The sequence below is a fragment of the Neofelis nebulosa genome, chromosome 13 (genome assembly GCF_028018385.1).
Source record: "Neofelis nebulosa isolate mNeoNeb1 chromosome 13, mNeoNeb1.pri, whole genome shotgun sequence".
Classification (NCBI taxonomy): Eukaryota; Metazoa; Chordata; class Mammalia; order Carnivora; family Felidae; genus Neofelis; species Neofelis nebulosa.
In genome coordinates, this window is record NC_080794.1 from 36704989 (window position 1) to 37271607 (window position 566619).

General features: G+C 53.1%; 6 protein-coding genes, 1 long non-coding RNA gene and 1 other non-coding gene across 27 annotated transcripts; 3 read left to right on the forward strand and 5 right to left on the reverse strand.

Annotated features, from left to right (window-relative positions):
* Nucleotides 1–11939: 11939 nt before the first annotated feature.
* On the reverse strand, nucleotides 11940–13079 carry LOC131492422 (basic proline-rich protein-like). The gene has a single exon (XM_058696041.1). It carries the CDS (start codon nucleotides 13077–13079, stop codon nucleotides 11940–11942), a length of 1140 nt encoding a protein of 379 aa, XP_058552024.1.
* CDH23 (cadherin related 23) lies at nucleotides 12190–428294 on the forward strand. Of its 9 annotated transcripts, XM_058696619.1 has the most exons (68): nucleotides 12198–12538; nucleotides 61232–61303; nucleotides 68759–68836; nucleotides 136507–136649; nucleotides 137189–137236; nucleotides 137351–137443; nucleotides 192701–192895; nucleotides 196479–196607; nucleotides 204384–204462; nucleotides 242066–242178; nucleotides 243823–244011; nucleotides 269378–269527; nucleotides 269992–270150; nucleotides 298611–298675; nucleotides 300346–300583; nucleotides 302175–302280; nucleotides 304598–304725; nucleotides 309428–309500; nucleotides 311218–311334; nucleotides 314477–314589; nucleotides 315762–315869; nucleotides 322724–322913; nucleotides 323032–323177; nucleotides 325446–325665; nucleotides 327126–327278; nucleotides 329291–329404; nucleotides 332308–332456; nucleotides 341128–341188; nucleotides 342116–342264; nucleotides 347155–347290; nucleotides 348854–349242; nucleotides 350326–350427; nucleotides 354630–354779; nucleotides 355843–355971; nucleotides 357153–357281; nucleotides 358031–358258; nucleotides 396371–396592; nucleotides 396901–397020; nucleotides 397660–397840; nucleotides 401026–401159; nucleotides 401705–401914; nucleotides 402453–402560; nucleotides 403988–404090; nucleotides 405434–405559; nucleotides 405885–406088; nucleotides 408052–408510; nucleotides 411567–411683; nucleotides 412822–413046; nucleotides 413640–413809; nucleotides 414032–414169; nucleotides 415072–415191; nucleotides 416725–416902; nucleotides 417042–417253; nucleotides 419628–419819; nucleotides 419973–420086; nucleotides 420941–421070; nucleotides 421179–421430; nucleotides 421511–421672; nucleotides 423204–423460; nucleotides 423823–423920; nucleotides 424334–424454; nucleotides 424539–424618; nucleotides 424758–424798; nucleotides 424988–425048; nucleotides 425516–425645; nucleotides 425848–425970; nucleotides 426338–426442; nucleotides 427310–428294. In XM_058696619.1, the coding sequence occupies exons 2-68, from the start codon at nucleotides 61237–61239 to the stop codon at nucleotides 427634–427636; spliced, it is 10056 nt and encodes a 3351-aa protein (XP_058552602.1). In that variant the 5' UTR covers nucleotides 12198–12538; nucleotides 61232–61236; the 3' UTR covers nucleotides 427637–428294. The 9 variants fall into 9 exon arrangements, with proteins under 9 accessions (XP_058552598.1, XP_058552597.1, XP_058552596.1 ...); XM_058696612.1 differs by lacking the exons at nucleotides 426338–426442; nucleotides 427310–428294 and adding an exon at nucleotides 426821–427302 and having other exon boundaries at nucleotides 12197–12538; nucleotides 424973–425048; XM_058696610.1 differs by lacking the exon at nucleotides 426338–426442 and having other exon boundaries at nucleotides 424973–425048.
* C13H10orf105 (chromosome 13 C10orf105 homolog) lies at nucleotides 331640–339507 on the reverse strand. Of its 8 annotated transcripts, XM_058696626.1 has the most exons (3): nucleotides 339285–339507; nucleotides 338638–338719; nucleotides 331640–335942 (listed from the first exon to the last, which is right to left on the reverse strand). In XM_058696626.1, the coding sequence occupies exon 3, from the start codon at nucleotides 335935–335937 to the stop codon at nucleotides 335569–335571; it is 369 nt and encodes a 122-aa protein (XP_058552609.1). In that variant the 5' UTR covers nucleotides 335938–335942; nucleotides 338638–338719; nucleotides 339285–339507; the 3' UTR covers nucleotides 331640–335568. The 8 variants fall into 8 exon arrangements, with proteins under 8 accessions (XP_058552609.1, XP_058552612.1, XP_058552608.1 ...); XM_058696629.1 differs by lacking the exon at nucleotides 338638–338719 and having other exon boundaries at nucleotides 339308–339507; XM_058696625.1 differs by lacking the exon at nucleotides 338638–338719.
* Nucleotides 364726–387002, reverse strand: VSIR (V-set immunoregulatory receptor). 2 transcript variants are annotated; one of them, XM_058696622.1, is made up of 8 exons: nucleotides 386644–386928; nucleotides 381086–381312; nucleotides 376176–376601; nucleotides 375628–375684; nucleotides 370282–370389; nucleotides 367382–367409; nucleotides 366187–366383; nucleotides 364726–366026 (listed from the first exon to the last, which is right to left on the reverse strand). In XM_058696622.1, exons 3-8 carry the CDS (start codon nucleotides 376504–376506, stop codon nucleotides 365989–365991), a joined length of 759 nt encoding a protein of 252 aa, XP_058552605.1. In that variant the 5' UTR covers nucleotides 376507–376601; nucleotides 381086–381312; nucleotides 386644–386928; the 3' UTR covers nucleotides 364726–365988. The 2 variants fall into 2 exon arrangements, with proteins under 2 accessions (XP_058552605.1, XP_058552604.1); XM_058696621.1 differs by lacking the exon at nucleotides 381086–381312 and having other exon boundaries at nucleotides 386644–387002.
* Nucleotides 428295–428663: 369 nt separating the features above from the next.
* PSAP (prosaposin) lies at nucleotides 428664–461213 on the reverse strand. The gene is made up of 14 exons (XM_058696620.1): nucleotides 461071–461213; nucleotides 444630–444763; nucleotides 441776–441850; nucleotides 441070–441195; nucleotides 439795–439995; nucleotides 439090–439233; nucleotides 437706–437762; nucleotides 433857–433988; nucleotides 432300–432395; nucleotides 431814–432000; nucleotides 431574–431731; nucleotides 431144–431224; nucleotides 430791–430898; nucleotides 428664–429707 (listed from the first exon to the last, which is right to left on the reverse strand). Exons 1-14 carry the CDS (start codon nucleotides 461108–461110, stop codon nucleotides 429672–429674), a joined length of 1575 nt encoding a protein of 524 aa, XP_058552603.1. The 5' UTR covers nucleotides 461111–461213; the 3' UTR covers nucleotides 428664–429671.
* On the forward strand, nucleotides 443109–443214 carry LOC131493727 (U6 spliceosomal RNA). Its single transcript, XR_009252821.1, has one exon. It is a non-coding gene; the product is annotated as a U6 spliceosomal RNA (small nuclear RNA).
* Nucleotides 461214–513845: 52632 nt separating the features above from the next.
* On the forward strand, nucleotides 513846–550921 carry CHST3 (carbohydrate sulfotransferase 3). Of its 4 annotated transcripts, none has more exons than XR_009252304.1 (4): nucleotides 513846–514601; nucleotides 542915–543143; nucleotides 544618–547292; nucleotides 548599–550921. XR_009252304.1 is itself a non-coding variant. In XM_058696631.1 (3 exons), the coding sequence occupies exons 2-3, from the start codon at nucleotides 543004–543006 to the stop codon at nucleotides 545915–545917; spliced, it is 1440 nt and encodes a 479-aa protein (XP_058552614.1). In that variant the 5' UTR covers nucleotides 513846–514601; nucleotides 542915–543003; the 3' UTR covers nucleotides 545918–550921. The 4 variants fall into 4 exon arrangements, 2 of the variants coding, with proteins under 2 accessions (XP_058552614.1, XP_058552615.1); XR_009252305.1 differs by having other exon boundaries at nucleotides 544618–547260; XM_058696631.1 differs by having other exon boundaries at nucleotides 544618–550921.
* Nucleotides 518117–525208, reverse strand: LOC131492817 (uncharacterized). Its single transcript, XR_009252306.1, has 3 exons — nucleotides 524892–525208; nucleotides 524573–524631; nucleotides 518117–518215 (listed from the first exon to the last, which is right to left on the reverse strand). It is a non-coding gene; the product is annotated as an uncharacterized LOC131492817 (long non-coding RNA).
* Nucleotides 550922–566619: the final 15698 nt, after the last annotated feature.

Genomic DNA, 566619 nt, shown 5'->3' on the forward strand with positions numbered 1-566619 from the left:
TATTACATATATAAGTAATAATTTAATCTCAAGAACAAAGCTCTTGGAGAAGAACCATCTGCCCATTTTATAGATGAGTTCACTGGTGGCACATGGAAGTTAATTGACTTCTTCCAAAGGGTCACACAGCAAGGGAAGTGGCACCCTGCCCGACTCCAGGCCTCGCTGTGTTACCTTCAGTTGTAACCTGCACTTAATAAGGGAGGCAGCTGAGGCCCAGAGAGGGGCAGTGCCTTGCCCAGGGCAAGCTAGTGCCCAAGCCAGCTAGTGGCCAAGCAGATAGTGAACCCCAAATTCTAGACTCTCAGTCCCAAGATGAGCCCATAAGAGCACCCGGCCCATCAGTTAATATTTGTGGTAGAAGAAAGTCTCGGGAGAGAGACCTAGGATGGCTGGGGGAGGTGGAGCAGGTGGTGAAGGACAGAAACCAGGACTCCACGTTTTCGACCGGGTCTCTAAGACTGGTTTCCTTCAGAACAGGGCTGGAGAGTAAGGCCCTGGTAACGGGAGAGGCGCCGCGCGGCCCTCGACCTCTAGGTGGCGCCCCGCACTGCAGATCTGGACTCCCTTGGGAAGCCAAGCCACCGGGAATTGGTCTGGGGGGGGGGGGGGCGGGGGGCGCCAGTCTTTCTCTGTAGTTTTCAGGGTGCCCCTGGAAAACAGCTCCCCTCTCCCCCCAGGCCATCTCCGCCCGGGGCTTTGGCAAGGAAGGGTTGGTAGGTCTCAGACCTGCGGATCAGACCTCAACCCTGCCCTCCTTCGAAAGCCTTCCGCTTTCCCTCCCTCCAGAGGGACTCGGACGAGGGTGCCTCCAGATGCTTCCCGTGTGCTTCCTTGACCTTGGGCAGTTTGCTCAACATCTTTGCGCCTCGCTTTCCTCATCTGTAGGGTGGAAGTGGGTTTTATTTCCAGGACATTGAACAGAATCAGAGGGAACATTTTATGGCCTGTTGCAGGTGTTCAACAGATGGGAACTATTAGGATTGTTCCCGTGGACAGTGGCTGCCTGATGTTATTTCTGTCTGGCTGCTGTTTCTTCCTACTCTCTCTCTTTTTTTTTTTATCATATGATGCCAGCCCATCACGCCATGCCTCACCTGTCACCACCAACCTCTATTACTCATCCCCTGTAGACCCGGTACATCCTCAGAGACAATACAGAATAGCGGTTCAGCAGAAGGTCCTGAAACCTCACTATCTGGATTCAGATCCTTGCTTCTATCACTTCGTATGTAGCCTTGGTCAAATTCCTTGACTTCAGATTCTCAGGGCTCACCACTACATCAACCAGCCTCCCTGGTGGTTAGGTGGGAGCCACGGGATGAACTGGTTCTGGCCAGAGAAATGGGAACACAGTGATGTGTGTCACTCCAGACCAAAGCAGTTCAGAGCCATCCCTTTTCTTGCCCTGTGACAGTCACATGTGTGTGGCCAGATTGTACAGCTCTAAGACGGAAGCGCCCTGGGTCCCCAAGCAAACTTTGGAGGGGGGCCGTCCACTAGCACTGCACCGTATATGAGGGAGAAGTCAACTTTTATTGCCACCGAGAATTCAGGGTGTGCTTATATACCCCAAATCCTAGTTTAACTTCACCGATACAGCTTTCCCGTGCCTCAGTTTTCTCATCAGTGAAGTGGGGACAGTACCGCTCTCGTGGAGTTGTTGCATGGATTAAATGAGTTCGTGAATGCAACCCTCTTCAAATGTAAAATCTTACTTTTTACGACTTCTCCAGGAAGATAGGGAAAAAACAGAATGGCCTTAGATTCTGAGGGCAGGAGGGATCCTGTCATCTCGAACTCACTCTTCACGGTGAAAATGAGGAAACAGAGGCTCAGGGGGAGAAATGCCTTGTTCAAAGTCACCCAGGCAGAGAGTGGCAGGGTCAGGGCTGAACCCCGGGCCTTCTGACCTCTGTCTAGAACTCCTTCGGCTCTCTGGGAGCTTCTGATTTTATTGGAAACAGACAGACATAAGAAGAAAAGGTCACTAAGGATTCCATACTATGTACGGGTATGGGGAGTCATCCAGATTGGGAGGATTCTGAAGGTCAGAGGAAGAGCTGGGGGTCCAGGAGGTGGTCAGGGAAGGCTTCCGGGAGGTGGTGGGACTTGAAGGATGGCTTTCAGCAGAGGGCAGGGGAGGATGGTGAGCAATGGCAGGAGAGAGGGCAGTGTAACCTAGGTGAGGGGCTAGGGGGGTCCGAAGAGAAGAGTGGCCCCTAGGACAGATGAGCCCAGGTGCTGCCTGTTTGACCAGCCCCCTAGTGAATGACATGTAGGTTTCTCCCCCTCCCCATTATAAAGACCGCTGCCTTGAACATCTTTGTACTGACCTCTATGTGTCTGCGTATTCCGCTGGCTGAGACAGAGACTTTGTGGGGAAGCAAGTTTAGGGTGAGGCCTGAAAGGTATCCTGGGCCTCGTTTCTTAGGGTGAGAGGGCTGGGGCCTTTGAATGCTACACCGATGCTTCCACGTCATTCTAAGGGTCAGGACCTCCAATTTCAGCCGCTTACTTACCGCAGTGACAAACTCTGGCCAACCCATGTGCCAACTACACCATTATTCACTCTATTTCCATTTCAATCCCTCACTTTTCAGCTTGTCTATTCATTCTTTAAAATCTATTGCCACCATAAATGAAAAAAAAAGCGCTAGTGGCAATAAATGAAACACAACAATAAAAATAAATACAACAGGGACATCTGGGTGGCTCAGTCTGTCGAGCATCGACTTCAGCTCAGGTCCTGATCTCACGGTTTGTGAGTTCGGGCCCCACGTCGGGCTCTCTGCTGTCAGCGTGGAGCCTGCTTTGGATCCTCTGTCCCCCTCTATTTCTGTCCCTCCCCTGCTCACGCTCTCTTTCTCAAAAATACATAAATATTTTTTTAAAAAATACATAAATACAACAATAACAATACGATACCACTAAATACAGCCAGCCAGAGTTGCCGGCTGGAGGCTCAGACGAAGCCTGTTCGCTTCTGGTTCAAGGAAGAGGGGTTATGGAGTGTTTAAGACATAACTGCACAGAGATGATGTTCTGTGCGTGCTTGCATAGACTACAACAGACCCGAGGACAGAACAACCCTCTCTCTCTATTCGATTCCCAGAGATGACCTGAAGAAGGCTGGCATCTAGCAGGAAGTAACTTGCAGACTGTAACAAATGGGGCCCCCATCCCTGGAGACCAGTATGTAACCACTTACGAGAGTAAGAGCTTCTCTGGGGTGGCTTGACTGCAGTGGCGTCCAGAGGTGGGGAGACCAGACCAGCTGATCACAGGCCGTCCGGATGTTAAGATTTCCTGGTGTGTGACGAATGGGGGGTGCTCGGAGCCTGGACAGAACAAGGCTTGCCTACTGCTTCCGGTCCAGGCTGCGGACACTCCCACGGGCGCTGCCTTCTCTCTGCCCCATTGTCTCAGTCAGGGCTGGCTCTGCGGGCATGTGACCTGTGCAGTCACATAGCACCCCAGGCTCGGAAGGGCCTGATACTCAGTTTCGTGCTCTGTTGTCAACATCATTCTCTGGAACACATGCTGGCAGATTAAAGAGAGGAGCCAGACCCTCTGTGTTCCAGTGTGGAAAGAGCTCCGGGACATATTTTAACAGAAAAAGTCAAGTTATAGAACAATGGGTGAAGTATGACTCGATTTATAAACAACAAATAATTCTCGAAATACACACACACGCGCACACATGCATAACTTTATTCTTCCATTTTCCCTCCTATCGGCTGGTGAGTTATACATCCATTTACCGTTCTTTTAGGGTTAGCCTAGAGATAGACCAGATATCCTTGATTTATTAACGTTTTCCGTACGTTCCCATTTGTACCCACTTTCTGGACAACGCAAGGACCTTAGAACAATTCTAACTCCATTTACCCCCTTCCTGACTCATGTGCTATTGTGTCATGTATTTTAATTCCCTCTATATATTTGAGACATTAGTTTTATTGTTTTATCCAACCAAGATTCATTTGTATTTGCCTGTATTTTCCTTTCTATTCCTCTTCTTCCCTTCCTGAATATCCAAGCTTCCATCTGGGACCACTTTCCTCGCGCCTGAAGCATACCCTTTATATTGAGTTTTATATTTGAGCCATTCATATGGTTCGAAATTCAAAAGTACAGAAGTGTGCCATGATAGATGGCTCTCTCACATCCCTGCCCCCAGCTGAAAACTATACATTTCCATATGGACATAGAACATTACTTGGAAGGGGGTGCCTGAGTGGCTCAGTCGGTTGAGCATCCGACTTCAGCTCAGGTCACGATCTCACAGCTCGTGGGTTTGAGCCCCACGTCGGGCTCCGTGCTGACAGCTCAGAGCCTGGGGCCTGCTTCGGATGCTGTGTCTCCCTCTCCCTCTCTACCCTCCTCCGCTCACGCTCTGTCTCTCTCTGTCTCAAAAATAAATAAATATTAAAAAAAAAATTTTTTTTAAAACAAAAAGAACATTACTTGGAAGGATACGCACCAAACGGAGAACAGTGGTTTGTCTATGTGGTCTGAAATGTTTGCAATGATAATGTTTTCCTGTCTCCTGTGTGCAAACAAAAGGAAAGTCAGGGCCCGGGCAAGGTAGCCAGGAGGCCTGTCTTTCTGACCGAAAACCTCCACTGTGCCCCACAGTGCGCACAGCCTCTCTGTGTCATCCTCGTGCTCATGTGATCCCGGCCACAGCCCTGTGGGCCAGGAGGGGCAGGGTTCCCCATTCCCAGGACAGCGAACGGCCATGGCTCTGGGATGCCATTTTATATTCATCAACTCACTCAATCCTCATGACTCTTGTCACCACTTTCCAGATGAGCAAACTGAGGCAAAGGGAAGTTAGGTAACCTGCCTAAGAGGCAGAGCCAGGATTCAAAATGAATCTAAACACCTCGACTCTGGAGCTCAAGATACTACTGACCCCATTTTACAGAGGAGGAAACTGAGGCCCCAGGAGCTTGAGCCATATACTCAAACTCACAGTCAGTAATGGCAGAGCAGGAACTCCCATCCATGACTTCTGGGATCAAAATCCACTTCCCCGGCCCCTGTGCCCAGATACATGGCTTTCCTTCGCACATTAGAATCGCACAGGGAACTTCCGGGGTGCCCGGGTGGCTCCGTCGGTGAAGTGTCTGACTTTGGCTCAGGTCATGATCTCAGGGCTCCAGCCAGCCGAATCGCAGGCTTTTCCCACCACCTTTCCCCACCCCTCTGGAAGCCAAGCCCTGCCCTGCCCATTTTGTGCAGGGGCTGCGGAAGGCACGCGCTTGGAGAACCGGGGGTGTGCTTTTGTGGGGTGAGTCTAGCCTTGGTTATGGTGTTGACGTCTCTCACAGCCAGCACATGCTGGGCTGTGCAGGGAGAAATTGCCCATTGGGAGGTGGTGGCCGACAAGTCTCCTCTTGTCCCCAAAGTCAGAGGGCCCAGATGGAGGGCAGGAGAGGCAGGGGTGGGGGCCCTGCTGGAGCTGGGGGTCCTGTATCCACTTGCCAGAGCCCAGGGCAGTCGGTACAGTCCTTGCCACCAAGTGCCATTCTGTCCCAATGCATAATTCATGCCCCCGTGTGCCAATCTGTGCCAGCTTTAATTAGCTTCTAACTTTTTGTCATTCATTTTGCTATGAATACCTTATAAATAAATGATGGGAGAGGGGAGCAGGGAGCAGGCCAAGAACGTGAGGGAAAGAGCCATGGTCCGTAGGCCACGCTGGGGAGGGGTAAGCTTCCAAGGTGGGGCCAGGGAAGCCATGCCCCCCGGGGGTTCCCTGGGGCCCTCGTCTTTGCAGACGGGTGGCCCCAGCCCGCCTTGTCCGCCTTCCAGCCTCTTCTCTTTCACAAGCCGAGTCGAGCCACCACAGCTGTGCCAGGCTCCAAGGGCCCACAAACCAAACTCAGGAGCACACATGTCTGGTTTATGGTGGCAGGCGCTACCCCGGGAGAGGACCAGCGGGCTGGGGACGCAGACAGGAAGCGACAAACGGCTTTGCGCCAGCTCAGGGATGGGAATAGACGGAGAGAAGGAAAGGGTACTTCGTTGTGAGGCGGGACAGGGAAGCTGTTATGGAGGACACCCAGAGGGGAGGTGTTTATGTGCTTTAAAAATAATAATCGACCCTCGTGGGGAGGAGGGACTTGCATGCAAGTGTTGTTTTTGTTTTCACAGCTTATGAAGCGTTTCGATGTGTGTGTTTTCCCCTTCTACCTGAACGGCAACCCAGGGAGGCGTTCAGGGGAGCCTGGGGGCTATCTTGCCCACGTACAGCCGAGGAAACTGAGCCCCAGGCTGGTCGGCCAAGACTCAAGTCCACTGCATTCCTGTCTCATGAGCTCTGCATTACCTCGCACTGGCCTGCCTCCATTTCCAGGGAGGAAGCAGGGGAGCAGAGCTCCCCACTGGGGGCTGGGGGCAGATGTGGAATCTGGTCCAAACCCAGGTGAGGTTTAAAACAGCACGTTTGGATTCGTTCCTCTTCTTCCTTTCTTCCCTCTCTCCCTTCCTCCTCCCTTTCCTTTCTTATTCGTGGAGAGTGCCAGTGAACGAGCGGATTATTTGGTGCTCAGGAATACAAAGACAGTGAAGGCGAGGTGCCTCTTCCTCCAAGGTGTCAGCCTGGGACCAGCCGGGACAGTGCATTCTCTTCCTGTTCATCCTTCACCGGTGCATCGGCATCGCTTGCTGAGTGACCCTCAGACCCGGCACGGCACGCCAGGCCCTTTCTGTCTAGCTCTGGTCCATCCCCTGAGACCCCTCTCTCATCCCTGCCCAGCATGCCTTGGTCCAGCCCCACCACCATATCTCCTGGAGCCTCTTTGCTGTTTGATGCCTCCGGGGCTTTGCATACACTCACTCCTCCCCCTTTGACCCACCAGATGCCCTAGTGGCCTCATCTTGCCAGGGGCGGGTATCTTTCAAGGCTCTCCTTAAGCGGCCCCTCCTGCTGGAAGTCTTTCAGTCTCCTTGGTTGGGGTGGGGCAGATCTTCCTCCCGAGGGCCCTCTGTCACTGTTGAACTTGGTCCTGGTTTCCAGAATGACACTATCCTATGCTTCCTATTTGTTTCTGTGTCTGTCTCTCCAACTGGACTAAGGACCAGAATGCCATCATGCGCTTCTCTGTGTCCTCAGCACCCAGTTCAGAGCCTGGCACACTGTGGCCTCTCCAGGAATGCCTGCTAAATGAAAGAACAAGACACAGTCCCTGCCTTTGAGGATCCTAAAATTGAGTGTCTCTCTGAGCTAAAGATGAACTGGAACCTACTACAGAGATGTGGCTATTTCTGGAAATACCTGGACAAGGTATTCTGGTATGGAAGGAGCCAGGATATCTTCCTCCCTCCCTTCCTTCCTTTTTTAATTCTGGAAAAGGGGAGGCCCAGGTACTCACCGGTGCTGACCCCGTGTTGGGCTGGGATCCCCCACGATTACTGGGAGAATCATCATATGGTCCATACCAGGCAGAGTTCTTATGGTTGCCGGTCACAGCAATGAACTCTGGCTAATTGATGTAGAATATGAATTTCGTAGATAGATGAGGTGGCGGGGAGGGCGGATTGCACAACCGGAAGGCTGGAGGATCGGCTCAGGAAACAGGAACCAGGAACCAAACAAGGCTGGCAGCCAGGAATGCAGCTGAGAATACAGCCCAGGGCTGGCCTCAGGAGCTGTCCCTAGGCGTTTGGTGCTTTCTATAACCTCTCAACTGTTCTAAAGGATTTCTAAACTTCACGACTCCCCTCCAGGGGCGATGTCGAGAGTGGTGATTCCGATTGGCTAGCCTAGGCCACGTGCTGCACCCAGGAGGCGGGACCTGGGGGGAACCTACCCCTCAGTTGCTACATTCGAGGCAGGGGTTGGCCCATCCCTCATGTCCCACGGCGAGGCGTGTCCCCAACCCTCAACCAGAAGGAGAGGGGGTTCGCGCTGCTGGGGCCCTGGGCAGTGAACATCTGTGTGGTTCTTCACTGCTGTCAACGTGCTTTCACTCCACCCCTGGAGGAAGGCCGGCCAGGCTGCACGATCTCCGGCTAAGGGAGCGGAAACCCAAGGTCGGAGAGGTTAAGCGATTTGTCCAAAACCACACAAGGTGGTGAGAGGTGGCTCTTTATCACACTGTCCATCTTCCTCCATGCTGCAGGTGCTTGGGGAGGGGCAGATGTTTTCGAAGGAAAGGGAGGTGGCGAGAACCCCAAGAGCTGTGTGGGTGGGCAGCCCTGAAATGCTTTGATGGAGGGCAACCCTAGCCCGGGAGAAATGCTAGATTTCCAGCGATTCATCCAGCTCGTCCAGAGGAAAGATGGAGTTCTTTCCCCACCTCCGAGTCTCCCGCAAACGCCTCCATGCTTCCTTTGGCTGCTTCTTGTGCAGAACAGCAGGACTGCTACTCACCTCCAGGATCACCTTTGCTCCTGCTGTTTCTCCACCTGGACTGTCCTTCTGCTTTTGCTGCCCGTGGAACTCCTGATCTTTGCAGCAAAATCAGCCCTCGGGTCCCCTGGTCCCGGCAGCCTTTCTGGACCAAACTTTCTTGGAAACCTGTCACCTCACTCTCCTTGGGGCTCCCTCTCTGCTTTGCCACCCTCCCTTGCTAGATTTTAATTGATTTCTAGGTCTGCCTCTCTCTCTCTCACACCGGAAGTGCCTCAAAGACGGGGGCTGGATTTTATCCGCATCTGTGTCCCCAGTGCGTGGTGCTGGCCGGTTCCGCTCACGTCCGTGCCCCTCTCTCCTCTGCTATGCTCTGGATCCCAGCGGAGCTGCTGCTACAGGCTGGACTTCTCAAGCTCCCGGGTCTGCTGGCTTCCGGCTGGGGTCGACCAAAGGGAGGCCCGAGTGGGAGGCCAGAGGGCTGGGGGAAGGGAGACGCCAAGGTATGTTTCCTTCACACCGGGCTGCAAGCAGCGCTTGGCCGTGGAAACATCCTCAGTCCCCACCAGACAGGCCCGCGGTTCCATCTTGCACTGCATGATCCTGAGCCTGGTAACACTGCTTCCTCCTTTTGTCCCTCCAGCCCAGGGCGAGTACGGCAAGTTCTCGCCGTCACCCACCTCTGGGTTACCTTGCCATTAATTCCCCGTTTGAATTCTCAGCTCTTTCATTGCCGTGCGGCCAAATTCGCTTGGAATTGCGTTACACACTCAGAGTGGCTCTGTGGGCTGGATGCACCCTGGGTGGACACCCCAGTTTCCTAGCTGAAAGGTCCTACGAGAAGAAGTATGGTGCCCGCAGCAGAGGAGGTGATGGTCTCCCTGAGCTGAGTGCTGTTTCGGTCACATGGAAAATGCCTGAAGATGGCTTAGGGAGTCAGTTTAAGACAGATGGGGGCAAACCAGAAACAAAGAAGGTTTTAGGGTTGAAGAAATTCTGAAGAACACCTCTCCTAGCACTTTTATTTTATGAATGAGAAACATGAGGTGAAGAGGGGCCCGGTGTCCATCGAGCTAGCGAGGGGTCTCGCGTTCAGAACACAGAACGCCCCGCTTCTGGCTCTGTCACCTTGTCTAAAATGTGACTACCTGTGACCTACCGTACCTCCAGCTCTGCCCTTTCCCCTCAGGCCTCGGACTCGCGTGTCCAATGGGCTGCTTGACGTCTGGGCTCAGTCATAGCACACGCATGTCCCCCCATGGTGGCCCTCCTCCCGCAGTCTCCAACTCGGGGACCCTGTGCATCTGCCTCCACAAGCTAGAAGCCCCGGGTCTCCTGACACCTGATCTATATCATCCCCCGATGGCTACCTCTCCCAGTCCTGGGGCCTTTTTGCCTCCTGAATGCCACCTCTCTCTCCACTTCCATCACTACCACCAGGTCCCAGCCTCTTTCACCTGGACAACAGGAATGTTGACCACAGGCAACAGGAATGTGAGCTCTGGGAGGGCAGGGATTTGTGTGCAAGCACGCGTGTTTTGTTCACTCACGTATTCTGAGTGTCTAGATTCACGGGGGTCAGCCACCTTTCTCTGTAAAGGGCCAAAGAGTGGATATTTTAGGCTTCAAGGGTGGCTGCAACCCTTTAATTCTGCGGCTGTAGTGTAAAGGGAGCCGTAATTAGCATGTTTGTGTTTCACGGAAGCTTTAGTGACAAAAATGGGTAGCAAGGTGGATTTGACCTGAACGTGGCAGTTTGCTTACCTCCGATCTAGAAAAGTTCCTGGCACACAGTAGATGATAGGTACATTTTTTTTTTTAAAGGTCATTTATTTATTTGGATACAGTGAGAAAGCATAAGTGGGGGAGGGGCAGAGAGAGAGGGAGGGAGACAGAGAATCCCAAGCAGGCTCCGCAGTGTCCGTGCGGGGCTCCAACCCACCGTCAGACCATGACCTGAGCTGAAGTCAGACGCTTAACCGACTGAGCCACCCAGGAGCCCCAGTAAATATTTTTAAATTGAATTGGTCCTTTATCATCCGTTGCCTCCCGATGAATTCCCCATTTTTCCAATCATAAATCGGATCGTGACGCTCCCATCCCGCAACTTCCACCCCACCACCTGCCTCAAAGCCTCCACTCTTCGGATAAAGATCAAATCCTGAACAGTCTGGCTGCTGCTCCCATTCTGGCTCCATACTCACGGTCCTCCTGGCCATCTCCGCACCCTCTCTGGCCTTCCTTCCTTCCTTCCTTCCTTCCTTCACTCCCTTCCATGTGCCAGCTCCTTCTGCCCACAGGGCCATTGTGCGGGAGGTTTCTCCTGCCTAACGCTTTCTCTCTCTCTCCGTTGCTCATCCTTCAGATCTCAGCTCAGCGTTACCTCCTCCAAGAAGTCCTCCCTGATCCCCTAGGCCAGGTGCCATGAAAGCACTCATCTTTCTAACACGGATTCTGGCTGTAATTCTAGCCGGTTATGCGTTTCATGGACTGAAGTCTCGTTCCCCCATTAGAGGACCTCCTCCACCAGGCACAAGGACCAAGCCTGCTTTGTTCCCCATCATACTCCCGGAACCTATTTCAGTCAACCAGCGCAGAGTAGCAACTGTGAATGAGCGAGTGAATGGTGAAGAACGGAAGGTCTGGGGGTCAGATTCTCGGTTCAACACCTGACTCGACCACGTGGGTCAGTCACCCACCTCCCTAAGCCCGTTTTCTTACTGTAAAACCAGGCTAATGACAGGACCTACCAGAAAGGCTGTGTTGAGGACAGGAGCGGAGTCTCAGCCCAGAGCCTCGCTCCAGGCAGCTATTGTCAATATGCCCACTGCAACACTGACAGGTCCAGAAACCCTGTCACGTGGTAAACATGTAAAAGAATTCAGAATGTTTAGCCTGGCGACGTGAAGATCAAGGTCAAGGAATGACCCTCCGCAGCTACAATTCGTGAATCAAACACGACTCCTCCCCAATCCAGCCGTCCGGAAAAGTCATGAAGTCTCCATCCCTATAGGTGGGCAAGAAAAGGCCGGGGGACCCTTACTGCAGGATGGTCTACTGCACAAGTGAGGGTGTTCTGGTGACCTCAAGGCCCTCTTCCCATCCGGGGTCCTTCATTTCTAAGCACCGGGGGGACATTCTGAGCTCGAGTGAGGGAGACGGCGCAGGTGGGAGCGCCATGAGTGGTGTGGGCAAAGGCAGCTGGTTGAGCCAAGCGGCCTCGGGGACTAGAGGGACGGCGCTCAGCGATTCTGGGAGCAGAGAGGGGGCGCTTAAAGCCAACAGATGGCGCCGGCTCACCCAGGCCGTGGGCCGGCTCGCTGGCTCCGGCTTCCCGGGAGCGTTTCCCGGTTCGGCCGGAGGCGCGGAGCCGGCGGGAGGCCCGCCGGGCCCCCACCCCTCTGCGCGCCCCTCTCTGGGAGGGCAGACGGCCCTGCGGGGCAAGGCTCCCGCACGCACCTGGGGCCGCTTCCGCGGGCGTCCTCCCTGCCCCTTGGGGGGGGGATTCGTCGAGTTGCCACAGCAGCCGGTGCCATGACATCGGCAGAGGGCAGCTTCGCCAGCACTGAAATATTCATGCCCTGAGCGCCTGGCCGGGCTCCGCGCGGCTCCCGGGGGTCGCAGCGGGACCCGGCAGGGGCCACCGCGATCCCGGCGCGCAGCGTGGAGGGGGTGGGCGGCGAGGCGCGGCCCGGCCGGCGGGGGCCGGGGAGGAGGGAGCGCGGGAGGGAGCGTCAGGAGGCGGGGTCTGGGTGGCGGGGGCCGAGCAGGGCGGAGGAAGCGAGGGAAAGTTGATCGCGGACTTGAGCGGCGGCGGCGGCTCGGGAGAGAGGGGCGCGGGCTGCGCGGCGCGATGCTCGGCGACAAGACGCGTCCGACGGCGGCCGGGCGCTGAGCCGGGCGGGGCGGGGCGGCCCGGCCCCGGGCATGGAGCGCGGGGGTGCAAAGCCTCGGGACGTTTGGGGTGCGCCTCGTCCGAGCCCGCGGCGCGCCTGAAGTTGCAGGCGGCCAGCGGCGGGCCCAAGGGGACGCTGGAGCGGCCGGCGTGCCGAGGGTGAGCCTTCGTGCCGGCGGCGAGACGCGGCGGTGGCCAGCAGCGGAGCAGGCGGCCCGTGGGGGCCGACCCGGCGGAGAGCAGAGCCCGAGGCGCGACGCGGCGCTTCTCCGCACACGGTACCGACAGCCGCGCACCGCCCCTTCCCTCCCCGCTTCCCTCGCTTTCTCCGCGCCGTTCGCCCGCCACGCGGCGGGAAAGTTGCAGCCCTGGGGTCGCGACCGCCGCCGCCGAACCACTTGTTCCGGGCGCGGCCATCGCCCGCGGCGAGCGTCCGGGGCCTCCTTCCGTCCCCCGCCCCTGGCCGGGGTGCTGCGCCCGTTCCCAGCCCGCGGCCGGACGCGCGGCAACTTTGATTCCCGGGAACTCGAATTCCCGCCGGGTTGGCCTAGGGGGGACAGGCACTGCACTCCTCACCCGGTTCCTGGACATTAGGTCGCTTTGCTCTCCGCGCCCTGGAGAGGGTCGGGTCTGGGTCTGGGTCTGGGTCTGGGGTGGGGAGAATTTCGGCGGTAAAGAGAGCGTCGGGATCCCACTCCCGTCCCCTTCGCGCTCTGGGTCCCCATTTGGACAGTGGAATGGGGTGGGGCGCACCGCCACCGCGGGATGGGCAGTGGCGCTGGAGGGACCTCCAGTCACGTAGCTCTGCCCTACCCTCATCACCTCTCAGTAACCGCGAGAGACCCCAGAGGACCCCCGCAACCTTCCCAAACCGATCCGGCTTTGGGGAAATGCACCCCTCGCGGAGCAGGGAGCCTAGTGCGGCTTGCACTTCGCTTCCCCAGTCAGTCCGCGGGCAGGTCCACCACCGACGGTGCTGGCTGTCCCTGGAGGCCTGCGCTCGGGATTGCTGCCCCTTATCTCCCCTGCAGGTCAGCCCGGGACGCGTGGACAGCCCGCGCGTTCCAAGGTGGTGGCGGCATCAGCCGGCGAGCTCTCAGTACCTTGCTTTCCGTGAGCCGGCACCTAGAGTCGCTGCCTCTGTGCTCGGAGCCGAGATCCGGTGCCATCGCCGCCGGCCACCGCCCCACTGCGACCCCAACCCCCCAGCCCTGGTGTTGTCAGTGGCCACTGGGGGGAAAATTAGCCTTTCCTGAGTAGTGACACGCCTCTTCCCTCCCTAGTAATTCAGAAAGCAGCTCCTGCCTCTTGTCTGTACTTTGCCCTCTTAGACCAGAGGCTTTGACCCTTACCGTTCAGGCAATTAGCAAGAGCCCCCACCCCAATTTGAATTTTGAAGTAAGCTGGAGAGGCACGTGAGGATTGTGTGTGCGTCCCCGCGGGCGTATTGGGTGGAGTCAGTCCCTCGACTGGGTGGGGGTGGGCTCCAAGAGCCACGGTTGGAGCCAGGTGCGAGGTGCTGATGAGTCAGCCCATGGTGGGGAGAGCGGCTGGAGTTAACATTTGGGTCACGGTGCAGGGGTAGGCGCACTGCGGGCAGCACCCACGGGGTGGGGGACTAGAGGTCATTCTGCAGGAGGAAGGGCCAGGAGGGGAGGGGGCTCAGCTGCGAATAGGAATGCTTGGGGAGGGTTCCCCTCTGGCGGGAGAGGGTCAGAAAGCAGAGGACCTGGATGACAGGGAGCGGGGGTACCCCATGGGCTGGAGAGATAGCACAACGGAAGTAATGGGTGTGAGCTAGGTGGTGGAGGACAGTGAGCGAGTGGGAGGCTTGGGGCTAGCATCCTGGCCCTTATTTGGGCTGGGTCCCCATACACATGTCTGTCTTGGCCTTCCTGATCCTCAAACAGCTGGGGTCCTCACATCTGCCTGCTGAGGGGCTTGGTTTGAGGGTTCTATTGGCAGATGGTCGTGTTTGCCTCCCAGATAGCTTCCTCTTCCAACAAGCCACCTTACCTGCAGTCTCACCATTTAGGGTTCATTTCTTTGAGCTTAATATTTTAAAGGGCGTCTTTCTGAAGTCCTTACTTTACATGCGCATACTTCTGGGAGGTGAAGGCATGGCGGAGACTTGCGGTCCCGAGGGTGGCCTGTGGACACACAGCATCACTACCCCCTGGGGGCTTGGTAGAAAGGCAGACGCTTCTTTCCCATCCCAGAACTCTTGAATCAGGATGTGTATTTGATAAGATCCCTGAGTGATTTGCTCAATAAAGTTTGAGAAGCCCTGGTCCACGGTATCTTCTAGGGACATGGGCATTTCACAACCTTTTGGTGCAGAAGGAGTGTCCCACATAGGGCAGTGGATCAGAACGTGGGTTTGAGAACGAGACTGGAACTTCCTTTCCTGCATCATGCTATGGTCGGGTAACAGTTTTCCACTGGCGCCTCGGGGCCATCCCCTGCTAATGCCACAAAGTGTCTGTGTTTTGGGGACCTGTAAACAGAGTCACGCAGTGGCCCAGCTTTCCGTACAGTCAAAACTTTAGTGTGTGTGCTGCCTTTGGGCTGGAAGAAAGTGGGCACAGGGCAGGGTTTCTGGAATCCGATATACTGCTCTGCCCCTAGGAGGCCTGGGGCTGGATAGAGGCTGTCCCTCAAAGGGAAGGAATTGAGTAACTGTCCTCCACTTCATCTGTCCCTCCCACACGCTGGAGGGCCTCACTGACCACACCTCTCAGCGGCCACAGGACTTACGCAGAGGGAGCTGCATACGTGCTAATCTGGGATAGCCCACGGAGGGCAGGGTACTGACCAGGCTCCACTCTCACCCCTCCAGCCCAGGCTGGACATTCCACTTTTGCTGCCCCGGGGCCGGGGGAACCCCTGAGCCCCAAGACACAAGGATGATGCCAGCCAGGATGGTGGCAAGTTACCCCCTGGTCTTCTGAAGGAATAATGGCGATCCGGAAGCCATCAAGGCTGCCTGAGCGTAGAAGATTTGGCAGATTTGGCTCAGCGGCCTGGTGAGGCCAGTGGTGTCACAGGTGAAAGGTCATGGCATATGCTCCAGCCCTGTCAAAAGAGGACTGCCCTTCCCCTAAGCTGGCTTCCTTGCCAGGAAGATGGCAAGCCTTCCGGGGTGCAGAGTGACCAGAGAGCCGCATGGGAGGATACAGGTCAGCCCGGGCGTGGGCCTGACCACGGTGACGCTGACGTGAACCATTCCTTCGTCAATAAGAGTTCAAACCCAACTAGATGAAGAAAAGACTTTTTTTTTTTTTACGAACCCTCAGATTTTTAAAATTGTAGTGTTTTAGAATGTAAAGCTGTTTTTAAAAATTGCCTTAATTGCCTTTGAACTCGTTGATTTCGAGCAGTTACAGTGGGTTTTTTTTAATTCATTTAAAAAAAATTTTTTTTTAACGTTTATTTATTTTTTTGAGACAGAGAGAGACAGAGCATGAACAGGGGAGGAGCAGAGAGAGAGGGAGACACAGAATCCGAAACAGGCTCCAGGCTCTGAGCTGTCAGCACAGAGCCCGACGCGGGGCTTGAACTCACGGACTGTGAGATCATGACCTGAGCCGAAGTCGGACGCTTAACCGACCAAGCCACCCAGGTGCCCCTTTTAATTCATTTTTTATTTTGAGCCTCGATTAGAGTTTTTCTTGGTGCTGGGGCCGTCTTCTTTGTGCCGGTAATAGGTGAGCAAGGTCATTCACGAGGTAGGCTCTTATGCATGGGGGTAGTTAGCCTCCAGGAAGAAAGAAGTGGGGATCAGAGGGGGTTTTTCTGTGCTCCAGCCTCGTGCGCTTACATGCATATTACTGACGCTGTTTGGGGATCGCCAACCCTGGGAAGCCTTCACGGACTCCTCTCCAGCCCGTGCTCCCTCCCTCACCTCCTTCCCTGGCGCATTTTACTACTCTGCAGGGGTCTGACCCCTCTCCTGGACAGTGAGGCCCCCCCGAAGCACGGGCTGTATCTTACTCCTCCTTGTATCCTCAGGGCCTGCCACGCTGGTAGACTTATGCTTGTTGACAGAATGGCCTATTGTTGCCAGGCGATCGATCCCCTAACTTCTTCTAGCCCCGCTGTTAATTGGCCCTTAACACGCAGGGCATTTGGTGTGGCCATAGCCAGTTGTCACTGTTCACGTTGGTTACTCTCAACACCGGGCAGCTTTACCCGTCCTGCTGTGTTCTGGGCTGCGGGCCTATGCCCTTGGAGCGGAGGTCTCAAACTCACGTGCCTGCGAGGGCCAGGAGGCACACAGATACACGGTGCCACATGTGAGATGACAGGGAGTGGCAGGCACCGTGAGAACAGAAGGGCCCGGGCCCCGTACGAAAGGGGCCGCGGAAGGCAAAACCCACCTCTGCGACAGAAGACGGAATCATGGTTGCCTTGGGATGTAATGAGGAGGGCATGAGGTGTGCTTCTGGAGTGCTGGAAATTTCCGTACCTTGATTTGCATATCTACATCGGTGGTGACTAATCATTTGTGCAGAAGAGTCAACTGAGAAAAACTGGAGCATTTATGGGCCATATCTATTTTGGCTCAATATGAAAATAGCTCTATCGAATCCCCTCGGGCAGAAAATGCGTATCCTCACCAACTTTATTGACCAGAAGGGTGTCAGTGAGAAACTTGGCATATTTAAGAAGGAGCCACACAGAGACAGCTTTCTCATCTTCCACTGTGAAATTTAATCTGGATCTGTCATGGGGAAGGGGGCAGGCCTCTGCTGCTCCTTGCCGGTCTCTATATTTGGGTCTCGGCCTTCGTGGTCTTAAGGCACTCTCTCGCATCGGCAGTGAAAGTCCGCGTGGCTCAGTGTTTTGCCAAGGGGCATGGGAATAGCGGACGTCGTCCTCGGCCTCAGGGGCCTCAAGCTGTGTCACGAAGGGGGATTGCAAACCCGTTCCCTTCGTAATTTTTGGAAGGCAGCTTGGAAGCAGGCAGAGAACACTGGGATTGAACACCAGTGTGTCTGCCCTTGAGCTCCGAAGCCGTGGTCCGGCATGCCGCCTTGCCCAGGCCTTAGTTTTCTCATCTGTTACATGGGAATCATTCTCAATTGCCTTGTAGGCTTGCTGTCAGCATTAATAAGGGGAAAATGATAGAGCGAGCCTTTTGTGCGGTGCCTGGCTCACAGGACGCACGCAAAATGTAGTAGCTTTCGTTCCTACCCCTTTTGATTTAGTCATGTGTGAGGCACGTTGTAGTCTAGCAATTTTGAGAGGTTGACAGTCTGTAAGCTCATAAATTGAATTCTGCCTGAAGGCGTGTGTGTGTGTGTGTGTGTGTGTGTGTGTGTGCACGTGCGTGGCTGTGAGTTTTAATTTTAAATTAGCTACTAACAACATTAAAACGACAGCAGTTTTGCATGAAAGTCTAGGTTTCTGGCATCTGTGACTGGAGCTGGCGCTGGAGGGTCTGTGTTCCCAGTTGGCAGTTGTTGGTCGCTGCCGAATTGCAGCCTTTTATTTACTTATGTTTTTAGTTTAAAAATTCTTTGAAGCAGAGCGGAAATGGAAGTGGCGAACCTGTGTGCGTGTGCATGCCTGTGTCGCCGCCACGCGGACGGGACGCGTTCCCAGTGCCTCGGCCGGCTCCCGCATGCCCCCTCCCAGGCAGTGTCACCCACTCCAGAAGTAGCCACTTCCGACTTCGCTCTGACTTCTGTCTCACATCCGAGTTTTGCCTGAGAGCCTCCCTTTAGATTTCGGTGAGTTCACAGCCTTCACTCTCCACGAAGCCCCACCCTCCCTGCCATCTCACATTTGATCCCTCTCTACTCATTTGCCCTTTAGCCGTTTGAGGTTGTGACCTCCATTCCAAGGGCTGGAAGGGTCCTTAGAAAGAGATAGACTCCCCCTGTTACAGGTGGGGAAACTGAGGCCCCGAGCTGGGGAATGGGCTTGTTCTAGGCCCTCTCCCTGGGTGAGGTATCTGGGCGGTGGCCGGTCAGGGGCTGAGCCCTGCTTCTCTTGCCCCAACATGAGGTGTGGAGCAGGCCAGGCAGGCCTTCGTCTCTTGGACCCCAGCAGCCCCGCGCCTGGCTGTGCGGTCACAGGCACCCAGAACCTCCCACAGGCTGATCAGCCTGCGAGGGAGGGAGTCTCTTGTGGCCCGTGCCTTCTTGGAAATGCATCTTCCCCCAGGCAGGCTGATAGCGGCACTGCTTTTCTCTTTAAAGGCCATGCTCCATTTGGAGAGGACCTGAGATGCCATTTGTGACAAGGGCCCTGCGTGCCACCTTGATTGTCTCTGTTTCTGACAGAAGGCTGTAATTTGGGAGCCAGTGAAAGTGAAGGAGGGAGGGAAGGAGAGGAGAGAGCAAGAGAGAGGGAGGAAATAGAGAGGGGGGGAAAAAAAAACCCAGGGTGGCTGGGACCATGTCTGGGTATCCATTTGTATCACTGGTCCTGTCTGCAAGGGATACTGGCTTTTCCTGGCTTCTAATTAGGGAACCAGTGGTGATGGAACTCGAAGCCTTACTGACCCTTCTACGGAGGCCCGTGGCTTCCTGTTAGAGGGCGATCTTCAGGTGGAATGCCACTGGGAAACCAGCACGTCCTGGGCAGTGGGGCAGAAAGTCCTTCCAAACTCATCCTCCTTTATATTTTAGGGTCTCATGTGCACTGTTGGGGAAGCTTCTCGTTCAGCCATTCGGTCAGCCGGTACTGAGCATCACAGTGTTCCAGGCTAGCTCTATCCTCTATCTATCAGGGATTCGTGCCGAGAATCTGCAGCATGGCTGGCCCATAGAAATATAATGCAAGGGGCCCCTGGCTGGTTCAGTTGATTGAGCATCTGGCTCTTGATTTTGGCTTAGGTCATGATCCCAGGGTCGTGGGATTGAACCCTACCTTGGACTCTGTGCTGAGAGTGGGGCCTGCTTAAGATTCTTCCTGTCCCTCTGCTCCTCTCCCCTGCTCTCTCTCTCTCTCTCTCCCTCTCTCAAATTAAAAAAAAAAAAAAAGAAATATAATGCGAGCCACAAATGCAAACCACAGGTGTGGTTTTAAATTTTCTAGTAGCCACTTAAAGAGTTACAAGAAATAGGTGAAATTACTTTTGATAATCTATTTTGTTTAACCCAGGACATCTAAAATATTATCATTTCATGGGGCGCCTGGGTGGCTCAGTCATCGGTTAAGCGGCCGACTTTGGCTCAGGGCATGATCTCGCGGTCCGTGGGTTCGAGCCCCGCGTTGGGCACTGTGCTGACAGCTCAGAGCCTGGAGCCTGTTTCGTTCGGACTCTGTGTCTCCCTCTCTCTGACCCTCCCCCAATTCATGCTCTGTCTCTCTCTGTCTCAAAAATAAATAAACATTAAAAATTTTTTTTTAAATATTATCATTTCAACATATTATCAATATAACAAGTTATTATTTGTTGTATATTTTACTTTTTTTTTTTGGTACCAAGCCTTTGGAATCTGGTGTGTGTGTTGCATTTAGAGCACATCTCAATTTCGACTGGGTACATTCCAAATGTTCAGTGGCTCCCTGTGGCTGGTGGCTACTGTGCTGAACTGGGGGAGGAAGTCGGGTAATAAAGACACACCCAAGCCTTTTACAGATGGCCCCGGGTGCTACAGAGAAGACAGGACACGCTAAAGGCAGCAAATAAGGTGGTTGGGCTCCGGAGGCCTCTTGGTGGATGGGAAGACGTGGGCCATCTGCGTGGACCTGAGCCCTGGAAGGGCTGGGGAGGGGGTGGTAGGAAGGAGGGGCCCAAGTGTCCACTGCAGCCCCCACCATCCCCCATGACACGCAGGACACCAGGCTTACTGAGCACATGACACCATGTCCCTGTCCATAGGAGATCCGAGTGGAGTGGGCCTGGCATGGAGACTAGTACTTTAGAAAAGCACTTTATCTCTGGTGTGTGTGTGTGTGTGTGTGTGTGTGTGTGTGTGTTTCCCCCATCTCTGCACACTTCCCATGAGAAAGGTAAGGATTAAGTGCATCTGCCCCTTGCTATTTTATGCTGGGGAGTTTTCAACCCAGCGAGGATGGCAGCCTGGAAAGCTGGGAAGTCGCTTGCATTGTGGAGCATTCAGGGTCACGTCCTCTGGGAAGAACGGCTGGCCTGTCTGCAGTGAGGAGGGGGCGGCGGGGCTCAGGTGCCCAGGGACGGGGGTGATCCAGAGACCTGGAAGCTTGTCTGTCTCCTTTCCCGGACCGGGAGGTGGGAGCGGAGCCGGGGTGGGGATCCTGGGGCCCCTGAAGAAGAGCCCGTGGGCAGATTGCTCTGGGGCTGGGGAAATGCAAACCTTACTTGCTGTCTGGACTTTACCCGTGACTGACCCGGGGCCGGGGCGGACATTCAGGTGCCTACGGCTTCCAGACCGCGGACGTTAAGAGACAGACTGGCTGCTGCGCAGGCCCTGCGGCGAACTGCACATGCCCCCCCCGCCCCCCCCCCCCCCGTCTAAAGGGGGCGCCACCGCTTGCTTTCTCTCCCGTGCTTGTCAAGCTGGAAGGCAGGCCAAGCGTGGCCACGCACTGACTCCAAAATTATCTAGAAGTGCAGATTTTAAGAAATGCAAAATTTTGGTATTCTCAATGTTAGCACCTAATTCAAGTATTTAAAAACACCATGAGGCCATTCATCGTTTATCAAATACTTATTGAGCCCTTACTGTGTGCCAGGCACCGTTCTAGGCCCCTGGGACCAATCGGTGGCCCCTGCCCTCGTGGGATGTATCTTATAGGGAAAACCCTTCAGCAAGCTGCATGTGGCCCATGGATGACCGGTTTATTGTGACCTCTGTCATAGACTTCTAGAGCATCAGGACTGGTAATAATAATAGAAAACACTTCCTAAGCGTTAACTGTATGCCAGGCCCTGGTCTCAGCACTTCCTCACTTAGTCCCGACAATAGCCCGGTGAGATAGGGATTGCTGTTACTCGTACCTTACAGGTGGCAGACCTGAGGCACAGAGAGGTTAAGCAGTTCACCCAAAGTCACATAGCTAGCAGGTGATGCAGTAGAATCTGAGCAAGGCGGTCAGACTCCTTAATCTTCAGTCTGTTCTTCATCCTGCACTGGGCTTGGAGAAGGCCAGAGCCAAATCCCTGATTACACAGATGGACACTGAGCTCAGAAAGGACAAGTGACCCACCTCGGGCCTGCACAGAGGCAGCAACAGGGCTAGACTCGGAGTGTAGCCCGTCGTGTGTGTTCAGTGCCATCTGGACCTTAACTGTGACTGGCCCTGGTTTGGGTCATTCAGGTGCCTACAGCACCCAGGCATTTAAAGAGAGTGATTTAAACGTCCATGGGGTTGAACAACAGGGCATCGCCCCGGCTCAGGGCATCTGCCCTGATGGGATTGCCCCCATCCCAGAGGGTCATGTCTTCGGTGGTTTCTGCACTTGCCTGGACCCGGAGACCCCAGCCGGACCCCCAGCTCTTCCCACCTGTAAAGCCTGCGGGTCGAATGCAATGACTCCTGATTGAATCCCACCCCACACTGCCCCTCAGCTATTGGCCTGGCTGGCGACTAGCTACCCGCAGTGTTTCAGGCCAAGTGTGAAGGTGCTTGGGGAAATGTATTGTGATATGTAGAAACTGCAATCAATCAATCAATCAATATTTGTTAGTTATCACTATGTATGGATGACTTAAACTATGTGGGATTTATAAGATATATGCAGATAGATATTTAAATAACATGAAAATCTCTGAACCCAACAGCGGTGTCTTCGAATGGCTTAATGACTTATGTCCACTCTATCAATTTGGTACCCATCTTTTGGGGAGAGTGTACGAGTCAGCAAATATTTATTAAGCATAATAAATAAAAAAAATTTCTAAAGTACAGAAAGGGACAAGACATGACCCTTCCTTCCTGTGGGCTCTCACACTTATTCAGAGTACCGTACTGGGGACAGCTGATACACTGTGTGTGTATGTGTGTGTGTGTGTGTGTGTGTGTGTGTGACAGAGAGGAGGGGGCCTGCAGCTACCTTTGGAAATGTTAGCATCTCAAGCCTAACTCAGCCAAGGTGTTCCTTCTTTGCTCTTCCTCACTGACCCCAAAGCTCTCCTCCTTCCCCGAAGTGCAGGTTGACACCTGGGGGCTGAGTTAGCACTGTGATGGCTGCATCCTAACAAGGGGGTGGGAAGGGCATGGGGGGGGGGCGGGTAAAGAGTGGGGATTGCCGCAGGCTAGGCCTGCCAGGCTCTTGACCTGCCAAGCCGAGCCCGAGGGCTGTTGGAAACTGGAGCTCAGGCCGGAAGAAGGGAGCCCATGAATAATACAGCGGGAGGGAGGCTGTTAACTAGGTGACCTGGTTGCACCTGCGTGCTTCACAGCTTCCTCGGGAGTCGCCCCGAGGAGGGCCTGGCTGTCAGGCGAGGGCAGAGGGGAATGGGAAAGGCCAGGCGGAGACACAGCTTCTCTATTATCCTTTCATCTCTCCGGCTTAGAAGTTCTTTGCTCTAACAGCTCGCTCTCCGTCTGACTTTGACCCATATGGCCTTGGCTGTGCGTGTGCACGTGTTCTCACAAACAGGTGTGCTGCAGCGGGCACACCTGGTCCCTCCTCGGCAATGGCCGAACGTAAGGGTGGTCCTTCCCTTGTGCCCTGCCCCCCGGGCCTGATTTCCAGGGCTTTTAGGTGAACTGGGTGTCAGGCTTGCCCTGGTCTCTGGCATGGATGTGCCGTGTCACCTTTGCCAGGGTGGCCCCCTGTCTGGGCTGCTTCTGGTTGCCATGGACATAGGACTGTTTTGTCTCCCCGGGCTTGGGCCTCCGACAAGCCAGGACTGTTTGATGTAAGCCGGAGGCGGGTAACTCTGACTTTCTCTTCGGATGCTTTGGGGTCTGTCGTTTTAAGTGTTTGTCACTGGAGCCCGGCTACGGCCACCCAGACCTGGCACCAAGGAGCTTCTGTACCCGCATACCCCCCCGGAAAGCAAAAAGAGCCTCTGGCAGAGACGAGGGCCCCTTGCAGGCAGAGCAAAGGGCATGTGCTTAAACTGCAGCAGGACAGCTTAAAGGCAGATTCAAGAAGAAACTTGTGACACAGCCTGTCAGGTGAGGGGTGGAGTCCGAGATGCTAGAATTCATTCCCAGAGGAGGCTGGCTTTGCCTTAAAAGGAGCTGTTTCCAGACCCGTGGGCTGGGGGTGGGAAGCAGAGGTCCCCGGGCCAATGCCTACAAGGGGAACAGGGGCCCCCATCCTGCACCTCCTCTTTGTCCTGAGTGCTGTCAGCAGCGGTCTGACCTCTGAGAAGGTTCCAGGCCCTCCTCTACAGGATAAGGAAGGAACTTGCCCCCAACCCAGGCATTGGCCCCAGCTGGCTTCCCCAGGCTTAGGAGCCCAGACCCAGCGGCCGGGCCTGCCTGCTGTGTTTTAGTTTAGAACCGGGTTGGGGCGGGGGGTGGGGGGGTGGTTCAAGACATTACACACCTCATCCCTGTCCACAGACACATAGATGCATTGCCAGCCTGGAAAGATGGCAAGCATCTCTTCATTTGTGCTTGGCCTGGGCGGTGTCCCCGGGGCCCCCAGCACGAGGCCTCATCGGTGGGCTCATGGCTGAAACAAAGTGTTTCTGAGCCAGACTACCCAGGTTCGAATCCTAGCTCTTCTAATTATTAGCGGTGAGGCCTTAGGCAACTTAATAAATCATTCTTTTCTTTGGTTTCCTCATCTGGAAAATTGGGATAACTGCAGGACCGACTTCACAGGGTTATTGGAAGGACTAAATGAGTTGCTGCATGTAAATTGCTTAGAAAAAGTGCCTGCCGTATTGTAAATGCTCAACAAATGCTATTATTATGTATTATCTCAGCTCCTGCATTCTGGAGGCTCACAGCCTTGCAGGCTGCCTGGGGATGTCAGGAATAACTATTATTTCGATGAGAAAGGCTGTGTAGGTTCAAAGGAGGGTGTGGGAGGGGATTGGCAGTCTTGGAAGGCTTCGTGGAGGAAGAGGCTCCCTTGTCCAGAGGCTGTGGCTTTTCTCTGTGCCCACTGGCACTGTACTCCCACGGCAGGCAAGCAAAAAGAGAGGCAGGGCACTGTAGTCTTTAGGAGAACTGATGGTGCCTATCCAACTGGGGCTTTTTTAGCCAACTTTTTAATTGAAGTAAAACACATACAGAAAAGTCTCCAAATCATACCTTGAATTATTACAGTGACCACTCCCATGAAACTGCTGCCCAAACCGAGAAAAAAAAAATATCAGAAGCCATCTCCCTGTCATCAGTCCCCAAAGGTAACTGCTAGTCTGACTTCTAGTGTCATACGTTCACGTTGTCTCTTTTAAACTTTATAACATTTAATCATGCGGTGTGTTCTCTTTGTGATGTTTTCTCTTATTCAGCTTATTTGTGAGATTTATCCTGTCGTGTATAGTTACACTCATGCATTCTATTTACTGTGTACTATCCATTGTGTGAATATTCCACAGTTTACCCATTCTACTGTCGATGGACAATTGGCTTGCTTCCAGTTTTTGGTTGGAAAGGATGTTATGATTGTTGGTTATGTGTCTTTTGGAATACCTATATGTTTATGCAAATTTTGTTGGGTGTATTTGACTGCCTGTGTACCAATACAAACTTTATAGTGTAATTACTATAGCTTTGTACATGTAGTCTTGATATCTAGTAGTATAAACCCCCCCCCAGCTTTGTTCGTCTTCCACATTTTTGTTTACTTTCGGTTCTTTAAATTTCTGTATAAATTTTAGAATTGGCTTTTGAGGGGTGCCTAGGTGGGTCAGTCAGTTAAGTGTCCGACTTCAGCTCAGGTCATGATCTCACAGTTCGTGGATTCGAGCCCCCACGTCGGGCTCTGTGCTGACAGCTCAGAGCCTGGAGCCTTATTGGGATTCTGTCTCTCTCTCCCTCTCTCTGCCTTTCCCCTGCTTGTGGTCTGTCTGTCTGTCTGTCTGTCTCTCTGTCTCTCAAAAATAAACATTTAAAAAAATTTAGAATTGGCTTTTGAAATTCCGCAAAATCCCTGCTGATTGAGACCAGCTCAAAAATATGTAGGTCAACTTGAGGGGCACCTGGGTGGCTCAGTCGGTTGAGTGTCCGACTTCAGCTCAGGTCATGATCTCACAGTCTGTGAGTTCAAGCCCCGAATTGGGCTCTGTGCTGATGGCTCAGAGCCTGGAGCTTGCTTCCGATTCTGTGTCTCCCTCTCTCTCTGCCCCTTCCCTGCTCATGCTCTGTCTCTCTCTGTCTCAAAAATAAATAAAAACATTAAAAAAAATATGTAGGTCAACTTGAGGAAACTTGACATTTTTACAACATTTAAGTTTTCTGATCCAGGGATAAGATAAGCTCTTCCATTTACCTCGGTCCTAGTAAACTTCTTTTAAGAATGCATTTTATTTGTCTGTGTAGAGGTCTTACACTTCTTTTATTAGATTGCTTTCCATGTGTATCATGTTTTTTATACTATAATAAATACTATTTAAATATTTTTCTTTTCTAATTATTTGTTTCTGGCATATAGAAGTACAATTGATTTTTAAAATATTTCCCTGTATCCAACAACCTTTGTTAAATTTACTTATTAATTCTAAATGTTGATAGAATTCACTTTTTAACATCTAGAATCATGTGTTTTATAAATAACAATTTTTTAAATCTTCCTTTCCAATATTTTTTTTTCTTGCCTTATTGCAATGGCTAGGATTATCAGCATAATATTGAATAGAAGTGATGATAGTGGGCACGTTTATTTTGATTCTGGTGTTGAGGAGAAAGTCTTCAATATTTCACCATTAAGTATGATGTTCGCTGTAGGTTTTTTATAGATCTCATTTATCACATTAGGGAAATTTTCTTCTATTCCTCCCCTCCCCCCCGAAATTGTGGTAAAATATTCTTAACACAGAATTCACCATTTTAATTATTTTCAGTGGATAGTTCAGTGGTATCGAGTATCTTCACAATGTTGTGCAAACATCACTAGTATCCATTTCCAAACTTTTCATCACCCCAAACAGTAACTGTGTAAACTCTGTGCCTTTTAAATAATAACTCTCCATTCCCTCTCCCCTAGCCCCTGGTAACCTCTATTCTACTTCCTGCCTCTATGAATCTGCCTGTTTTAGGTATCTCATATAATCATAAAATATTTGTCCTTTTGTGTCTGGCTTATTTCACTTAACATAATGTTTTCAGGGTTCATTCATGTTGTAGCACTTGTCAGAATTTCATTTCTTTTTAAGGCTAAATATTATCCCCTTATATGTATATATAGACCACACTTTGTTCATCCATTCCTCTGTTGAAGGGCATTTGGATTATTCCCACCTCTAGTTACTGTGTATCATGTTGCTGTGAACATTGGTGCACACGTATCTGAGTCTCCACCATAACTCTTTTGAGTATATCGAAGAGTGAAATTCCCAGATCATATGGTAATTCTACATTTGATTTTTTTCAGTTTATTTATTTATCTTTGAGAGACAGAGGGAGAGAGAGAGAGAGAGAGAGCACACACGTGAGGCAGAGAGAGGGAGAGAAAGAGAACCCCAAGAAGGCTCTGTGCTGCCAGTGCAGAGCCCCATGTGGGGCTTGAATTCATGAACCGTGAGATCATGACCCAAGCCGAAGTCGGAGGCTCAACTGACTGAGCCACCCAGGTGCCCCTTTTGCACTCTGTTTTTAGATGCATGAAAGTTTTTCAATTGTGAGGATGTCTGCTTTATCTTTTTTGCTGTTGCGAAGAAATCATTGCCCAATGTCAGTGTCACAGCCAAGAAATCATTGCCAAATCCAATGTTGTGAAGATTTTCCCCTAAGAAGTTTATAGTTTTAGTTCTTATATTTAGGTCTTTGGTGGGTTTTTAGTTAATTTTTATATATAGTGTAAGGTAAGAGTCCAACTTGATTCTTTTGCATGTGGATGTCCAGTTTTCCCTGCATCATTTGTTAAAAAGACTGTCCTTTCCCCAGTGAAGAGTCTGATACCCTTGTCAAAAATACATTAACCGTGGGTGCAGTGGCTTATTGCTGGGCTCTGGGTTCTGTTCCAGTCATCCAGTCCTTACATCAGTGTCACACTGTTTTGATTACTGTAGCTTTGTAGCAAGTTTTGAAACCAGGAGGTGTAAGTACTCCAACTTTGTTCTTCTTTTTCAAGATTGTTTTGGTTATTCGGGGATCTTTTGAGGTTCCAGATAAGCCTTAGGATGAGTTTTTCTACTTCTGCAAAAAATCTCAGTGGGATTTTGGCTGCATTAAATGTGTAGAATGCTTTGGGTGGTATTATATCTCAATAACGTTCAGTTCTTACAGTCTGTAAACGTGTAATGTCTTCCACTTATTTATGTCTTCTTTAACTTCTTTCAGCAATATTTGGTAGTTTTCAGTGTGCAAGTCGTTTGCACCCTAGGTTAAATTTATTCTTAACTATTTCACTATTTTTGATGCTATTGTAAATGGAACTGTTCTCTTAATTTTCTTCTCTTCAGGTTATTTATTGCTCGTGTATAGAAATGCAGCTTACTTCTGCCTGTTGCCTTTGTATCTTGCAACTTCGCTGAATATATTCATTACCTCTAACGGCATTTTAATGGAACCCTTGGAATTTTCTACATAAAGATCTTGTCATCTGTGAATGGAGGTCATTTTGGAGTTGGATATTTCTTGCCTAATTACCCTGACTAGAACTTTTAATACTATGTTGAACGGAAGTGGTAATAACAGGCATCCTTGTTTTGGTCCTGTTACTTACACCTTTAGCCATTTAGTATGATGTTAGCTGTGCGTTTTTCATCGATGGCCCCTTGTATTCTTCTATTCCTTTTTGGTTTGAGTTTTACCATAAATGCGTGTGGAAGTTTTGTCAAATGCGTTTTTGCATCTTTTGCAATGAACGTACAAGTTTTCTTTCTTCTGTTGTGGCAAATTCCATTGACTGATTTTCAAAAGTTAACCAATCTTGCATTCCTGGACTAAATCCAACTTTGTCATGATATATTATCCTTTTCATAATCCCTTGGCTGCTAATAGAATGGCTACAGCAGCATTCTTTGACTATATTTTTCATGGTGTATGTGAATTATTGATATTCTGTTTAAGTTTTTTTTTTAAATCTGTGTTCATGAAACAGATCACCTGTGATTTTACTGTCTTATGATACCCTTATCAGATTATATCTTGCAGTTATGCTGGCCTCATGATATAAATTGGAAACTGTTAACTCCTTTTTTGTTTTTCTGCAAGAGCAGGGATAAGATTTGTGTGTTTGTGTGTTTTTTGTTTTTTTCTTTAACTTAAATGTTTTAGAAAAATTCCATAGAGGAGCCGTGTGAACTTAGATTTCTTAGTGGGAAGGTTTTTGATTGCAGTTTCTATTACTTTAATAGAAATAGGATTTTTTTATATTTCTGTGTTCTTCTGTGTCAGTTTTGGTAAATTGTATTTTTTGAGGACTTTTTCTATTTTATATAAGTTTTTTAATGAATTGAATAATCTTTGTACCCTCTGTGCAATCTGCAATGATACTTTCTTTTTCATTCATGATATCGGTAATATGTGCCTTCTCTCCCATTTTCTTCAGCCTCTTGCTGATTGCTGGATTTCTCAATTTTGTTAGTCTTTTCAAAAATTACTTTTGTTTTTACTGGTTTTTGTTTATGTAATTTTTTTAGAATTTCATTACTTTCTAGTCTTATTAAAATTTTTTTCATTCCCTTTCTAGTTTCTTTGGGTTTAATTTACTTCTTAAAAAAATTTTTTTTGAGTTAGGTACATTGATGATTGCTTTTAAGATTTTGTTCTTTTCTAAAATCTGAATTTAAGGGCATAAACATTAAGCACAGAATTTGTCACATTTTCATTACCGTATGGTCCAAAACATTTGCTGATTTCTGTTGTAGTTTCTTCTTTGACTTAGGGGTTTTTATTCCGTTCTGTTTACAAGTGCATTGCTTCATGTCCAAACATTTGGGGATTTCCTCACTTTTTTTCGTGGTTGTTTTTGAGCCTAATCTGCTACGATCAGATCACATACTTTTAATTATTTCATTTCTTTGAAACATCTTGAAAGTCCCTTTATGGCCCAGCATGGTGGATTCTGGTAAGTTTTCCGTTGCCTCACCAGAAGAATGTTTATTCTGTTATTGTACGCAGTGTTTAATTTGGTGTGTGAGGTCAGATATGTAAATCATGTGTAGATGTTGGTCTTCTTACTGATTTGTCGTCTCCTTTTTTTTTTTTTTTAATCAGTTTCTGAGAGAGATGCATGGAAATCTTCCACTGTGTTTGTGGGTTTGTCTGTTTCTCTTTCTAGTTTTGTGCACTTTTGTTTCCGATATATCGAAGCTGTGTTAGCAGGCAAGTAAAAATTTAGAATTTGATTATCTCCCTACTTTCCTTATCTCCAGGTGATTTCCTGGTGGATTTACCCTCTGATCCTGTTGAAATGTCGGTCTTTGAAATGTCTATCCTCATTTCTGATGATCTTGGTAGCTTTTTCCTCGAAGTGCAACTTGCCTGCTGTTAGAGCAGCTCTGCCAGCTTTCTTGTGATTGGATTTTGCGGGGCGTAACTTTTTTTTATCCTTTTGCCTTCAGTGTTTATGTGTCCTTATAGTCAAGGTGCGTAATTTGTAAGCATAGTGTGGTATTTTAAAATCCAGCCTGATTATCTTTGTCTTTTAATGTGAATATTTCATTTGGCGTTGAAGTGATTACTGGTATATTTCTGTTATGGCCATTATCTTCATAGTTTTCTAAAAAATTGTTTTAATGTTTGTTTGTTTTCAGAGAGAGAGGGGGAGGGGCAGAGAGAGAGGGAAACACAATCCGAAGCAGGCTCCAGGCTCTGAGCTGTCCGCACAGAGCCCGACGCGGGGCTCGAACCCACAAATCGTGAGATCACGACCTGAACTGAAGTTGGACGCTTAACCGACTGAGCCACCCAGGCGCCCCTCTTCACAGTTGTTTTCTATTTCCCACTTATTTAACTGCGCCCCTTTCCTACTTTATTGCCTTCTTTTGGATTCCTTGGGTATTTTTTATTGTTCAGTGCTCCCCTCTATTAGGTTGTGTATGCAGTTTCTTTACTCTTCATGCAGCGGCTGCTCTGGAGCCTATAGCCAGCATCCTTAACTTACTCGAGTGTTTTTTTACTGCCTCTCAGAGAGTGCTAGTCTTTAGAACACTTTAACTCCATTTACTCCCTTTCTGCCTCTTCTGGTAATGTTGTTGTAAGTTTTTTTTTTTTTTTTAATGTTTTTATTTATTTATTTATTCTTGAGAGAGAGAGAGAACGTGCTAGTAGAGGAAGGGAGAAGAGAGAGGGAGACACAGAATCCAAAGCAGGCTCCAGCTCTGAGCTGTCAGCCCAGAGCCCGATGCGGGGCCTGAACTCACGAACTGTGAGATCATGACCTGAGCCGAAGTCCGATGCTTAGCCGACTCAGCCACCCAGGTGCCCTTGTTGTTGTAAGTTTTAACCGTGTGTGTATTTTGTATTCCACAAGACATTTATTATTTTTTTTCCTTTTAGTCAATATTCATTTGCTTACATATTTACCCTTTTTGATGTTCTTTATTCTTCACTGTATTTCCTATTTTCCTAGGGACTGATTTTCCCATGGCCCGCAGATTGCTCCTCTCCGTGCAAATATGTTGTTTAATTTTCTGTTTTTGTGCGTCTGGAAAGGTATTTATTACATTGTCACTTTGGGAGGATGTTTTTATTGAATATAAAATGTCCTTGTCACACTTAATTTTTTTAAAGTTTTATTTATTTTCAGAGAGATGGCACGAGGCGGGGAGGGGCAGAGAGAAAGGGAGAGAGAGGGGTGGGGGAGAGGGTGAATCCCAAGCAGGTTCCACACTGTCAACACAGAGCCCAACATGGGGCTCGATCCCATGGACCATGAGATCGTGATCTGAAACAAAATCAAGAATTGGCCGCTTAACTGACTGAGCCACCCAGGCGTTCCTCTTGTCACACTTCAAAGATGTCATTCCATTTTTTGTTTTCTGGTTTCTGTAGTTTCTTTTGAGAAGTCAGGTGTAAGTTTTATTAGCAGCTTTGAAACTAATGTTTCTTCTCTCTGGCTTATTTAATTTTTTTTTTTTTTTTTTTTTTTTTTTTTTTTGCCTCTTGATCTCAAGAGTTTTACTTCATTTTATCCTGCTTTGTATTCATGGCATTTATCTAATCTGTAGCTTGCTATTTTGAATCAATTTCAGAAGATTCCTGGTCAATATCACTCCAACTATTGTTTCTACCCTACTGTCTCTCTTTCTCTTTGGCACTTCAACTAATACACATATTAGACATTTTCACCGTATCCCATGTATCTCAGGACTTATCTTAAAAATCAATGTTTTCTGTGTGTTTTTCTCTCTGTGCTTGGGTCTGGTTATTTTCTGCTGGCCTATTTTCAGTTCACTTATCTTCTTTTCAGCTGTGTCTAATTCACTGTCAAACCCATCTAGTAAGACCTCAAATTCCATTGTATTATTCATTTCTGGAATTTTTAATTTATTTTGTAGATTTGAATTCTCCGACGAAATTATCCATCTTGTCAACTGTTTGCCTGATTATACCAACCCCTGTTTTTATTTATTTTTTGAGAGAGAGAGAGAGAGAGAGAGAGCACGTTTGTGCACACATGAGTGGGAGAGGGGCAGAGAGAGGGAGAGAGAGAATCTTAAGCAGGCTCCACATTCAGCACAGAGCAGCTCCAGCTGGGGCTCGATCTCACGACCTTGGGATCATGACCTAAGCTGAAATCAAGAGTTGGATGCTTAACCACCCGGGGCACCTAGGGGCTCCACTAATCCCTATTTTTAAAGCCCATATTTGATAACTCCAGCATGTGGGTTACCTATGGGCTTGCTTCTATTCTCTGTTTTTTCTCTTAGTCCTGTCTATGGTATGGTTGGCAATTTTTATACGAATGTCAGTCACTTTATGTGACAACCTGTAGAGACTCTGGATGCTGCTGCTTTACTTCACAGAGGATTCACCTTATCATCTGGTGGGCGGTACAGCAGCCAGTCACCATAATCTGGTCAGGGACAGGGCTGACTCAGGACTGAGTTAAAGTCTTTATAATGCTTGAGTTACCTTTGGTGCATAGACACTTTGGGAGCAACCTGCAGGGGTCTTTAACCGAGAACCTGGATATTAACCGAAGCCACTTCTCCTGTTACTCCTGTACTCCATTTTTGCCTCCTCGATAACACGAGTCAGCTAAAAACTCCATTCTACTGTTCAGCTGCTCTCTGCTTAGTTCCTGAGCCTCCCTCCACAGCTTATGAAGTGGCAAACACCTTGAGGGGAAAATTGGTGTTGAGTGCTGAATTCACTTCTCTGTGCCTCCCTTCTCTCTGGGATCTTGGATCCTTAAGTGTGCTGGCTGCCTTTTTCACCTCAAATTCCAGTTTTTATTTCCCCAGGCTCACAGGATGGCCAAAATTCCGCTGGCTTCCCCGCTCTCATTTCTTGCCAAAGCCCTGAGTGGAAAAGAGGCTCCTAGAATGTTGGGCTGATCTCTGGGAGCTCCCCTTTTCTCTGGATGTTTGCACCTAAGGTTCTGTCTGCCCTGACACCTCTCTAGTGCTTTCAAGCCAACTTTTTTTTGGTCCAGATTTTTCTAGTGTCATCAAGATCCTCAGTCTGCTCCAAGTGACTGCATCACAGCACGAGGTAGAATAGGACCCAATTGGGATTTGAATCTCAGTTCACTTATTTCCTGGCTGAGCAACCTTGGGTTCATGACTTCTTTCTTCTTTTAGTCTCAGTTTTGTCATCTGTGAAATGGGTAGAATAATCATTGCATCTTTTTTTATCAGATGGTTGTGAGAACTGAATAATAAACGCAATGCTTGACCAGATAGTATATGCTCAATAAATGATAGCTCTCCCCCTCACCATCACCATCTTTGTCCTTGTTGTTGTTGAATGATAAAGTAAGTAATATCTCTGGCGAGGTGTCGTAGGGTGTCCTTAGTATGACTTGAGGGGACTGAGGGTTAGCGTTCTTCTATGGCCTCAGCACGGATTCAGTCACCACCACCCCCCCCGCCGCCCCCCTGCCCTGCAGACCCGTGCACACTCTCTTCCACTTCCTTGCCTTCCCCCTGAAGCATCAGATTGCACACAGCTTTCTTCCTAGCGGGACTGGCTCTCGCGCTGCTCGTGCTGCTGGAATTGGCTCTCTGCAGAATGAAGGGAACTTAAGGGAGGATGAAAATGAAGAGGCATCCCCTCTGCCTCCACCCTGCCGCTGCTCCGTGTCACCCTCAACCCATTAGTGTGCCCATCCCCACGCTGGCTGGTAGGCGAAAGGCACTGGGGACTGCTCCCAGGCCCTTTAAGAAGGACGTGCAGAGACCTCTTCCCCAGGGAAAACCCCTAACCCATAGGAAGAAGGGCATTGGAGGGCACCTGGATGTGAAAAGCCACTTGAAGTGTTGTGTGGTTTTCATTCTCCTAATTTCCCCCTGACATTCTATCATGAACGGTTTCTTATTTTTTTAATTTTTTAAAAATTAAAACGAATATTTTTTTATTTAGTTTTGAGAGAGAGAGAGAGAGAGAGAGAGAGAGAGAGACAGAGTGAGTAGGGGAGGGGCAGAGAGAGAGGAAGACCCAGAATCTGAAACAGGCTCCAGGCTCCGAGCTGTCAGCACAGAGCCTGAGGCGGGGCTCGAACCCACGAACCGCAAGATCATGACCTGAGCTGAAGTCGGACGCCCAACTGATGGAGCCACCCAGGCGCCCCTATCATGAACATTTTCAAACATGCAGAAAAGTTGAAAGACTTGTACAGGGAACACCCATACGCCCACCACCGGGATTCTTCAGTTTACATTTTGTGGTATTTCCTTTATCGTATGTATCCGTCCATCTATCCATTCCCCAAACATCCATCAAGTCATTTTGTTGGGGGGCGGATGCCTTTCAAATTCAGGTGTGCACGTTGGTTCACTTCACCTCTAAACATGCACGTCACTAAGTGGTCACTTCATATAATTTTCGCATCAAATGTAGGGATCTGACATTTCAGACACGAGAACAGCTTTTTAAGGGAAAGTGAGCCAACTAGAAGAGTTTTGCCCGGAAGATCCGGGACAGGGATGGTGAGGCTGACGACCCCTCTCACCTGCCCGGCTGCAGGGCTGAGGTCTGTCTCGGCCTCTGCCGAACGCCTTGCACCCAGCAGCTCAGGGCTGGTGCTCGGGACGGGTTTGTTGGGCGAATAAATGACTTGCTTGGAAGGGCGGCACAGACTCTGTGTGATTCCGGAGACCAGAAGTCCAAAGAGGGAGCAGAAGTCTCTAGGAGGCAACTTGAGATCCCTGAGAAGAAATTTGTCTTTTTCTTTTTTGAAATACCAAATTATCGTGTGTTTGATTCAAATTCACGAGGCCCAGAGAGGTGACGCATCTCAGGCAAGCTCACACCCCGAGGTGGGCAGTCGGGATGTGAGTCCATCCAGGCCAGTTGCTCTCTTGACCTCCTGCGCTACTCTTTTCAAGGTTTCTTGGCTCTGGCTTCATCAAAAATTCCCTCCAGGGGCCTGGCTGCTGTGTATTTGACGGAGGGAGTGAGCTCCCCGTCCCTGGAGGGCATACAACCAAATGACTCCCAAAGGTTTCTCCACGGATGGCTTTGTTATGTTTTCCCCCAGCTTTCGTTGCTGCCTGTGGGGTCCGTCAGTCTCCTCTCGTGTCTTTAGGGGGTCACAGGTGCTCCTCCTGCTCCCTTGAACCCCCAAACAGCAGCCCTTTCAGCATCTTACAAGGCAGGATGAGGTTTGCCCTCGCCAGCCTGTTGGCAGGAGCAGTGGCGAGGCTCAGAGTGGGCAGAGGGTGCTGCTCAACCACGGAGCAAGGCTGTGGCTGGCAGGGAAGGTTCTCCATGCTGCTTTCCTGGGGTTCTGCCTGTGCTCATGCTTAACCCGACTCTCCCCTCTCCACCTCCGACTCTAGACCCGGCCCGAGGTGAACCTGTCTGCCTGGGGAGGTAGGGGGGGGCACATCTGGGAAAGAGGGGAGTAAAATTCTTCACTAGGAACAAATCTCATTTTCAAGAAAGTCTTGACAAAATGAGGCATTAAATTACAATATTTCGGAGAGCGTCGTAATTCTATTGCAGACAGCCCTTCATCATGGAATCTGAAAGCTGGGAAAATACAAAACTCATTAGATTAAAATAAACCACCTACTGCTCTGGAGAAAAGCTTATTTATCAATATCAATTTACTTATGATTACTCTGGCCTGCAATTTGTTATTTTTAAGAATTATGATTTGTGTATTGCTCATACAGATGTGAAATATTTTTTTCTTAAATTGAGTATTTTAAAAAAGATATCCTTGCCCTTAGTAAAGGTTAAAAAGTGGCTGCTGGGGAGGGGTAGAGGGTGGGAGGGTCAAAAGATAAAAGAGGCTGGGGCAGGGGATGGTGAGGAAGTGGGTGTGTGAGGGGCTGAAGGGAAGCAGATGTGGCCAAAGTGAACCTGTAGTCACGTGAAGCCTTTAGGTCTTTAAAAGATGCTTTTGGGGGGCACCTGGGTGGCTCAGGTTAAGCGTCCGACGCTTGGTTTCGGCTCAAGTCATGATCTCGCGGTTCGTGGGTTCGAGCCCGGCGTCAGGCTCAGCGCTGACGGCGAGGAGCCTGCTTGGGATTCCACCCCCCGACCCACCACCTCTCTCCGTCTCTCTCTGCCCCTCCCCAGCTTGTGCTCTCTTTCTCAAAATAAGTAAATAAACTTAAAAAAATAAATAAAAGATGCTTTTGGTCTTTTAAGAGGAAGGACACCCTAGTTAACCAAGCTATCCTTAAGATAGAACGCATCCCGAGTAAGTAGTGAGCTTTCCATCACTGGGTGTATACAAGCTCAGGCTGTGTTTCTATGGGCGGGGATGCTGTAGCACACAGCAGTCAGGTGAAGAGCCAACTGTGGTCCAGTCTTGGCCAGGGATTCTTCGGATCGCACACAGCGGGGCCTGCAAGGCAGGACAAGGTGGGGCAGCCTTATCGCAAATAGGAGAAGGAGCACCGGGTTGGGTGTTAAAGAACCTTTATCTTAAATTCACTGGCTGTGGGGCTCCTGGCCCCAGGCAGCCCTTTGCTCTGTGGGGCCAGGGAAAGAACGCCATTTCCGGAACCAGAGCCTCTAGGATTCAAATCTTGCTGTCCTCCCTTTCTGCCCTGCGACCCCAGTCCAATTACAGACTCTCCCCGATTCTCAGTTTCCTCATCTGCAGAATGGGTCAGTTTGGACGCCCTCGCAGCTAGTGCTGAGGATTTCTGAAGTTAGGAAGTCTAGCACATCATAAGTATCCTCAGTTTATGCTAATTCCCTTCCTGCCTCCGTCCTGGGCTTCAGTTTTGTGAGGATCTCTGGGTTTCTTCTGGCTCTAGATTTCTGCCCTAGGTTTTCAGTATGCAGAGGGAAGGTGGTTGAGGGGACGGGCTGGACCCCCCCAGGTCTTTAGGCTTCCACAGGCCTGCCCAGCACTATCCAGCATGTCGAACGCCCTTCAGGGCTGCTTGTGCTGATGTGGGTGGTTTTGTTGGTCAAAGGGCCAGCTGTAGGTTCTCCACGTGCTTGCCTTGCCTTTGGGACACCGGATCCCCATTTCACAGGTAGGAAAATGGAGGCCCAGAGAGCAGAGGAATAATGTGCTCATCTGCCTCCCCCAGAGCCCCTACCGCTGGCTCCTTTTCCTATGCGGCTCAGTGCACTGGGGTGGTGGGAGGGAGCGAAGGGGAAAGCATTCACACTTCTTGGGAACATTTGGCGTTGGGGACATCCCTGCTGTCTTCTCTGGGAGAAGAGTTGTGCCCTGGCCCTCCGCATTCACTCCTTCCTGCCCTTCCTCTCTCCCTTCCACTTATTCTCTCAGATTTTCAGCACATCGTACTGAACCCCCCCCGCCCCCATATGCTAGGACAGCCCCTGTGTTAGTCTGTGGAGCATCCAAGGTGAACAAGGCCCTGATTCCAGGGGAGCTCAGGGTTCCAGTGAAGGAGACAGATGTGTGTGCACGTGGGGAGCACCCGAAAAGGGGAGTCTGTTTGTCAGGGGCACAGTGTGTGGAGGAAGGCCTGCCAAAGCCCAGCAGGTGAAATCAGAGAGGACTTCCCAGAGGAGGTGATGGCCAAGCTACTGTAGAGGCAGGACGAGGAACCGCTGTGAATTTTGTGCCTGCAAGGAACCAGGGCTCAAAAAACACCAAATGGGCCAACAGCGCATTGCACCTGGGGCCGAGTTGGAAACCACTTCTTGCTCCAGGCCCCAGGCTAGCCCTTTGCCCCCAGAGGAGGGAAGAGGAATAGGAGGACCCTCCTGGGCTGGTGAGGAGCACATCAAGGTAGAGGTTAGCAGTAGAGAGAGGTTAGGAAGAGAGAGAGCCAGCCGGCAGCTCCAGGACGGGGAGCTGGCCGCTGTGGGTGGGTGCTTGCTGGGGACTGGGATCTGGGGAGGCAGGTAGGGCCGTGGCGGGAGGTGGCAGCTTCGAGGCTCCCCTAAACTCCAGACTCCTAGTTTGGCCAGTCATCCTGAGGTCCAAGCACTTCAGGGCTTCGGGGTCATGCCTTTTCTCCTCCCTGAGATTCAGTTTCACCATCTGGAACACGGGGTGACGCTCTCGCCTCCAAGATGCTGTGAGAGCCAGGTGACATAAAAGGCTGGACAGCGCTGTGCTAGGGGCGGGGGTGGGGACGGGAGATGGTGTTCTCCGTTCTGCTCACTGCCACCAGGTGCAGGGTGCCTCTGGGGTCCGCAGCCCGGGCCTCTGAGCTTGCCGCCCAGGCGTGTGGGGGGCTGTCATGAGCAGCGACGTGCTCTACGTGGGTAACCGGGCTGCTGCTGCTGCCCTCAACGTTTTGTGAATTGGGCAGAAGAGACAGGGACTGAGAAGGGAGGCAGCCAGGGGGACATTCGACTCCATGGACGCTCCCCTTGTGCTGGGCGTACTTCTGGGCTCTCTCATTTAGTCCCCTCACCATCCCGGCCAAGGAGGTGCCATTCTCTTGGTTTGCATGGAGGGGAAACTGAGCCTGAGCAGGGATTTGAACCTAGATCTCTCACTCCAGCCTCCTGATGGTTCCTGTGTAGAACTGTCCCTTTGTGCCACCGGGTGGGAACCGGGTTCCTCACTGAGCTCTTAGTGGAGGGTCCGAAGCTCCTTTCCCCCTGCCCCCGGGTCCCACTGGGTCCCCCTTTCTCTCTTTGGGAGCTGTGATATTAATAAGCATAAAAACAATCGAATAGCATCTCACACAATTATGTGGGGATGAAGTGGCTGTCACAGGCAATTTGGAAAAGATTTATCACTTAACTCACAGGGAAAACTATCAGGTTGCTGTGATACACGGTGCAAGCCTTGCCCTCCCTCCCCGTTCCCTGAGGTGGGGACACGCGCCCCACCGGTACCCGGTACCCCAGAGTGCCTCCTCCTGCCGGCTGGTGGGCCTAGGCCTTCCCTGCACCATGGCCTCGTGCTGTTTGAGCCAGAAGGGACCTCCTCAATTTATTCGTTCAGCCCTTTAGTCATCGGGTGTTGACTATGCATCTACTATGTGCTGGCTCTGGGCTGGCTGGGAGGCCTTCCCAGCATAGCCAGCAAAGCCCGCAGGTGAACAAGGGCTCGTGCTGCCCTAGGCTCTAAGTGCTTTAAAGCAGCGCGGGTCACGTATTAGGTATCCCAGGCAGAGACGGAGGGACCACTCCCAACTGGGGGGAGGGTTGCGAGGGGCTGGAGGGAGGTGACGTTTGGGCCTCTTCCTGACAGGGGAGTCCCCGTATGGCCAGGTGGGATGCACCCCTCTGGCTGTAGGAACCCGCCCAAGCAAACGCGTGAAGTGTGATGCCCTTTGTGGCCTTTTGCAGACAAGGACACTGAGGCTGGGAGATACTCGATGCCTTGCCCAGCAATTTGTGGCTGTGCTGCATCTGAGAACTGCCCTTTGAACCTGAGGACAAGGAGGAGAGGCTGAGTGCCGAAGGGGGTGTCCATGAGGTGCCGGAGAATGTCGTGGAAGGCATTCCGGAGGGAGAGAGGGTGGAAGGCAAGGGAACAGTTGGGCTATAATCACGGTGGGAGAGAGGGGAGAGGGCCGGGGAGACGGGCAGGGGGGAGAGAGAGAGAATGGGCTCCCAGGTCACCGAGGAGGCATGGGGATGAAGAGCCTGGGAAGGGCCCCTGCCTGGGAGTGTGGCCGGCCTGGGCTTTACAGCTCCTGCATGGGAGAGGCCACAGCAGGAAGGGGCCACCCGCATGTTCTTGCACCTGTGGCCCCCTGGGGTCCTGGGCCAGGGAGGGGGCTCGCTGTTCAGGTGGTAGGTCCAGATTCTGCCACTGACCCCTTGGCCAGTTCTCAGCATCAACTTGATCCTCTCAGCGCTCTGCTTTCTCGTCTGTGAAATGGGCACAACACCCGCTTATCTAGGTTGGCAGTCACATTTACAGAAAGCCTTTACACAGTTAAAGCCGCCAGAGATGTTCTCCTGGCAGCCGCCTGGAGTGGGGGTTCTGCCTCGGGACATAGAATGGAAACTGCTGGGTGAAGGTCGCCCAGCATTCTGGACTCCTTTGGGGCAGGTTTTGGGGTGCTGGGGGCAAGAGTGGGGAGAGCAAAAGGAGAGAAGGAGGTGGAGTCTTGGTACTGATGTGAACCCCTCCATCTGTCTGGTGGTCTTCTGACCTCCCTCGCACCCCTCTGCCTTGGGGGTACCAGGAATAAGCCAGTGGAAATTGAACAGGTGGCCGCTAAGAGTGGCTTTGGTCCCATCCACAGGTCCCTTGACTGCCTGCATCGCTCCTGAGTAAATGGTCTTGACTTTTTTTTTTTTTTTTTTTTTTTTGGAGTGGGGAGGGCAGCATGTGAGAGGCCGAGAAGAACAGAGGTGGGAATGCCAGGAAAATCAAATCCACCTTGCTCTTTACAGAGGGGTGGGGGCAGGACTTTGCAAAGGCCATGCAGCAAGTAAGTGAGTGGTGAGGACAGGCTCAAGCCCTGGGTCTCCGTTTCCATCCCTGGCTCTTGGGCTAAAGGTGTGAAGAGAAGGAAGGCGGCCTCCGTGGCACTCACTTTCCTTGTCTGGAAAAATGGGCTGCGTGGCCCAGATCGGCTCATGTGGAGAATGGCTTCAGGAGCGGCAAGAGGGGGCTGTGAGCCTGGGTCGGGTGGGGCGCAGGACACAGGGAGGCAAGCCGAGTGTCTGCGTGATGGTCGAACGTGGCAGGTTAAGCAGCGTAATTCTGATAAGCTTCAGTTTCTATGCTAGCTTTATTTATTGCCTTATACGTTTATTTTAAAAAGTTTAAACAGCTTTATTGAGCTATAATCCACATATAATACAATTTATCCAGTTAAAGTGTACAACTCAATGATTATTAGTACGTTCATAGCAAAGTATAACAGCCGGCACAGTCTATTTCAGAATATTTTCATCCTCATGGAGAGATACCCCATACCCTATAGCTACCAGCCCCTTATTCTTCGGTCATCCCCGGTCCTCAGCATCCACTAATCTACTTCTGTCTCTATAGGCTTCCCTACTCTGGACATTTCATACACACACGGACTCAAATGCGGTTCTTTCGTGACCGGCTTCTTTGGCTCAGCACGTTTTTAAGGTTCATCCATGTTGTAGCATGGATCGGGATTCATTTTTATGCCTGGATAATATCCCATTGTATGGATATACTAGACTTTGCTTATTCATTTGTCCATGGAGGGGCATTCGGGTGGTTTCCACTTCCGGGGCTATTATGAATAACGCTGCTGTGAGCATTTATGGACAAGTTTCTGTGGGGACATATATCTTCATTTCTCTTAGGTATATACCTGGAAGTGCTGGGTCATCTGGTGGCTCTGTTTAATCGTTTGAGGAACAGCCAGACTATTTTAAAGTGGCTGCAACACTATATTCCCATCAGCAATGTAGGAGGGTTTGATTTCTCCACATTGCCTCCAACGCTGTTATTATCTGTCTTTTTGATTACAGCTATACCAGTGAGTGTGAAGGACTATCTCATTGTGGTTTTGATTTGCATTTCCCTCCCGACCAATGATATTGAGCATCTTTTCACGTGCTTGTTGGCTGTTTGTACATCTTCCTTAAAGAACCGTCTGTTCAGATCCTTTGCTCATCTTTTAATTGTCTTTTTACTATTGAGTTGTAAAAGTTCCTTTCATAGTCTAGATAGGTCCCTTATTAGATGTGTGATTTGCAAACATTTTCTTCCATTCTGTGGGGGTTGTCTTTTCACTTCTTTGATCGTGTTCTTTGCAGCCAAAAAAAAAAAAAATTGATTTTGATGAAGTCCAGTTGAAACTATTTTTTTTTTCCTATTGCTTGTGTTTTTGATGTCCTAAGAAACCATCGATGAATCCAAGGTCATGAGTTTACACTGACTTTTCTTCTAAGAGATTTTAGTCTTGGCTCTTTCATTTAGGTCTTTGATCCATTTCAAGTTAATTTTTTTATATGGAGCGAGGTAAGGTCCAGCTTTATTCCTTTGCTTGCAGCTATCCAGTTCCAGTACTGTTGGTTAAAAAAGGCTGATTTTCCCCAGTTGAATGTTCTTGGCATCCTTGTCGAAAATCAGTGGAACATAGACACATGGTTTGCTTTCTGAACTCTCAATTCTATTCCATTGATCTGTATGTCTATCTGTATACCTTTGGTTCTTCTGATGAGTGTTGCATATATTTCCATTTATTTGTGTCGTCTTTAATTTCTCTCATCAGTGTTTTTCACCTCTTTGGTTAAAATTATTCCCAGGTATTTTACTGTTTTTGATGCAATTGTAAATGGGATTGTTTCCTTAATTTCTCTTTCTACTAGTATATAGAAATGCAACAGATTTCTGTATATTGATCTTGTATCCCACAACTTTCCAAAATTCATTTATTAGTTCTAATAGCTTTTTTGGTGGAGTCTTTAGGGTTTTCTCTATATAGTATCATGTCCATCTGTAAATAGTGACAGTTTTACTTCTTCCTTAAAACTTGGATGCCTTTTTGTTCTTTCTTCTTTGATGCTCTGTTAGAACTTCCAGTATTGTGTTGAATAAAATTGGACAGATTGGACATCCTTGTATTGTACCTGATCTTAGAGGAACAGCTTTCAGCTTTTTACCATTGAGTGTGATGTTAGTTGTGGGCTTGTTGTATACGGCTTTTATTATGTTGAGGTATGTTCCCTCTGTACCCACTGTGTTGTGGGTGTTGATCACGAATGGCTGTTGAGTTTTATCAGATGCTTTTTATGAATCTATTGACATGATCATATGACTGTTATCCTTCATTTTGTTAATGTTCTGTATCACATTGATTTGCAGATATTGAACCATCCTTGCTTCCCTGGAATAAGTCCCACTTGATCATGGTGAATGATCCTTTAAAGTATTGTTGAATTTGCTTTGCTGATATTTTGTTGAGCATTTTTGCATGTGTGTTCATCAGGGATATTGGTCTGTAATTTTCTTTTTTTTGTAGTACGTTTTTCTAGTTTGCTATCTGGGTAATGTTGGCCTTGTAGAATGAATTTGGAAGTGTTCCTTCCACTTCAGTTTTTTGAAATAGTTTGAGAAGGACAGGTGTGAGCTCTTCTTTAAATGTTTGGTAAGTTCACCTGTGAAGCCATCTGGTCCTAGACATTTGTTTGTTGAGAGTTTTTGAATTACTGACTCAACTTCATTACTAGAAATTAGTCTATTCAGATTTTTAATTTCTCCCTTACTAAGTCATGGAAGATTGTATGTTTCCAGGAATTTATCCATTTCTTCTAAGTTGTCTAATTTGTTGGCATATAATTTTTCTTATAATATTATACTCCTTTTGCATTCCTATGGTGTCGGTTAACTTCTCTTTTATTTCTGATTTTATTTATTTGAGTCCACTGTTTTTTCTTGATGATTCTGGCAAAGTTTTATCAATTTTGTTTATCTTTTCAAAGAGCCAGCTCTTAGCTTCATTGGTCTTGTCTATTGTTTCATAGTCTCTATTTTATTTTTTATTTTGTTATTTTATTTCCACTCTGAATTTATTATATTTTTCCCCTTCTACTAACTTTGGACTTTGTTTGGTCTCCTTTTTCTAGTTCCTTTACGTGTAAGCTGAGATTATGTAGTTGAGATTTTTCTTGTGTCTTGAAGTAGACCTGTATTGCTATAAATGTCCCTCTTTGAACTGCTTTAGCTGCATCTCATAGATTTGGGGACATTGTGGTTCCACTTTCATTTGTGTCAAGGTATTTTTTGAACTCCTCATTGATTTCTTTATTGACCCGTTGGTTTTTAGTAGCATGTTGTTTAGCCTCTATAGGTTTGTGTTTTATTCCTTCTTTTTTTTTTGTAATTGCTTTCTATTTTCATAGCATTGTGGTCATAAAAGATGCTTTCTATGATGTCAGTATTTTTTTTAAATGTTTTGATATTTTTATTTATTTGTGAGAGAGAGAAACAGAGCACGAGTGGGGGAGGGGCAGAGAGAGAAAGGGACACACATACAATCTGAAGCAGGCTCCAGACTCTGAGCTGTCAGCATGAACTGCGAGATCATGACCTGAGCTGAAGTTGGATGCTTAACCAATGAGCCACCCAGGTGCCCTTATATGATGTCAGTCTTATCAAATTTATTGAGTCTTGTTTTGTGGCTTAACATGATATATCTTTTTTAAATTACTTAATTTTTATTTTTTTAAATGTTTATGTGTTTATTTTGAGAGAGAGAGAGAGTGGGGGAGGGGCAGAGAAGGAGAGAGGGAATCCCAAGCAGGCTCCATGCTGTCAGTACAGAGCCTAACATGGGGCTGTGAGATCATGACCTGAGGCAAAATCAAGAATCAGACGCAACTGACTTAGCCACCCAGGTGCCCCTAACATGATATATCTTGGGGTGTGTTCCACATGCACTTGAATATGTATTCTACTGTTTGGGGATGGAATGTTCTACACACATCTGTTAAGTCCCTCTGATCTAACGTGTCAGTTAAGGCTATTGTTTCCTTGTTGACTTTCTGTCTGGATGATCTGTCCATTGGTGTAAGTGGGACGTTAAATCCCCTACTATTATTGTATTGTTGTCACTGTCTCCCTTTTTAACACATTCTAAAAGCACTACATTTTTTACTGTCATCCTCCACATTTTATGGATATCATTTTTTACATCTTTTTATTTTGTGTATCCCTTTATTATTGTAGATGTAGTTGATTTTACTATCTTGTAACCTCCGTACTACCTTTATGAGTGATTGATACACATACTGTTAGCATATATTTGCTTTTGCTTTGATCTGCAGAATTTTTTTCTTTTCATAATCTTCCTACTTTTAGTTGTGGCCTTTTCTTTTTTTTTCATTTTTGTCATTTTTTTTATTTTTTAAAATTTACATCCGAATTAGTTAGCGTATAGTCTAACAATGATTTCGGGAGTAGATTCCTTAATGCCCCTTACCCATTTAGCCCATCCTCCTGCCCACAACCCGTCCAGTAACCCTCAGTTTGTTCTCCATATTTATGAGTCTCTTCTGTTTTGTCCCCCTCCCTGTTTTTAGATTATTTTTGTTTCCCTTCCCTTGTGTTCATCTGTTTTGTCTCTTAAAGGCCTCCTATGAGTGAAGTCATAGGATTTTTGTCTTCCTCTGACTAATTTCACTTAGCATAATACCCTCCAGTTCCATCCATGTACTTGCAAATGGCAAGGTTTCATTCTTTTTGATTGCTCCATTGTATAGATATACCACATACTCCATTGTATAGATATACCACATCTTTTTTATCCATTCATCCATCGATGGACATTTGGGCTCTTTTCGTACTTTGGCTATTGTTGATAGTGCTGCTATAAACATGAAGGTGCGTGTGTCACTTCGAAACAACACACCTGTATCCCTTGGATAAATGCCTAGTAGTGCAATTGCTGGGTCATAAGGTAGTTCTATTTTTAGTTTTTTGAAGAACCTCCATACTGTTTTCCAGAGTGGCTGCATCAGCTTGCATTGCCACCAATAATGCAAAAGAGATCCTCTTTCTCTGCATCCTCACCAACAACCTCAACCAACTTGTTGCCTGAGTTGTTCATGTTAGCCATTCTGACAGGTGTAAGGTGGTATCTCATTGTGCTTTTGATTTGTATTTCCCCGATGATGAGTGCTGTTGAGCATTTTTTCATGTGTCAGTTGGCCATTTGGATGTCTTCCTTGGAGAAATGTCTATTCATGTCTTTTGCCCATTTCTTCACTGGATTATTTGTTTTATGGGTGTTGAGTTTGATAAGTTCTTTATAGATTTTTGGTACTAACCCTTTATCTGATATGTCATTTGCAAATATCTTCTCCCATTCTGTTGGTTGCCTTTTAGTTCTGTTGATTGATTCCTTTGCTGTGCAGAAGCTTTTTATTTTGATGAGGTCCCAGTAGTTCATTTTTGCTTTTGTTTCCCTTGCCTCCGGAGACATGTTGAGTAAGAAGTTGCTGCGCCAAGATCAAAGAGGTTTTTGCCTTTCTCCTCGAGGATTTTGATGGCTTCCTGTCTTACATTTAGGTCTTTCATCCATTTTGAGTTTATTTTTGTGTATGATGTAAGAAAGTGGTCCAGGTTCATTCTTCTGCATGTCGCTGTCCAGTTTTCCCAGCACCACTTGCTGAAGAGACTGTCTTTATTCCATTGGATATTCTTTCCTGCTTTGTCAAAGATTAGTTGCATACGTTTGTGGGTCCATTTTTGGGTTCTCTATTCTGTTCCATTGATCTGAATGTCTGTTCTTGTGCCAGTACCATACTGTCTTGATGATTACAGCTTTGTAGTATAGCTTGAAGTCTGGGATGGTAATGCCTCCTGATTTGGTTTTCTTTTTCAAGATTGCTTTGGCTATTCAGGGTCTTTTCTGGTCCATATAAATTTTAGGATTATTTGTTCTAGCTCTGTGAAGAATGCCGGTGTTACTTTGATAGGGATTGCATCAAATATGTAGATAGCTTTGGGTAGTATTGACATTTTAACAATATTTGTTCTTGCTATCCAGGAGCATGGCATCTTTTTCCATTTTTTTTGTGTCTTCTTCAATTTCTTTCATAAGCTTTCTATAGTTTTCAGTGTATAGATTTTTCACCTCTTTGGTTAGATTTATTCCTAGGTATTTTATGGTTTTTTGTGCAACTGTAAATGGGATTTATTCCTTGATTTCTCTTTCTGTCACTTCATTGTTGGTGTATGGGAATACAACCGATATCTGTGCATTGATTTTATATCCTGCAACTTCGCTGAATTCATGAATCAATTCTAGCAGTTTTTGGTGGAATCTTTAGGGTTTTCCATATAGAGTATCATGTCATCTGCGAAGAGTGAAAGTTTGACCTCCTGCTGGCCGATTTGGATGCCTCTTATTTCTTTGTGTTGTCTGATTACAGAGGCTAAGACTTCCAGTACTATGTTGAATAACAATGGTGAGAGTGGACATCCCTGTCTTGTTCCTGACCTTAGAGAGGAAGCTCTCAGTTTTTCCCCATTGAGGATGATATTAGCGTTGGGTCGTTCATATATGGCTTGTATGATCTTGAGGTATGCTCCTTCTATCCTTACTTTCTTGAGGGTTTTTATCAAGAAAGGATGCTGTATTTTGTCAGATGCTTTCTCTGCATCTATTGAGAGCATCATATGGTTCTGGTCCTTTCTTTTATTGATGTGATGAATCACATTAATTGTTTTGCGGATATTGAACCAGCCCTGCATCCCAGGTATAAATCCTGCTTGGTCGTGGTGAATAATTTTTTTAATGTATTGTTGGATCCAGTTGGCTAATATCTTGTTGATGTGGCCTTTTCTGCCTAAGGAAGTTGCTATCACATTTCTTGTAAGGCCAATTTAGTAACTTTGGTGAGCTCCTGTAACTTTTATTTGTTTGGGAAACTCTTTCTCTCTCCCACAATTCTGAATGATAACTTTGTCAGGTAGAGGATTCTTGGTTGTAGGTTTTTTATCCTTCTAGCACTTTGAATATATCCTGCCCCCTCCCTTCTGGCCCACAGAGTTTCTGCTAGAAAATCAGCTGATAGCCTTATGGCTACAAAATTATTTGCTTTTCTCTTGTTGCTTTTATGGTTTACTCTTTATCTTTAATTCTCATCATTTTAATTATTATGTGTTTTGGTGTGGACCTCCTTGGGTCTACGTGATTTAGAATTTTCTGTCTTCTCAGACCTGGATGTCTGTTTCTGTCCCCAGGTTAGGCAAGTTTTCAGTTATTTTTTTTTTCAAGTAATTTTGTCACTTTCTCTCTCTTCTTCTTTTGGTTCCTCTGTAATGCAAATGTTAGTATGCTTGATGTCTCTGAGTGTCTTAACCTGTCCTTATTAAAAAAAATTTTTTTCCGGGCGCCTGGGTGGCTCAGTCGGTTGAGTGTCCAACTTTGGCTCAGGTCATGATCTCACGGTCTGTGAGTTTGAGCCCCGCGTCGGGCTCTGTGCTGAGAGCTCGGAGCCTGGAGCCTGCTTCGGATTCTGTGTCTCCCTCTCTCTGACCCTCCCCCGTTCATGCTCTGTCTCTCTGTCTGTCTCAAAAATAAATAAACATTAAAAAAATTTTTTTTTCTTTTTGTTGTTCAGCTTTGGTGCTCTTCCCTACCCACCTTCCAGATTGTTGATCTGTTCTGAGTCCTCTGATCTGCCGTGGATTCCCTCTAATGTATTATTCATTTCAGCTACTATATTCTTCAGGTCTGATTGGTTGTTTTATGTATTCTCTATCCCTTTGTTGAAGTTCTCACTGAGTTTTTCCACTCTTCTCTCAAGTGCAGTGGGCATCTTTATGATCAATACTTTGCACACGTTATCAGGTAGATTGCTTATCTTCATTTTGTTTATTTCTTTTTCTGAGGTTTTCTCTTGCTCTTTCATTCAGAACATATTTCTCCATGTCCTTATTTTGTCTGACTCTCTGTGTTTGTTTCTATGTGTTAGGTAGGTCAGCTACATATCCTCATCATGAAAGTAGTGGCCTTACGCAGAAGAAGTCTTGTGAGACCCAGCAGCACAGTCTCCTCCAGTTTCCACAACCGGGCACTCCAGGGGTGTCCTCTGTGTGGACTGCATGGTGTGACTGGGCCTTGACTGGGCAGGCCCAACCCTTGGCTTGGCTGTGGCAATGACTCGGTGCCACTGCTGTGGGTACACGGCGGGCAGGGCTGGCCCCGGTGTGGTTGGTTGAGAGGCCCGACTGTCGTTGACTATGAGCTGTTCGTTTTCACTGTTATAAACAATGCTCCGTAAACATCCTCAAAACAGAGCCCTGTGCCCTGATTCTGATGATCTCCTTAGGGAAAGTTCCTGTTAGTCGAATTGCTAAGTCAAAAGGTATGAATGCTTTTAAGGCTGTGGTTTGTTTGTGCCAAATGGCCTCCCACAAAGTTGTACCACTTATGCTAGAGGAGATTTTCATAAAAAAAAAAAAAAATTGCCGTGTGGAATAGTCTGACTGAAAAGCAGAAGGATTCACTGTTTTACCTTTTAGGGCCTCTTCCTGTTTCCATGTTCCGATTTCTTGCATCAGAGGAGACAGCAAGGCTTGTGCAGAGAAGATTGTCAAAGGGAGCCCACCCTTTGACAGAACCTTCCTCCACACCTTCTCTCCTTGGCCTTCACCTGGCCAGATGTCTGGGTCCCCCACCCACCCGTGACTTTAATGGTGTCGGGGAGACAGACAAGTAACCAGAGGATAACTCTTCATCTACAAAATGTGTTGAGAGGTATGAAAGGCAAGAGCAGGGTACAGTGAGAAAAAAATAAGGGTGACCAACTGTCATAGTGGTTAGGGAAGGCCTCCCTGAGCAGGGGACAATTAAGCTGACATACGACAAAATAGGGGTCAGAGTGTGGTGTGTGGGGGAACTTCACATGTGGTGACTGGGCTGCTTTGCAGCTGGTGGTCCCCATAAGTTTATTCTTTATATTTTTAAAGTAGGCTTCACGCCCAATGCAGTGCTTGAACTTACGACCCTGAGGTCAAGTCAGATGCTCTACCTACTGAGCCAGCCAGATGCCCCACCCCCCACCCCCCATAAGTCTATTCTGATTGGACCGGGCCCTGATACGATCGGTATGCCTGACTCTACTGACGGCTTACTAATTTTTTTTTCTTAGTAATAACATGAGAGGAGCCTTTTATTTATAATAAATAAATATAATTAAATATGATAATAAATAACCTTTTATTTATTTTATGTATACATATCATATTTTATTATGGCAGGATTTACAAAATGTAAATTTTGCCATTTGAGTCATTTTTAGCATTTTTTATTGCAGCAAAATACGTATAACAAAATATACCATTTTAACCATTGTTTTAAAATGTTTATTTTTGAGAGAAAGAGAGAGGGCAAGTGGAGTAGGGGCAGAGTGAGAGGGGGACAGGGGATCTGAAGCAGGCTCCGTGCTGACAGCAGAGAGCCTAATGCGGGGCTCAAACTCACAAACCATGAGATCGTGACCTGAGCTGAAGTTGGATGCTTAACCGGCTGAGCCACCCAGGTGCCCCTTAACCATTTCTAAGTATATAGTTCAGTGGCATTAAGTACATTCACACTGGTATGCAACCTTCACCACCATCCATCTCCAGAACTTTTCATCACCCCAGACTGAAACTCTGCACCTGTTGAACAATAACCCCTCCTTTTGCCACCCCTACCCCCAGCCTCTTGTAACCACCGTTCAGCTTTCTGTCTCTATGAGTCTGACGACTCTAGGTACTTCATATAAATGGAACCATACGCTCGTTGTCCTTTTGCGATGGGGCTTACGTCTCTTGGCATAATGTCTTCAAGGTTTATCCATGTCATAGTATGTGTCAAAATGTCGTTCCTTTTTAAGACTAAACAATATTCCATTGTATGTGTATACCACACTTGGGGATATCCATTCATCTACTGATGGATATTTGGGTTCTTTCCACCTTTGGCTATTGTGAATAATGCTGCTATGAACATGGGTGTACAAATATTTGCTCAGGTCCTTATTTCCAATTCTTTTTCATATATGCCAGAAGTGGAATCTCTGGCTCGTATGGTAATTCTATGCTTAATTTCTTGAGGAACCACCATACTGTTTTCTACAATGGCTACACTGTTTTATATTCCCCCTGAGCAATACACAAGGCTCCCATTTTTCTACATTCTTTCCAACACTTATTTTATGTTTTCTTTTTTTTTTTAATAGCTACCCTAATGAGTGAGAAGTGGTCTTTCATTGTGATTTTTATTTGCATTTCTCCAATAACTAATGATGCTGAGCATTGTTTCATGTGTCCCTTGGCCATTTGTATATTTTCTTGGGAGAAATGTAGATATAAATTTTTTGCTTATTTTTGACTTAGATTTTTTATTGTGCTGTTGAGTTTTAGGAGTTCTTTATATATGATAGATATTAATCCCTTATCGGATAGGTGATTTACAGATATTTTCTACGTGTTAGGTACAGATATTTTCTATGCATTGATAGTGGCCTTTGATGCGCGGAAGTTTTTCATTTGAATGAAGTCCAGTTTATTTAACTTTATTGCCTGTGCTTTTGGTGTTATCTCCTTGAAATCATTGCCAAATCTAATCATGAAACTTTCCCTCTGTTCTCTTACATGGTTATATATATTTCGTAGTATTGGTATTGTAGTCCCTACCAAACCACTACAACAATTATTTATGCTTACTTATGTCTGTGGGTCAACTGGAGGGTCAGCAAATCATTAACATGATTCTGGGCCGTGTGTGGTTTCAGTATGCTCACTCTGCCTGGGGTGTGCTCATCTCAGGTTGACAGGCAGGAGTTCAAGAGGCATGCTCCTCTGTGTATGGGTCACTTGCTTCCACTAGTATGGAGGTGGGCCAAAACATCCATTGGTCCAGACGAGTCATACGGCCAAGCCCAGCTTAAAAGGTGGGACAGCACACTGCCTACCATGAGACCCCAAGATGGGTGCAGATGTGTAATCCTATGCAGAGTGAAGGCTTGGGACCGATCATTTGATCAACCACAGTGATGGCCAAGGGTTAGGAATGAACTTGGCAGGGATGAGGCTTAGAGAGGGCAAGTGCACCCAAAATATGATGATCACGAGGGTAAGGAGGAAACTGCCACTTACTGGCTATATAAAATGTGTTTGTTAACTGAATGAAAAAGAAAAAGAGTGTATCAGTGGAGGTAAGCTTACTGAGGTGACAAAGGGGAGCATGGGAACCTATTTGGAGAAGAAATTGGGTCACTGTAGGATATGTTAAGTGTTAGCAACCTACCCAGGAGGTGATGTTAAGTGGGCAAAGGCTGTATGGGATAAACTGGACTCTACTTGCAAGGAGCTGAGGGTCTTCTGGGAGAAGGAGGGCATGTACAAGTCTAGCCCCCACAGCTGGAAGAGCTGCCTCCAGAAATGCAAACCCAAAAGCCAGGGGAGCTGAGAGTCCAGCTTCTAGCAGGGATCCAGGATGACTTTGTGGAAGAAGTGACAGAGCTGTGCCTTGAAGGCAGAACTGGAGGTGCAAGATGGAACCTGGTGGCTCTTCGGATGGAGAGAACAGCCTGGCCAAGGACAGGGTGTGGTGACTGGCAGTGACCCCAGTGAGGGAGAGGGTGTACATTGCAGCAAGGTCACAGAGCTGGGCCAAGGTCTGTTGGTTTTCACCCTACTGGTGAGCCAGGGGGTAGGAGAAAGCCAACCTTGGTCAACTCCATTCTAGCTCCATGCCCCAATGGGGCGGGGGATCTGAGGATCAGGATCCTTAGCTACCTTTTCTGGAACTTGAAAAAATAGTGACCACACAGCTCTGGGAAAGGTATGGGGACACTGGCCCTTCTGTAAGAGTTGGGGGGAGTGCAACTTGGTGCACCCTCTTTGAGAGTAGTTTGTCAACAGCTATAAAACTATGAAAGTTTCCTTCTTCATATGGTGCGTATAAATATAGGAACAAGGCTATTCATTGTGGCTTCATCTGTCAAATTGCAAAGTTAAAAACAACTTCCATGTCCATCAGCAGAGATAAGTTATGGTTCCCCCCCCACCCCACTACAACTGTTAAAAAGAGCAGGCTCTGTATGTTCTGAAACAGAACAGTCTTCAGGATATATCATCATGCGGCAAAACGGACTAGGATAGCATGGATACCGCTTAGATTTTTCTAAGAGAGGGAGAGACCTGTACGCTATATCCTTGTATGCACATAGGATAGACACTTCAGGAACCCTCCATCCAGTGTCCTCTCTGGGAACATGGAGCTTGGGTAGAAGGGAGACTCACTTCCTGCTGGGGCTATGCTAGAAGGGAGACTCACTTCCTGCTGGGGCTACGATGGAAGGGAGACTCACTTCCTGCTACACACCCTTTTGTATAGTTATTTACCATGTCTGTGCATTACTTCCAAAAAGAACAGACTAAAATAAAATATATTGCCTACGGAGTGACTTTAAAAAAAAAACAAACGTATAAGTCAAGGAGACTCAGATACCAGGCTTCACGTGGAGGATGCTGGGGCATTGTGGTGCCCCTCCTGAGATTCTCAGTCCTGCCTGACTCATCTACCATCCCTGGGCATCAGTCAGTGGGAACTTTGGGGAGGGATCCAGGGGAGGGCACAAACACACTGATCTTTTCCCTCCTTACAGGAAAAGTCCCGCTTAGTGACCTTCTGTCACAGCAGCCTCCCCTGCCAGTGGCCTGGACAGGGTGGGCTTTGAAACATGGCCATCAGTGGCTGACAGTGGCTTGTCTGTTAGTGGCCCTAATGGTGTCATCTGTGGGCACCTCCTTGCACGCACGAACCCCTCCGTGTGTAGTGGTGGTGAATAATCCCCAAATTGTATTTGATTTCTGCTGTGTATTTCTGTATTTCTATTCAAAGCTGAGTGCATCTGATTTTATGGGAATTCATAGCAGTTCAAACTAAATTGTGGCACCCTGCTGTGAAAATCTTTCACTCCTGAGAAACTGAAAAGCTGCTCAGATGTCCTGTCCTGCCCTTTCCCTCTCCCTCGGCTCCGTTTCTTCCTGTCCCGTTGCTTGCTGGATGGAAGGCACTGCCTCTCGCCACCCTGAGCACACCCTCGGTTCCTGCATCCCCTGACTGAGCTGCAGGGAGAGGTGGGAGATGGTAACCATTGAGGGCCCTGACCTGGGGGTTGAGCCCTGAATGCGCCGATTTCCCAGAAGAGGGGAGTGTGTCCTTTGTCCCTGCAGCCACAAGGAACATGCTTTCCAGTCTCTGTCCAGGAGACCAGGCTGTGATGGGCTCTGTCTTGGGTTTGGTCCAGAGGCATTTGGTGACACCCCTACAGATCGGGAGGAGCTGTATGACGAACCTGGCTTCCTCCAGCCTGGGGGAAGCAATGGGGACAGGAAGGAGGGGCCGTCCAAGGTTGGGTCAGGGGCATCTTGAGGGCACATTTCGTTCGGAGGTTCACTGGGCCCAGCTTGTGTGTGTGTGTGTGTGTGTGTGTGTGTGTGTGTGTGTGTGTGAGCGTAGGAGTACCTTCGGGCACTTGTTTTTCTTTTCAGTTGTTAGTCCCCACCTTCAGCCTGGGGCCTGGTCTCTAAGGCCAGTTTTAGCTCATTCTGGTACTTACGAGTCCCCATGGCTGGAACGCAGGGAAGTCCTCCTGAGGGTGGGCATAATCAGAACAACCCCCCAATCTGCCCCGGTGTGGGAAGGTAACAGGACTGGGCTGGGAGGCAGGGGTCTCTGAGCTGGGACTGCCTCACCCCCTGTCCAGGAGGGAGAAAGCCCCTTGTCCACGGAAGGGCCTGAGTAGTGGCAGAGGGGTGTTATTAGCCAGAGGACCTTTGAGGACCCTCCCAGCCCTAAGGGTCTCTTCCGGTAGTCACATCTGGGACTGTGGACTTCAGGGAGGCTCAGCAGAGCATAGGACAAAACTTTATTTTTTTAAATATAAATTTATTTTTATTTTTTTATTTTAGAGAGAGAGCATGAGCAGGAGAGAAGGGCAGAGAGAGAGAGAGAGAGAGAGAGAGAGGGAATCTTAAGCAGGTTCCACACTGAGCGTGGAGCCTGATGCGGGGCTCAATCCCACGAACCTGGGATCGTGACCTGAGTCAAAATCAAGAGTTGGGGGGCGCCTGGGTGGCTCGGTCGGTTAAGTGTCTGACTTCGGCTCAGGTCATGATCTCACTGCCCGCGAGTTTGAGCCCCGCGTCGGGCTCTGTGCTGACCGCTCAGAGCCTGGAGCCTGTTTCGGATTCTGTGTCTCCCTCTCTCTCTGCCCCTCCCCTGTTCATGCTCTGTCTCTCTCTGTCTCAAAAATAAATAAATGTTGAAAAAAAAATTAAAAAAAAAAAAAAAAGAGTGGGACGCTCAACGAACTGAACTACCCAGGCGCCTCTAGGAAAGATCGGTCTGTCTTTCTTTCTTTCTTTCTTTCTTTCTTTCTTTCTTTCTTTCTTTCTTTCTTTCTTCTTTCTTAATGTTTATTTTTGAGAGAGACAGAGCGCGAGCATGAGCAGGGGAGGAGCAGAGAGAGAGAGAGAGACAGAGACACAGAATCCGAAGCAGGCTCCAGGCTCCGAGCCGTCTGCACAGAGCCCCGCATCGAGCTCCAATTCACGAACTGTGAGATCACGACCTGAGCGGAAGTCAGACGCTCAACCGACTGAGCCAGCCCGGTGCCCCTAGGAAAGAACTTTCTAATCAGAGTTGTGTATCTCTTCACATGCTGCTGCCGATGTTTTGGTAGGATGGACATTAGCTACGTCTCTGGTTGTAAAAACGTTGGGTGTTCTAATAGATTTAGAAAATGCGGTGAGTGTGTAGAAGAATGCGGAATCAGCTGTAACTGCACCTCTCAGATGAAACCGTTTCACATAATAGTCCTGTCCGTGCACGCGCTGCTCTGCCCACAGACACACACATACCCATCCGTATGTGGTCCTCTGCTTCTTGTGGACATCACACAGTTGAACCAGTTCCCGCTGGGTGTCTGGGCTGCTCCCCTGGGCTGCCGCGAACATCGCTGGGGCTTAGCGTTCATGCGCCGCCATAACCATTTCGTCAGCTAAAGTTCTGGAAGTGGAATCGCTAGGCCACGAGTGAGAGTGGCTCTTTATAGGTTTTAAACATTGATGGATATTCTCAGCCAAGTTGCCTCGGCTCGAGGGTGTTGGGATCTTGGTGATCTCGTCTCTCTGGTGGCTCCAAGTACCACCTACACGCCGATGACCCCCACGTCTACGTCTGCGTCTCTGGCCCCACCTCAGGCCTGACGTCTAGGTGGGTGTGTCCTCCTGCCTGTCCCACGATGCTGCTGGGTTCCCAACAGCCTTTCCAAGCTCACCGTGCCCCAAACTGAACTTCTGCGCTCAGCTCTCAGCTTGTTCCCCCTGCCGCCTCCTCCCAGCTGGGTAGCAGCAACTCCATCCTTCCGGGCGCCTGGGCCAAATGCTCAGGCTCGGCCCTTTCTCACACGGCCTCGTCTTCTCCAGTAGGAGACCCTCTCAGCTCTACCTCGACATATGCCAGACCCCACACCCTCCACCCCGGCCTCTGGCCAGAGCCCTCAGATGTCTGGCCGCCACACCGGTCTGCCTGCTTCTGCCCTTGCCCCTGCAGTCAGTCCCCAGTAGTGCGGCCAAGTGCTCCAGTAAAACTTGACTCTTGCACGGCACTCTCGGGTGGCTTAGGACCATGACTCCCACTTGACTCCCATCAGTGATGGGCCCATTGTGTCTGTGGCCTCGTCTCCTGCCGCTCTCCCCCACCGTGTACCCAGTTACAGCCCCGCTGGCCTCCTCTCCATGTGCGTTAGCACGCTCTTGCCTCAGGGCCTTTGCACAGGCTGTTGCCTCTGCCTGGAAGATGTTTTTCCCTACTAACCACATGGCTCACTCTCCCGCTTCCTCACTGTTTGTTCATATAGCACCTTCAGTGATAGGCAGACTACCCTCACCCCGTTCCTTGCCTCTCTCCTTAGTACTTATTCCTAAGCACGCCGTAGAACTTGCTCACCTACGCCGTCTGTGTTGGTCTCTCCTGGAAGTGTCAGCCCCCACCACGGAAAGGTCCTCAGCTTGTTTCCTTCTGTGCGCTTGTGTCTAACACAGTGCCTGGCACACGGCAAGTAATGTCAGGGCAGACGCGTGCGGTGTGGCCAGACCCGGCTTAGAAGCCTCTCCTTGCAGCTCCCCAGCCCTCGGGGGTGTAAATGGAGGCTTTGATTGGGGAGGTGATTCCCAGGTGGGGTGACTCCCTAGATGCTGTAACCGTGCCACCTGCCGGAACATCCCCTGTGGCCCTCAGCCCAGGCCCGCGTGAGCAGCAGGTTTTTACAGGTTGATCACAGGAGAAGGCACAGGCCAGTGTGGGTCGCGTTGCTGCCTCGAGTATGGCTGTCTTTGTAGTCTGCTCCCTCCAGGGACAGAGGTGGTAACCCTTTGGGGATGGTGCCGGAGAGGGCCATGTGGGATGAGGAGGTGGGGGGCTTGGTCACCTCTGATGGTACGGACGTTGTCTTATTGGTAGCGGTTCTCGGGCCAAGGCCTGTGAGATGCCAATACGCCAGAAAGGCAGGCTAAATAGGAACCCACTTCCCGGCCCTAGCTGTCCCCCTTCTTCCTGGCACACACACTCAGCCTTGCTGCTGGCTCCTGTATCCTGTGGCTGTGAAGCAGTTGTAAGGGTTGGGGCTGAGGCTGGGCGACCAACTTTTGACGGCCATCGGAATGGGGTTCGAATCCCGACCTGGCCACTTATCAGCTGTGTGACCTCGGGCAGGTCACTCAAACTCTCCGAGCCCCAGCACGGACAGCACGTCGCCCGCCGCAGTGACTGGCACGTAACGTGCACTCGGCAAACGTTAACACTGTGCAGCCCACATCTCACCTCCTCTGGAAGGTTCAGGACTTCTCTTTCCATGGCCTTGGGCAGCAATGGTCTGTATCATTTATTTGACACCTGGCACATGTTCGTAGCCATCCTCCCCCAGGGCCTGGCACCGGGCTTAGCATGAAAGAGGCTGTTGAGAACTGACACCCGACGACTCGGAGGCCTGGTTCTGTGTCTTCTTGGCAGTAGGTATGTTTGAGGGATTTCTGGAAGTCTTCCTGCAAGAATGGGCTCTAAGCCAGGTCCCTGAGAGATTTGGGGGCAGCCAGCCCTGACCCTGCTCCTACCCCTGGGGTACGTCTCTGGCACTTATCCCAGGCCCAGAGCAGAACCCCTGCACGGAAGGCTGTGTGTCTGTGTTTCCTGGTCCAGTGGGGGCAGGTGAGGGTTGGTAGGAGCCGAGGCCCCATCCTGAGGTGGAGGAGGTCACACAGCTCTGCCAGGTGGGAGGTGGGAGGGCTGGGAGGTTGGGGAACAGCTGTTGCACAGGGCAGGGCGAGGTCAGGCTCTCCCGGGGGACACAGGCCACTTGCTGTGGCCCCAGTGTCAAGGGAATGCCTGCAGGCAATGCAGCATCCATTGCGACACCTGGGCTGGAGGTTGGAACGCAGGGGCCTCTTCGCACTGCCGTTAGCCTCTCTCTCTGGGCCTTGCTTGCCTTCCTGTAGCCAGAGAGGCCAGAGGAAGGGCAAGAACTGGGATTTCAGAGAGAACCCAGTAGCAGGATGGACCCACTTTTGCCTAGCTACTCCGCTTCACCCTTTGGAGCTGGGGTCCCCGCGACCTACGGTCTCGGCTCCCTTGCCCCCAAGCTGAGGACAGAGTCAGCGTGGAGCAGACATCACCCCTGCTTCTAACGGTTTCAGAGCTGCCCCCCGCCCCCGATCCTGCAGAATCAGGGCTGTGTTTGGCTGCCCGTAACCCACAGAAGAGAGGCGCCAAGGCAATGTGACTGCCTCCGGAGGGGAAGCAGATGTTTAAGGAGACAGGCTGGGGACAGTGTGCCTGGCAGTGTTGGAGCCCGAGCCAGCGTCGTGGAAATGATGCGTTTTGCACGTGTGGGTGTGTTGTGCACAAGTGCGCACTTCTTTGCAGACGTTCATCCTGTGTCTATTGTGTATTGTACTCCTGAGGGAGGGGCCGTGCCTTCCCTTTTACCTGTTAGGAAATGGGGCGGGCGGTGTGTGGGGAATGGCGGGCAGCAGCGTGGCGTGATGGAATCAGTTCCAGTCCTGGAGTGACCTCTCTGGGCCTTGATTCCCTCATCTGAAAAATGGGGACAATACGTTATGGGGACACTTCAGAGGACTGAATAAAACAACACCTCTGAAAATCCCTGGTCTGTGGGGGTTGCCCTCGTAAGTGTTTATTTTCTTCCTTCCTTCTTCCTTCCTTCCTTCCGCCGCAAACTTCGTGCAACACCTTGCAGACTGGCTACACTCCCCAGCTATTTGTGGATGATGTTCTGGGCAGATGTTGTTTAATTCTTATAACATCTGGTTTGGGAAGGCAGAGGGCTGGAGATTTTTTTGAAAAAAACACTCACTCACTAGGAGATGTCAGATTGTCACTTAATTGCTCTGTGCCTCGGTTTCTCCACTTGTAAATCAGCGATAATGCCAGCAACGCTGGCTAGCTTCTTTGTAGGGTATGCTACGGCAATGCAGGATAACAGATGGAAAGTGGTTTGAATGTTTAGAAAAAGGCATCCTGCTCAACCTCGCTAGTAGTTAGGGAAATGCAAATTAAAGCAACAATGCCATACCATTTTTCATGCATCCGATTGGCAGCCATTTAAAAGAGGGATCACTTCCAGGTGGGCACAGAGGCCCTCTCATACGCTGCCGGAGGGAGCGGGAATTGCCACAACCTTTCCAGAAGGTAATACGGCGATGTCTAATAAAGGTTTACATACATGGCCGGGGTTGTATCTAATCCACCCAGTAATGCCGCAGCTGGAGAGCCGAGTTCAAGAGCAACCAAGGTCCCGACACGATTATTTTCAGAGGGAGGCCCATTGTGGCATTACCCGTGGTGGTGGGAACCTGGGAACACCCAAATGCCCAACAGTAGGGGATGCTTGTCTCTCTTGCAAACACCCGTGCTCTGAACTATGATTTAGCTCCTAAAAAGAAGGGCGCAGATGTAGCAGTGTTGACGTGGAGGGTCATCCGTGAAATATCATGATGTGAGAAGAGCAAGTTTCTTTTGTGTAGAGGCAGCTCCATCATTCTAAAGATAAACACAGCCGCACCGCTCCATACGTGTGTGTAATGCGAACGGATTTGCTTGGGTGCAGGGAAGGGCCTGGTAGGATGCATGCCCAGCCCAACCCACCCACTCTGGCCATCAGACACGTCCTGTTTGGCGCCTACAAGTTGAATTATTTGCCAACATTTAAAACACTGAATTCATAGAAAAAGCCCAATTGTCGGCTTTTCATTGAGAGAAATCAGAAGCCCTGGCCGCGCTGGGCCCACATCCCTCTTGGCTGGAACACGTCAGTGGCTGCCCCTCTTGGACAGAGCCTCTGGCCTCTGAGTGGCCATCATCCCCACCCACCCGGTGTCTCCCTCATTTCTGTTCCTGGCCTGGTCCCTGGAGCATATCAATTTGCATCCCTGTGATGCTGTTAACATTCCAAAGCTCAAGGGGGTGGAAATATACGAATATATGAATGGGGGGGTCTGTCTTTTATTATTTAAATACATCTTAGGATCGTTTATTCTGCAAATTACCGTTTCATGCCTAGTAATCAGGTCATCAGGGAAACAATTGTTAGAAGGGAAACCAAAGGGCCTCACGGGCCATTGCATGTTGTATGTGGCAGGAACCCCGGTGGGGTCGTGTCACAGGCCACTCGGGGCCTGGGCTGACAAAGGCCACTCCGGGTCTGGAATTCAGGGATCTGAGCTTGTGGCTCTTTTGGAATCTCTCGTCCCTGGATCTTGCAGACATGTGGAAGTCTCTCCAGAGATCCCTTCCCTTCCATTCCCTTCACCTCCCCGTGGCTTTCCTGGCCTCTCATCCACGAGGGAGGCATCCGGTCAACTTAGGTCCAGATGCTGAGCCTGGTGCTCGCTAGCCGGGAGTCTCTGAGCAAGCTGTTGAACTGCAGGATGATGTGCAGGCCCTTGGCTAGGCCCTGCGGGGATGTGGAGGCATGTGGGCTGTGTCCCTGTACGAACAGGGCTAGCATTTGAGAGGGCCGTGGCATCCCCAGCTGAGGAGCGTGGGCCCCTCCTGGTGCCTCTGCTGGTCTCCGGGAGGCCTGTCCCTGAACTGCTGCAGGGCTGAGAAGGAACCAGAGGACCGTGGCCCTGCTGCAACAGGGCCACTGCTATGGTGCGAGGTGCAGTCACCCTCCCCGACACCCTTCGAGGTGGGATCTCACCTCGCTGAGCCGCTGGAGGCTGGGCTCCAGATCTCGCTGGAGCTGTGCTCTGAGCCCCTAGAAATTTGGCCTCAGTGTTCTACAGACTTGCTGTGGAATGCTGTGCAGTTACCTCCCCTCTCTGTGCCACTCTGGACACTGCTGACTGCCGCCACCTTTCATATCCCAGATTATGAGATAGTAGGGTGGGTAGGAAAAGTGGGAAAAGACATGCCCATTGGGCACTTAGGCTGGGGGGATCCGGGGTGTTGGGCCTGCCAAGCCCGGTCTTAGACCCCTGACTGCCCGCTCAGCACCTATCTCCTATCCCTGTCCCCAGGCTCCCCAAGCCCCATCACTCCTGGGGCTGACATCCTGGAGGATGTAGGCAACGGCCCCTCCCCGCAAGGGGCCCAGAATGCCTCGGTCACGCATTCCTGTGCCTACTGCTTAGCCTCACTCACTCTCTCACTCGCTCGGCTGTGTAGCCAGCCCCATGAGGGCAGATGCACCGTTGCCCCTGCCCCCACCCCCAGGCCGCTGAGCTATACCCAGCCCTGGACGATATGAAACCAAGCGATGCAGACCCTCTCTTCTTTCCCACACCCGCCTCCCCACCACGTGAGTTGATTCCTTCCCTTCTTCCCAGGCCAATTCTCCCCGGAGCTGCAGGGGTGGGGAAGTGTAGGAGGGGCTCGGAGGGCAGGCTTCTCACCTCTCCTTCCTTGTGTCCCCAGGAGACATGAGGTGCCACGTTGCCACCGGCTGCCTCGTGGCCTGGCTGTTTGTGCTGATCTCCGGATGCCTGGGTAAGTCCAATCCTCTGCCCTTCCTGCCACCGCCAGCGTGGGGTTTGTGCACTGGGAGGGGCCTGGGGGGGGGGCGGCTGCTCTGGACCCACAGACCTCGCCTTGCTGTGTGTGTGATTGCACACACACTTCCCTCTCTGGGCCTTGGTCACTTCCGAAGCACTCACAGGACTGAAAATACCAGCCTCCCTGGGAGGGAAGGGGAGGAGCCTTGAGAAACAGGTGAGCTCCAGGGGAAGGAGGCATCTGTGACCGTGAACCCCTTCTGGGATGCAGGGAGTGGCTGCAGTACTCTTCGGTTTCAGAGCTGTCTTTTGAGTACCTACTGTGTGAGGCTGTGTCTACTGTGCCCAGTTCTGGGGTATGGGGCAGTGACTCGTGCTCAGGGAGCCCCGAGCCTGGTGGGGGAGGAAGCCACAGCTAGGATTTACTACCTAGAAGGCAGGTGAATATAGTGGTAAGAAGACGGACATGGCTCTGGAGAAGCCCATCAGAAGAAAAGATTGATTGGGCCTGTGGGGACAGGAGGGACTCAGCCAGAGGGAACATTTAATCGGGGCTTTGAAGACTGAGAAGTAGTTTTAGCGTAGGGGAACAGGAGGAAGGGAATCCCGGGAGGAAGGAACAGCTTGAGCGAATTGTGGTGGTGAGGTGCCCTTTCCCCTGGCAGGGAGGACCGGCCCTCCTTCCCCAGCGGCCAGATCAGCGTCAGCTCTGGTGGCCGCGGAGGAGGCCGGGAAAGACCTGGGCATTTGCCTGTCCCTTGGCTCCTGGACAGCTGGTGGCAAGGAGCAAAACAGCTCTGGACTGCGCTGAAGGAAGGTTAGGACTGCAGGCACGGCTGGCATGGTGTCCCCTGGGGCCAGTGTGTCCCCGGGGAAGAGCTGTGGGCCCGGCCTGCCTGGTGACACGGGCAAACATATTCCTGAGTGAGGCCAGCTCCTTCTGTCACTCCAGGGAGCTAGGGAGTCGCTGGAGGAAGCCAGCCTCCCCCTGGCTGCCCGAGAGTCCCTTGAAGCTCCCCTCTCCTGGCCACTGTGTTTGGAAGGATCTCTGCTGGAATGCTTCTGTGATGGGGAGCTCACTTCCATCCAGGCAGCCCGGGATTACGGTGCAGTTTCACGGACTCTCAGGGGAGAGCTGGAGGCGCTCTCAGACCCTGTCTTGAGTCTTGACCTCCTTTGCAGAGAAACTGACACCTGGAGATGTTACTGGCCCGAGGTCATGCCAAGCAGGGCGTGGCTGAGCCTCAGTCAGGGTCAGGATACTGCTCCCACGGCCATTGCAGAAGACCTCAGTGGGGGCACATGAGATCAGCTCTGACCCTCTGGCTTTGCTGGATGGTGGGGGAGTCAGGACACTCTCCTCAGCTGGCTCTATGACCTTGGACACTCATGCCCTTCCCCCGCTGTTAAGAAGAAATACATCGGGGCGCCTGGTGGCTCAGTCGGTTAAGCGTCTGACTCTTGATTTCAGTTCAGGTCATGATCTCATCATTTCTGAGTTTGAGCCCTGCGTTGGGCTCTGTGCTGACACTGTGGAGCCTGCTTGGGATTCTCTCTCTCCCCCTTGCTGCCTGCCCCTCCCGGGCTTGCACTGTCTGTAAAAATAAAACAGGTGCTAAGAGCTCGGCTGTATCCTCAGCAGAGGATAGTTTCCTCTTGAGCTCTCTGGGTGGAAGATGGTTTGTGCATCTCAAGTGGGCACAAGGGAGTAGCACAGAGCCAGGACTCCTGGGTTCCCGCCCCACTTCTCCAACTGCTTCCCTTGGGCAAGTGTCTTAGTCTCTCTGTCCTTCAGCTTTCTTATCTCTAAAGTCAAAGGACAATAGGACTCTCCTCCTTCAGTTGTCAGAATGATCAGACGAGTTAATGCACATGTCAAGCACTTAGAATAGTGCCTGGCACGTATTAGGTGCTAAAATAAAGCATTAGCTCTTTTATTATGAGTTGTATCTTTCTCTGGGTGAAGGAAAATGGGGCGCAGAAAACAGAAAAGTTAAGCAAGTTGCCTGGGGCCACACAGCAGCTCTGTGGCAAAACCAGCCCATCTGGGGACTAGTCTGCTTTGCACGTATATGAGGGTCCCTCTCTCTCATTGCCGGGTATGGTCCTCCCTTCCTGGTGCCTGTCTGAAGTGGCCAGTGTTGCTCCTTTGGCCTGGTGAGGCCATGGCTGACCTTAGGGACTGAAGGACACCGTCTTCCACCCTGCCCTTCCGACACCTGCCCCTGCCCCTCACCCTCCTCTCGTTCCTGCAGACCCTCCCGCATCACTTCTCCCCACTTTGTTTTCATCTGACCCACAGCCCCAGTGGATTTCTCCTCCCATCCCGGGTAGTCAGAGATGGGTCAGGCTCACAGATGTCAGACCCTCTTGTCAGCCTGTCATCTTCTCTCTGCCGAAGCTTGTTCCCCCTTCTTCCCTCTGGCCTCAACGTGTTCTTCATCTGTGGGCTTGCTGGGGGGCAGGAGGTGGAGGCCAGCAGCTCACATGGCGTGTTTTCTGTGAGCCTCCCCTCTCCCTTCTCCCCTCAGGCCTACGGTGGTAAGAAGCTAGATGCTGTGCGGTGTTTTTTTTTTTTTTATCATGAAATTTATTGTCATATTGGTTTCCATACAACACCATACAACAGCTGCCCTCCTCAATACCCATCACCCACCCTCCACTCCCTCCCACCCCCCATCAACCCTCAGTTTGTTCTCAGTCTTTAAGAGTCTCTTATGGTTTGGCTCCCTCCCTCTCTAACTTTGTTTTTCCTTCCCCTCCCCCATGGTCTTCTGTTAAGTTTCTCAGGATCCACAGGGGAGTGAAAACATATGATATCCGTCTTTCTCTGTATAACTTATTTCACTTAGCATAACACTCGCCAGTTCCATCCATGTTGCCACAAAAGGCCATATTTCATTCTTTCTCATTGCCACGTAGTATTCCATTGTGTATATAAACCACCATTTCTTTATCCATTCATCCGTTGATGGACATTTAGGCTCTTTCCATAGTTTGGCTATTGTTGAGAGTGCTGCTATAAACATTGGGGTACAAGTGCCCCTGTGCATCGGCACTCCTGTATCGCTTGGGTAAATTCCTAGCAGTGCTACTGCTGGGTCATAGGGTGGACCTATTTTTAATTTTTTGAGGAACCTCCACACTGTTTTCCAGAGCAGCTGTATCAGTCTGCATTCCCACCAACAGTACAAGAGGGTTCCCGTTTCTCCACATCCTCGCCAGCATCTATAGTCTCCTGATTTGTTCACTTTAGCCACTCTGACTGACGTGAGGTGGTATCTGAGTGTGGTTTTGATTTGTATTTCCCTGATGAGGAGTGACGTGGAGCATTTGTTCATGTGTTGGTTGGCCATCTGGATGTCTTCTTTGGAAAAGTGTCTATTCATGTCTTCTGCCCATTTCTTCACTGGATTATTTGTTTTCTGGGTGTGGAGTTTGGTGAGTTCTTTATAGATTTTTGGATGCTAGCCCTTTGTCCGATATGTCATTTGCAAATATGTTTTCCCATTCCGTCGGTTGCCTTTTAGTTTTGTTGATTGTCTCCTTCGCGGTGCAGAAGCTTTTTATCTTGATGAGGTCCCAATAGTTCATTTTTGCTTTTAATTCCCTTGCCTTTGGAGATGTGTCGAGTAAGAAATTGCTGCGGCTGAGGTCAGAGAGGTCTTTTCCTGCTTTCTCCTCTCGGGTTTCGATGGTTTCCTGTCACACATTCAGGTCCTTTATCCATTTCGAGTTTATTTTTGTGTTTGAAATACTTAAAGCTGGCGGACTCCTCCATCTACTGTGTGGGGAACAATCAGTAGGCGTGGCTGGCAGAGGTGGGAGGAGGCCACCGGGGCGGAGCCAACAGTGGATTCGGACTCACGGGAAGGGGTGTGTGGGGCACGGGAAGTTGGGACTCCCCCATGTCCCCTCCCCTTGTACATCCACTCACGGACCAGCTGGGCTGGAGGTCTCACACAGAGCCTTTGTGCCTTGAGAGTGGTTTTTAAGACAACGAATAACCTGTCCTTGTGCCCTTTCCCCACCCCTGCCCCGTCAGCCCCCTCCTGGTGCCCAGGGACCGCACTGGCAGCCCAGGGCCACGGGGTCTCTGGGGGCAGCAGGACTGTTCTGAGGACCCAGGCCCTGCTTGGTAGGTGGCAGGAGACATCTGCCCCTGGGGCCCTGCCGGCTGCCAGTGCAGAGCACTCAGCAGGTGATTATCGGCAGGTCCTGCAAAAGAAAATTTAAAATGAACAATGCTGCTGCACACGGTGTTTTTTCCTGGCTGGTTTCCCTCCCCCAGCAGCCCAAGCCCACCCCGGAGCCTTCACCCGGGTTCAGCCCGCTTCCCATACTGGAGCCCAAGGCTCTTCTTGGTCAGAAGCATCCCTCTCTGGCTGAGCAGGTGGCTCCATTATTAATACCAATATTAATAGTAGTTACCATTTATCCAGTGCTTGCTGTGTGCTGGGGCATGGCGCTAAGCACTTTATGTATGTAATCTCAATCCTCAGGGCTGCCCTGAAGTAAGTCTTGTTACTGCCATTTTACACCTGAGTAAACTGAGGCATGGGAAGATCGTGTGGCTGGAAAGAAGCACAGGGAAGTTCCAAACAAAGGCAAGGCCCTTGACCATTGGCCTCTTTCTGAGGCTGTTATGTATGAGAGGGGTTCTGGATTCCTGATATGAGAGGATGGAGGAGTGTGTGTGGGTGCACGTTTGTAGTAATGGTGATCAAGGAGGGCTTCCTGGAAGAAGGGATGTCTAAGATGAAACTTGAAGGATGTCTAAGAAGAAACTTGAGACTACTCCCCACTAGGAGCATCTCAGGCGGGAGGGGGAAGTGCTCCTTCTCGACTCCAGCCTTCTCACTTCCTGGGAGCTGGCCTCCGTTCTCTAGCCTGGCACCAGCCCTGAGACAGCCCCAGCTCAGCCGAAATGGGGAAAAGAAGGACGTCCCCGAAGGACCTAGCAAGGGCTGCTTATGGCTGCACGACATCAGCCCTGTGCGAGACAGACCGGCTACCTACCCCCTGGTTGGCAGGGGCAGAAAGGGAAGAGCCCTCACTTGCCTACTTCTCGGGTGTTTTCCATACCAACAACCAATTCTCTGGACACCAACTGGGTGTCCAAAAATTTAATGAAATTCAGTCTGACACTATTTGGAGTTAGTGTTAAATTATACACATTTAAGGGCTCGGGCGCACAAGACCGCCCCCATGTCACAGGCCAGTCACGAGTCCTAGGCCACCCATATATCTCACCTACCGGCCATAAATCAGGGCTTCCTATGACCCCCTTCCTCAGGTTTTATCAGCTAGAATGACTCACAAGACTCAGGGAGGCAGTTTACTTCCATTTCCTGGGTTAACATAAAGAGTACAGCTCCGGGGCAGCCAGATGGAATGGGGTGAGAGTGGAGCTTCCGTGTCCTCTCCAGGTGCGCCACCCTCCCAGCACATGGATATGTTCACTTCCTGAGCACTCATCAGATCTCTTCAGTCTCCAGCTCCCTCCCCTCCCCAGAGGTCTGGATGGGACTAAAAGATCCCCCCACTAACGAGTTGATCTTTCTGCCCACCAGCCCCATCCTGGGGCTGCCTAGAGGCTCCCCACCCCCCAACCAAGTCCCCTCACTAGCATAAACTCAGCTGTGCTCAAAAGGGGCTCCTTATAAATGATACTTCTCTCTCTCTGGAAATTCTAAGGAGTTGTGGAGCTCTGTGTCAGGAACTGGGGCAAAGACCAAATATATATATATATATATATATATATAAATTTTTTTAATGTTTATTTTTTTTTAAATTTTTTAACATTTTATTTATTTTTCAGACAGGGAGAGACAGAGCATGAACGGGGTGGGGTTGGGCGGTCAGAGAGAGGGGGACACAGAATCTGAAACAGGCTCTAGGCTCTGTGTTGTCAGCACAGAGCCCGACGCGGGGCTCGAACCCACGGACTGTGAGATCATGACCTGAGCCGAAGTCGGCCGCTTAACCGACTGAGCCACCCAGGCACCCCTTAATGTTTATTTTTGAGAGAGAGAGGGAGAGCATGAGCAGGGGAAGAGCAGAGAGAGAGAGAGAGAGACACAGAATCCAAAGCAAGCTCCAGGCTCTGAGCTGTCAGCACAGATCCTGAAACGGGGCTCAAACTCACAAACTATGAGATCATGACCTGAGCTGAAGTCAGATGCTTAACTGGTTGAGCCACCCAGGCACCTCCAAATATATTTTTTATTATACTGCACTACTGAAGGCTGTTAAGAGGAGGTTCAGGGGATAGGTAAAGCCAGCCTTGGGGAGGCCTTGTGTGGGGAGCTTGTGGTTTGGGGGGCTCTTTGGAATCACTAAATTCCTCAGCCCGTGCCACTACTTCCTCAACTCCTTCCAAACCTGGCCCTTGTCCCAAGGCCATCACAGAGTGATACAAGGTCAACCACCCAGGGGTCCCCTAAGGCCTGTGCCACTTACTAGCTGTGTGACCCTGGGCAAGTTACTGCTTATTCCCCACAGGCCTCGTTTTCCTCAGCAGTAAGATGGGGATATGATAGCCCCTGCTGTACCATGAAGATTGGTGGAGGGGACGTAGTGGCTGGCATGGAGAAAGGTTCTATACATGGCATTGTTGTCATTCATCCTATGGGGTCGGCTCACGTTCCTTCACACGACAAATACCTCCTGGGGCTCCTGAGTCCTCGCTCTTCTCTGAGCACCAGGCTGGTAGCCATTGAGGAGGATAGCCCTGGTCCTTGGTGTGCTCACATGTCATCTACAGCCAGGCTGCCTGGTGGGAGTACAACGTGAGCCACATGTGTGAGTTGGAATTTTCTAGAAGCCGCATTAGAAAAGAAACACATTTTATTTAAAAATTTTTTTAATGTTTTTATTTATTTTTGAGAGAGAGAGACAGAGCATGAGCAGGGGAGGGGCAGAGAGAGGAGACACAGAATCCGAAGCAGGCGCCAGGCTCCGAGCCGTCAGCACAGAGCCCGACGCGGGGCTCGAACTCACGGACCGCGAGATCATGACCTGAGCCGAAGTCGGATGCCCAACTGACTGAGCCACCCAGGCGCCCCAAGAAACACATTTTAATAATAAGTTTAACCCAATATATCCACAATATTTTCATTTCAATCCATGTTCAATATAAAAGGTTAATGAGATATTTTACACCCATGTTTTCATATAAAGCCTTTGAAATCCTGTGTGTATTTTATGCTTCATCATGTCCCAGGACTCATTAGCCATGTGGGGCTGGTGGCCTCTCTCGCCGTACGACCTCCCTACTGGCATTATTCCCCATTTACCCAGAAGCAGGACAGTGACTCGCTGAGGTCCTGGGAAGGTGGCCATGGCACTGGACACAAGCTCAGTGCCCTCTGCAGCCCCTACTCTGTGTCTCCCTGCAGAAGCTGTGGCATAAGGTCCTTGACTGACACTCTTGTCCTCTGACTTCCAGGCCAGGTGAACCGACTGCCCTTCTTCACCAACCACTTCTTTGACACGTACCTGCTCATCAGCGAGGACACGCCCGTGGGTGAGTTGGCACAAGGGCTGGTGGGCATGCCAGGTGGCATAGGGTGGGCTTCCCTTCTCACGAGCGAAGGTGATCTTAGAGATTGAGGCCATCTTCTACCAATTATTGGAACCTCTTCTGTCCCTCATGGGGGTGTGTATGGCCTCTCCTTGGGGATGGGGTGCTCAGTCCTTCCCAGGGCTGTCCCTTCCCACATGGGGGGGGGCTCCAAGTGCCCAAGGAGTTATCACATTGAGCCCAAGATGCGTGATTTCTTCCACTTCTGTCCTACAAGATGGCTTGTTCCTCTTCTTTGGGAAAACTTGAAGTTGGCAACTGTCACAGAGTTTGTTTTGTAGCCTTTTGCACTTTTCCATGATCACCAAGTTTTCCGCAATGAGTCTGCCTGTTTTTGTCATTAGGGGAACAATTACCTATTTTGGAGGTGATCACAAACATCCCTCACACCCCAGCTTGAGTCACCTCATTACCCAGCTCTGTCCTCATGATCCCCTTCCTGAGGGCCTGGCCTCTATGCCTGTGGCTGGAGATGTGCACACATAGCCCTGTGGCCTTTGCTCGGCTCCGGGGACCAGAAGGTTCTCGGGAAGTGCAGCTGCACTGATGGGAAGACCCTCATTCCTGTGAGAGGCCCCTCCTGCCTCCCCCCACGCTCCCTCCCTTGTCCTCATTCTTGTCCGTGTCATCTTAGGGAAAATGCCCATCATCTGGGGCTTCTTAAACTCAGATCTGCCTCCTCCGTGGGTCTGCGGGCGGGGCTCAGGGCCGGTGTGGTGCTTCTTTCTGGAGCATCGCTTGTCCTTGGAAATGAAGCAAGATGGCATGGAGAGAGGGGAGGGGTGGGAAGGCATTTAATGCAGAGGTCATTTTAAACACTCTCTTACGTAAAACCAAAGGTAGATGTGTGATAGAGAAGACGCAAAATTCTTCATAGACATCTCTGCTTGACGAGGGGAGCCTCAGCAGGCCCCGGCCTCTCCCCTGCTGTGTGTGCGACCAGGACGGCAACCCCTGGAGAGACCTTTCCTTCCACCCTTCCTGGTGGAAGCTTTTTTGCAGGTGGCTGCAGAGTATAGCAGGTGTTCCTGACTGTTGTGGGGATTGTCCCCACAGTCCAATTGCTCCTTTCTAGGACCCATGGGGTGGGGGTGGGGGGGGCCTGGGGAAAGTTGCAACTCCTTTGGTGATTCACAGCCTCCCTTGGATCAGCGTTGCAAGGCTGGATTTGTGGGTGTAGGTGCTTAAAGGCTCCTCCGAGAAGGAGGCTGCCCGCCTCTCTGTCTGCCTCTTCCTCAGGCTTAGATCAACTCCTGGTGGGAGGGAGCGGGGTGGTGGAGAGGGAACCTAGAAGTCTCCCGGGGATGCTGCTGAGCTTCAGGCCATGTGCGTGGGCTTCTGGATTCATCTGGGGGTTCTCCCCAAACCCAGGCCTCTCATGGGGCTGGTGTGGAGGTAGGAGAGTAGCTGCCTAGTATATGTGGTTCGAGAAATGAATGAATGTTAGCAGCCTTTGTCATCAGTAGAGGCTCTCCTGGTTCACACATCAGTCCATCAGCTATAGAGGGGTGCACCCTCTGTGCCGGGCCTAACTGCCGTGCACCCAGAAAGGAATCCGACACAAGGATAAAGAAGTCGATGTTGGGGTGATGGGGGCCGGGTTGGATGTCTGGTTAAGTTCCAGTGGGGCCTTGAAAGAGGAAGGTGTGTTCTTCTGGGGACAGAGCAGAGGCAGGCGGAAGCCAGAGAGGTTTTGGGGAGGTGGTGGCCCTTGAGCAGAGTCCCAAAAGACTCCCTTTCTGTTCCTTCACATACTGTTTCCTACAGCTGGTTTTTACAAGTCAGTTCTTTTTATTTTTTAACATTTTTTTAATGTTTATTTATTTTTGAGAGAGAGAGAGAGAGAGAGAGAGAGAGAAAACAGGGGAGGGGCAGAGAGAGAGGGAGATGCAGAATCCGAAGCAGGCGCCAGGCTCCGAGCTGTCAGCACAGAGCCCGACATGGGGCTCGAACTCAAGAACCTCAAGATCGTGACCTGAGCCGAAGTCGGACGCTCAACCGACTGAGCCACCCAGGCGTCCCTAGAAGTGTCTGTGCTAACCTCAGCCTCCCAGGGATTGCTCTGTGGTGGAGGGACTATATCTGGGACAGGGGGGACCATTGAGGCAGAGGCGTGGCCAGCCGTTAACTGACGGGGCTGCTGGCGGGGAGAGGTGAAGGCCGCCCTCAGGTGAGCGGTGCTGGCTGCGTCACGCTATCTGTGACCCTGCTCGGCCCCGAGTGTGGCGTTCTCAGAGGCCTGTGGTGCAGGGAACGTGGTGGGGTGGAGTGGGTATTGCTTGACCAGTGCTGATGGTGATAAGCCCCAGGCTGGATGCCCCCACTCCCAGCGAGCCCTCCCGCAGGCCCTGCTCTAGTTACTTTTGGCTCTGGTTCCGCAAACGCGTTCTGCAAATGCTAAGCATCGATCGGCTTCCGGGAGCAACTCCTAGGACATGGCCCCATTAAGCCTGCGCTTGGCAGTCACAGCAGGGCCGTCGATCTGGTGCCGTGGGGATCGATCCCTGGCTCTAGGGGACCTTAGGAACGAGAGAGGGCTCAGTGAGCTGAAGACAGCTCTGTTCGTCTCTCCGGGCAGGGGCTGGTGCTGAGTTGGCCCACACCTTCCTGGCTTCCCCGCTTCGTGTTGCATCGGCATGGGACAGCAAACTCTGGCCTGAAAGTCATGAACTTAGTTTTTGTTCTTCACTGTGTGGCCTTGGGCACAGCACTGCCCCTCCCTGGGCCTTACCTCCTATCTCACCAATGAGAGGGCATTGGGCCCATCTTGAGCGGCCCTGCCGGCCCAGTATATAGCCAGGCCCTCAGATAACAGGCCTGGAGGTGTCCATTGTGTGCTGTCACCTGTGTGGCCCTGGGCCATTCAGAGGTTGGTGTGGACTCACATGGATGTGGCGGGGTGCAGGCCTCAGACCAGCAGAGGCCGGGGCAAGGGTGAGGGTTGAAACAGTTTGTCCAAGGGGCTGGCCCTTTGCTTGCCATGTGGAATGGGGTGGCCTAGAGACTTGGCTTGGAGGCTTGGTTCTCACTGGCCCTTTGCTTTCTGAACCTCAGTGTTCCAGCCTGTAAAATGGGGACGGAATGGACCCCTCTCTGGATTCCATGCCTGGAATGGTTTGTTAGTGAACGGGGAGCCTGTGTGTGGCCTGGAGATGACTGGTTGAGCTGTCCTGCCCGCCATGGGCTGTGGAGGGGAGAGACAGGTGCCCAGAGGAGCTGGGTCTAGGGATGGTCACTATCGATGGCTGGAGGCAGAGCCCAAGCCAGTCTGAAAGCGGCAGGAGGTCAGAGCTGTGGGCAGACCAACTTCCAGCTTGGGTGCTGATTATCTGGCTTCTGCTCAATGCCCGACGGTGGGGAGCTCATGATCCCGGAAGACAGTTCGTTTTCATGCTACAGGACGGTTCTGGGAATGAAAAATCCTTCCTAATAGGAATATGAAATCTGTCCCTGGAACTCCCACCCATTGAGCCTAATTCAGACCACTGGAGCCTTACAGAATAATGATAATAATAATATATGATATACTGTATATGTATAATATATACAATCATAAAAACTATGTTTGTTGACTGCTCAAGGTAGGGTACAAAGTGTGTTAATCAATGTGTTTTCCAAATTCCTCTTGAGATTCCAGAGGTAGAGTTGGCCGCGGGCTGTTAGTGTGTGGTTTCTGCAAATGTTCTCTCCTGAGCTAGAGATTGGGTCTTAGATTCACCCCACACCTTCCGAGCCTTTCCATTCTTTATGCCGTCGCCTCGGTTTCGGCCGGCGGGCCAGCAGCCGTGTGCTGGGGAGCAGAGGGGGAGGGCACAGCCCAGCCGCCCCAGATCCCTTGCGGAGGCTACGCATCGTGTCACTCTATCTCCTCACCCATCTCTGGTTCCAATTCCCTCTGCCTGATGTTCTCTTTGAGGACCATCTCCCAGCCGGAGAAGACAGGAGCAAAATGAAGTCATTACGGAGCCCTGCCTGGTAACATTCAGGGCCCCCTTGTCCCTGTGTGTCTTACTCCAGACACGAACGTCCATCACTGGCAGCTGAGCTGGCCAGGGAGGGGCAGAGCAAGGGCAGATCAAGGACTCGGTGCCCGGTCGGGCTGGTGGCATCGCCCACACCGTGGCCTTGGCTGTCAGCAGTGAATGACCGCGTGGCACCGGCATCCGAGGGAGGGACACTTCCTGGGTGCTGTCTCCAGGTGACGTCCCGAATCCACTCCAGACACTCACCAGTATGGCCCACGTCAAGGTCACTGACGACCTCCCGGTGGCTGAAGCCAGTCCTTAATTCTCAGACCTGTGGCCTTCTGGCAGTCGGTCTTTTTCTCTTCCAGGGCATTGGCTCTCTGGCTGTGCCTTCTCAGCTCCCTTTGCCGGCTTCTCCACACCTCCCACACCCCTGAGTGTTGCAGGGCCCCAGGCCCAGCTCCTGTGTGCCTTCCCCGTGTTCTAGCCCCGTGGCCACCAACTCTGGTTTCGTGGCTTCAGGTCCTGTCGGGTGCTGACGAGTCGGAGGCTGCTACCTCCTTCCCGGGCCTCCTTGCGGAGAACGTTCCAGACTTGTGTGTCCGCCTCTGTGCTCAGCATTTCTACTTGGGTGTCTGCAGGGCTCTCAGCCTCTGCGCATCCAGGCTGGACTCCTGCCCTTCCCCCAGGCCCTGCAGCCTTGCCCGGCTCAGTTGTAGCTGCACCACCTGCCTCAAACACCAGTTGCCCAGGCCAAAAACTCGGGGTCGTCCCTGTCTCTTCCCTTTCTCCCTCACCTCACTTCCGATTCATCGGCAAATCCTGCGGGCGCCATCTTCAAAAGCTTTCCAGAATCTTCTCGCTTCTCGCCCCTTCTGCTCCCGCCACCGCGGTGCAGGCCTGGATTCTCGAGCAGCTTCCTGATGGTCGCAGTGGTCTCCCTGCCCCCTCACCCCGCTGAAGCCTTCTCTCACCCCCGCAGCCGAGCGGTCAGGGGTCCTGAGACAGAGCCTGTCATGAGGTGTGCTCAAGTCCCCCACCCCACTTGCAGTGAGAGTGGCACGAAGGCTGTCGGCTGTCTGGCTACGCGTCAGACCTCGTCTCCTCCACTCCCCCATGCTTGCTCCCCTCCAGCCACACTGGCCTCCCTGCGGTTCCGCCAGCGTGAGAGGCGGGTTCCTGCCTCAGCCTTGCACTGGCCGCTCCTGCTGCCTGGAAGGTGGCGAGCCTCCGCTGGTCGGTCAAGTCCGTTCTGATGGCTGCCTCCTCCGTGTGACCTTCCTGGGTTTCTCCAGGCAGGGTTCAAGTGCTGCTTCCTTTGCTTTCTTTCCTCTCTGTTGGTCCCTGTCACAGTGCTAGTGTGGCTCAGTTCTCATCTGCCTCCCCTGTTGCACTGTGAATGCGCCCAGGTGGCCTGGACCATCTTTGTGTCCCCAGGGCCCAGCTCCCGCCCTGGCTTGTGCCTTGGGGAAGGAGTGAGGTCTGGAGCGTATGGGCACGTGGGGAATGTTCCCACTGGCTCCGTGCCTGCGCACCCTCCTTCCTGCGGTCTCGGGCCAGGTGCTCCGCTCCCGAGGGTGTCAGGAGCGAGCTGTCGGTGATGACGGGGATGGCTGCCCAGGAAGTGGGCCCGGGAGAGCACGTGCCCCAGATGGCACGGACACCGTACGTGCCTGTGCTTGTGAATGACGAGGCCCACGCCGTGCCAGGGGTCGTGTTTTGATCACCCCAGCTGCCTGCCGGGGCTGCATATGGTGTGTTTGCTAGGGACCCGCAGGGAGTCACAGGAGCAGCAGCGGGAGGTCTGGTGCGGAGACACCAAGCTGACCGAGGGGCTCTGTGAGGGGCGGAGGACATCTAGTCCACCTGCCTTGGCTCCTGAGCCCCTGGAGGGGGACAGTGTCCCTTGGGGCTGGGCACCAACGTCCTTCCTTCCATCCCAGTTCTAGACACTGCCAGCCAAGAGCCTCCCAGGTGCCTAGAGGGAGGAGGGAGAACTCTTCATCACGGCCTGTCACCCGCCACTCACACCCTGATCTCTAGTCATGGGGACCCTCTCAACACCCCCAATACCTCACCTCTGTCTCCCCACACCTTTGCCATGCTGGTCCCTCGGCAGGGAAAGCTCTTTCCCCTTCCTGCCTGGTGAATTCCTACTCATCTTTCAAGGCGTAGCTCAGATGTCACCTGCTCTGAGGCCCCCACCCTCCCTCTGCTTTGTATTCGCCCCTGTGAAAGCTCTGAGCGAGTTCTAGCCGGGTTGTGGGTGTGTAACTCCTCAGCAGCTGCTCATTTTTGCTCACTCCTTTTATTAATATCGACATTCCAATTAATTAGCATTTTAGCATTTATGTATAATAGAAGATTGTAGAGTGGTAATATGAACGAGCATTTATTGACTGCCGGCCTCCTGCCAGGGCCTCTGTGAAGGGTTCTCAATGCCTGGCCTCCTACAGACCTCACGGTGAGTCTCCGGGAGGCGTCACCGTCTCCGTTTCATAGCTGGGCAAGCTGAGTCTGCACGTGCTCTGCGCCAAGCACAGCGCCCCCTACAGACGGAGTCTCAGCAGACACTGAACGAGTATGGGGGGCGAACGCAAGCAGGAGGGCCCGTGGATGCTGGATGTCTTGTTGAGCCCCCTCCCCTCGGCTCCTGGACCCTCCATAGGTCGCCAAGGTCAGTGCCCGTGGAGCCGCCTCCCCCCCAGCCCCCGGCCCCCGCCCCCGGCAGACCCCTCACTACTGCCAAAAGCATCCTGAGTCACAATTCAGGTGCTAATGCCCACGCTAATCACCTGCGCAACTAAATTAGTCTTGTCTGGAGTCATTAAGGCGGGAGCTCGGGATTCATTAGGATGGATCGGGCCCAGGCAGCGCCTGGCACCGCGGCCAGTCGGCGCTGATTAATTTTCCTGCAAACTCCCATCAGTGCCCAGCTGTTCCGTCTGGACCCGGGGAGAACAGTTTCCAGGTGGGCCGACCCCACGTTAGCCGTCTCAGTAGACGGAGGAGCGGGGAGCCTGCGAGCGCTTGGTAGGGAGTCCCCTACCAGGCAGGGAGCCGATGCGGGAGGGCTGGTGTGAATGCGGGCAGCAGCCGGTCAGGGAGGGCCAGAGCTCCGGGCATGGGGCTCCGGAGCAGCCGTGGACAGGCCTGGGTAAGAGGGGAATCTGGGAGGTGTTTTGGTCTTCCCTGGGCCCATTCTCTGTACCTAGGGTCCTGGAGGGGGCTGTCCCTGGTCCTGTGCCCCTCCCCCTTTCTGTAAAGGGAAGAACTCCCGTCTCAGGAGAGGACGAAGACATCACCGAGTGAGAATGTTGTTTTTTTTTTCCCTCTTAACCAAAGGGTTCCTTCGGACTGACATGCAGGAGAGGGGGTCATGGTCCCCCAGAGGAGTTTCCTGGCAAGGGCTGGAGGCAAAGCCTCAGCGGGGTGACGTGGGGAGGCCAGTGAGGGGCTCCCAGACATCAGTGGAGCGTGTGCTCAGAGGGTGGTGTGGGCCTTTGTGCCAACCACCCGCGTGGAGGCAGCGGAGCCCGGTGGCTCATAACAGCACAGAAAATACACAGCGTGTTAGATGAGAATAAATGCTGAGGACAAATAATTATCTGTGGGTGAAGTTAGGGCCACAGGTAGACAGTGGGGAGCCGTAACAGCCCGTATTCCTCACCTTCACTTTTACCCCCACACCCAAAGGACCTCTGAAGGCCTGTGATGAACAACTAGGGCCTCCTGCAGGGCAGCTCGATGGCCGCTGTCTTAGTCAAACACTCCCCCTTTCCGGATGGGGAAACTGAGGCCTAAGGTGGGGAGCTTGCCCAAGGGCCCCAGAGAATTACTGTTGGGTTCCAGCCGGAAGCCTGTGCTGATTCCACACATGGGCTGCACAAGGGGCTCCGGGGGGCTCTGCCCTGCAGGTACCTGGCCCCCGCGGGCCTGGGGACGAAGGGGCACCCTCCCAGGTTGGTGAGGATGTGAGCTGGGACTTGAGGTTTGGAGAAGGGGCTGCAGGGGCCTCACAGCTGTCTCGGTCTGGGGTAGGGTGCTTCAGGAGGGAATGTGAGGTGGTCCAGAGGCTCCCTGGGGCTGCTGCCATTGGAGGAGGGTGTGGTGTGAGATTTCGGAGGGAAGGAGGTGACCCACTGTCTGTCCAGATGATCAGATCCTGGGACCGAGGAGCCCAGGGCCCTGGGTTCTTGGTGACCTCAGAGCAGGGATTTTACTATTCCTTCTAGGAGCTGGGGATGATCACAGGATCTCTGGAAGGGGCTGGCTGCTTCTGTGGCCTTGCCTCCTCTCTGTCTTTCTCCAGGGCAGCCTAGGCCCTCCAAGGGTGTGCCCTTGTGGGGAACCTTGTGATCTGCAGCCACTCCGGCGAGACCCCTGCCTGGTCACATCTGGGGCCCGTGGCAGCTACGGACGGACTGTGCCACAACACATAGGTGGGGTGGGCCGGGTGGTTTGGATGTTGCCGTAATAACACTAACGATAATGATGATGTGCCCACCTGTCGTGTGGGCAGGCTGTTAATGGCCTGCTGGGCACCTGTACCGGACTGTGCTAGGGGGTAGGGTAGGGACATGCACATTCAAGATAGCCGGCGAAATGGCAACTGTCTTTTACTACGCTGTGTCCAGGTAAGCTCTTCATACATGTGACTCATCGAATGAATCCTTATAGCAACCCCAGAAGGTGGGCTGTGTAACCCCATCTTACAGATGAGGGGGCAGGGGCTAGTGAAGGATAAGCATCCCGCACAGGATCACACAGCTTATCTAGGCTGGAAATTGGGCTTGAACTTGCCTGACCCCAAGCCTGTGTACTTAACCACAACTTTGGGATTCTGTGTGTGGGTCATTGCTTTGAAGGAGCCCCCATTTGGAGTGGAGGAGGGGGCCGACGACCAGTGCCTGGTCCGCCCCAGGCAAGCGGGAGGAAGGGGCTACAAATGCTGCCAACGCTCAGAGTGGGAAAGAATTCATTCTGGACTCAGGGACAGAGAAGGCCTTATAGTAAAGGTGGCAGTAAGGGTTTTAAGAGGCTGAAGCCAGAGGAGAGGCATTTCAGGAGGTGTTAGAATAGGCTGACCAGCCGTGGAAAAAGCAGTTTGTGTTGTTTCTTGGACAGCAGAAATAGGTCGTTGTGGTTAAAATAGAAAGAATAGTATTTAGTACTTGTGTCTTAACTAGTTAGGTCACCTGCGTGGTCTCGTTGAATCCTTGCAGCAGTGATGGGAAGTTTGTCCTATCATGACCCCCAGGGTATAGACTCAGGGAGGTCAGGCAAGCTACCCAGGCTCCCACAACCAAGTCAGGATTTGCACCCTAAGAGTTCACCGTCCCACGTCCACGCTTGATCCCCCACTGTGCTACCTCTCAGGATTATGTGGGCCTTTCCTCAGTCTGTCACCCAGGAACAGGTCTCAGTGGCCAAGGGTCCACATAGGGTAAAGGTACAACGGCTTCAGGGAGAGGAGAGTGGCCGGCATGGCTCGGTCTGGGCACGCAGGCCTAGGACCGGGGCCGGAGCCTGGGTCCCAGGCGGGCTCTGCTCGTGCATTCGAATGAGCTTAGGCGAGTCAGTTTCCCTGTCCAGGCCTCTCTTCCTGGCATTACTCAAAAGATGCTAATCCTTGCCGGGCACACGACACAGAGTTGGGTCTATTGCTGAAAAATGACTGGGGAAGAGGGGCACCTGGGTGGCTCTGTCAGTTAAGCGTCTGACTCTTGGTTTTGACTCAGGCCGTGAGTGCCACCCTCCTGCTGATGGGATGTCTGCCTCCTACTGTTGCCCCCTATTCATGCTGGTCTGCCCAGCTCCTGGCGTCAGCCTGACTTCTTCTGACAGCTGCCCGGGCCTGCAGACAGAGGCCTGCCCCCACGTGATTCCGGAGACCCTAGCTCCTGTGGCCAGCCCTCTGACTCAGGACACACTTTGCCCACCTTCTCCCTCCTGGTCACCCTCCTGTCTTTGCTGCACAAAGGTTTTGCAGGCCTTGTTCATTTAGTCCTCACAGCACCCCATAAAGGCGATGGTCATTAAGCCCATTTGACACACGAGGAACCCGAGGCTTAGGTTGTCACCTGCCCAAGGCTCATGGTCATTAAGTTAAAGAGCCGGGTTTGTGCGCCCGGGTGGCTCGGCCGGTTAAGCGTCTCACTCTTGATTTCCGCTCAGGTCGTGATCCCGCCCCCCTCGTGAGATTAAGCCCAGCGTCGGGGCTCTGCGCAGAACAGCACGGAGACTGCTCGGGATTTTCTCTCTCCGTCCCTCTCTCTGCCCCTCCCCTGCTCGCTCGCTCGTGCGCAAGCACGCACGTGCACATCCTCTCTCGCCCTCTCTCCCTCAAAATAAATATTTGAAAAAGAGTTGCAGAGCTGCATTCAAACCTAGGTCCTTCTCCCTCCGTCAGCGACACTTGACCCTCCGTGGGTGAGTGGATGAGAGTAGGCGAAGAGGACACTCTGCCATCCCCACGGCTGCTGTGGGCTCCTCACTCACCCTCTCTGGCCGCTCTTTCACTTCCCCACCCTGCCTGCGTATCCCGGTGGATGCAGGGGTCCCCCGTCTCTTGGGGCCCCCTGCCCTGGGGCGAGGGAGAGGGCGTGCCTGGTCCGCCTCCCTGTCCCCACCCCCGGTGTCACAGCACTGCACGCAGACCTCCTTCCCTGCAGCAGGGCAGCGGCAGGGGCCTCGGCGCTTCCTAGGATTGATTTGGCCTTCGGAAAGGATAATTCACAATGAATATGCCGGCGTCCGACTGGAGTGAGATGGAGGGATTATTGAGTGTAGACCTGCTTCGCCGCATCAGCTGCTTTATGAGCTCTCTAGAGAAACCCTATGTTGGGGATAACTCACCCTGACGGGCAGGGAGGTGGTGTTTGTCTCCGCTCCCTTGGCGAGTGGTGCCAGCGGGGCCCAGGCACCCTGCTCGCCCTCTTTGCAAGCAGGTCATTGTCCCTCCCACCTTGTCCATCACGTGCTGCCCCAGGGTGTGGGGTGACGGCATGGGTGCCCGCCTGCTGGGTCCCCGTGTGGCCTCTGGCTCCAGGCTCCTCACACGGGCCCGGTAGAGTGGAGGCGAGTGCATTGGAGCCTGCAGACAGATCTCCTTGATGTCTGGTAGGTTGTCCCCCCCGGGGGGCCGCCCAGCCTCACTGCCGGGGGTACCACCTCCGCAGGTTGGCAGATTCCCTGGCAGATCAAAGTGGGTCTTTGGTTCGGGGACTCAGTGCACCACTGGGGAGGTGTCCTCGTGGGCTCAGCCTTGCTCAGCGTTGACACACGAGGGCACGAGGCCGGGGAGCGCAAAGCCCCTTGTGGCGTCCCGGCCACTCAGGTCAACTCTGGTCACCCTGGGTATTGGTCCTAATCAGCCAGCCCTGCAGTAACTCAGTATTCTGGGCTGGAGCCAGGGAATAGACCAAGCTGAGAACTCTTTGAGAGTAAGGACCACATCTTAGAGCCTTGTTAGGTGAGGTCGCCTGGAAGATGCAGTAGCCAGACAGTGATGGCCTTCCTTTCTTGGTGTCCCCTTCGGAGCCTGGCATGGGGAATGGCCACGGATGGGACTCCTCCTATGTGTAATGACTTCCGCATCTGTCCCGGGACAAGAGCACATTCGTCCCTAGGCTTCGACAGCCTTAGATCAGGAAAGCCTTTTCTGAGGGGCAGGTGCCCAGAGGAACCGGAAGGGAGACACAGGGCACAGCCCAGGGACAGGAGAGCTCAGGTGGCAGGGACTCCCCTACAGCAGGGGTGCACAATAACAGTGAGTAGTCAGTGCCCTGGGCGGGGCTAACGGTGAGTGCTGGCGTTCTATTATTTGTAACACGGTCCATATCTCAGATCTCGCCCTTCTCTGTGCCCTGTCCCATCACGGGCCTCAGAGTACGATGGCAGTGCTTGGATGAGCCTGTGCCAGGTTCCTTGGCATCTGACCCCCTGGACTACCCAGTGGGACCACTGCTGTCCCCTCTTCACAGATGAGGAAAAGTTAGTGCCCTACCTTGAAATGTCAGTGCCAAGGTTTGAAGCCGATGGTCTGACCACCGCCCCACCCCCCCACCCCGGGGTGCACTTGGCTCCATTTTCAGCTGTGTGATCTTACGTAAACGCCCTCAGCTCTTCGGGCCTCAGTTTCCCCATCTTGTACACTGAGCAGAGCAGGCCTCTCCTGGCGTTCTTTCCCTTTCCCCAGCAATCCAGAACCCCCTGGAGGGCTTGTTAGCACATGATTGCCGGCCACATCTCTGAGTTTCTGATTCTACACGTCGGTGGGGATGGGACCCGAGAGTTTGCATCTTACACATATTCTTAGGTGATTGTGCTGCCGGTCTGGAAACCCCACTGTGAGACCGCCACCCTCGCCATGTTGCTTCCCAGCCCCTGGAATTGGCTCCTGAGTCTGGCCTGCCGGACCTGCAGCCCCAGGGGCGGCTGCCCATGGACGTGGAGCTGGGCTCCCCGGAACCGCCCCTCACCCGCCTGCCTGCGTTGCAGGGCCCCTGCCTGGGACGTCACCTGTGCTCTCCACACCTCAGCTGTGGCTCCTCCTCGGGGGCTACGGATGTGGGAACTGAGCGGGGCCCAGGTGGGAGGCGCAGGAGAGCCGAGATGCAGATTCCCAGTGCCCCCAGCCCCGCCTTCGGTGTTTACACAGAGTGGCCGCACGGCAGCCCAGCTGAGGTAATTACTCCTGACGGCCCCCATTAAAAGCCCTAGAGCAATTTACAGTCAATTAAGGAGAAGGGACCTGCTTCCCTCCTCAGGTGCCCCCCACTACCACCTGCTTTGAGGGAGTCCTGCCCAAGGGGCTGTGATCTGGTGGAAGGGGCAGGTGTTTTAGGGCCTGAGCAGAGAAGGAGGTGGGGAGGGGGACGCGGGTGGCTTCTGAAGCCACCGAATCTGCTGTCCTCACAGTCCGCACCCAAGCCATCAGTCGCCAGCTGTAGGTGGAGGACTCTCGGTATGGTGTGAGGACCTGTGAGCCGTGGAGGAAGGAGCCCTGAGCCCTGGCTCTGCCCCAAGTGCGCCAAAGCCTCGAGTAGATCCTTCACCTCTGGGAGCCTCAGTTTTCTCATCTGTAACATGGGGCTGGTCCTACATACTTTGCAAAGCTGTCCTGGTTGTCGAGGGAGGTACTGGATGCGGTGAGCACAGGGCGTGCCCCCCACCCCCCAGGTGCTCAGTGGCGGGGATCGTGACTCCTGTCCCACCTGGGGAGCCTCACCTGTCCCTGCATGCACAGGTGTTTTCTTTTTCTTTTTTAAAATTTGTTAATGTTTATTTATTTTTGAGAGAGACAGAGCATGAGCAGGGGAGGGGCAGAGACAGAGGGAGACACAGAATCCGAAGCAGACTCCAGGCTCTGAGCTGTCAGCACAGAGCCCGATGTGGGGCTCGAACTCAAGAGCCATGAGATCATGACCTGAGTCGAAGTCGGACGCTTAACCGACTGAGCCACCCAGGTGCCCTGCACAGGTGCTTTCTGAAAGCAATGTTGACAGTCTGAGGACCTCCTGAGCCTGGCCCAGTCCCTGCCTCACTCTTTGGACGCAGGAAACTAGAAAACTTCCCATCTTAGAGAGCCTCAGATCTGAGAGTGAACGCCTCTCCTTTTGCCTAAATGCCAATTTAGGAAAATCAAAATATTTACCAGCTGCATTTCTGTCCATCTAAAATGAAAATAGCTAAGGGATGCCCGGGTGGCTCAGTCGGTTAAGTGTTGGATTTCACCTCAGATCATGATCTTGCGGGTTTGTGAGTTCCAGCCCTGCGTCGGGCTCTGTGCTGACAGCTCAGAGCCTGGAGCCTGCTTCAGATTCTGTGTCTCCCTCTCCTATCTGCCCGTCTCTGACTTGCTCTCTTTCTTTCTCTCTCTCTCTCAAAAGAAATAAACATTAAAAAAAAATGAAAATAGCTTTATCGAGTCATGGGGGGCAAGGGTGGGGGAGGAGAACGTATATTTTACAACTTGGATTACCTACTTTATTGACTAGAAACGTGGCCAGGAGAAAGGAGACATTGCTTTTGAGCTCCAGAAATAGAAATATCTGAGCCTATTTGAGAAGTGGCAATAAGGAGGCTGCGTTCTGGAATTAGACCAGGGGCCACATCAAGCAGACAGCCTGCCTGGGAGCCCCAGGGTGCTGTCCCTGCTCCAGCCTGGTGCCCTCATTTGGAGGGATGACATATGGGCTGTGACATATGACGTGTGACATTTGCCCAGCACAGAGCCTGGCACACCACCAAGGCTGGTTAACCTCAGCCTGCCCTCACCCAGTTGGCAAGAATTGCCTTTGCCTTTCTAGTTATTTTCTGTCCAGTCTGATGCTATTAAAAGAATATTGAGGAACGAGGATGGGGTTATTCTCCCTCTCTTCTACCCCCATTTCTCACCCTTGGGAGGGTCCCTTTCTCAGCTTCCCCTCTCTGGCTCTGGGGGAGGTGGGCGAGTGGCAGGGAAAACAGGACCAAAGGTGAAGGAAGTTCGCATTTTCTTACCAGCCAGCTCTGCTCAGCATTTTCCTGCCCATAAACCAGGATGTTGACTTTCTCGTGACCAAGCGCCAGTGGGAGTAAAGTCCCCAGGGTGTCCAAGAGCCAGGACCCTTGAGGTCACAGTCATCTTTATGTTAGAACTGCTCTGTTTTGCCTGAAGTTCTTCTGGTGAGTTCCTCATCCCCTGCCCCTTTGCTTCGGCTGGCCAGCGTCCTGCCATCAACATATCAAAACCCAGGGCTGCTGGGGTTTCTTGCATTGGCGGCTTCTTTGTGAGGAGGGCCTCTTAGGAGGCCTCACCAGAATATTTAACTCAACCAATGCATGCAGTCCTTACTCTGTATCAGTGATTGCGGTAAGCCCTTCTAATCCTTATAACGACCCTGTGGGGAAGGTGCTGTTGTTATCATTACCGCTTTATAGAAGGGGAAACGGGGAGACAGTTGCCCAAGATCATAGAGCTGGTGAGCGGGGGTGGAGATGGTATTTGAACTTGAGTGGTATGGCACCAGCCGCTAGCCTCTTACCCCGTGTGCTCTGCTGCCTCGGGATAATAGTGATGGTAGTAACAATGGCTTCTGTTTATTGAGCACCTATGAGGTTCCAGGTACCTTGTACATGTTATTGCATCCAACCTTCATGGTCACCCATCAGGTAGGCATTTGTGTCTCTATGTAGCTGATGAGGAAACTGAGGCTCAGAGAGAACAATGAACTTGCCCGTGGTCACAGAAGTACTGAACAATCCAGTGCAGCCTATCCATGAGTCCCTGCCTGCACAGCCTTAGGAGATGGTCCAGGAGTCATTCCCCCAGCTGGTCCTGCTGCACCTCCTGGAGGCTCTGGCTGCAGAGAAGACGGGGGTCTTCTGAGACCCACCAGTCGCCTGTGATGAGGACTTTTCTCAGACAAGAGCAATTCCACTCAGTCCCACTCTGCCAGAGCCTGGGCAGATGACTCCTCCTTATGGTTTGGGTGATGCCAGGAGTGTGAGGAATGGAGGTTGGGGGGAGAGGGCGGGGGTACAGAAGAGGAGGGGGATGACGGTGCAGGGCAACAGGACCTCTCCTGGACAACTGATTGTTGACCCTGGCCATGTGTCCCACGTGTCCCTCAGCAGTGGCAGCTGGACTTCCTCGCCAGTTAAACTGAAAACCAATGGCGGGAAAGTAAGTTACTTAAAGTGCTGTTCTAACCTGACACTCCTGAGTTCAAATCCCCCCTTCCTCCTGTCCTTCTGACTCTGCCCCATCGAGTTAATAAGAGCTGTCACTTACAGAGGGCCAACGAGGTGCCCAGACTCCGTATGCATTCTCTCATTTAGTCCTCATAATAACAGAAGAGGACCTATAGTCAGTTTGAGATACCACAAGCATAAAAGTATAACACTGCATTGTCCCAAGCAGTAGCCCCTAGACGTGTGGTTATTTACCCTTCTGTTAATTACAATCTAAGTAGAAACATAAAACTCACTTTCACATTCGCCTGGCCACATTTCGAGCCCCCAGTAGCCAACGCGGATGCACAGGACAGCACGGATAGAGAATGTTTCTGTTATTGCGAATTTGGTCAGACCACGAACAGCACTGGTATAGAATATCTCAGTTTTTCACATAAGCCACCAAGACTCAGCAGCCTGCCAGTTGTCACTGGGCTGGGGACAGAAGACCCCCCCACAAGAGAACCCCTGGGCTCTAGACCACTGTTGTCCGTGCCTAGCTATCATCCTCCTGACCCTGAGGGTAAAGAACATTCTCCCCAGGTAGCAGCTGAGCGCTTCAGGTACAAAGAAGCAGAGTGTGACCTCCTCAAGGTCAGAGGCTGGAGTTGATGGGCGTAATAGGAGCTGAGGGCCCTGAGTTGCTGAGTGCCACCTGGCTCTCCGGACCCCCAGCCAGGCCAGCTCGGAGCCTGAGCTGTGGGCGATGCGCCCACCCCCTGTCCAGAGGCAGCCCCGCAGGTTATGAATTTTTACAGCTGTTTACCTGACGTCGTTCCGTCCAGGAGTGAAATAACTCTCCCCACGGCCACTATGAATTCTTCGCTTCCCTGGGGAAAAAAAAAAAAAAAAACCCAGCCCCTGTGATTGGAACATTGTCTGCAGTCCTGTCAGGTACCCGGCGGTGAATGACAGGTGAGAGAAAGCAAACGGCTGAAAGCCATTACCCTCTTACTTCGGTGGACTTGGGAAAATAGTCATAAATTAGTGCCGTGTGCTGAACGAGGGGAGAGGAGAAAACGCGAAAAATAAAAAGACCTCCTCCCTGAGAAAGTCATAATTTTCCTCCCGAGGGCGGGAGGAGGAGGATGTTCAGAAGGGAATGTCTCAGCTGGAGCCCGCACGTCACCCACACCCTTGCTGGCCGGCTCCTGCTGCCACACCCCAGGGACAGAGTCAAAGCAGGAAGGTCCATAAAGCAAGAGGGACTTGGCTTCCCCACCCCCTTGATGGACCACTGCCTGCTGAGGCAGCTGCCTGTGTGCGCGCGCACGTTTGTGTGTGTGTGTGTGTGTGTGTGTGTGTGTGTGTGTGTGTGTGTATGCACGCCCACGGAGTCACAGACCACCTTGGAGGCTGCTATTTATTATGAAGTTAGAATCTCAGGGAGGGCAAAAGTACGCTTGTCAGCCCCGTAGGGATGCCTGTGCTCTGGGGTTATTACTCAAAGGACATCGGCTGTGTTTTTCTTTGTGGAGGATGGTAGGAGGACGGATGAGGAGGGGCTGGCTCCAGGCAAAATGGCTGAAGGAGCCCCTTTGGAGACCCCAGAGGAAGAGAGGGAGGGAATGATCTCCAGGATTTGGGCTGCTGGGAACAGCCATCTAATTTCAGCAAGTTAAGCTTACAAACAGAAAAGTGTGAACTTGAATAAGAACATTCTGTGGGTAGAAAACGTATATACCAGTGGGTCTCAGACTTCAGTGTGCATTGGAATCCTCTGGAAGGCTTGCTACACAGGTTATGGGACCCCATCCCCAGGGTTTGGTTCAGCAGGTGTGGGGCGGAGCCTGAGAATTTGCATTCCTCACCAGCCTCCAGGTGATGCTGATGCTGCTAATCTGGAGACCACTCTTTGAGAACCACTGAGGCACACCTTTAACAAAGTCCTTTACTGAATCCCCAGTCCCACAAGGCTGCAAGATTGGCGAGGAGGTAGTCTGTGCAGTGGTTAAGAGCCTGGGAGCAGACTGCCGGGACTCAAAGCCTGACTCTGGCGCCTACCGCCTGTGTGCCCTTAGGCAAGTGACTTCACCTCTCTGTGCTTGGGCTTCCCCTTCCATGAAATGGGGATGATGAGAGTATCCGCCGTGCAAGGCTGGTGTGCAGAAATGTGGTGTAAGTAAACAGCTTAGAATTGTGCCTGGGATCCAGACAGCGCTGTGCGAATCGGTTACTGTTCTCCCCACTTTGCTCAAGAGCAGACTGAGGGTATGTGGAGCCCCAAGGTCACACTGCAAGTAAAGGAAAAGCTGGACGGGGAGCCAGATCTTCTGACTCCATTTCGTGCTCCTCAATTCTTCTTTACTGGTGTCCCTTGGTTCCAGATGCCTGTGCGTCCTGCCCCTGCAGGGTTGTTTTTTTTTCCTGAGCCTCCTTTCAGAGTGGGAGGCGGCAAGCCTTTACTTCTTCCCCCTCAGAGAGAAAGTAGGGATGAGCAAACCCTGACGGCCAGTTCTGGCCTCTGCCCCGGCCCCCGTGCTCCCCACTGCCCCCCTGTGCCCTGCTCTCCAAGTTCTGCCAGCGTATCTCCTTGCCCTGCCTAGCTGTGCACCTGCATCACACCGGACTCGGCCCGGCCCGGGGTGACGGGTCAGGGAAAGGGAAGGCAGAAGGGCGTGGGCAAGTCACACGCACCAATGTTTGCATGGGTGTCCCCATACACGTGCACACGCTTACACACCGCAGCGGTTCAGAAGCTTCGGGCTCCGGGCAGAGAAGGAAGCTGCCAGAGAAGTTTGTGACAGGCGATCGGTAGCTGTGGGCCAGAAACTGGTCTTTGCCTGCTCTGCGCCGGCCTCTGGAACCCACCTTAGGCCCCACAGGACCTTCTGGGGAACAGACCGGCCGCGTGTCCTTGCCAGAGGAGCGGAGGAGGGCAGGTAGCTGCGTTGGAGGGGCAGGTCCCCGAGGTTCCCACTCACTGTGTCTGGGGTGGCCCTGACTGTGGGCATTTGGGGCGGGTTCTCCCGCAGCGCTGATGTGCGCTGTGGCGAAGGAACCCCAACTGGAAAGTGAGTCTTTGCCCCAAGAAAGGAGATTCCCAGGGGCCCCAGCTTACCAGGGATTCTGTCGGAGGGAGAAGGGCAGAGCCTTCTCAGCCTACCAGCAGTGCCCAGGCTGAGAGGGATGGGGTGGTGCAGGAGAGGCATGCCCTCGGGGCGGGGCCCAGGCATTGCAGTCAGACGCCACGTCTCTGCTGCACATCTGGGCAGGTGCCCCCGGGATGCACTGGGGGCACGGTCGTGGTTGGCCTTTCCCGAAGATTAAGGGAGCACCGTGTGTGTCTGAGGCTCAGTGTGCGGCACAGGCACTTGGACGAGTGCTGTCCGGGGTCAGCCTCGTGCGGAAGGGGGATTTGAGGCAGGTCTCCGTGGATGCCGGGCAGAGCCTCAACGGGCGAAGATGAAGAAGAAAGGCAGACTCGGAGGCAGGGACTGCTTGGGGGTCATTGCAGAGCCCAGGGTCCTGTCGCTACCTGCCCCCTGGCAGACACCCTTCTTCTGGGGTGACAGGCAGCATTGGCTACTCCTCCTTTGGGCTTCTGGCTGTTTCACGTGACCTCTGTGTCACATGTAGCATGCTGGGTTCAGCCATTAGTTCCTTATCTGTCCTCCCACCTCCCCGGATGGGGCTGACCTCCAGGGAGGGACCATGACTCCGATATCCTGGTCCCCCTGCTCCCAGCCCAGAGCCGGACCCAGTTATTAGGCTCTCTGCCGTATCTGACATGCGTCCCTTTTCGTGTACCTTTCCCTCTTCCACGCCCCTTTCCCCCTGCCCTGTCCCCTTTCCTGTCATTGCTCAGCTTTCTTCTCCTAGATGTCCTCACTGTCCCCTGGGCCTGTCTCTCTGGTCCCCAGGAACTCTGGTCAACCCTTTTGGTGGCGCAAGGGAGAAGATGGCTGTTTTTGCCCAGAAAGGGTGCTCTGCTGTAAGAACAACGTCATCTGCCCCCAGGAGTGGCATTCAGCCCAGCCCTGCCAGGCGGGCCAGCCCTCCTCCCCCTCCCTCCTCCTTCTCCCCCTCCGTCCTCCTCCTCCCCCCTCTTTCCTCCTCCCCCCTCCCTTCTCCCTCCTCCTCTGTTCTCTTCCTCTCTCCCTCCATCCTCCTGCTCCCTCCTCCATGTTCCATCTTCTGTCCTTCATCCTACAAATGTCACAAGCAGAGCCCTGTGTTTGGCACCGGGGGAGCTTTAAATTTATTGGTTTTTTTCTTTAGTATTTTTTTTTTTTTATTTTGAGAGAGAGCATGAGTGCATGCGCGTGCACACACACACACACACACACACACACACACACATGCACTCTCGATCAGGGGAGGGGCAGAGAGAAAGAGAATCCCAAGCAGGCTCTGCACTGTCAGCCTAGAGCCTGGCATGGGGCTCGATCTCATGAACTGTGAGATCACGACCGAGCCGAGATCAAGAGTTGAGCCACTGAGCCACCCAGGCGCCACATGTTTATTGTTAATATTAAAAGGAATTTTCAATTTAGTGGGAGGCACAGCCAACCACCTACATATAAAGATTGAGGTCAGTAACCAAGAGAGTCTGTCGCAGGAGTTTATGATGGAGCCCAATCTAAATGGCAGCCACCATGAAGACATTCAGAGAGGGGTCATCACTGACACAGAGTAACAGCGACAACAGTGATTGGGCACTTACTATGCGACAGGGCTCTGCTGAGACAGTGAGCTCTCTCTCTGGTACAAGCCAGGAGACTGAAGGGTAGTAATGCCCCGGGCACATGGAAAGTACTCACCGAGTGTCACCTTAATGAATGAATAAGGAGGTATCTAGACAGGTTCCTCCAGGAGGGAGGAGGAAGCTTCCTCCCCTCCTCCCTCCACAGCCACCCAGTCCACCATCCACCTAGACCAGCTAGAGCAGTCATTTTAAAATGTAGATCGGGGCAGCCCTTCCCTGCTTACAACCCTGCCTGGGCTTTCCCTTCTAGTCAGACTTAACCCAGACTGCTCCCTTGGCCTGCAAAGTCACGTGGCCCAAGCCCCGCCCACCTCTGACTGCTTTTCCTATCCCCTCCCTCCCTGCTTACTCTGTTCTGGCTACGGGACTCGCCTTTGGTCTTGGAACAAGCTCAGCCTATTCCCACCTCAGGGCCTTTGCACTTGCTCTTCCTCTGCCCGGAACACTCTTGCCTTGGGTCCTTACAGAGAGATTAAAAAAAACTGGGACCTCCTCGTTGTTCGTTTCTCTGGAAGCCTTCGCCGACCGCCGTCTCTAATGTGGCCCACACCTATCTCTCTTCCCTCTCTCCCATTACCCTGTTTTGTTTACCTCTTGACGCCTAACTGCTAAAAGTATTCACTGTTTATATGTTTATTATCTGCCTCCCCACCTCTTCATTCCCCCCCCCCCCGCCCCTGCCACATCTGGCTCCACAAGGGCAGGGACTTTGTTCTTCAATGCTGGGTCCCTGGTGCCTAGCTGGGGGCTTGGCACACAGTGAGACTTCCAAAGGTATTTACTGAATGAGTGAATGAATGAATGAATGAATGTCATGGATACTGATGGCATTTGGGTGAGGGGACACTGTAAGCAGAGTCCATGAGTGGCCTTGTGTGCCCAAGGAGAGTGGGTCGGCTCGTCTGGCTGCAAGAGGGCTTGAGGGAGGGAGTCATGGCAGAAAAGATGGTGTGAAAAGGCATGGTCCCATTGTGGGAGCCCTGACACCAAATCCTCATTACCTGGATTTGAGCCTAGGTAATGGTGAGCTATGGCCGGTCTTTGAGCATGATACATGCAGGGTCTTTGAAGCAATGCCCTCGTGGGTGTCATTCTTCGGCTCCACAGCCTTCAGGGGCTCCCACCACCCACACATCGATCCCAGGCCCCTTGGTCTACGAGGCCAGGCCATTTGTGATTGGATTCACCACCCTTCCGGCCCTGGCTCCCCTCAAAAGATCTCCTGTCATCCCCCATGCGTTCTCTGGGCTGTCATGTTCCACAACTCCGGGGCGGGGGCGGGGTCAGTTGCGCAGCCTGGTGGGACTGTACTTATCTTGGGACTTTTCAGCTCGTGTCGTCCCTGCAAGGTTCTCCTCCACAAAATTCTCCCTGATGCACCACTGGAGGTGGTTTCCGTTGCCTGTGACTTCTGGGAGTCCTCCGCTTGTGCGATTCCCACACCCTCCCTTGTTCACGGTGAATTTTGTTCCTCTTACTGGAATGCTGGTTCCCTACACAGCTGCCACCGCCTCTGTGCAGGGACTGGTGGGAGGGTGGCGGGGAGGCAGGCAACTTGGCTCTCAGCCTCTGCTCCTGCCTCTCAGGGTTCTTCTCTGTGGGCCCGAGGAAGGCTCAGCAGCCCCCCCGTGCCCCCAGGAGCCCCAAGGTAGGCTCATGTCCCTTCCATCCTAAATCACAGCCCTCCTGGACCCCGTACCAACTCTCCTTCCTTTTGTACCCAACTGTCTTTAGAAAAACAAGCTTTTCTACAACATTGTTGAGGTATAATTGACATAAATGAAAAACGACACCATTGCACATGTGTAGTTGATCATTTTGAGACATGTTACCTACTCATGAAACCATGACCACAGTCAAAGTAGTGAACCTATCCATCACCACCCCCCCCCCTAAAGTTTTCTCGCACGCCTTTGAAATCCTTCCTCTCCCCACCCTGGTAACCACTCCCAGGAAACCACTGATCTGCGTCTGTCGCTAAAGATTAGTTTGCATTTTCCAGAATTTTCTGTAAATGGTATCATACCGCACGTACTTTTTGTCTGTCTTCTGTCCCTTGGCGTCATCGTTGGAGCCATTTGTGAGATCACATACGTCAACAGTGCGTTCCTCTTTATCTCTGAATTACGTTCCGTTGCAAAGATAAACCACAATTTCTTTATCCATGCACCTGTTGCTGGACATGTAAGTGGTTTCCAGTGTTGAGCTGTTCCAAATAAGGCTGCCATGAAATCTGTGTGCTTTGTGTGGACCTAGGCTTTTATTCCTCTTGGGAAAAGGTCTCGGAGTGGGACGCCTGGGTTGTGTGTGTGTTTAGCTTCCTGAGAAACTGCTGAACCATTTTTCAGAGTGACTGTACCACACCCCCCCCCCCCCCACCATCAACAGTGTGCATGAGCCCCAGCTGCTCTGGTCCCCAGCACTTGGCATGGGAGGTCTTTTTCTTTATTTATGTTTTAATGGTGGTGAAATACACATAACAAAATTTACCCGTTTTAACCATTTTCAAGTGTATTAATTCGGTGGCAGTAAGCAATTCACAGTGTTGGGCAACCGTCACCACTGTGTTTCCAGAACATTCTCACCACCAGAGACAAAAACTCGGTCCCCATTAAGCAATAACTCTCCACTCTCCCCTCCCTCCAACCCCTGGTAACCTCCATTATGGGAGGAATTTTTAATTTTAGTCATTTTAGTAGGTCAATTGAGTTTCTCAATGTGGTTTTCATTTACATTTTGCTAATAACTAATGCTGTCGAGCGTCTTTTCACGTGCTACTCTGGTGAAGTGACTGTTGAAAGCTTTTGACCACTTTTGAAAAATGAGTTGTTTCTTGTTAGTGAGTTTTGAGAGTTCTTTATACAATTCTGCATAGGAGGCTTTTGCGAGATGTAAGATCTGCAAATATTTGCTCCCAGGCTGTGGCTTGTCTCCATTCCCTTAGCAGTCGGCGTCTTTTGGGGAGCCGAAGTTGTCATTTCACACACTGGGCAGCCGGGCTCTTGACTGGGCGGGCTACACTTGCTTGCTCTTGACCTCGGTCCCCCCCGTTCACTCCCCTGCCCCTTGCAGCCCTGCTCCTGCTCCCACACGCCACTGACGGGGCTCACGCTAAGGCCAGCCAGTGGCCTTTCCCGTGCCTGGCCCAGCAGGCGCTTTTCAGACCTTACCTCCTAGACTCTCTGCCGTGTTTCAACTCACTGCTCTTTGGGCACCCTCCTGCTTCCCTCCTATCTCTGTGACTGTCCCTTCTTAGTCTCCTTCCACCCAGCTGCGGTGCTTCCTGGGAATGTGCCCTTTGTCCCCCTTCACGTGTTCTCTCTGGTGGGACCTCCCTCTCTGTTCATCTCATGATCGCCCCCAAACCTGTGATAGCCAAGTCACCTTCTGGAGCCTGGCCGTATCCCGAGCACTGAAGCACAGGCTGAATGGACCCCGCTGTGCCCCAGAGGCCACACGAGGACGGCCAGAGCCCGCTGTGCTTCTCATAACCTGCCCACACCCTCCCGTTCCTTGCCTCTGTGCCTTGTTCTCGTAATTCCTGCTTCCCAGTGCACGCTTCCTAGGTTTCCTTTCCTCTTCCTTTCCCTTCATCTATCTCCCGATGTCTCTCTTCCAGGAAACCTTCCTGGACTTCCTTCTTTGTGCTCAGTCCGGGGATACAGCCTAGGACCTGTCATATTACTTGGAAATGATCTGTTTATGTGTGTGTTTCCTTAGCCAGGCAGTAATATGAGGGCCGATGTGACGTCTGATTCATGTTTGTATCCCCCACACGCATAGGTGTGCCTGGAATGGCATCTGCGCTCAGTGAACCATGGGGGATTCAATTTCAGGGCTGAGCCCTGAGGCTTGTTTGGCCTCGGGTCTGTTCTTGGCCTTCTCCAGCTCTGCTCTGAACTGCAGGGAGCTGACCCTGTGGGCTGCCTTTGGCCAACTCCCGGGTCAGCCAGCTCCCCTCTGGATGTAGCCAACGGGAGGCCGTGGCAGGAGCCTGGACGGCGGGAGGAAGGGAGAAGCCAGCGTATTTGTCCCCATCGCTCTCTCCTGGGGCGGTGGCTCCAGCTCCCACCAGGTGACCACAGCCCCTAGGCTTTGGAAACATCGCTTCCTCCCTGTCCCTCCCGTGCAGAGTGGCCGTGGTGGCTTCCTGCTGTTGTTGATCTCTGGGTCGCTGCAGCATCCTCCGTCGCCATGTGACCGATTCCCTTCACTGGATTCCCTCTCCGCTCCACGCTAAACGGTGCTCTGTCTTCCCGGTTGGACCCTCTCACAGCGTTGGGAACTTGGGAGCAGGGGGCTTCTTGCTTTTCCCGAGGACCTGCTTAGGAATCCTTCATCCAAGGAAGGCCCAGTAAATGGCAGGCATGAAGACCCAGGCCCCAGCTTGCTCTGCCCCCCGGCCTTTGGCCCTGAGGGTCCTGCCAGGCTCTCCGCAGCTAAGTGGGGCCTGCGTCCCGCGTCCTTGCGCAGGACGCATCGAAGGGGCGGCTGAGCCGTGGGTCAAGCCGGGGGTGGCAGCACCAGTGCCCCCCATCCTCTTGGCGTGGCTCCTTTATCTGTTAAGCCTGCTGAGTGTTAAAAGCCAAAGTGGCCCCAGGTGGTGGGATAATAGCATCTTTAATTGTGCTCGAACGAGATTAACTTCTTATCTGACAGTTTGACATCTTTATTGTTATTAATGCCCGAATAATGCATTGTTATTTTTATAAGCTCCATGGTGGCAAACATTTTCCCTTTATTTGGATTAAAAATAGATGTATCTGTTACTTCCCCTCATTACCCTGGGAGGGACTCAGGGTCCCCAGCTGGGGAGCAGGGACGGGTGTGAAGGGAAGCCATATCTGCCAAGTCACCTCCCAAGGGGCCCCAGGGACGAGGTCCCAGAGCTGGTCACTTGGCAACAGCATAGCTGGGACCTGGGTGAGCTGAGGCCTCCGGGCTTCCAGTCAATGCCTGGGAAGCAGGGGTGCCTCTGTGTGCCCCTCCCTCTGCCCCTCACCGGAGAGGCAGTGTTCTAGGATGTAGAGTCCGGGGACCGTCTTGGGTGGGCGCAGGAGAAAGGCCTTAGTGGCCCCCGACTGAAATTCGGGTTCTCCAGAATATGGAATAGGTTGAGGAAGAGGAGGTAACAGGTACGTAAATATAAAGACTCTGGAAGATCAAAGAGCTCGCCCTGCTTAGTCATTTGTTCATTCGTAAGTGTGTGTCGCTAACCTGCTGTGTGCCACGTACGGCGTCAATGCTGGGCGTGCTGGCCTCCACATTGTCGCTTCCGGGGCTGGGGTCAGGGGGAAGGGTGGGATCACACGGAGGTCAGGAACATGGCTCTGGAGTCAGAGCACCTGGGTCCAAGTCCTGCTACCCATATGTCCCAGGGCAAGTTACTCATGGCCCTGAGCCTCAGTTTTCCTCCTCCGGAAAATGGAAATAATGGAAGGATTTATTGCTAGGGATTTGGAGAACATTAAATATCTGTGAAAACACTTACTACGCTGCCTGGGACACAAAGCAGCCAAACAATATTAAAGGTAGTTATAGGTGAAGTCTCCTTGGCCCTCTCGCTGCCCCAGGCTCCCAGGGGCATCCCTGCTATGGGGATAAGCCCCTGCGGAAAGACTGCTGGAGGGTCAGGTGAGCCCTGGGAGGGAACGCTCGTGGCCCTGCCCCCAGGGCTGAGAGCTGCAGGTGGACAGTGTCCTGGAGAGCCTTGTGTCCCCTTCCAGGGACCCTTTGCCCACTCCCAGGCCCCCTGTCGCCTCCGCTTACCCAGTCGTTAGCCCTGCTGACAAGGTCGATGATGCCTCTGTCTTGGAGACTGGTGCCAACGTCTTTATCAAAGCCAATATTAATTTTCACTAATTAGGAGCTGCCGCTAATGAGCGTCACAGCTAATTTAGCTCATCTATAACCCAGCGATGGTGCCACTCTCGTGCCAGGCTCTGGAGTCTAGGATGCTGGCACCCACTGCCTCTCCCGCCCCCTCTACGTGGTGTTGGTCACCAGCTGCCAGTGCAGCCTGCACTGCCAAGCCACCCCAGCCAGCTCATTCTGCCAAGGGCCCATGACCCTGCCTCCAGGGAGTCCCCCAGGCAGGCTCAGTGGCGAGCTCCTTGGCAATGGGTGTGTCTGCCAGCCCCAAGTCTAGGAGGCTTCCTACTGGGAAGGCTCTGGCTCTATCCTGATGTCTCTGCTGCCTCCTCCAGGAAGCCTTCAGAGATTGCCTCAGCCCAACGAGCTCTTCCCCTTCTTGGAGAGCCCAGCCCTCACCTGCCAAATACTGGCTCTAATCAAGGGCTGTCTATGACAGTGTCTGCCAGGTTGACTTTTTCTGGGAGAGAGTAGAGCATGGTGGTCAGAAGATGGGCCCTGAATTCTCATAACTAGCAGCTGTCAGACCTATGCCTCAGTTTCCTCATTGGTACAATGGGGAAAATAACGTATTACTCCTGGTCATTGTGACGGTGAGCTGAACCCATGCATTGGCCGTGATCATTGCCCTTTCCCACTGTGGTTCAAGGGTCCACATGCTTAAGTCTCACTTCTTTATCTGTCCTTGTGCCCGCTCTGTGCATAGTACAGGGCTCTCCCCAGAGCAAGCAGCCGGTGAAGAGCCCTGGCTGACAGGCCAAGTCCCCACTGTGGTGTCAGTAATTGTCCAAGGAATCAACAGACTTGGACTCTTATATCGCTCCTCTGAGCCTTAGTTTTCCCATCTGTAAAATGGGACTGTTGGCCGGATCAGTCTCTAAGGGCCCTCTCAGCCCTTCTGTCCTGTGATCCTCTGAGGTTCTTGGTAAGGATTAGGTGAGTGAGTGGACTTTGACCTCTGCCCTCACTGGGAAGCCCGGGAGCAGTGATTTATCTTCCCTCCAGGCCCCTCAGTCCCAGTTCTCCAATGGGACCTGAGATCAGATGCGGGTCTAAGTTGTGCAGGCTTGGAACAGCGTCCCCTTGCCTGGGCCAAGACGCAGCTCCTTCTTCCCCTCGCCACCCACCAGGCCATCACTTCCAAGGGGCCAGAGAGGTGATTCACCTGGCTTGACCCTCGAGCATACAGTGACATCCCCAGAGCATCCTCTGGCCCTTCCTGGCACCCCCAGCCACGTGTGAACACGCTGTAGGATCATGGCGGGAGTGGGCTTAGAAGGGAGGGAGCATGTGGGTGATGGGCTCAGACTTCCGTTTGGAGAAGTTCCATTCCTGTCTCCTCTGATTCCTTCTGCGCAGCCTGAGCTCTTGCTTGGAAGGGGGAGGGCCCGGAAGGGCGGGTGAGGACATCTTTTTTGCACTTATCACCTCGGAAAAGCGACCTTCAGGCCGAGCCAACTTTGGGGGAAGTGCCTTCAGCCGTGACAGATTTGACTATAAATCTTCGGTATTAATGCTGGTTCCCAAGGTCTGTCATTCGGTATGCCGCGTGACAGGCGAAAATAGTGCGTGGCCCATCCGTCACCCGAGGGGTCCCCACCCCCACTGGATTTGCCTGGGATGGGGTGTTGGGTGGGGGGCAGGGGAATGAAGGAGAAGGAAAAAGTGGGGCAGATGGGGCCAGTGGCAGAAGGGCAGGGGTTGCAGCTGATGGCCAGGCGTGTGGGTCCTGAAGGACAGAGGCTGGAATCTTAGGGGGGACAGGCCCCAGTTCAGCCTGGAGGTGGGTGGGGGGAAGGTCAGCCTGTGAGTCCGGGCCTGGGTTTAGTTCTGGTTCCATTTCAGTCTGCTGTGGAGCCTGGACAGGTTGGTTGCCCTCTCCGGGCATCAGTCTCTGCTCTTCAAAATGAGAGGGTGATTTCCAGGGTCCCTGCCATCTGGTTGTGTGTATGGAGCCCCCTGCCCCACCCCCAGGGCTTGTGAGCCTTTGGTGATTTGTTTGGTGGGAGCCGACATAGCACCCAGACGACAGCACATACGTTGTAGGGAACCGGCGAGGGGGCAGACGCGTCCCCAGCTCCTCAGGGTTCTCTGCAGAGATTTGTGGCCAGAACGCTTTATGGCCAAGTGGAAAACCACTGACCTGGTTGAGGGGACAGCAGCAGCATTGGGAGGGGACACTGGGCAGCTTAGGGTTTGTCTGTTAGGCCCTGTTCCATTTGCGCCTGTTTTAAAATTCGTATTTTTACTTTTGACCTCAATTGTGACGCCTATCTCACAGACAAAAGAGTAAATCGAACTTGAACGTAGAGATGGGAGAAATACTACAAAGGGAACACCTGTGCGACCCCACCCTGAGCATTGCCAGGACGCTCAAAGCACCCTCCCTTCCCATGCCTGCTTGGCCTGGGCCCTATTCCTTAGGAGCGGGGATACCCCTCCTCTCAAGACCCCTGCAGGGTGAGAACATTCTCTGGAACAGCCTGGAAAGAACGCGTGGAAAGAGAGGGGCACTGGAAGCATTGGGCTGCTTCAACCTTGACCTTCAATGTGATTTTCCATGCAGCGTCCCACACGGCCCACCTCTCTCACTTCCCCAGGCTCTCTCCCAGGCCTCCCCTCCTACCTCTCTGATCATCTTGGCCTCCCTCTCTGGCTCCTCTTTGAGCGCTGGTGTTCCCGAGGCCCCCGCCCACTGGGCCTTCCCTAAAGTACTGCTCAGACGCCCCAGACACAAGTCCAAACCAGAATTTTTCTCCTACCTATCTTCCAGAATACAGTGAGTGGTAGTAAGTTAGTTGCCTAATCCAGAACTTCGCAAGTCAACCTTTCTGTCCCTGAGTCTGTTTAGTAAGTATGTCATTCCGTGTTGCTGTTTCTACTCCCGACGTGTTTCTCACATTACCTGTCCCTTTCTTTCTTTTTATTTTTTATCTTAGAGACGGTGTGAGTGGGGGAGAGGGGCAGAGGGAGAGAGGGAATCTTAAGCAGGCTCTACGCGGAGCGTGGAGCCCAACGCAGGGCGCGATCCCACGACCCTGGAATCATGACCTGAGCCAAAATCAAGAGTTGGATGCTCAGCCGGCTGAGCCACCCAGGTGCCCCTGCCTGTCCCTTTCTTTCTATGCTGGGTTCTTATCTTCTTTGTTTAGCCCAGGATTGGTAAACCCCTAGCACACATACCCCGTTTTCCTTGTCTTGTGCCCACGCCAGACATCATTAGTCCATCATCGCACTTTTTCTCTTCTCAACACAGAACCCCAGACAGCCATTACCAATCTACCGGAATTGGTACCTGAGCTGGAGATGATTCGCTATCCGTAATAACTTCCCACAGTCTCTTTACCCGCAGTGGCTGCCCACGCCCATCTGTCTTCCGCACGACTGCAGAAGTCTTTTTAAATGTATAGAGTCTTTTTCAACGTACAGATGGGGCTAGGCTACTCATCTACTTTAACATCCTTCCGTAGCCATCGTTTAATGGGTACAGAGTTTCAGTTCTGCGAGAAGACTTCTGGCGACGGATGGGGCCGATGGTTGCACGCCGGCGTGCACCTACTTAATATCGTGGAAAACTGTGCCCTTGCGAATGGTTACGATGACACATTTTATGGCATGTTTGTTTTACCACAAGAAAAAAACATCGAAGGGAAAAAATGAAATTCTGACACCTGCTATGCGTGGGTGAACCTTGAGGACGTAGATTGAGTGAAATAAGCCAGTCACCAAAGGACAAATATCGTGTGATTCCTCTTACGTCAGGTGCTTAGAATGGTCAATGTCCTAGAGACAGAGTAGAGCTGTGGTCACCAGGGGCCGCGGGAGGGAATGGAGGGAGGTCAGGGTGGGATGGTGACAGAGATCAAGAGGTGATAGTGGTGATGGTGACACAGCACGGTGAATCTACTTCGGGCCGCTGAACCGTGCGTTCAAATATGGTTCAAGTGATGAGTTTTATGTGATGGCTATTTTACCACAATTAAAAAAATGTTTTTTAATGTTCATTTTTGAGAGAGAGACAGAGCACGAGCATGGGAGGGGCAGAGAGAGAGAAAGAGACACAGAATCGGAAGCAGGCTCCAGGCTCCGAGCTGTCAGCACAGAGCCCGACGCGGGGCTCGAACTCATGGACCGTGACATCATGACCTGAGCCGAAGTCAGACGCTCAACCGACTGAGCCACCCTGGTGCCCCTATTTTCCCATATTTTTCAAAAGTCTTTCTATGAGTCTTTCTTGCCAACAGGATAAAAGCTTCTCGGCCTGGCATGCAGGGCCCTTTCTGACTCAAGCCGCCTGCCTCTCCTGTCTCGCCCTCTTCTACCACTGCTTCGTTGTCCCCTGCCCCCTGAGGATTTACGGCTATGTTGACACATCATGCAACCTCATGCCTCTGGGCCTTTGCACCTGCATTTTTCAGGGCTAAGAATCCCCACCTTCTAGTACTTCCTTCTTCCCCTTCAAGGCTCTATCTTCCTGGACTCCCGTGGCCACCTTGCACCATCACAGTGCGTTGCCCCACTCTGTTCTTCGGGAGTATCCTGAACATCCCTGCTTGGCAGAGCTCGTGGCAGGGGTCTCTTTGCTACTCTGACTGCATCTGACTCATCTTGACTGTTCCAGGCCTTAATGCTGTGCCAGGCGCACATGGTCCTCGGGCAGTCCACTGGATGCTGTGGGGGCAGAATTTGGGGTGCCATGCCTCCCCTCTCCCCCCACTGTTCAGTAGTATATTATTAACCCCTGTAGGTATAGAGAGAGAAATCTAAGAGCCTATCCCCAAAGCCTGAAATATCTAATAAAAACATTTTCATATTTTCTTAGAGACTCTCCTTAACAAATGCTTAACCAAAAAGGAGGCGCTCGCTCTCTCTCTCTCTCTCTCTCTCTCTCTCTCTCTCTCCTTCTTTAAGAATGGAGAGGCTATGGGCAGGCGGGGCGCTGGTTTATCTGTCCCCTTGGTTCTTATGTCTGTTCTCTGGTCACATGGAGACTTACTGGCTTTGGGCTGGGGAATGGAAGGGAAGGGTCATTTACTGAGTGTCCATTTCAAAGCAGGGACTTTCAGATGTGTTTCTCCTCTTAATTCTCAGGACTGTCCTAGGAATCAGGAATGATTGTTCTCATTATATAGATGAGGTTCAGAGAGGTTCAGCGCCTTGCCCAGGGCCCCACAGCAGGTAAAGGGGTCAGCATTCAAACCTACATGCTTCTCCGTTTCCTGAGGTTAGGACGGATCTGTAACCTGTCCACATGAAGGGAGGCAAGAAGGCAGGGCTACTGTGGTTGGGGTTTCCCTGTGTTCACTTCGTTTCACCCTTTCTCTCCCCTCTCTCAAGGAGTGGTTCCTCCAGGTTCCTTAAGGGAGCCTGCAGGGTGAAAGCCTTTGGAAAGTTTGTCTAAGGAGTCAGCAGTGGGGAATGAGCTGAATCCCTTAAGAGAGCAGGAGTAAGAGGAAAGGGGTGAGGCCAAGGCTGGGCTTGCCCTCTGCAGGGGGACCTTTGTGAGGGGCAGAGGAGATTCAGTGGGACCAGGATAGGTTTGAGCCAGGAAAGTGTCCCTGCTCCTGTTTGTGCCAGAAATTCTACCATTAGGGTGTCATTCTTTTGTGTCTTTAAGTTTTTGATGCTTCAATACCCTATCGGTACTCCTGGGAAGCATCACCCCTTAGTTATTCGTCATGACTCATGGGAGGGGCCCCACATTAGAGATTAGGGAGCCAGGTGAGGAGGGGGGCTAGGGGAACCAGCCACCCTGGGGTGATGGTCATGGATAGGGAAGAGGGCCTGGGGCCTGGAACCGACGTGCAGGAGGTGAGGCCACCCAAAGCACACCTTGCTGTGATAGCCACACGAGACGTTCAGAGGAATGTGGGTGTGCATACGTGTACCTGAGTGTGCATGTATGTGACTGTGAGAGGACCTGTTACAGGGACTTGGAGAGCCACTTCGGGGCTCAGAGCCATGGCTGAGGTCACGTGCTCACTGCTGTCCTCTCGTGGGCTTAACACGATAGACTTCTTTCTCATCCCCACAAATGCAAAATGGGTGACTCCATGGGCACGTGGCCTCCCCAGGGCAATTTGGCAATCAGCCTGCTTCACCCTCGTGCCCCTGCCGCTGTCTCACCACAGGCGCCCCTGGCAAGGAAGGAAGAGTCAGGAGAACTTGCGTCTCCCCTTCCGTGCTTGGGCCATGAGGTGACGCACGGCACTGCCTCCTGGGTCCGGTTGACCAGAGGCCATCCATGGCCCGCCCAGGTGCCAGGGGGCTGGGACACGAGGGCGTGCCCGAGAATATTAGGGTAGTAAAGCAATGTCTGCCACTGATGGCCAGCTAGGACACGGGGCTCCGTCTGTAGCATGGTTACCGATGTCTATGTATTGTCACCCCTCTCTAGTCGTGCCGCGTCATTTCCGCAGTAGCGTGTCCCGTGGGCGTTTACGCTGTCCTACTGTGTGTCAGGATCCTGGGTCTGCCAGTCGAGCGAGAGCTCTCATGTTACCCAAGCCACCCGGCAGACGAGGGTGGGGCCACAGTGCTGGAACGTGCTCTCAGGGAGAGGACAGCTTGTTCTGCCGGCCCATTCCAGGCAGGCAGGCAGGGGAAATGGCGTTTGAGCAAGGGGGGTGGGGGTGGGGGGTGCTTTCAAAGTCTTTCAAGAGGACTTTGTGAAAATCTGTAGCCTGACAGCCCAGAAACTTTGGGTTGGGGCTGAGGTTGGGGGGGGGGGGGAAACAAGACCCCCGAGGAGCCCCATCTCCCAGCCTCGCTGTTGTCCAGCTGTGGCCCTGGAGGCAGCTCCATTCTGGAGAGAAGGCCCAGACCTTGGCTCTGCTCGTGGCGGCACTGACTTCTCCTGGCTGTGTGCAGGGTCCCGGCACACTCTGGACCAAGCCTCAATGCAGTGCTTTGATAAACAGATACGGTGAAAGGGAGAAAGTTCTCTGTCCCCAGAGGGTGCAGAGCAGCCTGGATGAGTGAAGGGCTGAGGGCTTGAACTGGGGGCTTACCTGAAACAGGTGTGTGGCAGGCAGGTGCCCACCCACACCACCCTTGGGAGTCAGGAAACAGGGAAGGAGGGGGGTGCGCGTTCAGGAGCAGAAGGCCCCCCAGAGTCCCAGGGAAGGGGAGAAGGCTTATGAGAGAATCTTAATGGTGCCTCTTCTCAGAGCTCACATTGTTGGGTCCCCGGGCACCCTGGGCCAAGGCCCTGACCTGCCACGTCCCTCCGCTTGGGTGCCAGTCACCAAACAGTTCGATCAATACCAGCTTCTGTCTAAACAATGGATAATTAGGGCTAGGGAGGAAAGCTCTTTAAAACCAGAAGCTGGAAAATCACTGGAGAGGGCAAACGGCAGGGAAGGACTTCTTGGATCAGTTTCTCCTCTGCAATTCCATGCTGAGCCAAGCTCTAGACACCAAGGGTTTCCTCCCATCCCCCAAGCCCAGTCTTGGGAGGCAACTGTGGCCATGGCCTCTGGGGCAGCCCTGGGGCAGCCTCGGCGTGGGGGTCCTCTTGCCTACACAGGGTGAACGCATTCTGCTGGCCCACGGCGGCACAGGGATGCTGTCCCTAGATGGGGGGCATTGGATGCTGTGGGCCTGTCACGTATCTCCACTGTTTCGGGTCAGCTCGGTTGCAGAGTGGTCCTAGCAGAGCTTGGGCTGCCTTCCCTGCAAGGGCCCAGGGAGTCAGGCTGGCTTGAGTCCAATTTCCACTCACCCTCCCCAGAGGAGCGGGAGCTTGATCGAGGCCCTTTGCAACGGGGACCGGACCCTGAGTCCTGGCTGTCCCCGTTCTGTATGGTCCCCACCCCCGGGGCCCCCTCTTTCCCTCCTCTCCTCTCCGCTCAATATTAAACCTTCAAGGCACAATTCCTTGACACCAAGGACCTCAGATCCTAGAATCCCTTGCAAGTCTTCTCCCACCCCACCTACCGCCACCTCTACCCCAGGAGAGAAACCTCTCTGTCTTCTCCCAGCCACAGGACTGCTTCAAAGTTAGTGCCAGAAGTTTCTGGCCGCCTTGCAAAGTTCTCCTCTAGGCTGGGGCAGACCCCGCAGGCAAGGGAGAGGCTGTCTCCTCCACCCCAGGAGGACACTGGTGGGGTGGGAGCTCCAGTGCTCAGGACCACAGGGGCCAGGCCACACTGCTGGGCAGGTGGAGGGTTGGGGATACTGTCGATGCTGCTGGGCTGGTTGTTTATTTCAGATTTCTTACTTCCCCGGGGCGGGGGCGCATAACAGGAAAGCCCAGAGCGACTGGAGACACAGAGGGGGAATGTCACAGTGTATCTGGGGGAAGCCAAGGGACTAGGTGGTCTCACTAGGTGACTGAATTGAGCAGATTCCAATATTTGGGTGTTGAGTTTGCCCCAAAGTGTCCTAACAGTGAAAGCCAAAAGGGAGCCACACTGAGGCGTTTCCAGGCGACAGACAGCGTGCCCATTAATCTATAGGGTCCGTTTTCTCCCTGGAAGTAAATCTCGAGCAGGAATGGATCATCTGGGTGTAAGTACAGAGGACATTGAGGGACGTGGTCCGTGGTGCCTTCTGAAGTGGGGGGTGTGGAAGATCTGAAACGCTGCCCACCAGTCCTGGTGTTGACGAAGGGGGACAAAGGCAGGGGCCTCGTGATAAATCACAACACGGGAACAGCCCAGACCCCGTGTAGAGCTGGAGCCCAGGCCTTGCTTTCTAGGAGGCCCGCGTGATGAAGGGTAGTCAGAGGACTCAGCGACCTAGCCTGGTATAACCTCGCCCTGCTCAGGCTGGAAATCACACCCTCACACCTGCCATGGGTGACATTCAAGATGCTTCCTAACCTTTCCAGCATGGGACATGCTGAGCGGAACAGACGCTGGCCTGGCATGGGGCTGGAGCAGGTCCCATAAACCCTCTGGTGGGAAGAATGAGTTCTTTGGGGGCAGCGGGGTGGCCAGTGCCCGGGGCAGCTGTCCTTATCAGTGGCACGAAGCACTTTAACGTCTAGCCTCCAGAGTGGCCGTATGGGCGTGTCCCAGCCGAGTCACCCAGCTAGAGCCCTGTGCCTCCTCTTGTTCCTCTCTGCTCTGTTCCCAGCATCCTCAGCAACCCAGGTAGACTCTCTCTCTCTCTCTCTCTCTCTCTCTCTCTCTCCTTCCTCTCTGACACTTTCTTGCTGGCACTCTCTCCCAGGAGCAAGTGTGCTTTAATAATTATAGCAATGGGAAGGAGAAACTCCCCACCCTTCCCTGGGCCGTCTACATCCTTGGGGCCAGACCCCAGTCTCAGCCGTTTGTGTAAATTATCTGATTTAATCCTCCCAGAAGTCTGTATGTGGATGTGGTTATCGCACCCATTGTACAGACGAGGACCCTGGGGCTTAACAAGTTAAAGTTCCAGTCCTCGGAGAAGGTGAAGCAAAAATCACTCTGTCCCTGTATATGCTCACCCGCACACATTACCTCTGTCTACGATCATGCTCCTACACACACGAGCACACCTGCACGCACGCACCCATGTACACACGCTCTCCCACAGGCATATTCTCATACCCTCGCTGCCTGAGCTCCCAGGGGAGGTGCTGGCTCCTGTCCTCCAGCCCGAGAGCTCCTGTCGAAGTCATAGTTCTGGGGTCCCCTGCTATCCCACAACCTCCCATGACCACAGAGAGCGGCTGCCATCTTCCCAGGGCCCGTACCTGGATGGGGGGGCCCAGCAGCCCCATTACTCACGGGTAGGAGGATGTGAGAACAGTCGGGCCGCTCTTAAACGTCTCTCCACGTCGTCCTCATTAATAACTGTAATGCCAGCATCACTCGCTCTTAAATAGCCTCATTTATCAACAAGCAATTTGCCGTGGCGAGGTGGCAGGGACGCAGATAAGCAGACGGGGCCGAGGTGCCTGCAAGACACCTGCCAAGTATCTCCCTCTCCCCTCTTCCATCTCCAGGGCAGCGGGAAAGGGAGGAGGCGGTGGGCAGGAAACTCGGTGGAGGCACCTTCCAGCCTGGAGAGAGGCTCTCAGAATCCCCTCTTTCCAGGCACAGAAGGGTCCCAGTGTGGGGCAGGCACAGCTGATTGCAAGACCTTGCCCTGTCTGGGTTCCAGGGCTCGTGTGGTGCTCACGGTGGGTCCTCTGTCCTAGAGATGCATGTCCGTCTGTCTGACAGCTTCAGCGGACAGCAGGACTGAGAGTCTGAGGTCAGAGCTGGGTCCTGCCCTGCCTCCCCCCGGCGATGCCGTTTGACCAGCAGTGTGTCGCCTGCAAACATGAGCACCGATGGCGGGCGCCCTTGTCTCGTTTCTGATCTCGGAGGGCCCGTGATTAAAGTTGTTTCTGTTCAGGGTAACGCCTTACGATGCTATAGGTGTTTGGTCTCCGGATTCTATGGCGTTACGGCAGTTCCCTCCTCTTCCTGGCTGGCTGGGGTTTTATGACAAACAGGTGTCGGTGCTATATACCCCGATAGGCCCTTGATCTGTAAAACGCACTCCTCATGGCATTATGAGGACGGAATGAAAAATTTACAGAGAAGTTGTTGTGCCCTCTAACGAGTTCGTTGTTTAGGGGGGTATCCGGCTGCAAGTTACAGAAAATTGGCTGACGGCGGTGAAAACAAGGAAGGGCTGGTGTTTGCCTCATCACAAGGTCTGAAGGTTGGCAGCTGCTGGAGCTGGTGGGTTCGTGGGCGCATGATCGCAGACCCAGGGTCTTTCGCTCTCTCACCATCCTTCCCCTGGCGACCTTTTTCCCTGCTAGAGGTGGCCACTGCTAGAGGCCCCACCTCTACATCCTAGGGAGGAACGAGGGAGAAGGAGACAAAGGCTTTTTCTTTGCCGTGCCTTTGAAAAGATGTTCCCATCTGCACCCACGCGGGCCTCCCCTTCATCTCATTGGCCGGAATCAGCCAAGGGGGGTGGGACTCTGGCCGCTTTAGCTCAATCCTGATTCTGCGTGGACAGGTGGGCATGCATGCCGGGCACGTAGGCCTGTTTTCACTTGGGTGGCAAGAACTGGTCTGGAACCCATTGTTCTAGGCCGATCTCCAGGGGACCCCGCTTCCCGCTTGCCCCCAGGATGCTCAGACCCCGACGAAGCTGGGTGGAGAGGGACGCACGGTCCGGGCTTCCCACGCGGGGATACGTGGACCTAGCTGGCACACCAGAAGCCACAGATACATCTGACATGTCTTCCTGGGGTGCTGATATTATTTGACGGTGGAATGGAGAAGGACAAATTTTATGTCAACATAAACGTGAATGTATTCTGGGGTACGATGCAGAATTCACATCGATCGTCGAGGCAGGCCCACTGGACTCTAAGCTCCTTGAAGACAGGAGCCACAATCTGCCCTGGTGATCATGGTGGATTTGTTGAGTGAATGAATGAGTTCGCCGTTTAACCAAACAAGTAAAATATTAAACGCAAGACTTTGCATTAATTCAGTCTTCGGGGTCTGCTTCTTCAGGCTCTACATCTCGGGAGTCTGCTGAGATACAAGTTTTCTTCTCTGCCTCTAGGGATATTTTGGTGTGAAGCACTGAATTAACTGATTATTTGGTGGAGACTCTGAGCTCCCTGAGGGTACTGAGGAGGAGGCAGAGAGTGCGGGGTTATCAGGGAAGGCTTCCTGGAGGAGGCTGACCTGTAGCTGGAAAGGATGGGATGGAAGGAGGGGAGAAGCAGGGTGCTTTTGTGGCGTGGGTCAGCCTAGAGCAGAGGGTGGGAGTGGAGGCCGGAGATGGGATAAAGGCTGGGGCTCTACTGCAGGTCGTGTGGCTTAAGGTGGCAACAGTGTCTCTCTCCCAAGGTGTCCCCGCATGTCATGTCACACCAGGCCTCCACAGAGTGGGACAAGTGTCATAGTCTTCATTTCATAGGTAGCAACCGTGGCTCAGAAATAGCCACGGTTATAGTCAGTAAGAGGGAGGCTGCGCTTGAACCTGGCATGGCAAACTCCAGCTCTCCTACTTTTGGGCCATTTCTCATGGTCTTAGGCCAGGTTCCCCAGAAGCAGGCTCTGAGATGGAGATTTGTATGCAGGAGGGTTGTCGGGGTGCACAGGAGGGAGGGGAGCTGGATTGGGCAGAGGGAGAAGCCAGGTTGTGCTGTAGTCACAACAATGCCTCAGCTGACTCTTGGGGCGGTGGGGGGTGGGGTGGGGTGGGGGAGGGCATGTCAGGCTTCAGGGCTGGGATGATCTAGGCTGAGGAAGGGGCCAGGCCTTTGCACCCACTCTCAGTCACTCATGGGGCACAGGCCATCCTGGGAGGGGGCACAAACTTAGTCAAGATGCGTATTGGCAAAGGCCGCCTCCCTCCCTCACCTGCCCAAGGAACATGTTGTTCCCTCTGCCTGCAACTGCCCGTCTCTCCTCTTACCTACAGAACTTCAGCTTATCTTCCAAATGCAAGTTCACGTGTCATTTCCTTTAGCTCTAAAATCTGTCAGAGATATAGCAAAGGGCAGGACGAGACGACTACCTGTATAGAAAACAAGGGGGGAAAATAACGTCTATATAAATATATGTATATGTAGCTATATGTACATACATATTTGCTCCCGTGTGCATCACCTAAACATCTCTCTGGAAAGATACATAAGTTTGCAAGGTAAGGACTGTGTGGTGGGGGCTTTTATACCTTTTGAATTAAAAAAAATTTTTTTTTTAAACTTTATTAATTTTTGAGACAGAGAGAGACAGCATGAATGGGGGAGGGTCAGAGAGAGGGAGACACAGAATCTGAAACAGGCTCCAGGCTCTGAGCTGTCAGCACAGAGCCCAATGTGGGGCTCGAACTCATGGACCGCAAGATCATGACCTGAGCTGAAGTCGGACGCTTAACCGACTGAGCCACCCAGGTGCCCCTTGAATTTTTTTTTTAATGCTTATTTATTTTTGAGAGACAGAGAGACAGAATGCAAGTGAGGGAGGGCAGAGAGAGAGGGAGACACAGAATTTGAAGCAGGCTCCAGGCTCTGAGCTGTCAGAGCCCGACATGGGGCTCGAACCCACGACCTGAGCTGAAGTCGGACGCTTAACCGGCTGAGCCACCCAGGTGCCCCTATCTATGCCTTTTGAATTTTGGATGACATAAATTATTTAATAACAGTGAAATAAATAGTCGTTAAAAACACAAAGAAGGGAAAGAATGGTGAAATCATTTGATGGGTAGGGCCTAGATACTCACTTTCCTCTGTAAGGCCCTAGCATCATAATTAAATAATTTGGGGTGTCATTATTTAGTGGGACCTGTCTCCACCCCCAGATTGGAAGGCTGTGAAGGCCTTCTTGTCCACCATAGTAACCCCGTGTTCAGCACACCTTACAGCATTTGACGATATGCTGTCGAGCATTTGACGATATCAAGACTTACATCCTCAGGCAGGCTGCGGCTTCTCTTTTACCTGTCTCCTTCCCCCACCCCATGCATGAAAACAAACTGCTTTCCTTCCATTTTTTGCTTATTAATGTTCTTTATGATCACTTATGCAACCAGCCTAGAGGCCCTTTGCATAATATATCCACCCTATGCATCGGGCGGAGAGTCATTGCATACATAATGTGCAGGAATCTGCATTTCCTGGGCCATGGTCCCTGCCACTGTCTGCACCTTTTTGAGAATCTCAACCCCTGTCCCCTGGGTGCCTACCCCAGGCCCTGGAGGAGAGCCAGGGTCAAGGTCTCCAGGGAGTGGGGAGATGGACCACAGATGTATTTATTTCACGTGTCTAAGTGATTGCTCTGAGGGCAGCAAACACAGGCAGCTCTGGGGTGGGCTAGGGAAGGCTCTCCACTCTCCCCCACCCCACCCCGGAGATGTCCGTGCTGACGTGGGAAGAAGGATGCATTTACCAGGAGAAAGGAAGTGAAGGGTCTCCCAGACGAGGAAGCTTTGGCCTGGCACCTTCTCCTGAGGATAGCACTCTGTGAGTGTGGAGAGAGTGCTCAGAGAAAAAGATGGGAAGGTTTCCCTGCAGGAATGAAGTCTGCCCTCTGGTCCTGGACCCCCTGGGGCTGCAGGATTTGCCTCCAGAGCCTTTTCCTAGCGCTGCCCTGGCTACTATGACATCCTTACCCCATCATTCGGTTGGTCCTTTGTGTCCCCCCATAATAGTATGTTCCAGTGAGATACTTGCTGCATTTTGTGTGCAGACTTGCTTTGTTGGGTCCGCTCAGGGTTTCTTTACACATCTGATTGGTGGCCAACCCTTAAACATTGGGAAATTTGGGATCAAAACATAGATTTCCAGTTTTTGTTCATCAGATCTGGTGACAATCACCTGTAACAGAAGAAAGTGGCCCCTGTTTAGGGCAGCACAGTCCCCACCTGAACTTTGTTCCCTGCCTGACCCCTACAGTGACCTTAAGCTGTGACTTCATTCATTCCTGACGAGACCAGTGAAATACCTGAACGTGTCTTTGTTTCATTCCTGTCCTAGAAAGATATTTTTGCTTCATAGAGAATTCCAGGTTGACACTTAGTTTTCCTCAGCAAGTTGAAGGTTTCAGTCTACCGCCTCTGGCATCCATTGTTATTATCGAGAAATTCATTCCCGGTTTAAAATGGCTCCTTGAGGGTTGTCTGTTTTCCTTCTCTGGTTGCTTCTATATTTTGTTGTTGTTGTTTTGCAGGTTTACTATGACCTGGCTGGTGGGAATTTCTATTTATCCGGCTTGGGTTTCCTTGGGCTTCTTGAATCTATAGATATGGAGTCTTTGCTCAATTCCAGAATGTTATTCCTTCAAATATTGCTTTTGTGCATTCTTTATTTCTGGAATCTCAGTTAAATATAAGTGAGACCTTTCCATCTTAGCCTCCATGCTTCTTAGCCTTTCTGTTATGTTTCCCATCTCTGACTTTCTGTGCTGCGTTCGGATAATTTCTTCCATTTTATCTTTAATTCACCAAGGCTTTGTGACCATATCTAATCTTCAGTAAAATCAATGCATTTGAAATTTTAATGATCATAATTGGATTTCTAGGAGTTCTATTTGCTCTGTTCTTTAAATTTATTTGTTCCAGGGTGCCTGGGGGGCTCAGTCAGGTAAGTGTCTAACTTTGGCTCAGGTCGTGATCTCGCAGTTTGTGAGTTGGAGCCCCACGTCAGGCTCTGTGATGACAGCTCAGAGCCTGGAGCCTGCTTCGGATTCTGTGTCTCCCTCTCTCTCTGACCCTCCCCCACTCACATTCAGTCTCTCTCAAAAATAAATAAACATTAAAAAAAATTTTTTTAATAAAAGAAATTTATTTGTTCCTTGTTCGTATTGGCAGGCCTTTCTTTTAGCTCTTGAAGCATAGTGAGCATACTTTACATTCTGTGCTGATTACTCCAATATCCAGAATGTCGGAGGGTCTGATCACGCTGTCCGTTTTTCCTTCAAGTTTTCAGTCATGGTGTTCAGTGTCTGTTGATTTTGACTGTGCACTTCTCATTTGGTTGGCAGGGTGGGGAGGGATTCTATGAGACCTGAGACCTTTGGGTGGGTTACTCTGGACAGGATTTCTATGTGTTTTTATTAAGCGCTTAGGCTTCCTATTTGTCTGGGACCACCCTAACTTAAATTTTTTTTGCTTAGGGACTTTTCAGCACCCAGGCGATGTGTACTCAGGCTGCAAAGGTATATGTGGCCCATCTGGTGATTATGAATCCTCGAGGGCCGTATCCCTTTTTCTATTCAGGACCACAATTTCAGAGAGTTTTTTTTTTTTTAAGACTCTTTGTTCATGTGGGGGTACAGATTTATTTCTATACTGATTTTCTTAATATATTTATTTCTATACAGATTTATTTCTATACTATATTTATTTCTATACACCTTATGCTAGAGGTGTGGTTCTTGGGGGTCCCTGCTGTGGTGGGGATGGTTTTCTAAGTGGGGCCCAATGGGCCCTGGGTCTTTCCTCTTCTCTGAGCCTCGGGATATATAAGCCCACTTAAAGTACGGCAAATTTGAGAGCAGGATTTTTTCTTATTATTTATGTTATGACTTGTGTGTGTGTTTTATTTTTTTTAATGTTTTTATTTTATTTTTGAAAGAGAGACAGAGTGCAAGTCGGGGAGGGGCAGAGAGAGAGGGAGACACCGAATCCGAAGCAGGCTCCAGGCTCCGAGCTGTCAGCACAAAGCCCAACGTGGGGCTCGAACCCACGAACCATGAGATCATGACCTGAGCTGAAGTCAGATGCTTAGCCGACTGAGCCACCCAGGCGCCCCTGTGCGTGTGTGTTTTTAATGTGAGTCCTATGACCAACATGGGGCTCGAACTCATGACCCCGAGATCAAGAGTCACTTGCTCTTCCGACTGAACCAGCCAGGCGCCCCCATGTCGTCACTTTTGTTCATTCTCACTGGATTGTCTGTAAATGTCAACTGAGCAACCAATGCGTAGCTGAGTGAATAATGGGTGGGTTAGTTGATAGAATGGAAGATCATCGTATTACAGATAAGGCGACTCGGCCAACGGACTTTTCCACACCGAGGTTGGTACCTGAGCCAGAGCTACTCGAATGAGGCTTGCTAAGGGACAGCCAAGGGCCTGGTTCGGAACAGGAAACTGAGAAATCTCCATGAACGAATGGCTTTGGGAATGGTATTAGCAGCCAACACTCGCGGAACACGTACCTGTGCACTGGACCCTTCTGAGTGCTTTGCCTGTGTTAACCTCACTCTCACAACAAGCTCGTGAGATACCTGCTGTCATTCTCCTTGTACAGGTGAGCAAACTGAGGTGCACAGAGGCAAAGTAACTTGCCCCAGGTCACCCAGCTAGTGAAAGTGCAGACCCAGCATCCAAGGCCCAGGCAAATCTAGCTCTAGAGCTCCCCCTCCTAAGGGCCGTGTGAAGAGTGGCCCTAACTGGCCTTGGCCCCACCCCAGCGATCAAGACATTTCCCCCCCCCCTTCTCTACTGAGGGACAGTTGACAAATAAAAATTGTATGTATCTAAGGCCTACAACTAGATGGTTTGATAGATGTATACCTTGTGATACGATGACCACAATCAAGCCACTTAACCAACCCATCACCTCACATAGGTGCTATTTCCTTTGAGTGAGTGTGTGTGTGGTGAGAACACTCAAGATCCACCTTCTTGGCAAATTTCAAGTATGCAGTACAGTATTGCTAACTCTAGTCACCACACTGTACATCCACCCTCTAGCATTTACTCGCCTTGCGTAAGTGAGATGCTGTATCCTTGACCTACCTCCGTCGACCGAGACTTTTGGCACCGAGAGGAAATCCACGTGGCCAGGAGTGCCAAAGGCACTGATTAAGTGCATGAAAGTGAGGCTGCCAGACCCTCAGGTCGTGCGGTCACAGCTGGGTCGAGAGTGGTTGATAGAGGTCGCTCCAGAGGGTTCCCTCCGGGCTGGCCATGTGGTGAGGTTGTGGGGAAGGCCTCCATAACTCTCTGGCAGCGCCTCAAGCTTACGCACCTCACTTATGAAAGCGCCCCCTTCGACAGTGACCATGCTGGAATTGTTTCTTTGCCCCTCGTCTTTGCCATTGTGAGGCTACAAGGTGGAGAGGAATAGGGGCTTTAGAGAGGAGCCCAGTCCCTTGCCTGGGTGTAGAAGTCTTACAGGAGACACTCTAGACTGGGCCTCTGAGAGGGCAGTATTGTGGAATCATGCAATCCTGCTGTGTGGCTGGCCACGGCCCCCTTCTGCTCCTTCTTTCCTCCCTCCCTTCCTCCCTTCCATTGACATACAATATTATATTAGTTTTTTTTAATGTGTATTTATTTATTTGGAGAGAGAGAGAGAGAGAGAGAGAGAGAGAGAGAGAGAGATGAGTGGGGGAGGGGCAGAGTGCCTGAGAGAATCCCAAGTGCTCAATGCAGAGCTCAATCTCATGGTTTCTCATGAGTGTTTAAATATAAGGGGCACCTGGGTGTGAATAGTGATTCAACAATTATATACTGTATGAAATGCTCACTGTACGTCTAGTTACCATCTATCACCACACAGTTATTACAATATTATTGACTGTATTCCTTACATGGTACTCTACATACCCATGACTTATTTATTTTATAATTGTAAGTTTGTACCTCTTAATTCCCTTCACTTATTTCTTTATCTTTGGCAAGAATGAGTTTGTTCTCTGCGTTTACGAGTCTGTTTCTATTTTGTTTTGTTTGCTCATTTGGTTTTTAGATACCACATATAAAGTGACTTATGTGGTATTTGTCTTTCTCTGACTTATTTCACTTAGGATAATAGATAGGCTCTAGGTCCATCCATGTTGCTGCAAATGGCAAGATTTCATTGGTTTTAAAGGCTGAGTAATAGTTCGTTTTGTGTGTGTGTATGTGTGTGTGTGTGTGTGTGTGTGTGTGTGTGTGTGTGTTATCCATTAATCTATCGATGAACACTTAGGTTGCTTTCATATCTTGCTTATTGTAAATAATGCAGCAATGAATATAGGGTTGCGTACATCTTTTTGAATTTGTGTTTTTGTTTTCTTCAGATAAACATCCAGAAGTGGAATTGCTGGATCATAGGGTATCTCTATATTTAATTTTTATGAGGACCCTCCATACTGTTCTCCATAGTGGATGCACCAATTTACATTCCCACCCGTAGTACACAGCGTTTCCTTTTCTTCCCATCCTCACCAAAAGTTGTCATTTTTTGTCTCTTTGATACTAGCTATTCTGACAGGTGTGAGATGGTGTCTCATTGTGGTTTTGATTTGCATTTCCCTGATGATTCGTGAACATTATTGAACATCTTTTCATGTGTGTTGGCCATCTGTATGTCTTCTTTGGGAAAACATCTATTCAGATCCTCTGCCTCTGTTTTAATTGGACTTTTCTTTTTTTTTTTTTTGGTGTTGAGTTGTATGAGCTCTTTGTGGCTTTTGTATATTAACCCATTATCATGTATATTATTTGCAAGTATCTTCTCCCATTCAGGAGGTTGCCTTTTTATTTTATTGTGGTTTTCTTCACTGTGCGAAGCTTTTACGTTTCATGCAGTCCCAATCGTTTCTTTTTGCTTTTGTTGCCCTGGCCCAAGGAGACAGATCCAAAAACATATTGCTAAGACTAATGTCCAAGACTTTACTGCTTGTGTTTAGGTTTCAGGTCTTACGTTTAGTTCATTAATCCATCTTCAGTTTATTTTTGTGCGTGGTGTAAAAAACTGGTCCAGTCTCATCCTTTTGCATGTAGCTGTCCAGTTGTTCCAACAATATTTATTAAAGCAACTGTCTTTTCTCCACTGTATATTCTTGCCTCCTTTGTCATAAATTAATTGACCTTACATGCATGGGTTTATTTCTGGGCTCTCTATTCTGTTCCACTGATCTTTGGGGTTTTGTACCAGTACCATACTGTTTTGATACTATAGCTTTGTAGTGTAGTTTGAAATCTGATACTTCCAGCTTTGTTCTTCTTTCTCAATATTGCTTTGGCAGAATGGGGTCTTTTGTGGTTCCATATACATTTTAAGGTCTTTTTTTAAGTTCTGTGAAAAATGCCACTGGTATTTTAGTAGGGATTACATTGGATCTGTAAATCTCTTTGGACAGTATGGAAGTTTTAACAACATTAAATCTTCTAATACATGAACATTGTGTATCTTTCCATTTATTTGTGTTGTCTTTGATTTCTTTCATCCATAGCTTATAGTTTTCAGTGTACAGGTCTTTAACCTCCTTGGTTAAGTTTATCCTTAGATATTTTATTGTTTTTTATGTAATTGAAAATAGGATTGTTTTCTTAACTTTTCTTTCTCCTACTGTATAGAAATTCAACAGATTTCTGTATACTGATCTTACATCTCACAACTTCCCTAAATTCATTTATTAGTTCTAATAGTTTTTTTTTTTTTTTGGTGGAGTCTTTAGGATTTTCTATATATAGCATCATATCATGTCTGTCTGTAAATAGTGACAGTTTTACTTCTTCCTTCCCAATTTGGATGCTTTTATTTATTTTTCTTGTCTGATTGCGGCTGCTAGGACTTCTAGTACTGTGTTGGGGAAAAAAATGAGAATGGTGTGTTGTTCCTGATCTTAGAGAAAAAGCTTTCAGCTTTTCACCATTGAGTACGAACTTAACTGTGAGTTTTGTCATATATGCAGGCCTTTCTGATGTTGAGGTATGTTTTATAGCCAGTTTTTGTGATTTTTTATCACGAATATTGTTGAATTTTTTTCAGATGCCTTTTGTGAATAATTATATGATGACATGATTTTTATCCTTCCTTTGGTTAATGTGGTGTATTACATTGATTAGTTTGCAGATATTGAACCATCCTTGCATCCCTGGAATAAATCTCACTTGATCACAGTGAATAATTTTTTTAATGTATTATTTAATTTACTTTCCTAATATTTCATTAAGGATTTTTGCATCTATGTTCATCAGGGAATTGGTGTAATTTTATTTTCTTTAGTGTCTTTGTCTCGTTTTGGTATCAGGGTAATGCTGGCCTTGTAGAATGAATTGGGAAGTGTTCTTTCCAATTTTTTTGGAATAGTTTGAGAAGGATAAATATGAGCTCTTCTCTAAATGTTTGGTAGAATTCACCTGTGAAGCTATCTGGTCCTGGATGTTTGTTAGGCGTTTTTAAAAATATCTCATTCACTTTCATTACTTGTAATCAATGTATTCAGATTTTCTACTTTTTCCTGATTCAGTCATAGATGATTGCATGTTACTAGGAATTTATCCATTTCTTCTAGATTCCCCAGTTTCTCGGCATATAATTTTTCATAGTAGTCTGTTTTGCTCCTTTTGTATTTCTGTGGGGTCAGTTTATTTCTCCTTTTTCATTTCTGATTTTTATTTATTTGTGTTCTCTTTTTCTCTTGATGAGGTTGGCTAAAGGTTAATCAATTTTGTTGATCTTTTCAAAGAACCAGCTCTTAGTTTCATTGGTCTCTTATTTTTTTTTTAGCATCTATATCATTTATTTTTGCTCTGATCTGTATTATTTTCTTCCTTCTACTAACTTTGGACTTTGTTCTCTTTTTTGTGACTGCTTATTGTGTAGGGTTAGATTGTTTATTTGAGATTTTCCTTGTGTCTTGAGGTAGGCCTGTATCACTATGAACTTCTGTCTTAGAACTGCTTTTGTTGCCTCTCATAGTTTTTGTAACGTTGCCATTTTAATTTGTGTCAGGACATTTTTTGAACTTCTGTTTGATCTCTTTCTTGATGCATTGGTTGCTTAGTAGCATATTATTTAGCCTTTATGTGTTTGTGATTTTTCCCCAATTTTTTTCCTCATAACTGATTTCTGGTTTCATAGCATTGTGGTCAGAAAAGATGCTTGATATGATTTCAGTCTTCACAAGTTTATTAAGACTTGTTTTATGGCTTAATATATGATCTATCCTAGAGAATATTCCATGTGCTTTTGGAAAAAATGTGTATTCTGCTGTTGTGGGATGGAATGTTCTTTGTACATCTATTAAGTCCATCTGATCTAATGTGTCATTTAAGGCCACTCTTCCCTTATTGATTTTCTGTCTGTATGATCTACCCATTGATGTAAGTGGGGTGTTAAAGTACCCTACTATTATGTATTGCTGTTGATTTTTCCCTGCATGTTTGTTAATACTTGCTTTATATGGTTAGGTGTTTCCATGTTGGTTATGTAGATATGTACAACTGTTAGGCCCTCTTGTTGGATTGACCCCTTTATCATTATGTAATGCCCTTCTTTGTTTCTTGTTACTGTCCTGTTAAGGTGTATTTTGTATGGTATTAAGTATTGCTATCTCAGCTTTCTTTTCACTTCCATTTGCATGGGATGTTTTTCATTTCCCATCCCTTCACTTTAAGTCTGCATTGTCTTTAGGTCTGAAGTGAGTCTCTTGTAGGCAGCATATGGATGAGTCTTTTTCTTAGTTCAGTCACCCTATGTCTTTTGATTAGAGCATTTAGTCCATTTACATTTAAAGTAATTATTGACAGCTGTGTACTTATTGCCATTTTGTTACTTGTTTTGTAGTTCTTCTCTGTTTCTTCTTACCTTGCTCTCTTCCCTTGTGATTTGATGATATTCTTCAGTGTCATGTTTAGATTCCTTTTTCTTTATTTTTGCGTGTATTTATTATAGATTTTTGTTTGTGGTTACCATGAGGTTCATGTATAACACCCTATACATAAAAGTCCATTATAAATTGATGATTGCTTGAGTTGGAACATATTGTAAGAGCGCTACATTTTTACTTCCCACCTCCCCCATGTTTCATCTTTTCAGCATCATGTTTTACATCTTATTATTTTGTATCTACTTTAACTAATTTTTGTAGACAGAATTGGTTTTATATCTTTTGTTTTTAACCTTCATATTAGCTTAATAGGTGGTTAACCTTTACTCTACATTTGCTTTTACCAGGGAGAGATTTTTTCTTTCATAATTTTCTTCTAGTTATGGCCTTTTCTGCTTGAAGAAGTCTTTTTAGCATTTCTCGTAAGGCCAGTTTAGTGGTGATGACCTCCTTTAACTTTTGTCTGGGAAACTCTTTATCTCTCCTTCAATTTTGAAGATTATAACCTTTCTGGACAGGGTATTCTTGGATGTAACTTTTCTCCTTTAAGCATTTTGAATATATCATGCCACTCCCTTCTGGTCTGCAAAATTTCTGCTGAAAAATCAGCTGATAGTCTTATGGGTATTCCTCTGTACACAACTATTTTTTTTCCTCTTGCTGTTGATTCTTTCTTTTTATCTTTAATTTTTCACATTTTAATTGCTATGTCTTGGAGTGAACCTCTTTGGGCTCATCTTGAGTCTGGGGCTGTCTGAGCTTCCTGGACCTGAATGTTTCCTTCCCTAGGTAAGGGAAGTTTTTTAGCTACTATTTTTTCAAATAAGTTTTCTGCTGCTGTCTTTCTCTCTTTCCCTTTTGGGGCCTCATAATGTGATTGTTAGTGATGTCGTGTCCCTTAAACTATCTTAATTTTTTTTCTTTTTGCTGTTCAGTGTGGATAATTTCCACTATCCTGTCTTCCATATCACTGATTCATTCTTCTTCATTCTCTAATCTGCCACTGATTCCCACTAGGGTATTTTTTTCATTTTAGTTATTGTATTCTTCAGCCCTGATTGGTTCTTTCTTATATTTTCTATCTCTTCCTTGAAATTTCCACTGTGTTTATCCATTCTTCTCCCAAGTTCAGTGAGCATATTTATAACATTTACTTTGAAGTTTTATCAGGTAGATTGTTTATCTCTGTTTTGTTTGGTTCTTTTTCTAAGGTTTTATCCTTTTCTTTCATTTGGAACACATTCCTCTGTTTCCTCATGTTACCTGAATTTCTGTGGTTTTTTTTTTTTCTGTACGTATTAGTCAGATCAGCTATGTCCCCTGGTCTTGAAGGAGTGGCTTTATTTAGAAGGTGTCCTATGGGGCCCAGAAACACAGTCCTCTTGGTCACCAGAACCAGGTGGTTCAGGGTTATTTCCTGTGTAGGCTGTGAGTGCCCTTCTCTATGGCTGGGCTATGACTGATGCAGGTACACTGGTAGGCAGGGCTGGCCTCCAGGGTGGCTGCAACTGTTGTGACTGTGCTTGTTGGTGAGGCTCCCCCCTACCCCGCCCACCACCAACACTGCCTTTCCAGCAGGAACCACCTTGGAGGGGTGCTAGTCCTGGCCGAGGCCATCACTTGGGCACCTCTAGATTCTCTGACAATGGCACATCCCTAGGAAACACCAGTCACCTGAGGTCCCCAATCAAGTAAACATACTTGCACAGTTTGGGGCACAGAGTTGGAATCAGGTTCTCCAAACATGACATGAGCCTTGGCACCCATTTACCAAGGAAAGACTTTGACTGAACCGTAGTGGTGGTGGTTCATTTGACTGAGTTGCTGTTGGAGGAGTTGGTTTTTCTTTTACAACCTAAAGTAGGGTCACAGTCTATGCCCTTCTTTTATGATACAACCAGAAATATCACATTTTGTTTACTATGATTCTCTTGATATATCTGGTACAATTTGTGGGTAGAAGGGTATACAGCAAAGTTGATAGGTAGTGGGAGATACATTTTGGAAGAGATGAGGAAGGAAAACACTTAACTGTGATAAAGGAGAGCAAGATTTTAGTCCTGACTCTGTCACTGTATATGGGACCTTGTCCAGCCCCACCCACTCTGGGCCTCCTTGTCCCTATAAGCAGTCTGAGGGCATTTCATGATATTTGAGTCCCCATCCAGCTCTGACACTCTGTGATTCTTACTGGAGCCAGAGGATGCCCTTCTCTACTGGAGTATTATGGGGTGGGGGGTAGTCCTGGCCACTACAACCCCCTGGAAGCCCATTCAGGGGCTCTTTGTTTCATTGTGCCCAGCTGCACAGAGTGCCATGTCAGCCTTGGTTAGGTGGGGGTGGGAAGACAGCCAGTGTTTCCTTCATTTGCTTGGTTGGAGGTAGGATATTTTCACTGGCATCCTGCCATGCTCTCTGACCTTCTCTGGTGGGGAAATGGTCTGCTGGACTCTGGTCCCCTGGCCCATACCAAGTCTGCAGTGAAATACAGAAGGATCTAGAGGGCATGAGGCACATGTTCTCCGCCTCCCTTTCTAGGCCTCTTGAAGCAGATTTCAGAAAGCAGTTTAAGAGGGAAGACCCATCTAGAGAGAGAGAGAGAGAAAAAAGAGGCCAGAGTCTTACCCACAAGTTTCCAGAGTAAATTCCACCCCCAACATTCAGAGAATGTGGGGGAGGGGGCAGTACTGAGAACCACGATGTAACAAGTATGGCTAAAAAAGTCTCTGGGAAGTTCCTTGGCTAAATGGCAAGGGGACCCCTCTGCAGCCCACCCTAGGTCTTCACTCACTCGTTCCAACCTCCAACCCACTAGCATACACCATTTTGATGATGTGGGACCTGAGCTCTTGCAACTCTGCCCACAGGGGACTAGGAGGAAGAACCCTGATTCCAGTGGACAGAGGACCCCCCAGGACTCCACACACTTCCTCTCTGCCTAATTAAAAACTAAACAGACCTAATTAAAGAACATCCTTCCCAGTTAGACAGGCACCAGACAGTTTGCCCACTGGGAAGGCTCTCTGCCCCTCAAAACAAAAACATCAGGATAGTCCTTGGGATGTGCCTTAGTAGAGACTGGGGTGGAGTCCTTCGAATGGCTTTTTAGCAATAGCAAAACCAAACTCCAAACTATAGAATCAAAACACATTGTGTTTACACAGTAATTCATCACTTCATTCATCCATTCATTCATTCATTCACTCATATATTCACTCCTTCATTCACTCACTCACTTACTTGTTTAACAGACACTGACCAAAGGCCAGACCCAGGCCAGGCACTGTGAAAGGCTTTGGGCATAGAGCTGGGAACAAGAGTCACAGTCTTTGCCCTCAAGGTGCTCCTAGTCAGACAGTAGATTCAGACCAGAGGATCAGCGACTAGAGTGTCTGAAGTGGTTTGGTTGGGGTCAGCTGTGGGGAAATTGAAGCCTCTTTGGGATGTCTGGATTTATGAAGTACTTCCTCTTATGTTTTCTTATGACCCTCGCCATAACAGTCTGAGGCAGCAAAGAGGTCAGTGAGGTGACAAGACTTGCTTAGGTTCCACAGATGGGGCCAGGAGTGGGAACTGGGTGTCTGACTCCAGTTCCAGGAGCCCACACTGGATGACTCTGGACTCCTCATTTAGCTGTGCTGAACTGTAGTCCCTTTGCCATTAAGAGAGTGTGTAGCCACTAGCCAGCCCACTGCCTGGGGCTGCGGTGCAAAGGACCTGGAATGAATGGCCGGGAATGCACTTTCTGAGTGTTGGGCATCATCCACATGTTTAGAGTTATGATTATTAGCTCAGTGTGTCAGGTGCTTAGGATTTGGCATGAGTAAAAAGCAGCTCACCTGATGTCCAGCTAAGGAGGCCCCAGTTCCCTCATCATGAAACAGTGACTTATAACCTGGTAGGATGAGGGGCTGATTCATCTGGAGGAGTGGTCCCAGACTCTGCAGTCATGTGTTCCTCTCCATAAAAGAGATTTGCATATGCTCCTTGAATGAGAACAGCTCATTCATTTATTTGTTCTTTTACTCATTTGTTCATTTGCTCATCCGTCCATCCACCCATCCATCCATCCATCATTCCTCCCATCCATCCATCCATCCGTCTGTCCATCCATGATTCCTTCCATCCACCCACTCATCCATCCATCTGTTCATCCTTCCTTCTTTCCTTCCTTCCTTCCTTCCTTCCTTCCTTCCTTCCTTCCTTCCTTCCTTCCATCCATCCATTCATCCACCCACCCATCCACCCATCCATGATTCCTTCCATCTACCCACTCATCTGGGGAAAGCTGTATCTTCTCTACCACCTGTGCAGCTTCAGAATGCATGTTAATGTAAGAAAGGCTCTGAGAGGTCCTGCAGGAAGGAACCCTGTTTACATTTCTTTTTTTTTTTTTTTCAACGTTTTTTTTAAATTTATTTTTGGGACAGAGAGAGACAGAGCATGAACGGGGGAGGGGCAGAGAGAGAAGGAGACACAGAATCGGAAACAGGCTCCAGGCTCCGAGCCATCAGCCCAGAGCCTGACGCGGGGCTCGAACTCACGGACCGCGAGATCGTGACCTGGCTGAAGTCAGACGCTCAACCGACTGCGCCACCCAGGCGCCCCTGTTTACATTTCTTTAATGCAGTGTTGCCTAGACCTTTTTGACCAAGGAGTGCATTTTCATGGAGTACCCATTAGCATCTTAGGGAATTAATGATTCGTGAAATACACTTTGGGAAGCATTCCTTTTAATTATAATGACTTGTATGGAATATTCATAAGATCTATTATATATGTACCTGCCTTCTTACATAGGAATGACTCAGCATTTAGCACTTTCTTGGAACATCATTGAACATCGCGATGAACAGCACTCTATGACAATGTGTACGATCTATGATGATACACCGTCATTGACAGGAACTAATGGAGGGACTCAGAGTATTTTAAGTTCTCACTTTTCAGGAAGTTTTGATCTTTCCCTCTTGTGAGCAGCAGAAGTTATTGCTTTTTATCATTGTTCATGTCCCTGCTTGAGATTTCTATGAATTGAAAAAACAAAAAAAACAAAAAACAAAGAACAACCTAATTATAATTGTATATAAAGCAAGAGTAAACAGGCTCTGAGGCGGACCTGACCTTATCTCTGTTTTTCATAATGGTCTTAAAATTTAGTGTATGCATCCCCAAAGGCAAGGGAATTAAAAGCAAAAATGAACTACTGGGACCTCATGAAGATAAAAAGCTTCTGCACAGCAGAGGAAACAATCAACAAAACTAAAAGGCAACCAACGGAATGGGAAAAGATATTTGCAAATGACATATCAGACAAAGGGCTAGTATCCAAAATCTATAAAGAGCTCACCAAGCTCCACACCCGAAAAACAAATAATCCAGTGAAGAAATGGGCAGAAAACATGAATAGACACTTCTCTAAAGAAGACATCCGGATGGCCAACAGGCACATGAAAAGATGCTCAACATCGCTCCTCATCAGGGAAATACAAATCAAAACCACACTCAGATATCACCTCACGCCAGTCAGAGTGGCCAAAATGAACAAATCAGGAGACTACAGATGCTGGAGAGGATGTGGAGAAACGGGAACCCTCTTGCACTGTTGGTGGGAATGCAAATTGGTGCAGCCGCTCTGGAAAGCAGTGTGGAGGTTCCTCAGAAAATTGAAAATAGACCTACCCGATGACCCAGCAATAGCACTGCTAGGAATTTACCCAAGGGATACAGGAGTACTGATGCATAGGGGCACTTGTACCCCAATGTTTATAGCAGCACTCTCAACAATAGCCAAAGTATGGAAAGAGCCTAAATGTCCATCAACTGATGAATGGATAAAGAAATTGTGGTTTATATACACAATGGAGTACTACATGGCAATGAGAAAGAACAAAATATGGCCCTTTGTAGCAACGTGGATGGAACTGGAGAGTGTGATGCTAAGTGAAATAAGCCAGACAGAGAAAGACAGATACCATATGTTTTCACTCTTATGTGGATCCTGAGAAACTTAACAGGAACCCATGAGGGAGGGGCAGAAAAAAAAAAGAGGTTAGACTGGGAGAGAGCCAAAGCATAAGAGACTCTTAAAAAATGAGAACAAACTGAGGGCTGATGGGGGGTGGAAGGGAGGGGAGGTTGGGTGATGGGTATTGAGGAGGGCACCTTTTGGGATGAGCACTGGGTGTTGTATGGAAACCAATTTGACAATAAATTTCATATATTGAAAAAAAAATTTAGTGTACGGATTTTGTGCTATGACTTTTAGCTGCCCAAAGACCTTTGGGGCTAATTTCCTGATTTTCATCTCTGTTCTGGGTCACTGAGTATGTGGGCTATGACCCTTCGATATATAGTATTACTAAACTCCCAGAAGAGGGAAGTCCTCTGTGACTCATATGGAGTCAGTACTGAATAAAAACGTTGTCTTCAGGGTCAGATAGACCTGCCTTTGAATTCTGACTCCACTTCTTCCTAGCTGTGTGATCTTGGGCAAATCGCTAAACCTCTCTGAGACTCAGTCCCTTTATTTGAGGGTGGGAATACCTTTCTCACAGGTCTGTGGCAAATAGTAAATGAGACCGTGTGTGTGAAGTGCTTAACAGAGTACCTGTCATACAACAGGTGCTCAGTAAATGGTAGCTAGTGGCAAGGTGGGGCCTAGGGTGAGGCAGGAGAGGCACCCAGGGCACAACATTTTAGGGGACACTCTGAGACTTGTACAAGTATAGGGTCAGCACCTGAGAGTGAGTGCCATCTTGAATTTTGCTTCCTATGTGCCTCTCTTGTCTCATGCCCGGGCGGGTGATATGCTGTCCTGGAGGCTTCTGATTGGGTGAGAGAGATCCCTGCTCATCCCAGAGAAGCAGCCCCACCACCTGTAAGGGTCTCCCCACCTGAGGTGGCAGGGGCACCTGCAGGGAGGGCTGGCTCCAGATGAGGAAGGGTGTATCCGGGGAGAGATGGGACTGAGGGAGGAGCCCAGTGGGAAGGCCAAGGGGCTTGCTCACCTGGTGTCCTCTGAGGGCAGGAGCCACCATAGAGCCTTTCCCCTCCAGCCCCTGAGCAGAGGTGGCACCTCAGCCAGCTGGGCTGGACCCCCGCTTCCCTATCAAAACTTTTTAAAACACAAACAGTGTCAAGAGCAGCATTTGCATAAATCTCATTAGAAAAAGTGCAAGTTTCATAAATCTTGTGATAAATTAGCGCGATATCATTCTCAACGTGATGTATTAATTTTAGGGCAAAATGAATGGTGCTGTGATCATTGTGGGTAATTATGAGTCTCCTCGAAGAGGAAGTGATTTCTGGAGGGACTTTTCTGGCCTCCTTCGCGGTGGTGAGTGGGAGGTGGAGCAGGGGTGAGGGGAAGGGTGTCTTTCTCACCTGCTTCCCCATGACACCATTCTTAGTTTCTGAGTATTTTTTCTTGCCGTTGGGAGGTAGAAAAGGAGCCTCTGGGCCTTGGGCTTTGGCTAAGGGATGGGGCACAGCAGGGGCTGGCATTCTGAAGTCAGACCTTAAGGTTCAAATTCCCTTTGAAAAGAATTTTAAATGACTAGGACCTGGAATCTGGCGTGCAGCCAGGCCTGAGACCCACTGGACTTCCCATCGTTGGCCAGAGAGGGAAGGGACACGCCGGAGATAGCAGCTGGTTAGCAGAGCCTGGCCCCCACCTTCGTGTTCACACTGGGGGTAGGGGCTGGTGACAGGGGGGGGGTGTAACCGCGGCTTCATTCAGAGCCAGGGGAGTGTGAGCGTTGACTAGGGCACGGGCTTGGGCAGGAGGGAGAGTGCCAGGGTTCCTGTGAGCAGGAAGGAGTCAGCACGTGCCTACAAATGTTTGGATAATCTCTTTGTGAGCCTTTAAAGGCCTGCAGTGCTCTGTTTATTTTAATGATAATGTCAAGTTCAATTTGCCGTCATTTTTCCACATTTCCTTTTGTAAAGTTAATTGAACAGTTCAATGAATTGAAAAGTTTCAGGAGAAGGGAAAAAAAAAAATACCCACCCCACTATTATCACTGTTATTAAATCTGGTAACTACCGCTTGGCTCTCCCGGCCCCTGTGACAGGACTTCAGCCCCCTGGGCCTGGGAGCAGAAGAAGCAAGGACTCAGGAAGGTCAAACAGAGCATTCTGGAGTCCCTTTATTCATGGCTACTTCTTGTTCAGGCTGCTATTCCTGTGCAGAAAGGAGTATCCAGTCCAGCCCAGACCCTGGCTGTCGGGCCTGACAGGTGAAGAGATACCCCGGGTTTCTCGACCAGTATGGGAAGCCTTGCCAGATGGGGCTGGGTGTCTGTGCCCTTCTCTCCTCCACAGTGCCTTGCACATGGCCTTGTACATGGTGTGGCGAACGGGACCATAGTCTTGTAGGTATTTTAACTGGATGGGACTTAAAAAAAAATTTTTTTTAATGTTTATTTACTTGAGAAAGACATGGAGAGGAGAGAGGGAGAGAGAGAGAGAGAGCGAGAGAGAGAGCACACAGGTGGTGGAGGGGCAGAGAGAGGGAGAGAGAATCCCAAGCAGGCTCCACAATGTCAGTGCAGAGCCTGACGCAGGGCTCGAACCCACGAACCGCGAGACCATGACCTGAGCTGCAATCAAGAGTCGATGCTCACCCAACTGAGCCACCCAGGCGCCCCTAACTGGATGGGACTTTAATGTGGTGTGGTGGGAAGGGTACTGGGAGCCCAAGACTGATCTGAGTCTCACTCAGCCCTGCCACCTGTCGCCGTTAGCTGGGTGGCCGCGGACTCGGCACGGAGATGCCCGGCCCCGCTTTCTCCTTTGTAAAATGACTTCACTGGCCTCATCGAGAATGTGAGTGTGGCACATGTACAGCTAACCCCCCGTCCCCTGCTCACATCAGGTGTCTAACGGATCACAGTGTTCCTTCCTGCTGAACCCACGCAGCCTCGAGATCCTTCCCATACAGTGCCTGTGCAGCCGCGACCGGGGGTGGCACACGAACCCCTGGCCCATTTGCCGGGCTTGGAATGGATTCTCCCCAAGGACCTGTGTGCTTTCGCCGTTTTCTTCAGCTCCATCGTGGCGTCAGCGGGGAAAGGGAGCTCAGAGAGGGGAATGAGTGCCCCACATCACACAGGAGGTCATTGCTGTGAGCACCGACCGAGGCAGCCGTGTCAGTTCTATGTCTGACTGCTTCTCTCTGTCTTATTTAGAGGGGTTTCACCGAGGCCGTCTTCCTCTCGAACTGTCTTCTGTGCCCTTTGATCCTGTGTCCCGTGTCCTCACTCCCCTGCCAAGTGCTCATCCTGGGGGTCACAGCCCATGCGTGAACCAGGGCAAAGGGTAGGAATGGGGTTCTTCGTACATGTGGACTGTGACCAAACCCCACACCCCTGACTCATGCTTCCCCCGTGTGCCTGTGAGAGGCCAGGAAAAGCATGTAATGTCTGTAGCTGTGTCCACTGGAATGTCGACTCCAGGAAGGCAGGGACTTCTGTCCGTTTCGTTCACTATTGTATCACCAGCGCCCAGGATGGAGCAGGTGCTAGGCAGCGTTTGCGGAGTGAATGGATGAAGGACTGTAGATGGCGTCACCGGGGACTAGATGGGTCGCTGAACAATCCCACTTCTGTCATATGCTAGCTGTGTGACTTTAGGCAAGTAACTGAACCTCTCTGTGACTCATAAGGTTACAGGGGCTTAGAGCACATTGATGGCTGCCTCTGGGCCTGGCAGCCCTTGGCAATGGTGATTTTATTTGTTCTCTTGTGCCAGAAGAGGAAGAGCTCTGAGTTTCTGAGACTCGGGGCCACGTCCCTCAAATATTTTTATGTCTGATCTTTCCTCTTGGGCTTTATTGCTTTAAAACAACAACGACAGGTCGCTCCTCCTCTTCCCTGCCGCTGAAACTTCTGGTTTCTATCATCCCGCCCTGCTTAATGTCTCCTTCTCTGCTGAATTAGCTTGTCCCCTTGGCCCTTGGACTCCTGCGCGCCCAGGTGAGCCAGCCATCCCGTCTCTGACTCTCACGAGGGACTCGCCATCTTGCTAGCTGGTGACAAGCGGGCTGTGGCAGGGTGATGGGGGGGGCCACAGTCTCTGCCTCAAGGGTACTCCTCTTCGGCCCAGCCCAGTCACCCCGGGGTCCAGAGCGGCCTAAACTATGGAGGGGCCTAATACACGGAGGGGGTCTGGGGGGGTCGGTCTCTGGCGGGTGAGCAGAGGGCAATGCTTAGCTTCTCAGATTAGGGCTTGGACAAAAGGCTTTGCGATAGAAGCCGTGAGGGGGGTGGAGGGACGATGAATTCTGAGTCAGACCGACTAGAGTTCAAATCCTCGTGCTGCCACCTCCTAGCTGTGGGACCTTGGGTCGGTCCCTTTACCCCTCCACACCTCGCTTCTCTCGTCCGCATAGTAGGGACGCTAGTCCCTCTCTGTGGGGTCAGGGTGAGAAATAGATGACAGCGGGAGTGAACGAAAACCACTGGGCATGGCGCCTGGCAATGAGTAGATGCTCCGTGAGTGCTGGTTTCCTTTCCGCCTGACCGTTCGTGCCATCTGCTCTGAGGGGACCGAGCTGCAGGAGAGGCAGAACATGGCCATGGGTTTTGCAGACAGATGGTTCCCTTTATCCAGAGCAAGGGTTTTCTTTTTTTTTTTTTTTTTTTTTTTTTTTTTGGGACAGAGAGAGGCAGAGCATGAACGGGGGAGGGGCAGAGAGAGAGGGAGACACAGAATCGGAAACAGGCTCCAGGCTCCGAGCCATCAGCCCAGAGCCTGACGCGGGGCTCGAACTCACGGACCGCGAGATCGTGACCTGGCTGAAGTCGGACGCTTAACCGACTGCGCCACCCAGGCGCCCCTAAGAGCAAGGGTTTTCTGATGCGAGTGAGGAAGCGGGTCAGCAGAGGCAGGCCGGGGGGCCACCTGCCTCTCAGGAGAGGGGGGGTCGGCGTCAAGGCTCGCTCTGGCTTCCCCTGGGGGGGATAGAGCAGGGCCTAGGACCCCGCCAACAAACACCCAAAACAAAAATCAGCTCCTCGGAGGTCAAACCAAGTTCAGGCCCCTGGGGTGGGGAGGGGGGTATGAGGAGGAAGGAGCCTGACTGAAGGCAGAAGAATGGGGAGGGTGAACCTAAGACAAATGAGATTATCCGCAGGAATCAAGACTCTTAACAGGCCTGTCTGATCCCAGAGGAGAGACAAATGAGATTGTAGGCTCCAAGGCCAGCCCAGGCTCTGGGGGGCTCGTCCTGGGGGAGAGGCAGAGGGCAGGAGCCCCTGGCTGTGACAGAGACCAACACCAGTGCCGCTGGGCCCCCCGGACCAGGAGGAGAAGGGTGGGCTTGGGGCTTGTGCGGCAGATCCCGTGGCGATGGGGAAGGGAGGGTGGTTATTCTCAGAAAGACCTGGCCGTAACCCATGACCTGTAATCTGGAGTCAGGGCCCGTCATCTGCTGCTCCTCGACTCCGCCACTCGCCAGGGCACAGCCCTGTCCCTGCCAGTACCCCTGCTTCTCCCGCTGCACCATGGGGGGCTTTGTCTTTTTGGTTCTCACTTTGGCCGTGACTAGCCCTGGTTTCTGAGCTCGTCCCAAGGCTCCACGTCTGACTCTGTCCCTTCTCACTGCCCTGAGCCTGGTAGGAGCCGACTGCAAGGTCTGTGGCCCCTGGATGGGAAGGGCCAGTAGGTCAGGGCTGATGAGAAGTCCTTTTAGGTTTGCTTTCACACGCCTTTGCAGATTGGCCAGCAGTGGCTGCATACGACCAAGGGTTGCAAGGGGTTCTGGAGTTGACTATGGCAGCAGAAACGGGAGCCACGATCGATGAGCAGCGTCTGCTTGGGCAAGGGAAGGAACTGGCTAGCTCCTTGGCCTCAGGAGAGGAGCCACAGTTAATCCTGGAGGGGTGGGGAGGTTTGCCAAACACGTCCCAGGACATCAGCCTCCGTCTTCAAGGGGCGATGGCCGTGCTGTGCTGCACGGAGGTACAAACGGCGGCCCAGGGAGCGCCGAGGGGAGAGAACCGTGTGACCAGAGTGGCATTTGAGGCACACATCTACAGATGACTGGGACTGAGGGGCAGTGGCAAGGAGGAGCGGCCTTCCAGGCTGAAGGAACAGCCGCACAGCATAGGAGCGTGGAGACCACAGTGTGCCTGAGGGAGGGCAGCTGCCTGGTGGGCGGAGCCCCAAGGACGCAGCGGGAATGTGACTGGCCAGGGGGCTGAGCACAGGTTGGGAGGGCGTCGGCCGTCTGGGGAAGGAGTGCGCTGAATTCTGCGGGCGCCACGGGAGGACTCAGCGGGGGCAGCACAGGCGGGGGTTTGTTGCAGGAGGAGGCTGCCGCCGGGAGGAGTGCAGTGTTCTCTGCCCTCCCTCCATCCTGTGGCACCCTGTCCGTGTTCGGAGAGCCGACAGCTGTCACCTTCCCCCGTCCAGAATAAGCACCAAGCCTTGCTGCTACTGCGGGCCTGCCTAAGTTTCTGGCCCGCCCCTCGTCTGGCAGGCGAAACTCACAGCTCTACGGGAGTACCTGACACGCCACCCCCAGCCTGTGCCCCTCAGTGCAAATAACAGTAATAGTAATAGCAGTCATCTCGGCGAGCGGCATGGGCCCAGCACGGCTGCAGGGAGAGCTGTGATTGTCCAGCCCTTGCCAGGAAGACGGACGTGGCCTCCTGCTGAGGGGCTGAGGCCACTGGGGGGATGTGTCGCCAGCCTGTGCCTCCCAGGCGCATTTGTAGCCTACTGAGTGGATCGCTACCCCAGCCAGGGCCCCTGGATGGGGTCCCTGGCCTCAAGGATGCGGTACACAGCCCCCAGGATGGGGTCCATGGCCCAGGATGGGGAGGATGGTCCCAAGATAGGGTACATTACCCCTGGATGGGGTACAGCGTCACAGGATAGAGTACATGGCCCCAGATTGGGGTACACTGCCATAAAGGATCGGGTACAGATCTACTTCTTGAGACACTGGGCCCCCAGCCAGTGTCCCCCTATGATTCTGCCTGCATCCAAGCACTACTGGTTTGGGCATTGTTAGGTTTTGATTAGCCATGCTTTTTCCTGTCCATTAGTATACATAATTAGGAATTAACTGGCTATACTCTCTCCCTTCCTTGTGGCTCACAGATCTACACAACTTTGGGGACTGTTGTTGCATAGGACCTCTGGCAGTTGGCAGGGCTCGTTTGTTCACCCAGCGGCTCTTGATTGAACGCCCCTAAGATGCCAGCCCCCGGAGGTACAACAGGGAACGTGACAGGCCAGGCCGCACCCCATGGAGCCGACGTGGGTAGGCTTGTGTGGCAGGCAGGGGGCTGGAGCACGCAGTCTACAGGTCAGGTGAGCAAACAAAATCAGCTCCGAGCAGGGAGAGCCGTGAAGACCGTGACACGGGGTGCAGGGACACAGAGTGACGGGGCTTCTTTTTAGACAGGCCCTCTCTGTATGATCGAGTGTTGGAGAAGGCCTCTCTGAGAAGGTAGCCCTTGGACTGAGAGGTGTATAGTGAGGAAGCTGCCAGGGTAGGGACACTCCCAGCCGAAGGCACAACCGGGACAAAGGCCCTGGGGCAGCCACAAACTGTTCAGGAACAGAAGGAAGGGCCAGGGAGGGGCAAGTCCAGGGGCCTGTGTGTGATGCAGTGGGAGGTGTCTCAGGCCAGATCGCTAGGGCCTTGCACATAATCCGATTTAAGTTTTGGTTTTAAATTCTTTAATGGTGGTAAAATCCACGTAACGGAAAATTTGCCACCTTAGCCACCTTTGAACGTACAGTTCAGTAGCGTTCAGTGCATTCCCGTGGTTATGTAACAAGTCTCCAGAACTCTTTCCATCTTGCAAAACTGAAACTTTGTACCCGCTGAACAACAACCCCCCATTCCTCCCTCCCCCCCCAGCCGCCGGCAGCCAACCTTCTACTTCCAGAGTCTGTGAATTTGACTACACTCGGTCCCTCATGTAAGTGGAACCATCCAGTGTTTGTCTTTTGTGTGGCTGGTTTACTTCACTGAGCACAGCGTCCCTTCCTTTTTAAGGCTGAATGACGTTCCGTTATATGTATGCACCACATTTTCTTTATCCATCCTTCCATCGATGGACACTTGGCTGCTTCCACCTTTTGGCTGCTGTGAATGATGCTGCTGTGAGCATGGGTGTCCAGGAATCTCAGGTCTTCAAAGTCCTGCTTTCTACCCATGAGGTTAGGCTTGCCCCCGACTCCGGGTTGGGCTGGCACAGAGTGGAGAGGGGCTAGCCTTGCTGAGTTACCTTTCCCCGTGGGGCCGGGGCGGGGGGTGGGGGCGGGTGCCAAGAACAGAGAGTCCTCCCGCAGCACTGATTGAGCCAAGAGCCCGAAGACTGAGCCTTTAAATCATCCTGGGGCCCGAGAAGCTTTTCTCTGCATCTAAAATGTGAGCCATAAACCAGGCTGACTTACAGGCAGTACTCGCCGGTCTGCTTGTTTACGGCCGGCATCCTTTCTGATCGGTTGATGCCTATACTGTGCCCATTGTTAAATATTTGAATATCACCCTGCTATAAACCAGTCCCCCGACTTCCTAACCTGGCTGTGCGGCAGGGTCTCTTGTAGGGAGAGCGGGGCTGCTATTTAAACGTTCACACTCTAGGCTCTCCTCGGGCCAGCGGAGTGAGCGGGGCCTGGGCATCTGTCTTGTTACAGGCTTCTGGATGATGCTGTTGCCGCACTTTTAGGGGGTATCTTATGTGGGTTCCCCCCAAAGCCTTGTGATGAGGGTTGAAGTGCAAACCGTTTGTTGGGAAGGGATTCTGGAAAGCGTAGGTGGGGAGCGAGGAGGTGAGACAGGGAGAAGAAGCTTGACCAGCTAGACACCCTGCCCCCCCGCCCCCCGCTCTGAGGGCCACTGGAGCTTGAGTCCCGATGGGGAACTCAGAGAGCCAGCGTATAATGCAGCCTCTGCACCAGCCCCCGAGGGGTGAGGGAGCGGGAACCATTATCTGCCAACTCTTCATCCGTGGCTTTGCCTCAGTCATTCTTTGAGCGCTGCGGCCAGAAGGCCAGAACCCTCAGGCAAAGGGTCCCCAGGCTGGCATTTGGAGGTCGGGCTGGCGTGTGTGACATTGGGATGTGCTGAGGCCCAGCGGGCAGGGTACCGGTAGCATCGGGTAGGGAGCACTGCCCGGTTCCCATCTCTCCACCGTACAGGAGGCGCCCAGCCCCGGTGAATCACCGAGTGTCCTTCCTCCCACTGGAAGGAGCTCCAGGCCTCATCCCTTGCTGGTGGGATGCACCATATCATTGGTGCAGTTGCTGTGGAAGATAATTGGTGGGTCCTTAATAAGTTAAGTGTAGAATTACCACAGGACCCAGCAATTCTACTCCTAGGTACATATTCAAAAAGCGCTGAGAACAAGGGTTCCAACAAAAACTTGTCCACAACTGCTCATACCAGCGCCATTCACAATAGCCAAAAGGTGGAAACAACCCAAACGTCCGTCTGCGGATGAACGGATAGGCAAAATGTGGTATCTCCATACGATGGAATGTTACTCAGCCATGGAAAGGGATTAATGTACTAATACGTGTCACAACAGGGTGAACCTTGAAAACTTTATTCTGAGTGAAAGAAGCTAGACCCAAAGACTACATCTCAAATAATTCCATGTATATGGAATATCCAGAACAGGCAAATTCAGAGGGACGGACAGTGGGGTAGTGGTTGCCAGGGCAGGGGGAGGGAGGAAATGGGGAGTGACTGCTTCGTGGGTTTGGGTTTCCTTGGGGATGAGGAAAATATTCTAGAAGCAGACGGTGGTGGTGGTCGGGCCACACTGTGAATGTACCGATATCACTGAATGGTATGCGTTAAAATGGTTAACGATGTATTTTATCCCAGTTGTACAACAAAACAAAGCCAAACTCCAGGTATTCCAAAGCCTGAGTCGCAGGGTGTATTGCCAGGAAACAAACGTAGAATGTGGGATGTGTACCCCATGGTCCCATAGCCGGGATGGTTCTCCTGAGTGGCCGCTTCTAGGGCCATTGGGCTGGGCCTGGGCCCCATAGATTGGCCTCTTTCCCGGGTGAATGGTGCAGAGGTTGCTAGAAGCCTCCCTGTTGGAGAAATGAACCCCGTGTCCAGGAGAAGCCAAAGCGAGGCCCAGCTTCTACAGAGTAGCAGAACAGCCCTGGGCGGGGGAGCATGTGCCCAGCTGGAAAATTGCGGGGCATCTTGTCTTAAATATAATATTAAATCGGCACCTTTAATTAGTACACTTAGAAAAGGTCACTAGCAATTACCTGGGACACAAAGAAGGCGTAAGCAGGCAAGAGCCTGCGAGGAAGCCGAAAAGGACCATTTTGAGCAGCACATAATTGAGGGGAAAATGGATAAAAGTCCGGGAAATTATAGGGTGGGTGACAGCAGTTGATGGCCCCATCCATGTCCTGCCCAGTGCCCCCCTTCTTGGAAGGGCCTGAGCACCAGGCCCGAGAGAGCCATTTGGGATATCAGACTGAGTCACCTGACCTTGGCTAGAGGGCCAGTGTGGTCTTTTCCAGAATCCCTTCGGCTACCAGAGAGCTTGGTCCCATATTCCCCACCTGGGCTGGCCCCTGAAGGTGGTTGGCAAGTGAAGTGTTCACTCCAGGGGGCTGCCATGGACTCGTAGTGGACAGACAGGACCTGTCCTCATAGGGAACCTCCCCAAGAAATTGGGAAGTAGGTCAGTGTTCCTCAAACTTTGCCATTAAAGGACACTTGAGGGTAATGGAAAGGATATGGGTATGCCTAGAAGTCAGGGGGAGGCTGGAAATTCTTTTATTGCTTTAGGTTATGTCTTTAAAAATAAATTGTTAGACAAGGGCTCCTGGATGGCTCAGTTGGTTTGAGCATACAACTTCGGCTCTGGTCTTAATCTCACGGTTTGTGAGTTCGAGCCCCACGTTGGGCTCTCTGCTGTCAGCACGGCGCCCGCTTCAGATCCTCTGTCCCCCCTCTCTCTGCTTCTCTCCTTCTCATGCTCTCTCTCTCAAAAATAAATAAACATTAAAAAAAAATTCTCTTCAAAAAAAAAAATAATAAACTGTTAGATTGTGTTCCAAAACGTTCCCATTTATTTTAGTATGAAACAATCGCGGGGCGCCTGGGTGGCTCAGTCGGTTGATCATCCGACTTCGGCTCAGGTCATGATCTCACGGTGTGTGAGTTCAAAACCAGCGTCGGGCTCTGTGCTGACAGCTCGGAGCCTGGAACGTGCTTCGGATTCTGTGTCTCCTTCTCTCTCTGCCTCTCCCCCACTTGTGCTCTGTCTTTCTCTGTCTCTCAAAAATAAATAAATGCAAAAAAAAAAAAATTAAAAAAAATAAAACAATTGCTTGCCATTGAACAATATAGATGCCTTGTGAGGTGTTTGGTCTATCTATGACTTCTTCCTCCTTCCTCATCCAGAAAGAGCAGTGTACTGGGAGTCTGGAAACTTGGGTTCTAGTTGACTGACTCTTTTTCCCACCATTGTACTTTGAGCAGCTAGCTAAATGCCTTCAGCTTCTCCATCTTTAAAATGGGAAGGTTGGGGGCGCCTGGGTGGCGCAGTCGGTTAAGCGTCCGACTTCAGCCAGGTCACGATCTCGCGGTCCGTGAGTTCGAGCCCCGCGTCGGGCTCTGGGCTGATGGCTCGGAGCCTGGAGCCTGTTTCCGATTCTGTGTCTCCCTCTCTCTCTGCCCCTCCCCCGTTCATGCTCTGTCTCTCTCTGTCCCAAAAATAAATAAAAAACGTTGAAAAATAAAATAAAATAAAATAAAATAAAATAAAATAAAATGGGAAGGTTGGACCTGGACTCTCCAAAATGTCTCTGAGGTCATTCCAACTCTGTTCTATGATTTTCCTCCTCTTCGTCCTCCTCCTCCTCCTACCTCTCACCTTCTCCCATTATCTTGGATGCTGCCATATCCTGCTGTGTTGTGTGACCTTGGAGAGGACACTTTGCCTCGCTGATCCTCAACTTCCTAGTCTGTAAAATGGGTAGAATAATGGCTACTAAACAGAGTCGCTGGGGGTGGTGGTGGTGGATTTCATGAGAGAACCCATGTGAATGAGCCTAGCACTGTGTCTGCTATATCCTAAGAGCCCAGTGATTGCCCAGTGTCTTCCTTTTCCAAGTGTTCGGCTTCTGGTTAGGGTCTGATAGGGTCATGTTCATAGAAATCCTGCATCTGGAGTTCACATATCAAGTGTTGAGATGTGTAGGGTCGTGGGAAGAAACATGGGCTCTGGACCCAGAATGCCTAGGATCTGAATTCCAGCTCTGCCATTTACTGTGTGCCATGGTTACTTACTTAAACACTCTTTGTTACCTTATGTGTTAAATGGGGAGAATAGCAGTAAGGATCGAATCAGAAAGTCCACGGAAACCCGTTAGCCCACTGTCTAGAATGTGGTTAGGGCACTCCTGGGAACAGAAACCTCACCTAAAGCCAGTCCTAGCCTGGAGTTCTTCGAGGCTGGGTCACATCTTCCTAACCTCTGTGTACTCCAGCACTTAGCACAAGGCCAGCACCTGGTCACTGTTGGGTGAATGCCAAGTTTTGTAATATATTCTGAATTAGAAAGGGTGCTTCCGTTTGCAAAAGGCAGAAATCCAGCTCGTCTGACTCAAACGAAAAAACAAAAAAGAAGAGGGGGAGGCAGATTTATTAGCCCATATAGCCGAGAAGTCCAGAGGTTACAGCTTATATCAGGCACAGCTGTCTGCACACCCTCAAACTTTCAGGAGCCATTTTTCTGTGCACCATTTGGCTCTGTTTTTCTCCTTGTTGGCCTCATTCTCAGACAGTCTCTTCCTGGGCAAGCCAAAGATGGCTGCCGGCGGGGCCAATTTAGCAACCCCAGCGGAAGGAAGGCTCCTCCTTCCCAGTGGTTCCAGCACAAATCCCAGGGCTGGCTTTGATTGGCTAGCTGGGGTCACATGCTCCTCCCTGAACCAATCAGTGTGACTAGGGAGATGGAATGCTTTGATTGGCTAAGGCTGAGATATGTGCCCATCCTGGAACAAAAGAATTGAAGGGCTGGCCCCCCCATCTGAGCCACTCGGAGAAGGGGGTCTCCAAATTAAAATCAGAAAAGGGGGGACAGGCACAGGTCACAGTTGTCCGTTACACACCTAAAACGTGGTGAATGACACTTCCCGGTTACAAACACATACACAGTATTGAGTGGCCACGATGGAGGCAGGCAGCCTGAGTCAGAGCCCAGAGATGCACCGGGCTCTTACAGTAATCACCTGCTGGCGGTCTTCTGGGTGGCTTCTCCCGCTGGGATTCAGCCACCTGAGCGAGGACCAACCTCCCATTTTTGCCCTCTGATCTCTCCCATGGCTCTTCCAGGTTCCTCTGTGACCCAGTTGCTGGCCCGAGACATGGACAACGACCCCCTGGTGTTTGGCGTGTCTGGGGAGGAGGCCTCCCGCTTCTTTGCCGTGGAGCCTGACACAGGTGTGGTGTGGCTGCGGCAGCCGCTGGACAGAGAGGTATGACCTGGCCATAAGCCTACCCTAGTCCTTTCCTGGGGGCGGAGGCAGACACTGAGGGAGAGTGGCTCCTCATCTTTAAGGGGCTTTCCTCTGAGGCCCCATTCTCACCTTCAAGTAGCATTTTCCTGCCTAAATGGTGTCCTTCTTCCAGGGCCAGGGAATGGGGTTAGTTGGGGGTGTCCCCAAACAAGGGGCAACACTGGATGGGTAGGAAGGACAATGACCCATAGAACGGTCGCTTCAGAGTATGAACAAGTCTACCCCCAAGAGCAAATGTTCCCCTAAAGGATATTTTCCAGAGATGCGGGAACGGGTGACAAGCAGCCCTTAGCAAATTAAGGCATGAGTTTGAAAACCCCAACCCTTGTTTTCTCCTTACATTTGATGAAGTGGCCACAGAGATGTCTAGTGACTTGCTCAAGAGCACACGGCGATTTAGAAGCGTAGCCCAGGTTAGAGCCCAGGGCCCAGGACTCAGGAGCTCAGCGCGCCTCTCTCTAACTCTGCCTTCTCCCCCTCCCTGTCTTCTCTTTCAGACCAAGTCTGAGTTCACAGTGGAGTTCTCTGTCAGCGACCACCAGGGGGTGAGTGTCTCCTGCAGCCCCTGCTGCCCTGGGAGGCAGGGTCCCCAGCTGTTGGGTGGAAAGAGGCTGAGGCCTATGCAGATAGACAGTAAATCCCCACCCTTCTCTTGCCAGGTGATCACACGGAAGGTGAACATCCAGGTCGGGGACGTGAATGACAACGCGCCCACGTTTCACAATCAGCCCTACAGCGTCCGCATCCCTGAGGTAGGAGCCCCCAGCGTCACGCTTGAGGGACACGGGGTGGGGTGCACGCGGTCGGTCCAGGGCCACCTGGGAATAGGCTGGAGCTGGGGAAAGGGCAGCTTGCACTCTGCTTCTCCTGCCCGCGCCTCAGCTGGGGCACCGTCTCTGGGCAGGTTGCTATGCCAGCACCTCTGAGGGTAGGGACCCGCCTGCTGGTCAAGGAGAAGGGGTGGTGGTAGCCTTAGGTCTGATGGCAGGCCTGCCTTGGACGAGACCCACCACTCCAGCTGGAGGCGGGACAGGACAAGAGATGGGAGGGGCAGTGTGACCTCTTTCCTTCCATTCATAGCCAGTGCGGGCCTTGGGCACTTGGGTTGGCAGGCCTGACCCCAGGCCTTCTTGCTGTGGCCAGAACGGGTCCCCCCACCCCCAGGACACAGGAAGCAGGTGGCTCCAGGAAGGGACTCTCTTTCCCTAGCCTTATGCTTGAGCCCCATTGTCTCCCTGGGCCTCTGCTCCTTTGGGTCGTCTGTGTACTCTGTGTTTGCATGAGCGCATACATGTAAAACCAAGCCATTGCTGGTAATTGAGAAGTACAAATTATTGCATTACAAACGGTTCATTAATAAGCTGGCTGCTGGCTCCCGATGGTACTAGGGTTCTCGTCGCTTACTGTCCCTCTCCCCGTGACTGATGGCAGTCTTCTGGGCTGGCAGTTAGCAATTCAAAGACCTTGAAGGTGGTGGGGTAAAGAGCTTCTACCGGCTGTCCCTCAGGCCTGCCCTCGGGGCTCTGGGTGGGGCGGCAGCAGTAAAGGGTTGGCATGGGAACGTTGAGAGATGGAATCCACTGGAGACAGGCAGGTCGGCACCGCGCCATTAGGGTTCCAGCCCCTTTGTATTCTATGTCACGGGATCAGGAACCTAGAAGCGTCTTTAGAAAGTATCTGTTCAGTTTGTGGATGAGAAAACTGAGGCTCATGGTGGAACAGTGACTTACCCAAGGTCACACAGCTTTGACTTTGAGCCTCCTGATTCTCTGAGGGCAGCCTCAGATACCCTTAGAGATGAAGAGACCTCGTCTCGTGCCCCCCACGTTCCTGTTCCTGGCCCTCCTTGCTCAGCTGTGAGCCAGTTGTCCTATGCTTGTGCCAGATGGCGGGAAGTGAGGACAAATGTGTGGGTGAGAACACACCAGAGGCTCCCACGCCCTTCCCCTGATGGGGCAGGACAGGAGGAGGAGAGCCCGCGGTCCCAAGCATGGGGACACAGTGCCCTGAGCTGTGGCCAACGTGTCCGGGACTGCAGCTTGGCTCCGGGCCCCCTCTCATTTGGAAGTCTCCCTAATTTAATTAAGGGGCTCTACGTGCCAGCCTGCACTCTGGGCCCAGGCTCAGAAACCAAGGGCACGGCTCGGAGTTAATGAGCCTTGGACCCATTGCTCAGCTGCCATCCTGGCAGGCATGGCTGCCCTCTGCCTTCCCTCACAGGGGGCAGCGGGCAGCAGCAATGGCAAGGGGACGACAGGTCACATCCCTCCTCCCCAGCCTTTGGGCTGAGGCCAGCCTTTCCCTCACTTGCCAGGAGAGATGTGACCTCCAACGCTGCCCTGCTGAAATCCCCTGGGATTCTCCAAAGGCCTCTGCCTCCAAGGAGAGAGCCTCTTCAGTCATTCATCTATTTAACAAATATTTATTGAGTGTCTGCTGTGGGCTTGGTGCTGTGCCAGACTCTCACTGCACAGAGACCTGGGAGGCCAGAAGAATGTGCAATGATGGGAGCCGGAACTGGAGGCAAGAGACCCCAGGCCCAGCCCCCCGCTCTGCTTCCAGATTGCTGAGTCTCTGCGGGCACGTCACTTAACCTCTCTGGGCATGTCACTTAAACTCGCTGGGCCGTAGTCCTCCTTATCTAATAAAGACAGAGGACAGACAGGATAAAGTGGCCTGCCTGATGCCCATCTGATGAAGAGAGGGTGGGTTGAGAGGGGCCAGCTACAAGGACACACAGTTCTTGGAGGAAGTCCTGTGGGGTTTACTTGTTCACGTGTAAACATCCCCAGGTCACCTGCTTGGCTCGATACTCGATTATCTAGTTAGGGCTGCTCCGTGTGGCTGGTCGGGTATGGTGTCAGCCGGATGGAGGCCTGGCCACTCCTGACCCGAGGTGGCTTGGCACTGACCAGCCCTGGCCCGGTGTGGTCACCCGAGCTAGCACTTAGCTGCCTGACTCAGGCCCCAGCTGGGGTACCAGCAAAGGGCCCGCTGGCTCCCGGCCCAGAATTGAGCGGGGCTCTCCTGCTGGTCTTGAGGTCACCCTGGCAACCTCAGGCCACTGTCCTTGAGAAGTGTGATATGTGGCAGAGGCCCCACAGATGTGAATGGGATGAAAATGCAAGTCGGAGACAGAGGCGGGCACTGGAGACCCCGTGAGGTGTCAGTGCTGGGGGACTGCCAGAGTGGTCAGAGAAATCTCAGCAGGCTTCCTGGAGGAGGTGGGTTTCCAGCTGAATTTGGCCAAGGCGAGCCACGGAGCCCCTGTGTTGTACCGTGGAAGATGGCGAGACACCTGGGGTTTTGTCCTGGCTGTGCCAGCGACTGGCTGGGTGACACTCTGGGCCTATTGCTGCCCCTGCTGGCTTCGATGCCAACAGCTGTCAAACTGGGAAGGTGGACCAGATCCCTTCTAGGGCCGATATCCCGTGGTCTGAGGATGAATCCCAGCGGGACAAGCTCCTACTTCTCCTTCCATACTTCATTATCCCTTAAGGGATGGCAGACGAGCTCCAGGGACTGTTTCCATCTACTGAGCTCCTCTTGTGGTCACACCAGCTACCTGCACCCCATCCCTCACCTCAACATTCATTGTCCCCACCCCTAGGAGCACTGATAATTTGGGGGTCTCTTGTGCCCAGAACACAAGGATGGGTGTCAGGAGCAAGTTATAGGGAGGCAAATTCTAAGTTTACAGAAGAAAGAAGTTTCTAATATGGAAACCTACTGCCCAGTCACCACCCCCCCCCCCCCCCCCCCCCGCTCCACAACCCTACCAAAGATGTACTGAGCTCCCCAGCCCTGGAGTGATGCAAACAGAAACGGGAGAACTGTCTCAGTAGTTGAACATTCGGTAGTACTGAGTGTTAGAGAAGGGATGAATCGGAAGGCCGCGCCAGAAGTTCCTGGGGGACTGGTTAGGATGCATAGTCCCGCACCCCTGCAATTCTGAACGTGTTGTTTGGAAAGACGGGGCCCAGTCTCTGCATTTTTTTTTTTTTTTCAACGTTTTTTTTTTTTTATTTTTATTTTTGGGACAGAGAGAGACATAGCATGAACGGGGGAGGGGCAGAGAGAGAGGGAGACACAGAATCGGAAACAGGCTCCAGGCTCCGAGCCATCAGCCCAGAGCCTGACGCGGGGCTCGAACTCACGGACCGCGAGATCGTGACCTGGCTGAAGTCGGATGCTTAACCGACTGCGCCACCCAGGCGCCCCAAGTCTCTGCATTTTTAACAAAGTCCCCCAGGCGACAGCAAGCGCTGGAGGATGACATCGGTGGCCCTCTCCACCTGAGCTTGGAAGGTGCCAGGGCAGCCCATCCTCAGCTGCCTGGAGGCATGACCCACGGGGACCCACGTCCTCAGGCCTGGAATGGGGGCCGGTGGGAGGCCGGATCGAGGCCAGTTACTGCCGCTTTCTCTGGGAGCTCATTTGTCCCTGGCCCCCCAGCCCTGCCCCTCATCCCTCCTGACGCCCCCCCTGCCCTGGCCCCGCCCCTGCTCGGGAGAAGCCAGACAGGTGTGTTTGGATTTGTTTGTTCTTGGTTCCCCTCCTGCCCAGCCCTCTCCCCTCACTAAGCTGTTCTACATGTAATTATCCATTTTATCAGGGTGAAAGGCCCTGCAATTCACTTGTCGAAGCCCTAACGAGGCAGCGTGGATGCTTTCAAGTCCGTAAAGAAAAGGGAAATCCTGCTAGAATTGGCAACTTAATTCACCGAGCCAGCCTCGACAGACCTCATTAAGTCCCCGTGTATTCATTTCAGGCTAATGGCTGTCATGCTGACTGCTGTTTGATTTGCTGTAATAGACTTTTATGGCGTTCCAATTTGCTCAAACGTGTTTGCCTGTGTCTGTGCCCAGCGGCACTGCTCCGCTACCTCCATTAGGGGCGTGTGTCCGCCTCGCTGACCTTCAGCGCCTCCCCCGTCCACCGTGTCCTCCTGGGGCCACCCCCTCAGCCCTCCAGGTGTGCCCTGGGGAGGCGCCCCTGGGTCCGGGATGTTCGGGCTGGAGGATGGGTGTGAGGTTAGACGTCAGATGCTGCCAGGTGTCTCCTGGGGTCCAGGAGTCAAGGAGGGCCTCTGTGATCTCAGGGACGGCCGTGTCCTTGAAGTTCTAACAAGTTCAGCCGCCTTCGCTGGCCATTCAAGGCTGCTACCCACCTGGCCTCAACCTGCCTTTCTCAACTTACCTGCTGGCTTCCTCCGCACGGATCGGCCCAGGGGCCGATTCAGTGCCTGTGAGCGTGTGTCTGTGTCTCTCTTTTCTCTCGCTTCAACGCACACACATTGTACTGTTCTAACTAGAACCGGAGTGTTTGCTTTCTGCTCTCAGCCTAACTCAATTCTGCCTGTCCTTCGAAGCCCGGAGCTGATGCACCATGCCCTGATCTACTCAACTTTTTTTTTTATTCTTTTTTTTTCTTTTTCCTTTTTTCTTTTTTTTTTTTTTTTCTTTTAACGTTTATTTATTTTTGAGACAGAGAGAGACAGAGCCTGAACGGGGGAGGAGCAGAGAGAGAGGGAGACACAGAATCCGAAACAGGCTCCAGGCTCCGAGCTGTCAGCACAGAGCCCGACGCGGGGCTCGAACTCACGGACCGTGAGATCATGACCTGAGCCAAAGTCGGACGAGTAACCGACCGAGCCACCCAGGCGCCCCTCAACTTTTTTTTTTTTTAAAAAGTTGCAAATGTTTTCAGCAAACATTTGCTGAAAAGCTATGGAGCAAGGCCCAGGGATTCTAAGCTGACTTGGACATGTAGAAGAGAGCAAACGGACTCTGCCGCTGGCCAGCTGTGCAGCTTTGGGTGGTGACTTAACCTCTCTGGACCTCAGTTTTCTTCTCTATGAGACAAGAAACAATATTGGCCAGGTGGGGTCATTGTGAGGTGTAACAATGCAGGTGGGTAAAGCCCTTAGCCCAGTTTGTGGTACATTCAGTAAAATGCTGGTGATTAAGACCAAGGCCTTGTCCTTAGAGAAGGTAATCTTACAGAGACAAAAACACGTAAGAGGATGTCTAAGGAGGGGTGCCTGGGGGGCTCCGTCGGTCGGGCATCCGACTTCGGCTCAGGTCATGATCTCACGGTTCGTGAGTTCGAGCCCCACAGTGGGCTCTGTGCCGACAGCTCGGAGCCTGGAGCCCGCTTTGGGTTCTGTGTCTCCTTCTCTCTTTCTCTGCCCCTTCCCTGCTCATGCTCTGTCTCTCTCTGTCTCTCAATAATAAATAAACGTTAAAAAAAAAAAAAAAGAGGATGTCTGATGACATATAAATGTACTAAATGCCGTGGTAGCTTAGGGTGTGCCAAAGCAGGATGGAAGCAGGAAGGAATGACCTGGTCTATACGCAGGGCTATTTATTTGGGACCTCACAGGATGTGTAGAAGTTTGGTAGTCTGAGAAGGAGATTGTGGTGCCGCTGAATATCATATGCCTTCTGACCTTTCTTTAGCTTCTTTTCATATGTTGGAATTTCCAAAAGAGGGAGATGAACTCTAACCCCCGACCAGAGATCCTGTTGAGGAGGGACAGTGGCTGCTTGGGTATGTGTGTCCCTTGCAGGTACCCAGTCTTACCTAATGGAAATGCAGCTGGCCTGGAAGAAGGCTCCCTGGGTCCCTGCCCAGGTCACTGTGACAGGCAGGTCCTGCATAGATCTTTGTCACCCGTGGCTTCAGATGACCAGCTGTGAGATGCGGAGGAGGTTGGAGGAGGGAAGGTTGGACGGAGATGAGACAACAGGGGCCCGAGAGACTGAGAGTACTTGCCTGAGCCCCCGGCTGGGGGTAGGGTCCAAGCCAGGTCCGAAGCCTTCTGGCCCTGGGTTCCCCTAAGCCGCATCGTCTCTCCATGTCATTCAGCAAGGACAGATGAAAGTCACTCCTCGCTGTAGCTCCTTACTAGAGACGGGAAAGCAGGGAGAAGGATATTCCTGGTGACCGTTTGTCGGTGAAACAAAATAACTCATTTCTATGATAATAATAGTAAGTTGACACCGTGGTTACTGTTGAGAGTTTCCTATGTGCCCACGGCCACGCTTTCCGTGGGGGAGCTGAGTGCTTTCTCCCACCTCACAGGCTAGCCGCACGCACGTGTTATTCCCATTCTGCAGGTGTGGACGCGGGAACAGAGAGGCTTCGTGACTGGCCCAGAGCTCATCAGGGCTGGAGCCAGGATGAGGAGAGACAGGCCCGGGTACTTGACTTTTGGCAGGTTGCTTCCATTCTACCCGAAAAATGGGAATAATTACGCCCGCCTTGCAAAATCGTTGTGAGGATTAAAGTAAATGGGACCGCGGGCGGGAAGTACTTAGCACAGGGCTCCGTATAAATACGTGTCCAACGCACGGCCGTGGCTGTAGCCCTCTGTACATTCGTCTCCCCAACCCGCCTGAGCGGGGACCGTGCGCCCTCAGCACCCAGCCCAGGGCCTGGCCCGTGGACGAGAACTCACAAATGGGCAGAGCCCCGCGGCTCCCTCCACATCTTGGGTACTTGGGAGGACAGTGGGATCACTCACACAAAGCGCTCTGCCCCCGCCAGCTCTCTTCACCCAGGCGAGGGGTGCCTTACTGCTCCGTGAGAGCAGCTGGGCCCGGCGCTGGGGTGGAGAGGGTGCCCACACTGCACAGGACGCCTGAGACCTCACTGCTGGAGTTCTCTAGTGCCCTCTGTTGCCCGCCAGGTCCTGAATCTCAGCCCTGCGTCCTCTGAGCGGTGGGCACACAGGGAGCCCCGGAGTGGTGGCCAGACGAGGCCCCGAGCACGCGGAGGTGGGCATGACCAGACTCATTAGCACCCACTGGGGCCGACAGCGGCGGCCCCACTGCCCCCCTCACGGCATGCCCATCAGACGCTGAATGATTTATAAACTGCATCCTCGGTTTGCAGCGAGGGGTGGGGGGTCAGGGGGGCTCCCACTGGCTTGTGCCCGCCGCTCCCCCTGAGATGTCAGCTCTGCTCAAGAGAGTGTCGTCTCCCACGCCAGGAGACGCAGCCCCTTGACAGGCCATATTAATTTATACCTTGGGGCCATGGTGCCCAGCAGCCCCCTCTGCATCTATAACCACCCACCTATTGATCTGGGAGAGGGAGACCAATAAATCATCTCAGGGGCTCTGGATCCTGCTGACCAGGGCCAGAGTGGTTTGTTCTAGCCAGGCGGCAGCCCCAAGCCGTGCCACGTCTCTGTGTCCCTCGGCGAGTACCCTGAGGTGCCCATGCCCCCTCTGGCCCCCCGCCGTCAGCACGGTGACAAATACTTCCTCCCGCAGCTGGCAGGTGCCACAGCCTGTGGCGGCCAGGGCAGTGAGCTTTGGGCTCTTGGGGCTGGAGCGACACAGGCACGTGGGCAAAGCCGCAGGGCCACGTGTTTCTACGTCGTCTTGAGCTGGAGCGCCGCGTGCGTGCGTGCTTATTTAAGTAATATCATCTTCTCCATATCCGAGTGTTTTCGGCATCTTTCGTTTGTCCTCTTGTCGACTCTGTAAGTGAGGGGAGAATTGTTCTTCCCATTGAAGAGACGGGACAAACTGAGGCCGAGAGAAGTGGACCGGCCTCTCCAAGTCCCCCAGAGTCAAGTATACTTACGGCTGAAGCCATGGCCTCGCTCTTTCTCTGTCTCAGCGTCTTCGCATAAGTCCTTTTGTAGCTTTGCCATGGCCTGCCTGTAATTTGCCCGAGGTTGCAGAGAACAGGCCTTGAGGGAACCAGGACGGGGGCGGATGGGCAGGGAACTGGGGGCTGTCACATCGCGCCCCATACGCAGGCTGCGGTCGGTGGTCCAGTGGAGAAGCTTCATTCAGCGCCCGCTGCCCACTCTCCGGAGTGAGGACCACCTCTGGCGGTCAGGACCCTGCCACGGTCAGAGTGACACGCCTTCCTAGTGACCTGCAGGGTTAGTGGGTCCCCACCTGTGAGATATCAGTCCCCAGATGCGCGTGCCACATTGTTCCGCGAGAAGTAGAAGCCCCATCCCTACAGGTAGACACCAGCCTGCTCCCCAGGGGAGCCAAGGACCCCGGGTTCCCCATGACCCCTGCGGCACCCCCTCCTTCCATGCCCATGGGGGCACGGCCAGGGCTGTGAGCACCCTCCACCACCCTCTGCACAAGGAAAGAGGGCAGCACGCATGGGAGCAGGAGACAGAAGGAGCCCACGTGTGATTAAAATTATTTTTTTTTTTTGAACGGTAGTAATGCTCTTAATCACACCGGTTTCCTCGCCGATTCTGGCTGGGAGTCTTCGGGGGCTCATATAAGTCTATTGCGGTGGCTGCAGGACCCTCGGCCGTGAATATGAAGTGGAGGCCTATGTGCAGAGCCCAGTTCACGTGCATTAGGGATTCTCTGGCACATGCTGGGCACCTTTTACTGTGCCCTCCGCCCTTTAAATAAAGACCCTCTGAATGGAAGGAGTTGAGAGCCGGCTGCTAGGAGATGTTCCTGCAGCAGCATTGGGCTGCCAGCCTCAAGTGGCCCGAGTCCCCCTGTCGTGGCCTCCTCTCCCCTGCGGTGGGGCCTATAGCCAGAGGGGTCAGGTCTCTGGCCTACACCCCTTTTCCTCCAGGCAGTGGGGTATCCTCAGACCCTGGGTGGGCAGCGGGCGAAGGAAACCGATAGTCAAAGAAGGACCAGGTTTTGCCTTATTGCAACTGACTTGCGCTCCCTTTGTGACATGGGGACCCTGGTCCCTACTGTGGCACACTCTGTGAGATAGCCACGCACACACAGGTTCTAACTCCAAACTGGGAGGCCATGAGCAAGATGCTTAGTCTCTCAGGGCCTCGGTTTCTTTATCTGTAAAATGGCGGTACGTTGGGTTGTGGAAAAGTTCAGGGAAAGCACATTATGAAGCGCGGCATTTTTGGGGGAGAGGATCGGTATTCCCGTCGTTATGAAGAATTCTCGGAGAACATTGGGAAAGTAGCTTGGGGTCCAAGGAACCTGACAGAGAGGCTCCGTTGCTGTGGACTGATTGCTTGACATAGGGGTGTTAGTGGTCAAGAAGCTTACGGCCCAGTGGGAGACAGGAAGCGTGTGGAAAAAATGAAATGAAAACGTGACAAAGAAAAAAAAGGAAACGGTCATCGAAAAATAACTGACAATGGCCTGAGATCAGGCCTTCCAAATGGGTTCCTGGGAACCAGCGCCAGAGGGACTGAAGTGACTTGATCCAACCACACATTCTGTAGAGGTCAACAAAACCAGAGAGAGGAAAAGATTTTCCCCAGGTCCCCCCAGAAATCAGTGGCAAACCACTGAAGACCTAAGGCGATCAGGGAAGATTCTCAGGGACATGGTTTCCAGAACCCAGAAGACCGAACCCATTCCTCTGCAGGAGATGCGGCACTGTTTTCCCGGGGGGGGGGGGGGGGGGGGGGGCTGATGCCCAGAGCAGGGACGGGGAGGGGTGCTGGCTCCTGGGCTCCCACAGCCCCCCGCGAGCCCCAGGGCAGTGGCCTGATGTAGGGCACTGAGGCCCATGCTGAGTGTGTTGGCTGACCGCCAGCAGTCTGCCACTGTTTCTCCTTGTTCTGGGGGCTCTGGAATTTTGTCGCAGCCCTTTCCTTTGCCCAAACGAGTTGGAATATTGTCAGAACAGTCCGAGGACAGGCCTGGCAGCCCCCGTGACATTGAGCCCCCCCCCCACCGCCCCGCCCTCCCCATTCCCACAATAGGCTTGTTTGGATGTGTTTGCAGGCTGCCTGACCCACCTTGTTTTCTACCAGGAGGGGGAAAACAGGGGAAAGCGAGCAATCTCTTGGTTGGTAGAATTATTATAATTTCTCTGATTCCTTAGCAGCCTTTAATTACTTTGCAACTTTGTGGCACAGGCTGGAAGCCAGGAGGGGCTGGGCTCTCCCTCTTTATAATAACCTTACGCGGAAACCTCCCGTCCGTCTATTAAAAAGACGGCTCTTCTCTCCGAACGCAATAAGGCAGCCGAGAGATTTCACCCAGGGCGTAATCACTAGGTACAATGTAATCTTCCCGCTCACTGTCTTCATCACCAATCGGCCAGCCCACCTTCCAGGCATGGGGGACTGCCAGCCACAAAGAGCCGAGTGTCCGGTCACGTCCTTGTCCAGTAGGGTCACAGGCTCAGGAGGGACCCTCTCCCAGTTCTTCCTCTGAGAGGGAAACGGCACAAAAGCCTTTTCCCACTGACTCCTCCCCTCTCTGCGCCCAGCCGCGCCTCCTGCCATTCCCAACACAAACCCTACATGCTAGAAACCCATCCCGTTTGCATGAGGTTTAAGCTTCAGGCTTTCCTGTGCTTCCGGTCCAAGATCCTCACTGTGGGTGACCGCTTTCCTGCCGCCCTGCCTTTGCTCATGCTGTGCCCTCCCCGGAGATGCTCTCATCCATGCCCCCTGCACGTCTTTCCCCCAAATCCTATTCTTCCTTCCTTCCTTGGAATGGTACAGTGGGGCAAGTGGGGGAAGTGGGTACTGTGTCCCCATTTCACAGACAAGCAAGCCAAGCGTTAGAGAAGTCAGAAGACTTGCTAGGTTATTCCCTTTTTGGAAGGGACTGGCTGGGATCTGACCCCAGGCCCTTACCTGGGCTTCTCTCTGCTGGGCTTGAAGGCACAGGCTTCTTTTTAGTCCCTGCCCTTGGAGTTGCTTCCTACACCCACTCCATCCTGGCTTGTAAACCCCACTCTGAGATGTACCTTCTGCCTCCTGACCGTGGCCTGACTTTTTCTGCCTTGCGGTGGCCTCAGGAACACTGTGGGCAGAAGTTAGCTGGATGTAGGCCTGGTTGCTGAGCCTTCCTGGGGCTGACTGAGCCAGAGGGAGCCTTTCCTGTCTCGGTCACTTGTCTGTACAGCTCAGTGAGTTAGAGTGGGGTGAACTCTAGCCTGGAAGGAGCAGGAACCCCACCACCTGTGGCTGGGAGACGGGTCAGGCACTTCCCCCTTCCAGGGCTGCATGTGTGAATTTGCCCCTCTGTTAAGTGAGACTAGGAATCCCGGACCTGACCATGCCATCATGGAGATCAAGGACAGGACTGATAGGAAGGCCTTGAGCTTAAAGCCTTGTGCAAGTGGGACAGATTCACCCCTAGAGTATTTTCCCCCGTGCGCCCTTCACCACCAGCTTCATGAGTTTTCTTTTTTCTTTTTTTCTTTTTTGTTTTTGAGTCTATGTATTACTTAAGTACCTTTACAGAGAAGTGAACAGTCATAGATGTTCAGCTTTATAAATAATTGCAAAGTGAACATATTTGTGTAACTAAAACCGCATCAAGAAACAGAAGCTCTCAGGGCACCTGGGCGGCTCAGTCGATTAAGCGTCCGACTCTTGATTCGGCTCAGGTCGTGATCTCACGGCCTGTAAGTTGGGCCCCGAGTCAGGCTCTGTGCTGATGGTGGGGAGCCCGCTTGAGATTCTCTCTCCCTCTCCCTCTCTGCCGCTCCCCTGCTCATGATTTCTCTCCCTCTCTCTATTTCTCTCTCTCTCTCTCCCCCTCTCTCCCTCTCCCTTTTTCTCCCCCCCGCCAAAATAAATAGGTAAACATCAAAGAAAAGAAACTCTCCAGCACCTAGAAGCCCCATCATGATTCCCTGTCTCCCCTGCCAAAGGGCCCTCACTATCTTAGCTTCTATCCCCATGGAATACATTTGCCCGTATTCATTTTTTCTGCCTACCCTCTGGTTTTTATTGGCACCAAAGCCCAGGAACGGGCAGCCTCCTCCAGGAGGCCACTTCCCACGGTGGTTAGGATCGGCGTGTGGGTTAGTGGTGTCATCCTGCTCACTGCGTCCACCTACAAGTCCCTGGGAAGCGTCCCGTCTCTGCTAAAATGGGTGTGGTGCAGACACGGGTGCCGCTGTGCTCATCCCACAGTGTTGCTCTGCCTGGGGCTGTGATGCTGTGTGTGCGGTGTTCAGGGGGCAGCCTGCGCTCAGAGAGACTGGAGGGACTCTCCCCTGCAGGCATCCCCCCCTGGGCAGCCTCTCCCAGGGTGGGCTTCTCTCTGCAGGTGGATATGGAGCTGCCCAGCTCCAGGACAGGAGGATGCAGGGGAAATGGAAGCTAAACGCAGTGAGCAAAACTTGGGCCGCGTGGAAGGAGGAAGAAACACAAAGGGAGGGGCCCTTTCCCCTTAGTGCCTCTTCTGGACCCCACAGGAGTCCTTCAGGTTAGTAAGGAAGGTCTGATTGTCCTGACATGTTATTACAAGCCAGAGAAGTGAGCCCAGGCAGGTTAAATGACTTGCCCAAGGTCACACAGCTAGTCCCGGATTTTGTCCTCATTGTACTGCCCCCAAAGCAAGTCCAAATGCATTTTACCCCCCAGCATATCCACTCAGGGTCTGGGGTTTAGTGAAAGTGTCCGCTGCCTTCAGAGGAGCCAGCCTTGAGTCTGGAGAAGGTGGAAGGAGGAGGGTGTCTGGTTAGGACAAGGATTCTTCCGTAGTGACCTTTATTATGTTCTAGCACCTTCAGTCTCCCACAGAGCTGTGGCTTATATCAGCAACCCAATCTGAGCTCTGCGTGCACGCGCGCGCGCGCGCGCACACACACACACACACACACACACACACACACACACACAAAGATCTTTAAAGGCTTCTTAGCAGCAGCTTGAAGTGGTTGTTTCTTCTTTCCCCTTCATGGTCAGGGTTGGGGCAGGGCCAGGGCGATGGGAGAAGACGAATAAAATCTCCTAAAGACCTGCCTTTCTCCCCACCTCCCCAAACCATCAGATCCCTCAAATTCAAGGGCCACCAAACCTTGAAAAAAATCCCCCCAGTACAACCCAAAAGGTGGAGACGCAGGGAAATACAACAGCAGCTATTGGGGCGGAAAGCCCTAAATGGTGTGGAAGTAATGTCTAAAGTGTGCTGGCGATTGCAGACATTTCCACGGGACCACGCTCAGGCTGCATGGGTCGGTGCCAGCAGCGGTGGGGAAATAAATAAATAAGTGAGCAAGCGTCGGAGATCCCGTTAACTGTTGCCGTGCGGAAGGGAGGGATGGGGCAGGTTGCTGGTGAGGGAGGAAGGAAGGTAGACAGGCTCATTCATTCGTTGTTCCATCCATCCATTCATTCCACTATCCTGAGTCCCTGGGAGGCACAAGGAGTACTGCTAAAACCTTTCTGTAGTTGGTGGCCGGAGTCCCACAGGCTGGTGGGGTCTGATCCCAGCCCCCCTGCCAGCTTCCCCGTGACTCTCTGCTTCCCTGCGCCTCCACCTTCTTTCTGGTCCCCGAGAGCACCATGCCCCAGGGTCTTTGCACGGCAGTACCGTCCCGTTTTTCATGAACTCAAATCCCCTGAGATCTCCGATCCCTGATTGATCTCTTTTCCCAGTACAGAACCTATCCCTTTGTTTTGGGTCTTCGGAGCATCATAGCTGTGGTCTTGGGATATAATTGGTCACTTATTTCCAGGACTGCTTGATCACTGTCAGTCTCCCATGTGAGACAATGGGCTCCATGAGGGGCATGCCCATGTGGCCGTTTCTCCATCACTGCACCTTCAGGATCTTGTGTCCTGTGGGGACCCAGTAAAGATTTGTTGCATGATACAGTTGACACTGCTTGCCTTCTAGGAGTTTCTCTTCCTCCTCTCCTCGGCAGCCCATAGCCTTTCAGTGAGCAATTCCCTGGACCAGTGCTTGGCATGCCGTACGATGGAAGGCACCTCAGAAGTGCTAACAAGTTCCCCACCAAGGCCTTCCGTCCCACCAGACTTCCCAGGCAGCCAGCGGGAAATGGTGGGGCTGTTGGAGGAAGGGGTGTCATTAAAGGGGCTGGGCTGTGGTAGACAGAGGAATAGCCCCACGGTTGTCCATATCCTAATCCTGGGAACCGTGACTGTTTCCTCGCATGGCAAAAGGCTCTTTGCAGGTGTGCTTAAGGACCTTTGTGGGGAGACATCCTGGCTTTTCTGTGTGGGCCCAATGTAACCCCAAGCGCCCTGATAGGAGGAAAATGGGAGAGTCAGAAGGAGAAGTGACGTTGGAGGCAGAGATCAGAGAGACAGGTTTGAAGGCGTAAAACTGCTGGTCTGCCCGGGGAAAGAAGGGTCCGGAAGCCAAGGAACATGAGCGGCCTCTTGAAGCTGGAAAAGACATGGAAGCAGATTCTCCTGCAGCCTCCAGAAGGAATGCAGGCTGCTAACCCCTTGATTTTGGTCCTGTAAGGCCCATTTTGGACTTCTGGCCCCCAGAACTGTAAGATGCTCAAGTCGCAGTAATTAGTCGCAGCAGTGAGAGGAAGCCGATACAGGGTGCTAACAGGGAGGCATAGTGGTGGCAGCATGCGTTCTACAGGCCACCCCTAGCAACCCAAACTCAAGTTCGCTTGTTCCTGTGAGATGCTTCAGGCAGGAGGACTGGTGTCCCGGGGGTGGGCTTCTAGATATACATAGGTGTGAGGCTGGCAGTCACTGGGGATGATCCCTGAGGGCTAGCCATGGGGCAAGGGCCCCTGGAACTGGGGAGGGCAGCTGGCTGGGAAGGGGCCCTGTAGAAACCGGGAGGGGTGAGGTGGGTGAGTCTGAGTGCCTGTGTGGCGAGCGTGGAGAGGGAGAGCTTTTAGGTGAGTGGGGGAGAGCGGTGCCGGAAGGGGCTGCGTCCGAGAACTGGCCGCCACACCGCTGGGTCCCCAGGGAGCCCTCCCATTGCACAGAGGATGGCTTAGCAGGGGCCAGAGTGCTGGAGACCCTCCTGGAAAGCTTGGCCTCAGGGCACCAACCAGCCCGGAGACCAGAGAGAGAGGGGAGTCTCTGCTTGGCTTGCTTCCAAAGTGACAATGACTGCAGGAGTGTCAGCTCCAGGCGCCTGACCCCACCCTCATCCACTCATTCATCAAACATTGCCTGGGTGCCTCTAGATGCCACGCCCACGTGGGATGCTGGGGACACAAGACCATGAGCCACGGTTCCTGGCCCCCAGGAGATCCTGGCTGGGCCCTGCTCTGTACCCACAGGGCACCCTTTAAAACGGGAGGGGAGGCCAGTGCTTGAGGACCTGGGCAGCTACAACCCAAAGCCAAGCTGTCTCTAGGTTGCCGAGGGGTGGAGTGGGGCCCCCCACCCTTCTCCGCTTGGTGCTACAGGAAACCCGGGTCATGCCTCCCACCTGCCCTGTCCTGGCCCCTGAGCCCCTTAGGGCATGAGGCATGTATTGCTGTCGAGTGCGTCTCCCTCCAGGCAGCAGAATTGGACAGACAGGTTCTAAATGAGCTCAGCAAATTGGTTCTCTCTGCTCCGTCCCACCCCTCTGCCGCCCTGCCCTGCGGCAGGCTGGGCCTACCTGTAGGTCGCTCTTGGTAGGGCTGGGGAGGGAGGGAGCAGGGACTGACTTGGGTCTGAGGCAAGCAGAGAGAAACCCCCCCACCCCACACACACACACACACACACACATTCCATCTCTGGGCCCCCATCTGCTTCATTATATCTGAGGTGGATAGAAACCCCACGAGATGGAAACGGCCCTCCCAGAGGGTTCAGGGGCATTACGGAGACGGGGCAGGGCACGGGCCTCTTAGAAGGCCTGGCACGGGTTCGTGATCATACCTTTTCCTCTGACCTCCTATCCCAGCCTCTGTTTATACCATTTGTCTGATAGGTGGGTCTTCCGGGTCCCACGTTCCAGCATTTATGATCTGATTAAAGATAGGGTCTGTGCCTTACAATTCCTTGAACCCATAAGCTCCGGGGGTACTGGGCATACGGGAGGCGCGAGGAACGACAGAAATGACAGTAAAGGAGACTGTGCGTACATTCACGCATGTACTTGTTATGGCCAAGCTGGGCTATAGGTGCTAGGACTATTCCCGTGTTCAAGGCGGGGAATGTGAGGCTCCAAGAGGTTAAGTCAGTGGCGGAGCCAGGATGTGAGGCCTGGCGGTGCACCCCGAGGCCCCCCAGACTGTGCTGCACCTGTGTTGACAGTCAAGGGGCTGAGCTGTGCCATGTTGCTGTCTTGTACATCAAGTGCCCGGGACACTCAGGACCTAGCAGGCAGCAGACCAGCGTAAGACTTCTGGGCTGTGGTTTCTGGCAGGCCTCTCGAGGTCTCCCCTCATCCTTCTCTCCCAGGACAGTGCCCGGTGCGCCACGGCCGGCATGGGCCAGAGACAGTGGTGGTGCCAGTCACCTCTCCCAGGCCTAGAGAGCCAGGCTGGGCCCCGGTCCTGGGGAGACAGCCTTCTCACCCCGCACCAATGCACACACGCATGCACACGCCTCAGGCATGACGTCCGCCCTGCCTCCTCCCGGCTTGTGTGTCTCCCTCACGGGTCAGCGCCCCAGAGTGGTAAATCATGGACAAATAGGCCACAGCCAGCGGGAGGCCAGGAGGACAGAAGGAGGGGACACTGCCATGAGAGCCATTAACACCAAGCCGGCCAGGCAGGCAAAAGCACAGCTGATTGGGGCAGAGCAGACCAGCCTCCTCTGGGCCCTGCTCTGTAGCCCTCTAAGATGTGACATGGGAGGGGACACACACGTGGAACATGCGTGCTCCCTGGGAATCACTGAGCATGCAGGGTTCACGGCATGGACGCTTGGTCAGGCCTCCCCCATGAGAACAGTTTGCAGATGGGGACAGTCACTTCGCATGGAAAGTGGCGAGAAGAGAGAGGCTGGTCTCTGCCTGGAATCTTTGGACTCGAGCAGACCTCATTCCCCTGCCACCCTCCATGGACAGCGCTGGACTGGGATTCTTCCGTATATCCTTGGGCCTCCCTGGGTCTCAGTTGACCTACCTCTACAGTGGGGTTAATCCCCTTAGCTCTGACCAGCTCCTTGGCTGGTCAGTGTTATAAGAAACAGATGAACCAATGATGTTATGGGGTGTAAACCATGGCCCCAGTTCCCCGGCCGTGTTCCTGTTGAGTGATGCCATTGGACCATGGCATGAAGAGGGGGGTCTACATGGCACCCCTGCCCCCGGGAGGAGAAGGCAGAGCTACTGTTGTGACACAGAGGATCGCCATAGAACAGGCCACCCAGGGCGCCTCTCCGGACTTGGACCTCAGTGTTCCTTCCCCAAGGTCGAGGGCCAACCAGTCCCAACAGTTGCTGAGAAGTGGGGGCATGTGTTGGAAAACCGAGGTCGGGGACCCCGGTGCCCTCTCTGGGTAGCCGTGCCTTGGGACGGGTCCCTTCCCGCAGCGTCGCCTGGAGGGATTGCAGGCAGGCAGGCCTGTCCCTTCTGCACGGCTGGCCTTGCAGCCAGCCTGCAGCAGACACGGCTTTTTTGTTTTTGGTTAAAAAGCCTCATTGGAGCGTTATGATATTGGAATGTGAAGGGTAATTGAGCTGAAAGCTATTCTCTTCCTGCGACCGGCACGATAGGAGTGATTGAGGCGCCCGGGCCTGTGCACCAGCCTGGGAATCCTGATGAAAGGTCTGTGCAGAGATGGGGGTGATAGATGGAGTAGAGCGAGGCTCCCCGATCCTTCTTCTCACCCCAGGGGCCCAGGCCCACCCTGCAGTGTGCTCCTCTGAGACTCTGAGCTGCCAAGCTAGGCCTCCCCCCACCTGGGGTAGAGATGGCCAAGGCCTCGGGGGGCTGGGCGCAGGCAGAGGGTCTCCAGGGACAGGTCCACAAGGAGAGGGCTGGACATCAGACTGAAACCAGCAGAACAACCTATTAGCTGCAGCCTCTCCCCTTCTTACTGCTTTGTCTTCTGATAGGACTCATCTCCTGCCTCTAGTCCGCAGAGGGGTCTCTCTATAATTCTATAATTTCTGCATTTCTATCCCCCCATGTTCTACCCGACCTCTGCCAGTATTTGGACAACTCCAGTGTTTTCTAAACTGGTTTTTTTTTTTTTTTTTAAGTTTGTTCATTTATTATTTTGAGAGGGGGCCGGGGGAGAATCCCAAGCAGACGCGGGGCTTGATCTCACGAACTGTGAGATTGTAACCTGAGCCGAAATCAGGAGTCAGACACTTAACTGACTGAGCCACCCAGGCGCCCCTAAAATGGGAGCCCTATTAGCTCACATGGGAATCATCTGAGGATCTGATTAAAATGCAGATCCTGATTGAGCGGGTCTGCGGTAGGGCCTGAAACTATTTCTGCCATGCTCCCGTGTGATGCCGACGTTGCTCCCACCTTGCTTTGAGGAGTAAGGTTCTAGGAAGTAAGCAGGCTCCAGATTCTCCGTTCAGGGCCCAGCTGTGAGGAGACACCACTTCCTGAACAGGGCTGCCCTCTGTGGTTGTGCGGGTAGAGCACTGAGCAAGGAAGGGGGTGCTGGTGCAATCCAGCCCAAGCGTTGCTCTTGAAGCTGGGTACCTGGAGCTGGGTGGCATCACCTGGCAAAAGGAGCACGTTTTTCTTGGCACAGAGGGGCAGTTTGTGCACCAAGCTATGTATTCACAGGGCGGGGTCCACTCCGAAGGGGTGCCTTTTTCTGATTTCGTACAAAGGCGCCATACACACCTTGCCCCCAGACTTCAAGCTGTCGCTGTCGGCCTGCTTCTGCCCACCCTCATCCTCTTCCATCCCACTGCCCAATCACCCAGCTTCTTCTGGCGGAATATGGAAGTCCAAGGAAAAGGGAGACTGGAGTGCATTACACTCATACGCTTCTCCCTGCAGTCACCCCAGCCCCTGGTGGGTTGGGAGAGGGGGCCCAGGCCTTCCTGAGCCCCGGATGCCTAAGGAACAGATCCTTTCCAGCCTCCTGCTGCCTCCGTGCCCAGAGAGCTCAGCTGGGTGGGTGAGGCTGGGACAGGCCCCTGTGTCCCAACTGGGGTCTGCTGCAGGAGGGGGTGTCCTTGAGGAAGGAGGCTCTGGCCCACCCCAACCCAGCCTGTGCCCTCCCCCCAGCATGTACACACACACACACACACACACACACACACACACACACACACACACCATACTCAGTCTCTCGGCGTGGCCCATTATTAATTGCCATGCAGGCTGAGCTGAATGGGTCCCATCAATATGTGTTCCAGCAGCTTCAAGGAGCTGGGGCCTTTGGTGGGACGCCACAGCTTATCTCTCCCAGCCAGGCTTTCCCTGCACAGGACTCCACTGGCATATAAGGAGCCCTCCTTGGGGGCTTCTGGGCCCTCGTGCCAGGCCCAGCAGAGGGAGAGAGGCCCGCCCCTTCCGGGCTCCGCCCTGCCGGCTCCCAGCTGAGCACAGGCCTGCCTCTTGCCCTGCAGGTGCCTCCAGGCCAGGTGGGGGCCTCTCTGTGGCAGCGGAGTCACAGGACGGGCCTCTGCAGCTGCCATGCCCGGTTCCCAGCCCCCACACCCGGCCTGAAGGGACCCCCTTACACCTTAGACTTGACTTCCCTCATCCTGCTATGCCAGCGGTTGCAATGAAACTGTCGTTCTTCTGGCCTGGTGGCATGTTGTCGGTGGGCACGTGTGCAGGGCTGGGTCTCTGGTCTCGCAGGTGGGCAGAGCATCATCTTTCCCAAGCACCTGCCACAGCCTCTCCTCTCGCATCCAGCTGCCTTGGGTTGGCATTCACGGCCCCTCCGACCACCGGAAGAGGGAGGAGTCCAGATGGTCATTTGTTTGTTTCACCTCTCCTACCAGCGAAGAGAGTCATATGCACAGTGACTGCTTTTTGGACGATTAATGCTTAATCACACACGTTCCGCGTGCCAGGAAATGTGCTTCGTTTCGTTCTTAGACCATCCTGGGGAAAGGGATGTTCCCTCTTCTCATTAGGCAGATGAAGAAGCAGAGACCCAGAGACGTTAAGTGACTGGCCAGGGTCACACAGCTGGCTACCAGCCCCTACGATATGGATGACAGATCTAGTGCCTCTGTGTGGACACTTGCCCGTGACATGGAGCTCCCAGCTTCCTGGGGCCACGCAGGACATGTTCGGCCATCTCAAAATAAGGAAATTACCCCTATCCATTTATCCAGGCTTGCTGGCTAGGATTGGGCTCTGCCACCATGGGAGGCTGCCGTCGGTTGAACCCACCGCCTTGGGCCCATTAGCACCTGTGTGTGAGCCTCTGGCCGGCTTGTGACATGCTTGATAGGAGCAGAGGGGCCTCAGAGTAATCTCTTCTTCTCCAGGACTCCCCCCGCTGTGGACCCCTGGGCCTCATCTGCTCTAGCTTTTTGACAGGGAAAATAGTGAGTACTCCCACCCCCCGGAGGTCATAAGCCCAGTGTCCCCTGCTCAGGATTCGCAACCCCCTCTGTTGGGGGTCCCCAGACTCCACGGGTACTAACACACCTCTAAAAGTATGGCTTTTCTTGCCTTCTAAGATGCCCATTTGCCCCTCCTTCTAAAATATATGAAATTGGGATTCATCTGAGTTAGCCACCTACAGCCTGTGCCTGCACAAGTAGTGACCACAGTCACCTCACCAGAGTGTGGCTGCTCTGTTGCCCCTTAGCTCTCTGCACCCCCAGGAAGTGGCCCAGGGCTGCTGCCCTTGGAAGCATGGGCATGGCTCACCCCTCCCAGGCCCAGCAAAGCCAGGCTGAGCGGGGGCGGGAGCGGAGGCAGGGGCTGAGGATCAGAGCCTCTAAAGACCATCACTTCTCTGATCCTCTTAGCCGTAGACAACACCCACATTTGGCACGAGAGCGGCCTTAGTGAGGGTCAGATGGGGCTGTAATGAACTGAAGACGTGTGCCAGCTACAGAGGAATAAGTTCCTGTGTCGGCAGGAAGTGCCGACATTTTGGACTCTTCATCTCGGCCCGCTTCATCAATAGTGTGGTGTGTCAGTACCAGTCCCTTTGGACCGAGATTTTCCTCATCCCCTGACCCCGAGTGTGGAAGTCAGAGCCCAAGTGGGGGGCAGCAGTGGTAAGTTTTGCATTCTGTTCACAAGTTCAGTTTCTAAGGAGTTGAAGAGTTGGGGACTGGACCGAATACTTCTCACTCTTATTCAGAAGACCCTTAGTCCTCAGGGAGATTGCTAGCCAGCCCCTCCCGGGAAGAGGCTGACCCCTGCTATCCACAGCAAAAGGCAGAAGGAGCAGCTTGGGAGCCGGGGTGGAGACCCCTCCAGGGTCCTGAGACTCGGGGAGCTGAGTAGCTTAGGCATCGGGACCTTTCGGAGGGAAGCCAGTCAGCCCCCTCCTCCCCCACTGCCGCCCTTCCCAGAAGTCCTCAGGCAAGAAGGCTCTAATTGATGAACTTGTTCCTCTGTAGCTGTCACACGTCTTCAGTTCATTACAGCCCCATCTGCCTCTCACTAAGGCTGTTCTCTTGCCAGCCTCCCGGCTGGTCTGAGGGAGAAAGCACACGCAGCAAGAGCAGCTGGGATCCGAGGCCCCGTGATTATCTTGGAGAGTCCAATCAGCGTAATGGCAGGTCCTTCTGGAGGGGAACTGACCGTCAGGACAGGGGTGCTGGAGGGGGGATCTTGAGGCTGTTAACCCTTAGCCATCTAAATCTGGAGGCCAGGGCCACAGCCAGGCACACCTTGCTAGTGCAACCCTGCCAGTGGCTTGGGAGTCACTTGGAACACCTAGGGGCTGGGCCGAGACTCAAATAAGCGTGGCCTTTCGAATCTGTAACCCTGAGCTCTCCTTTGACACAAAGCACTGGAGCTTTCGGGCTAGGAGTGTTACGTTTGATTTTTAACTGTGCGTGTGCGCCCGGCACCGTATCCGGCACCATGGGGCGCGACCCTCCGCGATGTTCTGCGCCTCCTGGGTGGGCTCCCGCTCTTGGTAGAGTGTGGATCGCCGGTACTGCCTGAGTTCTAGATGATGCTCCGTAAGTGTGTCATCGAACAAACGTGTGGAGGGGCAGTCTGCTTCGCCGCCGGATCACAAGCCCCCTCTGATGCCAGTCCCGTCTTTGCCACCAGTCAGGTGACTCTGAGTGCCATCATTCACTATTGGACTTTGCACCGTGAGGATATGACCACCTCCTTGCCCACCTCCCAGGGCTAGGCCCCGCCATGCTGTATTTGGCCTTCGATTTTATGGGCGGGACATTCAACAAATACTGGCTCCTAGGATACGGAAGATACAGCCTTGCCATCCAAGGAGACACGTAGAAACCCGCGCAACTGTTGAGCCCAGACCCCAAATACCACCGGGGGCTGCAGAGGCTGAAAGCCACTCAGTCGGGGAGGCAGCCTTTGCTCCCCACTAAATGGGCTGAGGTGGAGGGGAAGGGTTGGCCAGGTAGGGGGTGGTGGTGAGGAGTCAGCACAAGGAAAGGCCTGGAGGCTGGAAAGGGCCAGGCATGCTTGGGGAAGAGTAAGGACAAGGTTCTGGAACGGGCCCAGCGGACGTAAGTGAAACACAGATTGAGTAGAGCCAGAATACAAAAGGAGACCGTGGTTTGGACTTTCTCCTCTCTGGTAGTAGAGAGGGGTGGAGCGCCTTTGTGCCAGAGAGGGATGCAGTCAGAGCTGGGCTTTGGGGCAGGGTCTCTGATGGCGGCAGAAAGAACGGATGTGGGTGGCAGAGCTGGACGTGTGGATACTCTCTGCTCCCCCCGCCGCACCGCTACATCGTCAAAGCCGTCTAAATCTATGACTCCCTGTTTTTTTTTTTGTTTTTTTTTTTTTTAATTTTTTTTTTTTTTCAACATTTTTTATTTATTTTTGGGACAGAGAGAGACAGAGCATGAACGGGGGAGGGGCAGAGAGAGAGGGAGACACAGAATCGGAAACAGGCTCCAGGCTCCGAGCCATCGGCCCAGAGCCTGACGCGGGGCTCGAACTCACGGACCGCGAGATCGTGACCTGGCTGAAGTCGGACGCTTAACCGACTGCGCCACCCAGGCGCCCCAATGACTCCCTGTTTTAAAGAAGGCACTGTCCCACTTCCCGTTTTCCCGCAACCTTTTTTTTCCTCAGGTTTCAGAAAACATCTCCATTGAGGCTCCCACTGTTCCCTCCTCATTTCCGGCCAGGTTCTGAATTTTAACCATTCTGTTTTCCTTACCGATTTTATGGTAAGCAGCCCATGTTTTCCGACGCCTTTCCTAAGTGTGTCAGGCTGTCCCTCAAGGCGCTGATGCGGCCCTTCACTCCGAGATGCCCAATCTCATCCCCACCCGGCGGCGTGATGGTCCCCAGATCTCACCGGTGCCTTCCGAGTGGCCGGCACATCTCCAGCCCACCCCAGATCCATAAAATTTGGGGGCGAGTGTCCATCATCTCAGGCTGAATCTGGGTCACTCTGGCTCATAAACTAACCCACAGAACAGACCCCTCCAACTCGAGCGAGGGACATCTGTCCTGATTTTCACAGTTTTCCTGCCACTTCCAGGTCTGGAAGGACTGGCTTCCCCTGGCAACCACTAAATGCACCACCACTCTGCTGAGCAGAACTCTGCCACGCCGTGGAATCCCCCCCGCCACCCCCACCCCGGCTTGGCTGATGCCTGACCCCAATTCAGGCTTTGTTGCTGAGAGAGAAATGAAATCAGTTTATTGAACCTCTCAGAGCGGGGTGCTTTCTTGAATTGCCTCTTGTTTCTACTGTTGAGCAGGATCTTGCCAGCTTGGTAGGCACACCCATGTCCTACCCCCTGCCCGCCCTCCCTGCCCCGGAAGGCCGTGGCCACCTCTCAGAACCAACAGTTAAGCTCCTAGGATGATCGGACCAGGTCACCTGCAACGTTAGAGCCCAGTGACATTTTAAGTCTTCCACCCCCATTAGCTCTGCGCTGAGGGGGGTAATCCCCAGGTATGCTAGGCGCCAAACGTAGGGCAGATACAGACACTGCCACCGGCTACTTCACTCGGGGACCTGAACTCTCGGCTCCCGGAGCACCCCCTCCCCGGGCTTGGACAGGCAGAAGGAAAGGCCCTTTCAGACGGGAAAGCCAGCAGTCCCGGGCCTGATGCCTGAAGAGCCCCCGTCTTGCCCTCCCTGCCCTGGCGGCCAGGAGACGGCCCCTGGGGGGGCTGGGTTCACTCGGCCTCTGTCCTCTGGGGCTCTTCAGGGAAGCATGGCTGACTGCCTGCTCCATGCCCAATCTCTCCCATCCAGACTGCTCATTGCACTTTTTATGGCTTGGAGCTGGTGGTTTATGGAGCAGGAGAAAGACAGCAGTAGAACTGAAGGAAGGGCAGACTGGTTGGGGGCGGGGTGGATGGGGCTTGTAACCTCTGGTTAAGCCCAAAGACATTGTGTAAATTATGGCCCGTGTCTTCCTTCACTCTCATTTTGCATTCCTGATCAGCTCATCACTTTCCACCGGGAGGGGGTGAGCTCCGGTCCCCCTCACACGCGGCCCGGGACCCTCCGGCCCTCCTGGGTCTCGTTCTAGGTGCCGCGGCGTCTTTAAAGCCACAGGCACCACAAGTCCGTTCATTTTTCAAGTTGATCCTGACTCACAAATATATTGGGGCTCATGGCATCATAGAAGGCTTTGCCCTGCATCCTGGGAGCCCAAGAAGACCGCCTCGTGCTGAGACCACTCCGTGGGTTGTGAGAAACAGGAAAGAAGCTCGGTTCACGGGCAAACCCCCATCGTAACGGGCTTTTACTGTGTGGAGCTTTGCGGGGTAGGATTTGACCTGTGTTCTGCCCGTAGAAGGGTTTGAGTGCTCTCTGTGCCCGTTGGCACTCGCCCTGGAGCTGGCTAGCGGGAGGAGACTCACCCCTCGTGTCACCTCCCCCAGGGCAGGTTCATCAGACTTGGATAATCAGGCCAGGGCATAGCTGGGGCCCACCCTCACCCCTGTGCCCTGGGACGCGGTGACTTATGTGAGGCAAGGGACATCACGTCTCCACTCTGTCACCCAGAAGCGCTGACCAGGCAGCTGTCTGCGTGTAGCTTTGAGTTTGGACACCAAGGAAAGTGCCCATAACCGAAGCAGACACCGTCAGCCCAAAAGAGAGAGTCCGGGAAATGGCTGAGGAGAGGACACGTGCTCTTGGTTGACGTTCTTCGTCCGCATGTCGAGGGCCTGGCTGCCCTGGGCTCCACGCTGGCCAGATGTGAGGGGGCAAGCAGAAGGGCAGGTCCCCTCCGGCTTGGCATGGCCCCTGCCCTCAGGTCGCCTACATTCCGTCACGGGAAAGAGAACCTAAGATAGAGGGGCTTCATGGGGACAGGGAGACAGAGGGGCAGGATTGCTCTGTGGAGTGCAGGCTGTGGGTACTTCTGGGGAGACCCGTGGGGGCATAAGGGCCTACCTCTGTGGAAGGAGGACTAGAGCCCAGGATAAGGTCTGGACAGATGCTGAGGTGATGACGGAAGTGGGCAGAGGAGCAGAGGCGGGGACCGCGCGGTGTGGTTGGGCTGGTGAGGAGGGCTGGTGTGACCGAAGTGGGGCAGGCATCCAGGGGAGGGGGGGCTGGAACCAATGGAAGGAACTGACCATGGAGGGCTTTGAAAGGCATGCAGAGCATTTGCTTTCCAGGCAGTGGAAATAACGAGCCTCTAAAGGCTTTGGGGTGATGGCGTGCCACACGGGAGTGGATTGGGAAGGGGACTGCCGTGAAATGGGTTGAGCGGGCAAGGCTGCTGGGGTTTGGACTGCACCTTCCATCTAGGGTGAGGCTGGGGACCCGCTGAGGGGGCGAGGTCGAGTTGAAGACCAGGGGTCATGGAAATGCCGCCATTGATAATCCGTCCATAGTCCTTCTGTTCCTTCCAGACCTAAAAGGGGGTCAGCGGGGCATGTGACGTGACAGAGGAAAGGTCCTCACGAGCCAGGGTCACAACAAGACAAAGAGGCTTGGGAGCCCATGTGTCAGGTGGTAAAAGGACCGACTCGTCAGAGCGCATCAGTCGTTAAAGGGTGAGCGTCTCAGACACGTTCCTCATGCCCCAGGAGGCTTCATGGCCCTGGAAGGTGGTTCTAGTCTGGCCTATAAAACTGGAACAAGAACTTGGACTGTTTGGATATTTGTTAGCAAGACTGTTCTTGAAGGTTCCATTGTTCCTTTGATGCCGTAGATTTGACAGAATCACAGCATGAGCCAGTGATGACCCCTCAGCTGTTCCCCACCCTCCGTCCCCATCTTCCCAGCTCCCACTAGGTCCACAGCTGAGGGCCAGGAGGTAGGAGCAAGGCACAGCAGTCACCCTTCGGGGCCGCAGCCCCTACTCCCCAGACAGAAGGGCAGCTCGGTTGAATAGTGTGTGGAAATAATGGGATTTCTCCAGAACCATCGGTTATGTTTCAGAGCCAAATCATAACAAGAAAGTCATTAGTAGTAATAAACACAGCAGAGAGGATCCGTCAGGGGCCTGACAGAGACCCAGTGGGGAGGGGGACGGCATTCCATTTGCATTGTCGTTAGCTAGCAGAATGTCACCGACACCCTCCTCTCTCCCCGCAGAAGTCAAGATTCACAGAAACGCATTAATCTGAAGGATTTTTCTCTGGTGTTGTGATGCCAAGGACAACACAGCCAGTGATAGCCTCGCCTCTTCCAAGCGGCTCTTTATTTCCTTTAAAAACTGAGAGTTATCAAGGCAGTTTCCACGTTCCCCTCCCTTCCCCCTTTGCAGGGCCCAGAGGAGCCCAGCAATGAATGAACTCTGTGTGTGCCTGTCCTGGGCCTCTGGCTTGTCTCTGCTCCCTGCCCCGTCAGTCTGGCTCTCCGTCTCCCCAGCCCACCCCCCAAAAAGAGCCAGCTGCCAGCCATCCCAGTCGCTTTCCAGGGCCCCGAACTAACAGCGTTAGCCGCCATCCGCAGAGCCCGTAGCGTGGGCCAGCGCCGCGGTGACCGACTTCAGAACGTCCACGCATTTCCGGCTCCTGGCTCCCAGGATGACAGCGTTAGGATCTTATTTCGCCAATGAGACTGAGACCGAGGAAAACTTAAAAAGTCAGCTACCGGAGTTCACTTGGCTGGTGTAGAGCAGAACTGGGATCCACACCCGTGGTTTTCCCACCTCCTTCCCTGCAGGATGAGTGCCCAATAAACGCATTGGTTCATTCCTTGCACAGCCCTCCTGAGTATGACCCAGGAGCCAGCATCGTCCTTTCCATCGATAGGAGTTAGCTGAGGCCCAGAGACGTTGCCGACATTCTACAGCAGGCAGAGGAGAAGATAAACAGGTCCGTGTTCCTTCTGCCAGCACCCATGCCCACGAGTCTCCTTTGGTTATGCCGCTCAGGGAGGGGCAACTGGGAAAGTGATAAGTGCGTTAATTTTCAAATACATTAAGGGTGACCCCAAAACTGTGAGCTTCTCACACCCTCCCATATGTGCTAATAACTCACCGCCAGGTCCCCAAGGAGCCGGGACAAGGAGGGGAATATGTCAGTCTGGTGCTTAGCTGTTTGTCTGGTTTGTGGTTATGATGGCCACCAACGTCCTAGGATTCCGGGGCCCTGACTGGCCTCGGTGGCCTGCTCCTCGCTTGACATTTGGGGAAACTGAGGCCCAGAAAAGAGACGTGAACTGTGCGTGGGCACACGGTCGGTGGAACCCTTGGTGCCCCCAAGACCCCTTCTCTTCCTGTTCCCCGGTCATACCCAATATATCTTTTCCTGTGGTTCAGATTAATCTGATTTTAGCAAAAACAGAATAGAAAGCAAGCGCACCGGAAGAACCCTCTGATGTTGGGGCAAGTGTATCCTGGTAGATGACAGGCAGCCAGAAGGACTGCCTTGTTGGTGGCTATAGCACACTGTGAACTCCCAGGAGTTAGCTATCGATCGTAACTGTTTGTATTTTCTTGTCTTTCATTGAGCACATTTGGGCTCTGAAAGTGTACCAGGTGATATCGTGTGCATGAGTCTATGAAATCCTCACCCACACCTCGTGAGGTCCGCAGGACAGTCCTCATCTCTCCGGTACAGATGAGGAAACGGAGGCTGCGTTCACAAGGGAAAGGGAAAGGACTGGAAATCGGGAGACAATGTGTGAGTCAGAGAGCAAGAACCCTGGGCTCTGTGACTGCTGTCCCCCGCCCCCAGGACTGTTCCTGCCCGTCTCCTGGGAACCTAGGGGCATGTCTCAAGTCCAGACATGTGTCCCTTTCCCACTCACTGCTTCCTGTTTCTGTTCTCCCAACTGGCAGGCGAAGCAGGTGACAGCGCCCTCTTAAGGCCAGAGGCCTGCACTCGCCCTCCCCATGCCCCCCTGATCTCCCCGCTCCGCCCGGGCACCCCAGCCAGGAACTCAGAGTGAGCCCCTGGGTTGATGGTGCTCCCCAGGCCAGGACGGACTCCTCTCCTGCCTGTCCTGCCCCTGGCCTAGCACGTCACGCCTCCTGGCTCCTTCAAGCAGGGAATCAACTCAGAATAAAAGTCTGCAGCATCGGCTGTGCTCAGAGCCAGAGGAGGGCCACACTTCTGCCCGCCCCCCGCCTTGCTTAGCCTCTCTCTCTCTCTCTCTTTCTCCGATGTCTTTCTTTGCCTGCTTGTGGCTTTGTTAGACACATGTCAAGCCCGATGAACTAAATGATGCAAAGCTGGAGATATAACAGCTCCTTTTATCTCTCATTTCAAAACCCAATTTGTTCTTGCTGTCTCCTGAGGGCCGCACTACGAGCCCAGCCTCTCCCCGACCTGAGGAACTCTGCGTATCCTGTCCCTGTCCCCAGCTCTCTCAGCCCGCGCTCTCTCCCTCCCCTCCTCTTCCCCTTCCCTCTTTCCCCATTTATCCACTTCTCTGACTTGCTTGGTGTCTCTGTTCCTCTCCCTCCCTCTCCCTCTCCCTCTCCCTCTCCTGCTCGCCCCCCTACTCATCGTCCCACTTCTCTCCCTGGGGACAAGCTGCATGTGTTCGCCTTCGTTCCATTAACCCGTTAGCTGGTAGAAGAGCAGTAGCCGCGCTGGTTGAGGCACTGGTGGTGCGGATGGCAGGGAGTGGGTTGGCTTCGTGACCTTGCAGCCTGGATCCTGGCTGGGGACTCAGGAGCCTCTCTTCTAACAGGACCCCCCTGGGATTCGGGCAGGGTGTGGGGGGACTTTCTGCTCCTTAGGGATGTGGAGCACCCACCACTATCTCAGGTGTCCAGTGATCAGGTGACATGACTTTTCTCCTGTCTCCCCACCCGCACAGCCCTGGGTGGAGGGATGGGGCCCGAGGGGGCCGAGGTCCCTCACAGACCAGAGTCCACGACCCTCCCAGGCTTGCACTGGGAACCTACCCCGTGAGCAGCGTAGACCCTGGAGCCAAAAACCGCTCCTCGTCCTCCACCTTCCCCACACGTCACTTGGCAAGTTCGGCCTGAGTGGGTGACTCAGTGCATGGTGCCGAGGTGCCTGGGATCCTGCGGGCAGGGCTTATGTGGCCCAGTTACTTGACCGTGGTTATAGAGCGCCCTGCCCATCCCAGCCTCCCGGGCGCAGAGCTCGGGCCCTCGGGGCTTGACAGAGGAGTGGGGACCGCTCTGATCGCCCTGCACAGGCCACACACGTGCTCCTGGTGATGACCCGATATGCCCTCCACTGCCCCAAGAGGCTGGGGGCACGATCACCCCAGCCTATCCCTTCCCTGCCCCCTTTGAACAGAGGAAGGGAAGAGCTTGAGATGGGCCGGAGAAGACCCTTTCGGGAAGGAGTGTCTCCTCCTACCTTTGTCAGGCTGTACCGACTAGACCCCAGCCCGGAATGGCCGGCCTCCCGGCTCTGTGCTAATCTGAGGTCCCCGGGGAGGACTTCCCTTGGGTCTCTCTGGGGCCGGGGATAGGGCTTGCCCAAGACAACACAGCAGATCAGACTGCTGCCTGGCCTGGGACAAGGTGGTGTCCATACTGTCTCTGATTGGGATGGATGGTCTCCCTCGTGAACCCTGCCGTCTCCACCCCAAGGCCTGGCTCTTGGGGCCTCGGATTCCTGGCAAGGAGACCCCACCGAACCCCATATCCGGGGTGGTCAGGAGGAGGCCAAGGATAGGGCCCCCACTCTGCCACCCCACATAGCTTTCCCTTGTACAGTTATACAGGCAGCCAGAGCTCGGTTCCTCCCATATACAATTCTCATGCAGCTGATGGTCCCCTTGGAAATAGACAGTCATCAGGCTCTTATGGATCTTTCAAACCCCCTTTTCTCCCTAATAATCCCTCCTCTGGGGTGGTATTGATTCCTAGCCGCCGGCAGCCTCTTGGTATGCCAGGGCCCAGTTTGGGGTGGATAAATCGCTGTGCTGTCATTTTCACGCAGCAATTACCCGCTCTGATTCCTCTCCTCCCGGACCCCTGCGCCAGCCACACAGCCACCTGCTTATTGACAGCATATCAAGACCAGGCCACCTGGGCAGGGGGCCCGCACACTCAGGAGCCACGGGAAGTTGGCAGGCACAGAACTTTGGGAAGGCGGGCCTGGGGTCCGGCTCTGGGCTGGGGGGCAGGAGGGAGGTAGGTCCCCAGGGCTGTGGCTGCTGGGTGGAAAGCTCTGCACCCCAGGCGTGGACTGGGAGCGTGCCCGTGGTGTGGCCCGGCACTTCCTGTGATTCCCCGTGCCCCTGTGAATAGAGACGCGCTGTTCCACCCAGCTTCCTCCCTGAGCCTTTCCACCCCCGGCTATTCCCAAGGGTTCAGAGCCCAGACCCAGCTCGGCCTTGTACATCAGGGCTGAGCAAACACGTTCCGGAAAGAGCCTGACGGCAAATGTCTCTGGCTTTGCAGACCACGCGGTCTCAGTTACGGCCACTTAACGTTGTGGTGGCACAAAAGCAGCCACGGATGACAAACGGGCATGAGTGTATTCCGATATGACTTCGTGGGTGCTGAAATTTGAATTTAATGCAATTTTTCACATGTCACGAAATAGGATTCTTTGACTTTTATTTTTCAAAACACTGAAAACCGTAAAAGCCATTCTTAGCCATTGGGCTATAAAAACCAGGCAGTGGGCTTAGATATAGCCCATGGGTCATAGCTTGCTAAGCCCCGATTTAGATGGAAAAAGGCCTACAAGGATTTGTGACTCCCCACACCCCTCCTCTCCCCGTGTTCCAGATGAGGAAGCCCAGGTTCTTAGCCACCTACAGGAGGAGGGCTCCCTGTCACAAGGGATCTGTGGGCACATGCAGACCCTTCTTGGGGGAAAATGGGGAACAGTGGGCTAGAGGATGAATTAGTCCAGAAGGAACTTCCAGCTCCAAGAATAGCGATTAGTTTCTGACTGATTATTCAGCCCTTGTCCCTTTGTCTAAATGTGTTTCGAGAGCCTTGGTCCGAAGGCCCCACCTCCTACAGCAGGACTCAAGGCACGGCCTCCCTGTCTATCTAGCGGATATCTGCTCTCCAGGGTCCCTCTGCCTATGAGTCTTGTCTCTGGAGCAGCTTTTCTCGGGGCTTTTCAGGGAGGCTGAGCTCAGCGGGCGCCTGGCTGGGCAGGAGGCCGAGGAGATAAGGCCAGCCAAGGCCTGGCCACTGACACCTGGCGTGAAATTGAAAAGCACCAGACTCCTGCCTGCACAGCCCGGTGCCCTGAGTGAGAGAAGACCAGAATGGTGAATGAAACCTAACTGGCCCCAGCCCGGCCACTGGGCTGGGCTCCAAGCCGCCACACTTCAGTCCTCCTGGCCCCTCCTCGAAGCAAAAGTGTAGGAAGAGTAGGCTCTTCTATGTTTGGCTTCTTTGAGGATGCCAGTGGCTCTGACCAGGGAGCCCCTTTCCAGCGGTGGCTTGGAGGGGCTTTCATGGGCCGGGATTTGTAGTGGGTGTAGTGGCCCCTTGGGTTTGGAGGGAAGAGGGAGTCATTCGGGAAGGGGGTTGGTGAGTGTGTAGACTTTGCCCCTGTGGAATTATGCCCACCCGGAACTTCTCAGGATGGCCTGGTGCACAGACTCACAGAATGCTCCTGCACTGGCCCCATTCCACAGGTGAGGGTACCAAGTGAGCTAGCCACGTGGCCCGCGGTGTGCAGGGAGTCAGGTGCGGGCACAGGTCCCTGATTCCTGGGACAGAGCTCTCTCCTCTGTTCTAGAAAGTTCTGATCCAGAACCTGTCACCCTCTGGGCCTCCCGCCCTGCAGAACTCTGTCATCCAAAAAGCCCTGAAAGGAAACGTTGCTACAGAAGGCCTGAGGGTCGGGCCCGGGGCAACCCTCCTCTCTTCTCACCCTCACTGATAAAGCACCCAGTAGGGGAGGACAGATGTTGCCCATGTCCTCTCCAGGGTCCAGCCCCCAGGGGCAACTGACCAACTGCATGCTTATTAGGATCCCTACACCACCGATGCTGCTGGGTGATTTCCTGTAAAAACACCAATTCGTCATAAATGGTTCCGGTTATAACAATGTGAGCAAACCGGGGGGGGGGGGGGGGGACCGCCATCTTTCTATCGGTGACTTGAATTTTCCCATGATTCTCATACTTCTCCTGACCACTCTGGCAAGGGAAAAGGTTCTCGGTTTCCACTTGACAGATGGGAAGATAGAGGCCCAAAGGGCTACTCTGATCACCCTCAGGCGTTCCAGGAGTTTAGGGGCCAGGGTGGAACTGAATCCCCCAGCCTCCTGTGCTCAGCCACCTCGACCCCATGATGAGGAGAGGGGCCGGTCTGCCAGGAACTGTTGCTTCTGAGTGACTCGGTTCTCCCAAAGCTACTGAGTACTGGAGGCTAGAGTGAAGAGTAGCAGATGTTGGGCCTCTTGGAGAGCTGAGAAGAAGAGAAAAGGGTGAGAAAAGGCAAAGTGGAGGCGAGAGCAGGCTCCATTTTCCATCCCTACAACCCTCTCCTGCTTTAAGGGGCCAGCCTCGTCCTTGCGGAACGTGGGGAGGATGAAGAGGCAGGTCTCGGCTTTTAATCAAAGTTACACTAGCTGGAGCTTTTCTCTTTCACCTGGCTTTATTATAGCTATTTTTACTCTAAGGTGAGAAGTTAATGTTCCTGATTTTTACCGGACTCCGGTCTACGTGGCTGCCATAGACGCAGGCAGGGTGGAGGAGAGTAGTGGAAAAAAGGGGGGGGGGGGGGTGGGGAGAAATCAAGTCAAATAAACTCACCTCACCCAGCAGACCAAGAGGGTGGACAGAAAACAACTTTAATAACAGGGGAAGCTTCCAGAGGTGGGAGCAGGCTGGTGAAATCAGGCCTAATCAGCCCTAGCACGAGGGGTGCCAATCACCCCCAGCTCCACCAAGGGGAGGGCCACGTGGAGAGTCTCGGAGCGGGGGGCCACGGGGGCTGGACAGCGGGCAATCAGGGCCCTGGGAGGGGAGCCTGCCCCAGCCCCGGCTCCCACCCCCTCCTCTGGGTTCTGGCTGTCAGGGTGGGGGAGGGGGGCTGGCAGGGAGGTTAACCGGTTAGCGACCAGACGAGGGAGAGGCCCAGGGACATGGGCGTATTGCCCCCAACCCTGAACACCCTGCCCACATGCCCACATTCTGGCATGAAGCTGGGGTCACCAGGGCCACAGACATGGCCATGAGGCAAAGGCCCTTGGCCACAGCTGTCTGGAGGGAAAAGACACTGCGGCTTTACCTCCTTCTCTCTCCACCTTCAAAAGGAGTCCTGTCATTCTGAGTTGACTTCTCAGCCGGTCTAGCAAATGACATTCTAGTTTCTTCACAGTTTGGGAGTCGTTTTCTGGCTCGATGCACTAAATCTGGAGCAGTTAGCGGGTAGCCCGTGGCTAGGGTCTGGTATCCGCCTGTGACTGCAAAGTGGTATAACCTGTGTCAGCCCCGGGCCGGGGTCAGGGCTCCCCACTCTAGCCATAGCAGTGGCAGAAAATGAGCCCTGCCCCGCCCCTGCCCCCCATAGATTCCTGTCCTAGGAAAGACTGGCAGCCTCCAGGCACAACCCTTAGCCAGAAGCCCCAGATGAGATAGCCAGAAAGCCTCCCCAGCCTCTTCCGGCCACGGATGGTCTCATCTTCCCAGTTCCTCCTAGAAGGAAGAAAGAGGGCTGCAGAGAGGAGAGGTAGGAAGGGGGCACGGGTGCCCCAGGCCCTGTTTCATGTTCCAGGGACAAAGGGGGAGGGTGTCAGGGAGGGGATAATGGAGCGTGACCCTCACAGAGGTCAGCAGCCTGGAGAGAAACCCGTTAGGCTGGTCGTACCCACCCTTGAATTCCATTCGGAGTGGCTCCGGGCTGCAGCTCTCAGCCCAGCAGCCAGCACCCGCTGGATCCCCTGGGTGGGGCTGCAGGTGGACATTTTCCATATGCCCCACTGGGAAACCTTATTCTCTAGGAGCCTGTGCCTTTTGCCTAGTGAGGGTCAGATGCCACAGGTCACCTCCCTATCCCTTTGCTCAGTCAGAAACAGTTCTTGAGGGCCTACAGTATGTCGGGCACTGGCCTCAGAGGTGCGGACCCAGCCCGACAAAACTGACAAGGTCCCTGCCTGCTGTGGAGGAGACAGCCGAACCCACACATAAATCTGTGTCTGTCGCTGAGAAGGGCCATGAAGGAAAACAAAGCAGGCAGGGGCTCTCGCGGAATCTGTGGCCAGGGAAGCCTCTCCGAGGATGCCCAAGCAGAGACCTTGAGGGAGTGAGGCACACAGTCTCCTGGGGATGACGATGCCAGGCAGGGACCACCCCCCACCTCGTACCCCACAGCATGAGGGCAACACCAGGAGGGCTTCTGGAAAGGAGCGGACACCGAGGGGCACCCCAGGGCCAAAAAGTGGAGGGGTTTGGAGTCTTGTAGAGCCGGGGCGTCCAGGCTTGCAGGCTTCTGAGCCCGCAGCCTCATTTCCCCTCCGATCTGATGGCCATGGGGCTCTCAGACTCAAGGCAGGGACGCTCCAGTCTTCTGACTTCTATCCCCCCTCGTGCCTTCCCTCTTCGTTAGTGGCCATCGCCTTCTCACAAGCGCCCCTTCTCCATGTTTCCTTCAGCTGACTACACCTCTGTCCAGGGTATCTCCCCTCTGCCTTTAAAGCTTGTGGAGACACGAGTGGAAAAAATGGAGGGATCTGTTCATGCAGAGAACAGATATCAAATGGCTGCTCTGTGCTAGGCAAGGAGCAGCCCGGGAAGGGGCCTCCGGAAGCTTGTAGAATGGACACCCAACCCAGGTTTGGGAGTTAGGGAAGACTTCCTGGAGGAGGTGATAACAAGGTTGAGACCGAATACGCGTAGCAGTTTGCCAGCGTGTCCTCTGCACCTAGAACACTGCTCGATACATACTAGGTGCTCAGTAATTATTTGTTGGATGAATTAGTGAATGAGGAAGAATGTTCCAGTCGGGGAAACAGCATGAGCACAGATCCAGCAGGTACCGGATCCGGGGGTGGTGGAGCTGGGAGCCAGAACTCAGACTCAGAATCTGCCTGTCACTGACACCCTCTGATTGCCTTCCAGACAGCACGGATCCGCGTGCCATCACCACCTAGCAGACTCCAGAATGTCGGAGGCGCTCAGTTAGGATTTGTTGAATGAATGCAAGGGAGAGATTTTGGAGCTGGTGTGTCCCGAGGAGAGTGTCAGTAGGGGGGTGCCCGGGATGTCTCTCGTTCAACAAACGTTGTTCAGCACCAGCCATGTGCTGGGCCCTGGGGGCACGATGGTGAACAGAACCAGACGCGGCTCCCACCCTTCAGGGGCTTAGTGGGGGGAACAGAGGGAAATAGAGTCACATAATTATAAGGTGAGATTGGAGCCCCCAGGAAAATCCCAGGGGGCCAGTGCAGCCAAAATCTGAGCTAGACTGGGGGATTCAGAGAAAGTTCTGGAGGAAATGGGACTTGGCTGAGATGTGAAGGCTGAGTAGACGTGAACGGGGGTAAAGATGAGAAAAGAATTCTGGTGGATGGACAGCACCGGTGGCTCAGAGGCCGAGAAGCACCTCGTTCCTGTGAGGGGGTGAAAGAGGGCCCCGCGTGGCCGAGGCAGATGAGGACAGGAGGGCTGGTGAAGGAAAGGGGCTGGAGACCTGGGCAGGGCCGGGCCGTGCAGGTTCGTGGAAGGGATTCTCTGACATTGATCTGAAGGTCAGCAGGGAGCCACTGGGTGGTCGTTGGAGCATAAGCCACACAATCAGATCCATGTTTGAAAGAGTTCATACCAGGCCCTGGTGGAGTCTCCATTGCAAGGCCCAGGCAGGAGGCCGCTGCAGCGGTCCAGGCGGGTAGACACTGGGAAGGGCAGACCAATGTTTGGGAGAAGAACTTGCTTGGCCGACTCTGATTTCTGGCTTAGCAACCGAATGCAGAGAGAATGTGTTGCCATTCACAGGGCCAGGGACGCGCTTCCCAGGGGAGATGCTGAGTTTGTTCTTGGACGAGTTGAGTCTAAAAGCACCTTTGTGACTTTCACGTGGCTTGTTCAGAACCCCTAGGGACCTCCAGGGAAGCTGGGGGTCCCTTGGCTGCTGCAGCCGGGGGTAAGGAGTGGGTCAGCCTGTCTGGCCCCTGCCAGTAACAGAAGCCAGAAGAGAGGCCCAGCGGGGTGAGGTCAGTCAGAGCCTGGCCACGGCGCTCCAGCCTGCCCGGGGCCTGTCAGTGGAGTGGTGACGGAGTGCATTTCTCCGCACCAGAATAGATTTGAGCTTAGCAGTTGGCTCTAAGTGCTTTTTGCCCTGACGTGTGGAAATGAGCGCTATGGGCAGCGGGAGGGCTGGGATGGGGGAGGGAGCCCAGGGGACGGGAGCCACAGCCTGCTGGGGCCTGCTGCTTGCCTGAATAAATACATGTTTCCCTGACAGCCACATCATAAACTGTCATCTTGGTGGGGAGTGGGGGGTGGGGGTGTTTCAGGGCAGAGAGGGGAGAGTGTGTCTGCGTGTGGGCAGTAATGGCCTATGGGTTGGTGCCCCAAAGTCCAGTGGCATCGGAGGACAGGAATATCTCAAGGTCCGGGTAAAATGGACAGAGCCTGGCAGCTTCTTCTCCCTTCTGTGTCTTCCTGCATTTAGCAAAGATCTTGGCCAGAGGCGCTAACTCTCCTCCAAGCCAGGAATTGGGAAGCAGGGGAAGCAGAATCTGAGATGGGCATTGAGGTGGGCTGGGAAGAGGCAATACAGAGCCCCTGGGGAACCAGAGGAAAATCCAGTGTGCCCACGCAGCCACCATCTAGATCTCTAGGGCTCAGTGCCAAACCTGGCCAAGGACACAAGGAAGAAGGAAGCAGTTACAGTCCCCAGGGAAATACTTAGTGGTTGACATTTCTTGTAGGGGAACCAAAGAACAGCTTTTGTATAGTAAAGGCTTCATTTAGGATCAGTGTCGCGCAGCCCCTCATCCAGTGGCAAAGTCTATTCCCGTGGAGCGGTCATTGCCTTCGCCACTTCTGTGGGGTGTAGCCTGCGCTCAAGCAAAGCCCTCTGAGAGTTCTCCTTGAGAAACCAGCTGTGAGCGTGGTTAGACTGCCTCTGTCTTGGCTTGAGAGAAGTGACAGGCTGCCTGCAATTCCCGTAACTGATGGCTCATGAGGCAGAGACAGTAAATAATTGTTCCACAAGTTTCGAGAGTGAGCGTAATTAGTACAGTTAAGGATCTTAGGTGATTAATTGGTTCATTCAGTACCAGTGTGAATGGGGGAAAACGTGAGCAGGAGAGGGGGCTGGAGTCCCCCCAAACACCTAACTGTGGGCTGTGGCCCCCTTCTAGCCGGCATCTCATAGCCAAGTGGCATTCACCTTCTACAGCGAGGACTCCTGGGGCCAGGGCGGAGGGCAGGTCATAGGGCAGCAGCCAACACGATTTGGCCACATTAGCAGCATCTCATGGGTGCAAAAGCTAGATTTGGCTCCCGTGGCGTTTTCCCTGTTAGCCAAAGGTCAGAAAGCTGTTGTACGAGATAAGACCGGCCGATTGATTCTCGTAGGCGGGAGGGAGGAACTGATTCATGGAGTCCCAAACTCCCTGGGTTCGAAGGACCCAAGAGGTCATTTAACCAACCTCTTGGCTACCGTGCTGAACTGCTCTTGGGCGTTCCCGTCAGAAACTGGATCCTATTTTAAAATCCTCCAGGGAGAGATGTTCTAAACCAGGGGTAGCAAACAGCTCTCAAATCATGTGTCAACACCAGTTCACGGATAGAAGCTGCTTAGAGCCCTGGGCTGGGAACCCCAGGCTGAGTCCGGGGAATAGCACTGCGATCTCTTGGCACTTTCTGCCCTGGGTGCAGAATGGAGGAGGGGCAGCCTGTGTGCCAAGGATTTGCAGAACTAAAACCCACCTGGGTCATCCAGGCCCGCCTGATGCTTTCTTCCAAGTGTGGTTTCCTGGGACCTTCCCGATGGCCCTTTCGAAGCAAGAGTGGTCTTGGCCTCAGCTTCAGGGAACTGAGAGGGTGTAAGAAACAACCAGGGTGGAAACTGTAGACCCAGTTTGTTGGTCCCTTTCCGGCCCCCGCAAGATTACAGCCCAGAGCCCTGAGCCAGGGGAATGGAGAGTAGCGATTGGCTGGTCGGGTCATCCAGGCTCTACCTAGTCTCCACCAGGATACTGACCTTTCCGGGCAGATGGCAGCTTCTCCTTGCAAAGAGCTGATGTATTGGGAGCTTGGGGACCAGGCAGAGCTGAGTCCCACGCGTGGCCCTTCCTTACTCGAGCTGTGGATGGGTTTGAGCGCTCAAAGCGTCTTTTGTGCCCTTTCCGATGGGACAAAGCCTCTGGGCCCTGGTGAGGACTGCCGTGGAGAAAGTGGATGCTACTTCTAGCACAGTGTTGGTCATCGGGCCCCTGGATTGTGTCCCCAAGACCCTCAGGGGCTTGAAGACCAATCTGACGTGGGGAACCTCGGAGAACAGACAGCTGCTGTAGCTGCACCCATTCAACCCTCATCAAGCCAGGCTCCACCCCTGGGCCATGTTGTTTTTATTCCTTTCCCCACTACCCCTTTCTTAGGGACAGAGGGTATACTGGGTGTGCTGGATAGGGCAGACCAATAGCAATCACACCCCTTACACGGAGTCCCTAAGCCTGGGGCAGGGCTCTGGGGACAGAAGTTCTCTGGAGGTTGAGGTGGGAGGAAGAAAGGGAGGAAGAGCAGGTGCAGGGAGGTCCGGAAGAGGCTTTTCGCTTTCACTGCCACAGAGCCAGCCACGACCGGCTGCCTCCCCCAGCCAAAAGGCGAGAGAACACTCGCAGCAGAAAACATATACACATATTTGCAAGCTACAGTACAAACGAGCCGCAAACCTAATGATTCGTGATTATTATTTGAAGGGTCCCACTGTTACAGATTTATTTGTCATTTCTTGTAATAACACCAACGGTAATGAATTCATTTGTATTAATGTGAGTGTCACGAGGACTTCCGTCGAAATTCTGCATTAATTAATGTACCATTAAAACAAAGTGTCGCCCAATTAATATCAAATGGAGGTAAGGCTGCCAGGGTCCTCTTCATCTGGGTTTCATTTGTAATTCATGGTATTAGCACCCCTGCTTAATGAAAGTCATTTGCAATTCCTACCCGTGGTGTCTCCTACTTCCTGCGGGAAGGCCAGTGTGCCCCTCTTTCACTGGGCGCCCTGGGGCCAGGAGAAGCAGAGATGGGGAGCACTCTTTCTTGGTAGACATTGGTCTCCACGTTCATAATTCCAGGAGGGGCTTGAGGAGACCTTTGGGAGGTCCTAACCAAGTTAATCGTCAACTTGAACCACCAGGAAGGTGTATGGAACCACTTTCTCTGGGTTCTGTTAGGAAAGGGAAGGCTGGTTCCTTTCTTTCTTTAAATTTTTTTAAAATTTATTATTTTTTTTAACGTTTATCTTTATTTTTGAGACAGAGAGAGACAGAGCATGAGCAGGGGAGAGGCAGAGAGAGAGGGAGACACAGAATCCGAAGCAGGCTCCAGGCTCTGAGCACAGAGCCCGACGCCGGGCTCGAACTCGTCAACTGCAAGATCATGACCCGAGCCGAAGTCGGACGCTCAGCCGACTGAGCCACCCAGGCACCCCTAAAATTCATTATTTTTGAGAGAGTGAGAGAAAGCACGTAAGGGGGGGAGGGGCAGAGAGAGGGGGGAGGAGAGAGGATCCAAAGTGTGCTCTGTGCTGATAGCAGAGAGCCCAATGCGGGGCTCGACAGACCATGACCTGAGCTGAACCTGGCACTTAACTGACTGAGCCACCCAGGTGCCCCTTGGCTGGTTTGTTTCTTGGTCAAGTCTGGTCTTAACGGAGGCAGCCATGGCTACCATAGGACTGCCTTACCCTGGGCAGAGCAGAGTGCTTCTGGGATTCTGGGTCTCTGTCTTTTCTCGGGGTCGGTCTAGTAGTCTTCTCATGGTTTTGTGTGCCAGGCTTCTGGCTGTCCCTAAAACGAGTGATGGAGCCCACGTGCCTTGATGTACCAGCCACAGTAGACCAAAGAATTGGAACCCCTGCCGTGTGCCTCCCACACCTCCCTCAAAGGGTGCCCACCTCCCCAGATCTGTGGGAACAGATGCTCCATGCCACCCCAGCCTTTAGAGCCCTCACGGTCCCCTACTATGGGAACGTTCCCAAGGACAACAGAGAGGGGTATCCTCCCTCCTCGGGTATGTTCCTTGGGTGTCTGGACCTCCCTGGGCCATCCTTACCCAAGCAGGAGAGTGTCATCCATGTGACCCCCATCAAGTCCCCTCTGCTCTCTGGGTCTCAGTGTTCTCAACTGTAGAGTAGTGACTGGGAAGGGCAGCGCCCCACCCTGGCCGTGCATGAGAATTCCTCGGGGAATTTAGAAGCACAGAGGCTGGGGAGGGCCCTGGCACTGATATTGTTTCCAAGCTCTCCAAGATTCCAAGCCCTGGCCTAGGTGATTCTTCAAGTCCTTTGTAGCCAGGATAATTCCAGTCTCTGCCTCTTGACTCTTAAGCCATTTCCCAGCTCCCCCACCCCCACCAAGGCCAGTGAGTTCCTTCAGCTGCCCTCTCTCTGCCTGGGTCCTGGGCCCACCAACCCCCCCTCTCTCCAGCCCTCAGCTCCCCTGCAGCCTATGTGTGGTCTCCCCCAGACTGTCGGCCCTTAAGCCCCTGGGCTCCAAGTGACAGGTTCTACTTATCACATCACACTGCCTAAAGGGCTGGCAGCATTAGCCACCGGGATTGGGGATCTAACAGGGAAAAACACACCAGGCCTGTGCTGCCTCCTTTACCCACCCCTTCAAAACGCACACCCCAGCTGGGGATAAAGGGGCACACTGGTGGGCGGAGCCTGAGGGGCATGGGGAGGAGAGATGAGCAGAAGTTGTATTACTTGAGCTGTCTCCTTTTTCAGAATCCACTTATTAGCCTCAGCTTCCCATAGATGTAAGGCCTGCCCTAAGGAGATTTGCATATTCATTTTGTTTAACATGATTCATCATTATGCAGGGGAATGAATTTGGGGGTGGGGAGATGGAGCCCCGTTTGTGAGCCACGGAGCCGTGCACCGAAAGCTCAGGGCAGCATTGGAGGCACCACACGGCCAGCGGGCTCCGCTGGGACAGAGATGGGGTGAAGGCCACAAGGAGGCCTTCCCTTAGCCTTTTATCCAGGACTTTTGTCTCTGCTGAGAGCAGAGCAAGGACCTCACCCTTCAGAAGCATCCCCTCCCCTTCCAGACCTCCCCACCAGAAATAACATTTGCAAAGCACTTTACAGTTCATAGACCCTTACACGCACCCCGAGAAGGAATAACATTATGATAGAGCCTAAGGTGTATTGAGCAGCGATTTTGCACAAAGCACTCATCGTGTGTGTTATCTCCTGTAAGCCTCATGATAATCCTGTGAGATAGATCTTCTTATTCCCATCTCACTGTAAGGAAACTGAGCTTCAGAGAGGTTGCCTAACTTCCCTAAAGTCACACAGCAAAAAGGGCTGGAGCTGGGACTCACACTATAATTTCCCTGATGTATTTGCTCTTTCAAAGCCTCCCTTTGTCGTGTCTGTCTTCCTCCCCATAAATAACCACCTGGAATTGCTCATAACCATTTCTCTTTCGGAGGGGTGAAGAGTGTGGCCAACATAGTCTTGAACTGTGTTATTCGATAAATATGTTTGGGATCGCTGGATGAAAGAATCGGACAGCTCCTGATAGATGACTAACTCTTACACTTCCAGCACCTTCCTGGTGACGTCTGACACTTGTCGCTTTCTGAACCTGGAGCCTCTGGGTGGCCTGAGTTGTCCTGTGGCAAGTCCCTTAAATGTCACTAGTAGACCCTGGCACTTAGCCAGCGTGACAGGATTCCCAGTTTCTCAAGGTCATCTTGGCCATCCCCCTGCCTCCTAGACCTCGTACACTTTGCTCACTCATCACTGAGAATAATATAGCATGGTGGTTAAGAGCTTGGGCCCTCGAGCAGCCTGCCTGGGTACAAACCCCAGGATTCCTGCTTACTACCACATGGCCTTGGACATCTGGATAATGGGAATGGTAATAGTGTCTGCTCCAAGGCTTCCATAAGGACTGTACGAGATAGTGCATGGAAAGTGCTTAAAACAGGGCCTGAAATATACGATGTCATCAACAGATGTGAGTTATTACCTGAGACCCACAGAAGTCTTTTTCTTACTTAAAAAAAATCCCAGGAGACTCCATGCATCTATTCATTGTCATTTTCCGTAATCTAGCAAATCTCAAGACGACCTCATGCCTCAGCTGATCCCTGTTTCCATTCAGAACTCAGCACCCTACAGTCCTGGGTTCAGGGACGGTGTCCTGGAACCTAGACAACCCAGGTTTTGTCCCTCCAGGGTAGCTTTTTAGAGAGAATTCTTCTGTAGGTCACATCCAACCTTTCCCTAGTTTTTTTTTTCTCTTCAAATTGTCTACTTCTGCAGAAGGTGGTGATTTTTATTTTGACCTTTGAGATTTCAAAGCACTTCCTCCACTGTTAACACATTTTGTCTCCCCTGCAGAGCTATGTGGAAGGCAGTACGGGAATTGTTATACCCATTTCCTGGGTGGGAAAACCGAGGCATCAATGTTTGCATCAATGCTCTGTGACAACAGAGAAGGAAGTCCTGCAGATGGTTATTGGAAAGCCAGAATGTGACCCAACATTTCAGAACTGTTGTTTCTGGATTTTTTTCCAGTCAGGCCAACATGCATGAGGAGTAATCATCACCTAATGAATGCTCCCAGGTCTCCAGAAGCTGGTTTCTAAGTCCCTGCCGGGGGAGGGAGGCGGGCTGGCTTCCGGGAGCCAATCAGTTTAACTTTCAAGTCGGGGAGGGGTGTGAGAGTAAAGCTAAACAGCCCAGGTCATCCGGATCCACTCCTCTGCTCTGTCACTCCTCCCATAACACACAGAGAGAAGCAGAAACTGGTTCCCTGGGGGAGGGTGTGGCACTGCCTGGTGTTGAAAGCAGCATGCTGTGGGGACTGGGGCCGGTGTGGGCACAGGGGCCACCCCACCATCATGGCGCTCCTGTCCTGTGCTCTCTGCACATGGCCTTCAGCCAGCTGCTGGCCTGTCCATGGTGCCCTGTGCTCCCACAGGTCAGCAAGTGAGAAGGTATAGAAGGCGTCTGGGGGAGGACAGGTGCGTGGACAGCCCTGGAATGTGGTGCTAATGGGAGGTGACACTTGGTGGAGGAGGTGCCTTGGAACTCTACTGCCGTTCCTTATATAGGAAGGACACTGGGCTGGGGCTGGGGTGGGGTTGCTGCAGTGAGGGGTGAGAAAAATGGCCTGGGGTTTCCTTAACCTCTGAATGAGGAGGAGCGGGGGCCTTTGCACACTTAAGGGTCATACCTCGCTCTGAAAATCAAGCTTCTGAGAAGGGAGGGAGGGCCCAGATGTCTGTTGGATGAGGCTTCTCCCAGCCCTGCACACCCAGCACGTGTGTAAAGGCCAGGGCCCATGTGTGTGGGGTGGAGAGAGAGCATCTCAACCTCAGCTTGGGCACATATGCCTAGAAACCTGGGGAGCCAACAGCCTTTTCCAGGAAGGGAGTGTCGTCTCTATATGCTGGATGGTGATGCCTACTCTCCAGGGAAAATACCAGAAGGAATTTGGATGGAGGACACAGAGCACCATGAGCAAAGGCTAGAGGTGGGCCCACACCCTGGGGGCTGCCCTGTAGAACAGTCTGGCCAAAGCAGAGTGTCTCAGTGGGGCAAAAATGAAAGCTGAGTTTAGAGAGGGAAGCTTTGGTCAGACTGTGGTGACATTCAAGGCCCAGGAGACGTTGCCTTGGAGGCAGTGATAGTGTCTGAGGAGGAGAATAAGCTGGGAGATCAGTGCTTTAGGGCAGTGACTTTCTGGGATCAATTACAGGGTCAAGGCCAAAAAAAAAAAGAGGAAGGGCTGCAGTAGACCAGCCTGTAGGGAGATAAAATTTTTTCCACTTTTATATTAATTTTTATCAGAGTCATATTTGCATGAGTTTAAAAGTCAGGTAGTAAAGCCAGGTTTATAATAAAAACATCAATGCCTCATCTCGCCCTTTCTCATTCCTGATTCCCACCCTGAGACAGTCTCTTTCAATTTCTGATCGTTACCTTCTTATTTCCAAATTGCATGCGTGTACATTTTTCAGTTTTAGATATTGACTTCCAGCTCTGAAGGATGAGAATGGCACTTTTGCCCCACCCTCTACCTCATCTCTGTGGCGCACGCACACACACACCCCACTCCTAACATGCTCTACCCATCCGCCCGACTTATCCAGAGCCCACATGACATTTAGTGTCTAAGGCATTGTGACTGTGTACATATTATTCAAGCTGTGCCATATAGCGTACTGAAATTTTTTTAAAAAATCCTTTTTTGTTTTCTCTAGAGTTAATGATTACCTCTCTTTCTTATTTGTTTGCTTAGGGTTCTGTGAACCTATCACTTACTCTAAATATTCTGACATAATTAAGTACCTCCTCTCAGTATATTAAAAGTATATTGATTTTTTTTATCAGATTGTATTTCTCTTGGCAGCATTCCCCTTGGAGCATCCATCCTCCAGCTCCACTCCAGACGGGCTGTGCTCTGGTTCACTTTGCTCTTCTGGAGGCTAAGTGGCTGAGGACACCTGTGTGGGGCATGGGGGATGAGAGGGGAATCACCCAGAGAATTTCTTTGTCTCTTTCTATGTGGGTCCCATAGCTTCCTCTTTCTTGGTTCACACCCTCTGAAAAGGGATTCATGGGATTTTTTTTTTTTACTCTGTTTGAAAAATGTGTTTATTCTAAACACATATTTGTTGATAGTTTAGCTGGGTATAGAATTCTAGAATGAAATCGTTTCCCTCATAATGTAAAGTCATTTCTCCTTTGCCTATAATGTTGCTGTTAAGAACTTCAGTGCCATTTTGATTCCTGATCCTTTGACTGTAGACTTTTGTTTTCTCTCTGAATGTGTCTCAGATTTTTTTTTTAATCTGAGTGTTTGGAAACTTCATAGTTTTATGCTTCAGTGTGGGTCTGTCTTCAGAACACAGTGGCCGTTTTCCATCTGGAAACATGTCATTCAGATCTGGGAGATTTTTTTACCTCTCTTTTCAGATAATTTCCTTCCCTTCATTTGCCCTGTTTCCTCTCTCTCTGGAACTCCTATTAGTTGGGTGTTCGATCTTCTGAACTACTTCTCTAATTTTCTTATTTTCTCCCCCAGTCTCCATCTCTTTGAGTTTTGTCCTACTTTTGGAGAAATTTCTTTATCTTCCAACTCTTCCATTAAGTTTTCATTTCTATTATCTTTTCCTCTTGGAATGTTCTGATTTCAAAGATGCTATGTCTTGTCTCTCTGGATGTTAAAACATTCACTTTTGGGGTGCCTGAGTGACTCAGTCAGTTAAGGATCCAACTTGATTTCAGCTCAGCTCATTATCTCATGGTCATGAGATCAAGCCCTGTGTTGGGCTCCGTGCTAAGCATGGAGCCTGCTTGGGATTCTCTCTCTCTCCCCCCCTCTCTCTGTCCCTCCCCTACTCGTGCATGCACTCACATACACATGCACTCTCTTGCTGTCTCTCAAAATAATTAATTAAACATTTGAAAAAAGTTACTTTTGTTATTCCTTCCCACTGTCCCCCTACCCACCCCTGTCTGTCTTTCATAGTCGAGGCTCTTCTCAAATGTTTCATGACCCTCAGTTCTATGTTTATATTTAAGAGTGTGTTCACATTTAGGCACATGGAAACCTGCTGTGTGTGTTAGGGCAGGGTAGGGTGGAGTGCTCTTGTCAACCAGCAGACTTCACTATGGGGTGATTTGGTGAGGACCTAGCTGTTTCCTTGCGAGAACTCTACCATGTTAATATTAGTGTTTTCTCTGAGGCAGTTTTCCTATCTCCTGCCAGGCTGTCAGTATTCAAGAGGCCAACTGGCTAAAGAGGCCTGATTGGGGATGTGAGTGGAGGAGAGATGCAGATTTTCATTGGACCTCCTTGTTTTCAGTGCCTTATCCAGCTCCCAGCCTGGGTCCAGAGCCTGACTAACTTGGCCCCTTGAGAAAGTAGACCTCCTGTCTTCTGCACAAGCCAAAGAAGGCATTTGGGAGTCTGACTACTCTTTAAAGATTTGCGGTTGGTCTCCCTGGTTTGGGCATCACCTGGTATCTCCAGCTTCTGATTTCCCAGGGTTCTGAGTTGCCAGCCTGAGCTTTGGCTTGCCCCTCTTTCCTAAGGCAGGCTCCTGTCCCATCAATTCCTAGTTTCCAGGATTTTGTCAACGTCTCTCATCTGCTTTTGCCTCCTCTCCTGTTCTTTTTGTCCTTGTGGACCTATGCATTTTTAATTATCATATTGTCATTTTGGTGAGGGGTTGGGACAAAAACAGAAATAAATGGACGTGTTCAACCTGCCCTGTTGAATAGGAAGTCCCGATTCTGTTAAAACATTTATTGAATGCCTTCTATAGATTTGCAAGTGACGATGCTAGGTGTCACTGCAGAGGTGGCCAAGGTAAATAACAAAGAGAAAAGGAAGGATGTGAGGAATGTTGAAGCAAGAATTGTCAGGTGCTGGTGCCCAATGAAGAATGGGGGGCAAGTCCAAGATCATGCTGGCAGGCAAAGACCCTCACAGGTGTGGGGAAGTCAGGTCTGCACTTTGATGGGTGTCTTCCTGGGATTCAGAATGGGCAGTGCACAGCTGGAGGCCAAGAAGGAGGGAGGGACTCAGATGGACAGGCCAGAGCTGGCCCCAAGGAGATGTGGAATAGCTAGGAAAGTGCTTTAATCATGCCAGGGTGTGTGGCACTCAGAGCTCAGCCCTTTGGGGCTCCTTGTGCCCACAGGGCTTGTTCCTCCACCCAGCAGTCTGCCCAGCTCTCAGGGAAGACCCAGCACCTTTTGGGGTCCAGTGCACATCATGTGAGAGATAGCAGACACTGATAGAGAAAAGAAACGTTGTGAATTGATCTCTTCCGGACTCTTCTGCAGAGAGACGTGCTGGAGTGCCCATTATACACATGCGGACTTGTGCACAAGCCAGTGTGCCCTCTCCCTGACCAGAGGGGACCACCTGAGACATCCATCGGGGCCCTGTGGGCACTTGCCTCTCCAGGTCCCCCTCAAAGCACTGTTTCTCCCTTTGGACCTGCTTTCAGCTGGAGCTCGCACACTCTTTCTTGCCTCTTTGAGAAAGAAATATGGTCCGTCTCCCACAGACCCCGTTTCTCCCCTTCCCTAAGCTGGAATGCCACAAAGCCTCTACAGCTTCACATTTGGAATGACACCCTCCCCAAGACCCCAGTGGGCCCCTGCCTCCAGAGTCATCAGTGAAGTGGCACCTGCTGTGGCATTCGATGGAAACTAAAACACCAGCACCTCCCCTTTGCCCCAGGAGCCCCCTTGTCAGAAAGGCCTCTACTTCTGATATGACTTCCTCTTGGCCCAGTGGGAGCTCATTTCCTGATTCCCAGTAGAAATGTGCAAATTTTGGGACACTCTCTTCCTTCTGAGTTTTTGGGGGGCTAAAGCTCCCCATCAGCCTTCCTTTCTCCAGTGCAAACAACCCAGAGCCCCCCCCACCCCCCCCACCCCCCCGTCTTCGGCCCCCATGTCATTCCCAGCCCTTCCAAGGAGGGAAGTGAGTGAATCAGCCCTACTTGAGCAGGGACCCTGAGCCCACTCTCCACCCTCATCTGCAGGGTCCCTGAGGTCTGGGGACACAGAGGTGACCTGAACTTGAACCCTAAAATTCCATCACTCACTTACAAGCTGTGTGACTTGAGACAGATTGCTTCATTTCTCTGAGCTTTCATTCTTCCGCTCTGGGGGAAAAGGAGGTGATGAGATAATATTTGATGGCTCCTGGGCCTGAGGATGGAGGAGTGAGCTCCCTCCCCGCCCCCACCCCACCTCAGGTGGGGGGCGGTGGGGGGGAAGGGACGGGCAGCAGCCCAGCCTCTGAGCAGCACGCGCACGTTCCAGGAGCGTCTGTTCCCAGCTCCGATTCACCAAGGCGCCCGCACCTTGTCAGAACTCCATCTGTCAGGAATTTATTACTAATGCATTTTATAACAGGCTTTATAATAAGATATTAAAGACTGTGGCGGCATCCAGCAAGCATTCCATAAATATTAATAACGCCTTTAGAGACGACACCTACAGTGGAAATGGTAGGGCTTCTTGCGGAGGTGGGGTCGAAGGTACAGAATAAATCGAATTGAGGAGGGTACACTGCAAAGATGAGAGGGTACGGTGTGCTCTATTTCCTTTCTCTTGGCGTCTCGAACTTTTGTTCTTCTTTTCCTTTGTTCACAACTTTCCCTCTGCACTGTCTCTTTTTCTCCCTTTCAGTTTCTTCCTCTTTCCTTCCCTCTCTCTTCTTAGGCGTGCTCTCCCACCTCACCCCCATCGCCCTTTGCTCCCCTGTTGTGCTCTTTCACTGTCCCCTCCTAGTTTCCTTTGTCCCCTGTCACCTTCTTCTCCCTCCCCTGCCCCCTTCCTTACCGTCTCTCCTTCTCCGTTTCCTGCGCCTTCCCTCTCTGCCGCTCCACCTGCCCGGCCCCTTCCTCCCTTCTGCACGCACCCCCCCCACCCCACTGTTCCAGTGAGCACCCCGAGCCACCTCTGTAGAAGCCTGGAGTGTAATGTAACTCACACTGCATGTGAGAAGTGAGCTATTTATCATTATTATTAACGAACAAGATCCCTTGCACAGCAGAACATTCCCAGAGTCTATTCCCTTGTCACCCCAGGAGTAGCAAAAAGATTTATTTGTCTCTGAATTGCACAGTGTGGCCCATTTGCAGCGGGTCCATCAGAAGTGGCGTGGAGCTTAACTGGGAACTGGAAGAGGCGGGGGCCTGCCCTGTCTGCGACCTGCGTGGAGTGGGCCTCTGCTGAGAAGGATCCAGCTGGCAGTGCAAGGGTTTTGCGGGGGGGTGGTGACTAAACACTGGTCCCTGCCTCCCAGGAGGCATGGGCGGTGCATCTGGGGAGATTTCCCTTGAAACGGCCCAGAACCTATGAGGGAGTGGGCAGGCCTGGGCGGGAGAAGGAATGGTCATAGAGGAAGGGGTGCTAGGAGCAGAACTGGGGCAGGGAAGCAAACCAAGAGGCCTATCTCAGAGGCAGGAGTAATCACGCCCCGTGGAACCTTTCCTCCAAAGACCAGCCACCCCTTTCCAACAAGAAAGTGGACTCAGGGCCAAGTCTACAATGAACATGTGGGGAGAAGTTGCCCTAGAACGGGGCGGCCCATGTCGACTGGAATGGGCCTTTTGGCCCTGCCTCCACAGCTCAGGACCACCCTGGCAATGCTTCTGTAGACCCCTGAACCCCAAGCCTAGACTCCGTAGGAGTACCTGCCCCTGGTTTCCTTGCCTCCAGGTGGGCAGAGCCTGGCCTTGCAGAGCATTGCTCATCCAGGCCTGTCTTGGCTGAGTGTGTCAAGCCCATGATCAAGCTGTCCCCTGCCCGCCCCTGCCACCTCCACATTCATGCTGATCATTGCAATGACCTGAATGGATTTGCATGTTAAATGGAGTGTCTGGGGACGCTTAAAAAGGAGAGGGAGCCCGCATTCATTCATCTAGGCTGTTTTATTCTTCTCCCCATTATTACCTCCCTTGCCCCCAGCAGTCTAGGAGCAGTGGTAGGGAGCTTTGCTTTCTGTGGCCCAGCCTGGGCGTTAAAAGGATGGAATCCCTGCAGGCAAGAGTCAGGCTGAGCCTGGGGCAGAGCTGCAGGAATGAGGAGGCCTTGCCTGTGGCTGGATACATTCTGGGGGTGCCACGGGGCAGGCAGGAGTTGAGACCCACGGAGGACAGTGTAAGCCAAGGGGGTAGCCATGGGAAGGACAGCCCAGATTGAGTCTCTACACCACAGCCAGGGATAGAAAATGAAGTCCAGGCAGGGCCTGTGACGACCAGGGTAGGGGAGGCTCTCAGAGGCCCTTGTCTCTGCTTTTCTGTCTCACTGTGCTCATTGTCATCGCTGCACATGGGCTTCCTTGGCCTGCCCGTGGCTTCTCTGCTGCCTGGTAACTGTGGCTTTCTGCTTGCCATGGTGCCCACCCCAGCCCGAACAGATAGCAAGAACCTTTGTCGGGTTTGTGCAGAAAATTGGTTTAACTTGCAAGGCCCCATCTGATTGGCCTGTTTGAGTCAGGTGATTACCCCTGGACCAATCAGATGTGGCCTAGGTCTGAAGGCGCTTGGTACAAACTTGGCTGCCTACATCCATCCCCTTGAGCAGAACTGTGAGTACAAAAAGCATCTTTACTTGGAAAAAGTGTGGGCGGGGAGGCAGGGGTTGGCAGTCTCTGGATGGGGCAAATAAAGCACTATATGTAAGGCAAGGCATCATATTTCCAATCGTGGCTGGACTGGATAATCCCCAAGGCTCCTTCCTTGCTCCTACATGCAAGCCATCCCTGAGTGGTGCATGGTCAGGCCTGGCCTCAGGTTCAGGAGCTGTCTCCAGGCCCCCCCTCTGACCCCTTCCCCAGACCCCAGCCCTCTTCTCCCAGGCCCTCCAAACCGGCTGGGGAGGGTCTCCAGATGTTCTCCTACCCTGGATCTGTCCGCAGCAGCCATGAACCAATCAACAAAGATGTTCTCTTTCTGAATTTTTAAATGCCCGTTTGTCTAGGTTGATGATGAAGAGATTGATTGGCTGTTTTTAATATCTCCCTTTAAATAGAGCTCATCTCACCCTGCTTGTGATGGTATTTTATTACCATAATAATAATTGCAACGACCATTTATTGAGTATGGTTCAATATTGCTGTGTGCCTGGCTCAGCAAGAAGTTTTTTGGGTTTTTTTTTTCGTACCTTGTCTCACTTAATTCTTTCTTACAACCCTGGAGGTAGGTACCGTTAACAACTCCATTTTTACATTTTCCCTGGTACAGGGAAACTGAGCCAAAAGAGTTCAACAGCAGAAGTTTGAGGTCTCCAGCCAATAAGTGGAGAGAGAGGCTGGGACTCAAACTTGGAGGTGGGGTGTGGGGGGTGCGGGGGGGGTCTGGGGGTGCGGGGGGGTCTGACTCAGCATCTCTGCTCTGAGTCACCAAGTTCTACTGTCTGCTTGGAAGCCCGGGTGTACCTGGCTTCACAGAAGAAATCTGCTTGCATTGAAGGGGCAGATCTTTAAAGGGGGTACATCTGCACATTCGCATGAAATAGCTGCGTACTTGGAGAAGCCCCCGGTGTCGGTGCTGATGACCACCACCCCCCGCCCCATTCCCCTGATAGAGCATGGCACCCGGGACCTGAAAAGCAGGAAGTCAGCATTCTTTTCCCTCCAATGGCTTTTCCCTTGTAAGTATATGAATGGCTCTTTGCCAGGCCCATTTAAAACCTTTCGTAAGTTACGCACAAATTAAATGGGTTTTCACTGCCGGGCATGAAACATAATCTAAGAAGGTCAGACACAGGGCCATTCCCTCTTTTTCCCCCTTTCCCCTGTCTTCTTGGATCTCACTTTTAAATCCTTTAATCAGTTGCCCAGAGAGCCTTTGCCCCGGACCGTGAGGTATGCACGGGTGAAATGTCCCCTGCTCCCCGAGGCAGGGGGCTGCAGAGCTGACATTCTCGAGGGAGCCATCCCTTCCCTCTGGGCGCTGGCTCTGTGTGGGGTGTGCTCTGAAGTGCTGTCTAGCGGCCTCACAGGGGGCTGGCTGCTCTGAAATGGGAACGTGTCCCTCCCTCCAGTGGCAGAACCCAGGCCCTGATGGAATGGCTTGGAGGGTTAGGCTGGCTCCGGTGCTCGCGTATGCTGTGCGTGTTGGATCTAGAGGGAGAACCGTAGTTTGGCTGAGAGGCTTGTAAAGATCTCCTCGAGCCCCATGCCGTCATGGTGGCGTGTGAGGGCAGGGACTGGCTCCACTGAGCCCAGTGCCAGAGGGCCTCAGACTTCGGGGCCCTGCGTGCGGTGGCCCCGGGTATGTATGTGCAGAGTGCCTGTATCCATCAGGTCCCCGGGGAACAGTTCATCTCAGTTCCAATAAAGGCATTTCAGTGAAGAGACATCTTACAGAGGGTGGGCAGGGCGAGGGGGCATGAAGGGCTGTTGAGGCACCCGAGACCAGCAGCAGCCCTTAGGGCTGCAGGGAAAAGGGGAGGGGATAGCACTGCCTGCCTGGACCCCACTGAAGGCTGCAGCCAGGGAGGAGGGGTGGCTGGCCTGGAGCTGGAGGGAGTAGAAAAGTATCCCCCAGGCTCCTTCTTCTCCTGCCTCTTTCCCAAACTCTGAGCTCCTACCAGCACCTCCCCCTGGCAGAAGCTAGTCTGCAAGGGAGCCTGGGGATGGATGCTGTCCACTGAGGTCTTGCCGGGGGCAGGGGGGTTGGGGAGACAGAGCAGGGTACTCTGCATCTGGAGGGTGCAGACAGAGGATGCCCAGCACAGTATTATTAATATTCATCGTGCGTCTTGACACCTGCCTGCCTTCCCCTCGAAGGCGTTCTTGTCTACAAGTCTTCTGGAAGGCACCAGATGACAAAAATCCCAACTGCCAACTTCTAAGCACTTATTACATGCTGGGAAATTTGCACTCCTGAGCTCACGTTCTCTTCACACTAACCCTATGGGACGTTATTGACTCCGGTGGACAGAGAGGGGATTAAGGATCAGAGAGATTAAGGAACCCAAAGACACACAGCGAGGCTGGGGCTCCAGCAGAGGCCTATCGATCCCCGAAATCCTGGCACTTGTCCGCTCTGCCCCCTTGCACACTTGATGCTCTTCTGGAGGGAAAGAGAGCATCTGTTTTCCAAGCCACCGAGCTGAGGAGGGAAGGCCTAGCAAAGGAAAAGGAGGTTCAGAGGCTCCAAGGTGTGAGGCAGCCTGCTGGGTTTGGAAAGTACAAATAGCTCTATCTACCAGGAAATATTAAACTGATAAGAATAGATGCTACACATGATCTTAGCTAAAGGCCACTAAGGGATACCTGCCAGAAAATAAAGTATGAAGGAGGAGACAGGGCCAGACCATGAGGGCCTGTGTCCTGTGCAAAGGGGCACTGGGGAGTCATGGATGGTGTGGAGGAGAGGGGCCTCCCTATCTGCCTCCTGTGCTCAGTGCTGGTGGGAGAAGGACAGGTTATAAGCCTGTTTATTCAGCCTGACACATGCTCAGCGATGGGGGAGAATCAGCACACTCAGAAAGAAACAATGGCAACTCCATCACATCGTTCTCCCGGGGCCCCTTCCAGCCTAAGCAGGGGTCTTGTAAAGAACACTCTTGCCTCAAGCAGATAGTTCCGGGGAAGGGTTGCCAGCATGCCCCGGTGAAAGAAGTTGCTCAAAGCGGTGACACAGGGCCCACGTCACGGCCAGCAGCACAGACAGGAGGCAGCAACGCGGATGCCTTCCTTGAGAGAGACCCTGCAGGTGTCAGAAGGGACCCAGTGATTATCCCAGCATGAAAAAAACACAGGACCAGGAATACTGTCTCTGCCCTCAGGGAACTTACGGGCTAGTCCCACACTCGTGGCCAGGAGGCTTCACTCAGGCTGGCACTGACACAGAAGAGTCAGGACGAGAACTGCCATGGGTGTTTAAGAGAAGTATTTAGCATAGAGCTTAAGATCGGTGGCTTAGAATTGGACCTGATTTCAAGGCCACCTTCTACCATTGCCTAGCTGTGTGCCTTGGGCAAGGCACTTCACCTCTCTGAGCCTTAGCTTCCTTTTCCAAAACCGGATGCTAGCTGCCACCTAGAAAGCTACTTGTTACAGAGGTGACAGATGCAGCACACAGCACAGGACCTGGCACGTAACAGTTGACGGGAGCAGGGATTGTTTTTACCCTCTCGTCTCCACAAAGAGCCTCATTAGCTTGCCCATCTTCAGATGTGCCCAGAGCTCACTAAATTATGAATCGGTTCCTTCGCCCAGCATTTTGCCGGCGTGGCTGGCGTGCCGTGCCAGGCCCTGTGGCGGGCGCTGCGGTGACGAGAGCTGGCCGTCGGGCAGAGATGCAAACAGATCCCGAGAATGTGCTGAGCGCTCTCTGGGCAGCTCGCACATGTCTTGAGAGAGGACACTGACTGAACACCTGCCGTGTGCCAGGCACTGTGCTAGGCAAGGCAGCTGGAGCCCTGTGGCTTCCACGGAGCACGGGCGCTGTGAGGCAAGACAGGCACGGGCCAAGGAATTATAGAAGATATGTGGATGATGAAAGCATCCAGGGTGAGGTGGGAACCTTAATATAAACAGCGGGGGAGGGTGGGGGCGGGGGAGGGGCTGACCTGCCTTAAGGGTCTAGAAGGTTCCATAAGGAAGCAACATTTCACCAAAGACCCCAAGTCGGAAAAGGGCAGGGGTCCGTACATAGTGTATAACAGAGGGAATCATGGCAGGCTCCCAGGAAGTAGTAATATTGGAGTGGGGCTTGTGGGCCTCTCGTGGCAGGCTGCCATGGCCCAGGGAAGGCTTGTGGATGCCCTACCCCAGGGCAATCCGAGTAACCTCCATGCTGCCAGCAAAGCCCTCGGGGCCCCCGGCCACCTGCCTGTAGTGTGCACCTCTCAGCTCCCTGCCCTTGAACCTCCCGACACACTGACTCCCAGGTGCCCCACTGAACCCCCCGAGCCCGAGGCTTGGGCAAAAAGGGGCACTCAACGGACGAATCAGCACCACCAAGAAACAGGGGGCTTGGGGACCAAAAGGCCCTCATCCAGAACTCCAGGATGAGCAGATCATCTTTAGAACTGGTGCTGTTACGGCCACCAGGAGGCCATCAAAAAAAGGAAAAAAAAAAAACAAAAAAACAACCAGATACTGCATTTTAAATTCCTCTGAACCCTCTTAGAATAAAAATGACAAAGCCGCGGGTGCGGTTGGCTGGAGGGACGTGGTTAATGGGTTTTGGGGGAATAGTCACCGACAAAGGCAGCTGCTCCGAGCACTTCTCACCCTTTTGTTTGCTTTGCTTCACCCCCAGAACACACCAGTGGGGACACCCATCTTCATTGTGAACGCCACGGACCCCGACCTGGGTGCGGGCGGCAGTGTCCTCTACTCCTTCCAGCCCCCCTCCCTGTTCTTTGCCATCGACAGTGCCCGCGGGATCGTCACAGTGATCCGGGAGCTGGACTACGAGACTACGCAGGCCTACCAGCTCACCGTCAACGCCACGGTGAGTCCCGCGTGGATGTCTGCCTTCCCCCCCCACCCCCCCCGGGGGAGAGCAATGGGACATCGGCGTCCTTCCCTGCTGGTCAGGCTCAGCCATCGTGATGCTGGTGATAGTCACAGTGAGACCAAGGGCCGGGCTGGGCTGAGCACTCGGGTGGATGGTCTCCATGAATCCCCACGGCAGCCCCAGCTCATAAGTAATAAATGCCAAGTGACCCATGTTACAGACGAAGAAACTGAGGCACGGGAGCCATTCCGGTGACGGTGGTGACTCAGCAGCTTCACTCCCGTGCCCGCGCTGGTAATCCCACAGGACATCCGTGGTGTGGGGTGTCCCCTTGCTCTCTGGAACATCAGGCAGAGGTGGGAAGCCAGCTATGTCGTGACACCACCCGATATGCAGGGACCAGAGGGTCCAGGCATCCTGAGTAGGGCACGCTATGTGCTCCAAGGACCGCGCTGGGGCCTGGAAATTCCGGGTTCAGTTAGTGAGGAGAGGGAGGAGAGAGAGAATCATCGTCCCGTTATATGGCTGACGCTGTTGAGACTCACAAGCCGACGAGTAGCAGGGAGCGAGCATTCAAACCTGGCTTATCTGCCACCCGTCCGGGGCCCCCACGGCCAGGAGTTTCTGAGTTTCCAGAACATCACAGCGGCTCGGCCTCTGTCGCCTGCTGTTCGGGAGGACCTGAGGGACAGTCAGGCCACACCCTAAGCAGGCTCCTACCCCTGCCTTCCTGTCTTGCCTGCTCCTGCCTCTTCTCCAGGCACAGCCGGAGCCCTCAGCAGGCCGCAGGGCAAGAGCTGGTGGCCGTTTGTCCCTTATCGCCTGACACACGCCCTCTGGCCCCGTGTCGCTGCAGCGGGGACTGCCAGTGGTGCTGGGGGCTCCACTTGGCCGGTCACAGAGCCCGGATCCTGGGGTAAGACACACGGACTAGGTCGAGGGTCCAGTGTGAAAGGTGGGGCTCCCCCAGGCTTGGGCAAGGTGGAGAGAGGCCCCAAGAACCAGGAAACGCACTCTTTTTCTGGGGAGGCCGCTGCAGGAGACATTCACGTTCTTCCCTTTCTCCCCTGGTTCCGTGTTCGTCGCCTGGGAGGCCACGTGTGCTGCTGTTAGTAAACCTGACTTCTGGGACCGACGGGGCTTGCGAGAGCAGGGTCCGCTTTCTGCACGCACCTGCACCCTTGTGCACTCCCTTGCCCCCGCACCCAGCTGCGGTGTCCCTCCCGCCACCCGCCATTTGCCCACACCGGGGCCCAGAAATGCACAGACGCTTGCTCTCTTTCTTGCTATGAGGCTGTCTCTGTGGAGTAATTTCCATCTTCCGTAAAAATGGCTTTGGGCTGGTGGGGGAGAGACCAGAGCTGGGCACAGGCTCAGGTCTGGGTGGCCAGGCCTGTCAAGAGGCCTGGGCTCGAGCTGAGACGGTGAATACAGTTAAATTGCTGTTAATCTCCCAGCGCTCAGGCTCTGAAGCAATAGAACGGGAGCAGCCCTTCGATATTGATGGCTCCTGCACCTGCACAGTCCCCCCTAGGACCCGTGCTGTGCCCTTGGCTGCTGGGCATTTCCCCAAGGAGAGTCTCCTGTGTGGCATCACAGGGAGCAGGGTGGGGTCCCAGCCGCCACGGGGAGGGCACCAGGTGGGGAAATGTGAGGACTTCCCCGGAGACGGCTGCCGAGAGCTGCAGGCCCCAGAGTGGCAGCTGGGAGCCCAGCGTGTCGCCTGCCCTGCCAGGGTGCCCTCTGCCATCCCCATTCCCCAGCCGTGGAATCCGAGATAGGCTGCATGGGGACATCTGTGGCGGGAGCAAGGCTGTGGCCCCAGGACTGCGGGACGGAGGGGAGGGCACGTGCCAGGCCGGACAAAGCCAGCTGCCCACAGAAGACTGCTAACGGCAAATGAGGGTCACTGGCCTCCCCTGCTCCGAAAGTCAAGGGGCTTTCTGTTCCTCCCACTCTGGCCCTGTCTGCCTGGTTGTTCAGGTCCCTGGCGGAGAGCTCTTACCACGGGCAGCCCCCAAGCCTGGGCTGTGGGTTCCATTGTCTTAGAGTCTGGGAAGGTGTCTCCCTGATGGATCCTCTGCCCAGCTCCTCCTGCGTCCAGACTCTCCCCCACCCTACCGCACGCACCCCTCATCCCCAAAGTCCCTCACTCTCTCCGTGACTGTCCCTGAGGACTCTTAGGACAACCTGCCCTCTCCCCCGCCAAAGACTCTACTGCTGCACCTGTGTACCTGGAGGGCAGGAACAGGCTCTAGGCTTGTTGAAATGGGGAGAATGCTTTGCATCAGTCAGGTCACCCCAGACCAAGGGAGACTCCATCAGAAGACGGTCACTCTCAAATCCCAGACCAGAGAATGTACAGGCCTGAGGGTTCACGGAGGTCATTGTGTTGAGCCCCTTCGTCTCCCAGAGAAGGAAATTGAGACCCCACGAAGGAAGAGAACTTAGGCAGAGTGACCCAGCAAGTCAGGGGCTGAGATGACGTCAGGGCCCCAGATCAAAACAGGGCAGGTTTGTATTGCAAAAGGATCTGAGTTTGAGTCTGGGCTACGCATGCACCTTCTGCGTGACTCTGGGCAAGTTACTTAACCTCTGTGAGTCTCGGTGAACATATCTGAATAATGGGCACATAGTATCTACAAAAGCAAACAAGGCGCGAGCGCAGTGCCTGGTACGAAACGTGTATTCAGCGTGTAGTTTCTGTTCCTCTTGGCTATCGTTATTCGATAGCAGTGGGCTATTTAATCAGTTTATCATGGGGGGCTGTGTATTTGGGGGCAATAGAAGATGTGTTTCTGATTTCCTCTCCTGGTGAGCTTTCATAAGACTAAATTTCCAATTGACTAGGAGGGTTCAAACACGGCCTGCCTGGCCGCAGGGGGATGGCCTACACGACCTCTCAGGATTTCTTCCTGGAGTCCCCCAAATGTCACATGCCCCGGAGCTCCCCCTGCTGTTCTGTCAGAAAAGTTGCTTGACCACTAAACCCTGGGTGCGGACGGGGAGGGGGCGGGGATACAGGTCTCAGACTAGCCCCCTGTCCTGTGAGAGGGCCTTTCTTCTGAGGAACGCCCATCCTGGTCCTTCCCTTGCTGCCCTGGGGTGACAGGGGGCAGGAAGTAGGCATGACGGCAGCCAGTGGCCTCTGCCTGAATCAAGACAAGTTGCTAAGGACAGCACTGTCTCTTTACCCCAAGCCGGTCATCCCACCCGTGAGGTGTCCAGCATGATCAGGGCTAGGCTGGGCGGGGCCGGGGGGGGGGGGGGGGAGATCTACCCTAACCCTCCTCTGTGACACTGGATAAGCCACCTTCTGCTGGGCCTTGGGGACCCTGTTTGCGTTTTCCTGCACAGGTCAGAGATCACCGTGGGTTCTTAGAGTTCTTGAACTTCTGTGTACTAACGATCTTTGTGCAGGAGTGTGGGAACCTGTGCGTACATAGGCACACAGGTTTGTGCACATGGGTGTTGTGTGTGCAGGTGTATGTGTGTGTGTGTGTGTGTGTGTGTGTGTGCGTGCGCACGCGTGTCAATAATGTCACAACCTAAGGCTGTGTGTTCTCTGTCCTCTAAGGATCAAGACAAGACCAGGCCTCTGTCTACCCTGGCCAACTTGGCCATCATCATCACAGATGTCCAGGACATGGACCCTATCTTCATCAACCTGCCTTACAGCACTAACATCTATGAGCATTCTCCTCCGGTAAGATGCTCCCTGGCCCTCGTGGGGCTTCCCTCTGAGCTTCCGTTGGGGACGGGGGCCCTGTTTGGTAGGACAGGCTCTTCCTTGGCATTTCTTATTCCCTTCAATCCCTGTGCATGTCAGTGATGGGTGTCTTGGCACAGTGAAAACCCAACCCCCTCTTCATACCGCACCCCGTGTCCTCACCCTCTCACTTCATCCCCAGAGGGTTCCAAGAAGCAAAACACAAAGACTTACTAGCATAAACAAACAGGAGCAGCTCAGAAAGATTTATGTGGGATACTAGGGATGCCTGTGGAACCAGCCTGGTCTGGAGAGCGCATTTGGACTCAGCCAGGCTTACCCAAACAGATTTGGGCCCAGCCATGTTCATGGGTCGATCTGCCTCTCCCAGCCAACCAGTGCTGCCTAAGATGGCGGCCGTTTGCCCCCCTCTCCCCAACCCTCTCTGGCCTGGCTCTTCTCTGAGAGCACACAGCTCTGGCTGCTCCTCCTAACTGCTGTGTCTTTGGATTTCTCAAGTCCACGTTTTCAAAAGAGGCACCTGGTTGGCTGCGCTCATGGTTCTGTGCCACACTGCACAGTCACCGATCTCCAGCCAGCCAGGAGATTGGCTGCCCTTGGGCTCTGTGTCTGCCTCTGGTTCAGTCGGTTGTGACTGGGAATCTTCGAGATCCAGACGTGCTACTGCCTGCTTGGCAGGGGCTGGGAGCGGGCAGCTTCACTCGCCTATCCCTTGCCTGGTCGCCATCCGTGGTTTTGCACAAACTCGACTAAAACACACACTGGGCTGATAAATTAAGAAAAACTGGCTCCTCTCAGCAGGTGCAACCCTGGACATGCAGCTTGGGGAGTCTCTCTTGTGGAAAGAAAAACGTGCCCTTCCTTTTGACGGAGCTCAATGTGCTTAGAGGAAAGACACACAACTTGGAGAGCAAAGCAGGGCACCCACATGCACACCTGCATAGGCTCACAGGATTAGGTTATCAGTGAAAGGCAGGCTTCCCTTGATCAGGGTGCAGACTGTACCTGTAAGGCCACCGCAGGCCAGGGAAGCCTGACCTCCAGTTTGGAGGCTGTGGTCCATCCTGACCATGGCATCCTCGAAGCACTGTGCTTTAGTCTCCGGGTTTGTGGGGGTAGTAGCCATGTCTTTCTTGGGGCCAGGTATGGGCTGGAGGCCCTAACAGGCAAGATCCTTTTTAGTCTCCTGCTGCAGGCATCTGGAGATGTTTTTGGGGTGGAGGGGGGCATCTCAATGCCCCCCTCCTCACCTTCTCTTTCTTAGTGGTCCATGGACAGCAGGACCTCTAGCTTTTGAGACTAAAGGCTATCTCATTCCAAAGTCTCTTTGCTACCCCCACATCTTCTCAGCCCGGGGAGTCCTTCCCTGGCCTTTCAGAGAAGATAGGCCCTTCCAACTGTCCCTGGCCCCTAGATGTCCCCTTCTTAGCACTCAGCGCTCTTGGACAGCTGGCTCAGCCTCTGCTTCCCTGCTGGACTGGAAGCGTAGTTGGGCAGGGATTGGGACTGCTGTGGGCATAGCACATCAAGGGTGCTAAGGATGTGTTTGTGGAGTGAATGAATGAATGAATGGACGAATGAACGAACGAACGAACGAACAAACGATGTCCTGGTCAGACCAGCCCTCTCACCATCCTGCCATCCTCATCACCCCTTACGGCTGCTCCTATCACCAGTACAAAATCTGCCCGTCTATTGGTTCCCAGCTCACTGGCCACTTTTCTTTGATGTTTTTTTTTTCCTGGCTTTATCCTCACCAGCCCGCAGACGTAACCAGCCATTTCTTTCCCTCACCCCTCCCTGTGTTGCATAATTTACCACTGAATTATAGTTGTCCCTATAATGTTCACCGACGTGTGAGTGGGTTATTTTGGAGCTCCTGGTAGTCAAGGTACCTGAGTCTCTGGGACCTGGTCTCAGGCTTCCAGTGGGTCTCCCAGGGCATCGTGCCCAGGGCTGAGTGCAGAGAAGATGCTCAAAGCCAACTTGTTGGTTGAAGTGAGGATGTGATGGTGACCAGGCAGCCAGGGAAACTGGGAGCAGGTCCCCGCACCCACCTTGGCCAAATCACACATGCTCTGGATGGCTTCCTCGCTGGGAAACAGACTGGGAATGTCTACAGTAGTGTCTCCATCCCCCGAGGGCTTCAAGGATTAGAGGTTGCATGCTTGTGTAGAGTACCCAGCGAGGCATTCGGTCACAGTGGTTATGAGTAGGTTGTCCCTTTGGCGCCGTGAGGCCACTAAAGCCAATGCCCCAGGAGCTCCCAGGGAGCAAGTGTGAGCCCCACCACTTAGGTCACGACTGGGCTCAGGGGAGCCAGACGAGGAAGTAAGGGGGAGGTTTCGGACTTTCCCGGGCACTCACAGAATCTTCTTGTGGGCACACAGCTCGGCCTCTCCACCCTGTCCCCACACTTAAAAGGAGCACTGTCACTTGTGTGTCCCTAGCACAGCCTTTTCTGCTGCAGGCCGATTCCCATATACTCCGAGCGTGATTTTCCCAGGCTTCTAATGGGTTTCCATGCCTTGATCCGGGCCCTGCGTGTCCCTTTACAGTGTGGAATCCTGACTTAACCCAGTACTTCCCAGGCCGGCCAGGGCCAAGGAGCACTGTGGCAGGCCCAGCCTCCTCGACCCGAGGACCCAGGCATCCCCACTCCCAGCCTTGCCTCTGCTGGCCTCGGGGCCTCCATTCGGACTCCGGCCCACTCTGCCTCACTCTTCCTCTTTATCTGCGGCTCCCAGCATGTATGCCTCTCTCTATCAGTGTATCGGGCCAGCATGCCTCATCTAAAGTGTATATATTACCTAATAAAATCCTTCTTATTTGGGATTATTGCATCAAATTTTAATTTCCTCACTCGAGCAGCGGCATGTCGACCTGCCCGTCAGTGAAGGACCGATAGAAGGTGAAAAGAGCGGATAAACTGCACAAATTACTGCCAGCTGATGCCTATCAGCCCTTTGACTGGAATTGACTGGAATTAAGGACTGAGAAATAGGATTTTCTGCCTCAGAATCTGCTGTGGCAGCTCTTGTCGGAAGTCCCCTGCAGCCCCCACGGGCCCCCTCCCCCCACGGGTGCCTCCCACCTCCTGAAGCAAACTGTGTCCACCTTTCAAGTCCTTAATCTTGTCATGGAACCGGGAAAGCAGTCCCAGGGGAGAGAGGTGGGCTGGGACCCCCGAGGCCCGGCAGAGCCTGATGGGTTATAGCTCCAGCTCCTGTCCTGGCCGGCTGCTTTGGAAAAGGCAGGCCACCCAGAAGGGAGACACAAGTTCCTTCTAGAGAAGTCTGAGCTCCTCTCAGCTCCGCCCCCGACTTCCCCCCGCCAGTACCCAGACCTCGGAGGCAGGGGCTGTTTCGCACACCTCCCCCACCCCTGGCTTTGGCACACCTACTGGGCACAGAGCCCCGGGCCTGTCACCTCTGCCAGCCGTGGAGTCCCCCAGACCCACCTCAACCCAGCCCTCCATTCCCCAGTCATCCGCACCCCACACTTTGGGACTTGAGACCAATTCTAGAACCCTCTGAGCCTCCGTTTCCTCACATATTCCCCTGCACTGGGGCTTGTGAGGAAAATGTGAGAGTACCTGTGTTGGGTGCCCAGCACGGTGCTTGGCACAGAGTAGGTGTTTAACCAGTGCTAGCTCTCCCTGGGCTGTTAGCTGCTCTCTCTATAGGACACCCAGAAAACACCTTACCCGTAGAATGCGTGGTAGGATTCTGGAGTGCTAGGGAGTCTGAACGTGCCGAAGTCCTTTGGAACATCACATGCATGCGCTCCCTATGGAGAGGCAACTCAGCTTGCATCAGATCTCATGGTGGTCCCCGTGAACAGTGACCGTCACGTCTATAGCATTTGCTGGGCGTCCTGGGTGCAGTTCCAAGTGCTTCACAAATATCAGTTGCTCAGGGGTGGAGGCTGTCATGATACCCATTTTATAGATGGGGAAAACAAGGCAGCGAGAGATCAAGTAATTCACTCGAAGGGTTCGCAGCCCAGACAGCCTGGCACCAGTCAAACCCCGAACCCCGTCACCATACTGCTCTATCCGCCACCAGGAGCCGGGACCCTGGGGGCCTGTGCCCCCTTAACCTCGCAGGGGAGCCTCCTTTCCCAGGAGGCCTCCTGCTTACAACATGGGTTCCTGTGACAGGAGGAGCCTCGTGGCAGGGTGGACCCTTCCCTGACCCTCCTGGGCCTTCCCACCTACTCTCCCAGCCAACCCCACCCCTAGCTGGAGGGCCAGGCAGTTAGGGGCCTGGCTCTGGGCCGGGCAGGGGCCATGCTTCCCCATCCCCTCGTCTTTGGAAATAAGTTTCAGTATATTGAAAATATAATTACTGAGACTCCGAAACAAGAGCCGTGGGATCCCAAGAGCCCCCATTCCTCCCCGTTAATTCCTTCTCATAACATTTCCAGTCTTTGTGGCTGCACTTGTATTAAAAGCTCAGGGTTTTATTAAAAATGGATTTATTTACCCAAAAAGAGATGAAACCCCAAACTTTGTCAGGAGCCTGTTGGATCTCACTTCCCAGAAGCTCAGGTGTGGCTCTTCCTGGGGAGAGCCGGCCTCCTCGTCATCTCGTCCTGGATTGCCTGCCGGCCCCTTGGAGCTCCACCGGCAGCCCAGGGTGGGAGTGCCCGTGGGGAAGGTGCTCCCAGGACTCTTTGGCCACCAGGTCCCTTATTTGCACGGGCCACCACCGGCCCCGTTTCAGTCCTCCGGGGGTCACTAGGCCCAGCTCAGCCCAGCCACTCCCGGATTGTATGCCCGGAGACCTGCAGTCGCACCTTGAGGTTTCTTGTTTAGTGACCTTCTGGAAAGGTGTTCTGGTAGCCTCGGGGCCCAGTTAACCTGGCAGGCTAGTCTGTGCCCTCAGCAGGCCAGGGGCTGCCTGGGACCTGGGAACCCTCATACTGGAACACGTTTGGGGCCCAGGCCACGTGGGGCTCTAGAAAAGAGGGGGTTGTTCCCGTGTCCAGAAAGCCCGTCCTGGCACCCAAGACTCACACCGTTGGGACCTCCCCCTGGGGACAAATCCAGGCCCCCCCATGTGAGGAGTGGCCCCCAGAAAGGCAGACACCCCCAAAAGTGCCCTATGTGGGGTGATACCGGGGAGAGCAGTTAGCATAGACTCTGCAAATCTGATGAATGCCTCCTGAATGACCCCCCCCCACACACACACACACACACACACACAGATGCCTGGGTTTGGGACCATTAACTGATGTTACAGGAGAAGAGTCTGTCATCAGACCAGAAAGCCCAAGAGAGCAAAGGCTAACAGGGTTGTTGTTGTTGTTGTTGTTGTTGTTGTTGTTTTAACCACTTTACTAACTTCTAGGAGCCTTTACTACACTAAGCCCAAGGGAAGGATGGGACATGTAAGTGGTCCCGAATGTGACATGAGCTAATGCTTGTGAAGTGCTTATGTTGGTGCCTGCCACATCACAGGGACTTTCATAAATGACAGCGTCATTATCACAGAAGCTGGTAGACAGGCAGTGTTGCCTGGAGGGCAAGAGCATTTTGGAGGCAAAGTATCTGACTTTGAACCCTGGTTTCACCATTCATTCGTTGCAACGGGACCACGGCCAGGCCCCGTAACTCGAGTTCCTCAGTTTGCTCATCCGGAAAATGGGGCTACTGGGGTACGTGTGAGGGGGAAACGAGTTCCTAGCAGGCGTTTGCCGCAGCAGAGTGAGTGCTTGAGAAAGAACAGCACCTGCCTTAGCGGGAACTTCCTGGGCTCTGACCCACTTTGGGTCCTCAGAACCCACCTGGGGAGATGCTCATTTAATGATGTCTTTCTCTGACTTGGTAACAGTCTATTTCCCCCCAGGGGGTGTCGTCAGAGCTCTGGGATCCCTTATCCCAGCGGGGGGGGGGGGGGGGGCAAGGAGGGAGCCACATCTGCTTTCTGCACGGCCTTGGCCTCGGGGCAATGGCCGTGTTTCTCCTGGAACATTCTCGCCTTCCCTCAGCCCACCCTAGAGGTGTTCCAGATTGCTGCATACCTGGGCCCAGGAGAGGATGGAGGGAGAGCTGTGCAGGGGCAGCACTGCCCCGAGTGGGTGAGGTGGTGAATGCCCCTTCTGTGTCTGGAGGGGAGGTGTCTCGCTCCCGGGCCCCCCTCCCCCTCAGAGGGCCTCCGTGTCAGAGAACAAGACTCTCTCCACAGGAGAAGGTGTTCAGGAGCACGTGGCCTACAGACTTCACCCTCTAGCTGACGAGCAGCAAATGAGTGAGAGGCAGCATATCAAGGCCACAAGAGTTCATCATTAGACATGTAAATGCCAGGGTTGACATTTCCCTAGGGGATGGGGACAGGGCTGTCCTGCTCATTATTTATTTTTTTTTTCTTTTTAACGTTTATTCATTTTTGAGAGACAGAGAGGGACAGAACGTGAGCAGAGGAGGGGCAGAGAGAGAGTGAGACACAGAATCCGAAGCAGGCTCCCGGCTCTGAGCTGTCAGCACAACGCGGGGCTCGACGTGGGGCTCGAACCCACAAACCGCGAGATCATGACCTGAGCCGAAGTCGGACGCTTAACTGACTGAGCCACCCAGGCGCCCCTGTCCTCCTCATTATTAACCAGGGAGAACTGTAGCCCAGGCGAGAATCTCAGGCTGGCATGGTGGACAGGCTTGGCTGGCCAGACAATGGTGTGCTAGGGCCTGGAGGCTAAGGTGAAGGTTGCCGTGGGCAAGGGACGACCCAGCAAGTGGTGGTGGTGGTGAAATGAGAATCGTCTTGTATACGTTCATTCATTCAATCAGCCAACCGACCCATCAACTGACATGTGAATGTGCCCATTATATGACAGGATCTCTTCCTGGAGAGTCTTATGGCTCCAGGCCTCTGCCTGTGCTGCCTAGTTTGCCTTCCGGATCATTTTCTCTCCCTGGAAAACTACTCATTTCTCATGACCCGCCAAAATGTTGCTGCCCGTATAACCCTTTGCCAGCTCCTCCAGGTGGACTTCTGCACTTTGGGGTACATTTCCGCATCTAAACACCCTAATGTGTGTATAGCAGTGCCTGTGAATCTGTCTGCGACCCCTCCCCATAGACTGTGTACTCCCTAAAAGCGGGGACCCCCGAGTCCTCATCCTGGTGGTCCCAGAACCTGGCTCCTTCTCCCCCATTGCTGCAGGGAGGATGAACAGGATGTGCGACAGAGCCATTTGAGGCAGGAACCGCTGGTGGTACTGCTGGATAGGGCATGGTTCATAGGGCCTTGGTGGCCTCCCGGGTCATCCCTAGAGATACTCACTTTCAGGATTCATGATGCTTTCGTTAGTAGAGTAATTGATCCATGTTCTCCTTTACTGAAGTCCTAGTGAAAGCAAGGTCCCAGGGTTATTGCTGTTACCCGTACTAAGGTGGGACAACTGACACCAGAAAGGTGCAGCAACCCTCCTGACGTCCCACAGCAATTTGATGGGTGGTTGAGAAAGAGATGAGATCTCTTGTCCCCCAGCTGGATGCTCTTCTTTCCTGGGTGGTCACACCAGATGGAGGGAGATGGGGAGGCGGAGAGAGAATGATAGCATCAGCAAGATTGGGCCTCCCCATGGGACTCTGAGGTGTTTGCCAAGGCCTCAGTGTTATGTCCCCAGGGTGATGGGGACAGCCGAGACCTGAGCACTCAGCAGCTACTTCCTAGGCTGGCCTTGCAACAGGGAGGCCACCCAGGGGGCTGGACAACCAAACTCAGGTCCCTCCTCTCTCCTGCCCAGGGCACAACCGTGCGAGTTATCACTGCCATTGACCAGGATAAAGGACGTCCCCGGGGGATTGGCTACACCATTGTCTCAGGTAAGGCCTTGGGAAGGGAACTGAGTGGATGAAGGAGGGAGGAGCCAGGAAGGAGGAGAGGTGCTTGGGACTGAGGCTAAGGTGTTGGGGGCTGCTGGGGTGGTGTCGGGTGACAGGAGTGTGTGCCACTGTCCAAGGTCCGAGACATGTGAGCACTTTGGGGCTCCGAGCCCGGGTCACTGGGGACTCCCATCTAACCTCCTTCAGTGCTCTGTTTTTCTTTGTTTTCTTTTCTGACTTGATGAAAGGGTGGCATTTGTACATCATTTTAGAATGAATAGAGCTACACCTCAGCTGATTTCATGCTCCCATCACATTTCTGAGCATTGGGAGTTCATGTCTGGTCGCAAGGGAGGCACAGAGCCCCTCCTCTCCCACCCGCTCTCTCGGTTGAGCGGAATGGTGACTGGCTACAAAGAAGGTTCTGGGTGATGGCGTCCCTGACCTCAAATCCCCACCCAAAGATGGATCATGTAGCAGCTCCATTTGGCTGTCCCAGGACTGGGTGGCTTTGGAGAGAGGGAGCCGGTGACAGGCCCATGAGAGGCTGCTCACTCACACACACTCTCTGGCTCTGTCCCTGTGTACCCTGCCCACCGCACATGTGTCCTCCTTCCCTGCCCACTGGTCCGTGAAGGGTCAGCCTAGTGCATGTGGGCAGGCCAGACTGATGGCCAGGAGGATGGCAGGCCACCAGGCCAGTGTCTACCCCGGCGCCTCTCCTGACCACACCTCCACAACAGAGAGCAACATTTTGGGGACATATTTTCCCTAAAACTCAAAAGACACCAAGGTGTAATGATGAAGAACACAGAGGATGGAGTCTCGTGAGTGTATTGCCTTGGGATGGTCTCCATACCTCAGTTTCTCAAACATAAAATGGGAGCAGTAGGAGTACCTACCTTGGATGGTTAAGGGTCAGAAGACTTAATATATGTAAAGAACCCAGTTAATGGATCTAAGGTCCTTTATAAGTGTCAGTTGCTGTTATTATTTTTATTGCTAGCAGCCAATAATAACCTTGCAAAGTTGGGGGTTAGCTGGTGGGAAGAACCACCCCCCCCCATCCTCAGGAACGCAGGAAATCAGGAGCATTGTGGGTTCCCTGTGATCTGCAGCTGCTGGCATGACTACCATTGTGTCTTCCAGCCCAGGACCCAAAGCAAATTCCACCCCAGCTCATGTGGTCAGCAGCAGCATAGATTCGGGCCTCTCTTCCCCCACCCCACTTCCTCCCCATTCTGGTGCCCCACACAAGACTCAGCAGAGTAAACACCAATATGGACTTGTGGAAGGAAGGGAGGGAGGGAAGAAGGGAGGGAGGGAGGGAGGGAGGGAGGGAGGAAGGAAGGAAGGAAAGAAGGAAGGAAGGTAGGTGACTCCAGGGTAGTGGGTTTTCAAATTCCAGAATGCCCAAGGATCACCTGGGGCTCCTACCAAAAATAGAGTCCTTGGCACCCATGGAGAGTTTCATGCTATGGAACTAGGGTGGGGCCCAGGAATGGTCCTTTCTCACAGTGCCCCAGGTGCAGATGGTCCTAAGGCCAGGGTGTGGGAAAGCTAGTCCTAGGAAGGAAACCGTTCTGCAGGAAGGCAGAGTCCCCCCACCCCCAGAATTTGGGGGCCCTCTCCCACTGAGCAGAGGAGGGAGGCCCATGCTGGTGTTGGTCTCCTTTATGAGTTTTTCAATTTGGGAAGCAAATCAAGTGCCTCCCAGGGGCAAGGGGCTTGTGCTGGAGAGCTGCAGAAACACCGGTGAGCCCCAAGGATGATAGTTGAGGGGTCAAGATAAGGTAACAGCATGAAGGGGACACCAGGCTGGGTGGGGGATTGTCTCCTCATCTCATTGCCTGTGTGCTGGTTCCAGACATACCCCCGCCTGGATGAGGTGGGGAGCAAGGAGCCAGGAGCTAGCCTGCAGTCACGGCCAGACGGGAAATTCCTGCAGTGACACTGAAAGGCCATCCTCCAGGGTGTTGGTCCATTCCAGGTTCATGCTGGGTGCTAGGCCACCAGCCTCAGACCCTGAGGCCCTCTCCAGCCTTCAAAGATGGCCCCAGCCAGCTCTCCCTCCTCACCCCATCCCCTGGGAGCAGGAGGCTGGAGGGCAGAGCTGCTGAGCCTTGGGTGTCTGAGCTGGGCTCTGGAACCTGAAGTCTGGGGCCAATTGCCTGTGGCAGCATCCTACGAGATTTCCAGGGGCATGCTCTCCTGGGCCAGGTCCCCAAGTATGAACCACAGGATGAGAAAGGAAACCCGGAATGTGAAACTACAGGTAGGCGATGTGTGTAAAGGTGGGGGCAGGAGGCAGAAACTTCTGGAAGGCCTGGAGCACTTAGCGTAGCTTTATAGGATTCCCACTGCCAGCAAAGATGTGCTTTGAGGGCTTTTTCAGGAAGGTTGACAAATGGGTTTCCTCTCACATGCCAACTGTGATTGATTGGTAATGGCTGCCTGAAGAGGACCCATGAAGCCAAGCAGGCTCAGTGCGGTACTCAATTGGTAGAGCCTGTTACTGATGTGGAAAGAGAGAGGGCAGCACGTGCAGCAAATAGTTGCCATCCTTGCCAAGATAGCACTTGGACCTCGCTTATAGGATGGCCTTGGTGGTCCTTTAACTCCCTCATGGGTGTTTGTCGCCACAAAACCCGCAGCCCCACCCAAATCCTTTTCAGGCAGCTGGAGGAAAACGTTTCCCTTTTCCTTCCCTCCCGATCCTGCTGCCCACCTGCCTGTTCCTGCCCGCCCTTCTCTGGCCCTGGGATGGCATGGTCCTCCTGCAACCTGGCCTCACTGTGAGCCTAAAGCAGGCAGACCAGCAGAAGGGCGAAGTCCCCCAGGGGAACAGGAGACTGAAAGCTAGGATGTGGCCTCAACTCTACTTCATTTGACCACATAGACACTGCTGCAAAGCACATTGTCTCCCAAGGACCTGGCCTCACACACATGCCTTTCCAGTGATGTTAAGTCTCGGCCCTTCCCTGGGAGGCTCAGCCAGTGTCTGTTTGGCTTGAAGCAGGAAGAAGGAATGCCCCCCAAGGGCATCTTCACATGGACTGCCCCAAGTTGGCCCTGAGTACCCTGTGGGAGCCTGCTTCAGCCCTCAATACTAGGGAGCCATTTTCATTTGAGAGGAAAAACAAGGGTCTTGGTGGCTCCTAGAGCCAGGTGTGAGTCCCGACAGCCACGGAGGGTGACCCAGTCTCTGGGCACCTCCAGAGCCTGGGAAGGGGGTGGCTCTGTCTGTATGTGGGCGGACACAAGTCTGAGCCCATGCGTGATCCATGGCGTGCGGTTAACCTGCTGGGCTCCTTGAGGCCCCCATCCCCTCTGGGCTGTTTATCAGCCCTGCAGCTGGGGGGATTTATGTCTGCACACCAGCGCTTTCGCCATTACTAATGACCCCTTTGTTTTGCCAAGAACAAAGAGGCCTTCAGAGGTAAGTTATGGCTCCATTGCCATCAATTTGTTCTCAGCCTCTTGTGGCCAAACTGAGACTGAAGAATGACAAGGTTCTTTTCCACAGAGGACCTGGCACGGGCCCCATCTGCTTCCTCAGCCTGTGCCTGGCCTGCCACTCACCAAGGGCATCACTTCCTTCAGGACCCGAACAAAATGGGGCTCCCATCCCCAAAGGCCAGCCCAGCCCGGGGTCTCAACAGACACCTTCCTTTGCCAGATGGAGACAGTCCTGCTTCAAGGGGCAGCTGTGGCCCTCCCCATACAGAGCACTGGACTTGCAGTCCAGAGTTGTGGGTTCAAGGCCCAACTCTGCCACCTGCAGCAGTGTGTCAGAGAAAGGCGTTTGACCCCTCTTAACCCCATAATCTTTAACCATGGTACAGGGTTAATAATCCCCATGGCAGATAAAATGGTGCCAGAGAGACTCTAAAGGGCCATAAAGTATTAAGCATTATTAATTATCAAGGAAAGATCAGGCCCAGGGGTCCTAGGAACTTCTATTCACTCATTTCTTCCTTCATCCATTTAAGTAGGGAAGTGGTTGAGAGGGCAGGTTCTGTGGCTGCTGTCCAGGGTGCTGACCGCTAGCTGTGCTGGCCAGTACGGTTGCCCTGTGGCTACTGAGCTCTTGATATGTGGCTAGTCTGTAAGATAACCCAGGGGATTTTGAAGACTTATTATGCAAAACAGGTTATAAAGCATCTCATTAATAATGTCTTATATTGATGACATGTCGAAGTCATATTATTTTAGATAGACTGAGTGAAATACAACATATTATTAAAATTAATTTCATCTATTTTTTAAATGTTGAATGTTTTTAATGTTTAATGGCTACTAGAGAATGTAAAATACCACATGTGGCTCACATCCTATTTCTGTGGGCAGCTCTATTCCAGAGTCAGACCGCCTTGCTCGCCTGCTACCACTGGCTAACTGTGTAACCTGCGTCAGTTTTTCAGTCTGTGAAATGGAAAGTAGGAGTAGCCTGAGCCTCATAGGGAAGCTATGCACATACAGAGAGCAAAGACACATAAGTTTGTAGAAGAGTGTCTGATTTTATAGTAAGTGCTCAACAAATGTGCGCTCTTGGCATCCACCCGCATTGGATCAAGGGTCTTCTCTGAGCCAAGAGCTGTGCTAATGTCCCGAGAATGTGTGGGACTGGAGGCACTGTCTCAGCCTCTGGAACCTGTAGGGTAGGTGGGGAAGCAGACTGAGATATGTGGGCTGCGTCGGTAGCTATTGACATGGAGTGATGGCTCCCTGGAAGGTCCATTAGACTGTTCTCTCTACTTCTCTGTATGTTTGAAAATATCTGTAATAGGAAGTGAGGAGGAATCCATGGGAGGGGCCACCTCCCCCAGCCATCGCTGGGGTGAGGACACTCACCGAGAAGAGATCATCTAAGCCGCCCCCCAACTGATGAGCAGGAACTACCCGGGAACTGTGGATTTAGGGTGTTACAGGCAGAGAGTACAGTGTTTACCAGGATCCCAGAGCAGCAGAGAGTGCGGTACATTTGTGGAACTGCAGTAATCCAGCACGGCTGAGCGCAGCCTGCAAGGGAGACCTTGGTGAGGGGAGGCCACAGAAGGAGGCAGGGCCCAGCCATGCAGGGTATGGAATGCCCAGCTCAGGAGAATGCCAGGCCTTGCTCCTGAGGGTGGTAGCAAGCCAGTTCTAGGGGTGGGTGGGTGGCGGGGCAGGGGGTGGTGGGAGATGTTGTTGAGGTGTGTTGTGTGAAGCTCCAGTGGTCAGACTGGAGCCAGTGGGCTGGAGGAGGGCAGGCAGAACAAGCAGGCCCAAGAGGAGGCTGCCGTGGTGTCCCCCAACTGGCTGTCACATTGGGAAGCCGAGATAGCAGAGCCAAAGAAGGATGAGGAGGCCAAGGTGACAGGAGGTGACTGATGGGGCAAGTGGCACAGGACCGGCCCACCGCCTGAGATACCTCTCGATCCCCCTTGAGCAGGGAAATTGCTTACTTTAACATCTGACTATTGTTTGTTCCAGAGAAGAACCCTGTCTTCCTAAGTACCCTTGAGTGGGTGACTGAAACTCTCAAAGGACCAGTTTCCCCAGCTTTTAATGGGGCCAGTCATATCTTTCTCGCAGAGTTGTGAAAATAAGCATAAGTGAGGCCACTGTCTAAAATGGGCAGCGTTTGGTGAGTGTCACATAGGTCAGTTGCATGGTAGGCCCTCAAAAGAGGCCAACCATTTATTTCCCTCCTCCCTCAGGGAAGCAGGATGTGGCAGAGGCACGCAGGTGTCATGCTGCCCGAAGCCCACATTCCTAGCCAAGGCCACTCTCACATGCTAGCAAGCTGGGCTCCCCCAGTGGCCAGGAGCCCAGGTTGAAGGCTTCCATCAGTCATCCCCAAGGGCACTGAGGATTCTGTCCTGCCGTCACCTTTCTGCAAATACCCAGAGTTTTTGTGGTTTCTCCATCCCCTGATGTAGGGAGCCCATCTACAAGAGGCTGCAGAGCAGCGGTTCTCAAAGTGAAGTGGGGGCCGTGGACCAGCAGCAGCAGCCCCTGAACTCTTGTTGGACATGGGAGCTCTCAGGCCCCACCCTGGAACTACTGAATCAGATGCCCAGGGCAGGGGGGCTTAAGGAGCCCTCCAGGTGGTTCTGACGCCATCTGAATCCTTATTGGAAGCGTTTTCATTTTCCACACGTGCTAGACTGATGGGTTCTGTCATTTAATTCTCTCCTTCCTGTGACTGATGCTGAACGGACTCCTTTCCAGTGCCTGGGGTGTGAGGGTGTGGTGAACAAACCCTGGACAGCGCTTTCTACCATGTCCTGCCTTACAGCCTCTATCTCAGCCCAGCCACACCTTCCAGGCTACAGAAGCCCCGCCTCCCTCATCGTCCTTGCCTTGCAGGCCACGTCCCTTTTCCCATCACAGCCCTGCCTGCCTGGGCCTTCTGCAGCTCTGGAGTGTTCCCCAGGGTGAGGGGCAGGGAGAGCCATTTATTGGGTGCCTGCCATGTGCCAGGCACTGGCTGGACACATTTATCTCTCACAGCAGTCTGTGAGGGAGACGTTATTACTCCATTCTACACACAAGTAAAGTGAGGAGCTGCGAGTACATAGACTGACCAAGGGTCACAGCTACTAAGTGGAAGAACATGAATTTTTTTTAATATTTAAAAAAAGTTTTTTAAATCTTTATTTATTTTTGAGAGCGACAGACAGAGAGAGAGCATGGGAGGAACAGAGAGAGAGGGAGACACAGAATCTGAAGCAGGCTCCAGGCTCCAAGCTGTCAGCACAGAGCCCAACGTGGGGGGCTCGAACTCATGAACCATGAGTCCATGACCTGAGCCGAAGTCAGGTACTCAACCAACTGAGCCACCAGGTGCTACTTTAAAATTTTTTTTTATGTTTAATTTTGAGAGACAGAGTGCAAGCAGGGGAGGAGAAGAGAAAGAGGGAGGCACAAAATCTGAAGCAGGCTCCAGCCTCTGAGCTGTCAGTACAGAGCCTGATGCGGGGCTCGAACTCATGAACTATGAGATATGACCTGAGCCAATGTCAGACACTTAACCAACTGAGCCCCCCAGGCTCCCCAGAAGAACATGAATTTGAACCCATGTCCCTCGGGTTCCAGAATACATCCATTTTTCATGATGACAGTGGTCTTCAAAGTGTGGTCCCCAGACTGGTGGCATCAGCATCAACTTCTAATAATGGGAATTATTAGAAATTCAAAATTTTGCACCCCAGTCTAAGCCTACTGAATTGGAAACTCTGGGGGCAGGGCCAGGTGATGCTGAGGCTGCTGGTCTGGGGACCACACTCTGAGAAGCACTGGTCTGGAAAAGCATGTGTAGTCGATAAGGGCGATATCACCCACAAGGAGGCAAAAGTGTGTTATGGGGGGGTGAAAAGTTTTTACTCTGTTTATCAAGCACAGCTGTATATGTGCAGACATATCTATGGTATTGGAATTTCACGAGGGGAAGCAGTTAGGAAAAAATATCTTAAATGGCTGGTAGCAGGGGCAATAATGAAAGGAAGGTTGAGAAACAGTGGCCTGGAATCGAGAATCAGTGAGCAGTGTCAGGGCTGAAACCCCTCACTCCTGCTTGAAAGGCAGTGGCCTCACTTCCAGTCATGTTGGAGACTTGCCCAGGTATGTTAGTGAAGGACAAAGCCCTCACTTGCCAGTCCTTTGATCTTATGTCAATATTAACAAGTGAGGACGTTCCTTGAAAACACATTGAGTGCTTTGAAATGAAGGCTGCTTGTGTGTGAATGCACGTACGAGTATGGGTGTGCGTGTGCGTGTGTGTATGTGTGTGTGTGTGTGTGTGTGTGTGTAGAGAGAATAGTCAAATACAGTCAGACTTGCTCAAGCTTACACATATGCCAATAACTGGACTGGGCCCCTGGCCGTGGCCTGGCAGGGGGTAGCTATCACAGGAGACCATATTTTGAAATACATCAAAGCCCTTGTGATTAAGAGGTCTGGTGTTTTTTCTCCCCCACCCCCCGAGAAGTGAAAACTTGGGAGAATCAGACCTGCCTTGGACACCTGAATCTCATGCCACAGCCCCTGGCTTGGGATAGCATAGCGGGTGCCTGGAAGCACGTGAAACTTCAGGACATCTGGCTCGGCACTGGGCGAATGGCCCACCTGGCTGGAGCCAAGAGGTGGCCAGGGAGAAGTGAAGGGCAGATCACAGACAGGTGGGGGTGGGAGCAGTTGGTACAGGGCATAGGAGGCAAAATGAGTGGGTTCTTGAGCAAGGCTGGCGGTGGGGAAGGGGAGCAGGGGGCCATCAGAAGATTCATCTTGTCTGGACAGATTGGAACAGGAGGCACGGGAACGAGGAATGATCTGCTAATAGACTGTCACACTAACTGGGTGGCAGGGGTGGTCATTGAGGAGATGTACGGGAAGGAAGGCAGCAGGCTCTGGTGATGTACTGAAAATAGAAGCACAAGAGAAGGAGGAGACAAAGAAGCTTCTAATCTCTGAGTCGAGGTTTCTGGGGTCCTGGTGGTGGCCTAGACAGAAAGGGGCATATTCATAAGGAAAGTTGATCTGTTTACACCTGTGATTGCTACCCTGGACGTACATCAGCACACATACCAGAATTTACTGATCGCATACTGAGGCAGACATCACTAGCTGATTCCAGCACACTTTCCCGCCAGCCTAGACAGGCCACCAAGCCTTACCAGCACTCCAGAAGCCACTGACAGTTGGTAGGCACTCTCTCTAGAGCTGGAATGAATGTGTGCAAGGTGTATTCCTTTTGCAGCCCATGGCTTTTTCAAAACTACCTGGGGACAGTGCCTCTGGCAGGTTTTTTATGTGATTATACAAATACATTGGCACGTTATTTACAGTTCTGCCCCATCACCACACCTAAATGACAGTGATGAACCTCAGGAAAGCCTGTACTTCATTCTCCCCTTGATCTTTCTCCTTCCTCTCTTCAGGGGCGTGCTAACCAGCCGGCCTGTTCTTGCTCTCAGTGGCTCTCCTGTGCGCCCCTTTGTGATCAACCAGAGAAGTCTTTGCTCTTCCCCCCTCCTTTAAGGAGACCCTATGTGCTCTTTGCCAGGATCAGCAGTTTGCCCCTTGCTTCCCATGGATAACGTTGGTCAGCAGACTTTTGAGAAGTGCCATTGCCACTGGGTCTGAGACCCTCCCTTCCAGCTTCTTCTCTCTCTCACATCCTCTTCATGGGCAGGAGTCTGTCCTGTGCTCAGGATACTATAGAACCTCCTACGTATACTGTGGGAGGACCCCCCAAGATCTCCCTCTTAGGCCCAACTCGAACCTCTTCTGCTACAGGTTGGGTCCACCTCCCTAGCTGGGCAGGGAATGGACCTCAGCTCAGCTCAGGGAACCACGCCTCTGGGGTCTGGCAGACCAGTCACGGCTGGAGGTTGCTCACAGGGGCTGGAGGTTATCCTAGCTCTTGGCTGGAGGTTGTTTGGCAGGGAGGTTCTAGTCCGGTTTCCCTATGTCAACAAGCATTTGTCTTTTTAACAAAGTTGACCCTTTTCCACTTTTCCTCATCTGTAGGGTAACTGCTTTGTATTGGACTTCCAGGGCTCTGAGACCTTTGGGGGATTATGAAATTAGCCACCATTTATTTTGCATTCTCTTTCTGTATTACCTCAAGCACAGGGAACTGATTCAGACATAATTCTTGGATCATGATCGACATTGGTCTATGTTGGCCCTCTTTAGTTTCATTATTAATTTTTATTTAAAAAAATTTTTAATGTTTATTTTTGAGAGACAGAGACAGACTGCGAACAGGCAAGGGGCAGAGAGAGAGGGAGACACAGAATCCGAAGCAGGCTCCTGGCTCTGAGCTGTCAGCACGGAGCCTGACGTGGGGCTCGAACTCACAAGCTGTGAGATCATGACCTGAGCCAAAGTGAGATGCTTAACCGACTGAGCCACCCAGACCACCCCTCATTACTAATTTTTAATGACACTGTGGACACCCATGAACCCACCAACCAACCCAAGAGCTCGACTGTCACCCATACCTCACATCTGGCTCTGTTCCTCCCCATCCCTATAGCCTTATCTTTGAATCTTGTGTTTTTTTCATTCCCTTGCTTTTAAGAACTATTTTGTCACATATAAATGGATCACATGTTGTTTGGGTTTAGTTGTCTTTGAACCTTACTTAAAAAGTGTCATGTTATGCATGATCTCCAGGGACTTATGTTTTCTACCCAATATTATGTATCTGAGATTCACTCATATTTTTTTTCGTGTAGGTATCATTTGCTCATTTTTATTACTGCACATTATTCTATCGTGTGAAAATACCCCAGGCAATCCACGTTCCTATCGATGGGTGCATGCATTGATTGCTGCTATTACAAACCGTGCTGCTACGGACAACATCTTGTATGTCTGTATGTCACAGAACATGTGTGAGAGTTGCCTTGGGCCAGACATCATCTCTGACCCTCACCATCACTCAAGGATGTGGCTGACCAGAGCCATTTACAAACAAGGAAACAGCTCACGTGCTTAGGGTCATGCAACGCGTAAGTGGTGAACGCAGAATTCGTATCTAGATCCTTCTGCTTCCAAAGTCCACATTCTTTCTGCCATCCTTTACTGTTCTGCCTGGGAAATGAAGCAATTCCTGTCCACCCACTGGTCTGTGTGTGGACTAGAATCCCAGGATTCGTTCACTCATTCAGTTAACTGTGAGTATTGATTGAGTGCCTACCGTGGGCCAGGCTTCATGTTAGACCATGGGGACCAATGGCGAAGTGAAAGCCACTGTCACTGCCCCCGTGGAGCTCATGTCCCACTGGGAAGGAGGGGAACTAAATAAGTCTGCAGAGGCGGTGCCTGGTGGCTGTGGGGAACACTGGGGAGGAAATACCGGGTGAGGAGAAGGGAGAGGGACCGTCTGGAAGGGGGTCAGGAGGGCTGGGCTAGGCAGGTTGTTGTGCTTCACTCAGTACCCGCCCTACCCCACCCCCTCCCCACCCCCCACAGGCTGTGGGCATTGGAGGAGACTTTGCCCCTCCCCTCAGAAAAGGTCTCAAATACCTTTTGGGGGCTTTGAACCTGAGATGAGCCCTCTAAGCAGCTCAGATTCCCAGCTCCCTTTTTCATCTCACTCCCTGGATGACTGCTCAGCTTTCAAGGCAGCCCCCAGCCGGGGCTAATCTGAAATAAAAGTTTTTATTTATCTAGCTTGATACCTGGTGCAAGGTTAAATCATACAAGAGAAAAAGCAATAAAAGAGAAAGATTAAGCGAAAGGCGCCGTCTTAGGCATGCCCTTTTGCAATATGGTTACAAAGATATTAAGCCTGAAGTCGCCCAACAACCCCACGCTGCGGTTCCCCGTCTCTCTGGGCTCAGCTCCGCAGGCGGGGCCGAAGGAGGAGGAGCGGACGGGGTGGGGGGCGCAGGAGGGGGCCGCCCTGGGGCTCCCTGACTGGGTAAGTAAGCAGATGGAGTTCTAGGAGCTCAGCCCATCACCATCTCCTACCCCCACACAGCTCTGATTCATGACTTCCCGGTGGAACAGAATCATTGCATCTACCCCTTCGTTCCTGTCAGCATATCCACGTCTTCAGTGTTTTACTTCGTGCCGGCTACGGGCAGGGCACCCCAGGGAGAGAGGGTCTTAGACCCGGTGCTCCTCCCGGCCAGCCTGGGCTCCAGGGGCAGGTGACCCCGAGCAGGTCGCTTCTCCTGTTTGTGCCTCGGTATCCTCATCTGTAAAATGGGAATGTTAACGGGGTGAACATTAGCCAAAACATTATCGTCTGATGACAGGCACAGACAGGAAAAGATACTAGCGTTGCTCAGCATGTAGGTGGGAAGGGAGTCTCTAAAAATACAAAAGTCATTGGCTCGTGCCTGTCTCCCCTGCCTGCAAAACCTAACACTTCAGCTCTCTGTAAAATCCCCAAGTGTCGCAGGGGCCCCTGGAGGAGGGGGGGTGGTGGAGGGGAGAGGGTGAGGGAGGCAGTTCCCATGTGCTATATGATTGACCTGGTCTTTTGCCCCTGACCCCTTGCGGGTATCCCCTGCACCAAGATGGAGGTGAGTGACTCACCAGGGCCCCTGCTGGCAGCGCCTTCCACAGCCGTTGGAATGGCCCAGCTTCCCTTAGACGCGCCATGACCCGGAACCAAAATGGATCGTGGGCAGAGACGGGCTGCTTCTCCTCCCCTAGCACAGCTGTGCTCGGGATGTGGGCCCCATGGCACCCCTGCTTGAGTCCCTGTGCACTGCCTGCCCCACCCCTGTAAACAGCTCCTCCAACTCCAGCCTGCAGTCCTCCTCTCTGTAGGGCCCAGACAGGGACACGGGGACACCACACCACCCTCCCCACTCCCGTCCCTCCCACAGAACCGTGTTTTAAAGCAATTTAAAACAAGAAAGGGAAGGGAAGGGACCTTTCTTTTAGCCAGAATGTCAGCCACTGAAAGCCCACCCACCAGGTCACTTGGACATGTCCAGTTTGGGCCCCAGGGAGAACCCAACTGCACAAGTGATTCATCAGGAAAGCTTAAAGCAGAGCGTGTATAACAGATGCCTCAGGAGGTCAGAAAAGGGTTTGTTCTCTGAGAAGACAGCCATCTTGCGATGATTTGGAGACTGTGAGGAAGGGAATTGTCACCAGCCAGGGCAGGGAGGGTGTGAGCACACAGGCAGGGGACTTCCTCTTCCGCCCTAACACCCTCTTACAGCATTGGGACTCACACTGGAGAGCTCTGAATGCCAGACTAAGGAGCAGCCGTGATCAGTAATAATAGCTAGCAGTTCGTGAATGCTTAGGAAGTAACCCACATGCTTCGTCGGCATCCACTCTTTTAGTCCTGCCAGGAACCCCAGGAGGTGGGTACTAACTATCGTTGTCGTCCCCTTTTACGGATGAGGAAACTGAGGCCTGGTTGCCCAAGGTCACATGGCCGGTGGGAGGAAGAGCAGGCTGGCTCCACAACCTGTACCTCTCCAGGAGCCCTGGCCTCACTGCCCCCTGCCCGTTCTGAGCATCTGTTGGGGCTGCCGAGGTTTGAGAACCACCAGACCTGCCTCTGGGCTCAGCCGTCTCGCTGTGCCCCGTGGCCTCTCTGCCTCTCCACCTCTCTGTCAAGTGCTCCGCCCGAGTCAATTAACTAGCTGCCCCATTCAAATATTTGACCAATGTCCTGGAAACAGAGATTTCAGGGCAGATACTTTCAGACATTGATTGAAGTGAACAAACACTCTGGCACAGAATGAATTTATTGTTCTCACGGTCTCCTGCCGCGCTGTGCTCCATCCCGGCCCCCCACCCCAGAAGGCACTGCTTTCGTGGGGGGAAAGCGAGGTGGGATCAGGCTGCCTCAGTTTTCCAGCTCATGCCCCTCCCACCCGCTCCTGCTGGAGGTGCAGGAAGATACCCCACTTTGAGGGACCACATCAATGAGGCGCTTTTGAATCAGTGCAAATACAGGCTGAAGGGCACTTCACAACAGCGTCCGGCATAGCAAGGGTTATTTTAAAGGTGCCAGTGGCTGATTTTTCTTCATAAGGGTGGCGGGAGTCTTTAGTTCCACGAGAACAATTTAGGTGAGACTTAAGGAAGCGTTTTGCAAATGAGGACTTGAGGTCCTGGGGTGTTGTTGGTCCTCTAGAAGTCTGCAGGGATGGGAGAGTTGCCCGCTCACGACTCAGCAGATGCTTAGCAAAGTCTTGAGCTAACCTCCCCGCTTGGCCATCCTGGGGAGACAGGCTCTATAATGGAAGCTGGAAATGGAAAACCCTTCCATCGGGAAGCTTTGAGGAGTTGTGGGGAGGTGACCTATGAGAAGTCGATCATCCGTCCACAGAGCACCCACTGAGCAGCAAGTGTTGTCAGTGAGTCCTTAGAAAGATCCGAGGAGGGTGGGCAGTGCTAGGGGGCTGGGGCTGGGGCGAGGGCAGCGGCTTCCCCACATGCTGATCCCCCAGAGAGGTGATTTTAAGTGGTGCACGGGTGGGGCGTGAAATGACATCGAAGCACACAGCGAAGCGGTTATCCCTCTTCTCAGTTCTCTCTCAGAATGTCTGTTTCTGTCAGTTTTGTCCAGGACAAAGTCTCTCCTTTGGCTTCTCTTCCCGTTTAAGGAGAGCTGGCTGGAGCCATCAGATGTCAAGCTGATGCGGCTAAAATCTACCCATGTAGGCTCATTTTCTCCATTTTACAATCAGTCCCCATTATGGTCAGTGAACTGGTTCTCCATCTGTGAAACTCCTAGATACATTCTGTTGGAATGAGTTGTCGAAGAAAAGAATCAGATTAAAGAAAAGAGTAGATAATAATAATGCAAGTTGCAGGCAGATGTGGCAAAAATTGGGAGGGTGGCATCCAAATGGTTGAGGCTTAGGCATTTTGTTTTTTTTTTTTTAATTTTTTTTCAACGTTTTTTATTTATTTTTGGGACAGAGAGAGACAGAGCATGAACGGGGAGGGGCAGAGAGAGAGGGAGACACAGAATCAGAAACAGGCTCCAGGCTCCGAGCCATCAGCCCAGAGCTTGACGTGGGGCTCGAACTCACAGACCGCGAGATCGTGACCTGGCTGAAGTCGGACGCCTAACCGACTGCGCCACCCAGGCGCCCCAAGGCTTAGGCATTTTGATGGGCAGGAGACCTGAGCTGGCCCTTTCCCCAGCTGTAGCGTCAGGGGATGGGATGGTGGAGGCTCTGAGAGTCACATCAATGCACGCAAAGTGCTCAGAACAGCGCCTGGCGGGCAAGAGCTCAGGACGTGCCAGCATTCTGTTGGGTAGGATCGCGTAATGAAGCCACCTTGGAAATGGAGGAGTGCTAGCACCCACAAGGCGGCATCACTGGGACAGAGGGTGAGTGGCTTAGATGGGGAGGGAGGCATCCTGGGAAGGGGGTCTGACCAGAGCAGAGGCTTAGTTAGAGAGAGGACTATCATGAAGAGTCTACAGGGCAACCGACCAGCCAGGCTGCAGAATAGGGAAGATGATTTGAAGGGTCTTGAGGGTCAAGCAGAGGGGCGTGGAGTGTTCCTTTCAGGGCATCTGTGGTTCCAGGAATCTGAGAGCACTTAGGAAGCTTCAGGAAAGGGGCCTCCCGCAGGAACCCCGGGCAGACCCTCCTCAGAGTGGGGCCTTCTGGGAGGAGGAACTGAGGCAGGAAGGTTGAGTACGCTCTCCTTTCTTACAGAGTTTCCCATGGCTACCGTAATAAACCACCACAAAGTGTGGCTTAAAGCAACAGAAATTTATTCTTTTATGGCCCTGCAGACCGGAAGTCCAAAATCAGTCTTACAGGACTAAAATCAAAGTGTCAGGAAGACTGGATCCTTCTGGGGAGCCCAAGAAGGATCCATTTCTTGCCCACCCCAGCAGCTGGTGGCTGCCAGCTTTCCTTCATCGGCCCGTGGCTGCACCCCTCCAATCTCTTTTCCCCTGGCCACATAGCCTTTTCTTCTGTAGTCTCATCTCCCTCTGCCTCCCTCTTCAAGGCCCCTTGTGGTGACAGGTAGAGCCCAGAAGGTAATCTCTCCATCTCATGATGCTTAACTGAAAAACATATGCATGTAAAGTCACATTCAGAGGTTCCAGGGATCAGGAGCTGGCTTTGATGGCCATTATTCAGCCCACCTCTGCATCTTTTCCCCACCCTAGTTATTGTCCCCCTCATCTCTCTCTATCCCACTGGCTCCCTCATGATCCCACCTGGTCCATGATGACCATACCACCCCCTCTCCATCATGGCTTCCCCTGGACTGTCCTTCTGGCTTCCATCTCAGCTGTCAACCAGCTTCATATTCTAGTTTTCTAATTCCAGACTTCCTGCAGGGGGTCAGGTTGGCCAGTTCATCATCACCAGCAGCGTCCACGAGCCATAGGGAGCTGGCAGCCTGAGGCGGTGTCACCTGAGGCAGCCGGTACAGAAGAGGGCAACGGGGCCACGAGCAGGGCGGGCCCTAATCCTTCCAGTACATCTTAAACGATAGACAGATAGGCCAATGGGACAGAATGCGGCTGTTAGAACTAGACCCACATATAAACACGGGAAGTTGATATATGGAAAAGGTGGTGCCGCAAATCAATGGGGAAGAGAGGACTTGTTTAGTAGCCGGTGTTGGGGAAACTAGCTCACGATGCGGAGAAAAATAAAGCAAGAGCCCCACCATACACCGTATACCAAAGTGGACTTCAGACGGATGAAAGACGTCAACATGAACAGTAAAATATAAAGCTCATAAAAGGAAACGTCGGGGTATATCTTCATGACCTTGTGCTTGGAAAGGACTCAGCGCCCAAAGAGCATGTGCCGGAGATGAGAAACGGATCTACATCAGAGGATTTCCAATTCAGTGGGAATTATATAGACGAAGGTAACAACAGAGGACCTGTAGGGAGAAGATTTTTGCAGCAATTGTAACCAACAAGGGTCTGTAGGCTATAGGAGGAAGCCCTGGAAATCAGTAGGGAAAAGTTGAGACATTCTATGGAAAAGTAGGCAAAGTGTATTCACCAGGATGGGAGAGCCTGCCGACTAGGGAGCCCCGGTACAGAGGTGCTGAAGCTGAGTAGAAATCAGGGCATTGTAATGGCGCCTGCGATGACCAACCTCTTCACACCCCTCAATGTGGGCACCTGGGCCACGTGCCCCCCCCCCCACTGCCTGTTTCATGTGATCTCAGATGAAAGCTGAGCTAAGAATGGATTCCAAAGAGTCATTTTGCAGTTGGCGTCGTGCTAGTAAATCCTATCTTTGAACTCCGCTTACATGCAATAGTATCTCCTGCCCCCGAAATTCCGTTCTCCTCACTCGTAGACCTGTATTACAAAAAAAAAAAAACTGTGCTCAATTATTGTTGCATTTTGAATTTCACCAAAAATGTTGTGGCGACTTGTTTTCTCTCTTGTTAGGTAGGGACCAACATAATGTCCTCAATTTTGCCTCAAGACCTGCAAACTCGAGAGAATTTACTATGGCCTTTTACAGAAAATGTTTGCCAACCCCTACACCAGTACTCTATATCAGACGCCACAAACTAGGAGGTTAAATCACATGAAATCACTATTTTTGCAGGTCAAAAATGGTGGAATGTCGGCAATTTCACATGGCTCGGCTCAATAGATGTGCAGATAGCAGAAGAGATAAATCTTTACAACCCAGTGTGGAGTGGTAAAAGAAATAGAAAGGAATAGCCTAATACCACATATGTAAGGTTAAAAAGCCAATAGCAACCATGGATATTTAACAAGAATACGTACATGTGCAGGGACATTTTAGCAAAGCACTGGAACTAGGAATTTGACTTTGGGACAAGGAGGTGGCAGAAGAAGGGCTAAAGAGGAAAACCCAACTGTGATAACACTTATCACCATTTATTGGGTAATGGCCACGTGTCCTGCTTTAAGCAGCTTACCTGGGTTCATTCATTTGCTCCTTATAGCACCCCGGCGAAGAAGGTACTATTGTTCCATCACAGATGAGGAGCACAGAGCTCAGAGTGGTTAAGTAATTTGTCCAAGGCTGCTCAGCTTGTCAACATTGGAACCAGGACTGGACGCAGGCAGTTGGGGCTCCCATTTTGGAGATCAGATCTGAAGTCAGGAAAGCTAGTGAAACCCAGAGGGATGTAGGTGCACCCAACAGATCTGGCTCCACCCTTGTCCCTCAAACCCAAGCTGTTCTGTGCCCAGCAACCCCCTGCTATTCCCTTCTCACTTCTGCACAATTCAGAGCACACCCACCTTAGCAGCTGGCCATGCTACAGGCAAAGAGCCAAAGAGTTAGGAGGTATGGACACTGTCCCTACCTTGACCCCACCTTGGGTGATGGGATGTGCCACCCACAGGATGAAATAACCGACCACATGCTCCCTGAGAAATGACTCTGGCTTTGGTGTGCTGAGGCAGCAACTTTGGATCTGCTCAAATCCTGGTCTGAGCCAGGTCTGAGCTCAAATCCTGGCTACCAGTGCAACAGCCTGTGGGACCTCGACAAATCACTTCTGAAAATTGAGGTTAAAATACGCACTGCAGAGGGAACGGTGCTTAGCACAATGCCTGGCGTATAGTTAATGCTTAGTAAGTTACTATTATTCCCAAGTTCATTGACTTCACCCAGGGGAAGCGACCATTTCCCATTGCATGTTCTTGACAGAAGGACAGTCAAGAAGAGTGGGCAGGGGCCTATCTACCTAAGAAGCCTGTCCCTCCCTTATCCATCTGTCTACATCCTTCCCTTGCTTTGAACTTGGTCTTCCCGCCCACTGCCTCCAGAAGCCCTCCCTGACCACCCAGCTTTCACGGTCTGGTTAGTTGACGGAAGCAGGTTGGTCATCGGATGTGCACGCTCTCCAACCAGCTCACCTTCTGTCTTCTCTCTGACCTGTCACCTCCCGCTGCATACACAGCCCCATGCCACCTCTGGGCTATGACTACCTGCTGGGCTCAGGAGTTCACAAGGCTCTGCCTCCTTTGCCTCATTCTCTCCCTCCCCATCATGGGGATCGTGGAATCCCCTGGAATTCACATGTCCATCAGGCCCCCGGGATGTGAGCCGCTGAGGCTGAGGCCTGTTTGGGCCCCAGCCACATTGCCCTGAGAACCCAGAAAGAGGCCAGGCTTTCTGGAGGGGCTCATGTGGACTGAGCAGCTACAGGGGACGTCACCTACGTTATCCGTCCTCAGGATGACACTGCAAGGGACGGCTGCCTTCTCACTTTACCTCTGAGAATATGGAAGCCCACCCAGTGCGGCCTGCCCGGGAGTACCCAGGTCGTGTGTGGCATGGCCAGCACTGGGCCCCCAGCCATCGGCATCCCACATCCAGGACCTCTGTCACTCCCCAGCCACCTCTGCCCGGAGGGGACCATCTAACACCCACGTTTCTACTGTGATATTCACTCCCCTCCCTGTTTCTCCAGGGAACCAAAGGCTGCACCAACCGTCTCTGCTCCGTGGCCCTTGTGACTCAGAACAGCTAACTGGGGCTTGGCTAACTGTGAGCTGGCTCCAGGCAGCCCTCCTGCGGTTAGCACCGATTTTCCTTGGTTCCGAGAGTGGTGCCTTCTGTTTGGCTCCACTCCGGGGCAGGGGAAGATTTGCACACAACGTGGGCTCCGCGGGGAGAAGGCACTGGCCTAGAAGGACAGCAGAAAACAGAAAGCTGTCATGAGCCCACTTCTCTTGGAGCTGTAGTTGGGATGCCAGTGGAGTCCCACCCAAGGATGTCACGCGAGTCCCTCTACAGAGGCAGCATCTTACGCTTACAACCAGAACTACCGCTGCCCCCGTGTCACAGATGAGAAAACGGGAGCAGAAAGGTTGTGTAACATGTAGGGTCGAGCCAGGTCAAGAAGTGGCAGGTCTGTGTGAGTCTGGAGTCCGTGCGCTTTCCACGAGGCCACCAGCCTCACTGGATTGTCGCGACGATGCCCGTTCTGTACAGACCCTACCTACACTGTTCCCTTTTCACGGGTGGGTAAACCGAGACTCAGGGAGCTCCAGGAACTCCAGGTTGTATGGTCGGGTGAAATGGTAGATACTAAACTGGCTCCTGATCCAGTTGTCATTCTGTCCATTGCATATAGAACTTCTTCATCCATACCCAAGTCTGGGCAGCAGAAGCGTAACGAGGTGGGGTCATCCTGGGAGGCCTGGTTGGTAGAGGGGTCAAGGAGGGCCAAGTTGCAGAAAGTGCTGGAAGCTAGGCAGACTTGACGGGTGGGGCAGGAGGGCCTATTTAGGGTCTGGCAGGACAAGTGAAGTGTCTTACAGTGTCTGTCTGCACAGCCCAACCCAGGCCCAGTGCTCCCTTACCTGCAGGGTGGGGACATCCGGGCCGCTGAGGTCAGGTCTTTGTTTGAAGGACAGATAATTAATCCCACAAAGTAATCCCCGAAACACTCCGGCAGATTTATGGAGATCGCCTCTGTCCCAGGAACTCTGCCTTCCCATCTTTCATTTCCTAGGCAAAGCAAGTGACTTGTTATATCACGGGCCCCACGCCAGTAGGAATTTCATTTAGGGGAGTTCTCCAGGTGGAGGGAGATTGATAACCCAGGCTGAGAACCCGCGGTGGCGCTGGGGTCAGGCAGGGAGGGGAGCAGAACAGGAACCATGCTACCTCCTGTCCCCTTGCCCACCGCCGTCCTTCTCCCAACACTGGGGGACCAGTTTCGTGGGGCTCGCCTGCCACAGGCCACAGGCACCCAGGTAGCATTCCGTCTGACCCTTCCGAGTCACAAACGGGCAAAGCAAGGCCCAGAGCAGGGAAGGAAGGGCCTATTTCCCAGGCCAGCTCTTTCAGCCGCTCTGTCCCATCCTTCCCCACGGTTACCTCTCCCCCAGCCCCACTCCCTGCTCTGCCGGGAAGCTGCCCCAGAGGCAGGAGTCAGAGTTCAGCACTGGTGGGGGCTCCTCAAAGCTCCCCAGTGGGAGTCCTTGGAACCTGACTCCCAAGGGGGCTTTTATGGTGGAGAAGGGGGGGTTGTTGACAGCTCCCCTACCATGCAAAGAGGGGAAGGGGGGACATGGTCCTGGAGGTCGTGGTCGTTGCTTCTGGCCTGATGGCTCTGCCTTGAGCTTGCTGGGCCATCTGGGAAGCTTGTCCCTCTTTATAACACAGACTTTGAGCTAAGGTGATTACTCACAAATGTTTATCAGGCACCTCTCCTCTGCCAGCCTCTGGGGATATAATTACGCGAACGAGACAGATAAAGCTGTTGCCCTCGTGGAACTTACGGTTTAGTAAGGAAAATAGAAAGGTGAAAGTAAGCCAACAGATGAATGCGCGAGATAATTTTAGAGAGTTGACAGGTACTTGCAAGCAAATAAAACACTGGTGGGTTGGGGACAGATTGGTGAGTGACTGAGCTGGGACGACTTGGCTGGTGTGGTTGGGGAAAGCCTCCTTGATATGGTGACATTTGAGACGGGCCTGAGCAACGGTGGAGGAGGCAGCCATGTAGAGCTGAGGGGGAAAAGAGTTCCAGGCAGAGGAAACAGCACATGCAAAGGCCCTGAGGTAAGAATGAGCTGGTGTGTCTTAAGAAACAGGAAACCAGAGAGGTGTGGTGGGGAATAGAAGGTTGGGTATAGGAAATTCAGAGAGCTGGACAGGGATGGATCATGTAGGGTCTTACAGACCAGGATGAGGAGGTGAGATTTTATTCCACTTGCACTAGGAAGACATTGCAGTGGAGTAACTTGATCTGTGGTCAGGCCTTTAAAAGATCAGAGAAAGGTGGAGCGTGGGCTGGAGAGGGTCAAGAAGAGAAAGCAGGGAAGCCAGCTGGAAGGCCACTAGGGTGACGAGGTGACAGAGAACCTGGAGTGCTTGTGCCAGCTGTCCCAGGCTCTGTCCCTTTGTCCGTCCAGCCACTCGCGACCCTTCCTCACCACCCCCAGCTTCTCTGGCAGCTCAAGACAGAGCTCTGCGGTGGGCCAGCCTTAAGCTGTTCCTCCTGCGTACCCTGCCTCATCCACACCCCCACTTGATCTCACCCCGCCCTCGAGGGCAGGGGGCCAGGCCGTGGGCACCCCAGAAGTGAAGGGAGAGCTGGGTCGCCACCAGGAGAGAGCCGGGGATGGCGTGGCAGCATCCAGGACTGTCCTCGCCAACTTGGCACCCCCTTGTTCGACAGGCACCGAGCCTGGAGGGGCTGGCTCCTTCCTGAGGCTCACACCCGGCACTGGATAATTAAAGCCATAAGTCACCTTCCGTCAGGGGAGCTGCAGGCTGGGGCTCACAGCTGGCACGGCTCGGGGCTTAGTGCTGGGAGGGAGAGTGGGCAGGACATCTGGGCAGAGGTTGGGGGGCTGAAGATCAGAGACTACCGCCCCTTCTGGCTTTGACTGAGGTGGTGTTTGGGCTCTCAGACGCTGCTCGGTGCCAGGGACGGTGCCGGGAGCTCCCTCCACAGATGAAGGACTTAGTTCCTCTTTCCCGTGAGCTCTGAGTCTCAAGCTTGCAAACACCCCCCCAAAATGCCATCTGTCTGCAGGGAGATTCTATGCTCCTCTTCCCCCTCCAGAAGTGTCTGTTCACAGAGCTTGGACTGGGGGCGCCGTAGGGTGTCCGTCCCCTTAGCCGTGCCGGGGAGCTTCCCAGAGAAACTGCCCTCCCCTTCCCGCCGCCAAGGGAGTAGGTCTGTAGCCCAGATCAGCCCCTGTCACTGAGAGGACCCCAGCCACATATCCCAAGGGTGGCCCCGTGAGAAGGACCCTGCCCTCTGACCTGTGACTCTCTTTCTCAAAACCGTGCCTGGTCAGAGTCTTTGCCTAGAGTTTGGTTGCTGACCCTCCTTGGCCAAAAAAGGCAAGGACGTCTCTCTTTCTCCTGTTTCCTGCTTGCTCAGCAGAAGTTCCTGCCTGTGCGAGCCAAGGGGACGGGAACAGCTCGGGACACCCCTCCCCGTCCAGCTGGGCTCACTCGTCAAGCATGCTGAACACCCACTCGGTGTGGGGTGCTGGGCCGGGCCCTGGGGACATAATGTGACAAGGAGGACTGACGCTCAGGCTGCCGCCCCACCACAACCCTGTCCGGGACCCCTGGCCTTCGTCAGAGAAGCAGGGCCAGGATCACTGGCAAGTGGAAATATCACACTTTTAGAAAAGTACAGAACCTGCTACAACACACCCCCTTGTGTTCACCCACCCAGATGACATTTTGCCTCAGCCGTTTCTCATCTTTTTTGCTCTCGCTTTTGTTCTCGGTTAGGCAATGAAACTTGACGACGTTTCTTGCATTTTTCAGGAATCTCCGAGGCTTGGGCTCTGAGGACCGAGAGCAAAGGGTCGAAGCCTCCAATCCTAATGTGGCTTCAAAATTGGGGTCCCTGCTTGAATGTGGATTATGTCTCAAGTGACATTAGGAATCATTCATTTTGTTTAGTGTGATATTGACAGGTTCAGTGCCCTAAAGAAGTCCTCATCAGAGATGTGTAAGGATGAGCTGAGCTGGCTCTAATAACTCTAGAAAATGTTGGCGGGGGTGAGTTTGATAAGTGATTGACAAAATGCTGATGATGGGTGAATCTAGGTGGTGGGTGTATAGGGCCTCGTCGTGCCCTTATCTCCACATTTGTGTATGTTTGAAGCCGTCCACAGCGAAAGCTTGTTTCTTTTTAAAAGTGTGGTCCCCAAAGCTGCCGGGGGACCCACCACTGGCCTGGGACCCGCATCTGACTGTGGCCCCAGGGAGGCCCCCAGACTTGAACCAGACTTGAGGTTGACCCGTCAGACCCAGCTCTGCCTCTTCCGTGCCGTGCGATGTCGGCCAGGTTTCTCCCCATCCCTGACCCTCAGTTCCCCAGGGGAGATGGAGAAGTTTGAACCTGATGGGCTTTTAAGCACTCTTCCGTTTTCCGTCTCTGACGCCGCACGCATCTAACTTGAGTGCTCAGAGACCCCACCAGAGGGTAAGTGTGGGAACAGCCCTTTTTACACCTTCGGTTACCTCAGCGGCTTTCCCATACCACCCCTCAAGAGAGCTCGTAGAAAAAAGGCCCTATGGCCAAAATAAGTCAGAGAGACATTGCATCACAACATCCCTGCCCTGGCAAGTCACAGTGCACGTCGGCACATGAAAGGCTCTGACGAGTCCTGCGGTGAAGATATCTGTTCCGTGTTTCCAAAATGTTTTTGATCTCAGAACTTTTTATTTTATTTTTTTTTAATTTTTTTTTAATGTTTATTCATTTTTGACAGAGAGAGAGAGACAGAGCATGAGTGGGGGAGGGGCAGAGAGAGAGGGAGACAGAATCCGCAGCAGGCTCCAGGCTCTGAGCTGTCAGCACAGAGCCCGATGCGGGGCTCGAACTCACGGACCGCGAGATCATGACCCGAGCCGAAGTCGGACGTTCAACCGACTGAGCCACCCAGGCGCCCCGATCTCAGAACTTTTTAAAAGTTGGCTTTTCCTATATCCCATGCGTCAGAGTTCCCGGAGATACCCTCTAGGAAAACCTGACCTTCTTGTTTTCAGATTGGGGGCTCCTACCCAAGAGGACAAATTTGCCATCTTTTCTTGGGAACGTCATGATTTCTGACCCATTTTCAGTGGAACACGAGATTTTATGTTTTCCACACTGATGGGTGGGTTTTGTCCTGAACTAAATTGGTAGTTATTTTCCCTAGTCTTTCCCTGACCAGAAATATCTGCTTTGATGTTACAATCTGAGTCACTGACCAGATGCCGGAAAACCTTCCAACATTGGGAAACTATGCCTGGCACAGTCTGGGGCTTTCCTGCTGAGGCCTTCTAGAAGCAGCGTTTCTAGGGAGGGGTAGGGCTTTGGCATTAAAAGCTGTGGGTTCAGATTTCAGTTCAGCCACTTAGCAGCCACAGGACTGGGGACACATTAGCCTCCCACATCAGTTAAGTAATCAGTGGGTCCCCACGAGGCTTAAGCAGCATAGGATGTAGCAAGTTCCAATCGTCCTTCTTTCTCCAAAAGAATTTACAGCAACAGCTAATGTTTATCGAGTACTTGCTAGGTGCTGGACACCGTGCAGGACTAGAAAGAGGCACTACCAGCTTTGGCATTCGTATCGGCTCTGTGAGATAAATATTATCCCTCCCCTTTTACAGCCAAGGGAGCTAAAGCCCAGAGAGGGTAGTTAACTTGCCCATAGTCACACAGCTCGCGAGCAGCGGTGCTGATGTTTTAACGCTGGCCTTAGGCACTACGACAATGTGCCCCTTTCAAAAAGATCAGATCCGGATGAAGACATTAATCCTCTGAGCCTCAAGAACTACACCTGTCTGGTCTTCAGCGTCTCTTGGTCCTAGGATGACCTACGCGGCATGATGTCAGGCCCTGTGCATCCTTGGGGATACACTCGTAGACAACCATGGGATCTTAAAAGTGAATGAGTCCATGGAGACTTCCAAGTTCCCTGAGGCCCCCAGCCTCTAGCCCCATCCCGTGGGGCCCCCTCTGTGGGCGAGGAGGGTGCCGAATGTGCTGGACTCCATCACTCCCCCCGCCCCCAACCCCGTCATCTGCTTCAGCCAGGGCGGTTAGCTCAGTTCTTGACTGTTTTATAGACTGGGGTTCTCTGCAAAATTGTGTCTGATAAAAGGGTTTGCTACCCAAAGACATTTGGAAAACCACTGCCAAAGGAAAACCCGTCTGTTTTCAACAAGGGAGGACCCTGAAGCCCAGAGAGGTTAAGTAACTTGCCCAGGGTCACCAGCCGTCCTCCTGGGCGGCAGGCAGATCTCTGTCCTGTCTTCAGGACTCAGGACACGGGCCAGGCTGAGGGGGGGCTTCGCAGCCCCCCAGGGAGCCCCTCAAGGTCAGTCGTCCAGGCCGGTTCTGCCCGCTGGTGGCCAGTTTCTATGAAGATAACTGTGTCTGAGGCTGGCTCCCTGAACCTCGTCCGACCACATCTATTTCTGGGCAGCGGAGCCCTGACGGAGCACAATTTGATTCATAAATTACCCAGCTCAAGGTGTGTGTGATGGGCTCTCCTTCCCAGATTTGAAAGTCATTCACTCCAAAACTTGCAGTACTTGGGGCTGGAGGTGGGGGAGGGGTGCAGCTGTGGGATTGTCGGGATCAGCAGTCACAGAGGGGAGGTGGCGGGGGAGATGGGAGGACTCGGCGACTCAGGGAGCATTGCTGTGAGCCGGCCTCATGCTCGTGGACTCCTTAAATCCTCCCAGCAACCCCAGCAGGCAAATTCTAGTATCATCTCTGACTGGCAGGGGAAGAAACTGAGGCTCAGGCGGGCGAAGTCATTTGCCCGAAGTCACGTGGCTGTAGTGGAGCTGGGATTCCAACTCAGGGCTCTCTGATGCCGGAGTCTCTCCCACACGATCATGGCGACAGCAAGGCAAGGAACACAGAGCAAGTGACATTTAGAGGATGAGGCTAGACCCTGGGAAATAGGGTAGGAAGGGGAGGTTCGTTCGGGTCACCAAGGCTCCTGGTTCCGCAGACTTGGGTGTGCACCTGCAGCTGGTCTCGCTCCGCACCCTGCCCCCTTCCCACAGTCTTTGCTGCCTAATGCCATTCAGTTCCGGGCAAAGCTTGGTTCCACCTGCCCCTGGATGCTTGCGTCATCATCCTTGACACCTACCTGACGTAGGCTCGGTACATTACCACTTGCAAAGCCTTTTCGGATCCCTTATCTCACTGAACCTCCAAATAGCCCTGCGAACAGGACAGATATTCTCACCCACAATGAGGAAACTGAGGCTCAGAGCGGCCCACAAGCCCACAAGTATGAATCCAGTCTCCTAACTTCATGTCTTCCGCCATTATATGTAGGTTTTGTCCTTCTCCTGGAGGTGACCAGTCCTCCTCATTAGAATGTGGGCACCTGGGGGCATTACCCATGTCCCCAACCTGTGCTTGGCACCTAGAGGCTCAAGGTGTGTGTGATGGGCTCTCCTTCCCAGATTTGAAAGTCATTCACTCCAAAACTTGCAGTACTTGGGGCTGGAAGGAGGGGTGCAACTGTGGATTGTCGGGATCAGCAGTCACAGAGGGGAGGGGGCGGGGGAGGTGGGAGGACTCAGCGACTCAGGGAGCTGCCTGAGGGCCCCTACTGCCCAAGAAACCCCTTCCCCTGCACCTGTCTTTCCCACGTCCCACTGCTAGGACAGCACAGAGGTGTTGGAGAGGAGGGGGTGGTGGCCCACAGGCTGACAGCGCACCCCCTCCACCCCCCCCCCCCACCGCTTCCATCTCCTTGGGCATCTGATCACCGTCCTCTTTGTTTTCTTAAGTGTCTCTCCTCCTCCCTGCCACCCCCCCCCCCCCCCGCCACTCCCTCTCCGGGACAAGGCCTTTCAGATCATCAAATATCACACTCTTCTTATGCGAGGGCTGAGATGGCTTTATCGGAGCCCGTAAATCTCCCAGAGCCCTGACGCCCTCCTGAGTGCCAAGCCTCAGGTGAGTTATGTGGGCCGGGCCCAGCAGCGGGCGGCACAGGCGGGCCTCCGGGGAACACGGCCGAGCGACCCAGTGCACCTTGGCAGCCACCCTCGGCTGGGGGAGGGGCTCCAGCTGAGGGTAGGAATGGATGTTCTGGGCCCACCTGCCGCAGGCCATGGAAGCAGCCAGGCTCAAGGCAAGCGAGCAGGCAGGTTCCTGGGGGATCTGTAGCCCTCCGCTTTCCTTGTCTCCTTGATCATCGCCAGCCAGTCTCCAGACCCACACAGGAGAGACCACAGCGTCCATGACGGACATTTGAGACCCGAACCACCCCGGTTCTAATCCCAGCATGGTCACTGAGTAACCATGAGCCCTTGAATATGTCACCTCCCTGACCGAGCCTCAGTTTCCTCATCTGATAATTGGGATGGCAGATAGCAGATTCTCAGATAACATTCTGAGAATCCAGTGAGCTCACACATGTGAACGAACTTGCCAAGCACCCTGCCAGGGGGCAGAAGCACGTATCTTCCCCACCTCTCGGGGGCAGCCTGGCCTGTGCACGAAGCCTTACAGCCTGGAGTCAGCCATCCTGGCCTTGAGCCCTGGCTCTCCCACTTACCAGCTGCGTGACTTCAAGCCAATCACTCAGTCTCTCTGTGCCTTGGTTTTCTCACCTGTAAAATGGGAAGAACACTAACACTGGGGATGATGAGGATGATGATGCCTGCACGCGGAATTGCCGTGAAGCTTAATGAACAGATACACGCGAAGGGCTTAGAACCTTGCCTGCCACACGGTGGGCCCACACTAGATGGCCCATGTTATCGCTCCTTTTGTCGCTACCATCACCCATTCCGTGCCCGCCTCACCAACAGGCCTTCCCGCCTCCAGAAACTCCCCACAGGACACAGGTCCAAACTGCTTACCCAGCGTTCAAGGCTCCCACCTCCTCGTGTCAGCTGGTCCTGACACCACTGTGTGTGAGCCCTGCTCCTCCAGCCGGCTCCCCCGCCGTGAAAGGATTACTCTGCCCTCCCGCTTCTGCTCTTGCTAGACTCCCAACAGGAAGGCCTTCTCCCCTCCGTGCTTACCCAGACCTGCCCACCAAGGCCCAGTGAAAGGAGCTCTTCCCACACCGGCCCCCATGAGCTGCCCTCATCGGGGCCGGGCACCTTTTTGGGCACAGGTGCCATTTTCTCATCTAAACTGGACGCCACTTGGGAGCAGAGACGTCATCTTGCGCTGCTCGGCCTCTCTCTCTTTAGTGGCTGACATGACTTCCATATAATAACTTATTTAATTCCTATTCCTGGACATGGAGGTTGTTCCTAATTTCCTTTATGAAGCAGCACCTTGGTGAACATCCTGTGCAGCTGCACGTGTGGGCACATGGGGGTTGAAGAGAAAATGTTGCCCAGGAAGTGGGGAGATTCTGATCCCAGCCGTAACCCCTGGCGATGTTTCGCTGATCCCCGTTAAAGTGTCCTCAGAGGCCCGGAGGCCGCCTGCCTGAACCACTTGTTTTGCAGGGAGCCACGCGCTGCTGTGGGTGAGAGGGCCGTCGTTGGAACCCCAGCAGCCCTACGTAATAAGTTTTACTACCCTTGACTACTCGGGTTAATGTTTCATACATTGGAGCCAGTTATTAGCAAATTAATCAGAGTCCAGTTTGTGGTCTTATTAGGAGAGGTAATCATTTGTTGGTTTAAGTGAGCTTGATGAAAACCGCCGTTCTGTGAGATGCCTGCAAGGCAAGCAGACTGCCGTTCGCATTTCCTTGAGGGACTGAAGGTTGTCTTTCCCTGACTGGACGGTAGTAACGGTAATTAATGCAGGAGGCACTCAGCTCAAGAAACATACCACTATGGGTGCGTCAGGAGCGTATGACGGCCCCAGTTAGAATCGCTTATTGGCCGATCCCCCCTCAGAGCCCTGGAGCATTATGGTCTCCGTGACATCTGACGTTGCAAGTCACGCCAGTACCGGGGCGCCTGGGGGCTCAGTCGGTTAAGCGTCAGACGTCGGCTCAGGTCATGATCTCGCGGTTTGTGAGTTCAAGCCCCGAGTCGGGCTCTGTGCAGACAGCTCGGAGCCTGGAGCCTGCTTCGGATTCTGTGTCTCCCTCTCTCTGCTCTTCCCCAGCTCATGCTCTCTCTCTCTCTCTCTGAAAAATAAACATTAAAAAAAATTAAACAAGTCACACCAGGACCGTTCTGCCCCACCTTTTACACCAGCCTCAGAATGGCCCCCGGACATCCCTGTGTCAGTGCATTTCTTCGTTCAAACAAAATTTGCTGAGCCCCTTCAATGCATCAGCTGGTCATCTGGGGAAACCAGTCCTTCCTCTCCTGGGGCTTATGTTGCAGGGAGGAGAGACCATAAGCAAACACGTAAATGGGTGAAAAGAGAGGTTGAGAAAGTGGACGTGTTCTGAAGGCAATAAAACAGGCTAATGGAGCAGAGAGTGAAGGGGTGTGAGGGGCCGGCACGGGGATTAGGGAGGGCTCCTCTGAGGAGGTGACGTTGGAGCTGAGGCCCGAGTGCGGTTAAGGCACCCTGCAAGGTCTGCAGGGACAGGGTCGGGGCACAGGGGCTTCAGGAGAAGCTTCGGAGTGGAGGCCTAATTCCCTGCCCCTGCCTCCTCCAGGGTCCTCCAGAGGGGTGGCACGCTCTCAGCCTGTGTCCCCTCCCCCGGTTGAGAGCAGAAATAGCCCCCCCCCCCCCCCACTGGTTGCCATGTGTTGATCACGGAGCTGTTGAACACAGCCAGCCCGGCCCATGTGCCACCCAGGACGCCGGCCCCTTTTGTCAGCAGGCAGTTAAGTAACAATTTTTAATTCATAAGACATCTTACCCAAAGCCCACATCTCGGACTGACTCCCCATTTTCAGTATACGGCCATAGAGTCAGACCAGTCAGTGCTGGGCCCGCGGGCCAGCCTGCCCCACTGGACCCATAGAGCTGTTTCATGGTCTACCCCTGGCACGGGAAGAAGGAAAATCCAGGGCCTGTGAGACGTGATCTCTTCAGCTGCGTGAGAGCTGAGTTTAACTCTGTTCCACCCCTCACCACCTGAGTGCCAGCTATTTTTAACTGCTCTGTGCCTCAGGCTCCTTAGCTGTAAAATGGGGATGCAGATATCTATCTCGTGCGCAGGGGGGGGGATGTGAAAATGTGTAAAAGATAATGCATGCAAAAACACCGCACGGTACCAGCCGCGATTCCTGTCGGCTGCTGTTCGGAGACTCGCCGCTCCTTCTTGGACGAGACGGGCCACTGTCGGGGAACGCCCTGCTTTGATTCTCCCATTCAGGAGGCAGGCGTAGCGGGGAGCGGAGGACCAGGCACCAAAGCGTGCGCCTACTATGTGCCAGGCACCACAATAGATGCTTTATGTACAGGATCACGCCTGATCCTCGCACAGCCTCGTGAGGTGGGAGCTGTTATCTACACTTTGCAGATGAGGAATTTGGCTCAGAGGAATTAGCAGTTTGCGGGAGGTCTCACAGCTGGTAAGTGGCAGATCTTTTGCCGGCACCTAGGTCTTTTTTTTCATCCTGGGCACAGTAGGTGGTCTCTTCACTTGGGTGTTGATATAATAGGCTCCAGGCAGAGACCGGGACTAAAAGAGAGACCCCTGGAGAGAAGGGGCTGCAAATCCCAGCCCTGCTGTCTTCCCTGGGAAGGGCCCCTGACCCTGGACCTGAGGAGGGCAGGGTGCCAACTCAGAGGCCAGGTGACGGAGCAGACACCCATCTCCTGACGCCTCCTTCCTCCATTCAGGGACTGGCATTTGAGTGGATGGATGTTTGTGCCCAGAAGCCCAACCAGATCATGAGCTCCTCATAAGCATGGCCTTTTTTCCTCTTCTTCCCTCCACAGCCCCAGCTCAAGGCCAGGCCTGCAGCATGCCCCCACCTAGTGTGTGCTTACTGACCCTTCCCAGTTGCTACAGAGTGGGGAGCGAAACTTCAGGCATCCAACGGATATGTCATGAGCGTCGTGCCATGGGGGACAGAAGTGGGAAACCCTGGCCCTTATCCTCTAGGCCACACTGAATCTCACTGTGAGAACCAGGGTCGCCCCACGGCTCAGGTCGCCCCACGGCCAGCCCAGCACCGTGGCTCAGCGAGTGTGATACGGCACAGCCCCAGGACTGGTTTCCTGAGGCCTGTGCCATTGGAGGTGGATCTTAAGAACAGGAAGGACCAGGGTGGAAACCATCGCTTTTCCTTGAACTCGGAGGCCCGCAGGACCGGTGGCTGTTAGCCCAGCAGAGCAGACAGAGCAATTGAAAGTCACGCCTGTGTTCCCACACGCACCATCAGCCACTCGCTAAACTGCTTCTGTCCCAGACCTGGCTCGCTGGGGGTCAAGATGCTGCCAGGGAGATAACAAGGGGACGAGAGGTGGCAGTGATGCTGTTTAGCAGGGCCTTGGAGGAGGGGCACCTGGGGAAGGGGGGAGGCTGCCAGCCTGGGAGGAACAAGGATGTGAGTGGGTGAGCCCCCACGGCCCAAAGAGAGAGCTGCGTCTCCTCCGGCTCCCCATGGCTGACCTCCTGCCTCTCCCTACTCCCTCCTTCCAGCTTCCCTCTCCTACAACCTCCTGCCTTTGACCGGCTATAAAACACAGAAGCCCTTTGCCTGACTCTGCTGCGCCCTCTAGCTGCCACTGGGCCTCTCTCCTTGTTTTTTTTACTCCCCAAGCATCTGTACCTGCACTCACTGTCCCCACATCTGTGCCCCACCCGCCCGCAGTGTCTCACAGTCTGACCTCTGGGGACATCTGAAGATCCAACCTGTGGCCGGTGCTGGGATCTTGCTTCTCCTTAGCCTGTCTGTCGGCGCTGCCTGACCCTACTGACCATCTCTCTCTCGGAACTTCCTCCTCTCCTGCCTCCGGGCACCTGGCGCTATATAATTTCCAGACTACCGCCTGTCTGTCTAAATTCTCCTGCTCGTCCTCACTGGAGCCATAGGTCTGCCCTAAAAGTAGCCTTGCCAGTGCCCTTTGTGTGTCACCACCTCGGTGCTGACAGCTCCTGCCTGCAGCCCTGCCTTCCCACTAGTCCCCACCACAGGCCCTCCTGGCCACCACCTGGGGGACCTCTACATGTGGGCATTCTGCTTGCTACATAAATCTTCCCTGGAGGAATGGATCTAGAACTTCGGAAACGTATGTTTTTACCTAGGACTCCCTCCTGAGGAAAAAAAAAAAAAAAAAAAGCAACTTTGTTACATCCATTCTATGTGGGATGATGATCTCTTGTGTATCACTTAGCACAGGGCCAGGTGCAGAATGGGTGCCAACGGGGTGTAGGGCCAGTGCCTGCGGGGCAAGGAAGAGAGACATAAATGTACTTCCAAGCCAGCCATTTAGCAGCCACGTGACCTTGGACAAGCTATTTAACGTCTCTGAGCCTGCTTCCTCGCGTTTGACGTGGGCTCTGTTCTTACTAAGTCATTGTGAGGAGTAAGTAATATGGTTGTGCAAACGGCTTAGCCCCAGTGCCTGGCATATGGAACTGCTCAGTAAGTACTGGCTACTGTTTTTAATAAATAGGGGAAAGAAGGCTGGGACTCCCCCCTCGGCCGCCTTTCATACTTTAGCAGACTCTGTTCACATCCCCGCCCCACCCCCACCCCAGCCTTTCTTTTGGGAATCTGAAGAGGCCTTGGTGCCTGGAGCTCCTAGAGGAGATGGCTGACCCCAAGAGAACCGGCAGGGTGGTAATGACCTGCTTCTTCTCTTTTGCGAACGCTGTAAGTCCCCAGTTCCCAGAACCCTTAGGGTGCTGAGGTGCAGACCTGCTGCATCCCAGAACCACCCCCACAAACCAGGTCTATGCGCAGGCACCATGGACAGCACCTGTCGACCCAGGGGAAACAGCTGCCTTTCTGCTCAGCTTGGGGGGGGGGGTGCTGAACAGGTGAAAGGCATCCCCGGGAAGCCTCCCCAGGCCCCCCCAGGCCTCCTGGGACTCAGATAAAGAAAGTCCGGGAGACCAGAGGGCTGACGGGGTGGTATCAGTTTCCAGGGTAGCAGAGAAACTTGTTTGTGCGGCTGCCAAACCCACAGAAAGGGAGGATGGTGGGAGGGGAGCTAAGGGAGAAGAGTAAGGAAGTGGTGACCCACTCCCCACCCGGAGGGCAGAGCCCTAGTGAGATGGCCTGTGAGATGCCCTTGACCTTGGCCTCAGGGCTGCCAACTTGTACGTATGAGCTTTTCGTTGTGAGGCCCTCCTGGCAAGAGGGCAGGCTTGGCTCAGTGTTCCTGCTGGGCAAACAGCTCTAGACACAGGGTTGTGGGGTGGGAGTGGTGCCGGGGTCCACGGTGGTGTCATCTTGGGCAAGTACAGGTGGCCAACTCTTGTTGAGAACTTCCTCTGCGCCAGGCACTGTATCCACTCATTTAATCCCTGCAACAACACTCTGGGGTGGGTACTATTATTGCCCCCAATTTACAGACTAGGAATCCAAGATCATCCAGGTATGTTAAGTAACTTGACTGAGGTCACCCAGCTAGCAATAAGCAGAGCTGTCTGAGCCCATACAGTCTGCCTCCCGAGAACATAACCTTAACCACGTCTCTGTGCCATGTTGCCATGTTGCTTTCCTTCGGGAGCCTGAGCTCAGCAGGTACCTACTTACACGTTCAATAGCACGATTATGTCATCAATGTCGATCGTTGCTGTGAGACTGAAGGCATAGACCTTGCCTGCTTTTCTCTGTGGATCCTCCAGCACCCTACCCACAGTAGGTGCTCAATCTGAACTCAATCAAATGGGTGATCTAATCAGTCCATCAGTCTTTGAGTGCGCCCTGCCCTTGGCCCCCACTGCTTAGGGCACAGGGCTCACCTCCGTCTATGCCTGGACCAGCATCCCGGTGAGGACTGCTATTGCCATGGTGACAGGAGATCATCAGAGCCAGTGGCTCACTCAGGTGGCCCTGTCAGCTCGCTGGGTATAAGCTTTCCTGGCTGCTGGTCCTGGGAGTTAGTGATTCATACTTGGCAGGAGGCTGAGGTAGATATGGAGAATAAAAGGATAGGTGTGGGTGGAGGGGGGATGTGTTGGGGGAGGGTCCCCAAGCTTGAATGTGTACCAGTTGGAGAGCAGTTGCCTGCTGGTTTGTTGGAGAAGATGCCTGGGTCGGGGGGAGGGGATATTTTATGTGCTGGAGACAGATTTCAGGTTGGGGATGGGTAGTATGGCCATGACTGGGGCAAAGGTGCTGAGTGGGGAGGCCCAACTGGGTGTTCCAGGGTTGATAACCCCATTTTTCAAACAAAAACCAAAGCACATCATTCAACAAGGGGCTTCTGGTTTGTGAATGATTTATAGGAAAAATCTTGCAAAGATAAAAATTGAATCACATTTAGTTAAACATTTGAGAGGTTCCTTTATTGGGAAGAATAAATTTATATGGAAATTTGGAATGATGGGATGCTAGCCCTGGAGCTGGGGAGGTGGGGCCCACGCTGGTGGCGGGGGGCGGGGGGTGGTGACGGGTGACAAGAGGCTTTGAGGTGCTGCCTCAGGGCAGCCCTTCAGCTCAGTATTAGGGGCTCAGAGGACACAGCGCCCACCTGCGATGTCCATGCTTCACCCCACCTCAACCCTGATCACCCTGTGATGTGAATGCCTGGTTGAGGGCTGCATCCCCTGCTAGAATGTGTCCCTGGCACATCATAGGAGCTCGATAATCGTCAAATGGATTAGCTAATGACAAAAAGATGAAAGCATGCATCCCCTTGTTTGCCCGGCAGCAGAATTCCTGGCTAAAGAAAAAGCCCTTACACTCATGCGTGTCTCTGCCTCCTTGCAGCCCTGTCCTCCCCACTCCACGCACTCAGCGGGAAGGTACCCAGGTTTGTCTATGGCTACGGGAAGAAGCTCAAGACAAGGGGGAGGCTGGAGTGACGTCCCATCCCTGGTCAAGCCCCACATCAGATCCCCAAAGCCCACAATCAGAGCTGCACGGGCTCCGCAGTCATCAGCTGCCTCTCCCCTGCCTCGGCCAAGCCCTGCGGTGGGCAGCTTCTAGCCACCAACCCGGTAGATGTGGGATGCCTTGCCAACCAGCAGAGGTTTGGCCGAGAACAGTCCCTGTCCCCAAGTCTAAAGTGAGAAGAGGTCATTTTCTGCTCTGGGCTTTCCCTGGTCGACTGAAGACACGATGTGAGCCCCTAACTGTGCACAGATCCCTTGAGAGCCGGGGCCACGGGTGAGTGAGGAGATCCAGTAGTTTCTACCTGTGTGTGTTGAAAGCCTGAGGATCCGTTCACACCTATGGAATCAGTGTCCATCAACCCCTTCCCCAGTCCTGCCCATCATCCAGGGCCCAGCTGAAGCCATACTTAGTGAGTACTTACTTTGTCCGGGAACTGTTCCAAGCCTGCATACATACTGTTTTTCACTCTCATTTAATTCTTATAACCTTATGAGCGAGATCCATTATTATCCCCCTTTTACAAATGAGGAGACCAAGGCATAGAGGGGTTAGGTGAGTTGCCCAAGGTCACACAGCTGCTACACGGTGGGGCAGGGGATGAATGCCACCTCCTCCGTGAAGCTTTCCTTCCTTGAGCCTTCCCCTGCGTGAACAGTCTCTCCCTGCTGAGAACTCAGAGATGCTAAGTCTCCTACGTGTCAAAGCCCCGTCACCAGGCTGCGAGTGCCTCCCTCTGCATCCCCCACGCCACCAAGCACGGGGTCCGGCCAGAGGACACGCACCCTGGAGATCGCGGACTCTGTGAAGGAATGGCAGCGTGTGCGTATGTGAGCGAACCAACAAGCTGGTTAATGAGGGCGAGAGAAGAGCGGAATTGGGATCTGCCCGCGTGAATTCGCAGCCTGGTGGGAAGGGCACCAGGACAAGTGTGGGGGCCCCAGTGGGCTGGGAGCAGCAATCCTTTAGGAACCTGCTTGCCACTGGGTGCCCAGCACTGGCCAGGCTCCTTGAGGGGCAGTCATGAAAGGCCCCCATCTTCAGGCTGGCCGGGAAGACCGCATGAACACACGGGCAGCAATGGGAGAGAGAACAGAGCAGTGGCAACTGCCCGTGAGCACAGAGGGTCAGCCAGAGAAGCAGGGCCACCTTCCTGGAGGAGGAGGGGTGGCCCTGTGTGGGAGGATAGGAGGTGTGGCCAAGAGAGGAAGGTGGACACGGAGACAAGAGGAGGCAGGAATGGACATGGTGATTTGGGGAACCTGGGGAGGCCCCCGGGGGGACACGGGGTGCCTGTAGAGGGAAGCATAAAATGAAGTCGGTGAGGGAGAGAGGGGTGGACACAGAGGCCTTGGTCTCCACCAGCATCACCTGTGTGTGATTTTTGCCAGTACTTTAAATATGCACTTCAAGGTTTTTTTAAGTTTATTATTTATTTTGAGAGAGAGAGAGAGAGCACATGAGTATGAGGCAGGAGGGGCAGAGAGAGAGAGAATCCCAAGCAAGCTCAGCATGGAGCCCAATGTGGGGCTAGAACTCACGAGACCGTGAGATCATGGCCAGACCTCAAGTCAAGAGTCGGACACTTAACCGACTAGGCCACCCAGACGCCCCTGTACTTCAGATTTTGATAAGTACTTAAAATAGAGGCTTGTTCTTAAAATCAAATTATATTTATTGTACAAGGGAATTGTACCACTGCTATGTAGAAAATCAGAATAAGATAGAATGGAATAGAATAGAACATGAGCCTAAAAATAACCAAGCAAAGTGGGCTCCTGCTTTAGTCCATTCGGGCTCTATGACAAAATACCAGGGGCCATACGGCTTACGGACAGCAGACATTCATTTCTCTGCTGGAGGCTGGGAAACCCAGGGCCAGAGCGCCAGCACGGTCAGGGAAGGGCCCTCTTCCCGGTTGACAGAAGGGCGCTTCCTCGCTCTGTCTTCACATGGTACAAGGAGCGTGGGATCTCTTGGGCTCGCTTTTATCAGAGACCAGTTCTACTCAGGAAGGTTCCACTTCACGACCCACGCACCTCCCAAAGGTCCACCCACTAATACCGGTGTGTTAGGGCTTTGGACGTCCCCATATGCATTCTGTGGGGGTGGGGGGGGGAGCAAGCATTCAGACCCTCGCGGTTGCTGAGTCCTGGCTGCGTGCTGCTCCCTTTGGAAGGCTCCCAGCCAGAAGCCTGCTCTCTTGGTGAAAAAAGGAGAACGAGCCAGTGTTAAGAGAGATGCCAAGGGCATACTAGCACCAAACCAAGGCTTCCCCCTTGACTCAGTCGGAGAGACGGAAGAAGACTGAAGAGCTGAAAGTCGTCACTCTGCAGGTCACTGCTGGCTGTGCCTGGGCCCCGTCCTCCAGAACCCTTCCCATTACTCCTTGAGCCAGCGTCCGCGTTAAGTTACTGGTTTGTCCCTGTTGAAAAAAAAATTAAAAAAAAAAAAAAAAAAAGGGGCGCCTGGGTGGCGCAGTCGGTTAAGCGTCCGACTTCAGCCAGGTCACGATCTCGCGGTCCGTGAGTTCGAGCCCCGCGTCGGGCTCTGGGCTGACGGCCCGGAGCCTGGAGCCTGTTTCCGATTCTGTGTCTCCCTCTCTCTCTGCCCCTCCCCCGTTCATGCTCTGTCTCTCTCTGTCCCAAAAATAAATAAAAAACGTTGAAAAAAAAAATTTTTTTAAAAAAAAAAAGTTACTGGTTTGTCCCTAATGCGCAGAGAGGAGCCCTCACCGAAGCCCACGTCCACCTGCCCTGGGCCCCAGGCATACCTGGAATGTTACTCTCTCCTTGCAGGGAATACCAACAGCATCTTCGCCCTGGACTACATCAGTGGAGCGCTGACCTTGAACGGCCTGCTGGACCGGGAGAACCCCCTGTACAGCCATGGCTTCATCCTGACCGTGAAGGTGAGGGCCCCGGGGGTGGGCACCTGCAGCCCGTGTGGAGGGGTGCCCACGCTGCGGTGCCAGCCTCCAGCAGAGCCCCCGGTGAAACTCCAGGAGGGCAGAGCTCCTGGCCTCCCACCCGGCGTGCCCAGGGCCGCTGTCAGGAACGGACAACACTAGCCAAGCACAGGCCACATCGGGGGCCTTGCTGGGCACCTCACAGCCATTGCCAAAAGTCACATAGGATTGGGACTTTTATCCCCACTTGAGGAATGAGGGGACACACAGTAGGTGCTCATCCATGGGGCCACGTTCTGGTACTCATGATGCCAAGTTCTCCATCGTAGCTGCCTCAGATTCTTACGTTTACCCCACGTCTGGGATGCGTCCCGCTTCTAGCTTCCCTGGGGCTCTTCCCTGGTTAGGAAGCAGCAGCACAGTGGGGAGAGGTGGAAACTGCTATAGTCCTTCCCCTGGAGGTGTAGTGGAGCCACAACCCCCAGGCTCCTGTAGCCCCCTGCCACCCAGGGCCCGTTGTAATGAAAACCTGTGCTTTGCAGAGTCATTCCCTGGGAACCCCATTTAGGGTATGGACCCTGCCTGGGCCACACGGGTCCTCCCCAGCCCTACCCACCGGTTGAGGCAGGGGAGGGCACGGGACTGAGGAGAGGGGCTTGGGGAAGGAGGCCCTTCCATCCTGAGGAGAATAAGGCGGCCCAGCCTGGCCCTCGATTGCTCTCCTTGATCTTGGGAGGGCTGCAGCAGCGGCCGGTTGATTAGCCCTCCCTGGCCAGCCGGCTTCTCTGTCTCCACCCAGTGTGCACATGTGGGCCGGTGAGGGGAGGTAGGCTAACACCGCCTTTCCCCCCCACCCTGCATCAAGCTGCCAGCCAAGCCATGGGCCCCTCTCCGCCTTCCCTCCTCTCTGCTTGCTTCCTGTGGAGGCACACATTTCGGGGTGGAGAGAGCTGTACCCTGGCCCCAGGGGACCCTGAGCTCGGTTTTTCCATCTTTATATAAAATGTGAGGGTGAGTTCCCAACTTTGGATGTGACTCCAAATCTCCTGGGGAACTGGCGAAAGGTACTTAGTCCTGGCCCTCCCACACAAAGATTCGGGTCCAGAAAACTGGAAATGGGTATTTGGGAGCCGGGGGCCTCTGCCCCAGAGACTAGGCACCCAGGGATTTGAGCCCATCTTTCCTGAGCCCGACCCAGACCCTCATGGCACCTAGCTCAGTGTTTGGGCCATAGCCGATGCCAGAGTAAGTCTTGATTACCTGCTAGCCTCGGCTAGCAAAAATGCTTGGCCTCGGTTTTATCATCCGCCGCATTGAATAAAGAGTCTCCCTTTGCCCCTCAGTGAGCCCCCAAATCTGTCTTGTCATCACCATGCCCCCCGTCCCCTTGGTTCTGGAATCCTCCTGCCTCAGTTTGCTACCTACTCTGACTGTTGTCCTTATGCAAGTTACTTAACCTCTCTGAGCCTCGGTTTCCTCAACGGTAAAATGGGGATGCTTATGACAGAAACTTCCTCCTGGGGTTGTGGTGAGGGGATGGGATAATTCACATAAAGCACAGGAGATAGCATTGGGAAAGCCTTCGTAAATGATGAGAGCGTGACTATGGACGCCTTCGTCTCTGGGATGTTTGTCCTCTACGTGCAGGGCACAGAGCTGAATGATGACCGCACCCCGTCCGATGCCACAGTCACCACAACCTTCAACATCTTGGTTATCGACATCAATGACAATGCCCCAGAGTTCAACAGCTCTGAATACAGCGTGGCCATCACTGAGCTAGCCCAGGTCGGCTTTGCTCTACCCCTCTTCATCCAGGTGGTGGACAAGGACGAGGTGAGTCCCGGGAATGCGTGGTCTCTCCAGACCCCCCGCCCTTTCTGGGCTTTGCAACCCTGAGAAAGATGCCAGGTATTTCTAGGCTTCCAAATCCCCAGCTAAAAAAAATAGAAACAAACATTGCTACCTCCTCCCCTGCAAAACTCAGCAGTCTCTAAGCTTTGACCCCTGCCCCCACCTCTGCAAAAGCTATTTGAGCACACACTTCCAACGTGTAGTTCTTCATTTAGTCATTTATTTAGTAATGTATTTAGAAATATATGCCCATCAGGGCACCTGGGTGGCTCAGTCGGTTAAGCGTCTGACTTCGGCTCAGGTCATGATCTCGCGGTTTGTGAGTTCGAGCCCCGCGTCGGGCTCTGTGCTGACAGCTCAGAGCCTGGAGCCTGCTTCGGATTCTGTCTCCCCCTCTCTCCGCTCCTCCCCTGTTCACTCTCTCTCTCTCTCTTTCTCTCTCTCAAAAATGAATAAACATTAAAAAAAATTTTGAGAAATATATGCCCATCTTACTAATCTAGTACATGCCTTATAAAGCATACACTGAAAACTAGAAATTTTAAAAGTTGGAGGCTCTTGTATAAAATCTGTTCCTGGAAAAAAGTTTGTTTTCTGCTTTTGGTGTAGTGAGGACTCCTGCTTTTCCATGCGAGGAGCTTGAATGTTTTCAAGGGGATCCCAGGCCGCAGGAGACCAGAGGTCCAGGAAGCTAGAAATGGGACACACCCATTGTGTGCCCTTGCAGGGCCTGCCTGGCTGAGGCCAGTCTTGAGACGAAGGGACATGGGCTGCGAGTGAGGGAGAGCTTGAGAAGGACAGGAGGAGGGAGACTTGGGGATGGGGCCTGTGCCCCTCCAGCCCGGGATGGGACGGGCTTCCGAGCTGATGGGGACGCTCTCGGCCTGCCTCCTCCCTGCCCCTCTCAGGCACCAGGTCTCCCCTGCCCGTCAGCAGCCACAATCGTTAATAGCACTTATATTTATTACCGCTGTTCCCTGGCCCATTCTGCTCAGGAATTCCATTAGGTTTTCCAGCCTGAGGGGCTTCTCTGCAATTACTCCTCCCTTCTTGGGGCTCCCGCACTGGCCTTGCTCCAGGCCTGGCTTCCTGCTCGCTCCTCCTGCCCCTCTCCACTCTGGCTGCTCAACAAACCAGCGCACCTGCCCAGGGGCCCCCCCTCCCACGATCCACCGCTCTCCCGTCAGCTTCTCTCAACCGGACAAGGTCCTCCCCCTCCTGCCCTAACCCCCCAGCCCCCTTCCCCGGCACCAGCTCACCCCCGTCCCCGCCCCTCTCCACCCACCCCGCCAAGGACATGACCGTGAAGAGGTCAGTCCCAGTGCGCGCGCGGGCACGCGCACACAGCACATCTTTCCATCTCTTGCTAAATCATCCCATACCTAGCTGTCTGGGATAACTAAAGTATGTACTGAGCACCTCCTGTTTACAAGGAGCTATATTTGGCCCCTTGAGGGAGTGTAGCCCACGGTCACTGTCCTAAAGGGCCAAGCGTGCTTATACAAGGGCAGTATGTAGTTTTGAAAATATACACAAAAATGTCAAAAGTTTAAAAGGTGGAGATAGATAGGTGTAAAAAGAAGTTCCAACATTTTCTCACACCCCAGTGGGTCATCTTTTATCCCCCTGGAGTGCAGCACCCCCTTTAGACACCGCTGTGTGAGTGAGAGCCTCAGGAAAAGTCCCATCTCTGGTTTCAGGCTATCACTAATGTCCAAGAGAACAGAGACACTTGGTACCAGGGTGCGGGCCAGTGACAACGAGCAGCGAGGGCTCCAGAGCTCAACTGAGGAAGGGGGAAGAAGGGGCCAGAGGACCGGCAAGGGCTCTATGGTGAAAGGGGGCCCAGGGCTGAACCTTGGGACACAAATCAGATGGTAAAAGGCAGCCAGGAGGGCTGGTGGGGTGGGCAGTGGCCCACGGAGAGGCCCAGAGGAAGGAACCTGTACGAAGGTTTGTGGAGTCGGCTGGTAGGAAGGTGGGCCACGACACAGGCTTTTAGGGCCTTGAATGCCAAGCCAAAGAACTGGGGCTTAATTTTGGAGGCAACCCAGAGAGGAGGCAGCTTGTGTCGTGGTTCATGGCCCAAGCTCTGAAGACAGACGGGGCCTATGTTCAAGTCCAGCCTTGCCATTTGCTAGCTCTGCGACTTTGGGTGAGTCATTGACCCTTTCTGAGTGTGACTTTGCTCATCTGTGTGAAAATGTATGTTTCTATTGCAGTAACAAATTAACCCTGAAACAGAGGGTTGTTTTTTCCTCAGAGATTTATTACTACCTGTCTGGCACAGGTGGGCAGGGGGACCCCGCTCCGCGTCGTCGCTCAGGTGCACGCTCTGTGGTCACGTCGGTCACTGCAGGAGGGAGGGGGCAGCTAGAGGAGGAAGCACCGGCTCTTCTAGGCTTTGTCCTGGGACTTCTGCCCAGTTCTAGGGATGGGCCCCACCTCACTGCCAGAAGGCTGGGAATGTGGACAAGTGGCTCCACGTTTGCGTCTGCCACAGAGAATGCCAACAAGGCTCAGGGATAGGAGATCAGACCATTAGTCTATAGGACTTAGCCCAGTACCTGCCACACACCCAGATGTTAACCAGATGGGTCCAGGGAGCATTGCCACCAGCAGGGCCAGAAACCCCAAGGCCCTTTCACCATGACTGGTTGGGGGATTGCAAGGTCACCCGGACCCCTGGGGTTTAGCTCAATCCTGCTTTGCTGGCAGCCCTGTCCGAAGCATCTGCAGGAGTGCTGAGGGGTGTCTGGGTCCAGCCTGCCTCTAGTGGCCACCCCCCACCCAGGCACGGGCAACAGCATGCCCGCTGTGGACAGGGTACCCAACACTACCAGCGACCATTTCACCGCTGCCCCAGGGAATTGACCAGCGTGTGACAGTAAAGGGCTGGCCCCATGTCTCCAGGGCACGGTGAGGTGCAGAGAACCACTGATAAAGAAGGGCAGCCCAGAAGCCCAGACTCCCCACCCTACGGTCTTCTGGGTCACCGTCCAGCCTCCCCCAGGAGAGCTACACCCAAACCATCCCAGACATGGTCCTGGACCAATTCCTAAATAAGAGGGGAGAATAAATTGCTTTCTAAAATTGCCCTGCTCTTTTGTACCTCCCATCTCTCCTCCACTCTCCAGAATTCTGGAAGGATCCAGATCTGGATGGATCCAGATCTGGACGCAGTCTTGGGTGCTGAGGGTCGGGCCCCAGGTTCCCAGGGTGGAGCGTTTAGCCACATTGCCAAGAGGGAACAGAAGGCAGCGGCCACCGGCACTTGAGCCCTGGCCAAGTTTCCAGAATCTGGGGGAGATCAGGGAACCTCAAAGAGAAATCAGGCATCTTTTATAAAAAGAGATTTTTGAAAATGTGTCCTTTCTTCCAGTTCTCTTTTGCGGGGGGAGAATGCATCTGTTGGGATTTGTGTCTGGGGTGAAGGTGACTGGATTTGCTAAGGTGGCAGAAAAATGTGTTCATCGAGCCGGCTTGGATGGAGGAGGGAAAGGAGCACGAGGAGAGGTGAAATCCCTTTGTCAGGGTCTAAAGAGCCACGTGATTCTCCCTCGCACTCACCATCGTTGCGGGTTTATGGTTATTAATGTGATGATCTCAATAGTATCTGTCTCCCCGATTAGACTGAATGATGCTCCCCGATGTAACCCAGTGCCTCACACTCTACCTGGCACCTGGGAGGCACTGCAGAAATACGAACTGGTTCAATTAAAGCATGATTAAATGATAAAAGTAGCAATGAGGTGGCTCCGGGCTTTATCCAAACTAGATCATCGGTCAGTGCCCCTGTGCTAAAGCCCAATTCCCGCTGAGTTTCTGTGAGAAGGTGACCTCAAAGTTCCACAGTGGGGCAGTAGAGGGTGCCGATGGAAAACAGAAAGGGAAGGAGGAAGCAGCTTATCCCGTCAGTTAGTACTTTGTGGCAGTCATTCCTAGTAAGGATGCTAATCTAACTCACAAAGACTAGATAATGCCTCCATCCCCTCCACATGGGAGATTTTGCCCAGTTTCTTGCTGAATCTCAGGCTCTGCAGAGACATTCAAGACCACAAAGGTGCTTGAAAGAAGCCCTTTCTGTCTCCCAAGGACTCCGTCCCCATTGTCAAGCCCCGCTGAGTAATTTCTTCTCTTTTGCCCAGCTATAGGAAACTCAGGGAAGCCAGAGAGGGAGGGGATAGGGTGGGCTGAAACCACTAACAACCCGTTTGCACAGCATGACAGTTGAGATGCAAATAGATGGTTGTAATGCAAATCACAAAAAACAAAAACAAAACAAAAAAAAAAACTCTCAAGGCAAAGGCCCCAGGAGTCAGCCTTGGTGTGGAGCGCAATCTCTGAGTTTCAAATTAAAGGTTGTGGCAGCCTCATTCCCCTGCTCCTGGCTACTGGGCGTTCTCCTGTGTCTTCCTCGGTGTTCTGGAAACCCACGGGAAATTAGCAGCACACTCACCCACCGGGATTCCTACCGTATCCCCACCCACCCCCTTGGCCGCAACATGTTCTTTTGTGTTTTCTCCAGTTTGGTCTGCTTTTCCTCTCCCGATCAAGCCTGCAGCCCTCCCCACCCCGTCCTGCCCACAGCTGAGCTAGCCGGCCACGTTTTCCCATCTGCATGGGGTGAGGTTATTAGGATGGTTGGAATTTTCTGTTCCGTTGTCCTAAATTCCACTCTCCTCCTTGGAAGCAATCAGATCCTCTGCGTTCTGCGTCCTGCCTTGTGCGGTGGCAGTGAGTGTAGGAGATCATCCGTGCCTCTGGCTGCTTTACAGATTCCAGCAAAGGGCTTTGTTTTTAAATACCGTTCGGCATCGGGCACGACCCCTCCCAGCAGATTTTTGGATCGCCGAAAACTGGTAGTACCTCTCCCCTGCCCTGTACCTTTCTTCTCAGGAGTTGGGAGCCTTTGGTTCTCTTCATTTCTGTCTCGTTTCTGACCCCAGCTTCTCAGAACATATTTCCTGCTGTCCTTAAGACATTTTTGCAGAGGGGTGGGGTTGGAGTGGGGAAAGGGACACCCAAGTCCCCCAGAGAGGCCTCTATTGCCTGGTTCTGGCTGTTTGCAGGAATTAGAATCATCTCAGAATGGCCTTCAGACTTCATTAATTTGCTGGCCTCCTGGCCTTTCTGAGGGCCTAGGCTGAAATTTACATAGATGAACGATTATGTATTCATTCACTCAACACACAGTATCGTGCACCTACTATGTGCCCACCACTGGGGAGTTAGTGCTAAGGATGCGGTGGTCCCCGCCCTCCAAGAGCTTATGTTTCATCCCAGTGGGGCAGCTAGAGGAATAGGCACCAACATCGTTGTAGGTGAAAATGAATGTCAAGAAATCAATAAACAGGGCAAGTGATGGGGCACAGGAGGGGGCTATCTTTGGCTCCATGGTTCCAGAAGGCCTTCCAGAGAGGTGCTGTTTAGAACGGAGGTTAAGAGGCGTAGAGGAGGCAGCCACACGGAGCTGCAGAGGGAGAACGTTCCGAGAGCAGGTGTTCGGCTGCAAGGGCAGAGGCCCTTGGAAAGGGAAATGGCTGGGCATTTTCAAGGAGCAGGAATGAGACTGGTCAGGGGGCACTAGAGAGGAGGCAAGGACGAAGCATCGAAGCATGAAGCATCGGGCAAAAGCCAAAATGCCTGGGGAAGGCTTTTCTGTTACTGGGAGCCCAGTGGGGAGCCGGGGGGTTGACATGCTCTGAGTCACCTTTCTTAAGGAGCCCTCTGATTGCTGTGTTGCAAATGTGCTCTCAGGGGCCAAGGGTAGAAGAAGGGAAATGTGGCAACGTGGCACGGAAGCCCCTCCCCCTCAGCCACCTGTTCCACCCAACGTGTGCTTTCTTTCCAGCATCTAACTGGAGGTTCTCTTGCAGTCGGGCTGTTTTCCTCTTAGGGTGGCGAGAAGCCAGAGAACCCCAACCCCCTTATTAGGAAACCTGAGAAGTCCCTCAGAAACCACCTTCAGAACTCTGCCCAGGAGGACAGCGCGAGTGGCCACCTTTGGTCTTTGTGACGGAGGCTCCCGGGTTAAAATCCCAGGATTCAGAACCCTGGCCGTGGCGTTCTGCTACCAGACCTACCCCAACTGCCCAGGGAAGGTGGTAGAGAAAAACCCCCGAAAGCCAAGCCCTGCCCCCATTCTGCTCCTCACTCACAGTGATTCCGGGCAAGGTGTGGGGCCCACTCTGCCTCAGTGTCCTCTGGAAAACCATGGGTTGGGCCGGTCAGCCTCAATTAAGACTCTCTAACCTTTAGGTCCAAGAGGACCGTGGCGGGAAGGGGAGGGTGCCACCTGAGCTTCCCACTTCACCCCTGCCCCCGTCCTCCCTTCCCTGTTGCTGCAGCTGCCCTGCTCCCTGCTTTGGGGCTCGGCCCCACCACCCTCTCCCAGCCTGCCCGTGTGCTTGTTTATTTGGTGTTACCTGGAGCGACCTTTCTCTTGTGAGGGAGGGAGAGGCAGCTGGAATGGTGAACAGTAAGGACTTTGAAGCCAGACCGCCGGGGTTCAAATCCTGCTCTGCTACCTTTGATCTGTGGAACCGGAGGGGACTTAACTTACCCTCCCTGCAAAATGGAGACAACAGCAGTACCTGCCTCACAAAGCTGTTGTGCGGATTCGATGAGTTAATCGGTGTGTTTGAAACAGTGCCTGGCCCATAAAAAGCCCTCTTTAGATCTTAACTATTTTTTATTATCCCAACCGTGAGAGAGATGGGCATATTACTGTGTGTCCTCAGAGAGGAGGGAATCGAGGCTCAGGGAGGTTAAGGGGCTTCCCCAAGGTCACACAGCCAGCGGGCACAGAGCTTGGCCTCGAACTCTCCATCCTGTGATTTTTGCATGCACTGGGGAGCCCCCCTGTTCTCAAAGGTTTGGTCCCACCCAAGCAGGTGTCTCCTCTACCTCCAGCATGGCTGGGGGGAGGGCAAGGGGGGAGGTAAGGCAAGGGGGGGGGGGCATCTGCTCCGCAGAGGTGAACGGGGACACATCTGGCAGGAGTTAATTCCTATTTCAGGCAGGAGATGACACGATTCATTTGTTTGAGGGGCATAGGGAAAAAACGAGAGAATTACCCACCTCCCCAAGGAGAAAACATCACCAAATAAATAAATAAAAGGAAACAAATGACAGGGGGAAAAAGCCGTATTCTGGAATACTAGGTTTACTTGTAGGGATGGAATGGAGGCGGGGGGGGTGGGGGGGGGGGCCGTGAGCAAGGGAGATTGCTCTTGTTCTGCTAATCTTGGCCTTTATTTTTATCCATCACCCTCATTTTCCATTCCACACGTGTTCCAGCCTTGTCAGGGAGCCCAGCCCGCAACCTTGTATTTATTTAAATTTGTTTTCACATGTGTTCTTATTCGTCAGTCTGTCCAGCATGCAGTTTCTCTGGCCCCTCTCCCCACCCAACCCTGCAAGGTTGTGGCGGCGGGCTCCGGCGGGGGGGGCCTCTGCCAGGCTTCCTTTCAGCCCAGAGGTTCCTAGCACAAAAGTGGGGGTCCACTGACTCCCTAAGGCATCCAGGACCCTGGATGGAGAAAACCCTGTATCTTTGTTTTCACTAACCTATAAGCGACCTTTAGCACTCCCTTTAATTATGAAAATAGAAACAAGAGGTGCCTGGATGGAGCAGTCGTTTGAGCGTCTGACTCTTGGTTTCAGCTCAGGTCACGATCTCATGGTTCATGAGTTCGAGCCTCACACGGGGCTCTGCGCTGATGGCACGGAGCCTTCTTGGGATTCCGTCTCTCCTTCTCTCCGTCCCTCCCCCACTTGTTCTCTCTCTCTCTCTCTCTCTCTCTCTCTCAAAAATGAATAAGTAAACTTAAAAAAAAAGATTTTTAAAAGAAACAAACAGCCGTGGTATCAGTCGTAGCTAGGGCTTTAACCCCAAAAGAAACCCCAGACATTTGCATACCACATTTCAGATGTCATAGGGATCTCAGTCTATCACTTGCAGTCATCGCTACTTTAAAATTACAGCGTATGTCAACCCCGTGCCAAATCTTACTGTTTACAGCATTAAGAACTACATAATTCGGGGCGCCTGGGTGGCGCAGTCGGTTAAGCGTCCGACTTCAGCCAGGTCACGATCTCGCGGTCCGTGAGTTCGAGCCCCGCGTCAGGCTCTGGGCTGATGGCTCGGAGCCTGGAGCCTGTTTCTGATTCTGTGTCTCCCTCTCTCTCTGCCCCTCCCCCGTTCATGCTCTGTCTCTCTCTGTCCCAAAAATAAATAAAAAACGTTGAAAAAAAAAAAAAAATTTAAAAATTAAGTTTAAAAAAAAAAAAAAAAAAAAAAAAAAAGAACTACATAATTCTTCTTTAACACCCTTTTAAAATGCCTGGTAACTATATTTCAAAATAACAAGTTGACTGTATCTTATTATTATTATTTATTTATTTTTTATTTTTTTTTTTTTTTTTTTTGCAATTAACAATGTTATTCTAGCAAGGGGATCCCCGGGCTTCACCAGACTGTCAGAGGGGTCCTTGGCACGAAAAAGAAAAAGATGAAAAACCCTCCTTAATCCCTGCTCACGAACTAACACCTTTTAGCCCAGCTCCCTCCGTGGGCTTCTGCCATAAGGCTAACATTCTGCTAGTTCTCGGAGCAGGGGTCCTGAGCCACACATCCACTTGGATGAGGTAGGAACAGGGAGGATCTGTGTCACACGTTCAGCTGAGGGTCCATTTTCCAGCTGCGGATGGTCCAGGCCGCTGTTCAACTGGCTCCGTATATCTATCTACCAGGATCTACTTTGCAGTAGAAACACAGGAAATATACATTCCCTTGCCCTAAACTCTCCCTCCCTGCTGATGTGACCCAGAGCGTGGACCTCCGTTTCCCTATTTTCCAAAGCAATTTCAATGAGAAACCAAACTCTAGAAGCAGTGAAGAGGTGGGGAAGAGAGGGAGGGGCAGGCTGCCAGCATCCATGGAAGCAGATGTAAGTTTTTATACTTTCTGTGGATGTATGATCATCCAGGGATCCAGACCCTTTTTTCCCCTCGACTAAGGAGATAAGGGGGATCTGGCTGGAAATCACCCACCTCCCACCGAATCCCCTGGGTGGTATGAAGGATGTAGATAGAATGCCTCCAACATTCTGGACCTCTCACCCAGCTTATGATTTCATCAGCGGAGCAAAGCTAAAAAGAAGGAGGGAAGGAGGGCTCTGGTCCAGGGAGCAACCAAGATGAGGTACATACATAAATAAAGGCCAGCACTGCCCTTCCCCCAGTCTCCAGTCCCCAGGCCACGGTGCCCACCCTGGCTGCTCCTATTTCTAAAAGGTTCTCCGGTGATTTGGTTGCAGAGCAGAGTGAAGCATCCACCCAAAGCAATGTCCACACAGCCGGTACCTGGAATCCGTGGTGCCTGGGCGAGCCTTGCTCTGCACCTTTGTGTGCCTGGCAGCGGGCAAGGGACTGTTTGCGAATTCTGCTGGGTCGCAGCTTCAGCTCCCATTTCTAGGGTTCTTCTCCCAAGATTTAAATTCTCCAGGAAAATATCTGTGGACTTCAAAGCAAAGCCATTCTGGAAGGGAAGCCAGGAGGAGCAGGGCAGCCCCATCTGTTCTTTTTCCTATTAATTTCTCCCCAGTTGCCTTCACTGAGGCTCTTATTATGACGATGGTGATTATTAGGATTTTTCTGTGCATGGCTGCATCCCGTGGTGTGATTCCTCCCAGCATGCTAAGCTCCAGCCTCCCCGAGGACCAGAGGGTGTCCTCGGTGTGATTCTGACACCTCCTAATTTAGTCTCATCCGTAAATCTAATTAGCGTGCTATTTACACCAGGCCCAGGAGCCCTGGTGGGGTGTGAAGCAGGCAGCCTCTTTCCTCACCTCTCCCCGCCCCAGTGCCTGCTCCCCGGCCAGCCAAGCCCCCTCCAACGGCTAGAGGTGGACTTTCATCTTGGATGTGGGGGACTGTACCCCTTTCACCCACTGCCCTGGCAGCTGTCCCCCTCCCCACCCCCCCCACCCCCACTCACGACGGGACCTTGCAGGAGTCATTTGGTCTTTGGAGTCACGCTCCCTAAATGCAGAGTCTGGTCTTCCTCAACATCCCCATGGGGATCAGGAGCAGAGCCAGCACGCTTCATCCTGTGTTCTCTTCCTCTCCATTACCTCCTGGCCGCTTCCTGCCCACTCCGGCGCCCCCTTTACCGTGGGCACCTGTTTTCTTGCTCCCACGCTTCCCCACCTGCCCCATCTGCCACCCCCGCCACACCCCTGACAGCCGTAGATGGTTTGTCTTGTTTATTTATCCCCTTTTCTCGAAGAGTAGGGGTAAGCACAACCCAGCAGGGAGGGGTCCCTGCGTGTCTCACCCCATCACTGTGCTGATGGATTGGAGACTGCAGAGCCCCGCTGGGCAACAGTGGTGAGGGTGGGCCACCAAGCCGGGCATGGAGCTGGCAGCCAGCTCTGCTTTGCTCCTGCTGACTCTGTCCCCCGAAAGGGGGAAGTGGTGCAGGGGTGGCGGGGGGCGGGCAGGAGGAATCTCGTGGCTCTGTTGTCACTCTACCCAGGAAGGCGCAGGGTAGACGCTCACTCCCTTCTCGCCCTCCAAGGAATTGGGTGTGGGAAGAAATTCCCAACATCAAGGTTGTCACACGTTTCTATCCCAGGTTCAAAGGTGCAGCTGTTTCTCTGCTTGGTCCTGACATGTGCCCCGAGCCCAAGGGCAGGTATCTCTGCTTCTCACACATGGGCAAAACTGGCCTCCGAGGAGACCTTCCGCTAAGTCCGCGCAAAAAGATACACTGCGGCAGCCGCTGGAGGGCAAGGTGGCGAGCACCCAGAGGCCTGGGGCACGAAGAGTAAGAGACGCCCTAGAAGGACCCTTGCAATGACCGTTCTAGGCACTGTTCGCAAGTGAACGCAACAGCCCAAGTCCAGCCCTCGGGCAGCACATGGCAATGAGAGCCATGGAGAAAGACAAAGCAGGGTGAGAGGGGTTTAAAGGAGTCCCGGGAGGACGGAGGCCTGACAGAGGGAGGTGACATTTAGGAGAGACCTCAGTGAAGAGAGGGTGAGCCACAGGACAGGAATACTTGGAGGAAGAGCATTCCAGGCACAGGGCACAGCAGGCATGTGGCTCTAGGCAGGAGGACGCTCGCCCACGGGTGGAGGAGGGGCCAGGAGGCCCCTGCCCGACCCGGCAGGGAAGGTCAGATAGACAGCTTTGCTGTCAGGGCTCCGCTTGCACAGGAAGGGGGCAGGAAGCCACCTGAGGGCAGTGAGCAGGGAGCGAGGCACTTACGGACTGAAATGTCAGAAGGACAGTCCATGCAAACGACCCAGGTGGCCATCCACCCCTGAGCACATAGACAGAATGTGGTGGCTCCCCACGGGATATTACTCAGCCACGACGGTAACGAAGCATCGATGCGTGCCACCACGCGGATGAACCTAGAAAACCTTATGCTAGGCGAAGAAGCCAGTCACAAAGGGCCACAGGGTGTCTGATTCCATTTGTACGAAATGTCCGGAACAGGCAAATCCATAGAGACAGGAGCGCAGGTCCGTGGCTGCAGGGACTGAGGGGGGGGGGGGGGGGGAATGCGGCGTGATTGCGCACGGGTGCGAGGTTTCCTTTTAGATGGACATGTTTTAGAACAGGATGGAACGGTGGTTGCACAACACTGTGGATGTACTGAAAACCACTGAATTGTACACTTTATGATGTTAAAATGGCGAATTTTATCTCAATCAAAAAAAAATTATTTCAAAGGATGCTCAGGGCAGGGCCGTCACTGGGAGGGAAGGACAATAACTGGAGGTACCGGGGCGGGGGGGGGGGGGGAGGAGTGGTCAGCTCCAGGGCCGTTTTGAAGAGAGAGTTAGGATTTGCTGGTGTGGGTGTGTGTGTCTGTGTGTGTGTTGACCTTTGACCTGAGCAGTTAGAAACACGGGGTCCTTCCTGCCTGAGACAGTGAGGTAGTAGGTTTAATGAGGGGAAGGCGGAGTCCGTAGGTTAGCTTTCGACACATTATGTTTGACGTGCTTGTTAGACAGCCATTTGGAGACATCGAGAAGGCAGAGGGGGGGTGCTGATAAATGTCCAACAAGCGGCTCTAGGGTGGGGGCCCCCTCATCTGTAGCACTCAGTGGTCTCTATGGCGTAAATCCCCCTACCATGCCTACCTCAAGCATGACCGCGGGTGCTCACCGAGATCCTGAAAACCTAGCACCTGGCTCTCCGGAGTCCGCGATGTGGACCCACAATGGAGATGGAAATGTGAGCATTGCCAGCATCTGGACTATATTTAGAGTCACAGATCGAAGCTGGGCTCACGGAGGCAAGGGGTGTGAGTATAAGGAGAGGAGAGCTGGGGCGCCCCAGTGTTCACAGGAGGGGAGATAGGGACGAGCCAGCGAAGGTGACTGAGAAGGAGTGACCCCGAGGGAGGAGGACCAAGAGGGAGCATTGCAGGACCGGAGCACGGACGGAGTGGGGAGGCGGTGGGCAGGTGCTATCAGCAGGAAGAGGGGTAGGGCTCGGGAGAGGGAGGAGGCAGCCAGCCCTAACAAGCAGCAGTGTTTGCCAATTAGCATATGGATCTGTGTTTACTTTTCTGTTTTCAGCTTAATGACTCTTAATTGCCCTCATTAGGGAATGTCCAAATCCACCAACGTTTACAGAGCAGGCCAAGCGGGGCTTTTTTTTTTTTTTCTTTTTTAATTTTTTTTTTTTTTTTCAATGTTTTTTATTTTATTTTTGGGACAGAGAGACACAGAGCATGAACGGGGGAGGGGCAGAGAGAGAGGGAGACACAGAATTGGAAACAGGCTCCAGGCTCCGAGCTGTCAGCACAGAGCCCGACGCGGGGCTCGAACTCACAGACGCGAGATCGTGACCTGGCTGAAGTCGGCCGCTTAACCGACTGCGCCACCCAGGCGCCCCTTTTTTTTTCTTTTTTAATCCACTTGACCCTCTTCTCCCCTGCCTTCAGAGCCCTCCCCTGGCACACTGGATGTCTCACCCCTTAGAAGGATGCCGGACTGCCCCCTCCAGCTCAGCGCCTGGTGAGATGTCAACTCAGTCCTCTAGGGACGGAGCTGTGCTTAAATAAGCAGACCTCTACGGGAAAGTGAGAATCGGTGATTTCAAAGGCAGCATAGGAAGTGAAAGCAGCCGGTCTCAAAGGCCACATCCTACATGATTCTTTCACGTTCTCAAAAAGACAGAGAACCCAGCAGTGGTTGCCAGGGGTTGGGTGTAGGAGAGGGGTTGACTGAAAAGGTAAGCGCACGGGAGTTTGGGGGGCGGGCCGGCGGCACCGTTCTGTACCCTGGCTGTGATGGGGTAGCATGAATCTATACATGTGTTAAAATTCATAAAACTGAAGGGGCGCCTGGGTGGCTCAGCCGGTTAGGCGTCCGACTTCGGCTCAGGTCACGATCTCGCAGTTTGTGGGTGTGAGCCCCGCATTGGGCTCTGTGCTGACAGCTCAGAGCCTGGAGCCTGTTTCGGATTCTGCCTCTGTCTCTCTCTGCCCCTCCCCCACTCACGCTCTGTCTCGAAAAAAAACAAAAAAACATTAAAAAATTTTTAAATTCGTAAAACTCAATACCCCAAAACGTCAATTTCACTGCACGTTAATTATAAAAAATTATAAATTATTGACAACCTCTCCCCCCCACCTCTACCCCCTCCCGGAAAAAGATGAAGTGAAAGGTAGCCGCATAAATAGCACCACTGGTGAGCTTTTAGACTCCACGCCATCCTTCTCTCCACTGTCATTTGATTCAGCCCGTATGTAATGCGCACCCCCTGTAAAGCCAGAAAGGGAGACTAGAGGGCCTTGAATGCCGAGATGAGTTTGAACCTATTCAGCAGGCAAGCGGGAGCCATTGATGGTTCTTGAGCATGAGTGGTATCCTCAGAGCTGTGTTTTAGGTCGATTAATCTGGACACCAGGAGAGTGAAGACAGCAACAGAGGATGATGGCAGACTGCAAGGCAAGCAGGGACTGGATACGGGGTCTGTGGGAGAGGCAGGGGTTGGAATGCCGCTAGGGTTTGGAATACCGGGGACAGGAGTGGCAGAAACCCAGAAGGGGGAGCTAGGAGGAGGAAAGACAGTGGGAGCTACCATCATCGTCCGCCAGCCTGCTGGGCAGTGGCCAGGCCTTCCTGGTCTCTTTACCTCGGCTTAGTTCCTCATATGAACACCCTCCACCTACCACTGAATCTATTATCGTCTCTTGCCCCCCCGCCCCCTTCCCAGCCTTCCTCCTGTCTCTGTCTTCCGATTTTTTCCTCCCACTCACACATTCACAGATAAACACACGCATAACCCATTGATTCTTGCATCCGTTCCTTTGTCCACGCAGTGTAGTTGTTTTGTGCCTGACCCGAGTGTGGAATGTGTCAAATAGAAGGGGCTCTTCGCAGGCCTGGGCAGCTGTGCCAGGGTCAGACTTCTGGGCTGCCCAGTGACTGCTGAGTGACACATAGCGCTGTCACCATTCATGATCCCCCTTGTGCCTGAAGCCCAGCACCCTGTCCCAGCCCAGGACCCATCCCTGAGGGCATTTGTGATGTTGTTGTTCCTGGGAAGGGGATGCAAAGCTGGGCAGACCTCCCTGGCAGGGGGCTAGGATGGGAGATGAAATCACTGTCCCCCTTTTGGCTCCCAGATCCCCCACAGCAGGTGCGTGGCCTCCATAGAGTCTGGGGCTCTGTCCCTCGGGGCCTCCTGAGGCGATGGGATCCCTTATTTTGAAAGGCAGCCCAGAAAGGGCAGTTTGCCTGAGGTCACAGAGCTGGTCTGCTCCGGGGGCTCCCCTCCCCTTCCCCCACCCGCTCAGCCCCTCCCCCCACCCCCAGGCCTGGGGAGGTGGACTCGCAGTTGGAGAGGCAGAGGAATACAAAATGGTGTGATTAGCGGCAGGCAGCGTGCCCTCCCGATTTCCATAAGGCATTTAGATTTCTTTGCCTTGCCACACATTTTTCTCTCTGTGGGAACAGGGAAATAGTTTTAGCATGGTAAATAGCGCCAGGCAGCTGCTGAGTGCAAAGCCCAGCTCCCAGCTCCGCACAGACCCCCTCCCCGCTCCTTGTCCCGAGGCCCCTTGGGGGCTGGATGCCCCCTCAGCCAGCCAGCCAGCCAGCCAGGCTCATCCTCCTCCCGGAGTGGCCCTGCCCCTAGAGTCCCCAGAGGGACAGTTCTGGGCTTGGGGCAGACTGGGATGCACACTCTTTTTTTTTTCCTGCATTTTGGACTCTCCTTCCTGCACATCTGAGCACACTCATACCCCGCTTCAGCCCCCTGTCCCGGTCCCAGCCAAAACTCCCATGCAGGGTCTGCCAGCGGAATGAGGGAGGGAAGGAGTTGAAGCCAGGTATAGGGGTGAAGTCAAAGTTGGCAGATTCTGATCGGAGTTGTAGACCTTGAGGGGAACGGTGTGGCCACCCTTGCTGGGAGGCATGCCTGGGCGGCAGGCAGGAGCAGAAGGAAGGTGCTGTGGAGCTTTCCACTTGAGGCAGGAGTCTTTCAAACAGGGTCCCTCGGAGGAGGGGCGCATGGCCTAGAGGATCTTTGGGATCTGGGGGGGTTGGGGATGGGACATGTCATCCTGAATGAAGAGCTCAGAGCCTGGGCCTCATGAATCCTACGTGGCCCCCTGTTCTGTGCAAATGAATTTCCAAGTGGCCTGGAAATGTCCCTGTGATCCCCTGGGCCTTCCACATAAGGCTTGCCCTTTGGCCATGCCCACAAGCACTATTCAGGTGAGCCTAGCCCTCCTGGCCAGTCCCCGCAGGACCACTTCATTTCTCTCAGGACTCCCTGGGCTGATTGCCCTGACACCTAGACGTCTAGTACAGCCCAAAGATTTGGATTCCACCAGAAATGTCTACTTACCTGGAGCATAGAAATGAAGCCAGAGTGGCTGGTTCCAACTCTGGGGGTAGGGACATTTAGCTCTGCTGTATCTGTTGGACATAGGGGGCACCTCCAAGATGGGACCCTCCCAGAGCAAAGGTCACCAGGGCTGGGCAAGAGCCCTTGGTCAGCTGTGCAGCCATCCTCCCTGGCAGAGGACCAGCTCCTGTGTGTGAGTTGCATGGACACTGGGGCCTCTGAAGTGGTTCAGCCTTCGGGGAGCGCCTGGAGGACACAGGGGCTGGAGTGTCAGAGGCTCAGAGCCTTGTTTTCCATATCAACTGCATGACCTCCCCACCTGACAGTGGGGACAACTTATCCTGCTGTGCTCTCAGACATGCCTCGTGGAGTTGCATGGCCTTGCAAGTGCCTGGGTTTTAGCACTTTGAGTCCGGCGTCCTGGGAACCCTCACAGTCCCAGGCAAGCCAGGACAGCTGATTGCCTAGGGGCAGGCCGGAGAGGTGGCCCACCCCCAAGGTTGAGAAACTGAGGCTCGGAGCCAGACAAGCCGGGAATGCCGGAGAGAGACAGGTGGTCAGGTATAGCTGGGCTTTGGAGGTGTGAGATTCCCACAGCGCACTAGGGCGGTGGGTTGCAAATTCGGGAAACAATTTGAAAGCACCTGTCCCTCATTTACCTTAATGCAAGTACCCAATGCACATTTTAATTCACTTCCCAGAAGTGTCGCTGCGGGGCCAGCGACAAGATCCCTCCTGAGGGAGGGAGGGGAGGCCTCGTGCCCTCGTCTGTGAGCAAAATAATACGCACGTCCACGCGATGAAATTGACAGCTCTCTAGTATTCTTTCCCCAAAGTGCCAGCTGCCGATCGGATTGAATTAGATTTCACAGGGGTTTTTGCAATACATGGAATTCACCAGCAAATTACTCTTAAAGAGGGAAAATCAATCATTTGGAGCAGAGATAAGCTGAAGGCAAGGCAGCCTTGGATTGATCCCGTCTGTGCAGGCGTGTGTGGAATTCAGCAGATAACCTGGGGAGAGGAGGAGGGAGAGAAGGAGAGGAGGAGGGGAGGAGGGAGGGGGAAACTGGATGGGTGAAGGAGGAGGAGGGAAAAAAGGAGAAATGGAAAAGAGAAAGGCTGGGGGGGTTTGTGGAGAGCAAGGAGAAGAGGGCTAGAAGGGAAGGGAGGAGAGCAAATGAGGAAAAGGGGAAGGAAGAGGAAGGAGGGGCAGAGAAGGCAACAGCAGAGGAGGAAGTGGAGAGAGGCCTTAAGCGGCAGGGGGAGCGGAGGCAGGAGGAGCAGAAAGCAATCTGAGGAAGCACAACAGGAATTAACGGCCTTAGGAGAATCATCCCGGCTTGCAGATCTGGAAACTGAGGCCCAGGGACAACAAAGGGCTTGCCGCAGTCACACAGTGAGCCATGGCCAATCCAGGGAAAACGGTTCCTGTCCACACTGCTCAAGAGCCCGATCCACAGAGGAGCCGGGGAAGGAGGGTCTGGGTAGGCTGAGCACCTGACATTAAGGGCAGTGTCCTGACCTGAAGGGCAGTGTCCTTCGCCCAACGTGGGCCTGAGAGGCAGCCCGCTCCCAGGGCAGAGAAACTGAGGCTCTGAGCTGGACAAGCCTGGAATGCAGGAGAGAGGCAAGGCTGAGCGTGTGCCGTGGTCTTAGCTGGGGCCCTGCTCCCGGACGGGGCGTGGGGTGGGGGGACCGTGAAGAGACAGAGGGTGGTCCTTTACAAGCAGGTGCCGCGTCAGTCCTCCCGGACTCTGAAACATGGAAGGTCCCTGGGGATCGAGGCAGACTTAGGGGATGGAGGCAGTGACCACCTCAGGGCTCCTTCCCATTGCCCCCTGGACTCCAGCTTCACATGGGCAGCCTGTCCTGGGGCAGCGGGCAGGGCCAGAGGAGTGTGGTACACCCACCAGGTGTAGGGGACTGTCAGGAGCAGTGATGGGAAGGGGTGCTGAGAGGCCCGCCCTGCCAGGGTTCACATTGGCATGTCTGATTGGGGTTAATTAAGTGAAAGGCTGGACAAAGGAGTGATAAAGAATCCATCTTGGGTGGACTTTGATTTCCTGCCGCTCGATAGCATGGATTAGACCGACAGAGCACAGGGGAGAAGGGAGACCTACAGCCCCTGCCCAGGCGGGAGGGGGTTCACTCACCCCTGCACACATCCAAGCCTTTGCCCTTCTCCGCCTGCCCCTCTCATTCCTGGCTAATGTCTGGAAATCAGCCCTTCCTCAGGGCCACCTCCTCCCCTCCCCCACTCTCTCCCAGAACGAGAAACAACAACCCTTACTTACTAAGCACTCACTCAGCCCCGGGCACTTTACCAGGATCTTGCAGCTCACCCAACAAGAGTGCTATCAGGTGACCCTCATGCTTTCCATTTTGTGGATTGGGAAATTGAGGCTCAGAAGGGTGAGGTCTTTGGTGCCAAGTCACACAGCTGGAAAGGGCGGTGCCTCCGTCTGGAGTAGATCCAGCCCCCAGAGGCTGTGCTTTTAGCCTCCACTAAAGCTTCGGGCTCCACACCCTGGAGTTTCTGGTCACGGGGCTCTTCCCTGGCAGGTCTGAGTCCTGGACACAGCTTCTGCGAGGGTGGCGCTAACTCTCGGGGCGCATCTGGGCACTCCGGGCCCCAGCCCCATTCCCAGCTCAGGCTAAGGGTGTCTCACCAGTCCACAGAGCTCCCTGGCTCTTCCCTGTCTTACTTCACAACACTGCCCACCCCCAACACAAAGACCTTGGCCCTTGCTGGCCTCCCCTGGCCCATCACACATCTGCGTGACCCTGGACCTTCCTCTTTTGCAGAGAGGAATTAAGGTCCCTACCTGGGTAGAGGGTGGTGCACAGGATAAGGTGAGTACCTGTAGTGTTTGGGGTACAAAGGGGGGAAAAAAGCACAGAAAGCTGCTTCTAGGAGAGCCTCCTGTCTTAGGCAGGAAACCAGAACTCACGTCACCCACCAAAACAAGACAGGGCAAAGAGACAACGCCGCTCCTTAATCCTGTGGGTGTGCCTTCACAGATGAAGCGGGATCAGGCTCCAGGATTGAGAGTGAGTTGCCCAAGGTCACACAGCTAGAAAGCGACAGTCTAGTCCCCAATCTGAACCTTTCTCTATTGCATCCTATCATTGGTCACCACACAGCTACTCCCCTGACCTATGGCAGAGAGAGACGAACCTCTCCAAGGGGCGAACTGGCAGGGAGGTGCCCGAGGAGGGTGGGCAGAGAACCAAGCAAGAGCTGTGAAGGAGGCACCTGCAGGCCTTATGTGCAGGAAAGGAGTCTGGGGGCCAAGCCAGGCCTGCCTCTCCTCGGGGACCAGGTCATCTGCGCGGGACATGCCAGTGTCTAGAACCTGCAGGTGATGACCCAGGCAAGCCGTGTTCAGGAGTCAGGCGCAGACTCTGAGAGAAGCCAGGCCACCCCCGTGCAAGCCCAGGGCAGGGGTCTGAGGCTGAGTCCTGGAGGAGGGAAGGGCCCTACGCGTGCAGCTGTTGTGAATGTAAACACCCCCCTGGGCCCTCCCAAAGTTGTGAGTGTTCTGTGAGCTGCTGCCCTAAGAGGGCCCGTCGCACACTAAGCTCTCAATGACTAGTTGGGAAAACGCCGCTGGTCCACTCCATGGAGTCCGGTGACCATTGAGACTGAATGTGGGTCTCCTGGCTGTGGGAGCTGCGAAGAGACTGGGGGGGTGGTACTAGGAGGCAAGGCTTGCAAGGCCACCCCCCACTTCCGGCGGCGGGAGGTTGGGGGGGCAAGGTGTAAGGGGAGCCGAGGTGGGGGGCAGCCCCTTCTGGCAGCGGCTGATAAGGAGGGCCCGACCAGGACGGCTGCCCTCTGCGGGGCAGGGGCGGGGGGGTGGTGGCAAGCCTTCATCACCGGAAGCAAAGCAGGGCTGGCTGCACGGAAAGGGGGGGGGGGGAACAGCAGGAAGCGAGGAGTGATCTCCTGTGTCCTTCCCCCTTCCACCAAACAAATAAAGCAGAGCTGTCGCAGCCCCGCAGGCAGCCGCTGGCACCCTAGCCCGGTGCGGGAGGGCAGCGTGCGGCTCAGCTCCGGCTCTGGGACCCGCGGCTGCTGGCTATCAGCCTTCTCATCGCCTCTCCCAGCTGGAAGAGAATTTAATCCACCGGCCTCCTCTCCACACGCACTGGGACTCCTTTTGATGTTCCTCTTTATCTCCCTTCCCAACAAAATTGCCCCTCGACAGCTCCAAGAGGGCCTCCTGCCGCTCCCCCGCCCTGCTCTCTCCCTCCCAGCCCCAGTGAACAGCCCTCCGTTGGGCCTGGCAGTGAGTGAGGGGGCAGGCTGGCACCCCTCCACCAGCCTGGGCCCCCTGACCTTGGCAGAGGAGAACTTCCCCCGGGGCCTCACCCCCCCAACCGGAGGACCACCGAAGTCCTCCCGGGGCCAGTTCTTCGCTTGCATGGGAAACAACTTCCGCAGTGGGAGGGGGCTCTCCAGAGCTGGGTGGTTGAGAGCTCAGGCTGCCGAAGACAGAACAGACCCAACTTCAAATCCTTCCCTGGCAGCCCGGAGGCCTGAATAGGTTGCCCGCCCCAACCTCGCTTTCCTTCTCCATGAGAGGGGTGGACGGACGCTGATGTCCGTGAAGAGCCCGGTTAGGTCCCAAGAAGCACACAGTTGGGGCTTGATAAACAGAAGCTGTCTGTCCGGAGGGCTGCCGTTAACAAGGGTTGTGCACCACTTTCGTGAACTGGGTGAATATCACACGCGTGTCCCACCCCGAGGGGCTGACGGTCATAAGCCAAGAGTCCCAACAGGACGTGGCCTTCTGGGCAGATTCCGAATGGGGCAGGCTGAGCATCTGATGGCACTTAGCCAGGAGGTTGCCCTGGGCTCTCAGGACAGCCATATATGGGGTCCTGACCACCGCGGCCACAGGCCTGAGTGAACTTCCAGCCCCTGGTGGCAAATCTAGAAGATTTTAGTTGAGACCCAGAAACCTGGCCTGAGGGGCCGGTGCTCCTGCCCCGCCAGGGATGCAGGCCGAATCCACGCTGAGCTCAGCACCCGCCTCACCAGGCACCTCCTCAGTGCCGCAGGCTGGTCCTCTGCCCTTGCACCGCGGTGGCCGCTCCAGCCCCCACCCACGCACCCCGTGAGGGATGTGCTCGGTTTTCTTTCTCCAGCTGCCCATTCACCACAGCTCGATGATCCCTTTTCTTCCCCGTTCTCAGAATTGCTCCTGCCTTGCCTCGCTCCACCCCTCGGTTCTCAAACTCCCATCAGAACACCCGGTGGGCTGGCTTCACAGTGCTGGGCCCCGCCCCTGGACTTTTCGATGGGTTAGATCTGGGTGAGGCCCGAAACGTGCATTTCTGACAAGGTTTTAGGTAACGCTCAGCCACCAGTCCCTGTACCACACTCTCAGAACCACCGCTGTGCCCTGGTAGTTCCCACTCTTGGATGCACACTCGAATGGATAAGGTGGAGAGCGTTACAAGGTCCTGAGGTCTGGTCTCCCCCAGCCCACCCACGTCTGATTTGCTTGGTCCGGGGTGTGGCCTAGGCATGGGGCTATTTTAAAGATCCCCAGCTGATTCTGATGGCTGGTCGGATGGAGCACTGCCTCTCCGCCTCTCCCCTGTTCGCCCCCGTGGATCTCTATGAGCGCCACCAAGCCCCGGCCTGCCCCTGCTGTCGTCTCCTCCAACCTTGGCTGTGCGGCGCGGCTCCCCAGGAAGCATGGGAAAAAATGCAGCTTCCTAGGCCCCACCCCGAAGATTCTGACACGGTGGCCGTGGGCATCTGTGTGCCTGAGTTTTAGAGCTCTCCTGGCAGTTCGGATGTGCAACCAAGTGAGGAGGGCGGCCCCAGTGTGACCTGCACCCACTGCCAAGTTCACCTTCCTCGTTTTAACCACCATTCATCGGCTTCAGAGCTTAGAGTGGCTCCCGTTGCGCACGAACGCAGTGCCGGAGCCCTCCAGACGGTGCCTGCGGTGGGACTGTCCCCCAACCTCCTGCTCTCCCAACAGTCTTGCCAGCTTCCCTACAAGCACCCTTTGCAAAGCAGCTCGCCTCGTCTGCCTCATCGCTAATCCTTCATTCCTGCTCCTCTGCCTTTGCTTAGGCCAGCGGCTCTCAAAGGGTGGTCTCAGACCAGCAGCGGCCTGGCAGGCAGCACCTGAAACTTGTTAGAAGTGGAACCCACGTCACAGGCCCCAAACTACCAAATCAGGTATTCCCGGCGGGTGGGCCGAAGGCTTGTGGCTTAACAAAGCCTCCAGGTGATGCTGATACAGGGCTAAGGACAGAGCTGGCTCCGCCTGGAATGCCTCCTCTTCGAGCTCATTTCCCCTGGGTTTCTGAAGCCAGTTCAAAACTCCCCTTTTCCGGGAGGCCTTCCTGCTCCGCCTCATCTCAGACCTGCTCAGCCTTTAGCCTGGGGTGCTCAGCGTTCCCATCTCTGTTCGCTCTGGGAACTCAGACTGAGCCGGAGCTTCTGGTGGGAGGCGTCCTGACCCCGCTTCCCTCGGCCTGGGAGCTGGGCCTGGGCTTTTGTCCTCGCTCTGCATCCAACAACCTGTGCAACCTTGGGCGGCTCACTCAACCTCTCTGAACTCCCATTTCCTCTGGAGGGGTTTCTAAGTTCCAGTGGTCCTTCAGCTCCACCCCAGGGCCCGTGGGATAGAGGATGCACAGAGTAGTGGAAAACTGCTGGAAACCAATGGCTTCTTGAGCACCTACTGTGTCCCTGCCCTGATGGGGGATTACACTGCCCGAGGCACAGTCTGTGCCCTCAAGGGCTCCCAGCATTCCACAGTGACCACAGAGGGTTATTCTGTCATTACTCTGAATGTGTCTGTGTTAGTAATATCGGCACCTATTTATACAGTTACGGAATGATCTCCAAGGCATAGTTTTCAGTGACAAAACCTAACCCAGAACAATGCGAGTCGCGTGCTATTTGCATCGGGGTGGGGGGAGGGGCTAGATACCGTAGTGCTCCTCGTGTTTGGACAGGATATGATGGTTGCCTCTGGAGAAGGCTCTCCAGTGGCTGGGCCGGTGGGGACAGGGAGACCGACGTGTGCCCTTTACGTACGCTTTTTTTTTTTTTTTTCCAAAAGCTTATTTATTTTGAGGCGGGGAGAGGGGCATCCCAGGCAGGCCAGAGCCCAAGGTGGGGCTCGAACTCACAAATCGCGAGATCGTGACCCGGGCCAAAATCAAGAGTCAGACACTTAACTGACTGAGCCACCCAGGTGCCCCTACACTTTTGAACTATGTGAAAATTCTCCATATCCGTATTTATCACGTCTTAATATTTTCCATGTTAGGAAAATTAAAACCTGACAATGCTTGGGGTCGTTTTCTGTAGGGGTTTGGTCCAGGCTCCTGGGAGTAGGACATAGTGACATGACCCATCTCCCCCCACCACCCCACCCGTGCTACCCCCACCCACTTCCCTTTGGGTGAGGACCAGGTGATCTGAGGAACCCTAGTCTCCCCTCACTATTCACACCCTAGGACCTCTTCCTCGGCTTCCCTCTCCCTCTCTTCTGGGTAGGGGGCTGCACAGACCTCCCCACCCCCCTGCACTCCCAGAGGCTATGGCCCGTCAGATACGAAGGGGGCTATTCCTCTGGAGCAGCATGTGCTCCTGGGGTCCGCTCGGCCCCTCTCCCTCACCCTGACCTCGGATCTCACCATCTTTTCTCTCTGGTTCCTTCCTCCTCTCCGTACCTTTCCGGCTCCTTCTCTGTCTCCATACCTTTTGACTGACCGACTCCCACTGACAGAACTTGGTAAGTGAGCCTGGGAAGGGCAGGGGCTGGGGGAGGATGGTGGGCATCATGGGGACGGGGCTTCAAAGGGAGAGTTGCTCTACCTGCCCAGGCATAGCTCAGCCCGCCCCCACCTTCTTGGGCCCCCCGGGTCCTATGGTGGAGGGAGAGGTGTTGGTGTCACCTGCTCAGAGCTGTCACACTCTGCCGCTTTTGGCTATTAGTGCCCCTTCGGGCATTTAATTGATCCCCTCCTTCTGACGGATGGATTCCACGCCAGGGAGAACTGAGGACCCCACAACCTGACGGGACCAAAGGAGCGTTGCCTGTACAGTCTGCTGGAGTCACTTTGCACGCGGGGGTCGGGGGGTTGGGTGGTTCTGGACGCCCTGCTGGTCTGTACCCCAAGATTAGCAGGGCTGTTTTGCCAACTTATAATTGCAAATAGAAAAAGAAAATAGAGACTGATGGGGACATATTAACATGCTTTCGCTCCACAAATGTGTTTGACTGCCTGTGGGACAGGTCCAGGACCGTAAGAATTTTGCGAACTGTCAGGCTTCACTGAGGGCATTCTTTCCAGCCAGGACCATCCCCATCTGGAAAGACTTCCAGGTGGCCTGGCTGCCCCACCTCACGGCAGGAACAGGTTCTGGAAGAGATCCCTTCCAGAGATCCCTCTGATTACAAACACTTACACCGAGGGGTGGGGCGGGGCACCAGGCCAGGGGTGGGTAACACAGGATGAGCAGTGGGGACGTTTCCTCCTGGGGCTGACAGCCCAGGTCTGAAAGCCACTGAGCACCTGAAATAAGGATCGGGAGACGCTCTCCACCGGTTGGCTGCAAAGCATGAGCATCTGCCTAGGTTGAAGGAGGCTTATTTGGGGGTAATTTCTCCCCATGGAGGTTGAGTCCATTTCTGAGCAGGTCAGACCCTGGGGAGTCAGTAAGTCACCTCTGCCACCTCCACCACTGGCTCTTTTGATCTGGGGTCTTGGGTAGCCTGAAGACCTCACACGAGGTGTCAGAACGAGCCTTCAGCTGGCGGGCCACAAGCAGAGCTTGTGAAGGACATGGGAGCTCTGAGCTACCTGGGATCCAGTGTCTTCCAGGCCGCCACAGGCTGGCCAGTGTGGGGTACACAGGGGTTCGCTTTGCCATTCAGCTGCTTGGGTGATCCCATCCCCTGTGTAGGGAAGCCAGCATTCTCCCTGGTTGACACGTTCCAGGGGGAGGAAGGGGAAAAAGTTGTGTCCTGCTGTCCCTCTCCTGCCCAAGCCTACTGGGGACACTTAACTTGCTTCTCTCCCCTCCATTCCTTTCTGACCCTCTTTCCTCTGTCTCCCTGCTGGGTCCTCCAACTGCAGATCATTCCCAGTTGGGGTCACTGGGACTGAGGAAGGGGACAGGAGGTGGGAAATGAAATGAACCAAACCACCTGGAGGGGACATTTTAGGCATCTGAAGGGATAACGAAGGCAAAAAGACCTGGTTGAGACTTCCAGAAGGCCCAGACAGGGACAGGAGGCAGGGTCAGAGAGCTAGGCCAGGGTCACCCAGAGGAGGCCAGACCGCTTTTGGGTGGGGGTGGGGGGGGCAGGCAAGCCCCACCACGGGCACCTCGTCCACCTCCAACAAAGCCACTCTGCTCCTGACCTTGGCCTCCCGAGCCCTCTCTGACTGGTTTTTCTTCCCTTTGCCCCAGGGCCTGAACAGCATGTTCGAGGTGTACCTGGTGGGGAACAACTCCCAGCACTTCATCATCTCCCCCACCTCTGTCCAAGGGAAAGCGGACATTCGCATCCGGGTGGCCATCCCCCTGGACTATGAGACTGTGGACCGCTATGACTTTGATGTAAGACCCCCCAACTTTGCTGGGTAGAAGCTATCAGGGGAAGCAGGGGTGATACTATCCCCTTAAAACTCCCCTTCTACCTCTCCCCATTCTTGCCCTATGTATCTGACTCTGAGAAGCCCACGGGGCCCCTGACAGGGGCCGGGCTGAGCCCCCCATTTTCAAGGAGCACAAGGAAATGTCTGGAAATTGAGCAGAATTTATAAGGCATGATCACAGCCTCAGAAGCCAACAGTGAGCCTCACTGCCCCAGCCCCTGCCAGCCCAGCCACCAGCAGAATCAGTGACCACCCTGGCCCTCTGGACACTGATGGGGGGGACTCACAGCAACACACACCTGGGATGGGCAGTGACGCAGACAGGAACTCCCTGTCAGGACCTGTAAAGGCGCCAGGGGGACTTTGGGGGGAGAAGGCTCCAGAAGCATGTGAGAGCTTACCCAGGCCCCTGCTCTGCACACCCAGCTCTTTGCCAACGAGAGTGTGCCTGACCACGTGGGCTATGCCAAGGTGAAGATCGCCCTCATCAACGAGAATGACAACCGGCCCATCTTCAGCCAGCCACTATACAACGTCAGCTTGTACGAGAACGTCACCCTGGGGACCTCTGTGCTGACAGTCCTGGTGAGTCTTGCTCTTCTACGAGGCCATTGAGCTCTGGGGATGCCCATGGGGAGGCAGCTAGAGGGATCTGCCCAAGAAACCTGGGCAGTCAGGGAGGGGTTGCCCCCCTCCAAGCCCCCAGAGGCTGTGGTGTTTGCATATTAAAGCATCTGGACTCTTTATAATGGGGCTCCCGTGTTCAGGGAGCACTGTGGAAAGAGCGCCAACCCGGGGGAGGATGGGATTGGGCCAAGGACACTGGTTTTCTGCCTTGGCCCTGAGAGGCACTGAGCCTGAGTAGGCCAGGAGCCCTGGAAGTGCCCTCTAATAGAGATAGGGGCCAGCCGGCTCCGAGGAGGGCCACCCTCGCTCTTTGAACACAGGCTCCAGGCAAGAATGGGCTTCTCAAGGGTATCTGGCCATCCCCAGTGGCCCTTGGCTGGGACTTTGACAAGAGGCCTCTCCCAGGGTCCGTTTGTATCAGTCGGTATTCTTGATGGCAAGGGACACAAACCCTTAAGTGGTTCAAGTAAAAAAGGACCAGCTCGTGTAATTCAAAGTGTAAGTGATTTCAGGCATGGCTGTATCCAGGCACTCAGTTAGCAAGAATCTGCCTTTAGCGCCAAGGTGCTGCTTTTTTTTTTTTTTTTTTTTTTTTTTTTTACGTGGGCAGACAGGATCACCAGCACCCCCAGACTTGCTTCTTACCAATTTATCACCCATCGTGGAAAAACCATCTTCTTTTTGAGTAGTTCCAGCAAAAGTCCCAGAGCCGATTCTCCTTGCTGGGCCATCCTGGACCCAATCATCATGATCCTGAAACACCAGAGATGGGTCACACTCCTCCCGGTGGGGCCAGAGGTTGGGTCAGCTGCATGCAAATTCTATGGGCTGGAAATGGGACAGGGGCTACGCCAGAGGGGCTCCTGTTACCAGAACAGAGGGGGTTGGTTGCCGAGCAGATCCAAGTGGCAGTTTTATGGTATGCAAGCTCGGCTCTCACCCATAGTAGGTGCTCCATAAATGTGATGCAGTTCAGCTCACTGCTGCCCTTCCCTGCCCACTCTGAGGGCCTCAGGGGCCCCGCTTCCATTTCTTGTTCCATCCTTACTCCCAGCCAACACCTTGCCTGCTGATCCCGGGCCCCCGACTCCGAAGTGTGTTTACTCTACCGACAGATGGTATGAAACTGTATTGAGCCCCCAGGCCCTTCCCATCTGACAGTTATTAATATTCCGAACAGATGTTTAGCTTGGCGGGCCATCAGACAGAAACAATAAGTCTGCCGTGGCCGTTTTCCTCCCCGCCTGCTTCCCCAGCCCGTGGCCCCGCTGGCTTTCACCAAGATGCTCCTTGCCATCAGTCACCTGGTGCCCGAGGTCCCACGGATCCTCTTGGCAGCCAGAGAGCAAGTGCCGGAGGCTGAGGTCGTCAGCTCCCCACCCCCAGCCATCTTCAGATATCGGGGCGAAGGACACCCAAGCAGCCTGTGCTTTAGGGACCCCACCCCAACAGGCCCGGGACCACATGGCAAAGATTTCAGGCGTCAGGCTTGGGGGGTGTCCCTGGGGATGGAGGTCTCACTTTGCACTCACAGGTTCCCACAGCCCTGGAGAAGGGTTGCCGAACCTAGGGAGCAGGGGTGGGGTGTGAAGGGGGAGGAGGCACACCTCTTGGCTGGTGGCCAGTTGCTGGGGTCAAGGACAGTGTGTTAGGCCCGGTCTCCTCTGGGGCTGCCACTAGAGAGTAGGTCCTCACGCTGGGTTTTCTCAAGCACCAGAGCAGTTCCTGGGCCTGCGTAGACCCCGGCCCGGCTCCCACAAACCCCTTCTCCAGTTGCTTTCCAAACGCTCCACGGATGCGTTCAGCCTCCTCTGAGTGTCTCTTCCTAGGCCTGGCTCGTCTGGGCAGCCTCCAGTGCCTGAGTCTAAGCCTTGCCCACCTCCTTCTCAACACCCCTGGCCCCAGGGTTGTGGAGTCGTGCAGATAGGAAGGGGCTCTTTCACCCAATGATAAGCTCTGGTCCCAGGGCCGTGTGCCTGCAGGAGCTCCGGAGAGCACACGAAACTGGGTGGGCCCTGCTTTCCTTGCCTTTGCTGTGCGTTAGTGTAGCCACGTCACCTCTGAGAGCCTTCATTTCCTCATCTGCAGAATGGGCATGAGGCCACCCAAGACCGCCGTCAAGAGGTGTGAATGTTAGGTGTGAAAGAATCCCCTGCGCGGCCCCAACCCGACTCGACCCACCATCATCTCCCAGGGAGCTTCCACAGCTCCTAGCAGGTGGCAGGTTTCATGGCCACACCCACCCCCCTGCCCAGGCCTGACCTGGCCTCCCCCACGCTGCCATTTTCTGGGGTCAGTCTGCTCTTTCCCCCTCCTTTGCTGCAGAAGGAGCTGAAGTTATAGCTGTCTGCTCAGGGACTGTGAAATTCCTTCTCCATGACCTTTTCTGGGATGTTATTAAAATGTTTCATGGGCAGTTGTGTCAGAAAAAAATTACGAAGAAAAGGGAAATGTTTTAATTCGCACTGAGGAGGGCTGGGGCAGAGCCTGCTGTGAGGGGCCTCCCACACAGCACTGGCCCCTGCTTCCGTGGCTTATCACCTGCCCTGGGGTGGGGGGCGGGGGAGGCAGCAGGTTGACAGTGGGGAGGGGCAGCTGGAAGGAGAGGGTCTGTCCCCTCCAGCCTCGTCTCTGGCCAGGCTGGAAGGGCTGGGCCCTTGTACCTCTCCGCTCCCTGGACCTCCCCCAGCCTAGATCTTGAGACCCTTCTAGCCCCCAGTTATAGCACAATGAGTTTCCACTGGCGGAGGGGAAAGCGTGGGCACCCAGAGTGCAAAGGCTTGGCCGTGAGCGCTGACTCCTTGGATGCCTAGGGCTGCTTCTCTTCTTGTACCTTATCTGTGAAATGAACAAGCTAGACTAAGATGTGTCCTTGGTCCCTTCCAGACCTAGAGCCTGGGGCCGTCATGCCCAGAGGAAGGGGGATAGCGGGAGCTGACCTCTGAGGGCGGCTACCCCTGTTAGTGTTGCTACTGCAATAATCATTTCGGTGGGTTGGACCACTGAGCCTGTCCTTTCAGTAATGTTCAAGAGCTGAGGGTGAAGAGAGGAGCCAGGAAGTGCCCTCTGCAGGACCCAGGTGGGCAGGCCACAGGGCTGCTCCAGGCATTGTGTCTCTGGGTGACCCTTGAGCCCTTCCAGAACATCTGGCACCATCAGGTGAATTTTGGGCTGTGTAGGTCCCCAGCTGCTCAAGGGTCAGAGCTGCGTGAGCTACTCTTACTGACGGGAAGACCAAGTCGGGGAGACCAGAGCACTTTGCCCAGGGAGACGGGAACCCCAAGGCAGCCCGGATTAGAAGAGGCTTCCTGGCAGGAGGGAGGATGCAGGACAGATGTCCATGCCAGCCAGGACCGGTCCTCCAAAGGACAACCATGCAGGGGAAGGGCGCAGGGGCACATGTACCCACGCGTGTTCGGGGGGTGTACGTGAGGTATGCTTGCGGCGGGGGGAGGTGTCCACACGGGCATGGTCTTGTATCCGTACACGCACATGCGTACGAAGCTACGTGTGCCCAGGGGCATGTGTATATAACACACACGTTTGTGTCCATCAACATGTATAAAGGTTCCTGTATCATGTTGGTGGCTCCCCATCCTCTAGATGGCGCTGCTTGTTCCCCTCTCGTATCCCCAAGCCACTCTGATTCTCACCTTCCAACCCCACCTCCTGACCTGACAGCAAGAGTCAGGTGGGAAGGCTGTGGGGTGTCTTCCTGGGATTCTGCTGGGCTCGGGACAGCCCTGCAGCCTGACCAATTGGTACCTGGCACCTAGCAGGGTTTCCTGGACAGTAGGAAAGCAATCCAACCCTTCGTTCATTCAACATGTGTTTTATGAATACCTACTATGTGCCCGGCACGTGGCCCTGAGGACAGTAATGATGTGACTCTTGCCCTCATGAAGTTTACAGTCTCCTGGGAAAGCCTGATATTCATATTAAGAAATTAATCTTTAATTATTATTTGCTACGAGGGAGAGATAGGGGAACTATGAAACCTATCACAAGACGCCTGACCTTGACTGACGTCAGAGAAAGCTTCCCTAAGGAAGTGGCAACTGAGTAGGCATTAATAGGTGAGTGAGGGGAGGAAAGCACATTGGACAAAGAGGGAATGGCGTGTGCAAAGGTCCTGTGGCTGAAATCTAGTGAGGGGGGGATGTGCTCTGTAGGGAGGTGGACTTGTATTCTTTGGACATGGAGAGAGCTCAGCTCTTTCTCTTCTTGTCACCCACCCCAAATATAACCATTGGGCTGCTGTTCTGACAATGGAGAAGTCCTGTATCAAAGCATCCTCATTCTCTTACCTCTTCCTTCCTGGTGGCCCGTGGCAGGCATTTGGGAGACAGCTGACAGAGGTGGTACCTGGGATGTGCGATGAGCCAGCCCAGCCTCCCACAATAGGGCGCTCGTGTCCCCAGATTTATTAGCTCCATGTCCCTGGGCAGTGGAAGAGGAATGCTGAGAAGGGACAGCAGCCAGGAAAGAGGTTACTCCTAGGGCAGATCTTATTGTCATCCAGGGCTTCTGTCCCTGTTCCAGGGAGACCGGGCAGAGCAGGAATGGGCAGAAGATGGACAGTCTGACAAGATGGGATTCTTCTCTAGGCGTAGAAATCAAAGCAGGAAGGAGAGACACATAAGAGCCCTGACTGGGCTGGTGTGAGGTCCCAGGACCAGCTCACAGTTCACTCAGCCCAGGGGCGGAGTGCTACCCCTCAGCTCCAAGGTGGCCTTATAGGGGCCGATAGGCATGGCTCCTCTCCCTCCTCCCTCCCCATCTTCCCAGCCTGTCCTTGGGAGACTGAAAATGTCTTGGGCAGGGTCAAGAATCCTGTTCTGCCGCGGGCTGGCCACTCCGTTTCCAGGTTTGGTTCCCTTGCCACCGGCTTGGGAAAGTACCACCTGCCCAGCACACAGGGCTGGGTTGCTGGGAGACCCCAGAGTGCTGACGTGGATGTAAGCAGTCAAGGGCTTACAGTCATCCAGAGTGGATTTTCTTATCAGTGGCCTTAAAGGACCCTGATCTGGCTGGCCTGTACCCCTTCAGCCTGCGTGCAATCCCCGTTCTGCCAAGATGGGCCCTTGACGGTCAGCTGAGCCTGTGTCATCCCCTCCGACCTGGGGAGGTGTGCTGAGAGGTCCTGTCCGGGAGGGCTGTTGTTAGAACGGAACGGGACAGTTGGGGAGGGCCCTCGGCACTAAGCCCGGCCAGCAGCGCGTACTCAGAGGAAGGCAGGCAGACAGCAGATGTGACAGGAGGGCTGGCTTCCTGGGTGTCAGGCCTGGGCATGTGCTCAGGGGCCTGGACTCCAAAGGCCCCACACTTGGCCTGTCAGTGTCTTGAAATTCTTAATTTTTGAACCAGGGGCCCCCCGTGTTCACTTTGCACGGGGCCCTGCAAATCACATAGCTTGTCCTGGCTGTAGGAGCTTTATAATGCCCTGCCCAAAGGCACGCCCTCCTCTGCTGTTTCCGTGCGTTCCCATACTCCCCGCACGCTCGGTTAATGCTTGCTCTGTGCCGTGCTCTGGACAGGGACCCTCAGCACATGTTCCTATCACGTAAGAAGCCACCCAAACTTGGCTGCATAAAACAGGAGCCGTTTTCTTACCCTCACGGATAGATTGGGTAGGTCAGGAACATGGAAGGGACTCAGCGGGGGCGTCCTTCTCTGCTCCTCCGGGTGTGGCATGCCCGGCAGCTGGAGGCTTGTCCCTCCCGTGTCTGGTATCTAGGCTGGGCCCACTGAAGGTCTGGGTCTACCTGACTGTCGTGGGCACCCACACACGGCCTCCCCCACGGTGCACACATCTCACACACACGGGTGCCGAGCAGGAGCCCTTTGGAGGAGGCCTCTGGGGAAAGAGTGTCCCAAGAGAACCAGGTGGAGGCTGTGTGGCCATTTCTGACCTAGCCTCGAATTCACACATCTGTGCTGAATTCTACTGGTTATTAGAGAGTCACCAAAGCGAACTCACATTCAAGGGGAGGGGATGTAGACCCTCCCCGCCCCCCCCCCCCACCGCCCCGCTCAATTCTCAATGGAAGGAATCTCAAAGCATTTGCTCAAACACGGAGATCTCGGAGCCACTTTAGTGCTCAGTCCAACTCAGTACCCCTTTACTGAGATGTCCTATGAAAGCATGGTGCCATGAGAAAGCAAGTGCCCTCTCCTCCTCCTGGATGCCCTGCAAAAACCAGCCGAAGGGGAAACCCTTCAAATCCTGTGTTGAGCCCTAGCAAGAGCTCTCCAAGAATAGAAGGGAGGGAGGGGGAAGGAAAAGAGAGTAATCCCTGCTGCCCCCGGGTACCCCCTGGCCAGTAAAGTTCCAGTGCCCTAGGCCTGGGTTGGCATTCGAGGCCTCCACACCCCGGCCCTGAGCTGTTTCCAGCCCTCTGCCCTGCCACACCCCTCACCCTCCTCTCCTGCTGACCAGATTGCCCCACTTCCCTTTACATCACCCACACGCTCTCACATTTCTCCCCCATCTAACTCTTCCTCCCTCCTGTCTGACACCATCAAAACTCTGCTTAACCTAAGAGCCGGCCCAGTTGCTAGCTTCCCCACAGGAAGCCCTCCCCCTGATCACTGGCAGTCTCCCTTCTCCCCAGCTCCCCTGGGTACCCGGCACCTTGTTTTCCCTGGCAGTTCTCACGGCTCAGGGCTTTCGTGGCTAATGTCCTTTCCTCCCCACTGCGCTTAGAAACGTCACTAGGGCGAGCTTAGTCTGGGGATGCAGACCCCCAGCCTAGGAACAGAGGCAAGGGGGCTGGGAGGTGCAAGGGCCACCAGATTCCAGGATCGCCTGGGCCTCCCAGTCCTAATCAAGACCTGTGATTGCAAGGTCAAGGCTGAAATGCACCCAGCCCCTCAGCCTGGCTCTTCGGACAGGTGAGCAGTGGCTGACCCGGCTCCCTTGGCTGCTGCTGGGTGGCACTGGGTGCCACCATGCCCCTGTGTCTCTGCTGCAGAAGCCTTAGCCACTGTCCCCTCCCAGAGCAGGACTCCATACTCTCTGAGACAGAGCGGCCCCCAGATACAGCTACCGTACTCCATTCAGTGGCTGTTTATCGAGGACCTAGAATGATGGCAGTGAAGAAGACAGACATCCCTGCACATCCCAGGGGCAGGAGACAGACGGTGAACAAGCAAGCCCAGAGCGTATCAGATGGGGATAGGCGTCATGGGGGAAATTACAGGGGTGCGGGTGGGGAGCAACAGGGGTGGCGGTGTTACTGTGTTCTCTCCAGGGGTCAGGGAAGACCGACCTCGCACAGAGGGGGGCAGTGGATAGAGGCCTGAAGGAAAAGAGGGAGGAACCCAGGAAAGAGCTGCCCCCGCTGAGGGAGCTGCAGGTGAAGACTTGAGACAAGAGCCTGGGGGTGTAGGTGGAGGGGAGGTGGCCAGAAGGTGACTGGCTAGGACAGGGAGCCCATCAGAAGTGCCAGCCAGAGAGCTCTGATGGTCACCGCGTGGGGAATAGGCTGAGGTGGGGTGGGGAAGAGGGAGGGCATGAGAGCACCAGGGTGGAAGCTGGGAGACCAGGTGAGAGATGACGGTGCCAGTCACAGGTGGCCGTGCTCACGCCCAGTTCTGGGCAATGGCTTTGCCGTTCTCCGCAGGCCCAGCACGGCGCATCCCTCTCCGTCTCCACCTGACTTCCGGGTGAGCCCTGCGCCTCTGCCAACACCAAAGTGGGCAGACACTGGCTAGGGGTCCTGCCTCAGCTTCTTACCGGCAGGTTGGCCTTGGGCTTGTAACTTCCTTTCCCTGGGCTTCAGTTTCCTCCTCTATAACACGGGAGGATAATTTCCATCTCAGTAGTGTTGTGGAACCATCTATGGAAAGGTTGGAGTCCAGAGTCCCCACGTAGCCAACGCTTTGATAGTGGTACCAGCACCTGCTGCACGCCAAGTGTCCAGGACCCTCTGTGCTGTTCGAGAACAGTGGCCTCTCCGTGCTTCTGATAGCATTGGTTCAACCTGATTGTATCCTTGCATAAAGCTGGCAACAGAAATTGCCAACACGGATTATCAGTAAGTCTGGGAGATCACGTGAGCTGATGAGCGGGTCTCGTCTAGATACTTCAGCAAAACCCAATAGAGACAGGCAGGTCAACGCAGGGAAGAGCCCAAGCTAGACTTCTGGGACAAGCCTGGGCCACCTCTTCCACCTTCCCCTTCCTGAGAAGGGCCTCCTGGCCCCCCTACCTGGTGCTCTCCCACCCCACCCCCTCCTGACACCCTTCACTGCAGGCATCTTAATTGATCTCATTCTCCAGTCCCTTGAGACAAGACTCCAGCTGTGCTTAAACAGAACAAAACCTCTTCCAATTTCCCCACCGTTTAGAAGAAAATTGAATATCTGCAGCCTGGGGAGGGGGAGAGGGAAGTGAAAGACACACACACGCATACACACACGCATACACACAGTCAGCCCAGCCCAGCTCCCAGGCTTGACTAGAAGGCCTTTGTAGACACACCCTCCCCCATTCGGGGCGTGTCCAGGCTGTACTTCCGGACCCCTCTAATCTACTCCTGGGTTCATCTCCAGTCGGAGGGAACAGGTGCTGGAGGAAGCAGAGCTGGCTGCCGGTGATTGACGGGTCGAGTTCCTCTGTCTGTCAGGCCTCAGTGCTCCTGGGCTGTGTGTATCTCTTTAATCTAAATATCAATCCGTAAAACCGAAATGGGATGGGATGAGAGGTAGGACAGGCACTAAGGAGAGACAGAGAACACAGCTGGCTGCCGTCTGCCCACCACCACCCAGGGCTTCTGGAAGGAGCTTTGGCAGGGCCTGTATTAGGACCGAGAGCTGCCCGCCCCCACCTCTGCCCCTGTGGTGATTGCCCTGGACCTTGTTTAAGGTCTGACCATTTTCAGTCATCTCCCGTAGCTACTTGATTTTTGGCAAATTGACGGAAAGCCCCATTGCCTATCAAGCTCTGGAACCCTCCCACACCGGTGCCTCCAGAATCTCCTGTCCTTGACCAGAGCAGCTCTGTCACTGACCTTTGCCCCTTTACCAAAAAATGGAAAGAACAGGCCTTGTGAGCTTAGCAAATCATAAACCCTTTGTGATATGTTAGTCGTCTCTTCTGGATCCGTGGTACGGAAGCAAGCCGCGGATGTCTGGGGAGGTCGGTAACCTGTCCAGGGCCAGCCAGCTTAGTGCGTGTCCAAGAGCCAGGATTCCAACCTGGGTCTGTCTGACTCCAAAACCCCTGGACCCCTCTGCTGCTTGCTGGTCACCATCAAGTGCCACCCCACACTGGGCTCCAGCCTCTTGTTGGAATCGGCCAACTGGAGAGTCCAGGGAGATGGGCGGAGCACGGGCCTCAGATACAGGAGCTGCTCGGTTACCGGGTGACCTTGAGCAGGTCCCTGGTTTCTGGGGCCTTGGTGTCCTTATCTGTAAAATTAAGGGGTTATGCCTCGCTCTCTGAGGCCCCCTCAGCGCTAACAATGTGTGACTTCCTGCCCCGGAGAGTTCCCCCACCTGCACCGAGAGCCTGTGGTCCCCTGCACTCTGCCCGTCAGAGTCCCCCTTCAGTAGGTTAGCTGCAGGCTGTTGCTCACAGGACACCAGAGCAGAGAAAATGGGCCCCCTGGGCGAGGGGACAATAGGAAGCGGTGAGAGTGGCCAAGGCAGAATGAGTTCATAAATGCAGTCAACCAAATGCCTGCACAAAAGACACCTGTGCCCCGTGCTGGGAAGGTTATGGGCCCTGGGATGGGACCACAGGGGCAGGATGGGCTCCGAGCAGCCCCCAGCGCCTCGGCCTGACAATCTGTCCAGGGGGCAATTGGGAGAAAGGGGGCCCACAGAGGTTTAGGAAGCAGTTGAGCTGGGCCTATGCATTTGGGGTGACTTTGTCTTGCTGTACAGCCCCTGTGGGAGACAATGACAGCTGTGGTTCCTGCCAGCTTCTTTCTAGGAGGGGTTCAAAGTCCCTATACCCATTGGTTTAGTGTTTTCCAAACTTTACTATAATCCATAATAAAAACTACATTTAACTCCATGGCCCAGAGTTAACACACACATCCATATCTAGAACACAAACAATACTTCCTTACCACATGTAATAATACACTCTAGCATCTTTTTTTAAATTTATTTTTTAATTTACATTCAAGTTAGCATCTAGTGCAACAATGATTTCGGGAGTAGATTCCTTAGTGCCCCTTAGCCCATCCCCCTCCCACACCCCCTCCAGTAACCCTCAGTTCTCTATATTTAAGAGTCTTTTATGTTTTGTCCCCCTCCCTGTTTTTATATTATTTTTGTTTCCCCTCCCTTATGTTCATCTATTTTGTCTCTTAAAGTCCTCAGATGAGTGAAGTCATATGATATTTGTCTTTTTCTGACTAATTTCACTTAGCATAATCCCCTCCAGTTCCATCCACGTAGTTGCAAATGGCAAGGTTTCATTCTTTTTGACTGCCGAGTAATACTCCATTGTATATATATACCACATCTTCTTTTCATTCATCCGTCGATGGACATTTGGGCTCTTTCCATACTTTGGCTATTGTTGATAGCGCTGCTATAAACGCTGGGGTGCATGTGCCCCTTCGAAACAGCACACCTGCATCCCATGGATAAATGCCTGGTAGTGCAATTGCTGTATCATAGGGTAGTTCTATTTTTAACCTTTTGAGGAACCTCCACACTGTTTTCCAGAGTGGCTGCACCAGTTTTGCATTCCCACCAGCAGTGCAAAAGAGATCCTCTTTCTCTGCATCCTCTCCAACATCTGTTGTTGCCTGAGTTGTTAATGTTAGCCATTCTGACGAGTGTGAGGTGGTATCTCATTGTAGTTTTGATTTGTGTTTCCCTGATGATGAGTGATGGTGAGCATCTTTTCATGTGTCGGTTGGCTGTCTGGATGTCTTCTTTGGAGAAGTGTCTATTCATGTCTTTTGCCCATTTTTTCACTGGATTCTTTGTTTTTTGGATGTTGAGTTTGATAAGTTCTTTATAGATTTTGGGTACTAGCCCTCTATGTGATATGTCGTTCGCAAATATCTCCTCCCTTCCGTCACTTGCCTTTTAGTTTTGCAGATTGTTTCCTTCGCTGTGCAGAAATTTTTTATTTTGATGAGGTCCCAATAGTTCATTTTTGCTTTTGTATCCCCTGCCTCCGGAGACGTGTTGAGTGAGAAGTTGCTGCGGCCAAGGTCAAAGAGGTTTTTGCCTGCTTTCTCCTTGAGGATTTTGATGGCTTCCTGTCTTACGTTTAGGTCTTTCATCCATTTTGAGTTTATTTTTGTGTATGGTGTAAGAAAGTGCTCCAGGTTCATTTTTCTGCATGTCGCTGTCCAGTTTTCCCAGCAGCATTTGCTGAAGAGACTGTCTTTATTCCATTGGATATTCTTTCCTGCTTTGTCAAAGATTAGTTGGCCATACGTTTCTGGGTTCTCTATTCCGTTCCATTGACCTGAGTGTCTGTCTTTGTGCCAGTACCATACTGTCTTGATGATTACTGCTTTGTAGTATAGCTTGAAGTCCGGGATTGTGATGCCTTCAGCTTTGGTTTTCTTTTTCAAGATGGCTTTGGCTATTCGGGGTCTTTTCTGGTTCCATACAAATTTTAGGATTGTTTGTTCTAGCTCTGTGAAGAATGATGGTGTTATTTTGATAGGGATTGCTCCAGCATTTTATTCTACTAGATTCTGGGTTTTTTATGAGAACTTTTAAGATCAACTCTCTTAGCAACTTTCAAATATACCATGCAGTGTTATTAACTGTAACCACCATGCTGCACCTTACATCCTCACGAAGTTTATTTTATAACTGCAAGTTTGTATGTTTTGACCCCCTTCCCCCATTTTTCCCTCTTCCCACCCCCACCTCTGGCAGCCACACCAATCTGTTCTCTTTTTTTTTTAATTTTTTTTTAACGTTTATTTATTTTTGAGACAGAGAGAGACAGAGCATGAATGGGGGAGGGTCAGAGAGAGAGGGAGACACAGAATCGGAAGCAGGCTCCAGGCTCTGAACTGTCAGCGCAGAGCCTGACGCGGGGCTCAAACTCACAAGCTATGAGATCATGACCTGAGCAGAAGTCAGACGCTTCACTGACTGAGCCACCCAGGTGCCTCCATGGTATTTCTATTTTTAATTTTGGGGGAGGGAACCTCCATACTGTTTTCCATACTGGCTGCACCCATTTACATTTTCACCAACAGTGCACAGGGTTTCTTTTTCTCCACATTCTCTCCAACACTTGTTATTTCTTGCCTTTCTTTTCTAGCCATTCTGACAGGTGTGAGGCTATATCTCTTTGTGGTTTTAATTTGCACTCAATGATCAGTGATATTGAACACCTTTTCACGTTGGCTGTCTTCTTTGGGAAAATGCTTATGCAGATCCTCTGTCCATTTTTTTGAATCAGATCTTTTTCTGCTGTTGAATGGTAGGAGTTCTTTATATATTTTGGATACTTACCTCTGATCAGATTTGTGATTTGCAGATATTTTCTCCCATTCAGTAGGTTGCCTTTTCATTTTGTTGATGGCTTTCTTTGCAGAAGCTTTTCTTTTTTCCCAAAGTTTAATTTTTTTAATGTTTATTTTTGAGACAGAGACAGAGCACAAGCAGGGGAGGGGCAGAGAGGGAGATGCAGGATCCAAAGTAGGCTCTAGGCTCCGAGCTGTCAGCACAGAGCTGCATGCGGGGCTCGAACTCACGAGCCATAAAATCATGACCTGAGCCTAAGTCAGCGCCACCCAGGTACCCCACTCTGCAGAAGCTTTTTAATTTGATGTCCCATTTATTTATTTTAGCTTTTGTTGCCTTAGCTTTTGGAGTCAGATCCAAAAAATCATCACCAAACCTGATGTCAAAGAACCTAGTACCTATGTTCTCTTCTAGGAGTTTCATGGGTTCAGGTCTTACAGTCAAGTCTTTCATCGATTCTGAGTTAATTTTTGTGTATGGTGTGAGATACTGGTTTAGTTTCATTCTTTTGCACATGGCTGTCCAATTTTTCTAATACAATTTATTGAAGAGTGGGCTTTTCTCCATTAAGTATTATTCTTGGCTCCCTTGTCGGATATTAGTTGACCGTATATGCGGGGGTTTATTTCGGGGCTCTCTATTCTGTTCCATTGATCTCTGTGGCTACTGCTGCTTTTATGCTGATGTCATACCGTTTGGATTACCATAGCTTTATATACAGCTTGAAATCAGGGCACGTGATGCCTCCAGCTTTGTTCTTTTTTTGTCAAGATCGCTTTGGGTCGTTGGGGTCTTTTGTGATTCCATGCAAGTCTTAGGATTGTTTGTTCTATTCCAATGGGGGGAAAATGCCATTGGAATTTTGATAGGGATTACATTGAATCTATAGATTGCTTTGGGTGGTATGGGCATTTGAACAATATTCATCCTTCCTGTGTATAAGTATGGAATATTTGTCTGTTTATCTCTGTCATCTTCAGTTTCTTTCACAATGTCTTATAGTTTTCGCCTTAATATATTCTATTGTATTCTACTAGATTTCTTTTTTTTTAATGTTTATTTATTTTTGAGAGACAGAGTGTGAGCAGGGGAAGGGCAGAGAGAGAGGGAGACACAGAATCCGAAGCAGGCTCCAGGCTCTGAGCCATCAGCACAGAGCCCGATGCGAGGCTTGAACCCATAAATCGCGAGATCATGACCCGAGCTGAAGGCGGACGCTCGACCAAGGAAGCCATCAGGCACCCTTACTAGATTTCATTTTTAAAAATACTAGTCCTGACCCTCTGAATTGATTTCATGACCAACTAAAGTCTGGCAACTGAACATCTCTAGAAGGAGCCCCCTCTACTTTACTATGCAATAATGAGGATGCTGGTGGCAATATTATCATCTCATGTTCCTCAAGTGCTTGCTACAGGAGGCAGAGTAGCAAAGACCCCAGGCTCCAGACTTAAACCACCCAAGCTGATCCTGACTCGGCCACCTGAGCCATATGACTAGGTTACTTGTATCAGCAATGATCCAGGACAGCTACCTGTCGCAGAGGCCCCCCAAATAGTTTCATAAACAAGATTGAACTATATTTTCTCTCCCATGTGAAAGCAGTTTAGAGGTGAGCAGCCTTAGGTGGCCCCTTCAAGCTGTCTTCCCACCCCCCCACCCTGCCCCATTTCTAGTTATCTTCATGGTCCAAGGTGGCTGCTAGAACTCCAGCCATCATATCCATACTATAAGCTGCAGAATGGAGGAAATGAAGAAGGGTACTCGCCGTCCCTTTTAAGAAGACTTCCTAGAAATGTCTTGCAAACTTCTGCTTTCATCGCATTAGCCAGAACTTAGTCACATGGTTGTGCTTATCTACAAAGGAAGTTGGCAAATAGTATTTAGGCAGATAGCGTCGTAACGCCTAAAACTAAATTTTTGTTCATTTGAAAAAGAGAGCATGGATGTTTAGTCTGCCAAATAACCTCTGTGTGCCTCGGTTTCCTCTTCTGGAAAATGGTGACGAGGTTCATTCCTTCTGGATTTGTGGTGGGTCTTCGAAGAAATAATACATGCAAAGAACTTGGTACAGTGCCTGATACAGAACAGGTGCTAAGCGACAGGTGCTAATATGAAGTGCTTGGAGCCAAACTCAGCCCCTACGTGTTATCTCCTTGAACCCCCATGACAACCTGGTGAGGTAGAAATGAACCTCCCCGTTTTATAAATGAGAGCATTGGGACTCAGACAAGTTAGGTGTTTGCCTGAGGTCACACCTATGGAAAGGGCAGAGCTGAGGCGTGAACTCTTGTTTCTAGAACGCCCAAGTCCTTTCCCTTTGCCGTGAGGTAGCACGGCCTCCTCATGGAGACTGCATCTCTCCCTGAGAGCCTGGTGAGACTGCGGGCCAAGAGGTATGACAAGAGGCGCACTGAACTTGACTGGCCGATGTCCAAGCTGAATCGAAGGCCAGAGTGCACTCTGCCTGTTCGGCCACCTGCAGCAGGTACCCCCTACCTGGAAGAGAAACAGGGCCCAGACAGAAGGCCCCTCTAAACTCCCCTTGTAACAAGATCTGTAAGCTCAGGGTCTGGAAGATAAGGGCCTTCAATTTGTTGAATGGCCCTGGGCAAGCCCCTTTTCTCCGCAAGCCTGGGTTTCCCCATCTGCAAAATGGGTGAAATGCTGTTCATCCCCTCCCCCCTGTTCTAGGGACATTGTGAACAGTGTGACCCGCATGTTTGATCTTCTGGGGAAACAAGTCTTTACAAAGGAGATACGCTGCATTCCTATCAGTGAGCTTCCCTGTGTTAGAACCTTCTGGCTGTCGGAGGTGGGGCAGGCAGGGGAGTGAGGGCGCACAAAGTCTGTGAGCAGGGACTGCCTCTCAGGTTCGAGGGCTCCCAGAATGCCCTCCCCACCCTGCACTCACACACAGAATGGGGCTGCCTTGCCGTGAAGCCCTGGGCTGAACTGGCCCAGGTGAGTGAGGGCTAGGGCTGCAGGACCTCTGCTGGTCTCCGAGATCATGGGTGATTTATAGTTCCTGCGTCGGACTTTGACCTTAATTTCTTCTGTCGTTGCGGGGCTGTAAAATTCATTAGGGACCCGCAGGCGGAGTGATGGAGATGTCAGGCGGGCAATCATGTGGGTATTTAATCTATCAGATATGTGGCTTGCCATTTAGAGAGACAACAAGAGAATGTGGAATCAATACGCTTCATTAGCGAGCAGCACGTGCTGGCCCAATCAGTGCCCGCCAATGGCAGCGGGCCTGGGGGCGTGCCACCCGGGTTCTGAGTCACCTTGGGATGAGGACACGTCCTGGCACGCGTGTGGGGCCAGCCCCAGCCTGGGTAGCTCTCACCACCTTCTCACTAGACCTGGAACTGCCTGTTGCACCCCGCAGGGGCTGAGGAAAAGAGGGAACGGGTCAGAGTCAGGGCAGGGGTGTATGGTGAGATCCAGTAATGGGGGAGCCATGGTTCGACTGTACCCCCAGGGGGTTGATTAGACTGTCTTTTCTTCCTCCTTCCGTCTCCTCTGCACGGAAGGTCTCACTTAACTGAGACTCAGCCCCGGTGTCTGGCCGCCCATCTCTCCGGCATCCTCCCCTCCTCATCCTCTACCCTGTAATCCCAGCTTGATAACTGGCCCCAGAGAGGCTCTGAGTCCCTTCTGATTGTGAATGTCTCGTTCACCCCCAGGCAGCCGGCTACCCTCCCTCCTGCATCCCCGGAAAATGGCTTTCTGTATCCCAATTTTCTTTGTTTGACGGTCAGATGTGATTTTGTTTTATTTTTTTTAAAGTCACTCAGTTGAGTCCTGCTCAAACCTAAGGCATAAGGGAATGGACGGTGGCATCCAAGGGTTAGGAACTGAAACTTTCTTCCTTTTCATTTTGCTGTGTATGAATATCAGAGAGACTGGAGTTCGAATCCCAGCTCTGCCAGTGACCATCTGTGGGACCCTGAGCCGCTTGCAGCTGTGAGGACAGGGCCATGCTGTGTGGCTCACCGTGTGTGCCCAGCCTGCAGTCTGCGTCTGAGGCCTGGCTCCCCCCAGAAGCACACCCCGACACAGGACTTGCAGGCAGGCCGTTTCCTTGGGACGCGGCCCCGGGTAACCCAGGACTGGGAAGTGAGATAAGGTCACCCAGGGGGGGCATTGCGAAGCCACTTACCGTGGATCCCATTGGAGCTCCATCCACTGGGACATCTGAGGGCGGAGATGAGCCTTTCCACCTCAGGGCCACGAGGCTGGGGTATTGATCCATGGACTCCAACCCCTGTTGACAGAGGGCAGCTTCCGGGATACCCTCCCGTGCCAACGGCTTCCTTGGGAAAGAAAGCCCGCAGGCTGAGAGTGGCTCAGGCGCTCTGAGCAAAGCAGCCCCTCCCGGGTGGAGGTGGGCACCGGGGGGTTTTGCGTGGCTGCTTCTGCAGTCGCGCGCTTCCCGCATCCGTAAGGTGAGGGTGTCTGGTACTCCTCTCCCAGAATAGCAACGGAGATGGAACGTGTCAGTACACAGACTTCTTAGAATAATGCCTGGAGCCCAGTCGGGACTAAACAAGGGGGAGCTGCCGTTAACTGCTGTTCCAGTTAGCACCAGCTAAAGTTACTTCTTCTGTAAAATGGGATTGTGACCTCCGTCTTGTCGGTTGCTTTAAGGATTAGGGACCAATCAGGTCAAGTTCCTCGCGCAATGCCAGGCCCACAGGTGACGCTCAGCAAGGTGGTGGTCTCAGTTATCCCTGTGCCTCCGAGGGGAGCCCCCACACCCCTCCTCCGGGCACCGGCTCCCGCGTCCTCCTGGGGACCACCAGGCGTGGCCAGGCCCTGGGCACTGGCAGCCGCCGGCCGCCCTGACAGCCTTTGACATCCTGTAATTGCTTTCCCAGGAAGACTCCTTTAAGCACAGAGCTGCTGGCCAGAGCAATTTGCTCCCCATCAATTTTTATTTCCACGTTTTGAGATAAAGAGAAATAAACAAGGGGCTGGGGGAGCCCAAGAACAACACCGTGACTACAATAACAAACATGCTGGGGTCCCCACTCACCCTGAGAGCCCCTGTCAGCCCGACTCTCATGCCTCCTCCCCCTGCCACACAGGACTGACCCCTTCATACCTGGGGTGTGGACCTGGCTCCCACGGGGCTCGGCCACCGTCCCTTCCACCCACACCTGGCCCGCAGCTGGCCCAGGGCTGTTAGAATCGGGGGTGGGAAAACTGCCACTCGCTCTACACGATTCTGTTCTCACTGCCGAGCGCTGATCTGAAGCGCCTTACGTGTAACGCCTTTAGTCCCCGTAACAACCCCGTGAGGCAGGTACTATTATCAGCCCCATTGAACAGATGAGGCTTAGAGTAGATGTCACTGTGGTTGTTCCCTCCTCCCCCGCCATCTCCCTCCTCCCTGTCCCCTTTCCTCCCGCCCCGTTGTATCCTTCTGGTGTCCTTGCCTCCTCAGATATCCATCTACTCAGGACCGGGGACTCCTGGCTTGTCACTGGTAGAGAGGACCTCATAAGTCATCAAATAGAATCTTTTCATTTGCTCTTTCATTCAGCTCCTCTTTGTGGAGGGTTTCCTGTGTGCGTTCCACTGGTTGGGGGCTGGTGATCTATGGGAAGCAAGACCATGCCTGCCCTCATAAAGCTTACAGTCTGTGGGAGGAGGTAGCAAGTGAATGTTCACCCAGATGTTCCTGCCAAAACCGGGCCCTCTCCCCACCATGTCCAGCCACGAGCAAGGCCTGTCCGCTCCAGCGGAGTCCAGCCAGTTCCCAGCACAGCCCTGACCCCCCCACCCCCACCCAGTCCAAGCCCTTTGCCTCTCACCACCACTGATCGCTGTGACCACCTCGGCTCTTAGCCCATGCGGCGGCCAGCGGGCAGCCGAGTGAGGCTTTACAAATATAAGTGGGTCCTGGGAGCTGAGCCCCCAGCGGGGAGAAGGAGCGCTGTTGGCCCAGGGAACGTAGTGCAAGGGTTGTGAGGCAGGAGCAATCCTGTCCTGTCAGAAGCCTGAAGACTGAGCGGCGAGAGCAGAGTGATCCAGGGATGGCTCGGAGAGGAGGTCAGCGGCCGCAGAGGCTGGCCTGCCTCAGGGGTCATGGCAGGCAGCTTGGATCCGAAACGCCCAGGGAGCCTTCTGAGCCGGCCAGTGGCGTCTCTTGGCGTCAGCCTGGCTCTGATGGAGGCTGGGCTGCGGATACCAGAGCAGAAGCGGGCAGAGGGGTCAGGAGGCGTGCAGCCCAGCGTCTTACGCAGGTCCCGCAGCTGCGTGGTTAGGGCACTCTGCCATTTTGTCGGCGTTGTCGTGATCCCACACTTAGCCCAAATCCTTTCCGAGGCTCTCGGTGCCTGGTCTTGTGCTGTGCGTCCCAGTCCCAAGGAGAAGGACGTTCTGACCCTCAAGGAGCAGAGAGTCCAGCGGGGTTAGCAAAGAGGCTTTAACACAACTTGCATGACAATTAGCTGTTGGTGGCTGGAGGGAAGACAGGGTTGAGAGATCCTGAGGACTTTTCTGCACTCAAACCATGATGATTTAGTCTGCCATGGGCATGGGTGATGGAATGGTGACTGTCCATCCCCGATCCATAATGGGACATGAGGGAGGAGGGGCCCCCTTCCCTCTCTCTGCAGCCCCACCACCAGCTGGGTCCCTACCCTTTTGTAATTGCTTCCCCCAGCTCGGTGACTCCACCTTCCCATGGGCTCTGAGCCTCTGTCCCTAGCCCCAGACTCTCCAGTGGCACCCTCTTGTCCTAAGGTCTCCTATATGCCCGGAAAGCCAAGAGCAGGACCCAGGAGCTTTCCTGAGTTTTTTTTTCTTCCTAGGATCCACAGGGTCACGGTGATCTCTCCTGCACCCCGTTGTGCACTCCCTGGTACCACTGCCCATCTGGAACACTCCCTTCTTATCCCCTATATGCCATTTTCCTTCCAGCTACTACTATTTCCTCTCCTCCCAGGAGTGTGTCCATTCCCCTGGCCAGGACCCCCGCGAAGGTGCTCGACCAGCAGCTTCCAGCCAAACCCTTATGCCCACCTAACACCCGCCATGCGCCCACCCATCAAGGATGAGGGCACCTGACACACCCAGCATTGCCCCGGAAGTGTGGGGCAGACTAAGTATTTCCCGGCCGTTGGCTTCTGCCTCATGTCTTAGGAAGAAGCAGAGATCCTCTCGCAGAGCACCATGGGAGGGAGTGCGGGAACACGGGAGGGGACCGGGCCTCATGGGCCTGATCTGGCCAAGTGGAGGTCACCCAGCCTCTCGGCTACCAGGTTCCTTCTGCGGAGCCCCTCCTGTTCTCACCGGCCACACCAGCTTCTCTGCGCTTGCCAGAGCGCAGTTAATCTCCCATAGTTTAAGGAGTTATTCAGAGAGGCTCAGCGAATGATGAATGTGGAAAGCATTACCAGCAAAGCGCCGGGGCTCCGTGGAGCTCTTTAAAAATGCATTCTCCCATGTAAATTTCTGCTCCATCAATCCTTATGACATGTCAAACATTGCTATTGTTTCCTGAACAAATTGTACCGTGTGCCCTTCTCTGCAGATCTGTGCATGGGAGCAGAACTGCTCGCTGGCACCCGCTGCCTGCCACCATTGCCGGGACCCGGGGCTGCTGGGGAGGCAGCTGGGCCCGCCTTGCTTCAGAGCGGAAGCCCCGTGCAGGGTGTCTGGGCAAGCATGCGTGACAGGGGTGCGGGCGCTAGTGGGGAATGATTGAGTGAGGGCCTGCCAGCTGCCAGCCTGCAGGGAAGGGCACACAGGTGGATGGGAAGGGGTGTGGAGGGCCCACAGGGGTTGTAATCAGGGGTGGGGTGGGGCCTGAGACGGAGGGTGAATGTGAGCGTGTGCATGTGTGTGTGTGAGATTGTGTAGCGGGATGGGGCCTACCTGAGCCAGGCAGAGAGAAGATTTCCATGGGAGGCGGGAGTACAGGAATGTACTAGGGGCTGCCTGAGCCATAGAGAAAGGAAAAAGGAGAAAACGCACGCACGCGCACGCGAGAGAGAGAGAGAGTGTGTGTGTGTGAGTGTGTAGAGGGAGAGGGAGGGAAGAGTGAGGACACGGGAAGAGAGAAGATACAAGGACAGGACTCTGAGGCTGTAGAGAAGAGTCGTGGCTGTTTGAAACCATGAGAGACAAGGGCATCTGTCCCCAGGAAGGGATCAGCACTATCACAGAACAGCAGCACCCAGTGGGTGGCAGTTCGGAGGAAGACCCAGGGAAAGGCCAGGGCAGGAAGGAGCAGCTTGGGGCGTAAGGCCCAGCGTCAGCGATGGGTCTCTGCAAGGCTAGTAAGAGGGACAGCAGTGAGGTGCAGGGATATAGGGGGACAGTGTGTCGACAAGGGAGGCCCTTGGTCCAGAGCAAATGAATGGAAGAGGGTGGGAGATGGTGACTACTCGTCGTGAAAATAGTCTGGGTCACAAGGGGACCCTTGCGGGGGAGGGGCTGGGAGAGGGGAGGACCTGACCGATTGCGAAGTAGTGGGTGCCGAGAGTGGCCATGAAATGTTGTGATGAGCCAGGCTGGGCGGGGCCGATGGCATACAATTGGCATAGTGTCGAAGGGAGAGCTGTATCCAGAAGGTGCCAGGTGGAGAGCCCTGGGTGGGTTGGGAAGGGTGCCTACAGCCAACCGGGCTGCCCTGGCCTTCAGTGGGTGACAGCCTCTCCCAGTCTAGGTCCTGAGTCACCACCTACACATACCAAGACCAAGCTTGGGCAGAAATGGGGGGACCTTATTTGAGGGCCAGGGGCCTTGGCTGAGGGCCTGCATCCTAGGAAACCACAGCCAGAGACCCCTGCTTCCTCTGCCGACGGGCACGGCCAGGGGTGCTGGAACCTACCCCTTCTAGGCAGAGGCTGGGGTAGGACCATTAAGGCAAGAAGGAGACTGCTGCGGGGATTCATCTAGCTTCTAGAGGGCAAGGACAGTGACCTGGTAGGAGCACTCTGGATCCTATGGCTGAGCCCTCGAACGGCAAGACGACCCCTCTCCCCCAGCTCCATCAGCAGGCACAGCAGGGGAGGGGAGTGGTTAATAGCACACCAGAGCACAGGTGAGATCCTATCTGGTACTGTGGCCATTTGACCTTGAACAAGTTGACTGACCTCTCTGAGCCTCCGTTCCACCTGTAAAATGGGGATAATGCTGGTGCCGGTCCCACCACCGCCAGGGCAGAGCCATCGGGAAGATAGAATGAAATAAGGTGGGGGAAATGCCACAGTGCATAGCAAAGAGTTTGTGCTCCAAGGGAGATGGCAAGGGGCAGCATCTTAGCTTCCCCCTGCCCCGTAGCCGGGGCCAAGATGGGCATTTGTGACTCGGGCCCGGCCAATCTGGGAATTTGGCTCTCCCCCCACTGCAGGCTCACCTTGTCTTAGCCTTTGGAATTTCCCCCACCATGCGTATTTATTTATTTTTTCCTTTTTGTCAGCAGAAGAAAATTACACTTCTGCCGGCATTGTCCATCACGGAAATAAGCACTCGCGATGCAATTATAAAGGCCCAAATGAGGGAATTAGTTTTGCTGGTAATGCCAGTGTTGGGGAGAATCAGTGTAGATGCCTTATCAATCAGGCTCTGGACAATAGCCAGTCCCAGCCGCACCCTGTCTCCATGTGCCATCGGCAGGGACAGCGGCTGACCCGCAGGCCCCTGTCCCCGGGCTGCACGCGCTTGCACTGGAGGAGGCTGGTGCCGTGAGCTGCCTCCAAGCTGGGTGCCGGCAGTAGGGTCCTTCCCCAGGAGCTCCCAGGGCTTCCCAGTGTCCAGCCAGTGGCTGCCCCGTAGACCCAAATACACCTGGCCAAGGAGGTCTCTCCCAGGACTCATTAGTCTAAAATAGCAACCCCAACACCTACTAGATCGTTTTCTGCTTTGTTTTCCTCACAGTCGTGACCGCTGTCTGAAATTCTATTCCTTAGTTATTTCTCCCCTTTGTTCTTGTCTTCTCCCCCCTCCCGACTGTAAGTCACATGCCAGGAAGGATGTCGGCATACTTTTAGCTGTGACTCCAGTGCCTGGTCCAGTAGCTGGCACACCGGAAGAACCCAGAAAATATTTAGTGAATACATGACCGAGAGTGTCTGGTCACTGTCTTCACAAAGGTTCTTTCCGTGGTGTGCCAGGCGTCCTCCACCTGTCCCTCTAGACCCACTCTGCTCTTTCCCACCTGCTCTGCGCATGCCCCGGCAGGCTGACTACCTGGGCCATTTGGTGAGTCCCCTACTCAGCCTGCAGAGCTCAGGCCAGACGTCAGAGCTTGAGGGACTCCTGGGAGGGGCTTTAGAAACTCCAGCTGCACCCCCTGCACCCCCTGGGCAACCTGATCGGCCCCGCTCTGGCTGCCCACTGCCCACCGTGGTATCTGCCGATGGAAGGCATCAGCACACCACCCCCCCCACCCCCCGCCCCTGAATGAAGGTCACGCCAGCCCTCAGTGGTTGGCAGTAGAAATCCCAGATTTTACGAACTTCGGCAAAGATCTGGATCCCTGTGCTGGACGCAACTGAGGATCCAAAAACGAATTAGATACAGACTTCTCTGTCAAGGAGTGGAAGTGGGGCACACGCAAGTAGTTTTCAAAAATGCCAGGGTGTACCGCATCTCCCAAAACAGGTACAGCCTTAGATCGAGAACAGTGAGCAGTCAGGGAGCTCCGTAAGTGAGGGGGCACTTGGAGTTGGTCCTGAGGGACGGGCTGGAGTTTGGATGGCAGTTCCAGAAGGCGGTAAGAGAACAGTCCGGATGCATCACGGAGAGGTGGATACAAGACTGCCAAAGCCAGTCGGGCCTTGACACCAGGCTGCTGGTCTGGATTGACTTCAGCAACAGTAGGGAGCCATCGAAGGTTTTTGAGCAGGGGAAAATTATTGTAGCCATTGCCTTTGACTTCTGGCCCCTGGGCCTCTTCTGGCAGTCTAGGTGAGCAGTAGAGTATACTAGTACCTATGGGTAAGATTCATGCCCTGAGGGACAGTGGCGGGGACCTAGAGGCCCCCGAGGGGAGACCTGCAGCACAGCTGAAGTGCCCACCTGGAACCCTGGTTTGGCATTTCCCAGAATTGCCAGGGACAGTATGAGAGCCACCCAGCCTGGCCGGCTGGGCCATCCCCTTCCCCCATCCCTGAAGCCGTCTGACTGGCCTGTGAGACCCCGGACATCACCCTGCAGGAAGATGGACGTATGCACTCCTGGAACATGGCAGATGGGATGGTGTTCATGGCATGAGGAGGACGTGTGTCCTCTGTGCACAGACCCTAGTCACCGCCCAACCACTCCTTCCTAAAGTGGGCTCAAGGGTCGCTGTATGTTTGGCCCTGGATTCGTCCGTTGACCCTTTCAGATGCTCAGGCACGCAGCACGCCTGGGGAAGGAGGTTGTGTGAAAAGCGCAGGAGAAGCCGAGTGGGGCAGGATGGGGGGTGGGCAGGTGCGGGCCCCAGCAGCGCCCTCCACTGGACCAGCTCTCACGGCAGAGCCGCTCCCTGGCTTCCACAGGACAGACTCAGGGGTTGCCTACCCATCAAGGTGCTGGACGGTCTTAAACACAGAGGGATTCAGAGGCCAGCTCTGCCACTTACCAGCCGTGAGATCTTGGGCAAGTTACCCGCTTAGAATCCTGTCTGCTTCCTCGTTGGGTAAAGGCGGGGAGCAGGGGGTTGTACCTAGCTCCTAGGGCTGCGGCCAGAATTATACACGTGTGTGTGACTGCATGTTGTGGTGGTGTGGATGCAGATGTTGCTGTAGGTGACAGAGATCATGAGCCCTCCCGTCCAGGCCCCGTGACCCCAGCACGTCCTCCGCGGCACCTTCAGAGCTTCGAGTGTTTCCCGAAGGGCTGAGCCCTAACCCAGCCTTAGGGAACCCAGGAGGACAGAGGTGGGTGAGCCAGGCGGGAGAGGAAGGAAACGGTCCCGGCAAAGGGAGCAAATGGGCTGCTCCAGTCTGGCCCAGAGCTGCACCTGGGCTAGCCTGGCTCAGTGGTGAGGCTTGAGCCGGCGGCAAAGTCCAGAGGGCAGGGCCACCAGCGTGTGTCCCCTGAGGACACCGGGGGACCCAGGAGGGCCTCTGGCAAGGCCGCCGGGTGATCGGATTTGCTGCCTCCTCCCAGGCGCAGAGCTCTTGCTCTGTGAGAGCCCTTGCACAGAGTCCCCCTGCGGCTGGCCCTGGCCCGAGTGCACCGAGAGGCCCCCTGTGTTGGTGCTAGCCGCCCCCACCCTGGCAGGGCCACAGAGGCAGCTTTTCATCCTCTTATTCTGCTTCGTGCATCTGAAAAATGAAAGTTCTCCCTCTCCTCTTCACCGGACATGCATATTTCATACGGTCATTAGACGGTGGCACTAAAGGACTCACAAATCTTCCCTGGTCAGCATCAGCGGCTTGGGCGGGCAGCGAGAGGCCCCAGGGGAAAGGGGTCACTGTAGGAGCCATGGCTGTGCCTAGTCCCCCGGGGGGAGGGAGTGGGGGAGGGGGTGGGAGGTTGGAGGCCGGCGTCTGCCCGGGAAGAGAAGACCATCCCATCTTGTTACCTCATTTCCCTGGGCCTCAGCTGCTCTGGGCCCCAGGGTGAAAGGGCCTAGACAAGGGGACCTCAGGGATCCTTCCTGCCCTGACAGTCTGAGTGCAGTTCCATAGTGCACCTCGATATGAAGGGCTTTGTTCCGGGGCCGGGAACCCCTCCTATGATTTGTTTTTTGTTTTTTTTTTTTTTATGTTTATTTATTTTTGAGACAGAGAAAAACAGACAGAGCATGAATGGGGCAGGGTCAGAGAGAGAGGGAGACACAGACTCCGAAGCAGGCTCCAGGCTCCAAGCTGTCAGCACAGAGCCCGACGCAGGGCTCAAACTCACGGACCGTGAGATCATGACCTGAGCCAAAGTCGGATGCTTAACCGACTGAGCTACCCAGGCGCCCCCCCTTTTTTTTTTTAATGTTTATGTATTTTAACCCACCCCCCCCCATGGTTTGATTGTGCCCCTCACTTCCTACATGGCCAGCCCTCTCTTCGTCTTCTCCTGATCTCCTCCACACCTCCTAGCTGCTCTCTCTGGTCCCGTCCCCTTCTTCGGCTGTTTCTGCCCCCTCCGCTTCGAATCCTCTCTCCTCCTTGGCTTTGCTCCCTCTCCACTCCCCCTTTCTTGGTTCCCTCCCCTTTCTTACTAGAAATTGTCCATTCCCTTCCAAGCATTTATGAAGCACCGCTCTGTGCCAGGCACTGTCTATGCTGGGAGGTGAGCCCGGGAGACGAGGCTCTGCCTGTGTTGTTCCCCCAAACCCTTTCCTTTGACGTATGAGGATGCTGAGGCCTGCAGGGGGTGGTGTTCGGTCACACAGTGACCTGGGCTATCGACACTGGCCTAGAACTGGGGTCTCTCCACCACACTGCCCCCTTACCAAGGGTCCCCCAGACCAAGCCGCTCTTATCATAGTGTACCCATACCACACATGGTGATTATTAGTGAAATGAAAGGGCACTTAGGGGCTCCTTCCCCCTTCTCTTCTGGCCCCTGGGGTGGGGAGGAGAGAGGCTAATTCTGAGGAGCTTTGTCTCCTCTCCCTGGAACCTCCAGGTGCAGGTTCCTCTGAGAGCAAGCTCTCCTCTTGACTTAGAAGCAGTAACACACGGAAGTGAAGGGCATGGCGGTAATTGTGAGCAGTGGCTCAGGGCTCCGGGGAGGGTCTGGCGGGCAATCGGTCCTGGGTAGGAGGGTGTGTTACAGCGCTCAGCGTCCTCCTCGTCACCTGACATGCGTCCCTAAGAAGCTGTGTCCTCGGAGCCTGCCCCGGGGGAAGTCCGCACACAGTCTGCCGGGACGCAAGTGGTGGGGACATTGAATGGGAATCTGGGCACAAGAGGCAGTCCTGTGCAAGTAGGCTGAGCACAGTCCCAGAAATGGCTTCGTTCTGTGGAACCAGGTTTTTGGGGGGTGACTAAGATCTGAACCCCTTGGGTACAAACATTTTTTTTCACTTGAATCATTTGGTATAGAAATACACTATTTACTTACCTGCCTTCCTGAGCTGAGGATACTAAACACAAATGTTTCTCAAAAATTCGGGTTTATTGTATAGAACATGGAATTTAATAGACTTCAGAGAATCTAGGAACTTTATTTTTTTTTAATTTATTTTTTTGAGAGAAAGAGAGTGAGTGAGCAGGGGAGGGGCAGAGAGAATTGGGGAGAGAGAGAGAGAGAGAGAGAGAGAGAGAGAGAGAGAGAGAGAATCCCAAACAGGCTCTACACTGCCAGCACAGAGCCCAATGCAGAGCTCAAACCCACAAACCGTGAGATCATAACCTGATCTGAGATCAGGAGTCGGACACTTAGCCCAATGAGCCACTGAGGTGCCCCAAGGATGTAGGAACTTGAAAAGAACCTCAAAAAATACTTAGTGCGAAGATATTGAGGGTGGGGGGAATAGAGGTTGGTAAAAGGGTACAAACTCGCACCCAGAAGATGAATGAGGTCCAAGGCTCTAACATATAACAACATGGTGATTATAGTTCACAACACCATATTGTAGAATCAAAATTCACTAAGAGAGTACAGCTTCAGCGTTCTTGCCGAGAAAGATTTGAAAAGGTATAGAAGCGAGGTGACGGATGCGTTAATTAACTCAGTGGGGGCATCCCTGCACAACGTACACGGATATCAAATCATCACGTTGTACGCTTCAACTACATTACCATTTTATTTGTCAATTAGGCCTCCATGACGCCCCAAAATAAAAGCATTGAAACGAAAGTTTCTATTAGCAGAAATCCAATCACAATCTTAGAGAGAAGCCCAGAGAGTGAAGCACGTGACCCTAGGGTCAGCCCAAGGCCTTGCCCTCCTGGCATCTGGGGGCAGCTCCAGGGCAGTGAGTAGCCTGAGTGACTCCAAGCAGGGTCACCGTGCCTGGCACACGGTGAATGCTTAACAAGGAATGAATGAATGGTGTCATTTAACCTATACTGTGGACTGCAACCATGCCAGGGACAATGCAGGAGCCAGAAGTCCCAGCCACAGAAACCAAACCTCTGCTAGAAGCATTGTCATCCTAGAGAAGGGAGGAGATGGAGAGGGGCCCCACTGGGGTGGCCAAAAGGATGGATCCCCGGGCTGGGAGCGGGGATCCCTGTTTCTGCCCCACTTTGCCTATAACCTGCTCATTACCTAGAACGGTGACAGGAATACACAGGGCCTCGCTGGGGACTGGGCCTCAGTTTTGTGATCTGTGAACTGGGTAGAAACCTCTGTCTTCCTCATCATGTGGGACGGTTATGAGGATGAAATGAGGTCTTCGAAGATGTAAAAGGTGTGACAACAGGACAGGCTGGCAGTGGTCACCATCACTGCCACCGTCATCAGCATAAGGCAGGCGTCTCTCCCTCCAGTCTCTTCCGACTGCAAGTGGCAGAAGCCCAGTTGGACCAGACTGCGTGAAAGAGGTCTTGTTGGACTCACAAACTGAGGCAAAGGGAAGGGATGTCAGGGTCAGGACTCTAGAACGCGTAAGCTTCTGCCCCTCTCCTCCTAGTTCTCCTCTGGGGACACCTTCGTCCCCCTTATGCATCGCAGCAGCTCTCAGTCCATAGTGTTTGGGCTTCAGTGCCCCGGAAAGAAGCATGCAGCCCCAGCGATAGCCAGAAGAATCCCAGAGAAGGATTCAGATAGGCCCCCACTGCGGTCAAGGGCCTCCCGCGGCCCGGTGCCCGTGGCCGTGGCAGAGCAGGCAACTCCCACTCAGAACACTTGCTGCTCCCCCAGAACCGTGCTCTCCAGTGTTCATGTCAATAGCCGTTGGCGACTGGTGGCAACCAAATTGAACAACGCACCTCTAGAAAATGCAGCCCGAGGAGTCGTGTGGGACGACTGTGGGTTCACTGTGGACGTTTCCTGGTGACATCAGGAGGTCCGCCGGGTCTGGCAGTAACGACTTCCTGTTCTCCCCTTTGCAGGCAACAGACAATGACGTGGGCACCTTCGGGGAAGTCAACTACTTCTTCAGCGATGACCCTGACCGGTGAGACCCAGCCCCCGCCCCTCAGCGGTGGCACTCTGCTACTCGTGAGGTTCAGGAAACTTCTCAGTGCCCAGGGAGGGTGCCGTGCCCCCGTGGCCAGAGCACTGAGCGAGGAGTCGGAACCCACGGGCACCGCTGCTGGTTTGACCCTGGCTGTGGCACAGTCTCAGTCAGGTCCTCTAACCTCTCTTGGGGCGTAGTTTCTCTGACATCCAAAAGACAGCCTTTAGCCTGGGGAATGAAGAAGGTTTGAAACACCAGGGACGGCACAACAAACGATTGCTGTAGCAGCAGCCAGCACGTAGGACCCCGGCCCGTGCGTCAGGCCCTCTGCACACGCATTACCTGGCGTCATCCCCACAAGTGTTGGAGGAGCTCAGTGCTAGGCACTGTTACCACCCGCGCTTTACAGACGAGGAAACCCAGAGAGGCTGAGTCCCCTGCCCAAAGTCACACAGCTGGTGAGCCCGAGGGCCAGGCCTCTGCCTGTGGTCTTCGCCACCAGGACGCACGGCCTCCAGCAGGACGGGCCTCTCAACATGCCTCGGCCGCTGGGTGGGTGGCTTGCCTCACCACCTGACCTGTGCTAGCCCTGCCCTGTCACCCACCGCGGTTCCGGGCCTCTCTCTCCCATGTCTGCAGTTAAGCTGAAAGGGAAGCCCTCTCGTTTTTAACATGATCAAAAGCCAAGCTGGAGTCCGGGGGCAGGTCTGCTTCTAAAAATGAAGTGTCTGATGCATCTGGAGACTCAACAGGATCCGTAAGACAGTGGCTGTCAGCTCGGATTACTGGCCCTGACGATCTGTGTGGATGGTCAGGAAGAGACAGTGACTGTTAGGTGCATCTGGCCATTTTCTGCCACTCTGGACGGAGCCTCAAAATGGGAGGAAGGAACTAGCAGCAGGAGGAATTTCCTGTCCCTCAGGACACCCTCAGGTGCCTTGTCCTGATCATCGTGGATTTCCTGTTCTCTTCCCATCTTCTTTCCTGGGCTTGGAGCCAGGACCTTCTGGGCTCGGTGGCTGGCAGCTGTGGACCAGGTCTGGGCCTACAGATGTCAACTGACAGCTCAAGGGAGGCTCCTGAGGGGATGTTGAGAGGAGGCACGTCGAGGGACCGTCTCGCTGGACCTTGCTCCTTCCGAGGACACAGTTCCCGGGCTCTTACACAAGGCTCATCCCTTGAGCAGAAGACCCAGGGGTATTATTCCCCAAGAGATGACCAACCCGCCCACCCCTCTACCCCCTGCCAAGCTGGATGCTTTGCCACCCATTTAAAACATTTTGGTGCAAAACCATCTGGAATGGCAGAATCTCTGACCATGACAGTTCTCTGGCATCTAAATATCTGCAGTGGGCAGAAATTCCTATTCACAACAGGAGGAGGGTCCTTCTGCCTGAGATTCCTCTTAGATGAAATTAACCTGCTCCTTCCCTTTCCGTACCTGACTCTCGCACACCCCCCGCCCCATGTGGTCCTGATCTCTGCCCACCACCTCCCACCCCACTCTGCATCAGAAATAGTGGGGCTTTTCTTATTTAGGGCAGATTCCTGACTCCGTTCATTTGTGTTTATCACCTTGGGCAAGGACAGGCTGGTAAATACAGGCCTTACCTACAAGCTGCCTTACGCCAGGGTCCCTTTCTCTCCGTCTGTCCTACCTGACGCAGGTTCTCTCTGGACAAGGACACAGGCCTCATCATGCTGATCGCCAGACTAGACTATGAGCTCATCCAACGCTTCACCTTGACAGTCATCGCCCGGGATGGGGGTGGGGAGGAGACCACAGGCCGGGTCAGGATCAACGTGTTGGACGTCAACGACAACGTGCCCACCTTCCAGAAGGATGCCTACGTGGGGGCCCTGAGAGAGAATGAGCCTTCTGTCACACAGCTGGTGCGGCTCCGGGTAAGAGAGATGCCAGGGCCTCCTGCAGTCCAGCCCTCCTCCCATCCTTCCCTCTGTGCCCTCGTCCTGACCACCACCCTGCGGAAGCTGCCACGAGAGCCCCCAACCTGCCATCCACAAAGAATTCGGCCCAGATTTGTGTCAGGCCTCTGAGCATTCCCTCCTCTCCCTGGTAACCGAATGGGCCAAGTATCTGTGTCAGCTTAAATTTCAGGTCCCCATTGAGCAAAGGGATGTCCTCCCCATCTCCCTTGGTAAGTGGCAAGCAGGATCTCGCATAAGGACCCCTATCTGGGCCCCTTGGTGGCTGCTTGGAATCGGGAACTGCCACAGCTGGACAGAACCGGAGACCGTGGGGCACCTCCCATTTCACAGGAGGGGAGACACAGTCCCCAGAGGCACAGTCCCCAGAGGCATAGTTGGAGTAGTGAAGCCAGGACCAGAACTCAGGACCGCACATTCCCAACGTCCTCCTGCAGTGGGATTCCCCCCACACATTGTAACTCTGACCAGAGACTCCTTCCTGTCCTCACTCGCCTTCCCCACTGTGCCCACCCAGAGTGACAGGACCCAGAGCCTCCATTTAGGATGGGTTTCTGAAGCCGGCAGGGATGAAGGCCAGGTAGCCGGGGTGGGCACGGCGGCGGGGGGGGGGGGGGGGGGGTAGAGGGGGGGAATGCAGAGAAGGCAGGACCCACCCACCATGCCCGCCCTCCCCCACTCAGCTCCCGGTGCACCCAGAGTGGTGGGACGGCCTTGGGGGCCTCTAGGATCAGAGACATCTGAAAAGAAGCCCCAAAAGAGAGTCATGGGGTAAAAGGATCTCTAACCTCATTCCAGTGCATTCTCCCTCCATGTGGCATTCGTGCTGTATGCAGTGACACTGACCGTGTGCTGGGCTGTAGGTACACGGCAGCAATCAAGAAATGTAAGGTTTCTGGGGCGCCTGAGTGGCTCAGTCGGTTAAGTATCCGACTTCAGCTCCGGCCATGATGTCACAGTTCGTGAGTTCGAGCCCCGCGTCGGGCTCTGGGCCGACCGCTCAGAGCCCGGAGCCTGTGTCGGATTCCGTGTCTCCCTCTCTGTCTGCCCCTCCCCTGCTGGCACTCTGTCTCTCTTTCAAAAATAAGTAAACATTAAAAAAGAAACGTAAGGCGTCTGCTTGCACGGAGCCGACCGTGTGGGTGAGGCCAGCAGAAACCGAACAAGAAGCTACAGTTGGGTGTGGAGGGGCGGACGGCAGGCTCGGCACAGGGCCTGCCTGGTCCAGAGGTCGGGGAGGGCCCCTGTGGGTGGGCCGTTCAAGCTGAGACTGAAGGCTCTAGGAGGTGGTCACACCGGATATGGTGGTAAGCCTCTCCGTCCTCGGGGGGAGCCCCGGCCTTCCCTTTTCCCGGGGTCTCCAGCTGACCTTCTAGATCCCCACGCCAGCTCCACACCCCAACATGGGAGTCACCCTCCCGCGGAGGGACAAGGAGGGCCCGGATCCCCCAAAGCAGGGGACTCTGGAGGGGGCCAGCCCTCCCCTCCCACCCGCCCTCTTCCAGCCCTGACCCCTGAGGGCTCACGGGCCCTGTCTGCACAATTCCAGGCGACAGATGAAGACTCGCCTCCCAACAACCAGATCACCTACAGCATCGTCAACGCCTCGGCCTTCGGCAGCTACTTCGACATCAGCGTGTATGAGGGCTATGGAGGTAGGTAGGCGTGCGGCGGGACCGAGGGCCCAGCCCAGGGAAGAGGGCCTGTGGGCCAGAGCAGGGCCGCACACTCACGCCTCTTCTCAGGCTGGGGTTGGCCATCTGCTTCCCAGCACCCTGGCCAACCCAGGAGACCGCCCCATAGCCCGTCGGCTCGAGCGACGCAAGCCAGGGATCGCCCTCCTGTGGGATCAGGATCTGGGTGTCTCATCAGCTATATCCGTCTGTGGGTGTTAGGCCATAGTCAGCCCAGCGTCTGATGTTACCACAGTCTGCAGGGCCGCTATTTCTTACCAAGCCTGTCTGGGCAGGTCCATGGGGGCTGGTCAGCCATCCTCCCGATCCTTTGGGTGTGCCTCAGCTGCACCCCCCCCCCCCACCAGGCTGTGGCCACTCCCAGCTGGGTCCAGGCACAGTCCCATACTCTGGACCTCACCCTGCCTGCCCCACCATGACTCCTGACTACTAGAACCCAGGCAGGGAATCGCAGCAGCCGCCTTGAGACCACCTGGTTTGGCAGATGAGGGGCACCCGAGGTCCAGAGAACAGGGAGCGACTTGCCCAAGGCCGTGCGGCAAAGGTGTCCAAGGAGACCCGTGTGATCTGGCTCCCGGTTGCCGCTCCCGGCCTCTTCTTTCAGCGCCTCTCTGCCCACACCAGAACCCAGCCTCTTTGAACCCCTTGACACTCTCTCCCCTCAGTGGTCATCTCTGTGTCTTTGCAGACTCGGTTCCTCCTACCAGGAAAACCCTTCCTCCCTGTCTCTTTGCTCTGCCTCCCTTCGGCCATTAAGCCCATAACCTCTGGCTGGCTTTAAGGGCTCCTGTGGATGTCCCCTCCTCTGGGAAGCATCCCAAATGCTTGAAGATGAGTTAGGTGCCCCCAAGGCAGAACGGATGTGCTTTGGGTGATTCTGAGTTCAGCGCTCACCCCTCCTGCACCTCACAGTGGGGTCGGAGAAGTGTGGCTGCAGAAACTGCGATCCCGGCTCCAGGTGCTACAGCCTGATGGTCTCTATAAGATCTGCGTACCCCGTTTAAAAACCTTAAGTTCCACGTCTCTGCCCACTTGCACACGCCGGCCTCTTCTTGACCCTCCCTCAGGTTTTATATTACCAAAGCAATAATTTTGCTCCCATTTGCCACATCCAAAGTGGTGACTTCATACTGTTGTCAGGACTTCGCAGACCACCAGTGACCCCCACGCCCGAGCCACTGTGCCCTCCCTCCCCCAAATGCAAGAGCACCTATGGGAGAGTTCAGGCGTGTGCACTGGGGAGGGGCATTGGAGGGGGACATCTCAGCTCCCTCAAATCCTGCCTTTCGTCTCTGCCTGCCTCTGGCTTTGTGTGCGTGGCAGGGGCAGGGGACGAGGGGGTGTTTACCACCTTCAAGCAGTGTTCTGCTGAGAGTAAAGTCTATGGCACCGTGCCCTGAGTAACCCCTCAAAGGGTCTAAGCAGTGCCCAGAGCAGGCCACTGGACGGGCACAGAGAGCCCACGGGGTAAAGGGAGGAGATGAGGGAGGGAAGAAGAGAGGAGAAAGTCCATGGGAGGGAACAGGCGGGGCCATAGGAGATGGAGGAGGGAGCTGCTGTCTGCACCCCACTGCTGGCATCACCCCCAGTAGCCCCGAGGCTGGGCAGTAAGTGGGTGATCTCTGTTCTTATTTGGAGGGAGAAGTGGTAAGAGACTGAACTAGACAGACTGAGTCATGACCTTGTCCTCTCGAGCAGCTCCCAGACTAATGGAGAGTGCCAGATAAGTAGGTGAGACAGACAGACAGATAAGCAGCCAATGGCACCTACCCGGAAAGAGCCTGGGCTCTGGATTCAGAGCCTATGCCTCTGTCATAGTCGCTAGCTGTGTGACACTGGGCGAGTTACTAAACCTCCCTGAGCTTGGTTTCCTCATCTGTAAAGCGGTGCTTACATTACCACCAAAACAGTTCACACCAAGTGTGCTCAGCACTGGGCCTCGCATGTATCAGGTGGTCAGTAAACCTAAGTCAAGACCACGAGGCTCCAAGAGTTCAGGGGAAGGAGGAGGAAATGAGGCAGGGCTGGCCAGCCCGAGCCAGCCACATCCTCCCTGCCCAAAGGAGACCCCCGGCTGGATGAGCATCTAAAGTCTGCTTATCGGGCTCCATGCTGACAGTGCAGAGCCTGCTCGGGATTCTCTCTCTCCCTCTCTCTCTCTGCCCCTCCAATGCTCGATCTCTCTGTCTCTCTCAAAATGAATAAATAAACTTTAAAAATTTAAAAAGAAGAAAAATCTGCTTAGAGAGGGCCTGGGGCCCTGTTCCTGTCATTTCAGTGATCAGTGTAAGTCGTCCCCTGGATTATGAACAGATACCCAACGGGCTGATTTATCTGACAGTCATGGCCAAGGACGCTGGCAACCCCCCTCTGAACAGCACTGTCCCTGTCACCGTCGAGGTGTTTGTAAGTACCCAGGGGTGCCCGTCGTGCAGGGCGAGGGGTGGTGAGTGCTTCCCAGAGTGTTGGGGGCCCTGCCTGAGCCCAGTGGTGTCAGACCGTGTCCCCACATCCTCGGCTGTCCCCACAGCTCTGGGAGTCGCCCAGCAGACTGCCCCAACGGCTGCCCCCAGCAAACCTGTCATGCTGCAGCACCCAAGCTGCCTCCGAGCTCAGCCAGGGAGGCCCAGGCCCTGGGGTGCGAGATGAGCCTGACGGTCCCGCTCCAACTCCATCAGGGGCCTCGGGTCACCCGCTGATGGGGAACAGGAGCCAGGGCTCAAGCGGGAGGAAGTGTCGCGGGACTCCCTCATGTACAGCCATACTTTGTGAGGTCCGAGGAAATTACTGGAAGGTCATCTTCTCTCTTCTGTCTCTCTGAAACCAAACCACAGCTTGTCTGACATGAGTGCTGGGCACACGTGAGTGCTCTCCGGGTCTGAAATTATTAGTCACTGAATCTATCTCCACTCTGGTTCCTTCGCCCCGTGCCGCTCCCCCAGTGATCCCAGGGGTGCAGATCACGGTCCACCGGGGCCCCAGGGGGCCTTTCCCCACCGGAGACCTCCTCACGGCATCTGCACAAGCAAGCACACCCCCCTCCCCATCTCATAGAGGCTGCTCCCAGCAGCACAGGGTGGAGGCGTGTTGATGGAAGAGTTAGTGCATCACCGGCTCCAGGAGGATTAGATCAGATTGTCAGGTGAGGAGATACACCGCGATCTGACGTGCGCTCGGGAAAATCCCTTCCAGAGCGGGCGTGCTAGATGACCTTCCTGTCCCAGCCTGCTTCGCCGGTAGCTTCTGGCACTGCCCCACACCTGGCTTTACAAAGCCTTGTCCTCTCGACCCAAGACAGAGGCTCCGGGGCCAGCTCCTGAGCGCGAAGGTCCTTGTCTGGGCAGGGACCCCTACTGGCTTGCTGCATAGGATGGGCTGGCAGTGATGAGGCCAGGGCTGAGGCCCTGGGGGAGCCCTGCAGGTGGGCATGTGGGAGCAGGATTTAGGGGTGGCCTCAGAGGGTAAGGCTGGGCAGAACCAGCAAAAGGAAGAGCAGAGAGTCTGAGGCCCTGCTTCAGGGAGTGGCAGGAGGCCCCGGGGAGGGGGTGGGGTAGAGGGGGGCAAGGCTGGAAAAGAAGAGAGTCGCAGAAGCCTAAACACTCACTGCTTGCCTTTAACCTGCAGCGCAGCTCCCCCCTTTGAAGTACCGAGCAGAATCAGAAGGCTCTCCCTTCCGATCGTGACCACATCTTGGTTTTCTAACCCACATGACCCTGACCCTGGTTTCCCGGTCTTGATTAAACACTGCCCCCAAAGCCCCCCAGTCCTGGTCACGCTCCTAACCCTGACCACCCCACCCATTATTTCCAACCTGGCTGGTGTTCTCCGCCCAGGCAAGCAATGACGTCCCCCCAACCCCAGTCCCCAGGCAAGCAATGATTTCCCCCCCCAGCCCCCGCGTGTGCAGGTTTGCAGTAGCACATGGGCGAATGTGCCTGCGAAGCCAGTTCTGCCCTAAAGGGGGCGCTGTGGACGGAGGGAGGAACGTAGCTGTGGAGGTTTATGGTTCTGAAACAGGGCTCTGCCACCCGCTAGCTGTGTGACCTGGGGTCCTTAACCCTCTCTGGGCCTCAGTTTCTTCATGTGCAAAATAGGGATAATCGTGGTACTGCCTCATGATCTTATCATGAGGATTAAGTGAGATCATGCCGGTGACACTCAGCACCTGTAATGTTGGCTGTCGTCACGGCTGATAAGACAGACGTGCATACGATCGGCAGCATCCGTGCCCAGGCTGTCTCTGGTACAAACGGGAATTCCGGAGAACTTGGCCAGACAGCGAAGAACCCCCTGTAAGTTTGGGGAAGACGGATGAGGCAGAGGGTGGGAATAGGGGAGGTCTAGAGAAGTAAGGTGAGGTTGTTTTACACCAGCCCGGGGATGGGCAGGCCGAATTGGCCAAATGGAAACGAAAACTTCTTGAGCTCCAATAATATGTGAGGTGCTCACACATTACACAATCTCTCTTAATCCCATTTTACAGATGAGGCAAGTGAGGCTCAGGAGGGGAACAGAGCGGGGCCCAGATCACCAGCACCTTCCTCACTTTTGGGCTAGCAAGTGGCATTTGAATTTGCTTCTGGTCCCAGTAAGCTAGGATTTGAATCCTGACCTGTCTGACTCCTGAGTTCACATTCTTCCCGCCGCACTCCAAGGCCTGAAGCCCTCTGCGTGTGATTGAGACCCGTACTCCTCTAGGTCCGTGGAAATTTCCTGGAGCTCTTGTTAAAATGCAGATTCTTATTTAGTGAGTCCAAGGAAGGGCTGAGGCTCTGCAGGCCTAACAAGGTCTGGGCAATGTTGATGCTTCGGGTCAGGGGACCACCCTTTGAGTAGCAAGGCCTTCCAAGCTCTGTCCTGATGGGATCTTGAGACCCAGGGACTATGCCAACCTGTGGTTCGGTTGAGGAACCCAGAAAGGGCCCCTTTCTCCTTTTGCCTCAGCTTCTCCAGTGGAGCCAGGGCAAGCAGGAAGAGGGCGGCCAAGGAACCAAGCTAACCTTACATTCACTGGGAATCAAAGAGTGGCCTCCCGCCCTGAGACCAGACAGCAGGGTCTCCATGTGCAGGGGTGGGTGGGGGCAGGAATCCACTTGGCCTGGAGCTACCTGAGCCCGGCAGAAGGGGTCATTTTCAAATCCCCTCAAAGCTGTCACGCAGGTCAGTGAGGGCCCTACGCTTTCCTTCCACGTGTGCCCCAGCCCCTGGCAGCAGGGGGGGCGGTCTGGCAACAAAGACAGGTGCCACCTTGGCTGTGAGTGAACATCCTCTCTCAGGCAGGGCTTTGGGATGATAGAGTCGCTCGTGTCTAAGGACCATACTTGAAAAGGTCACCGCCTTTGGGCTGATTTTGCATGTGGGTGATTTTTAAGTAGCTGTCACTTGACTAAGCTGCTGCCTCCATCCACCAAAGGGATTTTCTCTCAACCGGGGGGGGGGGGGGGGGTGGTTGGAGAAAAACCCAGTGCAGATGAGTAGCTTATGGCGGCACTCACTGCACAGGCTGGGGGCGGGGAGAGGCAGATCGGGTCGACAGGGCTCCTGAGGGAAAAGGAGGCGGGCGAGAGGGGCCAGGTGATTCAGGTGATTCCTTTTCACCCACTGCTTGTTGGTTTTTAATAAAGAAGTCAAACTCGGTTTGTAGATTTCCCATTAGGGGACAATAAGCTTTTGTAGAGGGAGCCGCTGAATTAGAACTAATAGCGAATGCAGTGCCAGGATCCGGGGAAATATCACCGCTAATAAGTTTCTGCCTCGTGCTCTGTCACTGACATTCTCGACGCCGTCTCGCGCAGCCAAGCAGAAGGCTTCGATCTATCCGTATATGGGGCACCCACGCTTGCACCAGAGGGATGCCCAGGCAGGCTGTTGGGGCACCGGACGTCTGGCGAGTCCTCACGCCATGGGTTCTCTGAGGCGGGGGAGCTGCTGCACAGCCCAGAGCCCGGGGACAGGCGGGGGAAGAGGGGGAGCACCACTCCTTTCTGGGCACCCACAGTCTGGCAGGATGGGACTGTCTTAAGTCTCAAGGGGTGGACAGCAGCTTTGGTGCCTCTCTCTCTCTCTCCCTCTCTCCCTCTCTCTCTCTCTCTCCCTCCCTCTCTCTCTCTCCCTCCCTCCCTCTCTCTCTCTCTCCCTCCACCCCCCCCCCCCCGCCTCGTTCATTGCTGCTCAGCTAGAAGGGACTCCAGCAAAAGGAGCTTCCCTCAAAGAGCTCCCGGTTCCCTGGGGAATGAGGCCCTGGGGGGGCAGTGCCGCGAACACTGCAGACTCCCCCGGAGGCCACCGCCCCAGTCCCCCTGACCCCGCTCCCCGGCTCCCAGGGGAAGGGGGAAGGCTCTGAGTCAGGTGAGCCAGTGGGGGCTTCCTCCAAGAGGCGAACGGGCAGAAATTCTCACTGATTGATTACAAAAAGCCGTGGGTGAGGACCAGAGTCTTCAAGGTGGGGGGAAGTCGCCCCTAGCTGGGCAAGAGGGAGACAGAGGAACCAAGAGGAGGCAGAGGCTGTGCCTGTTCAGCCCCTCGGCCCACACCGGCCCTGACCGCTGCCCCGCTGACCTGCTTGCTGGTGAAGGCTGGGCCAGATGAGGGACTGCTCAAGACCTGGACGAGGTGGGCTCTGGGAAGCCGCCTGACCCTGCCTGCCTGCCACTGCACACTTCTGTATCTTCCGGGCCAGAGTGCTCCTTGCTCCCTTCATTTCTGGGGGCCAGGAGGGTTCTAGAACCTTCCACCGTCATCCTGGCGGAGCTGGGAGGGAAGTTGCAAGCGGGCACCCCCAGCGTGGAGGACGATGAGCTGAGCAGGAGAACAGGAGCGAGCTTGGAGCTGCACCAAAACACCAATGGGAGAGCAGGGAACCTGCTGCTTCCTGCTGCCTTCATTCTCCATCTTCCTGGCCCTCACACGTCTCCCCAAGGCCTGTCCTCCGTCCCTGTACTATAGCCCAGCCAGGGGAGCACCTGGCCCCTTCGCGACACCCCACTTGGTTCTGGTCGTGCGTCAAGGCCAAAGCCCCTCAGTGCCAGCCACGCCCAGCCTCCCCTTGGCCGACAGACCAGCCCTGCAGGCCTTCCTGTCCCCTCCAACCTGTCTGTTTTCCTTCCAGGATGAGAACGACAACCCGCCCACCTTCAGCAAGCCTGCCTACTTCGTCTCCGTGGTGGAGAACATCATGGCAGGTACGGGCTCGGGTGGGGGAGGGTGTGAGGGCACGAAGCCAACAGACACCCCCATGACAAGCGAGGGGAGCCTCTGGAGAGGTCCAGTCATCTGCCAGCCAACAGCCATTTACAGAGCACGAGCCCCTACTATGTGCAGGCGCTCCGCTGGGTACTTGGTCCCCACTCTCCCACAGCTGCAGCCTCACGGGAATGGTCACCCATCAGTAATCCGACAACCTTGATTAAGTGAGTGTATACAGAGTACTGAATCCCAGTGCTGTGAGGCAGGTCCCAGGGCCAGGGTGGCCAAGGGGGTGGCCTGAAAGGATGCTGTGCGTACGTACGTGAGAACAAGAGTGGGCCGCTCATCTCTCGGCTGCGTCTCTGGTGGCAGGGCCCAGCTTGCAGACCCGGGGCCACCAGCTCCACATTCAGGTTCCGGGGGACCCACTCCGTCCTTCCTGACAGCTTCACCCTTACACCCAGGGCGGACTGTTCTAGTGGGGAAAACGCCCTATCAGGAATTGCTGTAGCATCCGGAGGTGGCAGGGGTGACCTTCTGTGGCACCATGGAGCCTTCTCTAGGGAGTCTCCGGGTACCTTCCTGGCATCTGATGCTTTTTCTGGGTGGGTGCCAGGCTGTGCCCAGCCCACCCTTCCCTGTCCCAGTCGGGCATCTCCTGGAGAATAACACTGCTGAAGCTACCCCCGTGCACTCCCCGCTGTCCCCGTGACCTCTGCTTAGGAGAGGACTTCTTCATGGCACTTAGTCCGCTTCCAGCTTGTGCTTGGATAAAGGGTGTGTCAGGGCCCGGGTACCTGTCCTCCTGCTCAGGGTGAGACTGAGAGTCGGATTAGAGGCTTCACAATCCCCGGAAGGGGCCAGAATGACCTGCCTATCTCACAGCCGTCTGCCTGGCCCCTTGGACCCCCAGGGACTGTTGACTCACGCACACAATAGTAACGGCAGCCTGTGGCTCAGAGAGAGCTGCCACGGGCCTGCACCCTGCATGGGCCTGCTTCCCCCCCACCCCCATCCTCACCAACGACCCCGCAAGCTGGCTCTCTTTCCAGGTAGACCCATTTCACAGAGGAAGAGGCTGAGGCTCAGACAGTTGCCAGAGGGTCCCCTGGGGTTCCAGCCTGGGCGTCATACACCGAACCTCCTCGGTGGGGCAGTCGGGTGGCAGTGGGGACAGGAGGGGGCTGGAGCCCCAAACCCGACCGATGAGGGTCTGGTGAGCACAGCTGGGAAAGGCGGATCCCCCGACCCCGGATTTCAGGAGATGGAAATGAAGGTGAGGGCCTTCACTAGACAGTACAGGGAAAATAAAATCCCTTATAAATTCCCCTTGTGAACGAGATGTAACAAGACCGAAATTGAATACGGTCAATGTGGCATCATGTAACATGGGGCTTCATTTCTTTTTGACTCAAAGCCAGTCTGAGTGTATTGCACATGGCGAGCGGCCAGAGAGAGGTGGATAGCAGTGGTGGGTCACGAGCTTCTGGCACAAGCCACCGCCACCGCAGGCTCCGGGACCCCCTTCGTGGAGCCTTGTCCCCACGCAGCCCAGAGAGCTCTGGAGGTCGAGCCTCCCCGCCTCATCCCTGGGTGCCCCAGCAGCAGGCTCCCTGCCTCCTGAAGGCTGGTCACCAGGAGGTCCCGGGTCCCCCTCCCAAGGCCTGGGGCCGCAAACCTGGGGTGAGCGTTCCCCACTTTGTCTCCCGGAAGGGGCCACGGTGCTGTTCCTGAATGCCACGGACCTGGACCGCTCCCGGGAGTACGGTCAGGAGTCCATTATCTACTCCTTGGAGGGCTCCTCCCAGTTTCGGATCAACGCCCGCTCAGGTGAGCCCCCCCCCCCCCCCCGTGCCCCGTGGTCCCCGTCACCTTCACCTTAGGCCGGCTCCCCACGCCCAGCCCTGGTCCTGCTCCTGGGCCAAGTTCTCTCTCCCTTTCACAGGAAGCCCTCGTGTGGAGCATGCCAGCTTTGAACGCCTGGTCTTATCCCTGAAATATTAACCTGAGTGTGATTACTGATCCTACACGCCCCCCCCCCAAAAAAATTGGAACGTGAATGTATCCACTTCAGGGTATCTTTCAATGGTGAAGAGCCCTGTTGGGTTTAAAATATGTTCCATTTTACCAACAGCTGGCCAACAGGCCACCCTTTGGGGGCTCTCTTTCCTCAAGCCTCCATGTCCCCCTCCCTCAGCGGCTGACCTATTTGCTGAACTCTGGCTTCTCCTCTTAACACTGTGTAAGCCTTGGTTTCCCCCCTGTAGGACAAGGATGGTCACGTTAGGGGTGTAGTGTGGGTCACGTGAGTGATTGCAGGGAGCGCTCATAGAGTGGTCCCTGGTATACAGTAAGTGCTGACAGAATCGCGTCTTCATCATCATCGTCTTTGGTCTTTTCACCCAGAGTCCCCCATCCCCGGCTCCCTGGTCAGCCCACGGAGCCCTCACCTCTCTTCCCCCTTTCCCCATACGCCTCCCTCCAGATCTCTCTCCCTTGAAGCTGGTGGGGGGGGGAAAGGGGGAAAAAGCAACAATAGACCCCAGATCAGAAGCTGGGAAGGCATATGAGGCCCTTGGACATTCATTCATGTATTCAGGCTTCAGTGGGGACCTGCTCTCCACCAGGTGCCGTGCTGGGTGCTGGGGCGCAGGATGGAATCAGACATGACCTGTCCTCCTGGGGTTCCCGGCCCATTTAGTGGACATGCAAGGCCCCCTGCTTCTGAGCCCCCGATTCTGTATTGTAAGGGCACTGCCGATGCCAAGTGGGCCAACCCTAAAATCTCAGTGGCTCAACACAGCAGAGATTCTAACTCACACGGCGGTCCAGCACCACGTCCAGTGGACAGCCTTCCGCATGGCGATTCTGGGACCCGGGCGCCTTCCCCGTTGTGGCTCCAAGGTCACTGCGAAAAGGAAGAGAGCCTGGAGTGCTGTCGAAGGAGATGCCTATGGGCCAGGCCCGGAGGTGACATATGTCACTTCTGCCCACATCCTATTGGCCGGAACAAGGCAACGGCCCCGCCTAGATGAAGGGGGCCTCGGGAAGTGGTTTCTGGCCTGCCAGCCCCTCTCAGGCAGTCGTGCTCCCTTAACACAGCTCCTTCAGCTATGAAGGTGTGTTTTCCTCAGAGCTCCTTGGTCAAATTAGCCAGGCCTGCTCCACAAAGGTGGCCTTAATTGGATCTAATTTCCCAGACAGGGGTAGCCATCTATCACACCGACAAGTTCACGTTTAAAACTTTTCAGAGATTAATTTCTTCCTTGCCCTGCCAATTAATCGACACCACCCCAGCAAGGAGCACGGTGTGGTGGGCAGACCTTTGCCAGTCTTTTGTTTTTGGCCTCAGCACCTTCACTGTCCCGTCCCCATGCTCAGCTCCCCTCTCAGCCCTGCACAAGCCAGACGATCTGCCAGTGTGGCAGGGAGGCAGATGTGAGACATCTGGTCCAGCTCCATCATTTGATGGTAGAATAAGCCAAGCACAGAGAAGTTGAGTAACTTGCCGCGGGTCACACAGCGCAGGCAAGAGGGATTAAAAAAAAAAAACAAAAAACCCTGCCTTGGAGGTATTCTCACAGTCTATTGAAAGGAAATAAGCCTTTTCTGAGTGTGGAGAGCTTGACCTGTAGTTACGTAATCCTCACAACAGCTTTGATCCGAAGGCATACTAATACCCATTTTACAGATGAGAAAACTGAGGCCCACTTTTCCAAGGCTGAACGTGTAGAAAGGGCTGTTAATCAGAATTCAGATGTGGGCCTCACTGTCCTCAAGGCATCGCTCTTTTCCGTAGCCCATGTGCGCTGGTAAACGGCCTGCCTACCATGACGCCCTGAGGCTGGCCCACCTCACAGCTGCTCCTGAGAGCCAAGTTCAAGCATCTCCTCCATTCTGTGTTCAGTGCCATCCAATCAGTAGCTTACAGTGGCCCTGGTGGGAGCATTACAACTTGAAAATCAGCGAATGCCTTTTTGTTCTTGTTTTAGGGAGGCGGTTGTCAAACACCAGCACGCCACGTGACCCAGCGTGACCTCCACGTTTTAGTTATACCAGAATACAAAGAAAAGCCAAAAACGGGCTGATAAATGATCCATTTTTTGAAAAATTTGTTTAACATTTATTTTTGAGAGACAGCAAGCACAAGTGGGGGAGGGGCAAGGGAGAGAGGGAGACAGAGGATCCAAAGCAGGCTCTGCTATGAGCAAAGAGGCTGATGCAGGGCTCGAACTCACGAACTGTGAGCTCACGGCCTGAGCCGAAATCAAGAGTCGCATGCTTAACCGACTGAGCCACCCAGGTGCCCCGATGATCAATTATAATTGCTTGTATTTCATGAAATAACTCGTTTATACACTGGGGGGGAAAAAACACCTCAAGGCAATATAATCACGTTACAAGGTAATTAAGGAAATTCTTTTATAACTGTTCTCAATACACTGTAAGTTACTTGTCCAGTAATGAGTCACCAGGGTGAACATGTGTGAAACACATACATTTCAGTGCTGTCCTGTAAGAAACAGTGCCAGGCACTGTCCTAAGCCTTCTGTGATGTCAACCAAATTAATCCCTCAACAGCCCTATTACTTTTCCCTTCTGACCAGATAAGGAAACTGAGGCACATAGGATTTAGGTAGCAAGTCTCAAGTGATAGAGCTACTAAGATAATGTCAAAAATCTTAAGAGAGGTCTTTTGTGATCTGTCGTATTCTCCATCCCCTAAGGCCATTATCAGCCTAGATTTTCCCACATTAAAAAATGACTTTCCGATCAGAAAGGTGTTGCCACCTCTGGCTTCTGGTTGCCAAGGCATAGGTGCTATCCCCTGTCCCTTCACGAGCGTCACCTCACACCCCAGCACATGCACACACGTGCAAACACATGCTGTCAGCTTGTGCAAACGGCTTCACCCCCTCTCTCCCTCCTTCCCTGCTCCCTCCCTGGCCCGCCCAAACCCTCTCTCCTGCAGGCGAAATTACCACCACCTCCCTGCTTGACCGTGAGACCAAGTCTGAATACATCCTCATCGTACGAGCGGTGGACGGGGGCGTGGGCCACAACCAGAAAACCGGCATCGCCACCGTGAGTGCCCGCTCCCTGCTGTGACCCCTGCTCCCCAGCCCATCTTCAGGGTGCACCTGTGTCCTGATGCAGTGTGAGGCACGTGGGAGCGGAGTGAGGGTGGCAGTTACCAACTCACTGTCAGCCAGGGTCAGCCCTAGGAAATAAAGGCATTCCCACCTGGGACGTGGTGGCACATGGGAGGAGCAAACATCCCCCAAAGACCAGTGGGGCAAGAAGCAGAAAGCGTGCGCTCCATAGGCCCTTCCCTAGGGGCTCCTACACGGGGCACGTATTCCTGCCAGGAAGAGTGGCCCAGAACGGGAGGCAGGGCCCCCAACCCTCACCACCCCTCACCTTGGTGCTGAGAGATGATGCCTAGATTTCCCTACCATGAGTAAGCGGGACCCATAAAGGCCTAGATTCCCCATCCAAGGCCTGGTCATCCCACCGAAGTGCCTCAGATATAGGAAGCTAGAGAAGGGACATCCGAGGGTCCTGACCGGGCTCTGGGCTGCACGAGAGATGGGGGGCAGTGAGAAGCAGGAGGATGCACTGACCACTCACTCTAGCCACCTCCTTTCCATGACCCTCCCCTTGCTTTCTCCGGCTGCCCCTCAGGAGCCCTCCCCGACCTCTCCGCACGGCCCTCACCCTACCCACCGCAGCTGCCCCCCATCCTTGCCCAGCCAGAGGGGCTGGTGTCAATATTTCTTGGCCAGAGACTTGGCAGAAAAATCCTCAGTGCCCCGTTCGGTCATGGGAGGCCCCTGCTAATAGGATTTTGAGCCCTATAAATAATTTACGTGGGTGGCAGGGGAGCGGGGAAATTGCTTGGCTGGTAGCTGAGACTGACGGAATCTCAGGGGATTCTACTAGGTCCCCCCACCCTGTCAGTCACCTTCCGCCAAGACAGGGGTGGGTGAGAGAAGGCCCAGGTTACAGGAAGTATTTCAGGGGTCGCTTCCTTCATTCCTCTGCTTCCTGATGGGATAACACCTAAGCTGTCTCCTGAAGGGACCTGGCTCCCTCCTTGAAAGCCCAGGCCTGCCCCGAAGCCCCCAAAGTGGGTGGAACCAGTGGAATTAATGCCGAGATGCCCCGCAGGCACCCGAGTATGTCCCCCTTGTGGGCACTGCCCTCGCACAGCTCAGCCAGGTGCCTCCCCCCCCCCACCCCCCGTGGCTTTGCAGGTGAACATCACCCTCCTGGACATCAACGACAACCACCCCACCTGGAAGGACGCCCCCTACTACATCAACCTGGTGGAGATGACCCCTCCAGATTCTGACGTGACCACGGTAAGTGGTGGTAGGACAGCTGAGCCTCCAGGCTGCCCTCCTGAAGGTGTCCACCATTCCCTCGTGAGCCCCATGGACCAGTCCACGTGGGACTGATAGATGTCATGTCTCCCTCTGAGCCAGCCCACGGAGCAGACTTCCAGAAGCTCTCTTGCATGGTGGAAGGTAGTCAGAGTTTGGCGGAAAGCCCTCACCTGGGCCTCAGAGACAATGGGCTTTGGGCTTTGTCAAAGGGAGCAATGGCAGCCCAGGGACAGTGACAAGGCAACTAGGGCTGGTTCAGCTAGTGACCACACTTGGCAGAGACCCCGGGACTCAGTCCGGGCCACGAGGAGTGCCCCACCCTCCCCAGGCGCCTTACAGGCGTCCTCCTTAAGTCCTACAGCATAGATTCTGCCCCCCACCTTTCCCTCACTGCTTCTGTCATTGCAGCGGGAGCCTGGTCAGCTCCCCCCACAGGCGGGCCCCAGGGCTTTCCCAGTGGGGCGTTTGAAGTTCGCCCAGGGATTTTCTGGCCCGGAATATTCCAGGTTTGCCCAGGCCCCTGGGCGTGCTGCGTGCAGGGATATGACTCAGAGTGGGGAGCAGGGGAGACATGGCCAAAGCCTCAGGAGTCCGGAAGGGAGCCAGCCTCCTGGGGAAGATGAGGAAAGTCAGGGTTGCATACCCCACTTGGTCTGCTCTGGAGTTCACGTTTGTGAGGCTGTCTCTTCCCCTCACCCTTGTGCCCCATTTGGCCTCATTTGAGGTGGCTTATCTCCGGTGTCCAGCCCCATGGCCACTCCGCCAGCTGTGACGAACATGAGCCTGATAGTCCATGATAACCCCACATACTGAGTGTCTGCGACATGCCAGGCTTTGCCCGAAGGCTTCTCATGATTTCTCTCTCATCCTCATGATGGGGCAGGTAGACTCATTGCTCCCATCACACTGTGGAGGAAACCAAGACTTGGAGTTTGAGGGGTTTGCCCAGGGTCCCAGAGCTAGTAAGAGGTTGTATCAGGACTTGAACCCAGGTCTGTCTGATTTGGAAACTACCTGGTCCAGCCCTACATCCCTGCTGGCTCAGGGAGCCCTGGCTGGTGGGCCAGGTCCTGAGAAACTGGAGAGTGTGTGTAGGGTGGGAGAAGAAGGGCACGTTTCATATCCAGCTCTCCAGGAAGGCTGCCCAACCCCCTTTGAGGCTTAGCCTCCCCACCCCCGCCCCTCATCAGCCATAGCCAGTAGGACTGGTCTAGACTGGAAAGGCTGTCAGCCTCAAAGGGAGTCTCCTGTCCTCCTTTCCATGTGTTCAAGATCTGAATGGCTCTCAACTGGTGGGTGGATCCCCCTCCCAGACATTCCAGGAGGGTCTGCGTCAGGAATCTGGGATCTAGTTTTTCAAAGCCCCAGTGGGAGGACTCCTTGGAGCCCAGGGCCAGGTTTGGGAACCACTACCTTGGGCCCTTTCCTGGCTGTCTCAAGTGCTCTAGACCTTGTGGGCACTCTCTGCTGCCATCTCGTGGGCACTTGGGCTCTAGCCCAAGACCACTCCAGCCCGGGACCCCATGAGAGCCTACCTGGGAACACCTGCCTGATCAACCCTTACCTTTGCTTTATGTTTCTGAGAAACTCTTCCCAGAGGGCATTGAGAGGCAAGTGAGACAGGTGTCCCTGGGAGAAAGTGGCTGCATGGGACACTAGCCAGAGGTGCCATGTTTGAAGAGTCCACCTGCCAGACAGAGGGAAGGTTTGCTGGACTGGGACTGCACTTGGCCTTGGGCATTTCCCAGATCTGGTCCCCAGTGGCGCTCTCCGGGTCTCCAGCCTTCCTTGCAGCCTTTGGACTGTGAGCAAGTGTGGACAGTGGGCCAGGGGCCTGCTGCCCAGGGTCTTCTCACTCCCCGGGAACCTCGGCAGACCTTCAGTGAGCACCTGCCATGTCCCAGGCCCTGTGCCCGTCAACCTTAGAAGCACAGAAAGTGACGATATTCCCCTCTGTTTTCAGGGAGGTTTATGTCACTTTTCTGCTTAAACCCACCAGTGGCTCCCATCTCGCCCTGTGTAAAAGCCAGAGTTCTTAGCAGACGGACCTGCCCCACCTTTATCTCTGGGGAGTCGGACATGTGAACCCACCCCTCAGGACAGGCTTGGCATGGCCATTCCTCCCACAGGGTGGGGACTCCAGTGTTTCCGGGCCCCCTGCTAGTGTTTGAGATGCCCCCCCGCCCCTACAGTGTCATGACTCAGAAGTTGAAAGAGAAAAGGGCAAAGTCAAAATTAAAACTTATTATATCAAACGTCTAGCCAAATATATAATGACAACTTCAGCAATCATGAGATTCAGCATCTGAAAAAATTTCATTGCACTTAAGGACAAATTGTCAGTTAGATTTTTTTTCTGTAATTCTTGAGAATTTTCGGAATTCTCTGGAATTCCCAGGTATGTGTGATCGTTTCCAGGAAATCAGGAATCAGGAAGCCCATACATTAGTCAAAGGTGTCATAGCAAAATAGTTTCAAAAGGAATAGTCATGAAATTCTGCTAAATCTTATGGTGTCTAGGCATTTACATGTGGGTACACTGTAATGCTGTGGGGGGGGGGGGGGCTCCCTGAGGCCTTCTAAGGCCACACAGTGGCCCTGGGTGAGGTGGGGGCTGTGGCTGAGATATGAGAAAGGGAGCTGGGGGTGGGGAGGGGGACAGCTGACCCAGGACAAGTGACATCAGGGAGGAGGCCATGTTTGCATAGGGGCTGCCCATCTGACACATGTCCTCCCACCCGTCCCCAATCTGCTAAACTCTTCCTCCCCTCAGAGCTTTCCACCCCCTGCTCCCCCCCTGCAGAGCGTTCCTCTCCCTCTACCCCTCACCCCTGCGTTTCCCACAGCTGCCTCATTCTCCTCCACAGCTTAAAATGCCACTTCCTCAGAGAGGCCCTCCCTGATCACCCTGCCTAAGGTAGCTTTCTACATTGTTTCTTCCAGAGCTGATCCCATGTCTGTGTTCATTTATTTATTAGGTTGCTTGCTTATTCAGAGACACTATAGGGATTAAGAGAGCAGCCTTTGCTCCCAAAATGTCTACGGTCTAATCCCAGCCACATGCCTTATCAGCTGTGTGACCTTAGGCAAATCACCTTACCTTTCTGTGTTCCAATGGTCTTATCTAGAAAATGGGACAGTGAGAGCCCCCACAAATAGAGTTGTGGTTTGTATTTAATGAGCCCACGGGGTGAGTAACAGAGAAATGATAGCTGTCGTCACCATGCCTCCTCCTCTGGGTTCATACCTGTTTCGTTTGCTGTTGAACCCCAGTGCCTCGCACGGTGCTAGGAATTCAAAAACTAGGGCGCCTGGGTGGCTCAGTCGGTGAAGTGTCTGACTTCGGCTCAGGTCATGATCTCACAGTTCGTGGGTTCAAGCCCCGCATCAGGCTCTGTGCTGACAGCTCAGAGCCTGGAGCCTGCTTTGGATTCTGTGTCTCCCTCTCTCTCTGCCCCTCCCCTGTTTGCACTGTCTCTCTCTCTCTCTCTCTCTCAAAAGTAAAATAAACATTTAAAAAAAATTTTTTTAATTAAAAAGAATTCACAAATGGTCAAATGCTAGTTGTTGAGGGTCTTTCCGACTTTGTTCCCCGCTTCACCTGGCCCCCCAGTCCTCCCAGGTCAGGTTGGGTCTTCCTTGTCAGAGGGAGATGAGGGTGTGTGGCCCAGAACTCTCCCAAAGGCCACTGACTTCCCAGAGCTGCGTGTGGACAAGCGTGTGCCTGTATCCTGGCATACCGGGGGTGGTCTGGGCTTGCGCACCTGTGTGCTGTCAGGGCGAGCCCGCGCATGGCCCCTCTCGGTTTGCGAGTGAGATTTGGGCCCAGCCTCCCTCCTAGCTCCTGCAGGCTCCTTCAAGGACCTGGCTGATGGGCATTGATTTAGAGCCTTTCAAAGCCCTCCAGCAAAATAAGAGGGGAGAAGAAGAGAATTATTCCCCGTCAGGCCGGGAGAAAAATGACAGTGTGAAATGGGAAATGAAGAGGGAAAGTGGTGAGACTTTACACAGTGACCAGGAGGGAGCCTGCAGGAGGGGTGACAGCCAGCAGCCCTCCCCTGTGTCCCCAACCCCGCCCGAAGACCAGGGAGTGGCCCTCGAGGCCAGAAGTCTGGGCCCACCTCTGGCTCTCCGGTCAGAGAGAGAAGATGAGAAGCCCCCATCCCCATCCCAGATAAAATTGATCTCTACATATTCAGCAACTAGCTGCTAGCCCGGAGCAGATCGTTGAACTGCTCTGTACCTCAGTTTCCCCATCCAGAAAAACGGTGATAAGAACCTCCCCCTCCTCCTCTAGAAAGAAGCGCTGTAGAAATGCGGCTTGCTGGTCCCCTCTGTCCGTCAGTGGGATGATTTTGCCTGGCTGAAGCCACACCCAGAGTGCCTGAGAGCCCTGCCTCGCCTCCTGTTGTCAACACAGGGGTGATTGTGTCCCCTTTATCGAGGCTGGGGAAACTGAGGTGATGTGCCCCATAGCACAGCGAGGGCCCCTCAGGCCCGGGAGGCCGGGGCCCTCCCCCGATCCCTGCCCCCGGGTGCAGCCAGGCCAGGAGGGGATCCAGTGTGCTTCTCTGAAACAGAAAGAAGGTCCGCAGGGCTCAGGGTTCAGCGCCAGCACTGGCCTCTCTCCCTGGCCACTCCTGGGCCCAGGGGCAAGATGGGGGCCTGTGGCCAGGGCAGCCCATCTGTCTGTTCTGGTCTGGTGGCCCCAGAGACGCCTCCGGCTGGGGATTAAGCCAGAAGAGGGACAGATTCTGCCGCCAAAGCACAAAAGGCCCCATATCAAGTAAGGTGAAGGAGCTGACGAGGCTAGGCTGTCATCGCCGAGTGTCTTGGAGTTAGGAATGACATCGTCCTGATGCAGCCCTGGGGACTGCGGTCCCTATCCCCCCACCCCATTGATCTTGTCCACCTCGGTACCACAGTGAGCTCTGCAGCAAGGGCAGGGGTGGGCTGAGGGGCAGGGACTGCTGTCCTGGGACCCTAGGAGGAGTCCAGGGTGGGAGCTGGGTCAGCCCCAGGGCTGGTGCTGTGTGACCTTGAGTCTTGCCCATGCCTCTCTGAGTTCTGCTTTCCCCTTGGCGGGGGTGGGTAGACGCTAGAGAAGTTTCCCAAAAAGCAGGAGATTGGCAGGCACGGGGGCAGGGAGGAAATGGCTTGCGGGGATTGTGCCCTCCTAACCCAGGGCACTCAGGTCGATCCCTTCTTGGGGTGAGGCTTACAAGTGGGGAACCAAGTGTGGGGGGCTGGAGAGGTAAAGGGGCCTCTGTCCCGAGGCCCTCCCCCTTTTCAGGCAGGGAGACTCATCCCCCTCTCTCCTCCAGCCTCCCCCTCCCCCAGCCCCACAGCAGCCCCAACCTGCTGGGACCCACCCTCTAAACAGGACTCGCTTCCCCTGCCCTGTCATTCCTGGGGTCACAGAAGCCTGATTCTCTTCAAATTGCTGGTTAACTGTCCATCTCTTGATTTCAGCTCAGGTCATGATCTCACAGTTTGTGCCCGTGTTGGGCTCTGTGCTGATAGTGTGGACCCTGCTTGGGATTGTCTCTCTCCCTCACTCTCTGCCCTTCCCCACGCACACTTGTGTTCGTTCTCTCTCTCTCTCTCAAACATTTAAAAAAATAATAAAAGTCCATGGGAATGCAAGCTGGTGCAGCCACTCTAGAAAACAGTATGGAGGTTCCTCAGAAAACTAAAAATAGAACTACCCTACAACCCAGCAATTGCACTACTAGGCATTTATCCACGGGATGCAGGTGTGCTGTTTCGAAGGGACACATGCACCCCCATGTTTATAGCAGCACTATCAACAATAGCCAAAGTATGGAAAGAGCCCAAATGTCCATTGATAGATGACTAGATAAAGAAGATGTGGTATATATACACAATGGAGTGTTACTCGGCAATCAAAAAGAATGAAATCTTGCCATTTGCAACTACGTGGATGGAACTGGAGGGTATTATGCTAAGTGAAATTAGTCAAAGAAAGACAAAAATCTTATGACTTCACTCATAGGAGGACTTTAAGAGACAAAACAGATGAACATAAGGGAAGGGAAACAAAAATCATATAAAAACAGGGAGGGGGACAAAACAGAAGAGACTCATAAATAGGGAGAACAAACTGAGGGTCACTGGAGGGGGTGTGGGAGGGGGGATGGGCTAAATGGGTGAGGGGCATTAAGGAATCTACTCCTGAAATCATTGTTGCACTATATGCTAGCTAATTTGGATGTAAATTTTAAAGAATGAATGAATGAATGAATGAATGAATGAAAGTCCAAAAGAAGGAAGAGAAGGTTCAATGAGGAGGATCCAGTTCCCAAAATCCAGGGTTTCAGAAGCTTCTGAGAAGTTCTCAACCTCCCAAAGAATTCCTAGTCCCCAAAGAGTTCCATGACCAAGGCCTGCCGGGCACCCCCTGCTCCCCCAAAAGCCCATGAACGTGTCGCCCCACGTGTCTGGGAAGGAACGACACCAGGATGTGCTGGCGGTGTTGCCCGCTGGCTACTGGCCCAGGCTGTTGCTTCTACGAATCAGAAGGTTGGGGCTTACGTGGTGAAGGGGACTGGCCTCAGGGCAAAACCAAGTGCGTGCAGGCTGCTGATCCATCTTGTGAACCTCCTGCCTGCCATCCCCCCATCAGAAGCCCTGCCAGAGCTGGAGGGAGGAGCAGGGGGGGTGGGGGGGAACAGGAGGGAGGAGCAGGGGGGGTGGGGGGGGCGCAGGAGGGAGGGACCCGCGTGTCAGCTCAGACCACCCAGGAAAGGCAGCCTGGGGCCCAGAGACCGGGGCTAGGCTCCACGGAGGGTCCGTCTCTTCCCGAGCAGGTGGTGGCCTTGGACCCGGACCTGGGAGAGAACGGCACCCTGGTGTATAGGATCCAGCCGCCCAACAAGTTCTACACCCTCAACAGCAGCACGGGCAAGATCCGCACCACCCACGTCATGCTGGATCGGGAGAACCCCGACCCCCACGAGGCGGAGCTGATGCGCAAGATTATCATCTCTGTCACTGACTGTATGTGTCTCTTGTAGCCCCACGCCACTTGGCTGTGGCCTCTGATGCTCAGGGCCCCGGGGACCTCTCCCACTGACTCGTTTCGCACCCCTCTTTCCCTCTCCCCCTCACCCCCCAGGCGGCAGGCCCCCTCTGCGAGCCACCAGCAGTGCCACAGTGTTTGTGAACCTCTTGGACCTCAATGACAATGACCCCACTTTTCAGAACCTGCCTTTCGTGGCTGAGGTGCTGGAAGGCACCCCGGCGGGGGTCTCTGTCTACCAGGTGAGTTTCCCTTTCCCGGCCTGAGCTCCTGGTCTGCCTCCCTCACCTCGTCTCACCCAGCCAACAAACAGGCACAGGGTGCCCTGGGTGTCTAGCTTTGCAGTGGGAGAGGGGGGCAGGGGATGCCAGCCGAGACCACCAGACGGGACGGTCTGTGCCTGGCTTGGAGAGCCAATGCTCTGGGAGATGTGATGGAAGGCTTCCTGGAGGAGGAGGGGCTTGAGCTGGGTCTCGAAGGACAGGTGGATGTGGAGCGGTGGAGGGAAGGTACCAAGAGAGCTGACAGAATTCTGGGCCTGAGTATGGAGGTCATACTCCGAGCTTGTGGCTGGGTCTAGAACACAAAGAAGGTTGGTGGGTGTAGCCCAGGCACCCTGCCTCCGTGGGCAGGCCACTCTCCCACGTTCTCCCGTAAGCCCCAGAGCATCTCCACACAGAGTAGGGGGTGCTCTCCCCACCTTGCAGGGGCCGAAAGAGACTTGCTTATGTCCCTCCGGCCAGGAAGAGGTACGGCCTGATCTTGAACCCGGCCCCTCTGCCTCCTGCTCCATCACCCTCTGGGAGGCGGCCCTGAAGATGCTCGTTCAGGGAGAATGACGCCCTTTTAGGAACAGGGGAAGGCCCTCATGGTGAAGAACATAGGCTTTGGAGTATAGCCAACATGAGAATAGATCCCAGCTCCTCCGCGGGTGTGCTGTGTGGCATGGAACAAACAACCTCACTGGGCCTCCGTTTTCCCACCTGTGCAATGGGGATCATAATAGCACCTGCCTGGCTGTGCTACAGGGCTTCAGGCAGACACACATGGAAAGCAACCTGCACTTGGGCTGCGGGAGACCCACGGTAGCTGACGGGCTCATCATGATGGGTCCTGTGGGGGTTTATGCCTGAGACCCAGCGGGGTCCAGTGGCAGAGGCTTAGCCTGACCCCACTCGAAGAACGCAGGATTGTTTGTCGGGATATGCCACAGCGCGTAACTCTGGTGATGCCTTGCAGGCCTGCTGTGCCTCAGTTTCTTTATCTGCGGAAGGGGATTAATAGCCTTCTCTGGGGATCCCCGGGAGCAAGCTCTCCAGCAGGACATTCTCCCAAACGCCCAGCAGGGGGTGCTGTGATCCAGGGAGAGCAGCCAGTCCCTGAGGAGGAGGAGCCCCCAGACAGGAGGCGGGAGGAGGGCCAAACGAGGCCCGTTTCTCCTCCGGGGGCTCACAGCAAAGAGAGCACAGCTTCTGAGTTCACAGAGGAGCTGACTCAGGCATGAAAGGACGGTTGAAGGAGCTCGAGTGTTTAGCTTGGGAACTGTATCCTCAGATACAGAAAGGTTTCTGACTGGAGCTATGCGTTCCCCAGCCTCCTCTACAACCTGGACCGAAAGTGATATCTGCTGGCTAGGTGGAGAACTTTCTCCAGGAATTAGAGCTCTATGCAGATAAGTCAGAAGTAGTGAGCCCCCCCATCCTGGGAAGCATTCAAGTTGAGTCTGGACACCCTCTTGTCCAGCTTGTTGGATGTGAATTAGACCAGGTGACTTTGATGTCGTCTCTCCATCTTGAGGGTCTTGGCTTCGTCATCCAAAGCTTTTATTTTTAACTATCACGTTTCCTCAAAGGTCCCCGATCCTCTTCTGTAAAACTCTGAGTATATCAGGGTCTTGAGTCAGGAAAACTCTCGTCAGGGCTAGAGGTGCAAGTGGGAACGGTGTAGGGACTGGGGAGGAGGCTTGCCTACGCATGGCCCCACATGACTTTTTCCAAACAGTAAATCATCAAGGGAGTTTTAAAAACTGCCCCCTTCTGTCATCTTGATGTCCTCCAACAAAGCAGGGGGGAGAGCGCCGGCGATTTTGGGTAGTCGAGGAACCCATGGTGGAAGGGCTCCTGGAGGCGTAACTGTTGCTTCCAGCCGGCAGTCGGGAAGCCTGCTGTGACGCAATGGCGCCCGGAGGCCCCGAGCCATCCAGGGCCCATCTGGGGGGCTTGCAAGGAGGGAGAGCAGGGTTTTGAAGAGGACGGCTGCGGTGACCCGGACTCTTGTCCTAAAAAGTACCTTCCCCACCCCACCCCTGGCCCCGCTCAGTGTGCCTGGATGCCTTTAGTTGAGCCACGCTGCCCTCTTAGCATCTGGGAAGGCACGCTGGGAGCAGTGGCGTGGCCCGAGGCTCTGGGGGAGGCAGGTGTGTCTGCACGGGTCGGCGGGAAGGAGGGGGCACTTCTCAGGAGGGACGTCCTCGTGTCCCCACCCCTCACGCGGCCCCCGCTTCCCCGCAGGTGGTGGCCATCGACCTGGACGAGGGCCTGAACGGGCTGGTGTCCTACCGCATACAGGTGGGCATGCCCCGCATGGACTTCCTCATCAACAGCAGCAGCGGCGTGGTGGTCACCACTGCTGAGCTGGACCGCGAGCGCATTGCCGAGTACCAGCTGCGCGTCGTGGCCAGCGACGCAGGCACACCCACCAAGAGCTCCACCGGCACGCTTACCGTCCGAGGTGAGGGCAGGGCTGCCTCCTACTGTGTGTCGAGCACGTTGGACCCTGGGGCAGTGCCAGGCAGGGTGGGGAGCCCGCGAACACCACTGCTGTCCCCGTCCGTGCGGGCACAGGATGCCTTGCTAGTGGGTGCCCTCCTCGACCGTGCCACTCAACACAGAGTCTTCCCCATCGCCACCAAGTCAAACACTCCAGCAGGGTCTTCTCTCTCCCCACCCCAGGGCCACTGTACCCCCAGGGGTCTGGACCCACTGCCAGGGTCCCCTACCCCTCCCAGCCTCTTGGAACCCAGCAAAGAGCAGAGAGGCGCTGCACAGGGTTGGGGCCCTCGGGGTCAGCAGCAGGGAGGGGAATCTGCAGAGCCCTGCACCCCCTGTCTGGGCAGGGCCAAGGCCAGTTAGCATTTCTCCTCCATTCTGATCATATCTTTAATTCTTGGGGCAAAACAGGGACATCGACACGCGCTGTGGCCAAAGGGCCCGAAGTAACCACGGGAAACTAAGTACAGAGCGTGACGGGCAAGATGTGGCCTGTTTTCTCGCACAGGCCGGCTCCCAGCTGGGCTCCTGCCTGCCTCCGGGGCTTTGGTGCAGGCGGGGGCTGGGTCCGTACAAACACCCGCCTTGGTCCCAACCCGAGACGCGACTACGCAGTCTCTCATCTGCTGGTCCCGTGCTTGCCCAGTGGGTTCCCGGTGCCAGTTTGAGGACCCACTTCTGTGCCAGCGATTGACAGGGAGGGCCCCAGAGGACTTTTCTCTAGGGCTCAGCAGAAGCCGTGTCCTCGACCCCGGCCCATCGTTTCTCCTGGTGCTGTGACAAAGAGTGAGCCAAAGCAGGGGGGCGGGATTGTTTCACAGGGAAGCTCATCCCAAGCCCCATCAGCTGAGAAAACAAATCTTTCGGGGAAATTAGACTTCTCTGGGAGGGGGCATCCTCAAAGCCAGCTGTTTTCCTGGGACCCCGTTGCAAACTAGGGGCAGGCATCCCCAAGACCCCCACCCTGCCACTCTCTTGCTCTCTGACTTCAGACAAGTGACTCCGCTGCTCTGAGCTCTTGTCCCCTCCTCTATCTGGCGTGTCTAATAATGGCTGCCTCACGCGGGTGTTTCGAGGGGGCTCATGGGGTGCTGTACGGGAAGCACCTAGCACAGGCCTGGCACGTGGCAAGAGCTGAGATGTCGCCGTCCTCGCCACCATCATAACTGTTGTGGTTGTAAGGCACAGACTAGGGAGAGGCCCTGCGGTTTTCTCTCCTGCCTTGGGCAACAGCAGCAGCAAAAAACCCCCAGGGAAACAGGACCGTGGGAGGCTGAGGAGCTCTGGTCAGCTTGGCCCTGACCCTAGCAGGCACGAGGGGCCTCGGCCAGTGACCGAGAGGTGTAGACCCCTGCTGCCTTTGGAGCTGGGTTATCTGGAGCAGAAGCCAGGCCTAGCCCTGGGTGCTGACTCTGTCCACAGTGCTGGACGTGAACGACGAGACGCCCACCTTCTTCCCGGCGATGTACAACGTCTCTGTGTCCGAAGATGTGCCACGGGAGTTCCGGGTGGCCTGGCTGAACTGCACTGACAATGACGTGGGCCTCAATGCCGAGCTCAGCTATTTCATCACAGGTGCAACCAGCCTGGGTGGGGCCGGAGAGGGGGAAAGGGGCCCGAGTCAGCCATCAGCCATCAGGCTTTAGCCCCTGCATGAGCCCCCTTGGGATTTTTCCCAAGGGCTTTGTAGCTGGGTCCCTCCTGTCTGGCTCTCTGGGGGCCTCCTGGACCTATTGGGAGATTGGGAACTTACGGAGGTTCAGCCTGGAGGGAGGTAGAGCCCGTGACTCCTGGGGAAGAGCCCTGCCCCCCACTCCACCCCCATGTCAAGGTGATGAAGCGGACACTGGGCGACTGTGGCCTTGTCCTTCCCCAGGCACCCTTCATTCATGAGAATTCCTGTCTTTTTAGAGACAAATGGTTTAGATCTTTCTAAATAAAATGGTTGCAGCTCAAAAAGACCAAGCAGAAAGCTGTGGAGAAATAGTATGAGGCCTTGCCCTGGCTCAACAGGAGAAAGGGAGTCATGATCCATTAGTGATGTCTGCCATGACAGTAGACTTGGGAGGTGGTGGTGAACATGCCATGTATTAGTCATGCCTGGATTAGAACAGTTGCCCAGCATTCTTCAGTCCCTGATACAGCCAAGACGTGCTGGGATGGCACGGGGCTGTTCTTTCACATTCCTTAGCTGTCCCTTGGCCGTTTTACTGGTTCAGTCCTCTCTCTGTCCATGGCCTGCCTGCAGCCACATTACTCACAAGCTCATGTGCACACGTGTGCATGCACATGCATTCAGCATGCACACCGGTCTCCCTGATGCCTCTGCCCCTAGAGCAAGGAATGCCAGGTTCACAGCCCATCCTTGCTTGCTGCAACTGAGGGGACCTCCCAGCCCTCAGCCTCTCCTTTCCAGGATTTTCCCTCCTGCCGCTCCCTGTAGGGACCTAGCACCCACAGGGCAGTTCCTCCCAGTCTAGTCCTCCAAACTGCTCCAAGAAAGTCTTAGTTATCCAGACCCCGCCCGCCCCCTGCCCCGTGGACCAGTCATCGTTCAGCACCCAGCACTACTTGTGTCTCAGTTTCCCCACCCCCTAGAACCCAGACCTTGTCCCATGTGACTGGTGCTTCAGACCATCCACAAGGATGTCTGGGGTTTTCCCCAGGGACAAACTATGTAAGGACCAGGGAGCATCTCATGGCTCCCAGGATGATTTTCCAGCACCCAAAGTGGCCAGTTCCTACTGACCTGCTGAGAGCCTTCCTGGGTTGGGTGGGATTCTCAGATTTTGATTTGCTCATTCTGCAAGTTGCCTCGCATGGTCTGGGTCCAAACCCAGTGCCATGGCGCCCTCTACTGCCCAGAACACCACATTGCCTGCCAGCTGACCGGGGAGGGGTCTTTGCACTGTTTAGATGGGGGGGGGGGGGGGGGGGAGTCCTTTCCTGTCCACCTTGGAGAGGGGACCCTCACACTTCCTACCCCATCCACCTGCCCCTACTCTTCACTCGGTGGAGCCTTGGGGAGTCGCCATTCAGTCCAAGATTAGGGACCTGGAAAAATCTTGGCTGACCCCCAAGTCCCTGGCCACATATAAAAGCCTCGACCCAGGCTAACTGCTCAGACACTTCTACCGGACAGGCGGGTGGCAGAATGGCGAAGGACACAGGCTCAGGAATCAGACTGCCAAGCTGGCATCTTACACCCAAAATAGGTGACTGTAACCCGGGACAACACACGTATCCTCGCTAATGGGCCTTCTCCCCTCTCTGAAATGGGCTTGTGACAGTACAAGTGAAATGAAATAGCCCACATGAAGCCCCTGGTACACAGTAGGCGCTCAGTGGATATTCATCCCTTATGATTTCAGGCATTCAGCACCCACACCTGAGCCCACACAGGCCACACCCTCTTCAGAGCCACCCCCCCCAGAACCCTGTTCTCGGGGCTGAATGGGCAGCATGGCCCTTTCCTCCCAGGCTACCCCTGGAATGTTCTGGCTCAGAAGCAGAGCTGAGGTGCCACCGCCCTTTCCCTGGCAGGAGCCCTGGTTCCTGACAGAGGCTCCATTGTCTTTGGCCCGCAGGTGGAAATGTGGATGGGAAGTTCAGCGTGGGCTACCGTGATGCCGTTGTAAGAACAGTAGTGAGCCTGGACCGGGAGACCACAGCCGCATACATGCTCGTCCTGGAGGCCATTGGTACGCACCGGCCCCGCCTACACACCGCCAGCACGGTTTTGGGCACGGTTCAGTGAGGTGCCCTTCGAGGGCCAGGCAGCCCTGACCCCGGGAGCCAGGCCTTGAGTCGAAGTCTGTGTCTTGACACCAATAGAGAAAGGGCAGCCAGACAGCCTGTTGCTGAGCGCGGGAGGCCATGAGGCTTAGCTCACAGTGCTACAACACAAAACATTTAGTTGCTGGGGTGGGAGCCACGGGGCAGCTAGACGGGAGACCGCTGTGTGGACAAACCGCTGCAAAACCAGGCCAAAGGAAGCCGAAAGGGGGAAGGGAGGAGCCAAGAGTATCGGGCGCACAGGGAGGTGCAAGCATGTTCAGGGGGAGGGTGTGATCAGGGAAGTCTTCTTAGAGGAAGTGTCTCTGGATCAGCGTCTTGGTTTCGAGTTTCAAATAAACTGACTTAAGCAATATGGGCTCACAAAACCAGTCCGTAGGGTGATGGAGCTTCAGGTGTGACTGGACTGGGGGCTCAGGGGATGTCACCAGGCTTCAGTCTCTCGGCATTGGCTCCCTCTGCCTCCTGTGTGTTGTCTTCATTCTCTGGCTGATGTGGTGACAAGTTGTGGCCGCAAACCTGGTCTCAATCCTTTTGGGTTCAAGTGCTGCATCGGGGAGACAGCACTGGTCTCTTTCCTAGTCTCCCCAGCTAAAGCCCCAGATGAGCTGTGATTAGTTCCATCTGCCCCAATGCCTGTCCCTGAACCCCTCGTCGTGGCCAGAGGAGGAGAGAGGTGCTAGTGAAGCCTGAATCACATGCCCATCCCTGGTGCCCAGAACCCCGGGCCTCAGGGTCAGGAAGGCAGAATTCTCAGAGGGACCTTCAGGATACGGGCCGGCCTGTGAGAGCAGCATGGGGCAGCTGGGCAGATACCTTGAAGGCTGAGTAATCGTCACATTGCGGGCCAAGTAAAGTTTCAGTAAGTCTAGAAGCAGGGAGGGCGTTTCAGGCAGAGGAACCAGCTCAGGCAGAGGCCTGGTTGTGGGAAAGAGCTGTGTGTGTGTGTGTATATGTGTGTGTGTGTGTGTGTGTGTGTGTGTGTGTGTGTGTGTGTGTGTGTGTAGCTGGCTTGTGGTGTGATGTATACTGGGGAGGGGGAGGCTGTAGTCAGGCAAGGCCAGCTTTTAGAGGCCTTAAGTTGGGCCAGAAATTTGGTCTTTGGTCTCCAGGTAGTAGGGAGCCCATGAGGGCTCTAGATGAGAAGAAGGATGTGATGAGACCTGTCCCCCACCCCCCTCCCCCACCACCCAGGTACGCTGCATCCTCCCAGGAGCATCCAGTTCAACATCTGCAGTAAGCTGTGGGTGAGAGGGAGTGAGCGTTCTGTGTCTCGCTCTTTCCTCTTTCCTGCCAGTAGCTCCTCCCCAGCCCGCCCACGCCCAGATGCATCTGCCCTCTGGCGGCTCTCCTCCCACCCTCTGGAGACCCCTCATTCCCCCTGCGACCAGCACCGTCTGGCAGGAGGAGAGGGCTTGGGATCAGGCCTCCGAGGGGGCCTGGCAGCTCATGCTGTGTCCAGCCAGGCCAAGTAAGCAGGAGCTCCCGTGGGAGGCTGGGCTTGGAGAGGAGCTCCAAAGAGCAAGACCAGGTTAGACACTTGTGCCCCAGCATGTGGTCAGCTGGCCTCGGGAAGAAGGACTGAGTCACCCCTGGTCCTTAGTCAATTCCAGCTGCCTGCACTCCGCCCTAGGGTGATTCTCCTCGCCTGGACATGTAGCACGGGGCCCAAGTTCCTTCCTCCAGGGAGGGCAACGTGACAGCTGTCCATGGGGCTGAGCCCCTTCCCCAGCCCCGGGAGGGTCCTGCAGGGAACTGAGGGGGCAGAGCCCCTGGATACCTCGGGCTTGGAAATCAAGCAGGGCCTGTACCCCCGAATGCAGAGGGTCCAGAGGCCAAATCTGTCCCGTAGGCATGTGTGACCCGTCTCTTGTTTCGTACAGAAGGACAGTTAGTTGTGAACATTTAAAAATCAGGAGATTTTATTTAGAAGCTCAGATGTTCAGTTTCTCTAGAGAAATCGGAAGGTCTAGTGTCACGGGGCCCACTATGGACCGGCGCGGAGAAGAGCTGCCATCGGGGTCACCCCTCCCACCTGTGCCCCCATGGGTCTCGCCCGCCTGGCCCCGCCAGCAGTTGGCTTGTGAGCTGTTCCTGGATCTGTCTCCGCGGGCTGCTGTAACGAATTACCACAAACTGAGTAGCTTAAAAGAGTAGAGATTTATTTTCTCATGGCGCTGGAGGCCAGAAGTTCAAAATTAAGGTGTCTGCAGGCCTGCATTCCCTTCTGAAGGCTCTAGAGGGGCATCCTTCCTTGACTCTAAGCGTTTCTGGTGGCTCTAAATAATCCTTGGTTCGTGGCTGCAAAACTCCGATCTCTGCCTCCGACCTAACCTGGCCTTCTCTTCGATTCAGGCCTCCCTCCGCCTTTTTCTTTTAAGAACCTTTGCCATTGGGCCCGTGGCCCACCCAGGCAGTCGAGGATACCTCATCTCAAGACTCTTAATTACATCTTCAAAGACACTTTTTCCTAATAAGTTGACATTCACAAGTTCCCAGGGATCTGACGCGGGTAGATCTTCCGGGGGCCACGACTGAAGCACTTCGTGCCTCCGTTACCTCCTCTGTAAAATGGGAATAATAATAACAGCACCTACTTCACATGCTTCTCCTGAGGGCTGCATGAGTTAGAGTAGCACCTGGGACAGGTTAGATATTGTTAGTGTTATTCTTAATCTAAAAAAAGGGAAAAAAAAAAACAACCCACCCCTTGCGACGGCCAGAGCGGGTGGGATGAACAGGACACGTGCCCAGGGAAATCTGTCCCTCAGGCAGCCACTAACAGCCCATCTTCCTTCAACTCCCACAGACAACGGCCCTGTAGGTAAGCGGCGCACGGGGACGGCCACCGTGTTTGTCACCGTCCTGGATGTGAACGACAACCGGCCCATCTTTCTGCAGAGCAGCTATGAGGCCAGCGTCCCCGAGGACATCCCTGAGGGACACAGCATCGTGCAGGCAGGTGGCCATGGCCCCTTGGGGCTGTTGGTGGGCTGGGGGCAGGCATGGCTGCCACGTGGAGGGATGGAAACAGAAGAGGGTCCCGCTGCTGCTCCGGAAGTATCCAGTAGGCAGTGGGGAAAGAGGGAGCCAGGCACCCTCCTCCCTTCTGGGGATGGTAGGCCTTTAGTTTCTGTGGCCTGAGACAGCACCCTGGTTCCCCGCAAAACAGAAGGAAGGCCTTGCCTCCCTCCCTTCCCCCACAGCCCTCTCCTCTTCCCCCACCTCACCCAGAGGGCTTTTTGGAACAGCAAGTGGATGGAGCTGTCACATTTTCCCGGTAGGAGGTGAGGGGGAAGAGGCAGGGCCCAGCTAGGCCCAGAACAGAGCGGCTTTCACGGGGCCCTTGGCCAAAGCTCTCCTCTTAGGAAGTAAACAGGCACAAGAAGAAAGAGTTCCTTTGCCCAGGGTGCAGGACAGCTCTGAGGCTCAGAGGAGAAAGGGGAGGACCTGAAAATGAGGCTTAGGTCCCCTCCCCCACCTCCCCCTGGAGGCCTCCGTTGCTGGATGCGGTGGGAGGCCGGGGCTGAGCCAAACACAGCAAATCTGGGCCTGTCCGCCAGGGCAGACTCCCAGGATCCAGGATCAGAAGGGGCTGGACGTGGATCCACCTCCCTGCATCGGGGCGGGAGGAAGGCAGGAAATGGGCTGGGAGCAGGGTGCTGACTCCTAGAGAGTCCAGGAAGCCACAGGGATTTGCAAGAGTCTGGGGGTGGTTCCAGAAGGAGGAACGGGGAGGTTTTCTTCCTCTGGCCTCAGCTTCTCCTCTAGCCTAATACCTGCCACCCCACTCACTGACAGTCTCCCAGGACCAAACTGAGGACATGCCTAGAGGTGCGGCCAGAGCTTTGTGGGCCCCCCACCTCCCGCCCTCCCTTTCCATCCCCAGCTATTCCTTCTCCTCAGGCCTCAGGGCAGCCTTACCCCCTGGTCTCCAGGAAGAGAACACCTAGGACCGAGCAGGATGCTGGCCTGGGCATGACACCAGTGACTGTAGGCCAAGTGCATCCTGGGATGTCTCAGGGAGGCCCTGGGAAGGGAGCCAGGAAGAAGTTCACAAGCTGGAAGGGAGAGGGTAACAAACCCCTGTGGGAGGAGGCCTGGCCCACTTTCTAAACCTGAAGAATGGGTTTCTATTTACACAACACTGCACAGCCTGAAATTCTAGAGCCCGTGAGTAATACAGGGCAGCCCTGATTCTCCCCGTTTCTCAGGGAGAAATTCGGGCCTTAGCGACTTCTCCAAGGCCTTGGAAGTTTCTGGCCAAGTTGGCCTCACTCTCTGGTGTCAAACTGACCTGGAAGGAAGGTACAGAGGGCCTCACCAACATGCTGGAGAGAAAGCTTCTGTCTCGGGGAGAAGATGGCTTCCCCCCACCTCCCCAGGGCTCCTTAAACTTTGGGGGGTTGGGATACACCCAGACGGGGCCATCCTTCACCCGGGAAACAGAGGCGTCCTACTTCTGTGCCTGGAGTCAGTGAAGCAACGTGAAGGTTTGGACATGGTCTTGCTCTCTGCAAGCTTCCGGGCTTGTAGGGAGGACACATAGATGTGGATCGCCCCCAATGCCAGGAAGAAGTGATCCTTTCTCTGAGGGATGTGAGGAGCAGGAGTGGTTCTAGGCAGAAAGTGGCTTTCCGCTGGAGAGCAAAGAGGGCTTCCCGGAGGGGGTGCCTTGGGAAGCGTAAGCCATGGCCTGGGGACAGGTGGTTCAGTTTGTCTGGAGTCTCGGGTCGAGGTGAGGCTAGAAAGGTAGTTTGAAGCCAGCTCCCGGGGGACGCCGATCACCACACTAAGGAGCCGTGGCTTTATCTAGCCAGCGGTTGGAAACCAGTGATGGTGTTGGAGCTGGGGGGTGGCAAAGCTGGAGCTCACTTCCTGAGAAGACCTGGCTGGCTGCATTGGGAGTCACTGCAAGGTGGGTCCCGGCAGCCCTGCAGCAGGACACAGGTGGCAGGAACCAGGCAGCTCAGACCCCCTCCGTCCACTCTCCAGATTTGGGACCCCGAGTGCACAGCCGCACCCTGTGGGGAGAGTTGGGGGTTTGGAATTCCGAGAAGCCCACTCTAGGGTAGGATTGCTTTGACAGATAGCCAGTCAATGGCACAACTGCCAAAAACTCAGATAGCATCCCTAGTGTGGTCCGGACCTGAGGTCCCACAGTTGTCCCGGAGAGGTCTGAACCCTCCTACCCAAAAAGGAGGAGGCCTCCTGCCCTGGCCGAGGCAGGAACGCTGTGATGTGTCCTCGGAGCCCAGGTGGCATCACCTCTGGCTTCTGGCAATGCCTCCCACCGCTTTGACACAGCACAGCTCCTTGGCCTCACAAGGAGCTCTTTAACCCATTCTCAGCCCCTTCCTGGTCCATTGTGACATGGGCGCCTTGAAGGGGGGCCACCAAGATGGCTGCCAGGAGGGTGACTGGCTAGGCAGGGTTGAGAGCCTCCTGCTCGCCCTCCTCCCAGCAGGCACACGGGCATCTGACCCACAGGGGTGCTGGCTGCTCCCAGGGATTATTAGGTGAATGCTGGTAGGTCCCAAGATTTCAAGGCGAGAAGTCCCTGGCTTGCCTCTTCCTCTGGCACTGAGTTGGCACAGAGGGCAAGACAGTTCCTTGCCCCCCGTGTGGACGGAGTATTTCGTCTGGCTGGAGGGAACCTTTGGCCATTCGGCAACTCAAACTGGAATCCATGCTGGACTGTGGCACCTGGAAGGTGGGCAGGACTTCTGTTGGGAAGCAGGGGCACTGCTTCCTGGAGGTGGTTGGTGCCTGGTTGCCAGAGAAGAGTGCTGGGGGTCCCAGGTTGTACCCTCTGGAGCTGGGGCCGAGGGTCAGATGGCTGCAGGTACCCCGCTGTTGGCCCAGCAGTCTTTCAGCAGGCAGCAGCTGCAGAGTCGGCAGAGAGGAAGGCTTTCCTCCAGGGGCTGTCTCTGGGAAAGGCCACAGGCCTGGGCGCACAGGGGACCACTGTGGCTGAGCGTGTGGCCCAGGTCCTTCTGCAGTCCCTGGTTCCAGGCCGTGTCCACGGCAGGAGGACCTCTGGTGGGTCCTGGGTGGTGGGGATGCCCCATCACATCTTGGTAGATTCCGTGCAGTCACAGTCGAGGTTGTCCTCGCAGCCCGGCAGGGGGCGTCTGGGAGCAGGCCTGCCTCTGCGGAAGCTGTGCAGGGAGCGGCGCAGAGAGCCCAGGCGCTTCCAGAGCCTGAGCTGGGGCTCGCTGGGGCTCCCGGGGTGATGGGGCATGCACTCCCGAGCCCTGCGGCTCGGGTCCAGAGCGGCCGGTTTGCAGAGGGTCATGAAGAGCAGACAGCTGGCCAGCAGAAGGAAGATGCAGGCCAGGGCGAGTAGTGCCGGGAGGGGGTCAGCTGCTTCTGTGGGGCCGCCGGGAGTGACAGGGGTGGTGAGGAAGGCGAGGGGGCTGGGACCCCGTGTGCTCATGGCTCCTGCAACAGGAAGGGGAACGTTGATGGGGGCTGGGTGCTGCTAAACTAGCCGCAGACAGCATCACAACCATTGTACAGGTGAGAACAGTGAGGACCAGAGAGGTGACAAGTCTCAGGTCACACAGCAGAAAGTGCTAGAGCTGGGCCTGAACCCAGGTCCCCTTTCTGCTCTACCCCCTGCCCACTTGCTACAGAGGAGGCAGCAGGGTGATGCCTTCTGGCATTTTTAAATCAATCCTCATGAATTACACTAGTCTTCTGCCTGAAAACCTGGGATATAAGACCACCTCCGTCAATAGCTTGCTCTGAGACCAGGAACAAGTTATCAGTTATAGGATGCTGCAGCTGGCAAGGGCCCTAGACATTATCTAACGTTGGGGCTGCAACCTGGGGGCCCGCAGGTACATTCATTGGGTCCTTATCGTGTTTTTGTAAATGTCAATTAATCACGAGTATTTTTAAAGTCACAAACCCAAAACGAAGGGATTTCGCATGGCTGTCTGAATGTCCGGCTGCTCTTGAAATTTCAGAATTGCAACACTGGCAGCCAGTTCCTGCCTGGCACTCAGTTGCTGAGGCTGAGCAGCCTTTGTCCCCTTTAGAGAGGTCTCTGGCCCCCAGGTCACCACACTCCCCCCACAGGCCCGCTACACACTTTATTTCACCTGCCTCGCCCGCCCCATGGGCATTCCTGCTGGTGCTTCCCAGTGTGACCCAACCTGCTCCCATGACAAGAAAGAAACTGAGGCCCCAGCAAGGGAAGGCCAAGCCCATGCTGTGAGCCAGTGGCCAAGCGAAGACCAGAACTAGGTTCCCTGACTCCTGGCCCTGTGGCTCCCAATCCTCCAAGATCACTGAGCAGCTCTGAGAACAGGTGAGAACCCACAAAGAGCTACACGGTTGACTCCCCCTCCAGACCCCAGGTACCTGTTATCACTCACGGCCATCCCGCTAAAGGGAGCTCAGCAAACAATCTTTGTAGATGGAAAATCAGGCTGAGCTTCTGGTTGGATAGGTCTGGGGTTGTAAACAAAAATCCTTAGAGCGCATGGCCGGTAGATAACTTGTGACAGAGGACCCTCAAGCAGGTGGCGGTGCCTCGGCCAGGCTGATAGAACGCAGGCCCGGCTCTTTCCGGTTTCCCAAGAGAAGCCAGAAATCTGGATTTTTCAGGCAAACGTTCCTGACGTTTAAATGTTGGCAAGTAATTCAAATTTGGTTAAACCAGGAGAGGGGCGCAGGAAGGGGGATATGGTGCCAAAGTTAAACAAACTCGACTCCAAAAAAATGTGCGATGAATTTTCAAATATCTAAAACACTACAACAGGCCAAACAAAACACGCAGGCGGGCCACCGCCAGCTCGCAGGCCAGCACTGATGATCTTTGATTTCTACAAACGCAGGACAGGAAGTCCAAAAGAGGGCCTAAAAAAAAGTTAAAAAAAAAAAAAATCCTTTATTTCTCTTTGACCTTAGATACTTTCGTGCGACAGGGACAGCAGGTTTCCCCCTTTCTCCCGGCTTGCAGCTTAGAGTAAACTTACGGTTGAGTTTCTAGCGTGACGCTCTGCAGAGTTGTGCCAAGGCTCTGTATGTGGGTTGCACAGAGCCCGTGTCAGCAGGCAGTGGGGAGTGGAGAGGGCCCCCCGCCCCACCCTCTGGAGCCCCTGTCCCTACCCCGGGCACTCACCAATGGCGGCAGGACCTAACTCCCAGCTCCCAGCGCCCAGCCTCCTTCCTGCTCGCAGCCTCACCCTGCGCCCGGCCAACTGAGGGCACACAGCACAGCCCGCCTCCCACCCATTCCCTGCTACCACTCCTTCCCACATTTCCAGACAGAACACGACCCCTCCCGGCTCCCAGCTGGAAACTTTGATGCCCGTCTGGCTGCCCAGGGCCCCTGACTTTCAGGCATCGGGCCTAGAGAGCACTCCAGCTGGGCGGCCATATGTGGTTGGCCGTCCCTTGAATATGAGCATGGAAAAGGGATGGGGTGTGCCCACCACAGGGAGAAAACTGAGAAAACGTGCCCCCTCTCCTTCCCTGGGCAATCTGAAGCGGGAGAAGTCTCAATCCTGCTAGTCCTGATAGTATTTCAAGGCTGTCACATGAGTCTGGGGACCCTATCAGACCAGCAAAGCTGGCCCAGACTCCAGTCCTTGGGGGAAGCACTTTAATAAAAAGGCACGTGAGGCTATAATTAGCATCTTAGTAGTTTTCTTGGAAGCGAGAGATTCTAAAGGGCTTGAAGACATCAAGCCACCCTCCCTGGAACACACAGCAAAACCAGCTACCAGATCCTTTTACAATCCCTCTGATCCACCAAGGGTCAGCTGGTTGCAGGGAAAAGAGGCCTCCACCAGACCGAGGCTAGGAATGATCTCGAGAGCAGGTGAAGCTTCTCCCTGCCCGCAAGCCCAAGGCACACTGGCAGGCCCCTGCTTTAGACATATCTCTGCAGGCTCAGTCAAGAACGTTCTTTTTTCCCTCAGAGGTCCCTAGAACAGCACCTGCTGGAACAGAAGAACTAACCTCAGGGTACATCTTGCTGTGTGGCCGTGGGCCAGCCACCGTCCTTCGCTGGGCATTGTTTCCACTCTGCAGAAAGCAGAAGGACTCCCCAGGTCTGCACGCACCCTCACACCCTCCCCCAGAGTCCCCCAGCAAGGGTCTGGCCCCACTTTCCTCACCACACCTTCTCCTGCAGCTCCCCGAACTCTGACCTCAGACAGAGCCAGCGCTCAGCAGTCCCAGGCTGGGTAGAAAGGTCTTCTTAGCTGTGCAAGAGAGGCCCAAGGAGCACCGGGTGCCACCCGTGACCCCAACCTGCCCCGGCCTCTGCCGTGCCCTGTGCCCCTCAGTCAGCCAGGCTGGGCAGAGCGAGCTGTCTTCACTCACTCTCCAGCTAGCCCTGGCTTTGTCTGGAAGAGTTTGGGCCCTGCCTTGGGGGAGGGGACAGCCAAGACGGGTAGGGATGGCAACTGGGCTGGGCAGAGGGAGAGGGGAGCCAGGCAGAGGAGCCCAGTTGCTCCCCAAGCCTTCCCGGGGCCTCACTTCAGCTGGTCTGCTTGGAGCCCTCTCAGTGGGCAGGGTGGAGGCCTGGGGGAGTCACGGGGAGGGTTTCACTGCCCCGGCAGCAGCCCTCACCTTCCCCCATCGGGTGTTTGAATGGTATGGTCGGCAGCCAGAGGGTTGCTATTCAGTGCCTGCCAGCCTCCAGGTTACCCGGGAGAGGGGAGAGAGGAGAGGGGCTACAGCCCAGCAGCAGGGTGATAGGCCCTGGCAGCTCCCGGGCCCCTCCTCCCCTCCTGCACCCCTGCGCCCCTCACCTCCCAGGCTTACCACTCAGCTTCCCAGAAAAGCACCTGCCCTTTGAAGGTGTCTCGCTGCAGAAGGGAGGGGTGAGCGATGTTTTCAAAGGTCAAAGAGATCTTAGGGCAGAAAGCACAGGGTTGAGGGCCAGCCGTGGCTATGTTCCTTATAGTTTGGGTGGGCCCTTGGAGACCCTCCAGGTGGTGTTTCTCCAGCTCTCCCACACCACACACACACACACACACACACACACACACACACACACACACACACCCCTCCCCAACCTTCTTTCTTCCCGGAAGCCAGAGCCTCCCCAGCAGCCAGCTGCCTGCGAAGGAGCCTAAGTCGTAAGCAGCTTCCCCGTCGAGAACCCCCCTCCCCCGCCCAAGCTCCCAGAAATACAGCACAGAGGTCATGGTGCCTGGGCCATTGTTCCAGAGACTGAGGATATAGCAGTGGACAAAGTCCCTTCTCTCCGTGGGAATATAGATAGTAAACAAGGTTATAGTACCATCAGAAGCTGATGGGGGTGGGGACAGCCTGGGTATTGGAATGGTGGGGAGCAGGTGGGCGGGGGGGCTGCAGTTCCACATACAGCGGTCAGGGAACAGATGACATTTGAGCAGAGACCTGAAGGCGATGAGGGCGCAAGCATAACACAAACGCAGAGGGAGAGCTGGCTGGTGGAGGAAACAACATGCGCTTGGCATTCAAGAACCAGCAGGGAGATCCGTGTGGCTGGGGCAGAGCTGGTGAGGAGGCAGTCGTGGAAAATGAGCTCAGATACTCCCACTTCTCACCAGTAGGAAGGTGGACTCGCTCTTTCTCTGGGCCCAAGGTCCACAACCTCAGCGAAGGAGCAGACTGACCCAGTTTTGATGAGGTGCCCCCCTCGCAGACCAGCCACCGCTGGCCACGGTCAGTAAGGACCCGGCAGCCTCAGTGCTGCGGTGAGAGGTGGAGAGAAGAGGGCAGATCCAGAAGCGAGAGGTCCAGGGCATCACGAGGCAATTCGCCACAACTCGAAACGACACGCCAAGGCCCCGGGTCCGCCCGGCCGTGCCGTCGGGCCTCTTCCTGCATCACCTTGCGGGGGAGCGACCTCTGCTCGCTTCAGGCGCGTGGCAGGAGAGTAGGTGTTCGGTTCTTGGTTCGACAGGACCCGCCTTGGGGCTGGCGGTGACTCTGCCAGCAGCCTCGAGGCTGGGCTCCTTGTGAAAACAGAGAGACCCTGGGTGGGGTCTCTGAGTGAGAACAGCACACCCCAGGTCCCACCAGGGACAGCCCGCAAGCCCCGGTGACCTGAAATAGACTGGAGTGAACGCATGGGTGGTTGAGTACAGAGCCACCTGGCGGGAGGTGGGATTTCTGGGGTTCCACCAAGTGGCTCTTTCGGTACCCGGTGCCCAGCCGGGACTCAGCATGGCCAGAATGGCTTCAGCCCAGGAAAACTGGGGGCGAGGCGCGGCCGCACGTCCAGCCCTACCCCAGATGAGGCTCCTGGGGTCTCAGAAGGAGGAAGGAGGAAAGCAGGCTCCCAGGGGCTGACCTAGTCAAGCCTGGATCCGGAGAGCTCCAGTGTGCCACCCTCCACCCTCTCCCCCACCCTCCTCAAGACCCTGGTGGAGGATCAAGGAGCAGAGCTGACAGGTCCCCTGCCAGGACAGGGCAGCATAGAGCCCTCAACAGGCATCCTTGTGGGGGTCGAGATGGGCATGTCCCTCGCCTCTGACGCTCCCCCGGCTTCTGTGGGCAACCACAGGTTGTCCAGGATGGGCTGGGGGCGGCGTGGAGGGCGGGAGAGGGGCTTCACCAGCGCCTCCTCTCCCCGTGGGGTGGTGTTCAGGGGGTGACATGTCTCCTTCTCCCTCAGCTCAAAGCCACAGATGCAGATGAGGGCGAGTTTGGGCGCGTGTGGTACCGCATCCTTCATGGTGAGTGGGTTGCCCTCCTGCGCTGAGGAGGGCAGAGCTTCTCCAGGCTGCCGGGAGTCTGGGAAGGGAGGCCAAGGAAGCCTTAGGCGCCATACAAGCCACACATGCGGGCGGCGGGCAGAGGGGGTAACGGACATTCTCTGATCGTTCGCACCAAGTTGGGTGTCTTTGAAGTGAGCATGCTACGCTTGATTGCTGTCCTCCTGGAGTGCCTCGAGTGGGAAACCACCCTGACAGAGGGAGCATGGGGGAGGGCGGCCCCCGGCAGTGAGCCCCCCAGACATTGTCACCGGCCCAACATCACTCAGACACTGGGACGGTGCCCTTGGCGAGCTGGCCGGGAGTCTCGTTGGGCCAGCCAGCATCACGTGACCATCCCTGACCCGATTACTATTGGCCAGAGATTGAAATACGCCGATCTGCCCGCTCTTGGAATCGGGGGTAAAACCACCCCTGCGCAAAGCACGTGGACTGATGGTGGAGGAGGGTGGACCCCCCAGCGGAAAATCGGCGTGCTCTTACCCTAGGACGGTGGAAAGTCCTGGACCAGCCCAAAGATATACACAAAATCCTCACTTCAACAGCCCACAGAGAACTTGCCTTTGTGTCTCTTCTTGCACTGTCCCAGATCCTTCTGAAATTTTGAATCCCCTGAAACGTCGTATAGGGGTCTCAGGGGACCCCCAGCCTTCCCATAAGGAGGGTACAAGGTAGGCTCCCGTCCCCTGCCTCAAATCCTGCCAGGCCAGGGCAGCGTGAGGCAGAGGCCTTCTTGCCATCGTGGGCTTTGTCCAGGCTGCCGAGACCTCTGTGCGGGGTCAGCATTCTAGGGGTCCGGACCCCACATTTTCCCCATCGCCATGCTATGAACATCCCATGTCCTGCTCCAGGCCAGAGCCCATGCATCTCCTCTGTCCCTCGGCACAGGTAACCATGGCAACAACTTCCGGATCCACGTCGGCAACGGACTCCTGATGCGAGGGCCCCGGCCCCTGGACCGAGAACGGAACTCATCCCACGTGCTGATAGTGGAGGCTTACAACCATGACCTGGGCCCCATGCGGAGCTCTGTCAGGGTAAGGGGGTGGGGGGGGGGAGGGGGAGGGAGGGGCTGGCACGTAGCCAGTCAGCAGGCCGTGAAGCCCTGCCTCCCCTTCAGCAGTGGCCTCAGAGCTGGGCCAAGACCACAGCTGGACCAGAGATGGCCACCAGCTAAGGCCCGGTGGGGGCCAGGAGCCACGGGTTTTAGTTATTGAGTGACCGGGGGCTAGGTGTGTGGTCGAGGAGGCCAGAGCCCAGCCTGGGATCTTGGAAGCATCCTTTTGTTCTGAGCCTCAGTTTCTCCAGATGTGGAAGGGGGTCAGCGATACCGATGTCGGTCCTAAGAGACGGGAGGGGTGTCCTTACCCTGCCAACCCCCACAGCCACGCCACTCGCTAGGATGAGCCAGGGAAATCTCACAGTTGCGATCTCGGAAATAGAGACGTTGCCAACCTCAGTCTGCACGAGGAAACTGAGGCACAGAGGCGTCACTAGTGCTGGACCAGGACTCGAGCCAGGACTCCTGAGTCCAGGCTCCGCACACTTCCCATTGAAAGTGTCCCCCCAAATATTCCAGTTACCGCTCCCGGCTGCCACAACAAACGTATTCTTTTCTGCCCACCCTCACTCACCTCGAGCCTCCGCCCTATGAGGCTGAAATCAGATTAACCTTGATCTTCCCGAATGGTCAAAAACAAACAGACGGGTACCCCTAGTGGCTGGGCCGGTTTATGCACTATTCTGCCCCGTGGCAGAGGGATGGCTGAGGTAAATGACACGACCTCTCGAGGCCACCCCACCCTACCCCCGCTGCACACTCAGCAGCTCACAGCCCCTTCCCCAGCACCAGGTGGAAAGTGAGTCAGACCCCAAAGGTGAAGAGTAGGAGGAAGGTGGGAAAAGCCGGGGTGGGGAGCAGGCAGGGACTTTTACCCAGGACTGAGTATGAGCTTCTTATCAGCCACATCTCCACCCCGCTATTTCCCCGGGCTGGAAACAATGAACAGAAGCCTGGGTCACCATCACGCGGGAGGTGCTAGAGAGTAGGTGACTCGGCCTTGGCCCATCTGCTGATGCCCCCGCAGCTTTGCCCCAGGAGGAGATGGAAAGAGAAACCTGGGTCCTTACAGCTGCCCCTCTGAGTGAGGGGTCTGCCCAGGCACGGACGGCTCAGGGAGTCACATCCTTTGGGCTTTCACACCTTGGGGCTGCTTGGAATGATTCCAGTGCCCTGGTGACTGCCGGTCGCACCACGTGCCCCGGGGCATTCCCCCATGGCCACGTTCACCTGCACGACTGCAAATCGCTTGCTCGCGTGCTGATTAGCGCACTCGCGTCACGGCTTGCTATTTGTAGAGCCGACTTCAGGCCGCAGAGTGACTGATGTCAGGGTAGCTCGGGTTGGCTCCCTGGACTTTTGGCTTCCTGATCACGGCCCCCCTTGTGGCCCCTCACTCCCCACCCTCCCGGGAGCAGGTGGGCACTCTCTCCAGGGCCTGCCCCTGTCGGCCTTGGCATTGTGACTGTAAACCTCCTTTAGCCACCAACCTTGGTAAACAAAATGGTGTGCAGTGCCCCAGGGCATGTAGATCGAAGCCAGGCTGTGACGGTCAGCACAGGGATGGGACACTGAGAAGCACACCTGCTTGGCCATGCTCCTTTCTGTCCTCTCCCCATGGGCCATGAGGAAGAGCAAACCCTCACGTGAAGTCTAAGTGCTTTCTGTCCTTGAACTCTTTCCTCTTTTTTTTTTTTTAAATGTTTTTTATTGTTTTTAGGAGGAGGGTAGGGAGGAGCAGAGAGAGAGAGAGAATCCCAAGCAGGCTCTGCCCTGTCAGCACAGAGCCCGACACAGGACTCGATCTCACGAACTTGAGATCATGACCTGAGCCAAAATCAAGAGTAGGACGTTCAATGGACTGAGCCACCCAGGCGCCCCTGTCATTGAACTCTTTTGACCCTCCTAACAGCCCTACGAGGGAGGCATTGTCGTTATACCCATTGTACAGAGGAGTAGACTGAGGCAAAGAGGGGTTGGCCAACATGCTTAGGGTCCCATAGCAGTAAGGGTAGAGCTGGGCTTCACGCCCCGGCCGTCCAGGCAGGTCTGTGCTCTCAGGCACTACACCGTGCTGCCCTATATACAGGCCCTTCGGAGCACAGAGACCGCTGCCCAAAACCCGAGTCATTTTAAGGTGGGAATTTAGGAGCTGGCACCCAGGGCGGGGGCTTGAAAGCCCTTGTAAGACACAGCCGCCACACCTCTGGGCCCCAGGAAACCTGGGAGCTTCCCTGAAGACAGTGTGGGGACTCCAGCTTTGCCCCAGATTCACTTGCCCAGCAGCAGTGGAGACGGCTCCTAGGTCCCACGTCTATTCTCCAGTTCCCGCTTCAGAGACCAGGGCCCAGGAGCACAGAAAGTCCTCCTAGAGACCGGGGACCTCACACTGCTATTGCGCACTGCGATTTTGCACATTGCGATTTTGCACACGCCTGTGCACACATCTCCTACCCTGTCCCTGTTGGAGGGCACAGCACTGGGCAGACAGTGGGGCTGGTTCTCCAGGGAGCCTGGTGGTTCGGTAGCTGAGCCCTCCCGCTCACAAGAGCTTGGCAGACCTGGGCGTTTCCTGTACATCTGTGTCTCTCAGGTTTGTAAACCACACCGTTTTGCCTCCTGTCTCTGCTGCTAAAAACAAGGCTGAAACCAACAAAAGGCTAGAGGTATGGAGACAGCCTCATAGAAGAACGGGCCACACCCAGGCTCCATGCCACCTCCATCCTCTTTATCGTACTGGCAGACTGGCCCTGGTTTTGTCCCCACGACCCTTGGAGGAAAAGCCATTTGGACCAGCAGACTCGGGAAGGGGAAGGCTGACGGTTTTGAAAGATGGATGGTTAGTTTCTGTTTACAGAAAGAGAGTTCCCGAAATTCGTCCATGCAAATTCCCCCCACACCCACCCCACCCAGCATCTTCCCAGCCAAGTTCTTGGTGAAGCCAAACTTAGAAGGTTCCAGTTCGTAAGCAGCTGCACTCCGGGGCGGGCACTTTAGTTTGCATAGTGGGTTCTGGGTGTCTGGACATGAAAATGTGATGACACAGCAGGGCTCAGGAACCCCAAGAGCAGGGAAGTAGAGAAACCTTTGCCCGCATGTGCCTCTCTGCCCCCCTACGTCTGCTACCAGCCTCCCCCAGCCCCCAAGTCCTCTACTAGTCAGGCCACCGTTTGTGCTTGTGCTAACAGAAGCCCCTTCACTTTCTTCAGCAACTTTCCAGCTAAGCCCAGAAGAAAAGCCAGAGTAGGGGTGCCTGGGTGGCTCACTCAGTTAAGCATCCAACTCTTGGCCTCGGCCCAGGTCGTGATCTCACGGTTCATGGCATGAAGCCCCGCGCTGGGCTCTGCACTGACAGTGTAGAGCCTATTTGAGATTCTCTCTCTCTCCCTCTCCCCTGCTCCTGCTCTCTCATGCTGGCATTCCCTCTCTCTCCCTCTCCCCCCTCTCTCCCCCCCCTCCCCCCCCCTCTCTCTCTCCCTCTCTCTCTCTCTCTCCCTCTCTCTCTCTCAAAATAAATTTAATAATAACAGTTAAAGAACCCAGGGCTGATCCCAAAGGCAGCGATGAACCAGAAACCCAATGTTAGTGCTCTCACATTGCCTGGGCCACAGTCCCCCCCCATCTTGGAGGAGAGGCAAAGGCCCTGGGCCTCCCTGTGGCTCCTTAAGCACCAGCGCTCTGTGACACGCGCCCCTTCCCTACCACACTGCTCCTTCTGGACACAGACCTGGTCCTGCCCATCCTGGGCCAGACCCTCCCCGTGCCCCTGTGTGTAGGTGAGGGGCAGGGGCAGGTGGTGTGGCAAAAGGAAGAGCCATGACCCTGATCTCTAGCCACAGACTCTCTCTCCACTAACAGCTCTTAAACTGTTTTCCTTCTGTTCCGCAAAGACACATGTTCTTTAAAGAGCGATTAGAAAGTACACCTGAGCAGTGATGAAAATTATGCCTAATTCTGCAATTCGGATATAGGCATTTTCTTGGCCAGGATCCTCAGAAGCAAATCCCGAGACAAGAGTTGCTATGAAGGTGATAAGGAGAAGGGATCCCCAGGAGAATTTGCCAAAAGGGGCATGGGACCAGGAAGGAAGGGCCGCCCTGTGGGAACTTTGGCTCAGTCCCACAGAGAACTCTGGAGAGAGTCACTCCAAGGACCCAATCAGGGCTGAGGAGCCAGAGTGTTTATACTCCATGCCCATCAGCCACTGGCTAAGGACCGCCCCCCAGGGGGGGGGGCGGGGCGGACAGAATCCCCAGGCACTTCTGGCTCTCTGGGTGTTGGTGTTCAGCAGCCTGGGTGGGCTGGGGTTAGTCCCCCAAAGAGAGCCACGGTTCCTGGCCGCAGACAGCAAGAGCGTTCAGAGAAGGTGCCTGAGCATCCACAGGGGTCTGAGCACCAGCGTCCTCTGCTGCAATCATAATTAATTAACATCTTTACGTCTATCCTCCCAGATATATTCTGATGTTTGAATGGGGTCACTTTCAACTTTTTAAGTACTTTTGCAAGGCCTGGCTGGTTTTGTCTTCGTAACAACCCTAGAAATGGCTCAAAGCATGAATCACGACGCCGATACGTTACTGTGTCATAGCTGAGAAACTTGATGGCCACAAAGAGTCACGGGTTCCCACAGGGTTAGTGGCGGAACCAAGAGAACGATAAAATGATGTTTGAGCACCTGCCCCATGCCCGGCACTGTGCAAGGTCGGGGGACATGGTGACCAACCAGATAGCCCCAGGCCTTCCATAGAGAGCTCACCGCTGGCCCAGGAGAGCAGCGGCCACACATGCAGGCCCAGGTGGGCCCAGCCCTGGACTTCTCGGGTCTCCACCCAACCTTGACCTTCCACCCCCGGTCTGGCTCCTACAGGTGATAGTGTACGTGGAGGATGTCAATGACGAGGCCCCCATGTTCACACAGCAGCAGTACAGCCGCCTGGGGCTTCGAGAGACCGCGGGTATCGGCACATCGGTCATCGTCGTCCGAGCCACAGATCGAGACACTGGTGAGGCCGGCTGGGGAAACAGGGGAGTCCGGCTCCCTAGAGTGACCCCCCACCCCAGCTCATCCCTCCTGCTCCTGTGGAGCCTGTCTTCCTTGGGATGGCTCAGGCTCCCCCATCCAGCAGCTCCCAAGCTGGGGAGGGGCTTCGGGGACAGTCCTGGTAGCATCCCCACCAGATGCACAGGCCTAGAAGGACTGAAGTCAGGGAGTTGTCCCAGTCTCCAGATGGAGAGAGGGTAGGTCCCAAGCTTGGAAAGTCTGGGTTTCTCATTGGGGGACCCGCAGCTCCTGGCTAGCCTTTGGCCGGGGGCCGGGCAGTGCTGGGGGAGGTAAAGGACTTGTCACACAGCTGGCTGAAGCCTGCTGCTCTAGCCAGAAGCGGCTCTGTGTCCTACAGGCCTAGCTCAGGGCCTGAAACACACGGGCTCCCCAGGGGGCAGGGTTCTGCAATGCTCTGGAGGCAGTCGAGACCTCGCCAAGGACCCTGAGTGCCAGAGAGGGCCCCAGGTGCCAGTGCCCAACAAAAGAGAATGAGGCCAGGTCACTGTGGCCCTCTTCATGGGGCCCAGCTATGTGGGCCTCTACCCCCAGCCAGGGAGGCAGCCAGAGTGGGACTCTTTCCTAGGGGTCCACTGCCCCCCTGGAGAGGCTCCCTGAGCTGCTCCCAGCTTCCCAGCCCCCCAGCGTCGCCTCATGTCAGCCCCTCTCCGCACCCTCAGCCCCGCTGGGGCACAGGATGGGGTGGCGGGAGCAATAGGCCTGAAAACTCTCAGGCCGGTTGCCATTCCTTACATGGCACTTTCGTACGAGTCAGATCCCACACGTCACCGTTGCCCACTGTTTCGTGGCCTTTTCTGGGTCAGGAATCCTTTTGAGAAATTAGTGAGAGCTGTGCATCCCTCCCTAGAAAAATCCCAGAAAGATGTATATCCATCCCGAGCTTTGCAAATGCTTTCAAGGAAGTCTGAGATTTCCTGAGTGGTTTTATGGCCATTCCCTTCAATGCCTGTGGACTTCAGCTGAGGAATCCCAACTCGAACTCCTGTTGAAGAGCGCGCTGAGGCCGAGGGTTTGAGGTGGAGGAGTAAGGAGGGGGGGTGGGGAGGTATCCCTGTTACTAGAACCCTTTGGCTGGAGGGGCCACATGGAGTGTCGGCCACTTCTGAGGATGCTGCCCCTGTCTGACACTTTGTAGATGAAAGTTCCCCCTACAAGAGATCCCTAATGTCCAAATACCCAAGGGAGATACCTGAACTTGAATTTGGAGGCTCCAGAAGCAGAACCAAATCCCACCAGTGCCTCTCTCATGCCAAAGCCAAGCCCGAGAGGGGTTGTGTGTGCTGGGCCTTGCTGTCCACACAGACCTTGACCCCGTCCTCTGCCGCTGCTCCTGGGACAACCCAGCCCACAGGGGTGGGGGACAGTGCACACCGGGCAGGCCGGCCAAGGCCCCTCACCCTGTGTCCCTCAGGGTCAGCAGCAGGTGTGCTGGCGGCACCTTGGGAAGCCCCAGGGCAGCCCCACACCGGTCTGGGACAGCACAACCTCTTGGGTGTTCCCACAGGGGACGGTGGCCTGGTGAATTACCGCATTCTGTCCGGCGCGGAGGGGAAGTTTGAGATTGACGAGAGCACGGGGCTTATCATCACCGTGGATTACCTGGACTATGAGACCAAAACCAGCTACCTGATGAACGTGTCTGCCACCGACCAGGCACCCCCCTTCAACCAGGGCTTCTGCAGCGTCTACATCACTCTGCTCAACGAGCTGGACGAGGCTGTGCAGTTCTCCAATGCCTCCTACGAGGCTGCCATCTTGGAGAACCTGGCCCTGGGCACCGAGATTGTACGGGTCCAGGCCTACTCCATTGACAACCTCAATCAGATCACCTACCGCTTCGACGCCTATACGAGCACCCAGGCCAAAGCCCTCTTCAAGATAGATTCCGTCACGGTGAGGGAGACTGGGAGCAGACACAGCAAGGGCTCTAAGGGGCAGGAAGCTCAATCCTTTTACAGCTAACCAACATTTATTGAGCTCCTTCAATATGCATGGCACTCTCCTCTTCGTCATAAAGTGTCTTTGAGATAAATATCCCTAGGAAACATTCCTCTCCATATTCAGGGGTAAGGTAAAGTTTATACGTAGGCAACCCGGTAACCTTCTTGTTACCAGACAACGACAGCTAGGTAAGTCATCACATTTCTCTTTTTACCTTGGCTGTTAGGAAGCTCAGATATAAAGTGCTTCATCACAGTAGCTAGTCTTAGCTCGGTAGCAGCCAGTCTCTCATCTACCATCCGGATCTTACTTTTCCATCTTTGCTTTAACGTGTCTTTTCTCGGCCTCCCTTCTTTGAAAATAGGCAAGCGTAGGGGCGCCGGGGTGGCCCAGTTGGTTGAGCGACCGACTTCGGCTCAGGTCACGATCTCATAGTCTGTGAGTTCGAGCCCCGTGTCGGGCTCTGTGCTGACGGCTCGGAGCCTGGAGCCTGCTTCGGATTCTGTGTCTCCCCCTCTCTCTGCCCCTCCCCTGCTCATGCTCGCTCTCTCTCTCTCTCTCTCTCTCTCTCTCTCTCTCTCAATAATAAATAAACATTAAAAAAAAATTTTTTTTAATAGGCAAGTGCACAGTGTACAGGCCTTGTCCTAGGGAATACTGGGTTCACAAAGATGAACAAGCGTTCCCAGCCTTCAAAGAGTCCTGAGACTGGGAGGAGAAGCAGGCGTAGTCAAGGGTGCACATCAGGGCACCACAAGGGAAGATGTAAAAAGAACTACGACGCGGGTGTGATGTTGCTGCCTGAGGCCCGTGCCAGAGGGATCTTACCTGGCTGGGGAAGGCTTGGGGCCGACAGAGCTTCACTGGGAGGTTCTGCCGGGCAGAGGGAGCGACAAGGAAGTGGGGAAGTAGGCAGAAGGTCTGGGAGTAGCGAGGACTCTGGTTTGACCGGAGCGCGGGGCTGCTTGGGGGCGGGGTGGCCTCCGCCCGGTGGGTAGGACGTCGTCACTCGCCCGTCTGGCCCCCTCCCCACAGGGTGTGATCACAGTCAAGGGCCTGGTGGACCGGGAAAAAGGCGACTTCTACACCCTGACGGTGGCGGCAGATGACGGCGGCCCCAAGGCGGACTCCACCGTGGTGAGTGGGTCCCCGGGTGAGAGCCCCACAGGTATAGCTCACTGCCCCCAAGGCACCCCAAAGCCTGCATCTTCACCAGCCACCCCACACACGGGCCGGGCCACAAATGGGTGAGGCTTTTGACCGCTGTGGCCAGTCGTGCCACACCTCCCCGGGCGGCCCACAGACCACAGACAGAGAGCCGGAGGGAGGGGTGAGGTGCGGGGGGCGTTGGTGGGTGCTGGGAGCGCTGCAGACTGCTAACTGTTCGCACCCTTGCCTCTTCTCTCCCGTGGCTTCCCGCCGGCCCTGCCCACAGAAGGTGAGTGGCCTGTGGATCGGGGCTCCCCACTGTGTGTTGGCTGTGGCCGTTGCCGGTTCAGTCCCCATGTAGCCCTGCACCTTCCCGCCTCCGCTGGAGACAGGCACAGGGACAGGCCTGCAGCAGGTTCCTGCCCAGCCCCCTCGGGCCCAGCCCCTCTCGGGCACATTCCCCATCTCTGGCTCTGCCCTTCCTGCCAGCCCACGGGGCCCGGGGTGGGGACCCTAGCGTGCCATAGGTGGAACACAGGATGGAAGGAACGCTGAGGCTCCGCCCCAGCTCTGCTCCTCACTGGCTGGGTGACGCGGACAAGTCGCTCCGCTTCTCTGTGCTTCCCCTCCTTGGGTCTAAAATAAGGATGGTGCCAGCAGCCCTGACGCTGGCGGGCGGTGATGGATAAGAAGCCCTTTGTAAACTAGACCCCAAGACCCAAGGAGCATATGATGGGAGTGGCATCGGTAAAGAGGAACCTCGCCCTCTCTCGGGGGTTGGGGGAAGGAGTGCATTCTATTACTGTGCACGTGACGTGGGACACACAGTGCCAGGGCCTGAGGGGTCCTAGACAAGGGCAGCCATGGGCACAGGGTGAGTCACTGCCCTCGAGGACTCGAAGGGCTTGAGGGCAGAGACCACATGCTCAGAGCGTTTTGAGGAGCATGACTGCCGAGGTCACAGGTGTCAGGCAAGGTTCCTAGGAGGGTGGGAGAGGCAGGCAAGGGACCTCAGGCTGGGAGGCTCGGAGCTGAAACGGGGGCAGGCCCCCGGGCGGCATCCTGCAGTGACGATGAGGACATTGACAATTGATTCGGCTTGGGTCCCAGCCAGTCCGGGCAGGCCGTCTGTAGGTCACATGGCGCAGCCAGCTCAGCAGCAGTCTTGGTTACGACCACATTTTCACTCCCCACCCAGTCCCTATCACGTTAGCCTAGAGGGATAGAAATCAACCTATTGTCCAGGCTAAGAACCAAATGCACTTGCTTGGGGTTCTCTGCACCACTGCCCCCTGCAGGTACTCAGTTCCAGTGGCCCCGGCGGGGGCTTGAGGGTACTCCAAAGCCCCCTCCATCCACGGGGCCAGCCTTGGGGTAGTGAGGCCATGAGCATCCGGGAGCCACATAGCTCCCCTTGGCCCACTAGGAGTCCCAGAGGGCAGCTGGTGAGCAGAACCCTCAGTGGGGGACACTAGGCAGGTGCCCTGTGTCCTGTACCTCCCAGCTCAGGCTCCTGGCCACCCCAGCCAGAGGAGCTGAGACTCGGGTTCCGTGGGGCCCTCTCACTGGGCCTCGGCAGCCTCATCTGCAGCTTGAGCCCATTTGCAGCTCACCCATCGTGGTGTGGGGAGTCTGGGAGCTGAGGCCAGGTGGAGCCTGAGAAGCAGCAGGATGGTTAGGACCCTCCCCACCAAGGCTGCGGAAGCCCTTCTTCCTCTGCATGGGCTGGGCTGGCAAGGGCATTTCAGAACGTGCACTTCTGTGCAGGCCCCTGGATTTCCAGTCACCTCACCCTCTTCTAGGAAGCAGAACCTATGGCCTTTTGCTTCTGCCCTGGCTTCCTCTCAGGCTCCAGGGGCCACTGTGCCAGATACACCTGCTCTGTCGGCCCAAGCACTGTCGGAGGTGCTAGGGTGGAGGCAGGCTGAGGGGCCTTTTAAAGGTGGCACCATTTCCTCTGCAAGGCGGGAACCCCCAAACCACAGCTCACCTACACCTGACTCCTCCCTGACCCCAGCAGCCCCTGTGGGCCCTGGGAGGGGCGGGGAGGCAGCAGGAAGGGACAGACTGGGGCAGGCTCTTGAGTAACACCATCAGGCCTTTGGGACCAGGGGAAGCAGATATGGATCGTGAGGCCCTGGGTAGGAACACAGACCCAGATCTAATGCTGTAAACCTTGGCCCCTGCCCTCTGTTCTCACCCACTGAGGCTGACTCCCCATGCTGGGAGCACCTCACAAAGGACATCCCACTGGTGATCCTAGAGGAAGCACTTACTGTGTGCCAGGCTGTGGGGCTGGGCTCAGGGTACAACAGGAAACCAAAATCAGACACAGCCTCTGTCTTCACAAACATAAGATACAGTGGGAGAGGAGAGGAATATTGATTAAGTTATCACACCAGTAGGGGCACTCGCGTGACTCAGTCGGTTGAGCCTCTAACTTCGGCTCAGGTCACGATCTCACGGTTCTCAAGTTCGAGCCCCGCGTCGGACTCTGCTGTTAGCGTGGAGCCCTCTTTGGATCCTCTGTCCCCCCTCTCTCTCTGCCCCTTCCTCCCTCCCTCCCCCCCCCAAAAAAAAATAAACGAACGTTAATAAATCAATAATCACACCAATAAACGTATGCTACAGGAAAATGTGTAATAAGATGCCAAGGAAATTGAGGAGGGCTTCCTTGAGGAAATGACTCAAGCTGAGATCCACCGAAAGCATAGAAAGACATTTACCCAGCCAAGAAGGAAGAGTGTGAAGGCAGAGGGAATAGCATATGCAAAGGCCCTATGGTGGAAGGGAGCACAGGAAGCCTAAAGCAGGCCTTGACCCCGGCCAGAGAGTTTGGGAGGAATCAGGGCACAGAAGCCTTGTCTGGTTCTGCCCTGACAGCATGGTGGGCATTATTGTACCCATTTCACAGGTGAGCAGACTGGGGCTCTGGGACTTCACAGAACTCCCTGACCAAAATCATGATGGATGGGCAAAGCCTTGGCGAGTGAGATCACGTGTGTCTGCCAGGCAGGGCGCGGGACGGGGACCACCTTGCCCCACCCCTCGACTTCTTGTTCGCTCCTCCATTCCCCAAAGCCTCCCGGTGCTGTATGTGTTTTTGTTCCTACTTTCAGTTGAGGAAATGGAAGATCAGAGAGGTTGAATAATTTTTTCCAAAGCCACACAGCCAGTAAATGGTGGAGTTGGTGCTGTCACTAAGCCTGGGCTTGTTGCCTGGCGGCTGTGACAGCTGCCTAAAGGTACGGAGGCGTGGCTAGGATGGAAAGAAGGAAGACCTGACGGGCAAGGAGGATGCGGTCATCTCCTCTGTGGGCTCCCTGTGGGGGCCTATATACACCGGGGGTAGGCAGGCAGGCAGGCCTGGGAGCCCCTTAACCCCAGGCCCAGGGAAGGAGAGGATGATGTCTGGCCTGGAGCAGGGCAGTGGGAGGAAGCCTGGCCTGGGATCCCCAAAACCTGAGCCTCCTCCCGCCCTACCTGAACCCTCGCGTCGGTGAACCTAAGGAGCGGTGTTGCCGTCCGTCCGGGAGCTAGGAGCTGCAGACACAAAACAGCATGCTCTTTGTCTGCAATTTGCACGTTCCCAGTTTTCCTCTGACAGTTGGAAATTCCTCTCCTGTCCCCACTGGGGCCCCCAAGCCACCTCACGGCCCCCTCCTGTGCCTAAGCCCTATTTCCTTCCCCCTGACCCAGATGCACAAGAGAAGAGGCCTTCGGGCAGTCTCTGGCCGCCAGATGTGTTTTGGCCAGCCTGCACATAAGTGTTTCCTTTAGTTTTTATTAATCACCACCGAATTCCTCATAAAAATGTGGGTTCCTAGTTCCTCTTGAAAAACAGGAAGCCCCACCAACGCCAAGCTGGCATTCCTCATGGATTTTTTTCCTGAGTAGCCTCTGCCCCCTTCAGCCAAGGCCCACGCCTTCTAGCTCTGAGTCCCCCACACCCTTCCTTGCTGTCCTGGCCCCAGCACAGCGGTACGTACAGCCCTCTCCCATCATACCGCTGGGAAAAATGTGCTCGAGATCCCCGTGGAAAGTCCAGACTGGCCCAGGCAGGCTCTCAGCGCTACCTGCCATTCCGGAATCATCAGAGGTCTGGTCCCCACCGGACCCACGGTGGGAGCCTGGCGTTTGGGACCGGGAAGGGGAAGGAGGGGCTAGGTCTCTGGCTACCTTCCCCACAGGTCTACATCACGGTGCTGGACGAGAATGACAACAGTCCCCGGTTTGACTTCACCTCCGACTCAGCAGTCAGCGTGCCTGAGGACTGCCCCGTGGGCCAGCATGTGGCCACCGTCAAGGCCCGGGACCCCGACGCTGGCAGCAATGGGCAGGTGGGCACCGCGTAAAATACGTGGATCTCGCCTGCCAGTAGGAGGCTTCTGCAGCCTCTCAGCTCGAGGAGAGTCGTTCAGGCTCCGCCCAGCCCCAGGCAGCGCTGCCCTGCCCTCAACCCAAGTCCATGGTCAAGGAAAGGAGGCAGAGCTGTGCAGGCTGTTGGCCCTGCCCGGGTCCGGTGAACACAGAGCCCGAAGGCCGGCCACAGCTCAGCCCTCCACAGCAGGCTGAAAGCACGAGGGTTTATCTCTCCCGGTGACTCCTGTCTCACCTTGTCCACACCCGTGTGCCAGGCCCCAGACCAGCCCTCCCAGTGTGGCCCCAGGTCTCAGAGAGGACGTGCCCCCTCCTCCCTCCTGCTTTGGCCGGGTGGGGCGTGGGGTTCCGTCCCACAGCAGGAAATGCCCCCTCCACACGCACTCTAGCTCCGGCCACCCCAGAGCACAAGGAGGAGGGGCGAGAGAGCGTATCAGTCTTTCCGGGGCTTTAATCTGCCCTGTGAATTGGGTGGTACGTTTGGGGAGCTTCCCGCCGTTTACAAATGGCTTGCACACCTCTGCGGGGCTGGCTTTGGGGTCAGAAGTGCAGGCGTTCGAATCTTCGCTCTCTTGGGCGTTTGCGAGCTGTGTGATCGTGGCCAGCCGTTCCGTGTTTCTGAGCCTCCTGTCTGCAACCTGAAGAACATCTCCCTCTGACCGTTGTTGTGAGGGCCAGACGGAACTCCTCTCACACACTAGGGCTCATGCCTGCTTCTGACAGTCTCCAGAAGTGTCAGTATTTCCCCACTCCTGTCCTGGGAGACATCAGTGCAGTGGGACTCACACCCACCCCTCTGGCCCCTAGGCCAGTATGTTGACATCCCCCCCCCCCCTGCCCAGGAACCTGCCACAGGCCTCATGCTGCCTCAGTGGGCCTGCCACACACATTTTGAAGGGCATAACCACATCTGCATAAAACGCTCTCTTTTTAAAATGCCTTTACTGAGCAGAGGGCTGGGGAGGGACCCTTGGCCTGACCTAGCGGCCTGTCCTCACCCTCACCCTTCCTCCTCCCTGGCAGGTGGTCTTCTCCCTGGCCTCTGGCAACATCGCTGGGGCCTTTGACATCGTCACCACCAATGACTCCATTGGCGAAGTGTTCGTGGCCAGGCCCCTGGACAGAGAAGAACTAGACCACTACATCCTCAAGGTGGGGACCGCCCCCCTCCCCGGCGTCTCTGTTGACCATCCAGAAGAGAGGTCGGCACACCCTGGCGGTCAGCTTCCCCGTGTCGCTAGTCCCCAGCGGACCCAGAGCAGGCAGCTACACAGGTGTCCGTCCCTGCCATAAGAACCAGGAGAGAGAGCCTGGCAGAACCCAAAGAGCCCCGACTCTCCCACACACAACAGGACTTTGGGCAAGTTGTTTACTCTCTCAGTGCCTTGGTGTCCCCTCTTGTGTGACGGGCAGGAAAAAAAAAAAACCCTGGTCTGTCTCTGCTCAGGTGAGAAAAAGTGCAGCTGTGAGGACTCACAAAAGCCACCATTATTGCTGAATTGTTGTGACTGGCATGTTTCCTGGGGAGTCTGGGGATCCCACGGGTGTATTTCTGCAGGGGTCTGAACCTGGAGAGCCCTTTCTGCTGCCCCGAAGGCATCCAGGAAGCATCTAGGCTCCCAGGGATAGGCTCGGGCTATGGGGAGAACTCCAGCTCATTAGAAATGATTATAGGAGGGGCGCCTGGGTGGCGCAGTCGGTTAAGCGTCCGACTTCAGCCAGGTCACGATCTCGCGGTCCGTGAGTTCGAGCCCCGCGTCAGGCTCTGGGCTGATGGCTCGGAGCCTGGAGCCTGTTTCCGATTCTGTGTCTCCCTCTCTCTCTGCCCCTCCCCCGTTCATGCTCTGTCTCTCTCTGTCCCAAAAATAAATAAAAAATGTTGAAAAAAAAAATTAAAAAAAAAAAAAAAAAAAAAAAAGAAATGATTATAGGAGGCTCTCTATTTGCCAGACTTCACATGAGTGCATAGAACAGAGGTATTTGAAGCTAAAGGCAGGGTCCCTGGGTCACAGGCCCAGGTCATGGTCAGGGTCTGGCACAGCCCAGAATAAAGCCAGAGGTAGGATCAGGAGGGAAAGCCTAGGCACATCAGAATCAGATTCCAAATGACAGTCCCAAGCCAGATAATAATTAGGCAAGGATTGTTTGCAGCATGGGGCGAAGGCAAAATCCTGGGGAGAACCCAGAGCTGGCAGGCCACCCAGGGACAGGGATGGACCAGTAGTCTCTCCGCCCTCCCAGTCCTCCCCCCCAGGCAGACTGCCCTTTAAGACTCCATGATCCTGATCCTTCCCCTACCTTTGGCCCTGAATCCAGTCACCTCCCTCCTCCAGGTCGTAGCATCCGACCGTGGCACCCCTCCACGGAAGAAGGACCACATCCTGCAGGTGACCATCCTGGATGTCAATGACAACCCTCCCGTGATTGAGAGCCCTTTGGGGTACAATGTCAGCGTGAACGAGGTGAGGGCAGCTGGCCACCCAGGGTGGACAGTGGGTGTGAGTGACCGTGAAGCACCTGTTTAAGTGTCTGCCTGGCCCACTAGTCTCTCGGATCTTGTGGGTGGGGGCGTGGCTCACTCACCCACAATTCCAGCCCTAATGCCAGCTCCTGGAACACAGTATCCTTTTGTGGGAGGCATGAAGAAGGGACCAGAAGAGAGAGAAAGAAGAGAGTGGCCTCTCACCGCCGACAGGGCACTGAGAGATTTGTCCCAGGAGAGCCGCTTTTAAACAAGACGACACATTTATTGTTCAGTCGCAAGACTGAGCCACTCGGGGAAACTCTCGCCTCAGGGTTGCCGGGTAACGTGCCAGATTAGATGTCCATGAAAGCAGGACGGTGTAGGGGTTTGAAGGCCAGGTCTCAGGCCAGGCTCCCGTGAGTCAGACCCTGGCTCTGCCACTGACAGGCTGTGTGACCTGCATACGTTCTTTCTCCGTGCCTCGGTTTTCTCATCTGTAAATGGGGATGACTCATACCTAACTCAGAGAGTTATGGAGAAGAATCAGTGAATTAAGGCGGCCCCGCATGCAGTGGGTGCCCACAGGAGGTTCGCCACCATCATCTTTATGCGCCTCATCGGTGCTCCCCGGGAGAGCAAAACTTGCTGAAGGCTCAGGTGGAGCCCTCGGGCTCCCAGAAGCAGGCGCTACCCTTTGCCCCCGGGGGCTTCGAATCCAGAATGACCTCTTTCCCGCTCTCCCCACAGAACGTGGGCGGGGGTACTGCTGTGGTCCAGGTGAGAGCCACCGACCGGGACATCGGGATCAACAGCGTCCTGTCCTACTACATCACTGAGGGCAATGAGGACATGGCCTTCCGCATGGACCGGATCAGTGGCGAGATCGCTACGCGGCCCGCCCCGCCCGACCGCGAGCGCCAGGGCTTTTACCACCTGGTGGTCACCGTGGAGGACGAAGGCACCCCCACCCTGTCGGTGAGTAACGGCGGCGGCTGCGGGCAGGGGAGGGGGCGTAGGGGGCAGCTGTGCCTTCTGTGCAGGGGGGAGCAAGACGTGTGGGACTGGAATTCCTACGGTGGGTAAATCCTCGGCAGCTCCTTTATCGTGCCGTTAGGTGGCCGGCCTAGAAGTATCCATGGCGGGCCCGCGCGTGCTGGTTCACCTGCATCCGTGGCCACTCAGAGCCTCTGTGCGGTCCTCTCTGCTCCAACAGAGCACTTCTCTGGGGTCGTACAGATTGAGCCTGTGCCTTGGGGCCTGGGCAGCCCCCACTCCACCCGCCAAGCTGTGTACCTGTGAGGCTGCATTAACCCATACCCTGTGCCAGGCAGGAAGAGGTACTCTCTTCCCCTCCATCATGCTGCTGTGACATGCCATCACGGTACATCTGGGTTGGAAGAGACTGATGCTTTTGGTCCAGTGTGGTACTTGAATGGGCAGAGCCTCTGCCCAAGGCAATGTGCAGAGTTTGCAAGGTTGGAGAAGGAGGTGGGCCCCGTGGGGCTGGACGGCGAGATGGTCCGGGGAGGGGGTGGGGGTTGGGGGAGGGGGTGATGGGCCGGAGTGGGAGCCATGTGCACATTGAGAGTGGAAAACTTGGCCCTGTGAGCTGGCTGCACGAGTGCGGGCAAGTCAGAACATTCCAGAACGTTGGTCTCGTCATCTGCAAAGGGAGATGATGTCTCCTCTTAGGTGGTGTCTGGGGAATTGAATTAGCTCGTGTCTCTGGAAGTGCGTGGTAAACCCTGTGGAGGTATGTACGGCCGCAGGAACGCCACGCGGCCAACCAGACCAGAGGGATGGAACACAACCGCCGATTTAGCGCAGTTCTACAAGCTGGCAATTTAGACCTGGTTCAGCTGGGCTCCCACGTGTGTCGTGGGGTAGCAGCTGTGTGTCATTGGACGGCTATGATTTTAGGGGTGGCATTGGACGCCTATCAGCTGGGGTGACAGGGCCACCTGTCTCTCGTCTTCCAGAAGGCTAGCCCGTGCTTGTTCATGTGGACCTGGAAAGGGGTCCAGAAGATAGGGTGCCTGGTGGCTCAGTCAGTGAAGCGTCCGGCTTCGGCTCAGGTCATGATCTCATGGTTCGTGGGTTCGAGCCCCGCGTCGGGCTCTGTGCTGACAGCTCAGAGCCTGGAGCCTGCTTCGGATGCTGTGTCTCCCTCTTCTCTCTGCCCTTCCCGGCTCTCACTCTGTGTTTCTCTCTCTGAGAAAAATAATAAACATTTGAAAACAAATTAGGGTCCAGGAGAGACAGCAGAAGCCTGCAAGGCCTCTTGAGTCCAGGCTTAGAACCGGACTGGGGTTCTTCTACCACTTCTCTTGGCCAAAGCAAGTCACAAGGCCAGCCCAGGTTCAAGGTGTAGAGAGATACACTCTATCTTTCAAAGGAATGAGCTGCAAAGTCCCATCGCTAAGAGTGTGGATACAGGGAGGTGTGAAGGACGGAGGACGTTTTTGTAATGTGTGCCCTAGAGACCTGATCGTCAATGAGGCCTCAGCTCTGTCCCTCTGCCCCCAACAGGCGACTCTGTCAGACCCTTCCCTTTGGCAGCAGCACTAGGGACTGGGGGGCAGAGCAGGTCTGGGCGGGGCTGCTTATCTGGAGTGTCTCTGGGGAGGATGGTGGAATTCGGCCAATCTTAGGAAACCACATTCTGAGATGCCCAGGAAATGGGACTGGCTCTGGGCACGCCCTGGGCATCCCGAGCTCCATAGCTGTCAGTGTCACCACTAATCACTTCAACCCTTCACACCCAGTGGGCCAGAGGCACATTTACAGGACACATATAACTACCTGAGGGGGGAACAGGTAGGGGTATCAGTTATTGTGGTGACAGGGAAGGGCCCCATTTTGACAACCCCTCGCTAATTGCACCAGGCTTCAGGGAAAGTCATCATCCTGGTCATCTCTCCAATTAGAGACGTGTTTGGCTACAAGTGACAGAAACTTAATTCTAGAGTCGTAAATAAATCAGAATGCATTTTATTCACATAACAAAAATCCTGGAGAGAATCACGAATGTTGATTTTGCACTCCATGACGTCAGAGCTGATGCCTCTTGACCTTTCCCCCATGGTGCCTAGGTGGCTGCTATAGCTCCAGCCATCATGTCAGCATTCAAGGCAGGAAATGACAAGAAGACAAAGAGCTATGCGAGCTATTTCTGCCCCTTCCTCAGGAAAGCAAAGTGTTTCCACAACGACTCTCCAGACTTCTGCGTATGTCTGTGGCCAGAAACAGTTCCTAGGGCATCCTAGCTGCAAGGGAGGTTGGGAAAAAAATGACAGAATTGTCAGGATTGACCTATTTATTATGTGGGAGCCACATATATCACTGCCTCCAACAAAAGCAGGGCTTGTTAGTGAGGAAAGGGTAGAGAATAGGTCCGGGGTGGGAAACCGAGAGCATATGCCAGGCCGGTACTCTTCGTCCTGACCTAGGCCGGTGAACACACCAATCTCACCCCTACTCTCCCCTCCCCCTCCCCTACAGTACTAGAGTTTCCTGGGGAGGCAGTCGGTGAGACCCGTGACGTTGTAAGACTCTGAGTTTTGGAGGCAACGTCTGGCTTCCTTTTGGCCCCCACTATGATTGGCATTTGCCTCCAAGGAGCACCGGACCCTAGAAGATTTGCCTCCACTGATCAGACTGTCACCTCTAGACAGTGAACCCGCAGGATTGAGCACAAAGCTAAGGGCCAAGCCAGAGGTGACCAGAGGATGGCCCTTCTCTGCTCCTGGGCAGATTTCACTAGATGGTCACTCAAGGCAGTAGGGTTGTTTAAGCCCTCCTGCACCAGCCAGAGCCATGAGCAGCATTGGACCAACCATCCCAAAGGTTCCAGGAAAGGTTCACCATGGTTTTATGGGTGGATGTCACCCTGCACATATCCGTCCAGAGGTGCCCAGCAGACCCACACACCATCCTCTTGTTCCCACCTGTAGTCATCTGCCTGGCTCAAGCCAGCCCTCGCTGGCACAAGGCGTCCTTCATTCAACACCAAATACGTGCCAGGCCCGTGCTTGAAGCTAGGAAGTCAGACCTGAGTTGGGCGCAGTCCTGCCCTCAACGAGCCTACAATCTAGCGGGGGAAATGGACCTGTAACAGAGAGGTACCACTCTGTGATGTGATAAAGTGCCGGGAACTCGCAGCCAGGAACCAGGGAAGGTTTTCTGGGCATCGTTTGCATTCGTGACTTACATAGCGAGGCTCTCTTAGCAGGGGGCCTGGGATTCAGCTGCCAAGAGAAATCGTGTATCCGAGCCCTCTTATTTCTTTGTTTCTCCCTGGCCCCCCCCCCCAGTTTCCTGAGAGCTGTACATTCCTGTCCCCACCCAGCTCTCAGCCCCGTATCCCCAGCTGTGCAACAAGGGGTATCCGGGCCAGCCCAGGTCTGTCACACAATGGCGTGCCACCCAGCCAAGGGAAATCGTTGTACAGCCTCAGCCCTCTGGCCAGCTCCAGGCCGTGGGCTGGGGGGCCAGGCTCGGGGGAGGGGTCAAAGTGGCTGTCAGGGAGGCCTCTGCAAGAGGAAGGGCCGGGCCCAGGGAGGAAGGACGGAAGGCAACTGGGAGGTCAGGAGCTGAGGCCCAGCCACAGAGGGACCTTGGCAGGAGGATGGAGAGAGGAAGGGCCTGAGGGGGGCCTCCCTGCCACACGAATCACAGCCAGCAGGTTAGACAGTCCCAGATAACAAGCTCTGGCTTCTCTAGCCGGTAGGGACCTGCAGAAGTCACCTGTCCAGGCAGAAAGACGGAAGTCTCCCAACACCCACTTGCGGGTACAAGAGTTGCCAGCAATAGCCCCGTGAAAGTCTGTGAGCTGGGACATTGCTCTTGGCAGTTGACCTCATGTCTTCAGGGCCAAGAGCCCTTCCGTTTGTTAAATTTGGACCCTGTTGTTGGTAGCGAAGCCTGCTTCCCCTGGCTCATGAAAGCCCAGCCTGTCCCCTTCCCCGTGCTGTGCACCCAGCAAGCCAGCTGCCTCCGGCCCAGGCTGATTAAATTCAGATCCTTCCCTCACCCTGCTTCTTGAGGGATGTTCCCCAGCGGTCACATGGCGCGCCTACAACCCGCTCAGTTCCTCCAAGAGACCCTGGGGCTCTGCGGTTAGTGGAGAGTCGCTCCCTTGCCCTCCCTCGCTCTCAGCAAGCTGGGAGGCACGGGCCGCCATGCCTCCAGGAGTCCTGTGGATTCAGGGTTGCCATGCAGAAAAAGGAGTGGCAAGAACGATGCAGAAGGAGTGGAGCCTTGGGCTTGTGGGCACAGGTTCATCCCTCAGGGCCTTGGTGTGTCCTGTAAAGTCCAAGTCCTGGCCTGTAATGCCATTCAGTTCAGAGAAGAGGAAGGAGCACTGGCCGGAGAAGCTTTCGCCCCAGTTTCACATTCACTTGTGACAAGACCCGTCTCTTGGAGGCCTCGCTTTTCCTGCGCATTAAATGGAGACAGTAAAGACTCCCAGGGTTTTCTGGCGGGGAAGGGGGATTCAAAAAAGTCATAGCACGGGTATTAAGTGGTTCGGACGACGCAGTGCTGGAACGCAAAAGGCAGAAGGATGGCACGCGGCCCACGTCTCCATCCTGTGCCCGAGGCACATTGCTAGCTGATGTCAGCGTTTTCTCATTAAGCCCTCTCGATACTTCAGAATCCCTCTCAACGTACACTTGGAAGTCATGCCAACAGATCAGAACTGCGAAACAGAAGGAAACCTCTGCCCCCCGGCCCGCGCAAGCTCGGGGCATCACGTCGCTGTTCAGCCGATCCCATCGAGCCCAGGCAGAGCCGCTAGGAACTAGACCCGGCAGAAAGCTGGAGGGGCCCCTGTGAGGGGCCCGAAGAATAGGATGCTGGCATCCTGGCTCAGCCCATCGCCCTGCGGCTACGCTTCAGCTGTCAGTTCCGCAACCGGGCCCGAAGGACAGGCCGTTACTGGACCCCCGCCCTTTTGGAACTCACGGAATCGTGAGGGAGACACAGCATCCATGCAGGAAAGACAGGCCAACAGTGCCGAGCTGGGCGCAGTGAATGCCCAGTGAAAGGGCGAGGTGGCCAGGGCTCCCCGGGGGGTTGGGACACGACGCGAAGCTGGGCCCTGAGTGCCCGCTGCTTCGGAGGCCTTTGTGCCCGGCATCCTGGCTGGCAACCCCTCTCCCTTTCCGCCCATTGCTGTGTCCCCAGAGTTGCCCGAGCAATCATCCCAGCCCCCAACACAGTGAGACGAGCCTTGGAGTGCTCCAGCTGACACCCAGGAGGGCCCCCTCCAGGAGGCAGTGCCCAGGCTGGGGGGGCAGGCCAACCCGACCTCTGCAGGCCCCGGCCCGGCTCCGTGCTCCTGAGGCCCTCAGCGCAGAGCACTTCCTGAAGCAGCCACCAGGGCAGGTGTCTCTAGGGGCACCACCCACCCCCAGGCAAGCAAGGAGGCCTACCCAGCCCCAAGACCTGCCTCCCCTCGCGGGCAGGGAGGACGCCACAGGGCCTTTGGGGGTGGAGCGTGTGGTCATGGATGCAGATGGAGCTTGGAGCTCAGAGTAAATTTCACTGAAAACAGGAAACCACGAAGCTGAGATGTGCTCACTTGTAAGGGTCCGGAGAAGTAGAGCTGGAGGCCGTGCGGGAGGAAACTGGGGAGGAAGTGTGATGGCTTTCTGCTTGGGGCCTCCTCTCTCCCGCCACATAGCAGCAGCCATGCTTGGGGTCTGGTAGCCAAATTCTTAGAAATTATATGTGCCTGGACGTCAGAAGCCGGGGGCTGGGCCAGACTGGCCTCCGCCCTGGGGCAGGAGCACTTTCAGAGCTGGGGGACAGGGAGTCTGGTCTGTAGGCTTATCTTTCAATCCTGGGGGCAGCCCTGCTCTGCCTTGAGCAGGTGTCACCCTGCCCATCCCTGCCTCGTGGGCCCCCACAAGCTGTAAGAACAGCACCCTCCTTCTGTGACAATTGGCACTGAGGGTCCCTGGCAGCCGATGGACTAGAAGAGGGACCCCCCTGCCAAAGACAAAGCAGGAGCTAGGATTTTGAGGTTCTGGCCACTGGAGGTGTCCCTGCGGTCTCGAGGCCCATGCCCGGCATCGCAGGACACCCACACTGGCCCATGTCCTTGGGCGTGACCGGGGAGTTTGGGAGCAGTGCAATGCATCCGGGGGGTTCCTGGTTCTACCCGCAGGCCTGGGGGCTGGCTGCTGCTGGAGAGCCTAGAGCTGCTCCTTTGTTCCACCCCCAACTCTTGTCTCCCCCGCCCCAGGCGATCCAGCGGGTTCTGAGTCCTGGCTCTCAGTACCCAGGCCCAGCTCGGCAGAGCCGCTCTCGGCTGCCAGGGGATGAAGGCCTTCCTCAGTGCAGTGCCCGGGCCCCTACACGGCCCAAACTCGCCCCTTCCCCTGGTGGGTCCCCCTTCCTGTTTCCACCCCAGAGTCTACAGAGGCCCCCCGCTCCTCTCCATGTTTTAAAACCCTTTAATCGAAATTCCACAAAGGATTCCCTTGTATGTGTGTATAAAACAAATCCAGGGCATATGCCCTGAAGCAGGAGACAGAGCAGAGGGTCCAGAGCAGAGTTGCCACAAACCCTCCCATGTACATGCCCACCTGACAGGGCCACTCTGCAGCAAAGACTCAGCAGATTAAATGGGACAGAACACTGAAGACCGGGGTGGGTGGCGGAGGGCTCCCCGGGCCTCAGGCACCCCTACCTAGAAGCAGCGCAGGGATTAAAACCCAGCTCTTACAGTCCGTTCACCGGGTTTGCACGTGTTGCCCGTGTAGTTAATAGGACTCCCTCTTCACACTCAAGAGTGTCACAGTTGCGACAATACAGTATGTGGTCACCTTCTGTAGTGAGCACACTGAGCACTAGAGGGGGGAGGGAGGATGGGAGGTGGAGCGTCTCCACTCACCTTCCCAGCAGGCTCCACCTGCTCCCCCTCCCCACCCCCCTACAGTGGGTATTGCAACCTCCTGCCTGGCCTCCGTTACCCAAGATGCCAGTTAGCCCATAGTGGCCACCATGCCAACATGTGCACTTCCTGTTTCAGGGACCCGGTCAATGAACTCTGGGAACCAGAGGGCAGGCAAGGGGAGCCCAGATTTGCTGAACCCGTTGCCAGCTACTGGGGGAGGCTGCTGGTGGCAGGCAGCGGGGGAAGGCTCCCATGGCCCGGAGGCAGGCAGGCCCAGCCCCAGAGACCTGTGGTTACAAAGAGGGAGTCTGACAGATGAGCAGAGGCGAGATCACCACGGCAGGGAGGAGTCTTTCCACGTCTTGTCCTGTATCTCGCGCCTGGCAGGTTGGCACTGGGTAGGGGAGAGTTCCGCCCAGTGCCCATCGCGTCCCCTCTGTGTTGTCAGGTCCCAAAGACTCCTGTCCCAGGGGAGGAAGCTGCCACAGAGCTGAAAATTCTTGGGCTTCTAGGATGTAGGCCTTTTGGCATTTGCAGCTGGTGAATCTCGGGTCTCTGGGTGGGATCCCGGCACCCCACCATCCTTGAGACAGGGACTGAGGGATCCAACACCTTCTCCCTGCTGCCATGTAGCACCCAGAGGAGTTGAGGGTCTGGCCATCAGAGGTATCTCAAAGAGTCTGGGCTCAGAGCAGGAGGGAGGGAACCAGGGCCAAGGCTAAGGGACCACTCAGAGGGCCGGCTTGACCTCAAATGCGTCTGCCCCAGGCCCAGCCACGATCGCCCACTGGCCCCAGCTGGCCTAGATGGCCTCAGAGGTCGGAGAGTCAGGCACGGTGTCTGCAAAAGAATGAAGCAGAATGAATGAGGGGCTCCTCTCTCCTCCATCCTCTAATCCCACACCATGAGACTGGGAGGGGAGTAAGGCTGGTGCCCTGCAGGCCATGGGGAGGTCATGACCTTGCGGGCCATACTGCCGCAAGGGTTGAGAAGCACTCACCGAGGGTTGGGAAGAAGACATCCCCAGGGCCTGGTGGAGACACAGGAGTGCAGGGCTCGGAGAGCAGGTGCCGGCCAGACTCCGAAGGCTGCCTCTGAGCCATGTAGGACAGTGGAGGCCTGGGCTTGTCCTCTGGCATCCCGTGGGAAGACGGAGAGACCTCAAAGCCAGGGTTTTCGATTCCTTGAGGGTTGTTGCTAGAAAATCAGAGCTGAATCAGTCAGTTGTACTACCTGGGTTTTGGCCCCCTGCCCTCCTGCCTGTACCCCTCCTCCACTTCCTTACCCTCACCTGCCTTCGCACCCCAGGCCTCAGCACCCTCTTCCGGCAGGAAGGGAGGGTCCAGGGCCACAGAGAAAAGGCCATGGGCTGCACTCTCCCATCTTCTCTGAGCCGAGGGCATCTGATCCCAACTCTACCCTATTATTTGACCATCTGCCCCGGGCGTAGCCGGGAACCCGAGGGTCAGAGACACTTTCAGGACATTCAGGAATCTGGGGACAGGTTTCTCTTTGGTCAGTAGAGTTAATGGCATTAAGACTGAATGTCCCCAAGGCTTGTCTTAAGCTGAAAGGAGGAGTTCCCTTTCCTTCTTCGTGACTGGGAATAGGACAGCCTCTAAAGACATCCAGGTGTGCTGTCCTCTTTTGCATGTTTCAGTGTCTGTCCCCAGTTCAGCTGCTCTCCCTCCTCCCCCACCCTGGCCAGTTGACAGGGAGGCCCAAAGGTGGGTGCCTGGCTCCTCCAGGCAGCATCAAGAGCTCGGCCTGCTGGGTGAGGGGTGGCAGGGAGAACAGCCAACCAGCACAGATGTGTTGGCCTCAGTAGCAGGTGCTCTTGTAAGTACTGTGCTACATGGCTATACGGGGACCCTGCTGCACAGCTGTCCTTCCTGTCAGCTGACCCAGGGCCCAGGGAGGACCGGGAAGGCCATGTCTGTGTTCTGAGCCCTGTCACGGTACAACCAGTTATCAGGGAGGAGAAAGGAAAGGATCCTATGGAGGGAGGAGTCGGTCCTGGTTAAAAGTTACCCCTCTCCCTTCTACATTAATTCCAGCCACGGTTTGGGTATAGACATTGCCCTACAGAGCCACAGGCCTGCGGAGAGGCAAGAAGAGAGAGAGCCCGCCGAGCTTTGAGTCGGGGCCCAAGCAGCTGCAGGAAGGTTTCTCAGGAAGGTCTCCATGGGCCTTACCTGTCCATCCGCACCAGTTCCTGGGCACCTAGGGACACACAGACAGACAAGGCCGTCACAAAGGAAAGGCTTCCTTAGACAACATCCCTGCCCCCACTGACAGATGCCCTTCGAGGAACTGGTGAAAGACCAGGCCGGGCCACGGTCAGCCCTGGATCCCACTTGTGTTTGCTCTGGGGGCCCATACTCTGGTGGTTATCCTGCAAGCGAGGCCTCAAGGAGCCGTGCGTTTTAACCAGTGATAGATGAAACTTGGGCTGCATTTCACAAGTATAAAGGACAACATTTGTCACGAGGAGGCCAAAGGCAGCCAATGCTTTCTCCTATGGCTCGATTAGGGGTCGTGAGACCTTCCGGATTTAAGTATCAACCAAAGGCCTGACTCTTGAATTGGCTGTTGCCTGTTTGGACTTTTGCCGCGCTCTGGTCTTTCACCACGATTTGCTGAGTGGGAGTGGTGTAAGGTCAGTTCCAAACTGGAGGGTTCCTGATCCTCTCTGGCCCGTCCTCCGTGTTACCTGTAGGTGGCCTTAGAGGTGACATCTCTTAGAGGAAGCTTGGGGGCCCGAGACCCCATCACTTCTCAGACATCCTGCCACTTTCTGCTCTTCCTCCAAAGCTATTGTCACCCCGCCCCACTCTTGGGATTCCCCACCCCGACACTGGCCACCAACCAGATACAGTGGCCCCAACTTCCCTCTTCCTCACAGCTCCGATACGCTTCTCATTTGTAAGAGCTTTACCATGACCAGTGTGGGGAAACATGGGCGGGGGGGTGGGGGGGAGGTGGCTACACGGAACACACAGGGAAGTTGCACAAAGGTTCCTAAAATCTCGGCTCTCGGAATCATGGCTGCTGTCTACCAAATGCCTTTGTGCGCGAGGCTTCGCGCAGGTGCCCAGTGTTCCCTGGGCTCGTCCTCTCCACCCTTTGGGGGAGGGATTTCTGGCCCCACGTTAGAGCTGGGGGACCCAGGCTCCATCTGACACTGGCTCGGTTTCCACACCCATCAGCCTCCGCAGCAAGCTGCTGACCTCAGTGCTCCCAACCCTTTCTCTGTGGCTCCCTGAGTGTGGCTCACTCCTGAGCACGCCCTGCCCACAGCGACCGCAGGCTCCCCGTCTCCTCCCTGACCTGCCGCCCCACCCCCTCACCCCCCCCCCTCCTCCCCGCCCCGGGCGCTTAGCCTCTGCTTTGTGGCCCAACCCCTGGCATCTCCCGGTGACTTCTGTTCCCATGGCTCCAGCAGCAGGGCTTCTCCAGAGTCTAGATGCAGAAATGACCCCAGTCCTCGGCGTCCGGTCCACCTGCCCCATCCCGGTCCTTCCTCTGGGGAGCCCTCAGCTCGGACTCAAGGCGTCCCGGCACACGGAATAGGAGATACTAGGGGCCGACCCCAGGCTTCCCTCGTGTCCTCAGGATACCCCTACGGTGTTCGAGCCTGGGGCCTGCACCCAGCCAATGCCCAGAATTTGTTTTCCAGTTCCCGTTCCCTGATGGAGGCAGCGTTGTGGTCTGAACTAAGGGGGACAGAAAGCACCTCTTTATCTGGGAGCTGAGCGTGTCTCCCTCCACGTCCATTCCTCGCCTCTGTGAAAACGCTGCACGGGTGAGCACAGGCTCATTGGCAGCCCCACGGTGATTGCTTGGGCCCCCGGGGTTCCTCTTTCTGCTACAACCCCCTTACCTGCCCCCTACCCACCCCCACCCCGGGGTACTTCTGGAGGTAGGCCATGGTGTCGTTTGCGAGAAGAATATGCGAGTAAGGGAAAGGCGGTCACAGCCCCTGAGTGAGCCACTGCGGGGCTCCGGGTGACAGAGGTCTCAAGGTGCTACAGTCCAGCCAGAGGAAATCAGGTGTGAGCCAAAGCCACCTGGTGGTGGAGCAGCCCCGCTCAGCTCCCTCCTGCAGCCGAGCAGAGGAGAAGAGGTGGGGGAGGTGATGCAAGGGCCAGGGCAGAGGACTCTCCAGCCTCCTGCTCCTGGAGGACTCAGACTACCCCAGGTTCATGGGTGGGGTCAGAGGAAGGGCAAGGGGCACTGTCACCACAGAGGAGGGTGAAATGGTGTTTGCGGCCGTGACTTGAAGCCTGACTCCACTGCTTACTCACTGTGAGGTTCCCTAAGCAAGTTACTGAACCTCCCTGTGCCTCAGTTTGCTCCGTGGCAAGGTAGGAACAATTGTGGGACCAAGTCCTCGCGTTGTGATGAGGAATAAGCGAGAGAAGGTATGTAACAACCTTGGCGTGGCACCCAGCACAGCGACCCTTCCAGGTAGGGGTTGGTGGCCAGGACGCTCGTGCTGGTGAGCATTTTGATGATAGGGTGGGATTATATTCTCTGGAAAAAGCATGAGCTGAAGCTCTGGGTTTGAGTCCCCGCTCTGCCGCTTGTTAACTTGCATAACATTTGATTAATTATCTAACCCCGCTGAGCTCAGGTTTCCCAGCTATAAGCTGAAAGAACTGAACTGTTATCTCCGAGATCCCTTTCAGTTCTGATCATCCAAAGGTCATCTTTGTCCCGACAATTGCTCCGCTAGTTGCAAAACAAGCCTACCCAGACTTTAAAGCAGGTCCCCAGAGGATCGCCAAGGGGCAGCATTTTTATAAACCCATTTGAACTACTCCATGTGGTCATTCACTCATTCAGCAGATATTTTGTGAGTGCCCAGCCAGCACCGTAGGGGGCTGGTGGGCCCTCGGGCCCCCCAAATGGCACACCTGGGTCCCCTCCTCCCTCTACCACTGAGCCCATCTCCTTGCAGGGCCTATGGCAGCTTCCATCTCCGGAACAGAGAGGAAATGTGCCTGCCTCTTTGCTAATCCCAGAGGCTGGGCTGGGGGCTGGGGCCGACCACTCATACGGTCACCCACCCCAGGTAGGTAGGGATACTCACGGCGGTTGGAGGCCACCTGCCTTTGCTTGTAGACCAGGAGCAGGATGAGGGGAAGGCAGAGAATGCCCACGATGCAAGCGCCTGTAGCCACAGCAGCAGCCGTGATGCCTGTAAAGGCAGAGAGACGGCCAAGGTGAGGCCCCGTTCCCCCTGTTCCTCCTGAAGGGAAACTGAGGCCCAGCGAAGGAAGGCCAGGCCGCAGGGGGACCCAGCTTTACCCAGGCCGCACAGCCAGACCCTCAGTGACCTGCAGAGGCACAGGAGGCCCGGGGATCCCCTTTCAAAGACAGCCCCATGCGTCCTTCCCAAGTGGGCTTAGGGCACACAGAAATGAGACCAGGGGCTTACAGTGGAGGCAGCTCCAGGGAAGAGAGAAAAGGGTTTTCATCCCAGCCCCCTGGGGACAGTTCAGCTGCCCTGGGCCACAGGTTGTTCCCCGTAAAGGGAAAGCAGGCCCTTCACAGACCCCATGCCATGAAGTTCAAGGTCAAAAGGAACCCAAGTGCTGTAAAACTTTTGGAGGTAGAAAGCAGTAATGGTCGCACAACATCGTAAGCATAATTAATGCCATGCTTAACAGTGGTTAAAATGGCAAATTTTATGTTCTCTATGTTGTACCACAATAAAAACAAACAAACAAACAAACAAAAGCCCCACTCAGCCCGAGAGACCCCTCAGCTCTAGACACAGCTTCCAGAAGTGATCTCGCACATGAAAGTCACAGGGGGAAGCTTGGGTGAGAACTGGAAAAATGTGAATCCTTGATCTGACGTTTAAAATTGTTTAACTTCCTAAATTACAAATAAAGAAAAAAACCTGTAAGTTAAAATACATTAGAAGTTCCCTCCTCTTCCTCCCCCCAGGTCCCCTGCAAAGACACAGTCACTGTCCATGCTTTTCTCACATGTAGCCTAAATTTGCTCCTTGTGTGCCTGCATGTATATACATATATATATATATATATATATATATGCTTTTCATGACAATCGCTTTCCCCACTGAGCATGGCTTGGACATCTCTGTATCACACAGAGATCTATCTCGTTCTGCCTAGGGCTTTATCATGGGGCTCACCCCAGAATTTATTGCAACAGTCCCCTATGGGTAGCTATGTAGATTACTTCCATTTTTCAACATAACTAATAACGTAACAGCGAACTCCTCGTGTCCACATCTTCGCTCACTTGGGCAAGTACCTCTGTACATAAACTCCCAGCGGTGAAAATGCTGAGCCAAAGGGTAGGCGCATTTTCTTTTAGGGTATTGCCTAATTGCCCTCCACAAAGGTTGTACCGCTTCACGATCCCACCAACAGCGTGAGAGGCTTGACTTATTTCCGCCCATCTGCTGACTCCAGAAGTTTAGCTGGGAACAGACATGCCCTCAAAACCACAACCAGCATAAATGCATTTTTTTTTTCCTGATTTTAGCCCTTCCCAAAATATGGGCTGGGATACCCTGTCACGGTGTCCACTTGGCCCCGGGAGCTTTGGGAAGGTGGACGGCTGTGGTCTCAGTGTTGCCTCTGCACTATTTATTTGGGAATAAAGGCTGTTTTTATCTCATCGTATTGCTAAATAACCTGATGGTGTAAATAAGCTTTCCGGGGGTTTGTTCATACCACGGAAGAGAACAAACTGTTTACAGGCACTTTGGACATACCCACTGGTACAGGAACAGTTGCTATGCTAATTACAAACCAAGTTCAACTTCACATTAAAGCAGGTTCCCTGCAGATCTCGGCAAGGCTGCATTTTGATGTGGACTGTTGCAAGTAGACACGTTCTACAATTTAGACGTTTGAGGATTTCTAGCCCCCCAGGCACAGGACCTTCTTGCGGGCACTGAGAAGCGAGTTACAAAGCACTCTTTTTCTAGGTACCAGAGCAGGTGTCCAGACTGGTACTAAGCCACATTCAGTGAGGTGAGTCAGGTGCTCACTCATGGTGGCTCCCTGTCCGTGGCCTGACTCCTGTCCACAGGCAGAGATCCCCCTCTGGGGCCACTCTAGGGGATCAGGGTTTGGTTTCTTTGCAACCTGGGCTAAGAGTCGAGGCCAGGACAGGAAGGCACGGGTCTGGGGACAGCTGTGTGGGCCCAACTGTCCTCCAAAGCTGAGGGCTCTTCTGCAGAGCCCCAGCTCTCCATCCCTCCCGCCAAGCATGGCCAGTACCTGGGCAGGAGAGGAGGGAGCCCTGCTTGGTAGCCATCCAGAGCCTGGCTCATGGGGAAGGTGATCAGGCACTGGCAGGGACAGCTGCCAGGCCAGCTCTGAGACTTGTGCCAGACCTTTACATAGCACGCTGCGATGGGAGCCCCAACCCCCAACCTGCTCAGCAGTGCCTCCTTGTCTAGAGCCTGCTGGTACCCTGTGGGTCGGTAGGGAGGTATGAGAGGGGAGGAGGGAGTCCGGTCAGGCTGCCCGGTTCCCCCAGGAGGGGGCTGGACAAAAGCAAACCAAACATCCTGCTGTGCAGGGGGACAGGGAGGTGGCTTTGTGGGGAGATATAGGCTGCTCAGTGCCCCCGCTTCCCTGGGCTCAGTGAAAAGCCATACAGCCCCTCAGCAATTCAGGGTTCCTTGGGGACCAACTGCCTCAGCCTCTCTCCCCTCCTGTTGCCCCCCCCCTCCGACCTCAGACTGATGTGGGCTTTCAGAGGATTTCCTAACCAGCTACCCCCACACTTTCCAAAAAGAACATTAGGAGACAGGGCAGCAGATAGATCAGGAAAACTCAGAGCTGCCCAGGGTGGAAGCATCCTTAGCAGATCAGGTAGTAAGGTTGGCCGTGGGACACCTGTCTTAGAGCGAACAGGGACTAGGGTCTTTCCAAAGGTAGGCAGCACGGAGGGCAGTACCCAGTGGCCAGCCCTGAGGCCCACCCAAGCACGTGGGTCACCAGGCAAATGTTTCTAAACCATCAGGAAACATGGGGCGCCTGGGTGGCTCAGTCGGTCAAGCATCTGACTTTGGCTCGGGTCATGATCTCACGGTTCGTGAGTTCGAACCCCCTCATTGGGCTCTGTGCTGACCGCTCAGAGCCTGGAGCCTGCTTCAGATTCTGTATCTGCCTCTCTCTCTTGCCCCTCCCCTGCTTGCTCTCTCGCAAAAATAAACAAACATTAAAAAATAAAATAGAGAGTTTATGTAAAATCTGGACTTCTGACTGTGCTTGAAAATGGAGTGGCTCTGGCAGCCCCAGGCCCTCTCCGTGCATGCAGCAGTTGGAATTGCACTTACAGGCTGGCAGCTGGGTGCCCACCACCGTCTCCACCCCTCCCTACTGTCTGACTCACCAGGTCCCCGGCTCAAGGGGCGCTTGAGTTTTTGATCCCTGATTCAGCCTCTTGGGTAACACTGATTGCCTCCCTGTTTGTAGGAAAAGGACACCCTCGCTCCCATTTCTGAGTGGACACATGACACCTAGAGAAAGGGAGCACTGTCCAAACCCTCCACACCGCACCCAAAAGCACAGCTGGGTTTCTTTGCATCTGACCCCATGCCACCTTAGCGGCAACACTCCACCAGTTACAGTCTCCAGACCTCCAGACCCAAGAGTGTGGAAAGGGATCGGAAAGGGACTCGCAGAGGCCATCAAAGCCACCCCCCTGCTCTCAACAGCTAGGACAGAAGTAAACACATCCCTCTGGCCCTGGGGGGGCCAGGTCACTGTGGACAGCAGCTCAGGGAGGCAGGGGCCAGAGAGAAGCCACACATCCCTGTGAATTGGAGAGTCAGCCAAATGTCAAAACCTGAGAGCAGAGGAGCCCAGCCCTGACCCACGCCAGACCATCAAGTTCAAGGCTCTGCCTCACCCTTGGGTTCTTGCCAGCCAGATACCTAGGGTTTCCCAGGTGACTTCTGTTTCCTTAATTCCCACAGCTCCTTCTCTAGAGTCTAGATCAAGAGAAATGAGCCAAACCTCCGCTCCCTCTCTATTTTGTACCTGGTTTCTTTGTTGTCCCCACTGGCATCTCTTGTCTGTGTCCCCAGGACTTCAATTCATACAACTAATTTCCAGAAAATTGGTATTGACAGAGGGTAGGACGGCCTGGCCCCCAGGCAGGGTTTGCGCACTGAGAATCAGGCGCTCTGGCTGAGGGACTGGGAGCAATCCCTTCACCTGTCTGAAGCTCAGTTTCACCATCGGTGAACCGCGGGCAGTGGCAGAGGTGACGGTCTCTAAGGGAGCTCTGGGGGCTCCTGGAGGAAGAAGCGGGACTGGAGGGTTGCTCAGAGTGGAAGGAGCAATGGGGAAGTAGAGACTCGTGGGTCCGGCCAGGTGAGGCTCGCCCCGTCCAGTACGCTCGTGCTCACGGTCGTCCGCCCTCGCTGGGGAGCTGCCAGTGGAGGAAGTGAGGACAGCAGTGGCTCAGTGCCGAGGCGACACATAAGGGCTGCGGTGCGCAGGGAGAGGGGCTTGAACCAAAGAGTTCCTTGGTTCGACGTGGGTCTGGCTCAGACCGAAATGTGTGTTTTAATTTAATTTCTGGCTAAACTGTCGGTTCAAAAAAGAGCAGTGTGAGTAGAAAGTCACCGCGACCCTTGAGGCGGGCTTTGGCGATGTCTCCCCTTTGCCTGCTGTCTCGAAGCTGCTGGGCATTCTTTCCTGGCCTCTGGGAGCCCCCACATCCCTTACAGCAGTGCCCCCTTCCTCCACAGGGTACCTCTCTGGGCAAACCCCAGGGGGCTGACTGCCACCCACTGCCTGACGCATCCCTCCAGCGGGGGAGAAGGTGGAGTGAGCACAGCCCAGCTGTGCCTCCCTGGGCCTCTGTTTCCATGCTTATAAATCAAAGATGGTGCCGCCTACTTCAGAGGGTTCTTATCAGAATCCACTGCGATGCTGGTACTTGAAAGGACTTAGCACGGTGCCTGGCACATAGTAAGAGCTCTAGGAAAGGTAGATCTCTTCCCCTTCTGGAGCCTCTCCGTCCGCCCTCCCCCATGCACAGAACGAGGAAGTTTTAAGTAGGTGCAAGCCAAGAGGAACCCCACAGCCCTGTCATCGTCCCGGGTGGTGGAGGGCTATTGGGCAGGAGAGGCACACACCGAAAACAGCCTGTGGCACCAGCACCTGTCATGGGAGGCACTTGGCCAAAGATCACTGCCAGGGCACACCCCACCCAGGGCTTTGAGCCTTGGAAGGGGAATAGGCTTCTGGGGACTACAGCCACCTGGCTTCAATGAAGGGGAAAGCAGAAGGGAGGGGCAACAGAAAAGGAGGAAGGACGGGGGTCCCGTGGGCTTGGGGTGATGAGGTCAGAGTTTGGAACGGGGCCTGGGTCCAAGATGAGGACAGAGGAGAACAGAGGACCCAGAAGGGCCAAAAGAGTGGTCCCTTACTTTCACTCTCCCTGGGGGAAGGTGGGTACAAGATGCACTGGGATGAAGCTTCTTTGTCTGTGGGAACAAAGAGAAGGGTTGGTTAGGTGGGCTTGAGGCCAGGGAGGCTTGTCCCAGCCAGCGCGTGCACACACACACACGCGCGCACACACACACACACACTCCCCAGCTCACACCCCCGGTCCCATTCCATGACCACCATGTTTTCATGAGCAGTGACATCCCAGCCTACGTTTGTACACCTCCTCTCGTTACACAGAACGACATACACGCTGCTGTCCATCACACCCCACCGACCAGAGATTTCCACACGGCTCCACACACTATGGCCACCCTGTCTCGCACACGTCCCCGGAGTGCCAGTGCCACCCATATATAGGATCACACGGCCTCCGACACAAAATCACCCACGGTCGCACCATCACATGCACAGCAGCACGCCCCCAGAGTCACTCTGTCTTCCTCCCCGCTCACCCTTCCGGAGGGGCGCGCACACCACCCCCCGCAGTGACCGCTCCCCCACGCTGTCCCACAGAGGGTGCCCTCACCTCTCTGCACCTGTAGCTCTATGGCACCGTGGACCCTCTGCTCCGAGTGGTGCTGCCTGATCTCCACCACCAGGCAGCAGTAGAGGCCGCTGTCCACCGGGGTCAGGTTAAACACGGTGATGGAGAAGTTGCCATGGTGGTCGGAGACGGATTGCAGCCCGTGGCGCTGGGCCAGGTCCTGGCTGCTGTTGGCCTGGTGGCCGCTGTGGTGCAGGTGAAGGTCCTGGAATGTGAGGTTGCGGATGGGCCGGCGCTCCGAGCAGAGCTGCACTTGGCCCCACAAGCCGCGGTACCACGTCTTGTAGTAGGTCACGTCGTGGCCCTTGGCCATGGGGCCCAAGATCCTGCAGGTGAGGGTGACGTTCTGGCCCTCGGGACACACGTACAAGGAATATGGTGTGGCGACCTTGAAGGCCGCCACCAGACCTGTTCAGAGAGACAAGAGACTGTACCTTCCGAGCCGCCAACGCTCCCAGTTCCCCCAGAGCGGGGAAGAACCTTGGCCTGGGGCTCCAAGCCCCGGGTAGGTTCCCGAGCCACAGGCCCCAACAAGTGAGTCCACCTCCCTGGGCCTCAGCTCCTTCATTAGCTCTTGAACCTGATTCCCTCCTGGGCTGTGTGGGAGGAGGAGCTTCTCCAGGTAAGGGACGCCCCTGACCCCTGGAGAGCTGGACGAGGTGTAGGAGAGCAGGCAGCACACTGGGCCCAGCCAGTGCGTCCTTCTCCTCCCGCCCCCACGGTAGGCACTGTGGCTCTGCTCACAACGGGCCTCCGGCACACCCAGCCTCCGTGCCCAATGCTGTCGGGTGGGAGGCAGGATGAGGAGCACAGAGCCTGTGTGGGAATGGCGGCCCTTGACCACCCTTCTGGGGCCATTAGCACCTTTGGCCCTTCCCTCTCCCGGGGCTGGTCTTGCCTTCCCACGTCCCCATCACAAGCACTAATGGAGTGCCTGTGTGTGAGGCCTGTGCCCGGTGCTACATCTCACCCGGATGCCGAGCACGTGGCCTCCCCTTGGGAGCTCGTGACCTAGCTGGGTAGACCGGGCATGCATTCCTGGCAAAGTCACCCCACAGGTTAAAGGGCAAACCAGTGCCAGCCTTCAGGGCACTTGGAGGAGGGAAGATACAGCCGCCCCGAGGATGGTCAAGAGACTTCTGGAAGGAGGAAGCGTCTTTGGGGTTGATGGACGGATAGGACTTTAGCAAGTAGAGAGGGTACCCTGGGCCAGGTGGTGAGGAAAAGCCCAGGGGTCTCGGGGACAGGGACAGGGAAATCATGAAAGGTCCCTTCATCCGTGTACCTATTGCCATCCAGTCTTCTTAGAAATATTTCCTAGTTCATTTTGTTTTCAATAAGCAAATGAAGCCATCCCCCGGTCCTCTTTACCCTACCCCAATCCCCCGGCATTTAACCGTGTTGACTCCCATAAGCACTGGCCCCCAGAAGCAGAATGCTGGGGCTGGAGGCCCGGCTCCTTTAGCTGTGTGAGCCCCACCTTCCTCATGTGGTCATGAGAAAAACATTCGCTACTTCACGTGGTTGTGAGAAGCCTGAGCGAGGGAAAGAGAACACGACAATGTGAGCTCTAATGCCCTCTGCGGACATAGGGAGGATAGCTACAGTTATTATACATCAGCAATATGTGAATCTTAATCGGCACGTCAAGGGCTGTTTTAAGTCAGGCAGACAGGGAAGGAGAGTTTGGATATGTGTACGGAATCCAGACTGGAATGTCTCTTTCACTGCCGTTGCCTGAATCAAGATAATGCCGCTTCCTCCTGCGGACACCCCCTTCCCTGCCTTTAGAGCCTGGGACCCACTAGCAGAATTGAAAGCCTTGCCCCGTCAGGAGGAGGGCAGCCTGGTGTAGCTTTGGAATTGGACCAGCCTGCTCTGGAGTCTAGTAGCTGGGGTCACTTAGACTCTGAGCTTCAGACTCCTCACTAAGAGACAGAAAGGAAAATTCTACCTGCCAGAGTTGAGGCAAGGGTAACAAATAATTTACATGAAGTGCCCTGCAGCACTTTGCTAGTAGTTGGTGCTTGCTACGCGGAAGCTAGGCAGCTCTCTAATTCGTCTTGGCAAGTCAAGAAACATTTCCTAGGAGTGAAAATAGTTCTGCAGAATAGAATGGAGAAGCCAGCTTCAAAAACTCTTTCCCACTAAGATGTGAATGACTGATAACAGCTTGTGATCCAATCTTGGAGTACCTGCCCATTGAAAGCAGACTGTGGGGGGTTAGCAAAGCCATGGCCCCGAAGACTGTGTCTGCAAGGTGGAGTTTTAGGCCCTAGAAAGTAAGGAGGACAGACGCACACTAGATGCTCCCACTCGCTCCATACACATGTGAGAGGGAGTCCTGTCTGAGAGCCCCAGATTTATGGACAATCTTGGCCAAGGTGAGCAGAGATTTCAGAACTTCCTGGCAAGATGCTGATCTCGTCCTCAGGCAGAAACGTAGAGGCCCGGGAGGGGAAAAGTGATTTGCCTGAAGTGCGGCAGAGGGTATACACTCAGAACCTGGAGCGTGGGAAGCTTCAGGTAAAGCCCGATCTAGTTAGAACTAGCAGAAGAAAGAGCATGTCTCCTGCGCAATGCTACCTACTTATGGGCGTAAACAACCCTATGGAGGTAGGTGGTGTTGTTGTTCCTCCTTCACTGAGGAGAAAAGACGAGGCACAGCGATGTTAAATAACTCACTGGAGATCACAGCAAGTGACTTGACTCCCCCTCACAGGCCTGTGTGGTGGCTGTCACCACCGAACTATGTGTGCCAGTAAATGGAGGTGGGGAGTAGCTAAGGAGGGGACCCTCCCAGGCACTCCGAAGAAAAAAAAACCCACTCAAAGAGCAGACCAAGGAGTTGCCTGCCCTGCGTTCCCCCTCTCTCCAGCAGGCCCCAGCTGGGCACCCCCTCCCAGCACCTCTCCCAGCTAGCACCCCATCTTCCCTGTTCCCGACCCCACCCCCAACCCCGAGAACCCAAGGCCGGGAGCCAGGTCCAGATCCAGCAGCATTCGCCAAGAGCAAACACACCTCGCAGGCTGTGGGCAGAGCTGGCTCAGCAGAGGCCGGGGCCGGGCACCTCTGGGGTGGCTGCAGGGGGCCAGGCAGACTAGAGGTAGAGACAGAAGCAGGAAGTGGCATACAGAGCTGAGCCACATTGGGCTGGGGGCTATGGAGTGGACAGAGGTGTAGATGGGGTGGGGCTGAGATGTGGGCAAAAGCTGGAGGTAGCTTGTCGGTGGCGGGGGGGGGGGGTGGGCGGGGGATGGTGGAGCAGGGTGGGAGCAAGCACCAAGGCCTCCAGGGGGGACACCAGCCGGGGGCGGGGGGGGCGGGCGGGGTTGCGGCCAGCAGCGGCTCTCAGGGTCCAAGCAATGGTGTCAATGAGCACAGAATTGCCTGGACAGCACTGGGGAGAGATTTTCAACAATGGAAGCAATTTCCTTGAAAACCCACAGTGGGGCAGAGAATTGTTGAGACCGGCGGGGGGGGGGGGGGGGGGGGGAGGGGAGGGGAGGGGGTTGTGGTACATTTCTCAATTCCCAACACCCGACACTCCCCAGAGGACCTCTTCCCCTTTTAGAAAAAGGAGAAGCTGCAGGGGATTCAGATTTGGGGGTGGGGGACAGTCTTCAATTTCAGCAAAAGGACCAGAGAGCAGTGGGCTAAGGGTTCACGGGATCTTGTCCTGGGGGCAGCAGGGGATAGGTGGGAAGCGTCCGTTTGTTGTGTCTAAGACTCAAGCTGGCCTGTCCCTGGGAGGATGCTCAAAGGCACAGAGTCGGGGAAAATAATGCACACATCCATGCCATCCACAACTGCACGTGCACATGTGTTATCGGGGATATATATATAGCACAGCTGGATTTATAATTATTTGGCAGGAGGATGTTGCTTATTGTCAGGAGCAGAGCCTTTTGGACACCTGGGTCATTGTCAAAGCCTGGGGCGAGTGGGTGGGGAGGAAAGCCCCTGGCTCCAGGGTGGCCGGGAGCATATGAGACAGGAAAACGGCCCTGGCCCCAAGCCTGTGCCCAGGCAGGAACCATCCAGTCATGGTGCTGCTCTTGGGGCCCAGCCCCATCCCGGTCCCCACCTGTCACTGGGTTAAGGAGGCAGAAGCGCCTAGAGGAAGATTGCTAGGAACCTGGAAAATTTCAGGTCTCAGGACTAAAACCTTGGTCTGACAGATCCCTGGGCCCCAGGCCCCACTTAGCCCTGTCCTTGCTGTATGCCCTTGGGCAGGACCCACTTTCCTCTGTGCCTCCCTCTCTTCATCTCAAGAGACTCCCATGTTCCTAGCCCTTTCCAGCTCTTTCAGAGAGTCGTCCAGACTTTCAGTCTGTGGCCAGAGAAAAGGGCTGTATTTCCTTAGGGCAGAGGAACAGGGCAAGAAATGGGCCACTTAGTTCTCATAATACACCCTGATGAGGGTATTATCAACCCACTTTAAAGGTGAGGAAACAGGGGCACTTGGGTGGCTCGGTCGGTTGAGCCTCCGACTTCAGCGCAGTCTGTGAGTTCAAGGCCCCCATCGGGCTCGCTGCCGTCAGCCTGTCAGCACAGGCTCTGTCCCCCTCCCCCTGCCCCTCCCCGGCCTGCACTCTCCCAAACATAAATGTTTTTGTAAAAAAGAACAAAAAACAATAAAGGTGAGGGAACAGACTCAGAGAAGTCAGGTGACTTCACCAGGACCACCCAACCGTGTGTGGTGAGGCTGAGAGCCACGCCTCCGACACATTGCTGCAGGAAGGAAGAGCCCCCCCACCCCCCACCCCTGAAGCAGGTAGCTTCATTCTCCAGCTGCTCAGATGACCTACTCATCTTCCACCCAGTCAGCCTTGCTCTGCTGCCTCAGACCTAAACTGAAAACATCATTCCGTCATTCCACAAATATTTACCGAGGTCCTAACATGAGCCAGGCCCAAGGCAAGAGAGGCCGCGGGGGTGCAGAGTTTCGTAAGGGATGTCCGCTCAGAATTTAGGCTTGCTTCTGCCACTTTCTAGCTGTGGGAACCTCAGCCTCTTGTAGAAGCTTCTGTTCCAGTCCAGGGGAGAAGGGCTTCATCTCGGGATGCTAGTTTTCGTGACTTCACCTCTTTCCATCCAGCAGGCACCTCGTGAAACCCTGTGGGTGTGCACGGGATGGGTGTGGGTGTGGGTGTGGGCAGGCCTGTGTATTTTCCCTGACAGGGCATGAGTTTAGCCTACGGTTGCCAAGGCGACGCCCCAGCCTCTGGAGGTGGGTCCCCAGCTTGATTAGTCAGGCCTGGGAAGCCCAACCCAAACAGCTGAACTCTGTCCAGTTGCTGCGACGGGTTGTAAGTAAACAGTCACTGATCTTCTGCTGTGGCTGGCTGTGTGCTAGGCGCAAAAGGCCAGGTCCCCACCCTCAGAAGGAGCACCAGACAGACTGGTCTCCAGTTCCCTGCCAGGCCCTGTTCCCCAGGACCGTCCTTGGAGGGTGTAGGGAAAGGCTCGGTTCCGTCTTCATCAAGCTGCGGAGCACAGAGGGAAACAGAGTCGAGGACCAGTCAGGACTGAGTCTGCCAGTGCTGAGTTAGAGGAAGTGCCCCCGGTGCGGGGGGCTGAGCCGGCAGGTCGGCCCGTGAGGTCTGTGGCCAGCAAGGACAAAGGGCATCTCAGATGTGTTTATTGATACCTGCCCCCGCAGGAAGTGTCCATTCACATCAGACCAAGGAGTCTGGGAAGGGGAAGCCAGGCTCTATTGGAGGAAGCAGCACTTCCAGCACCTTGGGAAAGCATCCATGCATCCGGGGCTGGAGGCTCTTGGCCAGCACGCCTCCCTGGAGAGGGCCCGGGGGGCTGGCCAGATGCCCTGCCAGTGGATGCTTCTCTGGATGCCTCCTTCCCAGACTCCCCCAGGCCCTCCCTGAGGATGACTGTGTGCGGCCCAGAATACCAGCTTGAGCCAGCTTCCCCCAAGAGCCTGTGCTATGAAGACTCTCTAAGGTCCAGGTTCCGGTCTCTGGGGACCCTGTCCTCACTGCAGGCGGCTCCGTGGTGGTCAAGGTAGCTGGCACTTGCACAGGAGGTAGCCCGGGACTGACCAGACGCCCCATCTCCTTCCTGTAGAGGGAGAGGTGGCCTGGCCGGTGAAGGCTCAGCTTGCTCTCCCTCCCTCTCCCCGTCCCTGCTGTTGTTATCGGGATGGCTAACTGGCCTCAACGTAAGAGAGGACCCAGCTGGAGCTCCTGTATTTGTTTGGACACTGTATTTATTTGAGGAAGGCAACAGGGTCTGGGAGAACTGGGGGCTGGAAAAGGCCCAAAGAGGCCTTCCGACTGTGCCCTGACCTCTTAGGATGGGAAGTACTGCTCTCTTTCTTTTCCTCTGGGGGAGCTGAACTGCCCCCCTGCCACCAGCTATAACTCCTCACAGTGGCGAGTTTGCTTCTGCGGCGAAGGGGAGGGGACAACAGCCACTATAACACAGACAGTTTTACTTTTAGTTTTGTGGCGTAACATTGAATCACGTAGAGAGAAGGTTATCCTCCTCCCCCACCTTTTTTTTTTTTTTTTAAACAAGGGACAGCGGTTTCGGGCTCAGAGCCTCCCCCGGACGATAGTTTCCGACTAGAATTTAATACTCCTATTTAGTGTTTTTATTAGGTACTCGTGTGATTTTGTTCTATTTATGGCAAGCGATACTGGCTTTCCATTGGTGGCAGTGATAGAAAGTTTCCTTTTCAAATCGATTTACTCAAGGAAAAGAATGAGTTGATCTGAGGGGGAAAAAATAAGTACATACGATTGGCGGATGCTGCAGAAATCCCAAAGGTAATGAGCAGATGACGGAAGCTCGGGAAACACCACCATGGAACTACCCTTCAGAAGGGAGTGGGCAGCCTCACTGAAACCACGGCACCCAGGCTGCCCGTGTCTCAGGGAAAGAGACTGGTCCCACAGTGAATAGAAGAGGCAGGACTTGAACCCAGGTCTCCATGGGAAATAGCATCCCGTGTGGAACATTCAAAGGACCGGGCTGGCTTGGGCAGAAGCACGGCAAGTTCATTACTGAATGATGGATGGGCACGACAGCCACTGTCTCTCTCTGGGGACAGTCAGCCACAGTAAATAGGCTAATTGCAAAGACCAGTTGCAAGATCCCAGTGAGACAGGCAAACCCCGAGCTGATCTTGCCTTGAAGCTGCAAATTCCCCATCTCTAGAGAACACCTTTAAGAGAATCTACGGGTACCTCCATGGACATTTCACGCTTTAAACACTTAGAGGTGCCGACAGGTGGCTGGACCGGTGCATCCTTCAGACCTCCAGGATCCTTAGAGTCCAGTCCTAGTGAAATCGGTCAACGCCCTCCCACACCCTGGGCTCTCTACTGGCTCTGTAGGCAGCAGGGAACGTAGACGGAGAGCCAGTGGCATGCGGCCTCGGAAAGCCAAGAAACAGCTTAATGCTCCCCAGGTGCCGGGTGCTGTGCTGAGCTTGTGCACTGACTCTTCACAGCAGCCCTCTGAGGGAGGTGCTGCCATCGTCCCATGTTAGAGATGAAGGAACTTGCTCAGAGATACCGAGTAACTGGCCCAAAGTCACCGCAGTCAATGGCCACCGTGGGATTTGAACCTAGTTCTGGCTGACTCCCAAGGCCAGACTGTTAAGGGACGGGGCTGTACGGGAAGCATGCAAGGCACACAACTTCGGGTCCCTTGCTTCACCATCCCCTTGCAGGGTGGCACGCAGCCCATGGCACGCGGCATGGCCAATCCCAGGTTCACCCCACCCAGGTGAAGCCAGACTGCTCCTGGATGAATAGCTGACCTAAAACGGGGGGCCTCAGGCTCAGTATGTGGGGCTCAGTGCTGGTTGAAGGGGTCACTGCCAATAGGCCAGATGGGTACCCAGGAGCCCTCCCTTCTTTCCTTCCCTTGATCTACTAGGGTGAAGACCCATATATATATATGTATATAGGGAGGTGGCCTCTTTCAGCTTCCCAGCTGTTCCTCCCACTTGGGACGCCCTCTCCCAGGAAGGTCAGGCCCCAGCAGGGAACCTTTGCCCTGCTTGGGGGAGGAAACAGGAACAGCTGGCCCAGCTCAGCAAGGGACTCCCTGGTATTGTTGGCTGTCCCCAATATTGGGTAGATGCCCCCTTGTGCCCAATGGCCGGCCTCAAGAGCCACCCCGGGGCCTCTGGACAGAAGGTAGAGGATTTCCTAAGAGCTGACCTTTGCTGTGTCAGAGGCTTGCACCACTCGGTTACTCAACAAGACCCTGCAGTCCTGTTTCCCATGAAGGGGAAGAAGGGGTCTCCCCTCCCTGGCCTCGGTGCACTTCCCTGTGCTAGTCCCAGTGTCTGGGCCTCCTGGACTAGCCTATAAGGACATGGTGAGGACAAGAGCTTCCTCAGGTCCTAGGAGTGCCCATAAGGGAGGAAGGGTCTCTGCCACCCTTAGGGTCTGCTGGGTCCTAGCTCTTCCCTCCACCCACCTCACCCTGAGTCGGGTCCAGGTAAGGGGCATCTTCAATTCTTACTGGGCTTCTGAGCAGCCTGCTCTCCACCCCCATTGTCCTCGGTGCCGACCCAACCCCGGGAGCTTACAAAAAAGGCCTACGCCAGCCACCCCCATCTCGCCTTCCCAGACGTGGAGGCTTTGACCTTGAGCAAATCCTGCCCAAGGCAACCCAGCACCTCAGCAGGCCAGGGAGTAGGTCTTTCCAACTCACAGACCCTTCTGACCGTGCCTGCGACCAAGCCTTCCGTCTGTTCACTCCCATGTTGCACAGCGTACTGGGTAGTGTGAATATTCACGACCGTGCCCATATTACCGTTAAGACTACTGAGGCCCAGGGTAGTTCAAAGTTAAGAGAACGCTTCTGACCCCTTTTAGGGGAAAGCTGCTTAGAGCCCTAATCACTGCCGTGAGCCGGGCCCAGGAAGCGATGGCCCTTGGGGGTCCCAAGCTGAGTACCAGAACCACTAGGGGAGAAGGCTTCTGGCCATGTAGACAATATGAAGCCAGGGGTGCTGAGCCTTTCTGCTACCGGCTACTCTGCAGGGTGGGCCCCTATGCCTTGTTCTTTAGAACTCAGTTTCCTAAACTGGGGCTGCTAAACAGAGAGCAGCCACAGGGCAGGGGTGAGAAAACAGAAGGGCCTCTTGAGGTCACTTGAGGCGAAAGGGGCGGGGCAAGTGCTCTCTGGGGGGTGTGGTGCTGGCCTTCCTGCCTGCCACCATGCCCTGCTCCTTCTGGAATCCACGTCCTGCCATGCAGTGTGGCCTTGGTGCCGAGACCGCCACCGCCATCCTGGAAGTATCCAGGCCAGGGCTGGGCAGCTCTGTGGGGAGGGGTGTGGGCTCCCTCCTCCTTATCAGAGGCCAGCCTCCAAATGCTGAGATAACACACTGCCTGCAGGCACGCAGTTCGTTTGGGAGGTACATTCCAGGTCCTCTAGACTCCCTCCTCTCCTTCCTCCCCTGTGCTCCCCCTCCTTTCTCCTTCTGACACACCCACCGGGTCCCTGTGCCAAGTGCCCCACCTTCTTCCAGCCTCCCTGACTCCCTGCATGACTCAAGCTTTCCCTGGGCCTTCCCCATAAAGTGTAGTTCACAGGCTGCTTGCTGGCCCCCTCTTCCCTTGAAATCCAGCCACTCCGGTGCTGGGCAGGCAAGAGCCAGGGGCCAGGCTGTGGGTACCCCGACCTCTGCCCTACCCCCAGGAGCCCCAGCCAAGATTCCACTTGGACTTGTGACAGTCTGGACTTCAGAAGAAGAAAGTGGTGCCGCCCTGGTGTAGGGCTTCTGAGGAAACTGAGACCAAAAAGATGTCACAAGTTATCCCAGGACCCAGAACGGGCTCACGGGTGATCTGGGGAAATGCCCCCACATTCTCCCTGGTGCCCCCACATCAGTCCCTGAGCTGCAGCTTAGCCAGATGCCAGGAATCAGCTGACTCTTCAACTCTCAGCAACCAGACCCTCAGGATAAGGACCCGATGGGCACCCACATCTGGGTGTGGACCAGTGCCCCCCAAGGGTCAACCGGGAGTGTCACCAGGGAACAGGGCGCAGAGAGTACCACACCCCCTTCGCCCAGTGAGAACCTGGAGCCCTGAGGCTGGAGGGGCACGGAGAGGCCACAGGAGTCAGAAGCCAGTGGCAGCCACTAGAAAATGCTGGGGCTGTCCCCACCGTTTTTGTCTCCTGCCCTGCAGCAGCTGCTCCTGCCCCGGGGCTCTCTGGGCAGGGAAGGGTCAGGCGAGAAGCAGTTCGGGCAGCTGTCAGAACGTGCAGATGTACCCAGCCAGAGCACTTGGCAGGGAGCTGCTGGCCCCTGCCCAGCAGTCCCAGCAGGTAGGAGACGCGCAGGCTGGGGGGGGGGGGGGGGGGGGGGGGGGGCGCCCCCCAGCTGCCTGCGACCCCTTCCCCCACCCCTTGTTCTCCTGGGGCACCTCCCCAGTGCCCAGGCTCCTGCCGACCTTACCTCGGGAGGCAGCCAGGAAGAGAGCGAGGAGCACAGGCCCCCAACGCCGGTCACCGGCCTCCGGGACTAGGGGGACGCCCATGTCGCCGTCGGGCGGCGGCGTCTGGAGCCCCGGGGGCCGGAGCGGGACCGCGGGCGTGCAGGGGGAGCTCCTGCTGCTCCGGGAGCGGCGGGACACGGCCAGCCGAGAAACCTCCGGTCGAGTGAGTGCCGAGAGAGTGAGCGCCCTGGGCGCCCGAGAGCGAGAGCCGCTGCTCCAGGGCCCACCCCGCCTCCCCCGCAGCGCCCCCGGGGGGCCGTGGGGGGAACTGCCTCCTCGCCGAGGGCCCCGCGGGAGGGGCTTCCCCTCTGACTCACAGAGCACCGGGCCCTGTAGGTAGGGGAGGCACCCCGCGTCCCAGGGTCAGCTGCACTTGACTGCCAGTGTTAAAGTCTCTTCTCCTCTCTCCCCTTCCCCTCTGGAGAGGATGGGTATTGTCACACAGCCTGAGAAATGCGCTACCTCTTAGCAGCCTGCCTAATCATCATAGGTTGTGTCTGACCTCCCCCAGCGGCCTTTGTCCCCAGTACCCTCTAGCCCAGCTCAGGGCCTGGTGTGAGAAAGAAAGAAAGAGAGAGAGAGAGAGAGAGAGAGAGAGAGAGAGAGAGAGAAGAAGAAGAAGAAGAAGAAGAAGAAGAAGAAGAAGAAGAAGAAGAAGAAGAAGAAAAGAAAAGAGAAAAAGAAGAAAAGGAGAGGAGAGGAAGAGAGAGGGAAAGGAAGGAAGGAAGCAAAGAAAAAGAAAAGAGAAAAGAAAGCTAGCTTTTGTAAAGGGCTAGGCAAGTTGGAGCATGCTTGACTGTAGATTCCAGAACCTGCAGTACCCTTGCGGATGCATACAGGTGCGTGCACACACGCTCACACACGCACGCACACATGCACGCAGATGAGGCACAGGTGCAGGAGCACACGACAGGCTTGGCACGTCCTCACGGGTGCATGTGTGTGTGCCTCTCGTAGCGTGTCCTATAGCAAATCGTCGCGGCTCCTCTCCCACCGGGCCCCGGCAACCCTCTCCACTCTGCACCCGCTCTCACTTCCTGTACCCCAGGCATCCACAGGACAGTCGTGCCCTCCGCCTCTAGTCCTCTGCTCTTGCACCCCAGCCAGCGCTGGCGCCTCTGCTGATGTCTCCCTCCTCCCCTCTCCCTCAGGGATCCACTCAAGTCGTTGCCCTTCACGAAGTGTCCTGAGCTCCCCGGCGGGCACCCCTCCAGGCCTCACTGCCTACACCCCTTTCAGCGATCACATCTCAGTTGCCAACCAGCTGATCCACACCCGGGCTGATCTGCCCTCCTGAGGCCAGACTGTGAGCTGTGGGGGACTAGGGCCTCCATTGTACCCCAGCCTTGCTGAAGCTTCCAGGGGCTTGGCTGAGCCATGAGGGGTCTTGAGCTCACGCGACCCCCAGGCCGAAGGACAGAGGACAGCCAGAGTCCATCTGGATTGGGAATCAGAATCGAGGAACTAGAAAGTAGCCAGGAATTCTGGGTGCCCCGTGGGTGTCCCGATCCTAGTCAGAGGCTCTCCGGGAGCTCTGTCCTCACTCCTGGAAGGCAGGCATTATGCTTTTACTGCTACGTGATACTGCCCTGGCCCAGGCCCCCCCTGAGATGGGAGCCCCAGAGACTGCCAGGACAGAACGGGGGCCTTTATCATGATCCTGACCTTGTGACCCCACTTGGGGAGATAGCCCAGGGCCTTTTCTGTTGGCAGAGTGTGAGTTCTTCCACCCACAGCGGGTAGAAAGCCGATTGAAATCAGGTAGATCCTGGGCCCTCTTCCCACCCTGGCCAGCCTCTGACAGAGGTGAGGTGGGTTCACTGAAGGGTGAGACCCTAGAGCACCTGGCCTGGCCTCACCCAGACCGCCCTTGACCAGACTCCTGCTGCCCCTGAGTCTAGAAGGTGGATAAAGAGAGCCTGGGATTAGTGGGAGGGAAACCCCTCCCCCAGTGAGCTAGGACACCTGAGCAGGGCCCAGTGGCACTGTCCTCCACTCCCCTGCCCCCACAAGGTCCACTAGTGAGCCTCCTGGGCTTGCATCAGAGTGAGATACAGAGGCATTGCTCAAGGTGTGGGCACAGTCCAGAAACCTCAAGCACTGTTGCCTCAATGCCAGGGCAGGAAGGACTCAGCTGAGAGGGCCTTTGGGTCACTGACTTCCTCCTCACCCACCTTTTCCTCCTAGGTTCAGGCCCGGTCACAGAGAGAAGGGGCTGTGTGGGGCAGCCCCCTCTCCCAGCCCCTGCAGCCTGCGTGATGGCTAGACCTCCTTCTGGGATCCTGGGGAAGTGGGAAATGTCAGCACTGCCGCTCCCATCAGTGAGGCTGGAATGCAGCCCCTTCCCTGCAAGGGGGCACTCCTGGGCTCCCGCTGGCATCTCGGGGGTCTCAGGAGGGCTCCATGCTGGCTCCTGGCCAGTGACGCGTGCTCGCGGCTGCATCCAGGACCATGCAGAGCCAAGAAGTGAACACGGTGGCTTCTCTAGACGGTCACCTTTTCTCAAATGCTTGAGGCACACACCCTTTATTGACATAATGGACCTACGATATTGTATTCATTTCAAGTGTCTATCGTAGTGATTCAGTGTTTTATACATTATGGAATGATCCCCATGATAAGTCTAGTTACCATCTGTCACCATACAGCGTTGTTAGGATATTATCGACTGTGTTCCCCCTGCTGTACTTTTCATCCCCATGGCTTATTTATTTTATAAGTGGAAGTTTGTACCCCTTCATCCCCTTCACCTGTTTCACCTGCCCCCGCCCCCCCCTTGCTGCTCTGGTAACCAGCCGTTTGTCTCCTGTATCTATAAGTCTGTTGCTGTTTTGTTTTGTTTGTTCATTTGTGGTTTTTTTATTCTACATATAAATGAAATCCTACTGTATTTTTCTTTCTCTACCACCTTTCACTGAGCATAATATTCTCTAGGTCTATCCATGTCTTCACAATGGCAAGATTTCATTCTTTTTTGTGGCTGAGTAATATTCCATTGTGTCTATAGACCACATCTCTCTTTATCCATTCATCTGTTGATGGGCACTGGGCTGCTTCCATAATTTGGCCATTGTAGAACAATGCTGCTGCTCACATAGGAGTGCATGGATCCCTTTGAATTTGTGTTTTTGTATTTTTTGGATCAACACCCAGGAGTGCAATTACTGGATCATACGGAAGTTCTGTTTTTAACTTTTAAAGGAACTTCCATACCATTTTCCACAGTTTACATTCCCAACAGCGCACAAGCTTGCCTTTCTCTCTATATCCTCACCAACACTTGCTGTTTGTGTTTTTGATTTTAACCACTCTGACAGGCGGGAAGTGATATCTCATCGTGGTTTCGATTTGCATTTCCCTGATGATGAGTGATGTTGAGCATCTTTTCATGTGCCTGTTGGCCATTTGTATGTCTTCTTTGGAAAAATGTCTATGCAGGCCCTCTGTCCATTTTTTAATCAGGTTATTTGTTTTGCTAAGTAGTGTAAGTTCTTTATACATTTTAGATATTAACCCCTTACTGGGTATATGATTTGCAATTATCTTGTCCCATTCGGTAGTTGTCTTTTCGTTTTGATGATGGTTTGCATGAAAAGCTTTTTAGTTTGATATAGTCTCGTTTGTTTATTTTAGCTTTTGTTGCCCTTGTCTGAAGAGACTGAGCCAAAAAAAATAAAAATTGCTAAGTAAACATTTAAAAGAAAGAGAGGGGAAAGAAAGAAAGAGAGATGAAGGAAGGAAGGAAGGAAGGAAGGAAGGAAGGAAGGAAGGAAGGAAGGAAGGAAAGAAGGAAAGAGAGAGAGAGAGAGAGAGAGGCACCTGGGTGGCTCAGTCAGTTAAGTGGCTGCCTCTTGATTTCTGCTCAGGTCATGATCTCACAGTTCATGAGATTGAGCCCCACCTCAGGCTCCACACTGACAGCACAGAGCCTGCTCGGGATTCTCTCTCTCCCTCTCTCTCCACCCCTTCCTCACTCTCACTCTCTTTCTTTCTGTCTCAAAATAAATAAACATATTTTAAAAAGAAAAAAAGTGTTGCTCTTATATCAAAGAGCTCACTGCCTATGTTTTCTTCTAGGAATTTTATGGTTTCAGGCCGTATTTTATGGATTAAAGTCTTTAATCCATTTTAAATTTCTTCCCATTGTATATTCTTTTTTAAAGTTTATTTATTTATTTTGAGAGAGCGAGTGAGTGAGCATGTGGGGGAGGGGCAGAGAGAGAGGGAGAGAGAGAGAATCCCAAGCAGGCTCTGCACTGTCAGCACAGAGCCTGATGCAAGGCTAAAACTCACCAACCATGAGATCATGACCTGACCTGAAGTCAGAAGCTTAACCAACTGAGCCACCCAGTTGCCCCCACTGTATACTCTTGCCTTCTTTGTTATAGATTAATTGACCATATATGCATGGGTTTTTTTTCCTGGACTCTCTGTTTTATTCTGTTGATCTCTGTGTCTGTTTTTATGTCAGTACCACATTATTATGAGGACTATAGCTTTGTAGTATAGTTTGAAACCTTGGGGATGATACCTCCAGCTTTGTTCTTTTTTCTCCAGATTGCTTTGGCTATTTGGGGTCTTTGTGGTTTCATACAAGTTTTAGGATTCTTCTAGTTCTGTGAAAAATGCCTTTGGTATTTTGATAGGGATCACATTGAATCTGTAGAGTGCTTTGGGTAGTACAGACATTTTAACAATATTAATTCTTACAATCCATGAGCATGGTATGTCTTTCCATTTTTTCTTTTTTTTTTTATTTTTTTTAATTTTTTTTTCAACGTTTTTTATTTATTTTTGGGACAGAGAGAGACAGAGCATGAACGGGGGAGGGGCAGAGAGAGAGGGAGACACAGAATCGGAAACAGGCTCCAGGCTCCGAGCCATCAGCCCAGAGCCTGACGCGGGGCTTGAACTCACAGACTGCGAGATCGTGACCTGCCTGAAGTCAGACACTTAACCAGCTGCACCACCCAGGCGCCCCTCTTTCCATTTTTTCATGTCATCTTCAATTCCTTTCATCAGTCTTAAAGTTTTCAGAGTACAGGTCTTTGACTCTGGTTAAAGTTATTCCCATGTATTTTATTATTTTTTGATGTAATTGTAAATGGCATTGTTTTCTTAATTTCTCTTTCTGATAACTTGTTATTAGTATACAATTTATGTATGTTCATTTTGTATCCTGTGACTTTTCTGAATATATTTTTCAGTTCTAATAGTTTTTTTGGTAGAGTCTTTGGAGTTTTCTCTATATAGTATCATGTCATCTGCAGATAGTAACAGTTTTACTTCTTCCATTCCCAGTTTGGATGCCTTTTATTTCTTTTTCTTGTCTAATTGCTGTGGCTAAGACTTCCAATATATGTTGAATAAAAGCAGTAAGAGTGGACATCCTTGTCTTATTTCTGACCTTAGAAGAAAAGAGCCTTCAGCTTTTCACCACTGATATTAGCCGTGGGGTTGTCATATATAGCCTTTATTATGATGAAGTATGTTCCTTCTATACAACCTTGTTATGATTTTTTATCATAAATAGATGTTAAATTTTGTCAGATGCTCTTTTTGCATCTATTGAGGTTTTCATATGATTTTTATCCTTCATTTTGCTAATGTAGTATATCAGGTTGATTGATCTGTGGATGTTGAACCATTCTTACATCCCTGGAATAATTGCCACTTCATTGTGGTATGTGATCCTTTTAACGTATTGTTGAATTCGGTTTGCTAATTGAGGATTTTGGCGTCTATGTTCATCAGGTATATTGGCCTGTCATTTTCTTTTCTCATGGTCTGTTTGCCTGGTTTTGATATCAGGGTACTCCTGGCCTCAAAAAAGGAATTTGGAAGCATTCCTTCCTCTTCAATTTTTTTAGGATAATTTGAGAAGGATAACTACGAACACTTCTTTAAATATTTGGCAGAATTCACCTGCAAAGCTGTCTGGTGCTGCACTTTTGTTTGGAGGGAGTTTTAAAATTACTGATTCATTTTTATTACTTGTAATCAGTCTATTCAGATTTTCTACTTCATGATTCAATCTTGAAAGGTTGCACGTTTCTAGTTTTTTCGTTTCATTGATCTTGCTGTTGTTGTTTTTTTAGTCTTCATTTTATTGCCACTCTGATCTTTATTTCTTCCTCTTACTAAATTTGGGCTTTGATTGATCTTTTTCTAGTCCCTTTAGGTATAAAGTTCAGTTGTTTATTTGGGATGTTTTCTTGTTTTCCGAGGTACATCTGTATCACTATGAACTTTCCTCTTAGGACTGTTTTTGCTTTATCCCTTAGATTTTAAAAAGTTGTGTTTCCATTTTCATTCATCTCAAGGTATTTATTTTCTCTTTGATTTCTTTTTAACCCATTGGTCATTTGGTAACATTTGCTTATTAGCCTTTATGTATTTGTGTTTTTTTTAACATTTTCTTCTTTTGATTTCGAGTTTCATGCCACTGTGGTCAGAAAAAATACTTGATATGATTTCAGTCTTCTTGAATTCACTGAGACTTGTTTTGTGGCCTAACATGTGATCTATCCTAGAGAATGTTCCATGTGCTTTTGATAAGAATGGTATTCTGTAGTTTTGGGGTGAAATGTTCTGTATATACCTACGAAGTCCATCTGGTCTAATATGTTGTTTAAGGCCAATATTTCTTTATTGATTTTCTGTCTGGATGACCTATCCATTGATGTAAGTGGGGTATTGAAGTTTTCTGCTAGTATTGTATTACTGCCCATTTCTCCCTTTATGTCTGTTAATATTTGGGTTTTTTTAATGTTTATTTATTTTTGAGACAGAGAGAGACAGGGCATGAATGGGGGAGGGTCAGAGAGGGAGACAGAATCTGAAGCAGGCTCCAGGCTCTGAGCTGTAAGCACAGAGCCCGACGCGGGGCTCGAACTCATGGACCGTGAGATCATGAACTGAGCCGAAGTCGGACGCTTAACCAACTGAGCCACCCAGGCGCCCCTGTTAATATTTGTTTTATACATTTGGGTGTTTCTATGTTGGGGACATAAATCCCTACCACTATTGTTAATGAAAACTAACACAAACACATTATGGAGAAGACTATAAAATCTGTATGAGCTTTCAAAGGTAACATGAGAGATTGTTAAGGTATTTCCTTCTCTTTTTTTAATGTTCTATTTTATTTTTTGAGAGAGAGAGGCAGAGTGTGAGCGGAGAAGGGGCAAAGAGAGAGGGAGACACAGAATCTGAAGCAAGCTCCAGGCTCTGAGCTGTCAGCACAGTCGAACTCACAAACCGTGAGATCGTGACCTGAGCCCAAGTCGGACACTTAACTGACTGAGCCACCCAGGCACCCCTTTGAAGGTATTTCCTTCTTAAGACAGACACTTCAGAGTATACCTCAAAGTCTGTGCAAGTGCCCTCTCCACTCTGGTAGAAAAGTTTGAGAAATGTTAAAATAATGCATTTCCCCTCTGTGTGTGATTACTGTTTTAATAAAGATTCATCGAGGGGTGCCTGGGTGGCTCAGTTGGTTGAACGTCCAACTTCAGCTCAGGTCATTATCTCCCCATTTCTGGGTTTGAGCCCCGCGTCAGCCTCTGAGCTGACGTTCTCTCCACCCCTCCCCCATTCATGCTCTGTATGTCTCTCTCTCTCCCTCTCTCTCTCTCACAAATAAATTTTAAAAATAATAATGATAAAAATAAAATAGGGGCTCCTGGGTGGTTCAGTCAGTTAAGCGTCCGACTTCGGCTCAGGTCATGATCTCCCAAGTTCGTGATTTCCAGACCCGTGTCAGGCTCTGTGCTGACAGCTCAGAGCCTGGGGCCTGCTTCGGATTCTGTGTCTCCCTTTCCCTCTGCCCCTCCCCCGCTCACGCTCTGTCTCTCTCTCTCTAAAATAAATTTTAAAAAATAACAAAAATAAAAAGATTCACTGAGACTCTAAGACCCAGATGAATGCTTCCCTGATAGTGGGATTTATTCCACATGACTTATGACAGCACACCAGAACGCCAGAATGCTTGAACTAGAAGGGACTTTAGATATAAAATCAGGTTCTTTATTAACAGAAAAAGTCTAGAGAGGAGATGTGGTATGCCCAAGGTCACAGAGCTCTATCTCAAGGTTGCCAACCCTACCTGCTTGGGAAACAGTTTTAGCAACCACATGACCCCCACCTCTCCCAGATCCATAGCCGCAGCTCAGTGGACCCATTGCCTCCTCAGAGGCAGTGACAATCTTCTCGGCTGTAGGTCTACTGCTCTCTGTCGGTCTCCCCACAGGGGTTTCCAGAGCCACCCAAGGTAGGTTTCAAAGACCCAGAAAAAAAGATGTACACAAGCTGTCTCCATCCAGCTTTTTGTATCACCTGCTTTCTATTCTCTGGCCTTGGCAATGGCCTAGTCATAGTCTCTCTACCCAGGCATTTTTGCATTATTATAACCTTATTATCTTCTATTAGTCACTGATTATGGTTTGTCTTAGGGTCCTGGCGGGAAACAGATGGCACACTTAGGGCTCCTCTGAAGCAAGTTTAAGGGGGGACTATATACAGAGGGCTGGTGAAGCACCCATAGACCAGCAACTGCAGGAAGCGGCTACCACCCATGCATCCAGAAGGACAATGAGAGGAGGTGAGGTGACATGAGCCCAGGGAGAGCTAGAGCCATGGAAGGAGGGCCACCCAGCTGGAAAAACACAGCCACTGGCAGAACTGCAGCGAGGAGAGGAAGGAGTGTGGAAGAAATGCCCTCACCTCTCTTTCTTCCCTCCTCCTGGCTTTTTCCAGGACTTCCTGTTTCTAAAACCCCTCTGGAAGCTACATGGCAAAGGAGCCCAGATGAAACAGTCCACAGGGAACATCCTCCCAGGTGGGGAAGCAGAAAAAGGAAGGGGGGCAGTGCAAGGAACAGAGAATACCAGCACGTGGCTAATTTCTTTCTCCCATTTATGTACTCTGCTTGTAAAGTGCCACATCAATAATTTCTCTCTGTTTCTTGAGTGCTGATCACTGAGTTCCAGCTGGCTAGATATTTTGTGTGGTCTTATTAGACCAAGCATCAGCCAGAAATGGCCAATTACAGGACAGCATATTGCAGAAAATGCTCTTACAGTGAAGTCATATTCTGTGAGCTTTCTTTTTCATGGTTCAACAAGTTCTGCCAATTTAATTGCCCCAAACCCAATGTCTTCCTTCTTAAACATGCTGAAATTAGGTATCTTCCATTTATGTGAACAGTGGGTGAATTTTAATATTGTATTGGGCTGAGAACATCACATTCTTAACTTTCGTGATCTAGCAGGAAGCCCAGGATCAGTAAGGCCCTGGCCCAAACAAAGCTGTGGGCTAGGGGATTGGTTACTGGGATTCATCTCATATGTCAGTTTGAATCACTAGATCGCTGTGCTGACAAGGATTATGAGGTTGCATCTCAGCAGTGCCACAATTGATTAGTGATGTCTGTCATGGGCATAGACAAAGGAGCAGTGATGTAAGTGCCATCTTGGACCTAAACAGTTACCTAGCTCGGCTTTTGGTAGCCTCTGTGATTTCCTCCTCTACCAGCCTGTGACTTTCCACCCTCTCATCCTTCTCTCTTTCTCTCACCATATTGTATCATGCCAAGTGATCCCAGCCTAGGAGAATATCCAGCTGGCTCCACTGGTCAAACCGTCTTACCCAACTGAGCGAGGAACCTGACCATATTCTTCTCCACAGGCCACCACTCACGTGTACGTGACCATCGTGGATGAGAACGATAATGCACCTGTGTTCCAGCAGCCCCACTACGAGATCTTACTGGACGAGGGCCCAGACACAATCAATGCTAGCCTCATCACCATCCAGGCACTAGACCTGGATGAGGGGCCCAATGGCACAGTCAACTACGCCATTGTCGCAGGCAACATCATCAACACCTTCTGTATCGACAGACACACGGTCAGCAGCTGATGGCGGGGTTTAGGAGGAGGTTCAGCTGGCTAAAGGGGTTAGAAGGGACCTTAGCGACATCATGGGAGATGGGAGCAGAGCAAAGATGGGAGTCTGGAGGAAACTTGGCGGGGGGGGCATCCAATGCAGAAGGAGGCAAGCTTGGGTGGGATGGCAACAAGGTTCCCCATCCTGGCTGGGATGTCAGAACATGCCTCCTGGGGTGGTCTGAGGGGACCGCATGAGGAAGCTGGTCCCTGGGGTGCCCCAGATCCACCATCCATTGATCCACCCTGTCCCCTCTCTTATCCCCCCAGGGCATCATCAGTGCTGCCAAGGAGCTGGACTATGAGATTAGCCATGGCCGCTATACTCTGATGGTCACTGCCACGGACCAGTGCCCCATCTTATCTCATCGCCTCACCTCTACCACCACGGTGGGTGGGTGGGTGGGACAGAGCCTCAACTTGGGGAGGACAGGGCCCAGAAAGATTGTCCGGGAGAAACACCTAAATCCAAGAGCCCTATCCTGGTCTTGGCAACCGAGCCGAACTTGATGTGTGACTGAGGATCTTACTGAACTTCTCTGTGTGGCCGCATCTATCAGACAGATCGTGACACCTGCCTTCCTCCCCTTCGTGGGAAGAGCGCAAACTCTGGCCAAACCAACAGAAGCTCCTACCCCTGCTCTCCACTTCCTAGCTGTGTGACGCTGGGCGAGTCAGTTAACCTCCCTGAGCTTCGCTTCACTCCTCCATAAAAGGGAGATAATAAAAACTGTCAGGGTGTGGGAGGGACAGATGAGACCATGGGGAATGACCACAGTGCAGCAATAAATAAAGGTTGGAGTGTAACTATTAATAATGTGATGATGAAGCCCATATAAAGGCTTTAACAATGATAGTAACTCATCCACAGACATAGCTTAAAAGGCCTTCCCCCATCCACGATCCCTGAGGATTTTGGCATCAACCCGATGAGACAGGGTTATCAGACCCACTTCACAGATGAGAGAACTGAGCTCAGCACAGGGCTGGCTGGGATGCAGCCCCAGCTAAGTTTATCCACCATCTCAGGTGCTTGTGAACGTGAACGACATCAATGACAATGTGCCCACCTTCCCCCGAGACTACGAGGGGCCATTTGACGTCACCGAGGGCCAGCCGGGACCCCGAGTGTGGACCTTCCTGGCCCATGACCAGGACTCGGGCCCCAACGGGCAGGTGGAATACAGCATCGTGGACGGAGACCCTCTGGGTGAGTGGGGCCTGAGCCAGGCGTGGAGGGCGGCACAATCCGGGGGCCTCTCCCCCCACCTTACTTAGGAGCCGTGGCCTTGCTCTCTCTGGGCCTCAGTTTCCCCCACCCATCAGATGGTGGAAATACTCTTCTCCCCACCCCTTCTTCATCGGGATATGTGAGAACATTCTGAAATCCGGGAACAGAGACTGGTAGCCTTGGAGGGTCAGAGACCCCTTTGAGAATCAGATAGAAAATGCCCCTGTGTCATACCCAGAGAAATAACTCCAGCACAGAGGGAGGATGAATATCCTTGCCCCAAACCATCAGGACCCCCTAGATGCATTCAGCACCCAGATTTTTCTGTGCATCTTGTTACCATGAAGAGCCTTCACAGCTACCTCAGTGGTTGTCCTGGGGTGAAGAGCAGGGCTTGCCCTGGCCAGAGAGGTTCCTCAAGTCAGTTTCCACTCGTTTCCATAGAGTAGGAATTCCAAATTTAAATGCCTGCTGGTGTCAGGCGGGAGACATACATGGGAGAAGGGGTCTAGGCAAGACAGTAGGGAGTAGCGGGGGCTGTAACAGCCTGCAGCTCAGCTCCTGCCAGCGTGGCCATGTCAAAATGCAGGCCCAGACAGGCCAGGTCTTCCCATTTTCAAAAGAAAAGCGAGAAATCCAAATCTTTGTGAAACATCCTGATTTTTAACTGATGACGCAACAAATATTTATTGAGCACCTACCATATGCCAATCATATGCCAAGTGCTGAGGATACAGTATGGTACAAAAGAGACCCAAATCCCCGCCCTTCTAGAGCATGCGTTCCAGTTGGAAGACACAGGCAATGACCATCACTGATTCAGGACCTGAAGGTGGATGTGGGACCTGCAGCTGTCAGTCAAGCCCGTTCCTCAGACCCTTCATACACCCTCATCCTCCCTGAAAGCCCCCACTTCCTTCAGAGGACTGCCTGGCCTTCCTTTCGGCGTCCCCCTAATGATACCAAGACCTGCCACGGATTCAGCACACACGAGGCGGACCCGGCCTTGTCTAGCCCCAGCTCACCCCTGCAAGTGCACCTCTTTATTGGCCCATTTTCCATATGAGGACATCGAGGCAGGGCCCAGTAACCATGCCCAAGGGCACAAAGTAGTGAAGTCAGGATGCAGATGGAAAGTCTCTGCTTTTTTTTTTTTTTTTTTTATGTTTTTATTTATTTTTGAAGGAGAGAGAGAGACAGAGCATGAGCAGGGGAGGAGCAGAGAGAGAGGGAGACATAGAATTTTGAAGCAGGCTCCAGGCTCCGAGCTGTCGGCACAGAGCCCCGACGCGGGGCTCGAACTCACGAACTGTGAGATCATGACCTGAGCTGAAGTCGGACGCCCAACTGACCGAGCCACCCAGGCGCCCCGGAAAGTCTCTGCTTTTAACCCCTATCTCCGGAAGGAGTAGAATGGCAGGAAGTTCCCTGGGGCCAAGCCACTGAGGATAATTTGTAGTGTGGGGGCCCTTGGCCCGCCCACCTCCCTGATCTTCATTCCTCGAGCTGATCTCATGGAGGTCTAGCCTGGGCCCAGTCCCCCAGAGCCTTAGACCTGCCCCCACCACCGCCCCGAGTTCTCAGGATCGCTTTCCTTCCTTCAAGAGGGCAGCTGGCTTTGGAGAGCGGGCAGGAGGCCATCTGTTCGCACATGGTCAAGGGGCTGAGACAGGGCTGGGAAACCCCTAGAAAGGGAATCCCCAGTTCTCGTGAGCCCTTGGAATATCAGGCTCAGGAAATCCGGCTCCAACCAGTTTCCACTTCTCTAGGAGGGGGCGGCCTGTGAGACTGCAGGTGGGCCACAGAGGGCTGTTACTGCAGTCAGAGAGGCAGGGGTGGTGAGTTTGGGTGGAAAGAGTGGGGAGAGGGAATGGCTGGGCGTTTGGGCCTTCACCCTCGCCATGCCCCTGTGCTCTGTGTTTCCAGAGCAAGTCAGTGCCCCGCTCTGGGCCTTTTCCCCCAGGTGTCAAAGGGAAAGTGAAAGGAAGTAGCTTTCTCTCTGTCCCCAGTTCCCGGGGGTGGGCACAGAGGCAGCCCCCCTTCCTCATGCTCGCCTCTGCCCATCTTCTCCATCGCCTTCCCTGCCCTGCTTCTGTCCACCTGGGCTCCCACCTGCTCCCCTCCGCCCTTCCCCTCCAACCGCTCTCCGTCCTCACGCCTCCCTCCCAAACCTCCTGCCCTGATCCACTCTGATGGTGGTGTCGGGAAAGACCACCCACCGTCCCAGGATGCAGCGGGCTGAGACCCAGAGTCCTGGATTTGAATACTGGTTCTGGCGAGAACTGCTATGGGAGCTTAGAAAAGTCGTCACACATCTCTGGACTCTCAGTTCATTTTCCAAACGACACTCAGTGGTCTCTGAGGTCCCTTCCACATCAGCCTGAGGATCTGAGGTTCTTGCTGTAGACCCTCTCAGACATCTGCCCCCTCAGCCAAGCCAAAATAAGGACGGAAGCCAAAGGGCCAGCTGAGGGTTTTCCAGAACATCAGAGAAAAGAAGTCAGGTCTGACTAGAGGCCACGGGGTGGCCCCAGACCTGGCAGAACCCTGTGTTCTGCACACCACACACAGCACACCAGCTGTGGCTCGATACCAGGGCTGTAGGGAGAGCAGCTGGGGGCTTCCGTGCCCTCAGTCCCTCCCGCTCTGTCCTGCCTCGGTGCCTCACCCCTAGCAAGGCGTTCCTTCGGTCCCCAATATCCGGTTTTCCAAGACACGGCATCTGGAAGACATTGCACGTTACAAAGTACCCGAGACCCTCGCTAATCAGTTTCTGATCAATAATGATTTGGGTCAGTGGTGGTTAGAGGGTGCTTGTGTAGAAAGGGGCCCCACTTTTTCAACACAACCCTCTTACTCAGGGTCAGTCCCTGCCCTGCACGGGGCCCAGGGAAAGAAACCAGCCTGGCCTCTCAGGCACGTTGGGCTATAAGCGGGCCCGTGAGCACCTGCACCCCTAGCCGTTCTCTGTCCCCCTTGCTCCCGCCCTGGCCAGCCCAAGCGAGGTTCCCTGTGGATCGGAAGCAGGGGGCACAGGAGGACCCAGCCCAGCTATCCCCCACCCCCGCTGAGGAAGGCTCACTGGAGAAAGGAGGGAGAGGCCTGGGCTTTCCACAGCTCTTGGCCATTCCCAGCTAACTCCACCTCCCTTGGGCAACACCCAGGCGAGTTTGTGATCTCTCCTGTGGAGGGGGTGCTGCGTGTCCGGAAGGATGTGGAGCTGGATCGGGAGACCATTGCCTTTTACAACCTGACCATCTGTGCCCGCGACAGAGGGGTGCCTCCACTTAGCTCCACGGTGAGTCTTGGGGCCCCATTCCATTGGCTTCCCCTCACTGACCCCTTCACTGTCCATAGAGATTTCTATAAATGCCCACCCTGTACCCAGAGGCCACAGGCTGACCGGGAGCCAGTCCAGACCCTCAGGGCCCCCACCGGATTTGCCAATGCCTCTTGGGGCTCACTGGGGCCTGGCGGCCGTGGCCATTCAGAGCTCTGCCCACCCCGACAGCCCGGCCTCCGCATCTGTCGCTCTGCCATCGCCACCCGGCCCTCTGCCCCGTCTCTGCCCCTTCGCCCATCCTGCTTGCTTCTTATCCTCACTTTCATCCTTTTGCCTTTTTTGTTGCCATTTTCCTCGTCTTCTCCCTTCTCCGCGACCACCTGTACCTTTCCTTTGTCAATTACCATGGCCCTTACTCTCCTGCCCCATCTCACCCACCCCTTCCGCCTCCGCCACCATGTCTAACACGACCTTCTCTTCCTTCTCTCTTCTCCCTCCCCGCCATGCCCCCTTTTCTCCTCATCCTGCACCACTTCCTCCTCTTCCCCAACGTGCCCCAGATGCTGGTGGGGATTCGCGTGCTGGACATCAATGACAATGACCCCGTGCTGCTGAATCTGCCCATGAACATCACCATCAGTGAGAATAGCCCCGTCTCCAGCTTCGTCGCCCACATCCTGGCCAGTGACGCTGACAGCGGGTGCAACGCCCTCCTCACCTTCAACATCACTGCAGGCAACCGAGAGCGGGCCTTCGCCATCAATGCCACGGTAGGGAGGCCCCCGGGGTTCCTCTGGGAAAAGAGGACCCTGCCCTGGAGGCTTTTCTGCTCCGCTATCTGGGCTGCTTCTGGTTCAATCTCCTCCCCAGGCTTCTGCCCTGTGCTGGGACATGGGCGTCTCTGGGTGGTATGGAATCTTGGATTTCCAGCTAAGCCATCTCTGGGGTCCCTGTCATCCCCAAGGCTTGGCATGTGCAGAGGTGGGGCCAGAGCCTGAGTTCCTCTTGGTTCATTACCAAGATGCACCAGCAAGTCCCCGTCGTCCTCTTGGAGTATTACCTACCAGCTTGAGCACCACGGGACCCTCAGGGGACCCACCCTTTGAGACAGCAAGACCTGGGCATCAGGGAATCACTCTTTTGCTCTGGCAAGACCCTGCCAGCCCGTTATGGCCTTCTAGACCGTATCTCTGGCGATTTAGGGAGAGAATTCACAGCTATTCCTGGAGCCGCGGGTGAAGCAGTGTGGACCAGAGCCCAAAGTGGGGGACGGGGCACTGCTCAGCTCACCAGCCGTCCACATCCCAGACAGGGGTCATCACCGTGAACCGGCCACTGGACCGTGAGCGGATCCCCGAGTACAAGCTGACCGTTTCCGTGAAGGACAACCCGGAGAACCCACGCATAGCCAGGAGGGTGAGGCCAGAGGACACGGGGGGCGGGGAGCGGGACTGCACGCTGGGGGTGGCAGGCAGTATGCCTGGGGATCAGATGCACAGGTTTTAGAGTAAGCGAGTGCTGGGTTCAAATCCCTGTTGCGCCTGCCGTTGAGCGTGTGGCTTTGGCAAGTAGATTTCCTCTCGTATCCCTTTTTCCTTCTCTTCGGCAAAATGAAGATGAGCCCTACCCCAAAGTTGTGGAAAGGACTTGAAGGAGCCAGTGTCTATACAGCCCTCAGCCCAGTGGCTCGCACGTGGCCAACACTCAACGCCAGCCGTCATCTTTCCTCCCCACACCACTGCTACTTGGGCACACGCCCCAGCTGTGTGTGCACACAGGCCTGCACTCAGAAGCTCATACTCTGGGGTTCTGAGAGGGTTGCATTTTCCCGGTGGCTTTCCCTCAAAAGCCAAGAAAGTTGGATCTTTTTGCTAGGAGGGGGGTGGGTGTCGCAAGGCAGTCCCTTTGGGGGTAGGAGTCTGCCCTCTATTCCCAGCCCATGAGGTCTGGGGCAGAGCCCTGGCCAAGAGTCCTTGGGTCTGGCTCATCTCAGCTCTGCTTCTGACTGGCTGCCTGGTCGGTCAAGGCGCTGCTCATTCTGCGCCTCCAGTTCCCCATCTGTATAAGCCCAGGAGACATTCGGCTGGAGGTGGTCATAAGCCACGGGCCCCTCATCTGGCATTCCTCTCCTTTCTTCCTTCCTCCCTCCTCTCACTTCCGACCTCCTCCTCTTCCCCCCGGCTCTCATCCCCCTCCCTGCCTGTGCTGTAGGAGGGCGGATCACCCTGGAAGCAGCAGCATTAAGTGGTGGGAATCGAGAAGCGGGGAGGCTGGTCCCCACTCTGCCACCAGCCTGCCCTGTGGCTCTGAATAGCCACCCCACCTCCGGCCCTTCGTTTCTTCAGCTGTGCAATGGAGATAGCGTCCAGGGGTATGGAGAGGTTCTGAGTAAGGACTATACTGGGGTTTTGGAAAGGCAGGAGGTACAGCACTGGGTGAGAGTTTGTTTGAGCCCAGACTGGGGCATCAGGCAGGCCTGCAGGGTCTGAAAGCCAAGACTCATCTTCCTGTCTGAAGTCCTTTACCAGCAGATGGAACATGATTAAATGTTGTTCGCATCCATCCTGTTCAGTTCACAATACCTCTGTGAAGGAGTTAGGATTCCCGTTTGCCAGATTGGAAAACTGAGGCCCAGATAGGGGAAATGATTTGCCCAGGGGCACCAAGAGAGCTGCTAGCACATCAGGGACTTGAACCCAGGTCTCTGGACCTGGTAGGCTTTTTAATTATCTACCTCTCTGCCCTGACCCGCCCCCCCCCCCCACCCCTCTCAGCTCCCGTCCAACTGGAGCATTTTGCTAGAACATGGCCTACAACCTAACCTCCCTTTGTGCCTCCCTCAGGATTTTGACTTGCTGCTGGTCTTTCTGGCAGACGAGAATGACAACCATCCCCTCTTTACCCAGAGCACCTACCAGGCAGAGGTGATGGAGAACTCTCCCGCTGGTAGGTGCCAGACCCACCTGGGAACTCCTGCTGCAGGCACCACCCAGGCCCCAGATGCCTGAGGACCTCCCTTGCACTTGATAGGGGCCCCGCTGAAGCCTGGCTGGGGAGGCAGCCTCGCCACCTGGCTGAACACAGACCCAGCAGGTGCACAAGCGTATGGAGGGAGGAAGGGGCACAGCCCTGGGGGGCTGGTGGGCCCCTGGTTGCCACACATTTTGAGGACCAACCGAAGAGGCCATAGGTCTGCTTGGAAAAGACACCTGTGGTCATTGGTCCCCAAAGTAGTCTGAAAGCAGCCCCATAACCGCCCCCCAAGAGGGGCAATTAAGGTGTGAAGACCACCCAGGAGGGGCTTTGCTCGCCCCTCCCTGCTCCCTCACCCCAGGAGCCCAGGGCATCTTAGAGGCTTCTGGAAGATCAGGGAGCACCTGGAATCAGAGGAGGGGGACCAAGCGGCCCTGGGTAGGCCAGCCTAGCCCTCTCCCCACACACACCGAGCAGCCCCGCCTCCCTTCAGAGGGATAGAATCTCCTTTCACTGTGTCCCCGGGGAGGGCCCCTTACTCCGCCTCCAGCCTCCCCAGACCCGAAAGCTTAGGTCCTAAATCAGAAAGAGGTGAGCTATGTAGGACGTTCCTGTCTCCGGCTAGGCGTCCCCACTCTGTTTCTTAATCTTGCCTGTGTACCCGCTTACACATGTGTGTGCCAGTACATGCCCGTATCCGGGCACACGTGTGGGCTTGCACATGTGCACAGACACGCCTAGGCACATGGGTAGGGGCCTACACAGTGCATTCCGTGCGCAAATGTGCCCGCTTGCAGAGGCAGACAGGTGCCCAACCAGGGGGGATCCCAGGCCTACCAGCGCTCCTGCTCAGTGCACATGTGTGCTCATGACCGTGAACACGAAGTCCTGCACGCTCGTGGGTGTGCCTAGCCGGGTACAACCAGACGCCTATAGGAAGCGTCTTGTACACCTGTATGGACAGACTGGGCTGGAAGCGCATAGCTAGACAGGGCCCACACGCTCAGGGAGCCCCCGACCCTCCCACGGAGCGACCCTCAAAGGCTGCTGGGAAGGCAGGAGCGCTCCGGGCGGGCCGGAGGGGCTTGCTCACCGCTGTTGTGTTTTCTCCCCAGCAGGGCTTTGAGGCTGCTCCCCAGGCATCTGCGTCAGTCTGCCAAGGCTGCCGCAGCCCGGCCCAGGGCTTCCCCCACCCCGTCCACCTCACCTCCCTCCCTCTCATCCATCGTCAGCCATGGCTCACGGGGGCACGGGCGGGGGAGGGGGAGGGCGGGGGCCAGACTGGCCCTGCGGTGACCCCTCTCCCCCTGGCCCAGGGACCCCCCTCACGGTGCTCAATGGGCCCATCCTGGCCCTGGACGCGGACCTGGACGTCTACGCCGTGGTGACCTACCAGCTGCTGGGCTCCCAGGGTGGCCTCTTCGACATCGACAACAGCACGGGTGAGGCCTCTGTGCCACCCCAGCACTCCGAGCCGGGCTCCAAGTCTTTCTGCTGGGGTGGGAGTGACCCACTGCTAGACCTAGGGCCTACCTTCTCAGTGACATCCAGGCTCCCCATGGAGACCCCATTCCTCACAACCTCCATTCCACTGGTTGTTAAGCCTTTGGGGAAGAAAGTCACTGTGTCGCCTTCTCTGCCCCTCTCTCCTCTCTCTCCCCTACCATGCCCCTGTCTTTCTCTGTCCCCTCCCGGTTGGTTCTTGCCCTGTCTCCCCACCGTACCCCTTTTCCTTTGTGTCTCCCGGCTGGTGGCGTCGGGCACCAGGCGTGGTGATGGTGAGGTCAGGTGTTATCATTGACCGGGAAGCCTTCTCACCCCCGGTCCTGGAGCTGCTGCTGCTGGCTGAGGACATTGGGCTGCTCAATGGCACAGCCGACCTGCTGGTCACCATACTGGATGACAATGACAACTGGCCCACCTTTAGCCATCCCACCCTCACAGTCCACCTGCTGGAGAACTGTCCGCCAGGTAAGCAAGGGACAGGCCCCGGGCCCCGGGCCCCAGGCCCCAGGCCCCAGGCCCCAGGCAGGAGCTGCTTAGTGGTCCTTGGAGAGCCCCACAGGTTGGAGGCAGAATTCACCTGCAGTGGGAAGAAAGAGGGGCAGTAGGGGGTTGGAGAGAGCACTGGAGAGGGAGTCAGAAAAACCAAGCCACGCTTAATTCTCTGCTCTGACACAGTGTTTATCTGTAAAATGAGATTATTAAGATATGTTCCATCTGTGTTCCTGGATGGAAAAACTGTTTTAAATTCTTTTTAACGTTTATTTATTTTTTGAGAGAGAGAGAGAGAGAGCGCGCGCGCGCAAGCACATAAAGGGGAGGGGCAGAGACAGAGGGAGACACGGAATCCGAAGCAGCCTCCAGGCTCTGAGCTGTCAGCACAGGGCTCGAACTCATAGACTGCGAGATCATGGCCTGAGTCAAAGTCGGACATTTAACTGACTGAACCACCCAGGTGCCCCTAAAACTGACTGTTTTAAAGTCAAAATAGGATTAATGTGATTCCCAGCAAAACCAAATATGGTTTGGGGGTTATATTTGATTCTAAAGGTCATCTGGAAGAATAAGAACATTTTGAGATAGAAGTATAAATAAGACAGATTTGCCTTACCAGATATTATTACGTATTACAAAACTGCGGTTTTTAAAACCATATGATATGAGGGGCGCCTGGGTGGCTTCCTCGGTTAACCATCAGACTCTTGATTTCCACTCAGGTCATGATCTCAGGGTTCATGGGTTCGAGCCCCGCATTGGGCTCCGTGCTGACAATGCAGAACTTGCTTGGGAGTCTGTTTCTCTCTCTCTCTCTCTCTCTCTCTCTCTCTCTCTCTCTCTCTCCCTCCCTCCCTCCTTCCCTCCCTCCCTCCTGCTCTCTACCCCTCCTCTGTTGATGCTCTCTCTCTCTCTCTCTCTCTCTCTCCCTCCCTCCCTCCCTCCTTCCCTCCCTCCCTCCTGCTCTCTACCCCTCCTCTGTTGATGCTCTCTCTCTCTCTCTCTAAATAAATAAATAAACTTAAAAAAAAATTTTTTAAACCACATGATACAAGACTCTGGCGTTGAAAAAAAAAAATTAAAAAAAAAAAAAAAAAGACTCTGGGACAGAGTAACCCAGGAACAGATACTGGTCAATTAAAGAAGGTAATATTATGTAATAAAGGAAACAATGAAAGGCTCCTGGCTGGCTCAGTGGGTGGAGCATGCAACTCTTAATCTCAGGGTTGTGAGTTCAAGCCCCGCACTGGGTGTAGAGATTACTTAAAAATCAAATATTTTAAATCAAGGGTGGGGGGCACAGTGAAGTCAGTTGTGAAACCTACCTAATGTACAAAATATCTATTAATATTTAGTGTAGATTTTCACCCTCTATCAGACACTGAGATGAAACCTAAAGACACTCCAGAGAAAATACAGAAGAGTAGAAAGCATTTACAAATAAAAGGAAAAACTCTAGGTAAATATTTTTCTGATTTCTGACGAAGAGGTTCTAAGCATACGAGAAACAAATCTTAAAAATGGAAAACTATTATAGTTTGATGCATACCAAACTAAATTTCTTCACACCAAATAATAACAACCAATATCAAAAGGGAGACAACAAACTGAGAAAAAGGTATCTGTCACCAGTTACCATAACTATGTAATTTGTACAAACTGACAGATAAATGGACAGAGGTCAAAGGCAGACAATTTGCACAAGATACAACTAATCGTTAAATTACTACAAATTTTTCAATCTCTCAATCACAGAATATGAAACAAAATGAGATACGATTTACCTACAAAGTTTCAAACATGGGAAACATACAAAAGATAACCACTGGCAAGACGGTGGCAAGAGGGGCCCTTAGGAACCACCAAAAATGTACCTGGCATAAGGTTTTTGGAAGAAGCCACTCTGCTCAGTCACTCCCCATACCCACCCCCACAGGATTCTCAGTCCTTCAGGCCACAGCCACGGACAGGGACAGTGGCCTCAATGGGGAGCTGATCTACCGAATAGAAGCTGGGGCTCAGGACCGCTTCGTCATCCACCCAGTCACTGGGGTCATCCGTGTCGCCAATGCCACCATCGACAGGGAGGAGCAGGAATCCTACCGGCTGACAGTGGTGGCCACCGACAGGGGCACCGTTCCTCTCTCAGGCACGGCCATCATCACCATCCTGATCGACGATATCAATGACTCCCGTCCTGAGTTCCTCAACCCCATCCAGACGGTGAGCGTGCTGGAGTCGGCTGAGCCAGGCACTGTCATTGCCAACGTCACCGCCATTGACCGCGACCTCAACCCAAAGCTGGAGTACCACATCATCGGCATCGTGGCCAAGGACGACACTGACCGCCTGGTGCCTGACCAGGAGGATGCCTTTGCTGTGAATATCAACACAGGTACAAGGGCCTGCTCCCCTCCCACCCCACCCCTGACTCCCTGCCCGTCTCCTTGCCCTCTGCTTTCTTCCCGATGCTCCCTTCTTTCTGTTCCCTCTCTGCTCCTCCCCTTCCCTCAGCTGCTCCTCCTACTCTCTTCCCCTACCCCCACACCACATTGTTCCCTCTCTTTTTCCTCCCTTCCCTGGCTCCTTCCCTCTCTCTTCTCTCCTCCTCCTTCTCCTTGGACCAGCTCCATCTCGCCTTCCAGATTCCCTCACTCTACCAGCGTTCCATGGGAACGCCCATTTCACCACACTCTTGCCAGTACTAAATAAACACTGTTAAGTTTTCACATTTGTAGTTGTATAGGAAAATCATACCTTGTTTTAATGTGTATTTCTTTAATACCCAGGTGGTTGACACTTTCTTCATATGTATGCTAGTCATTTAGGCCACTGTAAATTTTATATATACCCTTGATGATTTTCTTACACTATCACAAAACAAGGAGAACTGTGGTTTATCTTTCACGATCTACACACATTATTGTAATTTTGATGATTTTCCCACAAGTTTCATGTTTTTGCTACTCCAGGGAGTTAGGAAGGGGACATGGGACCCCTACAACTACACTCCTTGGAAGGCCCAGAAGAGTGACAGAAAACTAATATGGCTATGACAAAATGCTAAAAATCATTGTTATTCAGAGAAATGCACAGTAAAACAGCAGTGAGATAACAGTTTTCCATATGTAATTAGCAGATATTAGGATGCTGGACAGTATTGAGTATTGGTGACAATATGGGGACATCAGAACACTCGTATACTACTCTTGGAGTCTAGACCACTTCCACCATCTAGACAGCAATCTAGCACAAAGTACACTCATACCCCATGACTCAACAATTCTGTTCCTTGGGTATGTGTCCCAAGGACATTCTCAGGTCAGTAACAGGACTATATGTCATGTTTCCTGCCATGTTATTGGTGGTGGGAGTTGGAGGCCACCTGGGCATCTATCCCTAGGAGATCGGAGAGTAAAACATGGTGAGTGTACCCCATGAATACCATGCAGCAATCAGAAGCAGTAGATTACATTCACAGAGAAATGTGCGTAGACCTTAGAATGGGATATATATATACCACAATCCCATTTGTGTAAATGTAAAATACACAAACACAATACATGATTTTCAGGAACACTTTCAAGTGAAAAATATACTTCAGTCCATTACAGTGATTGACCAAGGGGAGAAAGAGGGAGAGGAGTGTGGGAATAAAAGGGAATAGATACATACATAAAACAAGAGTGGTATCAATGACCACAGGGTGCAGTGAACCAAAGAGTATGATTCACTCAATATGCATCTGAGGCCCAGAGCTAAAAAGAAGACAGGAAAACCATGAGCACTAGGAGAATTTAGACAGGTTAGCCATGTCCCAGGTTAGCAAAATTCCCCCCACAGTAGTTGGTTAGGACCATGGAAAGCTGCCCTGCACCCTGCTCCACCTTATGTTCCACTGATGCCTCTACTACCACTTTTCTCTGTTCTCCCTCCCTATGACTGATTCTCTTTTCTCTATTTTTCTTTCCAGTGTCTTCTCTGCCCCCTCTTCCTCATGACTTCCCTACCTCACCTGCTTACCTTCCCTCCCCTTTCTTCTTGCCAGAGCCTCAGTCCCCTGAGTGCTTCTATCCAATGGGGCTCCCACTTGCTCCTGGCTTCCTTCCCCCTGCCTCTTCCCTTCCACTCCCTTCCCTCTCAAACCTCCTGCCCTGGTCTGCTCTGAACCCTACCATTCCCCATGCCCTGCTCTACTCCATCCCCTCTGCACCCTGAACTAACTGATGTTAACCCTCTTCTCTCTTCCTCATGGCTGGCAGGCCTGCAGGTTTGAGCTCTGTTTCTCTGTCACTTCCCACCTCATCTCTGCTTCACCCCATTGCCTTCCTCCATACCACACCCCTACCACCCTTCCCATCCTGTGGGGCCCAGGCCGTGGCCCAGCCTTTGCAGACTGAATGCAGCCACCCTCTCCCCATCCTCGCTCCCCAACCTCGGGGACGGGGAGCGAGAGTAGGAAGAGGAGGAGGAGGAGGAGGCAGCGGCCCAGGGTAAGTGACCACCCCATGGCTGGGGACCCGAGGAAGACAGAAGCCCAGCAGGGGATCTGCCAAGGGGGAAGGGAATCCCAGAGGCCACACTTTCTGAGAGGGAGCTGGAGAGAGCAAGTTTCACCTAGGATCTGGCCACCAGGCCCTCCAACAGAGCCAGCCCTGAGATTGGCCCAGCTAGGTCTGTCCAGTCCAAGCCCAAGCCTCTGGAAGTTTCCTCTGCGATTCAGGGGCAGGCAGCAGCCGTGGGAGGCAGTGGGCAGGAGAAAAGAGAACACCTCCTTGCTAGTACTTCCACAGGACAGTCCTCGTTCCCCACAATCAGGCCCTGTCATGCCCACGTAATCAAGACAAAGAGGTCGGCCTGACTATCCAGCCTGCCCCACCACCATCCCCTCCAGGGAATACCCTCAGGACTTCTTAGCTGGCTTGACCTTCTTTATACTTGGTCCCCCTAGAATACAAGCAATTTTTAAGTGATAAAATGCGCGGAGCATAAAATGCACACTCTTAATTCAATAGTTCAATAGTTCAATAGTGTTCAGTATACTCACATTGTTGTAGAATGTAAGCATTCTTGGAACAAGCGATTACATGGCACTATGCCAAGCACTGTTCTGAACCCTTTGCAAACGGAAACTCGTTTTACTGCCATAATCCTCAAAATAGCCCTATGCAGTAGGTACTCATTTCATAAATGAGGAAACAGAGGCACAGAGATGTTAAATAATTTTCCCAAGTCCACCTGGCTAGTAAGCAGTGAGTGAGGAGCTGAGTGAGGTGCCCCCAGCTTGCAGGTGGCTGTGGCCTCATCCCAGCCAAAGATGTCACCAGCCTGTCCCAGTTCTACTGGGGACCACTGCCCTTGGTGTGGTTTGGGAGAGCTAGCCAGGAGAGCCCCTGGGAGGCCCAGATTTTAGGGGGCTCCCCTCAGACTGAACCTAGTCTGGTCTTACAGGGTCTGTAATGGTGAAGTCCCCACTGAACCGGGAGCTGGTTGCCACCTATGAAGTCACTCTCTCAGTGATCGACAATGCCAGTGACCTACCAGAGCACTCTGTCAGCGTGCCAAATGGTAAGGCTCCCCCCAGGCATCTCCTTTGGGTCACTCAGAGCCGATCAGGGCAGGGGCAGCAGGCTGGGAATGGGCATCAGGCTATGCGAAGAGCATGAGAGGTGGCAGCTACCGCGAGGCTCAGGGTGGCCTTGTGTCCCGGTGGTCAGAGCTCAATCGTGGGGGTCCAGAAGCCCAGGGCTATGTGTGATCTTGAACCCAAAGTCTCAGAGTGGGAAGGAGGCTTGGGTAGAGGCTGGACGGGCCCTGAGAAAATGACAGAACAACAGAGACGTAGGCCACAGTCTCATTATCAGAACTAGTAAGGAGGTGTGGCTGGCATGTGTGACAGGAACCTCAGATCTGATAGGAAGCCATGGGGTCCGCCCAGAGACAGGAAAGTGCAAGGAAACATGAATGTCTGTGGAGGCCACGACACCACTTTGGAGGGCACAGGCGCCAGAGCAGAGAAGGGCACAAGGCTGCCCCCCACCACCACCCCTCCCCCACCCCCCCCCACCCCCCCCCCCCGCCTGCAGCCCTAGGCGTGAGCTGGGAGGGGCTCCTAACGGAGGGGATTTTGTGTGGGCGGAGCGGGAAGGGGAGGGGGATGTGGAGAAGGGGTAGCCTCAAGTCACCTCTGCCACCTCTGCCTCATGTCCATGAGGCATGGACAGCGGCTGGGGTGGGGAGATAGGCCTGGCAGATATTGGCTGCTTATTATTACAGACCAGAGGCCCAAGTTTTCAGTAACGAAGAGCAGATCTGGTCATGGCCTACATGTTCTCCACTCAGAGGGCAAAGGGCCGGGGCAGGTTATGTGGAGGGGACGACTCAGACAGGAAGTAGAAGGCTGAACCGTGGCAAGGGTCTTAAAGACCATCATAGTCCTACCTCATTGGACAGCCTGGGAAACTGAGGCACAGTCAGGGCCAGCAGCTCCACCAAGGTCACCCAGCCAGTTCCCCTACGGAAGAGTGAGCAACCAGACCAGAGAAAAGGGTCACGTGCTACCACACAAGGGTTGGGTCAAGCTCCAGGGAGTCCCGGGAGGGCAGTGAAAGGCCCCACCCTCTCCAGCCTTGACTGAGACTTAGGAAGCCTGGTCCAGCCACAGTGGCACCCCTCACGTCACCCTCACCTCCTGCCTCCACGCCAGCCAAGCTGACAGTCAACATCCTGGACGTCAATGACAATACGCCCCAGTTCAAGCCCTTCGGGATCACCTATTACATGGAGCGGATTCTGGAGGGGGCCACCCCAGGCACCACACTCATTGCCGTGGCAGCTGTGGACCCCGACAAGGGCCTCAATGGGCTGATCACCTACACTCTGCTGGACCTGATGCCCCCAGGCTATGTCCAGCTGGAAGACTCCTCAGCAGGTAGGTGGGAAAAATCTGCCAGAAGAAGACTGGGGGACATGTGTCTGTTCCTGCTTAGCCTCCACAAGGGACCGTGGCCCACTTGTCACCCTCCGGGCAGGACCCCACCATAGCCCCTCAGTGGGCTGGGCCAGATCCAGTATGGCCCACACTGCCGTCACTCACGGATGCCCAAACCACAGGAAGGGAAAGAGTGCCTGGTCCCGGGGGTGGGCTGGACCGGCCCTTTGAGGGCTGCTGGGAACCTGGGATGATAGGCCACCAGCATCTCTACCACCCAGGCTTCCGCGCTCAGGATCACTGAGGGGGTGAGAAAGCCAAGAGAGCGATCTCTCTGAGGTGGTCCCGGCCTTGCCTGTACTCACCTCTTTGACTTGTGAAAAGCTTTCTCTCGCCTCCAGTGAGGAGAAGAGCTGGACACCAGTTGCTGTCGGCCTCTGGCCGGCCTGCCACTAGGCAGTGCTGCTGGGCCACTCTCCTTCTTCAGGAGACCACATCTGCCCCTCAGGGCTCCAGATCCTTCTCTTTATACTTTGGAGAGTTTCCATGTGTGAGGAGTGGCAAAACTGGCAGCAAGTGCCTCTGTGTCTCAGGGAAAGTCATTGCCAACCGGACAGTGGACTACGAAGAAGTACACTGGCTCAACTTTACCGTGAGGGCCTCAGACAACGGGTCTCCGCCCCGGGCAGCTGAGATCCCTGTCTACCTGGAGATCGTGGACATCAATGACAACAACCCCATCTTTGACCAGCCTTCCTACCAGGTGGGGGGCCAGGCAACAAGTTGGGTCAGGACCTGTGCCCATTCCTTGGGGCCTTCGGGCATCTTCTACCCTTACCCTGCCAGCCTCTGAGCCCCAGGGGCATGACCACCCCGTGAGCAGCGTGGTGCCCTGGGCTGTCTACCATGGTGAGTTTTCAGGGAAGAGGCATAGACTCCAGGACTGACCTTGGCCCACTCTCTCTCCCTGCCCGCTGGGTTCCAGGAGGCCATCTTTGAGGATGTGCCTGTGGGCACGGTCATCCTGACAGTCGCTGCGACTGATGCCGACTCAGGCAACTTTGCCCTCCTTGAGTACAGCCTCGGGGATGGAGAGGGCAAGTTTGCCATCAACCCCGCTACGGTAAGCAGGCAAACCGGGCAGTGGGAAGGGCCCAGGGTCGTAGGCTGAAAAGCCACCAAAAGTATCATAGTCATCCCGGTTTCTGGGTCATGCCACCAGAACGTCTGTAGCCTCAGAGGTTTTTTTTTTTACCAAGTCAGCAAGCCCCGCTACAGTCCCAGACATCCTGTAGACCGCACTTTCTTTCCTGGGGCCAGAGATTTTTGGAATTCCCCCAAACCAGAAAACCTGATGCAAGTCCATGAGGCTGCTTTTTAAAACTATCAAAAGAGAGGTATAGGAAGCTCTGCAGAAAGTGGGCACGGTGTTTGAGCTCCTGCTGTATACATAGCACTGTATTCCGTGCCGGGGGAGGGAGGCCTCAGACTTGTGAGAGAGCAGAGAAACTCAAGAGAAAGGATGGGTGATGACTTCAAATGACTGTACGTTGGTTCAAAGCTGCTAGTTCAGCACAGGAGAGACCACGGTGGCCTGGGGGCGGTTGGTCAGGTAGGGCCTTCCCCAGGAGCTGGGCTGGAACTGGACTTTCCCTCCTACTGCCTCTCCCTGCCCATGTCCCCCTGAACTCTGCCCTGTCAACAGGGTTCTGTCCTTCCTGCTCAGTGTGAACAGTCAGTCATGGTCCTGGCCCGGCCCTAGGAAGGGCAACTATTTACAGAGTACCACTCTATACCTGGCCGGGGAGTGACTCCCATCCTGGGCCGACCGTCCCATCTCCAGGCGGACTGGGCACTGGGGATAAGAGAAGCCACTGGAATCAGAGCTCCACGGGGGCAGGGGCGGTCATCCGTTCTGTCCAGTGCTGCACCTGCAAAGCCTAGAACGATGTCTGGCATATAGTGTATACTCAATAAATATCAGTTGGATTGATGAAGGACCTGATTCCACCCTCCCCCTACTAGGGTGACATCTATGTGCTGTCCTCTCTGGACCGGGAGAAGAAGGACCACTATATTCTGACTGCCTTGGCCAAAGACAACCCTGGAGATATAGCCAGCAACCGCCGAGAAAATTCGGTGCAGGTAAGGGCCACCAGCCTGGGCCAGGAACACCGAGGACTAGAAGTGTGGAGGCATCGAGCAAAGCCTTTCCTTTAGAGAATGCTGCAGAGTGGGAGCAGAGCCACCCGGTCCCCTCAGAGACATGGCGGCAGAGGAGGAGACAGCAAGAGCTTAGCTGGCTGAGTCAAAATGGCTGTGGCTTGGGGAAACAGGGACTCTTGAAGAGAAATCTCTTGTGCCAAACCCCTGCTAAGGCAGTTGAAAACACCTGAGTGTGACTTGAGTCCAACCTGGGGCGCCACGTGTCCCACTGTCCACGGTGACCCACGGAAGGAAACAGTCTAGCAACCAAACATAATCGTAGAGCGATTATCTTTATTTATGTCTCTTGAAGAACATTAGCGAGGGATCCAGTTCCCAGCCCCATTCCTATTCCAGTTCTAGCACCGATGCCATCACCCTGAGGCCAGCGTACCACCTTCTAAACCCTATCCCCACTTCTCTCCAGAGTATGCCTTGAGGCTTTGCTTTCTCCTTCTTTCGTCCCCCCTGTTCTGCCTTCTCCAGTCCTGTCATTCTCTATCCAGTTCCTCCACATCTTCCCGCAATAACCTAACCATCCAAGGTAAAGGGTGGGGGTGGGTGAGAAGTTCGGTGGGCAGAGACAAATTCTTGTGAGCAGGTAAGGGGGGAAGGGGCTGGGAGCTCTCACACGTACCCGAATCCTGTCCCTGTCACATGGGCTGTGTCGTCTCACACGTGCTGTGCTGGGAAAAGCCCATTATTTGGAGCCAGAAGACAGAGGTCCCACTAGCCGAGCACCCTGCATTTGGCATGTGACCTCGCCGAGCCTCAGCTGTCAAATCTGTAGGGGATGGGAGAAAGGGCAGCAATGATGATGCTTCCTGCCCAAGGCAGTGGTGAGGCAGGGAGATGGGGAGTTGGCAAATGCTTTGTGCACGGAGAGGGGTTCTTGAAATCACCGCCGTGAAGGACTTGGATGAGGCTGCTGTCAGGGCCATGGGAGCTACGCGGGGAAAGGGCCTCCTCACCTTCTGCGTCCACAGGACCCGCCCCGGGCTGTGGGGTCGGCAGAGGGAGCCAAGTCCCAAGCCAGACACAGATCCCCGGCAAGAGAGAACTTCTGGGAGTGGAGGAAGCACAGCCCAGCATTAAGATCCAGAGATCAGAGTCAGATGTCTAGGGCCACTGTGGGAAGCAGCAGAGGCCAGAGCAGGAGGTGGGCGAGGAGGGCTCCCTGCTTCTGGGCCCAGACGCAGATGATCCTGTAACCACAGTACTATTTGCAAAGCATTTCCTTGAGCCAGGCATTGGGCACACGTACCATCATGGGTGAGCCTCACTAGCCCCTGAGAGATAAGATACTACCGGCCCCAACGGCGAGGAAAACTGAGACTCGGGGTTAAAGAAATTGAGGTCAGACTCCAACAGTGGGCACTGTCCACGCTGGCTTACTCCCGTGTGACCGGGTCACCTGAAGCAGCAACCTAGTATGCTCCTGACCTTTGACCTCAACCTCCCCCCCGCCCCCAGGTGGTGATCCAGGTGCTAGACGTCAATGACTGCCGGCCACAGTTCTCCAAGCCCCAGTTCAGCACAAGCGTGTATGAGAATGAGCCGGCAGGCACCTCAGTCATCACCATGATGGCCACCGACCAGGATGAGGGTTCCAATGGGGAGCTGGCCTACTCACTTGAGGGCCCTGGCGTGGGTAAGTAGTCTGCTCCCCACCCATGATGCCTTGGGCGTGAGAGGGGCAGCCCCAGGGCCAGGAGGAGGAGGAGGAGGAGGAGGGATGGGAAGGACGTCTCAGCCAGAGCCAGGCCCTGCTCTCTTGTCCCACCTGCCAGAGGCCTTCCACGTGGACATAGACTCAGGCCTGGTGACCACAAAGCGGCCACTGCAGTCCTACGAGAGGTTCAACCTGACCGTGGTGGCCACGGATGGCGGACAGCCTCCACTCTGGGGCACCACCATGCTCCTGGTGGAGGTCATCGACGTCAATGATAACCGCCCCGTCTTCGTGCGCCCGCCCAACGGCACCGTCCTCCACATCAGAGAGGTACTGCTGTCCCCTGGTCCTCCCGCCCACCAACATCTCCCTTCCCATATCCGGCCCACTCCCTCCTCCTGCAGTCACGCCTGGGAGACTGAAAGGGCCCCTCTGTGAAAGTGGGGAAGCTGAGGCCAGAGTGGGAGACAGACTTGTTCAGTGTCACACAGCGGGTAGTAGTATGAGCTGAGCTGTGCCAGCACAAGGGGCCCAAGTCTGACTCTGTCGCTACCAGCCAATGACCTTGAGAAAGTGACTTTTCTGGGTGTTTTTTAGATGCCCCATCTCTTGCTCCGAGAAGTCTACCAGAAAAGCCAGTCTCCCCGGAAACTCACACACCACCCCCCATATTGGTGTCTCAAAATAAACACACATGTTCCTTCCGTCTGTCTGTTGTTCCTGCTGATACCATGCCTAGGAATTGAGTACCAGCATCAAAATAAGAAACAAGGGGAAGTGGCTGAGGTTCCAGAATTCCCCCACCCTTTCGTTCCTTGCTCTAAATTGCCTTGTAGGGGCGCCTGGGTGGTCAGTCAGTTAAGGGTCTCACTTGTGACCTTAGCTCAGGTCATGGGATCAAGCCCCATGTCCAGCATCATGCTGACAGTGCAGAGCCTGCTTGGGATATTCTCTCTCTCTCTCTCTCTCTCTCTCTCAAAATAAACTTTTTAAAAAAATTGTTTAAATTGCCTTGTAAAGACAGGCAGTACTCCTTCATCTGCCCCTTCCCTCCTTCCTCTCAGCACCCAGGCCCGACCTGCCCCCTGGTGGTATAATCGGGGTGTCTCCCACTTGCTCTCTGTTCCCCAAACTTCAGCATGCCTCCACCTCTCAGAATGTCAGCATCAAGTCCTTGTCGTCACTCTGTCTCCTCTGAGAGGCCCCACAGGAGAAATCTGTCCCAGGGCTGCGCTCTAGGAAACGCTGTGCACCTACCTTGTGAGTTGCTTTTTCCAGCACCTACTGCAGTGACAGAGTAGTCCTCTTTGCACTGCCCGCCAGGGAGCTCAGAGCAGTCAGCCTACGCCAAATGACCCCACAGGGACTTAGTGCACAAACCTGGACCCCTACCCCTCAGTTTCCATCTTCCTGCCAATCATTTTCTTTTCCTTTTAAAAAAAAGTTTTTATGTCTATTTATTCTGAGAGAGAGAGAGAGAGAGAGAGCACACGCGCACACAAGCAGGAGAGGGGCAGGGAGTGAGGGAGGGAGAGAATCCCAAGCAGCACAATCTGTGTTGTCAGCACAGAGCCCGACGCAGGGCTTGATCCCACAAACCACAAGATCATGACCTAAGCCAAGATCAAGAAGAGTCAGACACTCAACTGACTGAGCCACCCAGGTGCCGCCATTTTCTTTCTTTACCCTGATTTTTTTTTAACTTGTTTGCTCTTATTATAACTTATACATTCTTATAAATTGTCTCAAATCTTTTTTTGTGGAACGAGGCAAGGTATAAATTAATAATAATCTAGTTCTTTTTCCACAACAAAGGCCCATTTGCTACGTTTTTCCCGTCAAGACTCCAAATTTTGAAAGATTTGTGTCTCGCAGAGAACCAGCTGCGTTAAGTAATTACCTATTTGTCATCCCACTTTTCATTAGTTAGATGTAACTGCCATTCAGAGTTTCTGATCGTCATGATCAGTGAGATAAACAGTGAAACCAGGCTGAGCTGATAATTTTCCAGCTAAAAGCCAAGAAACTTGCTCTTTGCCTTGTGCCTGTACAGCTTATTATGGGTCAGTATATGATACCCATCAGATTTGCTGATATCTGAGACTTCACTCAAGGGAATCAGGAGACTGAGGTCCAGAGACGTGAAGTGGTGTGTCCCAAGTCACGTGGTGAAGTAGACCAGAACCCAAGTGTCCTCTCTATCCACCATTGTCAGCCTACCAGCCTATCCCTCATTTTCATGTACCCCATTGGGTAGACGGTGTTGTCTGGGGGACACCTAAGGCTCCTGTGATTAGGGTAGCAGAGAGCAAGACAGACCGAGCAACAGAATGGTGGCTGTGGCCTCAGCTTTTGGATTCCCCTTCTGCCTTCCAAATCTCAGCATGCAATGGGATCCGAGGGACGGGGGAAGGCCCTGGAAGGGCAATAACCCTGAAAGACTTTGAAGCGTGGTGGATGGAGACCAGCTGGGACCATCACTGGGTCGTGGAGTGGGGGTGGGGTGAAGGGATGCTCTAGCAGATGCTGAGACTCCAGGAGAGTCCAGCTAAGCAGGCAGGCGTTTCCTAAGGATGCCAGAAGGTGGCAAGGGCATTCTGCTAAGTGAGGACAAAGCACAAGAGCTCCATCCGGGCGTGGGAGCTGGCATTCTCTCAGATGGCCCAGGAGCCTCCCTGCCATGCCCCTCCACCCCCCACCACAGGAGATCCCGCTGCGCTCCAATGTATATGAGGTCTATGCCACAGACAACGACGAGGGCCTCAACGGGGCCGTGCGCTACAGCTTTCTGAAGACGGCTGGCAACCGGGACTGGGAGTACTTCACCATCGACCCCATAAGCGGCCTCATCCAGACCGCTCAGCGCCTGGACCGCGAGAAACAGGCTGTGTACAGCGTAAGGGGGCGGGCCCCAATGCGAGGGGCGGGGCCAAGAGAGGGGCTGTCCTCTAGGCGCAGGGCCACCACCTCCCCACCTAGAATGCCCACAAGGGCGGTGACCTGGCCCCCAGGGAGTGCCCTCCTCTGACTGTACCCCTCCACCCCCCAGCTCATCCTGGTGGCCAGCGACTTGGGCCAGCCGGTGCCATACGAGACCATGCAGCCGCTGCAAGTAGCCCTGGAGGACATCGACGACAACGAACCTCTCTTTGTGAGGCCCCCGGTGAGCTCGCCCATTCCCCCTCCCCCCAACCCGCACCCACACAGGGACTCCCCGCCTGCAAGTACACACGCAGGGCTCCCCCGTGCACACTGTGCCATATACATGTGGTTACGTTCAGAAACTGCATGCGCTTCCTACAACATTTATTGAGCTGCTGCTATTTCAAGGCACTACCCAGCAGTCAAAAAAGCAGGCAAATACGCCTGACCCCTAGAGCTGTAACTCACCTAATTGCACACACAAGAGCACACAGGAAACCTGAAATTGAGCTCCGCTTCACCAAGCTGGGGCCAGCCGAGCTGCTCGTGTAGACTCCTACTCCACAACTTGACGGGGTTTTTTCTTGTGGGCACATGGGGGTGACATTCCCTGGAGGCTCTGAGTGCACATCCATGTGCATATAAGGGCGTGCCCCCTTGGGGCACCTGGGTGGCTGGGTTACGCATCCAACTTCGGTCTGGGTCTTGATCTTGTTCCCAAGTTCGAGCCCCACATCAGGCACTGTGCTGCCAGCTCAGAGCCTGGAGCCTGCTTCAGATTCTGTGTCTCCCTCTCTCTCTGGCCCTTCCCCGCTCAAGCTCTGTCTCTCTCGGTCTCAAAAATATAAGTATTTTTTAAAAAAAAAAAATTTTTTTTTTTTTTAAAAGAGTGTGCCCCCTCATTCAAACATCCATTCAGGTGCTGGGATACTTCATAGAACCTGCCAGACCAGGCCCAGCCCACGCTCCCCTGAGGTTACAGAGGTCCTGCTCACCCCACAAGCCTTGGGCAATAAAGTCCCTCAGCACCTACAGAGGTACTGCGCAAGGTCCTTTGGCCTTGGCCCTCATGTGACATCCCCCTCCCCCCTGCAGAAAGGCAGCCCCCAGTACCAGTTGCTGACAGTGCCTGAGCACTCGCCACGTGGCACCCTCGTGGGCAACGTGACAGGCGCCGTGGATGCAGACGAGGGCCCCAACGCCGTCGTGTACTACTTCATCGCAGGTGGGGCCTGCCAGGGCCAGTGCCCTACCTACCCTGGGGCTGGAGATGACCCAAATATGCCCCACCCCAGCCCTGCCCCTTCACCCTGTGCCGTGGTCCCATCCTCAGCCGGCAACGAAGAGAAGAACTTCCATCTGCAGCCTGACGGGCGTCTGCTGGTGCTGCGGGACCTGGACCGGGAGCGTGAAGCCGTCTTCTCCTTCATCGTCAAGGCCTCAAGCAATCGCAGCTGGACACCTCCCCGTGGGCCCTCCCCAGCCCTCGACCTGGTCACTGACCTCACCCTGCAGGAGGTGCGCGTCGTGCTAGAAGACATCAACGACCAGCCCCCGCGCTTCACCAAGGCTGAGTACACTGCAGGTGCAGGGGCCAGAGCCTGGGTCTAGGGGGCGGGGCGGCCCCTGCCCTGCCGCTTACACCCACCTGCCCATTCTCTGCAGGAGTGGCCACCGATGCCAAGGTGGGCTCAGAGTTGATCCAGGTGCTGGCCCTGGACGCAGACGTTGGCAACAACAGCCTGGTCTTCTACAGCATCCTGGCCATCCACTACTTCCGGGCCCTTGCCAATGACTCTGAGGACGTGGGCCAGGTCTTCACCATGGGTAGGAGCCTCCACCCAAGACCTCTGTCACTGCACAGACTATAGTCTGGAGGAGATGGGGTCTGTGTGGGCACCACAGGGTATGAGTGGCTGGCCAGCCAGCCATGTCAGTCCTTCGGTCCACCCGCCCTTCTGGCCATCGTTCAGCCAGCTATTTGTTAATCCGTTCATTCACCCACCGATCTTTCTAGTCTCTGATCCCCCTTTCCATCTCTACATCTACCCACCCACTTTCTCCTTCCTTCCATCTCTCCCGTCTTCTCATCCATTATTCATCCATCCATCCATCCGTTCACCCACCCGTGTGTCAGTCAGCCCATCCATGCATCCATCTACCCATCTACCCATCTGTCCATTCATCCACCTTCCCATCCTCCTTTTGGTGTGTCCACCTATCTTCCTATTTATGTACCTCCCCCTCCCCCGGGCCAGGCACTGTGCTAAGCACTGAGGAGCCAGAATTCAAAGAGCACATATGTACCTGAAAGCGTGCATGTTTACTTGCGCATCGGCCTGTGTGGACAACTGAGCCTCTTGGGTCAGGTTCTGCAAGGCCTGGAGGGTGTCCCATTACCCAAAACCTTCCCCATTCTTCTCGCCTACAGGGGTCAGTCTAGACTCCTTGGCCTGGCTTTCAAAGCTCACCAGGTCTTTCTTCCTCCTGGTCCCTCCTCTTCCTGGCTCCACAGCCCCCCACTATCTGTAAGGGCCCCATGCCCACCCAAGCTGAGCCCCTCACCACTCACTCCTTCAGCCTGTTCTGTACCATCCTCCATTGGCCTTCGCCCTGTCTTCACTTCCTGAAATCCCATCTTGACCTTCACCTCTGTCTTCAGATATGCTCCCCCTAACCATCCTCTGAAGGCTAATTCACAACCAGTCACACAACCAGACATCATCCCTATGTCCTCTCATCTCCTACTGCTTAGTTTAGTAACTTAAGAAACTGAGGGGCTGTGTACCTTGCCAAAGGTCACACAGCGAGAAAGTGGCAGATCTCGAACCCAGGTCTATGGTCTTCTAAGAGAAGACTACTGTACGACCTCTGGTTATGTCTCTAGTATGGTTGTGGAATTCTGAAGTGCACGTGTGTGTGACAGAGACAGACACCGAGGTGTTCACACGTCTCCCATCGCCCCTGCCTGGGACAGTGGAGTCCCAAACTTGTCACCCTTGGGACACTGCAGCCCACAGTTGTGTTTTAACTTGCAGTGTTTAAGTAAAACCTTAGAAATCTCTAGAAGCACCGGTTGTGGCAGCACTGGCTGCGTTCTCCCAGGATAATAATCCACCAAGTGGAGGTCAGAACTGCTGCTCCTTCAGATGAACGGAACACTCATGCTCACTTGTCCCCCCCCTCCCCCCACCTTCTCTGTCAGCTTCGCTCTGCCAGGCCCTGCGGGGACTTGTGGCCTGAGATGCAGCCTCCCCTCAGTGTGTCCAAATGCCCCTGGCCCTTGCCCCTCCCCAGGGGATTGAGGGGGCACTGGGTGGCCCCTGAGCTGCACCCTGCCCGCGGGCTCTTCCTGCAGGGAGTGTGGATGGCATCCTGCGTACCTTTGACCTCTTCATGGCCTACAGCCCTGGCTACTTTGTGGTGGACATTGTGGCCCGGGACCTCGCAGGCCACAATGACACGGCCATCATCGGCATCTATATCCTGAGGGATGACCAGCGTGTTAAGATTGTCATTAACGAGATCCCCGACCGCGTGCGTGGCTTTGAGGAGGAGTTCATCCGCCTGCTCTCCAATATCACCGGTGCCATTGTCAACACTGATGACGTGCAGGTGCCCCATGGAACCCACCCTGGGTCTGCGGGCTATGAGGGGAGGAGGACCACGCCACAGGGATGGGGCACTGCCACTGCGGAGAGGTCAGGGGAATGAAGGGGGGGTCTCTGTAGCCCCTCAGTCATTCCCTAGCTACATGGCCTTGGGAAAGTCCTTCCACGTCTCTAGCCATCAGCATCCTTACCTGTAAAAATAGGGCCAGTGACAGCACCTGGCCCAATGCAGCCAAGCGACTGACATCACGCGTGGTCCTCCATGAGCACTCAGCAGTGATAGGTTTATCGGCAGGGTAGGCCAGGAGCAGCTCCCCATCCCATTCCTTGTTCCTGCCACGCCCCCTGACACTTCTTCTCACCTAGTTCCATGTGGACAAGAAGGGTCGGGTGAACTTCGCACAGACAGAGCTGCTCATCCACGTGGTGAATCGCGACACCAACCGCATCCTGGACGTGGACCGGTGGGTGGGGTCCGGTCGGTTCACCTGCCTGCCTGGAGCCGGGGAGGGGACCCACCAAAAGAGGCCGATAACACCATCAGGCCTGCTGTGTGGGGCTCTCGCCCAGAGGTGGGCAGGGCTTGTAGAGAGTAGTTTGCGGGTGTGAGCAGAGCTCCACCCCTCTGAGTCCTACTCTCCCCATCTGTAAAATGGGAGTATTACATGGATGGTGAGGAAACGAGCAGGATCCTGTATGAGGAGTGGTAAACCCTGTAAGATACAAAACCATTCTAGCTGAGTGGGATTTGATCTTGCAAAGCTTGGTGGGGGTGAATCTGGGGGTCGGAGGCAGGAGCTCAGCAGAGCCTTCTGAGTGGGATGAGTTCTTGAGGAATGGCTGAAGAGGGAAGCTGAGGCCCCCTCCCCTCGCTCAGGGTGATCCAGATGATTGACGAGAACAAGGAGCAGCTGCGGAACCTCTTCCGCAACTATAATGTCCTGGACGTGCAGCCTGCCATCTCTGCCCGCTTGCCCGACGACATGTCCGCCCTGCAGGTAGGTACTCCTGGTGGCACCCCACCCCACCACCCCTCTGCCCTGGGTGCTCTCGCCCACTCACGCCTGGCCCCACTCCCCCAGATGGCGATCATTGTCTTGGCCATCCTCCTCTTCCTGGCTGCCATGCTGTTCATCCTCATGAACTGGTACTACAGGACCGTGTGAGTGACTCCTCCACCTCCCTGCCCTGGGAAAGGCTGACCAGCCCTGCTCCTGGGACAGTCACAGAGGCAGGCAGGGCCCTGAGATGCCAGCCCCACCCAGCCTCCTTCACCAGCCCCTCTCTCTGCTTCTCTCTAGACACAAGAGGAAGCTCAAAGCCATTGTGGCTGGCTCGGCAGGTGAGCAAGGGCTACGATGGGGGACTGAGGCGGGGCGGGGGGGGGGGGGGGGGGGGGTGAGGATGACAAGGCAGGAGGGGCCTCTGGGGGCCTAGAGTGCCTACCTAGGCCTCATAAGGCTGGCTCAGGCTCCACCAGCCACAGCAGGGTGCCTCCCTCCCCTCCATGCCCCAGAACTTCTCCCTACAGGAAATCGTGGTTTCATTGACATCATGGACATGCCCAACACCAACAAGTATTCCTTCGACGGGTGAGTGGGGCCCCTGAGACCTCAGGGTCACTTTGAGGAGGCATGCCCAGGACCCAGTGGGAGCGGATTGTCTGACACCCCTCAAGCTCTGAGGGACCAGACCAGCTAAAATCTGAGGTGTGGGTGCCCCCTGGTGGCCAGCTTTCTCTATAAAGTGTTGGCTGAGCTGGGATTGGGATCAACACCCCAATTGGGCCCCCAGTTCCAGCAGACACAGACATGGACTCCAGGTGCAGAGTGAGGCCTCTGTACCAAAACTAATCGAGATCAACATGTCCTGGTTCTTGAGGGATCCTAGCGTGGCTGTGCGCCCAAATGCAATGGGCTAGGGGCCTACTTCTCAAGGCCATGAACCTCCAGTCCCAGGAAGGTACTACCGTTGGCCAAAGAAAAGAGCAGGGGTTAGTGGTTAAGCTACAAGGGCATCTGTCCCTCCGCACCCCACCCACCCCACTCCCCACCTGCAGGGCCAACCCCGTGTGGCTGGATCCTTTCTGCCGGAACCTGGAGCTGGCCGCCCAGGCTGAGCATGAGGACGACCTGCCGGAGAACCTGAGTGAGATCGCAGACCTATGGAATAGCCCCACCCGCACCCATGTGAGCCCTGGCCAGAGCTAGGGGCAGGGGGTGGACAACCGTGCGGGACGGGGTGGAGGTAAAGCAGGTCTTTGCCACTGCCTGCCAAGGAGCTGGGTTCCTTGGGGGATGAGGGTGGCGGGTTGTATCCACTACCCTGGGTGTGTGTACATACGTGTGCATGCGGTCTACCTCTGCTCCGGCTAATGTCCCCTCTCCCCAGGGAACTTTTGGGCGTGAACCAGCAGCAGTCAAGCCTGATGATGACCGGTACCTGCGGGCAGCCATCCAAGAGTACGACAACATTGCCAAGCTGGGCCAGATCATTCGGGAGGGACCCATCAAGGTGAGCCCTCCCTGCAGGCTTCTGCACCACACCCCCTCAGGGGCCCGCACCCAGGCCTCTGGCTGAGCTCAGACCAGTTCCCCAAGATACAGGGATGGGGGAGGATCCTGGGAAACAGCTTTCTCCACCTCGAGGCTCAGAGAGGCCAGGGCATCTGGCTGACCAGGAGCTACTTCAGCCTGCAGTGGCCTGGAGCCCACGTGGGTTCTAGCTGGCCACTGTCACCAGGCTCTGCTCCCAATTCTTTCCCCTCGGATCAGGTGCCTATGCACCTTCCAGCACCTCCATCCGAGTTATGGGAGTGAGCAAGGGGTATGACAGGCAGGGGAAGGCCTTGGTGGGGGGGTTAACCCTCTCGCTCCCCCAGGGATCGCTGCTCAAGGTGGTCCTGGAGGATTACCTGCGGCTCAAAAAGCTCTTTGCACAGCGGATGGTGCAAAAAGCCTCCTCCTGCCATTCCTCCATCTCTGAGGTAGCCGGGCGGGCCCGGAGCTGTGTGCTGTGCCCCAGCCCTGGGGGTGCTCATTCCTTCCCTCCCTCCCTCTCTCGCTCGCTCCAGCCACCCACATCCTTCTCAATCCCTAGAGTTCAGCAGCCAGGGCCAAAGACAGCAATGGGTGGGGCCCAGGAAGTCAGCCGGCAGGCCCAGTCTACTTCCTGGGCTCTGCAGTGGGCTTTCCTAGAGTGGGTGCTGAGGAGTGTTTCTCAGACTTGAACCCCAAAAAGATGCCTTTAAAAGGCATCTGATGTCCTTATAGGAAACAGGCTGCAGGGTCGAATGGGCCTACATAAATTTATTTGCCTGCAATGATGTCAACACTTTAAAAATTCACTTTCTTCAAAACCCCAGATTTCCAGTTGGGCCAATTCCCAAACGGAATAGGCTAACAACGAACAGTTCCACCCAGGACAAAAGTGCCACCATGTGTTGAGTTTCTACTATATCCTATCACCCCTCCAACTTCACCTGGGGACACTCCCTACATGTCCTGCTCAAGGACAAATTGTTGACAAATCCAGATACCAAAACTCCATCACAGGACCCTTCTCAAAGCAAATACACAAAATTCAAGATTCTCATGGGAAGCAAGAACACATCCCTAACACCCTAAGTGTCCGGGTTCCCCTCTGTACCCAGTTTGAGAAACACTGCCACCAGCTGGACAGGCCAGCCCACTGCAGCACAAGCCTAGAGGTGCTTGCAGAGCTACCTGTGGGCAGTAGGAAGGAAAAGGACACAGGAGGTGGGACTCTGGGGCCATCCACCTGCTCAGCCCTTGGGCATGACCTTGAGCATGGGTGGGTCTCAGAGCCATTGGGGGATCCTGGCCTCTTGCAGCTGATCCAGACTGAGCTGGAGGAGGAGCCAGGGGAGCACAGCCCCGGTCAGGGCAGCCTGCGCTTCCGCCATAAGCCGCCGACAGAGCTCAAGGGGCCTGACGGGATCCACGCGGTGCACGGCAGCACGGGCACTCTGCTGGCCACTGACCTTAACAGCCTGCCCGAGGACGACCAGAAGGGCCTGGGTCGCTCACTGGAGACGCTGACCACAGCTGAAGCCAGTGCCTTTGAGCGCAACGCCCGCACAGAGTCAGCCAAATCTACACCCCTGCACAAGCTTCGTGATGTGATCCTGGAGAGCCCCCTGGAGATCACAGAGCTATGACCAGACGGGAGCCTCGCCTCGCCGGTGTGAGCAGCACCTGCCCCCATCTCTCCCAGGGCAGGGCAGAGCAGGACCACAGTGTGGGCCCCTCCCCAGGCTGGCTCTGGGCGCACGACCTCGGGCTGGCCTGGTGGCAGCCCGCACCAGCTGCTCAGATTCCACTTCTGCCAGATGCCCATTCAGCACCTGACCTCTAGCTTCATAAAATTTGTTATTTTTTTAAGAAAACCAAACAAAAATGTTAAGCATCTAAGGACACAGGTAAGGAGGGTCACCGGGGGCTCAGGAGTGTGAGGACCAACTCAGCCCAGGCTGAGCTCTTAAGAGGCCAAGCGGGCCCTCTTCCCCTCCCCTCCCCCTGACTTTCAGACCAGAAGAGGGAGGCCCAGAGCTGGCGTACCCTGCCTGGCCTTGGCTCCCTGACTTCAGTTCAAGTCCCAATGTATTTCTAGCACATTCCCAGCTGGACATCCAGCTAGGGGCTGACAGTGATCCCTGCCTCCCCACATGGACATGGCCAACGTTGGTGAACGGCATTCTCTACATTTCACTGGCTTCCCAAACGTGCCCGGCTCCTAAAGAGAAATGACTGGTGTTCTCTTGGGTTCTGAATGTGTTTGTGTGTATTCCTTTTTTAAATTAAGTTATTCCCTCAACATTTTCCCCTTGATTTTGTTTAACTGGTACTCACTGAACGTTTCTGGAATGGTCTGAATTTTAAATAAGAAAAGCAACTCACAAGGAATCAGTAGTTCATTCAATTAGCTCTGGCTCTGGTAAACTACCCTCCCTTTGGTTGGCCCAGGGAAGGGGGGGAGGGTGAAGGGCAGGGCAGATCTGGGCCTGACTTTCAGGGGTTCCTTTGACCCACTGCGACCCTGGGTCAATCAGAGAGGAGCCAAGTAGGATTTCTTTGCCCACTCTGCTTGCCTTCTGTGGCCAAGTGAGGCTACAGGACTGCTGGACACCCACAGGTCAGAAACCAAACTCCCCTGGCTGGGGTGTTATGGAAGCACTCGGGCTCAGGTCTGGTTAACAGACTTTATTTATTATTAAATCACAGAAACTTTAGTGCAAAACAAACCAAAAAAGTCATTAAGTCCATTTAATAGCAACTTCATATCTCGCTGTCTCCTGGCAATTAGAAGTGGAAAAGAGGAGGCCAAACGGAGAGGAAGCAGGGCAGCAGCCGAGGCCCCTGGACAGCACACCCAGCAGACCCTCTACCTGAAAGCCAAAGGCTTAGGAGCTGGTCATCCACGTTTATTTGAAGGTCAGAAAGAACATCTTGGAAATGAGGGTTGGAGCAGAGAGAGCAAAGGCGGGCCCTGGGCAGCAGTACAGACGCACAAAAAAGCAAGGCTTCCACAGCCACGCAAACACAAAAGCAAGAGGTGGTCACCACTGTCCACGCTCACACGCAAAAGCAGACCCACAGGACCTCCACGTGGAGCTAGCAGATTACATTCAGGCAGGTTTGCCCCTCCCACCCAAACCCACAGAACCCCAAACAAGGCATCACCAGCAAAGACACAGGAAAGCCGAAACGAAGGTCGACACAAACCGAAGCCTCACCCAGGTCTCCTGAGCAGCTGCTTCCTAAATCCTATGGTGAAAACGCGGTTTTAAAAAGCCTAATTATTCTGAGCCTCTAATCTTTCTTATAAAACTGCCTTTGTTTTGCTGCTATGAATAGCAGCCAATCGGCCCAGAAGAGGGGCGGTCCCCGCATGGGGTAGGCAGAGGGCTCAGAACAAGGCCCGGGCCGGGACCCACCACAAGGGCAGGCTGAAAGACTCCCGGCGCACAGGACATCCTCACCTGTCTAGGCAAAGGAAAGGGACACTGAAGCGGCTATGGGTGGCAGAGGGCGAGACGCCTCCCCCACTGACGGCAATGCTACAATCAGGAGACAGGAAATGAGGGGAGGGGAGAGGGGGTCCTATTTTTATAACAGAGTCGACAGATCTGTGTTCACTGCCCCCAGACACACAAGTAGGAAAAGATGCTGCAGTTTCTCCAAGGAACATCCCTTCTAGTTCCACACGTGACGTTTGCAATGCTCGACAGCCTGACAGGAGAGAGGAAACTGCGTTTAGCCTTCATGTGACAAATTCCACCCCTGGCCCATTAGTGCATCAGACATCACCCAAAACCGGGACCAGCTGTCTTGTCCTGAGTCAGCTAGACAGCGCCTCATTTAAAACTGGGGAGCGCGTGTCCACCCCAGTGTTCGGGACTCCTGAGGCAAGCATCCAGGGCAGCAGCTACAAAGCACTTGCATGTTTTCCAGATGAGCACCCATGCACGTAGGGCCCAGGTCCCCTCCCATCTGATTACAGTCAGAGTCCCGGCACTCAGCAGGTGGCACGGAGGGGCCCCCAGGGCAAAACTCCCCACCCAACTGGGTGCACACTGGCTCTGGCCCGGAGGGCAATGGCCCCTCGGGCACATCTGCCCAGAACAGCAGCAAGAGCCTACTCCTCTACTGACTGTGCTGTGGGCCAGGCCTGGAGGAACAAGGAGCCCCTTGTGGCCGGGACGGGCGTCGCCAAACTGATGCAACCACACCAGCACAGTCATGCCCCATGGTCACGAGGAACCCGCTCGAGGAAGAAAAAGTTGCACAAAGGAACATTAGGTAACCAACTGGTCCACACACGTCTCCACCCAAGAAAGCAGCGTGGGGCACCACCGGCGGCTGTGCGGTCAAGTCAGCGCCACAGCACCCTGCAACACCTGGGTGGTGCCAGCTCTCAGGACCATTCGAGAACAGCCGTCTGGCCTGAGGTGAAGATACAGGCCGGGCTTAAGACCGACCCAAGGGATAGGACTTGTGCAATCTCAGGGGTGGCCTCATGTGAATGTGAGCCTGACCCTGTCACAGGAGAATTAAAGCCAAGAACAGGAAAACAGTAGCACAAAATACTGAAGCACACCCCACCCTTCTCAAGGGCAAGAGCGCAGTCTTCCTGCCTTTACTGGGCCAAGACAGATAAGCCTAATCGCTCCCCTGGGCCTCAGATATCCCCCACCCCCTGGACATAAAGGCAGGGCAGAGAGCTGACTGCAGAGGGGCCTACTGACACAGGACTGTCGTGGGAGCTGCCCAAATGACAAGGCAGGCCTGCGGAGCACTTGCTGGGATACTCACATTGCACTGGGTCGCCGCCTCCATGCTCTGGCACCAGTAGCTAGGGCCCCAGACACACTTCTCAGTTCCCAAGAGAGGCTTACGGACTGCAGGGCAGGCTCCGATTTTCTATACGGTGAAAAAAGGGCAAATGGAAGAGGAAAGAATTAGATCCGCTCTACCGATCCTTTCCAAAACCAGAGATTACCGGCTTCTAGAAGCAGCTACAATCAGAGCTCTGACACGTGCTCCCAAAAAGTCAGCACTGCCGAGTGAAGTGCTGCAGGCCTAGAATGTCCTCCCACCCCCCTGCCCGAGACTCTGCCGCAACCTCAGAGGAGCCCTTCCATGCAGAGCCACCCAGAGGAACTTACCAAGCACACGAAGGAAGGGTCCATCACCTCCACCAGGACTTCGATCAGCACGGGCTCATACTCAGTCACAAACTGATCGCACTGTTAGGTAAACACAGATGCACACCCAGGTCTAAGGGTGTCCACACAGAGTGGGGGCACAAAAGGAGGGGCACCACGCATGTTCTTCCTAAAGAATTCCTGCCACTGCCAACCCAGGACCCCCTTCCCAGATGCCCACCCACCCACACTCAGCCTCATCTCACCTGCTCCTGTTCTCTCTCCCAGTGGCTCCCCCTGAGCCAACAGACTGCCTCTAAGAAACAGCTAGCTTCCCCCCCGCCCCCCACCACCAAAAACCTCAATCACAGGTACAATCAATGAGCTACCCCAGCCTTTGCGCTCTCCAGGCAGGTTCTTACATTCTGGGCCAAAGCAGCCAGGGGCATACCTGCTTCTGGTATGGGTCAGGCAGGAAGCTGCAGCCTTTCTCAAGAGCAGCCAGGATCTCCTGCTTTGTGCTGTTTTTCTCCAGGTTGTGGTCCAAATAGCTCACCAGCTTCTTGCACACCTCACAGAAGCCACCATCCTTCGGCTGAATCACGCGTACTACACACAGGGAGCACAGGCTGAGTACTGGCAGGGCCCGTCAAGCCGAGGGGCCGGCCAGCCACACCCTCACCCTACTCACCAGGCAGCACAGGCAGCCCCTGGGTGGAGCAGAGATGGAGCACGCTGCACACCACTTCAGGGCTCACCTCCTGCAGGAGGATGGACAGGATGGAGGAGCCGTAAGTCTCCACCACCTCTTGGCACTCTTCAGACAAGGATACGGGCAATTTTGAGCACACGTTACCCAAAGTGTGAATTATTTCTTCCTGAAACACAAAACAAGAGGATCGTATCAGAAGATGGAGAGGCTGGACAGGCCTAGGAAAGATTCTCAGTAATACTAACATGACCAGGAAACCAGCCAACAGCAAGATACTCTCTCCTCCCCAAAAAGACAAGACCTATGAAACAGGCCCGACCCCAGCCCAGAGGGATCCACTGGTGCGCAGGGGGTATGCAGATTCCCAGGGCTGGCGTCCACTGCCAGCGATGGCTGAGTCCACCTCTTCGGCTGCTTCTGCCTTTGGGGAACGGGGGTACTCTAGCATTCTAGAAACGCACATACCTCGGTTTTGTTGTTGTCAATCAGCTTGACCACCTCCTTCACCACGTACTCACACATCTCGCACAAAACACTAGCCTTCTCCTGGACCATGTCCTTCTGTTGAAAGGGGAGGACAGCACTTTAATGCTGAGGTCCTCACCTCACCCTGGACCCTGCTGCTCTAAAGGGAAAGGGACACCCTGTGGCCAGGAACAAGAGATTGTCACCCAAAAGGTGGCTTCCTCCCAGTGTCCAAGTTCCCGTCCCTGCCGGTTTTACATGGTGGGAGACCCATCCCTTTGCACAATCCTCTACCACCACCACATCCCGCCACGCACCACCCCCCACCCCACAAAAACCAGTAACCCATACTTCAGAAGACAGAAGCAGTGAAAACATCCCCCAACCCCAAAGAGCTGCCTGCATGATGTATCTGGTCACAATCATTTCATCATTCCGCAGTCATTTTGGGAAGGTGGATGGGGGAGCAGGAGAGTGAGGACTCACTTCCTGTCTACTGTTTAGAAGACAAAGCTTTAAACACATTTCAGGTCTGCCCCTAAGTGTCAAGTCTCGTTATACCCGAGACTTCTTTTCTACGGCCCGCCTTTAGTAAAGTAATCCTGCTGAGTAGAGCTTTCTAGGACAGGAGGAATGCTCTCCCCTTCTGCTGTCCAGCAGAGCAGCACGAGCCACTTGTGTCTACTGAGCGCCTGAAATGTGGCTAGGGTAACCAAGGAACTGATTTTATGTAAACGTGTAGCCACATGTGGCTAGAATACAAGCTGTGAAACTCCCCTTCATTTTCTCTGGCCAGTAATCCAGTCAGCAAGATGGGGCAGGTGGAAGTGCTTCCCCAACCCCACCTGACTTCGTAAACCTGTGGTCCACACGCTGCACATGCTGAGGGAGGACAGAGGAGGGAGATGAGACAGCCAAAGGTCAAGTGCCATGGCAACTTCAGAAGTGTGTGCGTGTGCCACGTGATAAAACGTCACGTGGCCCGGACCCTTTTAAGAACTAAACTGCAAGCCCGATGAACACTAGGACAATTTTGTTCGCCACTCCAGGTCAACGGTTTCAGGACTCCATCTCTAACACACTGCTGGACCCATAACAAGTGACGAATGTAAGCGGATTCTGGAAAACGGTGGATCTTTACTGAGTGAAGGGTACCAGGGAAACGAAAGCAGACACCCACGCGTGCACGGCAGTACACCGAGAAGCTTCTGCATGAGCCTTGGGGTGTTCTGGGAGTATCAGGTTTGCACTGCGGCAACAGTGGGCAAGGTGGAGGGACACGAACATACTAGAAAAAGCTAGACGTGCTACAGATGCAGGCTGATCCTGTGAAGCACTTGGGTTTATAACCAAAGAAGTAAATGCACTCAGGGCTGGGAGAGGGGTACTGCACTGGTAGAGGGGACACCAGAAACTACTGAATGGTCTCAAACTCAAACACCTTTAGCAGCCAAGCAGGGAACCAAAAAAGCGTGAGCCTCACAGAACGTGGTATAATGTGGAGTGGCCTGGGCGTTGCACAGCCCTCGCCAGTACAAAACGGGTGACACCAGGTACCTTAATGGGCTCCACCAGTTCCAACGCAGGGATGACGTTCTCGGAGACCACTTTGGCAGGGACCAGAGTCTGCATGGGCACCTCCTTCACTTGTTCACAGAACCCAACCAGGCCACATATCTCCCTGGGTTGCTAAAGAAGGCACAGAAAAGGCAGTTAGATGCAGGCCTGCACCCACCACCCCCCTCAGTTCCACTCTCTAAACACAAAGGGTGGAGTGCTAGGGGAGCACCCAGGTCACAGCGTCAAGCCTGACTGCCAAACAGGCAAGATTCCTCATTGAACCTGAAGGGACTCCCACGAGTGCGGATGCACCGGTTTCACGCCGGGAGGAGGCCACGCAAAGCTGAGGGCAGAGCAGACAGAACCACATCCCTGCTCCAACCAGAGAGCGCCCCAGGGAAGCGAGACTTCTGGTGCCTGTTCCCTTTCACAGGCAATCAAATCCTCCTCCAAGCACACCTGGTCTGCTCTAGAACCTGTTTCTCGCTCGAGCTGGTTCACTCTCAGTAGGAAATAAGCCGCATGTTCTTTCTAGAGGAAGAACCACCATGCCCATAAACTAAAAAAGCCAAAAATCTTGGAAATAAGACCACACTTTATCTTTCGGTGGCAGGACCATTTAAAGAAGAAATGGATGGCTTTTTGGAAACTGCATTCTATTTTCACAACTGCATAAACACAGTACACACAAAAACCCAAGGTCCCAAAGCGATCAATTCTTTCAGGTCATAGATGCTCCAGATCAATCCCCTTTCCCACCCAGACAGCAAACCACAGGGAACTTGTAATTTGGACATCTTGACCATTTCACGATGATGATGGCCAAGAGTGAGGAAAGCATACACACTCTGTATCCTTTGTGAACCAAATGCAACCAGCAACAAGCTCTGGGCCTGACAGCGATTGCCTCCCACCACCAAACCATAAAGCGTCAGGACAGGGCTGCTAAAACGAGCGGTTTTGCAAAAGAGCTAGACCGTGGCTGTTGTTCACCTTGTTTTAGTATCGAGAAGTCTTCAGAATTAAGATTGGGGAAGTCTGAAATGTATCCTAAATACCCTGTCTTTGGCACACTTTAAGTATGGGGAGAGAAACCAGAATGGGGCCAAAGACAAAGCAAGCTTTTTAGAAAAAAGACAAAGACTCAAGAGGTATGTGGCTGCTTTGTCTCAGATGAGCTCGGTTCTACTAACTCCCTGGGGCAACAAGTATTTCCAGCCAAAGTACTCTCCCATGAGACTTCAAAATACCTTTGAAAAATCTTTATTCCTACAGAGAAATGCCAGTGCTCAGAAGGGGGTACTGCCTCAGTAAGAATGGTCTGGGGACTTGGTCCCCATATTATGCCACCAGTGGCCTGGCTCTTGAGCCATCTGATATGGTTCTAGGATCTGCAGGACCCCATCACCCAGAGGGGCAGAAGCCACAATCAAGAGACTGTTTCCAAGTCTCTGGATCCAACAGACAGGAATAGTCTGCTCACTATTTGCAAATGATTTGCTCATGCAGCAGAAGCATTTCTGAGGTGATGAAAAACAGGACTAAAGACATGCAATGCCCTCAGTCATCACAGAAACAAGGTGTCCCACTGGAAGTCAGGCCTACAATTAAGGAAACAGTCATCTCCGGGGTCACCTATGGTTCCCCATCATCACATTGGCGGCATGCACATGGCCAGCTGGGTGCTGGTTTTTAACCAGAGTCCAAGCCCTGCTCGCTTCCTTTTCTGGCCCCTTGAAGGGGAGATGAGACCCCCCCCAAATCACAGGGGAGAAATGCAGAAGCTCCCCCACCAGCCTACGTATTAACACAGGTCATGCCATTAAAAAAAAAAAAAAAAAAAAAAAAAAAATTGAGCAAAATTAACTACAAGAAGCAGCAGACCACTACTACAAGCAAATCCCCCATCACATACCTGATCCTGCTGTTGAACAAAAAAACAGGAAATCGGAGATGAAAATAAGAGAAAGGAAAGGACACAACAGTTAAGAAAAAATTAAAATAACAACGTCTGTTAACCAAGGTTGTAAGGATGTCACCAGAAGTTCAGGGGAAACCTTGCAGTCACAAATCAGCAACCTACCTTGTTCCTATTATTTCAGGGGGCACTGAAAGTTATTGTGGCCCTCAAGGGACAGAGCACACTGTCCAGCTTGTGTGTGCACTGTCCCCATGCTCCCACCACACCAAATCATGCTCAAAAACACAGGGCAACAGGTCCCAGGAAATGCCAGGTGATGAGGAGCTCTCCATCCTCAGGAGCCTCAGTCCACCGTGCCTGCAAGGCCTTCCCCTCAGGTGGTAAGCAGCAAAGTGGGACAAGACACAGGAGTGCCCAAATCGGGGGTGTGTGCTGGAATATACACCCAGAGGGGTCAGGGGTCCTGAACCACACACCCTCTGCTGCCTCGGCCTCAGGGCGCCAAATGCCAGCCTGGAAGGCTGATCTGACAACAAATCAACAGTTAGTTCTCTCTACTAAGGGAGAAACGGGGATGTGCCTGTCTGTCTAACTGGTAGGGTGCTCATCATGCTTTTGATCCCAAAAGCAAACCTCAAAGCAACCTAAACATCCAAAGGGGACTGGTTACATACATGTTCCACCCAAACAGGTTATGCAGCCACTTAAAAATCCTTTTGTACCAGAATGTTTAATGACCAATAAAACACATTTTTGAGCAACTAACTGTAAACTACAAAGTTTAAAGTACTATATAACCGTATGACCCCACTGCTATTTTTTTTTAAACCACAAATGATTTTTGATTTGGGATGTATTACACGTATTTTCAAAAAACATCTATGCAGTAAATCTTTTATCATGAGAAAATTTTACTATTTAGCTATGAGAAAGCACTTAACCAAATCGAGTCAAATCAAAGGCTTATTGATTTCCTCCTCTAGCTCCATGTCTTTGTAAGCTGCCTCTAAACTACTTTTAGAACAAGGCATGTTGTAATAATAATCCCAATGCCTGGCCGGGAGCCCTTGCAGGCTGTGAGGTCTCAACTATTCAACTCTGTCGTTGCAGCACAAAATGGGATGAGCATCACTGAGACCCAGCAGAACTTTACAAAAACAGTGGTGGGCCACAGTTTGCGGACCCCTGGTTGGAGAACAAACTCAAGGACCCACACAGGTCAATCTCAACACAGTCAGAAAGTCAGCAGGATAGAGACAAAGTGCAACCCACCCCCTCAACTCCAGCAGCTTAGATCTCAGGAAGCCAGGGCATGTTCCCAATTTAAGAATACCATCACATCACCCTGATTCGTACAACAGTCTGCGTGGAGCTAACTAGCTCATGTCCACGATCAAGATTTTCTACCTCTAGTAAGGGAGGGATGCCCACACCACCCAGAAGCATCAGAAGCAAGTGCAGGAGTTAGGAACTCAGGCAGCAGCTAGAGCTAACACTGCTGCAGAGTGCAGGACCAACTGTGGGAGGCGGGATTCCCCCGCACCTGCAAACTCCAGCTGCAACGTAGCAATTCTCAGCCCTGGCCTACCTACCAGAGCAGACTATTCCCACGCGCCCCAGGGTGAAAGGCAGATACCAGAAATCTGATGGCCAGCTCACATATGCACAGGCAAACAAATCACCAGGAAGCCATCAGGGCAGTCCTGGGGGTTGAGCTGCCTCAGCCTTCTCCCTGGCTGGGGAAGGTAAAGGGGAGGAGGTACTGAGTTGCAGGTAGAGAGTCTGCTGGTTGAAGAAGGTCCGTTTTGACCCAATTCGTTATCTGAAGGGAAAAAGGGAAAACTAAACCATGTAATTTTCAAAATCCTGAGAATCACGGAGTTTGAGACAAAGAATGCTAACAGGGAGCCTCCCCTGCCACCTACCATGTGCATCATCATCTGGACAGCAATGTCAGAATACTGGTTGATATAGTTCTTGCACTGAGGAGAGAGAAACAGGGTGTCAGTGACACTTAATTGCCGCAGCGAGACACCAAAACCCCAGCATTTCCGACAATGTCAACAGGCAACTATCAAGCAGTTTCCAAGAGGAGAGTCTCACAAACGTCTGAGATAAAAATGGCAATGTGCTTATCCTGTGCGTTACAGGAAACGGTGTGCAAAAGGTGTTTTGAAAATGTGTCCCGAAGGCCCTTAGAGAAAAGGTCCTCCAATCTCCTTTTACAGCCCAAACTTGCCCCAAGGTCATACAGCAACTGCTCAGGAGCAATTCTGAACATGGCTACAAGACATGCCACTACAAACACGAAATGACTTTTCGAACCCATTCACACATTCCTAGACAAGGTTATAAAGTTAAAACCCAGCAGAACCAAGCTAGAATGATTTTCAGCACACCTACTTTCATACACATCTAGCTATTGCCTCTAGACCTTCACAGAATAGCCCTGGTCACACTGGGGCGCCTCCACAGTGAGGAAACCAAGGGAAACAGGGCAGCCCTCACACAGGGTTGAACTGGGAAACCAAGTCAGACTGTGATATGCAAAGATACTTCAATGAGGCCAAAAGACTCCCGACAGAAAAGAACCCAGAGCTCCCAGAACCAGCCATTCCTACCCAGGAAGGCTGCTCTAGACCCTAGACCCATGGAGTTATTACAACCAGCTTCCCTACATCCAGTCTAGCCAAGGTTGTTCGGTTGCTGGATACAAAACTAGCATTTTGGCTTTACGTGTCAATTTCATAGGCCCCTGGTTAAAGTGAACAGGGTCCAAGAAATGAAACCCCCTAAGAATCTAACAAAATGAGTTTCTTAGCCTGCAGGACTAATATTCAGCAAGGTAAGGAAAGCATCCCAGGTGCATCTGCTGTAAGACAGCCTGCACGGCTTCCCAAGGACAACAAGCCCACTGGCTGTGGGGAAGGCACACCTACAGCTATGAATATGTAACAGCCAGGCTTCTAAAAACAGGGTTATAAAGGATTCTAATGTTCCTTATACATATGGTGACTGGGAGGGGAAAAAATTCTTCACAAAAGTGGTCTCCTTATACTACTTCATTCCAAATGTTTTGTTACATATACAAATTCAAGTAACCAACAAAGCATTTAAGTACCCACCAACTATTCCCAGAAGGGAACAGGAGTTGTTTGAACAATCTCTTCCTCAAAGCCCTTGGGTTGGAACTTAAAATGGTACCTCAGGAATTGAATTTTTCTTGGCTCCCCCACTCCTATCTCCAGAGCCCAGAGCCCAGGTCCCAGGCCCAGGACATCCTCCAATGCATGAGGAGATAAGGCTCACCATGTCGGCCATGCCAGGCCCCAGGAGGTCACACTGCTCCTTGGCATGGTCCACCAAGGCCTCGACAAAGGTGGAGTTGGTCCTTACAGCATTCTGGATATCAGTCACCATCTGGATGCAGTCCTGGCAAACGTCCCCACCAGCCTACAGTGACAGGGGTTGATGGGTGGGTGGGATGGGGTGTCAGGCTGGAAACACTGCTCCTATGGTAACTAAGAGGATTCAAATTCCCAAGAGAATTTCCTTATGTGTTCATGACCACAGCACCAGTGACTTACTGAACAGTTGTAGGTTTTTAAAAGGTGTTTTGTTTTGTTTTTTTTAAGTAATGTCTACAACCATTGTAGGACTCGAATTCACAACCCCGAGATCAAGAGGTGTACATACACTCCACCAACTGAGCCAGCCAGGCACTCCAGCTCTGTGTTTTCATAGGCTCTGAAATTATCAACAGGCTTATAATCAACTGCGCCCTGATTTCAATAAAATTTAATTGGAACAGAGAGAAGCCTTTGCATATTTTAAATACCCCAAGTTCTTCAGAACCTCCATGACACAACCATTTGAAAGGTGGCTCATCTAACTGCAAGATCAAATGAAGGAGTCAGTCCCCAGCTCGAGAACTGCACACACGTACCGCCCCTCTCATGCCTCATCTCTAATCCGAAAGAACCGGGCCCTAAGTGGCTGGGCCTACTGCCTTACCTTCGGCTGGGGCTCGCTGTGGGGGCCGTCCTGAGGGTAGAGGAGGAGGGGGATGTTGGCCATGAAGGGAGCCACCACCTCAGCCACATCCAGTTCCGGGATCTTATTGGACTCCAGCTGTTTCTGGTGATTCAGTTCTGCCAGGTGCTTCTGAAGAGACTCGCAGAGATTGAGGGCAGAGCACACTTCCCCAGGATGACTCTAGTGAGGAAAGAAGTCCAGCTGGAAATCCTCTCCCCAGAGGAAAACAAAACTGCCACCTGGTGCCCGAGTCCCTGTCCTTACCTCGTGGCCTGACTCACACACACAGGCCTCACTCACAGGTATTTCCAACAAAACCACCTGCTTCCCTCCCCACCTCCACTTTAGCAAATGGCTCCCCCAACCCCACTCCCAGCAGCTCAAGCCAGAAACCTAGAAGACATTCCTCACTCCTCCCTCTGTCCCTCCCTTCATCAGCAGGTCCAGTCCATTTCTCCTCTGAAACAGAACGTGTCTCTGTCCGCCTCCACTGCCCCATCACATCTCACACCAGACTGTCCTGCCAGCTTCCCCCCTTCTAACTCCCAATTGGTGGGACCTACACATTTAAAGAAGGCACCTATGATCATGTCCCGCCTCTGCCTCTCCTTGAACCCTCCAAGGACTTCCTGCTGCACTTGCAATCCTTAAATAGAGCCTAAAAGGCCTTGCACGGTGTGACCCCTGCTAGTCTTGCCAAAACCTTGGTCCAGTCTCAGGACCCTTCCGCCCCTCTGGCCCTGTTACTTGGGCACCTCTTCTTTCTTAGCGTCTTTCAAATTCCACAGACCCGGCTCCTTGTTTGTTGCTGAAAATCCAACAAGTAGCACACGGTTTATGCACAGCAGACGCTTATTTGAATGAAAGCAGAACACCCTGGTAGCTGAACCCACGAGTATATTCCCCGAATTATTCTTTGGGATAAAAATCACAGAAATGAAATGAATTGCATGCCCAAAGGGAGAGCTAAAGATCTGACAGGAGTTATCAAATGGGCACATGTAAATGTGACACCACATTTACGATTTTATACCACATTTACAACTGAATCAGTTTACAATTCCTTCAGTATTCTGCAAGGTCCCATTTCCTGCACCCTTTCTGGGCCCAAGCCCTCTTGGAAGTCAGAACGGTAGAAACAAGCTATGGAGAAAATCCAAATCCATGAAAAGACTTTCCACTCTAACCACTCCATTCTGGTCCGGCACCTCCCCAGGCCCCGAAGTGCCCTCGAGTCTACTCTCCACCACATACCATCTGTCCTTTAATCATGTCCAGGATGACTGGGAGGTAGGTGTCGACCATCTCCTTGCATGAGGCAGACAGGTTCTGGTTAGGTAGCCAGTCACAGGTCCTCTCCAAGTACACGAGGATCTCTTGCTAAAGGGATACAGACAAGGGCCAGATCAGGATGTGCATCTGCTCTGCCGACGACTGAGAGCACAGGCCCTCCACGGCTTCCAGCAAACGGCAGCCTCGGGGAAGAACCCTGGGAGGGGGCCAGCGGGCAGCCCTGGCTCCATCAGACAAACGGGCAAAAAGCAGACATTCCTCAAAATACAGCCACTCTGACTTGCAGTCTCCTGGGCATGGGGAATTTTGAGCAGAGATGGCCCAAACGGACCTACAGGTAGCGACCAGCAATACAAAAGCCCCCATCAACCATCAAGCCTGGGCATTGAACACCTAGGCCAGGGTCAGCAAGCTAGAGCCCACAGTCTGTTTGTGTATAGCCTGTGGCCAAGGATGGTTTTTACATTTTTAAGGGTTGGCTGGGGGGGGGGGGGGGGGGGGGGGCTAAAAATTTATGTAACAGAAGTATGTGGCTCACAAGATCTGAACTACTTCCTACCCGGGCCTTGACCACTCCTCATTAGACCCCCAGAACCACAGCTCTTTTAAGGAATGGGTGCACACGGCCACTGCTCGCACGCGGTCACACACACTCATGGCAGCTCACCTCAGTGGCATTGTCTTTCAGCATGTCCCCAGCTGCAGTGATGACATCTTTGCATATATCACAGGGAAGGGATTTCTAAGAGGAAAGAACATGAGGGAGAGAGATCTGTGTTTGTAGGATGTAACCCATGCCGTACACAGCTAAAAAGGCCTCTGGGCCTCTGTCCTGTTATATCTAACCAGGGGTGTCTCACACACCAGCACATCCCGGTTCCCCAACCTAGACGAGAAGTACAGGGACGCCCCGGGGAAGGATCAGGCAGGACTGCCCAGAGCACTCTGTGCTTCTACAAGACAAATACCCTTTTCCTGTGCCCTCCGCCCCTCAGCACCTTACTCGGCACACACGGCACAGGCCAAATTTCACATTATTGCTCACAATAGCTCTGGGAAGAAACTGAGGCTCAGGAAGGTAAAAACGCAAGCAGCAGAAATCAGACAAAACCTGTCACCTGGGAGCAACATCATTAGCACAGAGTGAAAGGGGCGGGGCATGTGCAAAGAAGCAAGCCCAGCCGACACCGGCACGGATCCCTGCACTCTATCTACCTTCCACCTCCCAGGCGCTATGCTCAAGTAGAAGCCACATCGCCACCCCAGACCTTCGAAACATCTCACCGGCCTTCTGATAAGCCTGGGCACCTAGGGCCTCACATGGCCCAGGACATGGAAATTCTATTTGGTTCTCAAAGGCTGTAAGGAGCTCCCTTCTTGAAGTCAACTGATTTTCAACCCACGAAGAGGGAAGGAACTAACATGTCTGGATGAGAAACACCTGGGATTGACTCAGCTGCACTGAAAGAAATCAGTTTGAACCTTTGGACCGAAGGCTAATACTGTGCATGGAGCCATCCAAGAGAGACTCCGGCCCCCAGGAGACTGTCCTAGCAAAAGAGAAAGAGTTAAAGTCCTCCCTTGACACACTGAATTTGAAAAGAGGAAGCCATTTGAAAAACAAGATGAGAAGCAAATTAGAAACCAAATCAGAAAGTAATTTTGGCCACAGAGGATAGTGTTCCAGTGAATTCAGAAACGATTTCTGCAAGGACAGCGTTTTAATTCCTCTTCTCTTAATGAAGCAGCACTAGTAGCTGCTCATGGCAGGTTTTAGACGTGGAACTGCACGCAGTCAAACGTGGCCCGCGCCACAGGAGATGGCACGTCCCAGAGCCAGCCGCAAGCATGTTGTGCAGCAATGGGTACACAGCCAGCAAAGCTCAGGCGTCTCCTGAGAGGGCTTAAGTCCCACACAGAATGCACTTGAGCCCGCCCCATGAGAACCCTACATTAATATGCTCTGTTTAACACCGTTTAGATGAAAACTCCATAGCATCGTGCTCACTTCAGCAGCACATATGCTGAAATTGGAACAATGCAGAAAAGATTAGCATGGCCCCTGCACAAGAGGACACATAAATTCACGGGAGTCTTCCATTTAAAAACAACAACCAAAAAAAACATCAAGGGGACAAAAAAATCTATAGCAGCTGAAGAAATTTTTGTGATAATGGAAATAATCTAAAATTTTCAGTATCCAATAGAGAAACTAGCCCCATGTGGCTACTGAGCACCAGAAAAGAGGCTAATACCAATGAAAAACCACTTCTAATTAACTATTTACTTTTAAATGTTTTATTTTTGAGAGAGAGAGAGTTCACACATGAGCAGGGGAGGAGCAGAGAACAAGAGGGACAGAGGATCTAAAACAGGCTCCATGGGACAGCTGACAGCAGTGAGACCGATGCGGGACTCGAACTCACAAACCGCGAGATCATGACCTGAGCTGAAGTCAGACCCTCAACCAACAGAGCCACCCAGGCACCCCTGAAATTTTAACTTAAACTCAAATAGTCACACATGGCTAATGTCTACCTTACTGAACAGCACAAGTGAAATGCAACACTTTCGTTTTAAGTATAAAGAAATGCAGAGATAACCTATCCACATGTACAGCAAAGCTAGCAACAGCAGCAGACACCCATCTTATTTAGGAGCTTGATGTCCACTCTTCCTTTAAACACAATTACTTACTTGAGCTTTCTTAAGGATAACAGTACACTGCAGGATATAAACAACATATACAAAATGGATTTTTAAAATGACCCACTGACTCACAGATAAGCATGTTAGGCAATCATGTTGCAATATAAACATATCTAATCAGTATATGTTGCCCCTTAATTTTACCATGTTATAGGTCAATTATCTCAAAAAGCTGGGGAAAAAAAATTTTTTTAAGCTGGATAAAAATAAATTTTCTCTCCCTCTCTCTCTCTCTCTCTCACACACACACACACACACACACACCAGCAGATTCTTTTCCAGTGTGGCTATAGCTAAAAATAAAATTTTAAATCACTACTAAGCTTGAGGGTCTGAATCTATGATCTGCCTGTCTGAGAGAGACAGAGAGAAAACACCAAAAAGTGGGGAAGGATTTGAAAAGCTTAGCATTTACTTATTTGGATGACCAAGGATGGAGCTGTGTCCATGGCACCCCGCCTGGGGAATGGAGGCTGTGAGCCGGCCGGCCCCTCATTGGGAGCGGATGCGTGGGGCGCACACAGAGGCCCGGAAAGCAGCACGGCGCGCACACAGAGCTGGCCACGAGCGGACCTCATCCTCTCACTGCCACCGGCAGACTGAGTGACCCTGGGGGAGCAGAACTAAACCTCTCTAAGTCCACTGTGTGGAAAATGGGTCCACCTGCAACGGGTCCCGCCTCCTTCGCAGGGTCCCGGAGAGGAACAAACCAAACGAGGCAAAAAAAAAAAAAAAAAAAAAAAAAAAGCCTTGAAAATGGCAGCAGCTACAGCTGATACGAAAAGACCCAGCACAGTAGCAACGGCACTCACCACCGTCGGCTTGTTCCAGACCGTCTGCAGGCAGTGCTTCACGGCCCCGCACTCAGCCGCCGTCTTCACGTTCTGGCACCACACTGCCGAGCCTCTGGTGCATTCTTTCAGTCCTAGGACAGGGCTGGCTAGAGCTGAAAGACAAACGACCATGAGAAGGTGGCCCCCCTCTCTCACCCACCCAGGGTGAAGGACTAGCCTGGGCACAGAGCTGGAGAGCAGGGCACGCAAACCACACGGCACCACTGGGTCCAGGCGAGACGCTGTGTGACCATCTAGGTCAGTCTAAGTCAAGGGCTGGGAGGGACTAATTTATCTGGTTTGCTTTTCTCCTCTCAAACTATTGTATTTTTAGTTTATTTATTCTGAGAGAAAAGAGAGGGAGGGAGAACACGCACAGGGGAGCGGCATTGAGAGGGAGACACAGAATCCGAAGCAAGCTCCAGGCTGTCAACACGGAGCCTGACACGGGGCTCGAACTCACGAACCATGAAATCATGACCTGAGCCGAGGTCAGATGCTCAATCGACTAAGCCACCTTGGCACCTCTCCCCTCAAACTATTTCTAAACAGTATCAGGCCTTTTAATCTTTATAACCTTAATTTTAATTTTTTTCCATGCAGTAATAACAGGAATTACAGGATTTAATTATAGAAAGAAAAAGTTTTTTTTTTTTAATCTGTGGGGGAAATAAGATTCATATCCTTATTACAAAAAACAATGATTCTTAATGTTCTAGAAGAAGAGCCCTTTTATAAATCTAACTTTGTGCATATTCGCACATAAACAAGTTTACTAACAAAGAAAACTACATAATCCGCTTTGGTATCAGTGAACACATGTGCACTCAACAGCAGGTGCATAAAACGACCTTACTTCTGTTGTGGTAATGAAAAAAAAACGCTCAGGCAGAAGTCACATGCACAGAAATGAAATTAGGGGAAAATTCAAGAAAGGTACAACATCACCCAGGACCAAAGAAACCCACGCTACAGCAGGAAGGTGCCATATTTTAAAAGTTAAATCAGCCAATGGAGGGAAAAAGTGACAATTTTGTAGTAAAAGATGCATTTGTAAGGCTGGTAAGTGTGACCGCTAAGGACTTAATATATGAACGTATTTCAAAAACTGGAAAAATAAAATCCCTCTTCAAAAAGTAATCCACTTCTAGAAATACATTTTAAGGACATACAGCAATCCAGGAGGCAAAATGTGATAGGCATAAATATATTTATTAAGTGTAATTCACAATACTAAAAAACTAGATGTAACCTGAAAAAACTGTGTAGCTGTTAAATAGAAAAATGGTATAATATATCAAAAAGGAAAAATTCAAGAATACCTATATTTCTTAATACAGGTCTACAGCAGCCTTCACTTTGGAACAACCTCACCTCTACCAAACAATTCAGCTAGAAAAGAATAGAATCTATGAGGCTACACAAAGACGGATGATGGTGCAGGAGGCCGACCCCAGCAAATACCCACCTCCCCCTGTACACAGGAAACACATGGCCCAAGACTGAGAAGGAAATCCCAGAGCCACCTACAAAGTACCTCGAGAACCTCAGGAGTCATGCGGCACTTTGCTTCAATTTGTGAGCCCAATGAGAAGGCACAGTGAATTCTACAGACATGTAATACACAGTACACAAAGAATGCCTGTTGGTGGTAGGTACTCTCCCTCCAGGGGAGGGAAGACAATGAAATGCTGTCATTACGAGCTTTTCAACCAAAGCTATATTCCACAAACGATTCACACAAAGACTGAGTCACAGGTGTCCAAAAAGCTCAAGCCAGATTATCTGCACCCTTTCAGACACCAGCAAGTGAATGATTCATCTCCTGCCCAGGTGATAGCCTTCAATGCCCCTTGGCGGCAAAAATCACATCCATAACCAGTCGACAAACCCAAGAGAACTAGCCGCATTCCAAGTCCAAGTTGGCTTGGACTCTGGTTTCCTGAGGAAAACACGCACCGGATTCAAAACAGTACACACGAATCCCCAGATGGTTCACAGATGTTTAGTACCTATAAAGTAGCCAAGCTAGGCTGGGGCCAGTCCTCAGCTGTAGGTCTGGGCAAAGGGGAGGAGGCGTTAACTGTTTCACAAGGGTCAAGGCTCTGAGAAGTGTGGCAGTCAGAGACAGCACACGGAGCCAGCAGGTCCCAGCAGAACCTCCCACGCTCCTTCCAGGCACTGGGCCCTGGGGAATCCTGAAAACGCCCAAGACAGACAAACTGGTTCTACCTCTAACTGGGAGAAGAAAGCCGGAAAAATAACAGGAAGCTACAAAATGAGTCTCTAGGCAAAGGAATGCACAGTGATACACAGAGAAGCCAGAAAGAGGTTGGACATCAGCACACCAGAGCCAGACAGGATTAAGAAAGGCAAGGCCAGTGAGCAGTCCTCCCCACAGAAGCCCTGACCACCACCCTCTATTCTCACAGACGCAGTCACAGAGAACTCTGATCCAGGGGGGTTTCTCCAACCATCCCGACCAGGAATTGGCTTCAAGGGCCAAAATCTATCAGGCTTCAAGAACCGGATGCACTATCACAGGCCCAAGAGGCAACAATAAGTTGTAGCTTATTTATTCCTTCTAGGAACTGGAAACAGTAACCATTTTCAATAACAACTTTGTTACCAGTTTGGGCCAAACTCTTCTGGACTAAAAAGAACCTCGGGCAGCTGGTTATCTGAGATTTGTCCAGCTAACAAATCACAAGTCATTCCCCAATCTCCACAGTTACTCTTACCTAATAGCCCACCTCAGGACTTTCAGAAGTATAAAGTATGCGTGCGTATGCTACCAAATCTGGGAGGCCTATCAAGTCATCAAAATCAAGCCTAAAAAAAGATTTCATGGACACCGGGAAATGAAACTGAACTCCCAGCTGGGAATTAAATTCTCAGTAGGACGTTCGTTCCCATGTACCTCCAACAGAAAGCCCAAGTTTTTAAAAGTGCGTATCTTTATAAAAACAGTCTGTGGTATACAACGAATGTGATGTCCTAAAATGACCCAAGCTACGTTCACAACCGTGCGTCCTCAGGACGGCTACCGTGAGGCTAAGACGCAAGCGTGGGTGATGCCGATCCCAGTGAGCTACCTGCTGAGGTTCGGGCGCTTATTTCAGGAGCTGATCCCCTGTGAGGGAACCAAAGGGTGAGTCAGAACACTCGTGAGACACGAATCCTTTTCCCGGAAAATATATTTGTATACGAAAGCCTCACACCATTTCAGGGAGCTCTCAGGCATCTCTCAGGGAGATCCCAGCTATGGACCGAAGGGCCGTAAAGACAAGCCTGGTTTTTCGCTACCCAAGCGGGAAGACGATCAGACTCCCCTGACTGGGAAGACAGTGGCACTCCGGCAGAACAAAGTGGGGAGACAGGCTCTGTGACCCCACGTGAGAGGCACGGACACCCAAAGGGAGAAACAAAAAACAAACACAAGGACCGAGGTCCCTGGGGCAGCAAAATTACTGGGGAGCTGGAGGAGGCTTCTTCACAATGACATTTGTGAAGGGGCCCCTGACGAAAGAGAGACAAAAGACCGGCTGAGAGGGGATTGCTGAGAGGGGAGATTCCCGAACGTACCAAGGGAGAGAAACCTCCTCTGTCTCTTCAGAAGCCAGCCTGCAAAGACAGACCTCAGGCCCGGTAAGAGGGCCTCCGCCGGCAGGCTCGCACCCGTGTGAAAGAAAGCTCACCCTGTGGGCTACAGCTCCCGCCAGGGTCTTAACCCAGGGGCGATGTGGCAGAACTGAAAAAGAGGTGGGAGATTCAGACGATGGGGCACCTAACTGGAAATGGAAAGCGATTACCCATGTTCCAAGTAAGAAGTGGTAGCAGCGGGGCTGAGAGAGGAGCCAACAGAGAGATCCCTACAGAACAGACAGCCAGGAAGATGACACTCCGTGTAAACTTAAACGTGGAGAGCAAGGGCCAACAGCACAAGGATGGAGGTGGTGGTCAGAAGCTCAGCTGCGGGCCCACTGACAGGCGGCGGGGCTCAGGCCTGTGTGCTCCGCTTCCCAGGAGACAGGGACAAGCTCGGCAGGTCAGGAAGGCAGGGGCACGTGACACCACTCCCGAATCCCCTAGAAGACTGCAGGTGCTTGGCCGGGAGAATGTTTCCAAGAAACAGTCACCTTCAGAGGGAAAGGGCACCTTCCAGCGATCACACGAGGGCGGATCTGCTCTGTGCGGTTTCGGACCCAGACCTCAGAGCAATAAAGAGGTTAAGAGAAGCAGACCACAGCTCGAGATAGGGGACACCCACAGGGTTACAAAATGGGAATGGGATGCCTCGTTAGCTGATGACCTGTCCGAAAGCAGAAGCAACCAAGCAGAAACCAAATACCCAACCTACAAGGAATTCTGTGTAAGAGAAATTCTGAGTGGAGAGCAGGGCTAAGTCCTTTGGGGCTACACGTCTTCACTCTTGTAAAATGAGGCAAATGACCTTTTCAGTGTTTACACATAAACAATACATAAAAATCACCGTAAACCACTTTCTTATCAGTTATTTCTCAAAATGTGTTCCCAGCAAAGCCTTCATCTCTATTCTGTCTCCCACACTCTGCCCCCAAATACCAACTTTCTTCTCTACGCCTAGTTTTTTTGTTGTTGTTGTTTTTAATGTTTATTGTTGAGAGTGAGAGACAGAGTGCAAGCGGGGGAGGGGCAGAGACAGAGGGAGACAGAATCCGAAGCAGGCTCCAGGCTCTGAGCCGTCAGCACAGAGCCCTACGCGGGGCTCGAACTCACAGACCATGAGATCACGCCTGAGCTGAAGTTGGCACTTAACCCACTGAGCCACCCAGGCGCTCCCCAACTTTCTTCTCTTGAGGCAATATGCTGAACTCTAAGAAAGTTCTTAGAATGTGTGCCTGGCCCACTGGAGAGTTCTGATTAAATGTGTCCTATTAAGACACAAACACTCCTGAGGACAAACAAGCACTACCTCTCTCAGCTCCAAGGCCTGCCATTTGAGCCCTCAAAGACAAAAAGCTAGTACACTGAAATTAGAGAAATTATCACTTCAGAGACACTAAAACCCTACAGGCAAGTTCCATTTCATTAAGGAAAGACAGGCTTTGTCTTAAGACACAAGATTTCCATTGTATTTTCTCAGGAAAGGGATGGGTGCACTCTGTTCCCTTTTTACTCCCCAGGCCTAGAAGAAAATAGGCATGTTCTAAACAATTCCACATGTGGGTCATTTATAAAAAATAGGCTACAATGGAATTTTACTGTATTGAGAATGGCTGCCATGAGCTACACCAGAAATGGGCTCTGCGGCAGCTCTTGAGTCTAGATCTAGACAAAAAAACCTTAGTGGGCCTGGAAGGCAGAGAGAACTCACTAGCGCCACATGTGTTTTAGGTGTGATGGCTTCTTGCAAAAAGAAAAGTAAATTTTGAAGCTTAGAAAGTGAGACATCTCAGGTAACTGACATCACCATCTAAATTAAATGTTTTTCAAATGTGGGATACTAAAATCAAGATCTTCCTCAAGTCCCTCCCAGACGACCTTCAGCAAATCACTCTCCTGAGCTTGTTCGTCTACAAAATGAAGACGCAACTACTGGAGTCCCTGAACTGCTGCTGAGAATCAAGAGGACATCGTTGTTACGCGTTTTCAACGACCAGAATACATCTCTCAGCCACCATGCCTTCACCATCATCTCTCTGGCATTTTAATTTATCCGCATAACTGAACTCCCCTACCACACTGGCTTTGAAATCAGTCAAGGGTTCAGATCATGGCTCCACCAATTCTAGTCAGGCGACCTTAAGACTTCAGTCTTCCAATCTGCAAAACGGGCCTATTGCTAGTACTCCCAGGAGTTTGTAAAAATTAACCAGTAACTGTAAAACACGGAGCTAGCATGCTACAGGAGTGCAGTAAGTGCTATCAGCATCATCAACATCACCTACAGTAGCAACAGCAGGATCTCTGATCCACTACCTCACCCCAAATGGTTGCTCCCACAAACAGTAGAATCCAGGCTGTTCTGTTTACTCTGCAACTCATCAAGTAATTAACTGGCAGCTCGAAGACCTAAAGAGTTGCATCCCCAAACCTCAGAAGCTGTTGGTTAGTCACAAAGAGTAAAACAGGCTCCACCAAAAGCAGCCCAGGAGTTGATACTACCTACGTATGTGCTAAAAAAGAAGTTGTGCATGAGCAAGAATGAGAGGTGCCCAGTGGGTTGAGTGTCCGATTTCGGCTCAGGTCATGAACTCACGTTTCATGAGTTCAAGCCCCGCGTCGGGCTCTGTGCTGACAGCTTGGAGCCTGGAGCCTGCTTCAGATTCTGTGTCTCCCCCTCTCTCTGCCCCTCCCCTGCTCGCACCCTTTCTCAAAAATAAAGATTTAAAAAAATTAAAAAATGTAAAAAAAAGAAAACAAAAGCACCCTTAAAGCCTGTACTTTTCTGGAAGGGTGAGGAGGCAATAAGACAAAATAATCACTGCCCTCAGCGGTGGTGTCTACTAAAAGCCAAGACCTGGGGGGCACCTGGGTGGCTCAGTCGGTTAAGCGTCCGACTTCGGCTCAGGTCATGATCTCACGGTCTGTGAGTTTGAGCCCTGCGTCGGGCTCTGGGCTGACAGCTCAGAGCCTGGAGCCCGTTTCAGATTCTGTGTCTCCCTCTCTCTCTGCCCCTCCCCTGTTCATGCTCTGTCTCTGTCTCAAAAATAAATAAACGTTAAAAAAATTTTTTTTAATTTAAAAATAAAAATAAAAATAAAAGCCAAGACCTGGACAAGTACTTTCACCACAATCTCCAAAATATGAGGGGAAAAAAGAGCACCCCTTTCTCAGGAATTCTGTGAAAATCAATGAGAAAGTAGAGGAAGGACCAAGAGTGCCTGGTTCCTACGAAGCTCAGTTAATTGTACCTAACTGTTAATGATAGTGGACTTGAGGGAAAGAGCTACCAACAGAAGGCATTCACGTTCTAATTTTTATATTGTGGTATAATTTTCTCCCAGGTTACCTTCAAAGGCAGAAAAAAAGCTAAACCACCAGTTTCAGGGAACAATTACTGCCCAATGTGGCAGAAACTGAAACTATATTCCACAGGGTTAATGAGACTCAAACTATCAGGAAGTTTAAAGCTTGTTTTTCAAAGCCCTGTTGCTCCCAAATCAGCTGTTGTTTCTTTTTCAAACCCCACTAACAAATCCACTAGCTATCCCTGCAGAGGCCTGAGCTGAAGGTCACTGGTAAGGTTCCAGCCAATGAACAAGCCCTGCATTCCCTACCAGTGATAAGGAGCCCAAGACCTCATCCAGTTTATCCGGGCTCTTGGAGCATGCACATAGCCCCTCTCCTTGTCCTAAAAGGACCTCCTGATGTCAGGACTCCAACTTTGCCCTATTTTATGTCTCCACCCTAAAATGAACATGAACAATAGTAAGTTTCATGTATGTTTGCTCAATGCACATGCTCCATCTTTCCTCATCAATAGTCATGAGTTCCACACCCCTCTTTTCATCAATATATATGTAATCTCAACCCCTATAATTATAAAAAAAACAAACAAAAACAAAAAAAACTTGTTCTCTGCCCCTTCAGAGAGGCAGATTTGAGACCTGCACTCCCATCTCCTTGGCTGGCTGGCTCTCAAATAAAGCCTTCCCTTGCTGCACACCTGAGGTCTCAGTGATTGGCTCTGTTGCATATGCAACAGATGAACTTGGGTTTGGTTACAAGACCACAAATTACTCCTTATGTCCATCCTCCACTCCTTCCAGAGAACCAGCTAACCATGTTAGCTATAGACATGCCTGCCAAGATTTAAAAACTACATTTCCCAGTCTCCCTGGCGGCAGGGTCTGGACAGGAAACCACATTCTGGCTAATGAGATGTTAGTAGAGGTATCACATCTTTAAAGGCAAGTGTGATGGCTGGATCTTTAGCACTCATGATGGACATTAAGAAAGGGACTAAGTCTGAGTTCTTCTGGAAGTAGAACCACAACACTGCCTGGCTCCTGAACTTCCTGTGGAAGGACAGGGACAGTTCTATCACATTTAAGCCACTATTATTCTAGCTCTCTGTGGTCTGCAGTCAAACCTAAGCCTAACTAAATACCAGCTTAATCTATTTCATTCACCAGAATAGTCCCCAAATAACAAGTCTTTTATAAGGCTTACCTCCACTGAGGATATTTAAAAGCCCACATACACAATGTAATTACCAAAGATTTTCAAAAACATTCTCAGAAAGAACGGGACGACCTTTCCTAGAAGGTGTATTTTATAAGCTCTATGTGTTAAAACAATCAGCCTTATTATTTTAGCCATCGTTTTTCCTTGTAAATATCTTAAGTAGCATATGCTAAATACTGTTTGGAGTCTAGTTGCCCCAAAAAAGGATAACAGAAAATACAAGCAGCTTCCCAGCACCAACAATCAGTGCATACATTCCACAGGGCAATGGATCCGCTGCCTGGCTAATTTAACACCATGGCAACAGGCAGGCTGCTAGGAAACCAAGAAAGGCTAACCCCGGGAGGGCCAGCATCTACCGCAGGTTCCCTCCATTCAAACATTTCCCAGAAGAATTCATGCACTTAGATCCCCTAAGAGCAGGACATAAAGCAACGCACTCAACACTGACTACTCCAGCAAAAGGCTGGTGTCACAAATACCTTCTATGGCAAAGAGCACTTGTCTCTTCTTTGCAGGATCCTGCTTTTGGAAACATTCTGACGAGAAGAATAAAAAACACTGCCCATTTAATCACTCAGAAGAGCATATGCTCAGAGGCAACCTGCCTTGATCTAAAGAAGGTCCAAATATTCCTCTTACCACAAAAAGAAAGCCGTGGCAATAAAGGTCTCAAGGTCGCCTGGCTGACATCCCATCACCTCTGGCCCCAATAAGCTATTATTCCTGTTATGTAAGACAAGGTTCTTTCTTCCCTGCTTCTCCTCTCCCTCCTTAGTTTTTCCCTCTTCTTGTTCCTTCACTCTTCTCATAAGTGAGATCATTCCAGGGCAAAAAAACTGATCTCCATGGAGAAGGCAATAGAGTCCTCGGGTAAATTAGCTTGTGCAGTGATAACTGAGACACCGAGGGACAAGAACGCAATCCTCTTAGATTACACAAGAGTGATACAAGTGGCACAATTAATTTTGGGAAGGGAAATTCCTATCTAGTTCATTCAAGAGCACTGCAATCCAACAAACTGCTAGCAAAGCTCTTCTTCCAAAGCGTCAATCTATCAGCTGATGATCAGAGATGAAAGTAAATCACCTTAGATAAGATGCTGACACCAGTGGACCGTGAAGAAATGAGCCCCTGGCAGGACCGCCTAGGATCCGGTCAGGTGAACGGGTACAGGCAGAGGTCAGCAGCACATCTACACGGCTCTAGACCCGGCCCAGGTGTGCAGAGGAGTGTTTGAAAAAAACACTGCAAAAATGTAGAACAAGCCATTCTCTCACTAAATATATTTGTGTTTAAGAAAAGTTATTTTTCATGAAAATTATATTAACACGGGTTAATGGGTTTATCATTTGTAAAGGATTATTTTTTTTAATTGCCAGCTTAATTTGTAAGACGGTAATATTGAAAGCTGCAGCCCACATCAACAAAAGCTCTTTGGGGTCCGTCCATAACTCACAAGTATACAGGGATGCGGAGACCAAAAGCTTGAGAGCCACCGCTTACAACAACCCATATCTGGAACCCAGAGCAGGGGAAAGAACTTCTCAAATTATGGCTGGTTCCCTTTTCAGATTTACCTCAAATCACAGCCACCACAGGATTATCTAAGTTCTGTTAACCACAGGGTATGTAAGTTGTTAGGTTCCTATGTCCCTACCCGCCACGTAATATCCTAACAGGTTTGAGGGTTCCCCTAATCTGGACATAAACTATTATAATGGTCAACATTTCACTTGAGCTCAAAGTCACTGATCTGTCAACCCCTAGACACCAATTCTAAAACTACTTTCAGTAAATAAAAGACTTTTTTTAATCGTGATAAAGACTTGACACCATTAACCTACCAGCGCCTCCTGAGCTGAAGTCTACTCGGCCGCACCCCACACCGCCACTTAGCAGCGCTAAGCACCTACTATGGGCTGAGCACACTCAAACATGCTGCAGACACGGCAAGTGATCAAGACGACAGATATACACACCACAGAATGCCCGGCGCTGGGGAATGCCAGGAAGAAAAATGAAGCCAAGTCAAAAGAAGAACAAGACTAGAGCAGGACAGCACGGCCATGCAGACAGCGCGGTGAGGAATTCTGACGAGCCAACAAATGAGCAGACAACTAAGTGGAGGGAGGAATCCACATGGATTGTCTCGGGAGGAAAATGTTCCAGACAGGCGGAACCCAAAACGCAAAGGTTCTAAGCAACGGTAAGGCACCAAAGGCTGGAGAGCGGCCTTGACCTGACAGAAGAGGGAGAAGAGCCCTGAAAGGTGGCCAAAGGCAGGGTGACGTGCAAGCCTGCAAGACAAATTAAGTTTTAACCCATGAGAGACAGGAAGCCCCAGGACCCTCTGGTACCAATGCCTACACTTGCAGGGGAGCACCCCATTACCACTGCTGAAGAATTTTTTTTTTTTCACCGTAATAAGTGACACCACAAAGACTAGCCAGAAGAACTTTCTAGAGTATCTCCTTCAATCTTATTTATGAGATTTCCATTAATGCAAATAATTTCTTTTCAAAAGCAGCATCTGCCCAAATATGGCCAGGATTCAATTTTAAAATTTGGAAGTGTTATTAGGATTCATCTCACTTTTTCAGAAACAAAGATGTTCAGCAACGAGGTTAACGAAATTGACTCATACAGGGGAGCCTACGTGGCTCAGTCAGTTGAGCATCCACCTCCTGACTTCCGCTCTAGGTCATGATCCCAACCGCAATGGGCACCCTGCTGTGTGTGAAGCCTGCTTGGGATTCTCCCTCTTTCTGCCCCTCTGCCCCACTCGCATGCTCTCTCTCGCTCTCTAAAACAAAAATAAAAAAATACAATGAAACTCTCTGTAACTATTTTTTAAACAGCTGGGAGGAAGGAAGAGATTAAGACGTGACAACTAACTGCAGTGTGGTACCCTGGATTTGATTCTGAGATTAGTGGGAACATTGCTAACGGCTACAAGAAGTTTGCAGTGTAGTTAATGACACTGCCCCAATGTTCACTCCTTACTTGTGACAAATGTATAGCGGATACATAAGATGTTAACAATAGGGGAAGCTGGGTGAAGAGTAGATAGGAACTCATCACACTATCTTTTTAATTTTTCTATAAATCTCAAATTATTCTGAAATTTAAGACAGGTCTATCCATACTAGCATGAAAATGCAAACTTAATCACTCTTTTATAAAACTGGCAAAGTTTAAAGTCCGACAATATCAAATGTTATTGATGCAAGTAAAATTGCTTATGCCATGGGAATATAAATGGCCAAAATATGTGAGAGGAATTCGGCAATTCCTAAAGTAAAATATGTACAGTCCACAACTCAGAAATTCTGTTCCTAGGTGTATCCTCTAGAAAAATGCCTGTTCATGTGCACAAGAACACTTACAGCAGTTTAAGAGAAAAAACTAGAAATAATCTAAATGTCTAGCAACAGAGTATACATGATGTAAATGAAATACTATACTGTAGTGAAAATGAAAGAACCACACATTATCAACATGAATGAAGCTCACTAGCCAAAAAATAAATAACCCAAGAATATATGCAGTATTTGTACAATGTTTAAAATACCCAATACATACCAGTCATACTTACATGTATGAGAGGATAAAGACCTACAGGGGAACGATAAACACCAAGCCCAAGAAGGTGATTTACAAAGGGAGGAGGGATTTGTTAGGCCCGGTTTCTTAACCAAGTATTGCACACATGGGTGTTCATTCTAATTATTCTCCCACTTTTCTGGATGTCTACAATGTTCCACATGTGAAAAAGACCAAGCCAGTATAATATGTTTATTACATATGTGTGTTATAAAAAAATAAAATAAAAACTTTTTTTTTACATTTGTGTTAAAAAAAAAAAAAAAAAAACAAGAAGGGGGAACCCCACACAATTATACGCTGCTCTGGAAGGCTCCTAAAGGAGCTAGTACCAAGCTGTCTCTGGGAAAGGTCTGGGGGACACTGGTGGGACGGAAACGGGCTTTTTACCCTTCATTTTTTTCACTACTGGACTTATTCACTATGTGCAGCTATCATCTAAACTGTTCGCCCCCATGTATGGACAGGGAAACCAGAGGAGAGGACTTAAAACAGGTACGATGGTTAGTAACAACGGGCCTATATTATGAATACTCGGATTACCAAAACCAGGCCCTGATCTGCTAGACTGCTGATAAAGGCTGATCTAGCAACACACCAAGTCTAGCTAACTAGCATATAGACTTCCACCCCTCTTAACTGCTGACTGCCTATACCCTCGTTTGTTTTCCTGACCCAGTAATTACATACAGCACACATATTTATAAGTCAACTTAATTGTTTTATTAAATTTAAAACATTCTTTGAAATGAAAGAAGCCAGGGGATATCACAAAATCAAGGGCAGAGGAGAGTCGCCTGTGCAGGTACAGGAACACTGACAAACATGATATGGTTTTTATTCGTGGTATAGCAGCCAACCTTACAGTATGTACTACCTACATCCTTCCAGAGTGAAGTCCTAAAGGGTCACGGCAACCTTATTAGATCAGAATGATCAGTAACCCTATCTTGCAGATGAGGAAGCACCACTGTGTAAGAAACTTGACCAAGGTCGTAGAGCTGTCAGTGATGTGATAAAATTATTTTCCATGGTATCATCTCAGTCCCATTATAATTACAAATTCCAAAAGAAAACATGGAATTTACAGATTATTTATCAGTACACAAACTATTACCCAAAGACATAATTCTGGTTATTTTCTGGAATTTCACGGAACAAAACAAAAAGCAAAGCAAACTAGTACTTCTGCAACAGCCAAATTCTTCATCCCAATCACTGTCTTTTTCACCATTATTTTAAAATTATTTAGAAAAAAAAAAAGGCAGGGTAACATAATTAGTATTTTCTGTTGATTTAAAGAGAATCTAGACCTTCCTTTCTCATGGCAGAACCAAGTAAGAGCCAGAGAGCAAGGCTTCCAGCTATCTGGAATGCCCACGCTAGAAAACCGTTTCCAAAAGCTTGGCACACACTTGCCCAAGTGGCACGGTCTTGGCTCAGAGAGCTTCCCACGCCTCTATCAGGTGCTTTCCCCAGGCGGCAGCACCCTGTCCGCCCTCCCTCCTCCCCGTCTAATCAAGCCCCAGTCTGGCCATTCCAGTTTCACAAACCAAGAAAATGGAGGAACAAGTTCCCCTCCCCTGATCTAGAAAAATCCAGACCACCCAATCCAACTTGTAGAATATATTGGATGTGGCTTGTCAAATGCAATCACTCAATCCAACTTGTAGAATATACTGGATGTGGCTTCTCAAATGCAAGTAAAGCAGTTAACAAATCCTTGACTGGTTAATACAAATAAACCTTTCATGAATAACATTAATTAATATTTTCAGAATAAAACTGATTATTGATTGAAAATTGAGAAATCAGATTTATCCAAAATTCCTGTCAGGTGAGAACTGAAGTTGTGTTGATATTCAGCAGGCTACACCACAAACTCATGTCTTGAATCATCATAAATATGAGCTTCCAAATGGATTTATATACATACATATATATATATATAAAATACATATATATACATATATAATACATATATACATATATATGCATTTTATATACATATATACATGTATAATATATACATATATGTATATATACATATACACATATATAATACACATATACATATATGTATATATACATATACATACATACATGTATATATATGCATTTTATACATATACATATATATATATAAATACCTTCTAACATCCCCCGAGAGCCTACCTTCCTCAGTATTGGGCAAACACCATTCACATGGTTAGCCACCACCCAAGTGACAGTAACAGGGCACCTAGGTTTCACTGAGCACATACCACACCCCAGGCACCATGCCACGTGCTTTACACACATCACCTCATTAACACTGGCCCTGTCTTTGTCCACCACAGGAGTCACCCAACAGTATGCCTTACCATGGCTCCATTTACAAAAGGTTCAAAAACAGTTATTTTTTACATCTATGGTAATGGAAGCTAACAGAGTGGTTTCCTCTGGAGCAAGTGAGACAACGCAGTGAATGGGTGAGGTACAGGGGATCTGGTGCTCTCTATCCCTTGACCTTGAGGGCTGCTTAAGGTGGTTATGTTCGCTCTGTGGTAACCAATCAAGTTCTACACCTCACAATGTGCATGTTTCTGGTATGCAAATTACAACCCAGTAAGTTTGTAAAAGGTAAGTATTGATGAGAGGCTACAGAAAGAGCAAGCACTGTCAGGAGTCCTGGGTTCTGATCCTGACCTCCCCAGTACACGGCCTATGATTTGGGAGAGTCAGCTCTGGGGGCGCATCAGTGTCCTCATTCCTTACCAAGAGGTTAGATTAGATGCTCTCCAATTCTCTCGGTACACCATTACTTTACTTTCTTTATCAGGTGGGGGAAAAGGAAGGACCACTGGATGAGTCCGAAAATCTCAAAAGCAAGGGTCTCCATCACCAGGTCATGATTAGAAGTACAGGACGCCACTGCACTAGAAACTCATAACCTCGGGATAATCCTAAAGGCCGGGCAGCAAGGTTAGAATAAGGCCTAGAATTGTAACATGGTCCCATTTACTCAAGTGTTCAGGGAAGAGGGTCTCTTGGTTAACTAAATATTCTGGTTAACCATACTCCCAAGTATACCAAAGGAGGATTTTACACTTCAAAAGAAACAAGTCCCTTTCTAGTGATTTTTGAATGATTCAGAACTCACAAAGGTCTTGTGAAGAGTGACTCACTGCCAATAGGAACTGTGATACTGAACAAAAAATTGTTCTCAATCAGTGCAGAAAATTTAGACTAGTATTAGTTTATTACACAGATGATGGAATAGCAAATAGGATCAACCCCAGAGAGAAATACATTTCCTTCAGTGACTATAAAATCAAGTATCTTTCTTTATAAGCAGATCACCTTTCACAACCTACAAGTAAAACAAGTTTAAGAGCGTGGTTTAAGGTTAAGACACATTCCTGGGAGGTGCTGAAAGCTACCAGAAGAAAAACATCTTCAATTTATTTCATCTGTTAAGTATCTTATTTCTTCGGTTTTCCATCAACTCTGTCATCCATTTTATTAGTTTATCGAAATCTTAACAGTTGCATGATAGAATGGAAGAAAGCTCCTGATTACAGTTAACTAGAAACAGAAACTGAGGTTGGCCTTAAAGGTCGGGTTTATTACCTTTCAGTGTATTTCCTTTCCTTTCAGCTGCATTACCTGAAAAAACCCAGACTTGGGATCCTCTCCGTATATAAACTAAAATCTGGCTCCACAACTATCAAACTATAAGAGTCTGATAAGTACTCAACCTCACTCATTTCCCTTTACTAGGATTTAAAATGAGCACGAGTTTGGAGGAATAAAGGTCACAGTAACATGGGGAGGGCGGAAGGGCTCCTTCTAATTCCAGAAGGCCACGCGGCTGGTCCCCAAGCATTGCCTTAATAGCCTGCAATGATTTTAATAACCATCAGTACTATTTAAGGGCAACAAACAAGTGTAAGAATACTCCTGTGCACAGCTTCTCACGTACTTCTATGTTCCCCTAAAATAAAGGCCACTGCGAAAAAGGGCCAGCGGCTGTGCCAGACATTTTAAAGGAGGTGAAATGTGAATTTCATTGCAAAATCATCCGCACAAAACCCCTTATCATCTGATTCAAGACGTAGGATCAAGAATAAAATATCTATGTAAAGATAAACATCTACATAGATGACATACTTATGTGCTTCCTGCAACCTCAACATTCTTTAAAACTGGGGCAGCTTGAGGCCAACGACCTAAGTGTGTCCCAATGGATGAGGCTCCAGGCCATCTCGATCACGTGCACCCAGCCCAAGCACAGCACAGGTGCAAGAGGGGTCACCCTCCAGGCCCACTCCCAGAGCTGGGGGGAGGCCGTGGCGACACCAACTCGAACCCCGAGGGAAATACTACTTCTCCCGTCCTGCCCGCCTAGCCCACTCGCCCCGGCCCTTAGTGGCGGGCCCGGGGGCTTCTAGGAGACCGGTCTGCCAGCCGCCTCCCATAGCCCCTCCGCCGCCCCGCAGCTATCTGCGCTGCGCAAGCGCCTGCGCAGTGAGCGCCCCTCGTCAACCCCAACAGAGGAGGGCCGAGGCCCGAGAAGGTCCGCTCCAGAACGGGTGGACAGCGTTCTGCGGGGAACCCCTTCCCCAGACTGGGGCGGGGTTGGGGTGGTCTCAGGGCTTACCCGCGCCCAGGCAGCTGGCCAGGAGGAAGAGAGAGTACATGACGACGCCCGACTCCGCAGTCTGCAATGCGGAGCGTCAGCTGATTTTCGGCGGCTATAAACCTGCCCCGCCCCAAAGCTGCGCACTGCGCAGGCGCAAGCTCCGCCCCGGCCAGGCCTGTCTGCGCTCTCCCCGCAGCCTGACTCAGCGACGCGCAGGGCGCCTGCGCGACTGGAGGGGGTCAGGTGGAAGGAGGACGAGAGGGGGGATGGGACGAGAGGGCGGATGGGAAGAGAGGGCGGATGGGACGGGAGGGGGAAAAACAAGTGGTGGAAGGGAAAGGAGAGGTCGTTCGAGAAGAAAACTAGTACTTGAACAAGTCAATACTAGAGACTTTATGTGTATATTTTAAGCCTCACATTTTTTCAGTGAGGTACCGCTTTCCATTATTATAGAAATTACGTAGAAATAAATTTCTATTCAATTTTTCAGGTGAGAATCCAAACTCAAAAAGGTTAATGACTTTAAGCTTTCAAGGTCATTATGCAAACTCGGCACCCCACCACATTGTCTCTTAAATGATGTTTATATATTTACCTGGCTGGGGCCGGTGTGCGGCTTCATTCTGGACCTCGATTTTCCCTCTTAACATGTCATATCCACAATCTCTTCTCTTCATGACCCACAGACTGGTTTTCAGTATTAAATACAGTCCCGCCCGAGGTCCTACCATTGTTTGTCCTGGAGTTGGAGGACAACTTGTCCTGGAGTTGGAGGGGAAGATGGGGCAGAAGAAGTGCCTCAGCCATTGAAGAAGGGAACAAGAAGTGAAGCCTGAATTTGAGAGCCTGGCTGTACATCAGCCAGAGCCCCACGCTGTGCAACCCTCCATATTCATCCTATGCTTGAAAATAAGAAAGGCCCAGGTGGCCCGCACAAAACCACTTGCCCTCTACCTGTGGCTACCAGTCTAATTCTGAGCAGGGAGATGATCCAGCCCCGCCCTCTCCCAAAGGAGTGCCTACTAGCCCAAGCGAAGGAAAGGAGGGAAATCTCAGCCTATTAGGACAGATGCTGAAAGGTCATTTAGTCCCATTCCCTCATTGTAGTAAAGGGGAAATTGAGACCAGGCGAGGGAAAGACATTTATCCAAGGTCACACCTGACCACAGGGGAGCAAACCCAAGGTTCCATCTGCCTCTGACAGTCTGTACTCTCTTAGGAACAGGCCACAGACAAGTCTCAGAGCTTTTGGTTTGCCCCCACCCCCACCCCCACACTGCAGTTCTTACTTCCCACTGGGGAGCTAACCGGGAAGTGTGCACCACAGAAGGTGACATAAGAGGGCTGAGTAAAGTTGGGACAAGATTTGATCTAAATCGGGTGCCTCACTGGTTGGCCTCAGTGATCAAATGGCTGCATGGCTGCGTCATCTGCTGCCTTCTTAGGTCCGGGCACAAGCACAAGGCCGATCACCCCAGTCGCCAGATAAACGCAATGGAGGTAGGGCTCTAGGACACAGCCCTGTCCCTCAGCTCCAGCCAAGCAACCCTGTGTGCCATGCAGAGATTACAAGACTCTATGCCAAAAGGAAGCTTAGAGACCTTCTGATCATGTGCTCTCACTTTGGTGGAGTTACTGAGCTCTCAAAGCCGCTTAATGACAGAGTGAACCAACCACGACTCTTTTTTAATACTCCCCCCTTTCTCATAACTAGAGGGATATATCAATGTTTTTAAGATGCACCTTTGCTGCCTTCATTTGCATACCTGGAACACAATAAGATGATCCTGTGTCCACCTCCCCGCCTGTAAGGACAGAATTTTAATGAAGAATATAAAAACAGTAAGCAGATTATTATAATTTTTCACCAAGTCAATAAATGCTTAAATCTCTTAAAACACTTTCTTAGGCATCTGTGCATAGATGATGAAGAGCCATGAAATTATTTGGACGCTTTGACCCTATAATATCATTCCTAGCAATATACCCCCCAGGGAAATACTCTAGAACTAGGAAACATTTTATCCAAAATGGTCACAGAAGGACCCTTTATGACAGTGGATGCTGGAAAGATCTCAAATGCTGAACAATCATGACTAACTAAGAAAAGTGGCCTGGACGAAACACCGCTACTCAAATCGCCTTTGAAACATGAGGTAGTGGGGCACCTACCTGCATGGCTCAGTCGGTTAAGCGTCCGACTTCGGCTCAGGTCATGATCTCGCGGTTTGTGAGTTCGAGTCCTGCATTGGGCTTGCTGCTGTTAGCACAGAGCCCGTTTCAGATCCTCTGTCTCCCTCTCTCTCTCTGCCCCTCCCCTGCTCGCGTGCTCGCTCTCTCTCTCTCTCTCAAAAATAAACACTAAGAAAGAAAAGAAAAGGAAAGAAAAGAAACAAGAGGTAGAAGCAGCAAACACTGGTACACAACAGGCCCAGGAGGAATGCAGTTTCCAGAAAATTCCAGAGCAAGGCCCAAGCCCCATTGTCCACTTCAAGGCCTGCCATGACTTCCCAGAGGGGAACTCAGAGCTGGCAAGGGAGGTTCAAGGATCCCCCGCTCCAGGCATGCACTGACCGGGAAAGTGAAGCCCTCTTGCCCTGTCCCCCTTAGAAGTGGGGGCATTTTGGGTGAGGAGAGGAACGGAGAATCGGAGGTGGGGAGAGAGCCCGCTGACTTGGATTAGCTCATCTTTGCACTATTTCACTCATTACAATGTCCGGGTGTTACTTCACACTTTTTAAAGAAAAAATTATGGGAGAACTTTAAAAAGAAAAGAAAACCCCCTTCATTTCCTCCCTCCTGGGAGCTCAAGTTCTCAGGAAACTGAAGAGATGTCTTTCCTCAGAAATGTGAGCCATGCTGGAAATCCCAGCAGCGATCCTGATGGTTTTCCAGTTCCAGGGCCCAGATCGTCATGAGGCCCCACTTCTAGTGTCTGAGATCTCTTGACCTGCCTGTCAGATCCACTTGGATTCCACTTTTGGCCCCAGAGGGCTGCCGTCTGTTACTCTTTCTACACCTGGAAGGGTCCTTGGCCAAGACAGCTGATGTAACAAAAGCAGCCACCGTGAAGGCCCAGCTCCCCAACGTGGCCCCCCAGACAGCCACCACGGAACCTCATCCTGGAAGCCTCCTGTCCCGCCATCACTGTGTCTCAAACAACCAAGTTCAGACTCCTCTCCCTCTGGCACCTTCCTCATCAAGACCTCCAGCCTTTAGTCTCCCTGCCTGCATTTGCCTTTCAGCCTCCTCTGCGCCCCTCAGGCGGCCATTCAAGTATCAGCCTCTACCGAGGACCCCTCTCCCCATCACCCTTCAGTCACCCAACCACCAATTCCCAGACTCTGATTTCTCCTCTTATATACTCACCTGAGACATCTGCTGGAGAATTAACAGTCCCGGCTAGGCTCGCACAGCCCTCCCATGTGTCCGAGGCTGCTGTGATCTCCTAGTATCCTTCACCTCTTTTCCCTTGACTCTGATAGTAACCAACGCTCCCCCTCCCGCCGCCCCCGCCATTCCTGGCTGGGTACATGACCACCCAGAATAAAGACTACATTTCCCAGCCTCCCTTGCAACCATGGGACTTTATTCCGGCCAATGTGATAAAAGAACAAGTGCCTTTTTTGTGAATTCTCGGTACTGTTCTTTTTTTTTTTTTAATCTTTATTTATTTTTGAGAGAGAGAGAGAGAGAGAGAGAGACAGCCTGTGAGCAGGGGAGGGGCAGAGAGAGAGGGAGACAAGAATGCGAAGCAGGCTCCAGGCTCCGAGCTGTCCGCACAGAGCCTGACGCAGGGCTCGAACTCACAAACTGTGAGATCATGACCTGAGCTGAAGTCGGACGCTCAACCGACTGAGCCATCCAGGTGCCCCTCGGTACTGTTCTTGAAGAGACACATCTAATGCAAATATTTAACAACTGGTACAGCCAGGACATGGGGCATAGTTCTGAGGGAATGCTAAGGAAGGTCCCAACCGATCCAGGGGATGAATTCGGAGGATGAGGAGGTTGGCATCAGGGAGTCATCAGCTATTACCAGCTGGTGGAGAAGTATTTCAATAATTTTACTATTGAACAACTCTGATTTGTACCAGCTGAATGCTGTCCTGGCTACAAATTCCTTTCTTCTTCTCACTACCTGGACTGCAGACACGATGGCAGGAGCTTAAGCATCCATCATGGACTATGAGGTAGAAGTCTTGTTAAGGATGACAAAGCAGCAAGATAAGAGCCTGGATCCCTCATGATTATTAACTGCTTTATGTGGTCCCTCTCCAGACTTTATTTATGTAAAGACACACATATCTTGTTTAAGCTTTCATTATCTCCAGTTTTTGTTATGTTCCAGATCTTCTCAACAATGCTCCAGCCCCTACCTCATCTTTATCTTTATAGTCATTTCCTATTTGACCTCTTCACTCTATCTCTGAGGAGGGAATGCCTTTTCTTCTCTGTATGAGGCTAAACTGTAGCTGTTAAACTGTCTGATGAGCACTCTCCTCTTTGACATCTTCAGTCTCTCGCCTTGCCACAGACTCGTCCCCTGGAGATTACAAGTATACCCAATGCTCTCCCATCTTAAAAAACAAACAAACATTTTCTCACTCCTGATTTTCACTTCAGCTCTGTGCTTTTTCTCACCTCACTTCACTACTCTCTGAAACAGTCACCTACCCTCACCATGTCCCTACTTTCCCTCCAGGCTAATTCTAAGGCAGCCCAGCGCTCCATGGAACGGCGTTCTGGAAGTAGATGGGAAACTCCTACTTGGAAGTTCCCCCTTCTCATTTCCTTTGACCTCTGACTCTGTCGGTGTGTTTCTCCTTCCTACAACTCTCCCACTTGGCATCAGTGACACGGTACCATGCTGCAGGGATGCTGACCATCCAGCCCACAAGCCCACATGCCCATTTCTTCACCCAAGGCAGACATCACTACTAGGACTTGACCTCCGAAGCCTTCTCAATGCAGTACTCCAGCTGCCTTTACCAGCTAGTCAAAGTTGGCTCTTGGATTGAACTACCTGCCATCGGACTCGGGTGGGGTCCCCTGGGCTCTGAGGCTGAGATATGTGGGCAGAAGTTCATTGGGGCATGCCCTCAGGCTCTTACTTCTGAGGTGACGAGGGCAGCAAGCCAAGGCAGAGGGGGACAGTGAAGTGCCATGAAGTTGCAACAGAGTCCTCAGCCTACCCCATGTTGAATTGTCCTCAACCAAAGCAAGGGGAATGTTTGTTTGTTGTTGTTTTCAAGTTTATTTTTATTTATTTGGGGGCGGGGGGAGAGAAAATCCCAAGCAGGCTCCGCACTGTCAGCACAGAGCCTGATGTGGAGCTTGGACTCATGAACTGAACTGTGAGATCAGGACCTGAGGAGCCAAGGTCAGGAGTTAGACGCTTAATTGACTGAGCCACTCAGGCACCCCAAGGGGAATGGTTTTTCAACCTCTACGTAATACTGCTCCCCCGGAAAGGTGTAACCTTGGGCCAGGAGCTCTGTTTGGCTGAGGGCAATTCTTGAAGATGGGCAATTATGGACTGAATGTTTGTGCGTCCCCTCCCCAAATTCATATATCGAAGCCTAACCCCCAGTGTGGCTGCGTTTGGAATTGGGGCCTCTAAGGAAGTAATTAAGGTTAAAGAGGTCATAAGAGTGGGGTCCTGATCCTATGGGATTATTGGCCTTAGGAGAAGAAATGCCAGAGACCTGGCTCTCTGCACAGCGTCCCCACCCCCATCACCTGTACACACTGAAGAAAGACCACGGGAGGATATGGTGAGAAGGCAGCCATCTGCAACCAGGAAGAGAGCTCCCACCAGAAATCAAATTAGTAGAAACCTGGGTTTTAGGCTTCCAGCCTTCAGAACTATGAGCAAACACATGTCTGTTGTTTACGACCCCCAGTCCATGGCATTTTGTTGCAGCAGCCTGAGCAGACTAAGATAAGTGCACGGTTGTGAGTCCCCACCATGCAGCCTTCCAGGTGGCAGGGAGCTGAGTTCCTTGGTCCCGAAAGGGAGATCTGGTTGTACGCTGCACCACTGTATCATCCCTGCTCTCAGATGTCTCCGCCTACTCTGACATTTCCTTCCCGAATGCAGGGCCTTGGACCCAACCCAATCTCTGTTCCCCCAAATTCCCAGCCTTGCCCTGCACCCCATGGTCCTAGCCACTCTGCCCTACTCTTTTATGGTGGCCTAAATACGCCATGAAATTTCACAGCTATGTGCCATATATATACCCTGCTTCCCTACCTCAAATTCTTTTCCCTAGTGAACTTCCACTGACCCTTCATAACCCGGTGAAAATGACACTCCCAGAGAGAGGTCTTTTCTATGCTTTAGGAGATGGCCAAGACTTCCTCGTCACTGCTCCTACTGTACTTCGTTTTCTTGTCAAGTAGCTGTCTTGTTAGTGTTTAAGCAATATCTTTATGGAGCCCCTAGCATATACCAAGCACTGTACTAGGGGCTGAGGACACTGAAGGGAAGGACACAGGCTGAATGGAAAAACCACACAAGGGTTTCTGTGATGATACCTCACCCCCTCTGGGGAAGCCAGAGTCCCATTTGGAACCTCGAGTCCCTGCCACCCCTCTGGGCTGGAGATGAATGAGCACAGTCACAGGCAACCAGTCTATTCTGGAAGCTAGCCGGCCCCCGGGACATGGCCGGGCCCCAGAACTCTGCCCACAGATGTCCTCATGGTGTCCTGTGCCTGGCTGCCTGCCTGAACCAATCTGATGTTCTCTTGGGGAGCTCAGACAGGGGCCGCTAAGAGCTGGTGCTGGTGAGTCAGCAGTGGGCAGCAGAGCGCCCCCCCCCCCCAGGGGAGGGCTGAGTCACTGGAAGAGTCTGCAAGTCTGTGAGGGCAAAGAGCCTTTTGAGAAGCTGCCGAAAGCTGTGAGCACTTTGCCAGAAAATGCTCAGACACGACCTTTTGTACTGTTTTCAAGAGATTCTCAGGCCTCTGCCATCCATCTGTGAATATCAGAGTGAGAACCTCCAAAGAGAGGAAGTGACGGAACCAGTCACACGGCCAGGAAATCACAGAACTGGGATCAGAACCAGCTCTCTGGATTTCCAGCCCTCTCGATTTACCAGCTCAGTCTCTCTGTCCCCAGCACCCACCAAAACCTCCCTTTGATTTCAAGGTCCAACTGCATTCCACCTCCTGGGAGGCTCCCTGCCCCTGCTAACCTCACGCAAGGCATCCTTTTCCTCCTCCTCTGGCTTCTCGAGCACCCTCAGACCTGGCTCTCGGCCAGGCTCGGAGAGTAAACAACAACAGGGATGAGATTAGACTGAATAGTTTCTGCAGCTGAAAGGGAAAGCAAGACCTGGGCTATAATCAAATTGACCACAATATCTTATCTTTAATAAGTAAGGTCTCCTGGGCGCATGGGTGGCCCAGTTGGTTAAGGGTCCAACTCTTGATCTCAGCTCAGGTCTTGATCTCAGAGTTGTGAGTTCAAGTCCTGCATTGGGCTCTGCGCTGGGCATCAAGCCTACTTAAAAAAAAAAAAATCAGTAAATAAATAAAAAGTAGAGCTCCCTAAGGAACTTGGAATTTGGCAGGGGAGGAAGAGAATAATCGAAAAGGCAAAGTGGCAGTAAATAATAGTAGCAGTTACAAGATCTGGCATTAACTGACTGCCTGTTGTATGCCAGCTTCTCTGCTGACCACTCTACAGCACGATCTCACATCTTTAAATCAAGAGTGAATTACGCCCATTTTACAGATAGAGAAACTGAGTCTCAGGAGGCTGACTTGCCTAGGATATCCCTGATCCTGGCAGGACCAGGATTCAAGTCCAGGAAAGTTTGGGACTGAAGTCTATGCCAGACTCTTCCACTGAGAATGCCCAGAGTTGCCCAGAATGCCTTGACTAGTCCACTCACCTTTGTGTTCCGGGCGGGGAGACACCAACCACGGGGATGCATCAGGGCTGTCAGGGCCTGATGCCATCAAACAACTACCCTTCTGTGTTCAGGTGCCACATGCCCCCAGCAGATTTCATAACTTGCCCGACTGGCCGGATGGCAGAGAAGAATGCACTCCTTGGCTGGGTGGATGATGGAATTCGGGTGACAGGGCTATTTCTCAAAGTGATGACTGTTGGTCTGGTCTTTATATCAGACTCATGAATTTGTCTATAAGCCTCATCAACTCCAGGCCCTGAAAATAGCAAACTTCTGTTTGGCCAGGTGGACCAAGACCCTTGGAACACTATAACTTCAAGGTTGTGACACTCTGTGCAGCCAGTTGGAAACAATGTGCGCCCACAGAAGGAATCATTGTGACTCTGGGAGGCATAAGCCTTTTTCAAGGTCAGATTTGCCTATCCAACCACAAATTCAACTAATCCATATTCATGGCCAGGAACTGGGTAAACACCCGCAGTTTCTGAGCAATCTCTTTTCCTCTCCTCTCCACGGAGGATGACAAAGGTAGGCTTTATTAATCATTAATCAATAATTAATCATTATTATTATTACTTTAATGTTTATTTATTTGTTTTCAGAGAGAGTGAAGAGTGCAAGCAAGGAAGAGGCAGAGAGGGAATCCCAGGCAGGCTCCGTGCTATCAGCACAGAGCCCGACCAGGGGCTCGAACTCACAAACCGCGAGATCAAGCCCTGAGCTGAAACTAAGAGTCACTTAACCGACCGGGCCACCCAGGCGCCCCAAAGGAATGCTTTGTAATGCCGCTTTTAAACTTGAGACCCTTATCCTTCACCAAGGGGACCCACGCAGTGCCTGACTCCATGAGAGGCTCTCCAAGGTTGATTCTGATAGTTCCTATATATTGCAGCCCAAAAAACGAAGGCCCATGCCACGAATCTAAACCTACATCAGCCTGCCCTTATGGGCAACACCTGCCAGGGAAACCTACACCAGTCACAAGGCTCTGGCTCTACTTTAGCTAGCTTACTTTATCCTAAAAAACAGGACCTGCCAGCCTTAGGAAGAAATCCCAACCTCCCAGCCAGTCATGCCATCTCCCCCGTTGTCCCATGCTTGCCCCAGGTCTCTCTGGAAGGGTGTTCCACTGCTTGTGAGGCACTGTGCTCCCCTGTCCGTCCGTGCACTGTTTTCTCTTGAATCAAACACATCAGATTCATTACTAAATTGTTTCTGTGTTGTCATTGACAGTTCTCAACAGGTCTCCGCCCCAGCCGTCAAGGGGCCCTTAGTCCCTCCCTGGAACTGGGAGCAGGACTTGAACAGGGCCAGCTTCCCATTCAAAACCCTGCTACACAAAGCTAGAGAAACAGTAGAAAGGTTGGGGGCGGGGCGGGGGGTGGGGCGGTTGGGTGTGGAGGATGAAAGGTGGAGCCCAGAGGATTTTGAGGGCAGTGAAACTATTCTGGATGTAATGGTGGATGCATGACATCGACATCGTGCATCTGTTAAAACTGCAACACAGAGAGTGAACCCTGATGCAAACTATGGACTTCAGCGAACAATTGTGTGTCAGTGTTTGTTCATTAATTGTAACAAATGTACCACACTAATGCAAGACCGTATTCATAGAGGAAAGTGGGGAGGGGAGGGAAGAGGCACATGGGAACTCAATCATCTGCTCAAGTTTCTGTACACTTGGGACTTCTCTAAAAGATGAGGTCTGTTAATTTAAAAGAAAGTAAAACAAAAAACCCTGCCGTAAAGACCAGACCATACAAGGCTTCCTGGATTCTGATACCAGAGATGTCCTCAAAGAAGATTAAAGGCTCACGATCCTGCAGACACACTGGGATCTCCAGTGGTTCTGATAGCACTAAAGCAATGTTGAAACCTGTAATAATATAAAGTAGAAAAACAAAGTACAGGGAAGTTGTTTAATATGTTCCATTTGTGTGAAGAAAAGAACATTTGTGCATAATTTTCATATTGCCTAGAATATCTCTGGAAGAATTCAGGGCAAGTGGAATGGAACATTTTCACTAAACCTCCTTTAGAACTCATTGGGAAGCCACATAAAGGCATTTCCTATTTTCAAAAAATAGGTTCTTTTTTTTCAGTAAGCTCCGCACCCAACGTGGTGCTTGAACTCACATCAGGAGTCCCATGCTCTACCAACTGAGCCAGCCAGGCTCTTGGATCTATTTAAAAATAAATAAATAAATAAATAAATAAATAAATACCATGGGCACCTGGGTGGCTCAGTCGGTTAAGCGTCAGACTTCAGCTCAGCTCGTGATCTCCAGGTTCGTGAGTCGGAGCCCCACACCAGTCTCTCTGCGGTCAGTGCAGAACCCGCTTCGGATCCTCTGTCCCCCTTTCTCTCTGTCCCTCCCCTGCTCACTCACTCTCAAAAAAAGGGGGGGGGAACAATCAAAAACCCATGCATATTACATGGTTGCATTTATGTGAAGTGTCCAGAATAAGCAGATCCACAGAGGTTCGTGATTGCCAGAGACTGAAAGTGGTGGGAGAATTGGGGATGACAGCTAAGGAGTACAGGGTCTCTTTTGTGGGTGATGATGTCCCGAAACTGATCTAGAGCTGGTGGTGATGATGGTTGCACAGCTCTGTGAATGTACTAAAAGCTACTGAATTGTATACCATACCTATGCACATTACACGGTATGTGAATTCTATCTCAAAGCTGTCTTTTTGAAATACAGTTTTTAATATTTTGAGAAAGTGTTTCCCTTAAAACAATCCGGGCCCTAACTGTCCTGGGGAAGAGATGCCAGGGTCCAAGTGTCAGCTTCATCACTTGCTGTAGCAACTGTGAGCCCCTGGGCAAGTGCTCAAGCCTCAGTGTCCTCATCCAGAAAACGCGGAGAACAGGTGCAGCCGCGTAGCAGGGCTGCTGTGAGAACGGGATGAGACCGGGCACATGAAGTGCCGTGAACAGGCCCGTCACATGTGTCAGCACGGAGCAAATGGAACCGGCAGCAGGAGGAGGAGGGCGTGGGGTTTTGTTTCCTTCTTATTTATTAAGCGCAGGAGAAGGAGGCTTTCTCAACTGGACAAAAAAAGTGGGGAAACGACCCCGGAGCCTACAGGTTGTTGTCCACCCCTCCTTACCTCAGAGATGGGCCAATATCTGCCCCATGACTTTGGATCCCTCGGGACTGAAAGCTACAATCCCTCCAAATGTAACCACCCCACAGCCCCATCACCATGGGCACCTCACCTCTGTGCTGGGGGCAAGGCCAGGGGCCCCCCCGCAGTGGCTGGAGTGGCCGGGGATGTCAGTGCCTAGGGAAGTAGAGGTCCCCAGCCCGCTGCCACCAACCTCCCAAACCAGCTGTTGTTGAATGGCTTCCTCACTTCCTCTGTTCTGCCCACAGCCTGCACTTGCTCCCACAGCCCCCATCCCCCACCCCAGCCAGCACAGCAGGTGGTAAGAGAATGTCTGCCTACATCCAGACTCAAGATGGTGGGAGCCTACCCCCTGCTTCCCCAAGGAGCCTTTCCTGGGCCAGCAGGTTGTGGCCCAGAGAAAGCACCCTGATAGGGCTTGAGAGATCTGGTTCCTGCTTTCCGCTCGTCACAACTGAGCTGCAGGACCCCCCCGACTTGTCCCCATCCCCGATGGGATGGGGACAGGCTAGGGTGCAGGCTGTCCAGGCCCCATCGGGGTCCTGACCCCAGCGGTGATGCTCAGAAGCTCAGTGCTCCAACCCCCTCCCCACCTCCCCCCCACCCCCCCGTAGGAGTTCCTCACGAGACTGGACATTCACATGGCTGTCTCTCACCGCAGAAGAGAGTAAGAGGAAGATCTGTGACCCTGCCCGTGTGCGGGGCTCTGAGACCTCTGCACGCTTCATCTCACGGAAATCTCCTGGCCTATGAGCCCCTGTGACCAGAAGGTCAGGATCCCCCGTGCCCTGAGGTTGGACGGCCCGGCTCAGTCCCAGCTCCACCACAAGCTAAGTTGCCGATGACCTACGCGAGATATTTGAGCTCTCTGTGTTCTGTTTCCTCATTTGTAAAATGGAGCTAAGAGTAGAGCCTTCCTTACGGAGGTGGAAGGAAGGATTGAATGTGTAAATATGTGAAAATGCTTAGAACAGTGACTGGCATGTGTTAAATGAGCTTTGACACGGACAGCTACTATTATTCCCTTTTTAGAAGGGACCTGGGGCTCAGAAAATTTAGGTGACTCACCCAAGGACACACAGCTAGGAAATGGTGGGGCCAGGCCCTCGGCCCAGGTCTGTCTGATTCTGAAGCCCATATCCTTTCCACCAGACAGCACAGGGCTCCCTAGAAAAAATCATGAAATGAGCGGAGCGGTGGGTGCCGATGGCTTCAGGAATGGTACTAAAAAAATAATAATAACAGGCTTTTTTCCCCGATTACCAAAGCAGTTCATGTTCACCGCCAATGATTGAGAAAATGTGCAAAAGCACGAAAAGGGAAGTAAAACTCTCTTTCCTCTATGGCTTTATAAAATCCTTATCTCCTGAGAACTATAGAAAGGGAAGGGTTCTTCACTCACTTTAAAGCGAGGCCTCACCTAGGGGGCTCATAAGGGCCAGTGCCTACCCTCCTGGAGCAAACGCAGCCCCTCCTGGGCCCTCTTCACTCCCACCCTGGGTCTCCAGGCCCCCACATGGAGTCACAGCCTTGGGGAAGTTCACTGTAAGCCCCAGCCTGCAGCTGCCTGGGTCACATGCTCCGTAGAAAGCCTAGCCACAGGGCTCAGTCCCTCATAAAACTGTCAGGATCTGGGCTGCTGAGGAGCCCCACGGTCATATGCTAAACCACAGATATTGGCCTAATGTCACCACTTCCAGAAAATGAGAGACAATCAAAACTACCTTACCGTTGGGTTTCTGATCTCTGGCCAGCAGCAAATTTCAGTGGAGCCCTAGGCCAGAGGACCTTGCGTGGCAAACACCGTGTAGGCTGAGGAGACCCTGCCCTGAGGCACCAAAACCAGTTAAAATATGATTTACATTTCCTCAGAGATCCTCCTAGGGCAATGGGCTTGCTGTACAGAAGGGGAAACTGAGACCCAGAGGAACAAGTGATTCCTCCAAGGTCACCCAGTAAGAGGCTAGAGCTAGAGCCGATCCCCAGCTTCCTGACTCCCTGGACAATTCTTTTTCCAGTGCTTTGGGACTTTGCCCTAGATTTCATCTGCCGAAAAAATTAATTTGGGATTTCATTTACTCTAGAACGTAAGGAACCTTGCCCAAGAAGAGAGGAAGAGGGATTATCAAGTTTAGATCTGGAAGTTAGATACTAGGCTTCACAGCAATGCTGGGAGCTGCCGTGTGCCTAGGCTAGTCACAGCTGGTATTTCTGAGAAAGGCTTGGCATGGGCAGGTCATGGCCCAGAGGTGTGTTGGGGAGTGGGTGCCCCGTGAGTCGGCTGATCTGGCGTTACTCCCTCAGTTTGCCTTTCCCGTTCAGGATGACCCTGGATTCTAGCCTTCTGTGGGCTCTCAAAGGTGAGCCGTGGGTGGGTCCTACCCCCTACAGTGGAAGCACCCTCTGATGTATATCATCCTGACCAGGAGAAGGGTTGAGAGTGATCAGAGATATCTGGTCACCCCACCCAACTAGAGTCCTGAGCTTTATGATGGGCTAGAGGGTCAGTCAACATGGGGATTAAGGACCCACTGGGCATGGGGTCCTGTACCCGATGGGAAAGAGAAACTGAAGTCCCTGTCCTGGGAAATCTCCATCCCAGCACACAGCGGTGTGACCTAGGAAAGTAAAACAGAAACTCTCGAAGCTGAAGGGGCCCTTTGAGATCTCTAGGCCAGTCTAGATTATTGCCCTTATTGTACCAATGGAGAACCAGCAGCTTGGAGAGGCCAAGGGCCTTGCCCAAGGTCTCACCCCAGAAGAGATGGGATTCGGACCCAGAATTTCAATTCTCAGCCCAGTGTGCGCTATGCCACTCAGATCCTTCATTCCCGAATTCCCCCCACGGCCACAATACACACACCCACCCGCAGTCTCGCCAAAACTCTTGCTAGCACGGGGTTTTGCAAATTGTTTCTTACCCTGGACTGGTATGTGTCTTTGTGTTGGGGTGGGGGGGCTTCCTAGTCCTGCAGCCTCTATGGGCAGCCAGGCTCTGCACATAGTAGGGCTTTGGGTACTTTGGGGGTCTAGATTCTCCCCATTAGAACCTCAGCTACACGCTTTCAGAGGTCAGCCTGGCACAGAGCAGCTCCTCAAGAGAGGTAACTGAGGCCAGAAGTGCTTCTGTGAGGGAAGAACAGGTGGAACAGGGCAAGCCAAGGCTCCTGGGGCCCGGTGACTGCTGTTTCCTTTCTGCCTGTCCTCCCACCTATGAACTGGACCATTTCAATCATAATTGAACAATATGCTGATTAAAAGAGATGCCCTTGAGTGGTGAGCTTGGGCTGTGGGAAGCTCAAACAGTCACCAGGAGTGACAGCCAAGCCGGGGTCCTGAGTCACTAGTCCTCAGCACCCTGAGTTTTTGAGACTCCAAGCCTTGGAGGGACAAAGCAGTTAGCCCGAGGCTGAGTCTGGACAGTGGAGTCCCCCAGGAACCCAACACGCTGGCCCTGCCAAAGTCCTCCTCCTCACCTCTAGCTTTACAGCTCCCTGACAGTTAGGCAAGACTGGGTTCATTTGACAAATAAGCCACAAGGAGGTTGAGTGACTTGGCTAGTGTCAAAGTCACACAACTGCTGAGTGATGGGATCGGACCTTAAGTTCCTAGACGTCTGCTCTTTGTGCCAGGCCTGGGATCGGTCACCTTCCCAAAGGGTGCTGGGCTCTGTTACATGGAGGGAGCCCAATGTTTCCTAAATTCCACCACCTCTCATGACATCCACTGGTACCACCCTAGTCCAGACCACTTCACGCTCACAGGATGGTCTCAGTGGCCTTGGGGGTCTCCCAGCTCCCTCCCCCGGCTCCCTGCTCTCCACCTTCCATGCCAGGAATGTGAGTACATCTGTGTAGACCTCACAGCAGTATCCTAAAGCACCTGTGGCCATGACCCTGGGATACACAAAGAGGTCCCCTTGGCTGGAAACCCACCTGTCCTGCTCTCTGAAGTCCCTGTTCCCAGAACTCCTTCTCCCACTTCTCACCCCTCACCCACCCAAGTCCTCTGTGGAGCACTGCTCCATGGAAACTTCCCAGCAGCCAACGAAGGGGCAGTTTGAGAGGGCACCTGGAGACCAAGCCCAGGTCCCTCAACATACCAGCCAGGGCAGAAATGAGGGCAGTGCTCCCTTGGCCGCACAAGACCCCCTGAATCCCCCAGCTTTAGAGCTCAGAAGTGAAGAAGCAGTCATGGGCACGCGTGCTTATTTGAATTTCAAAAGGGAAATCAGGGGACTCTTGGTTTTGGCTCCGGTCATGATGTCCCGGTTTGGGGGTTCGAGCTCCGCATTGGGCTCTGTGCTGACAGTGTGGAACCTGCTTGGGATTCTCTCTTTTCCTCTCTCTGCCCCGACCCCGCTCACATGCTCTGTCTCTCAAAAAAAAGAAAGTTAAAAAAAGAAAAGAAAAAGGGAAATCAGTATTTAAGCTTTAAAAATTTCAATGACTATTGGTTGGGGCCAACCCATTACTTGTTAAGAAGGAAGATAATTTTGATCTGTAAGTTTATGTGTAGGAGCAGAAAGTTTTTAGTAAGGATAAATCACACGAAGCAATTCAAAAGCTCTCCTCTATATCACACATAAGTCATAAGGGTTTAGGGGTTCATTATAACAGTTGTTACGTTTCCAAAGATAGTTCAAGCAAAAAAAGCCAGAAGCTCTCTCCTAAAGCAGTGTTTATTGTATTTTCCCCCAGAACTCAGACATGATGGATCCAGATCCCTAGTAGGATTAAATTATCTGTTGTGCATCTGTGAGAAATTTGAGTTTGGCTCTTGGGTTACTGCTCTGTCGCTTAGATGGCAAGTGAATTACAGAACAAACTTAAGTGAACAAAACATAAGAAATGAAGATAAAAACTAAAATCCAAGGTTTTCTGATGGAAAGTAAGTCTGTCTTGGCTGACCGTGATGACAGAGTGTGATGGGGGAGGACACTCGTCACAAGTCAAAGGAGATATCCCCAAGGTTGGATAAAGAAAATATTTGAGGGGTGCCTGGGTGGCTCAGTCGGTTAAGCGGCAGACTGGCTCAGGTCATGATCTCGCGGTCCGTGAGTTCGAGCCCCACATCGGGATCTGTGCTGACAGCTCAGAGCCTGGAGCCCGTTTCAGATTCTGTGTCTCCCTCTTCCTGACCCTCCCCCGTTCATGCTTTGTCTCTCTCTGTCTCAAAAATAAATAAACATTAAAAAAAAATTAAAAATAAATAAATAAATATTTGAAAACATCTATAACATATAGGAAGCCACAAAATGTATCATTTGCAAGCTTAAATCTATAATATAAAAAACTTCAAGTGTGTGTGTGTTTGTGTGTATAAGCTCTATGCCCAACATGGGACTTGAACTCACAACCCTGAGGTTAGGAGTTGCGTGTTCTTCCCACTGAGCCAACCAGGCGCACCCTTCCAATGTGTTTTAAAGGGTGCCTGTGGGGGAGAAGTGTGATCATTGCCTTGTTCAAGCAATCTTTTACAACATATATCAGATCACACTGTTGTCTGCTCAAAAATCTCCAGAGACATTTTGTTGCTGTTCCCCCTCAAACACACCCAGCTCATTCCCGATTGGGAGGGAGTTGGCCTTTGTTCTTCCCTCTGCCTAGAACATTCCTCCCCCAGATTCTCCGTCCGATGTCTGCTCCCTGACCACCCCAACCAAAATGGCTTCCACCCTCCCCCATCTGTCACCTGTTGGCATTTTCCTCTTGGCCTTATCTTTGGAGTTGTAGCATATGTTTATTTACTGCCAGTATATTTGAATATAATTGTGGTGAAGGCGCAGATAATCTTGCCATATGGCTGGCCACTGGGTCAGAGCCTGGTACGTTGTAGGTGCTCTGGAAACATTCTCCAGAAACAGAGGTGACGTGGTGATGGTTTGGGTTCAGTTTGGGCCACAGATAAGCATGATTTGAAGAATGAGTGAGTGAATGAATGAAGGAGCAAAAGGATGTGGGTCCATGTTCTGGAATGCCTGCACACTTTCCCCCGTCTGACAAACTCCTAACCCATCCTTCACAATCCAGTTCCAGTGTTACCCAGTTTTTTGAGACCTTCCTCACTTCCACAGGTGAGCACGTCTCCCATGATGCATGAGGCAGCCTCGGTAGGGTTCCAGTACCTGTACCTGCTGCCTCTCCTTCCAGCCTAGGAGCCTAGCGATGCCTGGGTCCCAAGCTCCTAGCGCTTCGTGGACAAACGGGTGGTGACGAGGAAGGAGAGACCCATTATGACACCCTGTCACTCATTCAGCCAACACTTGGTGCACCTACCATGTGCCAGGCACTAGGCCCCTAATCTCAGCCTCCATTAAGTGGAAACAATCCATGTCCCTTATATATTAATGTTTTACCCATTTATTTATATACCTTGTCAATGAAAAATGTAGTTTTTAAATGACTCTCAAAAGCATACTCACTGGGGGGAGAATTGGAAAATACAGGAAGAGAACTATAAGGAAGACAAGTACACTTCTGTAAATCTGTGCCCCATTGGCTCACAACCAGCTCTGGGCAACTTGACATTGCACCCTTCCCTGGTCCCCAAATGAGCACCCCCACCTCCAGATTTGTCACAGGATGGATCAAGGGTCTTTGGGGACAGGGCTCTAGAAAGACAGAGATGAAGTGGGGACAGATCGCATCCAGTCTGAGCAGCAGATGTGTTACTAGTTCCTGAAAGGCCATGGGGGTGGTTAACTCCCTAAGAAGCCAGACGGGTCTTACCCAGCGAAGTTCCGGAAGGGACTCATGGGCGGGTCCTGAGGCCAGAAGGAGGCCAATCCTTGCCCAGGGCTTTGCTTCTTTCTGCAACAATCCTCATTGTTCTCCAGCTATCTCTAAAACACTTTATGTGGGTTTAGGGACAACAGGACTCACTGAGAGACAAGCTAGGCCTTCTTCCTGGGCAGGAAGGCAGCAGTAGGCTGGTGATGACACAGATGATCATTTCCCACAGCCTTTTGCTGAGGGCCCGTCATAGCAGACACTGCAGGCAGGTGCTGGGTGTTGAGAGGAGGGTATGGCAGAGCCCTGCCTTCAAGACATTCTCCAGGGGTCCACCGAAGTCCCATGTGGACCAAGAGATGACCTCTGACACATTCTCTCTGCCATGTCCACCTCCCACCCCATCTCTGGGGACTCCCGAAATCTCAGAGGCCACTGTCACCTCCACAGCCACCACAAACGGCTTCACACAGGCCATTCCATCTGATACTACCAAGACCTCACAGCCTGAATTTGTCATTTTTTTAAAAATTTATTTATTTATTTTGAGAGCAAGAGAGAGAGAGGCCGGGGGCGGGGGGAGCCGAAGGAGAGAGAGAGAATCCCAAGCATGCACCATGCTGTCAGCGCAGAGCCCAACGTGGGGCTCCATCTCATGAACCATGAGATCATGCATGACCTGAGCTGAAACCAAGAGTCGGACACTCCACCAACTGAGCCACCCAGGCACCCATCTTTCTTTCTTTTTTTTTTTTTAACAGACAGTAGGTACCAATTTTATTAGCCATCATCCACATTCATAGCATAGTCTTCATGGCAGGCTTTATAGCTGTGAAAAATGGAAGAATCTGTGAGACCAGGACCTGATCTGCCATGACTGTTACTGAATTCCAAGGGCCCAGAACAGTGTCTGCCACAAAGGACCTCAACATTTTTTGTTGAGTAAATGAGTCTTGGGAGAAATTGAAAAGATTTGCCCGGCCAGAGAGATAGGTAGAGATGGGGTTGAACCCAAGTCTCCAGGCTGATTTTGCAGAGCTGGGTCCACCATATTTTGTACCATCATACCCGGTTACCATCTTGTTGGTCAGTAATTTTCACTGTCTCTCTACCGCCCACGGGGCCAGTGCCAAACACATCTCCCTGACAGTCAACCCTCAGTTCTTCTCCCCCATCTCTCACTTGTCTCCAGCATGCCCTCTTTCCTGTCAGCCCCTGTGCCCACAACCTGCAATACCCATCTTTCCCACTCACCTCCCCGTCCAAGCCCCCCATCCAGCCAAGCAGATGCCCTCACACTTATCACACTGTGCTGTCATCTTGTCTTGGCTCACGCCATTTCTTTTACCCAGAATGCCTTTCCTCCCCTTTGCTCATCTGATTCCCACTCACTCTGTGAAGCCAATTCATATCCCACTTCTTCCAGGAAATCTCCTGTCATCATCCCAGCCCCCCTGGGCTCCCACAGCATGCTTGAAGTCTGCACCTTTCAGAGGACCACACCTCATATGGCCTGCTGTACTTAGGTCTCCACACACCCTCCACTTATCCCCCCAAATGTTTATTGAGCCCCTGTTGTATGCCGAGCATTGTTTTGGATAAAGTTGATACAAGGTTCAAGAAGACAGACACAATACATGCCCTTAAGAGACCTCAACCAGTCTGTTGGGGTGACTTACAAGAGAAGGGTCAAAGGTCATAGAGAGGGTAAGCCGATTTAAAGGGAAGGGCTGCCTTGGAATCACAGGGGGGCCACCCAGTTAGGAGCTGGACAGTCCTGGAAGGCTTCCAAGCGAAGGTGGATCTAAGTTCGGACCCAAGGACAAGAATCTGGCAAAGGGGACAGAGCATGGGAATCTTCCAAGCAGAAGTTCCAGGAAGACCAGGTATGCAGAGCTCTGCAGGGTGAAGGAGTGTGGACCTGATGGAAAGGGCTGTCGGAAGCCTGTGATAATCCCACCCTGCTTCCTTCAACACGTCACTCTATGGAGCGGAGACTGGGTGCCTGCCTCCTCTCCTCCTTGGCATTTCTGAGGGTGCACCAAGCCAGACACCCAGTGGGAAGCCTTGGCTAACCCTAGTGGAGTATGTGACTGAATGATCAAGGGCATGCATGCATGCGTGCCTGAATCCAGGGGTTCTAGCTCTGTTTCCTTGAATCTTTCACTAAGAACCTTTCAGCCTGTAGGCAGGCCAAGAAGGAAGGAGATCCCTTAGCTTCTCTACCCCGGTTTGCAAGAAAGGGAAAAACAAGACCATCTGGGTGCCAACAAGCCCCTGTTCTTTCTCCCAGGAGAGGATGGCCTTGAGGAGAAAAATTGCTATGGTCCTGGGGAAGACACCTGGACATACCCCACACAAAGCAGGGGAGCTTTTCCAGCCAGATCCCTAGAGGAAACTCGGAGAAAAAGGTTTGGTGCTGTCCCAGAGAAGGAAAAGAATAATAATATCCAACCCCATCTGACCTCTGGGAACAAGGTCAAGTGCTTTATCTTTCCAGCCACCTGGGAAGGAGGACAGGAACTGGAGGAAGAAAATGGAGGCCCAGGGAGGTCAAGTGATTTTCCCCAAGTCACACTGTCAGCCACAGGGCCTGTCATAATTTGAACCCGTGGTACCCTGCTCTCTTCACTAAACCACAGGGAGGGAGGACAGAAGTAGGGAGCACTGAGTGTTTGCAGGGCAAAGATTCAGACAAGGAACCAGTCTTGCTTGGAAATGAAATGGAAAATGATCTGTCCATGGTGGGCTCATGCATGGCTGGTGCAGCAGAGACAAGTCTACCCTCTTCCAGAGCAATTTGGAAATGGGTGCCGAGGACTTAATAGTGTTCCTTCCCTTTAGCCTGCTGATTCAACTGCTGGGAATTGAACCTGAGCCTGAGGACGGAAAGACATTACGACAAAGATGTTTATTGCAGTGTTGGTCATAATGGCAGAAGGTTGAGATGAGCCAAACATCTGACAGGAAGAAAATTATTAAGAAAACTGAGACAGTCGTAGAATATTACATAGCCAATAACAGTGCCATTTGAGAAGGCTTTTTCCATTGTGGGGGAAAGGCTTCCATTAAAATGCAAGTCAGATAAAAAACAGGATGTGAAATTCTTCATGCCAAATGACAACAGCTATCTAAAGTAGACACAGGGAAAAAACCAGAACCAAAGGAGCGGAAGTGGAACTGCAGAAGCCTTTGGGGGGGTGGGTAAGAACCAAGAGGAACTTGGGTTCTGTATTCTGCTTTTCTGTATTTTCTCTAATAACTATGTATTACTGGTAATTTTTTAAAGGAAAATATGCTAAACATTTTTCTGATTATAAAATTATACCTTCTTTTTTTTAATTATTTTTGATGTTTATTGATTTTTGAAAGAGAGAGACAGAGAGACAGAGAGACAGAGTGAGCGGAGGCGGGGGGGGGGGGGGCGCGCAGAGAGAGGAGCCACAGAATCTGAAGCAGGATCCAGGCTCCGAACTGTTAGCACAGAGCCCGATGTGGGGCTCAAACTCACGAACCGCGAGATCATGACCTGAGCCAAAGTCGGACTTTCAACCAACTGGGCCACCCAGGCGCCCCTAAAATTATACCATCTGATGGTAAAAAATTTTTTAGCAATACAGACATGTTATGAAAGTAAAAAGTGAAAGAACTCTATAACCCCACTGTCCAGAGATAACCAGTGTTAATACCCTTTTAGCCATAAATACACACATACAGATACACAAAAACGCACAACTCATGCACATAGACACATATACACATGTACACACAAATACACAGACATGCACATATATACTCATACACATACATATACACACACATACCTATGTACATACACACATATACATGCACATGTATGCATACACAAACACACACACATATATTTACTTCTATGCAAAAGTGGGACCATATCCAAACACCAGCTTGGAGCTTGTTTTCTTTCATGGTAATATAATGCATCCATTTCTCCATGTCAGCATCCACAGATCAGACTCATCCTTTTTTTCAACTTTTTTTTTTTTTAAGTAGGCTTCACACCCAATGCGGGGCTGGAACTCACAACCCCAAGATCAAAAGTCACATGCTCTTGGCTCTGAGCCAACCAAGCACACCCCCGGACTCATCCTTTTTGATGGCTGTTTAATATTCCACAGTGGGATGTAGAATAATTTATTTTTGCCACAAATACTTCATTTCTGGATCTTTATGCTGTTTCCAATTATTTTAATCATAACAACATATTTTACATATATCTTAGCACATGCGTTTTTCCTAGAAATGGAATTGCTACGGCAAATGAAAGGCACTTTTTAATGTTTTTCATCTGTATTACCAAATTCCATCTAGAAGATTGGATGGGTACGATTTTTTTAATGTTTATTTATTTTTGAGAGAGAGAGAGAGGGGCAGAGAGAGAAACGGAAACAGAATCTGAAGTGGGCTTCAGGCTCTTGGCTGTCAGCACAGAGTCGGACACAGGGCTCAAACACACGAACCGTGAGATCATGACCTGAGCCAAAGGCAGACGCTTAACTGACTGAGCCACCCAGGTGCCCCTGCACGGATATAATTTTAAGAAGAGTGTCCACTTCCCCACATTTTTGTGACATAAAGCATTTCACCTCTGCTAATGGTATGGGTGGGAAGATGTCATCATTGATTTAATTTGTGTCTATCTTGGTGGGATTCCTTTTCACATGTTCACACGCCTTTTGGACTTCTTTTGTGAATCACCTACTGATGCACAACTTTTGACTCTTCTTTCTTTAGTAGAACGGTATTGTCTTAATAATTGGAATTGTGATATAAATCTTAATTGAAAAGAAGGAACACATATCCAGCTTTACCCAGGGATCTGTGAATCTGAAGGCAGAGAAATTTGCAAGTGGTATGCACTGGAAATTTGCAAAAAAAAAAAGGTGATCCGAGGGGCAGAACCCTGGAGTGGGCAGCAAGAGTTCCCACCCCAATCCTGCTTTGCTCTTAACCTGCTGTGAGGGCTCCACACCCTCCTTTGAGGTCACTGGCTTTCAAAATCCTCATGTGGATCACCCCCAGCCTCACCCCATGATAGCACAGTGCTTCTCAGTCCTGGCTGTACCTTAGACAAACCTGAGGAACTTAAAAAAAAAAAAAAAAGACATGTATTCCCAGTGCCCACCCTAGAGATCCTGACTCAATGGTTTAAAAAGCTGCCGGGTGACTTATATGCAACCCGGGTGGAGGACATACATCATAGGAGGGCTGCTCTGGCTAAAAAGAGGCAGAGCATAAACCCACTCACTCCCCTACCCAGCTATCCCCGAGACCACTTCTGGGACCACAGGAACTTCGAGAATCCGTAACAAGTCTTTGACATACCAGCTCCACAGCTATACAACAGAATACTATGCTACCACCAAATAACAAGGTGGCCTGCATGTGCCAATTGTGAAAATTCCCACTGTGCATTTTTTTTTAAGTCTATTTATTTTGAGAGAGAGAGAGAGAGAGAGCACAAGCAGGGGAGGGTCAGAGAGACGTGGGGGGGGGGGGTGGGGAGGGGGAAGAATCCCAAGCCCTAGGCAGGGCTGGAACCCACCAACCATGAGATCATGACGTGGGCTGAAATCAAGACGGACGCTTAACTCACTGAGCCACCCAGGTGTTCCCCCACCATGCATTTTTAAGGGAGAAGGACAAGTCTTGAACAGCATGTATTGTATAGGATCCCTGTGTTTTAGGAAAAAGCCTACCTTTAAAAAAAATTTTTTTTTAATAAAAATAAAAGGGGCGCCTGGATGGCTCAGTCGGTTAGGCGTCCGACTTCAGCTCAGATCATGATGTCACAGCTCACGAATTCAAGCCCCACATCGGGCTCTGTGCTGACAGCTCAGAGCCTGGAGTCTGTTTCACATTCTGTGTCTCCTCTCTCTGCCCCTCCCCTCGCTCACACTCTGTCTCTCAAAAATGAATAAACGTTAAAAAAAAATTTTTAAGCCTACATATGTGCAACATACAATATCGTACACACGTTTGTACATGCATGCATGCAAAAATAAATGATACACATCAAACCTTCCCCATGCTTACTACAATTTGTAGTTCTGCATTTATTTGTTTTCCCATTTATTTGTCACCCACCTTCACTACGCAGCAAGCTCGCAGAAGAAGGAACCATGTCTATTCATCAACAGAGCTTTGGAGCCCAGAGCATCTCCTGGCACATGATGGGTCCTCAGGTAATATTTGTTAAAAGAGAGACCAACAGAGAAAGAGAAAGGAGCAAGAGAAAGAGAGAAGAGAAACTTGTTCAAAGAGAAGAAGAAAGGCCGGAGAAAGAAAGAAGAAAGTTAGAGTTGAAATTTCGCTTACAACTTTAATTGGTTGACTATTTTTAAATTTTTTATGTTTATTTATTTTTGAGAGAGACAGAGCAGGAGCAGGGGAGGGCAGAGAACCGGGGGACAGAGGATCCTGGGGCCCCACGCAGGGCTCAAACCCACCAACCGTGAGATCATGACCTGAGCTGAAGTCAGAGGCTTAACTGACTGAGCCACCCAGGTGCCCCAAATGGTTGAACATTTAAAAAATAGCTTTATTGTAAAAGAAAATACAGACACGGAAAAATCCGTGCGCTCCAACGTACGGCTTAACTCCTCACTGCAAGGTGCGCCCCACTGAGCCCAGGAGGACCTCTGCCAGCCGCCCCACCGGGCTCTCCCCGTGTCTCCCCAACGCCCCACCCCGCGGTAACCGTTACCCCGACTTTTCTAGGGCACGGTGTCGGGCGGCAGGGGTAGGAGTGGGGGCTCTCAAGAAAGCTTCCCCGGCCCTCGGACACCCCGCTCCCCTCGCAGCTTTCGCAAGACACTCCCGCGCGGAAATCCGCATCCCCTTTCGAAATGCAATTTCATGCAATCCCAGCCGACCGGGCAGAAGCGAAAAAGGATCCGAAACCGCGCGCTGAGTGATGTCAGGTTCAGGGCCGCGCAGGCTGCAGGCGCGGGGGCGGCGGGGTCGCTCCCCCGCGCAGGGGGAGGCCCCGCGGGCGCAGGCCGCGCGTCGGAGAGAAGTTCCGGGCTCAGGGGCCTGTGCGCGTCCACACCGCCGCCGCCCGAGGAGACGCTGGAGGGTGGGGAGCGGTGCCGGCGGTCGGGCCGCTGCAGAGGACTCACTTCACTTCCTTCCTCTCCTTTCTGTGGAAAGGAAACACTTTCCAGAGTGTTTATTGATTTTATGTACACAGCCACGCACGCACACCCCTCCCTCTTGCCCATCTTCGGGGTCCCCTCCTCCAAGAAGCCGCCTCCCTCTCCCGGCTCCTCAGGAATTCTCTGGAGCTTCTCTTTCTGGAGCCAGTATCTGCCACGCCACCGCTGTTTGCCACACGTGGAAGAGTCGCTCCCTTTCCCTGGGCCTCAGCCTCCTGGTCTGTCAAATGGGGCTGACACCGAGTGGTTCTGAGCGCTCCCTGGCACCTATCACCTTCCACCCCGGAAAGGGAAAGGAAAGGGGCGGGAGGCCTGAATTCCACCCCATCCCCACCTCTCCCCTGCTCAGATCCTGCCAACAACCTGCTGTTCTCTGGCCAAGTCACCCCTTCGTTGGGTCTCCCTTTCAAACTCTTCCCTAACATGAAGGAGTTGGCGAAGCTCAGGAATTTTATGTTCGTGCTGTGGAAATAATCACGAGGCCTGCCCTGGGGCTCTGGCCTCACTGGAAGAAGGCTTTCCAAACCCAGGTTGCCCTCTGGCCCATGTTTGCCCTCCTCTCTCCCTGTCACTCTCTCCACCCCCCAAAGGCAGGCCTCCTCTTGGAAAACAACTGCCAGGGCATTCCCGTGGGGGGGGGGGGGGAGGGGGGGGAAGGAAGGGGGGGATTTCCAGATCAATGAGGAAGTCCTTCCCCAAGCTGGAACTGGCCATTGAGTCTGTGCCCTGAAGGACGTGTGTGACCCGCACGGCCTCGAAGGTTTGGTTTTTAAAAACATACTTTTGATGAGTTGCCAACTGAAGATCAAGAGATAACAAAGCGAATTTGGGCTGATTTCCTGCAGGATCGTAGTCGGTCTGCTGAGCCCTTCCACATGTCCACTTCCGGCCCCACCAGGGTCCTTCGGGGCCTTCGAAGCAGAGATTTCTGTTTGAGGCTGACAAAGCGGTGGAAGTCAGGAGGAAGGACTTTGGAGTCCAGAACGCTGAGATTCTGCAAGGGCAAAGGCTAGCCTTGCCCCAGGAAATGTTGCGTTAGACTCCCGGCCTCAGTTGCTCAGTTGCTGCACAATGTTCGGGGAGACTAGTTCAAGGATCCCTGAGGACTTCATCCGTGACGGTTTCTTGTTCTGTGTTCACTTGGAGGGTGCATTCCTCAGGCCTGTGGCCCAGGCCTGTGGTCCCAGAGTCCTTGGGGTCCTGGCCTGCCCCGAATCCTTCCTCTCTCCCTTCAGCCCTTTTCCCTCCCTGAGAGGGACCTGTGTTTGGCCACCTGAGCCTCTCATGGCCACCCAAACGTGTATGACATTGTTCTCTGGGTTGCACAGGCTGCTTCCCACAGCTCATTCCCCGCCCCACCCCCCCACCCCCCACCCCCCCGGCCCCAGGCCCCTTCCCAAAGAAAATTCCCTCCAGGTCCAATGGGGTCACCTACAACTTCCAGCTTACTCTATTCATTGGCCTCATCTATCAGTCCCAAGATATTATAAACCACAGCCACCAGCCCCGTGTCAGGCCTGTGGGGACACAAGGGAGAACTAAAGCATTCTTAACCTCTGTGAGCTCACAGCTCTCGTGGGGAGACAGACCCATGGATAAGGATAGTGAAAGATAAATTCTCTGATGGGCGAGTAAAGGGCTGACAGGGCACTTGACTCAGTTAAGAGGGTAAGGGGGGGCTTCCTGGAGGAGGCAGTATCTAAGATGAGACCTGGAGGTTGAGTTACCAGGCCAGCATAGCAGGTAGGAAAGGGTTTGGGGGCAGAGGGACTAGCGTGTGCAAAGGCCCTGAGGAGAGAGAGAACATGGTACATTCAGGGCCCCGGAGAGATGAGGCCCTGGGGGAGGCCATTCTGAGGCCAGGAGCAGTTTTGGAGTTTAGAAAGGCTACATTCCCTGCTACCTCCCTGGCTATCCAGGTCCTTCGAGGCCCTGACGTCCCACAGCTTCTTGAAGATAAGGTCATACTGATGCTGTTCAGCAAATGTGACTGGATTCACCAGGAAGCACCCAGCTCCAGGCCAGCCCCCTCCCCATGGGGCCAGCCGAGGGCCATGGACACAGCAGACGTTACCAAAGGCAGCCAGCCTGAATTCATAGGCTGCTGGCTGGGTGCCCACCCTTGGCCCAGCCCTGCCTCAGTCACCACTGTGATAGACCAAATGTTTGTGTCCACCCCAAATTCGTATATTGAGATCCTACCCCCTAATGTGATGGTATTAGGAGGTGGGACCTTTGGGAGGTAAGTAGTTCATAAGGGTGGAGCCCTAATGAATGGAGTTAGTGCTCTTATGAAAGGGACCCCAGAGAGCCCCCTTGCTCTTTTCCCACCGTGTGAGGATACAATGAGAAGTCGGCAGTCTGCATCTTGGAAGAGGGTCCTGTCCAGAACTTGACCATGCTGGCTCCCGGGTCTTGAACTTCCAACCTCCAGCACTGTGAGAAGTAAGTTTCTGTTGTGTCTGAGCCCCCCACTCTGGGTAGTTTGTTACAGCAGCCCCGTTGGACTGACACCCTTTGGGTGAGCGGCAAGTCCTCACGGCCCTTGGCCTGGATCTGAGGCAGAAAGTCCCACAGGGGGGCTGTCCCTGGCATTTATGGTATTTGTGCAGGCGTCTTGGCTTCTCACAATGACGGGGTGGGACAAGAGGGACTATGGGCATTCGGGGCAAGGCAGGAAGGCTGACCCTGCAATGCTCAGGGCTGCCCCTTGGGGCAGAAAAATTGTTCCCAGCGTCCTCTCCTGATTTTTACATGTCCCTTCAGATATTCATGTCGTAGAAAAATCCAAGCTCCATCTCACAGTTAAAAATTGTTTTTAATGTCGGGGCGCCTGGGTGGCTCAGTTGGTTGAGCATCCAAATTCGGCTCAGGTCATGATCTCGCGGTCCGTGAGTTCGAGCCCTGCATTGGGCTCTGTGCTGACAGCTCAGAGCCTGGAGCCTGCTTCTGATTTTTTGTCTCCCTCTCTCTCTGCCCCTCTGCCACTCGTGCTCTGTCTCTCTCAAAAGCTAAAGAAACATTTTTTAAAAATTAAAAAATAAAAATAAATACAAAATTAAAAATTTTTTTTTAATGTTTATTCATTTTTTGAGAAAAGAGACAGAGCGCGAGCGGGGAAGGGACAGAGAGTGAGGGAGACATAGGATCCGAAGCAGGCTCCAGACTCCAAGCTGTCAGCACAGAGCTCAACGCGGGGCTTGAACTCACAAACTGCGAGATCATGAATGACCTGAGCCGAAGTCGGATGCCCAACAGACTGAGCCACCCAGATGCCCCCATCTCACAGTTAAAAACAAGGTATTTTTGCATCTTTTGAAACACTTTGGGAATGCTAATTAATGGAAGACTGTACTTTTTTGTGTGGCAGGTCTACCAGGAGTTTTAGTCGTCTCAGAAAATTACAGTTCTGACAGCAGCATCTCCTGGGATTCAAGTCCCCAGAACAAGATCCTTAAAGCCACCTGCATTTGCAACCGGTGTTGTGCGATGCGCTTGTTGCGGTGTGAGCGTCTGGCCGCCTTGCGCCCCCTGGTGTCTGTTGGTGGGATTGGCTGGGCATTCACCTATTGAGATGCGTGTAAATATATTACGACTTCTTTTTCCTTTACATGTTAGTTGGGGCATTATACTGGTTTTCTTTAAAAAAAAAATTATGTGTGTGGATAAGTTTGATTATCTGTGTGGATGATTTTATCGTGAAGCCCCTGAGACCCTCTCAGGACAGTACTAAGACACTGCCTTTCTCATCACGGACATTTGATGATGCAGAAGCCAGGTCAGTTTAACTGGCTGGAACCTCAGCAAGATGCAAAGCAGCAGCCCCAAGCTGTGCAGGAGGGTGGGGGGCAGGGGGTCTCTACAGTATCCTGCATAGGCACACACTCAGAGTGACAAAAAATGCCAGCGTCGTCTAAGAGGGTCCTTGGTGAAACAGTAAAAATGATAAATTTCATTGAATCTCAGCCCTTGAGTGCCTGACTTTTAATATCCTGGGTGATGACATCGGCCGTGTGTCTAGAGCACTTGGGCTGGTACCTGCGTGGAAGACTGCAGGGACAAGCACTTGTGAGCTTGTCTGAGTTGGAGGCAAACCAGCCTCTCTGTCCACAGATCACCATTTTTACTAGGAAGCACAACCCACAAACTGTGGGTGTTCAGACTTTGCTATCTAGCAGGCAGCTTTTCAAAAAGGAGCAAAATGAGCTCTCCCTCCAAGGAAAAACAGTTGATCCCATTTGTTGTCAATGATGAAATTTGAGCTGTGAAACAGAAGTTAGAATTTTGGAAAACTTGTATCCACTACTGTGAGCTTGACAGCTTGCCAATATTTAAAGACTTTCCTGATGAGATGAGTGGCCATGTTAATGAATGAGGGTTTTTAAAAAATTTTTTTTAACGTTTATTTATTTTTGAGACAGAGAGAGACAGAGCATGAATGGGGGAGGGTCGGAGAGAGGGAGACACAGAATCTGAAACAGGCTCCAGGCTCTGAGCTGTCAGCCCAGAGCCCAACGCGGGGCTTGAACTCACGGACCGCGAGATCGTGACCTGAGCCGAAGTCGGCCGCTTAACCGACTGAGCCACCCAGGCGCCCCATGAATGTGAGTTTTTACATTGTTTAATGATGCGTCATCTTTTGGAAGATCTGTGCCACTCAGCGAATGACAAATTTCCAAACGACCAATGCATGATACTACAAGATCATACCTAGGTAAAAGATCCATTTCAAGTGCGAAATAGACCCATGCATTGTTTTTAAATAAGAGTGTATGAAATATTCATGGATGCGGTTTCAGATTCCACATGGCAACGAATCTTTAAGAAACTACCACTTGTTGAGTTCTGGTGTAGAATCAAAGAGGACACACGATTATGGGAAACACTATTAAACCCACTCCTCTCTTTTCCGACTACATGTCTATGAGGTCAGATTTTCTTTAATCAGAACAACATCTCGGGGCGCCTGGGTGGCTCAATGTGTTAAGCGTCTGACTCTTGGTTTCAGCTCAGGTCATGATCTCACGGTTCATGAGTTCAAGCCCCGCATTGGGCTCTGTGCTGGCAGTTCAGAGCCTGCTTGGGATTGTCTCTCTCTGTCTCTGTCCCTCCCACATGCTCTCTCTCTCTCTCTGAAAATAAATAAACTGAAAAAAAGAAAGAAAGAAAGAAAGAAAGAAAGAAAGAAAGAAAGAACAGCATCTCACAACCATCGGTGCAGAAGCAGGTACAAAGATCCAACAGTCTTCTATTAAGATAGTCATTAAAGAGATTTGCAAACATGTAGAAAACTGCCAATCTTCTCACAACTTCTTGGAAGTTGCAGAAATGTAGACAGCTTTTGTAAAAATCTGGTCATTGTTCATGAATATATTTTGTTTTATGGATATATTTCTTAACAACATTTTGGTTTATAATAAACCTACTATATGCATGGGTTTATTATTTTCATATGAATTAATAAGTATTCGGGGGCACCTGGGTGGCTCAGTCAGTTGAGCGTCCAGCTTCGGCTCAGGTTATGATCTGGAGGTTTGTGAGTTCGAGTCCCGCATGGGGTTCTGTGCTGACAGCTCAGAGCCTGGAACCTGCTTTGGATTCTGTGTCTCCCTCTCTCTCTGCTCCTCCCCTGCTCATGTTCTGTCTCTCTCTCTCTCAAAAATAAATAAACATTAAAAAAATTAAAAAAAAAATAAGTATTTTTGGTCTGTAGTAATTCTTAAAAGTGCCGAGGTGTTCCAACACAAAAAGTTTGAGAACCACTAATCTATGCATCTAATTTGAAAATTGCAAGAGAACTTTTCAAAATGTTTGTTTTGGAAAAGGACACATCGGGCCACCGCTTCATACCCACTGGGACGGCTGTAATAAAAATCAGTAGCAAGTGTTGGCAGGGACGTGGAGAACTTGAAACCCTCACCATACGCTGCAGGCGGGAATGCCACACGGTACAGCTGCTGTGGGGAAACGTCTGGCAGTTTCTGAGATTGTTACAGAGAGAAACAATCGCACTCCTGAGTATATACACCCAAGAGAAATAAGACATGCCTCCAACATAAAAATCTGGGCACCAGTGTTCATAACAGCATCATCTATGATAGCCGAGGGTAGAAACAGTCCGAATGTTCAACTCATGAGTGTACAAAGTGTGGTATATCCACGCCGTAGAACATGATTCTGCGATCAAGGGGAATGGAGTAGTGATCCATGCGAGGACGCGGATGAACCTCGAAAACACTGTGCTCAGTGAAAGACACCAGCTACAAAGACCATATACTGTATGATACCATTTACGAAATGCCCAGAATGGACAAATCTATAGAGACAGGGAGCCGATTAGTGGTTGCCTGCGGCTGGGGGTGGGGCAGGGATGGGGAAAGCAACTGTTAAGGGTGGGGGGACTTCTTTCGGCAGGAACGAACATCTTCCAAAATTAGATTTCGGTTGCACACCTGTATGAGTATGCTTAAAAATACTGGATTGTATGCTTTGAATCTGTGAAGCGTTTACACTATATGATATAGCTCAATAAAGCTGCTAAAAAAAAAAAACAACCCTACTTTTTAAAAAGGCGGACGTTGTACGTGGGAAGGCTGGTGTGGGAGGGTGCTGAGAACCCTGCCCTCTGGCGGCCAGTTTCAGCATAGCATCAGGAAGGTGAGGGAACTGGCCCTTGCTATCCTGGGACTGACCACAAGAGGACAGAAGAACACAACAGTTGCCGGGCTAACCTTGGAGAAACTGCTCTTAATCTGAAACTTCACGCCCAGTCGGGTGCCCAGGGACAGGGACTGGGCTAGGAAGCGTCAGCAAGAGTGACCTTACAAAGCTGCCCACAGTAGTGATGTGTGAAGTGTCCCATTAGCGGGCTAAGCTATCTCCTCCCGCTTCCACATAAGCAACCCTAGGAAAGGGCACACCCCCCCGCCAGACCCCGAAACCCAGAGGGGCTGAAGAGGATGCAGAATTGGGTAGCAGCAACCCAGAAAGATATTGGATGCCAACTCTGGCCACTCTTGCCTTGGCTTTGGGAAAATCCGATATATATAAGACTTTGGGTTGTTAATAGGTGCTTAACAAAAGCATTTGCTCATTCATTTAATGAAGAAAAGATGTCTGAGCACCTACGAAGTGCCAGATACTATACTAGTCACTGAGGACACAGTGATGAGCAAGAAAGGCCGAGACCCTGCCCACATGGGACTTAGAATCTAGTAGAGGAGATCTGCCAGCAACAAAAACCACCCAAATTAAAGAAGGAGGAGGAGGAGGAGGAGGAGGAGGAGGAGGAGGAAGAGAAAGAGGAGGAGGAGGAGGGGAAGGAGGAGGAGGAAAGGGAGGAGGAGGGGGGAAAGAAGGAGGAGGAGAAGGAGGAGGAAGAGGGAGGAGGGGGAAGAGGCGGAGGGGCAGGAGGAGGAGGGGGAAAGGAGGAGGAAGAGGAGGATGAGTAAGAGGGGGAGGAGTAAGAGGAGGAGAAGAAGGAGAAGGAGGAGGGGATGAGGAGGAAGAGAGGAAGAGGGAGACGAGGGGGAGGAGGAAGAGGAGGAGGAGGAGGGGGAGGAGGGAGGAGGAGGAGAAGAAGGAAGAGGAGGAGGAGGAGGAAGAAGGGGAGGAGAAGGAGAAGGAGGAGGAGGAGGAAGAAAGGAAGAGGGAGACGAGGGGGAGGAGGAAGAGGAAGAGGGGGAAGAAGAGGAGGAGGAGGGGAAATGAGGAGGAGAAGGAGGAGGAGGAAAGGGAGGAGGAGGGGGGAAAGGAGGAGGAGGAGGAGAAGGAGGAGGAGGAAGAAGGGGAGGAGGGGGAAGGGGAGGAGGGGGAAGAGGGGGAGGAGGAAGAGGGGGAGGAGGAAGAGGGGGAGAAGGGGGGAAGAGGAGGAGGGGGAGGAGGAGGAGGAGGCGGGGGATGGGGAGGAGTGGGAGGAGGGGGGAGGAGGAGAAGGAAGGGGAGGAAGAGGAGGAGGGGAGGAGGGAGAGGAGGAGGAGGGGGAGGAGGGGGGAGGAAGAGAAGGGGGAGGAGGAGAAGGAGGAGGAAGAGGGAGGAGGAGGAAAAGGAAGAGGAGGAAGAGGGGGAGGAGGGGTAAGGGGAGGAGGAGGAGAAGGAGGAGGAGGAAGAGGGGGAGAAGAGGAAGAGGAGGAGGGGGAGGAGGAGGGGGGAGGAGGGGGAGGGGGGAGGAGGAGGAGGAAAAGGAAGAGGAGAAGGAGGAGGAGAAGGAAGAGGAGAAGGAGGAAGAGAAGGAGGAGCAGAAGGAGGAGGAGGAAGAGGAAGAGAAGAAGGGGGAGAAGGGGAGGGGGAGGAGGAGGCGGAACCAACAGTTACTTAGGGGCTGTGAAGGAGCACAAGTACTCAGGCCACCTGAGCGAGAGGCCTTGTTTATCCTGGGAGTCAAGAAAGAAACATAAAGGGGCACCTGGCTGGCTCAGTTGGTGGACCATGCGACTCTTGATCTAGGGGTTGTGAGTTCAAGCCCCATGTTGGGTGTAGAGACTACTTAAAAATAAAATCTTTGAAAAGAAAGAAAGAGATGTAAAGAAGACGTAGGAGTTCATCAGGTGGTCGTGGGAAAAGGAGAGTTTCAGGCAGAGCAAGCCATCTGTGCAAAAGCCTGGAGGTGAGAAAAAGCATGGTGCCCTCCAGGAGTTGAAAGAGGCCCGTTTCACTAGAGTGTTAGTCATCCACGAAAAGGAGCAAAGCAGTCATACGTGCTGCGACATGGATGAACCTTCAAAAAAATTATGCTAAGGGCAAGAGGTCAGTCACACAAGGTCACGCACTGTATGATTCCCTTTTGATGACATATCCAGGCTAGGCAGATCCACACAGACAGAAAGCAGATGGCCAGGGCCAGGGCAGGGCAGGGGAGCGACCGCTGAACGGGTGTGGGGTTTCCTTCGGTGGTGATGGAAGTGCTTTGCAACTACATAGGGGTGATGGTAGCCCAACGTTGTGCAGGTGCGAAATGCCGCGGACTCGTGCACTTGAAAATGATGGAGCTTCTGTTATGTGAATTTCACCTCAAGGAAAGAGTCCAGGGGGTGGAGTTTAACGAGGTACAGGGAGACGGGCCAGGAAACGGCGGCAAGGCAGAGCCAGATTCTGCTTTGCTCAGGGATGAGGAAGCCCTTGAAGGTTGAATGGGGATAGGCTCTGTGTGACCACTCTGACGGCTGGGCGGAAAGAGATGACACAAGGGGCCGACAGTCAGGTCAGAGCTGATGACCCAGGGTCATGGCAGAGGAGGCAGCTCCATTACTGTCCTCTGAAGAATGGCCAGGACCTCACCTGAGTCAGGAGCTCCGAGCCCTGGTGGGGCAAAGGGGAGGGAGGTCAGCTGCCAGTGAGACGCGGCGAATCCTACGGTTCCCATTCCGCACTCTGCCTGGAGACCTGTCCTGTGTCGCACCAGGTGCAGTCACGGGAACTCAGCCCCTTTTCACACAGCCCCTTCTGTCATCGGGCTGTTCTGATGTGACAAGCACTTCTTTATTTCGAGGTGAAATCTGCACCTTCTGCACGTTGGTGACACTGTCCTCTGGGCAGGCTGTACTCTTTCCCACAATGATCCCTCTGTAAGTCGGAGGCTGAGTTCCCTGGGGATCCCCTACGTCTCCTTAATGCCTTCTGGTCTTGCCTATTGCTCTTTATCTAATCTATCACATCCCTTTGTCCCCCTGGACAGGTTTCTATCTCTCGTGAGGGGTGGTGTCCAGAACTGAACCCAGCCCTCCTAGTGTTATGGGAGACGAGTCAGAGGGCACGGATCCTTTGTTCCTGTCCAGGACTCTGGGCCAGCCTCCATGGGGGACCTTGGGGACGTCCACGTCCACACAGAGCAGAGAGGGCAGAGGGCTCCCACTGCCTGCTCTCCAGAGTATGTAAGACCCAGAGTCCTTTGTCAGCTCTGCTAAGTAACCAAGACCCAAGCTCCCACAGGAGTGCCTCCTGGGCCCGTCCCCTGCCCCCCCTGGACACACGTCCTCTCAGAGCCACTCATGTGGGCCTGAAGCTAAGTAAGTGTCCCTAATTTTTTCCTTAATGCTCAGAAACAGGGAAAAAGTAGCTCCAAAGTCACCCCGAATCCCACCACTCTACAAAGTATACAGTAAGAAGTGAAATTTTCCATTTTGTCCACCCTCCCGTCCCCTGCCCTTACCCCATTCTAACCAGTTACCAGGTTGGGGCATGATCTCCTCAAATCCTGCCCAGGTTTAAGCAGACGTAGCTTTACATGTAAGTTTATAGGAAGTACACAGCAGACTACATTTTTCCCTTTCTTTTCAAAAATGGGATTATGCTATTAATAATGATCTGCATTTTTTCACTCAGTAATACATCACGGACATTTCTTTCAGGCCAGTATTTATAGATCTACTTTATCCTTTTAAATCATGGCATAGAGGGATGCCTGGGTGGCTCAGTCGATGAAGTGTCTGACTTCAGCTCACGTCACGATCTCATGGTTCATGGGTTCAAGCCCCGTGTCAGGCTCTGTGCTGACAGCTCGGAGCCTGGAGCCTGCTTCGGATTCTGTGTCTCCCTTTCTTTCTGCCCCTCCCCTGTTTTCTCTCTCTTTCTCTCTCTCTCTCTCTCTCTCTCTCTCTCTCTCTCTCTCTCACACACACACACACACACACACACACGCAAATAAATAAACATTAAATCATGGCATAGAATTCCTTTATTTTCAGTATTACAATGTTGCAACAAACATGTACATGTACCTCTATAACTATAAACTTGTACCAATCTCTGACTGGTATTTCCAGGCATGCTATATTTCTAAAGGTGATTCATTCCTAGAAGTAGGATGGTTAATTCCATGGAAGGGGCACATGGAAATAAATTTTAGTGCCTGCCGTCAAATGACTCCCCTAAGAGAGTGTACCCATTTACAGCCCCACACAGAGGATGGATGTGCATGTCTTCACGGGCACCCAACACTGGGCTCCATCAGTCCTTGAGCCGTCTGCTCCCCTTTCTGCTTCGTAAAACCTGAGGCCACCCTGGTGGGATGGAGGAGGCTGAGTGAGGCAGTGTGGCCGGTTGAATAATGCCCCCTCCGGGATGTCCCTGTCCCCAGGACCTGTGGATGTTACCTCGTGGGCAGAAGGGCTTTGCCGATGTGATGAAGGTTATAGGCCTTCGGGTGGGGGGACAATCCTGGATCGTCTGGGTGGGCCCTATCTCATCAGGTGAGTTGCTAGCAGTGGAGAACCTTTGCTGACTTTGGTCAGAGGAGGAGGTGACTATGGAAGAAAGGCCAGAGAGATGTGAAGCTGCTGGCTTTGCAGATGGAGGCAGAGGCCGTGAGCCAACGAATGTGGGTGGCTTGTGGAAGCTGGACGTGGTTGCTCCCTGGGGCCTCCAGAAGAGGACGCGTTCCTGCTGCCACCTTGAATTTAGCTAGGGTGCCCCAGAAGCTGGGACTTCTGGCCAGAGAACTGTAGGACAATGACTTCGTGTTGCTTTTAGCCACTAAGCTGGTGATGAGTTGTTATGGCGGCGCTAGGAAACTAATACAGCAGACAAGCACAGAGCTAGTTGCCTGTTGCCCCCTGCCAGCCTCTCCAGCTCCCAAGCCCTCTTTCTGGAAGAGCCCTTTCAACACTCTGGTCCCCTCACCACACCCAGAACGCACCAGGTTCCTTCCTGCTTCTGTGCTGATTCTCCCACGAGGGAGGCCCTGCTTCCTCCCTTTGAACGGGGTCCTTTACCTCCCTCCACACCCGCTCCCCATCCCCCAAGCCTTCTGGAGCCCAGCCAGACGGCAGAGAGTTCTTCTTCCCGTAACGGAGTTCAGTTCGGCTCCCCTATATCTCTAGAGGGTCTGGAAACTGAGCATGTCCATGGGCAGAGGCAGGAGGGTGTCCCCAACTCAGGGAACAACACATACATATGAGGGTGTGGAGGTTAGAATATGTGGCTTACTTCTGAGGATTTACCACAGGTCGCAGATATGATGGGCGGGCCCACTGTCTTCGTCTATTCAGGCCGCTAAAAGAAAATCCCATAAATTGGGTGGCTTAAACAACAGAAATGTCACGTGAAGGGGGTCATACAATCCACACTGCTTTATTTTGTGCCGTTCCCCCTCAACAATGATGGGAATGTTTTTCCGTGTCAACATTTTTATTTATTTAATTTGTTAATGTGTATTTATTTATTTTAATTTTTTTAATGTTTGTTTATTTTTGAGAGAGAGACAGAGCACGAGCAGGGGATGGGCAGAGAGAGAGGCAGACGCAAGAATCCAAAGCAGGCTCCAGGCTCTGAGCTGTCAACATGGAGCCCGACTCAGGGCTCGAATCCATGAACCGGGAGATCATGACCTGAGCTGAAACCAAGAGTCAGAGCTTAACCTACTGAGCCACCCAGGTGCCCTGTCCTGTTTTTGTTTTTTAAATCAGACCCAAAGATGGGGTGGCTCAGTTGGTTAAGCGTCCGACTTCGGCTCAGGTCATGATCTCGCGGTCCGTGAGTTCGAGCCCCGCGTCAGGCTCTGTTGCTGACGGCTCGGAGCCTGGAGCCTGCTTCGGATTCTGTGTCTTCCTCTCTCTCTGACCCTCCCCCATTCATGCTCTGTCTGTCTCTGTCTCAAAAATAAATAAACGTTAAAAAAATAAAATAAAATAAAATCTTCTTTCTGGCCTAGATTGTCTCTGGACAGGTGGCTTTCAGCTGGCTGGGCCGAAAGGACCAGCAGGTGATGCAGGACTGGGGTGCAGAGGCCACCCTGAGTGGGGCTGGCCCCCCAGCAGAGACTCAGGACAGTCTGTTCCCGGCAGCCAGTTTGCAAGGGGAGATGCCGTCCCTCACCTCCCAACCTCGGCCATAGATTATTTGTATCCGTCCCAATCACCACTTAGCCTGCAGCACTGTACTTTGGGAGCCTGGCCACCTCTGTGGGCAGTTCCCCCGCAGATGCTCAGAACTCGAGACGGCCCCTTCGACTTGCACTTGGGTGATGCTCCGTAGCCATAGGCCTCTCCTGCAAATTGAAGTCGGGGTTCGGGGTGATGCAATCAAAACGGGGGTAGGAGAGGATGTTGGGGCCTCTGCATTTTCTGCAAGTGCTTCTTCTCAACCACCAAATTGGACTCGGTTATCTTACAAACACGCTTGTGCTCTCTCTCCTCAAAGGGACAGGTTGGGGCTGAGTGTGGGGCTGGCTTCACGACGGCGAGGCTGGGGGAGCAGCAGGGGACGCGGCTCAAGCTCGGGGTAACCTTTGGTGAAGTGCATCCCTGGCTTTCCCCACCGGGTGCGTGTTCACTTGCAGAGGTCCCGACTTCCCTGGCCAGCCTGGTATGGCATCGATGCCACGCTCGCATGCTGTCCTGACTCAAGGAAGACTCCGGGGACTCTCTGGGTGCCTGTCACGTTCTTTCATAGAAACTCAACCTCCACCATGCCACCCCTCTAACACCCACAAGATGAGCCCCAACTGCTCATGCGGAAGGGAATCTAGTATATTGCTGAGAACTTACAGAGCGCCCGACACAGTTACAGTTGGTTGGGTTTTGACAGAAATTCTTTTATTTAATGAGTATATACACAGAAACCTTAACAAAAGGGGGAAAAAAAGGCTTTGTAATAAAAAAAAATCAGAAACTGGATGGACTTATTTGGTGCATTGTCCTTTGTTTATCACCGGTAGTGAGTCTGGCTGAGAAATAGGTCCTTTTTTTTTTTTTTTTTTTTTTTTTTGGTGTCATTTACTCTGCTTGGTGAAGGTTTTTGTGGTGTTATTTGATCCTCATGACATCCTTGGGAGGCAGACGTGCTTCCCTGCGGGTCACAGATGAGGAAGGCGAAGCTCAGATTTGGGCCAGGAGCTTTGCAGAGGCCAGAGCCCCTTCTGGGCACATTTTCTAAAGTAATCTCCCTCGCCAGCCCCCGCCCCTCCTGTGAATCCTTCCCTGCCCCTTGCCTTCGGTTGTATTTCTTCTTAGCCCTACCCTCTACTTGCAAGCCTGTCACACCACACTCCTCTTCATTCCATTATATTATTTGATTGTTTGTGGCCTGCGGCTCTTACTAAACTGAAGCCTTTGAGGTCAGGGAGCTCGCTGGCTGGTTTTGATCACGGCTGCTCCCCAGCACCCAGAACAGGCACAGCCCTCTGTGGGCACACAACAGGTTTTGCTGAAAAAATTCAGGGCCAAAGCCTAGATTCAGACACAGGTATGCCTGATTCCAAAGTGGGTGCATTTTCCATCCCACTGTCCTGCCAACGAAACCAAGGCTCAGTGAGGCTCTGTGATGGATGGAACCAGCAGGAGGTAGATCTTGGGATCTGAACCCAGATCCCCCAATCCCAGGCTCTCCTGGTGAGATTCCTGGCAAGAGAGGCCAAGAGGGGATATTTCCAACCTCCCTTCTTCCTCCTCCCTTCTGCCTGGAAAATTCCAAGCAAAGGGATTTGAGTGTTTGGTGGGTACTGGGGATATTTCTGAGCAGGGCGGCAGGGCCTGCCTATTCAAAGGGCTCCAGCAGGGTGGGGGCTACTAATCTGAGCACCCTGGTCCAAAACTCCCGCTCCACAGCCAAAGGGGCAGACTCCTGGCCAGCTTGGACCCTGTCGCCAGCGTATAGTAAGAATCAGATGGGCCTTTGTGCTCTTCAGTAGTCCTTGGAAGGCATTCTTGTTATCACAGAAACTGGGACCCTTGGCTTCCTTCTGAAAATACCTTTGAACAGCATCCTATCAACCCACAATCCCCAGCCCACCCCCCACCCCCTGCCACCGCTTCCCAAGCTGACCCTTGAGAGAGCTCCAAGTGGGCTGAGGCCTCCAGGGCTTCTGGGATGACCTGTTGACCTATTGATCAAGATCCCATGGGGCACCTGGCTGGCTTAGTGGGTACAGAATGAGATCCTTGATATCGGGGTTATGAGTTTGAGCCCCGTGTTAGGTATAGAGATTACTTGAAGAAGAAGAAGAAGAAGAAGAAGAAGAAGAAGAAGAAGAAGAAGAAGGAAGAGGAGGAGAAGAAGGAGGAGGAGGAGGAGAAGACGGAGAAGAAGGAGAAGAAGAAGAAGAAGAAGAAGAAGAAGAAGAAGAAGAAGAAGAACAAGAACAAGAAGAAGAAGAAGAAGGAGGAGGAGGAGGAGGAGGAGGAGGAGAAGGAGAAGAAGAAGAAGAAGAAGAAGAAGAAGAAGAAGAAGAAGAAGAAGAAGAAGAAGAAGAAAGAGGAGGAGAAGAAGGAGGAGGAGGAGGAGAAGACGGAGAAGAAGGAGAAGAAGAAGAAGAAGAAGAAGAAGAAGAAGAAGAAGAAGAAGAAGAAGGAGGAGGAGAAGGAGAAGAAGAAGGAGAAGAAGAAGAAGAAGAAGAAGAAGAAGAAGAAGAAGAAGAAGAAGAAGAAGAAGAAGAAGAAGAAGAAGGAGGAGGGGGAGGAGGAGGAAGAGGAGGAGAAGAAGGAGGAGGAGGAGGAGGAGGAGAAGACGGAGAAGAAGGAGAAGAAGAAGAGGGAGGAGAAGAAGAAGAAGAAGAAGAAGAAGAAGAAGAAGAAGAAGAAGAAGAAGAAGAAGAGGAGGAGGAGGGGAGGAAGAAGAAGAAGGAGAAGAAGAAGGAGAAGAAGAAGATTCGAAGAAGGGAGAGAACACCAGGCATTGGTTCATCTGGCAGGGAAGTATGCGTGGCTGGAGGCCTGTGTTCAAGGCTGGGAAACAGAGGAACGCAGAGCTGCTGATCCAGAGCACGGGGTCTGAGCATAAAGAGGTGCCCCCCACCCCCCACTGTATCTTTCACGTAATGACGGTGGCACTACAAAACGCACGGTCGCCCTCTGTGCTGGTACCCATGCTGCAAAGTCTGCTGCTGCCCCATCTGACAGATGAGGCATCCTGCCTCTCATCCTGGTTGCCTTGCTCTGGAAAACTTAGCGCATGTCCGTCTTGCCACCAGCATGCGAGCCCTCCAGTTCAGGGACAGTGTCTCAGTTCCACCTCTGTCTCCCCAGAACCAAGCGTAGGGCTGGACATGTAACAGGTGCCAGGCAGATACTTGCTGAATGAATGAATGAATATAAATTGCAAAGCTCTTTTCCAGTACCTGATTTTTATTTCTTCTCTCTCCTTTTTCCCTAACCTTGATCCTCCCTTAACAATTAAGCCCATCTTGGTGGCTCTATTTCCTTTACATCCGGAAAGGCTTTGGAATCTCTAGACCTCCCAAGGGTAGAGCTGCAGCTTAGCATAACGGCCGTAATGGCTAAGAATGCAATCTTTAGAGTCCAACTCCCAGGGTTTGAATCTTGGGTCTACTATGGACTAGTTGGGTGACCTCTGTGAGCATCAGTTTTCTCACCTGTAAAATGGGGATAATGATGGTGGTGGTGATATTAATGATGGTGGTGTATCCGACACCGCTTAGGGGTGACTTCAGATGCCCTGAGCCTCTGCTGTTACTCATTCTAACCACTGCAGTGGTGACCAGCTCTGCGTGGACTATGAAGAGCCTTGCTTGGGTGCAACCTGGGAGCATCTGATCTCCTGTCCACACTGCGTGCCTCTGGTCTCCTGTCCTGGGGCTTCTCTGAGGCCATCAAAGCATGGATGCTGCAGAGAGAGCTCCGCTTGGTGTCTAACCCTGCATAACCAAGAAGTGTTTGTGTAGTGGGGGAAGCCCTCTGGGGTGGACATTGCCAATGGGAGACAGGAGCTAGTGAATAAATTCATCCTCCTTTTTATCCCGATCCAACTGTCCTGGGTCTATTCTATATGCCTTCTTGAAGGATATTCCCAGGGGATAGGACATTCATTCATCTGCTCTAGAGGCACCTTTATATGAACTCTGCCTCCTTCCCTGCTCCACTCCTGTCTGTCCCTCCCTCCTGCACCTTAGGGGTATGCCTCCTAACAAAGCAGTAAGCATCAGCCCTTGGCTTCTTAGGCTTTGTTTTATAGGCATCCAGGCAAGACAACCATTATCTTCCTCTGAGAGCTCATGAGAAGGTGAAATTAGCTCATAAGTGTAAAGGGTTTAGATCAGGGTATGCCATCAGAGAGCCCTGTGTCTTACCACTGCCGGGTCCCCCCTGCTCCCTTCCCATGTCTGGTCAATCACAAGGCCCCACTCACTCTACCTCCTGAAGTAATCTTGACAAGGCCCACCTCTCTCCATCCCCACAGCCACCATCTTGTTCAAGCCACCACCAGCTCCTCGCCTGGACCAAACTGGGTGCTGACTCCAGCCTTCCTCTGCTGGGAAGCAGCCCTCCTCCGCTCTGCATCCGCAGTGACCTCCCTAAAGTAAAAATCTGGTCTGCCACGCTTCTGCTTTCAATCCTGCCATTTCTCCCCATTGCTCCTCAAAATTGGTTAAGCTCCTTAGTGTTAAGGAGACCCAAGACCAGCTCTCCCGGTTCCTTGCTGGCCACCCCTGTCCCCCACTTGTGCTCCAAGCAGATCTCGCTTCCTTTCAGCTCTTTACCTGCATTGTCTTACCTGGAACAACCTCTGCCTGTCCTGTTTCCCTCTTCATCAGGGTGACATCAGGCATCACAAGAAACAGGCAGCTTTCACTGGACTTTTTATCGAAGAAAAATTCAAATACATATACAGTGGAATGATTAGTATAATGAACCTGATGTGCCCAGCAGTTATCAATATATGGCCAATCATGTTGCAGCTATACCCTCCCCACCACTCCTCCCTCCTCCTCAGATTATCTGGAAGGAAATCCCACACATCGGGCATATCAGTTCATCTGTATCGATTTCACTGTGTACCTCTCTCTAAGGACTCTCTTTTACAAAAACAGTACCGCAACACCATAATCACATCTATAAACCTTAACGATAGTTCCTTTAAATCATCAAGTATGTTCTGAGTTCTTATTTCATATTTTATGAATTAAAAAAATTGTTTGTTTGGATCAGGATCCAAATAGTCCATACATTGTGTTCAATTCATGTGCCTCTTTGATTTCTTGTTTTCAATTCAATTTCTTCTTAAAAAAAAAAAATTGTTTTTTAAGTTTATCCATCTCGAGAAAGACAGAGACAGTGTGAGTGAGGGAGGGGCAGGGTGAGCAGGAGAGAGAGAGAGAGAGAGAGAGAGAATGGGAGAATCCCAAGCAGGCTCAGCACTGCCGGTACGGGGCCTGGCAAGAGCCTGATGTGGGGCCCAAACCCATGAAACCGTGAGATCGTGACCTGAGCTGAAACCAAGAGCTGGACACTCAACCAACTGAACCACCCAGGAGCCCCAATTTAATTTATTTTAATTTATAAGTTTCCCCTCCGTCTCTCTCTCTCTTTTTTTTCTTGCAATTTTTTTTTGTTGTTGTTGTTCTTAAAAACTTGGGTCTTCTGTCTATAGAAATTTCCACAATCTGGGGCTCCTGGGTGGCTCAGTCCATTAAGCATTCGACTCCTGATATTGGCTCAGGTCATGATCTCAGGGTTTGTGAGATCGAGCTTTGCATTGGGCTCTGCACTGAGAGTGCAGAGCCTGCTTGGGATTCTCTTTCTCCCCCTCTCTGTCCCTCCCCTGCTTGCTCTCTCTCTCTCTCAAAGTAAATATTTTTTAAAAACTAACAACAACAACAAAAAAAATTCCACAGTCTGGATTCTGTCGATCTTGATGGTATCATTTTAGCAATGTTCCTTCTTTCCTTGTATTTCCTTAAATTAGTAGTTAGGTTATAGGCTTGATAAGATTCGAGTTTCTTTATTTAATGGGCCATGTTTTGTTCTTCCATCACAAGATGCACAATGTCTGGTAACCTTTCTTTTTGTGACATTAGCAGCCACGGATCCTTTAACTCGTTAGGGATGCACAATGGTGATGTTTCGATTTGATAATTCCTTCTTTTTTTTTTAAATAATGTTTTTTATTTATTTTATTTTTTTCACTTTTTAAAATTTTTATTTTAGAGAGAGAAAGAGCAAGAGCAGGGGAGGGACATAGGGAGAGGGAGAGACCGAATCTCAAACAGGCTCCACGCCCAGGGCTGAGCCTGATACGAGCTCAATCCCATCATCCAGGGATGAGGACCTGAGCCGAAATCAAGAGTCACTGCCCCGGGGCGCCTGTCACTGGGTCACTGGGTGACTCAGTGGATTAAGCTTCTTAAGACAGGGAAAAACAGGATAAAATAGGCAGAGAGAGGAAAGGTCAGGACCTGAGGTCCCTGGGTGGGGGAAAAACACATATTTTGGAAAAATGCTGGCATTATCTGACCATCGCAAACCCCCTCGGGCAGGCATAAGATTCCTCTTGAGAGTGTGACCGACCCCACCTACTCTCCCTCAGGTTTTCCTCAGGAATTTGACAAAAGGTCACTGTGACCTTGACAAAATGAGAAGATCTTGAAACCTATGACCCACAAAAAAAACCAGTACGGCCATAGACCACTCCCCATGCAATGGAATCGAGTCAATGAGGAATGGACAGCCCAGCAATAGAGTTACCAAGCCAGCAGGGGTAGAACCTGCAAAGAAGGAGCAAGGGGGAAGGGAAGGGAACTGACCAAAACCTGTAACACAAAGTCCCTTGCCTATAGTCAGGGGCCCCCCTCTCCGCAAAGAGCTTTCATACTATTCTTACTTTCTGACCTTATGCTCTCATACACTTCTGCCTACTGCTCATTTTACTTTGTGTCCACCTCTTCATTCTAAGAAGCGGCGAGACAACAAACCCGGGGTATGGAGGCAAAGAATCCAGCAACGGTCTGGCTCTTGGTTTCGACTCAGGTCTTGATCTCTGTTTCTGGAGTCTGAGCCCCACATCGGGCTCTGCACTGACAGAGTTAGCCACTCAACTGACTGAGCACCCAGGCGCCCTTCTAGGATTCCTTCTTCGATTATTAGCTGGTGTTCTGGAAAAAGGAAGCATATGCAAAACGACCTCCAAAGGCCAAAGGAGCTGTAAGATCAAAGAAAAAGGCCAAACAAGCACCAGCTTGACAAGAAATGATTTATTAAGGGGCCATCTGCAGGGGAGTAGATTTGTAACCCCACCTCCCTTAAGACCACCCAAAAGAAGAATGTTTAAGAGCAGGCGTAATAGTCATATATCTCCAGGGCAGATCAAGGACGTTATGTCCAGAGGGGAAGGTGTGCTTAGTGAGGTGGTTAAACAAAAGGAAAGAATGTGGGAGGGGGGCTGTGCTCAAAGTTTCAGATCACAGCCAGGTCATCATGGAGGATTTGTCCGAGGTCTAGTCTGGTGTCACACACCTGGGATATTTCTAAGACTTAATGCCAATCATTCACCAATCTTTTTTAATTTTCTGCATCTGATCCCTAGTGGATTATCCAGGAAGGGTTCAAGAGCACAGTATTGCTCTGGCTCTCCTATGTTCATAACAGCTTGATTCCCACACTTGATGGTCAGTTTCACTCCATAAAATCAGTGGCTCACAAGTCCTGAAATACTATATTGTTTTACATTAAACATTATATTGTCTTCTGACATAAAGCATTGCTGTCGAAAGTAAGATGACAACTTGTTTTTCTTTCCTTCGCCAGTGATGTGGTCTGTTGGCTAGGATTCCCTCTATTTATTTTATTTTTTAAAAGCTTTTATTTTATTTTTAAAAATTTTTTAATGTTTGTTTATTTTTGAAGGAGAGAGAGACAACAGTGTGAGTGGGGGAGGGGCAGAGAGAGAGGGAGACACAGAATCCGAAGCAGACTCCAGGCTCTGAGCCGTCAGCACAGAGCCTGATGCGGGGCTCGAACTCACAAACCGCGAGATCATGACCTGAGCCGAAGTCAGACTCCCAACCAACTGAGCCACCCAGGTGCCCCTAAAGATTTTATTTTTAAGTAATCTCTACACCCAGTGTGGGGCTTGAACCCATAACCCCAAGATCAAGAGTCACATGCTCCACCGACTGAGCCAGCCAGGCACCCTGTTTTCTTAAAGTCCAGCAGTCTTCCTAGACTTGAGTCTCTGGGTTACCTAGCCTAGTTTTTTAACCTAGTTTTTTGTTGTTGTTGTTTTTGTTGTTGTTTTAAGGTGGGGGTGTTGGTGTATTAATCTGTTAGGACTGACATCATAAAACACAACAGGCTGGGTGACTTAAACTTATTTACTCAGGGCGCCTGGTAGCTCAGTTGGTTGAGCATCTGACTCTTGATTTTGTCTCAGGTCATGATCCCAGGGTTGTGGGATCAAGCCCTGTGTCAGGCTCTGTGCTAAGTGTGGAGCCTGCTTGAGATTCTCCCTCTCTCTTGCTCGCTCTCTCTCTCTCTTTCTCTCTCTCTCTCCCTCTGCCCCACACCCCCCACACACACACTCACACTCTCTCTATTTCTCCATAAAATAAAAATTAAAAAAAAAAACAGCTAAAAAAACCCCAAGAAATTTATTTTCTCACAGACATTCTATCTTCTGCCATCTTTCCAGAAGAAGAGAGGCTTTGTTTGGCTGGAGTCCACACTGGCCAGTCCCCCTGGACAGGGAGCAGAATGGAGAAGGGTGGGCAATGCTCTTGGCGGTGAAGGGAAGGCATCCAGCAGATGACAAAGGCCCTCGGTGGCTGGGCTTCTACCTATGTCTTCCTGCCCACTCTTGACACCCACTGTTTTTTTTTCCCCAGGTGCTCTGGAGACAACAAACTGCTTCTCGGGGTCCCCAAGCACACCATCCTGTTTCTGGCCCTTGTTCACCAAGTCATGACTACCTGGAATGCCCTCCCTCACTTCCCCACCCACTTCTCTCGAGTTCAAGAGCTCCTATTTATTTCCACCTGTAGCATTGACCTCACCTCGGCATCTTCTCTAGAATATCTTCCTAAATGTCTTCCTGGTGGCAGGGACCCACCTCCATGCTTTCATAGCATGTATGTGGGCACTCACACACTCCCATGCACAGGACACAAAACACAGACACAGACACATAGTCACATACACACTCCCATGCCACCCACCCACACCTGCTCCTTGCACCCTACCTGACTGCATTGCAATTGTGTCTCTCTCTGAGTAGTCACAGGTTGCTGCAAGCTCCCGGAAGGTGAGAGGTCTCACCCCGTCACCTGGAATAAGAACAGACCAGTTCTTATTCCCCTGGTCCCAGAATTCAGTATCTAGGCCGTCACCGTGGCTTCATAGTGGGTATGATGACTTCTTTGCCTTAATGCCTTTAGGTCTGAGCATGGCACTTGCTTTACCCAGTGATGTCAGCAGAGCTTTTAAGAGTGCGGGGGTGGGGGCGCCTGGGTGGCTCAGTCGGTTAAGCATCCAACTTCGGCTCAGGTCATGATCTCGCAGTCCGTGAGTTCAAGCCCCGTGTTGGGCTCTGTGCTGACAGCTCAGAGCCTGGAGCCTGTTTCAGATTCTGTGTCTCCCTTCTCTGACCCTCCCCCGTTCATGCTCTGTCTCTCTCTGTCTCAAAAATAAATAAACGTTAAAAAAAAAAAAAAAAAAAGAGTGCGGGGGTGGTTTGCTTTGTCTCTTGTACTGCTGTGATCTACCCTGAGAAGTGTCGCAGGTAGCCACTGGACCACGTAGAATGTGGGGACGTGAACAGTAGAGCTGAAGCCAGCACAAAGGCTGACCCCAAGCCCAGTCAACTCGTGGCCTGAAGCAGAAATCCCTGTTCAACTGCTGACCTACTCATGAATGAAGAAAACCAACGCTTGTTGCAAGCTGCTGAGATTTGGAGGATGTTTGTTTTGCAGCATTATTGCAGCAATAGCTGACTAAAACATCATTCATCCTTGTGTTCCCAAGCCCAGGGCAGTCCTGGGGCCAAACCTGTTTGTTGGATAGAACAGCAAAGACATTCTTTGATTCAATACCTTTGCAGTGTGGGTTGGCTCAAATCACTGCACCACCCCAGACCTTTGCTATGTCTTCTTTCCAAAGGGCATCGTAATCGTTTCTTTGTGGGGTTGCTACGAGGATAAATGAAATAATGTGGGGAAAGCTCCCGGCACTTGGTGTTCAATAAGTGACATTTTTCTTCCCTTACCATCTTTTTTTTTTTTTTTTTAATATATAAGGGTTATTTTTTTAAAGTTTGCTTATCTATTTTGAGTGAGAGAGAGACGTAGAGTGTGCGTGCAAGCAGCGGAGGGACAGAGAGAGAGAAAGAATCCCAAGCAGGCACTGAGATGTTAGCACAGAGCCCGATGTGGGACTCGATCCTGTGAAAATTGAGATCATGACCTGAGCTGAAGTCAAGAGATGGACACTTAATCGACTGAGCCACCCAGCCCCCTGCCCCTTATCATCTTTAAGGGAGCTCTTTGGTTAAAATGATCAGGGAGTAGAGGAAGCTGAGATGGGGCAGGGTGGTGGGGAAAGGGGAGAGTTTACTCTCGGTTCTTGAGTCTCTGGGCCCTTTTACTCCAGCTGGGGAGCCTCTTTATATTCTTCTTTCCCTCCTCCTTTACCCCCAGAATTCTTCCTTAAGTCACTGCCAACTTGCTCTTCTGGACCCAGAGAGGAAGATTTACCCCAGATCCCAAGAATGGCTCAGCGATTCCCTGGCCCAGCACATGACTGGGCTGCCTTACGAGGACAGGCAGCTTATGCTTCCTGTCTCAGAAGCCAGCTGCTATGTAGGGTCTGTCTACCCTGAAACGGCCATAATATGAGGACACCCAGGCTGTGTTGAGGAGCACTGTGTTGAGGTGACACCCTTGGCTTTCCAGCCCAGCCCAGCCCAGCTGGGGGCAGCAGGGTGAGTAGCCTCAGCTGATGCCAGATGGAGCAGAAGAGCCTTCCAGATGTATCCAGTCAATCCACAAATTTGTGGGAAATAGTACATTTTTGTTGTTTTAAGTCATTAAGTTTTGAGATAAATTAATAGATAAATAGGGGCGACTGGGTGGCTCAGTTAAATGTCCAACTGCAGCTCAGGTCATGATCTCATGGTTTGTGAGTTCAAGCCCCGCATCGGGCTCTGTGCTGATGGCTCAGAGACCAGAGGCTGCTTCGGATTCTGTGTCTCCCCCTCTCTCTGCCCCTTCCCCACTCAGGCTCTGTCTCTCAAAAATGAATAAATGTTAAAAATGTTTTTAATTAATAGATAAATGAAATTCTTTCTTTATAACACCTATGTTATATATACTATATGTAATGTTTATTTTTTTAAGATTTTATTTTTTAAGTGATCTCCACACCCAACATGGGACTCAAACTCACAACCCTGAGTTCAAGAGTCACATGCGCCACCGCCTGAACCAGCCAAGCACCCGTAATGTTTATTTTTATTAGTCTTTCTGAACCATTTGACAGGAAGCAGCAGAAATCATGACCTTAAATATCACAGTGTGTATCTCTAATGAATCAAACATCCTCCCACATAACAGTATAGTTCTCAAATGCAGGAAATTGAACACTGACACAATATTCGCAATCATTTGGCCCCTATTCGTATTTTCTCAATTATCTAAACAATGTCTTTCTTAGTCTCTATTTTTTAATTTTATTTTATTTTTTTCAGTTCCAGGATGCAATCAGGATAATGCATTGTACTTAGTGGCTGTTATCGGCTGTATGTAGCTGCATATCAAGTCACTCCAAAGCTTTAGTGGCTTAAAACAACCATTTTTATCATCCCTCAGTTTCTGTGGGCCAAGAATCTGGATGTGGCTTAGCTCTTTCGCTCAGGGTCCCTCAAGGCTGCAGTCAAGGTGCTGGCCAGGGTTACTGCGATCTCAGGGTTCAGCAAGGACAGGATCCACTCCTAGCTCATTCAGCAGTTGTTGGCAAGATTCAGGTCACAGCAGAATGTTGGCCTGAGGGCCTCACCGCCTTGCCACATGGGGCTTTCCACAGGGAATCTGGTAATTCCAACAGGCTGAGAGGAACCAGAGAGAATGTAGCAAGACAGAAGTCACAGTCTTTTGTAACCTACATTACCGTCTTTTGTAATCCAGAAATGACATTCCATTACCTCTGCTGTAGTCATTAGAAGCAGGTCTAGGCCCACTCAAGGACAGGGATCCCACAAGTGTGTGAATGTCAGTCAGGAGGGGAGTCTTTGGGACCATCTGAGAAGCCTGCCTACAACAGTGCTCACCTGCTCATACTTCCTTCATCTCTTCTAATTTGGAGTGGTTTCTTAGTCATTTTCTTTGGCTTTTGGGTCACTGACATTTTAAATATTACAGGCCAGCTGTTTTTTTTTGTTTTGCTTTGTTTTTGAGGGAGACAGTGTGTGCGTGAGCAGGGAGGGGGCAGAGGGAGAGAGAGAGAGAGAGAGAGAAAGAGAATTCCAAGCAGTTTCCCTGCTCAGCCCCAATTCAGGGCTCAATCCCATGACCCTGGGATCATTTCCTGAACCTAAATCAAGAGTTGAACACTCAAACACCTGAGCCACTCAGGCGCCCCCCAGGTCAGCTGTTTTATAAATGTCCCTCAGTTTGGGTTTGTCTGATGTTTCCTTGTGATTAGATTCCAGTGATGCATTTTTTTGGCAGGAATGCTTCATACTCAACATTGTAACCTTCCCAATGTATTACATCAGGAGGTACAAGATGTTGGTGTGTGCCTTTATTAGTAATTTTTTTTAATGTTTACCTATTTTTTTTAAATTTTTTAATGTTTATTTTTGAGAGAGACACAGAGACAGAGTGTGAGCAGGGGAGGGGCAGAGAGAGAGGAATCTGAAGCAGGCTCCGGGCTCTAAGCGGTCAGCATGGAGTCCAACGCGGGGCTCAAACCCACGAACCGGGAGATCATGACCTGAGTGGAAGTCGGACACTTAACTGGACTGAGCCACCCAAGCGCCCAGGCTCCACACTCTAACCACTCTGCAATTCTGCCTCTGGCCTGGAAAGTTCTTTTTTCAACAGGGTACAATTTTTCAATTTTTCAAACAGGGTAATAAAAAACAAAACAAAACAAACAAACAAAAAACAAGACCAAATCTCTTGGCGGAGCAATTGTGAGAAGAAGTTAAGCCTGGAAAGTATTCTACGATGCAAGTTCCTAATGTCCCGTCAGACGTTTACCCTCTCCCTCTCATTTGCAATCAAGACAGCCTCAAACGAAGGCCTAATTATTAGCTGTCATGCCAGCCCAGAGAAACTCGTTTCTTTCAATTGCTGGTCGCTTTACCTAGAAAGCTCTGTCCCATCTCTGACTTCTCTTCTGCCTGCAGAATTCTGGCTCATCTCGGAAGCCCAGGCCTGGGGTCTTCAGCTCTGAGAATAAGGCTGTAGCACTGAATGATTCCCAGGGCTGACAGTCACATCACATTCTACCTGCCCCGGAGCTGTGCAAGCCTGTGATCTTGTTCTGGAGACATCCACTCCCTTACCCCCAGCCCCAGCCTCCCCTCACATAGCACATTGTATCATTAGTATTTATTTAGACTTAGATCTGTCTCCTCTGGACAGAAGGTGGGACCACGACTTATCTACCTCTGTGGGTCCCAGTATCTAGAATGTGCTCAATAAGTATGGGGTGAACACAGGAATTTCCCAGTGGCCACCTGTGCTACTCCTCCCCACGTCAGTAGCACAATCCGTTCTCTATAATCTGGCGATGACACAGTCCTAGGTTTCAGCCTTTGTATTCTCTGACGTGCTTACAAAGTCCTGGCACTAAAATCCCAGACTCCATGTGTCTGACAGGAAGGCCTGCCTCATAAGGCCAGCAGGTGCAGTTAAACATAGCTTCTTGACAGATCTGTGAGGCTCAAAGGAGGCCCTCCCTTCAGAGAAGAGATGATGGAGTCTGAAGAACCCCCCCCCCCCCCACCTCCCAGAAACTGATGGGAGAACATGCAGACCAATTCCAGAGCACAGGTCCTCGCCCTGTGGATGTTGAGGCTAGGGAGATAGGGAGAGGGACTCAGGATGCTTACCCAGGAGGTGATTTAGGGTCTGAGCTCTCACCAAATTTCCAGTCCCCTGGAGGTCACAGAACTGTTAACAATAGAACTGAAGCACCCAGTCGGGTTTTTCTGCCGAAAGAGACACCAAGGTCTCACTTCACCGTCTGGAGCACTTTGCCCAGGTCCCTCCAGCCCACCGTCCTGGTGGAAGCTTGGGCTGGGCTGGACCTAGATAATAAACAGGGCCCTCTGACTTCCGCCACCTGTGAGGATTTCAGCCCAGGTTAGGCCGGGGCCATGCTCCATTCTGTTCAGGTTTCTTTTTTACACGTGGTGAAAATGACCAGGGCGGCAAAAGTGTGTAGATGTTCAAGTTGTTGCTTTTTTAAAAATTTTCCTATTTCTTCTTTTCGGGAAATAACCTATTGTGTCTAAGCCCTGGACTATCCCATTAAATGTCAGGGCCACTGTCTTAAAGAGGCCTGAATTAGCTCATGGCGCTAAGCGTTGAGAAGCCTCAGGAGAAAAACCTAGCAAGCCCAGCTCAAAGCCCGGGAGGCCGGGGCACCACAGGATTCAGGCAGCTGACAAGGAGTCTCGGCTTGTGTTCCAATGCCTAGCACTTCACCACGCTCCAGGTTAAGTTGGCCTTGTACCCGTGAGCCGGCGCTGCCCGGCCGGGCACTGCCCCGCGCGTGGGAGGCAACACGCTGCCCGCCCGACGTCCAGCAGCACCCACCCCACCCTCCGCGGGAGGCGCCGATCGCCACCCCCAGGAGGGTCGGAAGATTACGCGAAGCCGCTCTGGCTGGTCCTCGTGGACCCTACTTCCCCCTTGCTTCGCGGGTCTCGTACTAGGGGAGCCCCGGACTGGAGGCGCGAGAAAGCGGTAGGGCGGGAGGGTGACCTGTGACCGCCCAGAGAGGGTGTGCTTTGGTCTTTGGAAGCCCTGGGGACCGTCACTTGGATCCACCACCCCAACCCCCGGCCTAGAACCAGCGCAGCCAGGGGGATGTCTCCGGCGAGGGATAGGATGGGAGGCCGGTAAGGGCTTGGGAGGCTCTGGCAGGGTGAAGCCGCGAAGATCCGCACGCCGCCTCTCCCCCCACCTACCCACCCCGGGGCGGCCGGGAGCTCCTCCCAGTCTCTCTGCGAGGAGGTGGGGGATCCGAGAGGCCCCCAGCGAGTCCCCGGGGAGGGCGGGCCGAGGTGCAGTGCCCGGAACAAAGGCCCACAGAGGGGTCCCGGAGAGCGCGGCTCCCCGGGGGCGGGGGCGGGCCCCCTCCCTCCCCCCTCAGCTCCTCCCTCTCCTCCCCTCCTTCCAGCCAGAGGCCGGGCCGGCGCGCTGCCCAAGCTGCGCCAACTTCGCCAACGGTTCCCAAGTTGCTGGGCGCGCAGGGCTGGGAGCTGGGTGGGGTGAGGAAGGAGAGGAGGAGGAGGAGGAGGAGGAGGGCTCCCCGGGCGCCTTGGACGCGGTTCAGGAATCCGCCGCCGCCGCGGGCCGCTCGCGGGCTCGGGCCCGAGCGGGGAGGGCGCCAGGCAGGACCGCTCGCTCGCTCGCTGCGCAGGACGGCGCCCGCCTGGCGCCGCTTCCCGCTCGGCGTGCGAACCGGCGGGGCCGCGCCTCCCTCCCTCCCCGCCGCTGCCGCCGCCGCCGCCTCCGGGGGGGGCACAGAGCCCGGGCCGCGAGGGATCGGAGCCGCTGAGCTGCTTCTGCCGGGCTCTACGCAGAGGAGGGCAAAGTTGCGAGCGGATGCTGCAAGCGCCGGACCCCAGCCGCGGACAGTCGGATCCGCCCCCGCCGGAGGAGGCTCGGCGGCCGGGGTAAGTAGGGCGCCGGCGTCCCGGAACCGCCTCCGAGGCCCGGGCAAGGCCGCCCAGCCATGCGCCCCCCAACCTTCCCCGTCCGGGCGGCCCGCCAAACTTTGGAGGAAGAGGGGGCGAAACGGAGCGTGGGAGAGGGAGTTCCCGGCCCAGGGAAAACTCCACGCAGGCACCCGCAGTCCCTAGACCCAGCCCGCACCCAGATTCACAGCTGCCAGGTACTCGCAGCTCATCATCATGCAAGCCACAGACACATCGCGCACTCGCTCTGAGCACACGCCACACGGACTCCGCACCCCGCGCAGGCCGAAATGTACAATTCCGGAGGCGCCAGGGTTTGGATGTTTAGACCAAGCATGCCCTCTTCCCGCCTGCCCTCAAGTAAATCCACGGTCTTTGTCTGCAGCCCCCCCAGTGAGGAGCCCCCACAGCGTGATGGGCCGGGGAAGAGCTGTCTTGTCTTTACAAGTCGTGGCCGGCACCCCGAGGCTAGAAGTGGGGAGGGGGAAACCAGACACTGCAGTTGGATCTCGGGGTTCGCCAGAAGCGAGTCTGGTGTGGAAAGTCCGTGTCTTGGTGATGTGTCTGGGTGTGCGCAGCCCTTCCGGAGGCGAGGCCGGGAGAGAGGAGGGAGTGATTCATAAAACTCAGACCCGGCATGCTGGGCTCTGAGCAGAGTGGAAAAAGCAGCAGGCCGATGCTGCCCTGCGCGGGACAGCTGGGTGGTGGCAGTGACAGGGCTTGCGAGGAAAGCACACAGACCCTCCCCCCACCCCGGGCGGATGTGCTTCCTCAGAGGGACTTCCAGGAGGATCAGCGAAGGCGATTCCAGCCCTGGATGGGTGTGTCAACCGGGGTGGGGGACGTTTAAGGCTCCAAAGGTCTTGAAGAAACCTGGGCAGTGCTGGAGCCCTTCTCATTTTCACTGCACCTGAAGCTGTGTTTATTTTCAGGTGCCCTAGTGTGCTGGGGACCTGGGATATTTCAAGGATTGTCCTGGACCAAGCACAGTGCTTGGCACACAGCTGGTACTCAGTGAGTAGTTGTTTCATGATTAATGGCACCAATATTAACGTTCGCTAAGGACTCACTGTGAGCCAAGCCTGGTGGCCTCACCTGGGTTGGATTTGGTGTTCCTGCAGAGGAGGAGGCCCTGAGTGGTGCCAGGGAGCCCTGCCTGAGCTGTCTGGAGAAGCGGCCCCAGCGGTGTCTTCCACTGTGCCCTGTGGGCTGGCCCTGCGGTCTTGAATCTCATCGTTGACCTATGCTCCCTTAAGAGGGGCAGCAGGAAAGCCTCCATGTCTATACCTGGCTAAGCAGGGGATGGTGTTGCACGCTTCTTCCTGGCTCCTGCTGGCCTGGCTGGAAATGGGTCTCATGAAAGGTCTAGGGGCTGTGTCCTCCGGCAGGGGCTTGGCTCTGGAGGCAGCAGGTGGAGGGGGGTAGTCGCAGTCCCTGTACCGAACGTTGGGCGGGTTTCTGTGTGCCCGCGGGCGTGCCTTTCCCAGAGGAGCTGAAACATCTCATGTTCCTGGAACTGGGATCGCAAGCAGTCTTGGGAGTGCTTCCCTACCGGCATGAGATTGAGAGGGTGCAAGGGTATGGGACAAGCTGGCCGAGGAATCACAAGGGGATGTGTCATTCCCCTGCCCCTTCGTGAATAGGTTCAGTCTGCATTTCGAGCTTCTCCATGGCCTAAATGCTGAAATTAGCAGAGCACGTGGGCAGCACCAGAACTACGTGGGTGGCCCCAGGTGAGAGAGGGAGTGACCTGGACCTGGCCACCTCCGGTTTCGGGTGGCGTGCCACAACCAGTTGTTCCCCGTATCACCTTCCCACCTTGTGTCTTCTGTGAATCAAGAGCCCTGCATACGTTATCTCATTAAGCCTTTCCATCCCTGTGAAGTTAGCATTTTGTGGCCATTTGGCAGATTAGGAAACCGAGGCTCAGAAAGTTAAGTAACTTTTTCGAAGTCGCACTGCTGATGAGGCACAAAGCTGCGATTTGAACCTGGACGGTCTAACTCTGGAACTCACGCTGTCTCCACCATGGGAGGCTGTCTCCAAGGTCCCTACTGGTTCTCCATGGCAACAAAGAAGCCACACTGGCTACTTACTAACGTGGTCCTGGGGCCTCTGACTGCAGTCCTTTTTCCACACTCTCTGCCCAGACTGGGCTACACCATGGGCCATGGGAAATTAAACTCTGGGTGGCTTCAGGCCTCTGGAGCCTTCCGTGTAGAGCTGGAGTTGGGAAATGATGAGAGATTTGGAAGTGAATTGAGGGAGATGTTGCAGTAATTCCAGTGAGAGATGATTTGCTGCTTCTCCGAGAAGACAAAGCTGTCACTTGTGACCATACAAGTCATAAGTTTGGGTTTGGGAGAAATTGCCAGGTAGACATCCTCAGATGGTATTTCGTTTTTGTTTTTTTTTTTTTCCTGCCCTCACCAGAGTGGAAATCTGTTACACGGGGAAATCAGCCCTCACCTGCCCCCGCCTGCCTGGTGAATATAGAGGGACATGTTGTGGCTGTCCTTCCCACACCTATCATGTGCCCCGGGGCAGTTTCTGGTCCCCAAGAGAGATGGGTGGGACAGAGCTGGGGTGGGGAGTGATAATGCATGGCTCACCTGGTCCCTAGCTTATGCTTTCCCACATGGGCCCCACAGAGGGACAGCGGTTATCAACCCCACTTTACAGATGAGGAAGTGAGGCTCAGAGAGGTGCAGTGGATGCCTAAGGTCACGAAGCTAGGAGCTGGCAAGCTATCTGCCTTCAGGCCCCCCTGCAGGCACTTAGGGGCCGCCATGGTCTCAGTCTGGTTTGTACTGTGTACCCCCCAAGGGCTGAGAGGGCTACCTCTCACTGCTCTGCCCACTCCCATCTCCGGCCAGCATGTCTATGGTACGGGAAAAACTGGCAACCTTAGAAAAAGGAGCAACTGGGGCGCCTGGGTGGCTCAGTCAGTTAAGCGTCCGACTTCAGCTCAGGTCACGATCTCACGGTCCGTGAGTTCGAGCCCCGCGTCGGGCTCTGGGCTGACGGCTCAGAGCCTGGAGCCTGCTTCCGATTCTGTGTCTCCCTCTCTCTCTGCCCCTCCCCCATTCATGCTCTGTCTCTCTCTGTCTCAAAAATAAATAAACATTAAAAAAAAAATTAAAAAAAAAAAAAAAGAAAAAGGAGCAACTACCCAGCTGGCCCCTCCCACCCTCCCCAGGAAGCCCACTGGGGTGAGCTCCGTGAGCCTTGACAGTGTTGAGCTGCAGGCATCGGCATCGTCTTCTGGCTCCATTGTGGAGTGGACATGCCGTCCAGGATAGAGGTTGGGAGACTGGGTGTGGGGAGAAACTGCCCCACCCGAGGGCCAGGGGCTGTTCGTCTGTGCACCCTGGCTCCATCCCAGTGTCTGAGACGTGGAGGCACTTAGGAACACTGTCAGGTGATGGGTGAAGCCCAGGGAGCGGCTGCGAGCGAGCACCTCTGCTGGGAAGTCATAAAGCAAGGGGAGCCAAGGGAATCTTAGCTGGAATCTTAGCCGTGAGGAAACCCAGAAGTCTCTGCATGTCATGAAGTCACGTAGGAGGAAAAGAAAACAGCTCTCCTTTTCACTCCTTAAACAGAAATAAGAAATAATGTCACCTTTTTTTCTCTGATGACTAACTAGATGATAGAATGCTGCTTGTCCTGCCCTGAGCACGTGGCTTCCTCAGCTGGGTGTGGGGTGGTCCCTGGCGGGCTGGACAGTCTGTTCTGTGCTTGGAGGTGGACACACTCAGTCTTTGGCTCCATTGCCCCAAATCTGGCTGCTTGCTCCCCCTGCCCTTATCCACCACCGTGGAGAGAGAGGTGGCAGGTAGGCCATGGGAGCACCCGGCCACCCGTAGCTTCATATCCACCCTCCATTCCTTGCCCTCTTGTCTCTCCCCTCCATGTTTCCCTCCCTTCCCTCCTCTCCCCTGCTCCACAAAGATGTCTGTGTGCTGAAGGACTGTGGGTTTCTCTAGGCCCTGGGAAATTTATCACTGGGGTTCTAGAGGACTCTGAAAAGGATTTGGAGGAAAGTGTGGAAAATAAATAAGCCAGGCCCTAGTTCAGCGTCTCCTAAATACCACAAGTAAACAGCCATCTCGGAGGCCAGCCTGGGAAGCACTGTTTGGGCCTCCCGTGGTTACACCTGGCTTACTGGCTGCTTTCACCAGCTCCCTCCTCCCTATCCCCTCCCTGTCCAGCCCCTCCTCCTTGACTTTGGGAGCCTCAAAAGTCAGGGAACACACCGGGCCACCGGGCTGTCCTTATGCTGCGGGAGGCTGGCACACTGGCCACCGGGACCAGGAGGAACATGTGGGAGAAAAGTCCGCCTAGGGTTCCAGCTCAATCCTGTGCCATCTGAGCAAGTCTCGGCCTTGGTCCCACTCAGCGAGGCAGAAGGTGGTCTCTCCGTTGGTGAGTTTTACTTTGATGGTGGAGAACGGTGGGGCTTTTTCCAGCTTTGTGGCACCTGATGAAGCTTTGTGTCTTAAATGTCAGTTTCGAGTGGTTGGACCAAAGCTAACTTCCCCCTCTTGTGTCCATCCAAGGTGGGGCTCCCTTGTGAAGAAACCTTCAAAACCCATACATTTAGCTTGAAGGGCTTTCTGGACTAACTAGAATGTCAAGGCTCTTTGCTTTTGGCTGGAGTCATATCAGATTAGGCCATATCAGCTTAGGGTGCTGGTGGTCTAAAAGGTTTCAAGAAGTCCCAGCACTGTTGTAAGTTACTATGCCTATAGGGTAGGAAGCAAATTCATGATCGCTTCAGAACTTCAGTGCATTTAATTGACCACTCTAAAACCCAGTGAGGAGAGCCAGCTGGGGCTCTCTGTGGGGGCAGTTGCTGGCTGGGACCTAGAGAGTGGCTGAGGGGCCTTTCCATTGGATGTGAGCTGGGTCAGCAAACGCAAACCTCCGGAATCTGGGGAGCAGGCACTGCCGGAAGGCTCTGGGTCCTGCCTCTGGCCAGGGAGTCCCTTTGTCATGCTGCTGCCAGGCTACAACAGAGAGAGTACTTGGGTGTGAGCCCCATAACTTGCAGCCTTGGTGGGTTGGTGGGAGAGAGAATGCATACCCATGTACTCACAGACCATCACACGTATCATCATGGGCATTTCAACACACACACACACACACACACACATTCAGATATTCCCCCCCGCCCCCCCCCCCCCGCCAAACACAAATATTTCAGTAAACAGCTAGACATAGTATATACCAAAACATTTGTAGGCATAAGTGCGTGCATACACAAATACACAAACACAGGGACACACTCATTCCAAAAGGCAAATTATGTAATGGTTAAGAGCACATAACCTAAACCCGGAGTGCCTACAGTACTGCTTAGTGACTGTGTGACCTTGGGCAAGTTGCTTAACCTCTCTGGGCCTTAGTTTCTTAATCGGTAAGAGATTAGTTCACTGACAGCTCTAGGTCCTAGGTGATAGGGCTCTCAGTGAATTAATATCTGTGAGGAGTTTAGAAACATGCCTGTACGTTGAACTAGGTCTGTGTCATAAGTATTATTCACCACATACTCTCTGCCCCAGATATTCAGTCCTGCATTCACAAGACTTCCCAGAGAGGTGCTCAGAAGCTTGTTAGTGAATGGAATCAATCACTTTGCACATTCTGAGCCCTGATTTCTCAGAATGTGTGGCATTTGCTATACTAGACACAAATTAGAATTTATTAGGAAAATAATTGCATCTTCCCTCAGAAAGCTCATTATTTTAACACAGTGTTGGTCCTAACTCCCCCAGAGAAGGCCAAGATTCCTTTAGCAGCAGAGGTTTTCAGACTAGGTGCCACGGAGCCCCAGAGTTCAGTGGGAACCCCTCCGAGGGAGGGGGCTCCAGGCCTCTCCCCGCCGTGTCTGTGGTATGCATTGGGCTTCTGAGGGAAGTTCTGGTTCAGAAGTCTCCACAGCTCAGCCATTTGAAAGCCCCCCTCTACAGGCAGACCTGCTTCCCTTCTTGTGTGTGTGCATGCCTGTTCACACACGCCGAGCCGGTGCCGGTGTGAGCCCACACAGCCACCTGAGGTGGGGCCCCGGGCCTCCCTGATTTCTTCCCCTCTTCCCTCTTCTCCCTTGCCCTCCAGCTGCCTCACCATCTGCAGAATTCTGGGAAGTGCTAACAAGTCTGAGCCAAAGCAGCGCTATCTGAGGAAATATTTTGAAAACAAACTGGGCCACCCCCCCTGGCTGAGACTACACCAGTTTTCAGCAAGAAATTTCACAACTCGAATCACGCCTGGGGCACATGGGCCTGGCTCCCCTCCGGACAAGGCCTGGGGCCTGCAGGGTTAAGGACAGACGTACCTGAAGAGGCCCCAGATAGAAAGCTATAGCACCTGTGAGGAAAGGGAAGTCAGCCTCTCAGGAGGGATGAAGAACCGAAACACCCATGACCGTGAAGGTCAGGCGCCCTTTCTTATTTTTGCTCTGAGGAGCTGTTTTCCTCTGACGGTTCCAGATGTGACCTGCACATCTGGGTGCAGGTGCCCAGGGGTCAGGGGCACGGGAGGCATTAGTAATGGCAGCTAGCATGCACAGCACCGTGCTCTTAGAACCTTCTGGGCCTGCGACCATGTTCTCACAGGAAGCTCTTAAGGGAGGTTTCTTGTTATTGCCATATTACAGACAGGCAGACAGAACCAGAGGCAGAATGCGTTGCCCACATCCCCTAGCTCGAAAGTGCACAGTGGGGTCTGAGCCCTGTGGCCTGGCTCCCGTAACCAGTACCCGGAACCCTGCCACAACCCTGCCGTGTGTGAACCTGCGCGCTGCCGTGGCTGCGGCCCGAGGAGGGACAGAGAGAGTGCACGCAAGAGCAGGCATTTCGTAACTGGCCAGGGCGTGCCGCTGCTCTCTGGCCAGGAAGCTCTGGGGAGGCTGGCTTCAGGGGCAGCTCCGTGAAGGCACTGCCGGTGGGAGTTCGAGCCCTCGGCCTTCCCCAGGCTGACCCGGACAGGGCATTTGTGATGGTCCGTCAGCCTCTTTTGCGAGGCCGGCCATGTGCTTCCCCTTGGCAATGATCTGGCTTCAGGAACTGGCATAGATGGCAGGAGAAGGGATTTAAACAAGTAAGGAGGAACTGGCAGATCGGGGCGGTCCAACAAGATAGGAGGAGCCCCACCCTGGGGTAGGTGCCGAGCTGCTTGGGATGCCAGCGGCTTCCATGGGCCCTGAGATCTTCCTGGTGGATAGCATGCCCCAGTTTCCCCTTCCCCAGCCCTCACCTTATCTTCACTCGTCCACTTTCCAAATTATCCTCTTTCCCCAGACAGTGCATCCAGCTCTGCCTCTCCAGCTGCCAAGAACATTCTCCTTCCTTCTTTTCTGGTGGCCAGCTCCCATTCAGCCCCAGGCCTCAGCTTAGGTGTCACCTCTGGAAGCCTAGGTCAGCTGCCGGCATGTCTCCCCCTTGTCACACTTTACCCCACTGTGTGGCCATTGCTGGTTTCATGGTCTGTGGTCTCCTATGGGTAGTGAGCCCTGTGAGGCAGGACAGCGTCTGTCTCGTCCCCCTTGGTGTCCCCAGTGCTTCCACAGCTCCAGTGAGTCCCCACCTGACTGTGGAACCGTGAGTGGTGGATAGGACACAAAGCCACACCGTGCAGGAGAGGACAGTGCTCAGCCTCCCGGATGGGATGCACTTGTTAGGGAGTGGTCTGAGTCTGCCCCCTCCAACTCACCATGACTCCCACCATGACTCAGCCCCAGCCCCATCAGCAAGTGCTTCTCAGTCCTGTCCCCTTGTGGACGGATGTCCGTTCAGCCCCTCCAGCCCCTCCGGGGCTCAGTCCCACCCCCAGGTAATGCAGATCTCCTGTGGCTGAGTCCTTTCCCCTGAGCCCAGAGAAGGAAGCCCAGCTGCCTGGGGGTGGGGGTGGGGGTTCCGGCTGAAGCCCTCAAGTTACTCTTGCAGAAGTAGTGGAGCCCTGAGTGCTAAGCTCTCCTCTAGGCCACCCAGGGAGACACATTAGGTGCTTCAGCCCTGGCATCGCCTGTCCAGATACTACATGCCTGCTCATGCCTGACACTGCGCAGGGTAGCCTGGGGGTAGCAGAAAGTGCCCTCGGGCCAGACGGGGAGAGGAGACTTGGGCACAGATAACCACCCTGGAGTCCAACTGTGATGAGCCCACAAAGGTGGACATGAGGGAGGACTTGGGGAGGGCTTCATGGATGAGGTGGGCATTCAGGCGCAAGGAGGGAACTTGGGCAAAGGCAGGGATGGGAGAGTTCAGATCGAATGCAGAGAGTGGCAAGGAGTCCATTTGGACTGAACTGTAATTTGAAGGATGCACGAAGAGAGATGAGGCAGGACCGAGTTGTGGTTGCAGGTGCAGCCTGTAGAGCCAGGCTGCTTGCACGGGAAGGGAACCCTGCTCCCCACATGCTGTGTGACCATGCCAAGTTGCTTAACCTCTCTGTGCCTCAGTTTTCTCATTTGTAAAATGGACATGCTAATAATACCCACCATATGGGGGTGATGGGAGAATAAAATGTGTCCCTGTGCAAGTGTTTACAGCAGTGCCTCACACAACGGTAAGCATCAAGAAGAAGGAGCTATTATTTTTTTAATAAATGCAGCTAGAAAAGTAAATTGAGGTCAGATCATAGAGGCCCTTGAATGTCATACTTTACATTTGCTAAGCACCTGCTGTGTGCCAAGTATTTTACAGACCATCTCACTAAGCCCCATACAACCCAGCAAGGTTGATAGCAATGTTTCCATTTTATAGATGAGGAAACAGGTTCAGAGAGGCAGGTTAACCTACCCAAGATCACTTGGCCAGGAGGAGTCAGGGGCAGTAATGAAATCCAGGTCTTTCTGGCAGGTAGGTCTTCCCTCAATGTGGAGATTGGAGAGACATGACAGGGAGCATGGGGGTCACAGTTAGGAGCAGAGCACCAATGCTATAGCCGTGGGGTCCCGGGGGCAGGGAGGACAGGAGGTGCCAGGGGAAGGAGAGACACCATGCAAGCCTGAAGGGCAAGGAGACAGGGAGGGTGAGAGGCCCAGTACACAGCTCCCATTCACAGCCCAGGGGTACCACTGGGTCATCCTGGGAAAGCATGACATCACTGAGTCTCACAGTCTGCTGCCTACCTGCCAGCCTGCCCTCTGGGGTTCTCTGGTGTCCTTGTGCCCAAAGTCCTGCAAGGGACCTTTGGGTAGCAGAGCCAGGTCAGCCTTCTGGCTTCCTGTCCTGAGTTCTCCTCTCCAGCTGCTGTCTCCCACCTTCCCCGCGTTCTCCTCCCTGCCTGGGGTCTCCCGTACCCCCACTCATAAGCTCAGCTTTGGCAGGAGCTTCTGGAAGTGGTGATGGACATGAAGAGCTTCCAAAAGTACATCCTTGCCAGGCCTCGGATTGTAATTCTGGGAATCCCAGTGTTGGAATCACTTTTAAAAAGTAAAGTCTGGTTGAGCTGTGTGCCCAGCACTCTGACAGGTCCCAAAGGCCTCTGCCTTCCTTGTAGGTACAGTTGAGTATCTGAGAGCTCTGTGTGTACTAAGCATCCTCAGGCTGAGTGATGTATTTGCATCTGTCTGATTGCATGAGGTAGCCCCATTTTACAGATGCCAACACTGAGGCCCAGAGAGGTTAGGTGACTTGTCCAAGGCCACACAGCCAAGATTCAAACCCTCAGCTGTCCAACTAAAGCTGTGCCTATGCTCTTAGCCACTCCACCATCCAGCTGCACGACAAAGCCATCAGAGAATCATAGGAGATAGGGCGTATGAACCTATGTCTGCCGAATAGTGTGGTGCAGACAGGAAGTGCCAGGAAGAGTTTTCATCCTTCAGTGTGGATCACTCCCCAGAGTTTCTTGGAGATTGTGGATCCATTTAGGAGGCGGCAGGGAGCACCCAGCTTCTTGGCCATGCAAACCCTGCTGACATGGCCATTTAGGGTGAGACTCACCTCTCTGGAAGGAGCACGGGGGTTCAGAGGATGCCTGTTCTGTTTTTGGTGGGCCAGACCTGGAAAAGGAGAGTGAGTCAAGAGAGGGGCCGAGTGCCAGCTTCCTCGGCCCGGTCTGCAGGCGCAGGATGCCAGGCTGACGCAGCTGCTGCTGGGACTCCCAGCCCCGTCCCACCCCAGCCGCTGAGCTGGGAGGAGGGGCCCATGGCCAGCCCTGTGCTGAACGGTGTCCTCCCCCTCCACAACCTCACAAGGGAGGCATGGTCACCCCCATCTTCCAGGCGAGGACACTGAGGCTTAGAGAGGTTTTCTGGCTCACCTGAATTCCCTGGGCTGGAAAGGGGAGAAACGGACACTCTTAAGTCTTCTTTTCTGCGGAGACAGAGGAGGGAGGAGTTCAGCTGCCCTCTGACACCGAGAGTACAGGCCAGCTCTGTTCTCAGAATTGCATTTCTGCTTCATTCTGCAGTCACTGCGTCCCTGTGTTGCGGAGAGAATGACCCTCTGGGTGAGAGAGAAAAGCTCGGATTTCCCTTGGGCTATGAGTTACCATTTTTTCAGGAGTACTTTTGAAGCCACAGGGGCCTCCTCAGGCCTCCAGCGCTGGCTTCTTCTACACCAGATAGCCAGCCCCGCCCGAGTCCTGCCCTGGAAACTAAGGGCCTCCACCAGACACCTGGCTTAGGTGATTACCCAGCATGTGACTCAACCGACCGGTGCTGATTACCCAGCATGTGACTCAACTGACCCATGCTGGATTCTCAGGGGTCCCTATCCCCTTTTTAATGCCCAAGTCCCAGGTTAGCACAAGTCCAATGGCCCTCCCCACAACTATGTGGGGATCCCCCAGGATTCCACAGCCTGCAGGGTGGGTCCTCCTGACACTGTCCCCCCCTCCCCCAGCCCCCAGGACCCCTCGGGCTTCAGGGGTGGCCACGCCCCCCTCACACCTAGAAGGGAGGGGACCCAAACCAGTGACTCCCCACCCCCCCAACATAGTAACAATTTCCGGAGAGTTGTTGCTTTTCTTGCGGGGAACATAGACTGTTAAGTTTGACTGTAGGGACAATTCTGTTTCCCGTTGCCTCCAAATTTTCCTTTCGGGCTTTGCCTCTGCTTAAATTTTCATACAGAGGCCTGTTAAAATGACTTCTAAAATGGGAGTCTTCACCCTCAAAAGATCTCTGCCTCTACCTCTACAGGTAGAAGACTGGTACCTGCTTTTAATTTTTTTTTTTTTAGTTTAAGTTTTATGAATTCAGTAATACATGCCCATGGTCCGAAATTGGAAAGGTATAAAAGGGTATATGGTGAAATGTCTTTCAAACTGAGGCACTACCCAGAGAATAGCTGCCCCCAGACAGTGTGATCACCGTCCTGGGTCACTGCTAGGCCAGTGAGTGCTCCCTCCCAAGCTGTGCTGGCTGCCGCATCCCAGCCTCCCGCCACCCCTCCTCCCCCAGCAGTCACCTTCGACTCTTCCACCCACGAGACACAAAGGCTCCCACGTCCTTCATCCCCTCCAGCCCCAGCATGGCCCCTCAGCTTCCAGGGGAGCATTCTTCTGTGCTCCCAGCTGCCGCCTCTCCATTTTCCCCTCTTGCCTGGCTGGGCTGGGGTCTGCAGCTGTGGCCTGTGGGGTCAGGGCCTGACCATGGTGATCGGACCGGACATGCTGCCTCTTGGCCAGACTGCATGTTCAGAGTCCTCTGGGCGTGGGGGCTCACATAAACAGGTCGACCCTTCTCCACTGCCATTTGGAGTGTGACTGAGTGTGACCTAGGCCTCCCTTGCTCCCCTCCCCTCCTCTCTCCCCCTTCCTTCCCTTCATCCCTCCTCCTTTCCTTACATGTTTATGTGGTGCTGTATAGCGAACGTTAACTTTAATATATATGAATGGAGCAAGGCAGAGAAATAAATAGTGCCAGGAGAGCAACGTGCTAGAGAATTGCTGTAAGCCGACCCCGCCTTTCACTTTGTGGCCATCCGTCTCTAGCTGGGTGACCTTGGGCAAGTTGCTTACCTTCTCTGAACCTTCCTTTCTCACCTGGATAATGAAGGCAAGGATGGCGGTAAGGATCCAGACTGTGCACAGGGCTGGCATGAGGACCAGGAGTAGCAGAAAGGCTTTCTAAGGAGGAGAAGGTGACATATGTGTGGGGGTGGGAGGGGGCAGTGCTTTTACTCTGGGGGACTGATGATGGCTGATGGCTGTGGGGGCTGGATCAAGGAGGGCTCTGGGGACAGGTGGGGTTTGGCCTCAGCCTTAGGATAGACTTTGGCCAGACGCAATGAGGGAGGGGATGACCCCTGGGTTCTGCCTGCCCTCCCGCGGGAATGCCTTTTCTCTGTTTCCACCCAGTAATGGACCCTCAGCTTTGTTATTTTTTAAGTACTGACTTTATAGTTTTTATAATCGTGTGCAAAATAGATGCTTAGTGTGCAAAATTCAAGTAAAATGGACAAATGCAGAGAAGAAAGCAACAACTCCCCCCCCCCCCCCCTTCCGCCGCCAGTCCCACCACCCAGATGTAACCACTTCTCCGGGCACATGTACATGGAAGAGGGGGCGGTGGAGAGAAGGTTTTACAAACATGGGGAAATGCACAATTTAGTTTAAGTTTTAGGCCAGTGTTGTAAGGAGGCCGTGTTCCAAAGCAGTCCCTCTTATTGTTCAAGGCCTCCGTGAGGGCATTGTGTGGGGGAAGGGAACTCACACGCTGTGATCTTTAAAGCCTCCTAATTCAGACCCCTTACAAAAGGGGAGCCAGCTGAAATAGGTACATACCGGCTCCAGAAGAGTGCTTATTAACCTTCAGACTAAAACCTCAAAGATACGCAGAACTGAAACAAAACTCTTACGAAACCCGTGCGTATCTTTATGACACGTGCACTCTGATATTTTCGGTTCTATACAGTTCTATTTTATTTTTTACAAAAAAGTTTGCCGACCTACCAAAGTGATGGCAGGCTGGAGTTTTAAAAGTATTGCTCTAGAAGAGTGATTTTCAAACTTTACAGCAGACTCACCTGCAGAACTTGTTGGACACGCCCCCCCAGAGATTCTGATTGAAGAGGTCTGGGGAAGGGCCCGAGAATGTGCATTTCCACCAAGTTCCCAGCTGCTGCTGCCACTGGCCCCGGACCCCGCTTTGAGATCCGACCAGCCTAGATTGTTTTTTAAAGCAAGGTGCTTCCTGGCAGAGACTTGCAGAGGACTTGCTTTATTCAACAGATGAGAATTGCCGATGGCTAACACGAGAATTAGGTCTCTGGCATTTTTGAAGGTGCTGGTCAGGCACTATCTTTGGGATCTTAAATGCCACCCTCCTGAAATCCAGCTTACTCTATTAATGTCAAGTGCCGCATGCAGAAAAGGTCTGCTAAGCAAAGGGACATTTATGCCCTGCCCTGGTTGAATTACCTGCCTCTTAAATCCCAAACCCACAGAGCATAAAACCCTCCCAGCCCTTTTGAAAACACTGTTCTTCTATAGGGAATGAAAGGTGCCATTTACTATGCAGAATTCACCTTTCTGGTTTTTTAAAGGGAAGAAGGTAAGTCAAGCATGACCACCCCATGGGGAAAGCTGTTCCTCCCACTCTGGTTGGGGTCTGGTGGGTTTCACTGGCTGTCGCTGGATTCCCAACTTTCACCAGAACCTCGTCCTGACACTGTAACTGAGCGCGCATCAGCACTGGGGTTTCCCAGCCCTGCTGACTTCTGAGACTGGCCTAATGTTTTACGCTGCTTCTGCTCCTCCAACCAGGGAACTCTCAGCCCCCACTCCTAATCCTCCCCCTTCACAGCCTTGGGGCCCCCTCCCCAGTCTTGCAATCCTCTAGAAGCCAGCCCTCAGCTGGGAGCAGCCTCGTGAGGGAGGGAAGTGTTAAATGGGCACAGAGCCCCTCTGTTCCATTAACAATGGCCCGTTGATGACTGGATTCAGCCCAGGACGGCCCCCTTGACTGGACTTTGGGGAGGAGGAAGGACTCCAGGCCCCCCCCCCCCCCCCCCCCCAGGCAGCCATTTCTGGGTGTGAAGTTGATTCCAGTGCTGGCCTCTGCCCACAGAACCTCATTCTTCAGGCCCTGAGGCAGCAGTGAGAGACCCTCTCACCCTTCCTATCCCTTCCCAGGGCAGTCTGGGGCCCCAGGAGTGATTTAGTTCAGTGTGATTCAACAAACATCTATTGAACAGCTGCTGGGCAGGGAGGCTCAGTGCTAAGTAGCTGTGGGGAGTGAGACTAGCTGCTGACACGGGTTCAATGCTTATTATGGTCAACCCCAACCCTGGCTGCCGAGCAGAGTCACCAAGGAGCTTATAAACATTTCAGTGTGCAGCTCACTCCACCCCGGATTTTCAGGAGTGAATCTTAGGCCCTGTGTTTTATAAAAGCTCTCAGAGTGATTCTCATTCCCAGTGGAGCCTACTATTGGTTAGACACTGTGCTAAGCATTGAACTTGTAGTATCCATTTTATGAGGTAGGTGCTTGTGGGAGGCTGAATAATGGCTCCCCAAAGATGTCTACACATGAACCCCACTCTGGATGTGTTACTTCCCCATGGTAAAGGGACTTTGCAGTGTGACGAAGTTAAGGATTTTGTGATAGGGAGATTATCTGGGAGATACCCTGGATTATCCAGTGGGCCCAATGTAAGCATAAGGGTCCTGATAAAAGGGAGATTTGAGGGCCACCTGGGTAGTTCAGTTGGTTAAGTGTCCGAATTGAGCTCAGGTCATGATTTCGCAGTTTATGGGCTTGAGCCCCACGTCGGCTTATGCTGCCAGCTCAGAGCCTGATGCCTGCTTTGGATTCTGTGTCTCCCCTCTCTCTCTGCCCCTCCCCAACTCTTGCTCTGTCTGTCTGTTTCTCTCTCAAAAATAAATGAACATTAAAATTTTTTTTTAAAAAAAAGGGAGATTTGACTATAGAAGAGGAAGTCAGAGTGATGCCTCAAGAAAAAAAGACTCAACCAGTCATTGCTGGCTTTGAAGATGGATGAGGGGGCCATGGGCCATGGAAAGCAGGAAGCCTCTAGAAGCTAAGCTGGAAAAGGCAAGGAAGCAGATTCTCCCCTCAGGCCTCTGGAAGGAATGAAAGCCTGTTGACACCTTGATTTTAGTCCAAACTGACCTTGGAATTCTGACATTCAGAACTCTTTTTTTTTTTTTTTTTAACATTTATTTATTTTTGAAAGAGAGCACGCATTCGTGAGCAGGGGGAGGGGCAGAGAGAGGAGGAGACAGAATCTGAAGCAGGCTCCGTGCTCTCAGTGCAAAGCCAGACAATGGGGCTCGAACCCATGAACTGTGAGATCATGACCTGAGCTGAAGTCAGATGCTCAACCGACTGAGCCACCCAGGCACCCCTGACATTCAGAACTCTTAAGGTAATACGTAGGTGTTGTTTGAAGCCACCGAGTTGATGGTCGGGTGTTACAACAGCTATAGGAAATGAATACAGGGCTATTACTACCTGTTTTACAGGTGAGACACAGGGAGGTGAGACAGTCACCTGGGGTCACACAGCTGGTGGGTGACAGAGCTGGAACAAGAAGAGCTCAGGTGTGTCGGACCCCTCACTCAGTGTGCTCTCCACCTCACTGCACTGCCCCTCTTTGCAGCCAGACAGACATGGGTCTGAATCCAAGCTGCGACCCATTCTTTCTGGTGTCCTTTGCTAATGGTGGGGTCCATTTGGCCAGGGAGAATATATGCAGGGGTGGGCGGGCAGGTGGAGGAAAGCTAGGGTGGGCCAGGTTGTCCCCCAGTGGAATGCCCTGTTTGAACTTCGTTCGATTCTGGAGGAATGGTGCCCACGGGCACTGTCCCCGGTCTCCTCTGCTGAGGAGATGATGCCATCTTTCAAGGTCACGCAGTCTCTAGGATCTGGCCCTACTACAGCAGACCAGCCCCTGTTCAGAACCACAGGGTTGGGCAGGAGCAGCTTCCACTCAATGTCACCCGCAGCCAGCACCAGCTGCTTATCTGGGACAGCCAGCAGGCTCCTATTTCCTGGGAGGCCGGCAGTGGCCTTGTGCCTTCAAAGGATGTTTCTTCCAAGACTCTAAGAACCCTGTATTTGAGGTCACGTGTGTCTCTTTGAGGAGTATGAGACAAACAGAGGGTCTAGAGGGTTGTCTAGAGTCACACAGCAAGTAGGTGACAGGTCCTAGTAGACCAGTCCCAGCTAGAACTCTCAGCTGCCCGCTGCTATATGCCTCCCACCTTTTGGCTAAACCGGTTTGTTCAGTGATTCAGCATAGTGGTTGCATTCATGAACTGTGGAGCCAGACTGCCTGGGTTCAAAACCCCAGCTCTCCCTTGTGCCTGAGGGCAGGTTGTTTGGCCTCTCCTGGCCTAGGTGGGGATGGTGATCAGTACCTAGAAAGGTACGGCCCTACCTTCCTGTAGGGTTGTCCTGAGGACTAAACACATATGTGTGAGGTGCCTTGTTTCTGGTCAGGGTTAACTTGTTAGTATTCAGCTCCCCTGGGGCGCAGGCTGTCTCTTCCCCACTCTGTTCCCAGTGCCTCGGCCCCTGCTTGGCCCAGAGCAAGTACTCTGCAAATGAATTAACTTGTCCAATGTGAGCCTTTATCATCCAGAGAGGTTCCCTAGGTGCTCTCCCCAGACTTTTAACTTGTTACAAGTTCTACCTTAGTTCTTCAAACGCTTCTCCTGCTTCTTCTTGCCTGGGAGCTTCAGAATGGCCCTAAAGCAGCCAGGGGCGTGCCCAGTTCTCACAAACCGTGAGTGCCCATGTTACACAGTTGGGAAGGCCCTGCCGGGGGTCTCTCCCGGGGGTCTCTCCCGGGGGTCCGGGCCCTGTGGCAGCACTCTTTGCACACCGAGTCTTGTGTGGCCTCTCCTGGACCCTGTGCCTGTTCCCAGCGTCTCTTCCACTGGGAAGCCAGGCCTTCCAGCTGATGGGGGCGGCGGGGGTGGTCACAGACCATGTCAGTCCCTCCAGTCCTGCCTCCCTCTTTTGCTTTCTCCTTCTGTAAGGATGGGGCTTCCTCATCAGGTTCTACTTCCTCACTCAGCCTGCCCCGCAGCAAAAAGCCCCCAAGGTTTATCCTTGCACATGAATAGATCCCAGGGGGGTCACCAGTTCATGGTTCTACAAAAAGCCAGACTCAGAGTTCCAGTTTGGATTCAACCGGTTCACTCTCCTGCCCCCAGGAAGACCGTTTCTGCTCAGGCTTCTTACCCACCTCTAGCAGCATTTTCAAAGACCTCTTTCAACCCTGCCTCTGTGGTGAGAGCCAGTTTCCTTTCTTTTGCTGTTCGATTAAACTTTTTAAATTGTCTAAGTTTTAAAGTCTAGTTAGTTGACACACAGTGTTATATTCGTTTCAGGTGTACGATACAGTGATACTATAATTCCGTATATCACCCGGTGCTCATCGTGACAAGTCTACTCCTTAGTCCCCAATTTTTAAATTTTTTGAGGTTTGAGACAATTATAGGTATACATGCAATTTTAGGAAGTAAAACAGAAAGATCCCATGAACCATTACCCAGTTCCCCTTATGGTAACATCGTACAAAAGTCTTACACAAGATCACGACACAGACTTACTCTGGCCCAAGCAGGGGCCGACAGTGACGCTGACAGTCGAGACAGAGCCCCGCAAGGATCCCTCATGTTGCCTTTTATAGCCCTAACCACGTCCCTCCCGCCCCCACCCCTAATTTAGCTCCTGACAATACTAATCTGTTCTTCCGTCTTTACAGTTTTGTCATTTCTAGAATTTTATATAAATGGAATCATGCAGTACGTAACCTTTTGAGACTGGCTTTTTTTCGCTCAGTACCCCTGGAATGCATCCAAGTTGCGTGTAGTAATAATTCATGCCTTTTTTTTTTTTAAGTTTATTTATTTTGAGGGGAAATGGGAGGGGCAGAGGGAGCGGGAAAGAGAGACTCCCAAGCAGGTTCCACACTCAGCACGGAGCCCAACTTGGGGCTCGAAGTCATGACTGTGAAATCATGACCTGAGCCGAAATCAAGAGTCTGGTGCTTAACCCACCGAGCCATCCAGGAACCCCAGTTCATGCCTTTTTATGGCTGAGTAGTATCCCATGGTTTAGGGGAGCTGGTTTCAAATGGACTGCTCCAACACAGACCTAGAAGTTCCCCCAAGTGCTTGTGTCCTGAGTGAAACAAGGAACACAGACCTGTTCACCTGGCATGGCCATCTGTCCCTGGTCAGCAAGGGATCAGCAACCCTCCCTCCCCCCAGCCCCCCCCCCCCCCCAACCACCAGTCTGGTCTTGCTCCTGAGCTGGTGCCACAGGCAGGTGGTCCTTAAGCAAGCTGGATGGGCTAAAGCCTGGCTTTCAGTCCTTGCCCATTCTAGGTTAGAACCACCTGCGGAGCTTTAAACAATCAATGCCCAAGCCATACCCAGACTAATTCACTCATAATCTCTGGGGGTGGGACCCAGGCCTCAGTAACTTCTGAACACCCCCTCCCCCAAACCCCTGCCCCAGCCAGGTGACTGTCACCTGCTATCAAGCAGAGCGCAGGCTGACTCTTAGCAAAGGCCCAAGAGCCATGCTGTCCCTCTAGCCATGGCAGACGTCACCAAGCAATCACAGATAGCACTCTTCTCCTGTGAGACGTACTTTCTCAGATACAGCGCGCTGGGCAGCCACTTCCAATTGATCAGCCTTGGCCCAAGAGTTGAAATTGACTTGCCCTCCCAGTTGGGAAGCCTGAAACTATTTGGCCATGGCCATGTTCAGGCCTGAGGCCCGGTGCATTGCATGAGTGTCCCTCCCAATAATGCTTTCTAGTGACCAGTAGTCATAGGGGCAGCAACGGCTACAGTAGGCAAGGATTGTCTGGGCTGGTCCCACAGGAAAAGCAATGAATCCACCCACACCCTTCCCCTGCAGCAGCCTACACCCCAGCTGAGTGAGAGAGTGCACACCAACAGCACTCCTAGCATGGTAGGCTCTGGCTTATAAAGACCAGCCTGTATGCAGAGTCTCCCACAAGCTTATCCAATGCTCGCAACAGCTCAGAACAGTTAAATACCTTACCCACGGTCACCAGAGTGAGTGGGAGAAGAGGGACCCGATCCAACTCGGATTCTAAGTCCAGGGTCCTCTGTCCAGTGTTCAGAGTAGGCAGCTGACTACCTGGACCTCTCCCCACCCTCAGACTCTCCTTTCCCAGGGCCAGGTACAGATAGGCTCCGACGTGGCCATAGATCAGCTCAGACCATAGCAGAAGTCAGTGTGGGCTAGGACCCCTCTGCCCCTCTCTCTCCTACCCCTGGCTGCCCCCCACAGATGCAGTACTGGTTGGATGGTGGGCAGAACTCCCTGGTGAAAAAGAGAAGAGGCTGGGTGGGTCCCTTTTTTTTTTTTTTTTTTTTTTTTGTCACAAGGAATAAAGCCCCTTCCTACTGCTAATGCACCATTATATGGGGGCTTGAGGAAACTGTAGGACTACAAGTACCCCAGAGGATCCAAACTCTGTTTCTTCTGCACAAAAGCCAGGAGGGTTGGAAGAATAGGGAGCAAAAGAAATTCTGTCCATCCTGTCCTGTACTTGGAGGTTTTCTGGGCACAGAACGTTCTGGAGTCCCGTTAGGAAGTTCAGTAAGTAGGATAGAGCAGGAAGGGGGGTCCTGGGCTTATGTATTGAGAGTTTTTCCTCCCCGGTGATCTCCGAAATGCTGTTGTGGACTTCTCTTCACAAAGGCACAGAGTGAGGTGGGAAAGCTGTGTGACCATATTGAGGGGCACCCCCGGTCCCCCCCGCTGCAGTCACAGGCTTCTCCTGAGCGTGTTCACCTACGATGTGCCCGTATGCGTGTATACATACTGGCACACATTTCTGGTTGAAAGGTTGCTGATCAATAAAACTAACAAAAGCCCCCAAACCCGCAAATGAACACAGCCCTTTGTAGTAACGAGCACGACCAAAAACAGAAAGCAAAGGGCACATACGGAATGAGGGAGGAAAAGAACTCCATGGCCCAGAAGATTCCTAGCCTTCTTAGGCTGCTCCTCCTGAAGTAGGAATGGCCAATATGTGACACACGTGTCACCCCGTTCCCCTCTTACACACGTGGCAGACATCACTAATCAACCACCACATTCTTTCTCATGGAAAACAAGCTTGACCTCAGTCTTCTCACAGGGCTCTAGGCAGTCAATACCAATCTTCGGCTCATGGCTTTGGCTCGTGGGTTGAGAATTATTTGCAGTCCTCAGCTTAACAGCATTCTTCGGTTTAAGATACTGGAAACCTGGGACGGTCACCATCTTTGTCAGGGCTCCCTCTTCCTCCTGCTGGGTTAAGTTTCTCCCAGAGCTTCTTAGACACACTTGGTCGATCAAGTACATGTTGAGCACTAACTGTGTAGCAGGCAGTGGATTAGAACACAATTCCATATACTCTTTTTTATTCCAGTTTATTTCATAACCACTTCCTTTTTTTTATTTGGAAAGGGTAATAAACATGGAAACACATTCAAGCAATACAAGAAGGTATCCGTGAAAAGTGGGTCCCCATTCCCGCCCCCGTTTCCCAGTTTCCCTCAGCCACTCTTGCCAGTTTCTTGTTTTTCTCTCTTAGAGGCGTTCTGTGTACCAGCATTTGCGCATGTCCACCCCGATTTTCCACAGATGGTAGTAAGACCTCACACGTTCTTGCTCCTTGCTTGTATCACTCATATCTTGAACAGCATTTCACATCAGCCCATAGAGAGCTGCCTCTTTCTTTTTAATCAGCAGAGAGTATTGTGCTGATAAAGGTACCATCATTTATCTAACTAGTTTTTTGTTTTGGGGGTGGGTCTTTCTTTCTTTCTTTCTTTCTTTCTTTCTTTCTTTCTTTCTTTCTTTCTTTCTTCTTCTTTTTTTTTTTTGCCTATTAACACACACTAAGGTTATGTTCAGCCTTTTGCCATTAGAAACAGTTTACTGTTGTAGGTATCCTTGTAACTGTGCAGTGTATCTGCAAGTGTTATCTGCAGGATTAATTTCTAGAAGTGGTATTGCTGGGTCAAAAGGAGTGCGTATTTAAAATTGTAATGGCTTGGGGCGCCTGGGTGGCTGGGTCGGTTGAGCATCCGACTCTTGATTTCGGCTCAGGTCATGATCCCAAGGTCGTGGGATTGAGCCCTGCATTGGGCTCTGTGCTGAGAATAGAGGCTGCTTAAGGGTCTCTCTCTCCCTCCCCCCTGCCCCTCTCCCCGTTTTCTCTCTCTCCCTCTCTCCCCCTACCTTTCTCTCCCATTCTCTCTCTCCCTCTCAAATAAATTAAATTTTTTAAAATTGGTGATGGTTTTGCCAAATTGTCCTTCAAAAAGGATACTCCCCAGGGGCGCCTGGGTGGCTCAGTCGGCTAAGCGTCCGACTTCAGCTCAGGTCACGGTCTCGCGGTCCGTGAGTTCGACCCCCACGTCAGGCTCTGGGCTGATGGCTGAGAGCCTGGAGCCTGCTTCCGATTCTGTGTCTCCCTCTCTCTCTGCCCCTCCCCCGTTCATGCTCTGTCTCTCTCTGTCTCAAAAATAAATAAACGTTAAAAAAAAAATTTAAAAAAAAAAGGATACTCCTATCAGCAAGAGGGTCCTACGTATCAGGACAGAACACCCTGTGCTGCAGTAACAGTCAGACCCCCGATCTCAGTGGCTACACCCAACAAAGGCTTATTTTTCACTTATGCTACATCTGGCTCAGGTTGGGGGGCTCTCCAGGCAGCAGCTCAGGATCTGTACTCAGCCAGCTGGAACATGTGGCCTCCCGTGTTGCCACAGCAAGAGAAGAGAGGGCCTGAGGAATGTGTGGGATCATTTGGAGGACCAGGCCTTGACGCGGCTCACGTCACTTTAACCTACGTCCCACTGATCCGATCTGGGTCATGTGCCTCGACGGGCTGGTGAAGGTGGAGGGCACGTGGCCACGTGATGGGCACCAGGTCCCTGCTAGTCGTTTCCCCATCCTTTGACCTGCACAGTATATTCCAGAATACGTTGTCCTCTGATCTGATATGTGAGAAAACGGGCACCATGCATTACTCTGATTTGCCCTTATATGCTTTAGGCAATTGGCCTCAGCCTTTTTCTGCCGTTGTTCCCCCAGCAGATTATGTTCACACTCAAGACGCACTCCAGTGGGCTTGCCCCAATTTTCCCAGAACCCAAAAAAACATTTTGTGGGGAAGCCCTAAGACTTTTTAAATTTTGGCTCTTATTCATAAAAACATATAAAGGCATGCAAGTAATAATATAAAATTAGCCGTGCAAAGATCTTTGCCAGCTGTGGTATGGAATGGATTGGCAGTGGTTCTGTGCAATTTCCTAGGCTCTCTGTAACTCCACCTCCACTCTTGTTCATGGAAGCACAAGCCAAGTGAGGGAGAAGGTGGAATTCTAAGACCCTTGCGTCCATTCCAGTTGTTTTCAAAAGGCCTTTTTTTTTTTTGCAAATTTTGGTGCCTTAACTATTCTTAGTAACCTCACCATTAATTATAACCTGCGGTGTTTTGTTCAGTAAAGGGCTTTATGGACTAAATCAAAGGCTTGGAGGATAGATATACAAGGCACATGTGCTTGAATAGAAGGTTTATGTAAGAGGAGACCTGGAATTTGGGCTGGCATTGCAGGGTGATGTCAGATCGTAGCATGCCAAACAAAGGGGTGGTGAGGAATTCTGTTTGGTAGCCAGGAAGGATCCTGTAAAGTTGGGAGGGCAAATTGGTTTTATCTCACATGATGACCCGAATGGATTGGCATTGCAGTGAGAAGTGAGGCTACATCCAGTCTTAGCTGAAAAGGGGACGTTGATTGATTACTGATGTCTGCTTCGGGCGCAGGGCTGCTGAGTGGTGACGTGTGCCACGTATTGCCATCCCTGTACAGATGCTTCTTAAGTGGGCCGAGCTGTGAGAGTCAGACCGATGAAGCGGGGCAGGGCCAGCACTAGCCGGCGAGACAGGAGACCTACGTAGTCGAGTTTTGTCACCATCCACTTTGTATGCCTCGGTCTCTCTGAGCCTGAATTTCTACAGATGAAAAATGAGGAAGGGTGGATAAGAAAATCACCAAGTCCTGACATTCTGCAGTTTTAGGGCAAGAGCCATGTTCTTTCATGATCCATGGGGTGGTATGCAGGACAGAGTTCTTTTGGACATCCGGGACACCAGCTTCCACTGGAGCCCCTGTCTGGGCAAGTGCAGCAAAGCCCAGAGCAGGACACAGCTGCAACCCAGCCCAGGGCCCCAGGTTCAGTGTGAGAGGTGCTGGAGGTGTCTTTGCTGACAGGGAGGCCTGGGACCATTCTCTGGGGCCCTGTATTTCACGAACCTGTTTTACACAGGCTCTGGGGTTTTACGCAGGATGTTTTGCCCACAGGGCTGAGCAGGCCCCGATGAAGCGACTCTCAAATGGGGGTAGAGCGTGTGTTCCCCCTCATCCCCACAGAGCGAAACAGGGCGGGCTCCCCGAGAGTCTGTGGCAGCCCTGCCCCCACCAGGCTGGCCCTCAGCCCCATGGTCCACCTCGTGGCTGTGGCCCTCAGCTTCTCACAAGTTCTTGGCTGTCCATGGCCGCTCAGGTGATACACACCTTCACCGTGGGCTGCTTCTACTCTGTCTCTGTCTTGGCTGAGGCGGAGCGCACGCCCGTAAGGAAGTCACAGAGGGGTCTGTTCCTGGGAGAGGAAGCTGGAGCCCTGGAATGTGAGCAAGCCCGAGGAGTAATGACAGCCCCAAGCTGCAGCAGGGAGCATCAGCCAGATGTTCGTTCACTTCATTCTTTTATTCCTTCCCTTCTTCCTTCACTCCCTGATGCATCTAACAGCCCCCCTAGGCATTTACTCTCCTGTTAGACACTAAGCTTGAGATGCAGGGGGGCCTTGGTCCTTCCCAAGCCATCCTTGCTGATGTGGAATGGAACCTAGCTTGGACAGGCCCCTGGCTGGGCTTCTGCGTTCTCCAAGCAAAGATCACCTACCTCATGGGCAGGCCGGTGTTTGAACTCCTCCTCCCTGCCCTGCCCTCTGTCCTGCTCTCTGGGGGATTTGGAGACAACTCACAGAAACCCTCCTTATGGGCTTTGGTGGCATGGCACGCTTGGGGCACCTCCTGGCCCCCCAGGGCTGTGGCCCACGGGTTGTTGGTGTAGAGTTCCCCACAGTGGGCTTCACGGCTCCCACGGAGCCCCCCCCGTCCCTCAGCTTCTCTTCTCTGGGTGGCTCTTCCTCTGATGGAGCAGCTGTGGGATCGGGGCCTGTGACCGCTGTGGCCCAGCCCCCACTGCGCTCCTGGGCCCAGCAAGTGAGGGGAGTGGAGTTTTGCTGCCTGATGCAATGCCTGGCAGGGCCCGTCCCTTATCAGAGCTCCATTCACAGCAGACTCTAGGACCCCACCTCCTCCTAGGGGAGGCAGGGGGAGGCTGGGAGGCATCCAAGTAGACAACTGTTGTCTAGTGAGGGCCCCTTGCCAGGCAGGAGGGAGGCCTGAGCAGAAAGGCCCCTGAGGAAAGAGGAGGGCAGGAAAGCCGGTGCCTAGAGTTAGGGCCTCAGCTCGGCCCACTTCCTTTTCGGTGTTCCCTCACGAAGCTTTGCCTGGGCTACCCGTGGCGGGTTTCTGCCCTCCCATCATTAGCACATAGCTATACAGGCTTGAACTGAAAGCCCCGAGGCTCCGTTTCTTCATCCCCAAATGACATCCCGGATTGATAATGATAATTCCAGAGACTGATGTATGTGAAACCCCAAAGCTTGAAGTTTTGCCCATCGTACGCACTTGTAGTATTGGCCTGTAGTACACACTCAGCACATCCTTCTAGTACACACTCAGGGCACACACTCAGCACACACATGCACATGCTGATAGCACGTGCACGGTTCACTCATGTAGGGAACACCTGCTTTCTCTTCTCCATATTTCCCATCCACGTAGAATGAGTAAGCACCTCACGCTGGGCTAAATGCTTTGGAAAAGGCATTCATCCATTCATCCGTTCATTCAACAAGTGTTACGGAGCACCTGTCCTGTGCCCAGTACACACCCAGACTAGGGCACTGGGATTCTGGGCACAGAATAACGAAGGTGGAACAGACCGACAAAGCTCTCTTCTCATGGAACCCACTCCAGGGGCCGAAATAGGCAAGAAACAAGCACATTTCGGTCCAGGAAGGAAATAAAGCAGGATGCTGAGAAGGGAAATGATGGGGGAGGGGAGATGGTCAGTGTGAGGTCGGTGGTCAGGGAAGGGCTCCGGAGGAGGACTCCAGAACTGAGCACTGGGTATAACAGGGCCAAGGGCAGCTGTCCTACCACCTGCTGCATCCAGGCAGAGCTGGGCTGGCCCGTGCTTCTGGCCTCCTTCACTCTTGGCCCTGGTGCCCTGGAAACGGGACCTTGGCTGGCATCCCACCTTTGCCTTTGGCTGTCACATCACTTGCTGGGTGTTGGGGGCGGTGGGGGGAGGGTATCAAGTACTCCCCCGGGAGGTGGCATCTCCCAAGAGGAGGAAAAGCTGCTTCGTTCTCCCCATGAGCTAAGCGAGGGTGCAGCACGGGTTTGGGGAGGGAGGCAGCACCAAGGTTTCACTAGTGTTCACAGCTGTCACAGACCTACTTCTTACCGACGGCCTCTGCCTAGAGCTCTGTCAGGTGACCGCCATCCTGGCCCCGTCTTCCTCCTTCATGACCCTATGACCTCCTGGCCTCTCTGGGGGTCTGGGGACCTCCTCTCCTGACTCCTGGGTCTGGGGACCTCCCACATTCCCCCTGGGACCGCCAAACCTCTCTCACCTGCGTGTCCACCATCCACTGGGCTTCCAAAGCTAAAGCTAGGGCCAGCCTGCTGGGACAGGGCAAAGGAGCCAACAGTCTGCCTTGTGTGTCGTGTGGGAGAGAGTCCTCACCATTGTTTCTTCCTTTTAGGGCAATGCCGAGAAGGTTCTTGGGAACCCTGTATTTTTCGGGGGGGGGGGGTGAGGGGACTGGGATGGCAACTCAGAAATAGAAACCGTGCTTGGTAGGGAGGGGAGGAGAAGGTGCAGGAGCTTTGTCATCAAGGCAGCCAAACTTCTAATCTTACCAAAGACCCAGAAGGGAGACGGCAGTGAAGGCAAGTCCCCCCACTCCACCCCTGCCTTTTCTCCCCTCTTGGATTTAATGAACGCTTACCATGCCCCAGATACCATTCCCCACAGCAGCCTTATGTACAGGTTTTTCATGCTACAGGTGAAGAACCCGAGGCCCAGAGAGGTTAAGTCATTCATACAAGGTTGCACAGCATGGCAGACATGCAGGAAAGACTAAAATCCAGGACTTCTGGTCTCAGCTCCTTCTGCTTCCCTCACATCATCAGACACAGGCAACTCTCAGCCAAGAGATGAGAGGGCAGAAAGTCAGATTTCAGTCCCTTTTGCCCTGCAGACTCTGTTGGGTCTCACCCTTCCAGAGCGACAGGCGGCCTCACACCCCACCCTGGGCTAAACAGGGTGTATGAGGAACCTGGCTCTGTCATTCTGCACTCATGCTGACAGCCTGCCAGGCACTGAGCCAGGCATCAACTTTGAAAGGTTTGATCAGTAGTGGGGTTTTTTTGGCAGCTGATATATTCTGGGTACCATTTTAGATGCTAGTCTCTACTTCAAGGGGCACGGGGTCTGGGAAAGGAGGACAGACAGACCATCCGCTGGAAAGCCCAACCATATGGGCTACAGTGGGGGTGACTGGGGGAGCACTGAGAGGCTCGAGTGACCTGATCTCAGGTGGGTGATGAGGGCGGCTGCTGGAGGAATCTTCGACAAGTTATTTAACCTCTCTCAACCCCAGTTTCCTCATCTTTAAAATGGGAGAGCTGCTACCTACTAAGACTTCTGTAAGGATCTGATGAGGAAATGCCAATCAAGTGCTTAACACGGCACCTGGCAGAGTGGTAAGCACTCAATAAATTTCAGCTACCACATCATTCCAGATGGCCCTTCCAACCAGAGCGTAAGCCCCATGGGGGCTGTGGGCCAGGTCTGCTTGTTCACTGCTTGTATCCCCAGTGCTTAGACCGGAGGCGGGCACATAGTGGGTGCTCAGGAAATAGTTGTTTAATGAGTGTGTGGGGAAAGGCCCGGAAGAATTAGGAAGAGGCAGGAGTATTCCACTTGCCCTGGAGCTGACCCCACACCACTCTTCCCCCCTGGGCCCCTCTCCACCCAACCACATCCAGGAAGCCTCAGCACCACTCTACCCTGTGCAGCCAGGGCCCTCCACTCGGCTGCCGGGTTACACATCTGCCTTCTCATATTGCAGAGCCCCTGCCCCGCTGTGTTCCCCAAAGGACAGATGATTTGGCTGTCCCTCTAGCCACTTCCATTATGTGATGAAGGTCAACCCTAGGACCTGCCTTTCTGCCCTCCTTCTCCCTCACGTCAATGTCAGCTGCTTCTGTGGGAAAATCTACCTTTTCCAGAGGGAGAGAGATGATCCTGGGTACACTGTACCAGGTCATAAGATTTTTCCAAACTTGGAGCAGATAGTATCCCATGGATGAAGGTCCTTAAGGAGAAGGGGTAGATTATGGGATGAAGGGTGTTATGCTGGAATCAGGCTCATGATGCAGGACAGGTGTGTGTGTGTGTGTGTGTGTGTGTGTGTGTGTGTGTGTGTAGAAATGTATGCACATCTTCCGCTGAGGGTCATTTGTTCCTTTATCCACTCTGTCATTTGGCAACCATGCATAAGTATGTTCTGTGTGCCTGGCCCAGTGCTAAGGGATAATGAGGGGCCTGGACAAACTCCCTGCACTCCACGAAGGACGATCAGCATTGAACAAGTTATTACAAGTGGGCTCACCTTACGACAGTCTCAGGCACTAATAGGAGTCTGCATGGCAGTGGGGCCAGGGGACCCCTAACCTAGTCAGGGGGAGGCTGCTCCCGGAAGCTGAGACGTGAAAGGCTGAGGCCACGAGAAGGATTTTGGAAGGACCCAAGTGAAGGATCTAATATATATATTAGGCTACTAACATCAGCGTTTATAGGTCCACCTCCATCATTTTTTTTTTTTTTTTTTTGGTATTTGTAGTCTTTTGTTTCAAACATTTATAGTACATGGAACACTCTTCCATGCACTTGCCCTTGAGTTATGTGTGAGGTCAAAGGATAAATTCATGGAAGTGGGAGGAATTAATCAAAGGGCTGATTAGCGTTTTAAATGACTTGATTTGCTCTCTCATCTATGGGAGAGTGGCTCTGGGGCTCTGGCTGCCAAGCAGGGCCACAACTTTCAGAAGTTGGTGGGAAAACCCCTCTTCATTCCTCATCTCCAGACAAGGGTGTCCTGACCACCTGTCTCTTCACAGGACAAGGGTGTCCCCCACCTGAAGACGCGGAGCCAGGTCCTGAGCGATGCTCCTGAGCTGAGAGCCCACGCCCCTCCCCCCCCTTCCCCATGGAGAAAGGACTCGCTTTCCCCCAGGACTGCCGGGACTTTCTGCACAGCCTGAGGATGAAGAGCAAATATGCCCTTTTCCTGGCTTTTGTGGTGGTGGTTTTTGTCTTCATTGAAAAGGAAAATAAAATCATATCAAGGTGAGGGGTGCCAGCACACGTCTTCCTTATCAGGGAGGGGTGGATGGAGGCTCTATGTCTTACAAAGGCAGCTCTTCAACCAGTCATCATCAGGCCCCTCCTCTGCCCAGGCAGTGGGTCTTGCGCACGTCCTCATCACTGCTCAGGGGTAACACTTGGGCTCTGGATTCAAGCGATTTGGGTTGGAATCCCGATTCCGGCCCTCACTAGCTGTGACAGCTTGGACAAAATCACTTTCTCTGTCTTAAGTTCCTCTTCTGTAAAATATGGGTAACGACGGGGCACCTGGGTGGCTCCGTCCGACTCTTGATTTGGGCTCAGGTCTTGATCTCACGGTTCGTGGGATCGAGCCCCACATTGGGCTCCATGCTGACAGCTCAGAGCTTGGGATTCTCTCTCTGTGTCTCTCTCTGCCTTTCCCCACTTGTTCTCTCTCTCCCTCTCTCACACACACACACATAAAGTAAATAAATATTTTAAAAATATGGCTAACAATGGGGTCTTCCTAGTAAAGATTAAATGAGGAAATGTAAAACATTAACTCAGTGCCTGCACGCAGTTCGTATCTAGTATTTGCTGACCATGGTTATTACTAATTTACTTCTTGGCTAGGATAAAGCCTCACATTATCAGCACACCTCCTATACCAGCCTGAAGCCATGGATGAGGGTGAGCCCATGGAAAGGCAGGGTTCTGGCACACATACCTGGTAGGTGGGGCTGCCTACCAGGTGCTGCCTCCCATGTGCAGTTGTTCAGGTTGTGTATTGCTAAACGCCAGGGGTGTGCACTCACCTCAGCTACACTGGGAATGCTGCCGCATGGAGTTGGCGGTGTACCTTTGTGTGCAGTAAGTGCCTCTGCTGGTGAGCCTCTGCTGGACGTACAAAGATTTCTTAGACCTGCTCTCCCAGCACAACCCCTGCAAGAAAGCATCAGCCACATGGATAGATTAGGAACTGGACTGTGCAGCAGGCAGTCACTGCCCCACCTGGGTTTCTCAGCGTGAACTGTTCCAGTTCGTGCCCACGGGATCCTGCTGCAAGCCTCTGCAGCTCTCCACCAGAGAACTTTCTCTCTACCTGTACATCGGCAAGCCAGGAATGCAGGGAGTGAATGCCTCTGGCAGCAGCCCTCAGCCAAGGCCAGCTGGGAGCTTCATATCCCTTAGGCAAGAGAATCCTCAGGTGTGTCCTCCCAGGTGCCCCAGTGGGATTGGTTTGCTCACGGGGACAGCCCGCTCACCCTAGACTGACTTTTTTCTTCCCACCCCTCTTCTCTGCCTCTCTGCCAGTTCTTTTTGTGATCATGTTCTAAATAAACTACTCACACCCAAACCCTTGCCTCACGGTCTGCTTCTGGGGAAACCCAGCTAAGACAGGCTTTGGGTGATCAGCCCTGCAGGCTGCTTAGGGGTGCCCAAGGGATGGAGTCCCCCGTCACTCACTGACTCCGATTTCCCTCTGTCCCCCCAGGGTGTCAGACAGGCTGAAGCAGATCCCACAACCCCTGGCAGACGCCAACAGCACCGACCCAGCCCTCATCTTGGCCGACAATGCGTCCCTTCTGTCCCTGAGCGAGCTAGATTCAGCCTTCACCCAGCTGCAGGGCCGCCTGCGAAACCTCAGTCTGCAGCTGGGTGTAGAGCCAGCAGCGGAGGCCCCCGCCGGGGCCCAGGGGGAGGCGGAGGCCAAGGCCAAGGAGCCACCCCGACCCCGCGAGGCCCGGCCGCGGCGCCACGTGCTCCTCATGGCCACCACCCGCACCGGCTCCTCGTTCGTGGGCGAGTTCTTCAACCAGCAGGGCAACATCTTCTACCTCTTCGAGCCGCTGTGGCACATCGAGCGCACCGTGTCCTTCGAGTCGGGAGGCGCCAACGCCGCGGGCTCGGCGCTCGTCTACCGCGACGTGCTCAAGCAGCTGTTCCTGTGCGACCTGTACGTGCTGGAGCACTTCATCAGCCCCCTGCCGGAGGACCACCTGACCCAGTTCATGTTCCGCCGCGGCTCCAGCCGCTCCCTGTGCGAGGACCCCGTGTGCACGCCCTTCGTCAAGAAGGTCTTCGAGAAGTACCACTGCAAGAACCGCCGCTGCGGGCCCCTCAACGTGACGCTGGCGGCCGAGGCCTGCCGCCGCAAGGAGCACATGGCCCTCAAGGCCGTGCGCATCCGGCAGCTGGAGTTCCTGCAGCCGCTGGCCGAGGACCCCCGGCTGGACCTGCGCGTCATCCAGCTGGTGCGCGACCCGCGCGCCGTGCTGGCCTCCCGCATGGTGGCCTTCGCCGGCAAGTACGAGGGCTGGAAGAAGTGGCTGGCCGAGGGGCAGGCGCGGCTGGGGGAGGAGGAGGTGCAGCGGCTGAGGGGCAACTGCGAGAGCATCCGGCTGTCGGCCGAGCTGGGCCTCCGGCAGCCGGCCTGGCTGCGCGGCCGCTACATGCTGGTGCGCTACGAGGACGTGGCGCGCTGGCCGCTGCAGAAGGCGCGCGAGATGTACCGCTTCGCCGGCATCCCCCTGACGGCGCAGGTGGAGGACTGGATCCGGAGGAACACGCAGGCGGCCCAGGACGGCAGCGGCATCTACTCCACGCAGAAGAACTCCTCGGAGCAGTTCGAGAAGTGGCGCTTCAGCATGCCCTTCAAGCTGGCGCAGGTGGTGCAGGCCGCCTGCGCCCCGGCCATGCACCTGTTCGGCTACCGGCTGGCGCGGGATGCCGCCGCCCTCACCAACCGCTCCGTCAGCCTGCTGGAGGAGCGCGGAACCTTCTGGGTCACGTAGGGGGGGCCCGCGGCCGCGCGCGCCCGTCCTTGTGAAAGGCCCGCCCTGCCTTCCTCGCACCACCCCCCAGCCCCGCCCCGCGGGCGGTGACGCCGTGGCTCTCGCCGAGGGCGGGCGGGGGGGGGGGGCGGCGGCCACGCGCGGGGCAGGCCGCCCTTCCGCCGTAGAAGTAGGCCCCCCGCCAGCTAGCTCCCCCACTCTAGCCTTGGGCCCGGGGTCTCCCACTGAGAATAGGACAGTGCCCGTGTCCGTGAGGGCCGCCAGACCCAGACCTGAGGGGCTGCGGTCTCCTGAGCAGGCTCCCCGCAGGCCTGGAAATTTTGACAAGCCTTTTTTTCTCTGTCACTGTCTCTGTCTCTCTCTCTCTGTCTCTCTCTGTCTGTCTCTCTCTCTCTCTCTCTCTCTCTCTCTCTCACACACACACACACACACACACACAAGCATACACCCAAAACTACATAAATGCCTGTAGACCCCGTGGGCCAGAGTCCAGATGTTTAACCCAAAGGGGCTTTGGGCACCCACCAGCCGCAGTCAGACCTCCTGCTGTACTCACTGTTCACCTGACAGTCTCTGGATTTCTACACAATCCAGTGTGGAATCTGCATGGGTCTGAGGGGAGGGGCTGGAACAGCCCAGAATGTCAGAGGATGACAGCTAGGGCTTATCAACCAAGAATGATTCAGTATTTTCATGAATGGAATCGCTGTGCGGGTCACTAACATCAGCCCTGCGTAGAACTACAAAGCACACATACACGTGTATAAGACAGATACCTACATATACCAGACAGACACAGAAACATCATAGAAACACAAGACCACACACCTATGCACATACCCACCACAGGCTTCCCTGTTGCTTTATGCCCACAGAATTGAACTATTACACACCTAAAGAGCAGCCTTTAATTACATTTTTAGAATTATTTAGGGACATGGAAGGAAACACAGTCATGGGCCATGACCCTGTTCTGACCAGGTTTAGGACTGAGCGGTGGATACGGAACCTCCGAGTCTGCGGCCCCTGCCCGCCTTAGATTCTCCTGGCTACCTCCTCTGGCCCATTCACATCCTCTCTGCTGGCAGGCAGGATGTTTTGAAATGATGTGGCCAGTCCTCACATGACTGCAGCCCAAAGGCCCCGTCCCAGCTCCACTGGCTCCCTGAGAGCGAGTCCATATTTGAAGGCTGCCTCAGGTCTGACTGGAGGCAAAAGGCAGCTGAGGAGTCCTGCCATTTCCATCCAGGCCTCGTGTGGGGCAGGGCCCAGAAGAGTGCAGAGTGCCCTTGGGGGAGAAGTCACATCAGGATACCCCTCCCCCAAGAAGACAGGAGACAGAGGTCAGCCTCATGGTTGGTCACCATGGTTACATGTTCGTATCTGTAATTCCTCCTTTTGGGCCCTGGGAAAAGTGTTGCTCAACTTGGGATAGGCTGGGTATTTTATCTGGGTGGTTTTTTTTTTTTTTTTTAAAGTTATTTATAGTTTGGTATCTTGTGGCTATGTTTTTTATTTTGTTTCTACAGAAGTGCTGCGTGACAGCAATCTGGGCTTTAGGGGGCTGGGAGGACCAGCAGGGAGCACTCTGGCTCTTGCTGGAGGGAGAGGAGGAGGAGGAAGAGCCTTTTCCCAGAAGGACCAGAGCCTGGGCGGCCACATGGCAACCCACAGTGCCCCACGGGCGTTTCTGTTTGAACCCCATGTGGAACGAATCTCAGAAACCACCAGTGTTCTTTGCTGTGTGTCCAGAAGCAACATAAATTAGCCCTCATCCTCTCCCTGAGACGAGGCCAGATTTGAACATCTCTTTCAGGTCCAAATGCATTTCCTGGGGGGGCAGGGCCTATGGCCAAGCAGCAGATGCCCCCACAGTGGAGGTCCTTTTCTACCCCCAGCCCAAACTGGGGAGCAGAGCTCAGTCCACCCCAGAACTCCAAGAGCTGCCCCAGTTCACTAGGGCTGTTTCTGATTTCCTGGACAACTTCTATGTCAGATCTATCCTGTTGTCAAACCCAGAGGGCTGAGTTTTGGATTGAGTAATATGGACACGAGGCAAAGAGAGGATCTGAGTCCAGCTGGTGCTGCCGTGGGGAAGGGAGGAGTGTGTCCTCCCAGCAGCTAGAAGCTGCTGTTTGAGACGGTGAGGACTGTAGCCATTTTGTGGGGTCTCTCACAATCACCACATTTGAGCTGCTGGGTCTCCGTGAACTTCAAGTCGTTCAAGGAGGCCCTCCAGTCTAGGGTCTCCAGTCCCGAAATAAGTTGTGCAGGGAGCTGGCTCTGATTTGGGGTCCAAAGGGACTCCAGCTCTGAAAACTTGACCCTGGGGCAGAGAGAGACCAGGATGTTTCTGGAAGCCCGGAAGCACTAGCTGTTTTTCCCCTCCCCACACTGTTCCCCACACGGTTCCCCACCTGTGGTTGGTGGGGGCTGGGGCAGGGACGGAGGCAGGTACCTCCATCTGGGGCTCTTCTTGGGGCCCTCCTGGTGTGGACAGCAAACTTCTTCCTTCTTTCCTATGCCTCTGCGGCCAAGGTCTCCACCCCTGAGCTCCGAGGACTGTGCGGAGAATGGACCTTTGGGACTTCTCAGGACATTGACAATTTGTACACTGCAAGTTGACTTAATTTATTTATTTTGTGACAAAGAAGAGACATAAAATACCTTATTTTTTGCAGGGACGCAAAGCTGTACCCAAATCGAGAAAGACAAAATAATATTAGAAACCGTTGACTCACTCCATACACACAAGGACACTCGAAGACGATTCAGAGCACAAGACTAAAACCAAGGGCACGGAGTTGTGCTGGCCCCAGGGTGTTGTTTAGGGAGGTACCTTGGTTTCTTCTTGTTGATTTGAAGATGCGGCATTTAAGGCCCTTTCTGCTGTATTACCTTTGCCCTGGTGTCTGAAACAGGGCACAACTCAAGCGAGTGTTGCCTTGGGACTCGGCAATGCTCCCAGGAACCCTCGGGGTTTGGGGAAGGATGGGGTGGGGGCGACTACTGACTTTATTCTATGGGGGGCCCGGTTGGAGTTACACACTTGTGGTTTTCAGCAGGCAGCTGGGCTGAGGAAGGTGGTCCAGCTGGGCCAGTGCCTCCTTTTCCAGTGAGGCCAGTCCGGGCTTCTCTACTCTTACTGCTCCATCAGGAGCCTCTCCCCTGTATGGCATCCACCTGCCCGCAGACAGAGGGAGCAGCTGAGGCCTCACCTCTGGGGCTGCCGGCTTCCCCGGAACAAGAGGCCCATTCAGCAATGAGTGTTTACTCATTTTCTTTTTCTTGATGAAGACCTCTTTAGCCCGGCCTATATAAATAGTTCAGAACATTCCAGGCCTTGGTGAGACAGGGTAGTGTCTAACACCCACAGGCTGTCACCACTGCTGCCTATTCCTGGCTTCTCCTCTGGCCTTGTTTGTAAGCCTCGGAGAGGATGAGGGCACCAGGTTGGGGGCAGGGGTCTCTGGGAACAGTCGGTGGGGAGCAGGGTTCCTGAGTCCCCACAGAGAGGAAAGAAAGCAGATTCACAACTCTGTGGCACACCCCCACCTCCCGCAGTGGGTTATCACCAAGTTATTACTGAGATTGAGAGACATGAACAAATTCTAGCCTTTGGTCCCTTCATGTGATACACACACTTGAAAATAAATAACTAAATGAATAGGAAAAAAAAAAGTTTACTGAAGAGTTTACTCCCCGTCTGACAGTATGCTCAGCCTGGAAGCTACTGCCAAAGGCCGGTCTAATGGGGCAGCTGCCGACCGGACCCCTGAGAGCAGAGGGCCCACCCAACCTATTCCAGTGACATCTTTCCCCACCACCTCTGTCCTGTCCTTTGCCCTGTCTGATGACGAGTGAGATCCAACAGGAGGTCAGGGGATCCCTGTCCCAGAAGATGGGGGCCTGGTCTAGAGATGGAAGCATCAGGTGGTCTGGTCCCGACCCGGAAGGTCTCTTCCAGCCCTGGTGGTCCTCTCGCACATTAGGGCCTATTTTAATTGCCTGTAGGGCCTGGATTATGGAGGACAGGAGCAGAAGACCAGACGGCTGCATCTCTGAGGCCATCCCTCGCTCCCAATCCCATGGCTGAGAACAAAGGCAGGTCCTGGGGGGAGGGATTCCTGGGTTGGGGAGAGGTGGGGGTGGGGAAGCATGTCTGCAGAAACCAAGTAGGCCTTGCTGATCTGTACTAAGTGAAAGGAGCACCTGCTGAAATCCAGGGGTCCCAGGTTGGTGGGTTTGCTAGCGAAAATTCCCAGGACGTGGTCCAGCTGGACAAGAGGCAGAAGGCCCAGGGCTTCCCGAATGCAACCGTATCGCCTCTCAGCTGCCCACAGTTTCAGGAATACTGGAAGCTGCTCTTTACCTCAAAAGGACAAAGCAGAATTGGCAAATTCAGATGTCTTAAGAGCTTTGAGATCCTTTGGTCTCCATGTCCCCTCATTCCATGACTATATGCCTGGGGGACGAATTGGTTGTATGTGTTTCCACGGATATGAATGCAGTGCCAGCCCCATGGACCCAGCTCATATTGTAGACCAGGTATTTCATTTGGGAAAATACCCTGCTTCCTCTACCATTGGGCTTGAACTGGGCACCCCTGGAGTCTCCATCTCGTCTGTATGTTCCAGGCCAAGTTCGCCTGGCTCCCCTGCTCCATCCTGGATCCTGCAAACTCTGTCTTTTTTGCCAAGACCTCGACCCTGTGTCCTGTTTCATGGCCACATGGTACGGGACACTCCCTTCGTGGCCATGTGTGGCCAAGTTGTGTACATAATGGTGTGTACGTTGCTCCCGCCCCCTTGCCATCAGTGTCCCAGATGTCCTTGCCGTGGCTACAATCTGCCGTCTCCTGGAAACGCAGGGGCTGCCCTTCAGAGAGCTGGCGGCCACCGCCGCTCAGGGTCTGCTTTGCGGAACAGAATGTGAACCCATCACTTGATGGCTTACTTGACTTATTTAATTAAAAACGAAAACATGCAATGAGCAAAATCTGAAGTGTGTCTCCGCCTTTCTTTTGCATTTGTTCTCAGCAGCAATCAAAAATTAACAAGAAAAAATTAGCAGCAGTAGGAAAGGGGTGACTTCTCACATGAAGCAGGGTAGAGGTAAGCCCCCAAGAGTGACAGACAGAGGGAAGCCTGGCGAAGCGCAGGGGGCGGTTGATGATGGTTGTTTATGTTACCAGAATGGCAGAGCCGGTGAGGACTGCTCAGAGCCGGCTGCAAGGGTGAGGTCCGAGTCATGAATACCCAGGAATTACAGGGCAGAGACAGGAGCATTGGCTAGAGGCCGGGGGACCTGGGGACAGGTCCCAGATTTGCCACTTCTGGCCCCATGACCTTGGACAGGTCACTTTCCTTATCTGAGCCCTAGTTTCCTTGAGAATGGGGAGTGTAATCAGTGGTTTACAGCAATTGTTCCAAAATTCAGCTGAAAGAGCACCTGCATGTTGACCCGCTTCACATGTTGAAATGGCACCTAAGATTCCCTTGACCTTCACAAGGTCTCAAAACCCACACGAGGACATTGCTAAAGACCCTTTCAGCTAAGAAATTTAATGAAGTCCTTTGAAATTGTTATTCCATTGCTCTATCAGTGCGAATTAGATTTTGGCCATTGTGTCTTCTAACAGCCACCTAGTAGGCATTTCCCCAAGGAGAAGGGAGAAGGTTCATTTTGGAGCCCAGGAAGACAGAGCTGGTAAAGCTGTGTAGGTTTGGGGGGGGACAGGAGCAACCATGAAGAAGCAGAGAAGGGCTGAGCATTGGTGAGCAAAGAGGAGGGGAATGAGGGGGGGGTCACAACAGAATGAGGCATAATATGAAGGAACGGGACCCTTTCCCCCAAACTCAGACATGTACCTCTACCATTTCACCCAGGCCAGGTCTTGGGGGGAGGGGAACCTCAAACCATTTTCCTCCCAATCCTTAAAATACAGGCCTGTACCATGACATTCCAACCTCAGTATCTCCCCCACCCCCACCCCCACCCCCACCCCCAGCCAGGTGCCATTGCTGTCTCCAGTCTTCTGGGCACGGGGTATATTTAGTTTAATTTCTGGGCTATGTTTCCTACCACAAATGACCTCCTGGAGAAACAAATTGCCATAATCATAGAGCAGAGAAGCCTGGAGACCTCTCCACCCACTCACCCCCTGAGTCACCAGTCAGGCTTGGAACCATCTTTCCTCTCCACTCTCAGACCCTTTTTGAGCTCCCGAATCTTCCTCCACTACAGCCCAACTTACCCAACCCTGGGAAGGAGCCAAATACCCAGGGAGTCTCTGAGGGAGTGACAGTCAGCTGGATCCATCCGGGAAGCAGTGGGATCACCAGCAGGGACCCGTGTCATCTGCCTACAGCAGGCCCAGCACTGGAGTCTGCATCCGTGTGTCCCCAAGTATGTTTGGAGGAACTGTGATCACCTAGAGGCTCTTAGAAAGTTACAGTGCCCATTAACATAGTAAAGGCTCTGAGAAGTCCTGCTTTCCTTTGCCCCAGCTTTCCAGACTTCACTCAGAACAATTTTTATGGGTGGAATTCTTTCATCATGGAAACTTTTTTTTTTTTTACCAAACAACATTTTCAAGACTCTGGCATTCTACAGAACACTTTGTAGCCATTGGAAACCTGCAAATGTATGCATATAGGACTAAAAGCCATGATAAGCAGATGAGAAGGTCGTGGGTGAAGAGGGTGGAAAGAAAACGTTCAGGAACAAGTTTCAGGCACCACACCCCAGCCCACCTTCGGCATCATTCTCACAGAGCTGCAGGGCGGAAGCAAAAGAGTTGGTCTGTAGAGATCATAGCAGCCTCCAGGGCACTGTGGGTCAAAGTTCACGCCCCAAGGCGTCCATGCTACTGTTGTAAAACCTCCTGGTCACCTGAAACCCTTAGCCCTTGGCTTCCTTAACTCAGCCCACACCTGCAGGGCCTCTGCAGCATTACCCAAAAGGTGTGGTGACCCCCACAGAGAGTGGGGACCCTGCGGGAGCAGGCCACGCATAAACACCACAGGACACTCTTGATCTGAGCTTGGAGGTAAGTCTTAAAGGAGCCGTTTCTGAAACAGCTGGACAAAGGTTACCAACAGTAAACAGGTTCCCTGGAGATGTAATCCTCTAGTAGCTAGTAAACCCCTCGCTAAACGCTGCTGCGCAGTTTATTGGAAGAGCAAGCAAGTAGTAAAGGCCCAGCAGGAGAGGCTTGCCCAGGAAAATCAGCCCGTGAGAAAGAAGGGAGGAAGGAAGGGGCGTGGGGAGAGTGACAACAAGGAGGGCACATCCTCATGAGGTGCAGGGGGGGAAGACAGCCAAGTTGCTAAAGAGAACACCCATGAGGATAACCACGGCCACGGCGTCCAAGAACTCAGGGGGCGTGCAGGCTCAGGCCAGGCCTGGTGCACGCATCGCCTCGCACACTGCTGACCACGGACCGAATCTACCCTGCGGACATGTGGCCCATGCAGTGTCTGGTTTTGTCTTTAACAATTGACATTAGAAGCCAACACTTAAAAAGTAAGGGGTTTTATTTAAAAACAAAAAGCAAAAACAAACGAAAAACCCCCACCAGATTTCTAGCTCCTCTTGAAAATCAGGTGTCCTGGTTTGAGTAACACCGGGAGTTGATGTTGAGACAAGCGTTAGAGAGCCAAGGGTTTATTCGGAACCTGCTGACAGCCGGCAGGGGAGGAGGAGAGCGAGACAGCCAGTGAAGGGCGCCCTGTTAGGCCAGCTACTCCCCTGCGCTATTGGAGCAGAATCCCTCTGGGAAACGGTATAAAGCAGGTGCCTAATTCCACCAGAGGGGGAGGGTAAGGGAGCCTGAACTATTCCTACACCAATGCTTGTCAGTCTTTGGCTGAAGGCTGCTTTGGGGAAGTATTCATTCCCCAGCACAGCCCTGCTGGCGGAAGAGCATTCCAGAATTCTGGAACATGCCTGTCAGGCCCAGGGATGCAGGCAGTTGGAGGTCTCCAGAGCATAGTGTAAGTATGCAGAGCGAGGTGTGTGGGGGTGGGAAGGGATCTGACAGCACCTGCTCCAGGGTGATGTGGGGCCCTCGCTCCCACAGGGACACAGGGCTACAGCTGGGGGAAGGCAGGCAGGCACCCCTCCAAGGAGAGAAGAGCCGGGGCCCACGCCCCGCCCCCCGCCCCCGGTCTCTCCAACGCTGAGGCAGCATTTAGCACAGCACGTGCTCTATTTTACCTCCAACTGGGACATCTCTGTGTATCCATGTCTGTCCAAAGTGAGAAAGCAGCAATTGCTCCCCGGGACCCATAGGCCTTTGCGTTTTCAACCTCCAGCTTGAAGTCCCGGTTGCATGCTGGGGTCTGAGCTGCATTTCCCAGCAATGCCTGCCCCGGGCTCCTTAACACTCTTTACACCTGAGGAATAAGCTGGTTATTCTGGAAACCACGGGTTTGGCCTCTGTCTGCCTGGTCAGAACCCTGAAATCAACCACCCCCGGTGGCCTTCTCTCTCTGCACCCACCTGGATTTCTCCTGTCCACCCGGCCCGGGAGCAGCTGCTCCCCACCTGAACAGGGGCCAGACTAAGCAGTGAGGAAGAAGGCAGGTGGTTCTGCCCACCTAGAGGGCGGATGGGGCCACCCGTGTCCAGTCCACACCAGAGCTGCCCTCCCCGGCAAGGTTTCAACTTTTTTTGTCTCAGATGTGCATATAGTGGGCGATGCTCACCTGTGGGGTACACGGGTCCCCTGGGCGTGCTCTTGCAACGATCAGCATGGCAATCCCCAGTGCCTGGGTTCAAATGCCACCCCGTTCTCTCTCACCCAGGAAAGCTCAACAGAGTGACTAACCCAGGAGGCAGCACGTGAAGGGCCCGGAGGACAAAGAGGATTTGGAGTGTTTGTGGCCCAAGAGACAGCTTGCTTTTGATGAGACAGGCAGCTGAGGAGAAGAGCAGGGCCTGAATGCGCAGGAGCCTCTAGGCCAACAGTAAGAAGGGACTGGACTTGATCCTTCAAGCTAGGGAGCCACTGAAAGCCAGAGTGAAGCAGAGGGGCTTGCTGTGATCACTGTATCCCATTTTACAGATGAGAAGAGGGAGGCCCAGACAGCTGACATTACCAGCAGTGTCAGGATGTGTGTGAATCCATGCCTGTCACCCTCACAGACCCTTCTGTCCCATCCTTTGCCTCAAGTCTCCTGCTTCTATCCATTGAGACCCCACAGGCCACGTAAATGCCAGGGAGGCACAAGCACAGAACCAAAGACTTCCCCTTGCGGTCACACAGAATAAGCCCGACCCCTCTTCTAAGTGCCCACTTTTCCAAGTCTGCCCCCCGAGTCTGCTCTCCAGGCTTGAATAGCAGCATTGTGTCCTGCCTGTGTGACCTTGGACCAGTGCATTGTCCTCTCTGGGCCTTAGGTTGCTCACATGTAAAATGGGGACAATATCAACATGAGAGACAGGGATGCATGTCATGTGCCCGGTTCATGACGAGCGCTGAACAAACAGCTACTGCGTTTACTTGAGGCCATTCACCCCATGCCCGCCCTCTGCTGAGTGCCTCAGTTAGTCAGTGAATAGACCGATGTTATGAAGGCTGGAAGGGAGCCCTAACTAGAGATTATCATTTGTCCGCAGGACAAATCCTGAAAACCAGTGCTGAGCTTCAGAGACCCATCCCGAGATGCCCCACGGATCACCTCTCAGAGTTTGGGTAAGTGAACAGGGGTGGGTCCTGTTTCCTCTTGTAAGTTTTCACGAATTCCCCTTCTGCGCCTTAACATTCTCTTTTCCCTGCTCGGTGGTGACTTCTTCAAGCAGTGTCCCTTCCGGGAGAACATGGCCTCAACCTTCCGTCTGGGTGAGTGGAGAGACTGAGGCTAGGGAACCAAGAAGATCTGGGCTTCAGTCAATGCCTTCAGAACAGTGCCCGGTGGGTGCTGCTCCCCACTGCCCCGGCCCCAAATAGAGGCGTGCTCACACTCGGCTTGGAGCCCACTGCTCCTGACACGTGTCCCGCCTGGCTGGGGAACAGAGGAACGGTTGGGAAGACGTGTGTCAAGCCTGGCCCATGGAAGCAGAGTCCAAGGAACCCATTACAGGGCAGCGCTCCCGATAGCTTACTTGCAGATGTCAGTGTGCCGCCCGCTTCCTGTCCTTCACGGGTGATGAAGCCTCAGCGAAAGGCTTCATTCAGCATCGGCTCCCACTGGGCCTGACCCTGCGCAAGTGACTGTGGAATGAATGAATGAATGAATGAATGGTGATGAAGTTTAAGAAGCACTTAGAATAAACGCCTCCATTTTTTTTTTTATTGTGGCAAAATACACATGACATCAAACTTACTATTAGTGGCACTTAGTACATGCCTAAGGTACAGCCATCACCACTCTCTCACTCCAGAACGTTTTCATCACCCCAGAAGGAAGCCCCATATTCCCTGGTAACCACGGATCTGCTTTCTGTCCCTATGGATTTGCCTGCTCTGGGCATGTCATGTAAATGAAACCATACACTATGAGGCCTTCGGTATCTGGCTTCTTTCACTGAGCATCATGTTTCCAAGGTTCATCCAAGTATGCGTGAGGACTGCCTTCCTTTTTAAGGCTGAAGAATAGTCCACTGTGTGGATGGACCCCGTTTTGTTTATCCGTTCATCCGTCGATGGCCCCCTCGGGTCGTTTCCAACTTTTGGTAGCACTTCCATTTGATAAACGTTTCCTGCACACCTGCTATGACCCAGGCCCTGTTCTGGGTGTCTGCTCATGATCTCCTTTTGAACCCTCCTAAGTGCTCTCAACTACATGGGAATTATCTCCCCATTTCACCGATAAAGGAACTGAGGCTCGGCAAGGTTTAAGGACCTTGCTGAGATAGAAATAGCCCGCCGTGTGCCAGACCCCACGCCGGACTGCAGGGCAGAAAATTGAAAGCACAGTCCCCATCCCCACGGGGACAGACATCCCACGTCCGACTTTTCAGGGCAGACTCGGTGTTACTTACTTTTCTTTTCTTTTCTTTTCTTTTTTTTTTTAAATTTTTTATTATTTTGAGAGAGAGAGCAAGCAAGGGAGGGGCAGAGAGACAGGCAGAGAGAGAATCCCAAGCAGGCTCCATCCATGCTGTCAGTGGAGCCTGATGCAGGGCTTGAACTCCCAGACCACGAGATCATGACTTGGGCTGAAACTAAGACTCAGATGCTTCGCTGACTGAGTCACCCAGGTGCCCCAGTATGACTTGCTTTCATACCTTCCAATAAGAGAAATTCATTGACAGCTCCAGTGAGGCTTTGTAACCATCTGTACCCAAAAATTCCCAGTCAGGGAAAAATAAAACCCACCATCAATACGCCATGTCTGTGTCAGTACCTCCCCCACCCCGCCGCCTATGACTGACGGGAATGTCCAAGTTGAAGTGGCCGGGCCTCGCCGGCTCAAGTGTAACTCATCAGCAACTTTCTGCCATTGACAGCAGTAAGTTACTCAGTCCGCATCTGTACCAATGGCTCCCGAGGGAGCTTTACGGGTCTTCTCAAGAGGTCCAGGACCGCCCCTGCAGGGCACTTTATCTCAGACACAGAAGCAGAGTAACCAGACCCCAGTCCTGTGGCTGGCTTAGTGATTTCTCAGCACTGTGCCTGGAGAGCCCCGTGGTCATGTGGCTGTGGGGACAGAGTGGCATCCCAAGGACATAAGCAGGAGAAGGCTCATGCAGGACCCTGCCAAAACTTCTGGTCACTGAACCCCCCCCCCACCCCCCCCGGTCAGGACCCAGCAGAAAGGCACAAAGTGGTAGGAGCTGGAGGGCTCAGAGCCCATCCCTGTGTGTCTTTTCTCAGGCTGCGGGAGGTTTAGTGCCTGTCCCAGGAGCTACCAGCAGGGCCCCGGCAGTTACACGTGTGAACTCTGGGAGCATACGCTGAAGTGGAATTTAAGTGAGATTGGGCACTTTTTCCCAAATAGTCAGAGATGCCACCATCTTTGCAAATATCGCCATCTGTGTAGCCTGGAGGACAAGAGTGTAATCTGGAGCCAACCTGCTTGTCCGCAAATCCTGGCTCCGCCATGCTGTGTGACCTCAGGCAAAGCGCTCAACCTGTCTGTGCTGCAGCTTCCGCATCTGTCAAATGGGGAAAGGGATGGTATGTACCTCATGGGGTTACTGTAAGGATTAAGTCAAGTCCTATGGGTAAGGGGCCAGGCACATAGGAAGGCCTCCTAAATGTCACCCATTACGGTAAGAGCCTGGTCACAGGTGGGAATAAAGAGAATAAAATGGACTTCTAATGAGTTCTCTTCCCAGAAATGACAAGGTTGATTGAGTGTCTGTGAACATTTCAAGCAAGTGAACATTCGTATTATTGTTTCTCACCCAGAAACCTCCCTCGAGGCCCCCCACCCCTGCCCCCTGCAGATACAACTGACTGAGAATCATAACGATGAAGATTTTGGAGCATGTTCTCTCTGCTAGCAGTGTGCCCGGTGCCTACCTTGCAGGATCTCACTGGCCGCCCCTCCCAACCTGTGAAACGGGCACTCGATTATCACCCGTTTTACTGCTGAATGAATTTAAGTTTCGCGGGGGTGACGCGACGGCACGTCCAGGTTGCAGACCCGGGTCTTCCTGCCTCTAGAGCTTGACCTCAGAATAGCTGTGCCGCACCGTTGCGGGGACATCTGTGAGTGCAGGGCCGTCAGCCTGCTCATCCCTCTCTTTGGTGACAGGATGAATAAAGGGACTCATTCATTGGCCCGGTTGTCTAGGGCCTTGGGCAATCCCTGCAGATGTTGTCTGCCTGTGTGAATAGTGCTCATGGGATCCTGACGTGGGCAAGAAAGAGGCAGTGGGACCAGAGTCTCTAGAATTCGGCTTTTCATGCCAGCGGCGTGGAGCTGACACAGGGAAATAGCACGTGCAGGTTTCCTAGATGAAAGGTCACTGTTGCCCTCCAGAAACCAGCCCATAACAAACACAGGAATAAGTCTCAAACAGCAGAGCCAAGAAATGTGAACCAAAACAACACTGACCTCTTACATTGGCAACAATGTTTTTTATTTTCTTTCCTTTTTTTTTTTTTTTTAAAGTTTCTTTATTTATTTATTTAGAGAGAGAAAGCACAAGTCAGGAAGGGACAGGGAGAGAGGGAGAGAGAGAGTCCCAAGCAGGCTCCACACTGTCAGCACAGAGCCCGACGTTGGGCTCGAACCCCACGAACCCTGAGATCATGACCTAAGCCGAAGTTGGACACTCAAAAGACTGAGCCACCTGGGCACCCCAGCAACAGTGTTTTTTAAATAGTAAAAACCCAGAGCTGGAGAAGGTGGGGAGAAACATCCGTTCCTCCCATGGGAGACTGTAGGAGGAAAGTTTGGAGATATGTATCAAACACCTTAACCTTTTTTCTTACACTTTCATCCAGCAGATTCAGTACAGGAGTTTATCTTAAGGCAATAACTATGGCTGAATGCTAAGATTTAATGTTGTTGGACATTAAGCATTGCTTACAATGGTGAAAACCCAGAAAACCACTTAAGTGTTGAATAAGAGAGAATTGGTCAAATAAACTGTGGTTGCACATATAAATGGGATTCTCTGCAGCCACTAAAATGAGCATGCAGAAGACTTTTTTAATGACAAAGGTGTTCAGGAAAATTACATGACAAAAGTAATCTGTAAAACAGCAAGTACCAACCATATGACTCGACTTACAGAAAATATTCTCTATAACATGAACACGTTTGCACAGAGAAATGATTGGAAACACATAAACCAAACTGTGGACAGTAAATTACTTATCTGAGTTTTCAACAATTTCTTTAACAAGCATGTATTCGTCGCATCTGTCACTTGACCTTTAAGAGTGTAGCCTCTGGGGGCGCCTGGGTGGCTCTCGGTTGGTTAAACGTCGGACTTGCGCTGACTGCACGGAGCCTGCTTAGGACTCTCTCTCTCTGCCCCCCCCCCCCCCACTCTATCTCTTTCTGTCTCTCTCTCTCAAAAAAAAAAAAAAAAAAAGCTGTCTCTCCCTGTCTCAAAAATAAATAAAACGTTAAAAAACATTTTTTAAAAGGGGCTCCTGGGTGGCTCAGTCGGTTGAGCGGCCGACTTCGGCTCGGGTCATGATCTCTTGGTCCGTGAGTTCGAGCCCCGCGTCGGGCTCTGTGCTCATAACTCAGAGCCTGGAGCCTGTTTCAGATTCCGTGTCTCCCTCTCTCTCTGACCCTCCCCTGTTCATGCTCTGTCTCTCCCTGTCTCAAAAATAAATAAAACGTTAAAAAAAAAAAAAATTAAAAAAAAAAAAAAAAAAGGCTGTAGCCTCTGGAATCAGGCTGCCCGAGCTCAAATCCCATTTCTGTCTCTGGTTCATGGACACATCTCTGAATTTCTATATTCAAGTACACGTGGGGATAATAATAATAACGCCAAAGCACCTGATCAGGGGATGTTGGGAGGCTCTAAATGAGATGGTAGTACAATTCCTCACGTGATTTATCATTACCATTACTGTGATTACCATGACTAAATACTGTTATGATTATTTTTTAATTTTTTTGTTTTTAATTTTAATAGTAATTTTTTTTAACTTTATTGAGGGAGAGGGTGAGTAGGGGAGGGGCAGAGAGAGAGAGGGTGAGAGAGACCCCCGAGTTGACTCCACCCTGTCAGCACAGAGTCTGTCGCGGGGCTCAGACCCATGAACCATGAGATCATGACCTGAGCGGAAACCAAGAGTTGGACGCTTACTGACTGAGCCACCCAGGCGCCCCTGTTCTGATTATTCGTATAACTTTTGCCATTAGGAAGGAGCAAAGCCTGAGTGTTTGCCCGCTTCCTCTGCCCCCTACCAGGTCCACCCTGCCCCCCCGTGGCCGGCACTTGTTTTGTGACCTGCAGCGAGGCCTTTGGCTCGCCCTTGCCAGGACTCCGGTGTTCCGTCTGCCTTGCCCCCGTCCACAGAGAGGGCTTGGAAGAAACAGCCCAACAAACATCAGTCTGCTGGTCTCAGAGTGAGACGCGGAAGTTTACAAAAATGCGTAAGCAAATGTTTGATTTGGGAGGAGAGAAGGAGCAAGAAAGGAGACTTTTCAGTAAGGCCCAGGAAAAGACTGTCATTCGTCGCTGGAGCCTCCGTGTTTGCCCCGCTTGTTTCTTCACTTCATCCCGACCACAGCGTTTGCTGTGAAGCATCTGGCTCCAATATGGGGCCGATTTTAATAAATCCAAGACATCTCCCTTAGCCCAGCAGACTTGGAAGAAGCCACGGACAAACCCCACGGTGTTGCCAGCAGGAGCCCTGAAAGGCAGGGATGGATAAGAATGGGGAGGGTAGTTAATAACCTAGCGAGGACCAGAGCGCATCTGGGGTGGGGGTGGGGGGGGTGGGGGGGGGAGGGGAGGCATGTACATGTGACTGATGTATTTAGAAATCAAGAGGGATGGGCCAGAGAGAGACATGCCCATTGGAGCTGACAGCAGCCTCTGGCAAGCATCCACCTGCCCTTGGTTTCTATCCTCTTCTGTGGCCCCTCATGAGGCAGGAGCTGGCTCATATGGGTCCCAGATTTCTCCAGATGGAGAGAAGAATAGGATCATGGGACATGTTGTAGTTGTTTACACACACACACCCCTCTCCTTCCAGACAGGGTAGACAAAAGGGTGGGTTATGGGGTTTTCCATCCAGACTCTATCCTCCAGTTCGTTTAACCCGGAAGGATGCTGCAGTGTTCAGGTTTAATCTGGAAGGACACGGGTGTTAATCGTGTTGACCCAAGACAAAGCAGATTACCCGTTGTTGGAGACAGCATCCGGGAGGGTGAACAGAAGCATTAGGTTGAAAATGAGAGAAAGTGCATTAAAAAAAAAGCTGTGATTCCTAGAAATTCCCACTCCACCCACTTCCCACAACTATTCTATTCCTCCAAAATGAGAAATTAATTCCTCCAGGATTAGGATTGTGAAGAATGGGCCAAGACCCAAGGAAAAGGCCTTATGTTTGCAGGGCATCAACTTGGCTTAGATGGAGCTCACAAAGCAGTGGCAAGGGGGGACTGTGCCTGACTTCTGTGCCCATCAGTAAAGTCTCAAAATACAGTTGGTCAAGGATGCCCAGAGCAGGTTTGGGGGCTGGCCTCTTCTGATATTGCTGTTAGTAATAGGACAGATTGTGAAGGGATATTAATTGTGACAATATTTGCCTTGTTCTCCCTTCTGGATGTAGATGTGCAAAGAATGGGCAAGGTCACGTTCCCTTCCCAGACAGGAAGTAGAGACCAGATACCTTCAACCCGAACTCTGGGTCTCAGCAGGGAAGAGATAAGCCACCATTGATGAAGCCAGTAAACTCAACAATCACCTTTTTACTACTTAGGTAACAACAACAAAAATAGAGCTCCCTAAACTAACCCAGTGGTTTTCAACTCTGGGCACACATTAAAATCACCCACTTGTTCTCAAACTTTCATATGCATTAGAATCTCCTGGACAGCTTGCTAAAAAACACAGGTTTCTGGACCTAACCCGAGTTTCTGACTCACTGGGTCAGGGCGTGTCAACTTAAAAAAAAAAAAAAAAAGCAAACCTCAGAATAGGTTAGTAAATGCTTTATTGGCTGTCTGAGGTTACGCATGCTTGCAAACAATCCTCCAAAAATGCAATTGCACATCACAGAGTATAATGTGTTCAGTTGTAAAAATTAAGATTTACTGATTTCCATATAGTCACATACATTTTCCATAATCTTTAAATTTTTTTAATGTTTTTTAATGCTCATTCATTTTTTTTGAGAGAGAGAGCACGCGCACAAGTGGGGGAGGGGCAGAGAAAGAAGGAGACACAGAATCTGAAGCGGGCTTCAGGCCCTGAGCTGTCAGCACAGAGCCCGACGCGGGGCTCGAACCCACAAACTGTGAGATCATGACCCGACCTGGAGTCAGATGCTTAACTGTGACTGAGCCAGCCAGGCATCCCTCCATAATCTATCTTAATACATTATGTTTCTAACAGACCTGATTGCTAAAAAATGTTGCCTGCATGCCTCTGCTTAACTGGTTTTCTGGTCCTTCTTGGTTTGGTTTCTCCTCGAGGTCACTTGAGATGGGCATAGTCGGATAACATAGGTCGCCTATTTTCAGGCACTGCGGTTAGTGCTCAAGTCAGGCCTGAGAATTTGCATTTTACCAAGTGCTGCTGGTGCTGCTCATCCCTGGGCCACACTTTGAGAAGCACTGCCCTCCCCCTGTCCTCAGAGACTGACTTGACTGGTCTGGGGTGGGGCCTGGACATCCATTATTTAAAAGTTCCCAGAGTGGGGCGGCTGGCTGGCTCAGTCATGTGGAGCATGAGACTCTTGACCTTGGGGTCGTGAGTTCAAGCCCCAGGTTGGGCATAAAGTTTACTTATAAGTAACTGAATAAAGGAAGGGAGGAAGGAAGGAGGGAAGGAAGGAAGGAAGGGCCCAGAGGATTCTGGGAGAACCTCCGTCACCTGCAGGGTCAATTAAGGTACGATGGGCTACAAGACGACATTATAAAAATAAGTACAAACATCCAGTTGTCAGTTAAGTACTAATGAAAACCCAGCTGTTCTTAATCATGGCCTTATCTCTCTCCTATTCCTTTTTTACATCAAAGAGAAATCTTGACACCTGACCTGGCCTGTCTGCAGCTTCCCAGAGGTCGCTGCATGTCTCTGCTTTGCTCTGGATTCTGGCTGAGTGCTAACATCACCACTGGCCACAGCCCTTAGCTCTCAGTCTGCAGGTTCCCTGATGTCTTCCTGCCCTCCCTGCTGCGTTGTTCCAAGAGAAACGCTCCCTCACCTTGCACATGGGGCAGACGTCCCCTAGGCCTCGCCTTCCTTACCACAAGGAAAGCTGATTTGCCTTGATCAGGGCAAGAGCCAAGGTCCTGTGGGCCCACGTCCACGGCCTGGGCGGGCTGGCCCGGCTCAGGGGAGGCAGCAGCTGAGCACACAGCTGACAGTCTGATCCCTGGTCTGCAAGGGCATAAATCCTCATCTGAGGCCTGGCAGAAGGGGAGCTGTGGGAAGATTTACAAAACAAGGAACAGATGCTCTGAACAATGACTCCCCCAAGAATGGAGCCCAATACATTCACATCAGGAAGGGAAGGGTCATTGGAGGCTGGCCCATTCCTGCCACGGGAGCCTCAGATAGACACAGACGGGCAAGCGGACTGACCAGGCAGCCCTGAAGAGCAGAGGCAGGAGAATGAACACACTCCACCCCCTGGCCCAAGTTCTTACAAGCAGTATCTTTTTTTTCTAAATGTTTTATTTGTTTTGAGAGAGAGAAAAAACGTGAGCGGGGGAGGGGCAGAGGGAGAGAGAATCTTAAACAGGCTCCACACCCAGTGCAGAGCTCAACGCGGCGCTCGATCCCACGACCATGAGATCGCGACCTGAGCGGAGATCAAGGGTCCGACGCTTAACCAACTGAGCCACTCAGGCGCCCCTGCAAATGGTATCTTATTTCATCCTTACAACAATCCCCACAGGCGATGCTGTCATTGCTCCTGATTTGAAGATGAGGAAACAAGCTCAGAGATGTCGAGCACCTGCCTGAAGTCACACAGCTAGTATGTTGGCTAACATGTATCGAGTCATTACTACAGGCCAGGCACTGCTTTAGTTTTTTTGTTGTTGTTGTTGTTTTGTTGTTTTTTTGTTTTTTACACGTAGTGACCTATTCAAACCCCACAACAATTCTAGAAGTGGTGTATGAGTCAGCATAGGTTAGGTCGTAGTGTGGTAATCCCCAGTGTCTCAAGGACTGACATAACAAAGGTTTATTTCCCCACCTGTGCAAAGCCTTCTATGTGTCCCTGTGACTTTCCAGGGCAACTTTCCTTCATTCAGTGACCAAGCAAGCTTTGATCTTGTGGCTTGGCCAACTGAGCTGGAGGCCACCTGGATGCTGAGGCAGAGAAAAAGAAGATGGTTGGAGGGTCACGTGCTGGCCTTTCTCCACCACTTTGGCCCACAGGCCACTGGCAAATGCGAGTCACGTGGCACCCACCAAACTGCAGGGGGCGCTTGGAAATGCAGGGGAACAAATAAAAAGTTCGGGGACCATCACTATCTCTGCCACAGGTAGGTATTACTATTATCCGCATTCCCATTTTACAGACAAGAAGACTCAAACCAAGAGGTGAGGTGACTTGGGCTGCCACCACCAAGTATCACCAGCTGGGGGGCTCAAACAACAGAAACGTGTTGTCGCACTGTTCTGGAGGCCAGGAGTCTGAGACCGAGGGGTCGCAGGCTCAGGTCTTTCTGCAGGCGGTGCGGAAGAATCTGTTCCGTGCCTCTTTCCTCGTTTCTGGCAGTCTGCGGACATCCTTGGGGTTCTTTGGCTTGTAGAAGCATAACCCTGACCTCTGCCTTTGTCTTCACACAGCGTTCTTCCTGGAGGCAGCTGCCTCCAAATTTCTCCCGTTTATGAGGACCCCAGTCATACTGGATTACGGGCCCACCCTACTCCAGCATGACCTCATCTTAACTCACTTCGTCTGCAACAGCCCCGGTTCCAAGTAAGATCTCGTTCTGAAGTACAAGTTAGGAGTTTAACATCTAAAAATGGGGGAGCCCAATTCCACCCATACTACTCAAGATCACACGTGGCCAGCAAGTAAAATCAGTTGAATCCCAGCCTGTCTCGAACGCTCCATCCAAGGTAACGATGACTTCCTCTGAGGCGGAAGGCTAGGAAACATTTGGAGCCACAGTGATGATGAGAATGAATCGTGTTTTTCTTGTCAGTCCCCGGAGGCAGGGATCAGACCTCATAAAACCACCCCTGCACTTGATGTGACTCTATAAACACAAAATCCTTTTGAACTCTTCAACAAGGATGTTGAAAACCTCCAAGAAATTAAAATTCCTCTCCGTTCTTACTCCCTCCACACAAACGGGGTGCGGTGTTCTCCTCACAACAAACAGCCGTGGGGCTCTCTTAGGGTCCCACCCGCAAGGCTGGTCTGGAAGGCAGACCATCTCTAACTTTCCCATTTTTACCAACTGGTGATGTGGCCCCGACAGAATGAGCGGGCATCACAGCCGACCTCAGTCTGGAAGGTGTGACAGATGACCTCTGCTCCACCTTCTCTGTCTGCTACCAAGCAAGTGGGGAAACAGGAAAGGGTGTGTGTGCACATATATTAATCCATATATCTTCCTGTGCTCCTCCCCGGGTTCCTACCCATTACTCCACCAGCCCCAGGGCACAGAGACCCCATCTTTATTTTTTTAAGTCTCCATCTTTGCCCATAACCTCCCCCAGGGGTCTCCTGTTGGACTGAGGCAGGATTCCCCTTAACCCAGATGGGAAGGAAACAATACAAAGGTTTTGAGTTTGGATGTCATAGTTTTATATTGATGCTTTGAATGAAGGCTCCCAGGTTCCAGAAATACAGCAATAATGAGCAAAATATGTTGGTAAAAATTAAAAAGCTCCCTTTCCCAAAAAAAAGACAAAGTCACAATCAAAAACATGATCAACGTTTGTGCGGTGCAGAAATGGAATGAAAACCCCAAGCTGTGAGAGGGGCAGAAGCCCTGGGGTCAGAGGCAGAAGCGAGCAAAGCTGGTGAGAAGCTGCACTTTGGGGGGCAGGACGCAATGGGGCACAGGCATGACTTTTCCTCCAGGACCCAAAGGAGAATCCTCTCTGCACAGGAACCTGTGTCTGACCTCCCCCGT

What these genes read in the sequence shown, in the direction of transcription:
- LOC131492422 (XM_058696041.1), bottom strand. Translation starts at nt 13,079, where the DNA reads ATGAGGGTAGGGCAGAGCTACGTGACTGGAGGTCCCTCCAGCGCCACT.
- CDH23 (XM_058696619.1), top strand. Translation starts at nt 61,237, where the DNA reads ATGAGGTGCCACGTTGCCACCGGCTGCCTCGTGGCCTGGCTGTTTGTG. An exon ending in GCTGGAAGACTCCTCAGCAG is followed by an intron (nt 413,047 to 413,639) that starts GTAGGTGGGAAA and finishes TCTGTGTCTCAG; the next exon opens with GGAAAGTCATTGCCAACCGG. An exon ending in GCCGAGAAAATTCGGTGCAG is followed by an intron (nt 415,192 to 416,724) that starts GTAAGGGCCACC and finishes CCCCGCCCCCAG; the next exon opens with GTGGTGATCCAGGTGCTAGA.
- C13H10orf105 (XM_058696623.1), bottom strand. Translation starts at nt 337,771, where the DNA reads ATGTGGGAAGGAGTGGTAGCAGGGAATGGGTGGGAGGCGGGCTGTGCT. An exon ending in GTTAGGTCCTGCCGCCATTG is followed by an intron (nt 335,943 to 337,632) that starts GTGAGTGCCCGG and finishes TTCCTGTTGCAG; the next exon opens with GAGCCATGAGCACACGGGGT.
- VSIR (XM_058696621.1), bottom strand. Translation starts at nt 386,725, where the DNA reads ATGGGCGTCCCCCTAGTCCCGGAGGCCGGTGACCGGCGTTGGGGGCCT. An exon ending in CTTCCTGGCTGCCTCCCGAG is followed by an intron (nt 376,602 to 386,643) that starts GTAAGGTCGGCA and finishes CTCTCTGAACAG; the next exon opens with GTCTGGTGGCGGCCTTCAAG. An exon ending in GCAGGTGGCCTCCAACCGCC is followed by an intron (nt 367,410 to 370,281) that starts GTGAGTATCCCT and finishes GTGTGTCCCTAG; the next exon opens with GTGCCCAGGAACTGGTGCGG.
- PSAP (XM_058696620.1), bottom strand. Translation starts at nt 461,110, where the DNA reads ATGTACTCTCTCTTCCTCCTGGCCAGCTGCCTGGGCGCGG. An exon ending in GGCCTGGCATGGCCGACATG is followed by an intron (nt 437,763 to 439,089) that starts GTGAGCCTTATC and finishes CTCTCTCCTCAG; the next exon opens with TGCAAGAACTATATCAACCA. An exon ending in TCCAGATGATGATGCACATG is followed by an intron (nt 433,989 to 437,705) that starts GTAGGTGGCAGG and finishes TGCCTTCTTTAG; the next exon opens with CAACCCAGGGAGATATGTGG.
- CHST3 (XM_058696631.1), top strand. Translation starts at nt 543,004, where the DNA reads ATGGAGAAAGGACTCGCTTTCCCCCAGGACTGCCGGGACTTTCTGCAC. An exon ending in GAAAATAAAATCATATCAAG is followed by an intron (nt 543,144 to 544,617) that starts GTGAGGGGTGCC and finishes CTGTCCCCCCAG; the next exon opens with GGTGTCAGACAGGCTGAAGC.